The sequence below is a fragment of the Nelumbo lutea genome, chromosome 3 (assembly GCF_056320005.1).
Source record: "Nelumbo lutea isolate HS-2025 chromosome 3, American lotus-T2T, whole genome shotgun sequence".
Taxonomy (NCBI): domain Eukaryota; kingdom Viridiplantae; phylum Streptophyta; class Magnoliopsida; order Proteales; family Nelumbonaceae; genus Nelumbo; species Nelumbo lutea.
This window is the reverse complement of record NC_142686.1, coordinates 17,847,167-18,309,617: the sequence shown is the minus strand read 5'-3', so window position 1 is coordinate 18,309,617 and position 462,451 is coordinate 17,847,167. Positions and strand designations below refer to the sequence as shown.

Here is a 462,451-nt window from a genome sequence, read left to right as displayed (position 1 = left end):
ATAACTAGAGTAAATTCAACCTCTTCACCCCTGCCACAAACAAATACATAAAACAAAGAAAAACTAAATATTTTGTAAAGACAATGAGAAGTCTAATTCAGGAAACTACAAAACAATAAACTGATCCTCACACAAAATACAAATACTTCCAATTCCAAAATGAGCTGGACAAGCTTCAGGGCTAACCCAGGCCCAACCATAAAACTCGAACCCCCAGCCCAAGGTCTGATCCAACCTAAGGAATAGCCTGAGCAAGGTTAGTATCCTGTTTTGCCATTCCATTCTATTAAGGCCATATCCATTGTTAACTTCAGTGCTAATCTATGGCAATAAAATAATTTAGCCAGTGTGTCAGTACTTCAAAGAAAAAGTATATTGATGCTTCTTCTAACATTTACAAAAAAAAAAAAAAAAAAAAATAGTGATGAATACTTGAAAACATCTTCCAAGCGTTTCCCATTCTATGACTTAATACAAGTATATATGTTTTTTTGATAAGTGACTTGATACAAATATTAAGACAATATTTTTGAGAATTTTCCATATTTTTTGATGAGTGGGATTGGCACCCAACCCAAGTTTTACAAATTTTTACCTTACTAATTGCATGACCCTATTTAACTTCCATCTTTTTTTTTTCTTTCCTCAACTGGAAAAAATGATGAACAAAGGATGATAATATTGTAATATGAACCCGCTGACCAGAAAGGTATAGATATTCTATGAATGAAAATGGTTGTAGTGGAATAGATTGCTTTTAGCTCCACTATTTGTAGGATGTATCTCAAATTCCAGCTTGCACGCATGGGTTACTATGAACAATGTCTTAATTAGATTGGGTAATATAGTAATGGTGATTTGATTTTTTAGGGGAGATGAGGTGTAAATAAATTATTTCTGAGATTCTTTCCTTTTAATTCATTTAATGGGATTGGAACAAACAAGTTTGCTTACCTGAGATAATGGGAAGAGGGTATAAAACAAAGGTGATCTATAGACTACTGGAATGTGATATGCACTTCTTGTCTGACCTCTCCTTTTATTATATCGTTGAGATGCTAGAGGCCTATGGTTGGTGGATTGTCACCATGGATTCAATTGGATAATTTGACAGTGAGGTTGATAGCAAGGTTTTAGGTCAGCCCTCATCTTGACAGCTTGTCTTTGTAGTTGAGAAAATGCAGTATTACCGGTTTTCTAATCTGTATTAGGAAATCAACTCTTTCTGCAACTTCTCCACTATGATTACTAAAACTTTCCCATCACAAATTGCCCATAAACAAAAGTTGAATTTATTTAACCCCTAAAAATCCTTCTACTATTCTGAAGGAGTGTTAATAATTAGGATTTACAATCTCCAACTATTGTTGCCAAATATGGAGCCATGGGCAACAATATAATTTTCAGTATCTGAGGCCGATAGGTCCAACCTGTTGAGAGAAGAAGTATGTCAAAGACCTCGGGAGGTATCACAGGGACGGAGACTCTAATGGTCAAGTTAGCTCGAGAGCTATGAGGGGTCGGACCAAGCAAGAGAGGAGACTTAGAGCTTAAGTTTCAATGTGTGTTAACCTCAATGAGGGAGCCCCTTTTTATAGTTGGAGTTGCTGTTAGATAGTGTATGCCCTTAGCTCCAATCAGATTGATGTGCAAATACATTTATTGTAAATGAATGAAAGTACATTATTGTTTCATGTTGATATTGGTATGTTTCTGTGTAGTTACCCCTTAAACTTGACACTTATGAGACTCATGCTAGTTTAGAATGTTCTCAGTCATTGGATAAACTTAGGGAGTTTATCCTGCCAAAGCCGACACTGATGTGCTACCAAAGAAGTTGGGGCAATTTGTCTCAGCCGCTAGGGTTAGACCTGAAGCACATGTAGTATGTGTTTGGATGAAACACTGAACCCGGGCCATTTTTCAGTTATGCCCTTGGAGATTGATGGGCAAGACAGGAAAGTTACACATAACCCCTAGACTTGATTATGATACTACACTAGGTGTTGGATTGGGATATCTTTGATATACTAACCAGTGAAATTAATCCATAAAAGGTCAAAACCTGAGTATGTTGGGGCAGTTTGAGAATTCACTTGAGTGGGTGATTATAGTGATAGGATCAGCTCCTTTGTCAGACAAAGTGAATGATAAGGCTTACATTCTCTCGGATGGAAACCTAAACTATGAACCGGATTTCAACTGTATTTGAGACTTGGTTTTGCAATATATATATTAATGTTTTACAAAAAAATGTTTGCAAAAGGTTTTAATTATCGGGATCCATTCGAGTAGAGAGTGTGACACCATACCTTGCAATTGGGGGAGAGGTCATTCCCTGTCGACTAGTGTTGTGATAATTATGGACTGAGAGGTGAAGTGTAAGAGACCATTACAGGGCTAATTACCTAATGGACTTTATCTTACTTAAGTCCATTATACTTGGGTCTTCATAGGATGACTGAATTCAATAATCATTTAGGTGTAAATGTTGGGCCCATACTGTGCCCATAGCGACGTGCTCTAGGGTTTATTGCGTTTAGTAGTAAATTTGCTAAACCTTTTCATAGAGGTTGGGCTAAACTCATGTGGACTTATGTGAGGTCATTGTGGGGTCCCATGCCATACAAATTAGGCCTAAGTTGGCTATGCAACATCTTGGATCGTGAGTCTTTAAAGGAAATGGGCCGGAGATCCATAATTAATAAGATTAAGTAAGTTGTCATGTCATATGCTCTGGGTCAAATCTAGGTTTGAAAATAGGTATAGAGCACCCATCCTCTTAAGATGATAAGGCTTATCTCTTAATAGAATCTATATTATAATTAGATTTAGATAACCTCCTAATTTGATTAAGAGGGTGCTATATAAGGAGATAAAAGAAGAATAGGGCAAACTAGACTAGAAGACCACTCTTTCTTGTTCTCTCTTCTTTTCTTTTGTCTTGCAAGAAACTGTATCACGACCTAGGCTTTCAAGGATTGATAGAGATAAGTTTTCTTCTGATTTTTGCAAGAAAAACTTAGAGGAATTTCGGACTCACCTTCCCAGTTCGATTCAAGTAGTTGGGTTATAGTTTTGTTGAAAATTGTGTTGCTAAATCAACTTCACCTATACACTGCTCCATCTTCAGTGGACGTTGGTTTTATGACTGATTTGGGCATTACCTTCCACTTTGGGATTTGCATTTGTAGTATTCGTATCAAATATAAATCTCACTCTTTGTTTGGTTTTAAATCTAGTCCGATTCAGTGTAAGACTGATCCTAAAAATGCAGTTTTTCAAAACATAGTGGAATTCGATTCCTAGAAGGATTAAGAAATTTTGAAATTTCGTCCAACTATTTAGTATGGTTTGGCCATCCATATGATAGATCTTAACTCTTCCAATAATCGCTTGAGAGGAGTAATTAGGAGCAAGTAACAACGGTTGGCAATGGTTGGTGATGGGTGATCAGGATACATCCGACCAACGCCACGTGTCAAAGTCTATGAGATGGCTGGGATACGTTCAACCGATACCACGTGTCAAGATCTACGGGTCGGCCAAATACCCCTATATTTAAACCGTTTTACCATGTGCAAGTTTCTACTGTTTTTGCATGGGTTATACCTTCAAAGTTGTACTACCCAAGTTTGCCGACTGGTTTCCAGTAACCCAAACAGTCACAATTTTATATTAGCAAAATACAAATACGACTAAAAAAACCTTACCTCTCAACAAGTTATAAAATCACAGCCACCACAAATAATCTCGCATACCCAATTCAAAATCATACACTATGCAATCCCGAGACTCCAATGCCCAAACAAACAAATAAAAGAACAGTTGAGTTGCATAGTAATTAGTGAGAACTAAAGAAGAAGATGGCAGTTCATTAACAATCAAAATCATGATAAACACTGCTTATAAAACTCCTTTACTTCCTTGGCAACGATTATGTAATTCGATACGAGTATATAAGGAAAAAACCTACGTAAATTTGCTTTCAGAAATGGCAATTGCATTACCTTGATACCTTCGACTTAAAATGAATCCGACAATCCATCTCCTTGCAAATACTTAGTCAAATAATGCTTCAAAGAAAGCCAAGACATGAATTGCTTCCGTAGCATAGTGGTAGTGCGTTCGCTTCGTAAGCGAAAGGTCGCGAGTTCGATCCTCGCCGGGAGCTCTTTTTTGTCTAATTTTTCCGGTAATGAAAATAATTCTCTTATCAGCTCATTTTTGTTTCCTACATTCCAAAGTCCGTATTGACTATTGAATATCCCTGTAGTTTGAGCACTACTCATTTGAGGGAATAAGTTGCAGTGAACGTTAAAGCTAGCTCTATAAGTTTATAATATTATAAATTTATGAAAGCCATTAGCAGACTAGGAATATGCAATTCTTGGGTACCAAGAACATTGTGGGAGCCATGAAAAGACCCACCTTATCTCTAGGTCGAAGGGTTTCCATGGAATTGAATGAACTACTAGTTTGCTAAAAGAAGATTGTTGATGGGTCATCTCATTTTTTTAGGGAATTTTAGCCTGCATTTTACCTCAGAATTCAGATTTGAACTGTAAACCTACAATAATAAAAATTTATGAACAACTCCACCCATAACACTCATATCTGCCTATGAATTGGTATCAATTCTAAGTTAGAGGTGGACTGAACAGTGAAAACCCCTTTTATAAACAAAAACTCTATGTAATGAGTAATGCTTTTCTTTGATAAGACAAAAACTCTATGTGGCGTCTTAATGAGTAATGCTTTTCTAAGTGGTTACTTTTTATCGATATGGAGGGATAGACAGACAAAGAGACATACAAAGAGATAGACAAACAGACGGATAGATAGATAGATAAATGTCTTGGAACCAGGGCCACATAATCCATATATAGTTTTTGGTCCAATAAATCACCACCAATTGATGCTTAGGATCAGCACCTTCCATTGAAACTTTGAAAGGTTCCCACTTATGGATTGTTGTAGAAAATCAACACTACTAATGGGGTTGTGATTTCTGTACATTTTAGTAGATTTTCCAACTTAGTTTTTTTACTTCCCAATGTGCATATTGTAGTTATATCCATATTTGAGTGCACTCTTTCTAAACTAAGCCTAAAAACGGTTATAATCACGATAGCGCTCCGATTGGCTCATCACCTGACTATTTGATATTGATATGCATCATCTCCTTCCGATATATCCAATTCTCAAATTCTTGCAAGTTTATGGCATGTATTATAATATACTTCATATGTACAGGTCTGTCATCACCCCATTTCTCCCTCTAGCTCTAACATCCCTTAGTCGAAACAGTGCTTTTTCATGAGCTTCATAATCACTTCATACAAATTAAATTGTCTCTCAGATTTCCATGTCCACCTTCAGCCAGGCCTATAGTGTTTGATGCCCACTCCTTCTCTGGGATTTGGGATCAGCCTCATCTAATTTGAATAGCAAAATCTGGTCCAGTTGGTTTGATTGGCCAATGCTGCCATATGGAGGATTCTTGGAAGCTTAGACTTCTTTCCTATACAACTACACTGTCATTTCTATTAGCTTGGGCCCAGAGTGGTAGTCCTTCACCAACCATCCAACCACCTGAGCGTTTTGTTGGATCAGTGTAAAGATAAGTTTCACCCACCTGTCTAGGCTCATAAAATTGGACCCTAACCCAGTCCAACTGCAATCTAGAAGGATATGATTTGTCTTTCTCTCTTTCCTCCATGAGAAAACAAAAGCAAGAAGTTGAATCAGGCATTTTCAACAACCTATTGTGTGATTCCTACCTGAGAAGCATTTTCATCAGCCGGGTATGTAGGACAAATGGACAATCAGTTAATTAAATGAGAATCCTTTGACTCCATATATATATATATATATATATATATATATACAGGAAGTTGTTTGGCATGTCTTCTGACCCAAGATGCTGCAGAGTCTGAAAATTTTGGTTTGCAATTGTGGCAGAATCTGCAATAATACTTTCATCGTTGGTAAAGTCTCCATCTCGTTGTAGTGGATATATATACTTGAGATCAAATCCCGCCTGCACCAGGGTTGCATGGATTTGGGGATATGGCAATCTCCTGTTCTGTAGCCCCATGGAGCCAAAAAAAAAAAAGCAATTATTGTGTCAAGAAAAAACAATTGTTTTCTTTTAATGGGTTGACTTTGATACGGGAAAGGCATGACAATAGAAAAGCTTATAACCAATCAACTTATATCGTAAAAATGGTAATTAATTAGATGGTATTTATCAAAATTCATAGGAGGTTTTGATCGGTCAAAGTTCTTTCATCATCACACCTTTCCCGCATCTTAGACTTATCCTTCTTTCAAAGAACAAAATTTTTTTGTTGCCGAGTATGTTACTTTGTTTTTGGGTTCCACATGATATCAGAAAGACATGATACTGGAAGAACTTACAACCAATCATGTGGTATTTATCAAAATTCATGGGGGTTTTGGCTGGTCAGAGCCCCTCCAGTATTGTCTTTCCGGCAGCATAGATTTTCTGTTGTTTTTAAAAGAAAAACAACTGCAACAACGAAAATCATATAGTTTTGCTGAACACCCCTAGTCGATTTTTTTTTTTTACAAAACAAAATCATACGTGTTTTTGAACACCCTCTAACATGAGTGTTTCTGTTTTTCCTGTTTCTACGAAATGCCAAATTAGCAAATAATTAGATTAGATGGGTGTTAATGTGTCTTTTTTTTTTTCAAAACAAAGTGAAAATATTTTCGGTTTGAATAGAAAAATAACTTTCTCCATCTATAGCATTTATTAAAATAAAGTGATTTATTATGAATTGAAAGGGCTAAAAGAGCTAGGACCTAGGAATAGACCAAATAGGACCTAGGTTGAAGTAACTAGAAATGATTTAAGCGCACATAATTTAACACTAAACAGAACATAATGACAAAATAGGATTCATGTAGACTGCCCCATATAGACAGGACAAGACTTAGTTGGTGATGATTAAAAGATAAATGTCTCTAAAACCAATAAAAGGTTGCATTTGAAAACAATTATGGTCATGTTTGGTGTATATGCACACAGACCAAATATCCAATAAACTCTCTAACAACTACGGTTTTTAAAATTGAACCGGAGAACAAACAGGTAAGGGGTTTGGTTTTTGGGTTGAACGATTCGACCATTCGAACCAAATGAATAGCTTGTTCTAACAAAAAAATAAAAAATGTCTAAACCATTGGATAGTTCAACTGCCCAGGTCAGCAGTTTATTGCTCAAATCAACGGTTTTTGGTAAAATAACATTCTGGGGTAAAACAAAATCGGTCACATGATTGATTCCCGGTTTTTTCGGTCCGGTCCAGTTTTAAAAACTATGCTAACTACTAATGGTTTAAAGATTCTATAGATCGTACCAAAATACATTCAAACGGATTTTGATCTAAAGTACGAATAAAAAATAAAATATGAAAAGTGAATTATTATCATTCAATTTACAGGCATTATTGAGAGGCTACTATTTGGTGTACGTATGCACACAGATCTACCATAAATATCCTATAAACCCTCTCACAACTAATGATTTAAAGCTTCTGTAGATCATAGCAAAACATGTTCGAATGGATTTGGGCCTAAAGTATGAATAAAAAAAAAATTCTGAATAGTGAATTACTATCATTCATCAGACATTCTATGAGAATATTACATAGCATGAATAAAAAATAAATTATGAATAGTGAATTATTATCATTCATCAGACACTCTATGAGAATATTACATAGCATGAATAAAAAATAAATTCTGAATAGTGAATTATTATCATTCATCAGACACTCTATGTGAATATTACATAGGCTACTATTTCTATTTGGTGCATGTACATAGACCAAATATCCTATAAACCTTCTTGCAACTAATGAAAATAAAAAATAAAAAATGTGAAAAGTGAATTACCATCATTCATCAGACTAGCTATGAGAATATTGTATGCTTTGTGAAACACAATACTAAACCCACCAGAGGAAAACGTGTTTTTTGAAATTTGAAACCAGAAACATTTCGACAATGGTTTCTAATTTTAGTTTTGAATACAAGAACCAACCAACCATTAGCTCATGTTCTGTGTTTTTTGTTTTAAGAATCAAATTAAGCTTTTCCAAATCAGGTGTGTTGATCTTCATTTTTTGAACCCAGAAGAAGAAAAACATTTCAAGCTCGGGTTTTAGGTCGAGTCCATTCAAATTTTTGACAAAATTCGAACCCTAACTTGTCCAAATTGCACCACTATATATTATTTATATAAGTACAAGAGAAAAAACAATGTAACAGTAGAAGTGATTCAATACCTTCAAATCCTTAACCAGTGCACCTACAAATGCCTAATTATACCATTAAAAAATAATTTTGGCAGAAATGGGGATTAGAATTGTCAGAACTATGCCACTGTTGTGATTGAGTTGGGTGACCTAGAAGGCTAGAACCCTAATTTAGAAGATTTGAATGCCAATTGTGATGTCACAATCAACGGTGGCCTCTAGCTGAGAAACCCAGACATTTGACACATGTTCGATGATTGGTGGCCCTTTCACCTGATTGGTTCATCCCAAAAAAGAAAAAGAAGTGATAATTGAGATCTTCTGCACTTTTTTTCAAAGGCTGCGTTTGGAATTAGTATAAAACATCGGTGTAATGTTTTACATTGATCATTGTATTTTTGAAAATCGTGATATAATTGATGTAGTATTTACATTGACAATCGATGTAAAATTTTACATATGATGAGGTTTTATACTGATTCACAACATAAAACTCCATTCCATTTAAATGCGTGCAAAATTGAACCAAAGTGGAGTTATGCATCAATCATTAAGATACACCGAATTGATGTACATGTTTGCATCTCCTTAAGATACACCGATTCCAAATGCAGCCAAAATAACTGCACCCAGCAATCAATATATAAGAATTAGTTCATATATACTGTAAATCCGTATATATGAACTAAGTTTTACATAAGTAGCATATTGGGTTTCATGTCTACATTACTGCTCAAATATTGAAGGTGGGGGGGTCTAATTCCCTATTCTAAAAACGTCACCCATTGGATAACCATGACTCAACCCACAAACCCATTGAATATTGATCTCATGATTTGAAGTATAGATGCATCAGATACACATGAACAGACATATCGGGTGTTTCGATAATAAATATTTTTTTTAGTTTTTTTTTTCAAAATTATTTCAAGGGTTGGTTTTAAACAAATATATTCTTTGAAAGTGGCCAAATTTCGAAACACCTCTTATTTAAAGTTATAGACTACCAACACAATACGATACATTTAATACGAGGTGTGTCATATTGAAATTTTGAACCTTGATAGATTGATCTATTAGGTTCATGACCCGCATGTAAATAAATAAATAGGTGAATTGGGGGGGATTGAGTGGGGTTCAAAATCAAAGTTGCCATCCTTACACAAATCAATAAAGCTAGGTTAATAATGAAATGGATTTCGAATTTGATCATTATTTACCCTAGAGAGAAAGAGAGAGAGGATGCTAGGAGGGGACCAAAATGTAAAAGCGTGTGGTCCTCTTGTTGCGTAAAGAGAAGGACCACAAGTGTATGGACTCCTTTTCTCCTCTTCTTTCGAGGGCCACAGCCCACAGACAACCTTTTATGTGATGCCAGCATCGAGACCCTTTAACCCCTTCTATATCCAACTTTCCATTCTTTGGGCAATCACTCCTCCCAACTTGCCATTATTCCCTTTAGTTTTTCTTGGATCATGTGAAATCTTCACAGTTATGCGATCTCTTCTCTGTCTCACTCGCACCGAGCATATCTCTCCCCTCTTGTCTGTGTTGCTTCTTCCATCCTTAATTAGCACTGACTCTGGTACAGATTCCACAGAAACAATGAAAATTGCGGCCGCCTGCAGCCGGAGGAGCGAGCCTAGCTAGCTACTTTCTAGCATTTCGTAGATGCTAAGCTAAGCAGCCATGTGCCCATGATCACTTCTTGGCTACTTCAGTAGCCTTAATTACGCGTGCTTGCATTCACGCATGCATGTCTATGTGCATATATACTGTGCATGAATGTGTATGTGTGTATGAGAGAGAGAGAGAGATTTCTTACTAAACTGGAGAAAGACTTTGGCTCTCCTATATGATTTATTTCCAAAAGAATGCAAAATGGAAGTAGAGTGTTTGGGTGGATAATGTCACTAACCAGTGAACCGTTATGTTCTTATAAGATTACATCTGTTGAATCAAATGTAGCAGAGAATATACTATATTATAGCCACCATGATTCAAACTCATCAAGACTGCCATATAAAACTAATAATGTTGCCAAAGTCGTTACAACAGATTCATGTCGCCATCCTTTTTATCCAATAAATATTAGAAAACTATCCATGTTGCGCATCCATCCTACTAGTACGAGGTATTCATTTAGCTGAAAACGGTCTACTCGATCATCTGCTGTTTGATTCAATTCGTACCAATCTTTGTTCCTCGCCAGTTGCGAAATGAAGAAAACCTGACAGTGCAGAAGACAACCCTCTAATCTTCTGTGTCATCATCATGTTTCCAGGTATGAAACCACATAGAGAATTCTTTCTTCATCGATCGGTAGAGTGCTTGTAGTGGTTTCTCCTCGTTGGCCCATGAGAGCTTTTAAATGAAGGAATGACTAGCTTTAGGTGCTTCAAGGACCACTACCGTCCTTATTTGGTTGATTCCCATTATTGTTTTGAGAATGAAGAAGTTTAGGGTTTATACTCAATTGGAAGGGTCTAGTGGAAGCGTTTATTGAGTACAGAGATGGTGTAATGAGAGAATTTGTTGGCTGATTCTGCGAGCTTGAGCTCAGCATTTGAAAATGGTTCATTTGTCTCGGGTCACATTCCAATGAGGTGGTAACAAATGGAGGAAGAAACGATGGTGTTGTTCCTGATGGATATACCAGTAGCTGATGAGACCCAGTTGGCAGTGACAATGAGGATGATGACAAGGATATGACATTGTGGTTGTGGGGATCTTCTGCTTGGGATGAATATCCATGGCTGCCCATATGATGAGACAAGGATAAACCAGCTGAAGGCTCCCAGTGGTAATAGGAATTGTATGGAGGCATTGAATTATTTAGCAACCCAGCTGGTAGAGATGAAGCATGGTTGGCTCTGGGATAAGAGGTGTGGCCTGACCCTTGTGCACACTGATCACCTTCAGTAGCTTCTTGGGTGGTTTCTTGTTCATCATTTTTCCTCATCCAATTGATCTTCTCTGTGGCTGTTTCTCTTGCAACTTCCTTACATTTAGCCTCCTTATTGGGAGGAATGATGCTTATTGAATTATTCCAGTATGGTGAGGATGACTTGGATAGCACCATTTGATCTTCCTCTTCAACACTGCTACCGATCTTGAACTCAGCCTTGCTGAGTGAAGAGCGAGGTGTTTCATCCTTGACATACTCCACATTTGCATCTACAAAAGAAGCAAGAGATGGGTGGGAAGTATTCACATCCTGGGAGACTACCATTGAGTGAGGGTATTGACAGAAGTTTGGTGGCATTTGGAGTGGAGGAAGCTCATCGATTTCATGTTTAGCAGCATCAAGCAGCCAATCCACTACTTTGCTAGGTTGGTTGAGCCCAAGTCTGTCTTGAAGGTCATACAACTGAATAGCAGTAGGCACTGAAAGCCTAACCCTTCTGTCTCTCAATCCTCTAATGGTGCAAACCTTGCTATGCCTATCCTTTCCACCAAAAGAACGTGAGACACGTACAATCCTTGGATCCTTCAGTGCTGACCATTGTCTTGAACTAGATGAGCCCTTACTGACCTTCCCCTCGTTGGCGTTTCCTTCCTGCTTTGACTGAAGATCCTTTTCTCTTGAATTTGTGATCATCTTAGGTCTTTCATCATCGCTGAGCAAGCAATCAACTGAACAAATGGAAATTTTCCTTACTGTAATAGATCAGTCATCTCTCTTTAATTTATTCCCTATCTCATCAGAAGGAATTTGCTAGCTAGCTAGCTGAAGTTATTTCATCTAAAGACATACAAATGCAAGTATTGAAGGTTACTTTTCCCTTAAACTGAAACACCATCGATCATATCTAGTATCTTCTTAGAAAAAAAGAAGAGAAAAGAAGCTTTTGTTTTGCAAGATCTTTCTTTTTATGTAATCTAATCAGTGTAAATTTCGCTTCCAAATCAGGGAGGTGCAAAGAGAAGATTAAATCGAGCAGGAGTGGTCCTAAGTATGAAATTTATGCTGAACGTGGGATTGATTGAAACAGTGAAGTTATTCAGCAATTCATGACTAAAACATATGAAGCAGCAGTTTGTGTCAGCCTCCATAATCATGGAAAGTGAGAAAGACCATGAATTGGATCTTGGATGCTAACTCATAACTATAGGAAAGGGACAAAATCACAACAAGTTTCAAGTGAATGACAATTTCATTTCCAGGATGGGTATGCCCTAATTGGAAACAAAAGAACCATATACTATACTCATGATAATCAAAAGGTTTAAACAAGTTTGTATTGGTCTCCATCCATACGAAGAATTAGGGTTGGAGAGGAACTTACAAGTGGAAGAAACTTCGGCAGTCTGTAGCCAACAATCAAGGTTTGATTCTCTATTGTTTAGACAAGATCAGAAGGATGAAGATCCTGCAGCACCATTCAATCTATCTTCCCCCACCGGATTTGCCACTGAACTTTTCCCCCTTCTGAAATCTGCTACTTAAATTCAACCGATTTGTGCACAGGTCTGATAGTAGATATCCCACTTGGTCGTAGAGAGTAAACTTACTGAAGAAACTCACCAAATTTGAGAAAGAAGAGATGCTACACTTCCATGAAGCTTTCACCGAGGTAAAGAAACGAAACGAAAAGAAAAAGGTAAGGTGTATTTGCAACCATGTGGCTTAAATTGACACCTGTCAAATAAATGGGCCAATCTTACTTTATCGATATTTCATTTCTACCATTTTTATGAATATTGAGCTACCATTGCCTTAATAAATAAGCTGGGGTTGTCTTCCTTCCCCCAACTAATCTCTTCCCTGCAATTTACGTTTTAATTATGTGAAATAATCATGTTATAATATAAGTACTTATGGCTAACTAACTCCCAATTTACTTAAGTACTAATTTAAGAGAAGTTATCTCACATGCAAGGAAAGCATGACTTAGCTTAGTAAATGAGTGGAGCTCACTAGTAAAAGCATTGCAGATGGTAAGCTTCAAGTTGGGACCAGTTTACATGTTTTGAAAAGTGATGCCTGTGCCCTTCTAGAGAACTATCAATAGTGCTATATATATATGAGTATTTTTACATGGAAGGGGTTGGAAAAAAGAAAAAACAAATAGAAGTTAATTAATATTTATGCCATCAAACTCCAATGTATAGCAATAATATCAGCAACAATTTTCATATTCATTAGAGAATTACTTCTGACTTGATCATTTTAATTATTGGAAATTCATAATATTAACGTGACTTAAAGTTAGAAATACTAATAATCTTAATGAAATAGTTGCAGGAACTGGGTACAAGAAAAGTTCAAAGCAATTTGGACAAAAGAAAAGGCAATATAGTATAGGACATAAGAGAAAATTTAGAATATATTTCAAGCAGTTCATGCTGTAGTTCTACTCGTATACAAAGCCAATCACTATACACCATGTTAGGTCCATACACATGGCTCCCACACGTTAGGCTGACGTGGTGCATCACGATTGACTGCCCTAGGGGAATTCAAAATTGGGTTTCAAGTGGGAGATGATATACAGACAAAGAAAGAAAGACATACACCAACTTAAATAATTTCATTCATATAGCTCCAAAACTGTGGTCTATACTTCTGGACCTTTATCAGCTTGATGTGGATGATAACTACAAGAATCCATTTGTAGGTGAGGGACCAACCTAACTTCTTTGCAGCATCCATTGAGTAGGGTGAGGAGTGAGGACCACACAACTTTTCACAGAACAGTGAGATTTCATGGAGCAAGTTGAATCTAACAGATGAAGCCGGAAGATTTGAATTAATTCATGCTCCATCTTGTTCATGAGAACTGCATGTGGCAATCATCTCTCTAATGGATGGTTCCATCATCTATTATATTCTAGATTCAATGGGTGGCATAGTGCCATTCCATTTCTTACAAGGGTTTGCATCTGGATCTGTTTTCCATTGATATCAGAAAGTACAATCGAAAATATATGAAAGATCATAGAGAAGCATGCAGGTTTCTTACTCTAGAGCTTAAGTAGATCCTGAATCATGCAGGAATATGAGGTTCATATATATAATATATATGCCCACTTCAAATTTCTGCAGAAGTTCTGTGCAGATCTATCTTCAAACTCCAACAAGTAGGTTTTTAATTGCTTCAATGACACATGAGTTTGTTTAGTGTGTAGCCTTCACAAGCTTCATTCATATGCATTTCTGCTGTGGCTGCTCTTCATGCAAACTGTAAAACAAGTCCCAAACCCTAAAACTGATCACATTTTACCTTGTAAAACCAAAAGTAACTATTCCTCCTCAACTAAGAACATTGGAATCAGTACTGTAAATCTTGAACCAGCGTTTTGTGTGCTTTCTCTAAAACAAAAACAACCCTGTAACAAGCTGAAATATATATAGAATTTACCTCATGATCAATATTTTAAAGGTAATATCCCTACCTGAAGAGTAAAGACTTCCATTTCTTCCTCTTCCTCTGTGGAGAAGGAACCATACAAGAAATGATAATCCCTTCTTGAGTTGAGGGTCCTATTGCACCAATACAAAGCCACCGAAATAGACTAGGAGACTGATAAAAATAACAGAGAAGGAAAAGAGATTTGACTTGTAGGAAGCATGCCCATGATAAGATCTCTTCCTTTTCTGGGAACCAACAGTGAAAAGAAAAAGTTGGGAGCATTGGCAACCAGTTATCAGCTGGAAGACCTTGTTTGGGGCTTCAGTTACACAGCTGGCCAAGAACAGATCTATATGTACTCCATCTTTCATGCATGGAAGCAGGAAACCCTATAACACAAAACCTGCTCTGTCGTTAAGAACTAAAGCAAATATATCAAAAACGGAAAGGTCTCCTGGGGTGCAGTGCCGACTTGCGACAGTAGCTAGACTGCAGCACTGTACTGGGTGGGTGCACAGTGGGGCTAAAAAGAGGAAAGGGTTTAAGGGGTTTGGGATGAACAAGAAAAACTTCATTTCCAATGCTCCTTTAATTTCTTTCAAACCTTCCATTTTTGTTTGACACAGCGAAATGGAAGATTGGTGTTTCATCAGATTATCAAATTATCAGAATTCAGAAGTGATGTTTGTTCGTCTTGCACGAATACTTTACGATTATTCTTCTTCTTCGTTCCTCCCCAGAAGAAATTAAAGCCTAAAAAGAAAGAAAAGATGAACATACGCCACTCTTTCAATTATCGTCATGATATTTCCTGTTACAGATGGTTAGGCTTAGGGAAACGAAAAACCCAGAAAATTTTTTCTCTGCAAACAAGCAGAAAATTAATATCGAAAGAAGAAACGTGGCGGGAATCCCAAGAAATGGTCACACTCTTTGATTTCACCATTAAATTTTCTCTAGGGTCCCCACATTCCGGACAGCAGTTTTTGGCAGATACCGATTAATCGTCTGATCAAGGTGATCAGTTGCAGTATGTCAAGAAAATTAATAACGACTAATCGATTTGAGTCTACACAAAGAATCCTACTCAGCTTTCCTTGTCGGTGAGTGGTTGCTTCTTTCTCTTTCAGGACCGCCGGAAGAACCACGGCCAGTTCGACAACCCACCTTTCTAATTACTCCATATTCTTTATTTTTCATGAATAAATAAATATATTTGCTAAGCATGATTCAAACATTGGAACCTGTATTGTCAATTTTTAGTACAAATGTACAATCCTGCTTTGGTCATTACCAGCAATTGGGTTGCCCTAGCTATATATCCCTAGCGATCAAACTAATTAACTCAATATTAATTAGGAAGAGTTAATTAGTTTGATCATTCAAAGCAACGTGTGTTTGGTTTGACATTAGTTCAATTTAAAACTAGTGACTTACTAACTCATGGGAATTTTTTCATTCTTTATCATTAGTGAGTACACACAAACGCCAGTTTTCCTCTTCGAGGCCGGAATTAATCTAACTGAACGTCTTTTATAAATTCATGCTTGATCAAAACAGAAAGCTATTTATTTTAATGCACCCAATTCACTAGGAGTTTGATATCGGGACAACTTGGCTGATTCTGATCATTAAAATGCATCACTTTCTTTAAAATAGTTGCAATAAAGACAACTAATTAGTATGTATGTATAGAAAATGGATTAGATGAAACTAATGGTTGTTCAGTGCACTGTGAAATCAATGATAATAGCTGTTAGGCATTGGAATTAATAGTATGCTCAATGCCAATAATAAAATACATGGGACTCACAACCATTTTACTTAATGATTGTGGGCTCGTCTCATGTGTTTTATCACTGACATAAGGTATTATCATTGGTTCTACAACCCGCTGAGAAGTTTGTTGACATGTGAGTAGGTGTATGGAATGAGGAATGAAAGAGAGTCCCACATTGAAAAGACACAATAAGTGTAAGGAATTTATATACAAGAGGGCCCGTCTCATGTGTTATAAGTGATGTTCATCTCTTGTGTACAACGGCCATTGCATTCAGCTAATCTGATTTTGTATATATGTATGTGAGAGTTTTATTACAAAACAAACAAACAAAGAGGGAAAGAATCTTATCACTTCATCTCTGTTCTATCAGTGTCACTGATGTTTTTATATGCAGCAAAATGGGGATATACTTCTCTCTAAGTATTATCACTATATTTGGACATTCAGAAACCTGTTTTTCCTCCTGGTTTTCTCTTGCATTTACAAACTGTCAAAGAATCAACAACCAGAAGATTTTTTTCAACAATATTACTGTGTTTCTCACACAGTATAAGGTGTTTAATTACTAATCTCAAAAAGGACAATATGAATATGACCCCCATTATTCTCAATTCGGTCTCTTGGAGGACAGACTCTGATTTCTTTTTACTATTTTAGTCCAGAAAATTATTAGCTGAGAGTTTCATCTTTGTTTCTTGTTGTACTTTGAAGCTCCAGCACAACACTGGCTGTTTTAACTTGGCTGCAAATGATATAGGAATAATGGCAGCCTCTCACCAACTTCATTGGAGGCATCCCCCTCAACCCCCAACAACCTGCTCAATATGGGACGCATCATGCTGCCTGTGGACATTAGACCAGTTGCACTGTTAGATCAGCAAAGGGAATCCCCATCCATAGTCTTGATCAAAAGAATCAGATCAAGGCTCTTTTAAAATCGGACTGGACAGGGAACCGTTTGGGGGTCCAGTTCCCGGGTCGAACGGCCCGCCCGTCCAGTCCAAACAGACAGCTCACTCTGACAGAAAAAAAAAAAAAAAAAACCAAAAACGGCCAAAAACCATTCCCAAGTCAAACCACTCAGATCAGCGGTTTTGAGATTAAATGAAACTGGTCAAGTGACCCAGTTTTTCCGGTCCGGTTTTGAAAACATTGAATCAGATTTAAACCAATCAACAACTCTACCCATGAAATATTCTTATATATGCTTAAAAGAGAGTAGTGATTCTTCTTCTTTTTCTAGTTTTGGTGCAGCACGTCTTTGACTGATGGGCAATTCAAGCAGCAAAAGTTCAAGAAAAAATGTGCAGAAAAATCATCAGATACCAGTCTGGCCTTTCATTGTTAAGACACGTGGCGGAGTTCTAACCTAAATTTCATTTGGTTGTTGGTGTTTGAGTTCTATTTTTCTACCTTACTTTTTCTTTCTTTCCTCTCTCTCAGTCTCTCCAAAGTAAGAGCTGCAACGAACGAATAGAGGATAGATACAAGGGAGGAGGGGGACGGGAAGCTTGATTTGTAAAGAAAAAGTGTAGTCTAACACAGAGTGTAGTAGCAACAGAGCAAGAGCTTAATTTATTTATTTTCAGTTGTTTATTGAATTCATTGTTGCAGAGGGGACGTGCAGTTCTTCTTCTTCTTCTCTCTGCCACCTTTTATTTTGTATTCATCACACTTTCACTGTTCCACAGCACGCATTTACCTTTTGTGCTGCATTGATCTCTACTGCCATTCTCTTTTCTCCTTTGCTCTCCTAGGGTCTGTACTGTCACTGTCGTGGGCTACCAAGAAGAAATAAATTCTTGTCATCTTCCTTCTTCCATATGTCCATGTACTCAAATGATCATATGTAGTTATGTACCCCCTCCTCACCAACAATAATAGAGCATCAAGGATATATAGAGTGGTCTCTCTCTCTCTCTCTCTCTCTAAGCCATAACTTGGTCATAAAGATGATGGAGATACTGATAATGATGTTGGTTATGGTGATGGTGATAGTAATTAAATTGGCAGTGGCACTTTAGGGTAATATTGCAATCAATTCTATTAAACAAATCAAACAATGTTTGAAGTTTGAACACACACCATGAATGACAATATTCAGAGTAATCAGAAACTTGTTGATGATATTGATATGAGAGATAAGAGTTATATGCCGACAGTTTTGACATGTCATAACTCTTCTCTTATCATCAATAAGCTTCTGATAACTTTGAATGTTGTCATGTTCATTGGGTTTTATTTTATTAAGAATATATGGAGATTAAGTCCTCTTGTTGGATCTTGGGGGGCATGGGCAACGAAGAGTCAAAAATGGAGGCAAGCCTCTCCTCCACCAGGAGTTGGGCTCTTCCTTCTACAACAAACTTGTAGTAGTGAATAGATTATTAAAATAAAAAAGGAAGAAAGAAAGAAAGAAAGCTATTGGATCAGCCTCAAGAACTAAAGATTTCCTCTCTAAATCAAATGACTCCATTAGAAGACTTCATAAAAGAACTCAGATTATGAGACTCCCACCCAGAACTAGCTCCATGCACTACGAACCTTAGTCACAACTCTGGGTAAATTTTAGAAACCAAAGATAATTTCTGGTTTAAGATGCAAATTAATCTACATAAGTAGGACTCGTCGTATACATGAAAGTCAATCTGCAACTGCAATTCACCTTGTAACTTTGCTGGTTGCAAGTGAAATGAAAGAAAATGAATGATTTCCTTAAAAAAATTGACATTTTTCAATGTTTGGTTGCACATAAAATGGTTGTGGAAAAAGAAAATTTTCGAAAAATTGAGGAACTGATTATAGGAAAATGATATGGCTCCAATAAAAAAAATATTATAGGAAAATGAATTCCTTCTAATTTTTGTAATTCTTTTTCTCAACAAAGGTTAATTCTCTGGAAATGTGTTTGTATAGTTTAATTTAGTGAGTTTGTGGCCCCATTTTTGCTTGGGCCGAGTCTCTTTTGTATCTTCTTGTATATCTCTTTTTTCTTTTTGTTATGGCTCAAAACTATGATCAAAGCTAATTATATACATATATAAAATTACTTTTAGAGCTCGTCGACGTGTCCTCATTAACCACCATCTTTTAGGCTTCCAAAAGCTGGTTTGGATACTCAATATCTATCAGTTGATCATGAGTTCAGTATCACCAAAGAAGGACAATATTCAATTTATCGACACTTAGTTTATTTTTATACCAGAAAAGAAATTTCATAGATGAATTATAAATTCTGCAAAATAATTCAGCCAAGTACATAAGTAATCAGAAGTTAAGATCAATTATCAATTAAAGGTTTGTGACAAGGACTTGATCACTTGACAAAGCAAACTTGCCTCCCAAAAATATGACATTAATATATACTTGCATAATGATGCAAGAGAGTAAACCTTTCTATGATGAAGGGGCTAGTTTATGTAGAAATATGAGCCCAAATCAGCTAATTAGGGGTGCAAGTCGGGTTGGCCGGAGTTAACAATTTAGCTGTTTCGAGTTCGGATTTTGGGTTGGGCTCATTGAAATTTTGACCAAATCTCAACCCTAATCCATAAAAGTTGCATCCCTATCAGCTACCCACAACGAAATAGTCAATCGACTTCCCTCTAACTATGGAGGTGCGCAATCAAAGTCGTGTTGCTGCAACCTCTTCATGGTAAGGTCAATGAACCTCAACTGCACCCTATTGGTCTCTAGACTCTCCACCCCTTAATTGTCTTGTGATGTGTAACTAGAAAATATCATCCCGTACTAAGTACGGAGCTAGTGTTTTGATAAATTTTGTTTGACACCTATTATTTATGTTGTAAATTTAGGTTATTTTTTATTTGATATTTTTTATATAAAGATTTGTTATTTAATTTGAGAAATTAAATCAGGTTTTATTTCTTAATAATAACCCACTTTATAGATCATATACCATTTGAAATGAGTTTTATTATTATTTTTTAGTGGAAACAACTACCATTTACCTTTTTGAAAGTGGAGGTAACAGGACCGGATCTAGTAAGCACAACAAAGTAAGCATGTTAAATGAGCATTTGATATATATTTTGACAACTGTCAAAAGTGGGTATTAATCTTTTTCAATGGTAGGCTGGGGGTATTTTAAGAGACAGGTGTCAAAAAATTTTCTAAGTGCAAGCTCATACTTTTTTTTTTTTTTTTGAGAATGGGTAAACACGAAGACTTCCATTTGAGAGTGGAAAATACTCATTCTTGAAAAAATAGAATGCTACTTGTTTGAAAGAAAAAGCTCTTTGATTTGAGGAATATCTCCCTATGAATACTCACAAGACAATCAAAGGCACTATCCCACACATATCCACAACCACAAGACAATACAGCTGCACATCAAGAATATATCCTAATAGATAACAAGAATTAATATTAGGGATTAGAGTGGTTGTAAATATGGCTGATATAATTAAAGTTAGTAATTGCTATTTATTATTAGGAAAAATGATTTATATACTGCATCATTCAAGTCTGATAAATAGGTAGCCCTCATAATGAGAAAGCAATGGATGCCCATACAATAATGGCATTATGTACAAAATGATAAGGTACTTGGTACTTAGTCAATATGGTAAAATAGGAATGTCAATGGGCCCCTATTGAGACAGTTTTGATATGAATCTAACTTGATTAGGGCTAGGTTCAGATTGTAAAATGTAAACCCATCATTACTTCGGGTTATTTATCTATTTATATTAGAAATGTGATGTGCTCAATTCACTTCCAAGGAGAAAAATCTTAAGTTGTTCGTGAAAATATTTTAGAGTCTCACAACCATTTAATTCACAAAACTTGAGTTTTATTTAATTTTCCCAGATAAACTCCCAAAGGTGTTCTTTTCACTTAAAAATAATAACTTTTCCAATTCTACATTTCTTTAATCTTAAAATGTTTATTCATGTATTTAGTTAATTAGAAAGTTTCTTCATTTTTTTAAACCCCAAACTTTAAAGGGTGGCCACCTTGAAATTTTATTAATCAAAATCTATAAAAGTTGCAAGGAATACAGGGAAATACAATTCTCATCCTTGCAGCACTCAGCCCCTCCCATACAACTTAAATCTAAGCTAAGGAAAGTTTCTTCATTATACAACCTTGCTATATGTAATCTTACATATTGGAAAGTATCAAACACTTTTTTTTCATTTTTAGCATTTCAACTTTTTTTATGATACTACACATCTTCTTCCTCCAAATAACTTTTGTATCATTCTAGTATCAATTGTCAGAGGCCATAGCTTGGTGCAAGGAAGCATGAGTTTCTTTAAATCTGAAAGCAGCCACTTTGTATCATTCTAGTATCAAACACCATTTTGTTTCGGTTAATTGCTATTCTCCATTGTATTGTGTGTTTGAACTTACTGTCACTCATGTGCCACCAGAAGTCCCTCATCAATTTGTTTGATTTGGAGAATGTTCCTTTGGGGAGAATTGTTGTCTTCATGGAATAAGCTGGCATGGCTTGTAGAGCTGATTGGATCAGAGTGATGCACCCTGCTTGGAATAAGAATCTGGAGTTCCAAGATATGATTTTTGATTGGATCAGAGTGATGCACCCTGCTTGGAATACAAAGCTCCTTTTAATGATGGCATAGACTAATTCATGAGAGAAAACGCTCAAAGCTTAAGCTACCCTCCTGTTTATGCCCTTTGGACCAAGATTCATCTCATCGAATGTAGCCCATCACTTACATTTCATTCAGTAATATAGGCCTAGGCCCTTGTCATAATTTTGCCATCTGTCTTGGTACATGGCCCGAATGTGCATTAATAGAGGGTCTGCAATTCAGCATTATTCTCCACGGACCATGGATCTAATACCACTTAAGCGTGTCTATTTTTGCTTAGCCCATTCAAGGATCGAGCCATGGCTTGCACCAAGCAACATCATAATAAGACATGAATTATTTCAACGTTATAAATCCATGGCTGACGTTTTATGGCCTGACGACCTTCTTTGAACAACAAATAAAGATAATATAGAAACAAGGTTCAAAGTATGGATACCTTTTCTTTTAACCTTTTAAGTTTGATGTTTCACTCAGAGATATGTTTGGATGGGCATTAACATTTGAAAGTTGAAACGATTAAAATGCCTCATGATGCCTAACTCTAAGTCTAGGTAAGAAAGGAGGTTTGAATATATATATATATATATATATATCATGTGGTGATTGACATCATGTTTCATAAAGCATCATATAATATCTGTGTTCCATTTTTTTTTTATTTTAGAAACCATTATTTTGATGTTTTCAGAAACATAAATTGTTTACAAAAAACAACTTATTTTTGCTTCTCAAAACAAAAACATTGTTCAAGAACTTATTTCAATTTTTTACTAATAAATCGATTTTAAAAACAAATGAAGAACTAATGCTTATCTCTTAAATTTAAAGAACTAGCAGCCTAAAAGAGATTTATTGGGATAGACCAACATCATTTCTTATTAGTTCAGATTTCAACCAAATGGAACCACCATGCAAAATATTAATACCACAGCCAAATTGGCTGCATAGAGTCACTGAAAAGGTAAAAAAGCAAAGAAGTCTCTCATCCTAAAAATACTTGGAGACCTTAAAGAAGTTTTAGGCAACCAAGTTCGACAAAAACCTACCATTCCAGACAAAACCTTATGGCCCTATGAATTGGAATTGGGATCTGCTCCTCACAAGCTCACACCGACCTCACAACCACATCCCACCGTGTATAAAGAACATCTCTCATGAATATACAGTACGGAAGATGTTCCCTATGTGCGACTGGTACGAGCACTCCGTGAGGAGCAGATCCGAACCCCATGAATTGAGTTTTGACTTTTGAGTTCCATCCCTCTTTTCCTCCCGCTGAGTGCATTTCTTGTGTTTGCATTTAGCAACTTAGCGTGCAAAGACAAAACCCAAGCCAGGATTTACTGTTTCAACAGGCATAGTCTCAGCTGCTGGGATGTTTTCTTTAAAGATTAAGGTTTAAAACTCTTCAAACTTTCAAGGATTAAACAATCACTTGCATCTTATTTCCAATAAACCAAGTTTTTTTAGCATTTCGACTTCTCTGGAAATATCCCTGGACCGTTTAACAATGGGAATAAAACAAACGCTGTCTCATTTCATGGCAGCTTGGCACAAAGTAGATGCATTACTATGGCCTGAATAAATCAAAGTATTTCTACAGAATGGTTGGATCAACATAAAAATCCAGAAAGCATGACTGGGAGTGCATAATCCTACTGCAATGCCTAAAGCCTGTCAGAAGAAAAATAACGAGTTAATTTCTTTTCAAATACTGTACAGGGATGTTGAAGTATGAAAGCTTATAACAAAAAATGGATACAATATGCCTTCTTTTTATTTATTTATTTGCATGACTTGGCCAGCACATAGACCAATAACTTGAAATTTGGGTTTTCCACTGGCCATTTAAAGGTAGAGGAAGTAGTCATGATATTGAAGAACATACATTTTTATCACTAAATTGATGAAAGAGATTTTATGAAGCAATATAAATTATAAAACCCTCGATAAAGATGTGGCAGGGAATGAAATACAAAACAGTATCACTTGCTGACAAACCAAAAGAAAAAGATACAAGGCCACTACTATTCAGTTGAGTCCCCAGACAGGCCAGAGGAGGTACTCCCCAACCGTATCTTCTTATTTTGCCCATTCATCAGCAAGAGCGTTAACCAATTCAGGATCCATTTGAATGAAGTATTCAATGGGAACACTGATATTCTTTCCTTCACAAAACAAATGTGAGATCTCAAGTGCTCATACTGGAAGATGGCATCCAGTGAATCATAATTCTAGTCTCCTTCCACCATAACATTTGCCCAACTCAATATACACATTTTAGGCCTTGATGTAAAGCCATCAATCCCGTCCTTAATTAGAGTCCTGATTTCTAAAAATTCCACCAATGCTCACCTCTCCTGGGTTCCCAAGGGAACAGAATTGAACTTGATTCTTCCATAGTCAGAAGCAACACAAGTATGCGCGATCAGCCTCCTCTGAAGAGAAGAGCTTATGCTACCCCCCTTAAAACAAAATCAATAGGGACACCTTTAAATTCTTCCCTAGTGGGTGACCCAAGACACTAGTTCAATGATGGGCGCGACAACCTGCCTCCTGTTCTAAAAAATTCTAACATTTCTCTCACCCATAAGCTCCAGAGAACAGCTGCTCTTATTTAAAACTAGGAGCATGCATACAATAAATAAATAAATTATTCCCCGTATATAAACCATGTACAAGCTCAAGAAGAAATAATGCATGGGCAACAGCCAGTGAGAATCAAAGCAACCATTGATAATTAGATAAACTAAAAATTGAAGATTAAAAAATTAATCAATTAAACCCACAAAACAATAAGGCACTTCCATTAGGAAAATGTCTTCTGCACATGTCTATTTTGGAGGTTCAAATGTTAGAAGTATCAACAACATGAGAAGGGTGAAGCTGTTGCAACATTTTAAATCTTCAAGAGTTCAAGATTTATTGCTAAAACATTTTAGCACAATTCCAAAATAGACATTGGATAATGGCCTTAATGCCTTACTGATTACTTAAACTCTCTTAAGTTCTGTCCAGCCTTTTTTTATCAGCATGCCCAGCCTATTTTGTTGGGCAAACCTGAGATGAATCTCAAACTACTAAACTAAAGGCTTTGTGGCCTGATTCCAGCTTTACCTAGGCCCATTTCAGCCGCCTAATTAGCTACTGATCAAGTGGATCCAGCATCAAGTGTCAATGAAAACACAGCCGCCTAATTAGCTACTGACCGGGGTGATTCATTGATAGCTGAAATGGAGGCAATATTGCAAGGGCTGAAAATTGCCAAGGCATGGAAGGAATATGAAAGTACAGATATGTGATACGGGAGATAGACAACTTGCCGATGAAAGGGTGGTTAGTTTTCATTGGGTTCATAGATTGGGTAATGGGCTGGACGATGGTCTATCCAAAAAAAGGGGTTAATAAGGCAGAATTGTATTGGGCTTAGTTCTAACCTGTGGTTATTTATAAAAAAGGCAGGGGGAAACAATGCACATGAGGGTTAGGTGGAGTAAGTGCATCTTACAGGGCTGTTGAATACATTGTACATATTGCATTCTTTCCTCACATATCAATAATTGTTTACAGTTATCCATCAAAAAGAAAAGAAAACGCCACCACCAAGTTGACCTTTCTTCTCCTCTTTTTGCGAATAATGAAATTTGTGTGTGTGTGTGTGAGAGAGAGAGAGAGAGAGAGAGAGAGACAGAGACAGAGACAGAGACAGAGAACAACAATAAAAACAATGCCTATACAGATAATAGAAAGACAAGACCCACCATACAATTCCAGTTTATCATTTTTGTTTATGGCCAAACTGGGGGAGCCATTGGAGATGGTAGCGGATTTTGGTAAACTCTGGATCTAATTAAAGGGTTTTTTGCAAGTTCTCTAATTAAAGGTTTAGAGCTTGCTTCAACAACTGGATAGAGAGAATTAATTGTTGATGGGGATTGAAAAGTAGCCATTATCTGGCTAAGGTCTGAGGAAAGAAGTACCATGCATCTTCATGTTCTTGGTTAGAGAAGCTAGAGCTAAGACTGAAGACCTGAATGCCTCGTTCAGGTGAGTCCCAAGGACAGAAAACAGTCTAACTGATCATCTGGACAGAGCAGGGGTCGACAGACACAGTGACTCACTATTGTATGGAGAATGCCAGGACCTGGGTCTGAATTGTAACAGAGTGGATTTTTGTTCTTCTATCAGTATCACTCAGCATGATGTTGCTCTGTTGCACATACATGCCCAGATTTTCAATATCTGATGCCTTTATGGTAATAACATCAATACTATGGTTGCTTTAATTAAAAAAAAAAGACAATGTTTATCAAAAAAATAAAAGACTATGGCCAAGGAGTTAACTGTGACATTAGCCCATCCCAAGATCCACTGGAACAGGATGTATAGCCAGAAGGACAAAACCTGAGCCGCCTTGAAATGGTTGCAAGGTCTCATGGGACTTCTTTTACCAAACTACAACTCAAGCACCATGAAAGAATTTCCATCACAACCAATCTTTCATATACCAAAGCATGGATTATCTTGATGTCCTGTAGAAGAGCCAGGATCTCAAATCTCAAGTTTCATTTGGTTGCCCAAAAAAGGAAAGGAAAACAAAATGGGAAAAAAAAAAAAACTTCTTACAACAATTTGGTTAGTCAGAAAACCAAAGTAAGACCTTTTGAAACTCTAGATAATGTGAAATCACTTTTTTGTTAATTTTTCATTTTTAGGGATTAATTCTTGTGAGGTCCTTCAAAGGAGAAGGCCCCAATTAGACTCTCACCACACATCTGCTTTATCTGTAAAGCAAGTTATGCAACAACCTTATATCTACTAATGTCCTGCTTGTTATCTACTAATGTTTGGGAACATTCTTTGCCCTATGTGGTGCAAGATGAAGTACACGAACAGCCAAAGATACATTGTTTTGACCTTCTTTTTTCTCCCCCAGAAAAGAGAGGAAGGATTCTGTAGAGATGCAAGCATGCAGCAATGCTTTGGACATTATCAGAAGAACAAAACAACAGGATATCCCTTGACCACTCTCATACAGTGGAAGAAATAATAGGCTTGACAAAAAATCGGAATCATCCATTGGATGAATACCAGGAAGGAATTCTGAGTCCACAAGAAGGGACAGGAATCATCCATTGGATGAAGGCCAAAAAACCGGAATCATCCATTGGCTTATAGTGACCTCAATAGGGACAGGAACACACCGGTTTGGTCACCCCCACCACATAACTTGTTAGAGCTAAATTTCGATCACTTCTTCAGGTCCAATAGAAAAAGGAGATTTAATAAAGGCTGAACTCTTAGTAGTAATCCAAGGATCAAGACTGGCTCAATCAATGGCATATGAGGAAACCAATTAAAAAATGGCAGATAGAAGGTTTGTATGGAAGAAACTGATGGTCCAAGGCATCTACAACCTCAGATCAGAGAAACTATTATTTTAGCCAATGCATTAAATGTAAGGTTTGTATTGGATTCCATGGTCACACACACACACACACATGCTAATGTTAAAAAAAAAACTGTTGTATGTGGGCTCCACCCAATTTTTGCATTTTCCAAGAGGACTGCACTAAAAAGAAAATCTTTCTGGAACACTGAAAATGGGGCCTAGTAATCTTCTTAGCTAACCAGATGTACCTAGAAAGTTAAATGTAGAAAACCTTCTTCTAGATTCCCTCAATTTCTTGTGTTTTATTTTACGGGTGACCAATGCGACAGTAGTTTCTTTCTTACTGCCATAGCTCACTAACTCAGGATCTTAACTTGACTCAGCAAGGACAGGAATTAGTTGATTCAGGAACCATAGAGTCTACTCAAGGAGTGATGTTACAATTTTAGAATTTTATCTAATAATGAATTGTACACTGCCAATGTCAGAAATCTCAACTTCAATCATAAAGAAAACAATCTACACTCTTTTAATAGTAAACAATACTATATGTGAACAATGTTTGAACTTCTATTAATTTATTTGAAATTTTCATAAAATTGAACTACATACAACTAAACAAATCAGTCTAGAATGTCTTTAAGCATGCAATGCACTACTTCTTGCATTTTACCTTTCAAAAAAAAAAACATGTATATATTATTAGCACAAGTTCACAAAACCTGATTAGAGAAAATTGACTTTGAGTCAATCAATTGAATCAACAGTGTCATATCCCTCAGGCAGAAAGTTAACCATTAGAGCCAATAACTTGACTTGGAGGACTTGTACACATTTAGCGCCTGTTTAGGAGGGCTTTCATACAGCGGCTTCTGGCATTGCAAGGTAGATCCAACACGGAAAACCATGAAGCCATGTTTAGCGAAAAATCCGGAAAGCCAAAAATAGGCTTACATGAGCTGAGAAATTGACTTTCCAGTGAAGCTATCCAGTCAACGCAGCTCAATCAACACGGAAAACCATGAAGCCATCATTATGAATTTATGACTAAGCTCCACCAACTTATGTACACACACACACACACATTTTATTTTAAAGTTTTATTATTGAAGTTTAAATGATACTAGGGTTTTGAGACGGGAAAAAAAAAAAAAGAATATAAGTATACAGAATTTCTTTTTTTTTTTTGTTTGTGTGTTTTGTTCTTTCCATTCTCTCTATCTTGCATTAAATAAACAGCAACTCCACCCTTGTTTTTTTCTCTTTTAATTGCCCCCTATCTTACCAGTTATCACATAGAATAATAAACTTCTTTATTGCTAATTTGATATAAAATTGTTCTATTAAATACTTATTATATTTGTAGTATCTTTGAAGCATTGAAATTAATATATTTTAAATGCTTTTGTCCTAGGTATGATGATTTGTCATACTTTTGAGAAAAAAAATAATAATCTTCTTAATAAAGAAAATAAAAACAAATGCAATTTTTTCAATTAAGATGCATGCTCAATGGTATATCGATCTAGGAAACGAGGCAAAGTTTAGTATTTTTATATTGTGAAATTTTTATAGCCTAGGCGAATAGGCGCCCCATTGTCGCCCAGAATCGCCTAGAGACCTTGACAACTGTGGATTACAACATTATCTACAATGTCAGAGAGACATTACCACAACAGACATCAAGCCCTAGTTGCATTCAAATCTGAAATTTATCGTAAAAAATACAGACCCATAAATTATTCAGACCCCTGAACCAGTACTAATAAGTAGATGCTTACCTAATTCTGATATCCCCCGCCCCTTGCATTGTCATCCTCTTCGACCTTCGCAGTCAAATAAACCGGAGGGAAATCAGAAGCATCGAAGGTCTTCTCCTTCATCATCTTCTCAACATCGGCCTTCCTCAGGATCGTTCGCCGGATGGGCGGGCGGTTGCGTCGTTGGTCGCGAGTGTAGTATTTGATGTCGTAGACCGTCTCGGGGTTGGAGGTGGGAACACAAGCCTTGGCGTGGGCAGTGGCAGGACAGAAGACACGGTATTCCAGAGCGCTCGGGAGTGCGCTCTTGTACTCGGGATCGGCACAAGGGCCGGTGATCTCCCATGGTTTCTTGATGAACCGTTTCAGGGACTGAAACAACGATTTTGCTGCTGAGGACGATGAGGATGCAGCCATGGTGTTTCGGTGTTTCGTTCGTTGTTTCTGTGGACGGTGGACGGGGGAGACGACCAGAGTAGAGCTTCTACTTTAGGTGACCGGTTTACTGGAATGGTTGGTTGGGCTTTGGATCGGCGTCATAAACACGGTCCGTCAACTTCGACCGAAATATTGCTTTGGGCTGATCTGTATAAGACAGATTTTTTTGGTTAGAATTACATATTACCACCAGGTAGTTGATTAATTATTACCGCTTATCATTGTTAGTTGATTAGTTATTATTTATTGGAATGTAAAAAGTTCATAATTTGAATTAGAATTTCCTCCTAACAAAAGTTATTCTTACATGGTTCTAACATGACCTATGTCATTTCACCATGGGAATATGACCCACCACACATGAGATGTGTGGACATAGAGATCTATTGTAATGTGTAGGAACAATTTTTTGTTGGGAGGAGATATCACTCACCATGTATAAACCTTTGTATTTTATAGATATTTGTAAGATCTACTCTACTGTATTCTTTTAATTTATCGTATGTTCTTTTTATTTCTTGGAAACAACCTCTCTAAAAGACTCTATACATTTGTCCCTCCCCATACCTTGTATTTGATTGGAGTCTCGTGCATTAGGATGCTTTATATTAGGGGTGACAATTTCCCTCGTCTCTGACGGGTATTCGGGCTCTCCGACCCGATAGGGTCGGGAATGGGGAATGCAATTCCCACCTCGATTTGTCCATATATATATATATAATAAGTATAATAATTATTATTTATTTTTTAAAAGATTAAAACTTAAAAAATAGTAAAATACTAAAACCCTCGATAGTAAAACACAAAACACTTCGATAGAGAGAAGAGAGAATTCTGTCCTTGAACCTTCGTTGGCGACTCTACCTCTGAACCTTCGTCTTGCACTCTTCCTTTGTCTTCGTCATGGGTTGTCGATTCGCCAACCATCGTCTTGTTGTTGTCGCCACACGCCCATCAGACATTGGACAGAGGACAGAGATACTCAAGTGGCAAAGAAGAGCTACTCAAAGAAGAGTTGTTGTCACCACTTGCCGACCTCAACTCTTGCAACGGTCCTACCATTTGGGACACCATGCCTCAATTATGCCTTTAGCCTTTTAAAACTTGGTTAGATTTAATATAAAGATAAATTTCTTAAACTATCATCTGGTTCAGCTAATTGACTAAGTGTACCCTTATTGTTTGAAAATTGACTAATGCTACTCTTACTGTTTTTTACAATTGACTAACTCTACCCTTATTGTTAACATCCGTTAATATTTCGTCAAAACCCATAAACACATGACACCACATGATGTTTTAAATTTTTTAAAACCCAATGCTACCCTTATCCCCTTCCTCTCGACCCGGCACACCCTTCATCCTCCGACCTCTCTCTATTCCCTCGATCTTCCTCCCATAATCTCCATCAACACCAGATCACCGGAGAGAACTGCACCGTATCTACACTATATAAAAGAACTAAAAAACCCAAAAAAGTAAAGCATATGTTGAGCTTTTTCACAGTCAATAACATAAAAAGAATAAAAGAAAATTAAAACCGAGAATGAGTGAACCGACACATCCTTCATCCTCTGTCTTCTTCAACAATGGGGGTGCTCTTTTGAAGAAGCAAAGAATGAGTGAACCAAATAGGTGCGGCGGCAACTGAAGTGGTATGAGTGAACTGAATAGGGGCGACGACGGTGAAACCCCCCTCTAAACTCCCATCTATCTCTCTTCTTCCTCTGGGCGATGATGGCGGCAACCTCCTCTGAACTTCCATCTCTCTTTCTCTCTCTTCTTCCTCTAGGCGACGACAGTGGTAACCCCCTTTGGACTCTGATCTCTCTTTCTCTCTCTCTTCTTCCTTTGGGCAACAACGACATCATCTGAACTCCGATCTCTCTCTTCTTCCTTTGGGCAACAATGACATCATCTGAACTCCGATCTCTCTCTTCTTCCTCTGGGCGACGGCGACAACAACTGAACTCCGATCTCTCTATCTTCTTCCTCTGGGCAATGATGGTAGCACTACCCTATAACTCCACCCAGTAGCTGGTGGGTGGAGTAGAAACTATTGGAGAGAGAAAGAGGTAGAGTAGAAACTAGAAAGATATATGTAACTCCACCCAACAACAACAACCTTTGAACTTTGAAGGGTAGTTTAGATATTTTGCATTGTTGACAGAGGTTAACGGTAAGAATAGAGTTAGGGCCCATTTGGCACGCCTTTTTGGGAAGATCTTTTGGTAATTCTAATAGTCAAAAGACGCATTGAGCTTTTGCATGAAGATCTGAGCAATCCGAAGCACATTTGGCATATGCTCGTCTTTCTATGCGTATTTCCGTGTCTTTCCGCGCAATAATAAAATGTAAAAGACGTGAGATGTTTCGTTTGGAGCTTCCCAAAATCAGCCCAAAATGAGCTTTTTGCGTAATTTCAGCATTCCATCTTTTGGAAGCTAGATCTACCACGTGACAAACGGAAATAGACCGAAATTCGTCTTCCCAGCTTGTAAACAGCCGAAAAGACTGTATGGAAAGATGTACCAAACGGGCCCTTAGTTAATTGTCAGAAATAATAAGAGTAGCATCAGTCAAATTTCAAACAGTAAAGGTATTGTTAGCCAGTAAAGGTATTGTTAGCCAATTAACTAAACGATAAGGGTAATTTAAGAAATTTACCCCTTGATATAATTCAACTCTTGAGTGTGGTTATGAGGTAACGTTTTGGATGCCAAAACACTTGGTGCACTTTTTAAACTAGGTGATGTTAACATAGACTCTATTAACCCTCTTCATGCTAGTTAAGCCAGTTCAGACCGTTCAACTTCATTTTTTGATGGATAAATAACATGGTGCCACTGCCAACAATGAAAAAATTAAGGAATTTGTATTTACACTGGAAAGACGAATGAGAGGAGGTGATGGGCCCTCTTATGCAATTCAGGATTTGGCCCAAACATTTACTAAGTTGGATTTAGACGATCCATCTTAGTTGGTATTTACCAAAATAGTTTCACCATATGATTTTTTTTTTTATCTATGTTGATTCATACTTACCAAGTTAGCATAATAAACGGGATCTTCAAACATGAATTTCAATAATACCTTTTTTTTTATCAAAACCCCAATTGAATGCAAATTTACTTATTTTTTATTGGTGTGCTTTTATATCTTATTATCAATGTAAATATGCATTGGTCTGTTATTTGTCAATGCATAAATATAATGTTGCCAAACACATGCAAATTTAAACCATATTGCAGATTTACCCTGGACCGGAGTTTACACTCCATTTGCATTGTTTCCGCAGCCTAATTATTCAATGAAGAATTGTTCTTCTTCATATATATATATTTTTTATTTTGTTTTTTTTTTAAAGTTTCTCTAAGCATGATTTGTTTCCGAACTACGCCACTCTCTCACCACAAAACTGACACTAACCTCTTTCTCCTCTCATTTTTCATGCACATGGTTATTTATTTTTTAAATTAAATCATAAAAATATGAGAAGTTAGAATAAATACCTTATTGGATCTTAATGGTATCTAAATGAAATCCACCATTACTCTCTCTCTCTCTCTCATCCCTCATTAAACCCCTCCTTCCCTCTTAAATCATTCTTAACCATTTTTGACCATAGGTTGAACACAAATTGATGACAAAACCTAAATTTGTCAACTCAAACTAAGCCGTAAAATTCTATTTAGCCTACCTGAAAAAACTGAAATTGTTTATTTATATCTATCTATATTAGAAAGATGAAAGAGGAGAAGTTAAGGATACTCTCACTAGGAACGCAAACGGATCGGATTGAATTCAAATTAGGATATATCTAAATCCAATCCTATATATTGTAGGTCTGAACCGAAGATCTGATTGAATCTCACAAAATATTGATTCAGATTCAAATCCAATAAGGACATTGGATATCCGAACATGATTCGATCTTATATATTTTAAAAAATAATAAAATAAATTATTAAAAGAAAAAGGAAATATAAAAGTTTAAATAAAGAAACTAAAAAATAAAAGTATTTTTTCTACCATTTGCACCCCTACCTCTCACCATACAGCTCAGGGAGACCTAACAAAATTCATTATTTCCTGTCAAACCTCTTTGGCTCCCTTAATAAAGAGGGAAATAAATTAGATGGGTTTAGGTTAAGGGCCATTGACCCTAAACGTGGACCCAAATAAGTATTTAAAACATCAACTTTATTTGTTGGGTGAAGTAAATAATATTTATTTCGAAATGCAAATTATTTTAAAAATTAACTATTTTTTTTAAATGGAAGTAGATTATTTGGTCTAATAATACATCATTCGAATATATCCATTTCAATATATTTATTTTTTATTAATAATTATAATTTAATGTTAATATATCTAATGTATATAAAATTATAGTTAAATTGAATAGCTCACATCTTTGCCCCACATGCACATCTTAGTGTGCATTGGGAACATCTACTTGTCATTGGGAGACGTTCCCAATACACAGTTGGGATGTGTTGTAGGGCACTCATGTGATATATAAATTGAAATGGATATGAATATAGATGAATTTAATGAATCTTGGGCAATTTAATGAAGCAATGTAGAGAAAAGAGAATTAGTGACATTAGTTATTTAAGGAGAGAGTTAATGGAATAATTAATAATGAGAGATAATTAAAAGAGTTCATGGGAATGGAGTTAATGGTATCTAAAGGTCTTAAAAGTGATTGGCTACTTGAGTTATTTTGTTTAATTTTAAATTTAGAAAATTAAAAAAAAGTAAAAAAAAAGAGATAAATATGTTTGACAAGAAACAACAAGTACAAAAGTGCCAACTTGGCACATTACATTTTAATGTATAAGAAGATATAGATTTTGAAAATGTTTTATTTAGATGCATATATTTGGTTTGAAGGAAAATATAAAAAAAAGGAAAAGAAATCCATACAAAGTTTATAAAGGTTCCCCAACATTTCCTTTTCCTTTCCTTACCTTTTTCTTCGAACCAAATACAGCCAAATTTTTTTAACTTGTTAAAAGTCCAAGTTAAGAGACTGAACTGACTTTATGTCATTGGGCCAACAAAGGACTCTCTCGTCATTAACCTACAAATGATATCTCAAATTAGCTCCATTGATTGAATACCCGTTGGAATCAGCATTGGAGTGTAAAATCAGGTGCCAAAAAGTTAAAGAATTGCAACCAGGGTGTGGGCTTCAATCTAAACCTTTCAAAAGCTAGAAAAAGCTCAACCATGTCCTATCGCATGGCTTTAAAAAACGACTCAGAAATGGAACTGTTTTGACCACCGGTTTTAAGGTCGATGGTTTGAACGTCCGGTTTGAATAGATGGCCTATTTTGACAAAAAAAAGGCCTTCCAACCCCTAGGATCAATAGGCCGTTAATTGATTCAATGGTTTTTGGCCAGGGACCGAATTTGGGATAAGACAAAACCGATTACCTGAATGGTTTCCGGGTCGAATGGTCCAACCATCCGGGTCAATGGCGATTCGAAAACCATGCCCTATCCTTGAAATAGATATGTGATTTGACTTTAACTAGAATCCCAGCAAAGCACATCAAAGCAATCGCCCTGTTAACATCAAGTTATATATGAGAAAATCTTGACATGTATTCCTTCCTTGACCACCAAAAAAAACGAATATCTCTGATGTTTGATATGTGAGGATTTGGTGCAAGGGTGGTCTGGAGGGTTAGGAGAGTGGTAAAATGGAATAAGCCATTCAATCTTTTAACTTGGATTTTGTTGCATTACAAATATGGTTGTGATTTGTGGTCTGGCTATCATCTATAGGGTCAATTCTATATGGGGTTTGGCGCAACAGTGAAAATCTCTACTTATAGCCACCAATTTGCATCTTTCTTGAGTGGATGATTGGTTTGCAATGGATGGTATGCCTATGAGATGTTTGAAATTTGAGCCCAGAGCCCAGTTCTCCCGAAAGCTAAAAAGCTATAAAGCATTCAAACATGATGAGAGCATGGCATTCAGCAACAATTTGGGAATATTTCCTGGTTGAATTGATGAGTAAATGTCTTTTGATGTGCTGCTGGATGCCATGCTCTAAAGGTAATGTTTTTTTGCTTTAGAAAATCCTATTCATTCCGATGACTCAATGGTTGAGGTGATCATTTGGCATCCCTCTCAAAAAATAGCTGTGACATCAAACATCCCAATATGTTAAAATGGATGTATCGATATTTTGAACCTTATTCTTTTCTTTTTATTTATTTTCAAAACTTTAGAGGAGCCTATTTTTGTATTTTAGTTATTAGAAAAAAGGTTTGTTAAAAACACCTTAGAATAAGTGTATTATATACTAAAAGATGCATCTGATGCGGGCATATCATATCGAAATTTTAAACGCCAGGGAACCTCACTTGCACCTTGTTCTTTCCACAGTCCGACCCTCCTATAAAGTTCACTATGTAATACCCAAGTTTGAAACCCCTCTACCCCAAGAAAAAAAAAAGAAATGAAGAAATAAAGGCTGGATCTTTTTTCACAACAATATATTTAACTTAGATGCTATGGCATTTAGATGTTTGGCTTTGTAGAGGTTTTACCACGAGTAAGGCTGGGTACCTCCATTGCTTCTTAGCTAGTGCTTATTGCTGTCTAGGGCCAATTCTTAGGGTCGGTTGGCTTTGTCGGGATAGAGGTCTCGAATATGCTATTCCAATTTCAACTGATTGATTAGGCAGAATCAACATTCCATTCCCAATTTTGGTGGAATGGCATTTCTCTATTTGAGGGAATGGCTATTCACTCTTCCTCCCATAAGTTCAGTTTGGAAAGAATATAAATGCAAATACATATAATATAAATACATATAAAATAGCACAGAATATAAGGTTTGCACTCTATATTTATAGTTGTACTCTTTTCAAACTTAGTCTAAGAAGTACAATTACAAACATATATATAATGCAAATACATAAAAAATAATACAATCTACAAGATTTTGCATTCTACATATTTGTATCTGTACTCCTTCTAATCTGAGCCTTAAGAATTGAAATTCATTACAGCCAAATCTCATTCTGATTCCAATTTCAATCTCAACCATACATGTTCAATGGGATTCTAATTCTGATTTATATTCTAATTCTGAGTGTAAATCAATCAGACCCTTGTCTTAGGAGTTGACCAGAGTCCAGAGACGAATCGGACGGTAGAGATGTATTGCAACATCACGATCATATACTCCATCAGATTACTCGTATTTAATAGAGAATATCTACGCCCCATAACATATCCCAACCGTGTATTAGGATTTAGGAGCATCTCCCACTGAACATTTTTTAGAGATGTTCCTAATGCACGCTGAAATGAAATGTTTATGTAGCGTTTTTGCAGCCGTCTATCATATGGGGCCCACCCATTCTCGTTACATACTTAAGTTAATACCCTTCGTGCCACGTCGGCTATTGCATTCCAAAAAAGCCTCTTGTTTATTGGAGTTGTACTGAGATTCGATTCCTCGAGTCCTCGACTAGTTCATTATATGATGACGAAAATACCCTCCACAAATTGAATAAAATCCCGACAACGAGCCTTCCCAGCTTCCCTTTCATTTTATTTATTTTTATTTTTTAAGATCTGAACGAATTTCTCCCTTTCTTTCTTTTGCTTCCTTCCTTTTGTCGTGCGCTAAGTCTCTAACCGCTCAGCTTCACCCTTACTCTCCCTCGCTTTCTGTGCTCTGATAAACAATTACACGCGCACTTTTTCTCCGTCTCCCTCTTCCTCTCGCTCTCTGCATCTCTCTTGTTTATCATTCGGAGAGTCCAATCGATCCAATAAGAGGTATTTTCTACTGTTTTTAGTTTTTTAGTTTTTTTTTTTCTTCTTATGCTCGTCTGTTATTTACTGAATAGCTCAAGTGCATGTATTGATTACCAAACTTTATGTAGGTAGATTTTTTATTTTTTATTTATTTTTTATTCTTTCTGTTTTTTCGAGTCACTGCTGCTTTGGACTCTTTGAATCATGCCTTTTGTTTTCGGGTTGTTATTATTTCAGTTAAGATGATAAGGTTTCTATTCCGAAGTTCAGTTGTCTTCTTATATTGGGTGGGTACTTTACTTAATTACTTTTTTTTTTGTGGGTTCGATCGGAGAAGGTGTATTTTTCGTTTGACAGGTTATTTACGTACAATTTATCGATTTTCGTTCACTTGCTTGTTTTCTGTTTGGTGGATTTGAGCTATTTATTATTTTCTTGTTTTTAAGTAGGTTAATTATTTTTCCTGACAAGTTTTTTCGGGGATCATGGAGTTCATCTACTGGGCTTGGATTTTTGGGTCATTCTCTGTATTCTCATGTCTCATTAATATGTAAGGTTTGATTTAGGTGAATGGATTTGCCTTACCTCCACTACCTACCCAGTTTTTTAGGGCTTCTTAAAGTATTAGGTTTTTGAATTTTTTTTTCTTTTCCGGTTTACTTACGGTTTGTACTTTGTACATTTTCCTTGGATGAGAATACTCATCATCCTTTAATCATCAATAATGGATACGATTTGAGCTAAAGTTTCATTATTTTCTCATAGTGTTGAATCTACTTGTAGGTACCTTTTCTTTTCTTTTTTCCTTTTTTTTTGGATCTCGGAATTGTATGAGTTTGTTATTAGGTTTTGGTTTTATAGCATCTTTTTTTACAATTACGTGCACTCATCATAGGAATACTTTTAACAAAGGGTTTTTCTTTAGTTTGTTATTAACTTGTTATTAAAGATTTGATTCCATATTGTTTTATATTCTTATAACGCATGCCTCCTTTTTAAGTTCTCTGGCCTTTTTAACTAAGGTTCAGTTTGGAAGGAGTACAAATATAAATATGTAGAATGCAAAATCTTGTATTTTATATGTATTTGCACTGTACATATTTGTATTTGTACCCTTTCCAAACTGAACCTAAGTTACTTTAATAATGCCCCAATTTTTTAGGCCCAGATTTCAAGTGTAATGTTTGATAGTGGTTCCTTGTTGATATTTTCAAGTACTAATTGAACTTCAAGTACCACATCAATAGTGCAAATACTGTCTATTAGATTTTAATTTGTATTGTTTACTTTCTCTCTCTTTCATATCGGGAGTTATTCTGCTCTCATTTCTTTTGTATTTTAAAAGCTACTACTGTTTTACTGTTTCTCTTGAATCATATTGTGGTTTTGGTGCTTTAGCTTCTCAAAAGTTTTCTCCTGGATATTATGGAGCTTTTTTTAGTCTCTGTCCTCTTTTTTTTGATGAATACTATGTCCTGCTCTTTGGTTTGATTGTTAATTAACTTTTCTTTGCCGTTTATTTGACACCCTCCCTGCATCATTTATTATTACATTTTTTGTTTAGTGGGTTGGTGTTGGTCATGTACCTTGACTGCACAATTGTTACCCTCCCTAACACATACACACACAAAAAAGAAAGAAAAACCCAATTATGAAGTCCTATTCGTGAGACGTGGACTGTTCTGCAGGGATGGCAATGCAGACAGCAAGTCCAGCTCATGCTCCCAGTGCTCAAGTGGTTGGAAATGCCTTTGTGGAGCAGTATTACCTCATTCTTCATCACTCGCCAGAGTTAGTTTACAGATTTTATCAGGATTCTAGCGTGTTCAGCAGGCCAGAACCAAATGGAACAATGTCATCGGTCACAACAATGCAGGTGAGTTTCTTGGTATTGCAGTATGATATTTCTATGATAGATCAAGGTGTATAATGTTTTTGTAAAGCTACTATTCTTGGACCTTTGCTAGTAGGGAATAGGGATGCAATTCAGGTTTGGCCCGAGTTAGCATTTTACACTATTTCAGACTTGGGCCTTTAGGCTTGGGCTCATTCAAAATTTGACAAAAGCCCAACCCAAGCCCACCCAAGTTGCATCCATATTTTCTAGAGCAGTAAAGGATGCATAAACAAGACATACTATTTCTGATTATCCATTAAAACAACCTGGTTTTCTGATAAAGAATACTTTGTCAAAGGATGCATGGGGAAACCGAAATCTTCTGATTCCATTAAAACCACATGCTTCTATGATAAAGAATCTTTTGTTAGCCAAGCCAGATGTTCACTTATAATTTTGCTACCTGTGCCTTTGAGTGAGAAGCTGGCTGGATTTGTCTTGATGAGTGGCTGCTACTTATTCAAGATGTGACCTTCTGATAAAAATCCGAAGCAATGAGTTTCTGTGTTTGTGTTCTATGTGATGGAAACCAACATTTTATGTATATTTAAAAAGATTACATAACGCCTTCAAAACAAAAGATTACATAGTGTACCAATAGGATATTTCCTTTTTTTTTTTTTCTGAGAAGTAAAGATTACATAATGTACCAATAGGATATTGCTTATTCTGTTTGGCTTTGATATGCAACCTAGACAGGCACACGTTTAATGTTAGGCAGGATATGAATATATGATGTGCCATTAACTCTGAACTTTGGCCAATTTCAAGCAGAACTATGATCATGCAGTTGAAATGAATAAACTCAAACTCTAGTCAACAAACTTTATCTTGCATAGGGTTGGCTTTTGCACCATGTTCCCCAAATGATATTAATTCTTATATAAAATAACTTTCCTAGAGTAGGCTGCAAATGGAAAATATCTAAATAACACATAAATATAAATTATAATTGATATGTATAAGTATAATATATTCAATCTTTTCTTGGCTGAAATGTTGACTTGTTTCTATACATGGGACATTGTTGTCAAGGTAACTACTATTCAAAATAGATTGCACTAGGAATTACACTAACATGAAAAATATGTATTTTTTACTTAGAAGTAATAGTGTAACATTTTTTTGAAAGCCAAAGTAAAAGTGTAACAGTCTACAACAAATCCTAGTTTTAAAAGGTTAGGAGGGTGAGGCATGTCCAAATCACCTTTCCTCTATAACCTTACATACCTTATATTGAGGCATATGCCTCATGTAGCAAGAGGCATATGCCTTGTAGCTTCTAGCCTCAAGTTGTTGAGGCTAAGGCCTCAATTTTTTTTTTACACCAAATAAAACATGTTTAAATTGATATTTGATAAGGCCTCAAGGCTAAGGCCTCAATATGTGTATATGGTAATTTAATAACACTCTAATTGTTTTACTACCCATAGTTTTCAAGGTACCAAGGTGAAGCTATGTGATAGGGGCCATCTTGTTGTAGAGGTGTAAATTGGGCCGTGCCGACACGTGGATTTAGTCGGGCCGTGCCTCCCTCCCTTGGGATAATTTGGGGGGTTGGCCCAGCATGGCCCATGGCCCACGACTCGAGTCCATGTGGGCCTGTGCTGTGTCATGCCATGTCACAGGTCTGGGCTGAACCGGTCTAGAAAGGCCCATATTGTTTTTTTGTTGTTTTTTTTGGGTATTTTGCCTTTTTTTTTTTTTTTCTCTAAGTAAAACTAAATTACTTAACCTTCTTTTGGAAACAAATTGGAAAAATACGAATTTTATTTCATTTAAAATATAAAAAATTTACAAATTGAAAGTAAAAAATTACATTGTTGAAAAAATAACAAATAATTTAAATAAAATTGAAAAAACTACTTCATCTCCTTGACTTCAATCATCTGCTTCATCAGGTGTAGTAGTGTCATGCCCTCATGGTCTTGTAATTTATCCTCAACATCCAACAAATCTTTAAAGTAGATGTCTTTTTCTTGTTTCTCATGGAAGAGCAAATGTCTGCCCAAGTGGCTAGTACCACCCTTGCTACTGAAGCTAAAGTCAATCCAATGATTTAAAAGGCGCACCTAGGTACATAGACGAGGCGCATTTTGGGGTATGTGCCTCACCCAGGTCCTAGGCGCACCCCTTTCAAAAGGCGCATGCTTGATGCGCCTGGCGCCTTAGCCCAAGCATGCACCTTTTTAAAATTTTGCGCTTTTTTCTTTTTTTTTTTTTGAGTCTAACGGATGGGCTGGGGGCTCTGCCCACGGACCCCCTACCATGCCCCTCAAGGCAAGCCCAAACAAGTCTACGTTAGGGTCTGAAATTCTTATTTCTCACATAAAAAATAATGATTTTATAACTTTCATTGCGGAGCTTCGAGAACCCCCTATTTGCCAATGTTCATTCATTCATTGCAATAAAATATCTTCTTAAAAGGCAATGAAAGTTATAAAATCATTATTTTTTATGTGAGAAATAAGAATTTCAAACCCTAACATAGACTTTTTCGGGCTTGCCTCGAGAGGCGTGGTACAAAGGCGACTCATAGAATCAAGAATGCAATATGTTTTACATCACATTAGTTACTTGAAGCAAAGTAATTAAGGAGAAAAAGAGATTGTGGGTTTTACATGCTTGAAAATGCTTTATATGTTTGTTTTTATTTTTAAATTTTCATTTGAATACACTTGACATGTTATGTTTATGTATTTTAATTTTAGATAATAGGTTTTTTAAAACATTTATTTTAAAATTTAAGGTTATATATTTTTATTAACATTATGTTTAGTATTTTTTGATTTTTTTGATTTTTTTGACTTTTTTTTTTGTAATTTTGCGCCTTTCTTAAAAAGGCGTGCGCCTCAGGCGCAAATTAGCCCTTGCACTTATTTTTGCGCCTTGCACTTTGTTGCTTTTAAAACACTGAGTCAATCTTACATTTTTGGCAAACAGTTCTTTTTCCCTTCCCCTCAACCTCCTCAATTCTAAGTACTTTCCAAATCGGGTTAGTGAACTTACTGTTGGAGAATTGGTTTCGGGAGGAAGAGCCAGCCATTTTTTAATTCTAAAAAAGTAAAAATTAATTTAATTGCACTTACCCGGATGGTTGGATTACTGGTTCAAAATCTCAACTTGATTTCAACGGTTGAAACCTCAGAGGCCAAAGCCTCCTAAATTGCTAAGTGTACGAGTGTTTGACATTGTTGATAGAATGAAATGAGCGATTGAGAGAGTATGAGAATTGAGAAGAGGATTGCTGAATTGGTGTGATGAGAATGGTGGATGATAGGGCTACTTATAGGAGTTGAAAATAATTTATTTGCCCAAAATACCCTAAAAATTAGCCGTTTTTTAATTGTTTGGAGGGGTATTTTGGTCATTATAAAGTCATTTATCATTTTACTCAAATGCCCCCAAAGTCCCACACTAGTTATATTATAGGATATAGTTGTTGGAGGGGCATTGTTGTCCTTTTCTTCCCCCCGAAGGCAAAATACATAAATACCCCTATATAAACTATTTATAGGCTTATAGTTGTTGATTAAGGGGGGTATTTTTGTAAAGACCCCCTAAAAAAAAGCTGAAACTAGCCATTCAGGGTGTCCCCCAAGGGCCCCAACGGCTTGTTTTCTTGAACAGGCTGCACTCAGCTTGTCGTAGGCCTTGTTGTGCCGCGGGCTGGGTCATGCCCGGTTCATAGGCAGGACACCTAAGCAATGAGTTTTTTAAAATAAAAAACTCGGCCCGGTTTACACCTCTACCTTGTTGCCTAGCTTCATAGGTAGGACACCTAAGCAACGAGTTTTTTAAAATAAAAAATATAAATTCTAGGGTACCCTAGGTTTCATGGTAATAATCAATAGTCTTTAACTAATAATTACCATGATCTTCATGAAATGAGCATAAACCCCATATCAAAGTATAGAAATTCAACATATTTATGAGAAGAAAAAGAAGAATGAAAACAAAGTATAGGAAATTTAGTAGTCAGGCCCTTGCTTTTGTCCTAGGAAGAGGAAGAAGTCTTATTGGTTGCTCTTGTGTTCTAATTGGATAAAATCTTCAAGTTCTTTCAAGACTGTCACTGATTTTGTGTTGGTTGAACTCAAACAAATAAAAAATAATAAAAAGAAACTATAATAATTAGTATACTTATTTATTGTAATATTATTAATAATATAAAACAAAATGTAAAAATATTATGTGGTGTTTTATATATAAATATGTAGAGATTTGGGCAAGGCGACCATTAAAGGGTGCCTTGGCGCCTAGGCATTGGCTTGTCAACTATGTTACTACCCATTTAGTGCCGGTTAAGGAGTTGCAATAAGATCATTTGGAGAGCATTTATAGTTTCTTTCAAAAAATAAATTGGAACATATTAGTTAAGTAAATGACTAAATGGGATATATATTTTCTTTAACTAGTAAATCAGTTTAAGGAAATAGGGAAGATTGTAAATATAAAATAAATCATAAAAAAGAAGTTCCAAAAAGTAGGACTTACTTAAGGGCATATACTGAAGAATAATAAATTTACAAATTGGCTATCAAATAGATAAATGATATTCCAAAATATGCAAGAAAAATTCACATAAGTTTGGTCTTACACACACACACACACAAACACTCATAGTCTTATACATGCATAATATCTACATAGACTTTGAGGCCTACATGGCACGTTACCTTTTCAGGATCAGTGGCCTCAGCCTCAGCCATCTACCTTTTAAAATCTTGCATCTAACTTGAAACAATTTATTTATATAAATTTGGAAATAAATTAGGGGTTGTATTGCAAATTACAAATTATTCATTTTTACTTTTACTTCTTTTTTTATGGGGTGGGGTAGCAGAAACAACCAACTCCCAACAAAAAAGACACCATATTTCCAGATTTTGGTGGATAAAGCAAAAATAACATAAATAAAGGGATGGTGTTAATTTGAAAAAAGAAAAAAGAAGAAAAAATGGGATAATGGTGGGGCTTCTGTTTTGGCAATGAATGGAAGGAAAGAAGGTAGAAAGAAGTAATCAGTTTGATAAAAGTAGTCGACTCACTATGTATAGTTGCCTCATATGTGTTGAGTTGATCAAGTTGTTAGTGTAGCACATTGCCTTGTCTTGCACACCTCTAACAACAGTTGTAGGGTGCCATGTTTGACATGATTCCTTGAAACATTGATCCTGACTTACTTATCTTTCTTAGTTATTACTTGTTTTGCTCCCAAGATAAAGGCATGCCAATATTATCACTTGTTGGATGTTGGAGTCATGGTTTTGAAGGCGCCAAGTTGAGGTTAGGCAATGCTTTTTTTTTGAATAAATTTCATCAAATAAGTATAAACTTCATATCAAAATATAGAAAATCAACATATTCATGAGAAGAAAAAGAAAAAAGAAAAGAAAATTCAGAAAATATAGGGATTACGAGTGAGCTCCTGTTTTTCCCTAGGAAAAGAAGTTTCTCCTTGCTTTTTGGTTCAGGTTTTGAAGTAACGAGTATATAAACCCACAAATTATTCAATTTTGTGTAATAATATTTATATTATTATAATCTTAGAAAATGAAAATAAAACACGCCTTTAAAAAAAGGCTAGGCACTGAAGTGAGGTGACCTTCAATGGGGGTGTTGCCGTATTGGCACCTAGGCATTGCCTAGGTGTTGTCTTGACAACTATGGTTGGAATTATGGTGTAGTTTGATGTGATCCATGCTCAGTACTGAAGTGCTTGATTTAACAGAATAACAAAGAACAAAAATGTTGATATCAATGCAGCATAGTGAAAAGCCAGTAAGCCACTAAGGTTTTATTAATGATTGCCATTTCTACAGACCTATCTTTTGTCCATATGTATTCCTATTGTTAATGTCTCTGCTTCTCTTTCTCTTCTCTCATCTTTTTTTTTTTTTTTCCTGACAAGTACTTTCTCTTCTTTCATCTTACCGAACATTAGTGCCAGAAAGGCATTAAACTTTGGTTTTCATATTTCCTCAAGTTTTGTTAATATAGTACTAGTAAGCTTGAATTTAATATGGTTTATCATCAACCTGATGAAATAAGCTTGTATTTAATCTTGGAACAGGCCATCAATGACAAGGTCCTCTCCTTGGATTACAAGGGCTATAAGGCAGAGATAGAGACGGTAGATGCACAAGACTCCTACAAGGACGGTGTGATTGTCCTGGTAACGGGGTGTCTTACTGGGAAGGATAATGTGAGAAGGAAGTTCACCCAATTGTTCTTTCTAGCTCCACAAGAAAAGGGTTATTTTGTTCTGAATGATGTATTTAGGTTTGTTGATCAAAATGAAGCACAGGCGATCAACCCTGTGTCTGTTAATGATGTTGGTGTAAGTGCTTCGGCATCATCCTTGACACAGGATCCAGGTTCGCTTTATTATTGTTTGTTGCTGTGGCTGTTGTTTTTGATATTTTTATTATTTTATTATTACTGTGTTTTTTTTTCTGTTTTTCTTTCTTTTGAAATTTCTTTTAGAGGCTTTTAGCTTTACTCTTACTTTTGTTTCCAGAACCCACTCATGTTCCTGATCGTCCTGTGCTGGACCCTACAACTTCTGACACAGAAGAGGATCTCAATAATGGTAAGGAGGTTTGTAATTCATCTGGCAATGAGGAAGGATCAGATGTTGAAGTAGAGATTATGGTTGAGGCACCAGATCATTCAAGTCAGAATGAAGCTGGTCCACCACCTGAATCAACTCCTACAGTCCCAGAGAATGCTCCTAAGAAGTCTTATGCATCAATTGTGAGTTTTGTGCAATGAAGATATATTTTTTATGCTAATTATTGAACCAAATATTGAATGATTTCTTGAATTAACATGTGGAAATTTGGTAAAGGTAAAGTTTACAAAGGGAAGTACTGCATCTACCACAATGGTTTATGTAGCTACTAATAGTGTAAGGGAAGCACCCGCAAACACTGATCAACAGTTAAATGGGTCTGCAGCACCTGCTCTAGATCCTGAAGCATCAGCTCCTAGTGTCAATGTAGCTTCTGATAGTAGCAATGCTCCCGAGGAAGGTATCTACTTGTCCGCTTTTCCTTGATATAACACAATCTCAATTCTTAATCGTTATACTTATAACATGTGGAAACATTTATTATAACAGATTGTAATCTATCCTTTCTTTTTGGAGAAATGGACATCCATTTTCTGAAATATGATCGTGTCAGGCACTGATTTGACTTGTATACATGTGTGCAGTACTATATCTATTGTCAGAATGTTAATTTATTATATTTCTTTTCAACAATTATTTATCATTACTTAACTAATTTATAATTTAGGTTATATTATCAGAAATGAGTGGTAATACTAGTATGGATAGAAATCATAGAATTCAAAATTAGTGCATGCATGGGTTAGTCGTAATAGGTGATAAAGAGGGAAAATGAACTTATCTGGTAAAGATTCAGGGTACATGTTAAAGGAGCTGGTGGCTTCTTCCAAGAATATGTGCATAAATAGGTGTATACATGCGTAATTGCGTATTCATGTATTGTATGGTACATACATTCACATGCCTACTTGCTTCTCTTAAAATATTCTTGATGGTCTACTTAAAGATGTTTTACTGTTTTCATTCTCAAGTGCAAATGTCATCCTTGCCTCTGTTAGGTTATGTATGTATATGTATCTTTATATCTTGTTCCTCTAATTATTGTCTCATTTTGTTATAGTTGAAGGTCACTCAATTTATATCCGGAGCTTGCCTTTGAATGCCATGCCTGAACAACTGGAGGAGGTGTTTAAAAAATTTGGGCCAATTAAGCCAAATGGTATCCAAGTTAGAAGTAATAAGGTTTGTTTTGGATATTTTTGTGTCTTTGTTTAGTGTTTATTACTCCAACATAGAATTTGCTAACATAATATATATGCTTATTTTCTGTGCAGAACCAAGGATTCTGTTTTGGTTTTGTTGAATTTGAGCTGTTGAGTTCCATGCAGAGTGCAATTGAGGTATACACTCTGCACTTTCTATGTTTATGTTTTATAATTCAAAATAGTTGTCTTTTTTGTTTCTTTTAAATATGTCTGACCTTCGGACTTCAGATGGATGATAAGACTTCCATATGCCTTTTCCAAGAGGCATTTTGATGTGGCTAGCTATCTTGATTTCTGTAGCCTCTGCATAAGATTCCCCCTCCTATTTTGGGAACGGAGTTGCTCAACCATTTGTTTTCTCTCTCTCTCTCTCTCTCTCACACACACACACACACACGTCCCATTGGTTTTTGTCTTGTAGAAATCTACTTCACAGGTGTTCCTTGGCCCTTCTATTTGACTTTCTTCTGTTAAAATCCCTTTCAACTTGGCTGAATTGTGTGCCCTTAAAGTTTTCCTTGAATTACCATTTTGCCCTTCAGATTGATTATAGGTCTGATTTGATTTAATTTCAGTTTAAAGCGGGTTGGACCAGGTCCAAGAACAGCTCCGGGAGTTTTAGCCAGTGAACCACTGTAATGGTTATACATCAGATCGATGCCTCCTTGCTCCCGTCTCTCTTTAAAATTTCCTCTCCTCCCATTGGTATCCATGTTACTGCAACTCTTAGGTTCTCCACATGGCTCTACCTCTCTTTTGTAGAAGTAGAAGCAAAGAAGCTTGCCATGTTGGATGGAAGAATCAACTTGCAACCAAATAAAGCAAGCAACCAATCCCAAATGCCTTTAGCGAATAGACAGGAGATTAGTGAGTGAAAGCAAGATTCACCATTTGCTTTGTTGTCGACAACACACCAATGAGGAGATGGGCAGGAATAAGGTCTCCTTTTCTGTAGCAAGTCACAAGTATTAATTTTCTCATGGTAGACCTCCCAATTTAAAGCTCCTACTCTAGGAGTGGGTCTCCCCCAAAAACATTTCACTAGAAACGTCTGCAACGTGGGCAAAAGATAATGTAAGGCCTTTTGAAGAAAGAAACACAAGAGAAGGATCTGCAAGGGGAGAGGGTCCAAATTCAGCCATCATATTTAAGTGGATCCAAGAACACTCCACCAAGGATTTTAATTAAATCAAACGGCTGTGAAATCTCAGTTTCCCTTAGACCCAAATCTCAGTCAAAACTTGAGAAAACATCACCAATAACATGTTGATTTAATTTAACCGAGGACCTTTTATGTCATACATTCAATGGTCTTAATAATGCAATAACAGAAGCCTTCAGAGTTGGGCCTCTTTACCAGGCTGTAACATTCCTTACCAGATGGACTCTCCCCTCCTGGGTTCTATCTTAGAATTTTTGTGCTTTTAGGGAAGTTCTCTCTTTGGCATCATCACACTGTTACTGCAGTTTCTTATCAAAGGCATCACCGACCTTGTGCTGCAGAGGGTGGTGCAACACTAATCTATGGGTTTGGCATAGTATTTATAGAGTTAAAAGAAGCTTCAATTCTGTCAACATTTTCATTTGTTTATTCTGCTTCCATTATCTATTTCTGGTATGTTCGTGTAAACTTTTCAGGCTTCACCTATCATGATTGGGGGGCGTCAAGCTTTTGTTGAGGAGAAGAGAACTACAACTCGAGGCAAGTTAAAATATCTTGAGCAGTTTCCCCAATGTAAGCTTTTCAGGCTCACCACATTTGTTGCTATCGAGACTTACAGTGTCACTGGTTCTTGCAGTTGGCAGTGGAAGTGGTGGTGGAAGGGGCAGTCGGTTCCCTCCAGGAAGAGGTGGGTTTAGAAATGACAATTTCAGGGGCCGTGGGAATTATGGTGGCAACCGTGGCTATGGGAGAAATGAGTTTGGAAACCGGGGTGAGTTTTCAGGGCGAGGGTGGGTCTCTTATGGTCGCAGTGGAGATGGTTATCAAAGAGTGGATCAGAATGCCAATGGAAGAGTTAGCCGCTAAATGTGGGTGAACCAAGCAGCTGTTTCTGTGCGAAGTTCTGTTTGTCAGGTGCAGATGCTACTGTTTTTTGAATTTTGATATAATAGGGAGAAAAGGGGTAGTAAGGAATTTTAACTTTGGATTTTTTTTTTGACACTAGATAGGAGTTGACGATGAGATGAGAGGGTGTCTTGATTTACCTTTAAAAATTTGTATGTGCGTGGCGGCCCTGTTGATAGCCGGAATTAGAGAACTATGATGAGCCTAACTTGTATAAAACTTGAATTTACACCAACTTAATGATCTTGTTAATGGAAGATTATACAACTCTTTAATGCTTGCGAAAATGTTGAGATAGTTTCAACTCTGCATCTTGTATTTTGTGAATCATGTGGATGCTGTTTGGTGTTGAGACTTAAAACTCTTTATACACCTTTTGGCATGGCCCATGGGTATTGTATTATAGAACAGTTTTGCTTTCTGCGTAAGGTTGATGATGGGCTCACGAGGGTAGAATGGATTATTGATGTTTTGATATATATCGGGGGACTGGGAGGGGTTGTGAAACTGAAACTAACCGTGCAAACACGAAAATTACTTCTAGTAGCACCATTATTGTCATGGTGAGGAATCATGAATGGAAAAGACAGGCTAGTTATCAAAACGTCGCCAGTTTTCAGGTTTCAGGAACCTTGATGAAACTTCATGGAGGTGGGGGACCGTGGGATGTGATCTGGCATTGAACTGAGCTCTCAAAGATTTGAGTTCCGATCCAATGCCCTTAACAATTCAAACAGTGAAAAACTGAACATGTTCAAAGACCGAATCTACCATTTTCTGGAATTTTATTGAGAACGAGAAGCGGGGGGGTATCTGGTGGTTTTGTTTTCGATGATGAGGCTGGTGGGTTCAATTCAAATGTGAATGCCGTTGAAAACTAAATTCAAAGATTTCATTACAAATAGCACCACGTAAGCAATTGAAAAAAGAGGTGGGAGCGAAGCGATGCGGGTGTCGGAGGAGCATACCAACGGCAACGTAATTCCAAGTTTCCAACTCTAGCACTTCGGCTTCGATACAATATACATGGAAATGGAGTGTATCGGTTTGATTTCTGCAAATACAAATGCTTTACAGTACAAAATAATCCAAAATGTAAGGTTTTGCACTGTATATAACTAGTCTCTGAAGGAGTAAACACAAATATGTATAATATAAATACATACAAAATAATATAAAATGTATACATATTTGTATTTCTACGGTAGTACCCCTTACAAACTGAGCCTTGGATACAAGATTTGATGCAGCAAAAGTTAAATTTGATGCATCAAAAGTTGCAGACCCACCGACTACACACACCAAGGCAACCCAAAGTTGTAGCTTATAAGACCACCTCCGGAGAGAGAGAGAGAGAGAGAGGGGTCCCAGAACAAGAAAAGGTGGTCTCACGCTCAACAGAGCCCCTGGGGTTAGGGATGTCAATGGGTCAGGTTTGCCTCAACCCGAACCCGACCCTCCAATGGCCCAATCCGACTTAAAAAAGCATAATTTTCAAATTTGACCCGACCCGACTTGTAGCATTTCAAATGCACTTTTTTCAACACATTTTGAAGACTTAAAGTCCATTAATTTAAATTAGAAAATTGTTTATTAGATTCTGAAGTGTTATTTTTTCCATTAAAAGAAAAAAGAAAACCAAAATTAACATGTAAATAAATCTTGGACTTTAAGGCTATAGTTAGAAGTTAAAAGATATAAGGATACTTCGTATATATGTAGGGTATCATGGCCCAGTGGGGCAGGTCAGCCAAAACCCGAATCCAAGTTAGGTTGAATGATCAAAACCCTAATCTGATCCTAAAGCCGAATATGTTTGGCCCTAATAGGAGCGGGTCAATCCGGATTTACAATTTAACCCGATCCATTGACAATGACATCCCTACCTGGGGTCCCTGTATCTGATGACCTGATGCAGCTGATAGAACTCCTAATTCACTGCTTTTTACTATTAGAGCCCGTTTGGGAGGGGCTTATGCGGTGATTGAGCTGTGTTGGTACCTTCTGTTTCTTTTTCTTTTTTTTTTTTTGGCTCATACAATACAATGTCCGAAGATACTGCATGAAAGCCTTCCCAAATGCTGCCTGTGTTAGGGAGGGGTTTCACATTCACACTGTGGCTCTTGCCTCTTGGCTTTGCAATGTGGGCCCCACACAAAGAGCCTATATACTTTTGTTTGGTGCAAAACATGGAAAACAATGATATACTTCCATTCAGCCCAAAAATTTGACTTTCCGGTGAAGCTAGTTTTATTTAATAGCTGTTTGGGAGGGCTTTCGCAGTTCGCACAGCAGCTTCTTGTGTTTCAAGATGCCCCCCACATAGGCACATAGAAATAGCAGAAGCTACATTTGGTAAAAATTCAGAGTACAAACATGAAACATGTGTTCCGGATGCCATTTTCTGACTGTTGAGTGAAGTACTCGAAATAGCTTATTTGAAACATGCACGCTCAACCATCGCGCTTCTTTGTAGCGGCTCAAAGAAGAAGCCCCTCCCACTTCCCAAATGGGCTCTTAGTAGTACCAGTTTCTTCAAAGCCACTCTATGAGCAGCTAAATCGAAGGAGTTCAAATCTGCGCCCCACACGCCGAGCGTTCGCCATCTGTCCCTTTACACGCAATTAGCTTGTCCCGTGTGCGGGGTTAACGGGATGGCCGTTAGCCCCAAAACTAGCCCAAAACCGAGTCAAACATTCCTGCGTGCTTGGGCTGCCGGTCCCCTGAACCCCCTTCTTCTCCCCTCACCCTAGTTCTCCTTCTTCGCACCGGCGACGGCTCCGGTCAGTTCACCTTGACTCCAACGAGCAGTGCTCTGACGAGGGGTTGAAGTTGATGGTCCTTTAATGGTGGTTCGAATGATGCATGTTGCCTCTCGGTGGAGAAGGAAGGAGCTGTGAGTTGAACTTCCAAGGTCTTTTCATGGAGAAGGAGAAGCTGCTTTGACGGTTCGTTGAGGAAAATCGAATCTGGACTGTTTTTTTAATTGTTCAGAGAGGGGAACTTGGACTTGGGGAGCAATGATTCCAAGCTCTCAAAGAATCGAAGCCTGTTACCGCGTCATAATCCTCGGATTTCTACGATCATCTTCGTATCTGATTCGAGAACCAGCGGAGATCGTACAAAAGAAACACTAGTAAAATCCTCGGTTATTCGTTCTTCCTTCTTTGCTTTCTGGAAGCTTTCTTTTTTCAATTTTCTTTCTCTTTTGAGACCTTAGATTCTTGGTGGAGAAAAGATTAGGTTCCTTTGTTCGTTACTTCCTTGACTGGTAGTTGCTTGTTGCATTTCTGCTTGCTACGTTCTGAGTCGCTGGGGAAAAGAAGGTGGTGCTTTATATATTGCTGAAAGCGTTTTCAGAAGAAACTTAGAAACTCGATGTAGTGTTGTGTAGGAAGTAGGAACCTTTCAAGCGTACATACGCAGAAGAGCTTTGAAGAGGTGAAGTGGAGTCTCTGATCCTAAAATGTACGAGTTTTTGCGGGATTTAGAAGGTGAAATCAGTTTAGCAGAGACACTAAATTCTAGCCAGAGTTCGATGAGCAGCGATAGCTGCAGTAGCATCAGTCGTCTTTCATTTGATGCTCTCGAAATCTCCGCCAAGACTTCGTCTTATTACTCGCCTGAGAGCTTTACCTTCAAGCCCCACCGGTTGTCGGACTTCGCATGGGAAGCTATATGTTCTGCCATTTCCCGCTGCAAGAGCGGGTTGACTTTCAGGGAGGATTTCAAGCTCGTTCGCCAAATTGGGAGCGGCGACATTGGGAGCGTCTACCTGTGCCGTCTCAGGACCTCCAGTGCTGGCGATGATAGCTGCTATTACGCCATGGAGGTTGTGGATAAAGAAGCGCTTACGTTGAAGAAGAAGGTAGAGACAGCGGAGACGGAGAAGAGGATTCTGAAGATGCTGGACCATCTATTCCTTCCTTCTCTCTATGCAGAATTGGAAGCTTCGCATTACGCTTGCATGGTCATGGCGTTCTGCTCTGGTAACTGAATGAAGTAATAGCAGCTCGCCCGACTGAATGAAGTGTAGCCCGGTGCCTCGACGGCTGGTATTACGTTGGATAACTGAATGAAGTGTATCCAAATTTCATACACATAAGAATAATGTTGGAGAATACCCGGTCAAGGTGAACTGACCGGAGCGGTCGCCGGTGCTGAAGAAGGAGAACTCGAGTGAGGGGGGAAGAACGGAGTTCAGGGGACCGGCAGCTCAAGCACGCGAGAATTTTTGACTCGGTTTTGGGCTAGTTTTGGGGCTAATGGGACGAGCTAACGGCCATCCCGTTAGCCCCGCACGCGGGACAACCTAATTGCGTGCGAAGGGACAGATGGCGGTCACTCACTTTGAAGGTGTATGCAGAAGAGTTTTTTCTTGTGAAAAATCCCATCACGACCTTTTCTCCACTTCATGAGCTTGAGCCACTCAGAATCTCCTACCCACAAGATATTAGCACCTTGTATTGGGAACATATCCCATGAATGAAAGGGAGATATTCCCAATGTGCGCATGTAGTGCCTGGTGGGTAGAGTTGTGGGAATACTTTGTGCTAAGGATATCCGAGTTCGCTCGAACTGGGCTTGCGCACGGCATGACCGCACGATCAGGCTCTTAATCTTATGGAGGAGATGCGGCACCGTGGGCCTGGACCTGGAGATAGTCCAAATTTAAGAGGTCAAGTTGGAAACGGGCCAAGAGTTAAGCTTGAACAAATGGTCCAATTAGCCCAAGCATTTTATTTGGCAGTCAACACTCAACAGTGTAAGACAGTTCTATAGATCTCTAGGATCAGATGGTTAAAAATCGTCTGATCTTTCTGTATTATAACATCTGCCCCACATCTTGTGTGTCTATATAAAGAAGATGACTCTCCTTTCCATTGCTTCAGGGAAAAAAAAAAAACAAAACCGCCAAAACCCCAAACCCTAGAGAAGCCACAACAAACAATCTGATCCTTTTCAATGGCGGACTCTACTATTTCCATGGAGAAACTGAAGGAGTTCTGGAACTCGCAGGTTCAGAACGAAGAGAAATGGGCTTTAAACATGGTAATCTTCGCTCCTTATTTTTCTCTGATTATCTATTGTATTTTATCGAAGGAGAATTTGTTTGATGTATTCGATATTAACGCATTCTCATCTTCGCTCTTGCAACCTTCGCGGCCTTCGGTTATGCTTTTGGATTCACCACAGCATTTTATTTTAGTCTTTTTTTTTTGTTTCTTTAATTTGTAGATTTTCTGTTTAACCTGAATTTTTCGTGCACTCTTGCTCAACAAGTCGTCTTGGCATTTATTATTTTATATTCATCTTTGCTTATGTCGAGTTCACAATAGCCATCTATGTTCTATTGTGCGTGGCTTCCAGTGTGCCTATGTTCTCGTAATTCTACTGTTTAAACGAGCTGTAATTTCTTTGTTGATGTAATTGTTAGAACCAAACCACCAGTTGCAATCGTGCTTCTTTGAACCATTTACAGCAGAAAAAGAAAGAATAATTGGAGGTGATTCATCCAGATTTATAGTAGTAGTCATTAGTGGAGGTTGATTCGGCAAAAGGGAGGTAACTGAAATCTGTTTTGGAACAGAAATTGATCTGTTCATAAATCATGTAGACAACTAGCCAAGTCTATAGTATTTTCCAGTCTCCAAATTGGTCAGAACCTTTCACCTGGACTCAAATGAATAGTCTAGTGCTGTTAACAGTTCCTAGTAAATAGGACGCTGTATGGGTTGTGTCAGCCTAAGTTGTTTCTCAGAACTGTTATGGCTGCAGATTGACCTTCGATAGAAGAGGGAGATGTCCAACAAATGATGGGAACTCACAGATTCAGTTGGATTATAAATTCGAAATGATTTATACCCTGCCGCTAGGCCAGTGGTTGCATAGAGTACAAGGTTAGAGTTCAAAATGAATTCTCTCCCGTGGCCTTGCTTGTTTTTGGCTACTGCTGGTTGCGTAATCAACTAATCAGGTAATTAGAAGTGCATCAGTGGTATAAGTGGTCACTGATCAGTGGCCTAGTTCACCACATCTTTGAAATTCTAGGGGACTGTTTGCAACATTAGTTAACCACAGGTTGGTCATATTCTTCAATGGTTTTTATTTTATTATCTTTTACACGAGTTCTGATGAAATCTTTCATTGTCCAAACAATATATTACCCAACCTAGCTCCGGATCTCTATTCACTGTGCAAATTCATTGCTAACTGTGTTAAACATTTAATGTTAAGTTGTGAATAACTGTACTTTCCAGCTTCTTAAGCTCCAGTATAATGTGCTGTTTATTAGAATGGCTCCCTTCCTTTATTGGAGTTAGTATCTTCTAGTGTTTCAGGATCTCTCCATCTTGGAATTATATTGATGGAATCCTACATGGTTCTTTGGATGGTGTCGTGGAATTATCTTATGTTGGTCATGTGATCAGTTACCATTGGTGTTCTGCTGTCAGATCTTTCACATACACCTTCTGTCTTAACCATTCATATTTGTGGTTTTTTCCCATATTCATATTCCTCAACATTGTATGGTATTTTCTTTTGCAAGTTTGAAATCCTTAAAATTTTCTGGGTGTCAAGCCTCAAATTTATGTCTTTTTTTTTTGTTTTCGTTTTTGTTTTTGTTTTGTGTGTCTGTATGTTGCAATGGTTATGGTGAGTCTAGGACCCAGGTGCCTGGCTTACTTTGGTGTTGCCTAGGTGATTTTTTTTATACAAAAAATCTAGGTAGTTTAGCTGGTTTCCATAGTTCTTTTGTAAATTAACTTCTTTTCTTGATTGAACCATTGGAGTATCAACGAGCAAACTTAAAAGTGATCTAACATGAAAGTATCATGCACCAAAGTAGAACAGATGTAACAGTAGTAGCCTATGAAAAAATGGAGGGTGAAACCCCTATTCTTAGATGGGACAAGGAAATATGGAGAATGTATGTGGTGATAAATCAAATAATAAAGGAAAGAACTGACCAATAGATAATGGGTCAGGTCTGGCACTTGGTATGGCTTCATGTAAACCTGGCCTAGTCCAGTTTGCACGCCAGGCCTGAAACGTAGGCCAATACCTGGTTCATCTTATATGTGTGCCTCATATGGGCCTGATCTAGGCTGGGATTGCATAGAAAGTCTTTGACCGGGACCAGAAATTTGCTGTATGGGTGGGCCAAGCCTTCTGGGACTTGCTAGCAATGATCACCCCTACAAAAAGATTAAGGGACAGCATTTTTTATGTTGAATTTGATTTGCAGAGAAAAGAAAAAAAAAGTGAAGGTCATAATTTTGAACATATGGTGGAGCTATTAGTTTACTATGGGGAAAGGAAAACAAGGGAATGAATGAAAGGCAGCAACCCAGATCGTCTATAAAATTGTATGATTGATGCTGGGCCCACTCAACAGCAATATGGCTGTAATGGGCCTGGGAAAATTGGAATTAGGCTGCAAAGATTTTTTTATCAATGAAAGGAAATTCCATTAACATAATGAAAATTACAGAAATTACAGGTTATGAGTAGCCTTGGCTACCCCACTATAACTTAAAATGCCAACTATCAGATTTGATTTTTCATTCTTACAACTGAGCCCAAAAACAGTGATCCCTATTAGCCCCTTGTTTAGCTAGCTGGTCTGCAAATCCATTTGCTGCTCTTGGAGACCACTGAATTAATAACTGCATGTCATTGGATAGGCTTTTAATCTTCTTGATGTCATTTCTGAATAGCCAGGGTGTTCTTTCATTTTGCTTTAGCCAGCTTATAATCACTTTGGAGTTGCCTTCCACAACGAGCTCTCACCCCCAGATCCTTAGCTTTTTGTATCCCATACACCACTGCCTTTAGTTCAGCTGTACTGGAGTCTCCCATTCCAATGGGGCTCGAGAACAGCCCCACCACAATCCCTCTGTTAGTTTGAGATTTATCTTATGTAAAGAAGGAACTATTGTGTGGAGGACTGTTCTTGTGGTATTTTGGACTACTTGGAATGAGAGGGACTTAAGGATATTTGAAAATAACTGTGAGGCTGAAGATGCACTACCAGCTAAGTTGAAGGCTAGGATTTTGTCTTCGGATGGTGTGCATAGCTTGTTTTAAAGGAAACTATGCCTTTTTCTTAAAGGAACTCTTTTTGTAAATCAATAGATGTAAGGCTGGATGGTGTATATTCCCACCGTACAGTTCCTTGTGTACATTATTATGATTGTAATACTTTCTTTTTTTATTCTTTTAAATATACTAAAATTTTGGGGAGAAATAGAAGAGTAAGGAGACAACTATTGAGATCATAACCCTAAGAGTTGCATATTAGGTGAAGATATTGAAACTTTTATCAAGTCTTACACTAGAAGATTTCTTCAAGAACTGGGTGGCAATAGCTGGCTCCTCTTTGAAACAAAAAATCCTTGGGGTTTGGTCACCCCCAATTGATGGTTGGATGAAATTTAATTTTGATGATAGGGTGGTGGTTTGGCAATTTCGAAATGAGATTAGATGCTTCAAGTGGCTCTCAGAAGAAAATTTTAAAAGCAGTACGGAACTAAAGAATACGGATGTGGAAATTAGTGAAAAATAAATAGGAAATAAAGAAAATTAAAGGGATAAATCTGCAATGGGAAGAAACATAAGCCCAAACAAAGAAAATAAGTATAAATTTGAGACAAAGTGACAAAGGTTCAACCCATATTATGCAACTTGTTAATAAAATACCAAAGGATAAAGATAATCCTAATGGAGTCGCCAACAAATCGTGACATGTAAAAACTATATAATTTTACAAAAAACTTCAATTAATTCTCAAAGAGTGTTCACAATGATATTTATAATGAATATCAAATCTCTTTAGGTCTGCAGGATTATTTCTCTCTCTAACAATGTAATTAAACAGGGAAATAATTGTTAAGAAAGAATGCCAAACTTAAAAGTTTTTTTTAATCTTTATCAAATTTTGATTGATTTAATTTGGAGAATCTTACTATAGGCTCCACTTGAGCTAGCCAAGTTTGCTAGAATGGGCCCAAGTTTGTAGGCTGTCATGGGTTTCAAGGGGCCTGCAAGCATGGGCGTTGCCTTTGTAGAAGAAGAGGCCTATTGAGAAGAAGACATGATGAGGGCTACCCTAATTAATCCAGTACTTGAAATATAATCAGGCTGAAATCCACATTTTGGATATTTGCCTTCACAGCATGGGCGTTGAGGCCCATGAATCTTAAGTCTGGGCCTTTGTAGAAGAAGAGGCCTATTGAGAAGAAGACATGATGAGGGCTACCCTAATTAATCCAGTACTTGAAATATAATCAGGCTGAAATCCAAATTTTGGATATTTGCTTTCACATAATATCATTTTGGATTTTGGTTTAGTTCTCATACTAGAGGCCGTTGTTTGTTACTGTTGGTAGCTTGTTTGAGAAATTTCTGGGGGTAGCCAGACTACCACTCCCTAGACCCTGGAGTGCATAGATCATTAGGTAACCCAGGTGTCTTGGCATTCGAGGGGTGGTGATAGGTTCTGAGGGAAGAATCAAACTCAGGTACGCAGGTACTCAGGTCAGTGGGGTATGGTATTACAGAAAGGGCAGAACTGGAAGGTCTGAAATAAGTGGCTACATGTAATTTAAACAACATTATAGTGGAGGTGATGTGCCAAGTGGTTGTTTCTTAGTATGTTCAGGTAAAGATGCATCTTGGAAGTTCAGGCATTGTATTAGAGAGATCCTTTTTCTTGGGAATCAAATGAAATGCTCAACTGTGGTTTCCTAGATGTGTTGTGCAAATGAGGCGGGTAATGAACCTGCCAAGGAAGGGGTTTCTAAAGAAGGTTTAGAGTGGGACCTTTTTGGGTTCGGGAAATGAGTTCTAACCTGCTATTTCTCATATAATTTGTGTTGTTTTGTATTAGCTGTATGCTGTTAACATATTGTAGCAAGTTTTTTTTTTTTTTAATCAATGAATATCTGTTAATTATAAAAAAAGGATGAGCACTGGGTAATGGCCATTCTGGCTGGATGGAGGTTATCAAAGTCATGAGTTCTTTCCTCTTGGACATGAACGGCAGTTGTAGGGATATGCTGCAGCCTGCAGCTTCTGGGCTACAATCCAAACCTTAAGCAATACTCTCTAAGGATATGCTAAATTCATCTGCTTTGTGTATATATGTCTGCCTAAAACGTCCCAAGAAGCCTTGGCCTTTTCTTCCAATTTCTCAGTAATCACCTGGACGTGGGGTCACACTGGACGTGGAATTGGCCTTGGTTGCAGTGGCTGTATTTTTTATGATTACTTATTTATTTTTGCTGTATGTTCATTGCATCAATTTTTCTTGCACTATAAAGTCCATTAGTCGCAGTACACATTTGTCTCTTCCTGCATGTCATTTTCCAAGAAGCTCTGAATTCCAAACACTGTTTTGTGTCTACATATTTTATTTGCCATAGTTAATCACAAACGATGTCTTGCAGAAGCTGTTGCGAGCTGCGGGGCTATTTGCGGGATCAATTTTTCTGATGCGCAACTTTGGTGACCTCATGGCAATTTGAATATGGATGAATGGCTACTCTCTCTCCCTTTCCTGTTTTCCTGCTTTGTTTTCAGAAATTGAAATGTAATTAGCTAGTGCCTGAGGGTTTTTATAATTTCTTAATCAAATGTTAGAAAGTACCTGCATATTGTTACTGCAACTGCAGAGTTGAGATAGTCTTACCTTGAAAATGGATTACCTTGTCTGTAATGAGTAAGGAGGTGTGACAGAGGGGTACTTCACGCATGTTGAAGGGCCATTATTTTTGGTCGTTGAAGGGCCTAATCTTGTGTTGTAACTTGTAAGGTCGGGTCTTACAGGGATATCGTCCAGAAATCCTTGTAATCATACATTAAGTGACAAGTGGAGAGAATTGTGTATGACTTGCTATAGTCTATAGGCCACACCGCCATAATCATACAACTTCGGAGTCCCTGCACGTGGTCTGACCTAATTGCTCTGTGACGTATCCCAGGGCCAGGGCCCGTTAGGTTTGCGGGAAAAGGGTGTCTGGAATTGGAATGGCCCCGTTCTGACTCCAATCGTTTGGTTGGGTGGGATTGGAATCTGCAATGACCATTTACTTGTCTCTTGAGATTTGAGAATGACATCTTAGTCTTGCTGATTCCCAATTCGATTCCGTTTCTTATTCGAACCAAACAGGTTATTGGAATGAATCTTTTTGATTCTGATATCAAGTGATTTTCAACCAAATGGATCCTCCCATTGCCATGAGATAGTTTTATTTCATTTTGATTCTGATATCAAGTGATTTTCAACCAAATGGATCCTCCCATTGCCATGAGATAGTTTTATTTCTTTTACACAGGTCAGTGTTTGGAATAGTGGAATACCATTCGAGTTCTCCCCCCTGATTTTGGCCCTAATTCAAAAACAAGGACAACCCAATGACGGATGTTTCCATCATGGACATGGATGCTAAAATGTGCAGATCAAGTGAACCCAAGTCCCCATTTATTTCTTATTAAGAGTACCAAAAATCAAATAAAACAAATGTAATGAAGAGATATGGCGCTACTCAATTGTATGGTTAAGACTTGAAGAGTAACAATACTCAAGTGTAGGAAACCAGTCTAAGCAGGTTATGCGTTTTGAGCTTCTTTTTTTCACTCCTCTACACTGCATACAATCAACCCATAAGCTTTTATCTAGTGTGGTAAATCAGAACGCAGAGCCTCATTGTTTGCTTCAGCTTTCATGAATTTTTTCTACCTTTTCAATTTTGTAATTTACTTAGGTAAGTTTACTTATCCAGATAAATGCTTCCATCATAATATTTACTTGGGTAAGTTCTTTACCCATATTCTTTTGATTCATAGGTAAGTATATAATTACTTTTTTGTTCATAAAATGTTAAATGTCAAAATGGTCAATTTAACTTCATTATGTTTTATAGTTTTTCTCTCAATGTGATAAAATCACTTGTTCACCTGGGAGATGGGTAAGTTTTACTCGAGTAAATGAGGCTCTCTTTACCGTGGGACCAGGTAAATAATGCAAAAAGAATGATGTAAAGTTAGTGAATAGGAAGAGATATCCATTGACCAGGTTTGGTTAAGTTTTACTCGATTAAATGAGGCTCTCTTTACTGTAGGACCTGATAAATAATGTAAAAAGAATGATGTAAAGTTAGTGAATAGGAATGAGATATCCATTGACCAGTTTTCCCCCAGAACGGGGCCTTAGAGGTGGTCATTTAATGTGGGGCTGAGAAAGAGAAAGATGTGTCATTGTCTATGCATCATACTATAGCCTATAGATTTAAGGGGTCACTTGAAAAGAAAATTACCCCTGTGAAAGTGTAAGTAATTAATATAAAAAAAACTATAATATATAGATTATGAATAATGATTTATGAATAGAGTAATTAATTTTTAATTGAACTTGTCATATTTTCTTACTAGAGGATATGGTAATCTATTTAACCTGCAACCCGCTTGGGTATCACTCACAATGACACAAGCCAACAGTACAACCTCATCAATTCTCCTTTTTTTCTTCTCTTCATTCTTCTCTTACCTTTTCATTCACAGGTCGGCCATAATCATTTCCCAAGGGCAGAAAACAGATACCCAGTTTGTGGCATCTCCTCTTCTCGTACTCTCTTGTTGCACGACATGCAAAAGTGGGGATAGCTGGCAGCCAGTGGATTGGATTCGTTTGTTTGAAACCAAACAATAGAAGAGAGTTTAAAGATAAAAGGCCTGATGAGATCCCATCAAGATTCTTTAATTTGAATGTGTGAGGTGGGAGTAACAAAAGCCGTAGCTTCATCTTCAATCTGGGCTCCCCTAACTAGCCACGTATTTCACGTACAAATGATAGAGATCGCCATTAAATTGGGCATGTCCTTCTCTCTCGTACTGTCCAAACTGTACCAGATAAGAAAGTTAAAACACATGCCTTCATGTCATGAAGTGACACGGCCTGTTTCAAGGGTCCAGTGTAAATTTAACTTATGGTTTAAGCTTTAGAAATTCATGTCTAGCCTGCAAAAACGTAAACCAACAAAAGCAATTGAAGATGCTTAAACCTTGTAATTAGATTCTATCTATAATAATAATAATAATAATAATAATAATAATTTTGATCTGCTTCACATTGTTTCCATCTATTCTAGATTTTCATTTAATCCTGTTAAGGGCAGGTAAGTTAGTAGGTCCCATGAAAAACAAATAAATCCACTTTTGTTTTTCAGTTAGTGGGTTCTATTGGATAGAACGATTTCCAAGTAGTTCATTTACCTAGGTAATTGATACTCTCTATAGATTTGATAAATTACTTAATCATGTGTGTTGAGATCATTAATATGTTAGGATAATATTATCCTTTCAATAATATCACTTTTTTATTTATAAAAAAAAATAATGTCATTTTTTTGGATAAATTGATCATTGTACACCTTTACCTTGGAAATAAAATAACACAGGTAAGTGCACTTTTCCCAATAAGTATTTTCCATAAAACACTTGTCTTAATAAATGCATTTATCCAGATAAATGATTTATCGAAAAACAAACAAAGCCTTACAGTATTGAAAAGGGTCTACCTTTCTTCACTTGATAAATTGTGGGAATTAACCCATCTAAGTATATGAGATTATTGATAAAACTAAAGATTTATTACACATTATTAAAACTTAGAGCAAGTACAATGGATAGGATATTGGCACCTCACTAATCTAATTAAAGCTCAAAATTCCCTACTTTCCTCTAGGCTCAGTTTGGAAGGAGTATAAAAACAAATATGTAGAGTGCAAAACCCTGTATTTTGTATTATTTTGAATGAATTTATATTGTACATATTTATATTTATACTCCTTCCAAACTGAGCTCTAGGGAAAATCTCTTTCTAGCCATTGAATGGGGGGATGCATGATAAGTGCTTCCTGCTGTCTATCTGCAATAGCCCTAGGCTGCATTCATTTTTTGCAATTGTACATTTTTATTTGTATTCAATTGTAGGGTGAAAAGATAAAATTCTATTTCCTCAAACAGATAAGTAATTAACCCGAATCCGATGTAATCTCAATTCTCAAATCAAATCCTCCTCCTTGCATTTGATCTATCAGACTCTTCTGCGATTAGAAGGTGGGCTATCTTGCTCGTCTAGACTCTCCCCTACGAGCTACAAATAAGGCTCAGTTTGGAAGGAATACAAATACAAACATACAGTACAAATAGGTTTTGCGCTAGACATATTTGTATTTGTACTCCTTCCAAATGGAGCCTAAGGGGTGAAAACTGCTCCCACACATGTATTGCCAGACCCAGAGCCTATTAAATCTACCGGTCCGGATTTTGTTGGGTTCGGACCCAGGCATGAAACAGGTGGTTCTATACCAGGATCAGGCAAAAGAAGAGAAACTTCGGCAGTGGAAATGGAATTAAAAAAAAAAAATCCTATTGAAAATATTAAAATCTAAAATTGGTTAGATGTATACAACCAGGGTTATGAAAAAAAAGTGGTAACCACTTTTAACATTTTGGATCGGACTGTGGAATTGGGAATCAGAGACCTTTTTGGGTTCCAGTTAAATGAAGTTTCCGTGGTTTTTATGGGCTGAATAGACAAACTGCCTGATTAACTGGTAAAACCGAGACCTGTTTGACATTCTGGTTTTTAGTTTGGTCTAAGTGTTAAGTTAAGTTTGGGAGTGCTTAAAAATAAATACTTATTCGAATAAATACTTATTTTGAACTGGGACTATACCAATAAGCACTTATTTGTGTTTGGAAAATAAATCCAAAATAAATATTTTTCTGAGAATAAATACTTATTTGAGAAGCTCAATAATTGTACTTATTTTTAAGTGCTTATTTCCTTTCTGGTTATTTTGGCCTGCCATGTCAATTTTAAAATACCTATACTATCCCTGTTTAAAATAAGTATTTTTTAAAATAAATACTTATTAGAATAAGCACTAATTTTTCGAATAAACACTCCTGATCTTGTCCTTAAAACATTGCTACTAACTGGGTCCTGAGTTGGATCCGATTCGAAGCGGTTCTTTATCAGTTTGTCGACTCAGACACTACTAATCTGGGACTATAAATTGGGTAGTCAGGAAACCTCTGTCACCCGACTGACCCCTAGTCCAAATGAAACGAAAATGTTCTACATTGGTAGATAATAAAGAGGCAAAAAAGTTGGCCATTTCCTCCGTTAAAGGAGCTAGCAAGCAAGTAAATTTATGCAATTCATGGGGTTGAATACAAATAAATAAGCACATTTGTGAGAATGAGAAGAGAATCAGGTCTATATGAGGAGATCAATCCCCTACAAGTAGACCTGTTCATGGGTCGGGTTGGGTCGGGCCGGGTTTTCACTCTGTATTAATAGATTTTTCAAAGGCCTGAGTCTGAGCCCGGCCCAACCATCGGGCCTACAACTTGGGCCCAAGCCCGAAACCTGGGCCTGGGCCCGAACCCAAAATTTAGCCCATAGTGTTACTATTGCTGAAGCGACTAAATAGAGAGAGAGAGAGATAAATTATAAGAAAAATAATAAAAAATGTATATATTAAATTATAAATATATATTTTAATAAATATTATATTATTTATATATTTTATATAATATATAAAATACATATTATATATTTTATAAAATATATAATGCTGAGTCGGGCCAGGCCGGGCTCGAGCTGGGCTTTTTTGACAAATCTCGAGCCCGGCCCGAAACACAGTCGAGCTTACTGTGTTAGGCCCGAGGTCAGGCCCGCGAGCCTAATTACATGACCAAGCCCGACCAGGGTGCGGGCCGGGCCATCGGGCTACCCAGCACATGAACAGGTCTACCTGCAAGTAAAAACTGAGATTGGTTTCAGTCAATGCAAAGCTTGTTCGAACAGCCTTAATAGCCTTGCATTCGGAACATCTCTGTACTTCTATGCTTTATTTCATGGGGAGATATTCCCAATGCAAGACTATAGTGGTTGTTGGAATGGGCTTTGCACCGACTGAATCCGGTTTCGGAAAAACTCTACACACATGACGTCCCGCTAGCAGCACATTGGTCCATAAGGAAATGTTCCCAATGTGTGGCTAAATGTCCCTATTTGCCATGGATGCAAATATTGTGAGGATGGTATGAGGGCGAAATTTGATAAGTTCAGATTTCCTACCCACACAAACTCTACCCACATTTATCACAGTCACACATAGAGAACATCTCAACCTCTGCATAATATTATGCAGGGGGAGATGTTCCCAATTCATGAGGGGTAATGTATTGTGGGTAGACATGGGCAGAGTTCTCGTGGTCAGTCGTGGTCAGAAAATTCGGAGTCAAATCTGATTTCTACCCAATGTTATGGTTAGTGTGGTCGAAATAGAATGCAAGGAAATAAAAAAAAAAAGAAAAAAATCTGAATGAATAATTTAGAGAATCATTTGCAAGAAAAGGAGATGCCAACCCAATTCAAATAGGGGGTATTTTATAATGGTAAAAATGAATCGACTGAATGACTTATTATTTTGTCTTTTGGTGAATAAAATGATTAAATGATAAAATATTTAAAGGTACCCTACTCAACCCTACATCAGTAACTTAGGGCAGTTTGATAATCATTGAAGTGGCTGAATTTCCTTACCAACAAAAAGGAGAGGCTGAAGTTGATTTATCCTTTAATAGCAAAATATTCAAGATACAAATTTAAATTAATTTCAACTTTAGCTTTACAATCTCATTAAAAACTTTAGCCTTCTCTAAGAAAAAAACACTCATTTAATTCAACCATTTCAGCTGTTATCAAACGGCTTCTAAGATTAATCCCAACTACCAAGAGACACCATTTATGGGGTTATGACATATTTTTAAGGATCAGAAATGATAGTAATAATCCATATGAGTAGCAATTTCATCACAACTATTTTAATTTTGGAATTGGCCAACAAATTTCATAAAATACCCAAAAATTGTGTCAAGGGAGAGGATGATACAACAAACAAGCATGTGATGCAGTGATGTTACTGGAGCAACCACCTTTAACTAATTAAATTAGCACGTGTACATGGCTCCAAATCTCATCTACAAGACCCATTTAGCCAAAAACTCAGGAGGCCCTACATCTTCTTCTTGAGGGGTGAACAAGAAATGGGGATATCTGGTATCACATCAATCCAGGAAGTATTATTGGGCGTTTTTGAATTTGCTCCATCACTTATCTTTTCAATTATTATGCGTTTGGGGAGTGGGGAATTTAACTCCCTTTCACCACACACAATCAAGCAATGTTTAAAAAACTGATTCGGAATCGGAATCGTTTTGACTGTCAGTTTTCAGGTTAGTGATTCAACTGTTCGGTCCGAATGAATGGTTTGTCAAAATTAAAAAAAAATAATAATAATAAAACTGTTATTCGGATTAAATAAATCAGCAATTCAACCGTTCGAATCCATAAATCATTGACCAAATCAATGGTTTTTGACAAAATAACAATTTAAAAATGAAAAAAGAAGTGATTGATTGTCAGGATGATTTTTAGGTCGAACAAACCAATCACTCGGCTCTCTACAAGGGTTCAAAACCCCACTAATGGGGTGAAATAAAAAAAATGTTATTATAGATTTTGATATGGTTTCCAAGTATCTGATTTTCGAGTATTATTGAAAAGGAATGATATCTAAAAAATTGAAGGAAGACTTCATAGATATTGCCTTGGATTTAATATCAGAATGCCTTTTATACAGTCAAAATTGAAGTTTATTAGTTTATGGAGAAGACAATCCATAGATCTATCAAAGAAAACTATGACAGCATTTGGCAATTCTTTTTGTGTGGTCTTTTGGGCTTAGGCAAGTTTGAAAGACTGAAAATCGGTCTTTTTTGTTTGGCAATCAAAAGCTGGAAAAATGAGAAAATGTATGCGTAGAAAGACCTTAAAAGACTTAAAACACTGAATTTTGAAAAACTTCAAATGAAGGTTTTTTTTTTTTTTTGTCTTCTTATGTGATAGATAGCCTCTAAATGTGTTTTTTAGGAACTCGGTAGACCAAGCCACTTACCAAACGGTCTTTATTTTTAAAGACAAAATCCAAAAAACTCAACATATCTTTTGGCCATCTGAGCTGCTGGAAGATCTTTCTAAACAGACCTGCCAAATGGCACATGGTAATTCCTATGTTGGGTGGTTGCGACACTCATCTTCCTTTCACAGTTTTTTTTTTTATCCGTTAACATAAATTTGGGCCCTGTTTGGCATGTCTTTTCATGTGGTCTATCGGCTATTTACAAGCCCAATAGACCATGATTCGGTCTTTTCCTGTTTGGTAGCCGACATGTGAAAAGACACGAGAAGCTCCAAATGAAGCTTTTGTTTTTTTTTGTTTTTTTTTATTCGTCTTCATGTGAAAAGATGCATAGAAAGACACGCCTTAACCAAACGGGCTTCGATCTGCTTAGATCTTAATGCAAAAGCTCAATACATTTTTTAATTGTCAGAGATACCGGAAGATCTTTCTAAAAACACTTGCCAAATTAAATAGCCCCTTGATAAACTTTGTATTAAAATAAACTGTAGTGTGTATTTCGGATCAGTCAGTTTAAGGTCAATTTAGATGGGGATACTGTCGCACTTTCAACAAAAATCCAGTGTCACGTGTAATCACATGCCAATGGTAGCTAATGACAAGCTAACCAATCGTTAGCTTTATAGGGAGGTCAGTGACCTTTTCTGAAAGGGGAGGGAGTTTCAGCATTTGTTAGAAAATTTAAGATTTAAGTGATGTTTGGGGCCTTGTGTTGTTTCTCATTGGTCCTTATTTTATTTTATAGGGAAAATTTCTGATTAATACTCTGTATTTTGGGCCTAGTGACATTTTGGTTCCCAAACTTTAAAATGCTTTCAAAACATATCAATTTAGCATCTACCATTAACCAACCATTAAGTGACATTTGAAAAGATACAAATGTCCTTCAAGTGCCACCTAACTTTTTTTATCAACCATCCAAACATTGATAAAAAATGAATAGTCTCAAATCTTTACCTCTTCTATTCAAGAAAGTTAAGGTCACTAGAATGTCCATTTAGACGTGATTCCAACTTTTTTGAATAGAAGAGGCAAGGATTTGGATTGTTCTTTTTTTTTTGTCAATGTTTAGATGGTTGATAAAGAAAATTAGATGACACCTGAAGGGCATTTGTATCTTTTCAAATGCCACTTAACAGGCAGTTAAAGGTAGGTATTGGATTAGTACATTTTGAAAGTTTGGGTATTGAATTATCGTGTTTTAAAGCATGGGGACCAAAGTGGCACTAGGTACGGATTTGCCCAATGCAGATTTCTGATTTCCACTGCAGAGCTATAAACATTCAAAAGGTCAACAACCCACACTCTATGCACCAATGCCCGCTCGTGAATTAACAACAATTCCAAGCTGACACCTACCCCGATAGTACTCTGAGCCTACAAATTCTGACCCTAGGCTAATAGGTCGTTCTCCCTATAATTTTTTTTTGTCATCCATACTCTACCACCATGTGTTGAGGTAAGTTTAGCGGTATGCAAGAGTTGTTGAGCAGGTTGTGAAACTAATGATAATCCACACCAGTCATAAAATACGTAAGGTTCTGAATTCAACTAATCCACCATATGGTACTAGCCAAAATTCAAGCAACAAAAGCTTATGAAACAAAAGTTGATATGATCGGTCCACATCCCTCCAAGATCAATAATCCCCATATGCAAAGCCTCTTTGTGATGACTCTAGATCTATTACCCACAATAACACCACCCACAAGACACATCAGCCAATGTGTGGATATAGCTTCATGTGAATTGGTATGGGTAGTATCAAGGTTTTTAAAATTGGTCTGAATAGGGAATTGTTCTAGAGATCGGTTTTTGAGTCGAATGGTCTGACCACCCGGTTCGAACGGATAATCTATTCTGACTTAGAAAAAAAATAAAGAAAAAATAAAGAACAACCAAAATTGTTGCCTGAGTTGATGGTTCGACCACTCAGGTAAACGGTTCACTCACTAAATCAACTATTTTTGGCCAAAAAGCGTTTTAGGGTGAAATGGAAATGGTCAAGTCTTGATTTTCCAATTCAGTCCGGTTTTGAAAACCATGGATAGTATTACTATGGGTAGAAGATTGGAGCTCCTCAGTTATAAGGTTAATGAACTTAAGGGGTGAGCAAATGGTTAGGTTCTACCTGAAATTGAATGGAACCGACCTTGAATTGCATTATACTAACCCCACCCAACTGTTCCAAGGTCTAGGGGTTTACCCTACCCAAACCGACTCAGAGAATTAGCCTTGGTGGAGTGGGTCTTGGAACCGAACTTACATTAGAATAAATTCCAAAATACTTTGAAGATGTAAATCTTTGAACCCAAGCACTCATGGTTACAAAGGCCATGGTCTCAATTGACCATTAAGTCACTTAAATGATTTGATCTTTTTTTTTTCCATTTTAATATTTAAACGTGTATGATAAGTAAGTAAAAGGTAACATTTACAAAATTTAAATTATAATGATATGCTTTGAACCATATATTAATATATATTGATAATCAATGTATTAATATATTAATATATTATTATTATTGAAAATCAAGTTTCTGAACAACTTGTTCTTTTTTTGTTTTTTTTTTGTAGGGAAGGGGGAGTAAAGAAAGAATAAATTCCATAAGTAGATCCCAAAACTGACCCAATTGACTCCAAAACCACCAAAGCTAGAACCAACCCTGGAACTGACTTTCATAGGGTAGGTTTTCCTACATTTCCCTTCCTTTCTCTACCCTTTCCTTCAAACTAAATATAACCTAATTGAACCTTAATGCACCCTACTCAATCCCCCTATAAATGTGTAATGTGTAATGAAAAGAAAAGAAATAGATTGTGAATTTTGAGCCAATGATTGATAAACACGTAGAGAAAGCACTCTCATTGGATCAACACCCATAAAATGAAAAGAGAATGATGGCCTATATCCAGGCTAGGGTTTAAAAAACTAGTGGTGGCCAAAATGAAAAGAAAATTTCATGTACACAGTCACTTAAATTACTGTAATAGGGATAGAAAGGAGAGTTTCTATGTCTGAAACGGAGAGATACGCACTCTTAAAAAGTTTTGCAACTTGTGTTGTTGATAGGAATAAAGATGTCTTCTCTAATAGAATTGTAAAATCAGTCAAATCTACTTTTGGTCCAGTGGGTGCAAATCGGGTCTCAAGTTCTTGATAAGGGAAATGGGGAATGAATGATTCATTTTTTAAGTCTTCTGAGTGTCATTATGTGGTCTATTTCAAACATGGAGCACTTTGGTATATGCCTGGTCTGATTAGTGATATCAATGGGTTAGGTCTAGTCGAGGTCTGGGTAGACCCGGTCCCAATCCCGCAAGTAAATGTGCAGAATCAATTCCAATCAGGGCAAATGGGTTTAATCTGATAAGACCCGGTTATGATTGACGGTTGTGATTTGACAATAAACTTACATATTGATTTGAAACAACCAAAATGATCACAACCCAATTATAATTCCGAGTACATTAAAACCCACTACAGAATTCTGAAATTACTGCCCCCTATAGTCTACTATTACTTCTCTTATAAATAGGCATCCTGCCCGTAGATAAGTAGCAATTTCATCCCACCTGTATAGTGGGCTGAACAGTCACTCTCTCATTATAATTTGGAATACTTGTGTAGACCTAGAGTCCCAAATCCTTCGTAATTGGGTTGAAGTTGCCAAGTAACCTACTGATAAAGTCTCTAGGAATGAAGATGGTTATAATCATAATTTTTAAAAACGAACCGGTGATCGAATTGGTCAGGGATCCAGTTACCGGTTCAAACAGTTCAAACCATTAACTGGCCGGTTCAATGATTTACTGATCAAAATCAACAATTTTGAGAGACAAAACAATTTTGGAGAAAAACAGCCGGTTTTTCCGATCCGATTTTAAAAACAGTGGTTATAATAGAAGGGTTTACTTCTGCTATGACAGTTGTTACACAGGGCTAAAACAGAAAATCATGGCCTTGGATTATACTATAGTGGCCCCACCAAAAAGTCAATTCATCTAATTTAAGGTGGGGCCTGACAGCAAATCAAAAGCTTTGATTTATTTGTTTGAGCATAGGGCTACAACACTGTCGTATCAAATGTGGATTGATAACAGTTCATCTAATTTAAGGGTTCGGGAAGGGCTGGTTCGGGTTGGATCTGTTAGATCTGCCCGCTCCATTAACTGCCCTGGATCTCCAATTTGATAGCATGAGTCTAATTTAATCTAGTTTCATCATCCCACTCGGGTTTGGTATGGTGTTTGTCTCTAATTTCTCTTCCTCACACCCACACCACAAAATAAATAAAGGTCAATATTTAATTAAGAAATCCTAAGGATGGAAGAATGTTGCCCATAAGTTGATCAGGACACAGGACCCACTGTAATGAAGCTTTTGATCTTTTGGCACTGAAAATAGCTTTTCAGTCTAGTAGACCATGAGGCAAATCAAACAGTCTTCATCTTTAAGATAAGACCTCAAAAGCTCAATGCATCTTATCATCTATTCAGCTGCTAAAAGAACTACCTAGAAAAACTTGGCAAATAGTCTCTTAATATCTTAAGAGATATTTAATGAGCCAGAACCACTGTAAAAAAGGAGGCTCAATGTATTTAAATATTGACGTAAAACCTTATCATTGATTCTACGACCTGTTGAACGAGTAAAATGTTCAATTATGAGGGGTTCATAGTTCATTCTTATCCAAAACAATGAGGAACAAAAATATATGTGTCCTTTTCTTAATGGATTAATTAACACTTTAAATTTTATGAAAAATATCTTAATGAATATAATTATTATTAATGAAGAACTCCAAATCTATTCAAGTGTTAATACATAGATTCTTTGTTTCTTGCAAGTGAACGCCTCTTAGTTGGTCACAAACAAAGATACATTTTTATAAAAGAAATAAACTCATACTAAATACAAATACAAGAAATTTGATTGTTGATTAATTATTTGTAATAAAAAAAATTAAATAACCAAATTAAGTATATAATCAGATGAGGGTGCATGCAACTTGGATCGGGTTAAATCAAACCCAATTCCAAAAAATAAACCCAACTTAACTTCAGGTAGTTGAGGCCTTGGATATGCATGTACGTATTAATAATTAGTTGCAAAAATCTTCTAATGTCAATTGGACTACAATGTCATAAAGACTTGCAACCAATCAATTGGCATCACAAACCAATCATACGGGTTTTAAGCAAAATTTACGATGAATTTTGATTGGTCAAAACTTTTTCAATATCATATCATAATCTTTTTTCCGTGATAGTATCCAAAAATCATCGTATCTTTACTAATAAGAACATTTCTAACGAGATGAAATTAAAAAAAAAAAAACTGAAGAGCGCAAAATTAGGGTGCGTTTGGTAGTGGGATATTTTAGGTGGTGATTAATCATTTTATGATGGGATCGGGCTTTGACCGCCACGTGTGCTTATATTAACGCTCGAATCCCACATTCGGTTGGCCCACATCCAGGACCCTCTTGTCGTATCGTATAGAACACGTGGCATCGATAAGCGAGTTAAAATCTTGAAAATCCACGTCAACGTCGCTGACGTGGTTCCCGGCAGATTATCTTTGACACGAACCAAAATCTCTCTTTTACTCATTCACTCACATCTGACACTCTCCCTGCGTGCGACAGCTGGTGATGTCAGCTTCACCGCGACAGTGCCCGACACGTCGCTCTCGCAAGTTGATGCCTGCTGCTTCGCTGTGGACCCCACCCATTCCATCGACACGTGGAGATTCGCTAGCTTTCTCGACACGTGTTCCCCTATTCCTATAGCTGTACCTGCTATACAAAAAGTGCAACTTGCCCCGCCTGGGTCCCACCTTTGCGACCAGGGGGCCAGGACACGCGTTCCCTCTGGCTTTGGGACCACCTATGACCAATCCCCTTTCCTCACCCTTCCTCGTTGATCCTTTTCCACGACCCATTTCCTTTCAGCTCTTTCCTCGTGGATTTCGTTTTACCTTTCGTTGACGAGAATCAATGATTGTCTGATCTCAGCCGTTGGTGTTGATAATCACATCATACATGAATCGTCGTCGCTACGATCGGTGGACGTTGGTGGACATTGGACAATCTAAGATCTACTCAGAAATGCCATAGGACGTCTATAGCAGATAAATTAGTCCTTTGTTTGCGACGCATACAAGGCGCACGTTAGCAGGTCCTATTCGAATCGGATTCGCCACGATCCTCGGCAGGGGATGATTCCTCGGTCGAAAAGACACGAGCGGAAAGTCGGAAACTGCTAGCCAAGGTTTTCGCCACTTGTCAAATTTTGATGCCGTAACAACGCATATCTCAGGAAGTCGGGCTCCACTGCGTTCCGACTCGAACAAAAATTCCTCCGAGTCACACGTTGTTTAACACGGGAAGAAATCTAAACCTTTAAAAACGGGCAAAGAAGAGTGAGTGAAGAGCCAGTGAAGTAGGGTACTTTAGAGAAGCTCTCAACGGTATCGAATTTGGGTAAAGCAAAACTAAGCTCCACGTGTCGTAATGTGGGTGAACCCAAAGGGAAATCTCTTCGAGTCCGACCGCACCGGATCCGGCGCGTAGTTCTGGAAGACAGCTAAGAGGAGAGAGAAAAAGACGTCGCGGCTTTACAATGCCGGGACTACCAGACTCTTATCGACAGATGCCAGTCTCTGCGCTTTCCTTACATTCCCTGATTGACACGTGTTATCACCGCAGCCTATCCTACTGACACTAACCTCTAAAGTTAGCGGTGGCGACGCATGTTTGGCGTCTCCCCTAAATATGGCGCCAAAACCACGTTTCAATGAGAAACTTCATCATCTGCCACGTGTCGAATATGGGCGACCTTCCTCGTTTTGAGTGAGGGCATTTTCGTGATTTCGGGATTTTCGGAGTACTAAACTCTCTTTTTTCTGCTTTTGTGTCTCTTGCTTTTACCTTTCTTTTCGTTCTCTGCTCCTATTATCTTGTGTTTCCGGCATCTTCTCTCATGGCTTCCTGTGTTTCTCCGGCTAGTCTGTTGTGATTCCGCCGGATAATTTATAATTCCGGTTTCTCAGCTTCGTACTAGTCCGTCGGATAAAGCTTTTAACCGAAACATGAACGTGTGGGATTTTCTGGGATTTGTCCTTGGCTATCTGATTTCTTTATGAGCTTTCATTATCTCTGCCTGCCATGGTTTCCCTGCTGCGTGGCCTGCTTTGCGCTTCTTTTATGAGGACTTGCGAATGTAGCTTCCAAATTTCTTTAATCTGACTTCTTCATATCGTATAAAAGGCTTCCTAGCTTTGGCAGAAAAAAAAAGATTGACAGAAGAGTCTTGAGACTCTTGGTTTCATATTTCTTCATCGTGTGGCATGGGTGAAGCAAGGCGAACTGAATCTGGGGAAATCGGGCATCTTTCTATGCAAATGAATGTATATCCGAGGGATCTGTTGAAGAGATTCTCGGCTGTGAATTGCGGGCCAACGGAGTTTTCTGAGGCAGGAGAAGACACTGAAGAGGTCGAGCTAAACCTCGAGCTTTCTTTGGGTGGTTGCTTTGGGGTAGACCCAAGAGAGAAGAGGCTCGTCCGGTCGTCATCGATCACCGGCTTAACGACTCTGGCGAGAGACGAAGATGAGGTAGCTCCTCCTCCTGTTGGGTGTTCCGCTCTTACAAGGACATGTTGTCCGCACACGGAGAACGAAGAAGAGCGCATGATGAGAAAAGAGTTACAGTGTATTAGGAGGATGGAAGCAAAGAGAAAGCGATCAGAGAAGCAAAGAAATTTCAAGACAGGTAAAGATCGAACATTTTCTGAGGGAAATTGCGAGGAAGATAAGCCCTTAGACGACGAAGCTCTGATGTCCATGAATTTAAAAGAGACGGTTGAGGGTGTTCCTAGCTACCAGGGTTTTACAGGCAATACTACTGTATCAAACCAGCAGCAGCAGAAGAAGCAACAACAGCAATATATGATGCCAAATGGCTTCACTCAGTCTGTGGCACCACCTCTTGGGCTACCCACTAGGCCTGCCGCTTCCCATCCACATGGAATCGATACAAGCATGGATGGTAAAGGTAATGTTTTGGCTGCCGGCGCCGCTGCTGCTTTAAGAGGATGCCCACCTCCGTCCTCACAGGGGTCGCTCGGATCGCAGGGGAGCAGCTCTTCTGGGATTTCTGATTTCGAGGGCGGACAAGTCCAAGGTACTGCATTTTTCTTCCACTTTTACTGGGTCTTAATCTATTTGTTCGTTAAAGCATTTATTTCTTCTTTGTAAAATTGGGATCGTAGTAGTTAAGTGTTTCTCAAACACTTCTTCTTTTCTGGCGAAATTCTGCTTAGAGAGTAACGCTTGCCTAACTCGATATTTGGTTATATGTTTCTCTGTCCAGACAGCATTTGCTTTAAGTTTGTTGTTTCAGGAATTTCAGTTCTTGTCTTTTGAAAGAAAGGAAAAATTACAGAAAATTGATTGTGTTTGCTCTGTTTCTTGCAATTTATATGTTGTTGAAGGCTTCGTTGTTATCTGTTATGCAAATTAAGGTCTTCTGTTTCTATGAAATTGTTCTTCAAATGAACTGGAGCAAGCATGAAGGAGACTTCATCTATTTTATTTTAAAAGGACCTTGTGTGGCAGAATTTATGTAATTTTTCCTAGTTCTCATGCCTATTACTGTGCATGTGTCTATAATTGTTGGATTTTTGTTGCTTTTATTTTGCGTTTTCGTATTTAGATCTGTAGAATCATTTAGATTTTTTTTTTTTTTGAATTTTAGAGACCATTGCTTAGTGTGGTGGTAAAATCTTGGGTCGGAAAGTGTGAAAATGTGGGTTCAAAAGTTGGAGAGTGCCACTTTGTGCCAAAAAATGCCAAAAGTTAGGTCGGTGTTCAGTGCACCCCTCCTCCCAAGATCCCAGATAGCTGGGAGCCTGGGACCAACCTTGGCTAAAGGCCTCCCCTGGTTTTTTACTGTCATCCTTGATTCTGTGTTCTTGTGTGTGTGTGTACAAAGACCACTAAAATAATCTCCTCATCTATCCAAGAACATTTATTCCTTCCACACCTGAACTAGGGTTTCAAAAGGAACTTAAGTTGAATGTTTCTTATTCTTTAGTGCCATGTGTAAATACACTGTGAGGCCAAGGCAAATATCAGCAATATACAGTAAAGGTGATGCCTGGGTCCTTCATTTTATCTTAAGGGTCCAATGTTGAAAGTTGAAACAACATAAGACGGGTTTCAGTATGGGCTATGTGTTGTATCCTTCATTGAGCACAAGAAGTTTGGGCATTGACCCAGGTATTGTTACAAAAATACTGTAGTTAGAAGGGTCTCCACTCCTAGACACACTCTGTAGACGTCTAAATCTTCAGACATAGATGTTGTGCCCATTATGCTGAATCATTGCGTTGTGGTATATAACCCAGGTGAGGGGAGTACATTGTTTAAACTTCATCTGTTGTTTACAAGGGTCTCCACTCCGAGACTTATCAAAATCTCCACTCCGAAGCTTGATGTGCTTCTTTTCCAGCAGGTTTCTGTTTGCAGTCACTGTTTCTATCTTATGTATGTATAAAGAGGACAGCAAAAATAAGGAACAGATTGTTTGATTCTGAACATCAAAAACGGATCCATAAATGTATCGCTTTGAAGTTTGAACATAAAAGCAAAAAATATAGGTACATATATACACTAGGCAAGTGCTCATGATACAGCTTTCCTGCTCAAGTTACATTTTGTGGGTTGGGGGCAGGGGTTGAACTAGCTGTTATTATTTTCTTACTTCTTGTCGGTGGATTGCAGGATTGAGCAGTTGCAGTGAAGCAAGAAGTCCTACCAGCATCCAATCTTTGCCGGAGCATGGTGAGCAGAAAACCACAGCCAGCCCTGGGAAGACAATGACTGAAACATCCGGCATGTCTTCCGGAATTGGAACGGAGGCATCTAAGAACTCAAATGTGGTTGAGAATGGAGTGAGGGAGGTCGGGAGGAATATGATGGAAGATATGCCTTGCGTCTCCACCAGAGGAGATGGCCCCAATGGGAGGAGAATAGAGGGGTTTCTCTACAAGTACAGGAAGGGGGAAGAGGTTAGGATAGTTTGTGTATGCCATGGCAGCTTTCTTTCTCCAGCAGAGTTTGTTAAGCACGCTGGTGGTGGTGATGTGTCACACCCCCTAAGGCATATAGTTGTCAACCCTTCCCCTTCTTCTCTTTTGTGATGGTGGAGTCTTTCTCACCTCAAGGAAAACAAAAAGGGAAAGAGAGGGAAAAAAATGATAAAGGGTTTGATAGAAGGGGACTTTTTATTGTGTTCGAGTGCATGATTGACTCTTCTTGTTGGAAAACAGAATGTTTGAAGTGCAAAGAAGAGATTTTCACATGTACCTTGGCTTTGATTTGTTTTTCCTCTTTCCCTTCTTTTCCCTTTTCTCCTCCCTTTCTGTGATCCCTTGAACGTTTAAAGCAAATTCATATGGACATTTCTCTGGTGGTGGTTGTGACCTCCAGTTTCTTGGATTTGATTTGGTGGGTGGGCATCTAAAATCTAGAGCATGTGCCACTGAATTGCAAAGAGAGGATGCTAGCCAGATAGGCTAATTATTCCCAATAATAAGTGGCGTATTGGTAGTACCAGATAGACTAAGAACATAATTATCAAAAAAAAAAAAAAAAAAACAGATGTGCTTGTTGTTGACTTGGCACATTGGTTGTTGCTGTCTGTTGGACAAGTGTACAATGAACTAACTCTTTATCCGGATGGTGACTCACCAACATCATCAATTCATCATCTTAGTCTTGTCTTAGTCTGGATTACATGGGTTGGCTACATGAATCCTGTTTTGCCTTGGCTTTGTCTCAACTACGAGCGCGAGCGCTAGTCCTGTACTCCTACTCTGCTACCTCCACACCCATGGAACCAAGGTTCAAAAGTATCGGCCGATATATATTGTTTCGAGAGTTCTTCAATATGTCGGGGTTTTGGTACCGATATGGCCACTGCCGTGTATTAGAAACATCTTCTTATGAATGATAAGGGAGATATTCCAATGCTGGTTTTCTAATATGTATTCTGTGCCTTGTCAACCCTCTATCAATTTGATCTAACACCGCAAATTTCACCGTGAGATTGTGATCCATCATAAAAAATGAGACTTATCATGTATAAGATGTATCGTGTGAGGAGATCATATTGGTAATATGTTATAATAATGCAAACAAAAACAATAATAATCAAATGCAAGAAATCCCAATTCACCAAGAAAAAGGGTGAGAAAGGGAAGCAGTAGAATGGGTGGATGGCATTTTTCAAAGGGTCTTCTCACTTCTGGGGAATTGAGTCATCTTTTAAGCTTTTTAAATGTCTGCCCCAAAACAAGAAAATCAACTTTTTTCAAAATGGCCTCCCACTGGGCCAGTCCATATTGGGAGAAGTAACACTTTTTTTTGGCTATCTATGGTTGTCGTGTGCTGTCAAATGTTTCTATCCTCCCCCTTTTTCTTTAACATGGACGTATGAGGTATGATTGTATTGAGGAAGAATTTCGTCGAACACCTTGTAGGCTTAATACTGTACGAGGTAGAAGAAAATGGTTTCGAGAACTCACAACTCACAAAGCCATTCTGCAATAATCTGGCCAAACCTACCAAGCTTATCGAGATTAGAATCCTATTCGTGCCAATCCTCGAAGGCCCAAACAATGCTACCATTGGTATCCAACCCGTCCAAACTCCAAACCATTTGATTGATCCTTGAAGATTCCAATCATATGGGGCTGAGTTTGGAGACTCTGGATATGCTGCGAATATAAATGTGTAATGGTTTGTATACATATAACCCATACGTGGTATGGGTATGGGTACATATGGGTCCCATATGTACTAGTGGGCCTCATGCATACAGAACATTGTCATACTCACTTGTGATTGGTTAGATAGCCTGTTATACATATCCGTGTTAGCAGCAGATGGCAACGAGAGTTTAGGGTTAAGTCTCGGTTTAGGGTGGTTCAATTTTTTATCAATGCATGCTGCAGGTCCCATATTCATGGTTTTGTGCTATTTATCCTCAACACTTGATTTTTTTTTTTTTTTTGCGAAAGGAAAATTCTATAATATCAAAAAGGTTTTGACCAATCAAAACCTCCCATGAATTTTGATGAAAACTCACTTGATTGGTTACGTTGATTGATTATGAGTTTTTCTGATATCATGTCTTTTTGACATCATAGTCATCCTTTGCAAAAACAATGCATAAAATGCTTGTTACTAGGGGTGTCGTTAGATTGGATTTGGTCTAATCTGATCCAGTCCAGTGTGAATACCAGGTCCAATCCAATCCAATGAATGTTTTGGACCGGTCCAATTCAATGTCTGGACCATCCAATCTGTTCAAATTCATTTTGATTTAGATTGTTTTAAACCCAAACCCGGTCCCTTGACACATATATTCTTGTCTTATATCAATGAACCAGATATTGGCTTAATCCAACCCAATCCAATATAAATTTGATATGGACAGACCAGGTCCAATCCAATCTAATAAATATTTTAGACTGGATTGTTCCAATCCAATATATCATGTTGGTACGTCCTATCTGTCCAAATTGATTTTGGACTAGACGGGGCCCAATCCAAAATTGGTCCATTGATACCCTTACTTGTTACTTGTGCATCTTGGGCAGATCATACAAGCCTATGATGTGCATAGCATTGTTTGTTACTAGCAGATTCAGACTCAATTGTAATGCCCATCTAAATTAAAGAACAGCCCAAAACATTGACTTGGTTAATGATTATGTGACCCAACTAGTTGAACCATTTTATAATCAGTGGACCACAGCTTGTATATTAATTTTTTCCCTTTTCTTATCATTAATAATAATAATTCTAATTTATCACAATTATTTTTGTTTGATACAAAGAATGTATATATCAATTTTAATTTCTACAAAATTATCAAAAAAATCTATATTTTTCTATAATGAGTGTATATGATACCATGGGTTGGCCGTTGACCCATTTGATCGGATTCTTTGATTGGTTTTTAAAACAATGACATAGACTTGTTTCCCAAGAGAGTATGGTTGATTTCATCTGTAGACTTCATGTATGTTATACATGATGGTCATTAGAGGTGCAATATGGGCCGATTTGAGTTGGGATTTTTGTTGAAATTTGAATGGATTTGGCCCGAAAAGCCCAAGTTTGATGCAGTGTAAATTCTACAAACCAGAAGCCCAAGAGTGAATGGCCCTACCATACTAAGCCATATGGAGACAGAGAAAGAAAAGATGATAACGAAGTGCAGTGAGCTACATGGTCAGCCAAATATGGGAAAGGTGTACATGTGAGCCTGTTCGAGCTACTTTCGAGTTGCCCAAATGCATGGACTATGGAGTGAACCAATGTGGGGAAGCAGTGCATGTGACCTGCCCAAATTGCTTCAATTAGAAAAATAATATGATCCACACGATTCTTTCAGCTCTAAGCCCCTTATTGCTAGTTAATTCGGATTAGCTGAATGTGATGGCAGTTTATGTGCAACCAATGATAACGCCCCACGAGGTCAGGACAGTCATAAATGTTAAGTGAGAGATTGAATGATTGTGGGGTTCATGTATTTATTACTGTTATGGGGGGTTATTATTGGTTCCACAGCCTGCTTAACAACCATTGCCCTCATTGCTAATTCGCTTTCCTCAAGCTGTGTGATCACGACTAACATGGATGCCTTTGAGTATTTGGCACCCCAAAAGGCTATATGTTGGATATGCAGCCATAGGGGCGTTTGTCGACTTGCCTAAATAAATTGACCTTTTCACTAAGAACTCTTTGTTTTGCTATCTGAAAATAGTAACATGGTCACCTAAACTGAGTGGAAAAATGTTCAAGGGCATGGGCCCATGGTTGTTTATTTCAAAAATACCCCTAATGCTTCTTTGTGCAGAAAACAAAATTAAACCAAATAGAGTGGTTGTTTGTATCTTATTAAGAGGAAAAAATGGTATTTTTATTTTTTATTTTATTTTAATTAAATTTATTCAAAATATATATTAAGGTCAAAACTGTCATTTTCCATTATCATCTAATGAAGGGTCAATTAAATAAATTGATTGCAAAGTTTTAGTAAAACGAAACTTAAGAATAGGTTTTAGTAAATCCATGGAGTGTTTTAGTAAATGATCCCTTCATAAAATTTAATTAGACTCGGATCTTAAGCTGATTGAATGTGGTCGTAAATGGATCATTTGAATTAGGGATGCAAACGGTATCCATTTGTTTGAATTCAAATTCGAATTTGACCCAATTAAGGTTGGTCCAAATTCAACCTGTTATAATTATAATTAGATCAAGCATGAATCCACCCCAATCTAATTCAATAAAATCCAATTTGATTCAATTTAAATATATTTTCTCAGATAGACAAATTTGATTCAATTTAAATATATTTTCTCATATAGACTTAATTTATATTGTATTTATTTGTAAAGTTGGTTGAAATATTGTATTTTTACTAAATTTTAATAGATTCAAGTTTCATACATGTTATGTTTATTCATTTTGTTCACAAAATACAATATCAAAGTCAATTTTATTTATTTCATTCACAATATATGATGTTTTGATCATTTTCGGTTTAATTTATTAATACTATTCATATCCAATTGCAATTCAAATTTGATTCCAATCCGATGTAAAAAAAAATCGAATATAAATGAATCAAATTTATATTCGATTCGATTTGATCCGTTTAACCCTAATCCGGATCCAAAATAATCATTGAGTGTTGGACTTTGGACTCTACGGAGTCCATCTGGGCCTTAATGGGCACTGGCGGGACAAAATAACTGGACCACAGCCTACGGGCCCCAAACGCATACGTATATAGCATAGGCAAACCTGGAAGGGAAGCTCCAGACGATAGAAACGGCAGTCAGTCGAACGGGGAGGGAGGTAATGGAAGTCAAAGGAGGGCGAAATAAATCAGTCGATGACTTCTTCTTCTTCGCACTGAAGCAATTAACGACAACGAAAACTGAACAGAAAACCCCAAACCAGAAGCACTCTTCTTCTTGTTCGCATTATTATCAATAATCTCTGGTTGGATGGTTATGCATGTAAAGATTGCAGTTTTCATTACTTAGATCGGAAATGGTGCAATGTTTTCGATTTGGTTACTTTGCTGAAAGGATCTCTTTCCGTCTGGATAGTTGTTCTTCGTACCGATGGATTTTAGGTCTGTTGTTCTTAATGATGGATGATGGAGTTAGAATTTTGTTCAATTCAGTTATCCTTTTTCTTTAAATTCGTTTTTATGTTTCTCTTGATCAATTTATTCGATTGCCCAACATTATCTGGTTTTATAAGCTTTTGTTTGTTCTTCTCTTAGAGAATTGAATATTTTTCGTTCCATAAATGAGGGTGACGGTGTAGGAGTAGGGCTAAATTTGTAGCAGAAGTGGAATACTCGGACACTCGTTTTGTTCACAGCATTGTGGTGCTCCACTGGTAGTTCTATTTTACAAGAAATGCCGACTATTTAAGGGGAAGCGCGTGTCTCTGGCAGACCAAAAGTACCGTGTGACACGACACCACTACCTACATATTGGAATTACATGGTGCTCGCGGCATGACGTTTCCGTAATGGGAACCATTCAATCTATACTTGGATACCTAAGAGATCGTCTCGGAGAAAATGTTGGATTGTTAACCACCAAATAAACTTATGTTGCATTGTCTGCTTCGTTCTTACTTTTCATTTTTTTTCTAAAAAATAAAAAGAAAATGATGATGATTACAGTCATCAGATTAAGTTGATATTTGAGCTGCGGTTTTTATGGTTATGAAGTGAAGACATCAGGTTCCTCTCTATATGTTTTTACATTGTTTGTTATGGCTATGTTATGATAAATAGGTTAATATTGGCAGTTGATTTTACAGTGAAGAAAATAATTGGACCCATTTGACATTGGCAGCGTTTGTCCCACTTCTATTTCTTTTTCTTATTGGGGGATACGTTGGGAGACCTTTTTATCCATTTCCGATCAAAAGCAAGGTAGCCGATGGCAATAGACAGCCCCTACAAACGTTTCGACCTTATAATGTTGCACATCGAGGTTCAAATGGGGAGCTTCCCGAAGAAACTGCAGCTGCATACATGGTACATGCATGCATATTGCTGATTTGATTCATATAGTTGACACACTGAGTGGGTGCACCTTCTCCTTTCATGTTTGGTTTTGTCCCATGTTTGATTTCAAAGTCCATGCAAATGAATCATGAAACAAAGGTTTCAAGATACGTAATGGTCATCCTAATGTCAGCTTGAGCTGGTACAGATCACGTATACAATCGAGTAAAGCGTAATATTGCTAGGTATAGCATATGTGGTTGGCTCATTAAACAAGCTATTATGATGTATTTGCATTTTTTTTTTTAATTTGGCAAGATACATGTTTATCTTTTGTCAAGCTTCTTTGTAAGCTTGAGTTTGTTCCTTTTTTACAGGCAATTTGGCTTTTCCATCCATGTTACAATAGGATAGAGAACTATTCCTATTATTATCTATGTTCTTTCACTTGATAAATCTCATATTTTCCCTGTTGGAGAGAGTGGGATCGAAACTTTTGGTTTGTTCTTTCAGAGAGCTATTGAAGAAGGTGCTGACTTCATATAAACAGATATCCTTGCCTCTAAAGATGGTGCCCTTATATGCTTTCATGATGTCACCCTTGATGATACAACTGATATTGCGGACCATAAGGAGTTTGCATATCGTAAAAGGACTTATGAAGTCCAAGGGGTTAATGTCACTGGTTGGTTCACTGGTATGCAGGAAAATGCAACTCTCAACCACCTTTAACTTCATGTATGGGATTACCATTTCTCCATCTTTATAATGCTGAAGATAAAAGCTAATATTACTGATGTTGTTGGACAGTGTAGGTGTCAGATGTGTTTAATTGTATAAACTTCAAATAAGGACTTGCTATTACTTGCTTTTGAAAGTATTATTACTATTAACTTCTCTGCTGTCCATTACATTCTTTGGAACAGAAAGGGTGGGGGTCAGGAGGGGATTGGAAGTTAACGAGCACCACTGAATGTGTAGTTAATTGGATAAACTGAATAATGTTTTGATCATGTGCAGTTGATTTTACACTACAAGAACTGAAGTCTTTAGGGATGAAGCAGCGTTACAAGTTCCGGGATCAACAATACAATGGTAACTTCCTTTCCGAATAAAAACTTATTATCTTTGCTTTGCTTATGTTAGGAGATACATTTTTTTGTATTAATTAAGCATTGCAATGGTTAATGATTTCTGACCATAAATGTCACAAAAAATGGATCTGTATTACCAATATGCAATTTCTATTTTTATTATGCATCTGAAGATGGTTAAAGTTTCTAACTGCAACAGCTTGTGGCTTGAACCTTTTTTTGATTTAAACTAATTCTAAGTTTCTAACTGCATAATGAACTTCTTATTCTTATCCAATAAATTTGTCAATGATCAGGAAAATGTCTCCTTATGATTACTGCTGTGAAATGCAGTATTATGTGATGGTTGTCAATAATCAATGGGGAAATTATACCACATTCTCTTTTTACCTGGATCAAACTTTTGATTTAGGAGTGGCCATGTTAACACTCAATACAAAAGCTTTAAAGTTTAAACCTCATCAATATCTCCTATCCATTTTTCTTCAATTTTCTTTTGATAAATAATTAAGAGAACTGCATTAGTAAGGAAAGAGAAGATGCAAATTGCAAAATTCACAATAGCAGGGGCTACCTAACATGTTATACTTTCTGAAGGCAGTTTAATCCCACCTTGCTATATATTTCTTCTGACCTCTGATTTAGAAAATTTATCAGCCTCCCTTGGAGAACAACAGAAATACACATCCATTGAAATCACTATAATCTTCATTTCACAAAAGGATGTGAGATTGGCTCCAGGTCCTCTAATTTTTTTTTGTTCTCTCACCTCCGATTAGATTTTCCCCTGTGGTTTTGATGACCAATTACATTTGTAATTTTGTATTGTGTCTACAAGAATATGCAGTCACATATCAAAATCAGTCTTCCCTTGGTAAACCATGTCTTTCTTTTTTTCAAGTACAACCAGAGGCTGCACAATTGAGGTACAAAGATAGCACTCAAAGTACAAAACCATTGGGAGATACAAACTTTCAAAGTCAAAAAGAGAACTGTAAAAAGAACTGTCAACTTTAAGCTGAATTGAAGACCAAGAAAACAGCTTCCCCACAATCTTCTGCCACGCTTCCTCTTCTTGACAGCTTTTGTTTTGAAATATCCTTGAGTTTCTTTCTTGCCATATCGACCATAATTCAGCACCTGGAATCAGATACCATAGAACTTTTCCTTTCTTGCTTAGACCTTGTACCCTCAAGTTGTTGACAAAGTCAGCCATTGCTTCTGGGCAGCAAGAATCCTCACCCATATTTTATGAGTGAAGCTGCAATGCAGTAGCAGGTGGTCAACAGTCTCATCACCACTGTTGCACAGGACACATCTTTTAGAATCAATCACCACACCCGTCCTAACCAAGTTGTCTCTAGTAGGAATCTTATTCAGGTAAGCAGCTCAAATAAAAAAGGAGACCTTCGATGGAATGTGTCTGCACCATATTACATGCACAGGAAATTCCAGATCTTCTTCCTCTTGGGCCAGTTTACCATAGAAAGATTTCACCGAGAACTTGGTAAATCATATCTTGAGTCAGAAAATGATGTTCCAAGGACAACCATTATCTATTAGCTATGGTAAATTTATACAGGACTCCTGTATTTATGCATTTGTCCCAAAATATTTATTGGTCAAGATGCCCTTAGGCATGCAGGATCTTGCATTCAATGGGTACTGATGTGTGTAATTGTTATTGCAAGTCAAATATGTAATTTGGATAGACCAGCAGCTTAGTGGATAGTGCAGCAAAACAAAATTTGAAATGAGACTTACAGTTAGATGTGCAACTTGCGTGTGCACATGATGAGCATTTGTACACAATATATATTTAACCAACTTGTCCTCCACTCCTTGTTTCTTGGCTGAGTTGTGCTTTATACTTATATTTTAATCCTTGTAATTTATATTCAATGGTTAAGTGCAGTAGCAGTTAGCTTTTTTTTGTTTTAATGTATTAACAGGGAAATTCTCAATTGTTACCTTTGAAGAGTTCATTTCTATTGCACTAGAAGCGCCAAGAGTTGTAGGCATTTATCCAGAGATAAAAAATCCAATATTTATCAACCACCAAGTAAGTAATTCTTCTTGCAAATGTGATCAAGTTATCGTTGGGCAAAGAGAATACATGCTTTTTGAAACTGGAAGATTTTAGAGGAAGGTGCTTAGATCCTATGCTTTGTTTTATAGTCACAATATAAAAATAAAATAACACCTTATGTGGTGCTCCTACACGTATTGCATCACAGGAACCTGACTAATCTTACTGTGTCATTTTCATGAGCACCCCCCCCCCCCCAATCAGATCATATCAGTTTATGTAGCCGAGCCCATATAATTGGGATAAGTCTTGGATGATAATGATGATGATGATCATATCAATTTATGAATGATATTTGGCATGCCATTATCAGTGAAATTTTTAGCCATCAGGTTGTCATGATCTTAAAGCTGCTACTTGCAACAGGTTAAATGGGAAGATGGGAGAAAGTTTGAAGACAAGTTCATAGATACGCTTAAGAAGTATGGATACAAAGGTTCATATATGTCAAAGGATTGGCTGAACCAACCAGCATTTATCCAGTCATTTGCTCCTTCACTCATATATATTTCAAACTTGACAGACTTGCCAAAAATCTTCTTAATTGGTGATGTGACAATACCAACACAGGACACAAATCAGGTTGGTTTCCATTTTTTCCCTGTTTAAGGGTTCATAATGGAGTAATCCACCAAATATATCCAGTCCTGTAACAACTAGAGTCGACCTAGTTGATAGATTTATTTGATCACTTGCTATATAACTTTCTTAATTGTCATACATCATGATAATATGTGAAAGCATTTGTAATTAACTTAGGATTGCTTAAGAGACTTGGAATATCTGTGGAAGTTCATAAATGATTGTTAATGCCAATGTATATGGGATTAGGCATTACCTGCTGCATTGCTAATAATTTTTAAAACTTCTAATAGAGGTTGTGATAGTCTCATAGTCAGTGGGACATGGTTCCAACCTGATCAGAGTAAAAATACTAAGAATACCAGCCAAAAGAATAAGAACAATAGAATTCATATTTATACCCATTTCAGCAATCTAACCACCTTGATTGAATTGATTCATCAGTTCTACTGGTCCACTAGTTCAAATTTTCAATCCAGTCTGCTATTTGCCTAATCTGGGATCAAACAAACCATCTGGGAGCCACTTCAGGTATTAAAACAATCATAGTTAGATGTAGTATATATCTTCAAAAAAAGAAACAGTCAGACGTAGCATATGTGTATGTAATGGGTTGGGATCCATCCATGGATGGAAACACCTACCTACTAAAAAAAGTCTCCTAAGGGAGTAGTTTTTATCAGATAATTGTTAAGGTTTCTCTCTTCAAAGATTAATCATTACAGCCACTGTTCCTAAAACTGGATCAAGCATCAAACTGGAAAAGGCTCTGTCATAATTTCACCAGTTCAACTGTGACATCAGCATGTTTCCATAAATAGACTGATAAAAAACAAAGTAAATAGCAGAACCGGAAACTTGCTAATGGTTCAATTATGGTTTTGAACAAAGTCACCAGTTATATTCAAGGTGGTTCATATTTGGGGAGTGGAAAGGATCCCAGTTGGGTTCAACCAGTTGGTCTGATCATATTTTCAAAACAGTGATTATAGCAAGAAGATTTTATAGATTGAATGACTAAAGTAATCTTATTGGGAGAATTTTGAACCAAGAGATCTCATCTAATTGGTTATAGTCCTCTTAGTGATCTATGATAGTTTTGCCACAGATTATCCTTTTACCAGTAATGATAAGAATATTCTTAATGTAAGGCTGTTGAAAATAAAAAGAAAAGTTCTATTGTGCTTCCTCTACAAAGTCTATATATGGTCATACAATGGAAGAACTCTCCTAATAAAAAAGGGAAATATAAACTCATAAGAAAAGAAATTAGGTTCAAAGGAACAAAAAGGGGTAGTTTGCATGATTCATTTGAATAGATATAGGTATTTGCATTGTTCATTCTGAATTTAATTACATCAAGAATTTTGAAGATAGTTATGAAGAAAAAAACAAGTTAAAGGTGGTGTTTTTTTGTGACTAAAGTTCCTCATCTGGTTCTTGTGTAATTTGTATCTTATAGTAAAATTTTCATTTCTTTGATTATTCCTAAAGGTATGGAATGACCATGGTTGTGTGCAGTCATACTGGGAGATTACTGCAGATGGTTACCTTGAGTTCATAAAGCAGTACGTGGTTGGAATTGGATCCAGTAAAGAAACAATAGTCCCTACATCAAATAATTATTTGTTGACACCTACTGATCTTGTTGTCAAAGCACATGCTCATGACCTACAGGTGTGTATGCTTTCCAGATTCTTTTTTTATAGAACTTAATTAATATTGATATTTAGTCCTTCCTTTTATCTTCATATATGTTCTTAACAAAAATGTATATTTTTCAACTAACAGATTAGGTGCAACTATTAACTAACATAATAAGGGCTTGTTTACTTGTGAACAATCAAGATTGGTTTATTTGTCCATATGGACACTTTCCAAGTTCTTTTTTTATAGAACTTAATTAATATTAATATTTAGTCCTTCCTAACATTTTCATCTTCATATATGTTCTAAACAAAAATGTATATTTTTCAACTAACAGATAAGGTGCAACCATTAACTTACATAATAAGGGCTTGTTTACTTGCGAACAATCAAGATTGGTTTATTTGTCCATATGGACACTTTGCAGGTGATGAATTAGTTCATCAATCTAGACAGTCTAAATCTTTGGATCAGCCCTTGAATAAACTACAGGTCAAAGGTCTTCTACTCGTCTCTTTGTAACCCAACCATAAAAGGAAAAACAAAAAATGATAGTGGCAATGATCCACAATCACTATAGCATGCCAGAAAAAAGAAGAATTTATGTTGTTCATCTGAACCATCCTAATGTTAGCCATCTCCCAGGTTGGCAAGAGCTAAAATTCTACTATAATCTAATGATCCTAATAATTGAAATAATAGCTTTGAGAAGGTCCAACTACCAAATTTGAGGTAAATGTTATATTGGTCTTAATTGATTTGATAGGGTTATTTGTAAATTGTACCTTGTTATCTTTGGTCCATGGTTGATGCAGTATCTAGGCAGTTCTTGTTAGAGCTGCCGATGTACCCGAGTATCTGAATCCAAGGCCCTGTTCATTTTTCGGTAAGTTACTTACCCGGGTAAATGCAGTTGCCTGGGCAAGTTTTTCCTGGGAAACACTTACCTAGGTAAGTGCATTTACCCATGTTTCTTTTATTTCTCATGTAAATAAGGCAATTACTAATTTAGCCATAAAAATCAATTATTAAAAGGGGCATTTTTGTCCCATTCAAGTGTTGGCAACTTTCCCCCTAGGTGGGAAAGTTATTTACCCACCTAGGAGATGGGTATGGGTAAGTGATACCCAGAAAAATAAAGTTTCCCTGGTCCCCACATAAATCTGAAAAAAGAACATGGGATTCTTGATCAATGGGAACCAAAATCCCATTGACCAGCTTTCTCCCCTCTCAAAATCCAAAAAAAGAACGCCCCCCAAGTTTGAAATTCAATTTGATCAAACAGGATTTGGATCTCAAAAAAAAATCAGATCTATTTATAATCAGATCATATCTGGATCCCACCCAATCTGATCTGATTAAGATTTGAGTCCAACAATATTAGTATGTATATGCATATGTATATAAAATTAACATATTTTTATTGATAAAGCTGATTTAAATATCACTTTTTCATTAAAGGCTCACAAGTCCAGGTCTCATGGGAGTTATTTTAAATTCTTTTTATTAATGATATATAATATCTAAGCCATTCCTAATTTATCTTAATAATAAAATATAATAATATTCATTCATCAAAAAAATAAAATATAATAATTTTTTATTTGTAGTTTAGTTTTTTTTGGTTAATCATTTTGTAGTTTAGTTTATTAATGATATATAATATCCATATCCATTGACCAACTTCCCCCCTCTCCAAATCCAAAAAAAGAATGCCCCCTAAATACAATATATTTGCAGCCTTAGTTTTTGTGCACTTGTATCATCATCTTTTGCTAGTTGCATCTTATCCAAAATTGGTGTCTGAAAGAGGTTGTACTAGGTCCTAACAGTGATTGCATTACAGGTGCACCCATACACATACAGGAATGAGGATACGTTCTTACATTTTGACTTTCATCAAGACCCATATGCAGAGTATGATTACTGGATAAATAACGTAGGAGTTGACGGGCTTTTCACAGACTTCACAGGGAGCCTTCATAATTTCCAGGAATGGACTTCCCCCTCTTCTGATGATAGCAAAGCATCCAAACTACTACATAAGATTGCATCAGTGATGTCAACTCATGGAAGAGTATGAAAGGAGATTTTAGAAGTTATGTGGATGATAAAATTGCTAGGTTATTTCATGAAAGTGTTTTTTTTTCCAATTTCTGGTACTTTCTGTCATTTGATGTTCAGAAAACAGTTTTTATTCCCCATTTGTAGCTTGAAAAGTAGCCACTATTTTGATATTCTGTTTCCTTTAAATACCACATTCTCAATCATGATTCCTTCTACAATGATCTTTGGTGATATGATAGATGACTGAAACTAGCAAGGCAACAACAGATCAACAAACTTGTATACAACTGAATGGATTTGTCATAACTAGCAGTCTGAACAACTGGGAAATTATCAAAAAACGAGAGCTAATGTTCTCAAGGTGTAGAAGGAATGAAACTTGGACGTGGGAAATATGGATAATATCTACTCTAAATGGTATTTTCTTTTTTCACTCATCTCTTGCACACTGTTTTGTTTTGCTTTTTTTTTTTTTTTGCTATCTGAATGAATAGACAGGTTAGTCGGTCAGCAGAGGTTAGTAGGGACACAGATGGGAGAAATGAGAGAACCCCTTCTGTTCTGCAGGGTTGATTATCCTGTGGCTCCATACTAGGAGAGGAGTGGTGCCAAGTGACCTCAACTAGGGGTGTCAATTGGACTGGATTTGGTCCAATCCGAACCAGTCCAATGTGAGTCCATTATAAATGGACCAGGTCCAATCCAATCCAATGAATGTTTTGGATCAATTTGGATTGGTCCGATTCAATGTCTGGACCATCCAATATGTTCAAATTCATTTTGATTTAGATTGGTTTCAATTTTCAACCCAAACCCAGTCCATTGACATATATATTCTTATCTTATATCAATGGACCAGATATTGGCTTAATCCAATCCAATTGAATATAAATTTGCTATGGATGGACCAGGTCCAATCCAATCTAATAAATATTTTGGACCAGATTGCTCCAATCCAATATGTCTTGTTGGTCCGTCCAATCCATCCAAGTTGATTTTGGACTGGACGGAGTCCAATCCAAAACCGGTCCATTGACACCCTCAACCTCAACTACCAGGAATCATTAGCAACATGAACCGCTCCGAGAACTTGAACCCCCACCCCCTGCCAATTCATCCATTGATCTTAACTCAAGTTTTTGTGTGGACCTAGGCCTAGCCCAAGTTTTTTCTTTCCTTTTTTTTTTTTTTGAATCAATAGATGAAAAACATTGACAACTACCAACCCAGAGCAGAGACAAGGATTAGAATTTAGAAACTCCATGCATATCCACAGACGAACAGTAACTGCATGCGGGGATTGTTCAAAAATTTCTTTCTATTGCTCTATTATGCCAAAACTTGTTAAGTTATCCGTATGGCTATTGGCCTCCCTGTTCAATGCTCGAGCTCCACATGTGGTAGTTTGTGCAGCAATTTTGGATTATCGTCGAATAGAAGCAGTATCGAGTATCAACTTCTGAGAATGGAGATGATCGATTCCTGTATGACGTTATGATCGTCTAGTTCCTCTACAGATCATAATGCTTACTTATCTTTTTGTATTCCTTGATGTGTAAATGTATATGACAGTTGCCTCAAGAACAAGATTCAAGAAACAACAGCTGGTCATCGAGCCATGTGTGCAAAATTAGTTACCATGTAATCTATAAATATTCGATCATTATTTAAATTAATGAAACAGACTTCCCATTTATTTCAATAACTCTGTATTGGCTTTCATGGTACTAAGAGTGGTGATCCGCCGCTGCGAAGAAAAATCACCATGTCGTCGGATTTTGGAAGCAACTCGCTGTTTTTCCTTCATGCATCCGATAGCCCAGGAACCATGCTTGTTTCAACACCTCTTACCGAAGACAACTTCCCGATGTGGCAGCAGGCAACGAAAAATGATCTCCGTGCCAAAAATAAGTTTGTGTTTGTGGATGGATCGCTGCCAAAACCACCCGAATCGGCGCCAAATGAAAGTGTCTGGATAAAATGTAACGCAATGGTAGTTGCATGAATCTTCAATGCCCCGTCAAAGAAATTGTACGACAGTATGGCGTTCATTGACTGTGCAGCTGAAATATGGAAAGAATTGGAAGAAAGATGAATGTACCTGTGGAGCAACAAAAGGCTTTCATGGCCGAAAGAGATAATGAGAAGCTCCATCAATTTCTAATGGGATTAAATGATTCGTATAATATCATACAATCAAACATCCTTAATTCAGATCCTTTGCCAGCAATCAATAAAGCGTACTTGTTGCTTGTGCAAGAAGAGTGTCATCAACGGATTGTCTCTGTTCGACCACTACAACCCGAAGCAGCAGCTTTCAATGCTGGATTCAACAAACCTTCTGAATCTTCAAATAGTTCTGGATATCGTCCACGCTATAAGTGTGATTATTGCAAGAAATCTAGTCACACTCGTGATCGATGCTACGAGTTAAATGGCTACCCTGCTAACTGAGACAAGAATCATCGAAAGACTGACAAATCATCTCCAAGATCGGATAAGCCTACTTCCTATGCTGCCTCTGTTCAGGCTCATTCCACAATTGATGCATCATCACCGGTTGTTGGTTTCAATATGCAACAATATTCTCAACTCTTGTTACTACTGAATAAGGACTCTACAGATTCCGTTGCCGCCACATCCTTCGTATGGATACAACTCCCATTGAATGGATTATTGACAGTGATGCCACTATCATATGATTTCTTCCACTTCCCTCTTTTCTGAACATCAACATCTACCTACAACAAAACCCAATCGTTTACCTAATGGAAGTATATCCCTAGCAATTCATTGCGCCACTATAACTATTGGCAACTATACACTTGACCATGTTTTGCACATCCCATCACTTTCCTACATTGTATGTCCTCTAGGACTCTCACTCCAAGACAGTGATTGGCACGGGTGAGCTCCATGGAGGACTCTACCATCTCCGATTTCAACCTGCATCTTTGACAGTTACCTCTCAGGTTTTCTCCTACATATTCTTCTTAGCTAATACTTTGCTCTTTGGCATATGCCTCTTGGACACTCCATCCGTCACTGCCTCTCCCACATTCCCAGAATTTCTATTATTGTGCCTTTACATTGTTGCGATGCTTGTCACTGAGACAAGATAACACAGTTACCCTTTCCAATTAGTAATTCTCCATTTTCTTTGATTCACTGTGACATTTGGGGTGGGTATAAGACCCCCTTACATTTTGGTGCACATTACTTTTTAACCATCATAGATTATCACACCTGTTGCACTTGGGTTTATCTCATGAAAAATAAGTCAAAGGCAGGTTCTTTGCTTATAGCTTTTTGTTATATTAGCAACGCCAATATAACTGTCATGTACAACAAGTCCGATTGAACAATGGGTTTGAATTTACCTCAAGGCTTGTTCAAAAAATTTTCACTTCTCAAAGAATAATTCATCAAACCCCTTGCACTGACAACCCGTAACAGAATGGCGTTTGCTTGATGTAACACGTGCTTTGAGGTTTCAGGCATCCCTTCCTCTCTCTCAACCACCAACCTTCATATGACAACATGCAAGTCTTTGGTTGCCTTTGTTACTCACAAATACATCCTCTACCTTCAGACAAATTTGCTGCCCATGCCACAAAATGTGTTTTTGTAGGGTATCCACATGCCCAGAAAGGTAATCGTGTGTATGATCTTGATAAACACTGCATATCCACTTTCCGTGATGTCATATTCTATGCTTTCCATTCAAAACAGCTGAACATGAACAGAATACAACTCAAGTATTGCCAATTATGTCATCTAATGAAGTTGTTGATTATGTCATCGAACTACCATCCTATTGGCACGGCTTAATGGTTATGTGTGTAATCTCCCACCATCCATATCTAGATCCAATGCTACATCCCTTGAGATTGAACCAACCACCTATCATCAATCAGCTCATGATTCTAGATGGTGCCAAGCCATAGTAGCTGAAATTGAAGCATTAGAAAAGAATGATACTTAAACCATTGTCGATTCGCCACCTGGCAAGTATGCTATTGGCAGTAAATGGGTATATCATATCTAGTACAAAGCTGATTGAACCATTGAGTGGTCCAAAGCTCAGCTTGTTGCAAAAGGCTATACACAAGTTGAGGGTCTTGACTACCATGACATCTTTGCTCCAGTAGAAAAATTATCCATTGTTTGTTTTCTTCTCGCCGTGGCAACAATTTGTGGTTGGGCCCTTTATCAACTAGACATAAATAGTGCCTTCCTACATAGTGATTTTAATGAGGAAGTCTACATGTTCATTCCTTAAGGCTTTGTTAAAAAAGATAATAAAAGAATTTGTAGACTTCAAAAGTCTCTTTATGGCTTAAAACAAGCATACTGCATGTGATTTGCAAAATTCACACATGCCCTCACCTCAATTGGTTTTACACAATGAGCCATAGATTACTCCCTTTTTACCATCTCAAATGATGCTTCTTACATGGTTGTTTTAGTCTACATTGATGATGTCATCATTATTAGCAATGACCCATAGAGAATAACCTCACTTAAAACCTACATCAATGAAAAGTTTGGCATCAAAGATCTTTCTTTTCGGGATTTGAAGTTTTACGCACCCAAGATGGGATATACCTCAATCAACAAAAATACATTATGGATCTTCTTTGTGATACAAACATGTTGGACTGCACTCCATGCACTACACCTATAGAACAACAATGACATTTTGTTGATCCAAATAGTCCCACTTACTCTAACCCGTCAGTACCTCTAATTAGTGGGCTGCTTGGTGTATTTGACTGTCATGCGCCCTGATCTCAGCTTCGTAGTCAATTGCCTTCGTCAATTCATGAGCCCCATCATGAACATTTTGATGCCGTTCTTAGAGTTGTTTGGTACCTAAAATTCAAAGGCATGATTTCTCGAGGACTCTTTTTTTTTCTGCTCAATCATCTCTCCAATTTGATGCTTATTGTGATTTAAATTGGGTCAGTTGCCCAAATAACAAGACGCTCTACCACTAGTTATCTTATGCTATCAGCACTAAGAAACACACAATCTCTCGATCCTCCGCTGAGGCTGAATATCGCACCATGGCAGCAGTATCTTTACCAGCTACTATGCATCTATTCTATGGCAATAAAGCAGCGTTACATATTGCAGGAAATTCGGTGTTCCACGAAATCCTCACCTCCCACATATGCATATCAGCTACATCTGTTTTGTTCGTGAGCTGTGAGCACATCCAACGTGGCAAAATCCTCACCTCCCACATATCTGGCGCCATTCAACGTGTGGATATCTTCACTAAAGTTGTTGGCATGACCGCTTTACTTCATTGCTTCCCAAGTTAAGCCTTGGAGAGGCTCCAACTTCCAATATATGACAGTTGCCTCGAGAACAAGATTCAAGAGAACAGCTGGTCATCAAGCCACGTGTGCAAAATTAGTTGCCCTGTAATCTATAAATATTCGATCATCTAAATTAATGAAACAGACTTACCATTTTATTTCAAGAACTCTGTATTGGCTTTCAGAATGGAATCTTTCAGGCCCTCTCGATTCTCGAATAACCCTCGCCAAGCTCATGCTGTGAATATATTACGTCCCAACCAACCCAACGCCTGATGAAGCTTATGTTACGTGGTAACCCAAACAAGAAAAGAAAAAGAGAGGTTGAGCTATTAATAACAGACCAACAACAACGCTTTTCATCTCTCGCGTCGTTTTCTGGGGAAGAATGTTAGTAACTGACGGATATCACTAATGACGATACCAACCTGCACACCCTGATATCAATAAAGAATTTCATATGTTTACTTGCAAAGAACATTCCATGCTCACAGCCTGCTCTTGTGCAACCCGCAGTTCCACTTCCACGCTCCACCACATGACAAACATATAGATTAATTACACGTTCTACCCATCTTCCAATCCTGCAAGTTCCTGGGACTTCAACTTGCAAGAAAACCAAATCCCATGGTTGAGACTGGAATGGGGCAAACAATTACCAAAACTAATTCCTTGCAAGTATTGTTCAGTTTTATTTTACTGCTAAAACGAACTGGCATACATGTTTTGAACTAAATCTAGAAGATTGGTCTAATAAGAGGACAGATGGCTGCATTCTTCTGCAGATTCATCTATAAATCTCCCTTTCAGAGGAGAGCTATGAAAATGGTGATGGAAATATATTACAAATAAAATAAATACAAATCAGAACCGAATCTGATGGATGCCCATAATTGGGACCGAGTGCAATTGCACAAATTACAACTCTTCACCTTTAAAATGTGTCAAAGGAATGTCAATGAGCTGGCGGCAGGTTGGCAGCCTGTTTACTTTCCTATGGAGGAGGTTGAAGTTGTTTCAGCCGCTGAACGACTTGCTTCATCGTAGGCCTGTGTGACAGAGATTCATCAGTACACCTAACAGCCAAGTGCAATGTTGCTACCAAATTGTCATGGGGGCCTGACTCCCATAGCGCTGCAGTGAAGAACTCCTTGGCCCTACCCTGTGGCAGAAGCATGCGTGCCCAGGCAACAATATTGAAACCATTCCCGTAAGAAGAAAATGATGGGTCCAACACTTTCTTATCTGAGATCAATTCCATAAGCACCACACCGTAGCTGTATACATCGGCCTTGTCAGAAACACGGCAAGTCATTGCATATTCAGGGGCAACATACCCAAATGTTCCTGCTACACCAGTAGTGGCATGCGTCTCAGAAGTTCCCAAAAGCCTGGCCAACCCAAAGTCAGATAGATAGGCATTGAATTCGTTGTCCAACAAGATATTGCTAGGCTTAACATCTCGGTGGAGGACCCTTGGAACACACTGATCATGTAGATATGCAAGTGCACAGGCTACGTCTAAAGCAATCTTGTGAAGTATCCTCCAATCAACAGCCCTGTTAGACCTTTCCTGGATAAATTTTTCCAAATTACCACCAGGTAAATAATTGTATATGAGGAACATCTCTGACTCACTCGCATGATAACCTATCAGAGTCACAAGATTCTGATGGCGCATCCTTCCTAGAGTCTTGATCTCTGCATGGAACTGTTGAACACCTTGGAACCGTCCAACCGAGAGCCTCTTTATGGCCACTAGAACTCCAGGAGAGATCTCAGCCTTGTAAGTGGCCCCAAAACCTCCATTCCCTATGCAGTTGCTTGCATTGAAACAACCTGTGGCCCGCACAACATTTTCATAAGATAGTGGAACACCAATGTCTGTGAAAACCGTGACCTCCCTTCTTCCAGCTGACCGGATCCTCGACTTTGGGGCACATTTTCTGGTGTACAAAAACAAAACAACAAGGGCTAGAAGGACAGAAACAATAGCTGATGCAGAAGTTATTGACGCGATCTCAATAGAATTAAATCCATTTCTCCTTTTGACAGGACTTCCTAAGGGAGAAGCAGCATAATTTTGTGATACATCATTTCTGCCCTGCTGACCTGAAGATGAGCTGGATAGAGAGAATAAATGGCAAGACTGAAGCAAAGGGTTTCCAAGGGCACTGCTGCATTTGATCAGATCATCATTCAACGGAATAGGCCCAGACAAATTATTGAAGGAGACATTGAATTGAGCAAGTGATGCCACATTAGCCAAACCAAGTGGGATCTGCCCAGAAAGTCTGTTATTGTTGAGAAGAAGAAGAGTCAAGTTCTTCAAGGATACCAGACCTTTTGGAATATCACCTGATAATGAGTTTGAAGAAAGGTCCAACACTTCCAAGGACTGCAACTGCCCCAGGCTGGACGGGATGCTACCAGTCAGGTTGTTACCAGCCAAAGAAAGATATCTCAGACCCTTCAACTGTCCAAGATGGTCTGGAATCTGACCTTGCAATTGGTTCCAACTCAAGTAAAGACTAACAAGAGAAGACAGGTTCCCGAGAGTTGGGGGTAATGTGCCAGAAATTTGATTTCTTGATGCATCCAAAAGTTTCAGAGATCTGCACATTTCATCAATCTTCTCAGGAATCTGGCCAGAAATCCTGTTGTTGCTGAAATTAGCTATCATTACACTCAATCCATCACACTTCTCAAAAACATTTCCAGGGAATAGTCCTGTAAGCTTATTTCCACCAGCAAGAAATGCATACACAGTTTGCCTTCCTAATCTTCCAGGGGCAATTGGCAAAGATGGGAGATAACCAGTGAAGTTATTCTTACCGAAGTTATGAAAGACAATAAAACTGCCACTGGCTTCAAGAGAAGTTAGAGGGCTTCTATTTTGAATTCTGCTTGTGAAAAATGACAGATATGTGGCTGATGGGTCATACAGCTCGTCAGGATGAGAATTCAAGGATGGTATACGAGGACAAATACTGCTCTGGTTGAATATGGGGATGGATCCTGAGAGGTGATTGTCGCTTGCGTCGAACACAGTCATGCAAGGAACTGGAAGATTTACATCTAGTTCCCCAATCAGTCTGTTTGAACTCAAGTTAAGATAATGCAGATTCTTGCAGTGTCGAAATGCAGATGGGATCTCTCCAATGAAAAGGTTCTGAGCCAAGTTAACCATTTCCAAGCTGTTGCAAGCACCCCAGTTGCTTGGCATCACACCCTCGAGGTTTGCCCTTGGTGCCCAAAGAATCCTGAGCTTTGGAAGGTTTACAATTTCATCAGAGATAGCACCTTGATAAAAATTGAAATCATCATAAGAAGGATTAGACAGTCCCAGCGAAGTATCCCGATTTGACTTATCAACTGTTGTCAAGGGATCATCCAGATTCGAGAGAACGAGGACGGCCAATTCAACACAACTACCAAGCTGCGAAGGTATAGGTCCACTGAGGCTGTTCCTTGACACATCTAACACTTGAAGCTTCCGAAGCCGACCAAATTCAGGAGGAATGACATCTTCCAACATATTGGAAAACAAAAGCAGGGAACGAAGCTGACTGCAATGCCCCAGACTACGTGGAATGGAATCGACCAGTAGATTTGCGGAAAGATCAAGATGTTCGAGATTCTTACAGTTGTTTCCAAGCTCACTGGGAACAGACCCACCCAGACGATTAAGAGACAAGTACAGCCCTTTCAGCTCGGTAAATTTGCCAAGAAACTGAGGGATTGTCCCGTTCAATTCGTTAGCAGCTAAGTTCAATATTTGTAAGCCCATAGAATTGGAAAGAGAGGTAGGAATCTCCCCTACAAGCTTATTGGAACCGAGATTAAGGACCCGCAACCTCCTCAGGCCTTCGAATTTGGGAGGCAAAGTTCCAGAAAGCGAATTTCCCTCGAGATCAAGCACTTCTAACTTCTGCAAACCCCAGAGTTCATCCGGAATCACACCCGTGAAATCATTAAACGGCAATGACAAAACCCTAAGCTCAGTGAGCTTCCCAAGCGCCGGCGAGAGTTTTCCCCCCAATTTTCCACGACCAACAGAGCAACTCTTCCTGATTCCAAACCCATAAAACGGAAACTGAGAAACTTTGGAACAAGAGAAAGCTTCCGAATTACCATTGCTGCTGCTGCGGCCGCCGCCTCCACCACCTCCGGTTATATTGAGCGCTAGAACCCTCGACTTGGAGTCGCAGAAAACGCCAAACCAAGAACAGTGATCAGAAGTACCACCAACAGAACCCCACCCGGAGAGAAGCCCCGAAGGATCCGGAACAGAGCTCTTGAACTGAAGAAGAACCGATTTATCCGAATCAACGACATCACCATAAGCAAACGAGAAAATCCAGAACAGGAAGAACACATAAAGGGTCTCACGAAGCCGACGCCATCTCATCTTACACCAACGCATTATTCTCCACAATCGGAAGAGAAAACCCAACAAAATCCTAACCCAAAAACCTTCAAAAAAAGCAAACCCTCTCTCTCTCTCTCTCTCTCTCTCTCTCTCCAGAAAGAGAGAAATTCAAGTTGCAGAGCAGCGGAACAAATTTTAATTTTCCGAAACCCTAACCGTATTCAGTGGTTTGTGAGCACAGAAAAAAAATTAAAAAAAAAAAGGATTTAAAATTCCTCTGAGAAAACGCGGTTTCGTCTTCAGTCCACTGCTGCTTGTTTCCTGTTCTTCTCCTCCGTCTCCTTCCTTTTCTCTCGTTCGTTTTTCTTTATTTTTTATTACTTTTGTCTTTTTCCTACTGTGGTGGGGTCCACCGGACTTTCCGGTAACAAATGGGAGCGATTACTCGTCAACTAGTGTATCAGCCCGTCAACGCAAGGCGGCTACCGGTTAGACTGACCGGATAAAAGATTCCCTCCTTTTTGTACACGTGTCCTCCTTTTTGCTGGTCCACGTGAGTTGGTCTGCCCGAGAAGTTCCGTAGTTAGGGACTGGAGTGTTTACCGGCGCACTGGATTGGAGGACCGCTAAAATACGCCCGGGGTTATGAGCATCTTAGAGTAAGCGTGACGAAAGCTCAGAGCTTCACTCTAGCCGACTACAACTCCAGAGACCAGAGCCCTTTCCCACATGGACCCCACCCCGCACCTCCCCCCGGGTCTAGCCGTCTAGAGCAGTAGAGTCTAGTTAGACTCTTGGAATAAGATCCACTGTAGAATAACCGTTCATTCAGTAGACCTTGTCTTAGATCATTAATTGAGTTGGCGCTAAAGTCAACAACAATTAACAAACATCCCATGTGATGTGATTTTTTACCATTTCAACCCGACCTGATAAACCAGAATCCAGTTTGCTAGTCCAGTTCTTAGTTTCTGGGCTGGGACCAGTGAACCCGGGTCATGCCCGAATTCCACCACCATTCCAGCAAGATCCACCTCACCTCTCTGGTTGAGCATTTTGGGGTTGTGATTATTGATTTAAAGTCTGACTCGTTCAATTCTTGGGGGGTGGAGCAGAAATTGACCAGTCAACTCGACCCGGTCTACCCCAGTCCACCCATATTTCCATCACCATTAGATCATCAAAAGTGAATTAAAAAAAAAAAAACCCTAAAAAATGAATTCATGGAATAATGAAATTCTATTTTATGTTCTATTTAATACTTTTTTTTAATAATGCTGATTGACGAAGTTAGAATTTAGAAAGATCAAGGACCTCAAGCAAAGGAGGTTTTTGTTTTTAATTAATGGAAGGTGATTTGTGAAAGGATTTTGTCAACAGAGTTTGAAAATAGCATTCTGTGAAGTGGCACTTGCCATGTGAAGTTGAAGGGAATAACAAATCTCATCTTATTTTAATTTATTTTCTAAATAACTACTTCAGCTTTCACAATTCATTTACAGGTTGAAGGGAATAACAAATCTCATCTTATTTTAATTTATTTTCTAAATAACTACTTCATCTTTCACAATTCATTTACATATTAAATATGTACTGGACGGATTGGATGGATCAATAAGACATATAAAACCAGTTCAAACTTAATGGTCCAAAGTGTTTTATTGGATTGGATTGGACCTGATCCATCCATGATGAATTTACTTATATTGGATTGGATCAAATTGAATCAATATTTAGTCCATTGATAAAAGATAGGAATAACGGGTGTCAATGGACTAGGTTTGGGTTGGAATCAATCAAAGTTAAAATTAATTTGAACAGATTTGAACGGTCCAAACATTGAATTAGCCCGTCCAAAGTATTCATTGAATTAGATTGGACCTGGTCTGTTTGATTCATATTGAACTATATTGGATTGGACCAAATTTAGACCAATTGACACTCTGGGTGATTAGCTGGACTAACCAAAGTGGATAGCTTTTGTAGCACAAATGACCATTTGCACCACTAGAATTGTATTTGTTTCATGGACTGTTAGGGGAGGGCTACCCCTAGGAGTCTAGGACTGTGTGCCCTGTATCTTTCTCATTGTACCAAATATTCAGAATTCAACCGTTCAAATCTTATACAATTTGGGATCAAATTTGGATGTCGAATACCATTAATAAATTAAATTAAAAACAATTAGAATATTACATATTACTGATCTATATATTTTATATGCGTAGGTAAAACCCAGTTGCCTATAACTACATTTAGGGGTGTCAACGATATTCAAAAATCCGATTTTGAATTTGATATTCGACATAATCGAATTGAATTTGGATAATTCGAATATCTAACCAGTCAAATTCAGATATCCTATTCTTACCGAATAGTTAATAGGATTCGAATTTGGATATGACCTGATTTGATTCGATAAACATCCGAATTCGATCGATTATTTAATTCTTATATATAATATATAAAAATAGTTTATATTATTTATATATAATAATTAAGTTATATAAATAATTTATATACTTTATATCCTTTATATCAATAAAATATTTATTTTATATATTCATTAATTATCTAAAATAATTAATTAATCAAATTCGAATTGAATCGAATATTCGAATATTTAATCAGATTCAAATTCAGATATTGCCTAATCTGATTCAAATTTGATCCGTTTACACCCTTAACTATATCAGCTTATTCTCTCTCATTGATTCCCAACCCTCTTAGAATTTTGTGGTTTTTATTTTTGAATTAAAAAAAAACAAATGTGAGAATTTTTAATCCTAGTTGGTACTTGGGCATCTTACCGGTATCTTCTAGTGAAATGAATTAAAAATAACTTTGATATTGTATATTATGAATAAAATGACTTGAAAATTGCCTCTATAAGCTATGACACAAACATACAACATTGAAACTAAATTGATAGATACATATTAGTGTTAGTTTTATGTAGATATAAGAATATTATCAGATCAGATTGGAGGGGATCCTTGTCTGACCCACTTATGAACAAATCAAATTTGGATCCGCAAATACAATTTGAAGTCTCATGGAGAAGCCCAATAATTGTATTGCAATAAAGCATTAATAGCTCACCTAGGGAAGCAATTTAATCCGATTGCTGGGACTTGGTCTGCTATACCCCATCAAGTTGGAAAAGGTGTTGAATTAAATGAGTGAAAAGGGTGACGTACAAATAGAAACTAGCCTGTTGGAGAACTGGAAAAGGTGTTGCTACCGAGGGAGATGCATTACTGGACATTGGTCAATGGTTATCAGAGCTCTATTGGAGACTGACTCTTCTCCTTAGCATTTACAATACTTTATTAGCCGATTGCAGAGCTTATTTACAGAAGCATCTTCCCGTTCTCAGTTTACTATATTCCAAGGTCTGCAAATTCTTCAGCCCATCGTTTAGCCAAATATGGCCTAGTAACTGAGCATGTTATTTTAATGAAATGCCATGTTAGGATTCCAGAAAAAAAAAAAGAAGCCTCTGCACACATCTTATGAACAAATGTGATTCTGGGCACAGTTGAATTGAATCCAGAACAATACGTTAGATTTACAATCCATTCACACAAAATGATTTCTGGGGTGTTTCAGAACCACTTCTAAACATCTTATCTTGGTTTCATTCTATAATTCATCTTCTAAAATGAACTCAACAAGAATTTTGTTCCAAAATACAGAGAAGTTCACTGTGTTGCTCTCCTCACTTGATGACTTGAAGCATCAATCTGTACAAAGAGGGGAGCATTTTTTTTATAATACTAATGAAAAAAAATGGTGATAAGTGGACTCAACATTTGGTAGGTTTCTACAGCCCTGTCTCGAGAGACTCGCTATTTTAAAGCATCTCCTGTAAAGTATAATTTTTTGACTGAAGGGTGCAACTAAGTCAAAGTCATTAGTAAAAAATAATAAAAGCATATACATAATGTCTTTCTGAATACAGCCCTGTCTCGAGGCTGAACTGAAGAGCATATATTACATCGATTGCAAGTCAAAAGCCAGATTTCAAATTTTTGACCCAAGAAGACGAGCATCCACTTCCAGACATGGGAGGAATCCAAGTTAGAAAAATCACGAGGTTTGCATCTTGGAAGACTCCTCTAACAGAAACCTGGATTCAGCAGCAAAATCAACCGGAGCCTGAGATCTGACAGTAATCCTTTGCCTTTTCTCATTCATGTACTCATTCTGCGAGACACTAACTCGAAATAGATGGGGAACCCATGTAGCTTGTTTCAGTTTTAAGTGGTATGTGTTGCTCTCTCCCATCTTACATTAAACAAGATAAAATAAGGATGTACCTTGGTAAATAAGATTAGATTAATAACCAGAGCATGGGAGTTGTGACTGGTATTCATTGAGGTTACTATGAGAAACCCAGCACTAACCAAAGTTGCCAGAGACAACTCCAAACATTCAATAGTTAAAATTGAAATGGAACCCACTGCACTAGGGTCTGTGCAATGAGATGTAACCAAAGGGAGCAGTTAGTTTTACACGCATGGCCATAACATAAGCATCACAGGATAAAGACAAGGCCTGCATAATGGGGTCCACTCAATATGATTCCACTAGGACAATGGGATACACATTGGATTTGGAGCCACACCACATGGCATTAGTATTTCCCATAAATCAACAAAGTGTCTCAAGAGATAATTAGACCATGGAATCAGTTTTCAATTGCTAGCACTTGCTCAAGAAATATTTTCCAATATGCCGGTGCATGTTTAATGATAACTACTTTAGTAGTTAGTTTACCTGTGATTTCATCTGATCAAGCTCATCTGCAGAACATCCAATTATTTGTTCTGCTTGTTCATTGAAGACGGAAAGCCAAGCTTCCCCACTTGGATCAGAAACCTTCATTACCACTATATATCTGCCAAAGAAGAAACAAAGAATTAGAATGGCAGCATTAGAAGTTTTCCACTTTGTGGTAAAGGTGACGTTTGAAATTTCTAACCTCAAACTGCAGTCCTCGTCATTCTTTTGGCATCCTTCACACCAATATCCAGATCCAATAGCATCAGTCACTTTCTTGTTGCATGTCTTACAAGCTCTATACCACATTGTCTGATCGAGCTTGATAGAACTCGTATATGCTTTTATGCTGAAAAATGCAGCCTGCCCAAAACAAAGTAATTCAGGTTGCATCACCTGTGAGAAAGTTATCTCAACTTAACCAACCCAATTCAGATCCAATCAGGTTGAGTTGAGACTCCCTTGATTGAACATAACATTAATTTAACAAGCATTATCTTTCACATAAGCCTCAGTGAAAGTGGAATTAACTAAAGCTTCAAAGAAATACCAGATCAGAACATCCTGATTTATTTTATTTCTCTGTGAACTTTAAATATTCACCCAAATTCTATAAAATTAATCACCAAGTAAAGATTTTGTCGAGGTTTAAATAGGAAAAATAAAAAAATAAATATTATAACAACAAATACCTTATTATCCTCACCCAAGGATGGGTTGCTGGTAATGTGTGAAAGGAAGACACGATCAGAGTACAGGGATCTTATTCCATTATTTGTACTAGTGGTCAAACCCGAGCCAACAGAAGCCATTGCAGCCCCTTTACCTTCAGATTCATACCTGTTACCCGAAGGATATACAAACATTAGATGTACTGATGTATTAAATTAAATGGGAAAACAAAGTATAGCATCTTGCCAAGATTTTAATTTCTTTGATTCAGGTATTTCTGGATTTACCAATACAATGCTTTTGTTCAAAGATGACAAAGATTCACCTAAGGAAACAATTAACACAACATGAAGTGAGGACGCACCCTTTTCACTAAATAAGTGTATTTACTGATATATATTGAGACTACCTTGGAAGTCTCCTACTTTAAGGCATTTTACTGCTACAATTGGGGCAGTGTCCACCATATCTAGCAATTTCTGCCCTGCTGTGGTAGCAAGATCATTCCACAGAGACACCACAACGGTTTTCTTTCTGCAATTAATGCCTCCAGATTGTTAGGATACAATCAAACTGGAAGAAAACCAAATAACAAGAACAGGCTTTCACTTACGATTCATCAGCAATTGTTATGTCACGTTTTGGGATACTCTCATTGTTGCTCTTCCTTCTTACACTCAAGGTAGGAGAAACATTCTGAAAAACTCCAATAACATCTGAACAGTTACGACAAGAAATTAGTCAACAGAATTGAAAGACTAAATGTTGAAAGGAAAGGAAACATAAGAGATCCAACAGGGGATTTACCAACAAGCTCCTACCCATTAACATAGGGACCCAACTGATCAATTGGAACAAAGTTGAATCTTGTCTGAGGAATAAATATTCTCTCTCCAGTTGCCTCCTCCACCTCAGAATTTTCATTTAAGGTCATCTCATAATCATTTTGAACTGTCTTAAACAGCTTGTTAGCAACTTTTAGAGTTCCTCTAGATATGTAATAAACCTTTCCCAATTCAAATTTATCATAGAACTTCTTTGCGGCATCATTAAACATTGTTGCTTGGATTTGTGTACCCTGTGTTAAAAAAACAATTTCACTAGCTTCTTAACGATACCACCACAAAGAACTTCAGCCTCTTGAAGGAAAAAAAAAAAAAAAAGAGCAGGCATCACAAAAATGCTGCTTACATCTTCATCAGTCAACTCAACATTGAACACATAACCTTCTCCTCTAGCATTTTTATAAGACCGCATGTTGCCTTTGCTCGTAAGCCAAACATTTATGGTCCAGTTTACAGCAGGAGCCATGCTGAAACTCAAAACAGTAAAAATGGTCAAAGCCAATAGAAAAGAGCATTAAAGCAAAAAAAAAAAAAAATGAAACACACCACCCAGTATTATGAGGAACAGTCAGATGAAGAAATAACCAACTTAGAAGAAAACAACAAAACTCACTTTCCATGCTGTTCATGCATAATCTGTGCAGCAGATTTAGCTATTACTTCTTGCTTTGGTTTAAATATAATGCCCGTTTCTTCCTTTTTCACTTCAGTCCTGATTTCAGTTTCGAGTGCAGGAGAAGCCACCTCACATTTTGTCACAATTAAATACCTGAAACAGTTCGCACCCAATTTTGGTTATGAAAACCAAACATGGGAAAGCAGATAAGAAGCCTTTAAAGGAATTCAAATGTTGGTCCAAGTCTTACTTCTCAGATTTGTAGGGAAGGACATTGAAGGTGTAATCAAGCATACGGATGAGCCCAAGATTCTGGATACTTCCAGACTCAAATCTCGGATGATAGGTTAGATGGAAGAATTGTCTTAACTTTCATCTTTCCATCACTAGCCATAAATCTGCATGCAAGGAACATATACTCAAAATCCATATAAATATTGCATCAAAGAGGGAAACGAATAGTTGGACATCCCCTTGGCAAACACACTTGATCAGCTAAGCAGAGGAGAACATGAAATTAGTGATCCGAGCAAGTAGCAGGAGTAAGAAACTCCCCGTACTTCTGATAGCTTGATCAAAGGTGCTAAAAACAGAACACAAATGTCGATTAACATAGAAACGATAAATTGGAGAATTCTCTAACTTGCTTTGATCTGCTTGGCGGAAAGGGAACGCTCAAGCATGAATTGAGGAAAATCTATGGATCCGGAAAGGAATGAAGCAAAGCCAAAACAACAGCAGGGGCAGAGCATAAATGGAGAGGCAAGAATTAATTGAGGGAGCAAGAAAGGGCGAAGGCGTCGATTAAAAGTAACAAAGATAAATATCCACTAAGTAGCGTACACTGTATATGAGGAACCTAAGATACCCAAATGTAAAACCAGAAATAATGGTGCATATATTCTTCAACCAGAAAGGCAGAAACCTCAGTTGGTTAACATGAAGTTCAACAAAGGAATTAAAAAAAATGAAATCAACACAGACACAGTATGCCGCAGTCGCATTGAATGAAACCAATAAAGGAAAAGACAGTGGGAGAAAACTCACGTGAATCTGTTGCCAACTTGCTTCAGATCGACTACTTGAACAATGATTTCCAGAACATCAGAAGACGAATGGGGAGAAGGGTTCGCTAGTATGCTGGAAATGGCATCTGGAGTGATGCATTTCCCCATTCCGATGCTCATCCCAGTAGTTTTCCCTTCAAAAGATTTTCTAAGAGGAGAGACAAGAGAGAGAGAGAGAGAGAGAGAGAGTTGACGGGAGTCGGAAGGGATGGATGACCCTTTTGTATCTGAACACAGAAATGCACATGGCGGCAAATCGATCCGAATTCTCACCCGCCAGTTCTGACTTATCGTCTCACATCGGACTATGGAGTTTCCAAAGCTCTTTCACTTCGCTCTTCAGGATCAGGGTTTCCCGCCAATGCCAAAGGATGGTTGAAAGCTTTTTACTGGGAAGACTGGTTAGTTATGAATTTGTCCTTCACTATTTTTCAAAATTTCAAAATAAAACTCAATCGATAAAAAAAATTCAAGAAAATGAATCCATCACAACAAACTCTTTTGGCATTCTGCAGCCTTCCTCATCTGGTGTTGCTTTTGCCAAATCTGCAAAACTAGCATTAGGAAAATCTGCATCATTGATCACTTCCACCGTGAAATTCGTCAATGATGGCTTCTCTATTCAATGGTCTGGCTTTCTCTTCGAGTAGCATCCCTTAGCAATGTTATTGGGATCTAAGGGGTGGTAACCAGGAGATAGGCATAGCTATTCACCATGGTTTTCAAAACCGGTCCGTTCCCCCAAAAATCGGATTTTCTCAAAAAAAAAAAAACGTTGATTTTGGTCATTAAACCGTTGAATCGGATGGTTAACCGTTTGAACGGTTTTGACCTTTTTTTATTTTTATTTTTATTTTTTTTATCTTTTATCAGAACGGGTCATCCTTCAGTTCAAATGGTCGGACCATTCGACTCAGTAACTGGACTCTAACCGATTCGATCTCCAGATCGATTTTAAAAACCATTACAGACAGGGTTCGGTCTGGCATGTGAGCAAAAAGGGTATTACCATGGAGCACACTTTAAAACAAAACTATAGTAGTTTAAAATTTTTGCCTATTTGTAAATTCTCATTATGGGGAGATCTTCCCAATGCACGACTACAACATGAGGCTGGGTGAGGTGCGTTTTGTGAGGAATAAATTCAAATTCCACCAAATCACCATGACTGTAGGATACCAACTCATTGTTAAAAAAAAAAATCATTAATATGAACTGTACAATGAATGGGGTGACCTCATTGTTGCCTTTGATGAGACGTTGTCAATGAACACTTCAACTGCTATAAGAGAGTATGGGTGTTAATGGACCAATTTGGATTGGACCCAATCAATTTGGACAGATCAGACAAACCAACAAGACATTGGATTGGATCAAACCCACCTAAAATATTTATTAGATTGGATTAGACCTGGTTTGTCTGTGATAAATTTATATTGGATTGGATTGGATTAGATTGAGCTAATATCTGGTCTATATGTATAAGATAAGAATATAGGTGTCAATAGACCGATTTTGGGTTGAAACCAATCTAAATCAAAATTAATTTGAACAGATTTGACGGGCTAAACATTAAATTGGGCTGGTCCAAAATGGCCCAAAATATTCATTGGATTGGATTGGATTGGACTTGGTCCATTTATAATGAATTCACATTGGACTGGATCAGACCGGACCAAATTGACACCCCTATATGACGGCAATTTTTTATTTATTTTTGTTTCAGATTTCACTTTTTTTTTTCATTTACATTGAAGACGAGATGTAAACGAAACAAAGATGTTAAAATGAATCAGAATTTGCATTCTTCTCATTTGCACTCTTATGCATTTTGTGTTATTGCAAATGAACTTGCATAACAAACAAACTTGGCGAAAACTCAAATGCAATCTATAAATTAAAAGATGCACAATAGGGGAAAATTTTGATTCTCTCCATAGGAGCTCCTGTCAACTTTCTACCTTGTTGTGGCACATGTTTATGACACTCTATACTAATGTTAACTTAGAAAATGATAGAAACCTTAAAAAAAATATTTATTTTTAGGGAGAAAGTCAGTTCAGCTCAGGATCTATTAGGGTAGATGACAGCTCGGAATTAATGCCAATTCACGGGGAGGCGTTGATGCATAAAATATAGGTTATTACCATTTTGAATATTTATAGCTCTGCAGTACAAATCAGAATTGTGAATTGGGCCAATCACTTCTCCATTACTTTTATTTTAAATTTAATTTATTTAACAAAATTACAAAAGAACTCCACTTGCCCATGTCTCTCATCTCCTTTGTCTCTCTCATGTTCTTCCATCGGCGTCCTCTATCCCTCTCTCTCTCTCTCTTCTCTCCATTGCCATTTCCTATCTCTCTCCCCTCAAGATTCCCAAGATCACCCTCTCTTTCCTCTCCTTTTCGTTTGCCCCATTCTCCCTCTCAGCAGAGCAGCCACCAGCAATAGTCGGAATTTTTTGCAGTTGCCAATACCATTTTCTCACCATTCCGTGGTTGCCACTGGTTTCCATTTCAAAGCGAAATAAGAAGACGAAGGCCACCCTCTGGTCGTCCTATGAGAAAGTATTTCTTCATCCGATAAAGGATTCACTAACTTCCCAACCCATTCAACGATTTCATTAGAGTCATTTCCGTGGTGGAACGCAGCAAGATCAATTCGGTGCTACTCTTGACGATAATCCCATGAATCAGATCAAGGTACCGCCAATATGTTCCTTTTGTCACTTTCTTCAAATATTACATTTTGGGAGATTAGAACAGGTGCATGCCTTTGTCAAATACAATTAACCTTGTCTGCATCAGACAACTATTCTTTGAAGGAGATTTTTGTGGATTATCAGTGTCTGTGACTGCAACTGGCTCTACCCACGGCAAATGGCTATGACTGGTTCTCTCGGATGGATTAGGTGAGAGAGAGAGAGAGGATCTTGGGGTCAATGGAGCGGTTGGGGAGAGTGAGACCATGAGAGAGACAAATAAGAGGAGAGGGAGAGAAGACACGTGGGCAAGTGGAATTCTTTGTAATTTTGTTAAAGAAATTAAATTTGTTTTTTAAGGTTTTTCTCATTTTGTATGTTAACGTTAGTGTCATAAAAACGTGTCACAACAAGGTAGAAAGTTGATAGGAATTCTTGTCGACAAGAGACAGCCAAATTTTTCCCCAATCCCAGTCTGATTATGGCTAGACCTGTTTCAAGGGCCGAGTCGGGGCTGATTTGGGCCAGGCTTTATCTCTTTATTAATATAATACATTCAGTCCCAAGTCCGGCCATTGGTTTTAGAGCCCAAGCCCGACCCTCTTATAAAGCCCAAAGCCTAAAGCACAGCCTAAAAATTGGGAAAAAAAATATATATATATATATATATATATTATTTTCTTACTCAATAAAAAAATTGATTTATTTATAATAAATGACCTTACAACCCAAAAATATTGAAACATCTTACTATTGCTTGAAAAAAAAAAAAGAGAAAAGAAACAAAGAAATATATAATATATTTTTTACTAAATAAAATATTATTAGGCTTGGGCTCTAGCTTGGCTGGATTTTTCTAAGCCTGAGCCCGACTAGTAAAAAAGTCAAGCCTAAGCCTACTGTTTTGGGCCCAAGTCGGCGCTTGCAAGCCTGAAATAATGTCAAAACTTGACCAAGAACAAATCAAATCAGGTTGGGTCGTTGGGCAACCCAGCCCATGAACAGTTCTAATTAAGGCCTTGTTTGTTTTGCAATTCTTATATCTTAAAAGCAATTTTTTTTCACACTTCACACTATTCATTGAACACCTCTTATAATTAAATTCAAATACCTCACAACACTCTTAAATTTTGTCCCCAAAATGCCCGTCATGCATTTTATTCATTATTTATTATTAGTAACACAATCTTACTATACTTTATTAGAATTTTATAACAAAGTAATAAGAAATCATAATATAAAATATTGTTTATTATTTCAATATTAATAAATTAATATCTTAATAAGAAAATAATATTTTTCAATTAATAATAAAACATTTTAATAATATAGTATTATAGTATTATTTTATTGTTTTGTAAAAATATTACATTATTATTATTATTATTACCATTTTAGTATTTGCTGTGGAGTGTTATTATTAATTCCACAACCTGGTGAACAACTATTGCGTTCATTACAGTTCAGCTAAATCCTAAATTAATAAATTGATCATAAATGATGTAAAGGCTGCAGCTTGATACCATTGAACAGAAGGATGTTACAGTCATGGTTGCAGCACTTAATTATTATTGTCAGCTCTATGTACCCATACCTTACTCAACGTATCTAATATAGAAGTTACTTAATTTCTTTTTGTATACCCATGCAAATTTTATAATTAACATGGTTCCGAGTTTTATTATAATGCGACTGAAGAAGATTCAAAAGAATCAAAACCAAGTATTTAACTTTCATATAAAGGCCCCATTTACAAACACCTAAAGGGCAAGTTAGACAATATACTTATATCCTTTCGTATGTTTGTCATAGGATAAAATGAGAAAATCTGGAAAATCCCACTCTCTGATCAACAACAAAATGGGCAACAGGAGAAACAAGGGAACCACTTATTTTGAGCTGCATCCGGGGTTGCTCCTGGGGTCTGTGACTGTGGTTGTTGATTTTGTTCAGGATCCGCCTTCACTGAGCCACTTCTACCTCCTCCTTCCCCTGTCAATCTGCAAAGGCCCAAGACTAGTTTAGTTGCATGCAGTAGGACACAACCATGACGCCTCTATGTAATTATATAAGACCATTATGGCCATGGATGGTAGCAGAATGGACATGCACAGATTTTCTTTCTGCAACAATTGAAGGGCATATTGATGGCATCCTGGCACACAACATTAGTGGCATGGCCACTTTTTATATAATAAAACATACATTATGATCCACATGTAAATTTATTTAACTTGTTTGCAAAGATTTCTCATACATACAAGCATAAGACAACATTCCATACTGGACACAAATATTATGTACCCAAGATGCAAATTTATGTGCACAATACACACAGAACTACATGCATGTATAAGAATAAATATTTTAATATCTTGGTATAGACAAATGTTGGAAATATATTTCTATCATTTAATGTGGCAGAAGATGATATAACTTACATCGGAAAAGCAAAAGATTGAATGCTGGTCGCACTAGCATCGGAACGACGAGATGTGCTAGATGACTGGCGGATAACATCAACAGGAGGATTCTTTTCTTTGTCTTCTGCAGTTGTCCTTAAAACCTCCTTCATGGTTTCAGCGGCTGCTTCAGCTACACCTAGGCTATCCCCCAGATCTGTACCTTTGTGAGGAGAGAGTGATGGTATATTAGCAGGGGGCGAGCTACTTTGGAGCATCTTCAACTCTCCGGACTTTGTCAATTCACCAGATAAAGTCAGCTCTCCAGATCTACCAAACAGATAAACATGGTCTCTGGAGAAACTATTATTACCAACATGGATGCTGAATAATGACTCATTGGAAGCCACACTCCATTCCAATGGTGTTGTGGACTTACTTCTTTCAAACACAGAAGCTGGGATCCTATATGGATCGGGCACATCATACCGGTCCATCGTTTGGACTGGAGGGGATTGTTTTGATAAACCATTGTCTAAGCCCAAATCAAGAGTAGTACTGGACAATTGCGGTCGATATGTGAATCCTGGCATCCCTTTCTCAGACTCTCCAAATTTGGGAGACGAAATACTAGAGGCATTCCTCTCAGCATCTTTAAAAGCAAACTGAGCAACCTCATCATTGACTGGGTTGGATTCGCCAATTAAGTTTCTGTCCACTTCAAATTGTTCATCCAATGACGAGTCTGATGATGATGACGACAATGATGATGAACGTTGAATTCTAACTTCACGAACAGTATCCTCAGTATTCCCATGTCCAGATTCCATGGTTAAAGTTATGGAATCAGATGCAGGCTTGAGGTGTCTTATAACAATGTCTCAACTTATCGCTGTATTTTGTCAAAAATAAATAAATAACATGTCATTCCTACCTATAATATGATGCAAGAAGGGAGGCAAATAGACATGTAAGCTTTTTATTTTTTAGCATAGAAAGGATAGAATAATGCACCATGAGAGTGGTAATACTACTTACTGGAATAAAGATAATATTGGCAAGAGAGAGGAGAGAGAAAAAAATTATACAAATCTAAAATGTGTTCGGCATCAATGCATTTCACAGGTGTTCTGCTTCACCAGTTTGCCACACCAGGAAAAAAAATGGAAACACCATTGAATCAAGTCTGGCTAGCCATTTTTAGGGAAAAAAAAAAACATTGCTGCAATGACTTTGGTTGTGTTTAGTATCATTGTTTCTACCTGAAACATGTTGGGTTGGTAAATATAAATTGGACAATTATTATTTGAGGTTATTTATGGTTGAAATAGACATACCTTAAAAATGCTAGAAACATCAAATTGGTGTTTCTTGCTCCAGGGGGGTTGAAGTCTAATTCATTCTAGCTGAAATAATTCTCACATGTGATGTGAATAATACATATCTCTCACCAATTTGTATTGATAAATTCAAAATATTTCAGGTAGAAACAGCAATGGTACGAAATACAACCTATGTATTGGGATTTGTGAGAGGGGTTCTTGAATAATCAAAATGATGTTTCTTGAATCACCTTGGTTTTCAATCACCAAAGCAATGTGGCATACCACACAAAAGAAATACAAATAAATATAAATAAACAACCTCACTTGAAATTGAATCATCTAGCTTCTTGAACCATTTCCAGAGAGTGAATAATCCCCAACTTTGTCCCGTATTAAACCTACATAAATCCAAAAGGAAGAAAAGAAACAAAACAAACCCATAAGCTTATTTGGCATGATTATTTGGAACAGAGGATAAAAGAAAACATTACAGTAATCGAATAATTTCCTTCTGCTTAAAATTACCTGGAATAAGGGGTGGATAACAGGTGGAGCTGAAAGGAGAGAGAGGGGGTCTCTTTCTGTGTTGCTGTTTCGCTCTCCTCTCTTCTCCTTGACACCCTCCCTCTGTTGCCGCTGCCTTGTCCGGCAGAAGGAGAGGAGGAAATCAGGAGTTGGAAAAGAGGCGAGTTGGAGATAGGGGGAGGGGAATTAGGATTTGCATGATGGCTCCGGACGGGAGGCAGTGCGACGTTTTCGGCGACTTCCGCTCCCAAATAACCAAATCTTGTTGTCGCTCGCGCCATCCACCGGCCTCTCTCTCTCTCTCTCTGATTCCTATCTCACGCACAATACACTCCTCCTCTCTATTCTCTATTCATGTAGCGCGTTTGAAGTTTGAACGGAGAACTCACACGCTCTCGGAGTTGGCTTCGTGTGTTTGTTTCCCGCTTGCGCGCGCGAAACACATAACGTGGCAGCCATCTAAACAATGGGCCACGCCCTCTATCACATCTAGCGGTCGTCAATTTTTAAATTAATTTCTTTCACATCTCAACGTTGGTAACATCTCCCGAATTAATATACGGTTGCGATTAGGGGTGAGCATTTGTTCAGTTAAAATCGAATCGAAATTTTGATTTCGGTTTGTTTGGTTTACTTTTTTACGGTTCAGTTAATTTGATTTTAAAAATATTTGGTTTCGGTTTAAGTTTTCAGGATTAGAAATTCGGTTAATAAAAAATATCAAATTAATCAAAATTTATTATATATGTAATATAATATATTATAATATATATATAATATATATTTATATAAAAATTTAAAATATATTAATATATACATATAATATAATATACATAAATATATTAATATATAATATATAATATGTACTAATATAATATTAATAATTCGATTTCGATTTCAGTTTTATTTTATAAATTTGATTTATTCGACTCGGTTTTTAACCGAATGCTCACCCCTAATTGCGATGTGCGGTGAGGCACGCTCTATGGGACATAGATGTGAATTAGTCTTAATTCTGTCCTTTTCTTCCTCAAATTTTCATTTGCAATAAATACTCTTTACTTTTCCCCTTTTCATTTAATGCATCGATGAAGGAAGTTATTTTATTAGAATGCCCTTTCAAGATTTATAGGGACAAATATATGAATTTACAAAAACGAATATAAAAAAATAAAATATCTCTTTTTTGCTCATTTTGCTTTTTTTTTTGATAAATCACTTATTTTGCTTTTAAACTTTATCAAACAAAACCCTAGTTTGACAAACTTTATAGCACGTGTATGTGCATTTGCGGTGGTAGTATCTCTAAGACAACTATTTATAATTTATGGGCAGTTTCTAAACAGTTATAAGTGGGTAGTTTCTAAAGTGAGAGTAAATAACATATATGCCCATACTTGTATGCTTACACAAGAGGGATAGAAAACATCTAATGAAAATTCAAGAAAGAAGGGGCATTCACTCTTTTATAGATGGTATAGATTTGTTTAGACTTTAGAGAGGTGAATTGAGCTCCATACTAGCTAGGTAGTAGGGATGCAAATTAATAGGATTAGATTCAAATAAGGGTATATTGGAATATGATCTGGTACTATAAACTTTAGATCCAATATGAAGATTCGATTGGATTTCAAAAACATTGAATTTGAATTCGAATTCGATAAGGAAGTCAGATATCTGAATATGATCCAATTCAATTTAATTTAAAAAATAATAAATTATTAAAAGGAAAAAGAAAATATAATAGTTAAATAAAAAGAAATATTGTTTCAAATATTTTCATCATATATATATATGTGTGTGTGTGTGTGTGTGTTTCTTATAAGAATAAATAATTTAAAAATTACAAAACTGCAATATATATAACATATTTATAAATATCAAATATGGGTAATCTTAATTTGTAAACCAAAATTCCAATGTGGAGATATATGAACCCGACAAAAACAAGATCAAAGTGGGTGTTTGGCGCCAGCTCGTTTCATTTTTGTTGATGTGTCATATGTGTCATATCAGCAATTAAATGGAATTGGCAAGAAAATCCCATTTGGTAATTTTATTTAAAAAAAAAAAGTTTTTTGTAATGATTAACTCTGGAACTCGTTAAAGGAGGGTTTTTTAAATCACACTGGTGGCATGGCACATTAAACTTTGAAAAATCTAATTAATTTATCTGAGATGTCACATAGTTGTCATTATAAATATATTATAATATTAAGTAAATTCGCTTTAAATGCTCAATCACCTGCATCCCATTTTTTGTGTATTTTCAAAAAAAATAGATAAAATGAAACACTTGTTAATCAAGGCCCACTCATAAAACGGAATACTTGTGAAATGATCTTCTTGGAATTTGGAGATGTTTAACAATAACATAACAATTTCAATGTGGATTGGAAGAATGCTAAAAGAGGAACATAGTGCTAAAAAAATAAAAAGCAACTAAAGTGTTCAGCTAATCTGAATTTTTTATATGATGGTTTGACGAGAGAGGAAGCAATGGAAGAGAGAGGTAGGGATGTCCACTAGGATTGCAAATAGGTTCTGATCAGATCCGATTAGATTCCAAATTCAATCTGGTAAGAAATAGATTCGGATAGCTCTTTTGATCCTAATAAATCTGATTGGATCAGGGAAAAAAAACTTGATCGGTTTAGTTAATAGAGACCGGATTCGGTCAGCACAAGGCTTGTTCGAATGGACTTTGCACTGACTGAATCCGGTTTATAGTTAAGGATTGAATTAAAATATACCCAATCAGATCTATCACGACCCCATCTAATCGTTAGTTATGAAATATTATATTTTATATTATATATATATATATATATATATTATATTAATCCTATCATTTTTATTACAATTCTAATCAAATCAGATATCGGATAAGATATTCGAATTCAAAGCATACTCTTGAAAATTCGAGGGATTCTTGCCAAATTCAGATTGGTCAGATTTCTTATCGAATCAGATTGGGTATACCCTTTACCAAATCCGATCCATTTGCAACCCTAATGTCAATGGGCATGTCCACCGACCCAATGTAGGTCGGTCTGACTTTAACCCAATAGGCTCGGGTCAATGCGGGCTTACCACCTAATCCAACCCATTGACATCCCTATATAGAGCCCGACACCCGGAGATATTTTAGAGCTTGAATGGTTAGATTGTGAATGTTATCCCAATTGATCAGAGACATTATCAGAACTAAGAAATGATATTTATAACTGAGTTTGTCTTTGAGGAGGATCTGAAGCTCAGGTTGAAATAAATATAGGTTAGAACTAGGAACCCCATACCTAACAATATTCAAAACCAATGATGTTGTCTCTCTCACATTGTAAATTAAGTCTGTTTGTGGACGGAGATCAATGCAGAAATTGGTTTAGTCCAATTCCAATGGTACCAAGTTGGTAAGAACGAGAAACAAATTCTCAACATCTAAATCACGAAAATATTGATTCTAAGAAATTCCAAATGAAGAGATGGAAATTAAAGAATTTAAATACTTTGTAGATGCATTATCTGAAGATTGAATACAAATTTCTTTAAATGAAGGATTATCCATTAACTGTTAAACATGGAAAATGAAAATTAAAAACCCATGATTTCCTTATTCACAATGGTGCTAAATACTTAGACTGGTGAAAGACCCACTTCCTGAAGACACTGATCATCCAGTAGCTGCAACAACAAAGAAAGTAAAGTGAATAATCCATTCGATTGTTTAACTGGATTCAAATAGAACCACCTCCTGGGGAGGACAGCTTTGGGGATTACATCTCTGTAATTTCTGGATTGGGCAACTTGATTTTCTTATATGTTTGCAAGAATTTAATTGAGTTCTAACGAGCTGTATACCTTTGGTGGGTTTTTAGCCGGTGGCAAGAGGGGCCCTGCCTTTCTGTTTCTTGCCATAAGGCCTCTGGAGATGGGAGACATCAATCGATCAGTCGGGCTCATATACCTGCATTATAAGTAATCATAGAGTTATAGAATAAGCAAGAAGAAAAAGAAACCCATTAATGTGTTGGTTAAAGCTTCTGTGGCAAAATCTGTCACCTTTCAGAGTACTTGAATGACTTGGGGACTTAGAGAGCATCAGGGGTGATGGGTTTGTGTATTTCATTGTCTGAACCTTGGGATTCTTGACCTCGCTACAGAGTCTGAGTCTGAGGAGATGTTCTCTCTAAAGAAGAACTATTCTCAGGTTGGGTTGGCTGTTGCTGAAGCGTTTCCTCTGCTTTCTCCATTGAATTGCAAATGGTGATGTAATGCTTTTACGAGAGAAGAGAGAGGGATGAGGATGTTCTTGGGGGAAGAAGTACTTATACTGAACCAATGTGGATGTATTATTAAGGGTGTGTAGTTGTGGAAAAGACTGTTTGTATGGGATGGAGGGGATTCCAATGGTCGAATTGATTTTTGTACGGATAGGACACGTGGAGATAAGAAAACAAAAGCACCTTTCAATTTGAACTAGTGAAAGCAATTACACGTCGTTGGGATTTAGGATTTTGTAATTTGTGGTTCTACTTCTACATTCTCAAATGACCAAACTACCCTAAGCATCACCAAAACCAAATACATTCAAGACATAGGGCTAGAGCGAAATCATGGCCTGGCTTGGCCTGACCTAAAAAGTCACATAGCCCAAGCTATAACGCCCTTAACTAACATGTTGTTGTTGCCTTGTTGCGCAGACCCAAGCCTAAAGCCCAAGGACCCAAGATTCTAACCAGCATTTGTATTGGGTAGGGATGGTAATTTTCTCCATCCCCATCAGGTATTTGGCTTTAAGTCGAGGATGGAGATTGCTTTGTTGGGGATGGGGACTGATAGTGATACCCAATTAAGGATGGTATAAGGATGGAGACAGGACTCTGGAGAGTGAATTCTCTGACTTGACTCAATCCTGATTATATATATTAAATACATATAATATAATTTATATCAAAATATATTTAAAATATTTTTAATTAAGAATTCATTATTTTAAGCAAATTAATTTTTTAAAATAATTTTAATTTAAAACATTTGGGAATTTGGGTCCCTGACAAGGAACCTGTCTCTATTGAGCATCAAGGATGAGGGATCATTTTTTATCCTCAGCAGGGATCCTGCCATTCCTAGTAGTGAGCTCAGCCTAGAGGAAGAGGAGAAGAAGAAGAAAGAAAGAAAGAAAGAAAACATGCCAAATCCTTAAGTGCATGGCATTGGCATCCATCTATACATTGGGAATATTTTCTATACTTGTATGTTAGATTTATGGGGAGATGTTCTGGATGTGAGACCGAATGCCATGCTGTCAAGGTGTTTACATGGTTTTTGCTTTCAAGAGATCCCAGTGCTATTAATAACCAGGAGGGCCCCCTAGCTATTTGAGGGTTCTACTGAAATTCATTTCAAAGTAAAATGATTTTTCCCGAAAAGTAAGGATGAAGAGAATTTCATCGAACATATTGAATCGGGTTGGATGGTCAGACTATCAAACCAGGAACTGGAAGCAAAAGTTCTTTTTTGGTCACACACACACACACGAGAGAGAGAGAGAGAGAGAGAGAGAGAGAGAGAGAGAGATCTGTCTTCTCAGTAAGGCAATCCCAAAGACAAAAAGGAAAGGTATCACTTCAGCCATGATAGAGTCAGTTTCTCTAATTGGACCACCATAGTCCCACACTAAAGTCACCATCCTCCATGAGAAATTAATATGCTCTAATGGTCTTGGTTTCCCTAAGAGCTGCCCTTTAATTTGATCATAATTTCTTCCATAAAATGATCATGAAAGCTTATAAGGAGGCTGGAAAAGAAGAAAAGTTTGAAAGGGGGCCAGGTTTGCTTGGAATGAAAGCAAAATAAGAACTTTCTTCACTTGGCAGGCATGTGGATCAATGGAATTGAGGCTTGAATTACATTCATGGACGGATAAAACACCATTCCACATACACATATTATAGTTTAGATCCTTATCTTTTTCTTCTTCTTCTTTATTAGTTTGTTCTTCATGTAATAAGCCTTCAGCTACAAGCATTACTAATTACTAATCAGTGTACTTAAACCTAGCTTTCATTGCCTCAAACATGGACCAATTTAAGATATATCTATCTATACTACTATAAAAAGTACGAATGAATGTTCGAAACTTTTCTTGACTAAAATGCACACATTTGTTATTTAGTCCATTTCTAATTATGAAGATTGAAAACATAATTTCAATTAATGTTTTTCACCGCATTTAATCATCTCTTATTAATTCTTGTATTTAAGGTATTAACTCACAGTCTCTCTTATTAAATCTCATATTTAAGTTATTTTTCACTAATAAATGCTACTAATTAGATTTATGGCCAATACTTTTAATAATATAAATCCATGTATTTTAAAACTTAATTTTTAAATAAAAATAAATATAAAAATTTACAAAAATGTAAAAAAAATAGACACATTTATGGTATTTTTATCCAATTAAAAAAAAGAAGTGTAATAAAAAAGAATTATTTTTATTGATGATTAAAATAAAATACATAATCAAAAATGACAAAAAATTAAATTATTTTCTTATTTAGCATAGATCAATAGTTCGACTTTTGGATCAAATCTATCAACCTTTAATGTCATAATTAAATAATAAAAAATAAAAATACATAAAATTTACAAAAAATAACACTTGGGCATATGTATAATATCATATATTATATATTTATATATTAAGCAAAAATAAGTGTATGTACAGTATTATTTTTACACACAGAGAAATAAAAAATATTATAAAAAAATTGAACACATCTATAATTCCATATTTACACTACTATTAAAAATATGAATATCATATATTTATCATATAAATAAAAAATAAGTGTATGTACACTATTATTTTTACACATATAGAAAAAAATTGAACAAAAATCTATAACTCCATATTTACACTACTATTAAAAATATGAATAAGATTGTGGAACTCCATATTCTTTTGACTAATATACCCATTTTCACGTCATTCAATTCTCTATTTAAATCTTACATTTTTCTGATAAATGAACAAAAAAAATATAATAAGAAGATAAAACATTACAAAAATAAGAATTTAGCCAAGTAGGTAGTATTACTAACAATGGTATCCAAAACATTGCAGCCCAATATGAGGTGCTTATGTAATCAGATTCAGCTTTTGCAATTTGCATCCAATTAATAGTGAAAAACAAAAATATAAAAAATAAAAAATACATGAATTTTATAGAACATTTTGGATACATTATTCCTATCATTATCATCATTTAGAATTGCTACGTGCAAAACATATGTGCACTTATTAGTACTATTATTAAAAGTGTGAATCATGGTATAAAACTTGTATTTGACTAGAATACCCCTATTTTTTAGTTAATTCCTCTCTAAATGTGAGGGCACAAAATGTAGTTTAAACTACTACATTTATATTCATTCAATTCCCTCTCATTAAGTCTTATATTTAGAGTATTATTTCATATTCTTTCATTGAATCCTATATTAATTAATTGTATTAAAAATAATTGTTTTTATTAATCATGATATAAATAAAATACAAACTTAAAACCAACCCAAAAATGGAGTTGTTTTCTTATTTTGTGGTAAGATAACAATTTAACCTTTTGGGTCAATTGTGTGAGCCCTAGATGCCATAATTAAATAATATCTCTAATGTCATACATTCATTATACTAAATAAAAATAAGTGTGACAAATAAGAATAATTTTTATAAACATAGAAATAGAAAAACAGAAAATTTTGAAAACATGTTATTTACTATTATCATGACCATCAAAGATTTCCAGGTGCAAAAGCACATGCTCACCTACTAGTATAAGGAAAAGTTTCAAATCTACTGCAATTGTGGCCACAACACTCCCTTGAAACCCCCAAAGAAGTATGGGCACACTAGTATTTGAAATTAATTCACCAAGCCATGTATTTTTTTTTTTTATTTCAATTGCTGGTTTGTCAATATTCCACTGGGGGTTGCAATGGAGTGTTGTAACTAGGGTCGCAATACCCATTGTTGGTCTTATCTATCTTGGGTCTTGGAGGGGTAGAGATATAGATTAGCTATTTTTTGCACAAAGTAGCCGCTCTAAGACTCAAACCCATGTTCTCTCACACTTATGAGCCTGAGGTTTTACCATCATATTTAGTAATGGTCCCTCAATTTAATATATGTTGGAAACAATACTGGAACCCCATTCTTATCTTAGCTAGTATTATCCTGTGGACATGATGGTGGGTCTAAGCTCGCTTGTCCTGCTATTGTGCTTTAGATTAGATAGCCATAAAGATTAGGATACTGAAGCTGTATTTGGCATTCCTTATTTTAAGGTCTTATCTCCTTTTTTTTGTTCAAATGCTCCTGTGAATACCAAGTTTTTAACTACAAAATGGAGATGAGTCCTCATTTTAAGGAATACCAAATGCAGCCTAAGATTAATTACTTTGTTGGTTTTTGATATGAGGTGGGGTGTCGGTGGGAGAAGGTTCAAATTGAAAGAAAGGAAGAAAGAAAGGGGGAGCAATGGGAATGAATGTGAACATAAAACAAAGCCCAGTACCCATCAAACAAGCTGTGGCTCTGATGGTTTCAGGCTTTCAGTTTCAGAGATACGAACTTTTTGAGTAAGGAACAAGAGAAGAGAAATAAATAGGAGAAAGAGAAATTTGGGGTGGAGGACCTGCAGGTGGGGGTACTGAGGAGAGGAGGGTCCCTCAGTTGAATCAAAACGACCATCCCAACTCATTAAATGACATATCCAGCTTTTCATTCACTGAAAACGACTCACACCCTACCCCCTACTACTCTGTCTCCAGCTTCTTCTTCCTCAATAACTTGTATTAACTACTTAAAAAAAACTCCATAAATTGCATTCCCACAATCCCACCACACCCACTCAGCTACTCTCTACTCTCTCAGTCTACAAGTATATGCTATAAATACCCTAATTACTTTTTCTGCTCCATCAACTGATATGATGTCTATACTGTTAAATTGGATGGGAATATCTTTAACATGATTATCATATCATCACTAACATCACCATGGTCATCATCACTGCCATATATATTTATAAGAATATATTTTAGGGACTTCAGGGAAATAAAATGAAAGCCTGACATGATTTACTCATCTGGGTAGTTCTAACCTTTGATTCTAAATTGGCTAATATTCCTTCTCTTTCTTTTGGTGGAAAATGGAATATCGAGCGAGATTATTGTTTATAATGAATGTATCTATGCATATCTAATAATATGTATCAATCTTCAGATATATGAAATACTTTGAACCTCGCCTTATCAAGGGCAAGTATTGCTCTGTTTACACGCTTTATCAAGTGTATCAATACTTTGAACCTGGCTTTATCAAGGGCAAGTATTGCTCTGTTTACACGCTTTATCAAGTGTATCAATACTTTGAACCATATTGAGAAGATCAAATGAAAATTGATCCTACTTGATAAAGCCTTTAAAGGGTTAGTATTTCATGTTTATAATTATAATAATTCCTAGTAGGTAGCCCCAATTTTTTACCATAGTTTATGCATTCAATTTTGTATGCTCCTATTGTTTTCATTGGTTAGTTTAACAAACTATTTGATTGAATGAACCAGTTTTGAGTGTTCAGGAAACAAGAACACTCCATGAAATGTCCATTTATTTGGAAATTAGAGGCATTCAGTCCAGCTGGTCCTTTTGTCTGCTAGATCTCTTATGTGGGTCTACAATTAGTACAGTTTAGGCTGATAAGAGTTCCCACCAACTATGCCTCAGATGGACTAGGTGCTACCAACCTTATTAATAGTACAAGAACTGCTTAAATTTCTCCTTATTATTGTTTGTTGCTAAAGTTACCTGGAAGTACATGTTGATCCCATAAAAAAAAACCCAAGAACATGAAAATTAGGCTATTATTTGGGAGTGTTTATTGGAAGAATAAGTGCTTACAGGATAAATGTTTATTTTCCTAATAAGTGTTTATGAGTATTTGGTGAAAAAAGTGCTTCTTAGTATGGGTATATTGAAAATTACATGGCAGGCTAAGACGGGCCAGAAAAAGATCACTTAAAAAAGAACCAAAGTTTGAACTCATTCCAAATGAGCTTATTACCTGAAAAAAAAAAGGTGATTATTCAGGCCTATTTTCCTTAAGTGCTTATTGCTGTAGTCTTGGCCTAAAATAAGCACTCCCAAACAGGGGCTTAAGTTCCATTTGTGCTTTTCTATCAAATCAAACAGCTAATAGGTTTAGAGGATTGTTGAGTAGAAAAAGGAAAAGAATGTAAGATGAACAAGTCCTCAACTCGGTCAAGGTGAAGCCCATAATTGAGGGAAGTAAAATTGAAATATTTTTTGTGGTTCAAGAACATATAGCCCAGCTGTCCAATACGCATGTATGGTACAAACCTAGATCACCTGTCATTGAAATGTCCCCAAAAGTTTGAAATCATGAGAAATCAACAATCCAAACTCTACCTAACTTCCATATTTTGAGATTTACTTTACAAAATTCACTGACAAGAAAGGCTAGTTTACTTTTTAGTCCCATAATCAATGAGAAAGCTTGTACCCACACAAGAATATAAATATTACATTATAATGTGTTATCCTATTCTTAGGGACACTATTTGTACTTTGAAGATTTTTTTTTTTTGTAATTATACAAGGAATTTTATTCAAGGCTCGTAGTAAGGTTCAAAGTATCGATACCTATTATGCCGGTGGTTTTGTAGGGTATATCAGGGTTTTGACCGGTTCAGGGGGTGGAGGAGCTTTAAACCGGCCCCCTGAATCGGTTTTGAAAAAAATAAAAAAAAGCATAAAACACTATCAATATTGCCCAATAACCCCCTACCAACATATCAGACGTACCGATATTTTGAACCTTGGTTCAAAGTTTCTATATAACCGAACTGAATGAACAGGTGTATCGGGTTTTTCAATACCACAAAATATCTTTTTATTTCTTTTAACTTCTTTTTCTCAAAATTGATGAGGGGATCGGTTTTAGGCATGCCTATCCCTAAAAATGCCCAAATTCCTAAACCCCTCATATTTACACTATTGATGACTTGCCAATACGATACTATATGCTTAATAAGGGTGTAGGGTGTATGTGCGAAATTTACCATTTAAATGATATATTTCTATGTATATTTTATTGAAAATTCTTTGGTACAGAACACATTTATCCAATGGTACCACAGAGTAAGCATTATAGGCTGTAAAGGTTGCACATGAGCCTGGTTCTGGGCCAGACCCAGGCTCATCCGGGTCAATAGATCAATTCATGATGTCATCAACATAAAAATATTTAAAGATAAAATAATTCAAGAACCCCGCAGCATGTTGAGTGGGCTAGGCAGGTCAACTTCACCGAGTAGATAAATCATTGATCAATTCAATGTTTTATTTTTTTTTTTGGTTTTGTAAAATAGCAGGTTAGGGTTTGATCCAAATCGTTATTGTGATCATGTCAGTGGTCCGACCGGCCGGGTCAAGACATTTGACAAATTAAAAGCACCGGCAAATGTTTCATACCAAATTGTAATGGGTTCTATAAGATAGACCCCAAACCGGACCAATTATTTATCGGGATAATCAGGACTGACCCGATTATATTTGACATATATAATCACGTATGATAATAACAACTTAGAACTTCAGTTTTATAATATACGTTGATAAAATAAGTAATTTTAACCAAAATTATCTCATATAAAATTCATCCTTTCATCCATAAAGCAAAATATAATAGAAAACACCCCAAAAAAAAAAAACAGAAGACCTCTATATATTATTAACTATATAATCAATTTGGAACACCCAATTATTAATCAGAACACAAACCACAAAACCAGAACTGATATAATTTATTGTATAGACTCAACCCATTGATCACTGACAGCTCCAAACATTCACAGTTAATAGTAAACCAATTCAGGACAGCCATGAGAGAAATACAGAGAAGCAGATTTGCAAATTCAATGTATACATATTTTCAGGGAGGCAAAAGCAAGCTGTGGATTGGATAGCAAAGGTAGGTGATGAAAATCTGTACTTTACTAAAATTGATGAAATAAAATAATAATATTAGGGAGGTACAAAGCAATTTCAGAAAAACAGACTCTCATCATGGCCATCATCACCCATGCCCAGAATGGGGCCATGACAACTCCCCTTTCTCCCCTGTCGCCCCTCGTGCATGTAAAGAGAATGAAACCACACTCCATTAAATTGGAATTAAGAGTAATATATCATGTACTTGTTTCACACTAAAGCTTATCCAAAATACAGAAGAGAAGAGAACAGCCACACAACAATGAATTGAGGTCAGACTTGGACTGATTATAGAGTAGAACCCATTTTGGCTATTGGGTCATTCAATGGTTTGAATGGTTCAACCGTTCAATTAAAGTTTCAATATATATGAAAATGTGAAAGATTAATAACCTGATACTACACGTATCTTTGATCATAGCAATCAATATTCTTTTAGAAACTGGCATTCCAAAAATTAATTAGGCCCCCTTTCGTTCATAGGAATAAGGGTTTGGAATTGGAATCAAAATGGGTCATTCTGCTTTCAATTGTTTGATTGGATAGATCATAGGAATCCCATTCTCATTAATTCCTGTCAGAATGACACTCCCTTATTTGAATGAAATTCCATTCCAATTTATTATGATTCTGATTCTAATTCCTATATGAACTAGACTATGGGAATAGAACATTGAACCAAAGGGACCTCTAATCATTTTGGATGGCATTCCTGTATACATCAAACGGTCTGACCATCTCCGAGCCGATAACATTGAGTACGTAGAACCAAGGAAGAACTGTTATTTTCTTCTTTTAGGGATTGCTTCTTGGGCTTTCAAAAACAATAAGACGAAATTTTTATCTATATTACTTAAGAACAAATATAATATTGAAAAAAACAATCTCTCTCTCTCTCTCTATTTATGTCATTGAAAACAACACATCCTACTAGTATCCATACGCACACGGCTAGTTCTACTTTCCACCCTTCGTAAGCTTGTTTCTTGTACCAGTAGTACTCGTTGGACTTCATAGCCGTAGCCATGAACAAAGGAGAGATTTTTGCTTCCATGGTTTTTGCTTTTCTTCTTCTGTCCGTGGGTTATTCAAGCAGTCATGAAGAAGAAGAAGCTGATCGGATAACAAAACTTCCGGGTCAGCCAAATGTCTCCTTTCAGCAGTTCTCCGGCTATGTCACCGTCGATCAAGTCGCCGGGAGGGCCCTATTTTATTGGCTCACTGAAGCAGTTCAGGACCCAGTCTCTAAACCTTTGGTTGTTTGGCTTAACGGAGGTCTGTCCTCTCTCTCTCTCTCTCTCTCTCTCTGATCTCTCTCGCATTGTCTGCGCATGAACGAGAGCTTACCTGGTTTTAACAAGTGGTTTCTTCATAACATGCAGTAAAAGAATTAAAGAACACTGGATGTTATCTGATGTTCTTCCACATTATAACTCCATGAACACGCAAGGATTCTGTCACGTTGCCGACATTATAACAAATGATGGAGAAGAAAAAACAACAGAATTCTTTCAACCCTTTTTCGTTTTTTGTCATTAAATCACTTTTTATTCATTTTTATTTTATTATTTCAGATGTTAATTTTCATCATTGAACTCTCTTAGCTTGTTGGGTGGGTAGGTAAGCAGAAACTTGACTTTATTAACCCCATGGCTCTGATCTCCCTCCCTCTCTCTCTCTCTCTCTCTCTCTCTCTCTCTCTCTCTCTCTGATCAGAGTCTCAGGAAATTAACATAGAGACAGTACAAGAATTCAATGAGAGAAAGCAGCCCTAAATTTATTATGAGTTACAGTCATTACCAGATCTGTTAATTACCCGCCCTTTTTTTCTTTCTTTATCAGAGCATCCCCGGACAGCACTCTGAGTTTAAGAAAACCAGGAAATAGCAGTGAGCAACGAGTTTGTGCAACGCTGAGAATACCTCGCTAACTCAACAGACAAGGTACTGTAAGGAGTAAGGTAGGACCAATCTGTCTTTTCACAGCGAGGCATCCAAGAGTTGCATAAACTCGTTGTTTCCTACCATTCCTTCATTGCAGCTGAAGCTCCAACTGGTCAAATTGGAGTACTGTAATTGGGGTCATGTTTCAAACTTGAAAAACTAACACGGTCCGGAAAACCAGGAGCAGGTTCAGGTAGGCCTGCATCTCCTACATGATCCGAGATCAAACTGGGTCGAAATTAGGCACAGCAAAGAAAACCCGATGCAGATAGGAGTGCCGGGTCAAATAAAAACACACTTTGCGTATTTGTAATTTCGTATTTTGTAATTAGTTTGACTAATCTTCTCTGGGTCGTTTTCCTCAGGTCCTGGCTGTTCATCGGTGGCTTATGGTGCTTCAGAAGAGATAGGTCCATTCAGGTTAAACAGAAGCGGGTCGGGTTTATACATTAACAAGTTCTCATGGAACATTTTAGCAAACCTTCTGTTCCTTGAAACGCCGGCCGGCGTCGGGTTCTCTTATACCAACAGATCGTCGGACCTCCTCGACACCGGTGATCAGCGCACTGGTATGATCCATGAACCCCTCCATTAATTTCCGTTTACTACGATTTAAAAGAAAGAAATCCGTATAAAGATCCAAAAATCTAGCTAAAGTTTGGACTGTACCGGTTGGTGGGACATTTTTCATGGCTTGTGGATAGACTGTAAATGGATCAGGTAGACCCGAATTAAAATGCAACAATATTGATCTGGTTCTACAATCTGCATCACGCATTCACGTTTTCACGTGTCCCAATTATAAATGGGTCGGGGATTTTTTGGGCCCTTCCAAAATTTGGGCCTATCTATGGGCTATACAACCCATATGACGTCGGTGTTAATGGTGAACACTTGAGTTTTTATTCAATGTATTTCATATGATCTAATGAATGGATGTGATTCAGCTAAGGATTCACTAGAGTTCTTGATCCGATGGTTGGATCGGTTCCCACGTTACAAGAACCGGGAAGTCTACTTGACTGGAGAGAGCTACGCCGGGCACTACGTCCCACAATTGGCCAGAGAAATTATCAGATACAACACGAAGGCTATGCACCCAATTGATCTCAAAGGAATAATGGTGGGTCTCTCTCTCTCACTCTCTCTCTCGTACATATCAATATCAAACAACTTTTCCAGCCTGTACTTGAACCGTCTGGTTGGACCAGTATAACCCGGTCATTTTTCAGGTATATTTCAAAATTTCACCCTTGAACCATTGATTTGGTCAATGACCAGGTTGGTTGAACAGTTAATAATTTGGACTAGTCAATGGAGTCAGTTGTTAGGTACTAACATTTATTTTTATGGTAAGTTACTGAAACATCTTCTGAAGTTTTTGGCTTTGCTGAAAGCTCCTTGAAGGCTGATAGTTCCAATCATTTCCCCTGAATTTTTTGGACATAATTGCAATTAGACCCTTCTATTAGAATCCTCTATGAAGAAGAACGAAAATGTATAGAATACCTATGTAGTTACTTTTGACCAAAATGTTTATTTTCCTAAGTTTTTCTTCATATCAATCACTACCCAAGTCTCTCCAATTTATTTTTTGAAATTGATTTTTTTTATAGAAACCAAAGGTCAAAAAAGAGCTACACACAACGGGTGGTAGCTTCGAAATTGATTTGTTTTCCAAATTTGCCCTTCATATCGATCTATCAAAAGGTAAACCTGTAACTTTAAATCTGTCTTTTGTTGTTCGTATAGTTTGTATTATTTTTCTGTAGAAATCAACCTCCATTTAGTAACTGCATGGGTGTTTTAGACATTTTTATGTCTCTTATTAGAGGATTTTAATAAAGGGGTTTACTTGCAACTATGTCAAAAGGCTTAGTAGAAGTGATTGCAATTACCAAATTTTAGACAAGGTTTCAGTAGTGGTCAGGAACTTCAAAGGAGTTTTCAGCAATTTACCCTCATTTTTATTTTTTGTATTTCTAGCCATTTTCTTCCGGGCTGTTTGACAAGTCTTAAAGTAGATATTTTAACAGCTCAACAGACCAAGAGATGTATCACCTTTCAGGGCACAGGTCTTTCTGGATTTTCATCTTTTCTTGCAATATTTGTCAGACTTAATTTTATTTAATATGATGAATATATAACATTAGTGACATACCCAACCTTTTTGTTTTGCAATTTTCTGTAATTTTGTTTATTTTTATAATCGTTTATTGATCATTTTATTACCTGTTTTATGACATCATGAGTTGACCCATTTGATCCATATGAAAGCCATTGACCCAAATCTGGACCAAAAACAATTCCGGGTCATTTTTTAAAACACTGGTTCGAAGAATAAAACATTAATAGTTATTAGTGGTTCGGCCAACTCTATGAATAACCAACCAGCTAATAAACCTCATTGGTTTGCTGTCTAGATTCTAATTCAGTGTTCACACATCAATTTTTATTAGAATGAAATTGTTTCCAGGTTGGGAATGCAGTGACAGACAACTACTATGACAACCTGGGAACAGTAACCTACTGGTGGAGCCACACCATGATTTCTGATAGAACTTACAGGCAGCTCCTGAGTACCTGTGACTTCCATGGCCAAAAGGAATCAAAAGAATGTGAATCACTATATGCATATGCCATGGATCAAGAATTTGGCAACATTGATCAGTACAACATATATGCTCCACCTTGCAACAATTCAGATGGAACTGGTTTTACACGTAGGATGCTGCGGTTGCCACATCGGCCATACCCGGTAATATTTTTAAAATACATTTATAATTGCAATAATATTAAATATTCGAAGCTCGGCTGGTTTTGTCAGACATGGATCGGTAGTAAAACCGGTAAGCTCGCCAAGCCACCGGTTCAACCATCCGGTCTGATCTGGATCTCACAAGACTGAACCTAGTCCCTTTTTGTGCTAACATTGGAAAAAATTATGATGCACTCTTGTTTTGTTTTTGGTTTTTGTAGGTTTTCTGGCAGTTTTCTGGTTATGACCCATGTACAGAAAAATATGCTGAGGTTTACTACAACAGACCAGATGTGCAGAAAGCCCTCCATGCCAACACAACCAAAATCCCTTATAAATGGACTGCTTGCAGGTGATTAGACAGTGCTTAATTTCTTTTCCCTTTTTTATTTTAAATCTGCTTCCACTGCTTTCAGAACCAAACATGAGTAAAAAAGTTAAGTTGCTTCTAAAAACACAATAAACTGAAAAGCAAAAACACTTTTAAAGCCCCCTAAGCACAAATCCTAAAATTGGGGCTTTGTGCTTTTGGGATTTAGAAGCACAAATCCTGTAACTTAATGTAACCAATTCACAACTAATCAACTATGTTTTTTCTAATTCAATTGAGGGTGGTATATACATGTTAGAGAACAAAAACCTATTCTTTAACAGCTTAAGCTTTTAGGTTGAACAGTACCTTGATATAGTATAAGAGCTTGTTTGCTCAAGTGGTCTGGTGTTGGATTCTCGCTGCCTCCATTATAATTACTTAAATTTCAGCAAGCCCAACAGGCTTTCCTGTGAGGAGACATGTCAGAGAATAAAAACTATTTGAGCTATAACTAACAAAGTTGGTGCTGTTTAATACTTTCATTACAGTGAAACTTTGAACCAGAATTGGAATGACACAGAAGCATCAATTCTTCCCATTTACAAAGAAACTATTGCTGCTGGTTTGAGGGTCTGGGTGTTCAGGTTTGTGCCTTATGCATGCTAGTACTAGTTTCTCAATCTTTCTACTCAATTCAGGTCCCAATAACTGTTTCTTCTTAAACTGTTTATTGCAGTGGCGATGTCGATTCAGTCGTTCCGGTTACAGCCACCAGGTTTTCGCTTGCACACCTCAATTTATCTATCAAAATTCCATGGTATCCATGGTATGTAAAGAAACAGGTCAATATTCAGTAACTCTACTCATACTTTTGTTCACTACTTCACTCTTCATCCCTGCTATCAGCAATCCAATCTAAAATCATCTAACTTATGCTCCTCCATTTTTGCTTTCTGCCCATGAAACATGATCTCCTTATTGATTGTTAAGGGGTGCAAATTGGGTGCCTAATTTGAAGAAAGGGCCCTTCAGCAAGGTTCCTTCAAAATTTAACAAATGCTCAACACAAGCCTGCCCAAGTTGCACTCCAAGTTAAGATCAGAGAGGTCAGAACTGAGGGTAATGCCCTAATTCAGTAATGAGAAATTGATGTTTTGGTTGTGAATTTTGAAGGTGGGAGGATGGACAGAGGTTTATGAAGGGCTAACATTTGCAACAGTAAGAGGGGCAGGTCATGAAGTACCACTTTTTAAGCCTAGAGCGGCTCTTCAACTCTTCAAATCATTTTTAAGGGGGGAGAATCTACCAAGATCATGAAAACACAATTATATATTCTTCTTTATTTTCATTAGTCTAGACAAAAAAAATACCATTTATAATTTACAAGGAAAAGCAAGTTTGGAGAGAGAGAGAGAGAGAGAGAGAGAGTGATAAAGGAAACAAAATGAAATCAAGATGGTTTCCTCTGTAACTTATATTTGATTTGGATGGCCAACGTGAGGAAATAAGAAAATGGTCTTGATTTTCTCTCTACTTCTGTTTTTCTGTTTTCGTTATGGCATCTTAATTGACCAACTGCTTTATAACTCACAAGGGTAATTTTTCATCAAGAAGAAAACCCTAATGCTGGACCTTACAGCATTCTGTTGGACTTGGATGGTGAGAAACTGGGAATCCACAACTGCTTTATAACTGACAAGGGTCATTTTTCATCAAGAAGAAAACCCTAATGCTGGATCTTACAGCATTCTGTTGGACTTGGATGGTGAGAAACTGGGAATCCACAGAAGATCATATTGGCTTCTCATAATCAACCATCAAATTGAATTTGTGATACTCCAAGGTGGAACAGGAAAAGCTCTGTTTACTTTCTTCCTTTTTTTTTCCTTTGGGGACAGGGAGAATCGAGATTGTGACAGAAGTGAGTTAAAAATGATCCACAGACCACAGATGATGGCACCAAAAGGCTTCACAGGTTTGCCAATTAATTACCATGTCATCCCTTCCTCATGCAATAAATCTCAGACCAGATGATGCACCAGAGTGAGAATCTGGATTGGAACAATTAACAGTTTAACTCATGAGTGGCCCCTCCAAAGAATTGCCTATGTAATGGACAATCTGAATTGACCATTTCACGCACCCACTGACTGAACATTTCTGATTCTAAATTTTTTAATGATTTCTACATTAATTCTTTTCCTTCTTGGATCATCATGTCTCCTGTTTTTCTTATGTAACATTAAGGCCCACTCCTGAAAATTAAAACAGACAACTTAAAACCAGGTTTGTGGTTTCCTCAGCTTTTAGATTGTAAAAATAATGAAAACCCATTACTTATTTATAGAAATAAAATACCTAAATTGTTTATGAGGTATTTGTGGTATTATTTATGATGAATGGGAGACATTTCATCTTACCAATTCTGATGGCTCTTTGTATTTTAATGTTCATTTTTGCTTTGTAAATGGTAATAAACTGGACCCAAGTGAAGTAACTACTTGATCACAGAATATCTTGGGCTCATTGTATCCTCTTTCATATTTAATGCGCTTTTGAAAGTTAATGTATAAAAACATTTTATTATCAAGAACTGAATTCAACGCTCACATGGCAACTGACAAATAAGAACCTTATCACTACACCACACCACAACCATGTTAAAATGCCTTAGGTTTAATTTTAACTTTTTTTTAAGCCAAACAAGGTCGCCCTAGTTGCTCTAGGTCAAAATTGTGGGTCATATACTCATATCCTATCTTTCTATAGTGATCAATTGATGAGAGAGAGAGAGAAAATTAAAGTCAAGATGGTTTCGTATGTAACTTATATTTAATTTGGATGGTCAATGTAGAGAAGTCATTGTCATCATCACCACCTAAGCCTAAGCCTTGTGGGAACTATATATGAATTTTTAATTAGTCAAGGTGAGGGTACAGGAAGGTGAAATGCCCGTAGTATTACTTGTCTCTTGTTATGACATATAAATTGACTAACTGCTTTATCGTAATCCACAAGTCATAAGGGTCAAGCGCTTTGTTAAATCGGAATCATTTTAACCATCGGTTTTTTTGTTAATAGTTTGATTGTTCAATTTGAACGATGTCCTGTTTTGATAAAAATAATTAAAATAAAAATGGTTAAAATCGTTGAACGGATCAAATAAGTTAGTGGTTCGATCGCCTGAGTTAATGGGTTATTGATCAATTTAATGGTTTTTGATCGAAGGTCAGGTTTGAGGTAAAACGAAACCAGTTGATTGGATGATCCCCTAGTTGAACAGTCTGACCATCCGAAAACATTGATACAAACCTTAAATCGAGACAAATTTGTACTCCAGCTTGTTTTTTAAACATTTTTACATTTAAAATAAAATGGGAGTAAAAAAGATAAAAGTGAACTTCAAATGTAATATAGGTAGATTTCAGTATTAAAATTTGTATTTATATCCATCACAACTAAACATAATACAAAATTTATCGATACAAAACCTAACCAAATTTACATTCTTACTGTTTGACCACATTTGCATTTACATCAAGTCATCGATACATATGCTTTTTGCACTTTTACCAAACACAGACTTATATTTAACTTGGGTGGTCAATATGAAGAAATCATCTTCATCATCGACAGCATCATCAATCATCGTCATTTAAACCTTGTCCCAACCATATATGAATCTTGTTCCACCATTCTATTCAATACCAGGGAATGGAATATATAGTGAAATGTTGGTGGTTTTTATTTTCTCTCTACTTTATGTTGTTATTGGCGAATAAATTGACTAACTGCTTTATCATAGCCTACGAAGCCAAAAGGGTCATTCTTGCTATCTGAAGTCCATTAGATTAGAAAGAGAAGACTTTGGCTGTCCATGTTCGACAGCAAAGAGTTCACCCAACCACCCAACCGTATCATGGTTTTTGAATTACTGTTGATTTGGACGTTTGGACTGTTTGGCCCGGTAATCATCTAGGCAATCGGTTTCGTTTTATTCCAAACCTAATCTTTGGCCAAAAATTATTGAATCGACAAACGATTTATTGACTTGGGCGATCGAATCATGATTAATTTCTGGATTATTCTTTAAAACCATGATCCGCACAGATATATATCATGTGAAGATAGCCTTATTGATAGCCCAACCTGTCAATTTGGACAGCCAAAATTTTCTTGACTACTGGTGTGTGGCTATATAACATGCCAATTTTATCAAGAAGAAAAAGAAAACGTAATGTGGTGAAATGGATCTTAAATAGACCTGGCAATTGGGTTGGGTGGGTAAGGTTCGGGTTGGGTCAAGGTACTTTGGGCTGATTTCGGGTCGGTTTTAGTTTCATGTTGGGTTGTCAAATGCTAGACCCTAACCCTAAATGTTTGGGTTAGGATTGACCCATGGGTCAATTCGGGTCATCCCAAAAAATAATTAAAGTTAAAAAAATAAAGAAAAATTACATGAAAAATGTCAAAATTAAAAGAATTAACTTTAAACTCCAAATATAAAATAAAAAACTCAAATATTTAATAATTTAAAGAGAACAATAAAAAGTAAAAACTAAATAGAAAAATTTAAAGAGTGAAAACTTCTAACAATGCATAAATAATCCCAATTAGACTTGACAATCAGGTCAACGGGTTGACCCATGACCCAACCCAACCCAACCCAATTTTTTTCGGGTCGGGTTGTTTTCACATTCAGGTAACTAGATATGAGACCCTAACCCTATTATTTTGGGTTGGGTTGGGTTGGGTTCGCAGGTTGGGTCAACTTTTTGCCAAGTCTAATCTTAAAGCATTCTATTAGATGGTCAAAAGAAGGCCATTATCCAATATTGGTCCCAACTATACGGCGTTGGAAGGATTAGATTGGATGTGATCTAATCTTTGACTTTCCTTTTGCACAAAGTAATTGGTCTCAGACTTGAACCTGTGTTTTCATGCTTGCCAACCCAAGATTTAACCATGGCACCCAAGTAAAAATCCACGAAAAAAAAAACTACCAATCCTCTCTCTCTCTCTCTAATTTCTTTGAACCATTTTTACTATCCGATAAGGCAGGGGTACAAATTAGATGCAGTGATTGGGTTAAGGACCAAACTTTAAGGATGTATTTAGTTTGAAACAATGTTTTAAAAACCCACCTGAAATTAGAATAGCTTTGGCCACCAATTGGACCATCTGGTTTGAATGGATGGCCCATTCCAAATTTAAAAAATTAAAATAAAAAAGTAAAAACTAATTAAAATAAAAAATGACTAAAAATCATTGTCTAGATCAAATGGATCAATAGTTCAATTGCTCGGATTAACATGTCACTAACCAGATCAATATTTTTTGACTAAAAAATGGATTAAGAGTAAAACGGAACCAATTGCATGAATGATTCTTGAGCCAAACGGTCCAACAATCCAAGTCAATGCCGATTCAAAAGCATTGATTTGAAAGAAAGGGCAAAGGTAGGAAAGCATATACAACATCTTTTCTTTTAAACCAAAAATATATAACCTAATATCAAAACCCAAATTTACAACCCAAACCTAATCAAATTTTTAATCAACCCATTTGCTTTAATATGACTTATAAATAGCAGAAAAGGTGTCCACATGTTTTCCAATTGCCACACGTTCCTTCCCCATAGGTCAGTTGTTCCCACATCGAGAAAATATCTCTTTTCTAAGCACCCCATCAGCTATACTTTGGAAATCAGCACTTCCAAGGAAAGTGTCCAATATCTGGTGGACCATGGTGAAGATTTGGGTTAGGACACTTGTCACAAGACCCCTCCCAAAAAAGATTTCTGAATTGACCATTACAGTCATCCACTGACTCAACACCCTATACTGAGCTGGAGGAATCTTGACCAACATTTCCCGATATTAAATTCTTTAATGCTTTCCATATTAATTCTATTTCCTCTTAGGATCATGAGACAGTTTGATGCTTTTACCAATCAAACAAAGGATTTCAACATTGGCAAGAATTCACTTTGGTGTTCTTTCCTTCTGATCCAAACCCTAGAAAAATCAAAATCAACATTTTCATGCAAACATTAACAAGGGTGGATGGGAGAGAATCCCCTCAGATTTCAAGATCATTTCACAATCAGCACACATCAAACTGTTGGGTTTGAAAGGTCAACAATATTTGCTGAAATTGAAACGGCATCTCTCTTTGACAGATGTGTCCATTCAGTGTTGGAATTTAAAGAGTCAGGAAATCAATCCACTTTTTTTTTTCAAGATTTCGTGGTTTATAAGTTTCCCAAACCTGGGTTATAGATGCTTGAATTTTTGCCAAGGCCAAAAAATTCATTCACTAGGGATGCAAATGGATTAAATTGGATTTGAATTAGCATAAATTTATCCAATCTAATGATACAAAACCTAGATCTGGTCCAATTCGAGACCTTATGGGATCACGCAAATGACAATTTAAATCCAAAGCATGTCGGATATCCGAATATGATCTTATCCCATTTAATTTATAAAAATTTTAATAAATTATTAAAAGAAAAAATACATAACAGTTTATATAAAAAATAAAAAAATATAAGTATTTTTCAATTATTTTCATCATATATATTAACATATACATGTCTTTTTATAAAAAATTATAAAAATGCAATATAAACATATATATATATATAATATTTATAAATAGATTATTATAAATATAATATATGTATATATTTATAAATATAATAATATATATTTATATATAATATATAAAAAATATGTGACATATATATATATATATATATATATCAGTCAATTTGATTGACTGTAGGTTAACCGAAAACCAAACACCAAACTGAATCGATCAATTCGATTAATCGCATTTTCCGATTAGTTTTCTCGATTCTGTTTTTCAGTTTTTCTTGGAGACCCTACTTAAATCCATCAAAATATGAGAGAGAGACTTCTCACATGAGGGGGCTTTACTTGATTACTTTCGCAGTTCTGTATCATCAGAAATGGATAATGGATGTTTTTGGCAGGTCATGGGCCATGGCCCATCGTGTGATGGATGCCCTGTAGAACAGCAGCATCTGTTCCTAAAACAGAAGATTCCATATTTCCACCTACTAAATTTCTCTCATGTACAGCTGTACTCTGACAGTCTGACGTTGGCTGGAGACCGGAGAGAAACCCATTTCCGGAGGCCCAGCCCAAAGGATGCAACGTACGTCACGTCGTACGATAAAGAGTGACTTTTTTCTGAAAATTTGTATATGTAATAAGGATATTTTAGTAAATATACACACGACGAAAGAATCCCATGAAAAGGCAAATTCTATTAAAAAAAGGGGGCGAATAAGGAAAATGGCAATTTCGTTATTTGTGTCACAAAATGGGTCCGTCAAGACCAGTAAGTCAAAATTCAAGATGGAGATGAGAAAGAAGCGGACGCAGAAATATCCAAAAGTAGTTGGAGGGGATCGGCCATGGAAGTTGCTTAGAAAAGCTTCGCATAATTTCCCGGAAGGAAGTAGAAGCAGCCTCAGGTTCAGCTCAATCTCTCTCTAATCCTATATTCTTAAGATTTTAGCTTCTTCCTTTTTTACTCTTTGATGTCTGTTTGTTGAACCGACCATCAACGTCCAGAAACCCTAGTACAGTTTTTTTCCCATTCCGTAAAACATGGTCTTGATTTCGGAAATCTAGGGACTCGTTTGTGTCATCGAGATCTTGTATTTTTCACAGAATCTGATCGATAAACGCCAAGTACACCTAAACCCTTCTGTCTCCCGGTCTTTACTTTGTCAGTTATTTTCTAGTTCGGAATTGAGCTAGAGGTCTGTGTTTGAGTAGGTTCGCAAGTTAAATTTCTTCATCTGATAGTTCGTTTCTTAGGTTCAGTATGTTTGGCATGGTGCAGACTGTCTAATTGGGTGTATATAGAAGGCAACCGTCATTTTTTTTTTTCTGTAATTTGTGATTCATGGATGATGGAATCTCATCCAGTTAATTTTTTATCAAATCGATCACAAAACTTTTTCGGGTATATACAAAAAGCCTAGAAAAATTGGTCCTTTCATGCATCGAAATCCAATTGGGTATATATTTCTTTCAAATTCTCTGATCCTTTCGTGAGCTTATAATAGTAGCTTAGAGAAGGCTGGTATTGCTTCTGGCTTCTTGGTTCCCAAATCCCCATGTCTCTCTCAGCCCCTTTCTCTAATCTGTTGTTACAATTTTCAGGGATTTGAGATTGGGGGGAGGATCTTAAAAGCTTTCTGCTGCTGTTCCCAGTTCGAGTAGTATGGATTGACAATCTTTTACATCCTTCCTGTTACTAATCCGTGTCAATTTGTAATCTCTTTTCCAGGCCACCTTCATTTTTCCTATTGTATTTCCATTTTCATTCTAGTTTATGGAATAGGGAATTCTTTGTACTGTCTCTGCCATACAAGCAAGTGCTTTGGTTCATAGAAGTGTTTCAGGATTTGGCCAAACTTGTAGGTCTTGTTCCTCTTTCTTTTCTTTTCTGTTTTTTGGGAAATTTGGCGTCTAGTTTGAGTTTTGTGTCTCTTGCTGCTGTAGTCAGTTTATGATATGGCAGAATGCAAATCTTTGATCCCAGCCATAGAAGGAGAAGAGCATGTGATAGCTGCAGCGCAACACATAGTAAGGGCATTAGGAACAAACAAGAATTTGACAGATGGCATGAGAAAAATCCTGACAGATCTTGACACCCAGTTGTCCAGCATGACTGTGCTTACTTCAAGCAAGAAGGGGGAAATAAGAGAGATTGAAGAACGCCTCAATTCTATTCAGGAGAAGATCACAAGATGGGAATCTGATCAATCTATGATATGGGAAACGAGCCCAGAGGAAGCGTCTGAGTATCTAAAGGCCGTTGATGAAGTAAGAAGTTTAGCAGAAAGCTTAGGAAGCATGCCTTCAAATGAGGATGCAGAAGTTAACAAGATCTTATGTCAGGCCCACAGTGTCCTTCAGATGGCAATGGTGAGGCTCGAGGATGAATTTGTCCATATTCTTGTTTACAACAGGCAACCCTTTGAACCTGAACATATGTCCTTCCGCTCTTGTGAAGAAGATATTGTGGATGAGGAATCAACCATCTCAGTTGAGGACGACCCAGGTGAGGATTCCCTTCGAAGAGATAGTTGTAGCAAAGGTGCAGAAGAATTCATCATAGATTTGGTCCATCCAGATGTAATTCCTGACCTCAAGTGCATTGCAAATGCAATGTTCATGTCAAATTTTGATCAAGAATGTTGCCAGGCTTATATTAGCATTCGCAAAGAGGCCTTGGATGAGTGCTTATTCATTCTTGAAGTGGAGAAACTGAGCATCGAGGACATGTTGAAGATGGAATGGAGTGGTTTGAATTGTGATATCAAGAAGTGGATCCGTGCTGTGAAGATATTCTTCCGAGTGTATCTTGCCAGTGAGAGACGACTCTGTGACCAGATCTTTGGTGAGTTTGGATCAGTTAGTTCAACTTGTTTTGTGGAGGCATCAAAGGCTTCAATTATGCAGCTCTTGAATTTTGGTGAAGCTATAGCAATTGGATCTCGCCAGCCAGAAAAGTTGTTTCGGCTACTTGACATGTATGAAGTGTTGGCAGAACTTCTCCCAGATGTAGATGCTTTGTTCTCGGATTGCACTGGTTCTTGTGTTGAATTTGAATGCCGTGAGGTCCTAAAGAGATTGGGTGATTCTATTAGGGGAACTTTTATGGAATTTGAAAATGCTGTTGGATCAAACACATCCACGAATCCATTTGCTGGAGGAGGGATCCATCCTATAACCAGGTATGTCATGAATTATATCAAGACCTTGACTGATTACAGTGATACTCTTAATTTGGTCCTTGATGACAATGATGGGTTTGATCTAGCATCATCGTTGCACAGTGCAATTCCAGTTATAGAAGAGGAGAAAGAGGCTGAAAGCTCTTCTTACAGTGCCTCTCCAATGGCTCGCCATCTTCAATCTGTCACTTCAATTCTGGAAACCAATCTTGATGGTAAATCCAAGTTGTATAAGGATGTATCTTTGCAACACTTCTTCTTAATGAACAACATCTGTTACATGGTTCAAAAGGTTAAGGACTCTGAACTTGGGACCTTTTTTGGGGACAACTGGGTCAGACAGCACAATTGGAAATTCCGGCAGCATGCAATGAACTATGAGAGAGCTGCATGGAGTTCTGTACTCTCTTTACTCAAAGATGAGGGGATCTGTAATCCAGGTTCAAGCTCTGTCTCGAAAACACTTCTCAAAGAGAGGTTTAGGAACTTCAATCTCGCATTCGAGGAGGTTTACAAGAACCAGACGGGGTGGGTGATCCCAGATCCCCAGCTTCGAGATGATTTACGGATCTCGTTATCACTGAAAGTGATCCAGGCATACAGAACATTCATGGGAAGACATGGCAGTCATCTGGATGGTGGGCGACAAAGTGACAAGTATATCAAGTACAGTGCAGATGATCTGCAGAATTACCTCTTGGATCTCTTTGAGGGTTCACCAAGATCATTGCACAACCCACGCAGGAAGTAAAATCTGTTAATGTTGATTTTCTGCATTTCCTTTTCTTGTACCAGTATGATTAGATTTTTCTTAGTGTTCATGTCCAATAAATAACCTGGACATGAGTTTGTTGTTTTTTTATATATATTTTTCATCATCATACAAGTTCATAGACTCATGAAAAATATGGTCGTTGTAAAATTCCTTTGTACTTTTCTTTTTGCAATGTATAAATTGGGGATATAGGCATTATTTATTTAAGCCTGCTTTTTTGTCCATTGGATGAGATAACTCTGTGCCTTTACGTAGCAAATGTTCAAGTTGTGCCTTCTCTTATAGATTCTCTAATTCTTACCTTCAAAACATGATTGATGAAATTCTTAGTTTTGAGCAAGGTTTTTAAAACTGACCCGGAGAATGAACCGGTCAGGGGTCCGGTTCCCGTGTCGAACGGTCCTGTTCTGACAAAAAAATAAAAATTTTTAAGTCAGAACCATTCGAACGGTTAACCACCTGGGTCAGCGGTTTGCTGACCAAAATCAGCTGTTTTTGTGAAAAATCCAGTTTTCTGGAAAAACGGAACTGGTCACCTCCTGGTTTTTTCAGTCCGATCGTTCGGTCCAGTCCGGTTTTGAAAACCATGGTTTTGAGCTTAACCAGGAATCAAGAAGATAAATAGAATAAAAAGGACCCATTAAGGGAACAACAGCTTAAGCTATATGTCCAATTCTTCTCTTCCCCAAGTTGACCAAGCAAAATTAAACCAAGAGACAGAATTGGTTGGTATTTACCAGATTCAAGACTTTCAACCTGGATTTTGATGGAAGTTCTTCCGTTCCTGTTTACATTTCACAATGAGTCAATGACTGAACAGTCCATCCATGAAATGGTAATATTTCTGAAATTGGACCATTGAACAGGCCCAAACAATGCTCCTAACGAACCTCGTTGTATAATTATTAACCCTGATATAGAATTATAGATACATCTAAGAGAGAGAGAGAGACTCCCCTTTCTGGTCACTCATTATTTAATTGTTATTATTATGGTGAGCCAGGACCAGTTAGCAGCTGACTGAAATGGTTGAACTCTGTCTCTTAGTGAATAAGCAATTGTGGTGGGCCATTTTTATTGTTTTGCTTGGTTGTTTGTTAGTGATTATTTCACACCATACCTAAACGTTTCTAATGTTTCCATAAAAGACAAATCGTTAAGCAAATAAGCAATTCAGCCATTATCAAGCTTCCTCTTGTAAGTCCTTAATTAACCTTTTCTCCTTTCTTAATTCTACAACAATTTTGAAGGTGGTTAAATTTGGCTCAGTGCGTCAGCTTAGCGATGTAAATGTAACAGATGCAAAAGAACATAGTATGTGAGTCCGGGTGGGGGTTCTATTTCATTGTAGGCCTACAGAGAGTGACAAGTCAAGTGAAACCAACCGCCAATGAGACAGATGAATAGGTCAATACACAAAATGATTCATGCATCATCCATAAATGTATGTGAGTCCGGGTGGGGGTTCTATTTCATTGTAGGCCTACAGAGAGTGACAAGTCAAGTGAAACCAACCGCCAATGAATTATGGGCTCATTTGGTTTGTGGTAATAGAGGTGTTAATTCTAATTATTTGGTTGGGTGGAATCAAAATCTCATTTTTATTATTGGTGGAATGGTATTTCTCCATTTGAGGAAATTGGTTATTTCCTCCCCCGCTTTTAGGAATAAAATCCCATTTCAGCTAATTTCAATTCTTGCCTGAACCAAACAGACTATCGGAATAGATTATTCCGATTTCGATTCCTATTTCAATTGCAAACCAACTGGACCTTATATTTATAATTTGATATACGTTTGCTTGAAATCAGATCTGAAAGTATGATTGGTTCATTTAATTAAATTCAAATATTGATTAATCCGGTCCAACTATATATACATAAATAAAATGTTTTTTTATTGACATTTGTAAGTATATGTTGTTCACTATGACTGCGATGGCAATGAAGATATCAAACCAAAGCCACAGAAACACCCATGGCGGCACACAAGCCACTTAGGACCTATGATGAGTTTAAAGTCACCATGAACCTACAATGATCTCAAAACCATCATGAACCTGCAATGAATTCGAAGCCACCACGAACCGGTAATGAACCAAAAATACTATCAACCAAAGTCGTTCATAATAGGACATCCAATAGGATTAAGTAGGACATATCAAACATGTCTTGATGCCACCCATGCCATGTCAATATAGGAAACCTGCAAAAGGAAGTAACACACGTGTACTATGAGAACCTTCAAACGAAAGGAAACTTCATCTTGGAGAAATCTCATGAGACATGTGATGAACCCTTAGTAGTGTCCCCCTGACAAGTGACCAAATCAAAGATCTCCTTTTCAAATAGGAGTCAAATCCTTTTGGCTCCTTCCCTTCAGGGCCTCGAGATCTCTCCTTATAAAAGGAGGCATGAACCATGATAAATACACGACTTTATCGATAAAAATTTGTAGCCTACCCTTACTCCTAACCTTCCTTTATCCTTCAAAAAGACCACCACACTTAGCCTTACCACACCACTTATAACACTCTTTAGAATTTTATTAGATTTTATATTTTATTTTAGATCTCACTAGAAGAGACCCATGTGATGCACATCTTGGTGTTGGTGTTAAAAAGATGCATATGTTACATTTAGTTTCTTAATTGAATTGGTTGTGGGTGCGCTTAAACAACCCCATATTTAAGTTTATGTTTTTTTTTTAATTCATAAAAAACACAAATTTCTAAAAGGGTTGGAAAGAAATTGGATTAGTATGTACCCTAATCCAATTTGATATTTTATTCAAATTGGATATATATATAGAGAGAGAGAGAGCACACATCCGATTTGGGTATACCCTACCTCGGTATTTTTATTTGGCTTGGAAAGTGGATTAGGGTACATACTATCCACTTTTTTTTTTTTAATTTGACATAGGAAACTAAAACAGATTTGATTTATGATTAAATTTGAATAAGAAAACAACATGTGCTTAGAAGAAAAGAAAAAGAATGTAGTAGGCAGACATAGGTTAAGGCTCACAATATAAAATATGGGAGGGAAGCGCGCTTATGTATGTATGTATATCATATTGTTTCACACTCATCTCACATGACCACAAATGAAAACTAATTCAGTTTCTCACTGAAAATAAAAAAGTGGCTTCCAAGACAATTATATTGATATAGGTTTCATTCTTCTAGGCAGGACATAGGAGTGCAAGTTGGGCATCTCTGATTTGAATATTTATCCCAACTAGGGTGCAAGTCAGGTCAAGTTGGGATCAAGTTGAAGTCAACCTTACTACACCTCGACCTGAGATTCTAAACGAGTTCAAATCTACCCCCACAGAATGCGTTTCAAAAATGTACACCCCAATTGTATATTTGAAACATCTTATAATGACAAGTATAGAAATTGTTCTCAATGCATGTTGAGGTGTGCATGTGGGACGTTTTTAGGGCGTATTCTATGGGAGGCAGATGTGAACTCGTTCTAAACCCCCTACCCTAACCTTAACTCAACCCAGCTTTCAAATTAATCTAGTCAATCCTAACCCTAACCTAACCTAAAATTCCTCAACCCTAATCCAACCCAACCTACATTTAACTTCACGTTGAATCCAACCTGACCTTTCTACAATCTTCTCAAAATTTCATTAATCTGCGGCTAAGAGACCTACATTGAACTTTTATGACCATATACTAATCATATTTTTATCAGTATTACGGTTAGAGACTAGTATGAATTATAATAGATCTTTTATTTAGAATCTAAAATCATGAAACTAGTAATAATAAAACTTAAAACTTATAGAATGAAAACTCGGCAACTTATCATTAAGATTAGGGCTTAAGAGTTAAAACAATTTGATATGATTGCATGTAATGGGAGTTTAATACATGTGTGGAGAGTTGGGTTTGGGTTGGGTTGTATTGTAGTCTTGTAGAGATGGTCAACCCTAACCCAACCCAAAGTAAAATTGGATTGGCAAAATTCAACCCTAACCCTAACAAACAACAAACTCAACCTTCCTAAGGAATTTTATAAAATATATTAAGAAATTTTGCTCAACTTTCTATTTGTATCTTATTTATTGTCAAACCAAACATAGCTTAAATGTTTCAAAACTTGCCAAGTGTAAAATTGACAGTTCAATGACGTTCACGCAATGCATGGTGAGGTATAGGGCTAATTAGGGGTGTAAACGGATCGAATTCGAATTAGATCAGGCAATATCTGAATTCGAATCCAATTAGAAAATTCGATATCCAAATTCGATTCGATATTCGACAAATGTTGAAAATTAATATCCGAATTCAAATCCGATTAAATATTCGAATATTCGATTCGATTAATTAATTATTTAATATAATTAATAAATATATAAAACAAATATTTTATTGATATAATATATATAAATATAAAATTATTTATATAACTTAATTATTATATATAAGAATTAAATAATTGGCCAAATTTAGATATTTATCGAATTGAATCAGGTTATATCTGAATTCAAATCCAATTAACTATTCAATAAGAATAGGGTATCCGAATTCAACCAACTAAATATTTAAATGATCTGAATTTGATTCAATTATGTCAAATATCGAATTCAAAATTGAATTTTCAAATACCGTTGACACCCCTAGGGCTAATGTTGATTGGGACGCAACATCCCCGCTGAGTAGCTACTTATAAAAGTGGTCAGATTTCTTTCATACTTTTTTTTTTTTTAATTTCTCAGGAACAAAATAGGACCGAGTAAGAGAGAAATGACTAGAGCTGGTTTATGGGTCTTTATTGTGAAACCCAGAAATTTCAGCTTTAAATGGTTTCTTTGAGTCATGTTTCTCAAAACGAAGACAGGGATTTAATTAAATCAGCAACCCCAGTATCTCTGGACAGTGGTTACTGGTTACAACTACAAGCTCGTGGACTGGGTAAGGCATTCAATTAAAGGCCATGGAACAAATGGGTCCTTTAATAGGCCCTATCTGGACTAAAAGGAACCTTAAGTGTTAAATATGGCCCATGAATTAAACTGTATCACATCAGTATTTTATTTTAAGAAATATTCAGGCATTGGGGAGAAATATGAATTTGACGTTTTCCCATATGCCCTACGCATATAAATTAAAGCATTTCGATTTTTTAATATTTATTTGATAAATAATGAAATCGAATAGTGATTTCATATGCAATAAATATCAATACTTATGCAATGCTGACGTGGTAACGTTTTTTCAATAAATATCTACAAAACCAAACATATATTAAATGGGCATTTAAATCACTCAATGCAGAAGTGTTATTGTTCTACAGGGTACCCTTTGTTAACACTAGTTGATTGGCAAGAGAGAAAGGTGAGAGAGCTGAGAGGACATCATAAGTGGATTAAAATTTTGAGATAGTCTGGACATGAAGCCAAGGCAAAGCATTGACATTATGGGCCTGGGCCAGTTTGAGAGGACTTCAGTTTTGATTGAACTGTTTTCACTGAATGACTTTGAATAGACTACGAAAACAAGTTTCATCGGAAAGTCAATTTCTTGGCTAAATGAAATCGCATATTTGGCTTTCCAAGTTTTTCACCAAACATAATTTCTAGGCTCTTGGAGTGAGGCCCACCTTGCAAAACAAGAAGCTGTTGCATAAAAGCTCTCCCACACAAGAATTATCATCATCATCATCATCATCATCATATTATGGGGTCGGCTGCATGTAAGGGTGTCAATGGACTGGTTTTGGATCAGACCCTGTCCAATCCAAAATCAATTTGTATGGATTGGATGGACCAACAAGACATATTGGATTAAACCAATCCAATCCAAAATATTTATTAGATTGGACTGGACCTGGTCCATCTATAATAAATTTATATTGAATTCAGTTCAATTAAGCCAATATCTGATCCATTGATCTAAGATAAGAATATAGGTGTCAATGCATCAGGTTTGGGTTGAAAGCAATCTAAATTAAAATGAATTTGAACATATTGAACGGTCTAGACATTAAATTGAACCGGTCCAAAATATTCATTGAATTGAATTGGACCTGATCATTTGTAGTGGACTCACTTTAGACTGGATCAAATTGGACCAAATCCAGTCCAATTGACACATGTAGCTGCATGAATCTTGTTTCGTCATTTCATTCTATTCAGTCTTATATCAGTCATTAAAGCCAGAAAGCACAAAAAATGCAGTCAATTTATGATATCAAGACAAGAGATTGAGCCTAATTTGGCCACTCAATTAGCTGACCTGAGCTAAGAGCCTAAGAGAGCCTAAGACATTGTAAGAATGGAGTTTCGATAGGGGATCAGGAATGGCAACAAGGCAGGGCGGGGATGGGGAGCCTCTCTCCATCCCCGTCCCCATCTTATCCCCATCCCCATCCCCATGGGGATCCCCATTCCCCGCTAACCATTTTGTTTTTGTTTCTTATTTTATTTAAAAAATAAAAATAAAATAATTAATATTTACAATCGTATTAGAAAATACTCAACCATATTTTAAAAAATATTAATATATAGATGTATGTTTACATATTTACACTATACATATATTAGTGGGGATTCTAAGAAGCGGGGATCGGGGTCCCCACGGGCGGGGAGTGCTCTCTCCGTCTTCAACGGGATGAAAATTTTCCCATTTCCATCCCCAACATCCAAGAGGCTTTATCGAAAATTTTGTAAGAAATGCGTGGACGTGTCAGCAAACAATTAATATTGCACTTGCACGTGGCAGCTTAAATAAAAGTGGGCCCAAAGGGCATTGCGTGTCTAACCAGATTACCTTTCTCAGCCCAGCCCAACATAAAACCCATTTATTATGGTAATTTTTAGGGAAAATTACCGTTAGGTAATAGGGATACTCGGATGCCTAATTTTGAAGTATTACCTTCAACTTTTAAAAATCAATACTCAAAACTAACTTAAACCAAGCTGTTCATATACTAGCCTACACCACATGTAAAGGTCAGATGGTTATAAAATATTGATTGGTGTACAGTTTTCTGCCTGTTAATGAAACTGATTCCATCTTTTTTGAAAAAAAAAAAAACGTTACTGCCCATTTTTAAATTCTTTTCATTACAATACTGAATTTATTGAATTGGTTTGGGAGAATGATCAAATTCTAGTGCAAGATCAGTCTAGTAAAATTCGAATAAAAAAATTAGGTTGTGTTTGGAAACAATGCAAATAAGTGTGAATACAAATATGTAGATTGTAAAACGGTTTATATAAATTGTAAAATTGGGTTAGTTTTGCATTGGCAAATTTATCTTCTTACCAAACAGACTTTTAGCTGTAATGGATGCAAATATGAATTTTAATAAAGCATATGTTCTTTTTTTTTATCAAAAATCCACTTGAATGCAAATTTACTTCTTTTTTATTGATATATTTTTATATCTTATTATTAATGTAAATATGCATTGGTCTGTCATTTGTCAATGCATAAATGTAATATTATCAAACATAGGCAAAAATGAACCAGAGTGCAAATTTACCTTGAACCGGGATTTACACTTCGTTTGCATCGTTTCCAAATACAACCTTGGTAAAACCATGTCATATTAAAACATCTTAAAAGCTAATTATGATGAAAGGCTGTTGTTTTGTAAGTATCTCGTTGGAGTAAGTTAGTCAATAGGATAATTGATCCTTACATTCTTATGTCGTTATAGGCCATATTATAAGTGAATTTTTATTTTAAAGTATCAGTTAGTTAGATAATTAATACTTTCCTAGATGATGGATACATTGCTTACCCACTCATAGACCTGTTCATGGGTCGGGTGCCCTGACGGCCCGGCTCCCGAATGAGCTTGAACAGACTTTTTGGCTCGTGGGCTTAACCTCGGGCCAAAAAGCCCGGCCCGCATAAAATTCGAGTCGAGCTCGGGCTTTGCCAAAATAGCCCGGCCCGAGCCCGACCCGCCCCAACCTATAGTTAAACATAAGAAAAACCCTATGTGATGTTGGTTGATTCACTTGTAGGCCCATTGTTCATTTAAATAGGGGAAAAAACATCTGAATTAAAATAGATATGTCCATTTGAATAGGGAAAATTTCGAATTTCTTTTATTAAGTCGGGCTTCAGGCTCGGGCCCAAGTTGTAGGCCCATTGGTCGAACCGGGCTCAGACTCGGGTCTAACATTTTTCTATTAATAAAAAGTAAAAGCCCGCCCATGAACAGGTCTACCCACTCATGGTGATAAAATCAATCATGTTGTAATTATTAAGGTCTTGTTTGGCATCAATCTTTCAGAAAAATGATGGATTTTGAGAATTTCCATCCCGAGAATCATGATGGTCTTGTTTGGTACAATCATGGGATTCGTGAAGATCACCTTCTCCTTCCACTCTTCCCAAATCACGATTACTCAACATCAAAGAAAAAAAAAAGAAAATAAAAATAAAAATAAAGATAAGAAAGAGAGGAAACAAACCAATAAAAATAAAAATAAAATGAAATAGGACACAAATTACCTAATGTATGTTGGCTTGAGAACGACTGGTGTTGCAAGGGTCAAGCCATCTTAGTCCCGGACTACGTTCTTGAGCAATGGTAATAGGGGTATATCCAAGGGGTTGATGAAGTGTAAGCTTCGTTGAACTCGGGAAAATTTCCAATGCCACTTGCTATACTCAGATCTATGACCGATAAATCTAGTTTTCATTTAACTGGTGAAGGAGATTGTGAACAGAGAGATTTCGTAATGCCTGGGGTCGAAATGCTGAAAAGAGAAGAGGTAAGTGATGAAGAGAAGGGAGGAATATCAAAACCGACCAAAGGAATGAGAAAAATAGGTGAGAATGAGGGAAGTGTGCCGTTGCAAATTCGGCGTTGACAGAGGTTGTCAAAACTCTACGCAAACCGGGGCTTTTTCATGAAGCTATGTGTTTGTTGTAGCACATTTTACTGAAGTGCCCTCTCTCACGTGGCTTCCTGTCGCTCGTGTTCGTTATTTAGAGATTACTATGGCGAGAATTGGGTAGAGTGAGAATTGCGTTTTTTGATAACTGAACTTTTTCACTTCTTAGAATCTCGTTTCTGGAGGGATTTTTTTCATCCCGTTTCGAATGAGATTCAGTCATCAGGTTACACCAAACGTGATTCTCACTCTAAGAATCACCAGAATTGATAGAATCACTCCCAATGAGTGATGTCAAACGGGGCCTAAAAGGGGGATTTTGGGTAGAAAAATACTCAAAATAGGATCATTCTTTCACTGAATTGGAAAAGTTTGAACCATTTAGAGTCAACACTTGATTGTTAAGCTATGTTTGGTTGCAGTGCAAATTTATTTGCATTAGCATAAATGCATGGGAGTACAAATGTAAATAATGCAAATAAGCTATGACTCTTTGTAATGGATTTTACTCCATTCTATTTCATATCTTAATTTATTTCTTTTGTACCGTAATCAAACAAAATAAACTAAAATCTGAAACAAAAATAGGTCAAAATTTACACTCAAATCATTTGCACTATCATGGTTTTATATCAATGCACGTTTATTTGCATTGCAATCAAACACAGCCTTAACAATGAAAATTCATGAGGAGTTTTGATGGATTAGATTTTCCCATACACAAAACACCCTTTCAATGGTGAAGCTTTAGAATCGGGTCTTGTAGGACGAACTTTCAACATCGAATGCTCCTGAGGAGGCACAATTCTTGCCGGAGGAGAACCATGTTGGGCCATTGACAGTTATGATGCAGAAATCAAAGCCCTAATCCAAAGGCTAAAAGCAGCCAAACAGATGGGAATATCAAAGTTAAAGATTCACTATGACTCTTTGCAGCTGATCAAGTTTTTGCAAGCTAGAAGCCAATCAATAAAGTGGATCGAACATCTACATAGATCTCAATTAACAAAGCTCCTATCCACTTTTGAGAAACTTGATTTTGTACATATAAATAGAACATATAACAAGGTAATTAAACCTATCTAGCATGCAAAGGGAGGTTAACCCAGCAATATCTACCAATGTACAGTTATCTATGCCTTTTGGTCCAACTGCAAACTGCCAAATGTCAATACCCATTAGCAATGCCGAGAAGGGGATACCACCACCAGAGCCCACAGCTCACAGCCACAGCCCACAGGTATATCCCGTGAGAGCGTTCTCGTCTGAGCTATATCACCCTGGACTTTAACCCCGAGCTGTAATTCTGTCGACCCCAGTGACTCGGTGATGACATTTTCATCCTATCAGTCAGACAGTCAAATACAAATGAGTAAGAGGATGCTTTTCGCAGAGGCCCATGGTAATTGGTATCCTTTTTTATCCTATTTACTTTTGCTGTGCGACTCTGTGGCGGAAAAAGGGCAATCTCGTCATATGCAAATGCCGTACTATGCTTCCCGTTTCTGATTACTCCGCTATGATAGGATGCTAGGAAGAAGAAGCAGAAGAAGGGTATATCATAAATCTCTCACGTTTCAGTTTCAGGTGGAAAAACGCCTTGGGAAATTCTCTAATGGTGGTGACTGAATCTAATATCTTTAGGGTGTTATCTTTTTTCACTGGTTAACGAAGAGACCCATCAACTCCTACAACCAAGATCTCACCTTTCTCTCATCGGAAGCTGTTAATTAATGAGGTATATTTGCCCATCTAGTTTGGGCACCTTTGGAGTTTTTATTCCTACTCAGAGTGGTCTCTTGGTCGTTTCCTGATTTCTTTCTGTCAAATCTTTTCCTTGTAATTTTTCTTTTTCCCCTTCAGAGTTTATGTACCTAGTTTTTGTTATTGCTCCTTGAAGGTCAACGGTGTTATATGTATTCTTGTTTGATGCACTGTTGAAGCTGCAGCTGATGAGCTTAGTGATTTAGCTGTTGGACCATCTGCCTTTTTTTAACCTTTGATGTGTATACAGTTTGGGTTCCATCATCCATGTTGACATAGGTGTTGAATGTGGGATAATAAATACAGTATATCCATTTTGGGGATAACATAACCACAAATCCCATTGGTTCTTTAAGGATATTTCAGAGTAAATCGGGGTTCTGGGTATTAATTCTCACACTTTCATATCAAAATTTTTATTAAGCTTTTAATCCCTTGTGGGCATTAATCCATAAATCATTGAAATCATCCAAATCATGCACTTGATGCACAATTGGTATGTAATCCATGCGTATTTCCTTGTAAAAATCATTTGGATAAATACAGAGCTTGAATTTGGTGATTTTAGGGCCAAGATTGTTGAGGTGTATACTATATAGTGAGGTTATTGAGGGAAAATAGTTTAAGGTACCTTCAAGTTAGTTTAAGAGGGTTTTATAATTCTTTTTCTTGTTATATTCTTTAATTTGCAGGGCTTATGACTTCTCTAATGCAAGAAGAGCATGCGCAAAATTACTATAACAAGACCCATAAATTCAAATAAATTCTTTGTAATGTGTGTACTTGAAGAAGCCTGCAGGTTACACAAGGCAGAATTTCAATTCACATCATTTTGTACCTAGGTGGACTTCCATCTGCTGGGAAGTTCTACAGTCATACTAAAAGAAGACAGATAATCCCAATGGAAGAATTACCGGCATCATTTCTTCATAAGGATATTCCTCTACCGGTCTCTTCTCATAATGCTGCTAGACTTAACACAGATGGGTCTGTGAATTCTTTCTCCAAGGGATTTGGTTTGTCAGGTCTGAAGAAGAGAGGCCATGGAAGCCGTTCATGGATAAGGATTGATCGTAATGGGAACTCAAAGATTTTGGATATTGATAAAACCACGATAATGAGACGTTGTTCACTTCCTGGCAGAGATCTTCGGCTTTTGGATCCTTTGTTCATATATCCTTCTACAATATTAGGCCGGGAAAAGGCAATTGTTGTCAGTCTCGAGCAGATTAGATGTATAATCACAGCTGATGAGGTTATTCTGATGAATTCCTTAGATGGTTGTGTTGTGCAATATGAATCAGAACTTTGCAAGCGACTTCAGATAAGCAAAGATCAAATTGGTAATTTCCCACTGTTCTCTAATAATTTCAGTCCTTTTCCCCTACATAGTTTAGGTGAACTTTCATTATTGAGAAAGCTTCACTGATTTAAAAATGCATTTATAGATGCAAGCATGGCATGATCACCTACCAGATTAATGCTTATTTAGAGTTTCACTAGGCAACTACCCCAATAAATGGATGTATGAGGGAAGAATAAAAATTTATCTATGACAGTTACCTTTGGTTTTAAGTTCTATACATATTTTGAATTTCCTTAAATATATATTGCTTGATGAAATGGTTAAATCTCGGGATGACAAGTTTGAGAGTGCATGTTCAAATCTAAGATCGGCTGCTTTGTGGAAAAAAATGTCAAAAGTTAGGTCAGTATCCAGTCCAACCTGCCAAAGACCCCATATAGCTGGATGACCTGCCTAATAAAAAGAAAATGAAGATGTAAACAGAAACTGGCAATACAACATGAAGTAAAAAATGCATCAAGCCACCAATGAATTATCATTGCATCTATATTATCCCTTCTCTTCGGTTAATAAACAATCAACAATGATTAGTCTCATCCTCTTGGTTCAAAATTATTGAATTATATATGATACTAAGACTAGTGACTGACATTAATCTTATAAAATCCCTTTTTTTCTGATAATGAATCTTAGAAGATGATATCAGTAAATGGTTTACATTTTCCTGATTCTTAAGTATCTAGACCAGAATCATCTGCCAAAGAGTGTGCTCTTTCTTTCTTCCCAAAGAAAAATCCATTTCCATGAAAGCACTCAGCTCTTGGATCCAATGGCTTATAGATTTATTTTGTGCAAGGCAGAGAAACTTTCCAATAGACAATGTAGGTCAAGATTCAAGAGTATCTGATGGTCTTGGGCTTGTCCTTGAGCTCTATCCTGTTATTTTTCCTATACAGGTTACAGTCTCCTGAATTCCTTGGTTGAGTTATCTTACACGGTTTCCTATAGCTTGCATTTATGCTGGTTGTAACCTTCTTTGTAGAATCTAGACTAACATCTTATTTACTACTAAGTTTTTACATTTCACTTACTACTGAAGATCTTTCGACTTTCTAAAATAGTAGTCATCCTAGAAATTATCTGTAACTCATTTTAAGGAATACAGACCTAATCTAGTTTTTAATGACACCTTATGACTTGTGACCACCTTTTACTTGGTTAAATTTTGGAAATTTTATTTGAATTTTGACATTAAGAAAACTTAGTTATTTCCATCTTTTGTGATTTTGTGGTATATGAAAGTGGTTGCTCTCATTAGTTTGAACATTATAGTTTTTGTAGCTCATTCTTATTATAAATGGACAATGTTTGAGAAGCTTACATATTGTGCTGTTCGATTCAGATGATCTGCCTTTCGAATTCAGGGCACTGGAGCTAGCTTTGGAATTAACATGCATGTCTCTTGATGCTCAGGTATATATGCAACAGTCATAGCCCCAGTCACCTATTGTGGTGTTTAGTAGCAGATATTTTCTTTGGGCGTATTTTGTACCATGTTTTTCCTAAAAAATACTTAACTGCTGAGGTCATTGTTATCAACTTAAAAGAGCTTATTGATCCAAAATGAGAGACATGTTTTTCAGAAGATAGAATTCAATCAGTTAAGTGATAAAAAAGAGGGTAGGTAGAGGGTTTGGGCATGTGCATAGAAGACCACTTACTGCACCAATAAGGAGAGATCTGATGCAAGTTGATTGATTTAGAAGGCTAGAAGCTAGAAGAAGACAATAAATAAGTTCTCTTTCACTGCAGAAATCTGATCAAGACACATCCGCTCTACTCATGTTTTCATGCTTTATGATATGAATTATAAGATTCTCCAAAACATGGGTAGTGTAGCCATATTTTGATTGGCCTGTGGATGGAGATCCTGCAGAATTGCTCAGCAAAAGCAACACTGAAAGGGACATGAGTTGAGGTAGTTAAAAGGATCTGAGGATTCATGATTTGACAGAGGATGTGGACCTTGATAAAGTGAAATCAGAAACAAGATCCATGTAGCTTAACCTATATGATTGAGATAAGGTTTTGTTGAGTTCTTTAAGGACCCTGATATAATTCCTATATGATTATAACTCATCAGAAGATGACAATTTTTTCCTTTAAGAAGATACACATGGTTAAAGAAAGAAATGAAAAACCAATGCAATTACCTACCGATTCTTTTCTTTTTTCTTTTTTTTTCCTTTTCTTTTATTCAATTCTAAACAAACCAGCAGCACAAGGAGATGAGATAGAGATCGGAGATGGAATCTGAAAAGAGAGTTAGACAAAGTCATTTTAAGAGAAGAAATTTCTTGGAGACAGAAGTCTAGATGTAAGTGGATTAAGGAAGGAGATGGGAACACTAAATTTTTTCATGACCTAGCCAATGGAAGGAGAAGGAAAAACCTAGTGTCCAAACTGGAAGTGGATGGAATAGTCTTTGATACCCAAGAGAGGATAGCCAATTGTTTTGTTGACCATTTCAAATCCATTTTGAGGAGACCCCTAAGACCTAGTGTGGAGTTGGAAGGTGTGACCTGGCAGAGGCTTCCAAAAGAGAGTAGAAGCTAGCTGGAAAGGAATTTTGAGGAGAAAGAAATTAGAAAAGCCGTTTTTTCCATGAAGAAAGAGGCCAAGCATCCAAAGGACTTTAGACCTATCAATTTGGTGACTAGTCACAAGATTGTGGCTAAGGTCTTATCTTTGAGGATAAAAAAGGTACTTCCTTGTCTTATCAGCCAAGTGCAATGAGCTTTTGTTCAAGGGAGACAAATTGTAGATCAAATTCTAATAGCAAATGAATGTGTGGAGGAGATGAGGAGATCAGGGCGTCAAGGTTATGCTTATAAACTAGATCTTGAAAAGGCCTATGACTTAGTGGATTGGGGATTCTTATCACTCGTGCTTAGGAAGTGTGGGTTTGGGGATAAATGGTGTAAATGGATAAACGGTTGCCTTTCTTCCAATTGCCATTATTCCATCATAGTCAACGGGGTAGTTGTTGATTTTTTCCCAGCTAGTAGGGGTCTGAGACAAGGTGATCTCATGTCACATTTCCTTTTCACTTTAGTCGCTGATGCTTTCAGTAGACTCATCTCAGAAGCGGATATAGCCGGATCTCTAAGAAGGTAGAGAATAGGTAGAGATAGAGTTTTAGTAACCCATCTCCAATTTGGAGATGACATAATGATCTTTTGTGAAGGTTGTGATTTGATGGATGTAAGGAATCTGAAGGATTTAATAATTCACTTTGAGAGGGCCTCAAATTTGAAGGTAAATTTTGAGAAGAGTTGTGTTGTGGGAGTTCATTTGAACAGAGAAGAGATGAGGTCTATAGCAGCCTTGTTAGAATGCACTTGCTCTCAGTGGCCTCTATCCTACCTAGGACTTCTATTAGGTGCAAATCCAAAGGAAAGTAGGTTCTGGAACCCGATGGCAGAAAAAATTCGAAAAAAGATTGGCAGCTTGGAAGAAAAACTATATTTCTGTGGGAGGTAGAGTCAACTTTAGCCAACTTGCCTTTATACTTCTTGTTAGTCTTTAGAATTCCTTAAAGGGAGGCAATGAGGTTGGAAACACTAATGAGGGATTTCTTATGGGAACCTGGAGAAGAGAAAAAAGATCACTTGATTAGGTGGGAGGTGGTGAGTCAGAGCAAAAAAGGAGGCCTAGGCTTAGGGAATGTGGTGAGTAAGAATGAGGTTCTTTTAGGTAAGTGGCTTTGGAGGTGGCCCCTGGAGAGGGAGAGGTTGTGGCATGAAGTAGTGAAAAATATCCATGGTTGTTCTGAATCAGGTTGGGATGCGGCGGTATCCCGAAGGGCTTTGCCCACAACACCTTGGAAGGCTATCTCTGGCATTGAAACTCCATTCTTTTTCGAGAAGATACTTGGGTGAGCACTCAACTCCTAAAAGACTGTTTCCCTTCTCTCTATTCCATCTCCCTCTTTAAAAAGAAACCCATTTCATGGTTCCTTCTCCCCCCGGTTTTCCCTTTGACTTTAAACTGGGATTTTGGGTTTCGAAGAGGGTTAAGGGATGAAGAATTTCTTTGTGTTTTAGAGCTATTGTTGCTTCTAGATTCGGTGTGTTTGGACCCCACTAACCCGGATAAAAGAGTCTAGGCCCTAACCCCTGTTGGCTCCTTCACTTGTGCATCTTTCTTTAAAACCCTTTGCTCTAACCCCTCCTTTCAGGTCTTCCCTATTAAAGAGGTTTGGTAAAGGCCAATACCCCCCAAAATAGCAGTGTTCTGTTGGGAAGCCTATTATGGTAAGATCAATACTATGGAAAACTTGCAAAAGAAGAAACCTTTTATGTGATGTCCCCAAGTTGGTGCTTTATGTGTAAAGTGAAGGGTGAGGACTGTAACCATTTGCTGATACTGTGCTCCTTTACTGCCAATATTTGGAACTGGGTTGTTTCCTTATTTGGGTGCAGGTGGAACTTGCCCTCTGAAGTAAAGCTGCTGTTCACTCCGGCTGCTTTTGGGAGATTGACAAAAAAGAGGGAAGCTAATGTGGAAATGTATCAGTGCTGCTACCTTGTGGATTTTATGGGAGGAGAGAAATGCTATCATATTTCAAAAAAAGGAAAGAAGTCTTGCTGAAATCAAGAACAAATCACAAGTTGGCAGATTTCTCCTTTGATGACTTGAGGAGAAACTGGGCAGTAGTGGCTTCTACAGTCTCCACCAAGAACAAATCACAAGTTGAATGGGAACCCCCACCGGTTGGAGTGGTAAAATTGAATTTTGATGGCAGCTACCAAGGTAACCCAGGGCCATTCGGAATTGGTGGGATTCTGAGAGACAAAGACAGCAATATGTTGTCTCTATTTTCAGGACCAGTGGGTGAAGGTGATTCTATAAGGGCAGAGTTACTAGCAGTGGTACAAGGTTTATAGATGGCTAGTCAATTTGGAGTGAACAATTTGTTAGTAGAAGGGGATTCCAAGCATGGTTCAAAGTATCGATACGATACGCCCGATACGGGGCGTATCGTATCGTATCTTTTGAAAAAGATACGGTCCGAAACGCTTGTTTCCAGGTGTTTTGGACCCCAATTTTTTTCAATAATAAAAAGCATGCTAAAAGCTTCCCAAAAAACCAAAATGTGAAAAAAAAGACAAAAAAAAAAAGTTTCGGCCGTTTCTAAGTACCGATACAATACGACCGAAACTCGTATCGTATCGATACTTTGAACCTTGATTCCAAGGTAGTAGTGGGCTGGCTGAATAGCCCAGATACAACTTGTTGGGGCTACAGGGATCTGTTAAAGAATATTTAATGGATGACAAGAAATATGACTGTCAGGTTTTAGTGGGTCAGCAGATCAGCAAATGCAATGGCTGATTCTCTGGCCAAGCAAGGGGTGTCAAGGGGAGATCTGTTTTGGGCTACTTTGTAATTTGTGTTTCAGGCTTGGGCACGTTTATGTGTATATGATTCAGTCCTCGGGGGAGGTAACATCTCGTGCCTCCTCCTAGGCTGATTGTATTTTCGTTATTTGAATTAATAAAATTATTCTCATTTATCAAAAAAAATTGCTCAACTTTGATTAAGTGACAGCTGTGAGTAGAAATACTTGTTTCTGAAACTAGGGATTCATGTTGCACTATTATGGACATTGTATAGCAATAGACTAAAAGGACCATTACCCAATGTTAGCCCTCTCTATCCAGGTTCTTGGGAGGGGGTGGACTACTGGACATGGACTTAACTGTTGGCATTTTTGGCCCTCGCTATCCACGTTTTCATGCTTGTCAGCCCAAGTTATACGGTTTCACCATTGCATTAAGCAATAACCCTCTTTTATGGCAGTAGATTCTTTTTCTTTTTTTTGATAATTAGATTCCTTTTATTAAAAAAATGTGCAATGTATGTGACACTCATTTTGGGAAGACTGGTCATGGACCTACTGTTGCCATTTTTGCACAAAGCAACCAATCTCAGACTCAAACACGTTTTCATGCTTGTCAGCCCAAGCTTTTACCATTGAACCAAGCAATAACCCGATTTTATGGCAGTAGATTCTTTTTATTTATTTTGATAAGTATTCCTTTAATTAAAAGAAAAAGTGCAATGCATGTGAAACTCATTTTGACTTCCCTTATTGATTCAAATATTGCTTATTAGCTTGCTCAGTTTTACACATTGTATTTAATAGAATAACTACATAGTTTTAATGCACATATTCTTGTTGTGTTTTTCCAAATCCTATGAAATAATCAGTCGTCCTAGTTTAGTCTCTCTGAACCTTTGTTTTTTTCCTAGTTATATGTTTGCATTGAAATGTCTTTTTTCTTGAGCCATTGTAACTGAACTGGAACTTGCGTTTGATTTTACATAAATCAAAGACCATGAACTTCCCTGCAGCCCTTAATTGTATGTACCTTCATCACTTTGATTGTGTAACAGGTAAGAGAATTGGAAATGGAGGTATATCCAGTTCTAGATGAACTGGTATCATCTGTTAGCACTCTAAATCTTGAACGTGTTCGTAGACTCAAAGGCCATCTCCTTGCATTGACTCGTCGAGTTCAGAAGGTGCAGTAACCAAATCCAACATAACCTCCCAGTATCATGTTTTTCAACTACAATTTGCCTTTTGATATTTTAGCTTTTAGAGTGGCTTTCCAGGTCCGTGATGAAATTGAACAACTCATGGATGATGATGGGGACATGGCTGAGATGTATCTGACAGAGAAAAAAGAGAGAATGGAGGCTTACTCCTCATCTGAGCAATATTTCCAGAGTAACGTCTTAGTTGGCGCTGGGATGATGTCAAAATCTGCACCAGTTTCACCTGTTGACTCATCCAGTGGGGCTCATAGACTGGAGAGAGCTCTGAGCAGCATCTTAAGCTCAAGCAAACATGGAAGCTTATCGGGGTCATCTAATAATGGAGAAAGCATTGTAGAGCTTGAAATGCTGCTTGAAGCATATTTCGTTGTTATAGACAATACCCTGAATAAACTTTTATCGGTAAGAGACAGTGCTCCACTTTATAATGTAATATAACTCCACCTTTTTCCTTGTTAGATAGCTCTTACAGTTGTTAATATGCCTCTTTCAGTAACTATTGCATGAAAATATGCCTCAAAACCGTATTTCTTGAACAAATCAATAGGGATACTAGGATTTCACTATTGATGATAGCAAAATATAATTAATTTTTTTCCTTTTTCTTGTGTTATAGCTCAAAGAATACGTTGATGACACTGAAGACTTCATCAACATTAAACTGGTAAGGACAATCCCCTTTAAAGAAGAGCTACAATGGCATCAAAGAAAACTAATTTACTTCCCATGTTAAACAGGGCAATGTTCAGAACCAGCTGATACAATTCGAGTTGCTTCTCACAGCAGCTACCTTTGTGACTACAATTTTTGCAGTTGTCACAGGAATATTTGGAATGAACTTTAAACCCACAATTTTTGATTATCCATCTGCCTTCAATTGGGTCCTGATTTTAACTGGAGTTGCCACTGGGATTATATACTTTTCTTTCTTGTTGTATTTCAAGCACAAGAGAGTATTTCCTTTATGAAAGTGTAGAACCAATATACCACATGAAAATAAAAATAAATAACAAGATTCTTCAGTGCAATCTCATATTTTCTTGCTGACATTTCTGCATGATGGATTTCACTAATGAAGTGTTACAATGATACAATGAGGTCATCCTCATGTCAAGTGTCCATTCCACTCAACACCTACATTTTCTGATATGAACTGTTGGATTCAACTTGGGCATGCTACCCCTACCTGCCTCAGGAAATCCTGTCACCATGGTGATTCAACTGGCATGGTTAATTAATGTTTCTGCCATCCAAGCTCGTAAGAACTCACGATCAATGATTTTCTTAGAAAATGCTATTTAGCTGCTCACTCAGGCAAAAACATTTCCCAGGTTCATTTTTCTGCTACTACCTGTTCGCAATGAAAGTGACAGTGGAGATAAATATCTTTTCTTATGCAATTTTTAAACATTTCAGTGAACTTATTAGCAATTATGCTCTTAAGTTCCACAACAAATTAAAATCCTTATTAAACTACCCACTCAAGTAATATAAAACCAAAAATGAATTCATTCCTTGAAATGGTTATTATGCTTTGCGTACAAGGCATAGTAAAAAAATTCGGATAGGCATCAAGAATGGAAAAACAAAAAACTTTGAGCTTACATGTAATTCTATTTGGGTGATATGGTTGATCATCTTTATAAATTCTTTCAGTAGGAACCTCTTAAAGTACAAATTGAATTCCCTAATTAAAAAAATATAAGGAAATGAAGTAGGCCCTATTTGAAACCAAATTATGAGACTCCACTTTGACATCCATTACCAACGTCCCAATTTTCTTACAAAACAAAATCAATCAACATTTTGATAGATGAACTATATTTTTCTTAAACTTCCACTTTTTTTTTTTTTTTGATAACTTGGGAGATTACAAGGAAACTAAGACAAGCGAGGGAGAGACCTCCTTGCCAAGTATAACAAAGAAATAAAATTAAAACCTTTTCTGATGACCCTTGTTTGCTAAGAAATAAAATTAAAACCTTTTCTGATGACCCTTGTTTGCTAGCCAATCCGCTGCATGATTTCCTTCCTGATAAGTATGTTAGTACATGATACTGCAAGGAAGCCTTTGAAAAATACGAGACTTGGGGTGGGCTGGGTTAAGCATTTGCTATATTTTGAATAGGCCTGGACCCTAAGTGAAGACTGGTGTAGTTGAAGTTCTTCAATTTGGGCATCCCAGCTTGCACCCTTAGCTTCAAGTGCCTTGCATAAAATGAAAATGTATACTTATCTAATCATCATCATCATTTAAACCTGGTTCATTCTATACTATTCTGCCATTCTGTTTGGTCATACATCTCTTGATTGCTCAACACTATGGGTGGTATTGTTTTTCTTGCTGTGATTTTATAAGTGACATCTTACTTGATCTCTCCCCTATCACAGTTAATCAAACCAAGGTAATAGAAGATGTCATATTGAACCTCACTTAGGCTATGTTTGGTTCTGTGGATGCTTATTGAAAAAACACCACCACATCAGTGCCACATAGGCATTGGTGTTTATTTTGCATGAAACCATTGTTTGGTTTTAACATTTATCACATAAATGTTGAAAAACATAAATGCTTGAATTTGTGTATGAGGCATTAGGAAAAACTTCAACGCTCCAGCATTTGTTGAAATGAAATACTTATGTGGTATACTTTATAAGATGTTAAACTAAGATGAAAAGTAACTTTATGGGGTGTTAATTTGAGGTAGAAAGTAACTTTATAGGGTGTTACCAGAAATGCTCATGAAACATCCAACCAAACAACAAAAGCAATAAACATTTAAAATGGTAATTTTCAAATAACGTTTAAAGCAATAAACACCCCACCTATAAATACCCACGGAACCAAACATATACTTGGTCTATGATCCTTGAGTGTGCCCTGATTTGCATTTTTTATTACTAAATCTACATTGCAGATATTCTTCTCGGGTCCTACTCATTTTAAAACCTCTTGTTTTGAAGGTATTCAACCACAAATCTAATTTTACATTTAGTCCATTAATTTCTTCCATTGATATAATGCTATCAACAAACAAAATGAGGTTAAGTGTGACATAACGAGATGGGGTTAAGAGTTCAAAACTTCAACTATTATTTCTCTATTTTTTTCACTTGGTTTCCAAATGCAGGACCCCACACCTCTCTAATATCTTCGCCAAAATTGGAAATCTAGCATGTGGTAGTTGAATTCAAGATCAAGAATGTATAAAAGTTCTAGTAATACTTGAAAAGTGTTGAAGATATTCAATCCAATATGATGAAGTTTCATTTTTTCACTAAATGATACAAGTAACTTTTCAAATACATGGAAGTTAATGGGGAAGGATATTTATTTTCAGTATTTGTACTAAAGCCTGAGCAAGATTGAAAATATTGAATGTAATGGATAACATTAGGAATTGCTTGAGAATGAGCCACACAAATGAAACAGATTAAATAAATTGGGAGATGCATAGAAAATAGAAGGGAACAAACAAAGAAATAAGGCACATAATTATTTGATAATGAAATAAATCCACTCAGAAGGAATCGTATTTTCACAGGTAGAATTTAAATTTACAATTTCATGATTCGTTTTCTGCTTCCCAATACTAGCATTTGACTCATCCTCATAGGTATTACTTAATAATCATATCAGAGAACAGAGCACTACCAGCTTCATAGGAATCGTATTTTCACAGGTAGAATTTAAATTTACAATTTCATGATTCGTTTTCTGCTTCCCAATACAAGCATTTGACTCATCCTCATAGGTATTACTTAATAATCATATCAGAGAACAGAGCACTACCAGCTTCATAGGTTCCTTTGCATTCTTCAATAATGTACATTTTTCATGGAAACTGTCAATGGAGTTATGGTCGGTTAAAATGGCGGTATTTCCAGTCCCAGGACACTTTATTTCCAGATGAGGTTCCAGATAAAATATGATAATAGTTTGACCATTTCAATTATCAATCTTTTCATGTCCAGGAAATTCTTTTTTTAATCAATTTAGTAAAGCAACAAAGGATGCTTTTATAAGAAATGAAAAAGGGAACAAGCAGGGAAAAGGGATTAGTCTCTCCAAACAGAACAAAGAGGTAATGATATTATGGACTGCAAATATCATTGGTAAATGTTGCTAAGATTCATGTCAGCAACTCAGCATGAAGTAACAACGAATCAAAGGATGTATGAATTATGATCCAATGCAGGTCCCTGAGTTTTACTTACCACAGTTGACAATTACTGCTATAGTCCATCCCAACCAACAACTAAAGCTAAGTGGGTTGGCTAATCTGCTATTTATTAAATAGAGAACATTATATTAGTATCTTCAACACTATACTTAAAAATCCATGGCTGTTATTTATTTATTAAATAGGGAACATTTGAATATACGATCGGAAAGAAATGATGGTAAATAACAAGTTTATGAAACTATTACATTTTTCACCCTTCAGACATGATCGAACCAAGGTTCAAAATTTCAATACAATATGCCCCATATCAAGTGCATCGTATCGTACCTTTGTAAGGACCAAAACACCTATTTTAAGGCATTTTAAGAAAACCTTTGCTTTAATAATTAAATAATATAAAAAATGGCCTCCCTCTCAAATTTTGGGAAAAAAAAAACAAAAACTAAAAAAAGAATGCAGGGTCAAAGTATCAATACACCCGTTCCAGCAAATTAGGGTCATGGGGTGTATCGATATTTTGAACCTTGGTCAGAACCATGAAAAGATACTAAAAGACAGTTGGGCATTTCTTTTGATGTGTTTGTTGAAGGCATTTTTTTAATCCAAATAACATTTAAATAAATTAGAACTTAAATAAGTGGGTTGGCTAATCTGCTAGCCAAATCACTAAAACTATAGAAAAGTATCCCGTATGGGAGTTCCCCCTCTTTAAGTGAGGAGTTCTCTCTTTAAGTGGGGAGTTCCCTCTCTTTAAGTGGGAGGGACAGGTGTCCTTCACCTAGGAGGAGGAGGTAGTTACATAACTACCCCACTCCCTATTTAAGCTCCTTAAGGGAAAGATAGAAACACATACACACGGAGAGACTCTTCGAAGAAAATTTTCACAAGAGATTCTTAAGAAAAGCAAAGATAAGGAAAGAAGAAAAGAGAAGTGCTCAAAGTAGGGAAAGGAAGGAAAAGCCTCTATAATACAGGTAGAAAAAAGAAAGTAATCTCTGTGAATACTTCCTATTTATGTCTTCTGCTGTGTATTCTTCTTCCTCTCTCTTTTATTTTCAATTTTGAGAAAGAAAATAGAGGGAAATAAACCATCTATAACCAGGTGCCCCTACTTGGTTGATTATGGTCCCTCTTTCAAGACAATATTAGGGATTAAACCATCTACAGTCTAAATCTCGAAGACTGATTATGGCTCCCTTCAAATGAAAATGAAGAGTAGGGGGGAATAAACCATCTACAACCAGGTGCCTCTACATGGTTGATTATGGTCCCTCTTTCAAGACAAAGTTAGGGAGTAAACCATCTACAGTCTAAATCTCAAAGGCTGATTATAGTTCCCTTCAAATGAAAATGAAGAGTAGAGGGATGAAAATCGTCTACAATCAAATATTCAATTTGATTGACTATGGTTCCCTTTTTGTATGCAAAATTCCAAGGATTAAGACTGTCTACAATCAGAATTTCATCTGATTGACTACAACTTATTATGAAGAAAGGAGTGAGAAGGAAGTTTTCTTTGTATTAAAAAGAAAAGAGAAATGTATTGCTGTACAGTTTCTCAATTGTATTTTCTTTTTCTTTCTTCTCATTCTTGTACACTTGATGTAAAAGAAAAGCAAACGAAAAGTTCTTTTTAAATATCCTATTGTTCTTTTCTTTTGTTCTTTCTTCTCATTCTTGTACACTTGATGTAAAAGAAAAGCAAACGAAAAGTTCTTTTTAAATATCCTATTGTTCTTTTCTTTTGTTCTATGCGTTCATTTCTCCAAGTCAGAATCAAAAGGTGTTCTCTACTTTCTTGTGGAGATGTAATTAAGGGGATTCCGTATGATTCCCTGAATGGGCCTTACCCAAAATAATAAAAACTCAATCACTTGATTGAGTGAATTATGTTGCATGAGAATTTATTAAAATTTTCACACCAACAGCGTCTCACCTTGTTTGTTGGGCAAAGAAAATCAAGAGTTATATAAACTCATATACTAGCATTTCTATAGCTGTTTGAATTCATTTCAAGTTATCTGGCTCTATATTTTCATCCATTTCTACTTATCTGTATCTTTTATTGGCCTTTTCTTTTTTATTTTCAGTAGGAAAACCTAATCTACTGTCAACAGCATCAACTTTTTACTGGTTTAGTCCCAGAGTTAAGAGGCATGCCACTCTTTCTTTTTTTGTATCTTCTAAAAGAAAAAAAAAATAAGGCATAAGAAATAGGGCTTTGTTGAGTTTTGCACAGAATCACAGCTACCCTACACAAAAGAGTGATCTATCCATCTCTGGCTATTTCAAGGTCTTACTGGAGCTGGATAAATTACCTAGCAGATACAGATGCAGATTACTTGTAAGCACTCCTCCAAGAAGACAATTTCTTCACCAACTTATACATAAAGAAATAAATAATACATATGTAGAGGTACAGAGGTACCAAAGCTGGACGTGTTCCATGAAATATGATAGAGGTACCCTAATTTTCTAATGGACGGTTCAAAACAACAATAACACTCATTCAATAGTTAATGGACATACAGAGCACCTTCGTAACTCTGTACCTCTGGCTATTGATGGAGGTACCAAAGCTGGGTGCGTTCAGAGAGATTCATCTCTGGCTATTTCAAGTTCTCCTTTGGCTGTTTTGAGATCCTATTTCTGTAACTCTCTTCCCATCTTTCCTGCCAAAGCCTGCACTTCCCACCTTGAAATATGATGGGCCTCTGCTCTCCTCTCCCTTCCTCATTACCTCCTCTGTAGATAAAAACTACAAACTTGTCCTGAAAATTCTGTGCATCCATTATTATTTTCCATTTACCCCCATTTATGTTCTTCAATAGCACATCTTATCTGCCAGAAGCAGCTTTGACCACATTCAAACTAAGCTACCATCCCCCTCCAACCAGTGCTTCAATCAACCACAGCTCCATTAACCATCCATAGCATAATCCTCGTTTCATATTCATTATTTATATTTCCAATTTTCCATGATCAGCTAATATTCCTGCACCGTTTTACCTTGGAAAACACAGATACCAACACCTACATCTTCTTCAACTCCTGCTAAGAAAACCTTTTTATAATGAAGCCCCATTTGCACATTCTCTCAATGCCAAATGATTCCCTCAAGCTCATGCCTCTCAATCGAATCAAACCATGACAACATCCTTTTCTCCCCATCTCCATCACTACGACCGTCATTGTCATGACTACCAATAACCATGGTAAAATTGGGATTAACTATACTGTACACATTGCAAACAGGCATTTTTCCAATCAGATTAGCTGAATAGGATTATTAAGATTGGCCACTCAAGGTTTGATTTCCACTTGCTCATGGTTTCCTCCTAGAAAAAGATGTAAAATTTCTAAATTATTGGCTAATAAAATGGCAAAAGCGATACCTAATCTGATTGCTAAGTCCCAAGGAGCATTCATCGGGAGAGGACTTATTGTGATGGAGTCCTTATTGCTAATGAAGTAATAGAGTCAAGGAAAAGAAGTGATCAAGCTGGTTTGTTGTGTAAAATGGATATGGAGAAAGCTTATGACCATGTAAATTGGAATTTTTTTGGACTTGCTGAGTTCTCATATGTTTTTTATGATAGCATGTGCCACAAGGGCACTCTTGTAATTTCCTATTTCTTTATGTCACTTGAGTATAAATAATACAAGGGGCAACACCAGCCCAGTTTTTTGCCTCTAAACTTACTTTCTTTCTCTCCGGTTCTCCTCTCCTCTTTTCTCCTTTCTTCTCCTTACTAATTCTTTGGTGCAGAATATGGTATTGGAGCACCTTTTTGGGTGATAGAAAATCTCAGATCAACTTCTCTCTTCAAATCTTCTTTCTGAACTGTGGAACGAGTCCTTTCCTTCAGACTGAACAAACCAGCAATCATACATCTCTCTTCCCCTTTGTTCTTGGCCGTAATGCCAAGGGAAGTAATTGGTAGTAGCCGAATGCTGTAAACAGTCTTTTTTGGGGTTATGTGCCTTTCTCTTGTGGCTGGAGTGGATTGTGTGATCCTGTGCACAACAGGTATGTTCTGTGAGCAGACTGTGCAGTGTTGGTGATGAGTAAAACTTGTTTTTTGGTCGTGTAACCAGTGTGTGAGAAGGGTTTCAGCAGTTCCTATTGTTTGACTAGAGCTTGGTCCCTTATTTCTTTCTTCGTGTGTGCTGGACTGAGGTGCTGGGTTCTATCTATTGAGTTAGTGTTTTTGGTGGTTAGGTCATGGGTGCTCGAGTGAATGGCAACTGACGATTCTGCATCATCTAGAATTACATCCTTAGGGAACATCTATTGTTGGGGCTGACAGCATGAATTTCCCTATACCTATTACCCCATTCTGCATCATCTGGAATTACATCCTCAGGGAACATCTATTGTTGGGGCTGACAGCATGAATTTCCCTATACCTATTACCCCATTCTGCATCATCTGGAATTACATCCTCAGGGAACATCTATTGTTGGGGCTGACAGCATGAATTTCCCTATACCTATTACCCCATTGAATGGATTTAATTGTCTGGAATGGTCTAAGGGAATAAAGCTGTATGTTACACCCAGGGGAAGAGCTGGTTATATCAATGGGAAGGTCAAGGAATCTAAGACAAGGACTGCTGAACATGACAGGTGGGATCAAGAGAACAGTATGGTGATGTCCTGGCTCCTTGTGGCTATGAAACCAGAAGTGAGGAAGAACTGTGGGCTGATACAGCAAATGAAATATGGAACAGGCTAAATCAACCTATTCAGAGCACATACACTATGAAAAGATTTATCAATTATAGGCTGAATCCTCTACCTGTAAACAGGGAGACCATTGCTTATCTGCTTATTATTCAGCCCTCACTTTAATGTGGAAGGTGTTAGATCACTACCAGGCAAATGAGTGGAAAATGATGATGATGAGGATGCAAAAGCGTAAACGAAGTTAGTTTCATAGCAGTGGATGTTTGCATTCTTGTTGGGGCTGAATCCAGTGTATGAACCTCTCAAGGTTCAGATTTTGAAGGGAGACAGATTTTGGGCTGAATGGTGTTCTCTTGGTTGGAAAATCACTCTCTATTCAAAAATAGACACACAAATTCTTTTTTTTTTATATTTTCTCTCTGCAAGGAATTTATAGTTTTTTGGTTTTCGGGGTTTGATGTAATTGGATATACTTGGTCTTCCCCTAGTACAGATTCTTCATTCTCTTTGTACAGGGGTATTCTTGAATTTTGCTTCTGGATATTAATGAAATTACCTTATCTTACAGTTCAAAAAAAAGGTTGCTGGTTTGAAGGCCATTTCATGAGGAAGGTTCTATAAAAATTAAAAAATTAAAAAATAAAAGGAGAAGAGGAGACATTTGCACTCATGCTTTGGAAACCCCATTCTATTTCATTTTTCAGTACCTTTTTTCTTACTATGTCAATTTAAAATATGTGTGTGTGTGTGTGTGTGTGAGAGAGAGAGAGAGAGAGATTCTTAACAAGTGAACCTTCTTGTCTTTAGGTGAAAAAGGTGCTGCTGCATCATAATGCTGCCTACTACCATCCACAAGCAATAAGAGTAGAAGAAACAAATTATTCTAAGATTTAGAAATAGAAGAATAAGGAACTAGAGTTTAACTGCTAGAAAGTGGAGAACTAAGGAAATTATAAGAACAACCAGAAAAGATAACTTAAGTTGAGGTGATGGATACCTCTGAAGCAGAAGTCAAGCCCCCCCCCCCCTTGCTAGACTTAGATTTGCCAAAGAAATCCAAGCTGTTCCCTTGCTGGTAGAGGGTGATAAAAGGAACATGATTGGTTGGGTTAATAAGCCAAGATCTGGGCCTTGGAGGTTGGCCCATTTCCTTCTTGAGATTAGTGAGATTTGTGCTTGCCTAGGCTGCTACTACAGATGGATTCCAAGAGATTTGAACCAAAAGGCCATTCCCTAGTGAAACCTGGATTGGGGAGGAATCTATTGTATAGTACAAATAGTTTACCCAATTGTTGAAAGGGCTCTACCATTTTTTTGCTACATAGTCCTGTTTTCCTGTATCCTCTCACGTACAACTCAGTCTTTTTCTTTAATGAAAAAGTTATCAATTCTAAGGAAAAAGAAAAAAAAAAAAAAGATAAGTTGAGTCTAGTCCAGTACTAAAAGAGAAAAAATAGTAGAAGGCTAATAGAATATAAAACAAAGGGATACATAGAGGACTCTATCATCAAGACTGAGCTTGGAATAATTTAGATGAGAAATTGTCAGCCCTAGACTGTTCTATCCAATCCAACAAAAATAGAAGAAAATCAAGATTGACCCTGGAGTCATATACCACACAAGATGCATAAGCTTTGAGAGAAACTATAATTTCTATCAATACTATATAAAATACTTCAATAATCAATTATTATTAAAGGACTAAAAACAATGTAGAACTACTCATAAAAATTAGAGAACACAATAGAAAATGCATAACAAAGAACGGATAACAATTCAACAAACCAAAAATAGGAATTTCTGTGAAAAAACTCATTCGTGCTTGTATTAACTGTAACTTTCTCAATCATGTCCAAGACAATGATTCTGGGCCAGTTGGATAGATAACCAACTAAGCTTTCTAAATGTACCAAATCAAGGCATCTAAGTCTGTTTTAACATTATAAAACTAAGTAGCAAGCGAAATGAGGAAATTGAGATCATCTCCAACCTGAGCCAGGTTAAATTTCCTTTAACTGGCCAATGGGTACTGCTCTGTGTTTCCACCAGCAAAGTACATAACGAACTCCCACTCCTTTCTTGTCAACTATAAGCTTTGCCCATTACTGATGTAAAAGGAGGGAAATCTGATCATATATTCTTCTTTTATTGGCTAACCTATAGAATTTTATTTCATGCTACAATATAAGCCTCAATCATTAGTTAATATGATTGCCTCAATCATTGAATTTTATTTCATACTACAAAATAAGCCTCAATCATTTGTTTTTATTTTCGTTGTTGTTTGAACTGATTCTAGGTGTTGCCTTAACACCTAATCAGTTTGTAATTTTTTTATCAGTAACAGAAAACTTTCATTAATTAAGAAAAAAAATTTTAATACAATGGTGGGGGGAGGTAAACCCTCTCACCAGACCCCCAAAAGGAAATTTACAGTGTAGCCCAAAACAAATGACTTCTTCCCACCCCCTGGTTGGCCAAAGCATCTGCATATGAATTAACACATCTTTTAACCCACCGAACACGCACATCCATTCCTTGGGTTAGCCACTTGAAATGCCTTCGTTCATTAATATATGCCCATAACTCATCATTTGCCTTCTCTATCCAGCCAGTTACCACTTGCGAGTCTCCTTCGATAATCAACCTATTTATATTCAACTCCTTAGCCCTTTTTACCCCCTCCAAGAGGGCCAGAATTTCTGCTCTCAATGAATCTCCAACTCCAATTGGTCCTGAAAAATGGGCTATAACTGAACCTGCCTCTGTTCTAAAAACACCACCAACCCCCGATGGCCCTGGACAAAGTTGAGTTTGATAAAACCTTCCATCGGGGGGAGCCACAGCGGATGGGCATTGATTCTGCTAGGAGCCGAAACTGCTATTTCCTGCCAATTGTTCACAATGGTCTCTATAGGAGTATCCTCAAATAGGTTCATTGTTTTTACCCATTGTGCTACCCTCAAAGAAATCACTTCTATAATTGTGTCCCAGCTTCTTTCTTTTTCAGCAAATATCCTTTGGCTCCTTTCCTCCCAAATCGTCCAACAAACTGCTGCCCTGGTGCACCTCCACAACATTTTTCCCCTCTTTTTGATCCAGCTACCAACTGAATAGGTGAAGAGGCTTCGTGGGGGAGTCCACCTGCAACCAAATAAAGAGAGAAACCACACCCAAATAGATGAAATAAAAAGGCAGGATATAAGTAAATGAGAGCAAGACTCACCATTGGCTTTACAAAGGGTACACCAGTGTGGGGACAAGCACCAAAAAGGCTTCTTTTTTTGAAGATGACCACAAGTATTAATTCTTTCCAAAGCTATTTCCCAACAGAGTGCTCCGACCCTAGGTGGGAACGGTCTTCCCCACACTTCTTTAGAAGGGAAGGGAATAGCAGGAGTAAGACAAGATTGGGCCAGGGCATTGAAAAAGGAGGCACAACTGAAAGAGCCAGAAGAGGAAAGGGTCCAAATTCAGGAACCCCCCTTTGACGGTTCTAAGAAGGCCTTTTGAAGTACCTGAACCAGGGAGCACACCAACTCCATCTCAGAATCTCTGACCTCATCTGAAACCCAAATCAGTTTGTAATTTTCTTTTTCCTTTCAATGAAATTTTCCTTTTACTTATCAAAATAAATAGTTAATATGAATGCCTCTCACCTTTAAGAAAACTTTTGAACCTTTTCTATGCAAAAGAAGAAGAAGATAAATCTTGCTGAAAATGGAAGTTATTCGAAAGAAAGATGCTCTTGAAAATATTTCATGGGCATAGAAGACATAAAAGAGCAGCAATAAGTTCAAAGCCATTATGAAATTCAATAACAATGAAAGGATATAGTTGTGAATAGAAGAGTACTGTTTCAACAAGCAGGCTTCTGGAGATCTTAGGTTTGAGGAAGTCAAGCCAGAGACCTGTAAGACTTGTGCTTCCCAAACATTGGCAGACAAGCTATCAAAATTGAAGCCTGCAGAAGCAGTTTCTTGACTCCTTTTTTTATCGATACAGTTTCTCGACTCTTCAAGTTCAGGTGCTACTAAGAGAGATCTAACAACCTCCTTTATTCCCATTTCATTCTCCTCAGCAGATAGTTCTCTATCACTCTATCACAACTACCTCTAAATCATTTGGTTATGTCTTATTTTTAGCTCCACTTTCCGCATTTTCATTCTTCAATGGTCTCAGTTGTATGACACTTTATTCGGTAAAGAATCTTATGGAAAATTACATGGTTGTGACTTAGGCATTGCAATCACGGACTCAATCAAATGTTTCCAGAGACAGAAGAAAGAAGCTAAGAAAACCCTTTTAGTTTTCATGGCAAGTCAAATGGATAACAAGATCAAGGACAAACATGGGATGCAATAGATGAAATAAATAAGAAAATGATGAACCAAAAGTAAATACGGTACAAATATCTGTCTGTGAACATCATTTAGCAAGCAAAAGAATTTCCATACAGAAAATGAAAATATGTTTCCATTCTAGAACATCAAGAGATGGAGTGAACATTGTACAACAAAAACTTCTAACAAGAACCGCGTCAAGAAATAAAACAGCACACCTAATAATATTGATACAGGAAGAGCTGGCAAGGCTTTCTGATGAAACGCTAGAAGCATTAGAGTGATACCTAGACCAGCTATGATAGCCAGATAACAAGCATAAACTGTCATGAAATCATACATTGCTGCTCTACCAACTAAAACACTGTAAAAGATAAAATCGCCCAGCCCCAGTTTGATAGCACCAGATGAACCTAACCCAATTCCTTCAAGGTGAAAATTTTCGGTTGAAACCTCTTCCTGCCCAACTCTTGTAGAATTGGTTCTTTGTAACGGCCGACTAATCAAAGGTGCCGATAGCTGAGAAGCTCCTTCTGAGAGTAGGTGGTCTCCGGTAATAACCAACCTCGTCTCGTTTTGGCCATTGGTAGCAGATGAAAGGGTCGCAGACATTGAATTTGAATCAAAAACCGAATTTGCGTTGAAATCAGAATTGGACCCGGAAGTTGAACTCACACCCATACCAGAAGCAAGACTCATCCTTTCTTTCCACACCCTCCTCTCTACCATGACCGGCCTCGGGCTTGAGTCATGATTAGTGACAGGCCTGGCCTCATAGACCAAAGCAGGGATGTCCTCGTCTCTCGACATTGCAAGCTCGACCAAGAGCCTCAGAGGCCCACCAGGCAACAGAACCGCGGCAAGATCGTACAGAGCCATGGCAACCAATAGTACCCAAGTGGTCCATTCAGGCAAAAGTGTAAACCAGTAAGCAACCAATATCGCAATAACCACCAAGTACCCTTGTGTGACCAAAATTGCCATCTTGGACATGAACACAGCCATCACCCCAACAACAGTGAAATTGAACAAAACCAGCAGAAACGTGATACAATCGATAGAGAAACTGAAATCCCTGATCAAGAAGAGTGCAATTTCACCTCCCATAAAGCCCAAAACAACAAAAGCAGAGAAACCCATGTACAGTTTGAGAAACCTTGTGCATCTAAGGTAGAAAAGTAGGACCAAAACGAATGTAACCACGGTGACAACGGCTACAAATACCAGAGAGTTCAAGAGGGCACCTTTGAGTTTATCCCATAACGAATCCGAGGTGTTCTCGTTGTAGGCTATGGTGGCTATTGTTGTCAAGGAGGACGAATCAGAAGAAGAGTTGGCATCGAGGACAGTGACCAGAAGGACTACTAACAACATGCAAATGGAAACTGGAGCGACGATTCTGATAATTTCTTCGCCCAGAGATTCAAGGATGCTGGTGGGCTTTGGATTTCGGTCCATGTTTTGGTTGATGTAGGTGCGGCCGTCGTGCGTGATGAATGATTGTCAGTTGGGGGCTTGGGGCTCTGTTTTTCTGAGTTAGAGAGCTGAGAATATATGAAGGGTTGATTTAGTTTGATCTAATAATTTCTCGCCCGTCCCCTTCACGACACAGCTAATACGAATACGATACAATACAACCTGTCAACTTGCGAGTTCCCATTTTTCGAAGCATTTTTTGAAATTGAAAAAATAAATTATTTTGATAAACATTTTTTAACACTTAAAGGATGCGTTTATTTGCGATCCAAACGCCAATATGTACACTATATATTTACCCATTTTTCGATTCATGAATGTAAATATAGTTCACATTTTAAACAGTTTTTGCATTCATCCTCTTTGTTTGAAATGGTGCAAAGGTGTGGGCTCACCATTAACTGCTTCAACTATCTTATACTCCAATACCTCAATTTTGGTCAAAATATTAATTATCAAATGAGTACAAATTTGCATCCAAAAAATAGGTACAATAATATTCTTTTTTAGAGTATAAAAGTATTAGAAAATATAATTTTACTTTGATAATCTTTACTTTTTTTTGCCTAAGGTTCAGTTTGGATGAATACAAATACAAATATATAGATTATAAAACTTTTTCCAAAAGCCTAAAAAATGATTAATGGTGTAATCGACTCTTAACACAATCCTAAAAAAATGTTTGATTTGATGAACAATTTAACCAAATAACATTTCAAAATTTATTCGAAAAAATAATGATATATCATTGAACTGATGACTACTTTCTAGCATTTTCAAACTATTTCAATCAATATGGAATGTCATTCTTTGGAGCAACTTTTGGTGAAAACAATTTTCACCATTTTTTGGGGGGTTTATGTAAATCCATACATTGTGGCACCAATTAATAATTTAAAATATGTAAAAAAAGGAAGTTATTTACTAAAATCCAATGCATGACACTTGTCATAAGTATCAAACACTCTTGAAATCAACAACATGGGCTACCCCCATTGGGGACTGCTTGAAGGTTAATGGTATAAGAAGAAAGAGTCATTGATATAGCTGCCTAAGGCAAATCGGGGGTCTATAGGTTGTTTATGTTTTTTGTCATTTCCTAATCATTCCAATGCAAGCCAGGGCAACCCCCTCCCCCTGAAAATCCCCACAATACCCATTTAAATTCAACTTAAATTAATGTTTGGCAAGTCTTTTTTTTTGTGAATTTTTTTATTTATAAAAGCCTAAAAACCCAAGCTTTGAGCTTTTCCCATTTGGCATGTGAAAGCCCTAAGACCATATGTTGAGTGCCCAAAAAAGCCTGAGAAAGCTCAAAAACACCCAAAATGGGGAAGCTTGAAATGAAGCTGTGTGTCTTATTGGGCCTCTCACATCAAGTTGTTCGTGTGCCAAAACTTGCACAGTGGGAAAATTTTCAATATGGGCCCTTTTTCTCAAACTCTTGCATTGTTGGAGGCTTGGAGCATTGAAACCCTCAATATGGGCACATTTCTCTCTTCCTCTTTACAGTCTTCTTCTTCTTCTTCTTGCTTTACTTTTTTTTTTTTCATAGCAAACCAGTGAACCTGTTACAGCAATTAAGGCTGCACTGAAAATGGTGCAAATATGTAGTGTAAAACGGTTCATATAGATTGCAAAGTTAGGTTAGTTTTGTACTAACAAATTTTCCTTCTTACCAAACAGACTTGAATGCAAAAGCCCCCTTGAATGCAAATTTACTGCTTTTTTATTGATATATTTCTACATTTTATTATAAATGCAGTATGCATTGGTTTGTCATTTGTCAATACATAAATGTAATATGACCAAATACAGGCAAAAGTAAACCATAGTACAAATTTACCCTGAACCGGGATTTACACTCCATTTGCATCGTTTACAAACGCAGCCTAAGCACTCATCATCTAGTATCTTAGGTACAATCCAACCTTGAGTACTTGTTCTGGGACAATTCAACATGTCCATCACAAACTTGCAATAGGTTTCTTCTTTTTGTGGTTTTCTTGTTAGGATTTGATAGTTGAATGGGTTGTGGCCTCTCTCCATTTTCTGATAAACAATAGACAGTGCTTCACTTGTAGTAGTTGGGTTGGGTTCTAACTATACAGTAAGGCTTGATGAATTGGTGAAGAATGATAATAATGCACAAAGGATCCTATGCTTACAACACAAAAGTCAGGTTTTCTTACAATGGTGAATGATAATTTTTGGTTGAGGAAGTTTTGGAAGTGCTTAACATGTTAGAAGGCAAGTGCAAATGCAAAACAATATTGGCAAGTTTTTGTGAGAATGGATTGTTTTGGGAGATAGAGAAGTTGTTTCAGTATTGGAGGCAATAGGAATGAACCAATGTTATGGGAACAAGTCATGGAAAATGAGTATGGAAGTAACACTCGGGTGGGATTCCGATCCAACCTAGGAAACATGTTGTTCCAATCTGTAGTGTGGCATTATGAACCACTCCTTTGATTTGCAGGAAAAAAAAAAAACTTATATTTTGATATATATTGTAGCTTCTCTATTTAGACCTAGGTTCAATATGTGCAGATATACTAAAAGGTTGGTTCTTAGGAATAAACGATCATGAGATATAAGTAGGGGTGGCCACGAGTTGAGCTTCTTACAAGCTATTTGAGTCGAGTTCGAGCCTGATATATAAGCTTGTTTGCTAATCGAGCCGAGCTTGAGCACAGTGAAACTTGGCTCGTGAGGCTTGCAAGCCTAGTCGAGCCTAATATAATAAATAAATTTTTATTGTATACATACATACATATACATATACATATAAATATATAATAAATCATTTTTATTATATATAATAATATTTTATATACAATAGTAAATAATTTTTATAATTATTATTTTTGTATGTAAAATAAAATAATAATTTTATATGTATAATTTTTAATTTTTAGAAAAAAAAACTTGGCTTGCAGTTAAGCTCGATTTAAATTGAACTCAAACTTGCAAGGTTTGAACCGAGTCGAGCTCAATCTCGAGCCTAATACAATTTTAACGAGCCAAGCTCGAATAGCCAAGTATTCGGCTTGGCTTGAATCCACCCCTAGATACAAGACTGTTGACCAGGTATTGTGCAGGTAAACGTGTTAGAGTGCATAAGTGGGGCCCACTTTAATATGTTGAGAAGTTGCTTCTTATGAATAGATGATTATGATATAAGACCAAACACTGTATTTGGTAAGTGTGTCAATAAATGTATGAGTGGAGCCTATTTTAATATTTTGTGTAAATAAATGTGTAAGTGGGAGTCATGAATACTATTTGAGTTTGATTTGAATGTTTTTATGTTGACAAAGTGTCATAAGTATCTATTTGGAATGGGAAACAGTTTTGACCTTGATATGCCCTTGATATCCCTTCAAACAAATTTAATTTCTACAAAAAAACAAAAATAAGAATGTCATCCTTGTCCCTTGTAAAACGCAAACTAAAACCATGTTTAATAAAATTTGGTATATATTTGAAGAAGGAATACAAACCATTGACAACGAAGAACCCTATATGCCAATGCTTTCTCTTCTTCATCCTACTAAAGCCAAACATTTTTTAATAGATATAAAAATCAAACCTTATTTCTTTATAGAAGCTTGATATGAAGTTTTTAGGGGAACAAAAAAACATGGGCTCATGTCTTTAAACATTTCACACTTTGTTTGTATCGTCACATTCCAAGTGATGGAAAGCAGAACACACATGCGTGGTTAATAGGGCTGCAAAGAGCTCATATCAAATTACATATGCTTAATTTAATTGAATTACTTCATAAAAAAGGATGCATATAACTAGATCATGTAATAATGGTAAGTGGAATCAGTATTAGTTGAAGTTCAAAGAAAATATAGGCCATCTTTGTTTAAGGTGTAAAATCGAATCGGGGTAAATTTTATATATCGGTTCGATTTTTTAAATGTTTGGATAGTGTATATTTACATTGTAAATCGGTGTAAAACTCTATTTTGAAATACTTTTACACTAAACATTAAAATTATCGATATAAAAAACTTACCAGTTTCCATTGAAGTAAAACTCCTTTCACTCTAATGTATATCTTCTCCATTTCTCGACCTCCATCTTGCTCGTGATTTTTCTCTCGTCCACACCGCTCTCAGCTTCTATTTAGCATACAAGGTGAAGTGACGACAACCATTAAAACAAATCCCTTGGCAGCCATGATTTTCAGAGAGAAAGGGTAAAATGCACCGTGGGTGAGCCACGCCTCCTGCTTGCTGCCCGATTGGACTCTTAGACGCCTCCGCCTTGGCAGTCTTCACGTCCGCCTTGGCAGCCATTTTCTTTGATATTTTTTTCGTGGAGGAAATAGCCAAAGTCTACAGGCTATAAGCTACGTCAAATGACAAATGGTGAGCAACGATGCATCTGCTACAAGCTACAGGCTATATTTGGACACGAGATACAATAGTGGGAACCGTTGGATCAAGATTGTTGTGCATCATATAGGACTGTTGCTAAATGCATTTAGAAAATGATTGGTGTATGGTGAAATTTACACCATGTGTATTTCAAAAACAACCAAAATTTACACCTTGACAAACAAACAGTGTAAATATTCAAAAGCAACCGTTTCCAACTTCGATCCATTACTGAATCGGTTCATATTTTTCATCAGTGTCAAATTGAATTCACACCTAAAACAAACATAACTCCTTTACCCCCTTTTTTAATGCGACTTCAAGCAAAACCAACTTCATTAAATGCTCAATGCCTCAATGTGAAGTTCGGATCTTTTGTCACTACCAACGTGATCAAACACCACACATTTCATACATGGCAGGTCTAATTTTTATTGTGATCCCAGTCTAATGGTGAGGTGTGTGATGTCAGGTTATGTTGATAGTGTGTTGGAACATGTTTTGTTGAAAAAAAAAAATCCCAATTCCTCAATGTAGTGGTCTTAAATTTTAAAGCAAAATCACATATAAATATACTCATTATAAATTCTAGTTGGAGAAATTATCAACCTCACACCACCGATAGGGTTGTCAATGGACTAGATATTGGTCAAATTTGATGCTATCCAATGAGTATTTTGACCTGTCTAATCCAATTTAATGTCTAGGTCATTCAAATTGTTTATATTGGTTTTAATTTAAAGGGGTTTTTACTATTCAGTCCACCCTCATAATTCTTAGCTCCACCGTACAATTGGGGTAGGTCTTAGTTCAGATTTGATGCCAATACATGGGTGAGAATTGATATTTAGGATGGAGGTGCTTGAAATTTTGAATTGTCGTAGGCCTGTAATGGAATTCAAAATTCTAAGGTGGAGTGCAATCTATTTATCCCTAGTTTTTAAATTGGATCCAACCCAAACTTGGTCCATTGAGCTCTTATCTTATGCATGGACTGAATGTTGGTTCAATCAAACCCAAATCGAATAAGATTCTATTACATATGGATGAGGTCCAACCCAATCCAATAAATACTTTCAACCATTAAGTCTAGTATAGTCCAATTCAATATGTTTTATTGGTCCTTTCAATCTATTCAAACCGATTTTGATTCCAACCCCAACTCTATCCATTTACATCTGTCGAGGCCTTGTTTGTCTATCTTACCTACCACGACAAAGAGATAAAAAGAAATTTGAGGTGCCGTTTGGCACGACCTTTCGGCTGTTTACAAGCCAGAAAAGATCAAAAATCGGTCTATCCCATTTGGCACGTGGAAGATTTAGCCGCCAAAAGACGCAATGCCGAAAAGATGCACGAAGCCCATTTTGAGCTGATGTCGGGAAACTCCAAATGAAACTTCCCATGTCTTTCACGTTTTAATCTCGCACGAAAAGACTCAAAACGACGTACGAAAAGATGCACGTCTGCCAAACGATCTTCGGGCTGCTCAGATCTTATGTCAAAAACTCAATGCATCTATTGGCCGTTAGAACTACGAAAAGATCTTCTCAAAAAGACTTGCCAAATGGGCCCTAAGTGAAACTCAAGTTATTGAGGAATTTATAATTTTCCATTTCCATCTTATTTTTTATAATAAACCAAACACAACGCAGGGGATGTATCATGTATGTATGTCTTTTTTTTGCGTTATGACCAATATATATGTGAATTGTGATGTCACCGGCAACGGGGAGTGTGTGAAAACTACAAATAGTAAAATGAAAAAAATTGGTCGGCCCCTGAAAAAACAAAAATCACAGGAGCGATACCGAGCACTCCTCTAAATATTGATCACATCGATGTTACGGGTTCCATCGAACGGTCTGGTTTTACTATAATGTAATTCGAACGGACCAGATTTATTTAAATTCCAATAAATAAACCCATCCTGACATTTCGTAAAGCCTCCTCGATCAAACCCAAGGGTTTTAGGGAAGAAGTAGCAGCAGTAGCCAGAGAGGGGAGACATCAGAACTCGACGAACCTCTCGAAGGTGAGCTCTCCTTCTCACTTTCACTTCGAGCTCCTTAGAAGTCCTATGTTTGTTGAGATTATTTTTTGTTCTTTTCCAACTTTCCACGGATTGAAGTTTCAGTAGCTTCTTTTTAATTTTTCTGTGTAGATTCCGCATTTATTAATAATCACTACTCTATATGTATGCTTATTACTAATCTAGGGTTTCATTCAGCTGCAGTTTCTCCGAGTTATTATGTTTATGATTTTCTATTTTTATTTTTTAAATATGGCTGTCAGGGTGGTGTTTACCATGATATTAGTGTAGGTTAGATAAGCTTATTCGTTACTTTCAAGCCGTAGTTTGTTCTATTTATCTAACTGTGGAGAGAAACTACTTGTCGATCAAGATTGTTAGTGGATGTGTATGTGTAAAGCTTGTTGAGCACTGTTGTCGATCAAGATTGAAGTTTCAGTAGCTTCTTTTAATTTTTCTGTGTAGATTCCGCATCTATTAATAATCACTACTCTATATGTATGCTTATTACTAATCTAGGGTTTCATTCAGCTGCAGTTTCTCCGAGTTATTATGTTTATGATTTTCTATTTTTATTTTTTAAATATGGCTGTCAGGGTGGTGTTTACTATGATATTAGTGTAGGTTAGATAAGCTTATTCGTTACTTTCAAGCCGTAGTTTGTTCTATTTATCTAACTGTGGAGAGAAACTACTTGTCGATCAAGATTGTTAGTGGATGTGTATGTGTAAAGCTTGTTGAGCACTGTTGTCGATCAAGATTAAAGTTTCAGTAGCTTCTTTTAATTTTTCTGTGTAGATTCCGCATTTATTAATAATCACTACTCTATATGTATGCTTATTACTAATCTAGGGTTTCATTCAGCTGCAGTTTCTCCGAGTTATTATGTTTATGATTTTCTATTTTTATTTTTTAAATATGGCTGTCAGGGTGGTGTTTACTATGATATTATTGTAGGTTAGATAAGCTTATTCGTTACTTTCAAGCCGTAGTTTGTTCTATTTATCTAACTGTGGAGAGAAACTACTTGTCGATCAAGATTGTTAGTGGATGTGTCTGTGTAAAGCTTGTTGAGCACTGTTGTTCTGCAATTTTCTTTTTAAGCTGCTTCCAATGTGCATTTGATTACATCCGGCAACTTGGAAGTGTTGCTATTATCTTTCTATCGTTCTTTAATTTCCCCCCTTTCTTAACCGCCTGTTTTACTATTATTTTCCGGACATAGTTAGTCCTTGATTCTTTAGGGTTGAGTTATTATTTTGTGTAAACTTGAACTGCTTTACTCTGGGGTCCAGGCACTTGCTATGTTTACATATTGTGCTGTATCTCAGAATTTAGTATTGTTATGGTGATATAGATGCCATTTAAGATAGTCGCTTTTGGGGAGTTTCATGAGTGAACGGTTGAATATGTAGAATCTTGTGTTGGTCCTGCATGTACTATCTAGATGGATGAAGTGTCAATGTTGGATATCTATCAGATTCCAGCATTGCACTTTTTGAGGGATATTTCCATGTTAAAATTACGATTTCTCAAACAGATAACATACATGATGATTGCCATTCTTTATTTAGAACATTACCAAGATAAGATTTTAGAACATTTTCCATGGGTTGACCGTTGACAGCATTAGAATTCAAAACCTATAGACTATTTTAATTAATAATATATACTTTTCCTATACATGTGCCTGGCTCCATTTTATATCATCTTTTTGATTCAGACTCCTTGATACATGTCTTATTTCAAGTCGCTTGTCCATATCCATGGAACACTGCTTGATTCTTCTCTTTGTATTTTATTTCCAATAATTGACTTTGTGATGATTATTGCTAGGTTGTACAAGTTCTTTCACTTCTTTGTGTCAATGCCATTTCCATCTGTCTATAAAAGAAATCTAACAAATGTTCTTTGCTTGTGTTTTTCTTATAGGTTCCAACAATGGCTTTCCTTAGTAAAGTTGGAAGTCTACTTAAACAGACAATAGGAAAACAAGTTAATTCAGAACTGTCAGCATCCAATCCATCTATATTTCAAGCCATAAGATGCATGTCATCTTCAAAACTTTTTGTCGGAGGTTCGTTCTTTCATACTCCCTGGATGTACTCATAGCTTATTTCCATGGTTACTGTGTTATGATGCTCTAAAATTTGATGGTGCAGGTATCTCATACAGCACAGATGACCAGAGTCTCAGGGAAGCTTTTGCTGCATATGGGGAGGTCATTGAAGGTACATGATGTTTTAACTTTTTGCTCCCTTCTTTTCAGTCCTGTTGCCTGGACTGACAAAGCTCTACTAGAACCAGTGTTAAATTGACTGTTATCCTAGGAGGACTGGAAGGGCTGGTCCCCTTGGGTAAAACAGAGTAGAAACCTGTTGTACCATGGGCCAATAGGGTTGCCAGAGGCTGTAAAGCCTGAAATATGTAGCCTATATGTAATGTAGGCAAAACATTCCTGTCTACCGTTATCAGAGGTAAAATCATGTCTCTGCATGACATGGTTGCTTGAATTTGAATTACGTTTATATTTAAGCATTATGTATGACACTACCCATATGAACTAACTTTTAAGGTAAAGAGGGTCCTTAATTTGAAAATTGAAAGAGTAAAGATGTTGCTATTGAAATGCCAACTTCATTCTGGCATATCTTCTGATGATATGAGTCAGTTTCAGGACCTCTATTGTTGTGCTTATCCCCCTTGAAACTTGTATGGTTATATAAGCTGAACCTTCCCCCCTCTTTGGCTTGCAATGTGTTGAGCTTGCATATATTTTGGCAGCATGAAACTCTTTCTAATAAATACATGCATCAATTCTGTTTGAAACTGACAAATGCATATCTAAGTAACATAATGAAATTACATAGAAGATATTAGAGTCTAATTAAGCGTGATACAATTATTGAAATATGAATAAATCGTGAGCTGAATTTGATCTGCCTACATGTCTAAATATGCTCATGGCAGAGGGAAATGAATGATTGCTTTTTGATTGAGCATGTAAATGTTGTTCAAGGTTGTCTTCCTTTTATAGTTTTATTTATGAATAAAATGATTTCATCATATTTGTTATGTTCTTGATAAGCATAATATTCTTTGCAGCAAGAGTGATTGTGGATCGTGAGACTGGTAGATCCAGAGGCTTTGGATTTGTTACTTACACATCTAGCGAAGAGGCTTCCAGTGCTATTCAGGCTTTGGATGGACAGGTACTACTATTGAGTGGTTTTATCATCTTGTCTTGTACTGGCACATTGATCATGTACCTCATGATTAGACATGGTATGGAAATAAATAATTGAGCAATTCTGGTGTGCCTGTATATTTTGTGTTGGTGATATATTTTAAATTATCCAATAGTAGTGGTTATGTTGACTATGATATGCAGGCCCTAAGATGTTTGTTTATTGTTTAAAACATTGAGGCATTTAACAAATTTGTTACTTTCCAAATTTCTGAGCCAAGTAGTGATGAAAAATGGTAGGGCTTTTACTGTTAACTCTGTACTGTTCCTGCTGGATCACCACTCTATTAAATTGTTATTTGTTTTCTTATCCCATATTCAATGTAACCATTCCTAATACATGTAAATTATAGGAATTCTTTTCCAAGTTGAAATGCTGATTCGGGTTCATGCTAGGTGTATTTGACAGTGTTATTAGGGTACCCTTGTTACATAATTTGTACTGCTTTGATGATAAAAAATGTGCTGCTTTTTTCCTTGGTTTGGGCCTTTTGGGTGGAAGATAAAATTGATTATACCCAACAATGCATTTTCTAGATCAGATTGTGAAGGTCTTTGTTGCGCACAATCAGTCAATCAGTTATGAGGTTGCCATGTGTTGATATTACAATACTTTTCCTTTTGAAGGAATGCTTGGAGTTGATTAATCAGTGCTAGGAATGCAAATTTTATGATTGATGATTGCCCTTTCTGCCAGGATCTTCATGGTCGAAGGGTCAAAGTAAATTATGCAACTGATAGGTCTGGAGGATTCCGCAGTGGTGGCGGCTATGGTGGAGGTGGCTATGGCGGTGGTGGCTATGGAGGTGGTGGCTATGGCGGTGGTGGCGGTGGCTACGGTGGAGGTGGTGGCTATGGTGGTGGTGGCAGTGGTGGCTATGGCGGTGGTGGGTATGGTGGTGACAATTTCTCAAGTGAAGGCAGTAGTGGCGGGTATGGTGGAAGTGGTGGTGTTAGCAGCAGTGGCAATTACGGTGTTGCTGGTGGTGGCGGAGGCGGTGATTATGTTGGTAGTGGTGGGGGGGGTGAGAACAGCTTTGCAAGTGGCGGGGGATATGGTGGCAGTGCTGCTGCATCGTACGATGGTGGTGATCAATATAATGGTACCCAAACCCAAGGCGGCGTGGGTGCTGGATATGGCCAGGATGATGAAAATTTTAGGGACGATGATGATGAGCCTGACGACTATGCCAACAAGGAGGCCTGATATCATACATCCTTTTAAGAGAGAAGCCAATGGCCTATGGCCTATGGCGCTACTGCTTCAGAGAGAATTGGTCCCTGGTTGGATATTGTCATAGTTTGACCTGTTTTTTCTTTCATCCGGTTTACTTTTTTTTTTCTTGGTATATGAACACAACTGTTTACTATCTGAAGCTGTTAAATAATTAACTTGTTATTGTCCTAGATGTAGGGTTTTACCCCATCAGAGAGCATTCGGAGCAGAGGGAAGAAGAATTTTGATTCACGTTTTAATTGATGCCCTTTTTTGTACCTGGTTCTTTGAAGGGTCCCAGGTCAGTTTGTACAATTGTACTCTCTCACAATGGGATTTGCAATTTATTGTTGGTTCATCATTGTTCTTAATCAGAGTTTTATCCCAGTTTCCTTCCCTCTCCACGTTTGAATGGGTTGGACCAATGGAAGGATGAGGCAAATCCGTATAATTGTACTCTCTCACAATGGGATTTGCAATTTATTGTTGGTTCATCATTGTTCTTAATCAGAGTTTTATCCCAGCTTCCCTCTCCACGTTGGACCAATGGAAAGATGAGGCAAATCCGTATGTTTTCCCTGTGAGTTTGTCAAGGACGGAGACCTCCAGCTAGAGGGGACTTTGCGCCCGGTAGTCTGATAAGAGATTGCCTTTTCTGGAATCAACCTCTGAGGATCTCTACCATTGTGATTGGGGTAGATTTTCCTAGTGAGTGCACATCTCAGCGTGAATTAGGAACATCATCTCAGGTCTCAGCGAGAATTGGGAACATCCCCAATACAAGATATGAATTCTTTCCGAGTCGGGATCCGGTAGAATACGTTCACAACGGTTGAAAGTTTTCAAAAATATTAATGTGAATAAAATGCATCTTGCTCAAGTCTGTTGACATATGGTATAATGCTATCGTATGTTGACGTCTGTCTGAACCTGTTTTTTGAGGTGCTTCAGACGAGTAATTCATGGCAGCAGGTAGGGGTCTGCTTCCATCTCTTATGGTCTCAACACAACTAGGGGACCCATTTTCAAAATGGCCTAGTTTATGTTTTCAGGAAGGAGGGGCAGGTAAGTTGTTAGGTAAAGGTTCTATAGAAAATAATAAATAGGGATAAATAGACTGCACTCCACCTCAGAAAACAAACCAATATTCATTTTCTGGTGTCGGTGGGTCCTGCGAAAAAGAAAGATTCCTGAATGATTCATTTTCATGGGGAAGTAATACTTTCCTTAGAATTGGATAAACCATTTCTATAGGGAAGTAATTAGGGGTGTCAATTGGATTGGATTTGGTCCAATCCGATCCAGTCCAATGCATGCCCATTGTTAATGGACCAGGTCCAGTCCAGTCCAATGAAAATTTGGACCAATTTGGACAGGTCTAATTCAATGTCTGGACCGTCCAATCTGTTCAAATTCATTTTGATTTAGATTGATTTCAATCCAAAGTCGGTCCATTGACAGTTTGACACATATATTCTTATCTTATATCAATGGATCAGATATTGGCTTAGTCCAACCCAATCCAATATAAATTTGTTATGAATGGTCCAGGTCCAATCCATCTAATAAATATTTTGGACCAGTTTGGTCCAATCCAATATATCTTTTATTGGTCCGCTCAATCCATCCAAATTGATTTCGGACTGGATGGGATCCAACCCAAAACTGGTCCATTGACACCTTTAGAAGTAATATTTTGGTTGATATTTGATGAGATTATGAGATGGTATTGCCCTTCAATGATATCACCGTTTTGAATAAATCAGTCATTATACACATTTACCTAGGAAATAAAAGAACACTGGTAAAAGGCTAGGGTCTTGGCCATTGGGTTCCCTTTTAGAATAGGTTTTGAATAATCCATGATGACATTTGACTGCTGTTATGGAATGAAGGCCACCTGGTGATTGGCGTATTAGTTTTCAAGAAGCATTTGACTGCTGTTATGAAATGAAGGCCACCCTGCATTAGTAATATCTCTATACTTGTATGTTTTTATTCATGGGGAGATATTCTCCATGGCTGAAAAGAGATGTGAGAACCATGTGAGAACAATTTTGTGAGCATCAAATCCGATTTCTTATGAATTGGAATATGAAATGAACAACTCCCAGCATCTCATGGAGTCTACACATTTAAATTCTTAATGCCCACTCTTCCATCCTTCGTGGCAATATCGACTATTTTTCAACATTCCAACTTCATTTCATTGAAATTCTTGTATTTCACCCTTTTCGTTCACCTTCATCCTCTCTTCCTTCTTATTGTGGTGGGGCATGAAAAGATAGGAGATAATAGCTTCGTTTTATCTGCCAGTAAACCCCGTTGGATCCCAGATGAAGAAAACGTTTAAATGCTTTTGAAGTGAATGAACAGAAGAAAAGATGATCTTAAGAAATTTCTCTCATGAGAAGATAAGTATTACCTCTTTGAGTCTCTGTCCATTGTTTCATACTTCATCTCGTTGGTGTTGATCTTGACAACTGCCTGCCAACATAGTACTGGGTTTGGGTCATACTGTTTTGACTGAAAATAGAAAAATAAAAAATAAAAAAGAGGACAACCTAGCCATATTGTTAGAGATTAGTGCGCATTCTGCTTTGGTGAACCAGAAGATCATAGTTATTAGTCAAGAAATTATCATTTAGAAGACACTAGTACACGTGGTATGGCAGGTTGACAGGCTATCATCAGCCTTTCTCTTAACAGTATGGAGCAACTCTTGAGGCAAGGATGAGAGTAAGGGAATCACCATACGGTTCTTCACTTTTTGTTTCTAGAGTAGCATATATGATGATAGAGGGAAGATTCAACTAGTATGCATATTTGTCATGTTTTTTATTTCTCAATATATATACAAGATGAAGCAGGTAAATTAGATATACCATGGCCTACTTTTCTCTCTTGGATTAAGGTAAATTTTTGTAAGCAGAGTGATGGGAATGCTCAACCATACGGTTTAGGCTATTCCTAAAATCTGATTCAATTGCTTATTTTCAAAGACCCCAACATGTTACCATGATTTGTGTTATTAACTTAATGACGTTATATTAAGTTCTATTTAAATAAGTCAATGAACCTAGAAATTCTAAATGTGTTCAAAACTGCAAATTCTACCTTCATGATCTAACTTTTCAAACATACAGAAGTATAGTTTCTTCAGGCACTTAAAACAGAAATAAAATATAATAAAATAAAATGTGTACTCTGGACTAGTAATAAAGCATTCTAATAGAATAATTCAAGTCTATATCCAATTTGTATGAATCAGTTGTACCATAGTTTCCTATTGCGATCAACCATCAATAGGTATTGAACATTATCAGAATATCATATGCGACATTCATATGGATTTCTCAACCTAATTCAGCACCCACTGGGATTTGGCCAAATCAACTCCCTTTTTCAGCAAATTTAATTTAAAATTGAAACTTTCCATCACCATGGTAAGCTCTTTTTTTCCTGGGCAATTTTAGGGGAGGGGGATTGAACATATATGGATGCCCTGGATTGGTAAACATTAAAATTGATTCAGGGGTAAAAAATGGGGAGGAAAAGGTGCTAACTGCAGTGCAAAGGAGATAAGTCATAAGATTTCCTTTTTTCTTTTGCTCTATACAATACAAAACTTCTTTTCCATTCTATTGATGGTTTTCATCCATTGAGAATAGCATTTTTTGAGCATTTTGAACTACAGAAGAACCTTGCCTAGCTTTTTCTACTATCTGCTTTATCAAAAGCTTTTCCATTTCATCATCTTCTTCATTTTCACTCTCACAAGCCTCATTTGATCCTTGACTCCTTGAGATCAGCTCTTCCCATGTCCTGACCTTATGACGAACAGAATTCCATGACTGGCTTTCTTCGATGACCTTATAGTCAGAGATGGACTCATATTCTCCACATCCATTAGGGCACCAATAAGGACTCTGACCAAATGAATATAATCCCTCTTGCTCAACCTTGTTACTTTTATGCTCTAAGGACGATATACTCTCTTCTGGCTCATCCATTCTCATCAACTCTTCATATGCTTCATTGTATGCATCAAGTGCTTCACCAGATAGGTTTAGAACCAATGGTCGGGCAATATTAGCATGTTCCTCTACCATGGCTGGGCTTTCTAGGGCAGATGAAGATCCTATTTCACTGTTGAATTCCCTACTCCAGTTAATCTGTTCTGATTCCATAACATGGACCCGCTTTTGGCTTTGTTGTAGTGCTGTCTCAAGCTCCATTATACGTTCCTCCAGCCTTTCTTGAATGACTTCATGAAGACGCAAGCTCAGCTCTCGAGGGGAGACAGCATAGTTTGCGGTCTGGGTTTGAGTGGAGGTGCCACTCACATCTCTGTCCGAGTCAGCTTGGTCCCTAGCTCCTCCATTGACCAGTTCTGCTTTCAGTTCTCCGTGAATAATTCCTCCAACAAAGTCTGGATCAAGCTGCAATCAGATAATCAAAACTATTATACCTGCTAAACATGCATCTTATTAAAGATGGACGCAGGAACCAGTTTCAAATTTATATAATACAGAATAATAATGGAGTGAGAAGAAAGGCAACATTTGGAATTATTTCCCTAGTGATCCTGATTGATTAGTCACAATCTGTGAGTTCCATCTTGCCACTTAGATGAATCCAAATGCCAAATTAATTTCTGAATTTCAAAAATGCCAGATTTCAGGAGAATTGTGGATTGATCCTTTAATTCCAGCTCAACCCAAATCCACGATTACTAGTAGTTCCAACTTCATGTTCCTGATTTGCAGAGAACAATATGAACTGAAGCAATCCTTCCAGATTCGCTCTGCTTCATATCCTTGCTTCCCATTGTAATTTCCATTGTAGCACATATGTGGCCACAGCCTAACTACTTTCCCATCAACAAGAATACATCAAATTCATTTTTGTAGAATATATTCTCCATTAATGATTTCTTTGAGTTATATGGTTTGAAATATTGATGTTGTGATTTATGGATACATTCTCTAAATTGATGGAATAACCCAGATTGATGAGGAATTTTGTTTGCATTAAGCACATGCTCTCAATTGTCACTGAAAATGGAAACAACAGAAAAGAAAAAGAAATAAAAAAAGCATAGCATAATAATAGTGATTCAGGAAACTGTCAAAATACTTGCATTAAGCACATGCTCTCAATTGCCTCAGTTGAATATATCTTCGTGAATGCTTTTTACAATTCCAACAGTTGGTATTGTCAAAATACTTGCATCCAATTAGGTTTTAGAGCAAGACCATGATCTAGCCCAAAGAACTCATGTTTAGCAAGTAACTAAATATTCTGTTGGAATTAGTTCCAGTTGTTTTTTTTTTCAGAACAATTTAGGGTTTTTAGGAGTTAGAAAAGCTTGATCAAGTAACTAATGGTTAGAAATTCTAAGTTTTATCATCTAGATTGATTCTTCTTTTGAGAGACAACTTTAAGTCAAAACTCGAAATAGATGCTTCCACTTTTCCAAATTATAAAACCTCTATAACAAAATGAACTATTTTTATCTTTTAAGATGATTAAACCGATGTCTTGGATACTAACAAACTACAAAGTAACTCTGAAAAAAAAAAATACCAGCATCAAATCACCCAAAATTACAAGATTGCCGCTGGTGCAAAATTATGAAGAAACTTGATTCCTTCTTCCATAGTTTTTTTTTTTTTTGCTTCCATGCCTGCATCACCTTATCAAGGAAAACCAACCACATAAAGGCCTCAATCTTGGGAAGGTACCAGTCTTCCAAATGCAGCCATATTTGATGGACCAGTTCACAGGTCAGGCTTCAGGCTCAGCTTTACACTGTTTTGGGCCTGGGCTTCGGGCCGCGCCCATTCAAATTTTTGCAAAAGCCAAGACCAAGCCTGACCCATGAAAAGTTCTATTTGATGGGCTCAAGGCAACATTAAGGCCTTAAGCATTAGAAAGAGAGAGACATCACTTGATATCCCTACTCAACAGTGGTGTTTCAAATAAGGGATTCCAAACCACTGTCCACCAGTTCACCTTGCAATGAGTAATAGTCAAAGGTCTCCCTACTTAAGTAGAAATACAGTAGTCTATCAAAAGCTTGCTAAGTTCTGTTGAGGCGTCTCAGACTCTGATGATCTTCCTGAAAATGAATCATGGAGCCATCCACAACTTTCAATTCAGTAAACAAAATATATGTATTGATTCCATTGAAGTCTCTCATGATCCCTTTACACAAAAGGTAATCTTAAAAGAAGAATTAAAGGCTCCATGACAATCCAAAAGAGAGGAAACTTGATCAGGAAAGGTTTCAATTTGGCCTTAAGTTTCAGCTGCTGTTTCACCCTCCTACCCCCACCCCCCACCCCAAAAAAAAGCAGCTTCTGGAAATGTTTTTATTTTTTTTTTCTCAGGAACCAATACATTTTCTGGAAGTTCAATGACATCTTGACATTCCAGATAACATTTCAGGAAAAAGATATTGATTCCATAAAGGTTTTACTTTTTATTTACCCTATATCTTTTTTTTTTTTTTCTCAACCTCTTTCAGTCTGTCCCTTAACCTTGGACAGCCCCCCACCAACCAGAATGAAGTGTCAGAATTCTGGAAATTTCAAAAATTCTGCTCTCTCCCAATTTATAAATTTCAAAAACTAGTCATCATAATAACCTGATTCCTTTGGCTCTACACTGAACATCTCATTTAAACCTGCCTGAAAATGGGATATGCTTTCAGATTTTTACTGAAGCTAGGGTTGAGGATTAGGTTATATTGGAGTTCAACAATCCTGGGATATGCTTTCAGATTTTTACGGGGATTTATTGTAATACCTACATGCTTCTGACTGCTTTTCCATCCTTTCAAGTCATAACTGGATGATTGTACAAATTTTACTTCATTCTAGATGGAACATCTGCTTCCCATCTTTATCCAATATTTATGAGCAGAAAGTTTATCATTGCGGAGTAAGATAGGGAATTGACATCCTAATTTGACATTAAGCTTTCCACTATAGAATTGATCCAGAAATATTGAATCTTACGAGTTTTTCAACCCATGGTGAAATGTATTCGTTGGACTGCTACACAGATAAGTCCTGAGTCAATTAATCCTCTTAACTCCGTTACCTATTGGATAAAAAGCATTTGACAGCATATTCATCAAAAGAAAAAGAGCACTTGGCAGCATGGCTCATTTTGGGAATTCAAAAGCAAAAACAAATGTTAATCCCCCCCCTCCCCACACAGGGATTAAAGCCTAAAATGTATCCAAGTTATACGTTATGGAGAAAGGTAATAATAGAAAAGCATAGCCATCATGGCGTCTGGGTATTAAGCAGTGACTATAAAAGCTATTATGAAGAAGAGTGTCTAGGCTCAAAATCAAAGCATACCTCCTCAAAACTTCTCTGTAAACTAGATGCGTTCATGTTAAGTTCAAGTCTCTCTAGTTCAGCTTCAAGCTCTGCTTCAATTTTGCTCATTGAGTCCAAATTCTCATCAAATTTCTGATGATGTGATTCTATAGTATCACATCCAACATATTCATCCAGCTTGTGTTCCGGAGGTGAAGCTGGAGCCTGGTAATGAAAACAAATGTCCTTAGTTTCCTGAGATTCGTAACCATCACTAGTTAGCTCCTTCACAGTTAGCAAGTCCTTCATCTCAAGCTCTTCCTGTAGATCTTGAACCAAGTTTTCAGTCCGTTTCAACAAGTCCTTTAATTTGTTCACTTCCCTTCTATTTGCAATGATAGTAGACATCACACCAATAGTGATTCCAATACAAAAGGGAAGCATTCCATTGGGTGACCCTGTTGAGAATGATAGCAAATATTTTTTTGATAAGTACAGTGATAGCAAATACTAAAACATGATAAAGATAGAATAAAAAGAAGCAGCAGCATAGTTAATATATAGGAAGTAGAACATGGAAACTCAGAACTTCCAATCAGGGAAGACCTCATCCGATAAGTATATAGAGGGTAATTGAAAATTTTAGATTATTTAATTATATAGATATTACTAATTTGAGTCAATGTAACAAGTAACAAAATTTGTCTTGCCAGAAGGATAAACTTAAACATTAATAGCTGCAATATGAATTTCTTTTCCTTTTCTTTCTTTTTTCTATTCTTCATTTAACTCATTCTATATGCAGTATAGATTGAAAGCAGCTACATATTTTCTCTTGAGCTGTAATTATTGTTGACAGTAATCAGCAATTTTCTCTTGTTTTTTTTGGTAACTTCTCAAACAAAAAGCTATGAAACTATGCCCAACACCAGAGGCACAACCAACTAACACCAAGCATTGTTGACATTTGTTAAATGGACTAAAAACATATTCATCTCAAATACATTGATGTGGGATCTTATAGATCTCAGATTCAGAGAACTACCACCCCAAGCACAAAGGATGATAAAAACAAAACCAAATTTCTTAAATACATGTATGCTTTTTTATTTGAAACAAAAAATGCCCCTTTAGATCTCCAATTGCAGGATAGGTCCCTTTGTGTGGTCAAAATAAATAAATAAATAAAGAACAAGAGTGTAAATTGACAACCTATAGAAATAACCTAGAAATCTTATTGATGAGAAAAGAATGTCCTTTATCCAAAAGCTGGTTTCATTTTTCTCAGAAATGTAAACTCTTGCAATTTGCAAAGTAAAAGATGCTGGAATCAGAAGAACAAAAATTTCAGGGCTTTCAAGTTGGCAGTCAGACAAAATTTAGTTCTGAAATTTAAAGGTTAATTATTGAAATATACATCTGAGAACAGGCACCCATTATATAATTATAATTGCAAGATCAGCAGATTGCATAATTGCAAATTTTAAAACCAGATCACAAGTCAGTTCTGAAAAAAAAAAATAAAAAGAAAAGAAGAAAAAAATAGTACACCAGGAAAGTATATGAAGAACACAAGAAAAAAGTATTACCATCTGAATGGAAGCTCCTTGGAGAGATCTTCAAATTGGAACTGCCATATCTTCCAATCCAATCCTTTCCCCTTTTCTGTTTATCTTTCTTTGGAAGCTCCACCGAACCAATTTCTGGAAGTGAAGGCACCCCTAATACATTCTTCTCTTTTTCGGAGTACACTCCACCCTTCTCATGCACCTTATTTGCTTCACTTTCAGGTCGCATGCTGTAATACTCACCACTTGCTCTGCTAATTATTCGGCTTCCATCAGTCACAACAAGTGGCCTGACGGTTGATTTACGTCGTGATGGACGTCTAAAGGTACATTCTTCCCTTTCAATGTGCTCCTTGTACAACTGAGCTATAAGGCAGCTTTCTAAAGAACTTAGAGGTTTAACAGAATACCCAAAAGGCCATTTGCTTCTAAGTCTTCTACTTCTACTGTATCTAGAACCGAAATTCACATCTGCTGTAGAAAGTTCAGAAGATAAAAAACTGTCGGATTTATCACCAATCTCACTCTTTCCCTTGAATCCATCCTCATTCTTCTGATGATGCATGTTGGAGATCCCCAGAGGTAAACTTGATAAAGAAAGCAAATAGTAGCCATCATACCCCCCGAAATTGGCTGCCTCATAGAATCCACCGGTTGACGCCATTTCTGTTGCCGAAGCACCACCTAACCGGGATGTTTCTGGAAACCTCCAATCCGAATTCGATGAAAACTCTTCCTTACCATTAGAAATGTCTTCACTTGATTGTCTCTGGTCCAATCTGTATAAGTTATTGGTCCGGTCACGCAGCTGTTGCAGCAATGGCTGGGATTGAAATTTCTCATGCAGGGAGTCTCCTGCAAGCAATTGGGATAGCCCTTCTCTGTCCTTCGTCAGGCTCTGCCAATACTTGGCTAGATATCCAGCACCAGCAGCTGCTGCAACAACCCATAAATCCATTTTCACCCTCCCAAATAAAAAAAAAAAAAAAAATCACCACTCCAGTTCGTTGAACTTCCACTGTGCTCCAATTTGCAATATAAATAATCCAGAAAGAAAAGAGCCCATAAAACCACAAGAACAAACAATGCCTGAACTCAAAACTCCAGGAGCAGAACAGTCTATAAATTTCTATGTAGTTACAGTAAAGATGACAGTATGGAAAATAATCAGAATCCCTTCAAAAGCGTAAAGAGAATAAGATGCTAACTAAAAATTAAGGCAACACATTCAGGAAAAGAAACCAGATTAGAGACTACCCGGAAGACCCAGAAAAACCAGGAAAACCCAAAAAAGGAAAAAAAAAAAATCACAGAACCAATAGGAAATGCATTCAAAAGTTCCAGACTCAACCCAAATGAAATCAAGAGCTCGACTGCAAAACCCATTTCCCTAAAAAAAAAAAAAATCTTCAAGAGAGAAGCTTAGATTAAAAGCTAAGCTAAGAAAAGAAAAAATAACAACAGCACACTTCTCCCGCCTTAACATGTCTGGTTCCAAGCTGTGAGGGAGACCAAACCGCCAAGACACTAGAAGACAATAGATTGTGTAGATTGAGAACCTCAGAGGAACATCACCCATTGTTCTGTTATCTACATTGAAAAGCTAAAATGAGGTTATAAATTTTTACAGAAAAAAAAGAAAAAAAGTTCCATTCCACATTTTCTTTAATATCTTGCTGATGTTGGGTTTTGTTGTCTACTTGCTGGATTTCAAAAGGTCTGGATTTTTCTTTTTTTTTTTCTTTTTTTTTTTAATTTCTGAAAAAGGGTCTTCTGGGGACTACATGCCTACATCCCTATGTTCCTGAACGAGGAATTACAACGACAATCTGATAGGGGCTTTACGGCCCTGCTTCTGTTTTGGTCCCATTTGATTTTTATAAACAGTGCTCAGTACCAGGTCTTTGGGGCTTCTTCGACACCAATTTACCACGTGTTAACCATAAAGGGTCCCACATGGACACTCCAAATTGAAATCATGGGTTTATTAGAAGTTTAGAACAAATGGTGGTTGTTATGTCATTCTTCAATTTCTTCAAGTATAATTAATAAATTAATTTGATCAATATGAAGCCTATCAAACCTGGTAGTAGTCACTGCCTACCTCACTGGACAAGGACCCATTTCCGATCATTTTGATGCATGAGATTTCTTTGTTTCCATCTGATTCTTGCAAATTGCAAGGGTTAGCTCTGCAACAATTAATCATCTTGTACCCTGATATATTTGATCATGGCCCACTCAGGTGCCCCATTTCATTGAGCAAGCTGGATTCATTTGTTGAGGGATTAGTTACGTGGTAGTTGTTTTTTTTTTTTTTATTTGTAAGCCAGTACTCAGTAGTAGTTGGATTTAGGCCATTGAAATTTGAAAATAATATTCATAAAAAGCTTATTTTCAAATTTGAGAGAGAGGAGAGGTTTTGTACATAATAAAACACATGATGTCTGATAATGACATGGTCAATTTCTCAATGTAGCGTGTGAGAGAGAACTTTCTGTTTGATTTGTTTTTCAAAGCATCCAGAGAGTAGAATAGTTGGTTTTCTTTAAACCATTTAATTTCATTGATGAGATTTAGCAGGCAACCATGTGCATGTGCATGTAAAGATCCACCTGGCTCAATGGTCAAAGTTGCATGCTGGATTTGGGCAAGAAGAGCATTTAGTAACTTCAATGGGCCAACAGCGCTTAGTGTGTTTTATGGATCACTAGCAGTGACTTGTCAAGGAAAGTGAGAGAATAGAAATTGATAACTATTACAATAAAAGTGAAATAACATGAATTGATAATTGTTACAAGAAGAGAATGTAATGTTGTTTAAATAATTAATTTTATTTTTAGCATTTTATTAAAAAATAATTTAGTAGTTTATTAATGTGGTTTATTATATTAACAATTTTTAATAAAAGTAATAAATTATTATTAATTATTTTCCATATTATTTGATAGTGTTCTATTTTATTTATTACTTTATTAATGATTAAATGTTACAATTTTTTTTGTAAATATTACTTAAATATTAGTCGATATTTAAATTGTAGTCATAATTTTACAAAAAGAAAAAATTTATCATAATTAAATTAATCTAATCCAGAGCTTGAGGTTTAAGACTTCGGTTGGGCTTGGGTTGATCCTCAACCTGATTCATCCCACCCAAATGCAAAGAGCAATGTGAAGAATTGGACTGAACTAGACCAAGTATAACCCTTGCATACATTATTTTTGGGCATTTAACTATTTTTTATATAAAAAATATCAATATTGAAGCCAAAGGATTTATGGGGGATGGGTTACCCCCATTGTGTAGCCCAATGAGCAAATAATAATAATAATAATAATAATAATAATAATAATAATAATAATAAGATCTTAGCTAGATTTTGATAGTGTATTAATAGTTTTTAAGGTTGTTTGACCCAGCCCGGCTCATACCCCAAGCATAACAATATTTGTTTGAGCTTGGGACAGGGACATGTTTGCCCATGTAAATTATAAAACTATGATTTTTATATAAATTAAAATTTTATTTAATGTTAGTATATTATAAAAATTTCTATCAATATATTAATATAATTTTTTGCAATTTAAATATTAATAATATTTAACATATATGCAACTTCCAAGTTGAGCATAGGCCATAGGGATTTCTTAGCTTGGACCCTACTCGCTAGGGCTATCAATGGACTCTGAAAGTGTCATACCCGATTCCACTCCAAATATGATTTATCCCAGATTTGGATGTTAGAACTTGCATCCAATTAATAATCGGATGTGGATGCAGACTTAACCCCATCTACTTTGATTAAAATTTGAGTCCAATAAATGATTATTGTTTTATGTATATATGTATAATTATATAAAATTTATAATTGATAAATTTAATAAATTATATTTATATAATTTATTATACATATATACTTTAAATAATTAGTTTTTAAAACCTTTTTTAGTTTTTGGTCATTTTAAACATAATAAGATGATCATGGATTAAATCTGAATTCGATTTGAAATCCAACATAATAATTGGATGCAAATGCAGATGCAACAAGATCTGATTTTAATTTAATCCATTTACAACCCTACTTCTCACATTATGTGTGGTCTTGGTGCAAATCTAAGTTAGACCTACCTTAGAAGAGAACAATTATTGGAGCTTAGAAATTTGTAGGTCTAACCGTGTTGAGCCGAGTAACAAAATAATCATCCGTAAGTAGGAGTTGTATGACATTTCTAATCGGGCCATTATTGGTTTTATTATTTTAATTAATTTTATATGGATGCAAATGGGTTGTTTTATTACTTTTAATATTTTTTATACTTTATTTTAATTATCCCATAAATATTAGTTATGTTCAAATAGAATTCAAATGTATTTTAACTTTTAATTTATGAAACATTAATTTTTATTAATTTTTTAGTTTTCAATAGTTGCTAGATAAAAACTTGTTAAAATTTAATATTTTTAGTAACTTCAATTATTAGGTTTCAAAATATAATTTTCAAACAATCAACCACTAAATAGAATTTGACTATGTAATAAATAAATTGAATTTGGATGAGAATAAAATTCTCTCTTTGGAATACAATATGCTAATAGTGGAACACACCAATAGAAATAAATGATATTCTCTATCCCATTACTTTTAGGTAATTTAATTATTTATGATATTTTTATTAACTAATTATTTGTTATTTGTTTATGGGTTGGGCTAGGCCCATGCTATCCTTGAAGTATTAGGCCCATGCTTGGCCCTGACATTTAGAGGCCTGATATGGGCTCAAGCCAAGGCGGGACTGAAATGATCACCTCTAAGCAAATTGCTTTTGGTTTATTATATTAATGAGAGGAGAGAGAATAAAATAATAATAATAACTAAAAAAGAAAAAAGAAAAAGAGTCGTCAAATTTAAGCAAATTGTGAGGAGAGAATTAGTGGAGTACATTATTGGAGGAGAGGGAGTTAATGGAATGACCAATGAGGAGAGATAATCAAAGGAGTTAAAGAGAAAGGAAAGAGTTAATGGTGAATTAATGAGGAGAAATAAAAGCGATAAAGACTAATTGGCTACTTGAATTATTTTGTTCAATTTTAAAAATAAAAATTAAAAAAAAATGCAAAATAGACAAATGGTAGGGGAGAAAGGAGAGGCCTCTGACATGACAGACCCATTGGGGTGGGGAGAGAGGGAAGAGTGTAATATAAGTGGGGATTTCAGGGCCATGGCTCCCCTGAGTCTCTCTCTCTCAAGAAGCCTTGCTTGGGCCACTGTCTACACTCTACACTGCAAGACAATATGCCCCGGACCCCCAGTAATCTGGTGTGATTCTGAAGGCGTCATAGACTTTCATGTCCCAGCGATTCCTTTACTCGAACAACAGGTTTGAGTTGTCAAATGCCGAGAGCTTTATGGATCCAATGTCAGTATGAGAGGTGATATAAGCTAATAATAATATGACCTCAGAAAGTGAACAGATAGATGGTCAGGTTAACCCCTGCTTTGAAAGACAATATACATTGATTAGCAACAAATCTCTTAATTATTTTTTCCAGCCAGTATTGTCAGTGTCAGGTGAAACCCCATGGCCATATTCACTCAATTGAGAGAGCCACTGGGCTGGGTATAAAGCTTTCGACTTTCGAGGATGATGGGCCCGATACTCTGCCCTCTGTTTTCTTGAAACAAACCTATTGCGGCTCTCATGTCATGTCTTCTTAAATTTTCATTGTGTTTAATTCGTCCAAGGGAGATGAAAGGATGAAAATAGGAGTGGCTGGGGGAATTTGGGATGAAATGGCATTCTTCTTCTTAAGCATCTTTTTTCTTTGATTGGCATTGAGATGGAAGAATTTCCAATAACATAATCAAGTAAAGAGAAACAAACATGAAAACTGAAAGAAGAAAACGAAAATTTCAACGAGGATTCATTTTACTACACATAGCCAACACAATCATTTCTCAAATTGGGATTTCCCCTTTTTGCTTCTCCTTCCTTTCTTTTTGGTTCATGAAGAAAAAAGAATCACAAGTACCATATTTTCATCCTAGCTAGGATGATGGGCTAAACTGGGAAGGGTTGATGAACCATGCAACCCAATGGAATTAATAAACAAAAACAAGGGAATGAAGAAACACTACTAAGAGGACACCATTCTATTCCAAGGAATTTATCAGATCTTGGAAATTAAAAACTAGCCAATCGGCTTTTGCAGCAATAGCTTCTCTAAGTTGAACGCCTGCATAGCAGATAAACAGATCGGCACCTCCTGGTTTACGAGCCTGTGTATCGCAATGTAGAAAGAGGTACATCACATTGGATCCAAAAGTTTCTTCCAGTCAAATGAAAAGATGTAAAATAAAACTATGCAATGCAATTATAACTTCAAAAGAACTTTGGCTAATGATTCAACAAAATAGTTCCAATTAGTCCATGAATCACATATCTAATCATTATAACTTTTGCATTTTTTGATGGTTATTATCATTTTTGCACTTCTTAGCATCTAAAACCGGACATATTAGATTCTAGATAAATGAGAATAAAAAACATGTTTTCAACATAGCCTGTAGAATTAATATATTTAGGTCGACTAAGGAGAACATTTCCCATACAAATATACATCTACTGGTCTACAGGACCATGATTCCATTATGTTATTTTCTCTTGACCAACATGATTCTGTGATTCCCATGACCATCTCTAGCTACGTAACTAAATAAGTTAAAGACTCTTTCACTTCATAGGTGATTATAAGACGAGCATTATTCATTAAGGGGTAAGAACCTTGTTTTGGAACATGCTAAGAAAGGAAAAATATGGGTGTCGGTACCATGAAAACTTTCCAAATCGATATCAAGGTTATTCTAAACAATGATTATCTAATTCGCAGCTTGGTTTGACTTCTATTGTTCACAATGCAGTAATTTTTTTGTTGATATAAGGGTAGATTTGTTGAATATGTTAACATGATTAGCATTTAGCAAATAACTATTTCTGATCTGCAAATATTTCAGGGAGTATGTATAACATGATTTAGTCCAATGTCAAGCACATTGTGCCAAAAGGCCCACCTGGAAACAGACAAACAGTGTTGGTTAGTGCTTCCTAGCTATTTTTCACCATGGCTCAATACTTTTCCTATATCATCATGAAACCAGGTATAAGTTCATGAAAGAGTTAATCTCAGAATTGTAGATCAACCAGACTGATTTTCAGTAATGGTTCCATCAAGTTAGGAATCAAATATTCATGGGTTGGTATGATCAAATGTGTGCAACATGTCATCAAATCACACCATGCATGGCAACAGACCGTTTTGATAGGAAGAGCACTAGATAAATTTCATTGGTATAATAGGAATCATATAACCATCCCAACTCCCAAGCAGTTGTGAAGATGATGGTGTTGGTAGATATATCCTTACCTCAAGATCAGTTGCACCATCCCCAATCATGACTAAGCACTTGTATCCATGGGCCTAAAAGCTCAACATAATCAGTAAAATACAAAAGCTGCTAAGAGAACTAAAGTGAAAATGTCTCTGCAGATATCCAAGACTGACCTTTCTTACATGTTGAACTGCAGTGGCCTTTCCACCACTCCTTGAAGTAAACTCATTCCTGTCGAACCCAAGGAACTCACCAGAACTTCCAAAGAGAAGCTGATTGGCGAAAATGTTTTCACATGGAATCCCAAGAATTGATGCAACAGGCTTCAAAGAAAAAAAAATGTTCTAGTTATTAATTATTACAAGAAAATGTGTTTCCCACACATCGAAATGTAAGTAATGTTTTCAGACCAAATAAAGGGGTATGGAACTTGTGTGCAGGTTTCAATGAACACAAAATATTGAAAACCAGGACTAGCTCTCAAGGTAAGTTATAAAAAGATACAGCGGTCATAAAAGCATTAGCCAAAAACAAAGTCAATTTGTTTTTTAATCAATAGAAAGAAAATAAAATAAAATTAATCATCAAAATAAGCTATAGAAATTAAAGCATCTAAAATTTGTGAGACTCGCAAGACAAAAGTGATAGGTTTAGCATTTAAAGATACATTAAAAAGAAAAACTATGCAGCCATATCCAAGCTACTAATTGATGAACCTCTCCAAGATAATAATGAGATTCCTCAACTTTAAACATGAGAATTAACTCAATTAAGAAAATGCACACTTTGTGCAAAAATTACCAGAGGTTAGGTCTGTATCAAGTCCATCCCTCCCAAGCTTGGATAGTCAGGATCAACATTGGGCAATGGCCCTTTTTAATTGATTCCATGGTGGCTTTCCCAGAGTCTATCTTACAATAATCACTTTAAAATAGGGGACTTATTGTATGAGTATGACCACGCGCCACAAAAGAGATAAGCCAGTAGAGTTTCACTCCTCTTCCCACATCTTGAAGAGGATAATGCACTCTTTCACATACTTAGCAACTACCATGCTTTAACATTGATACTGATATGATAAAAATATGAGCCTCATTTTAAAGTGCAAGAGCATACTTGGATCATTTGGCGAAACCCTCCAGAGATCAGGTACACATCAGTGTTATGGGCCTTCAGATACTTAATCAACTTGTCTATTCCTGGAGAAATCCTACAAATTACAATAAACCAATGCCAAATTACATTGACTAAAATAACATGATATGGAAGGAATAAAAACCAGACAAGAAGCGATGTAAAAAAGAAAGACAAAGACATATGTCTATAGAGCAAAACATTGGTTGTAATCCCCTAGATATTATATAATTTATCACTTAATGCAAACAAAGAACACAATATTAAAAAAAAAAAAAAGAAAACCAATTTTTTTGGAATAAGGAAATTTAACAAGCATCAAATCAGAGCTCCACTAAGCCACAAATCAAGAATTAGGATTGGCTAGACAGATGGAGGAGAAAGGGCTGAATGTCTACAGGAAAAATTATTAGTGGTTGCCCATCTCAAGCAAACACATGAAAGAAGCTGACAGGTTGTAGTCCCTTACTACTTCTAACGATATGGACAACATTAAAGAAAAGAAAAAGCATACAAGGATAAACAGAAATCCTCTCCATCAACAAATGAAGAAGAAGAAGAAGAAGAAGAAGAAGAAGAACCTAAAATCACAAAACCACATCTTCTAGGATAGGATAATATAAAATAAGGCAATAAATACCCATGATATTGAAAGCAAGACAAAGTAAGGAGCTAGCATACCTGGGTGGCTTCTTCTCAAGGAAATCCTGGACTTGAGACAGAGAAGGGTTAAACAGAGAGAGTCTAGCAGCAAGAGCATCCTCAAAGGGAACAGAGCCACTCATTGCCCTGGAAAGTCCGAACAAAAAGGAAACAACTGTGAACATTTTTCATTACCAATCCATCCAATTTTTTTTTTAGATGGAACAACAAGGAGGACATGAAACCTGGCAGTCCACTCTGCAACAGCCTTTCCAGCTCCACAAAATTCCGCGAGCTCATCAATACCCTCATCCAGGCAGACAGTACTATCCACATCAAAGCATACTGCATCAGCACTTTTCCATATCTCAAGAACCTCTGCAAGAAACCAGAATCCACAACGATAGAGAATCAAGGATCATTATTTAGAACGACATTCTAAATGCATCTACTCAATTCATTGGGTCTCTCAGTATCAACACCAAACTCCACCTTAATGAAGTTGTCATTGATTAGCTGATTCGAATCCAACAATCAATAGACCCTTTTACAGATCCAAATCCGAGTTGACAAACACGGAAATACACCCAACCAATAAAGAATGAATCACTTGCAAAGTTTTCCAATACAACCTTTAGAAGGGACGGTGTTGCTGAAGCGGGCAGAAGAGGACTCTAAGGGCTGCTGAATTGAAGCGGCAATCAAGGTGAAGCTTGTGGATTGGTTGGCCATCCCAATAGGGTTCTTATACACACTTTGAGATATACGCAGAGAGTTCACAGAACAAAGAGGAGATTGTTGGCGACTAAAACGAAGGCGAATGGGAGTGATGCGTGAACTTATCAATCCTTCCATCAAGTTACCTGCTTTTTGTCCCTCAAATATATAAATGTACCAAATTAGCAAAAAAAAAAAACCCGAAAATTAACATTAGAAATTCTCTTGCAGGACTACAAACGAGTAATTCTTAGAATTATAAGCACACTTTCGTCTGCAACCAATAAGAGTTAAAAGATTTTAAGAAACTACTTAGAAATTTAAAAAGAACAATTGAAAAAAAAAAAAAAAACTCATTACAACTTTACAAGATTAAAATCAAAGAGCTTCACAAGCAGGATTTCAACCCCGATCAAGTAAACGAGTATGGATCGGATCCGAGCCAAACAAACCAGAAAATGAAACATCTCTGAAAACAGTCATTCCAAAAACATTACCTTGTAAAGAAAGTTTGTTTCCCTCCTCTTTGGGGTCTCTTCGCTTTTCTGATTAGATCTCTTCTCTCCTCCAGTATCAGTCGAGAAAAATCCGGGTTGAGTCTGGTGAGAGAGGTCTGCAAATGAAGAAATAAAATTTGTCCTGAACCGACACAAACAAGGACGATCGCAGTGGCAGCTTCGTACCATAACTCGGGGTGGTCGAACCCGAACCTGAGTGATTCATATAACATACTTAGGGTGCGTTTGGTATCATTCGCTCAAAAGAAAAAAAAAAAAAAAAAAAAATATATATATATATATATATATATATATATATATATATATATATATACAGAGGGAAATCACTAAGTCATATTCCGGTAATACCCAACCAAAGGGTTGGAATCAGAATAGGCCATTTTAATTCTGATGGATTAGACATACCTAAGATGAGTTCGGCCTTCCCACCTTCAATTGAACCTCAAGAGTTTCAGTGGTTTAGCCTTCCGGGGAGGGTTCAATTTGGGTGGGTTTGGGTTGAACATTTATTAAAATTTTGAAAAGGCTCGACCAAGGAGGGTTCAACCGGTTTATTGATTTGGTGTAATGACGTAGGTACATACGCTTATATATTATATTTTATATTCAATTTATCACTAGGCGACATAGACAACCAAAATACAAACATGTCTCTTTTTCTTTCTTTCTTACTAGCGAGGGGCGCCCGTGCTGAGCACGGGCGAGTAATACGGAGTAAGTGGGAGAAAAAAAAGAACAATAGAAGCTGTAGTTGTGTGCCATTTTCCAGTTATCAGAGATTCATCTCCATCATCCTACCAATTATTGTACAAATCAGTCTGCAAACATATTCCACCATGGGCAAAAGAGAATAGCTACCAGGCAAGCGTGTTCAGTCCGTCACCATGAAGGAACTACAACATCAAGTTCTCCATATATATTCATAAATTCTATTTAATTTATAACAGAGAACATCAAAGCTGTAACCACCTTTCTATAATTCTCTCTCAGAACACTTACAAAAAAACAGGAAGTAATCCCAAGCAGTGACATGCCCATCAACATGATCATTTTAATCATTCTGTTGTTTTGCTGCTTTGAAAGGAACACAAGGAGGACTGTGAATGATAAAATTATCATTTATCAGAGTGTGAACTGTGAATGTTCTCTATGTGCTTGCCATTAAAACTGCTAACTAGTTAATCATCTGCAAATACACAACCATTTTATATTGATTAAACTCCCAAACTAATTATCATATAACGACTACTTACTAAAAACACTCCTAACTTGCTAGCATCACATTTGACCCTAAAATCCTTGTAAATTTGCACTTGTTCCCTACAAATCAGATTGGTTACATGAGACCATTGACTTGGATGACACCAGTTCCAAGTAGCAAGTAATGACTAGTGTTTAATGATCCATGATTGTAACATTTGACACTGGTCATGCCTTAAGATATGCCATTCAGAGGGACCTGCCAATGGAAGAGCATCAAAAGTTAGATACCACCCATTTCTGGTTATGATTTACTAAATTAAAAGACTTTATCATAAATGGTTAAAATGTTGCACATTACTCACAGACATAAAGAGATGACCTCTCCTGCAGACTATCAACTCTAACAGGTCTTCCTTATCAACCCAATTACCTATCTTGTTTGAGATAAGCCTATTTCATGATATTCCTTCCTAGATTGACCTTAAGGTATACTCTGCTACAAGTTTTGTGAATGCTGAAGATTTGTTTTCTAACAATTTTCTTGGGTGGTCGTACTCCACAATAAGACCTGACAAAAATAGAAAAAAAAATGGGAAGCAAGTTTTTGAACAGAGTAACTACCCAGCAGAAAAATACCAATTTATCCATGCCAACCAACCTTGATCAAGTAGCAAGATCATGTCACTATCAAGGACAGAATCTATTCGATGAGATACACTGATGATTGTTGACCCTGAAAATTGATCTCTTATTGTTCTCTGGATCAGGCTATCAGTCGCTGTATCTAATGAAGCTGTTGCTTTGTCATGCACAAGAATTTTACTCTTTTTTAGTAAAGCCCGTCCTAAGCAGACCAGCTGCCGCTGACCAAGGCTCCAATTTTCACCATTCTCAACTACTGTAAAAAAATCCCATTAACCACAAAAGTTAACCCAGGAATATGCTATGCTTCTTTAATGAGCACATGTGCAAATTCGAACCTTCTGAATCAAGCTTTTCCTCTTTCTTCCTAATTTCTTCTCCCAGTTGACACTTGTCTAGAGCCTCCCATATTTGTTGGTCTGTGTACTCAACAAGTGGATCAAGGTTGCTTCGCAGGGTCTTGAACATAGTGGGTTCTTGTGGAATGATACTTAATCTGGACCTCGGATCCTGCAGCCCTATAGTTCTAATGTCAATACCATCGATTAGAATTTGGCCACAGCTGTTCTCCCAACAATCCCAATCTTTGCTCCACCATTGAAGGTGCATGTAATACCACACAAAACATGGGCCAAGTGTGGAGCATAACGAACCTGAATCCACTTGGGGTTGTTAAAAAATATTGAGAAACTACAGCATTTCTATTTTGCTGGAAGAAAATGAAAGTTGTGTTCTACAAACATATAGACATCTATTACAAATATTGAAAGTTTGGAACATGGATTAATGTTAATGTCGCCTGGACTCTCCTAAATTGATGAAGTATCCATGTCAGAGTTATGTATGATTCTAACACTCCATGGGTTGTAACATTTTCCTTTCTGTCCTCCCTTATTTGATATAAATAAATAGCTAACGTACAAAATGGATGCCAATTTTCTTATGAAACGTTATTAAAACACAAATATAAAATTCAAACCCATTTTCTATACATATGCAATATTGAAATACAAAAAGATATGAACTACTTAAAGATTTTATACTTTTCTATAGGCAAGTCTACAAGTCTGTTTTTTCTTCCCAAGTCAGACTCCTGGACATGCATCGCATTCTTATTTCTAGGTCCATGTGTATGTTAATTATTGTTTCTTTTTTCTGGTAATGGATAACTACACAGATTTACTGAGTTACTATTGGATTATGTATTTTTCATTCATTCAAAATAAAATGCCATTATTGAGACTTGACCTCACCTGTAAATTTTGAATCTCAACTTCTCCATAGGATGGCCAGTTAGGATCAGGTCTATTTGCTTCTATTATGAGAGGAGGTTCATGGGGAATGCATGCGTATTGAAGTATTCTCTCTACATATACAATTTTATTCTCAAGGTTGCTTAGGGTAAATATGACATCTTCTTGTAGCATGTTCAAAGTAAGTCCATACATCACTGCTAACCCTGGAAGAAGAAGAAATGGAGGGGGAAGAGGAAACTCTAAGCAGTAGCCACTGGTAAGTAATGAAAACTTAAGGAATATTTTTTTGAAGAAAAAAATGTAATGAACTTACTTGGATTAGTTACTCCTGGTAAGGTGATCAAAAGAACCAAAGCGAAAGCAAACATCACTAATGACAATATATCCAAGCGGAAGCATGGCCACAACATTGCACCAATATGATAGAGATTGGGTTGCTGATAAGCATTAATTAGCTCGAGATTTGTTTCCATGAATCTCGATTCCTGACCAAAACTCCTGATTGTGGTTGACCCTGATGCTGTTTCTGTAAAATGTTGTATGATATCAGCATTCCACACACCGACCATCCGAGATATTGTGGCTATGCAGTATTGCTGCAAATTACTTGAATCATGAGAGAAGAAGGAAATGAAGTTTCCGACTTACTTGTCCAGGCATGAAGAAACAGAAAAAAGAAAGCCACAACAAACAAACTCAAACAGACAACAGGTTTAGAATTTGCAGACTAAGATGCAAAATGAGAGAACATTTGTTAGTTAATTTTAGGAAGTAATCCCAAGCAGTGACATGCCCATCAACATGGCCATTTTAATCATTCTGTTGTTCTGCTTCTTTGGAAGTAACACAAGGAGGACGATACTGGCTGAAAACTCTGTAAGCTGAAATCAGAGTTAAGCCAAGGAAGCACAAGAGGACCACTGTATGCTGAAATCAGAGTTAAGCCAAGGAGGCACAGGAGGACCAATGCATGGAGAACCAAAGCCACTTTTGCTCTACTACAAAACTTTCCATAAAAGCTACAGACTTCACTCCAACTCACATCTCTGTCGCCATTGTAAGCCAAGTAAAGTATCTCCACCACTGCAACTACTGATGTAACCATTAAATAAGCTACAACCTGCTAAAAAATATTGCAATTTGAGAATAAAGTAGATATGCGAGCAGTTCTCTGCTGCATCTGGGCATCAATCTGGCATGTCGAATTGGGAAGGGACGAATGTAAATAGCAAATCTCTTACCGCTGTCGCCGATCAGGAGAAGCCTCATCGAGTAATTGTAATCGGTTCGGGCCCTAGCAGGTGGAGCGGCCATCGAAAAAGAGAGAAAAACCTAGGAAAGCTTTGTCTCTGCATGTAAGAAAATAGATAATAGATTAAAGATTAAAAACATTAAGAAGGGAGAGAGATTTATCGAATAGGGGAGAGAAAACCTTAATTGGTTCTCCGTGCAAACCAGCTAGAGACTAGTATGATGGCTCCAATAACCTCGACGTGTGGGACTATCCGTAGGCCAAACGGGAATAACCACATGATCGAAGGAGTATTTGTTCTATGTGGATCAGAATAGGGAGTATTTGTTCTCTTTGGATCAGTATTTACATATACCTCTTTTAATTATTATTATTATTTATTATTTTCCTATAAAATAAAATTTGTTTTCACTTATCTCTTTTAAATTTAGTTTACTAGAGTAGTTATTGGTTGAGAAAATGTCTCAACAATTATGGACAAGTGTCTCATCCCAATGGAGCCTAATCCCAACTATTTAGAGAGATTTGTGGGTAGTTCCTCTCCATTGAAACAAACCCAACACTACAAGAAAATTGGCCAAATGACCACCGGCTTTCATCTAAAGCGGCGGTCTTTAGTCCGCCCCTAAACCTCTTTCGGCTTAGGTCAAGACCGCCGGCTTAGACATAAAAGACCGCCGCCCTTGAAGGCTGATCTAATGCAGTTCAATTGTTCCCTATAGCGGCGGTATATCAGAACTATCAGCTCAGAGTTAATAAAGGTGGCAGTCTGGACTGCTGGCTTAGATCTGTTTAGACATCCGCCTTAGGTCCGTTAAATGTTTCTTCCGTTTTTTCGATGGCAGTCTAGACTGCCGGCTTAGATCTGTTCAGATCGCCACCTTAAGTCAGCTAACGTGTTTCTTCCGTTTTTAGGTGGCGGTTTGGACCGCTGACTTAGATCTATTCAGACTGCCGCCTTAGGTCAATTAACAAGTTTCTTCCGTTTTTTAGGGGACAGTCTGAATAGAAAGGGTCATTTACTAAAATATCCCTCATAGTTTCATGTATTTACTAAAATATACCCTATAGTTAGCATCTTACTAAAACACACTTATAATTTGCAACGGATTTGATCAATCTTCCATTAGATGGTAGTGGAAAATGATAGTATTGACCATAATGTTCATTTAAATAAATTTAATCAAAAGAAAATAAAATAAAAATACCAATTTTGTCCTTAATAAGACACGGGCAACCACTCTGATAGTTATATTTAGTCAATTTTGTTTTTTATACAAAAAAAATGTGTTAAGAATATTTTTAGAATAAAAAATCATGGGTCTAATAGCAAAACAAACACTCCTTAAAGAAATGTTGATTAAGTAAATAAGTTGCAAAATATATGGGATGTTTTAGTAAAATAAAAACTATAAGGTGGTTTAAGTAAATATGTAAAACTATAAGGTGTGTGATTCTGAAATTAACCCCCATCCCTTATATGTTTTCAAATAATGGTATTTTTTTAATTGAATTTATTCAAAGTAAATAAAAAATTTAATTATAAATAATGTTTTAAATATATTTTGATATATATATATAATATACAATAGTATCTTTAATATAAATAACATTTAATATATAGATAGATAGATAGATCGATAGATAAATATATCAAAACATATTTATATTATATATATAATATAAAAATATAATAGTATCTTTAATATAAATAACATTTAATATATAGATAGATAGATAAATATAATTGGGGCCAAGGAAGTCCGATCCCTGCCAAAACAATCCATATCCTCAACCCCATTAGGTCGGGAAAGTCAGGTCTCCGTCGAGGATGGGGAAAATTGTCATTTCCAAAGGTGCGTTCTACTAAATGACCCTAATAGAAACATATAAGAGTGATCAATTGTTTTATATTTTCAACTTTATAAATAATTAATAATTATTCATATTTTATATACTACTTTCAATAAAATTTTTATAATACAAAAATAACAATAATTAATTTCAGTTAAGATTATTCATGAAACCGACCAACACGATTAACTCAACCCAAGTTTATTAGATTTTTAGTATTTTAAGTTGGTTTTGCTTCAAAAATTTTCTAATTCGACCAAATTGGATCAATTTTACTTTGGCCATTTATAAACTGACCAAAATCAAATGACCTAACCATGTATATATATATATCAATATTTTATATTTTAAATATAATTTTTAATATAAAAAAGTGAAAAATTTCTCATATTTCTTAGTCTAAAATGTTTTATATCATAAATCTAATTTTTAATAATTACACTATATTTTTTAAAATTTAATTTAATTTTTTAAGTTTAAATCTTTTGAACGGACTGACTAAACCAAAAAATCAACCCAAATCAATACAACTTAAATGAGTTGGTTTTCACAAAAGGTCAGTCGGTTTCAACTGACCAAATCACTAACCTGACCAAGTCAATTTGATTAACCAAATAGCCTACAACCGAACCAAACCAACTCATGAATACTCATAATTTCATCTAAATTAATCTCATCTCTAATAAATAACAATAGTTTAATCTCTAATAATTATTGAAAATTTACGGCAAAAATAAACAATTATTGAAACAATAATTGCAAAAATTACAAAAATTCAATAAGTACTAAAAATATATTAACTTAGTCAATAAATAATATACTCTTAAATAATAGTTTAATCTCTAATAAATATTAATCAATAACAACTTATAACGAAAATACAATAAATATAATAAATTAGAAATTTCAATAATAGAAATTTAATCTCTAATAATTATTAAAAATTTTCTGTTAAATAACAAAACAAAAAAATTATACATAATCATTGAAAGTACACTTATCACAAAAAACAATAAATATTATTTTTAGTATATATAATTATATAATAAATATAGATTAAGAGTTTAAAATTATTATTAATAAATATTATTTTTTTTGAAAGTTGTTTTTTTGAATTATTACTTGATATAAGTGAAATTAATTATTTACAATTTTATGTAAAAATATTAAATTATTATTAATTTCAATATTATGCTATAATTATTTTTATACTTTTTAATTTATTACATAATTTCTTTATTTTAACTATTTAAAATCTAGTTATGTTAAATATTTTGTTTTTTTTTAATATTTAGTTATTTAAATACTTAAATAATATGTTAAATTGAGTTAAACTTTCTTTGGATAGATATAGATAAAAAGTAGGGGAGAGGATAGAAGAGATTATTCTCATTATTGAAAAAGTGCATCTCATTGGTTGTTTTAAAAAATGACATGACACAGAGATGATGCAAGATGGGAAGACTACGGATGGATGATCTAAATCAGCCATGTATTCCCCCATGCGGTAATAAATCCAATATTATACATATATTGAAATAAATTAAAGAACACTAACGATTAACATTTTCATTGGAGAAGTTCAATAAACAGTGGAATATTGGGATGATGCAGACAGGGAGACTACAGATGGCTGACTGCCGAGGTTCATTCATCAGATGAATGAATGGTCCAGTTCAAAAGCCCAACGTCATGGACATAGATATGAAAAAATGGGGGTTTTTTTTTGTCATTTCTCAAAATTCACAAAAAAAAGAAAGATATGGGCACGAGTATCCTCTTTTTATTTTACTGCTTCTGACGAAATCCAACAAATTTTCCCCAATATAAGAACAAAAAGAATAATTTTTATTTAAGATTATGATCTGAGCACTTTGAAGAAGACGAAAACAATCTCCTCCAAATTCAAGATCACTCCAGCTTCAATATTTTACAGTCTGAGAAAAAAAATAAAAAAGAAAAGGTCAAAAACAAAAGAGAAAGAACAAAAAACTGCAAGGTCAATCTAAGAGAACCAAAAAACAGACGAAAACGAAGATATGAAGATATCTCTTACTGTCGAACCACCACCACACTACAGTCGAACACACAAACCAAGGGGCAAAAATAATACACCACCGATGCCAGAAAGAACATAGAAAGATGGCATCAGTAAAATACTTCGCAAAAAACTACAAACCTTAAATCCTGCGAGACAGAAAATGAAAAAAAAAATAGTAAAAAATATCATGACAAACAAAAGTGCAGTAAAAAAACAAAACCCTCTTCACAAAATAAAATCCTAAATCAAAAGGAGAAAAGATGGCATCAATATACAAAACACTACAAACAAGAGCAAACTGAACAGAAAAAAAAGAACAAACAAAAAAGGAAGAACCCCTAAAAGTTGATAGGAGGAAGCCGACGACGTTCGTATTAGGAAGTGGTGGTGGTGGTGGGTGATCGATCCTGCCGTCGATGCAAGATGAGCACTTTTCTCTCCACTCATCCTTTGAAATCATATTTCCCATGACCGATGATTCTCCTTCTTGAGCGGAGTCGTCTAATCATCCCGTCCACAACTCCGAATATTGTTATCACGGCAAGAACAACAATCAACAAACTCACCACCACCGCCATCAACCAGAATCAAAAGACCCTCGAGACAGAACAGGAGAAAAAATATTAGCATAAGAAAACCACAATGCAACGAAGGAAACAATAAACCACATGGTAAAAAAATAGAAAGCATATACTCTTGCCTGAAGGAATAGAACAATACACGGAGAGAATTGAAAGGCCATGCGAAGAAAAATAAAAAACCTCTGCTCTAACGGAAGAAAACACAGAGAGAAAGATAGTCGAAGAAGGTAAGTGATATGAGAGATAATATTGACGAGTTCATTGGGTACTCGGTGGGTTCAGCCTAAAGCCTTTGTCCATCGGATTAAGGTTTATTATCCATCGGGCAATGTCTATTAAGCTATCATCATCAGCCTATTGTCCAACGTGCTGACTCAGTCCGACCGGTCCAACGAGTTCGGCTAAGGAAGCCTTCCTTTACGCATCGGTTTTTGTCCACCTGGGTTCGAGCTATGTCCAACGGTCAGGCTTGCTGGCTCTATCCAACGGGTCCAACGGGCTCGGCTCAAGCAGCCTGCCTTTGTCCACCGAGTCCAATACGCTTTTATCCTTCGGACTCGGGTTCTGTCCAACGGAAAACTCAGGGAGCTTGTTCAAATATGGCATTTCTGTAATTAAAAAAAAATGGTAAAATTCACTGTTACATTCCATTTGCTGCATTCGCAAGCCTTCTATCGTTAGATTTACTAGCAGAAAGTTTTGTACTAGGCACGGGCAAAAAGATAAACAAAAAACATGCGCATTACCTTCTTCAAATTTACTATTTCAAACATAAATATATGATAAAAATTATAAAAAATCACATATATATATATATAGATAGTTTGAATTAGTTTTGGACACACAATAAGCAAAATAAACCCAGCCATTAATAGAGACAAAATCGTAAAACTGGAATTGTTATAATTGGTTCGGTCAGTTTGGGTTCATTAGGTAGACTTAAACCTGTTCATGGGTTGGGTCAAGCTTTGTATATATATCAATAGAATACACTCAGGCCTAAGCTCCAACCTTGTCCGGGCCCAACCCTCATATAAAGCCCGAAGTTTAGGCCTGACCCTGAGCTCAATCATAAAGTTTTTTCTTTTTTTTATTCAATAAAAATGTTTTATTTATATTAGAAACCTTTAAAAACTCAAAAATAATAAACATCTCACTAGTATTTGAAAAAAAAGAGAACAAAGAAAAAAATTATATAAATATTAAATAAAATATTGTATTATTATTTAATATATAGTATCAAGTCGAACTCAGGCTCGGGCCGAGCTTTTTTGAGAAAGCCCGAACCCTACCCGAAAAAAAGTCAGATCCAATACTTTAGGCCTAAGCTCGGCTCGTAAAAGAGTCAGGCCCAGTGCTTTAGGCCTGAGCCTGAGCCTGAGCCCATGGGCCTAAAATTATGACCAAGCTTGACTTAATAACGGACTGGGCCAGCCTGTTGGGCTACCTGGCCCATGAATATGTCTAGGTAGACCCAACCAATTGATAACCCTAATCTAGTTACCTTTTTGCTAGTAATTATAGTTTGTTAGTAAATTATTCTTTCATAACTAAATAAATAAATTAAAAATAAAATAAAAGGCGAAGAATAATGGACAGGCCCAATGCAGGTTTCTGATTTTCACTACAGACCTATAAACATTCAAAATGTCAAAAACCCTCATTCTATACACCAATGCACTCCTATGACTTGACATCAATTATGAATTGACACCTACCCCAACTATACTTTAGGTCTAAAAATTATGACCCTGGGCTGAATCTTCATTCTCCCAATAAAAAATAATAATAAATAATATATTTTAATTTTATTAAATAAATAAATGTTTAGGTAATATTTTATTAAATTGAATAAAATAAATAAATAACAAAGTTTATTGAATTGTCGAAGGAATATTGTTTTCGGCTGACTTTGCTCTTCAATAAATAATATATTATTGGCCATTTTACAAAAAAACACAAAAAAATCAGATACGTTTAGAAATATATTACAAAACATCGGTAACAACAACAAAATTATTTTTAAGGACCAAATTACCCCTTCTTAAATTTTGCACACCAACCCAAATTTCAATGGCACTATTTATCGTAACCGTCCTTGGAACGCCACAACAAGGACTGTTAACTGACCCAGACCTTTTTCACTCTCCAACCGGTGGAAACCAACAATCATCACCGATGACTGTTAATTGTATTTAGCTTCCTAAATTTGTAGTACTCGCCTGTGACGACCTAAACCCTTTATTATGCTTCTTAAATTTGCAAAGTCTAGATTTTATTAAAGAAAAAAAAAAGTCAGAGTAACACGGCAGCAAATAGAAAAGGTCTTTGGCTAAATGAAATCCTCCTCAAACTCGAGAACAAACTCAATAACCCGAAGCAAATGTCCAATAAGAAACAGAATTCCTAATACAGAAATGTGATTATACTATTTTATTTAATTATTGTATATATAAACAATTGTATACATCAAAATTTATATAAAATAAAAATTTTAAGTTTATTTTTTTAATTTTTTTAAATAAGCCTTTAATGGCTTTGGCCTGGCGTAGACCTGGCATGGCGCAAGGCTCGGCCCACAGGCCAACCCAACTTGTGGCACATCACATGCCTGAACGGGCTCAGGCCATTGGCCGTGCCAGGCCGACCCCCCAAAATATCCAAAAAACCAAACAAATTCATTTGATTTTTATTTAATTTAAGATATTTATCATATTTTATCTAGCGTTTGACCCCATTACAGGGCAGTCACATGCATGTATCATTTTAGTTTTTACACTTTTTTGTTTATTACAATAATATTGTTTTATTTGAGTTTCACTATTTATTTAATAATTATATTTATATTTGAATTAAGAAATTGAATTATTTAGTAATAATACTATGATTAATTATTAAAATTATTGATAATAATTAGCAGTAATTAATTATCAATAATATATCAATAATACATTAGTAATTATAAAACCAATGATAACAATAAATTATTAAGAGAGAGATCCTTTGGATCCGTTGAATTCATTTACACGCGAGACTCTGGCCGAACTCCATGGATAGCATCATTTTGGGCCATCTGGTTTGGGTTTGGATTGCTATTGAGCGTGTACTTCTTGATGCATATGGAAGAGCATGAGAGGGGAACTGCTGAAGTGGCGCCTATGTGACAGCATTTATTGAATAAACACCCATGCTTTCAAACACCCTCGATATCTCCCATACTTATACATTCTCATTCATGGGGAGATGTTTTGGAATCCAAATCTACCCCTTGCAAAGCACTCACACCAACCTCACAACATATTCCAATCATACATTGGGAACATCTCCGGTAATATTATGTTATTATTTACGAAAAGTGTTTCTAATATATTGTCTCAGATGTGGTTGGCTCTGAGGTTGGTGTAAATAGCATATCCCAATTCGATGTTTTTAATGCACGATTGCAAGTACCATGAGGTGGGTGTGAGGACTGTTCTGTGAGGAAGATGTCTAGATTCAGAATATGAGGCTGAATTTGTCACTTGGCCTTTATAAGCAATAATAATAATAATAATAATAATAATATGAGTCAGTTGGTAAACTGATGTTAAAACGGTTTTTCTCCCCAATACCCCAAGCACATCCCTTTGCAATAAGTGGTTCAGGATGCAAATGGATTGGATCGGGATTGAATCAAGGTATATCCAAAACTGACTCAACATTGTTCATGGCGGATCCAATCCGATCCGAAGACTCAATCAAATATGATAGGTCTCGATCCTATTGGTAAGTTGGATCTTCATATCTAATCCAATTCGACTTATAAAAATATATATACATGTTTTTTTATAAAAAATAAAAAATATAACAAATTTATAAAAATATAATATAAATAATATATTTATAAATAAATAACACATATTTATAAAAATAAATATATAACATATATGGGATCAGATTGCACCCCTAAGTGCTATAAACATTGAAGTATGTCCATATCGTCCACCAACATTTAATACACATTGTAGTAACAAATACAACCTTGGTATTCACGATGATTATTGCTTAAAGTAAGTTCATTTCCTTGAAGAACAAGGGAAAAATTTGGAATGTTATTAGTACTAGTAAATAAGCACGTGCGCTGCACGATTTTTTTTCATATTAATTACTTGAATTTTAGAAATATCATAGTTAAGATAGAAATAGTAAATTAATAAAAGTAGCAATATGATTAAAAATAAACATAAATACTTTGTACTAAATGTGCACCTATAGAAATTTTAAATTATAATAACAATTACTACTACTACTACTAAATTTTGTATTCCATTTCTATCTTTAAAAAATAATTTTTATTTTAGCAATTATTTTTATTTAATATGATGATAATATAACATTAGAAATGTTCCAAAATGTCTTTGAAAAAACTCTATACTTTTTTTTTTATTTTTTGTGTTCTATCTTTTCTTTTTCAATATTTATTATTCAATATTTATTTTTGTGATTCTTTGTATTTTCTATTTAAAAAAAATATATTGTCATTTCTAGGTTGATTTTAATTTTGGCATTCCATTTTCATCATTTATAAAAAATACTTCTTACATTTCATACTTAATTTTTGTTCAGTATAATGAATATATAATATTAGTGATGTGCCCAGTTCTTTTTATTATTTTGCATTATTTATTTTAATTCTTTACTATTTAGTTATGACACTATTTATTAACGCATTTGACCCCAAATGGTTGAATTGCTTACCCACCACATAGAAGAAAGAAAGCGCAATTATTTTTCAAAATATTTATTTTTATATTATTAAAATTAATATTATGGATTTAATTAGTAGAATTTCATGATGAGAAAAGTATATCTTAATTATAGGATTTAATAAGAGAATATATCTTAGATATGAAATTTAATGAGAGATAATAGGAAAACAGTTTTACTTCCAAATTCCAATTAGTTTTAAATTTTACATTCTATTTCCATCATTAATAAAAACATTTCTTATTTATCATCAATGTTTTTAACATGTTGTTGACTTGGCTGATTGAACCTTTCAAACCCTCACTTGGCCTTGATTCTGGGTTTGGTTCTTGAAACTCCCCCTTTCAGTTAAAAGTTGTCTAACCCAGGCGGTTTAACCATTGACTCGTTCGACCTAGTAAGTAGGTCGTAGGTTGCGCATTTAATTATGTGCAAACTTTTGAAAGCCACAACTTTGCACTTTGATGTTTGATTTGGGTTATCTTTTTTTCTATTTTAAGTAACTTTTCAAAATCTATACGTCCCAAGCGCCTTAGGCACTTTGCCTTGCTATTTTTGCGAAAACCCTTTTTTGGCCTAAAATTGCAAATTTTAATATTTTTTATAAATAAAAAAAATTAAAAACTGATTTAAAAAACATAAATAAATGTAACATAATACATATATTATATGTAATTAATATATGTAAAACATAATTATATTATTTATTGATAAAATATGTATTTTTACACACACACACATATAATGTTGACATAGAGCGGTTTGGCTCGTTTGACATTGATAGTCAAACTGGTGACCTATGACCCAAAGGCAAAAATGGCTTGGCCTCCGGGTCGGTTTTTAAAACATTGCTTATCATACTTATTATTGTTTAATATGACAAATATATGATGTTAAAAACGTTCTCAATTTTTTTGATTTTCTATATTTTGTGCATTTTATATATTTTTGAATTTTATTGTTTAATTGTGGCAACATGGATTAACTCATTTGACGCAAATGGTTTAATTTCTTACCACCACCTAGATGAAAATACTATTTTTTAGGTAGATTTTAAAAGTATAAGTTTTTATGTTATTGAAATTATTAATTTATTATGCACGGATTTAATTATAGAATTTAATGATGATAAGAAACAAACAAGCCTTAAGTATATGATTAAATGAATGTGAAAATTAATACCTTAAATATTGGATTTAACATGAGAGAATTGAATGCATTGAATATCTTAAAATTATCTATTTTCAACTCATTTAATATCAATAACCAATTACCCTATCTGCCCTCATTTTTATTAATAAATTTAAATATAAAGGGATAAAATTTGTCCTAAAAAATTACAGAAATATTCTTGAGGCCATTCATGCTTTTTAAAATAGTATAGATATGTCCATATTGTCCACCAACCACAATTAGGCCCCATTTGCGATGGCTTATGCGTTTAAGAGAAACTACCACAAAGTAGCCACCCAGGTTGAACTGGGGTGGTTCAGATAAGCTACTTAAAAACTTAAAATTAGCTTCATGTTACAGTTGTAAAAATGTCATTCCTAAAGTTGATTTTGGCTTTCCCAATTTTTTACCAAACATTATTTGTTGACTTTAAGACTTTTCATGTGGAGCCCACTACAGAATGCAAAAAAGCCACCGCCCCAAATGGAAATGGTAAGGCTGCAACTTGGGATGGGTTGGCTCGAACCTAACCCGAAAAAGTTGGGTTGGGTTGGGTCGGGTTGATGTTCAGGTTAGGGTTAGGGTTGAAATTCATAAACTTGACTTTACTTTGGGTTGGGTTAGGGTTGACCCCTTAGCCTACCCGACCCAACCCAAACCCGATCCTATAGTACATGTCATATATAAATACATGTTATATGTAATATATAACATACATTGATTTGCTTAGATGCATGATATTTGTATAGCCCCCACCACATAGTATCATGTATTTCTTTTAAGATAATCACTTCACTTAATCATAATCAGAAAGAATAAAACATTAATAACATTATTTTATATTTTTTGAAAAATTTATTCTTCATCTCCTCTATGTTGTTTGCCGCTCAAGAAAGATCTATTGTAAGTCATAACTCACAATAAACTATAGTCATCTCTAACACTTTTTTTTTTTTGAATTTGTACCAAAAGAACAAAAAAAAAAAACCGGCAACAAACAAATACTAATGAAATATAGGATTAATATATGTAGTGAAAGTTGAGTTAAGATCTAAATTTGAGAAATTCTATGAGGTTTTAAGGGATGGGAAGAAGGTTGGGTTGGGCTCAACCCGAAATTGACTTCGGGTTGGGTTAGGGTTGAAGGAATTTAGTTAGGGTTAGGGTTGGGTTGGATTAGGGTTGGGGTTGGAGTTTAGAACTTAGGATTGGGCTAGGGTTGGCCTCAACCCGACCTAACCCAACCCAACTTGTAGTCCTAGGAAATAAACTCTTCGTTTGGACTTTTGGTATTTTAATTTTTGAAGTAGGCCAAACAGTAGGGGTGGAGACGAGCCGAGCTCGAGCCCAATTCAGTGGCTTGATTATTAAATGAGCTAAGCTCGAGCTTACTAGAGCTCGGTTCGTGAGGCTTGCGAGCCGGCTCGAATAAATATATATATATATATATATATATATATATATATATTCTAATTATTAATTATTATAATTCTTAAAAATTTTAAATATAAAATAAAAAAAAGTATATATAATTTTTATTTTTATACAATATTTTTTCTAAATATTTTTATAAAATATAAAACTAGCCGAGCCGAGCTCGAGCTCAAGGTTTTGGCTCAAATCGAGCTCGAGCCTTATAGAATAGTCTCGAGCCCAGCTCGAGCCTGATACTATTTGGCTCGAATCCACCCCTACCAGCCAGTAAATTAGTGGGGCTCACAGTCACAGCTCAGGCGCTTGCCAACCTGATGGGTCAGTTTAGGCTGGGCTTAACTCAACTGCTTCAATTTTACTTTTGATATCGGGACCATTGAAGCCCAAAAATATGTGGACTTTTATGGCCTAAAAATCAAGCAAGTCATCGACAACTCACCAAGTTTATTGGTTAGAAAAATTCAGGGAACAAAAAGCATGCTATTATTATTATTATTATTATTATTATTATTATTATTATTAATCTAAGAAAAACTATGCTGCCAAAAAGACATGATGCACCCCTATTGTTTGACTATTGTCTAATGCTTCCCCTATTATTTGACTATTGTTTGACTATTGTCTAATGCTACCTCTATTATTTCAAAAAATTACCATTATTATTAAAATATTAACAAAAGGTTGAAATGCACGTTTAGCCCTTACGTCAAATTGAAAGCTCCTCTGGTTCTTCTTCATCTTCCTTGATTTGTCTTCGGTGCCCAGGTCCAAAGCTAGGTTCCTTCATCTGAGATGAGGTGGAAAAGTACAGAGGAGCTTTGAACAAATGCAAATCTGAGTGGAGAGCTTTGAACAGATGTAGAACAACACCAGCCTCTCTCTCTCTCTCTCTCTCTCTCTCCCTTCCTTCTCTCTCCCTCTCACCCCTATTTCATCACCGTTGCTGTTGCAAGTTGTAGCAACGATGGCGGTGGACCCCTCCACATCTGGCATCTCTCTCTTCATCCCATTTGTTCTCTCTCCCTCTCGCCCCTGTTTCATCACTGCCGTTGCTATAAAGCAGTGGACCCCTCCACATCCAACCTCTCTCTCCATCACCTTTGTTCTCTCTCCCTCTCGCCCCTGTTTCATCACCGTTGTTGCAGTAGCGGCAGATTCCTCCACACCCGTCCCCTCTCTCTGTCTTTTTGTCCCCTTTGTTCTCTCTCTCTCTCTCGCCCATGTTTCATTCTTTGAGATAGTAGAAAGCAACATTGAAATTGTAGATCTACACTAGATATAGACTATTAAATCATTTAGCGAGTTAGATCTAGCTTTTTTTTGTTTTAATATTTGTCTCCCATTATAGAATCTACAACTCAAACTATTTGAATAGATAAAAACCTGATTATACAGCCATTGATTTGTGTAATTCTTTTGTTGAATCTGATTTGTGAAAATTTTATCCCATTTGATAGTCAAACCCACACATACATACTAGATGCTTGAAGAAATTGAAATCCCCTTTATCTCTGTGTGTTTTTGTAATTAAAGTAAAGGAAAAGAAAGAGTTAGCTTAGATCGTGGTCTCTGCTGTTGTCATCTTTGCGTGAGTTAAGTTAGTTTAGATACCAGAAAGACTTGCGGCCAGTCAACTGGTATAACAAAAGAGGTTATCATGCAAGTTTGATTCTGGTTGATTAGCTGTAAGTTTTGTGGTATTCTAGTCGAGCCCTAGTTAGGGTTTAAAAGCATTAGCAGGTGAATTATCGTCCGGATGTACAGTTGAATTGTTCTCCCTCTCGCCCTTGTTTCATCATCGTCGGCCCTTCCACGTTCTTGCTTGAACCCTACAGAGTGGAGCTGCCTCTGTAGGGAGCAATCTCTAGTGAGATTGAGGCTCAGAGAGAACCAACGAAAAGAGGGATAACTCTTGTTGCCATCAAGGTGGATTTTTTCTTCACCACAGATTGGAGCTTCTGGGTTTTCATTGGCAGGAGGTGCCGAAAATAGTGAAGGAGGAGGGAGAGGGAGAGGGATGAAGGATAAAATTGAGTGAAAAAAAAAATATATATCACGTATGACTGAATACTAACAGTAAAAATAAAGCTAATCAATTAGGTAAACCATAAATATAGTTTAAGAAATTTACCCTTTTGATAAATAACACCTGATTGATTGATTGCCACCTATGATGATACCGGTTGATTTGGTTTCTTAATGGCTTTTACCGTATCATAATTGTACCTTTTTTAGCCATTGCCTGCACGCCTTGGGCCTAAGCGCAACCGAGGCCCAGTCCAACAATTAATAGACTTCAAAATTAGACCCCATCCGGCTCATGGGTTATAAACATCAGACCCTATCCCCCTCATGATATCTTGCTTCTAAAAACTTCAACTAGACTATTCATCCCTTGGGAACATCATTAGGTATTATAAATTAGAGCTTTAATTCAAATGCATGTAGTTCAGATGTATAAAGGGCATGGAACAGCTAGATTATTCACCCCTCAAACAGATTTAAATGATCTAAATATTTTGGGGCTGGACGTTTTTGTTTTTGTTTTTGTTTTTTTTTTTAAAACAAAATCATGCATCTTGGCAAACACCCCTTAAGAGGTTTTATATATCTGCACAGCCTTTAAATGTGCTAAGTTTTGGATCAACAATGTCTACTAGCAGCTGTAGCAGACAGAAAACACTGTTGATATCACTTCAAAGATTCACATTCTTTTATAAGTATAAAACAAAATCATTTGTGTTTGGTTCAATAAAAATAAATTAGTTGTAAGTAAGGGGCAACCGCAGCTATTTATTTTGTTCGGAATCTACTATTCATACGGTGGATTTGAATTAGATTTAGTTAACCTACTTTATCTCAAGAATGAGACCCACATCAATTAACCCATTGAACACTGATTATAAGGCCCAAATCCCAACTATATTTGAATCACACACGTTCACCATTCCAAACCATCAGGGGCCACATTCCTTCCTAAATTAAGAGTTCTGAAATTTTATCTCACTACATCAACTCTCAGCTTGCATGCCAGCTTGTTTCCATGTATTCAATTAGCTAGGTTCCATGAATGGAGTACTCTTTTATAATTCTATTCATGTTTACTATTGCTCCTCATTCATCCCAATTCCTCATATTTACATCCTACTTCCTCATTAACCAACAATTTACTTCATAGACAAATTCCTCCATTTTATCCACCCATTCTAGTCTATAGACAAAAGTCTCCTCAATTTTTCCTTTCTATGGACAATGGAACCCAAAAACTATTGGCATGAGCTGATTCCTTAGAATCTTCATTTGTTGCAGCTCAATTTTGAATGCAAACCACACCACCTACATAAGATAAGCCCCAAATTCCTCTCTAGAAGAAGAATATATAGGTCTTGTTTAGGGTTAAACCCTTGATTTGGACTATTGTGGCCCCTATGAATTGTGATGATTTTATAGATGGGCCTATAGTACTCATCGTACACATCATGATAGTTAATATTTTAATCTTACCGTTCTAACTACTAGTTTTGAAGGGGAAAGTCTCTTCTGTCCTTAAAGAGGAATAGAGGATCCAACACAGCTTAAACTCATCTAGTTTCTTGTGTTGAAATTAGACCTGGCAAAGTTGACCCAGTCCGAGAACCCGACACAATGACCTGACCCAACCCAACTCGGAAAACACTGGGTTGGGTTGGATTGGGTCATGGGTCAACCTGCTGATTCGATTGTCAGGTCTAATTAAGATTATTTATGCATTGTTAGAAGTTTCCATTCTTTAATTATTTCTATTTAGTTTTTATTCTTTATTGTTTACTCTTTCAATTGTTAAATGTTCAATTTTATTTTATATTTGAAAATTTAAGGTTACTTTAATTTTGATGTTTTTATGTATATATTTTAAAATTTTATGTATTTCTTGGGATGACCCGAATTGACCCATGGGTCAACCCTAACCTGAACATTTAGGGTTAGGGTCTAGCATTTGACAACCCGATCCAAAATCAACCAGAAGTGTCTTGACCCAACCCACCCAACCCAATTGCCAAATCTGGTTGAAATAAATAGAAGGGTAACTTAGCCCCCCCAAACTTTTATTTGCAACAAAAACCTCTTTTGAACTGTCAAATTCCCACACTTTGTGCCCCCTTCTATTCTATCAGTTAACTTCAAAAAAGGTTAACGTATGAATGTCATGTATTTGTTAAACATTTCTAAATTCCCAAACTATCATTTCTTTAATTTGTGAGGCAATTTTGTCCCTTCTCTTCTCTGAGTTATCTTTCTCGTCCAAGCGGTCAATAAAGAGATTAACATGTTTTGCTCATTCCATTTTTATCATTTTGAAATATTGTCCTTATTCCTTCATATGAATCATGAAAGGGTATTTTAACAAATTAACCTTTTCCAACAATTTAATTAAGGGAGAGGGGGCAAAGTGTAACTACCCCAAAATACAGGGTGATAATCTGTAGTTTACCCTAAATAGAATTTCAAGAATAATAGAGCTTCCATGAGTACAATGTAGTCAACCTGGACAGTTGGGTTGTCCATATCATATGCCCTGGAAATGGAGTCTTGGGCTAAACCATTCATAAAAAAAAGGAAATTTTTCTGAAATAAATCAAGATGTGACTTGTACTTTAACTTGGTTTTCTGCTCTATTCAAAGATCAGTTTCTGACTTTGAGTGGGTTGCAGAATTAAGCAGTCTACTTAGATGAATTTTTATAAGAACGACAGAAGAGAATTCGAAAGACAATGCTCATCTTCATTTTAAATTTAGAGACATTTCTTCAATTGATATATAATATGTTATAATTGTATAGATGGATGCAATACTAGAGTGCTGATATTCTAACTAATATCATCAACTTACATCAATTGATATTTCTTCTTTTATGGTTGACAGGAACCCAAATTTCTTTAATTATTTTAATTTACATTTCTCATATCAAGGAGGAAAAAAATTAGGGTTCTAATGTAACTGTTTCTGGCCACATACCAATGTTTTGTGATGTAAAAATTTTTTGGCTAAGTACCTCGTTATTTGACCCGGTGGTGACGTGCCTTAGTGATGAGTTACTTGGTGGCGAACTGCCTGGTGGCGAACTGCATGGGGGCGAACTGCTTGGTGGCAAACTGCCTGGTAACAAACTGTCTGGTAACAAACTGTCTGGTGGCGAACTGCCTGGTGGCGAGCTCCCTAGTGGCGAACTGCCTAGTGGCGAACTCCCTGGTGGAGAGCTACTTGGTGGCGAACTCCCTACTAGGAAACCTGTGACTTAGAGAATGGTGGAGCTCCCTGATGCAATGCAACCCGACTGCCCTCAGCATGAGGTGGTATTCTTTCCTTTGTAGGCAGTGGGAGCTGAGAGACCTGCGAGAACTCCATCTTTTCCTCCTCTTTGTAGGTGGCGGGAGCTAAGGGACCTATGAGAACTGAATCAAAGGACCCGGGGGTATTTTCCCGGCGTGGGCTCTCCGACGCTTAAGTTAGCACTCTGATTGTAGAGAGCTTTGAAGATAATATTGGAGAAACGAGAGAGCTAGAGAGCAGGGATTACCTCCATTTTTTCCATCCCCCTCTCCTTTGGGGGGTGAGGTCTTTATATACCGGAGTCTTCGCGGGTTAGGTGGGTGAAAAGCCTCCAAACGGTAAGACTCGTCACATCTCGTCAGAACCGGGGTACGGTGGTGAACTCCTCGAGGTCGTCAGGCAGCCAGGTCGGCACCTGGGCTAGGTTGTCAGGGCGGCACTTGCGTCAGTTGGCGGGTTGGTGTCTGGGCCAGGTTGTCAGGTCGGCGCCTGTGTCAGTCGGCGGGTCAGTGTCTGGGCCAGGTTGTTAGGTCAACGCCTGTGTCAGTCGGCGGGTCAGTGTCTGGGCCAGGTTGTTAGGTCAACGCCTGTGTCAGTCGGCGGGTCGGTGTCTAGGCCAGGTCGTCAGGTAGGAGATCTTCCTGCAATACACCAAACTATTCCTGTACTGAGCTTCTCTACAAGTGGCAAGCTGCCTATGGCGAGTTGCTTATGGCGAGCTGCCCATGGTGAGCTGCCTGCCCGTGGCGAGCTGCTTGTGGCGAGCTGCTTGCCCGTGGCAAGCTGCCTATGGTGAGCTGCCTGTGGCAAATTGCCTGGAGGCCATACTTAGTTGGCACGAGGTGCCACGTGTCACATTTCCATTGGAGGGCCAAATCTGCCCTCATCATGTTCCATGGACCCATGATTCAAGCATTGACATGTGTGATATGCAAAAATTGCACATTATGTGTTTGGAGAGGGGTGATATTCACGAATTCAAAATATTTTAGGTGTCATAAACTTAAACATGTCTTAAATGACCTTGACAAATTGACTAATATTTTAAAAATCTATCTGGCCCAACCATTTTTATTTTTAGGTTATGGGTCATTGGTTCGATCATTCGGATCAAATGTGTGAAATCATACTACATCAACAATATATAAATTCATACCCAAAATTTACTAGTAACAATTTGAACGATTCAACCAACCAAATCAACTATAGATTGAAAATATTGGTATGGATACTTTGAACCAGTTAGAGCTAAGTGAGGCCAGTTGCAATAATCACAGGAAATTATTAGAAAAACTTACAAACTAATGCATGGATTACTGGATTAGGTGGTTAAAAGTCAGCTAATTATACTTATTAATCTCTATTAATTACGTGGAATCCATCCACATCACTATTCTTATTAGAAGACAAAAGCACCCCGGCCTCTCCTCATATACATTGTCTCTGACTCTGATGAGGGATTTGTTGTCTTTCACTATTGAGTTGGTAAGTTCCCAATTTACCAAATATGGGAAGGTAAGTGCCCAAATCAATTCCATTCTTCTAATCTCTTGCTCCACGTCAGCATGCCTAGCTGTAATCTCAAATGAATCAAAACTGGGTCCTACTTCTTGCATGTCTGCCATGTGTCCCAATGCCTTATCTGGACTGGACTATGGTCTTCATATATTTGTTTAATATTTTGGATTAGATAATTGTTCAATAACCCAAAACCCCACTTAAGGTTTAAGCTACTTGCAGAGATAGATAAACCACAGTTTGACGGAACCGACGTGCATCTGCACTACAGCAAAGATACAGAGAGAGAGAGAGAGAGAGGGGCAATGTTTGGGAAACAGACAGCAGCACAGAAGTGGAAGGAACAAAAGCAGAAAAAGGAGGTTTGGAGAGAGTTGGGTTGGTTCCAAAATGTGATTGTTATATTTATATTTAGTCGTTTCTCTCTTCTTCCACCGATTCAGAAATCATAAAATTTTCGTGTGTTTCTTTCTGAACTCCACCTGCTGACCTTCTCTCTCTCTCACACACTTTTACTTTACCTTCCCTCACCCAAACCAGCCTCCCCCGCTTTCACTTCTTTTCTTTGCATCGTTCCTCGCCAAATTCTTCCTCCATCAATTCCTCCGCTCTTTCTTTTCTCTTTTTTCAATTCCTCTGTGTTAAATTTCATGAAGACGACCGAGCCTCTTTAGATGTTTTCTCCTCCTCTCCCATCCATATTTTAATAGATTTCTCGTAGATATCGGACTGGTTCCAACAGTTGAAACTTAAAATAGAAGAATTCTTTGTTTTTTTTTTTCTTTTTTTTTTTCCGTTTGCTGTTTCTCTTTCTTGTAAGAAAGAAAAAAGACTATAATTGTCTTCCTTCGTTGTTCGTTCATCACCCAGAATCCAGTTACAGCTTCGAAAAGTTTGACTTTTCATCACCTAAAATTCTTTTTTTTCTGAGTGGACGTGCTGTTATCGGGAAATCCACCACTTTAATTCTCTCACTGAAATCAAAGAAGATTTCTATAATAATTTAAGAGCTTGAATGCCCAACACCCACGAACCCATTAACGCTTCATTCTAAGAACCCACATTTTCCCTGTGTCAGAGCCGAAGAACAGAGAGAGGAAACAACCAATGGAAGTCATAGACTCCCACCTCTGAGGAAGCTGTCCCCTACTTCAATTCCTCTGTCGTTCAGTTTTCAAAAGTAGCTACCCATTACAACTGAATTCCGTTACAATGCTTCAATTCTCCTCCTCTTCTTCTTCGTCATTGTCGTCGTCGTCTTCATCGTCTCCTTACGTCGACGGTGCTAGAGTCGTCCCTCTTTCCTTCTCGCCAACCCAGAACTGGTCTCTCTCTCTGCAACGGACATTCTCAGGAACCTTCTCGTTGGATGATGAATCGCAGTTGGCCGACAACCATCGGCATTCGCCGGAGAACTCAGTCCCCACGGTCGCCGGCCTCGCAATTGAACGGCTGAGGTTCATCGATCAGGTGGGGAGCGGAGGGATGGAATGGAAATACGTTGAGGACCGGTTCGACCGTCTGTCATCTACAAAATGCGGCTCGGTCCCCGTCGTGGACTGGTCGGATTTCGCTTACTGCATTGGTGAGCGGGACAACATGAGACCCATCAGAATCAGAATTCAGACCCATCTACGCGAATTTGCTAGAATACACCATGAATGATCATGCACAATTTACCCGTTTTGCAATTTATTCATTTTTCTCGTATTTCCAAATAAAAAACAATTTATTTCCTTGACTTAATATCAACGACGGTTGGTTTCCGTTATTGCCTCCGGCCGTCCGGCGACGACCATTGCCGGTTTGGTGAAGGAACTAGGCCGTCGTGTCTTGAATCCTGCCGGAATTTTGCCCATTCTCACATGGGACGGAATTCATGGAAAATTCAAAGGTAATAAGAATTAATTTAATTCTTTTTAATTTTTTGCAGGAATGAAAGAGAGTCCAGAGTTCGCAGATGAGCTGCTGGGAGCACTTCAAGGGAGAAGAGATCGACACTTCGAGATCACTAAAACCGAACTTCATGATTATTGGCTTCGAATCACAGACCCCAGTTTCGCTTCAAGAATCCGGATTTTTTTCGACCTGTAAAAATTCATTTTTTTTCTCGAGTTTCGTAAGCTAGCTTTGAATTTTAATTTATGAATTAATAAGTTCTTCATTGAATGCGAATTTTCTGGTTCTCTACTTCTCTTCTCTCAGGTGTGACAAGAACATGGATGGCAAAATCACTGAAATGGAAATCAAGCAGGTGAATTAAATAAGAAAAAGAAATTATTTAAATAAAATTGTTTTTTTTTTCAATTTTTATGTGGTTTTCATCGTAATTTTTGCATATTTCAGGTCATTTTGTTGAGTGCTTCTACAAATAAACTGTCGATGACGCCTGAAGAAGCAAAAGATTATTCAGCTTTGATCATGGAAACGCTTGACACTGAAAAACTTGGCTTTATTGAGGTTGACCAATTGACAGATATACCCTCACAAGTTTTTTTTTTTTTGAGACTGAATTTCTACCCAGAAAAAAAAAAGAAAAAAGAAAAAACTGAGGCTGATTGAGTGAAGCTCAAATTCAAACTGCAGCTAGCCCAGCTAGAGACTCTGTTCAAAGGAGGCTCAACGAAGGGCTTCGTTTCAGTTGATCAATTCATAAAGAATCCTGTCGACTGCGACGACGACGATGACGACCCGTATCGAGAGCCCATGTCTCCGATCGAAATTGCATTCCGGACGTACTGGAGACGGGCCTGGATTGTTACACTCTGGTTGATTGTCTGTTTCACGCTCTTCGCATGGAAATTCACGCAGTATCGCCGTAGAAAGGCATTCGAGGTCATGGGCTACTGCCTCTGTACCGCGAAGGGAGCTGCAGAGACCCTGAAATTCAACATGGCTCTTATTCTCCTGCCGGTTTGCCGGAATACGATAACATGGCTTCGCAAGAACCGTTGCATGAATTCCGTTATCCCATTCAACGACAACATCAACTTCCATAAGGTAATTATGGAGATTTCTTGAACGTAATTATGGGGATTTCACATAATTTTCTTTAGTGTAGCTGATTGCAGGGGGAATAGTGATTGGTGTGATCCTCCACGGAGGGACTCACCTAGCATGTGATTTCCCGAGGATCGCCGGATGCAACAGTTCGATCTACCGGCGAACAATCGCTGCCCACTTCGGCAAGCGTCAGCCATCCTATCTGGAGATCCTGACCACCACAGAGGCCGCTAGTGGGATTGCAATGGTAGTCCTGATGGTTATTGCCTTTGCTCTTGCCACTCGTGTGCCACGCCGGCGTCCGTCGTCGCTGCCGTGGCCGCTGCGCCGTGTCACCGGATTTAATGCCTTCTGGTACTCGCACCACCTTTTCACTCTTGTCTACGCTCTGCTCATCGTGCACTCGATGTTCCTCTTCCTAACCAAGAATGTAGTAGAGAAAACAGTAAGTTCGTCTAAGACACAAGTATCCCTGCCATTTTACACAATGCCAACCATGCCCATACTAATCTTCTTCTCTCTCTGAGTGAACTCCTCTGTAGACTTGGATGTATATCGCAGCTCCAGTCCTGCTATACACCGGAGAGCGGATTTTTCGAGCTGTTCGGTCCACATTCTATGACGTTAAAGTTATCAAGGTATATTACATTCTGTTTGTCTATCAAGAAATTGGATATATGATTAGAAAGTTCATCAATCAGTTATAGAAGCCCTAATTTCAATTTGAATTTCTCCTCTTGCGTTGCTTAATTTACAGTCCACAATTTATCCTGGAAAAGTTCTGTCGCTCAAGCTGAGCAAACCTGATGGATTTAAGTACTGGAGTGGGATGTATGTATTCATTCAATGCCCTCAAATCTCTCAGTTCGAATGGTAATTAATATTCTCTTCCTTGTGCTTCCCCTGTAAAAATTGGAGAAGAAAAAAAATAAAAAAAGAAAAACCCAAAAGTTCCTTTCAATGTCATAGTCAAATTTATATTTTCAGGCACCCATTTTCCTTGACATCTGCACCGGAAGATGACTATCTAAGCGTGCATATAAGAACCCTAGGAGACTGGAGTGATCAAATCTATAATCTTTTCCAGGAGGTAAAGAAAAAAAAGAGAAAGAAATTTGCAAATTTCTGTGAATTCATATACAAAACCATTAATCAGTTTATGCTGTACAGGAACTGGTCTCAGGGAATTCCAACTTCCCAGAAATTTGCATAGATGGGCCCTATGGAGCAGCTTCTCAGGATCATGTCAAGTATGATACAGTCGTGCTGATCGGTCTCGGAATTGGAGCTACTCCTTTCATTAGCATCCTCAGGGATGTCGTTCATGGCCTGTCAAAACCACAAGCTGATTATGTAAAGTTTCGATTCTGGTGTTTCGTGTTGGTTTCTAAACTTTAGTCAATGAGAGAATTTTTGTTGTTAAAGTGGATGTTTTGCTCATTTTAATAGGTCTATGATGAAGAATCCGGCATTGCTAAGGGCCCTTCAAAAGCTTACTTATACTGGGTCACAAGAGAACAAGATTCTTTTGACTGGTTCAGAGATGTTATGAAGGAGATTTCTCAGACAAATAAGAAACAGGTGATTCCATTTTTGTCAAAATCATTCTTTACTTGTGCAAGTCTACTAGAAATTATGGTGATTTTCTAACAGAAGCCTTCCAATAATTCCTGAATCTTTTATCTTTTTTGATTTTAATGTTTCATGTTAAGGCTGTAGTAGAGATGCACAACTTCCTTACCAGTGTTTATGAAGATGGGGATGCAAGATCTGCACTGATTAGTGCAATTCAAGCTTTATATCAGGCAAAGAATGGCATTGACATCGTCTCGCAAACTCCGGTTAGTGCAATTCAGCAGTCATCAGTAGGCTAGACCAGGTTAAAAATCTAGCAGACGCCACTGCAATTGGCTTCCTAGTTAGGGCAGATGTGGATGCTCTAATGAAACCATTATCATGGTGAGATGGTTGCAGTTTTGTGGTTTTTTCCCGCCAATATATGAATCTTGAAGGTCATATGGCCATGATTGATATTGAAACAATATGGTCATATTTGTCAAAGTAGAGGTACTAAGTTCATGTATGACAAACAAAATGGTGGTACCAATTCAACACCCTACGTACTGAGGCAGTGGAAAGCCATCATCAGATCTCACACATCATGTACCATTGGTTTCAAATGCAATATGGTCCATGCTAGTGAGACCTAATCGAATTTCACCCCAAAAAGAAATCTTGTTCTCTTTTCTTTATAGGTTCTTTCTTTCTTAAATGATGGATTTGTTTTTTTCCAGGTCAGAACACACTTTGCTCGACCAAATTGGTACAGGGTCTTCTCAAATTTGGCTAGTAAACATGGAGGAGCACGGATCGGTGAGTCACAACCAAAACCCAAGGAAACACTTACAGAGAGATATGGATTAAAACCTAGATTTCCTTTGAATATCTTGTGGCCATTTTTTCTCGGTACTGTTCTATATTATATACACAACCATAAAATTGACTATTGTTATTCTTGATTTAGTTTTAAGGTCTCAAAACTCAAAATTTGTGCATCCGGATAAGGTCGGTTAACAACCATAAAGTTGTTTATTTTTAATCCTTTAGATAGGTCCTTCACCTGAGATTCCATTTTGACAACCCATGTGTGACAGTGTGAGAGATTCCATTTATTAGACAAGTCAAAGAAAAAGAATATTTTGAGATCTTTAGCCTTTAATAATATCTCAGTTAAATAACAATTGTAAGTAGAGAGTTGATCAGAAGTTAGAAATCTTTGATTTTAAACAAAACATAAAGAGGGTTTGCTGTCTTCAGTATTTGGCATGTCCCTGTAAAGGAGGAAATTCTTGGCATCCATATTTTATTTATTCGAACCAGGTTATGGCACAAGCTTGACCTGACCCAACTCAGCCCCACCAAATCCCCTAGAAAATATAATATTATCATGTTCATGTTCCTAAAGAGAAATCTATATAAAACCCTAGTTTGATTAGGTTTCAGTTATCATGTTTCAATGTTCTTAACAAGAAATCCTAATAAAATCCTAGTTTGATTAGGTCAGTCTGAACCCTAACATAGATGTGGGGTGTGGGAATGTATTTGCAAAGTTTTCAATAGCTCCTAGAATTGCAACTACTCATTGTTTGATGGGTCATACCTATTACCTAAGATACCTTCTAGGCCATAAGAATTCCTTTTATTAAGATTGCGTGGAATTCTTTTTGTAATAACCAAATATATATTTGGAAAAGAATTAATAACAAATTGCTCAAAAGCAAAATAATATTAAAAAAAAGGATGTATAAGTCATATGTTAGGTATACCAGACAATGAGGTGGGTGAGACCCAAAACAATATTTGGTCCCAACCCACCATATGATTTCCAAGAAAATGGTGAGAGTTGGCCTTAAATTCTTACTTGCTAGTTCTACCTGATTTTAGACTAATAATGTGGTTTGGTTACAGGGGTTTTCTACTGTGGCCCTTCAGTTTTGGCAAGAGAGTTGGAGAGGCTATGCACCAAATTCACCACCAAAACGACCACAAGATTTGTGTTTCACAAGGAGAATAATTAATTGCTTCTCCCCCTTTTGGTGGGTTCTTTTTAGTTGTAAAATCTCTTGAATGAAGAGCACAACAACCACCAACCGACTAAGTTTTGTATTGAAGAAATTTCAATATTGGGCATGCCTAAGACGAGCCCATTTGTTCATGAGATAACTATTTACTGTTGAAAACTAATGCAAAATACGAGTTCCCAAAATTCCCTTTCAAATGCTTCAAAGTATGACCTTTCCTACACAATTAACTCCCGTATAATGTGTGCCTCATTCTACTAAACTAAGAGAACTCTCCTCCAGACATGTCAGATTTAAGAAAACATGGAAGAGAATGAAGGAAATGTAAGCAATTAGAAATGTGAATACAATTGGCCTGTACCATTGCCAAGTAGTCTTAAGCTCAGTGCCATAGAAAAGCATGACTACAAGCAAGGGTGTATTTGGATCTCCGGAAAAATAAGATGTTTTCACCCTTTTTTGTTCTGCAAAAGGAGAGAAGGGCAGTTATTGCGATTTGCTAAACTAAAGTAGGTATATAAACTGCATTTAGCATTCCTTATTTTAAGGACTTGTCTCCTTAAAATTTTAAAATTCTCCTATAAACATTGAGTTTTTAACAGTAAAAAGGAGACAGGTCCCTAAAACCTTAGCTTGTACGTTCCAAGGAGATGAGAGGGTTAAGTGCATGGCTTTCAAAACCCGACCAGACCGGAAAAATTGAGAACCGGTCAGGTGACCAGTTCTGTTTTCCCTCAAAATCAGTTTTTTGCCAAAAAAACGTTGATTTGGTCAACAAACCGCTGACCTAAGCAGTTGAACCATTCAACGGTTTTGACCATTTTTTATTTTTTTTATTTTTTGTCAGAACAGACCAATTGTTTGATTTGAACTGTCAGACCATTCAACCCAGAAACCGAACCCCTGACCTGTTCACTGTCGGGTCGGTCTTAAAAACCATGATCAAGTGTATGTGCACAAATTCTAATTTCAAAAGTTGTCTAAAATCCCCCTCCAAAACCGATAGCACATATGCTGTGTGACCTTGGTCTCACTTGCGACCCCCCATTCCCTCAATGACTCATGAACACGCCAGTGATTGAAATAAAAAGGGGCTATTTACTTGGTGTAACGTCAAAACCTGAAGCCGTGTAGTGTGAAAACATGGATTCGAGTATGAGTGGCCAATTTATGCGTATGTGCACATACACACAAAAAAAAATAAAAAAAGTGTTTCATGTGTCATAAGGGGTCAAGGGAGTGAAATCAGAGGAATCCGATCACCTACCAACAAAACACATTCCAACTCTCTACGAATATTGTCTCACACGGCACATTTTATATATGGCTATGGTGGGATGTGCAATATTAGATCAAATTGGTAGATGGTTGAAATATGTTTTGTTGGCAGAAGAAAGATCTCAATTCAAACCAGAGCGGGGATATAGGCCATACTGCGGGCTGCAGCATGGAAAGATGTTTCCAAAACACAGCCATAGTGTCTTGTGGTTAAAGACGTGGGAAAATTTTGTGAGCAGGAGAATCAGAATGGAATTATTTATATTTAACGCATGAGAACTATTAAATGACGAGTTTGGATCTCCTACCCATGCCTTTCTACAATGTACATTGAGAACATTTCCTATTTTACATGTTATTGTTCATGAAAAATGTACATGATGTTGGGTAAAAAATCTAATTTCTTAAATAACTGAGACTTGGAAAGTTGACTGGATCAGCAAGTCAACTGTTCAACCGTCTGATCTGACCCAAGCCTGACAACAATGCTCCAAACACGTTATACTTTCAACATTTTAAAATGATGAAAGTATCCTCTTATCTTTTTAAGGCTCTATTTGGAAGGAGTACAAATACAAATATAAAAATGTACAGTGTAAATATATTCAAAATAATACAAAATACAAGATTTTGCATTCTATATATTTATATTTGTATTCTTTCCAAACTAAGCCCAAAAAACAGATTTATCCATCCCATCTAGCTTTATCCATGAGACACAACTTCTCTCTCCATAGAGATGAGCTGCTCCAAAAACAACGTAAACCACTTACATATTCAGACTGTATATGCAAATAGTGATGCTCATGGATCCAGTTTAGGTTTAAGTTATGGGTGGTGGTTCAACAAAAAACAAACCCAACAGCAAAGTTGGTTAGGTTCTAGGAATCTAGAGCAAGTTTAGTCAACTTGACTCTCAACCCAACCAAACCTCACTTTAACATTTTTCAGCCACTTTATACCAAAAAAAAAAAAATGCCAAACGTCATGTCCTTAGTCCACCCCTCCCAAGACCCAGATTGCTGGGACCAACACTGGGTAATGGCCCTTTTTACATTAAATTGGGATAGGATATGTGGAACCCATATTGAGTGGTGCCTCACATTTTCTAGGGCAAAAACTTTCTCAAATGTATCAAGTTCAATCATCCCAAGGGAATGTAATAAAACCATTGCATTTAGATGGAAAGGGAATACTTGCTCATAGTTGCCCACTTCCATTTGCCCTCATTTGTTCCACAGACAAGCGAGAGATATCATGAGCATTATGGAAAGATCTGATCTCCCAATAAGTCAGTGAGTTACAGTATATCCCAACAACAACATATGTGCCCTCAAAAATGTTCTTTTTCTTTAGGGCAAACAACTGAAGGCTGACAGTGAATCTTTTGACAATGATCACATTTACCTCTCATGGTAGCACCCCAAATGAGGCAGCAAGGTGAAACAAAAGCTGTGACCCAATAAAAGAAATGCAGCCCTTGTTAGGGTTTGTTTGGTTCACAATCAGAATCGGAATTGGAATGGTCAATTCTCATAGTTTGTCTGATATGGGAATGAGAATTAGAATCAGCAGGAATGAGATTTCATTCCAAAGAGAGAGGCAAATAACGGTTATTCTCTCAAATGAGGAAATGTCATTCTAGCAAAAATGGGAATAGGGTTCTGATTCCACCCAACCAAATAGTTGGAACCAGAATAATCCATTCCAGACCTCTATTCTTGTAAACCAAATGGAGCCTTAGTGTTCAAGAGTTTGACCATACAAATGGGTGTGACCCTGTCTGTTTCAGTCATACTTCTAAGGCAGCTGGGCTCACTATTGGGCAGTGGTCCCTTGAGAATTAAGACAGTGGGATGAAATCCAGCATGTGCTAGAACAGTACTTGGCATGGTAAAGTGAGGGAAGTGGCATGGATGTTGAACCAAGGGAGAGTGTGGGGAGATACCACATTACTCAAAGCTCTCATTATCTTGCTCATGAAGTTGTACACCAAGCAGGCAGATATCTCCAAAACCCTATCAAGGGTTTAGCAACCACCAACCATAACGCGTTTTTGTTTTGAGCTGTGATGCACTTGCTTCCTTTCAGGGTTGTGGATTGAAGAGAAAGGGAAAAAGCAGAAAACAAGCAAACCCCATTAGGTGAGGTTATGTTTTGGTAATACCATTTATAGTCACTCCATGTGGGATAAATGATGAAGACAATACTCACTCACTCACTCACTCGGGTTGGGGGCAGCTTCTCTGCACAGTCCCCTTCACTTCATCATGAAAACTTCATGGTCATAGCTTAATGTGTAGTTGGTAAAATGGGTGGATGGCATCCTGCATTTATGTAGTAAGATCATGGCATATTTGACCCCAGCAGACAGCAGTCAATGCCTTTCGTTGTTTATCTATGATGGACGCACGTTGATTCTTTGTATAAATGTTTTGAATAGCACGTTATAAACAACGGCTGGAATAGCTCAGTTGGTTAGAGCGTGTGGCTGTTAACCACAAGGTCGGAGGTTCAAGCCCTCCTTCTAGCGTTGTTTGAACATTTTCAATATTTTTTTCTGAAAAGCTTTTCCTCGTTTTATAAAAGATAGATTTCACATCTATCAATATTCAATACCTTACATCACGTGATCAAGAATCAAGATCAACTAAAATGACCCTTTCAAAACCCTGATTAAATGGTGAATGGTTAGGCCTGAAAGGCTAAAACCGAAAATTTCATTGAGTAATCACGGTTTTACGAGTTTAACTTTAACCAACCCAGCTTGATCATTTAACATTGTAAAAATGTCAAATAATGAGTTTGATAACACTGATTTAGAGAGATTGATAGCAGTTACTTAGTAGAGCAAGAGGAAAGAGGACAGGACAGCATGTTTCATTTTCACGGGCACTTTCTTCCTCATTTACTCCGTCTTCCATGAATGGAAGAAAGTGTAGATAATCAGGTTGCTTGTGTATTTGATGGCTTGGACGTGAACTGGTAGCACAACTGCACAACATAATGTTATAATCTAACCAAATTTCTACCCTAAACAGACCACCAGGATTTTCACCCAAGAATCTGGGTGGCCTTTAACTTCACCATCTCATTCAACTCCTCCTGGTTTGTGTTAATGACCATCCCCACTAGCCAGAACCAAACCAGTCGGTTGCAGCCTAGACCTATTAATTGAAATTTTGTTTTCATTTCTCAGTCTCAGCAGCATGGTTCAAAGTATAGAATGCCCAATTCAGAGAGGCAATATTCTTGGATTGAAATTGTGTATCGCACCCTTTTTGATACTTGCTCAGTGGTAGTGCAGCTGCAGGCCATCGGTAACACTTGCTAAATGGTAAATCCAGCCTACCATCACTGCAATTAGAAAATAATTGAGACAGGAAGCTTCTCAGTATACTATATTATTATTGCCACAGGCATTGCATCTGTTAAGCACCATAATAACCTATGAACGATCCAATTCTTTATTAAACACAAAAACAATCCATAGAGATCCATTTATCCAATGAACCAAAGCGCCACGAAATGTTAGGATCCTCAAACCGTTCACTAAACAAGTTACAAATAGACAAAGAACCCCACAAGAAATTTAAAACAAAAAAAAATGATCATAAAACTCCCAAAAATTACTTTTGACTTTGGGAATATTATTCTGGTATCTCAACATAAAAACTGTCTTTCAGAAAGTTAAAAAAGAGCAACATGAATAAGCTCCGGCTATAACTTTATTTTTGCAATTGGCAAGTTGACTTGGGCAAAATTAGCCTTCCAGTGCCGAAGCTCCAGATATAATCTCAATCAGTTCTGTAGTAATGGATGCTTGGCGTGTCCTATTATTAGACAATACCACAAAAAGGAGGAGATGATCAGTCACTGCGCACATATAAATACACAAAGAAGGAAAGACAGAATGTGGAATACTAAGTCTATAAGGGATGCAACTTGGGCATCTTGGGCCCGGTTGGGTTGAATTAGTTAAATTTTTTAACATCCTAACCCAAGCCCAATGTAACTGAAATTCTTCAAATTGAGCAACCTGACTTGCAGCCCTAAGTTGTGGCCTTTGATATGATCTATGCCTCTATGGTACTGAAAAAACTTTTGCATGCTCTGAATTTAAGAATTGTGAAGTTTTGTTTTGTAGTATACCCAAATTCATGTTGGTCATCCTTTTTCGAGTCAGGATCTGCTAGTAACAAAACAATGCTAGGTGTGCTGATGACAGGTGGCACAAAGCTATGATGTGCCTAGCACAGCTTTGTTACTAGCAGATCCAAACTCTTTTTCTCTACTAGGTGATATGACATGACGGCATGTTTTCACAGAGAGAGAGAGAGAGAGAGAGAGAGACCTGTTATAAGTAAGTGTAAGGCGATCAAGCATTTCACCAGCATTTCTACTTGAACTATCCATAGCAGACATCCTTGCTCCTTGTTCACTACATGCATTCTCCAATACCGCATTGAACAAAACCTGCCATAGTGTGGACTTCAGAAAACTATACAAGAAATGATGCAATGATGTAGCAGATAGAGTTTGAATAAGATGAAAAGTGATATTAAGAAATAAGTATATGATGTGACTCAGACCAATAGCTTGTTTTAGCTTTTAAGTTTTAAATAGGACCACACCTCAAAACATTGGCAGTAGAATCAATTGCTCAACATTACACATTTCTACAAGCAGTAATCATTCGATACATGCAATAGATCATATCCAGGGTTAAAAAGATTGTTACACTACAGGGCTGATAAAAAAACAAAACAAAAAAAGAAAAAGGTTGTTACACTACAGGCTTCATAAACATGCTGCATCTCACTCTTAGCAATGAGCTCCATCCTAATGTATTTTCAGCAGCACTAATTGTACAAAAGAGAGATGTTATTATTTATTATTTATTAACAGCATCTATGGTTCAAAACATAAAACAGTTCATACTGGAAACCAAAAGAAAATGTTCATGTAATGCCCAATTATTCACACCAGCACAGAGAATAAAAAGAAAGAGAAAAATACATAATATTTTTCTAAAAGGACAAGGACTTACACATGAAAACTGGAATTCAGCAAGATTTTGAAGAATTTCGCCTTTTGTCTCACCACCTTCTATTTCATAGGAGTCAAGGTCACCAAGTTTCCCTCCAGCTTCAGCCTCCCTCTCGACAACCTGAATTCAAAGATTTGTTGAATAATATCATGGAATTTGCAATTATATTTCTAATATTAGCATGGACATCACTATAAAAATCAGTTCACCTCAGGAGATAGTACAGTTGCCACTGTTGGAACAAAGGAGACAACTGAATGGAATTTGTTGAAGACAATCCTTAAAACATCATACTCAACATTCTTTAATATATCATCTGCAAGAACTGAAACCTGTAAAGGATGACAATTTGAATTATTCATGAGTGTGAGACAATAGATAATAAACATTTTTTATCAATAACAAAATATTTTTATTAAATTAAAAGAAGATCATTAAATAATATTTGTTCCTATTGTTATTCACACATACATACATAAGCACAGATATCCACACATGCATAGAGGCAAAGGAGGAAGAGGAAGGGGAATTGTTTGTCTGTACGTGTAGAGAGAGGGGAGAGAGAAGGAGAGAGATGTGTCTAGAGATGCTTTCTCAAAATCAATGATAATCCATTTCTAAACTTGATCTCCAGAGGAATAAGGTGATCAACCTAGAAAATGGAAACTAAAGCCTATGCATATAAAATGCAATGAGAAAGACTCAGAAGTATCTTTTTCAACCTGCAAAGCCAACCTATCACACAGTGCATGACACCTTGCATGATCACTCTTGAACACAAGGGAGAGAAAATCTGAGTGTTAGCATCTCTATTGCAAAAGCGTTAATCATCCTCTCCCCCTTGTCCAGAGAAAGCAAAGTCTTACCAGCTGTGAATAACCCAAGAAATGCCTCAAATATCTGAAGAGACAGGATTTCCAAGAATAAATTGAAGCTTAAGCTTGCAAGTAAGCAGCTTATGAAATAGATGGCCTCCACTGTGAATGGATTGGATGTGGCTACCTGAAGTTAATATCCCGCAATAGAACCAGTGGCGATACCCCAGCATATATTTGCAATCAAAAACTAAAATGTGTTTACGGGAAATCTTCAAAAGTATCAATAATGCCTTGTAACAAGTGCACATGAAACAGATGACTCACAAGTTTTTTTTCCTATCCCAAACCTCAAATTCTTCAAGGGAAAGGAAACATCTCCATGTCATTTTTTCTCTTCTGCTTGTAAGGGTAATGTATTAACATCTCAAAGTTTTAATCATATAGTGCAGGCGGATCCCAAACCACATCATAAAATAAATCCAGATTGAGGAACTAAAATCACAATGGAGTAAGCTAAAACACTAATTCAATGGATCTCAAGTAGTTTGTCTTCTGGTTTTTAGAAGACTGCTACTGGAAAGATAAATTGAAGAATACCTCAACTCGTTTGACAAGGTGACTTAAGTGAAGTTTTTTTCTTTTTTTGAAAAAATACTTAAGTGAAGATTAATCCAGAAGAAACTGATTATAGATGGTGTCAAGTCCTCTTGTGAAATTCTAATCAGAAACCAAGTGGTGCAGGTGGATCCTTGTAAGGTCTGGGGTAATCCTTTTCCACCAAATGTTGAAACTTTTGCTTGGATGTTGTTAATGTGACCTGACACTTTTTTTAAACACCTTAAATCAAGAGGCTTTCATAATCAGTGCATCATGAGTAGCTGTGATCCATCATGGCATCATCCATTTTGTAGCTGAAAGGTCTCTGGTTTCTTGTGGTCTTTCTTTTTCAGCTTTTCAGAAGACTTTTGGTTGTTCCTTTAGTCTCACCTTTTCTTGTTATCCATCAATTCCAGATGGAAAGAAAAGACAAAGTCATTATGGAGTATGGTTGCACTTGCAGTTTTTTAGGGCATCTAGAGGGAGAGAAATAGAAAACTTTTGAAGACATGTTTAGAAGTGTCATGGATAAATATTTGTTCTTCATTTTTGGATTGGTCCAAAGGAACACAAGATTATTTAGTTTGTGATTTGCTCTTCTTATTGGGTTCTGCTGATATGATTGAACATATATGTATTTTGGCAAAAAAAACTCTTCTCCTCCTCTTACTCTTTTCATTTTTTATTTTCTTGACAAGTTCTGTACTCTTTTTTATTTTAATAACCTTTTTAATCATTATTGAAAATGCTACCTATGGAATACAGTACAGATAAAATGCACCAGATAGATTTCTTTCTCCCTCGAGATAAGCTACTTATATATGTATTTAAACCAAATAAATTTCTATATACACATGTGTGCAAGTGTGTTCTAATACCAAAGCTCTTACTACAATCTATAATTCCTTGATTTATACCACCATTCCATTCTGTTTAGTGTCATATCTATAATTCCTTGAGTTGTGCCATATCCAAAATAAAATAAAATAATACTTCACATGAAAAAATAGTGGCACATGAGAAGTGAATTAACCTGTGTGTAGTTCAATGGGTTCTTCTGCAGCTCAGTTATGGATATCTCGATATCTTTCTTTGAGTCACGTACAAGTTGAGCCTTTGCCTTTTCACCCAAAATAACATATTTTGTCTCCTTATCAGGACCTGATTTCAGTAGACCAGAAGTAAAAGTTTGTAAAGGTTTCATTATTTTTGCTGGAATTACAAGAAACAAGCAAAAAAGAAAAACTAATAGCACAGCGGCTCCCATGTTGTACCAGAATTCAACTTGCGAACAGCCTTGCTGATTTTGACTGATGTAGAGTTTATTCCACCACAAAGACCTTTGTCAGAGGAAATAGTAACAATAACATTCTTCTTGACATCAACACCTAGCATTACAAAGAATCAAATAAAACACAGTTTAAGCAATATTATAAAAAGTATGGAATGAAGAAAGTGAAAGTGATCCAGTGGTAAACAAGCAACAATTATGGCTCTAAACTCTAAATCCAGCAAAGAAAATATATGCAAACAACAAGAATTGTTTTGTCTTGTTTGGGGGGGAGGGGGGGTTGGTAAATGAAAAAAATTAAACAAAAAGATAGTGGGAAAAAGGCACAGCCAATGAGAAGAAACAGAAAGTAAATAAATTAATTATTGATAAAAAAAGTAAAGAAATTAAGCAAACAATACTAGTGTCATCCTGCCACTTCCTAGAGCATAGACTAGTTAGTATTAGCATATCTCAGGATACAAAAGAACAAGCTTTTTGTAAATAAAGCCAAATTACGGACTACTTATATAATATTAGAAAATCTATATGAAACTTTATATTTTCAGGACAATCATACATTGGAATAATTGTTTCTGTGACAAGACATGTCCAATCTCAAAATCTCAAAATCTTTTTTTTTTAATCAGCAAAAACAGAATTTATTTATTGATTAGATTAAAAAAAAGAATATACAACAAGAAGTTGTGGGCAGAAAAAGAAGCCCAAAAGAAAAAAGAAAAAGAAAAAAAAACCCATTAATTACAAACCAGCCCAGGACATAGATTGTCTTTGAATCCCTTGTTTACAAACCAGCCCAGAACGTCAAGGTCTCAAAATCTTCTAGATCCTAATGGAGAGTTAAAGATTTGGCCTTTTCCTTGTTAATTAGTTTAAAGAGGGGGGGGGGGGAGGAGCCTACCATGCAACCATCTGATGACCAGCGAATCTTCTTCTTCAACTGCCCCTCTCTCTATCTCTCATATTACCATTACATGTATAATATGTATGTTCTATGCCCTAATATTCTGATCTTAAGGCTTTGGATTTCATCATTATGTCAACAGTCAAACTGGTGACCCATCCTAGAAAGAAAACCAGGTTAGTCTCCAGTTCAGTTTCTAAAACATTGTTATTGTCCAAATTCTGTAAATGATAAAGAATATTCAGCACTAAAAATCCCTTTCCACATTCCCCCTGAATCCCTGACAGAATAACTAGGAGCAAAGCAACCATAAAATTCTTTAAAGGAAGGGGAAAAAAATAATTAAGCCCTGTTGTTTTCAGCCACACTCACCAGCTACATCCTATAATCTTTTTTATCAATATTTTGATCACCTTTTCTTAATCTTTCACGAAGCTTTGTTCATTTGCAAGGTCTAGACAATATGTGGCTCTGTTGGCAAAGCATATGAGCAACTTCAACCACTAGAGACCAAAGGTCATTACATGAAATAGATAAAACAAGTATGAAAAGTATGGAGACAGAACATTAACATGTAAAACTACACTATATCTTATAAAGAAGCGGCAGTGATAAATGAACTTGACCATAGAACATAAATTGTGAAAGGTAACTAATAAACTAGGAGTATCCCCAAGAACTTGACCATAAAACATACTAGTATCTCCGGTTTTCTTCTTAATGAAATTTTAAATTATTTATCAAAAAACTAATAAACATACTAGGAGTATCCCCAAGAAGTGCAGTAAATGGCTGCCACAGGCCACGTGAATTTTCTGCTCTGACTTGAATTGCTCGTAGCTTGGAAGCTGCAACCATTTTCATTGCCTTTGTGATTTTCTGAATATTTTTCACACTCTTCATCCGATTTCTAACTGCATTTTAGGATAAAGACATAAAATGATTCATTCAATCAATAAATTATACTTACTGGGGAAAAAACAGTTCAATCCCACAAGGAAAAATCAAGCAGGAGAATGGTTCCTACCTACTTGAGTTGAAATAGAACGTGCACCCCGGGGGACCAAATCCCTACACATTCCAATTTTCAGTTAGTTAACCAAAACAGAAAACAAGGAAACTCAAGAATTTGCGGTCAATAAATGTAGAGGAAAACAATTATCGTGCTGTATACCAACAAAGCCTTAAGGCAATGAAGTGGTTATAAATTCATCAGAAACTCCAGCTGTGACGTATAAGTGTTAGTGATACAAACATGTTATATAGGTTTTTATTGCATAATACACTACTTGCCTGTCTATGCATAATGAAATATTATTTGCAGAGTTCTTCTGAGCACCATTCCTTGGGAAATTGATTCCGACCCATTGACGGATTAGCTTGGAAATCTTAGATGGACTTCAGAAGATGTTGGATGTCATAATGTGATTAATGGCATTGATATGTGATTTTTGTTTTGTAAATCGTAATCCATCAGATAGGCGACCATGACCACATTATGGTAGTTATGAATAAGAGAGTTGTAAGTCTTTTTTCCAAGTATTCCTTCTAAAAATCGAAAAAAACGTCTCTACAGTACTCAAAGGTAACAGCAATGCCGCACATATCTGTTGCTGCCAAGGTAAATTGGATTAAAAATTCGTTTTAGGAACCCTCTTACACCGAAACAATGCATTCCAAATTTCTATTTGTGAAGCCAAATTTTCCTTATATTAATATCGGTATGAAATGATTTTACCTTTTCTCTTTCATTTAATTTAACTTCTGTCTAAACGCATTTCTATCAATACCCTGAACAAAACAGAGGAAGAAACGACTTGATGGAGAGAGAGGGGGGGGGGGGGGGGGGGGGGGGATGGAGGACGGGTGAGGGAAGGAGGGTAAACAATGACAATGACGATTAACGACACCCAATAATAACAGTTAAAGGTGTCAGTGATAAAAGAGCTATATATTTGCAATGAGCTTATAAATAAAAATAGTTAGTAGATATGTAAGGATCGAAGAGGCCATAATCGTAATCGCAGTCAATGAAACCGAATCAAATCAGGTGAGTGGCATCTTACTCGGAAGGAATCGAAGATAGAGCAGCATTAATAGAATTAGGGGAGATCAGAGGGATGAAGCGTCTGCCCTGACGTCTTAGCGTAGCCATCGCCATGGTTGATCACAATATTTTTCCTTCTGAACTTCGCAGCTCTCCTACTTCTGAACCTCGCGCTCTCCCTCTTCTGTCGAACGCGGGGAACCCTGTGGCCTTGGTATGAGAAAATAATTTAGACTGCAACTCCAGTGGAGTTGGATCGATCGGGTTCACCAAAAAAAAAAAAAAGATCGGGTTGAGGACCTGAGGTCAACTCTGGCCAAGCCAAATGTGTCTAACCCTAACCCGACCATCTTCAACGCCAACCAAGCCTTGTCAGGATCGGGCATAAACCAGAAAAATCATAAACTTGTCAGGATCTGACTCAGGGCGGTCGCCATTTTTATTTTATTTTTATTTTTTTTGTCATAATGGTATGTCTATTCAATTCCAATGGTTATACCATTTCGACTTGGGAACCAAACCCTTGACCGGTTCATTGTTTAATTTAGTTTTAAAAACCTTAGGCCCGAATGTTGAAGATGTGGAAAATGGAACCTTTGGATGCTTTGCATTCAAAGAATGGAATCCCAGCATGCAAGCTCCCGGTGCATGCATGTCAATTCCTCGTTCGTGCGATAGGCTTTATTAGCTGAAGATACTAAACTTGGAAAATAGTTACATAATTCTGTAAATGAGGAGATATCCCAATGCAAAGTTGTAAGGGACTATGTGAACAATGTGAGCATTGAAGCTAATTTATATAGAAACCAAGCATGACTAGTGAATTGGTGGTTGTACTGAATTTTACACAAAGAATCGTTCAACTTAAAAGTTAAAACTGTTAGGTGACATCTTGAATATGTTTTTATTCTCTAGAATTGCCCCCTCACGTGAAAGCTTATTATTGGACTTAAAGTGTAGACAAGCACAGGTCCACTACCCATTCATACTTCGTGTTATAATGTAATTAATTATGATAGGGAGATAAGGAACATGCACTAAAACACTTAGGGTCCATTTGGTTTGTAGTTGGAATTGGAATCTGAATGGTTTATTCCCATAGTCTATTTGGTTCAGACAAGAATGGGAATGGGAATTGGATTCAACATGAATGGGATTTCATTCCCAAGGGAGGAGCAGGGAATGACCATTATCTCAAATGGGGGAACGCCATTCTAGCAGGAATGTAAATGGGATTCTGATTCCACCCAACCAAACAATTCGAATCAGAATAGTCCATTCCAATTCCAATTCTAGACTCCCATTCCCACGAACCAATTGGGGCCTTAGTCAAATAGGCTATGATATGATCTCAAAGAACCATTCAACCTAAAGGCCTCGTTCTCTTTTTGGTAAGTTATTTATCTGGGTAAATGCAGTTATCCAGTTAAGTGTTTCTTAGGAAAGATTACCCAAGTAAGTGTATTTACCCATGTTCTTTTATTTTCCAAGTAAATAAGGCAGTGGTTATTTTAACCATAAAAATTCATTATTAAAAGGGACATTTCTGTCCCATCCAAGTATTAGCAACTTTCCCCAGGTGGAAATGTTATTTACCCACCTAGGAGATATGTATCATTTATCTGGGTAAGTGATCACTAAGAAGTCTCTACATAAATATGAAAAAAGAACATGTGTTTCTTGGTCAATGGGAATCAAAATCTCATTGACCAACTCCCCCTCCCCCTCTCAAAATATAAAAAAAAAACACCCCCAAAGGCTTAAGCTGTTAGGTGAGATCCTGAAATAGGTTTTCATTCTTCAACAGATCTTGATACAACATCCATCATTTGGGTTGTGCTTTTGATATCTCCCAAATAGAAGTTAGAAACTTAGAACCATGACACAACCAAAAGGCAATGCAAAATGAATGGGAGCTATCAAACAAGATTAAGACAAGTGATCACCTGAAAAAACAAGAACATATCAACGGTACTCCTATTTGATGATCATGATAGAGAAGCTGTGTTGCTCTAAGGTTCAAATGATCACCACCATGCTTCAGACTCTCCACCACCTTGGGGTGCTAATGGGTTGAGAAGGGAGAAAATAGAAATATAAATTCAGGGTCTGTTTGATTTGTAATCGAAATCAGAATAGTCCATTCCCATAGTGTATTTGATTCAGACAGAAATGAGAATAGAAATGGGAGTCAACAGTTAAAATGGAGGAATGCCATTCCAGCAAGAATGAGAATGAGATTCCTTTTCTATCCAATCAAACAGTTCAAATTGGAATAATTCAGTCCAATTCGGATTCTAGACCCCTATTCCCACAAACCAAATGGGCCTCAGTCTCTTTGTATGTCAACATGATGGCGATGCTTCATATTGAATGCAGATGACTTTCACGTTCAGTCCATGGTAGCGGGTGACCTTCACCATTGCAAAATATGATGTAATGATATAGCTTCTTTACCCCCATAGCACGCAATGAGTACATAAGTTTGTATTCATTTTTTTTTTGTGTGTGTGTAAAATTTGCTCTCTTTTTTTAGGCAAACTTGTTAGAAAATACAGTTTTCTGCTCATTTAGGATATGAACATCAATCGATCCCAACCAAATGTATATGTACAAAACTGAACTAGATTGTATATTTGAACCAATTTTGTGTTTGCATTGCAAACAAATGCAACATTGAGTATGAAATTTGCATCTTTTTTTTTTTTCAAAGCCAATTTTTCTTTAGTTTTGGTTTCAACAAAATCTCTATATAAAAACATATTCTCACCAAATACATGCAAAACTAAATAAGCGTATATATTCACTTCCGTTCAGCATTTTGCACTATTACCAAATGCAATCTTACAAAGCAAAATGATGTAATCTCCACTTTGGTAAACAATAATGGTGAGCGGAGAAAGGTTATTTATTTAGGATAACAATATGAGGCAAGATAAAATGATCCATTGGGGGTGGGGGTGTTATCATGATTGGATTTTAATTCAGATTGGATCATAATCCGATGTATTTGCACCTCTATTTATACAAGGGAATCAAGGTAGGAAGAAGGTGATGCAAAGTTTGCATCAATTTGTTTGATGCAAAATTTGCACTATCAACAGATGCAAGTAAGATTAAAAAAAAATCAAAAAAAAAAGTTCAGATTTTGTATCAGGTAAAGATGCATATCAGTCGTGAACAAGTGTAAAAATTTCCACTTTAAAATTTTAGTTGAGTTTTGTTTTATTATCTAAAACCCTCATTTATAATACAATACATAATATTCTCCCCCTATCACTATTTTCGACTGTACAAACAAAAAATCTAAAAATTCTTCAAAATTTATACCTGATTCAAATTTACACTACAATCAAACAGAGCAGTGAGAATAAATTTAGACAACCAAACAATACCTTATTGACAAAAATGATTTAACGTCCGGTCTATCCTATAACATTGATCCGAAAATTAACAAATGAAATTTGGGTTTTTTGCTAATTTATAAAATTTGGATTGATTGAAAAAAAAAAAGGATTAAGGTATATCCAAATCAATCCCTTAAACGAGTTCAAATTTGTTCATTACAGAACGCTCGCCTCACACCAATCTCACAAATCCCTTGAAACCGTACATCAAAACATTTCCCAATTTTTAAATTATTATTTATAGAAGATGTTCCCAAACCGTAACATGCTGTGCGTTTGGTGTCGCGTTTTGTGAGGAAAAAATCGATTGTTTGCGGTAGAAAATTCATTAATATAAAACTCAATAGATGGGTTTAAAATTTGAGTGGACTGTTGTTATTTTTTTTTATGTAAATAATCAACGAGGTTTTTGATCTAAACCTAATATTGAAAACAAATGACTGAAAATTTGGACTAGAATTTTAGGTCGATTTACATTTTACACTTGAAACAAACGTAGCCACATCCCTCTTTTTATTTGAAATCATCTCCCGTGAAAAATAACAAATAAGAATGGGAGATTTCTCGATGTGCGGCTTGAATATGCTGTGAGGATGTGAGGACCACTCTCGAAGGAGCAGATCCGGACTCCTTAAACATGGTTTCCCCTAAAACTTGTCATGAGGTGTAAAGTGGGCCATGCCGGGCTTATGGACCATTATGGGCCGTACTGTCCTCTTCGGTGAAAATTATGGGGTTCGATTTGATACAGTCCACGGCCCAAGCCTGGGCTGAACCGAGCTAGACTGAATGGATATAAGGATACAAATAATAACGAATTTACAATTACTCAAAAAAAAATAAAGGTATAAAACAATTTAAATAGGAATTTAAGAAATTTATTTCATTTAAATTTGAATAAATAATGATACAAATTACAAAGTATACAAATATTGAAATTATGAAATATACAATGGTTGGATACTTCATACTTGGATGAATGAAATATGAAGATGGAATAAATTAATAAAATATAAAAAAATATAATATAGTTACAAATTGAAAATACAAAATTACATTAATAGCAAATAAATTAAATAAAATTAAAACAAAATTTACATATACATTATGATGAAAGCATTCACACACTTTCATCATATGCTTCGGGTGAAAAATGAAATATATGGTGTATGTAGTAGTATCATGCCCTCCTTTGTCTTGTAATTGTAAAGTTGTAATGTATACTCTGGATCATAATTCATGACTGCATCTAGCCAACCCTAGTACAGTGGTACTTGTAGGTCCTCACTAAAACAATTAAACAAGACTTCGATGGAACTGTAGCCTGTAGACACCGGAGGGGTTAGTTGATCACGGATCACATGCCATGGCGGGATTGGCAGTGATAAGTGTTCTCCACCTTCTCCCAATATTTATAAAATTTATTTTCTATTATTTTCAAAAATTCATTTAAATTGTGAGTTATTTCTTCTTCCTTCCCATGTGTGAGAAAATGTCTGGTCAAATGGACAATACCACCCTTGATATAATAGTTAAAATCTTTTCTACATTTTTGGCAAATTGCTCTTTTCTCCTTCCCCTCAACATCATCTATTTTAAATATTCTCTAAATCGGGCTATTAAACTTGGGGTTTCGAGAAGAGTTGGCCATTTTTTTTAATTCTAAAAAAATAAAATTAATTTAGTTGGACTAACTCCGGATTGCCGGTTCATAATCCCAACTTGATTTCAACAATTAAATTGTAGAGAATGTATGAGAGACAGGAAGAGATTGAGAGACTAAAAGAATGAGGGACTATGAGAGGGAAGTAAGACTAAAGAGATTAAGAGAATAACTTAATAAGAGAATTGTTGAATGTTGATTATTGAATTGGTGTGATGAGAATAATGGTGGAGAATAGAGCTATTTATAGGAATTGAAAATAATTCAATTACCCAAAATACCCTAAAAACTAATTATTTTTTAGTTTTTGTGAGAGATATTTTGGTCATTGTAAAGTTATAAGCCCCTAAACTAGTTGTTATATAATAGTTATTGGGGGGCATTTGTGTCATTTTACTCCCATCTATAAGCAAAATATATAAATACCCCCTATACAACTGGGGTATTTATGTAAACCCCCCCAAAAAAAAGCTGAAGCTAGCCATTGGGGGGGGGGGCAATGGCTAGTTTCCAGATGGGCCGAACGCGGCCTGCTATGGTCCCTTTAGGTCGAGCCATGTTGGCATGCGGGCGGCATGGGTGCCGGGCCGTGGACCTTGAAGTGCCGGCCCGTGGACCTCGAACCCTTAACTCAACGCGGCACAGACTATCGTATCAGGCCTGACACGGCCTGTGTTCCGACCCGATTTACACTTCTACTTGTAATTGACAGCACGAGCCACGTGTTAATAAATTTGACCGCACGATCATTTAACTTTCTATGATCATCGGTCCTCACAATATGCGAGGACAGGAAGTTCGCCACAATAAAGAAGGAAAACAGAAAGAAAGCCGTCCCCTCCGAATATGGTTACTGAAATTCAAAAGTGAAAACCCTAGGAAAGAGTAGTTTTCAGTGAATCAAACTTAGAAGTTGTTGGAATGGCAGCCTCAAGTTCAAGTTCAGGTGGAGTACAAGCTTCAACATATCAACTGACCAACGGAACTCCTAAGCAGTTCTTCGGTGAGAACTCATAATTTTCATTTCCAACTTCAACCACGGGAAATGGTTCTTTATACTCGAGGTTTCTAATTTTCAGACGAAACCTATTTGATTCTGATAGCATGTTATGAGTGGAAAATATATTTGAAGCTATATGTACTATTTCTTGGTAACCAAGCTATATGCAGTATAGCATCCGAAATTCAGTTTGAACTTGTAGTTAAGACAGAAAATCTTGTTATTTATAGCTTTGTAATTGTGTTAATGATCGTCGCATATCAGTTATATCAGCGGAAGAAGCCTCTGATTGCCATTTATTGTGATGCAGTATGGAGGGAATTCTTGTGGGGAGCCATTGCCGGGGCTTTTGGGGAAGGTATGATGCACCCAGTGGACACGATAAAGACACGAATTCAAAGCCAAGCTATGATCAGTGGATACCAGGTATACTTACACTTGGATGGAGTTTCTGATACTATCGTTTAACTTGTTTTCTTGCAATATTGCATTGAAAAATTCAGGATAGTTTCTTACAATCGACTAGATGGTTTCTGTTCTGTCATTTAAATCTTGTTATCTGAGCTGCACATTCAAATGGTCTCAATCTTCTATTTGGCGACATTTGGTAATGCCTTTTTCTGATCGTCTGGGAATGATCTCGTTCTCATTAATTCATTGTGTTTTTACCTTTATTTTTATCATTATCAGAGCCAGAAGAATATATTTCAGATGGTCCGAACAGTCTGGGTAGCTGACGGATTAAGAGGTAAAGGTCCCGCCCCCCCTAATTTGTCGTCTGATCAAATTCTCCTGATGTTATCCCAAAAGCTTGAAATTGTTTTCATTGGCCAGTAAAATAACATAAGTGCCCTCATTTTCGATTATAACAAGGGGAATTCTCAAATCTCATGCCCGAGCAACATCTTTCAGTGTCTGAAGGTGATAAGAACATGCCCCTTAGATATCAAAACCAACATCCATATTCTATACCCCTTAATTTCTAAAAGCTTCCATTGATATGATGTTTTCTTACTTTTAGTCAGTAACTTTTCATTTACATGGATTTTATACTGACTGATCATATCCACTTTACAATTAGGGGTGCAAATGGATTGGACCATGATCCGATCCGATCCAATCCTATTTTGTCGAATTTGGATCTCCCCAGTTCGGATCTGCATATTGGATTGGATAATAGGATCCAATCATAAATCAGATCGGATTTGGATCACCCCTATCCGATCTAAGAAGATCCGATCCGATATATATGTTATTTATTTATTTATTTATATAAACATATATAACTCACACATATATGTATATGTTATTTATTTACTTATATATATATTATTTATATTTGCATTTTTGTAAATTTATTATATTATTTTTTTATAAAAACATGTATATATATGATCAAAATAGTTGAAAAGATACTTGTATTTTTTGTGTTTCTTTATTTAAAATTTTATATTTAATTTATCTTTTAATAATTTATTTATTTTTAAAAAATCAGATCGGATCAGATCCAAAGATCTGACAGCCTCATTGGATTTGAATTCAAATCAATGTTTATGAGAACTGATCGGATCTCCCCTTACCAGTGTCGGATCGGATTCCGGTATACCCTGATTCGAATCTGATCCGATCCGTTTGCATCCCTATTTACAATGTTGCTAAATATGAAGGGGAATTGTGCTTTTGTTTTGTGCATTTATTTTCTTTATTTTTTCTAAATAGAAAACATATGCAGTTATGCACCAAAATTTATATGCTTTTCCCCCACAAAAAAAAAAACATATATCTTTCATATAGGGGACATTGCTTGGTGTCATGGTAAAATCTTGGGCTGACAGGTGTAATAATGGGGGTTTGAATCTGAGAGTGGCCACTTTGTTAAAGGAAAAAAAAAAGGCTAAATCCTTATCCAGCCCACCATCCCAAGATCCCAGGTAGCTGGGAGCCTGGGAACAACATTTTTATATGTAAATGCTTTTAGAAACTATCTATTTAGTACTCTGGATTATGAGCTACAAGGATTTTATTTGTTTTTCAGTAAAAATGCAGTTTTTATTTGTTAACTTATACAGTTAACTGAATCAAATGTCTTGTAGGCTTTTATAGAGGAATAGGTCCTGGGTTAACTGGATCCCTTGCAACTGGAGCCACATATTTTGGTGTCATTGAATCCACCAAAAAGTGGGTTGAGGAATTGCATCCTAACCTTGGGGGTCACTGGTCACATTTCATTGCTGGAGCAGTTGGTGAGTTTCTTGAATATTTACCTGAACCTTCACTTTGCTTCATTTTTCTCTCTTCATGATGGTGCAATTTATTTTTCCCAATCCAAATTACCATGTGATATGCTCTTAGTTCTTTGGCTTTGGTGGTGGTTGGTTGGTATGGTATTATTACAGAATTAACACACTGACTTTTGCTTTCTGTTGGTTTATTGGTAATATCATATAATCATGTTGGAGAATTTTTTCAAATTTGCAATGAAGAAAGGAAAGTACTTCTATTTTGTAATATGCTCCTTTGTTCAGAGAGGGCAATGTTATTTGAGGTTTGTGGAAGATGTACTTTTAGTCAACCATATGAAAGGTGCTTTGAAAAGTGCAGGTGGTCAAGAATTATAGTTATTGTTAATGGTCCTCTTTGGTCATCATCCTTTTTAGTTATTGATATTATACAATCATGTAACAAAAAAATGAGTGTTGCAGTTAAGGCAACATGTCTAAAAAATGTGTGGCAGAAATGCATATGCTGAGATGAATGAGTGAAAAAACTAGAAAGAATAGGGTTAGAAATGAAAGTTATTTGAAGGAATTTAGGAGTAGCTACAATAGGTGATAAAATGAGAGAAAGTAGACTAAGATGGTTTGGTCACATGGATAGAAGACCATCTACATTACCTGTAAGAAGAAGCAACCTGTTGCAAGTTAAAGGGGCTAGAAGGACTAGGGGCAGAGTGGCAGACCAAAAGGAAATGGGTTGAAGTAGCAAGAAAAAGAAATGATTTAAGCGTTTATAAGTTAACAATTGATATGGCACTAAACAGAATGAAATGGCAAAACAGGATTCATGTAGCTGATCCAATACGGTACTAAACTGATGATGAACAGCCTTTTTTAATTGGTTCTCTTCCCCCAAAACTATTTTTTTAGTTATATATGTTTAGATGACACATTGAGAGCCATAAAAGAGGGGAACATGGTACACCACACTGACATATGACATAGAAAAGCTAGTTACATATAATACCTGGAACTATTCTGGAGTAGCTGCCCCTGAAACAAGTTGTCCTTCCCAATCCCTTCCCTAGCAAGTCTTTTTGTTATAGCATTGACAGATTTTGGAATCCATAAGAGTGAGCTGTTAGTTCTAGAAGCCAACAATCTAGCATCTTCAATAAAATACCAGGGGGATTGAGAACCATCAGCAATGCATAGTATCCATCCAACTATAGTATGAGAATCACATTCTACAAGTACCAACCATCAGCACTGGATAACATCAATTGAAATCTTTACTTTATTCTTTCCAGTTTGGTGATTGGTGGGATTCCCTTTAGTGGCTTCTGCTGTTCACTGGAGCTCATGTATTGGCTAACTGCATCAACAGCTTTATTTGCCATGGTATTTATTTAATAGACCGTGGAGGTGTTGCTTGTAAGCATTTATTATTTATTATCAGTTTATCACTTATTGAGCTAAAGTGTTCATATTGCATTTTTTTCTTCCTCTCATGTACATACTGAATTGCTAATCAAGACTGCTGATTCTTCATACATCCTGCATATCTTACTATTGTTGAATGCCTGCAAGACTCAATGTGTCAAATTTGTGATGTAAGTTATTGCTTGCTTCCTAGCAGTTTACATTCTTCAGAAGGCTTTGAATTTCTATATTCTTCTTTCTGTTTCAGGAGATACACTTGGATCTTTTATATATGTACCCTGTGAAGTGATAAAGCAACGTATGCAGGTCCAAGGGACAAGTAACTCTTGGAGTTCTATGATCATTAAAGAAAATGCATGTAAGAAATCTGGGGTGCAAATGTATAGCTACTATTCTGGAATGCTTCAGGCTGGTTTATCAATTTGGAAGGAACAGGGCATGAAAGGCCTATATGCAGGGTATATTTTTGGCAGTTGTTCCTACTGTAGTATTACAGGATTAACCTTTCCTAGTAATGTTCAGATTAATAATTGTAGAGAAAAAGAAAATAATTAACTTAGCCTGCTGATTAATGCTGTTGTGTACAAAATAAGTAGGCGCTGAAGCAAGGTGACCCTCCTTGGATGCCTTGTTCTCTCTCTCTCTCTCTCTCTCTCTCTCTCTCTCTCCTATTTTTCTCATGATGGCTCCAGATGGATGCATGGAGGAAACATATCCTGGATATGCCATTCTGGAGTGGCAATTATTGAATACTTGATTAATCATTTTTTCATTATTATGAGGACAGATATAGATCAAATTCTAGTGTCTGATTTCTGACTATTTAGCTTCTCTTTTGGGTTGTTTTGACAGATACTGGTCCACACTTGCAAGGGATGTTCCTTTTGCTGGCCTGATGGTAATTTTCCATAATTTGACCATTTACTTCAATTTGTTACAAGATTTTAATCAGATTTTTCCGTAATGAGTCTAATGACAAGTGATCTTGTATTGCATCATAATCTTCGTGTTCAGAAGGATGTTTCTGTAGAGACATGTAGAAGGCTACAAGCTCTGTTATGGAAAGCTGCAGTTGATCTTAATTCCCTCCATGAGAACCCTTGACTGCTACTTCACCTGAATATTTGCTCCCATCTAAGCTTGGAGGGTTAACAAGGCATCACTGCCAGAATAACTAGGATTGAAATACCAGGCTGGGCTGTGAGAGACATGATCAATACTAGTATATACTAATGCATTTTGTTCTACCCTTCGTAGTGGAGTCAGTTGCATCCAAATTTCATGAGCTCCTTTTAGTCTTCTCTTTTATTTTCCTTCAATAACCTAAATTCCGTCAATTTTATGCCTCACTTTTATTCCATATGCCTGGAAGTCCAAGCTCCAGTTACTCTGCCAAGCTTACTGTTTGGTTTCATATTTAGGTCTGAATTAAATATCGTGTTTCAAACTTTTTATTTATGCTACAGGTCACCTTTTATGAAGCCCTTAAAGATTTGACAGAGTATGGGAAGCAAAAATGGATGCCAAATCATTTTCATATTAATACTTCTCTTGAGGGACTTGTATTGGGAGGTTTAGCTGGTGGTATGTCTTCTGAATGTGCTTCTTGGTTTTAAAATCTGTCAATATTGTATATCAATGACTTGGCTCAGCATGTCAAAAGTAGTTAAAAGATAAAACGTGAATTAGAAATTCATGGTTATTTTGATTCTTACAGGTTTCAGTGCATATCTCACCACTCCTTTTGATGTTGTCAAGACAAGATTGCAAGTCCAAGGATCAACAATACGGTATCACAGCTTGTCACTTTTCCCTGGATCTTCCCCCCTCCCACATCATGTATGGAAACCAAGCCACCATAATCACACCCAGTTCCATCTCTCACATACACCGAAACCAACCCCATCACTCCCACACCCACAGCCAGTCCCAAATCCATCAACCCACTTCGGTGCTTTTAAATAATGTGACATCCGTCATAATTATCTCCTGTTTTAGGAATTTCACCCATTTTCATGATTTTGAGAGAGAACTAATGTGCCAGAGCTGTATAAAATGCTTTCATAGTTTCATTAGCTCCATGCTTGATTGAGGACTTACACTTTGATGCACTATTAGGTATAACGGCTGGTTGGATGCAATTTGGAGGATTTGGAGGGCGGAAGGAATGAAAGGAATGTTCAGAGGTAGTGTCCCCAGAATCATATGGTATATTCCAGCCTCTGCTCTCACGTTCATGGCAGTGGAGTTCCTCAGAGACCACTTTAATGGTGATTTAAATAGTAAGGATTCCCGTAAAGTTAAACATTTGTCAATAGACAAGGAGACTAACCTACAAGAAGTTTAGAAACATTCTCAGCGTCATTGTTCATTCTCCATCCAGTTTATTATGTAGATGGGTGGTTGTATCATGTGGAATTCTTGCATTCATGGCTATTTAATTTTTTCCCAGCCATGGAGCTGATTCAATCATTCAACATAGGATGATAGGAAGCAATAGTTTAAAACAGAAGCGATTCCGCATTTTTTCGAAGTCCAATGTAGAGTGAGAGGATTGACTGTTGGCGGTATATTGTTATGCCCATTGTAGTAAAACTGTAAAACTAGACGGCTATGAGATACATTACTCTAGTTCTGGCATTTGTCCACTAATGTTTTGCCCATTTTCAGCAAAATTGAAGATGTTGGGATATCATACCTTTTCACCTTTTAACTTTGTTACAGTGGATATAAGCGAATAGAGTCAGTCTAACAAATGTATCACCGAAGAATGTGAAGTAGGCATCCTCAAGGCTTAGGAAGTAAGTATTGTCTGTATCGATATGTGGTTTTTGAGGTTATGGGTACATGGTATAGGTGGAAAGGCTGAAACTGGAAACTGAAATTAATTCCGATTGTTTATCTACATTGAAGATGTTCAGATATCATACCTTTTCATGGTATCGGTCCATTCAAATTCAAGATTGTTTAATAAACTTCATTAAATTTCTTTAATTACTATATAACCCATAAATTTATCGATATAAAAGCTCGAAGTACAAAATTTGAAAATTGAACCTTGATATTTAGGTTAAAAGATAACATATCGTTCACCACTATGTCATGCCCTAATCCATGTGTTTCCAACAAGGTTTAAACTATTGACATGTATCGGCCCATATCAACTGATATGTATCGTATTGGGAGCACCTTGATACGCCCCTACAGAGGGCGTATTGGGGTTTTGACCAGTTTAGGGGGTGGAGGAGCCTTAAACCAGATCCCTTGAACCGGTTTGAAAAAAAAAAGTAAAAAAAGGACCGATACTACCCGACACGCCCCTATCGGCATATTGATATTTAGAACCTTAGTTTCTAATCTTAATTTTAAAATTTTCCTCTTTAATTCTTTGTCAATAAGGCTTTGTTTGGGTTGAAAAAACTTTTCCTACTATTTCTAATCCCATGAAGCACAACAAAGGCACCATGAACAATATTATTACAATTTAACCCATGGTTTTTGAATTGTCGTTGACCCGGATGTTAAACTGTTCGGCCCGGGAACAGTTCAGGCAACCGGTTCCTTTTTACCCCAAATTCGATCCCTAGCAAAAAATTGTTGAATTGGTTAACGACTTCTTAACTTGGGTGGTTGAACTGTCAACCCATTTGATATGTTCAATGGTTTGGTTGTTTTTTATTTTAATTTTTTTTTCATTTTTTGTCAGAATGGGCTGTCCATTTGAACTGGATGATCAAATCATTGACCCAAAAACCAGTGGCTAGAACAATTCCGTGCCATTTTTTAAAACATTGATTTAACCATAGAACCAAATAATAACAAAAAATGAGTTAAGGGAGGAACGACTCTGTCTCATAAAACACATAGTCAGAATCTAATCAAATGGGGACTTCATTTTACTTGTCACAACTATTTTATAGGCCTAAATGGCTATTTATCAAAAACAAAAAAAAAGGGCCTTAAATGGCTAAACCCCTAAACCCCTAATCGGGTGAAGGAAGGCATTGTTAAATCTGTACATTTTGTTCATAAGGTTGTGTTTGGAAACAATACAAATAATTGTGAATGCAAATATGCAGAGACCGTAGAGTGTAAAACATATCATATAAAATGCAAAATTGGGTTAGTTTTGCACTGACAAATTTACCTTCTTACCAAACAAATTTTTAACTGTCATGGATGCAAACATGAATTCCAATAAAGCATATACTTTTATTTATTTTTATCAAAAGCCCACTTTAATGCAAATTTACTCTTTTTTTATTGATATACTTTTACATTTCAATATCAATGTAAATATTGCCAAACACATACAAAAATAAAGCAGAGTAAAAATTTACCCTGAATCTAGATTTACACTCCATTTGCATATTGTCCAAACGCAGTCTAAGTATCTAGACATAAGCTTGTTCATCTTTTTACCTATAAAGCCCAAGTAGGTGTAGTCGTAACTCTCTAAACAATATAATTTTTGTCATGCTTTTGTCATTTTTACTGCAAATAAAAAAGCAGTATCATTAGACTTGGATTCGATGGATGAAGTGGTGAATTAGTTTTCTATCTGGTTGGAGACTGTTTTGAATTCCAAGAGGTTCAAGTAACAAATAGTTGTCTTTTTATTTCTGCACATGTAATGTGTTATGTGTTTGACCAATGCGCCAAAGGCTTCACTCTATGCGGTTCTCACTTTAACCGTAGCTATTGTTATCATTCTACTGGCAGGTAAGTGCTCTACGTGATTCGAATTTGAGACGTAATAGTAGGCTTTGATATATATATATATATATATGAAGGCTCCGTTTGTTTGTGATACAAATACCGAATTGGGGTATTTATGTATCTCGGTTCTTGTTTGCGAGCATTTATTTGATACGTAAAAAGTTAATAGTTATCAAAGTAAAAATGTATCTTTGACACTTTTGTACTTTGAAAAAAGAGTATTATTGCTCATATTTTTTTGATAATTAAACTGTTTTATCAAAGTTAAGGCATTGGAGGATAAGATACATGGAGCATTTAATGATGGACTCACACTTTACACCGGTTTCAAACAAACAACATGAATGTAAAAACAGTTTAAAATGTGAACCTTATTTACATTCATTCATAAACCAAAAAATTGGTAAATATGTAGTATACATATTTGAATTTGCATTGCAACCAAATGCAGCCCAAATGTTATGTGATTGACCAATACACCAAAAACCATCAGAGTTAAAAGTGATGGAATGCGTCAAACCAACCACTTAAGACATTTTAGAGGTTGAAACTTAGAAACACCAATGCTTGCCTGCAGCAGAGCCGGAACATGATAAAGAACACTAGCGCTCTCTCATTACATTCCGGTATTTCGCGCCGTAAAAAACAGTAGAGCCCGTTAAGTACTGAAATCGTCCGTTACGATACGCGTATCGGGCCATAAGCCATTGGCGCAACCACGGAAGTTACGTACGTAAAAGACGTTTGGTCTCTGCTTGCTCGGAGTCTGGCGACTTGGTCTCTGCTTGCTCGGAGTCTGGCGACTCTGACCTCACGCTCTCACACTCGCACTGCGTTAGCCATGGAAGACAAGGAAATAACGTCGAAGATCGTAGTGGAGGAATGGAGTGGATCTTCCTCCATGAAGCTCTCCAGGACTGCAATTCTAACCGCGAGCATCACTTCCTTCTCTGTCCATAGGTTTCTCGTTTTCTCTGCAACTCTCCCTACGTTCTCATTTTTTTTCTTTATTTTCTTTTAAATAATTTATTCTTCATTGATTCGAGATCGAGGCTTTCTTTTTTTCTTTTTCTTTTATAACTTAGCACAGATCTGGTAGTCGATTTAACGAGGTTCGGAGGAAGATTCTTGACGCATTCGTACCAGAGGCAAGTTCATTTTATTTTTTCTTCTCTTTTGGATCATTTAGTGATTTTGATATTTGAGGATTTGGAGACATATATCGTTTCCTCTAACGAATTTTGAGGTTCAGCGGTCTGCTTCGAGAATTTGTGCTTTCGCTCTCCGACTTTAGTTTCTAACTCATCTAGTCTGTTTGTATTTTCCTTTTTGTGATTAAAAATTATGCTATCCTGGTCTCTGGAAATTAAGGGCCGGCTAGCTGATTGAATTTAACACAACTATGTAATCGGATAAAATACATTATTTTTCCCGGTTGCAATTTTCTTTATTAATGGGAAATAAGGCTTTGATATTGTCTAGAGAAATGGAAGTCAATCACACGATATTGCATCAGAAGTGTAACAACCATACAAACAAATATGAAGTTCACCAATCACGAAAGAGAAAGTTTAATCCCTTCTCATCGTGTCTAGAATATCTGGTTGTGGCTTGATTAATTTTCCATTTTGAAGGTTTACTAGAATTATAATGTTCTGAACTTGATTCTGTGTTCTGGGTTCACAGGGTTTTCCAAGTAGTGTAACACCAGATTATGTCCCTTTCCAAATTTGGGATTCATTGCAGGTAGTAGTTGTTTTGTTGAAACCAATTCTGTGAAGGTTCATTGCAATTATATCGAGTTCACAGCTTTTAATGGTTTGTTTTTTTAGGGTCTTTCAACTTATATACGAACCATGCTCTCCACCCAAGTAAGACTCGGTATTTCATATTGACTGTTTCAATCCTTTGTTGGATCCTTGAAGGACTATTTTTCCAACTTTTTAATTTGTTTATGCTTCATGAGTTGCTGTTAGGCTCTCCTGAGTGCTATTGGGGTTGGTGAGAAATCTGCTACTGTAATTGGTGCAACGTTTCAGGTGAACTGTTTGTGGTTGGGTTAATTCCATTTTAAGTAATTTTGTAACTTGTTCCAAAATCCACATAATTCTTTCTTATGCTTATAGCTTCCTATGACTTTTTCTTTTTTTCCTCTAATTCATTTTGAACAACTATATTAATAATTGGTCTCAAATGGGAAACTGTTACAGTGGTTTTTGAGGGATTTCACTGGGATGCTTGGAGGCATCTTATTCACTTTTTACCAGGTATACTTGTCCACATATACATTCTTAGTGGGAGTGGGATGTGCTTATGTTTTACTTGAACAACAGTCTATGGTGATCATGGTTTAAAAAATTCTGGCTAGTTATATGGTGAAGAAGACAAGAATGACATTTACAAATGGTTTTACAGTCAACAGAACTTTCTTTTTTCATAACCAGTCACCTATCATTTAAAGATTTGTTTTTGACTTTTAAATTATATGCTTGATACCAAGATACCTTAATATCTACCTTGTATAATCTCTCTCCTCTTACTTTATTTTTAGTTTAGACTATTGCATGCCATTTTATATTTATTATTCTAAGAAAAGGATATTGAGTATCTTTTTTCTTTCTTTTGGTGCTCTCAGGGTTCTAATCTGGATAGCAATGCTAAAATGTGGCGCTTAGTTGCAGATCTTATGAATGATATTGGTATAATGTCCATTCTTCTTCTTCTTCTTCCTCCACTACAATGTCCATCATTCCTCTTATTTTGGAAACAATATTAACATACATTTGAAGCCTCAGAAGCAATGTTGTCATGTCTTGGACTGGACACAAAACTGTTTTGGCTTGCTCAAATAAAAATGCAAAAGAGGAGGAAACTGAAAAAGCAAATAGTTCCACGTTATCTTTTAAAGTTATTTTATATCAAAATAAGCTTAAAACAATAAATATCGTAGGTTATAGAAGATGCTAACAAACATACTTGAGGTAGGTTTGACCAAGTCAACATTTCTATGAACTAGACAGCCTATAATTTGTTTGTCTTCTGGTTTCCAGCCTGATAGTGTATCCATCCAGTCCAGTCAGAGTCTGAAAACACTACTCAGAAGTGTGTGGAATTTGAAGCCTCAGAAGAAATTCTCTTGGTGAATTTATTTATATCTGTGTATCACTAGAGTACTCGTATTACTAACATCAACATCATTTTTTTTTTGTATTGGAAACGGTAACTTCATTAAATCTTTCAAACTGTCAACTTCTATTATGAAGTTGACCCCATTTACATACTCATTACAACACTGCTCAAAACATGTTCTCCCTTACAGTCCCTTGTTTTGCTAAGTTATCCGCTAGCCCGTTAGCTGACCTTCTTGTCCACTTAAAGCATACACTAATCTCCCCTGTTACATTGATTATTTCCCTTATCATCTGTCTATATTTCCATGCTCCCAAGCAACCTGACTGCATCCACCCCATTAACAGCTTAGAGTCCCCTTCAATCTCCATTTGATGCAGCCCCATTTGTTTTGCATACCTTACGCCTTGAAGTAAAGCTATCACCTCTACTCTTAATGAATCTCCTTCCCCTATTGGCCCCGAAAACATGGCAATAATTCTGCCCTCCCCATCTCTAAATACTCCCTGTGTACCCGATGGGTCTGGATTACCTATAGAGCTGCCATCAAAGTTCAACTTTATGCTTTGGAAATCTGGCGGGGACCACATTTCTTGTACCACAGGCTTTAGGGATGTAGTACCTGCCACCTCACCCCATCTTTTGTAAATGTCATCACTTGAGAAGTCCTTAAACAACTCACTTGTTTTCAACTAGTGAATTACCTTAATAGTTATTCCTTCTACAATTTCCTCCTTGAAAAGATCCTATTATTTCTTTCTTCCCATACTGACCAAAGAACAGTTGCTCTTGTTGCTCTCCACATGATTCTACCATGCTTCTTTGGTTGCCTGCAAAAGTTTGGGTCAATAAGGCTTACCACATCAGAGGGAAGGGTCCACCTACAATCAAAGAGAGAAGAGAAGCAAGACCAAATAAAAGACACAAAAAGACAAGATATTAATAGGTGAGTGATTGTCTCACCAGAACCCAAGCAGAGGCTACAAACACAGGGTGAAAGGCAAAGGTTTGACCTTTTTCTTTGTAACAACTCCAGAGTATTGATTTTTTGGAGTGCAACCTCCCAGCAAAAATCCCAGATTTTTGGAGGTACAAGACTACACCAAACCTCTTGTGTTGGAAAATTCCTTGTAAGGTTAGAGGACTAAAGAAGGACATTATAAAAAGAAGCACAAGTGAAGACACTAGAGGGGGATGGTTTCCAAATTCTACTAATCAGGAAAGAATGATCCAAATAAATTGATCCTAAGAGGGCAACAAGTTCATCCATCATCTCCATTTCCGACTCCCTTAACCTTCTCCTTAATCCAGATCCCACAAATTATTAATGAAGACGGAAGATATTACTTTTTCTTTGTTGCTTTAAAGGGAGTAAAGGGTAGGGAACCTATCTCTAAGTGAAAACTCACGTATCCAAGCGTCTTCCCAAAACAACACTTTATTCCCTGCATAAGCATCACGTTTGAAAAAAGGAAGGATAGAAGGCAGGAGTTCATGAGTAGCTTTCCAAGGAGAACATTGAGAAGCCCTAGGATCGAGACCCGCATCCCAACCATTGTCTGCCATTCCATGTATGCTAACAACCACTCTGTGCCAGAGCCTATCCTGTTCCAGCGGCAATCTCCACAACCATTTCCCCAACAATGCTTTGTTCCTTAACCTAATGTTTCCTATCCCTAGGCCACCACCACCACCATCATCATCTAAGCCTTGTCCCAACTATATGGGGTTGGCTACTCTCCTCTTTTACCATTTCATTCTGTTTCAGTTGTTGAATTATGGGTGCTAAAATCATTTCTTGTTACTTCCACCCAAGTCCTTTTTGGTCTGCCCCTAACTCTTCTAGCCCCTTCAACTTGTAATCGATGTAATGTTTTTCTTGGTTACTAGTCCTTCCTGACTTTGTAGGAGTTTGTAGAGTCTTTTGGGGCTGGTTTTTGGTCTTCTCTGGGTTTGAATGGGAGAAATTGATGTAATGTTTTACTTCATCTTGTATCTTTATCCTTTTCTGTTATTGGCTGGTGATTTCTCATCACCTCTCCTGATTATTATCTGTTATTTTATTAATAAAGCTTTCTTTTTTATTTATCTTAAAATAAACTTGTAACAAACCACTTTTTCTGACAGGTGCTGTATATGATCTTCTATGCATGTGACCAAACCATTATCAATCTACTTTCTCACATTTTAGCTACTCCTAGGTTCCTTCGTTTCTATCCTGCCCTTTCTAGTTTTACTACTCATCCATCTAAGCATTCACATTTCTCCTGTGTATTACTAAGTCAGTTAAAAAAAACGATTCAAGTATCTATTTATTTTTCTATACATGTATTCCTTAGTTGGCCTACCCTATTTTTGCTGCCTTGTGGATCTTTCAGCCAAGTCAAGACCACTTCCTAGGATTACTATGGGCATCTACTCTTACATCATGGCATTATGGACTAGGAGTTGTTATTAAAGAGTTTGGGGATATTCAGAGGATTGCATAAAAGAAGTTCTATGAGATAGATGTTGGTGTTTTCCTTTGTCGTTTTTTGGGGGATTGGGACATCATGCATTTGTTTGTCTTAGATATGTCCTTTGGATCATATTTCCTTGTTTGGATGTTTTGCAAAACTTCATGTAATACTTTAAACTTTTATAATATTTAATAAAGTTTCTCATTACCTATTTTGAAAGACATCAACAATATTCTATTGTCTTGCAACATTTTTTCTGGTTATCATGCAACCATGTAGCTATATGATTCATTGCTTCTGATTAATACTTATGTTTGTTTATCTGTAACTGTCCACTATTGGTGTTAACTTGTCTTAACATTCTCCTTAGTTCTTCTATCTTCTTCTTTGCAATTGTGCAATTGAGAAGTGAACACTTATGGAGTCCTTGTCTTGATGCTAACTTGTTTTGGGGCACAATTTAACAGGGTCTGCTACTATTTGTATATAGCAATGTGAAGGCCATTACCCAATATTGGTCCCAGACTTCCAAAACATTTGACTTGGCGGCCATGCTTGTGAGCTCTAGATGTAAATGCTCCAAAACATTGGACTTGGTGGCCATTATATAATGAAAATTGAAAAAATGCATTGTCCAGTTTCCCTACTTGCTCTACTAAGTATTACATCTGATCACTATATTGTGGTTTTTCCCTTGTTTATGAATAATATTATGGGGTTCCTTTCTCCACTTGATTGGAGCTGTTGTACCTATAACTTAAACTAGCAACAGTAACAGGGCCACTGTATCAGTATCCATTGCATTGTCCACTTTCCCTACTTGCTCTACTATGTATTACATCCGATCACTATATTGCGGTTTTTCCCTTGTTTAGCATATAATTTTACCCTTCTCTTATCTAGTAAACATGATACATTAGGTCTTCATTTTGGTTGCAGGGATGCTGATGGACCTTCTTTCTCCTCTGCTCCCTTCAGCCTTTTTGGTAATAGTTTGCTTGGGGAGCCTCTCAAGATCATTCAGTAAATTCTTTGAAAACCTTGTAATTTATAAACGAGGCATTAAGTTCATCTCAGATTTGATAATTGATTCTGCAGTTATACCATTTGATGTGAAGTTTGTAAGACAAAATGCAGTTAGTATATTCTGTTTCTCTTTTGTTGAATCTGGTGGTTAAATATTATTGTAACCATGTAGCACATTTGTTCCACTACCACCTTTTCTGGATTTTTTTTTCTTATTCTCCGCTAACAAGTTTGCTCCAATCATAAATTTTGACTGGTACTTGACATAAAAAATTATCAACCAAAGGTTTGGAAATGTCAACAAGGGAACAGCAGCATTATTTTCATGAAAGAAAGACTGAAAATTTGACTAAGGTTAATTGATTATTGCTTCTTAGAATACAAAATTATGGGTTAGCAGAGCTAGAAAGCATCTAATGGTGGGCCTTCTCTGGAGGGAAGCTGATGGTACTCTATTTTGTTACATTTTTTATCATTCAGCATTTTCTCTGAATCTGGTTAGATTATAATGTTTTCATCTCTGAAGCATTAATATTGTGAGCTTGACCTTAGTTTTGTCGAATAAGTGTTGCAACTTTCTCCCTGAAACAAAAACAATTGTTATGTACAGTCTTCTTAGCGAGTTGAACATGCAATTTATATCCATTCTTTATGAAAGAATTACAAGATTCTATTAATACTGCTTGATATACACATATAGTATCTTTGATATCCCATGATTTACCTAAGCAAGTATGCCTTACTGTGGTTTCAGTTTTAGTCAGTGATGTGCTACTAATGAGGTGCAGACCATCTTATTATTGCTTATCATTTACCTTTTTGTAACTTTCTGAGAGTTACAAAAAGTATCTTTGTAACTTTCAGTTTTAGTCAGTGATGTGCTCACAGGGATTTTCTTTTTAGTGATAGCTCTATGACTTTGTAACTTTCTGAGAGTTTATCTGTCGTGTACATTGCCTCATGTACCTTTTCTTTTTGAATAAAGTTAACTTTTTCTCAAAATTTACCTTTTTGTACATTGCTTTCCTATTTAGCTGGTGTCGCAAGTGGGGCAACAAGAGCTGCTCTGACTCAGCATTTTTCGCTTCAAAACAATGCAGCAGATATATCTGCCAAGGTATCTACTAATCCTTCTCTGAAGATAACCACATGAATTGCTTACATAGTCAAGCCACTTATATTAGCTTTATGACAGGAAGGAAGCCAAGAAACAGTGGCTACAATGGTCGGGATGGTGTTAGGAATGCTACTTGCTCGGGTTACTATGGGTTACCCCTTAGCTATCTGGTTCTCTTTCCTGTCTCTCACCATGTTCCATATGTATGGTAGGTTCAGCCATATCCTACCAAACTGGAAGTTCTAGTTATGTATCATCCGAGAACTTATTTGGTGTACTGGATGTGAGTTATGCTTTTGGATATAGGAAAAAAATGTACAAAAGAAACCTGCATGTATGGTAAAAAACTTGAGCTGACGAGTGCATGAGAATGCAGGTTTAAGTCTGGAACCAACACTGTGCAAATGGCCTTTTCCACTTTTTACTGTCTCCTCTAATCATTAAATTTTAATGTACCTTCATCATCTGTTTGGATAAAACAGTAATAAATTGATGTTGGGCCTCAGTTTTTATGTGTCAGATGAGGTGATGGGTCTAGCTTTTTGTCTATTTAAAAATTATAAGATGCAATCATACAATGGGTGCCCATCCCACAAGAGAGATTGGGTACATGCTAGGTTATGAGGCTGGCATGGTTAAGAGAACTGCTATGTGCCCAATGTAGAGGGCCTTTGTCATTTTTTTTTCCAGTTTGGATGGGCCTCACTAGCTTCCATCTGGCAGAAAAACACAGTACTTGCAAGATAAGACATTTTCTTATTTTGGTGTCTAAACAGAATATCTTCAGCCATTTTTAGTTTATGTTTGTTTTTTTTTTTTCTTTTTCTATTGGCAGCAAACTACAGGGCTGTTAGATGCCTTTGCTTGACAACCTTGAACAGTGAAAGGGGCTCGATACTTATACATCACTTCATAGAAACTGGTCAAGGTGATTTTACAACTCATCACCACTTGTTTTTCCTGCTTTTTTCCCCACCTGTTTGGTAATTAAAATGAATTCATCACCAGTCTGTGGATCTGGATCCAATCTAGTTCTAACTCAACCTAGCCCTTGATTGTGTTAAAATTTCTACTTGGTTGAATCGATACATAACTAATTCGTTCATCTGTGTTGGTATGACATTGGCTTACCTTAGTTGAGACAGCTACTATTATCAATGTACAATGCATTTCCTTTTTTATTTCAACAAAAGACATGCAACAATATTAATGTTCTTTACAGAACAATGAATTTATGTTGATCAATTCCTCTATCTGTATTATTGTCAGTTCTCACTCCAAAACAGGTTTCACACATGGAGCATGTTTTACCTGTATGGAGACTAAAGAATGCCAAATTACACAAGAGGGTAAACCTTGGTGTGAGGGTTTCCTCACTGAATCACCAGCAAATGTGAGTTTTTAGATTATGTTCTGCTTATAACATGGCAGCATGTTGATTGTTTAAGTCATTAACTACAGGATGGACATTTTGGCCTTGCCAGATTCTCTCTACAAGAAAGGTGGAGCTTAAGATCAGACTTATCTTTCCACTTTTTTGAAATTCTTAGGAAACCCTAGTTCATATGGCTATTTTTTTTTCTTCCAGCAAAATACTTGTTAATGGTGAGGAATGGAGTCATCAATATTATTATCCATAAAGAGGCAACAGCTGCTGATATCTTACAGTCATTTATGCATGCACTTGTAATGGCAAATATCATGGATAAAACCAAGTCTGTGCATGCTGAAAGCCGCCAATGGATGGACAAACACTATGAAGTTTTCTTGACAAAGGTACTGCAGTAAGGCTGCTATTATGTTGTTACTATTATCATCATATTAATATCTCAACTTGACTCAATCTTAATCCCAATTATTTGGGGTCGCTACATGAATCCTTTCCCACCATTGTGCTCTATTAACAGCATGCTTTCTATCAAACTGTAAATCCTTAAATAATAAAACTAACGTATGTCCTTAAATCATTTTTACCACATCAGACCACATTTTCTTTGGTCTTCCCCTTGCCTTTTTTGATGAGCCTTCTACTTGCACCGAGTCACTCCTCACTAGTGTAGCCATTGGTTGTCTATGCACATTAGCAAACCATCTTAGTTGACTCATCATCTTTTGATTCTTTTCACTAAATGGAGTTACTCTTAAGTCCTCTTAATGTGTTCATTTCTGATTCTGTCCTTTTTAGTATTGCCACCCCATCCCAATTTTCAACATCCTCAACTTGGTTATACTCATTTTTTAACATGCTTCTTTTATTGGTTATGTTTTTTCTTGATTGCTCAGCACTGTCCAATTCTGCCAACGCTGAATTGTATAAATGCCTTATAGAACTTTCCTTTTAGTCTTATTGATATATGCTGTCGCACAACATGCTAGCTGCATCTTTCCAATTCAACCTCTCTACTCTAATTCTATGGGTAAGATCCTCTTTACTTTCTCAGTCATTATAATTTGGCCTATCTCTGACCATGAATTAGTTGCAGCACTATTGTCACTAGTGTTTTTACTAAAACTGCAATACATATAGTTTGTCCTAGTCTGACTTATCTTAAAAACTTCCAATTCTAAAGCATCTTTCCCTTGCTTAGCTTTGCATTCAGCCCATCATTTGCTTTATCAATTAATGCTATATCATCAGTAAACAACATACACCATAAGACCTCTTGTATATGCCTAGTTAATTCATCCATAACTGGTGCAAAAAAGATACGGATTAAGTGCTGACTCTTGGTGTAAACCCATTGTGATTGGGAGTTCTCTTGTCCCCTTCCCAAGTTCAGATCCTTCATACATATCTCTAATGATGTTGATTTACCTACTTGAAGATCCTTTCCTTTCCAAAATCCACTAGATAACTTCTGCAGGGACCCTGCCATATGCTTTTTTGGTTTGGGAGGAATTCTTTCTAGATGGATGGCATGTTGTACCGTCTGTGAACACCAATTGATGGTAGGTGTTAGTTAATGGGTTTTCCCAACCACTGGGCCACCTCTTGGATGGGACATGGCTCACAAGTCACATGCGTTGAACATTACTGATGTCTGTAAACAAACCTTCTTCCTGAAACACATACTTTGTTCTGTCTGAAACATAGTCAGTGCAATGATGGTAGTGTCCCTTGACTGGTTAACATAGGGTTATGGTCCATTTGCGGTGGTGTTGGAGCAACAAGATTGGTGGTATCTGACTTCATTTGTTTCATAACTGCCTTGCACATCTCCTCTTGAATTAAGTTCAAGTCAAGATATCTAGTACATGAAAACTTATTTATGCTGTTTATTATTCAACTTGCATCTTATACTGCTCTATTAATTTTGTTTTGCAGCTCCAGGCATCAGGATGGAGAACGGAACGTCTTTTGTCTCCATCAGTTACTTGGAGCGCAAGTTGGGTATGCGACCCTTTGAATGAAAAGATCAGCTAGGCAGAATTTGGTCTAAATCAATCTTATCTGTCACTCCTGTCAAAAGGGGGGGGGGGGGAGGGGGTTAAAGGAAAAACTTTAGTCCAACTACTCCATCACAATGAATTCTCGAGAATTTCTTGTTAGTGACTACTTGCAGTTGGTGAGATATACTTGCAAATTGATCTTTTGAATTGGGGCTGGTTTTTTCTTGATTGTGAGTAGTTATCTGATCATGACTTGCATATGGTACTCCTTTTAGGGAAACACGAGTTTATTTATACGATTAACCCCATTATTCATGTTCAGCAGCTCTTCTTTCCAAATTCCAAGGCAAAAACCATGTTTCAAAGTATTGCTATGTCATGATTCAGGGGGTGACGCGCAAGGATTGAAATTGTTGCTTCCAAGCATAAAAAAAAATGAAAAGAAAAAAAAGAAATTGTTTCGGCTTTCAAGCTTTGAACCATGCCACCCTTGTGAAGGGTATTAACTGCTGAATATGGCCATTTATCATAAATCCTTGTATGACCCTGACAACCGACACTCATAGGATATGGGTGATACCGGGTATAGGTGTGTCAATTGGACCAGATTTGGTTCAATCCGATATGGTCTAATATGAGTCCATTATAGATAGATCTGGTCCAATCCAATCCAATGAATACTTTGGAACATTTTGGACCAGTCCAATTCAATGTTTGGACCATCCAATCTGTTCAAATTGGGTTTAATTTCGATCGGTTCCAATCTGGTCCATAGATACCAGTATTCTATCTTCTATCAATGGACCAGATATTGGTTCAATCCGATCCAATTCAATATAAATCTGTTATGGATAGACCAGGTCCAATCTAATATAATAAATGCTTTGGACCATTAAGTCTAGACTTGTCCAATTCAATGTCTTATTGGTCTGTGCAATCCGTCAAAATTGATTTTGATTTGAATGGATCCAACCCAAAATTGGCCCATGATACCTCTAAGTCTAAGTAAATATTGATATTTTCTTTTGGCAAAAAGAGAGTAAATATTGATTCTTGGAATCATATAGAGGGTGTTTGGTTCTGTTTATGTTTATTGATGGTGCCACATAGGCATCATCTCAGCATTTTCTCTCTCTTGCTCTTCTGCAAACATTGAAAATGTAAAAAGTGAACTTCGGTTTATGTACATGTCAGCCGTTTGTAGAAGTTATTTTTTGAAGCTTCCACAAATGGCCAAGCGTTTATTTACTGTTAAGCTGAAGTGGCACCTAGTTGTCATAAATGGTTGCAATTATTGCATTTTTCAATTTTACCAGCAAATAAAGTATAAACATTTATTCAATAAACATAAACGAAATCAAACACATACATAGTAAACAGTAGTATGAAGTTGATATTCAACAATGGGGCTATACCTTTTTTTTTTAAGGACAGGGGCTATAGCTAAATACCGGTGGAGTTTGTGGTGGAAGCAATACCAGACACGACTCATGGGGAATTTCCGACTGATGACAGTCTCCAAAAATTCTTAATGGGCCTATCCCACCAAATTGAATTTCAAGTGCAGTAGTCTGGGCCAATGACCTCCCCAGCAAAATGGAGGCCCAGTAGGGCAGTAGTAATTTTGAGCTGGGATAGCACTAGCAGGCCCAGTGTGCGATTACACGGTTTCCTACTTTTCTACGGTTCTACCCGAATCCGCGGTTCAGTGGCTGGATGCAGGCCTGGAGATAGAGACATAGAGTGCGATAAGATAACGCGGTTTCCTACTCCTACCTGAATCCGAATCCTAGCTCGACTATGAATCCGCAATTTCTGGTTTATACAAAGATGGTGAAAACCTATATGAAAAGCAGAGGATGGGACGAATTTTGAGATCCAACTCGAAAGTCGAAAGCCCTAAACAAAAGGTGGCCCGTGGCCGGCCTCGTACCAGCTAATCTGACTATAGCTTGGCATTACAACAGAAGTAATGGCGCCGGAGAAGAGATGCCTATACGAAATTCTAGCGTTGAGCAGAGACTGCTCTCCTGAAGAAATCCGATCTGCGTACAAGAAATTGGCTCTGCAACGCCACCCCGACAAGCTCATCCAGACCGGTGTTCCCGAGGAAGAAGCCACCGCTGCCTTTCAGGAGCTCGTCAATGCCTACGAAGTTCTTTCTGATCCCCGCGAACGTGCGTGGTACGACTCTCATCGTTCCCAGATCCTATTTTCCGATGCCACTAACGTATCCAAGTCATCTTCGGGCTTCTCTACCATCCCTAACATCTTTTCTTTCTTCTCCAATTCTGTCTATTCCGGTTATGGAGACACCGGGAAAGGGTTTTTCAAGGTTTACGGTGATGTTTTTGATAAAATTTACGCCCAGGAGGTTTTGTTTGCGAAGAAGCTTGGGTTGGGGTCGGGAACGGTTAGGGACGCTCCGTTGATGGGAAATTTGGAAAGTCCTTATGCGCAGGTATCGGCTTTCTACAATTACTGGTTAGGGTTCTGTACGGTGATGGATTTCTGTTGGGTCGACGAGTACGATGCGATGGCTGGACCTAATAGGAAGTCACGACGGCTCATGGAGGAGGAGAACAAGAAGCTGAGGAAGAGGGCGAAGAAGGAGTACAACGAGACGGTTCGTGGGTTGGCCGAGTTTGTGAAAAAGAGGGATAAACGCGTTATTGATATGCAGATGAAGAGGAATTTGGAGCAAGAGAAGAGGAGGGAAGAGGAGAGAGCTCGAAAGAAAGAAGCTGAGCGGGCGAAATTAGAGAAAGCTCGGTTGTACGAAGAGCCTGAATGGGCTAAAGTCGATGAGGAGGAAATGGAGAATGATTTTGATGAACCGGACGATGACAAGAAACAGAGTGATGCTAGAGAGCTGTATTGTGTTGTTTGCAGTAAGAAGTTTAAGTCTGATAAGCAGTGGAAGAATCACGAGCAGTCAAAGAAGCACAGGGAAAAGGTTGCACAGCTCAGGGATACATTTGAAATGGAAGATGATCAAGAAGAAAGTGGGTACGAGGAGGGATTGGGTAGTGAGAACATTGTAGAGGAATTGCGGGAGGAATTTGAAGATGCTTTAGATTTTCAGGAAGCGCAGCGAGAAGCTGTAAGCATTTCCAGTGATGATGAAGGAATTGAGGTTTCTTTCGTTAATGATAGCAATGGTTTTGATGAATCATTTGGCTCTGACGAGGAAGCAAGCATTCTTGAAGCCATGGTGTCCGAACACAAGAACAGAACTAATAATGCCTCAAAGCGTCAGCCGAAGTCTTATGCCAGAAATGATAGTGAAGAGACGGACTTCATGGAGTACGATAACCGGAAAAGCTCTCGCAGGAACCGGGCAGCAAAGAAAGAGGGTAGCAGGAAAACCAACGGAGAAGTTCAGAGAACAGAAATTGTTGAAACTGCAGAAGAAGTCGAGTCTAAATATAATGGAAACAACGTTCCAAGCGAAGATCATGATCGGAATGACTCAAGCACAAAGGATGCGTTGTCCCACGCACTTGGGGATACTGACGCTAATGGTAGAGTTGATAGGCCTTTGGACAAAGGTCTTAAGGTTCTAAACCAACCAATTGATAAGAAAGGTACTGGAAAGAAGGATGTGAAAACCAAGTCAAAGAACTCATCCAAAGGAAAGAAAGAAAAGGTAATAACAGCATTTTATCTGGTTTGGATGATGATGATGTGGTTTATGCCCTTCAGGCCTTGATCTTCTTTACCATAAATTAGTGCTAGATGTAGAATGCCGGATGTGAAAACCAAGTCAAAGTATAATTGCCTACATGTTTAAGGTGTTTATTCACCATTCCGATGACTTACCCTTGTAGTCTAGATGTTAAATGCCCTACCATTTGAGTGAAAATTGAAGCTAAGGCTCAGTTTGGAAAGAGTAGAAATGCAAATATGTACAGTACAAATACATACAAAATACATATTTGCATTTGTACTCCTTCCAAACTGAGCCTAAGGTCCATAGCCCCAGTACTTACCACCTATACTACAAATATGTTGGTGCAAAATCTTGTATTTTCACTGAACATATTTGCATTCGTGCTCTTCCCAAATGGAGCTAAAAGGAAAAAGAGAACGGAAAACAAACCCTCAAAGTTAGGGTACTTGATCTTGTTTATAATTTTCTGTTCATTTATGTATGGGAAAAGGACATTTAGGGGGTATTTTCGACAACATTGATAGTTTTGTTTTTGAATACAAAAACAACTACCATGTCAACAAAAACAATATAATTTTGCTCATATGGCAGTTTTTGTTTTCAAAAACAAAACCAATCATGTTGTTTAACACCTCCTTAAGTGTCCTTTTAATGTTTCAATGCTTCCTTATGATCTCTGCTGCTGCCAAAACCTGAACAACATGCTTTTGTTTTTTTCCCTTCATGAGGCTACAATGTACTCTCCCTCTAATTGTCAGTTGTTTTAATCAGTGTACTTTTAAGAGTCCAACTATGGTGTATTGACAAATATTGTTGGTATGTAAATCAAGATTTCAATCAATTGCGTTAAAGATGTCACATTGTCTATTTATTTTCATTGGTTCACATTTCACAAGGTGTATTTTACCTTAAGACTTCAACAACATTAAAGATGTCAACTCTAACATGTCATTCTATCATTGGCTTACATTTTTTGCTTCAAGGTGCAGTTCATGCACCACAGATTTGCCCTACTTTTAATCTATGTTTGGAAAATTCTAATGCTACATGACACTGTTAATCTTCCCTGCCTAAGTCCTAAGTCCTAGCCACTAGTTATTTGCCTGGAAATATCATATGGACGGATTCTGTGATCTGCTGGTTAAACCCCACTGCAGAGATTCAAGGCTGTATTCTCCTGAGCTATACTTTTACATCTTAGGATTGAACTTGTGCACCCTATTAGCACTTCATTTATTTATTTCTTCATTTAAGAATTTTAAGAATGAAAACTAGGCAGAAATGTTCCATGGGAATGCGATTTTCATATATGGTTATTGAAGTATTTCCATATAAATCCCTCTTGCTTGCTTGTATTGTTTGATGAAGTCAAGATTTTCTTCATAATTGAACTTTTAATATGATCATCATTTCTTGTATATATTCTGATTTTCACTGTTGTTCCTTTTGTGCCTCCTGTCTAACTGTCCAATCCTTTCATCTCAGGTGGTATCAAAGGCTTCTGGCAATTCATGCGAGACTTGTGGAGAGAATTTTGAGTCAAGGTACTTGAATAGTGTGTGTTCTTGTTTTCTTCAGAAGAAACTGTAGTTTTTATTCCATTTGATGGTTGTAACTGACTTCTATTGGTTCTTTGGTACAGGAGTAAACTACATAGGCATCTAGGTGATACTGGACATGCTACATTAAAATCACGATAAGGTTTCTTCTTCTTCCTCTTCTCATTTTGAGGCTTTTTTCTGAGATTTTAAGACCTTGCATCTGACCTCTTTCAATTTCTTATTATCAAAACAATTACTGAATCTTCTTTTGTACCTTGCAGTATTTACTGTGGAAGCATGGTGACATAACTAATGAATTGGAACTTTTTCCAAGATTATCGCCTAAAGGAAGAGAGAAAAATAAAGGATAGAAAATGTTGAGGTTCCGTCCTGCGCTGATTTTTTATGAAGGGATGGAAAACAAAAAATTTTACGGCCTTAGATTGTTTTTATTACCTTTAGGCACAAACACAGCAGGAGGGAAAAGAAAATGAGATGGTTTTTTATTTTTTTAATTCTGCTGCCTTCTGGTGTTCTGTTTGATTTACGTGCGCACCAGTGTTTGGTATGCAAAATGACAGATGAGTAATTGGAAGTTATTATTATTTTTTTTTATGGGGACCAGAAAGTTTGTGTTTTTGAATTTATGTCCATTGCTCCGAGTAGTGCACTTGTAAATGTATAAAGCTCGATATCAATGATGAGAATTTTGAGTCGTCAAAATTCGTTCTAGGCTGTCGTATACGTAACCAAATATTATGAAAGCTCGATGATCAAAGCTCAGACAAAGTCAAAATACGTCAAAATTCGTTCATATCTGCTCTACTTACCGAATTCAATGCCTTACTGATTTGATACTTTAAAATTACCAACTGATGGTGGCTCAATTGCTGTGTTCTCTGGCAGTTTTCACTGGGATCAGATTAAATCCCGCTGCCACAAGGGCGGGCTTGGAGGGGGAGGTATGGGTATTGGCAAAAAGGGCGTAATTACATTTGACCACCTTATCTGTTACCAAATGGGGCGTGTTTGGGTTAACCATTAAAAATGATTTTCGGCATACCAAGGGGGATTTTACAATATGAATGTTTTTGTACGTCTTTCATTTGCTTTTAAAATCTTCACAGCAACAAAAAGATTATAAAGTTTTTCTTTTTTATTTTTTTTTTATTTTGAGGAGAATAAACAAATTGATTTTGCTGACAAATCATATTTTTAAAACCATCAAAATAATAGTTATTTGAAAAGAAACAAATTTTTGGATATGATCATCATCGGCATCCAAGCCTTGTACCAATGGGTTGGGGTTGATTATTTTAATTTTGTTTTGCCATTCCCTTCTGTTTAATGCCATATGCACTTATGAAACATGATGTTAAATATCAGATGAAAACATCCTTATTAGAACCCTGGCATTTGCAGAGTTTCACATCCAATTCCAGACCATCAAGTGGAAAATTTAGGGGTCCTTACTTGAAAAATAAGTGCTTATTGAACAAGTACTTAAAAACAAGTGCCTATTTTAATAAGCACTTACGAGCATTTGATGAAAAACCACTTATTTTAAAAAGAAGTATAGGCATTCTTAAAATGATATGGCGGATCAAGATAGGCCAGAAAGGAAATAAACACTTAAAAATAGACCCAAATTTTGTGCTTCTTAAGTATTTATTCTTAGAATAAGCACATATTATGGGCGTATTTCCCAAACACAAATAATTACTTATTAGTGTGTTCCGGTCCCAAATAAGTGCTTATTCAAATAAGTACTTATTTTTAAGCACTCACAAACTTAGGCTTAATCCATTTATTTCTCTCTCCCCTTGAATTTGCATTTAGACGTGCAACTAGAGTTAAGTAAAAACAAAAAATAAACCATGTGTCCATACACAGTTTTGGATAAAAACGAACACATACAACTAAGACCATGGTTTCTGGTTTTTAGTTTTGAGAAACAAGTTATTTTAAACCAAGATGGTTTTGATTTACTTTTGAAACACAAACCTTGTTGGATTAGCTGAACGCTTGGACTGTTAGGCAGGCTGTGGAATCAATGAAAAATGACAAGATCACCAGTCTTAAAATATTGCGAGAATGATGGTTCAGCCCAGGGTCGGAATTTTTAGGCCCAAAGTACAGTTGGGATAGGTGCCAATTCACAGGTGGACATTGGTGTGTAGAGTGGGGGATTTTGACATTTTGAATGTTTATAGCTCTACTGTGAAAATCAGAAATCTACATTGGGCCTGTCCGTACTATTCCGTAAAATATAGGGATTTTTGAACTGCACTCCCCCTTCATAAATATTTTTTTGCACCCCCCTCCTAATCTACTAGTAGCCCCCCTATAAACTACATCCTGCCCGTGAATTTGGCATCAATCCACGAGCAGGATTCAGTCCACCCCTAGGTGGAGCTAAGATTTCCTAGGGGTGGACTGAATAAAAAAACCCCTAAAATATATGAAGTTTACACACTGAGAAGTTGAATGATTGTGAGCCCCATGTATTGGTGTGGAATCTTATCATTGATTCTACAGCCTGTTGAACAGTTCTGTCTTGTCACCATGCTCCTCATTTAATGTAACTGAACGTGGAGGGTGTAATCACCTTTTATGCTACTGAAATAAATAAACAAGCAGCTATACGATAAACTTACCAATTGCTAACCTTCATTTATAAAATGAAAACATCAGACGTTCTTTTGCTGAACCATATAGATCGAAAGCCTATGAATATAACTCTCTTTTAATATCAAAAATATCCATCCAAGGTGCAAGTACTGTGTTTCTATTTTCCAAAAGCGGGCATGCTTTTTAACACTACAATTTAGAACAGTATTGAGGAGATTGCTATCTAGGATTTACAAATAGTATGGACAAGACAATACCATGGATGCTATCACAAGGGTTTAGTAGCTGCATCATCAATGTAATCCATGGCCTCTGCTTCTGAGAGTTGTCCACCTTGTACCAGACCTTTCACCAATGTCTCCTTGTATGCTTTTGATGGAGCATGCATTGGAAGCTTTCCAGATTTAAAGCTCTCAATATCAGAAAGAGAACACCTGCGTTGAAAGAATAACAGAACTTGTGTAACTTTTTTGGGGTAGTTGACAACTTGTGTAACTAATAACAGTATTATTTTCAACTAATCGAGTATGGTAATTCAATTTAGGAAAAAAAAAAGCCCTAAATCTGATAAGGAGAATACGTTATTGTGAATATGGGAATATCTCCCTCCTTTCCCAAGTAAACCACATTTGAGTACCATTTACCCTGCACCAAAACCATATAGCAGTTAGAGATCTACCGAGAAGCAGAACTAATGTATATGGCTGAAATTGGAGTACTAATCCATGCAATAAACTCAGATAATAGTTTAGGATCTGGCATGCAGTGATACTGAACCATGCATGCTAATACTAACTTATTTACTAGTGATTTCACCAGAGGATCAACCAACAAGAAATTTTCTATTTCAAGAGAATTATGGGCAAACCTTAAGAGCCTCCGGAGAGATGGATTTATTTTCCACAATAGTGTCCAAATCAAGCAAGTCAAACAGAGGTGTAATGTCCTGGTTAGTACTGTTCTCCTGAAGCAACAAGTCGTTAAATTGCTCAAGCCTGCACATGTGCCACGTAAAGAAAGAATTCACTTTTAGAGCATTGCAATTAGGACTCAACAATCATTTTGAAAGTTTCAAATGTATATTTCCTTTTTTCCCCTTTTCTTGCATGGATACAAGTTGGGGTTTTAGGGAATGTTCTTTATCAGAAAAGAAAAAATAGCATACACATCAAGCCAAAATAGTAGACCGTGACAGCAATATCACAGACAACTTACGTTATTTTATACAAGCACAAGTAGGCTCTATCATTGACATTACTTTTAGGATGAAGGAAAGCAACTCCTCCACTACCCCATGTATATGTATGTGACCGCCCAAAGAACATGCGGTGAGGCACAATCTTCCATAAAATCTTTTTTGGCAGGCTTCTATCTTGTGAACCTGGACATGTTTTCTTCATGCCTTCCACCTATAAGGCATTTCTTGGGATCAGAATACTGTTTTACAGTGTCATTCAACATCAATCAGAAGAGGTGATGCATAGAATAAGCATCTGAACTAAATGCAAAATAGGTGAATTAGGTGATGACAATGATGTCATGGCCACATATGCCATAGTAATTTAAGCTGTCCCTTGATTGCCATCAATTCATGCATGGTAGGCACTAAACATTATGTAACAGTCGATGTTTCTAAGTATAAGAGTTCCTTGAAATATCATTCAAGATCTTTTCTTGGGTAAAAAAATATCATTCAATATCAGTCATTAAAAGCACAATGCAGCTCTTTGTCCCAACTAGTTGAGATTGACTAGATATCTTAGTTGACTCTCTCATTTTCTCACTAATTGGAGCTACTCCTAAGTCCTCTCTAATGAACTCATTATTTTTATTGTATGGAAGTTAGGAGTTCGTGCTCTTGATTGTCCAACACTCTGTTCCAAAATAATGCTGACCTTTTAAATTCCTTACAAAATTTTGGTTTGTCTTCTTGGAACACATCAATTAGACACTACACTGGATCTAATTCCAAGGACAATAACCTCTTCAATTTCTCCCTCATTATGGATGATTGATCATTGATCCAAGGTACCAGTAGTGGTTGCTTTGTGTATCTCCTGATCATTAATTTCAATTGCACCACCATTGTCACTAATATCTTTGCTAATTACTTATGGATTAAGTGCTGACCTATGGTGCAAACCTATTGCAATTGGAAATTCTCGTCTCCCCTTCCTGAGTTTTCACACTAGTTACGAACAAGAAATGCCTCCTCAATGGATGGATTACATAAAAAAAAAAACATCTATTTCACCAAGGTGCCAGGATGATAAAAGTCACACCAAGAAATTCAGGAAATATATTTTATTAAATACATGAATCAATTAGGCTGTGTTTGGTTTGAAGGAAAAAGTAGGGAAAGGAAGGGAAAAGTAAGGAAACCTTTACAAACCTTGTATAGGTTTCCCTACCTTTTCCTTTCAAACCAAAAAAAAAAAACACAGCACAAATCAGGATTAGCAAAATATGGTCCTTATTTTTATTTTCTTTTCTCATATGACTTTCATGGTAGCCTAGTTCGTATGGTCCAAGCTTTGGTTTAGCCATAGACCAGTAGACTTGTTCACAGGCCAGGCTGGGATGGGTTCGGGCTAGGCTTTGCCTCTATATTAACAGAACATGTTCAGGCCCAAGCCCAAGCACAAAACCCAGACCCAATCAAGAAATTGGGCAAGATGATTTTTTGATTTTTACTCTACAACAAAACTGATTTGTTTATATTAAATGACCTCAAAACCCAAAAATACTGCAATCTAACTATGGCTTGAGAAAAGACAAGAGGAACAAAGAAATATATAAATAAATATATATATATATTGTATGTATAATATAAAATATTATCGGGTGGGGCTCGGCCAGGCTTTTTTGAGGAAGCCCAAGCCTAAGCCTGTGGGCCTAAAACCTTGTCCAAGTCTGACAAAGAACGGGCTGGCTCGTTGGTCTACCAGCCCATGAACAGGTCTAGAGCTCAGCCATAAGACGAGAATAAAATGAACCAGAATGGCAGCTCAACAAATAGTTGGAACATCCCCCAACAGGCCTTTTTGACCAAAGTTTGATGTTTGGACAAGACTAATTAGAGACAACCTCCAACGCATTTTCCTTTTATTTGTGTTACAGTTGTGTTTTGCCCAATTACGATTGCTTATTCCTTGTAATAGTAATTACTGTACATGAGACTACGCATGTACATGCTTTTTTCTTACCTGTCCACCTTCAATATAGCAGAGGAACCTTTCTTTCCACATGTTTGATCCATAGCTTGCATACCAGATATCTATCTTTGAAACATTTGATCTCCAGGAAATAGAACTATTGATACTTTGATCTGCCAATAACCAAGGTTAACTTCTAAACTCCAGATGAGAACAGAAGAGGAAAAATGATGACATGAAATGATTTCACATGATCACTTTACCATGACTATCCTGATCAACTTTAAGCATTGACAAGGGTTGGATAACATCCTCAACAACCTTCACCATGTTTGCTGATGGAGTGTCCTTTTCATCATTCTCAGCATCGGAATCAGAACTTGAGCTCAAAATATACTGGAATTCAAGAAAAAAAGTAGTAGTATAGATATCTATGCAAATTAAAAAGAAAAAGAAACTTCTTCTAAATCCTGACTATGTTTTGGCATTTTAGCCCAACTAGCTTTTCTTTCCCTAATGCTAAATTACTGATGATCCAATCTATGAATAAATTTTGGGGTCAGAATGTATCTCTCACATAATTGCAATCACATATAAAAGGAAGCAAAATCTATTTAGTATTGTTCTCTCTATCTACACTTCTTTCAAAATGTAGTGGTCTTTGAATTCCTTGGAATCTAGATTAACTGCCACAACCTTTTTTTTGGATCAATAGGAGATGTTATTAAATTGAAAGCACAAGTATTACAACAAGTTGGGAGATTTCTCCATCCCAAAGACAAATTTATAATTTATAATTTTGCCCAAAACATTTGGTGCCTAACAGTCCCTTGTTTAGCCAAAGCATCCACCATCCCATTTGCCTAACATAGGCGCCTAACAGCCTATGTTACCCAGATAAGGCAAGGACATTTGCACAAGGAATTTACACTAAAAATTTAAGTACCCATATCTGACATGAAATGGCACCCTTATACAATATGAGTATCATAGAACACATATTGTCTACTTTAAGCTTCAATCCAAGTGTTTGAATTGAAGACGAAGGCCAATTGATTATATGAATGTTGACCTAACACAGAGAGGACATATGTCTGATCTCAAATAATGGTGATATTAAGAGACAGATGTTAATCCTCATTTCTCCACTTAACATCATTTTAGGCACTCACAGAATCTTCCACTCATGTATGTCCACACACATGATCATGTACCTATGTAATTTGCCACTTTTGCCTCTTAGATGTCTCTATGATTTTCGTATAGAAAACTTATATATGTATGATTCCTAACAGTAAGATATGCAAATATAAAGTCCAATCATATAGCTAATGCAGCTCTATTTGACTGTCACAGGTCTCATTTTGCAAATTTGACTTCAATAAGCACATCCATATAGTTGACAGTTGAAAAGTTAAGAAAGTATCACCTGAATGGGAGTTGCCTTCTTAATGGTCTTTGGTAATTCATCAGCCAATATTGGCCAGAATGGGCTTAATTCTTGGCAAACCTAATAGCAGAAGTAAAGGTTAACTTGACAAAAAAGGAATAGAAGAGAAGATACCGAAAGTAAATGAGAAGTAACCAATGCTACATTACATCATCACCTTTTGTATCACACGCCATGTTGACTCAAATGGGTAGGCCTCTGAAGTTCCAACTACAGGCTCATCATCTAATAAAACTTTGACACATGCCAGCACCGAATTTGCCAGAGAATCAAGATTATAGCCTCCTTCTAAAGCCATCACTATCTTTCCCTGAGCAAACTCCATTAGCTGAAAAGCAATTGAAAAAAAATCAAATGAAAAGCAAGAGAAAGAATTCTCCACAAAACAACTTTCAGAGTGCAAAGTTATGAGAGATACTTTGCTGGGCAATATAATGAGTTATTTTGGAATCTGAGTATAAAATTTAGAAAGAGAACACACAGAGCAGGCTTAATTGAATGCTAACCTTTTTCATCATAACAGAATATCCATATGGTGTGATTCGACAACCTCCTAGAGGATCACCTGTGGCTGTTCCAAGAGATGGACCAATGGTATTTAATATGTGAAAATAGTTAGCAGAGGCAACTGCAATTCATGTATTACCCGAATTTAACAGTTTTCCTAGAAAGACTTGACAAATGGAATGCATCATTATCAAGGAACATTTTCAATGGTTACATAGCTAATAAGCCTCCCAATATAAATACAATACAGAATAAAATACAGAAAGCAGAAAAAAAAATCTTCCTCAATTTGTTCTTCTGAAAAAATAAGGGATTGTTTTCACCACTGGCAAGTTCTTGGGAAAATGGTAGGACAACAATATATAGCCACCTCCACCTGTAGCTGTCATTCAGTAAATGAAAAGGTCCTAGGTCTCATCGAATTAATACAAATCTAAAGAAATAAAGAATATAACGGTGGCCCTGAGAAATGTAAAGATTTAGCAGTTATCATGACTAGAGCAAACCTGCATCAAATCCACCAGAGATTAGGATAATGTCTGGATTAAAATCCCTGGCAACAGGAATCAAAATATAGTCCCAAACTGCTAGATAGTCTGCATCACCACATCGCCCATGCTCCCAAGGAACATTTATATTATATCCTGCACCTAATCCTTCTCCAACCATAGTGTAAAAACCATCATCTCCCCCTGGATAAAAGCTTCCAGAGTCAAACCTGCATGGATAGAATCAGCTCATCAAAATAATGATTGGAGGTTTCCTTCTTTCTTAAGATAATGAAAAGTAAACTCTGTTCAGTTATTTGGTATTGAATATGCAATCTGGTGGTTAATGGTGCAGAAAATCCAGCTAAGGTGCACTCTCAAGTCTGTCAAATCTGTAAAGATATCTAGTCCAAGTGTTGGAAAATGCAACCAAATACCACAAAGAAATAGATAAAAAATGCTTCAAGAAAATCAATGAAATTGATATAACAAGAGTGGTTAGAGCTCCAATCTTCATTACAGGTTCTGCTCAAGGGCCAAGGCTGCAACAATAAGGTCAAAAAACTTAAACCTATGAGTAGGAAAAGTTTTTAGAGATTAACATTCTTATATACCTATGAACAGAGAAGAACAACACCTGAGGGTCCTTCCAGAACATTTTTTGGGTACCATTTCCATGATGAACATCCCAATCAACAATCAGAATTTTGTGAATACCCAATTCTGGCTGCGATGTGGCGGAAAATCAATGTAAGAGTACTGAAGAGACACAATTGAGTTGACAAGCAAAATATTAGACAGTGCATTTTATTATTTCTATCTTGATTAAAAAGAGAAACCACAGCTGGTCAAATATATAAATGAGAACACAGCCATACTCTTTCATTCAAGAGAAAGCTTGCTGTGATGGCAATATTGTTGTATAGACAAAACCCCATTGCTTCATCTGGTTCTGCATGATGCCCAGGAGGTCTAACAATGGCAACAGCAGAATCCAGCTCCCCTTTTGCAACCTTCTCAGAAACCTAGAATAAACAGATGAAATTAGGATTAATAGCGCTGAAGATAATACATTCGTGAACGAAAAAAAAGAAAGAAAAACATAAATAAAACCCCCAATGGGGTTTGAGGCAACTTGAGCTACACCGAAAGTGTGCTTTAGAAAATTCACATGGTTTATGGGTTTCCTATCAAGATGTTTATGGTAATTGACATTTAATCATAATGTATGTCTCGAATAAGAAGGAAAACTTGTTTCAAAAAACTTGGGTTAGATAATAGGATAGATTTGTAAAGTACCAAATCTTCAGACCAAATGGTCTCAACTAGTTGAAGTATGATGACTCAAATCTCTTTGTTCTCAGTTCACCAATATGGTCCCCATCAAGTCCCCTTAGTGTTTATATGGTGGTTTTAGTCCAAATATTCTAGACAGAATGGAAATCTAGAAGTAGATATCAAAAAGAGATGGCAGCAGCCCATGCTTGACAAATGAGTGACAAAAAAAATAGCCTTCGCAAAAGCTCATTGACACTTTTTTTTTTGGATAGTTAACATATTTCATTAAGCAAAGAAGAAATATGTACAGATACAGCTTCCCCAGAGGAGATATTGTGACCTCACCCCATTACATAAATTACAATTACAACTGTGCCCAATACACCAGTTCCCTATTTACTCCTTGCTTAGCAAGTGTATCAGCCCACCCGTTTGCAGCTCTTGATGTCCACTGAATCCTTAAAAGCAATAAAACATTACCTCCATAACTGAGCCAGCAGCAAGATAAGCAGATTCTGATGAGCCCTCATTGAGATATATGGAATTAAATTTTGAAGCAATTCTGTTCCTTCGCGAATCAAATTCTCTCGAGCTAATATTCCTTATCAATTTGATATGACTCTGTGTATGAACTGATGCTATATGCCTATCCTCTGCTTCTTTAGCATTCAAAACAACACATCTGAACGATAAAGCCACCAATTCTATTTAGAATACCATCCAAATTGGGGTATAGTTTCTGATGTAAGAATCAAAGTGTCCAAGTACATCAGTAAAACTTAACCTTTTAACTGCACCACAGAAGAAACTAAACAATAGTTAAAGTTGAAGTTTAAAGCAATTAGTCTCATTGTATTTAGATTGACTTTTTCATGACAAATTCCTTAATTCTATGTATGCTGGAATTCAATTATTCATAGTTCTATATTTTAGAACTGTAAGATTGTTGACACAAGCTACAATTTGGTCTGGTCCTCTTCCTGCTTGATCTAAAGAATTGATGTTATGAGATCATGATTGACCATCTGGTAACTTAAAAGATTTCAGAGTTGATAAAAAGTTGATTCTTTGTTGTTCTCAAAGTTAAATTTACCTTGAATAAATGTCCAATAAAAAACCAAAGGTACAAATATTTGAGTGACCACATTAGAAGCCAAATCCTGAGGCTTGGGAGCACCCGTAGAAATTCCTCATTTATGTTTCTAGGTAAAAACACAAAGAGAAAGAACACCCAAGACATGTTTCGGGAACTCCTAATATAAGAATAAGGTCCTAAACTTCCATATTGGCCCCAGAAGAACGTTGTTGGGAAATGTGATGCCACACTTTTAGTTATTGCTTAGTCGTGTTTTATCAGGTAGTTAGGTAAACTCATTAGTAGTTTAAATATTATTTTTATTTTTACTAGGTAGTTAAACTATTTTTTAATACTACCAAAAATATTTTTTTATTGCTTACAAATTAAAATATTTTACTCCTCAGTAAATTTCGTTTTATGTTTGAGTAGTAATTGAGGTTGCAATATCGGGTCCTGATGTAAAGCATGATATGAATATTTTAGAGTAAGCCATTAAGAGTTCTGCTTAACGTCTTTGAAGGTCGATAATGTCATTAACCCTCCCAGTGACCATTTCTTCCTTCTTTGCTTTGTTTCAAATCCACTGCTAATTCCTTTTTTTTTTTTTTTGACAATCCACTGCTAATTCCAATGGAACATAACCGAACCCAAATAACAGTGCTCATGAAACAAGCTCTATTCATCATTACGATCTCACTAAATGATCACACAAGCCTCGAAATCAGTAACTGGAATAAAAACATAAAACATACACACACACAGGGTTTTTCAAAATAAAAACTAATCGGAACTCGCCTGCAATAGTTGTCAAATAAAATGGTTAGAACAAATACCATTGTAAGGAATCTCAGAAACAGGGTCGATCTCCGTACAAAGAACCTTTTTAGGGTTTCGAATCGGGAAAAACTAAGAACAGATAAAGTTCATCATAGTACTGACCTCTCAGGGATTCCGGCGGATTCGAGTTTCTGCCATATGGCCTTGATTCGATTGGGATTCTCGGGGTGATCTTCGCCGTCGGGGGTGGAGTGCCTGCACATCCTCTCATCGTACAAGAGACCGACACGTGGACGGTGCTGATAATTCTTTGAATCCATGCTGATGCTCACTTGACACTTGAGGACTAGCTGAGAAATGGGGAAGAAGAAGAAAAAGAAGAAATAGAATAAGAAGAAGCAGAAGAAACCAGAGAAGAGAAGAGATGAAAGAAAATAAGAAATGGAAGAGTTGAGTTGAAAGACGAATCAATTGAAAAGTTCCGTCTTTGTCTGTCGTTTTCCATCTTCTCGTAGTTTTTGGAGGGAACATTTTTGGAAATTACTTCGGAATTCGTCCTTCACCTCTTCCAAATTCCGTAGCTCGCGAGCTACCAAAGTAAATTGCGATAGATGCAGCATCTCAGATTTCTCAGCATCTCTAGTGCGAGTGCCAATTGCACCGAGGTCAAGTTAGAATAAAGTCAGCTAATCACACGGTACGTGTCAAATAGCCCCTTTTACTTCGTGGTCCTCTCTCTCTCTCTCTCACGGTAGGCCATAGGTGTCAAATTGCTCGGGGCCGGAGGTATAGTTGAAGCGTTAGGAAGGTCAGTAAATTCAAAGATGTTCCCGCCAACAAGGAACAAAGATTTAGAGGACGCAGAAAGGCTCAATTATTTGCCACGTGGCAAAGTATAAGGATATAACTACCACACCTGAGACGGTATAGGGGCTAACTTGCTACGTGTACCACATGAGCACTATTGAGTAGGTCTCAATCCCATCTGACATTCCCAATTTCGGTCAAGATGATGAGCAGGCAGGACCTTTGGCTTTGACTGGTTCTTCAGATCCTCTCCCAATTTTCATGGAAGCATGGAACCACCGGCAACTTTAGGCTTTAGCCTTTACTCATTAGAGATTTGATGATCATGTCGCTTTCAGAAGCTTAACATCTGCGCATCTGGTGTAGTGGTATCATAGTACCCTCCCACGGTACTGACCAGGGTTCGATTCCCTGGATGCGCATCCTCTACCCGTTTTACAAATTTCCTTGCTTGTTACTACCAGACCATCAAATGAACCATGGATGAAACAAGAAAATCATGGAAAACTTTCCCCCCTTTTTTAACTTTCTTTTCAATATTCCTGTGCATGTACAAAAGTATAACCGCAAAATAAACATACAGTGATACAGAGAGCTAAATGAAATGCCCTGGCATATACCATCCATGAGGACAGAAATAAAAAGCAACATGGAATAACACAGATTTCTCAACTGTACAGATTTCTAAAATGAGACAGAGAATTGCTTTCTGGGTCCTGGGAAATGGGAATCATGATCTCTTTTGCTCTTTCCAGTGCTTTGAGTCTTTCTCATCAACAGGAGGCCTTAGCAAAGACCCCGCCTGGGCTGTCTTTCTTATAACACGCCTGGGAAATCCAGGAGGAGCATCAAGGTTATGGTCCCACTCTCTTTTCACCTTGGATAAAAGATGTGGAGCTTTGCTGTGCAAATTGCCCTGAACAGCTGGCACTTTCATGAATGGTTTTTGCAGGGGACCTTCAGAAGCATCCACACCTGTAACCGTTGACTCTTTCTCATCAGTAGGCCTTTGAAAAGGCCCTGTCTGGGCAATCTGGCTTATAACATGCCTGGGAAATCCAGGGGGAGCATCAAGATTATTGAGCCATTCTCTTTTGACCTTGGATAAAGGATGTGGAGCTTTACTGTGCAAATTCTCCCGAACAACTGGCACCTTCATGAGTGGTTTTTGCAAGGGACCTTCAGAAGCATCCACACCTGTAACTGTTAATTCTTTATCATCAACGGGCCTTTGCAAAGGCCCTGTTTGGGCAGTCTTGCTTATAACATGCCTGGGAAATCCAGGGGGAGCATCAAGGTTATTGTACCATTCTCTTTTGACCTTCAAGAGTGGTTTTAGAAATGGATCTTCAGAAGCATCCACCCCTGAAACTGTTCCAACTAGCCCAAGAACACCGATGTCACTACACTTTTCTATTTTAATTTTTGGTGAACTCCCCAGAGTTTTAGTTCCTCCAGTAATAAAACGCTTCACAGGTATATCCACTCTCCCAACATCCTTCCCACCTACCATGTCAACTTCCATGTCAATGACCTCCGGGTTATCATTGTCTTCATGATTGTCCTGTAGCCTCTCCAAAGGAGGTACAGATGAAGAGCATAATTCTTGTACATGATTCATTTTGTCTTTTATATGTTGGACGCGGAAAATTCCCCAAAGAAAGAACGGCATATTTATCCCTGTTGCACACATCAGAGCCATACTTTTCATGAGAACTCCTAGATAAGTTACTTCTAGAGAGAATTAAAAGAAACAGGCAAATATTGCCATTTCGACATGCATATGCCCTGCCAATGGCCATTCAAAAACAATTTTAATGAAGCATATACTAAAGGACAATTTATGCTATAAACATTGGCTGGAATTTCAGTTCTTCCTGTCAATGACAAGATATGTTATCAAATAATAGAAACTCAGTTAAAGCTAATGAAGATTCTAAATATGTCAACATAAATTGACCAGAGATTCATGCTCATGGTAAAAGCTTGTTAAGCCAGCCATTCCAGGCCTTCAGATTTTATGCAACCTCATTGGTACAAAGTGATTAATATCAAACTTCAGGAGTAAATATTTCAAATTTGTTTGGTTCTTTTGTGTAGAATTATATAATCTAGTTTGAATGCATATAAATTTTTTTTTGATAAATATTGAGTGCATATAAATTCATGATGCATCTTTAGATTTATAATAACTAGTTGCAACTAGAGTACCCTTTCTAGTTCAAACAAAATTAAGCAAAAAGGAAGAAAATAAGGTAGAAGAGAAACAAAAAAGGACGTAAGTATGATTGTAGTTTTCTTGGATCATTGCATTTGGTTTCTTAAGGTATCCAAGATCTCTGGTGTGAGCACCCACTAATGCTCCAGTTACAAGTAGTCTTGTAGAGGTGATATTTTGAACATTGTTTAGAGCTACAGTTAAGTGTGATTCCGTTTTTTGTTATATGATCATCAAAGCTTGATATGAATTCTTCTAGAGTGATCACAAGAACAGTATTGTTTTTGTGTTACTAGGAGGACCTCAAATGTCCAGTTGAAAGTTAAAGTGAAACCAAATCTGACAATTATAAGAAAGCAGGGGGAATGACTCTTCGATAAGGAGCTTATTTGTTTTGGTTGAAGATCCATGTTGGTGCGTGTTGCTGACTTGTTCAGGTATTTCCAGCACCAGAATTTCTTGTGCCTCACACATGCTCAATGAAATTCTTGAAAAGCTATAATTTTTTATTAAGAGATCTTTTGTTAATGTTTACGGGCCATTTGTTTTTTGTTTTGTTATCAGATTATTAGATTATTTCTTTCAGGCAATCTAGTTGTTGCTAGCTTAAGGGAGAATGTTGATAGTAATATTCGTCTTTTGGTTTTTATTTTCTGCTTTATCCATTGGTTATGTTGAAACTTCAAAGGGTTATTTCTGTCATTTTCAGTCTCGAGTGTTTATGAGTTATGTGATAGGAATAAATGAATGGGCAAACATCCTGATGAGTTATTTATCAAAAAAAACATCCAGATGAGTTCAGTTTTTCTCTTCTAAGTTCTTCTCTTCCCTACTCTCTCATTCTTGATTAAATTGTTACAGCTTTATTCTCTCTGTAATTTTTGGAGATTCCTGAAGGTATTTTAAAGAAGATTAGATTGTTCTTGAACTAAAAATACAAGAAAAAAAACATGGAACTTACTCTGCAAATCCACAGGCAGCTCTCTAGATGTAAATATCAGTAATTCAAGACCATTGAAGGAACTTAGCATCATTAAATCATCCCTCTCAATGAGATCATACAGGGAATTGTACATCTCCTTGGACCTACAATGAGATGAAGCATTCAGAAACAACAATAGCATCTGATCAAAAAAAAAAAAAACAATAGCATCTCCTCTATAAATAATTTCAAATTAGATTTCCAAAATAAGTGTCGCAACAAAACCTATAGAAGTCCCCAGGAAAGAAATACAAAGCAACATCATTTCCAGCAGGAGGACACTTGTGGAAGATCTCTGACCAAACATGCTGCCGGGGTTGCAGCTTAAACTGCAGTATTCCAGGCATTTGTTTGGAAGCTTCATATGCCTTCCGAGAAACTTTTTCTGGAGGATGAGCCCGAAATCCATCGTAGAATTCCCCAGGGAGACTTCTATCACATATCTCAAAGCTTCCTCTATACAAAGCAGAAAGTTGCAATTACTGAGTCTTCAAATCAGGAACATTTACAATGACAGCACCTTCATCACAGCATACAAATCAACAGATATACTCCAACTTTCACAAGTAGTTACATGCCCAAAACAGAGTTAATTTAGTGCTGGGATGGGTCCTCAGGTCAAGTTGATGCATCACAAAGTTCCCATATCCTGTCACTTTTTCATTTTTGGGTCGGCTTTAAATTTTATATTTTATTTCCAACATCAATAAAAACAACTATTATTTATCGCACTTTATTTTTATTTTCTATGATTAATACAAAATATTTTTTTGATGTAGGTGCACATGGCAGGCCCCAGATTGCGCCACATGGCATCGACCGGATGGAATCCTGGTCGTCCATCTCTAACTGCCTCCAACCACTCCATGGCAAGGTCAGCTATAAAAGGGGGTGCCCGGCTCAAGGTAAATCCATCTTTCTCACTTGCATTCAGTATCTCGAGAGACCTCTTCTGAGCTCTTAAGGACTAAGCTCTGGGCCCTCGTCTCAAGCCTAGTCTGACCCCTCTTCAGCACCTGACTAACTTGACCGTCAGAGTCTCCACCCCTAGGATAACACCCGAGGCCTCTGACGTGTTCCCTTCTCCTACTCACAGGTTGGATCCATCGGCCTCGGACGTCAGCAAAGTTACCTTATTGCCCTCGGTCAGCCTGTCCAGCAGGGTGTCCCAAACCCCTTGGATGGAAACTTGTGTCCAAGACTATCGGTCCCCCGTCGGGAGCATCCCCATCACCAAAGCTCAGCCGACGCTGGGGTTGCTAAGGGAGTTGCCCTCCTTGACACTCCACTTGGGGCAAAAAACTCTATGAGCCGGGAGCAACGTGTCTTTGTGGGGGTCAAATGAATGAGGCCCCGACTACCGAGAGACTCCGGCAACACCCTCGGTTGGGCAGTCCCTCACCACCAGTCTCTTCGCCCTCTGAGCTTGAGGGGCTTCAATTGGTCGCTTGGGCGTGGCCACCCTCCTCTCGGCCTTGGTTGGCGCCTTTGCCCGAGGCGGTTCCATCGTAGCAGGCCTCTTTGAAGGCCCCTCGGTTAGCCCCTTCTTGGCGTTAGCCCTTGCTAGCTGCATCAGTCTATCTTTCATGCCCCAGTCCATTTTTGCAACATACAAGGAAAGCGTTAGAAGAAAGACAAAGTAAACAAAGAAGACAACGTAAATAGCCGATAGCAGGAGTGCCCATACTAAGTGGGCAGGGCTAAGACCAGCCCATACCAAGGCTTCCTTCGCTATAAAGGGCTCGGCGTGAATCGTCCTCCTCAATCGTATCCGAGTCATCACGGTCAACTCCTCATTATTGTATGGCCTAATCCTCTCAACCAACGTATCCGGCTTCCCCTAGTCATACCTGAAGGACCACCCCTCCAAACAAGAGACGAAGAAGTACTTCTTCTTCTAGTTGTGGACGGACAACAGGTTGTCCACTACCCTACCCCGTCAGCCCTGGAAGTACCACAAGTCTTCCCCAGCGGCATGCTTCCTCAAGGCAAATAGACCTCGAAAGATGTTCAAGGTCACAGACACACCTCGGAGGCGAGCCATCACCAGCACAACAACTATGGTCCTAACCGCGTTCGGAGCTAGTTGATTGAGGGAGATGTTATAGTAGTTGAGGATTTCTAGGATTGGAGGAGGTAAAGGGAATCAGAGGTCGAAGTGTGATAAAACAACTATTATTTATCACACTTTATTTTTATTTGATATGATTAATATAAAATATTTTTTGATGTAGGTGCACATGGCAGGCCCCGAATTGCGCCATGTGGCATCGGTAGGATGGAATCCTAACCATCCGTCTCTAGCTGCCTCCAACCACTACATGGCAAGGTCATCTATAAAAGGGGGTGCCTAGCTCAAGGTAAATCCATCTTGCTCACTCTTGCTCTCTTGCATTCAGTATCTCGAGAAACCTCTTTTGAGCTCTCAAGGACTAAGCTCTGAGCCCTCGTCTCAAGCCTGGTTTGACCCCTCTTCAGCACCTAACTAACTTGATCATCAGAGTCTCCGCCCCTGGGATAACACCCAAGGCCTCTAAAGTGTTCCCTTCTCATGCTCACAGGTTGGACCCATCGACCTCGGACGTCAACGAAGTTACCTTGTTGCCCTCAGCCCCATCTTTGGCAGCAATATTTTTGATAATTTATGATTAATATAAAATATTAGATAAGTGCCTAAATGTTTTTTACAAATTTCAATATTATTGCATAATGTTTTTGTGTTTTTATCTTTTTTTAATTTTTACTTAATTGTCATATCAAGGGTCAAAACATTTGACTCAAAAGGTTGAATTGTTAACCTGCCACCACGGATTGGTCTTAAATTTATATTTCATTCCAGCATCAATAAGAATTATCATTATTTATCATACTTGTTTTCTTTAATATGATCAATATAAAACATTAGATATGTGCCCAATTTTTCTATATTTTTTACTTTTTGTATTTGTTTATATTTTTTAAATTTGTATTCCATTATGACACCAAGGCACGAGTGATTGACCCATTTGACCTAGATGGTTGAATTGCTTACTTACCACAAAGATGGAACAAAAGTTCCATTTTTAGGTCAATTTTAAAAAGCATGTATTTTATGTTGTTAAAAGTATTGGATATAGATTTAATTAATAAAATTTATTGGTGAAAAAAATAACTTAAAACATAGGATTTAATGAGTGAATGGGAGTTAATACCATAAATATAAGATTTGATGAGAGGGAATTTAATGAGGAGAAATGTAGTGGTTCAAATTACATTTGGTGCTCTCACAATTAGAGAATGACCAAATTCAAAAATAGGGGTATTCTAGTCAAGAGTATGATTCGATGAATGATAATATAAGATTTAATGAGAGGGATTTGAGTGAGGAGAAAGCGGTTGTTCAAAAAAAAATCTTGCCACTTTTTTATTGATTCTTAGGTGATAAAATGAGAATAAGTAGAGTGAGGTGGTTTAATCACATGCACAGAAGACCAGCTACAGCTAGGGTGCTCACGGTTCGGTTAACCGAACCATGGGGTGATTTTTTGTACCGAACCGATTTATTCGATTTTTACATTTAACCGAACCAAAACCAAACCGATGCAACTGGTTAACCACGGTTCAGTTTTTCAATTTTTTACCCTAAAAAAAAAAAGGAACTGCGAGTCCTGAACGACACGCGTCTGAGATGTCGGAGCTCTACAAGCGTCTCGCACAACACGTCCATTGAGTCCGACAGTTGCTCCACAGAATCATGCAATGCGCCTTGCTGCCTCTTGCTCCCGCCGTGGAGCTTGGCGAGGCGGGCGATGCAGCCAAAGATGGCTTGATCGCGGGAGAGACTAACGGTTATGGTCGCTTGTGCAAGGTCGTTGGCAGTCCTGGTGGAGCCGGTGTAGGAGGAGAGCGTGTGGAGACAAAGGTTTGGATAGCTAGCATGGATGCATGATGAACGAACTAGATCCCCCGGTGTGTTGGATCTTGATGCAGCGGTAGTGCATCATGTTGAGTGGGAAAGAAAAAGGAAGAGAATGAAAAAGGCGAAGAGGGACGGAGGGAGTGCCATTCCTAGCTGAAGCCTGAGGATTGATTGGCTGAATGCCCAAAAGAGCAAGAAGAGGAGGACCAGACTAAGTACAATGAGAGAGACGGAGAGTGAGAGTCTGAGAGAGCTTAGAGAGAAAGGGAAAGAAAGGGAAAAACCAAAAAAAAAGTTTGGTTGTTCGGATTCCAGTCTGGCTGCCAATCTACCACTGCCAGACTCAAATCGACAGTTTGAACACTCTCAAACTGCCAAACTAAAAAGTCTTATTCGTTGTTAGCGGCATTTATTAGATTTTCAAAAACAAAATAAAATATAATATATAATATATGTAATACTACATAAATATTATATATATATATATATATCGGTCAATTCGGTTAACCGCCGGTTTTTTTAAATGGTTAACCAAAACCAAACCGAAACTGTTGGTTTTTTGAAAACGTCGAACCGAAACCGAACCAACCAGTCGGTTAACCAATTTTTCGATTCGGTTTCGGTTGGTTTTTTCGGTCAGTTCGGTTTTTCGGTTTTTTTTTTTGCTCACCCCTAGCTACAGCACCCATTAGACGAATTGGTTTGTTACTTGAAAAGGCAAGAAGAGCTAGGGGTATGCCAAAAAGGACTTGGGTCTTAGTAGTAAGAAATGATTTAGGGGTGTTCTATAGTGTGGTTGAGAAAGTGGGTCATGGTGTGATTGAAAATACACCATGCTACAACAGAATAGGCATTTTGTACTGTGGTAAAAAATGGGTAGCCTAAACCACACTATACTACATAGGCGTTCTGCATGGTGTGGTGTGGTTTAGGCCACACCCTGTGTTTTGATTCCATGTATCTCAAATACACAATATGAGATAATCTACATTGTTGATCAAGAATTTTTTTTTTCTTTTTTAAGCAAAATACAAAGTAATAATAAGAATTAATTTAAGATGTGGTCAATTTTTAACCATGACTACGAATTAATAAAATATTACCAGCTGAATTGAAAATAATAATAATAATAATAATAATTAAAAATTTGAAAGGAATATAAAAATATAAAATAAGAGAACTAATATTAATTATAAATAATTATTAAAAAATTAACTTAGAAATATTAAAATTAGTAAAAACATAAAAAGTAAAATCTCTACTTTTAATATCCAATATAATAATAATAATCATAATGGTAAGATAAATATTATTAATTATTATATATAGGACAAATAATTAAAAAAATATCATGTGAAATAATAATATTTTTTTTGCAAACTCCCAAATGCAAAGCATTATATCTCCTAAGGGGATTATAGTCCCCTGTGGCATGGTTACAAGCACAATAAATAACAATGGTCAATATTTAGGGTGTGGGTAGACCACACCATGATATATTGGGTTTTGGGCCACACCACACGGCCCACACCATAACCGAACATTTGAATGAGGTGTGGATGACACTGAACAGAACAGAATGGCGAAAAGGGATTCATGTAGCCAACCCTATATAATTGGGACAAGGCTTAGATGATGAAGAATTATAGGGTCATATAGCCAACCCCATATAGTTGGGACAAGGTGTAGATAAGGAATTGTAGGGCAGCGGCCTAACAGACAAAAGTTACAACTCCATCCTCTATAAGGTACAAGGAAAAATAATACTCTATATATTGACTCTGATGCAACAGCATGTGCTTGGTTAAAGACCTAATAGACACCTTGATGGGGAAGCTTAGGATCCCCATTAAAAATTTTCATATTTGAGTCGGATACCATAAAATTATTTCAACTTAGAGACCTAATAGACACCTTGATAGCTACTGGCCTAATGACCAAGTTGATCCTGGAATATCTAGAAATTAGTTTCTTCCAAAAATGCTCTACATAATTGCATCTCCAAATAATCTTCCCATTCTTGCTATTAAGGGTAGGATGAATGCCAGGGGATGTTGATCATGTCATCAAAGAAAGGTCATTGCATTTTAAAACAACCCAAGAAGTTTTCCTATAACATTAACAAAGTAGAGCCATTGCATTTTTATCAGTAAGCCAGGGTATAACCAGTGCCAGTCTATCAAAGTAGGAAGGTCGAGCATATGGTGAAATAAGTAAACTATACATGAAAGCAAAAATGTATTGTCATCAATACAACAATATCCTATAGTTTTTTATGATAGCCCAAAAACACCATCAGCAGTTCTTCATGATACCTTCCAATAACATTAACAAACAAGCAACAACAACAACAATAATAATTAGAGATGCAATTTGGGGTACCCCATTTGAAGAATTTACACAGCATGGGCTAGGCCCCTTGGAATTTTAACAAATGCTCAGCCCAAGCTCGCCCAAGTTGCACATCTAAAAGTAATAGCATAAAAATACCCTTCATAGAAATCACTGCAACTGCTCTCCCTTTTCTCACTTCCTTTGATTTTTCCAGTGTGTGCATTTTTTCTATTAGTTACTCCTTGAAATTTTATCAAACAGACAATCATTGCATCACAAGATATTGTGAAAGGATAAAGCACTCACTTCCAAGTAGAATATAAAGCAGGATTATTTTGACAATCAGTATTGAGTTTTGGTAAAATCACCAGTTGCTTCTTTTCTTCAGCACCAGGGTTCTTTGGTCCAGCATCTGTATGGAAAACATCACCTACTAAAAACACTTCTTTGACATTTAATATTACTAAGATCAAAAGAAAATATTACCAAGGCCAAATGTAGCTTCTCTTAGTCATTCAAAAGTTTCATTAATGTATGAACATGGATGAAGAAAAACAAGGACCCATAGCAAAAAATAAATTTTATAGTTCAATGCCCTCTATACCTAACATTTGACAATTAAGAGCTAGAAGCAATTCCATCAATAGCTACCAATGGACTTGGAAAGGCACATCAAAGGTATTTCCAAAAAAACCACACTCTAATTACATAGTGTAACACATGTTCATTATTCAAGGCATGATACTATTTAATAACCACTATAATATCACTTTTAATACCCTATAATAAAATTTCTAGATTATAACAAGGCGACAAAAAAATCACAGAAATCAGAAGCAATGAAACATGTTAATGCCAATTAAATATCATCTCCCCTACCTGCATCAGTCATCTTGACCTTTTTGCTTGGAATGCATCCCTTGGCATCAGATTCCAGAGAGACCATGTCAGGGTTCAATCGACAAGTCTCACAAAACCACATAACTGGAAGAGCTCTCAAGTTGTTTCGCATACAATAGCTGGAAATGAAAAGAAAAAATGAAAACATGTAAGAAAAGGCAGTAGTGAAATGTATAGTTAACAGGAAGACTTGTCTCAGAAACATCATACAAGCGGTGTATGCAGATTGCAGACATGGGAAACCACCATAGGTTGGGTCCACCAAAAAACAAAGTAAATGGATGACCCCAATCCCTAGCAAATCAATTTACCTACTCATTTCGATTTTTGTTTTGTTTGACTGCAAGAGAATGTGATAAAGATGTCTATGAAAATCTCATAGCATGCATAGCTCAATTTTAACTTAGCATGTGATATTGAGCTCAGAGGCTATTATTTGTGGTCTCTTGGTAACATTTCAGGGCAACAAACATGAGAAAGTGGATTTGAGTCTGAGAGAAGTCACATTGTGCCAAAAAAATTGCCAAAGGTAAAATCCTAAGATCCAGTCCTGACCTCCCAAGATCCCAGATGGCTAGGACCAACTTTGGATAATCACCTTTTTATGTCATATAGAGCTCATAGCTCAAACGTTCCACAAGTTACAAACCCTTTGAGGCTTTAAGTGCATGGTTAAAGATGATGGTAAAAGGAAAAGCACTCCCATTTTGTGCTCATAACATAGCACACACCACACAGATGATACATTACTGAAGAAATTAAGAAACAACAAACTGAAAATGTACAACTGGTAGAAAAGAGTACAGTGAGTTCACCCATACATATGCTCATGAGCAACATTACACTTGGTACAAGCGGCAAGAGACTCGATGTAGCCAATACTTCCACATATATCACATGGTTTATCCTGCACAATAAAGATCTAATATAAGAAATTATATATCTATTATCTTTTCAGAGAAATAATGAGTGTTGATTAATTGAAGTAGAAAAGAAATTGTTTTTGTATTACGTATAACCAATAGATAACTTTTTAGTCATCATTATATTTGTTTATGTAGCTAAATCTTTCATGGAAGCACATGGTATTGAGGGCCAGTCACATTGTGGCGTAACTAAGCGTATACAAGTAATTTCTCAAAGCATTTTTGACTCACTACTTGACTTTGTACAGAATAAATCACAAAAGAAAGCAGAAGGGAAGTTCTTCTGATCTTCACTCCAAATTAACATAGCAAGCCATTATATGATTAACAAGATTTTAAGACAGAATAACTGCATAAAATCAATGAGTAAGACTTAGTTTTTGAAGGTGTCTGAATGTCCCTCAACATTGAAAGCATCATCCCAGCAAATCTGATAAACCAGTGCGTCTTAATTGTAAATTGAATAACAATTAAAGATGTCCTATCTGTAAACAATGACAACAAGTAAACAACATAAAAGAGAGCTATTTCTAAATAATGTGTACGGGTAGGCAATGAGATGAACAGTACACATTCAAAGGTTGAGGCTACCAAAGCCACTGTTGAACCATCAGGACAGTTGGACTCAGTATTCAGCCTCAGGAGCAACAATAAATTTAACTAGCTCATCTTCTTGGACCTTTCTGAATTTTGAATATACCAGAGAGTCTACTCTTTTCAACATTGGACCATCAAGAGAAGGGCCTTTTTCCCTAGCACCTTTGGGAAAAGAAAATACTCATAGAGAATTTCCAATAACAAAATGGCATACTGTGCTTGGAAACTATCAATACAAACAAACTATGCTTGGAATGATTCTATACAGGTTCCTTGAACTGAGCTGATAAATACAAACTAATTCTTTAAACATAAGGTTTTTTAGTTCTATTAGAGGGCCTAGAGCAGGAAACTATCATAATCACAACCTCACATTAAAATATACCTCATGGATGCCCATTTTCTTCTTCAGAAAATTATCTATTTATCTATTTTGAAAAGTTATGAAGTACTTGATCCACACAAAGAAGAGTTGAAAAAGCCACATATGCAAAAGTAATTTACAAATCTATCCCATGTAGAAGGTTTATATCATTAATAAATAAATAAAGGATAAAATCAAAACGATGTTTCCTTAGGTTGGTCCAATGTATCAAGTCTTAACTGGTTAATTTTTGTTGAACCCTTTCCATCACCAATTCCAGTGAATTACATCTTCCTTATGAGAGGAAAAAATAAACATGTTTTTTCCAAATCATTCCAAGTGTTCAAACAATGGGTAAGGAAAGGAACCAAATTGCTATTTTCTACCCATATACAAAGGCATAGACCTACCACTCTTGGATCCAAAGTTTCTGAAAGCAATGGAAATAATTTCAAAAGAGTTAAAAGGAGCAACTCCATATCCTGCCCATAAATTCAAAATGAATGCCGATATAGCTATCTGATTCAGTGTTTTAAAAGGCATGGGAGGCGTACACCTAGAGGCGCACCTCCAAGCGAGGCACTCCCAAAACACCTTGAGGTGTATGCCAGAGCTGCTGACACCTCAGAGGCATACGCCTCATGCGCTTTTTCATGAGGCATGCCAGAGGCGTACGCCTCATACACACCTCATATAAAAAGACTGGAAAAGAAAAGAAAAAGGAAAGGAAAGGAAAAGAAAGGGAAGGGAAAGAAAAAGAAAGAAAGAGAAGAAATAAAAAAAAAAGAAAAAAAAAAGAGGAAAGGAGTGGGAAGGGAAGAAAAATATAAGGGGAAAGAAAGTGGTCTGCCCCCGGCCCCTTCGGCCGGGGGGCTTCACCCCCAAGACGACCCCCCCTTTCAACTAGTGCTATGCATCTTTATTCTTCTTAATATAAAAGATATTTATTAAAAATAAAGAAAAAATGAGATCCCCCCTTCCTCTTCTTCCTCCTCCTTCTTCCTCCTGACCCCCCCCCCTCCTCTTAAGGAGGCTTATGCCCCTTACATTCTGAACTACGATGCCTCACGCCTCTAGGTAGTGGAATGCCTCACATCATGCCTCCACGTTTTAAAACATTGATCTGATTCATCACCTATTTGAAAATAAAAGATGTTGGGACATAATCACCCTCAGGCTATTGTAATCTAAATTGCAGTCTTGTCAAGTATAACTTTGTACAAGAACAAGGATTCTTCTTTAGAGACAAAGGTTGCTTAAGGGGGAATAAGGTCAGCCAAAGACATTTTGTTTTACCCAAAAAAGTTGATACTTCAGCTTCAAATGGCACCTGTGTGTGATGGGAATATGCATTTTTTCATCCAATTGATCTGAGGAATATAGTCCTCCCAGTTGAATTGCAAGGCCAGCAATAGAATATAGTCCTCCCGTTGGTCTGTATCTTATGAATCTATACTCAAACAATAATGAGAGAAATATTATAGTCATTATATCTAATCTACCTGCCACCATAAAATGATTATAAGAAGTCAATACCACTTTCTAGAAAATTTTCACTATTTTGGTTGTGAAGTTTTTTTTTTATAAATGAGAATTTTTATTAGAAAGTGGAGAAAAACAGATGCAAGTATCCATGGAGAGGCACAAGCTGCGACCTCTCCAAGCAATCAAAACCAAAAACAGATTACAACTGTGCCCAATACAATTGTTCCCTGTTTGCCCTTTGCTTGGCTAAATTATCAGCCATAGCATTAGCTTATCTCCCCACCCATTGTATTCTGACACACATATTTCTTGTCAACCACTTGAATTTTTTAAGTTCATTCTTAAAGCACCAAACCATAGTCTCTGGGTTCTGCAACCACCTCACAACCACCTTGGAGTCACCCTCTATTAGTAGTTGTTACACTCCTAGCTGTACTGCAAACTGTACTGCTTGAAGAGCAGCTAGTAATTCAGCCCTAGTGGAGTCCCCCACACCTAAAGGGCCTGAGTATAAGAGAGCCACATTACCACTTTCATTCCTTATAACTCCACCAATCCTGGAGGGACCTGCGTTACCTTGACCACTGCCATCAAAATTTGGTTTTATAAAGCCTTCAGGAGGGGGTGCCCAACTCATATACACCTTACTCTTCCGAAAGGAAGTGCTTGCTATTGCTGTCCAATGCCTCCACAGATCATTAAAAGAAAACTGGTGAAATAAGTCCGAAGATTTCAGCCACAAGATAGTCTTATACAAGATACACTCCTTTGGTTGTGAAGTTTCCAAATAATTTGTCTTTTAACAACCTTAAATGACAAAAGTATCATTAAAACCCTTTAACATCTCCCATTTTATGATGGATAACAAATGATTTCAGCTGCTAAACACATGGAAAGAAGGCTGGTATACAAAAATGCTCTCCTTCCATTTTAAAGGATTGATTTGCATAATGAATTACCCAAAGAGAGCACCTAGACATGCTATTACTACCACTTTCAGTAAAATGCATCATTTATTGCACTGCACCAAGCTACAATATTTTGTTCATAGGAGACATGCAATTGCCTTTATCTTTTTCTCTTTTTTTTGTCAAAGCAAATCAGAGATTAGCTATTTACGTAATCAAATCTTTTAAGTAACCCATGCTTGATTGATACATAGAACACCCACAAAATCCAATGAAATTGGAGCATTTCAGGTTAAGATGCTATTGACATCTTTGTGATTTTCTATATGAGATCTTGTATCTATTCTCTCCACTCAAGGCTTGGCTAGATGAAACCCTATGACCTACTGTCAAAGTTTCCTTTGAAATATAAATGAAGAAAACATAAGAGGATGCTGATCCATCCTCCCCAAATAATATGAATAATCCCAAAATGTATAGACAATGAAGTCTAATATGCTTAAATAACAACTCCCAATAACAATATAAATGAAGCAAATGTGAAGTATAAAAGAATGTTTACTGAAATCAAAGTAGAAAGCATAATTGTCAAGGCAACGCTTTCTTGCCTCACTTACTTGCCTACCTATTTTCTACATGCCCCTATGAAACACTTATATATTCTTTGTTTTTTTATATTATACTAATTAAATAGATATTATTAACCTACCTAAAATATTTATTTTTGAGGGTTCATATACTAGTTTATTTTTATTATTTTCTTATTTGTTAGTGTTCAATCAACACACATGATGGTATCTTGAACCCTCAAAGGCTTCAAAATCTGAATGAATAAGCAAGAACTTAAAATTCTGTCCACTACCCTCCCCCCCCCCTTTTCCTTTTCCTAGACCAAAATAGGAGCTCAACCCCAATATTTCCTGAACTTTCTTTTCCTTCTTTTTTTTTTCTTCTCATAAATAAGTTGATTGTCTCTGTTTTTTTTTTAACATGTAGCTTATATTTTTCTATTAATTTTGTAGATAATTATCAATGAAAAATGGTTACTGGTTGACATGGAACCTAAGGAATTACCCAAGCATTCATGGTTTCTATGTAAAAAACTCCACCGCCCAGAAACAAGGTCCCCCCCGATCATTAAGTTTCTCTTTGGCGCCTTCAAAACTATGGTAGTAATGCCCATATTCTGGCGTGATAATCATGGATTTCACTTTCGCATCTAGAGTTTCTACTCCATCATCATTTCATGTTTTGTGACTCCATATTTGTTCCAAATTTCCAACTCCCTAGATTTCGATTATTCATCCTTCTAAAGTTGAAGGAGAAGGAAAAGATAGTAAGCTAGCATGTTATTAATGATGTAATTAGTAAGCAAAGATTCACCAAATTTAAGAGAAACTGAGAAAGGTGGATCATATTTGAGATTCAGATTTACTGTTCATGTACTCCCCCAAGCCTTAATCAGACAAGTACCTTATTAAACAAAATAAATTATAACTAATCATATGGAAATGCATATCCAAATCAATGAGAAACTGGATTACTTATAAGTAAAGAAGCAAAAATCTAATTGTGTCTCGAAAATTCTGAACATGGAAGAGACAGGTGTCTGACACTCATTAAAAATAAACTTTAATTCCACCAAATATAAAACGGAGAGTTCCAGCAAATATAAAAAGCATTAACATAAAAATTTTATTTATAACAGTGTATTGTATATGGCATAAATAATGCTAAAGAAACCAAGCAATAAAAAACGAGTTGTATATACCTAAGCCAAAAAAAAAAAATTAAAAAAAAAAACAACAACAACAAGTTCATCTAAAGAAAACTAGCCCAGTGCACGAGGCTCCCACCAATGCTGGGTCTGGGGAGGGGCAAATGTACATAGCCTTACCCCTGCACATACAGAGAGGCGGTTTCCAAATCTAAAGAAAACTAACAGGGAAAAAATAATAGATAAGAGAGCCTAAACTACCTGGCCTCCCAGGTAGAATCTAAAGTTCACCGCTGGAAAACTTAACAACCTAAAAGAAATAAAAGGGAATAAAATTTGTTGCTAGTTCATTTTAGTTGTAGACTTGTAGTTCTATTTCTTAATACAAAAGCTTTATAGATCGAAAAAAATAATTTAATGCAGTATCTGAAACAGTAAAAAACAAAAAGGAAAATAAACTAATAAACGGAGAAAAACTTAAAAAGAAAGGATCCACATGCAGACGAAAATAAATAAACCCATTAATGTTTCAACTTGGGAACAAACAAATAAAGAAGGGACCACTGCGAAAACTGAAAGGCAATGACAATCTCTGTAAACTCTTCCAGTCCAACATGCAAATAAATAAATAAGACCTGAACCACAGCATGGTACGTCAAACAGCAAAACAATCCACAGAGAACCACTACTAATGAGGGAGCAAAACAAAAAAGATCCATTTCAATAAAATTAAATTAAATTAAAAAATAAAAACCAAACTACAGTAGAACATGGATATGAGTGCATGCAATTTACTAGTAGCGAAAGATCAATTATCCAGAAGAATCCAGTAGAGACTAAGCAGTAAAATGAAAATGGTGTTTGCATATAAAATGAAAGAAAGTATGGTTTAAAAAAAATTACCCGCAGAAGATGGTGGTTCTCTCCTGGTCTCCGCGTTGTTGTCTTTTTATCTATCCTATTTAATATACCATCTTCTCTTTTATCTATTTTGGAAGCTGGGAACAGCAAATTTTCGGGAGGAGCAGCCATGAACAGAAGTCAGTAATGAATTATTGTTTGCTCTCCCACGGGAATTTTTGCTGGCTTTCTTTTTGAACCAAACCCTACGTACAGTTAGACCTGTAGGCTTTATTTCTTTATAAAAAAGAAAATGAACAGGTCCAAGCCCAAGCCCGGCCTGAGCATGATCCGACCATCAGGTTAAATTTTGAGCCCGATCCCGATCTCGAAGCCCGACCTGTACATATATTTTATAATATATTGTTATACGATACATCTTCTGCTATTATAGACTATTATAGAATATTATATAATACATCTTGTGCTATTAATATTATTATTACATAATATTATATTTTTATTATATAAACACTATTATCAATTTGGACTTAGGGTTGGACCAAACTTATTTGGAAAAGTCTGAATCTAGCCTGAAAAATAGTCGAGCCCGATATTTAAAGCCTGAACTGGAGCCCGCATAATTAAAAAGGTTTGTCCAAACCTATCGTAGAACAGGCTAGGCTGAACCATTCCGCGAGGCTATCCAACCTATGAATCCTCTTTTTTCTTTTTATTTTTTTATATTTGGTGTTGCACACCACTAATACCCCCTTCCCCAAATCGGTGGTTGTAGGAATCGATTTTGTGTCAATGTTGGAACAAACCAGCTAGCATACCAACAAGGCAACAATACACCCCTGGGTTAGTTGCCAATGAGCCATATTTAAATTGCCATAAAGAAAGGGCAACTATAGCTTTCGTATTCAGTGGGTAGGTGTGGGTAAAAGATCTGAACCCATGATTTAAAATTCAAGGTTCCTTGCAAAAAGATTAAAACCTCCCATTTTTATTGGACTAAAACCTCGTCTGTGGTTAATTACTTATATATACCCTCTATCTTTAAGAAAGGGCAAATTGCAGATTAATACCATGTACTTTTGGCTAGTCTCACTTTGGTATTTGAATTTCAAAACGTGCTAATTCATCACTTGAACTCCCAAAATGTTTCAATTTAGTCCTATTTGCTAGTAGTTCGTCAATGGATTTAGGCATTTGGATAGTTGAAAAAGAAAATTATATGACATTCAAAGGGCATTTGTGCCTTTTAGCATGCCACTCAAATGATAATTAATAAAATTGGAATAAAACTGAGACGTTTTGACAATTCATGTGCTAAATTGACACATTTTGAAATTAGGGTACCAAAGTGAGACTATGCCCAAATTACATGGTACTAATATGCAATTTACCCTTTAAAAAACCACTTGTATCATAAACTTCCAAAACCTATTTATACATGTATTGCTTACAAGCCTCACATAACACAAATAAAACCACCATTAATTTATTGTCAAGAGTTGCTAATAGCTTACTTCATGGTTTTCAAAATCGGACCAGACCAAAAAAACAAGTGATCGGTTCCATTTTACCCCATAAATGTTATTTCCCCCAAAATCGTTGATTTATCAGCAAACCATTGACCTGGGCGGTCCAACTATTCAACAGTTTGACCTTTTTTTTTTTTAATTTTGTTGTCAAAATGGGCCATCCATTATATTCGAACAATCAGACCATTCAATTGGCTTGCTTCGAATTCTCTTATGATATCAATATTGCGCATAGGTTATATGGCTAAAAAAATCCAAAGCCCCAAAATTTTCAATTTTAGCTCTAGCCGATGTTTCAATTTCAATCATGGTGGTTTTCTACTCGTCTTTATTTGTTTATCACTGTCGCCATTTTGCTCTGCATCTATCTCTAGATTACAATGCAGAAAAAAGTTAGGCATCAACAAAAAGGAGAAAAACCTCAAATTTACTCTACTGATGAATCTAAGTGTATTTGGTAAGCCAAAACCCCAGAACAACCTGAAGCCAATAAGCCAAAACCCCAGAACAACGAAACAATAGATCAGTTGCAAAAGAACGCGGTGGGCGTAAATTGGGTAGGCTGAAGGTTCTCAATTGTGTGACGTTGCTTTGGTTTTTTACTTTCCCCCCTAGCTTGTAATGCCCATCTCCTCGTTTCTCCCTGCAGGGTTCGACATACAAATATTATGAGATCATCTTAGGTTTTTTTTTTGGTAAACAGAGAATTATATTAAAGACCATCTTGGTTGATGCTGCCCAAGTGCCCATAATGCCGTCTGCAATGACCCTAGGATCAAACGGACCTGCAAGCCTGTTCATAAACACAAGGAGCTCCAGATTGGTTTTTGCAGCGTATGAAGAAGAAAAAAAAAAGAAAAGAAAATGAGGTATTTTAAAAATTGAATGAGTAATTAATAATATTTTTGTCTTTTATATTTTATATCCGTATAATTTTGCTAAATAGACATGATATATATATATAATTAATTAATCATCTGACAAAATTGTTAAAAGTATATTTTATTTCAAAACATAAGAATTCAATGACGATTTGACAATGTTAAAAAGGGTCACGTTGCTGAAGTTTAAGGTCTTCACTCTTCCACACTAGTGAAACCATGTGGTTATTGTTGTGAAAATCTGCAAAACGCAACCTAAATCCACCGCATCACTCACTCACCTACCTCTACCGCCTCTCATTTTCATCTGATCAATTTTTGCTATTTTGCCGTTCTCCTTCATTAATGGTCCACCCTCTAACATATGAGTTCAGATCCATACCCCACAAGTGCCCCACACAATCGGAAAGCGCCAAGTATCCTCTCGCACGATTTCCTCCCTCAGCGTGTATGGAGCTAACGGGACGGCTGTTAGCTCCAAATTCCCACTACCCTCGACTCTCGACCTAGCCTGCTCTAACCTTAACAGTTGCATTCCTCCATCTGAGCTAATGGCAAGAACTCCAACGATGAAAACCGTTCCGATAGATACACCGGAGGTATTCCCTGTTTCTTTGTCAGTAGTCTCCACTTCTCTCACTACCCTTGTATTCATCAGTCCCTCTTTTTCTTCTTTTGCTCTGAGGAGAAACTTTTCATTTTCAATGGCCACGCATAACGGGGCCAATAAGCTGAAGATGTCGAACTATCTTTGGTATGTTGAATCCTTCGCGGTTCTACCATCTGATGCTAGGAAGATTGCACATTCACAAGCTGTAATCCTTGGGGAAGCGCTTGCTTGAGAGGGGAATGATCTGGTGTTTCCTAACTAGAGTTCCCTTACTTCCTCGAACTTTCAAACGTGTCACTGTAATACTTAAACTTTCAAAAAGTGTCAAGTTGGTCCCTACAGTTAATCGATTATCAGTTATATGTTGAAAATATTAAAATTACCATTCAAAAAAAGACACTGTTCATTGTCTTCTACCTTGAGGCTGAATCGGTCGAGGTATTTGAAATTATAGACTAATGAAGTTATTGTCTTATACCTTTAGATCTGAAACACATTATTGTATAGTTATTTCTTTGCTTTCAGTTATTGTTTTCCTCTATCATATTTCATGTTTTTTCTTTATTTTTCTTTGAAGATAACCAGTTCAGTCTCAAGGTAGAAGACAATGAACAATGTCTTCTTTTGAAGGGTAACTTTGATATTTTCAATAGATAACTGACAATCAATTAATGGATTAGAGACCAATTTGACACTTTATGAAAGTTTAAGTATTACAGTAACATGGTTAAAAGTTCAGGTACTAACTTGACACTACCCCAAAGTTCAAGATACTAAAGTGGAACTTTTCCTTTTTTTTTTTTTTTTTTTGTACAAAATAAGATTTAGAACAACATTTGAGGCATTCATTGAATATGGATATTCTTAATTTTGAATGTGGGTGTTTTTACATTGACTTCACTTCTTCTATTTTTATTAGAAAATCAAAGTTTTGATGCAATAAAAAAATAGATGAAAATGAATAGGGAAAAACTGAACCTGTACAATGGTCAGGTGGTCGCCAGTGATCTCCCTTCCCTTGTGTTTTGTATTGAAAAAAAAAAAAGATAGAAAATGGCTCAGCAAAACATGTAAAGGATGTTAGAGAACACACGGGGAGTACCACCCGTGTGTTTGTCGTTGCCGGAGTTCTCGCCATTAGTTTGGATGGTGGAGCTCAAGGGTCAGGTTACACAGACGAGGCAAGGTCAAGAGTCGAGAGTAGCGGGAATTTGAGCTAACGGAACGAGTTAACGTCTGCCCCCTAACTCCACACACGCTGGGGGGGGGGGGGGGGGAATCGCATGGAAGGACACTTGGCTCCTTTGGTTCGTGTGGGGCGTTTGTGAGTCGCATATTTGAACTCGCCTTTTGTTCTCGTTTTCTACCGTTATGGACCTCTTTCTGGTCATGGAAGGACCGTAAAGCGTAAAGGGTCAAAACTGGGTTTTTAAGACATACAAATGTTTCTTGACAGAATACAAACGGAAGGGTGGTTTTCGTCTAGTCATGTCACCTGAGATGGGGAGTTTTTTGTAAAGAAAACATGAAATAAGGTTTAAGTCTTTCACTCAACAGCAGTGTACGGTCTTTGGCCAATGGGACGGACTTGAGATGTTCCCGATATGTGGATGTAATGTGTCGTGGGTAGCATGTGGATAGCAAATCCAGAATCGGAGAGCATCACAGGCCCACCATGGGCTGGGTTTGGAGCTTCAACTGTTATTGGAGCACGTGGGCCGGGTTGGAATAAACCCATTAAATGAATGGACCTGATCCATTAATTTTTTTGGGCAATGGACCTAATCCATCTTGATTCTTGCGATGCTGAATAAGAGAATATTTTAATGTCAAACATGCATATGCTCTGCATGAAGCTATTGCGTAGGGCTGTATTTGTTCGTAGTTCAAATATAAATGTCTTGAGTAGGGCTGTTCATAAGAAAGCCCAACTCGATCAAATCGATCAATCCGGACCGATTCAACTTGAGTCGGCCGATTTTTCATCAGTATGGATTGGTTTTGGGTTGTGCAAATTCCTAAACCAATTCGACCCAAACTAATTTAGTTCATAGTTCAAACATGAAGTTTCATAGCCTATTAGGCCACCTAGTTTTTGAATGGTTGCAAGAAACTTTGGATTAATGAATAGTGATTAATGAACAACTTTTGTGATTAATTTTTCATTTAAATTTTATCAAAGGAGATGGCTGAAATGATGTTCAAATTATGAATGTTTTTAAAATTAGCAAGATTTTATCACAGGGATGAACTTAGAACCGAAACCGACCCAACCTAACTCAAACCGATCAGGTCAATTTTGCTTAACACTAGGTCGATTTCAGTTTTTATGTCAGGTAACCCAACCAAGTCATATCAGTTGGAAAAACCATAGTAAACTGACCCAACCCGACCCGTGAATAGGCATTGACCAATTTTGATGCTTTATTCTTTATAATATTGTAGCTTATCCGTATAAGTGCACTATTCAGGTAAATGTTTCCAGGTAACACTTACCTGGATAAATTCATTTACTCGTATTCTTTTGATTCTCAAGTACATAACGGAATAATTTTTTTATTCATAAAAAGTCAAAGTTAAAATGAATAAATTTGTTTCATTATGTTTTGAAAAAGGTTTTTCACCACTTGGAAAATGTGTAAATTTTACTCGGATAAGTGAAGCTAATTTTACTATAAAACGTAATACTTGTTGGCTTATTGCAAAAAGACTTGGTTCTCGTTTTGATTACAAACATGATGAATAATTTGTAATAGCCCTCATTTCAATACACAAATGTATTTTTATCAAATACTTGCAAAATTGTCCCAGAGTGCATATATATGTATTAAACCAGCATTTACACTGAATTACAAAAAAAAAAAAAACTTAAATATTGTGTTATCATTATATCTTATTGCATTATCATCTTTGAGGTTATGGCCAGGATGTGGTTTTTCAATGCACAGTGCCACACTGAAAGCTGTCAATGGGTCGGGCTTACCCAACGGTACTGAATCAATCAAACCAATTGTGTTGGTTTTGGATATGTGATTCTGGGACGGGTTCTTTATCTGAACTGATTTGGGTGGTTCTTGTTCTGAACTGATTCATACCAAGGTAGCCCATCCCCTTTGCCGTTTAGCAGCAGGATTTGATCTTGGTCAAGGTTTTTAAAACCAACATGGACAATGAACCAGTCAAGGGTCTGATTCTCAGGTCAAACAGTCTGATCATTCGAACTGAACGAATGGTCCATTTTAACAAAAATAAAAATGTAAAAAAAAAAAAATCAAAACTATTGAATATTTAGCCACCCAAGTCAGTGATTTACTAACCAAATCAATGTTTTTTTGGCAAAAATCTGGTTTTGGAGAAAACCAGAACCAGTCACCTGACCAGTTCCCGGTTTTTCTGATCCGACCATCCAGTCTGGTCCGGTTTTGAAAACCATGGATTACATAGTTAATAATCGGTTTGGTTCTCGTCCTTCGTATTGTTCCAGTTAGTAATCGGAGCGGGACTGGTATAATTGGTTTAGTTCTGGCCTAATTGGGTCCTTCATACTGTCCCGAATCAGATCCGACCCATTGACGGACCTACATTTAACAATAAATGCATAGACATCTCTCTCTCTCTCTCTCTCTCTCTCCATTTTGGGGGGTGGACAGCACCAGTTGAAAATTAAACAGTTAAACCATATCATCCGAATGGGAAAAAAGGTAAAAGAAAATGAAAAAAAATAGATTAAATAATTTCATACACTGTAGATGAATTGACCAAACATATTCAAGATGATGAATATGAACGGTGATGATGATACATTGGAGCCTCATCAGCTATTCAAAGATAAATACTTGAGCCATAGAAACTTGGATATTTTCATGCTCACGGCATTTAATTCCTGTGAGATTGCACTAATTACAAGACTCGCTGAGGTTGTCATTGCCAATTTCTGTGCGATGTAGGAGTAACTGGTATTCATCAGTATGTATTCCGATGGCCGGCTGATGCCATGAGCACAGCTACAGCTACGATAAACATGAATAGCATGCTCCCAAGCAACAAATATGTTTTTCTCGAAGACCTCCTGTACTCTCCAAACACCAGTATGCCCCAAAAGGTGCTCACAAGTGGAAGTGCCTGACAGTATCATATGCAATTTAAAGCTGTCAACATATGATGATATCATATTGTAAGTGTCTGCCTATATTAGATTGATAGATACAGATATTAAAATGCTTGATCTGGACAAAACATTTGGCTGATCACTTATTTCCATCAAATATGGGCATGATGCATATAAAGACAGTAAGCCTAGTCTGTAAATGCAAAAAGAAACCAAGGGTAGCCTAGAATTTGGATGGTCCAGGTTTATGATTATGATTGTTTGGGTCCTGAATTTGCATCACATATGCTGCAACTATACAGGTAGGGACCTATAAACTTGTATATAATGCATTTGCATACACAGGTGTACTAACTAATATGTACCAACCTGAACAGCATCAGCTGCAGCATATCCAGCAGCTTGACCCCCCATGAACTGCAAGCCATTCCCAAATCCACACAATAACCCTGCCAAAAAGGCCCAGTATCTGCCATTCCAATCTTTCAGATAAGCTGTCAGTGATGACCGTGGTAGGTTGAGTACAGGGTGGTAGAGGAAGGTGATGTTTAGGATAATGGCAATGATGAAACAAGAGATTGAGAAGTAGAAAAATGCAGTGTAGACCACCAAATGAGGAACCCCTTCTTTCATTGTGTGCCATTGGTCATTTGTAGCCAGATTGAATGCTGGTGAGAACAGGGAGAAACAAACACCAGCAAATAAAGTTATGCCCAGTCCAATCAAAATACTCTTCCCAAAAACCTGCCAGTTAAAGGATCATTAGCAGAGTCAGGTAACTTTTCCGAAAAAAAAAAAGGAATTTCTGCTTGGATGTTGGAAAAGAAGAAAACTAAACATGTGAAAGAAAACAACAAGACTATGCAGTTACATACTAATTATCGGTAATAGCATCTATAGTAGCTTGTTATATACACAACCATATGTTCTATGTGTTCATGCCTGTACATATGCATGCAATTTGGTGCTTAGGTGTATTACATGAGGAATCAAGTCCACCAGAACAAGCTACGTGCTGTTAAATATGTTTATCGTAAAGAATATATTGCACATCTAGACTTCATGTGGCTGATCTCAATCTAATAATTCTCTGCCATGTAGAAAATGAGAACCATTCCTTTTCTGGAAAAAAAGTTAATACTTTGTCCACTAATTCGCAAGGAGTGTACCACAGATGGAAGGCTGTAAGTAGCAGCAGCATTGACATGAAGTCCAGAATATGGATAGTCCGGGTTCCCTCATTGTCCCTCTTCCATGTGATCAAAATAATTGACGACTATCTAGTGAATGAGCCAAGATGGCATATCTATGTATATGTATATGTATGTGGAGAAAGACTGGTGCACACAAATTGTTAGGTTATGATGTTAGTCATGTTTGGTAACGTAGTGAAAATGTGTAACAACTAACCTTAATTGCCCTTTTGTTCTCAAGTTCTATGAGGAAGTCTGCAGTTCCAAATTCTGTCTTCTCCAGGTAATAATCCCCATCCTCCACGTCCTTTGTTTCATCTATCAATGTTTTTTGACAGAAACTATCAAGTATTACTAGTATATTCAATAGTGGGAAGTTCAAGAGAAACAATTGTGCAAACATCTGATCTCCAAAGAGATACTTACTTTTCTTTGGAAATGTTTCTTTAACCAATGGGGCTTCTACATTCCTGACAAAGGTTGAAATTTGGAGCATATCAATTTTATGCTGAAGATTGGATGATAGAATACAAGGGATCAATACAAACAGCATTTTAATGTAGAACCTACTAGTTAAAAAAAAATTGAAGTCACGTTTTAGAAGCTGGACAAAAATAGTTTACAGTTCAATACAACCAATAACTAGAAATTGGAAGACAAATACCAAAAGAAATAAGAGAAAACTTGTGACAAAGGCAAGCAGAGAAATTATGAACTTAGCTGATGTATGAAGTTAGTTCCACCCAACAATCAATAAAAAAGGTGATTCCACGCAATAGATGAATTAAAGGTTCCATGTTAAGGAGTATTAACTATTCAACCTAATGGTCCTATCCCTGGAAATATATTTCTAGAGGATTATGGTATACCCTTTCCCATTATTGTAACTATTTGAAAAATCATCAAGTTTTGCTTTATTATCTGCTGCGTTGGAGGAGTGCACAGCAGATCCAAGACAAACTGCAATGAGGAAGCATCCAACACCAGGGAAAAGAATCTCGGCTTTGTTAATTCGGTTGTCCAGAAAGTAATTCAATGTAGTTCCTGTTACATTCAATATGACATCAGATATTACTTTAATTTCAATACTTCATGAGTTTATGCATTATTTACATTACATTGTAGTATGTAAAATACAAAAGGAATTTGAACAATAGGCCAAGTTCTTAGGATCCATAAAATATATGGTTTGAGTAAAACATACCTATAACTACAGTAATGCTTGCAGTGATAACCTCTGTTACTGACAGACCAACGAAAGCCCAAGCATATTGAGTGGACAGGTTCCCAAGGCTAAGAACAATTCCACCTGCCATTGCAAACAACACACAGGGCCAATTGACCTGCATCAAGTAATCAAGAGTATTAAAGACCATGCTTATCAGACGTACATTCAAAAAGAGGCAAGGAAAAAAACAGTTGATTATATGCCAAGTAGAACTGGATTGGCCTAATGGAGCAATGAGTGGTTCAAAACAGTGGGATAGGCATGATTTTCATAAGATATTTGCATGCTAAAATCAACAATGTCTATAATAATGCATGAGATTGGTGGTTAAATTGAACCTCAACTGTCACTGCCATGCAACTAAAATTATAGATATGACGATTTCTTATTTGATCTCCCAATTTTATTTTAACAAATCTGGCATCCTACTCCATTGTCCGACTAACTCACTGCCTCAATTGTCCCACAATATTCGTCCTCAACAGCTAGGATTCTCTAGTGCTTAATTGTACAATTATCATAAAGTGAAGATTAAGTATGCCCAATTTGAATGGATATGAATTGATGTCTTGTCACTGCCCAGATAAGTAATAGGTAGGAATGACAGGATATGAATATGTGAGATTTTGCACCCAAATTACCCAATAAGTTTGCATGATGAAGAACCAGAAAGAACATACACAAATAAACGAATATGTGCATAAATATGTGAATGAGAAACCGGTATTAAGTATTAACAATAAAAGAGCAAACATTAGAACAGCAAGATCTCAAGCTTAAACTCTCAGAACTTAATTTGCAAAGAAGCAGATAAGGCATTCTTTCACAATTCCATTATAAGATTCAAATAACATAATTATTCTGAACTGAACCAAGACTGCAAAAAGCTAGCATGATAGGAAAAAACATAAAATAAGAAAGATGAGGAACTCGCTTGGGAAAGCTGAGTTATGAAATTTGGCATGCCAGGTTTACTATGTCCAATCTGCCCAAATGTTAAAGCAATGAGTACAGCAGCCAAGAGATTTGTGATGGAGTAATCAAGGTAAGTATGCTGAGGAAGCCGACCCCTTCTCTCCAGAAGAGTCAGAATAGCAGGCCAAGTACCCAAGAAGAAAAGGGCAAGCAACATGCAGGCTATGGCACCTCCTCTGCTCTCCACCAAATACATATTCAGTCCAGCAAAATTGAGACCCTCGGTTGAAAGAGAAATCAAGGAATCAAGACCAGAAAAATCCTGCAGAGATAAGTAACCATAAGACCTCATCTTTTAAACTAATTTTCAATGAAATTTTGAGAGATCATTGACCCCAAGAACGCAGAGGACGAAAAAAAGGATATGAAAAGGAAAGAAAGAAAGCAACAAAGAAGGAAAGAGTTCAAGGTCTATCTGCCTTGGAGACTGGTATCATCAGAACCAATCGATCTCCTCCAAAGGAGCGGTGACTCAAATTCAATGGAACTACTGAAGTGGAAAAAAAAATCTATAGAAGGATCCCAAGGAAAGAACCTATGAATAGAAATTTGCCTTTCCAAAAATATAAAAGAAACAACAATTTGAATTCAGCATAAGAATAATTACAAGAACAATAACCAACAAGAGACAGAGAATTTAAAGCAAGATGAATAAAAAAACCTAGTTAAATTAAAACGCCACCAACTAATCAATCAATTACTATGTGCATGCACAAGATTGGGAAGAAAGAAGAAAGACCACCCAAGAAAAACAAATGAACGAACAAAATAATTATATTCCAGAAACGATCAGAGGCAACACTAAATGATCCTTACACGGAGCTCCTAAACTTTATGGGGAAGAAATACAAAAGCAAGTGCCAGAGACCCTGTTCTTCAAATTGTCCACGTCTCCACGAACCAAGGTCAATAATTGCAAGCTTGCGACACTATTTTGGCATCATTCCGGGAAAAACAAAGAGAAAAAAAGAGACCCAATTTATATCATCAAACATCAACATCACCAGCTACCTTCAAAGGTCAATGAAGTAATCATAGTAGAACTTGCATACGGCTCTTGCAAGTTGGAAGTAAAAAGTGGTTGCAGAAGTGAACCCAAAGTTACACAGAAGAGTTCCAAAATTGCCGGTGAAGTTGGGTGATTGTTGATTTGTTACTGAATATTGAATATTTTGAGGTGGGCTTCGAATCTTCCTCCGGTTGGGTGGACCCAATAGAATATATTTTAAAATGACATGCTTACCCGGAAGCTTTGGAGCCATGTGAGAAGAGAGTCCGGATTTCCTGCACTCGCAATTGTGCACTTCCATTCATTTGATAACACGTCATGGGAATGAGGGTCCTGACAATGTCTTCTGTTAGTGTCTTATTTTTATATTTTAAAATAAAAAACCTAAAAAGTAAATCAAGATAATTTGAATTGTCTGGCGATGGAGGAAAAAAACATCTATGCGAAAAATAAGCAGAGAATTTAAGATTAAAAAATAAATTAAAACAGGAGTTCTATTGATGAATGGCATAAGAAAAAATTCTCTTATTCTTCTTCTTCACAGTGACGCCATCAACAAGATCCTCGTGCAAGATTTTGCTGCCTCCCTATCAGTGTATTTGCAAGAAAAATCCTTCTTCTTCTCTCTTGAATACCCAATTTCAGCAAGGTGCAGCTACACCAAGTATTGCCAACAACGTGAAATTTTTGCAATATCTCAAGCCATTGTTTAACAATATCAACTTAACTTAGATCTCAAACAATTATTAAACACCATAAATATTGCTTCTAACCCTTAAATTAGTTGGCTCCTCTAACCCTTCAAATAGAAGAATATTGCTTGTAACTCGTCCTTGACTAAAGCTATAAGAAAGTAGCTTCAAACAACATGAGACTTGTAACTTTAGCTAAAGGTTGAGGACAAAAACACAATTCTATTTGCATGACTCCCACTTTTTTTATTGAAGATTTGACAAAAAATCAGTTTTTATTTATAAAACTTCTGCTCTGAAGTTGCAATCTTTAATGGCCTCTGTCCCTGATTGAAGCGTGAAAAAGAAAGAGAGTTTTAAAATCGTTAATGGCATCCATCGAATTCTAGAGTTTGGTAGAGTTTCCCTATCCAAATTCTTGAAGAGTCAATCTGAGTTTCCCTTCTATTTTACTATTTTGTTTTTTCCGAAAAAAAATACATCATACAACATAAGGCTCAATTCAAAAAGAATATAAATGCAAAAATATATAGTATAAATACATACAAAATAATACAAAGTATAAGGTTTTACACTCTACATATTTGCATTTGTACTCCTTCCAAACTGAACTTAATGGAAAAACTTGTCATTTAGTTCTACCACACATGCAAACCGGTTGTCCATGTGAACTGTATGATGTGTTAAATTATAATTGGAAGTGCATCCCAATACACACCATTCTGAGTGCAGGAGATCCCGTGTTGTGAGAAGAGGGATTCTGGAAAAACTTTGGCTGTTTGGGGTCAATAGCCTTTTCTGTTGAAAGAATTTCTGGGTTGGACACGTTACCGTGAGAGTGGGCAAATTAGTAATTGCCCACTGAATTCACGGGATTCACTCTGTGTGATGATCCAATCACCAGGATATAATTTTGGCTTTGTCTTGGTACAATCACTTTTTCACGGTGGATTCAAGGCCACCTCATGAAGCATTAAAATTTTGGGATTTTTTTGACAAAAACAAAGAAGCGTGGATTAATCACCCACCGTTAAAAAGATTGTATTTACGATTTAAAAGGACAAAAAAGGGATGAAAGCCATGGAAATTCGGAGGAAAATCGTGGATATTTTAAATTTGAGAATATGAATTTGGATGTGAGATTAGATCTACACCTCACAACACCTCCCACCTGTGTATTGGGAATATCTCCATGGTCGATATGGCCCTCCAGTGACATTGTGGCATGTGGCGATTCTGAACTGTTACTTAATACTTTGGCGTCACGTAGGCAAGGTTGGTCTTAGGATCAAGTTACCCATCAAAGGACTAGGTTGACCATTGCAAGACTAAGTCAGCCATCACATGACTAAATTGGCCATATCAGGACCAGGTCACCCATATCTAGGAATGACAATGGGGTGGGGATCATATATTCATATTCCCCGTCCCTGACCCCAACTTGAAATTAACCCCCATACCTGTTCACAATCCCCATTGGGGATAAAATAAATAATATTTAAAATATATTTTGATATATATATATATACATACATATATAATATAATAGTATATTAAATATAAATAATAGGCTATCAAGGTTTGGGTGGGGCAGGAACCTTAGTCCTCATCCCCAACCCTGACCTCAACCGGGGATTCCTATTAATCCCCGCCCCCATCCTCGCCCTACCAAAACAATCCCCATCCTCGGCCCCATCGGGTCAAGGAAATTGGATCATCATCGAGAATGGGGAAAATTGTCATCCCTACCCATATCAGGGCTAGGTTGTCCATCATAGGACCAGGTTAGCCATCACAAAAGCAGGTCGACCATCGCAAGATTGAGCTAGAGACCTTGGCATGAGGGGAGACCTCTCTCCGCCGACCTACTTGAAGTGCAATTGGTGACCTACAGGATGTGGTGGCTGACCCCATCATGAGTGGGCTATCGTCTCCAAATCTTCCAGGATCACGTCGCCCCATTAATGGAGTTGACTCCCACCTTGCCCGCTTCAGAGGCAATCGGATGAGCTCTATCGCTTTACACAAAAACCGCCTCCGAGCGAGGTGGGCTGGTAAGCCACGTCCCCCTCGGAGACTCGAGTGTGCAACCTGAATCCCACAGCAACTTGCATCTATATAAAGGTATTCCAATGATAGAATGTATGAGCAATTTAGCTCTCAAAGCACACTAACTCTCTCTCTTTTTAGCTCTCTCAAACTCTCTTTGCTAATTTAAGCATTAGAGTGTCCACCCCAGGTACTCTGACTATTTACTTGCAACTCAACCAGGTGACCTCAGCAGCCCAGCATCCGAATCGTCTACCAACAGGGAGCACTAGATCGCGCAACATCAAGCATAGAAGATACTCCCAATGCACGGTGTGATGTGCATGTGAGGCACCAATGTGATCTCTTCAAATTTAGTGTCACAAAACAATTCTCACACCAACCTTACAGTCACATCCCAATGTGTTTTGGAAACATCTCCCCATGAATAATTAATAAAAATATGGGAGATGCCCAATGTGCGGCCAAAACATAGATGAGGAGCACTCTATGAGAGCAGATTCAGATTTTATCTTCATAACCTTTTTGCAAATGTGTATTTATATTCTCATTGCACAACTGCATGGGATATTTTGAAAGGAAGGTCTTATTGGGATCAAATCCTACTTTTGAGAATATTCTAAGAGGAATTGGGATCTAAATCGAATTTCATCTTCACACAATTGGTCCAAGGCTCTCCCGAGTCCCCACAACACTTCCGTGCATCGGAAAATTCCTTATTAATGTTATTTTTTATCGACGGAAAGATGTAACCAATACAAGGTTCAAAGGTTGTGAGTCTAAGACTCCCAGCACCAAATTTGAGAAGGTCAAATCTGGGTTAGTTTAGATTTCTTGCCAATAAATACCTCTCGAAACACTTCCAAAATGATCTGACACAATACATATGACCCATGGCCCATCTGAAGCAGGATCTGCTCCTCACAAGCACATTCACCGTGCATTGGAAATATTTCTCCTCTATGAAAGATGTTCCTATGGTAATGTGCGTGTGAGGTGCTAAGTATAAACTGTCAGATCATGTTGATGGATCGGAAATAGCAATACATAGCTACGGTTTATAGAAAATCTTATTAATATCAAAATATTAATTGTTTGCATTCGTATATTATCCGAATTGAGATCTATTCCTCACAGCAATATCCCACTGTATATTGGTAACATCTAACACTCATAGTATAAATAAGCTGAAGACAAAATTCTATACAGTGGGCAGTCCAGATGAGCCGAAGACAAAATACATTGGGCTGGTCAGTTCATATGTCAGTGTCTACTGTGGTCAGTTCATATGTCAGTTCATATACAGTGGTGTATTCATTAATGATGGATAGCTCGTATACACTCATTCCCTGGGCCTCGTTTTGTTTTCAACCAATATATGCTCCTCCCATAAATAATAACAAATAAGTTAGGGAAATGTTACTAAAACTCAGATGAAAAGAGTATAAATATAAATGTGTAGAATGTAAACACTTCTATTTTGTATGTATTTGTATTGTATATATTTGTATTTATACTCTTTTTAAAGTAAGCTTAATGTATGACTAAAGTATACTATGAGCTTGCATAACATATGAACTTTGTGGAGTCGGTGTAGACCAGTGAGACACAGGACGTGAGACATGGACAACCAAAAATAGAGAGAGAGAGAGAGGAGGGGGAGAAATGGAGAATAAGAAAATAGAGCTAAGACACATTTGGTTCATGGGAATAGGGAAAATGGTCATTCCTATCTCATTCCTGTTGATTTTAATTTCCATTCCTATTCTTGTTTGGGAATGGACCATTCTAATTCTGATTCTAGAGGATTTTGATTCTGATTCTGATGGAGCGCAGTCCAGTCGGTCTTAGCTGTCAACGAACTCGCCTCTGAGCTGGAGCATCGGGGAGCCTGAAACGGGAAAGAAGAGAGCTCCGGGGGGAACCCGATGTGATAACTCCGAAGCTCAAGTCAGTAATCTCTCAAAGGCAGAGTGTAGACCAAATAGCGCAAAGTTCGCAGACCTTGTTTGTTGGGGGCAGGGGGTTCTTATAACCCCTTCGTGCACTCGCTCCGAGGCCCTTGTCAGGTCGGGTATGATTACTCTTGCGTCCGTCAACTCAGCCGTCGTCCTTTCTGTTGGGACAGAACCGCCACTGCCTAACCGTCTCTCTAACTGGAGATGGCAGTGTCAGGTGGCGGTGGCAGGTGGCTGTTTTAGAATGCGGCCGTCAAGCGTCAGATCCCAAGTCAGTCGGGTGCGGCGCCCTCAGGTACGGACTTCCTCAGTGTCAGGCATGGTACGACTTGTTTGGTTTTGGTGCCCAGACGGTGATGCGGAGTGGTGAACGAGGCGAAGCCTTGAGTTCGGAGGTATGTATAGGGCGGGCCAGTTCGGCGAGGTGTATCCCGAACTGCTACAAGGTTGGCTAGTTCATCGAGGTATATCCCGAACTGATAAGGTAGGCCAGTTCGGCGTGTATCCCAAACTATTTACCAGGTTGGCCAGTTCGGCGAGGTATATCCCGAACTGTTACAAGGTAGGCCAGCTCGGATTACTTTCTGGTTTGGGGTCAAGGGTGAGTTCGGGCCCCCAATAGGGAGTTCGGTCCTTTGGTGTCCCCTTGGTGTTCGCACTTTAGGCTTGCTTTTGTGCCGAGCTATTGTCTTTGCCACGTGTTGCATAACTGTGAGGTCGGGCCAAATCTTCCTTCATCAATTGCCCCCCACTCCTCGTGCCAAGGGTCTTGCCCTGGTGCGGGGAGTTTTGCGAGGTGGTAGGTGGATTTGTCCCGTTCTTTGAATCTTGATTGCGCGAGTTGCTTTTGCGAGGGTTCTTCAATTTCCGAGAAGGCGGGAAACTGACGGCGTGTTTTGAATTTCAAAAATTCGCGCCGCTGGTACGTGATAGCGGGTCAGGAAAAGGCGTGCCACTGTTGGATGTGCGCTGGCATTTGTCAAGGAGATGTGCGGCGCGGTCAGTTTTAGAAAGACGTGCGTCAGCGCGACGTCGGTTTCAAAAAGATGTGCATTGATGTTCTGCTTTTTTTGGAAAGACGTGCACCAATCACGTCTCGATCTCAGGGGACGTGCGGTCAGTGCAAATGTGGGCCGTCGGATCATCTTTGATCTGCACGGTCGGTTCTTGGTTATTGTAGCTATAAATAGTGGGGGACCCCAGTCGATTTGTCACTTCTGCGGTTTGCCTATTGAGCTTGCGTCCAACTTTTCAGCTCGCATCTAGGCTGGTTACATAGCCTCCAAGGTTTTTTGGCTTGTTCCCATCTCCAGAGCCTTCAAAACTTTATTCCGGTGAGTACTTTCCTGAATTCACCTCCTTTCCTCAATGTCTAGCTTTGATAGCTCAGACGACTCTTCAAGTAGGACTGACGTAGGTTCTACAAACCGAGCCGTATCCCCCGACTGCCTCAGTGATCCTGAGGTGGAACCCGAAGACTATGAACCAGTAGGTCGAGCCGCTTCGGACAGTTTGGCATCTACCTCTCGCCGAGGTCGGATGCTAGACAGGTTTGGTCCCTCGACCATGATGCCTGAGGGGCTTCAATCTATACTTGTGTCTTACAATCATCCTGGGGGGTATACATATTTTATTCCTTCTGGTAGCTTTCCTTGGGAACACGATTCTGATGAGATCGTGATTTTTCGAGAGCAGCTCGCTGCGGGGTTGCGACTTCCTTTCCACCCCCTTCTTGTCGAAGTCATAAACCACTTCGGTGTCACCATTGGCCAACTTCATCCAAACTCTATTCGAAACCTGGTGGGGATAGTCTCCCTTTTTTGCAAGCAGAATTTCCTTTTAGACTTAGAGATATTCTCCTCCATCTTGATGCTCAAGAGACAGGTGGGTTCTCTTCTTGGGGGAAGACGGGCGTATTGCCTTTCTCCTCGCCTGGGCTTTAAGCTTCTGCACGATCTTCCTAATAAAGTCCCAGCGTGGAAGTGGGACTACTTCGGTGTGCGAAGTGCATAAGGATGGCCCTTTCAGACCGGGTGGGGTGAGGCCGCTCCTGATTTAGGTGTTACTCTCGACAAAGAGACGGTGAAGGGCCTCCGGCAATGGGCACGACTAGGTTTGTAGTGCCATTACTACTTAATGGAGGCCAAGGTTATTGCGGTCGGCCTGAGTTCGGGTAGGTTTCTAGTTCTGCGGTTTCTTGTTGCTTTGTTCCTTTATTTTTTCTGATGTCGAACTCGTTTCTGTAGGTGTGATGGACGCGGAGAGAACTCGTGGGGGCGTCCGTTCCAAGGTATGAAGAGGAGGAAGCGGGTCGCCAAGGGAACTCGTACCGAGTTTCCCCCGGAAGAGGAGCCTCAAGTTCCAGACAACACGTCGGAGGATCTGCCCAGGGAGCCCGAGGTGACTCCATCGATGCATGAAGCTGCCGGGGCGCCTTACGCCGAGACCACTTATACGGGCGCTCCTGCATACTCAAGTGCTCTTGTTCACTCTGGGTCCGCTCATACGCGGGCTGGGCCCTCGGGTTCGGGAGCTCAAGGGGAGTTCAGGAGCATGTTGACGCCGAACTACGCTCTTCAGAAGAGTAGGGAGGCTACTTTCCCTGAGGAGATCGCGACGTGGACCGATCTTCCTTTGAACCAGGTCGCCTGCCGCGCCGTAACTCATGCTATGGTGGTAAGTCAGATTTCATTTGCCTTTTTCATTTTCTGTCGCTTTTACTGTCATTGCTCACTTGTTTCTTTTGGTAGGTGAATTCTTCAATTCATGCATTAGCAGCCCAAGTGGAGAGGAGCTCGCGACAGGCGTGAGCTGCTGAGGCTACCGCTCATGCTGCTAAAGAGGCTTTCCGTGCTGCAGAGGCGAATACCCGAGCTGCTAAGGCGGCCGCTTATGCTGCCGAAGAGGCTGCTCGCGTCGCAATGGCCAGGCAGGCGAGGCCTCACCGTGATGCTGAGGCCATGGGGGTCGTTGTCAAGCACATGGCAGACTTGAAGTTGGATTTGCAGCATCAAGTCGAATATCTTCAGGAGGACATCAGGGAGAAAATGAAGATTTTTTCCCAAGGCATTAAAGACGCCAAGAAGAAGGCCGTTGAAGACTACATTGCCTCTCCGCGTTTTGACGATCTAATGGTGGATTCTTACAGGAGGGGGTTCAAACTGAGCCGGTGGATGATCCGGAACACGTACCCCGACCTTGATGTTAGTGCCATATCCACTTCGCATATAACTCAGGAGATGGCCAATGCTGTCGATGGTGAGCCGAACTCTGAAGGAGAGGCAGGGCCTTCGGGTGTTGTTGAAGTGCCTTCTGATGGCAAAAAAAGTAGCTCCGGGCATGTAGCAATTTTTTTTAAGTGCCTTCTGATGGCCAATGTACTGTTTCTTGCAACGGAATAGATAATCTTTTTGCCCGTGTTCCTTTTTCCCGAACTGTTTCTTTGTCGAGCTGATAATATGCCACTTGTCCGGGTTATTGTACTTCCATGACCTGTTTTTCCGCGAGTCTTTTGCAGCGAACTGATTTTTTGCCGAGCTGATAATATGCCCTTTTATTTGCTTGTTTACGCCGATGTTTTTCTTGGCTCTGCATCATGGCCCATAGGACCTGATTTCGTCCACTTCGTTTGGCGGTTTATAGGTAGTGTCGCCTTAAGTTCACGATGTTCCATGCTCGAGGTACTTGTTTGCCTTCCAAGGTTTCGAGCTCGTATGCACCCCCGAGCGCTCTCTTTACTTTTTAGGGCCCTTCCCAGTTTGGTCTAAGTTTTCCCACGCTAGGTTCGGGCACCATAATCTTACAAAGGACCAGGTCGCCAACTCGGAAGCTTCGTTGCTTTACTCTGGCATTGTAGTAGCGAGCTACCTGCTGCTGGTAGGCCACTGTCCGGATATGCACGAGGTCCCTTACCTCGTCCAATAGGTCTAGGTTGGTACATAACTCATCTCCGTTTGTCCGATCGTCGTACGTTTCTAGTAGCAATGTTGGTACTTCAATTTCCGCCGAGATCACTGCTTCAGTGCCTTAGGTGAGGTTGAAGGGGGTTTCTCCCGTGGCAGTTTTTTCTGTAGTTCGGTGGGCCCACAAGACACTTGGTAGCTCTTCGGCTCACAGTCCCTTAGCTCGATCCAGGCGTGCTTTCAGTCCGCACAGGATGACTCTGTTCATTACTTCCGTCTAACCATTTGCCTGCGGGTGGGCGACTGATGTGAAGTTTTGCCGAATCCCCATGTTCTGGCACCACTCTTGGAACTTGATATCCTCGAACTGTTTGCCATTGTCAGAAATTAGTACCCGAGGTAACCCAAAACGACATACTATGTTCTTCCAAAAGAAGTTCTGTATGTTCCGGGCTGTAACAGTTGCCAGAGGTTCGGCTTCTATCCACTTCGTGAAGTAATCTACTGCAACAACTAAGAATTTTCTTCCGCCTGTTGCTGGCGGGAATGGTCTCAGGAGGTCGATGCCTCATTGTGCAAAGGGCCACGGGCTGGTGAGGTATTTTAGGTTGGAAGCAAGCTGATGGTGGATATTGGCGTGTTTCTGACACTTGTCGCATTTTCTGACGAGCTCGACGGCTTCTGCCTTCATCGTTGGCCAGTAGTATCCTTGTCGAAGTGCTTTTTGGGCGAGTGCTCTGCCCCCCAAGTGTCCGCCGCACAGGCCTTTGTGAGTGTCGTGGAGTACGAACTCGGCTTCGGTAGGTCGCAGGCAACACAAGTAGGGGAGCGTGTAGGACCGTCGATATAACCGTTCGTCTATTATGACGTATTTGGCTGTCTGGCGCTGCACCCTCTTGGTCGCATTGCGTTCTGCAGGGAGGGTTCCGTCTATCAGGAAGCTCGCGAGTGGGTCGATCCATCTCGGCTCTGCTTCGATGACGGGAGCGACCTTCTCTGCCCCCCCGAGAATACTAGGCCAAGGTAAATCCTCTATGTACACGGTTCTCACGTTGTTGTGACTTGTGCTGGCTAACCAGGACAGAGCGTCGACCTCAGTGTTCTCTGACCTCGGGATTTTCCTGATGAAGTGTGACTGGAAGTTGAGCAGGGCCTCTTCTACTTTTGCCAAATATGCGATCATGGAGAGCTCACGTGCTTCATACTCGCCCGTAACTTGGTTGACTATGAGCTGGGAATCACTGCAGATGACCAAGTGCTTTGCCTTTACCTCTCGCGCTAAGTTCAGCCCAGCTATCAGTGCTTCGTACTCTGCCTCATTGTTGGATGCCGCAAACTCAAAGCGTAGTGCGTATTCTAATTTCGTGCCGCTCGGGCCGCATACGACTATTCTAGCCCCGCTGCCTTGCTGGTTCGAGGAACCATCCACGTGAAGGATCTAGGGCTTCTCATCCCAGTTCGCGTTTCTTCTGCCCAGGAGAGATGCCACATTGGCTGTTACTTCACGAGGTTCAGACTCTATTGGCTCGGGAGCTCTGGGTTCGCCCGAACTGGGGACCTTGGGCTCAACCTGTAGGGCTTCGTTGCTGAAAGTGCATTCGATGATAAAATCTGCCAAAGCTTGGGCCTTAATTGCGGTCTGGGGTTTGTACTGGAGATCGTACTCGCTGAGTTCGATGACCCATTTCGTCAGCCTACTGGATACCTCGGGCTTCAGCAAAACTTGTCTTAGGGGTTTGTCGGTTAAGACAACGACGGTGTGAGCTTGGAAGTACGGGCGGAGTTTCCGAGCTGACATCACCAGTGCGTAGGCAATTTTTTTTTCTATCTGCGGGTACCTTGTTTCTGCTCCCTGCAGAATTTTACTAACATAATAGACGGGCCACTGGACCCGATCTACTTGCTTTACTAATACCGAACTGATCACTTCATCGCTCGTCGAGAGGTACAGTTCTAGGACTTCGCCCTCCTTGGGTCTGGCTAAGGTTGGTACGGTGGCGAGGTAAGTCTTTAGCTCGTCGAACACGAGCTGACAATCTCGGGTCCATTCGAACCCTTTTCCTTTGATTGCCTTGAAGAAAGATAGGCAGCGGTCTGGCGACTTGGACATGAAGCGGCTCAGAGCGACTATGCGGCCGTTTAGCCTTGGAAATTCTTTTACTTTCCGAGGTGGTCTCATATCAAGGATGACCTTTATTTTGTCCGGGTTGGCCTCAATGTCGCGCCGGTTGACAATGTACCCTAGGAACTTACCCGAGGTGACATCGAATACACACTTGTTTGGGTTTAGTCTCATGTTATATTGATGCAGAATTTGGAAGACAGAATCCAAGTCTCTTATTAATTCTCGCGAAAACTGTGTTTTGACGACCATGTCGTCTACATAACATTCGATTTTCGTGCCAATTAAAGGCCGAAAAAGTTTATCTACAAGTCTTTGAAAGGTCGTGCCAGCATTTTTTAGTCCGAAGGGCATGACCTTGTAACAGTACAGGCCAAACTCGGTAATGAAGTTGGTTTTTTCTTGGTCGAACTGGTGCATCTTAATCTGGTTGTAGCCTGAGTAGGCATCCAGGAAGCTTAGCAGCTCGTGTCCCGAGGTCGCGTCCACAAGGCGGTCAATTCGGGGTAGGGGGAAGCAGTCTTTTGGGCAAGCTCAGTTCAGATCGGTGTAGTCGACGCACATGCGCCACTTGCCGTTGGCTTTTTTCACCAGCATTGGGTTGGCTACCCAGCTCGGGTAATGAACTTCCCTTATGAAGTCCGCTGCAAGGAGCTTTTCGACTTTGTCGTCGACCGCCCTCCAGCGCTCCGGGGCTAAGTTGCCTTTCTTCTGTCTAATGGGTCTGACTACAGGGTCAGTGTTAAGCTTGTGAGTTATGAGGCCAGGGTCAATACCGGGCATATCTGTCGCGGACCATGCAAAAATATCTAAATTTTGGAGTAAGAAACTCACTAGTTTAGTTCACAAAGGCTCCTTGATGGAGGCGCCGATCTGTAGAGTTTGCGTCGAATCTGTAGCCGAGGTCGGGACTGCGACTGTTTCCTCAGTGGGCGAAGCTCGTTCCTCGCCCTGCTCCATAGGTCGCTCTAGTTCGAGGTCATCGGCTGCCTTGTTTTTTCCCTTTAGGGCGGCAACATAACATTTGCGGGACTCGAGTTGGTCACCCCGCGCTACCCCCACACCGATGTCCGTGCGGAACTTCATTGCCAGATAATAGGTGGAGACCACTGCACGCAGAATATGCGTAATTGGTCACCCTATTATGGCGTTGTATGGGGAGGGGGTTGTGACCACCAGGAAATCGTGGTTGAGCCTTACTGCGCACGGCCATGTGCCGACTTCCACAGGTACTGTTATTTTTCCCAAGGGCCTGACTTCCTCTTCGCTGAAGCCTACCAAAGGAGTGTGAGTAGGTTTCAAGTCGCTTTTATGCAATTGCAATTGGTCGAACACCGAATTGAATAGTATGTCCGCCGAATTGCCTGAGTTGACCAGCACGCGCCGGACTTCGAAGTCGTTGATCCTTAGCTTTATGACGAGCGCATCGTCGTGGGGGTAGTGAACACCTCGCGCGTCGTCTTCTGTAAAAAAGATCGGTTCTTCCTTCTTCGGCCTCTTGGGAGGGTTCTGCTCCTCTCGGGCTGCTTTGCGAACTGACGTCCTTGCTGCCGCCGAAGTGCATCCTGCCACCACCGAACCACCCACTATCACGTGGATGGTTCCTCGGACTGGCCTTTCTTCTAGGGGAGGTCGCTGCAAGACTTCGGCCGGTCTGTTGCTTGGCTCGGGGACATCCTTCTATTGTCGTAGTGTACAAAATTTCTTAAGTACCCGCGACGGGTGAGTCCTATCTCGTCGCGGAGGTTATTACATTGCTAGGTGCTATGACCGTGATCTTTATGAAAACAACAATATAAATTTTTGTTCCTCTCGTTGGGGTTGCTATTCAGGCGAGGTGGCCACTTTACGTAAGGCGCGTCCTTGATCATCATCAGAATCTCGGTCCGCCTTGCGTTCAATGGCGTGTAATCCATCCGAACTGCTAAGGGAGCTCGGGACGGCTGGCTCGGCTTCGCCTCTCGGTTATGGCCTCTTCTGTTGCCGGGGTTGGAGGGTTGCTCGCCCTCTCTTTTTCTTTTTTCCACCCCACCTTCGATTCTCTGGTTGATCTCTTCCTCTGTTCTCATAAACTTGTCCGCGAGCTTGAGGAAGTCGACCACGGTTACTGGCTGGCTGGTCACCATGTGCCATTTGAACTCTTTGTGCGTCACCCCTCTTTTGGCCGTGGCGAGCTGTACCGCAGGGTCTAACCGAGGGATCTGCAAACATGCTTCACTGAACCGTTTGATGTAGCTCCGGATGGGTTCTCCCTCTCTTTGGATTACCCCGAAGATATTTTCCTCGGTTTTGGGACACCTTTTACTGGTGACAAAGTGTGCAGTGAAGATCTGCACGAACTGGGGCCAGCTTTTTATTGACTCGGAAGCTAGGTTCCGGTACCAGGTGCGGACCACCCCTTTGAAGGTGGTGGTGAAGGCCACACACATGCACGACTCGCTTGCCCTAGTGAGGTGTATTTGCGACTGAAATGCGTCGACGTGGTCGTTGGGGTCGAATGGCCCATCATACTTGTTCAGAGAAGGGAGTTTGAAATCTCTAGGCAAGGGGACTGCCAAAAGTTCTACTGAAAGGGGGGAAGGAACTGGGAGAATGGGGACGGTTTTTACCTCGCCCGAGCTTGTTTCTTCCTTGCCTCTGAGCTCGGGTAGCACGCGAGTAGCAGTTCGGCGACTTCGCCGGCGCCTTCTTTGAGTGGGCCTGGTGCTGGCGCTGCTTGCCTCCGTGTTGCTGAGCTTGATGGGCCCGGGTTGCTGGCCTGCTACTAACGCACTGAAGCGGTTCTCCATGAGTGGGAACTCGGGCTTGGAGCACCGAGGTGACTTTGTTGGCGAGGTTCTTGACCCACCCACGGGTTGCATGGCGGGGGTGCTCTTTCTTTGCTTCCGGCCCGGGGATGAGGCCTGACTGTTAAGGGGGTTTTGCGGTCGGGAAGCCTCTCCTTGGTGAGGTCGTCCTCCTTGAAGGGAGGCCTTGACTGGATTTGAAACAGGGTGCCGGGGGGGGGGGGGGCTGGTTCAAGGGTAGCTAAGGGAATTGTTGTTGATAATGGTGTTGGGAGAGGTGGTGCAACACCTAGTGTTGCTGGAATTGCTGCATTTGGGCCTGCATTGCCCGCACGCATTACATCAGATCATCTATCTGGTTTTGGCAGGCTGCTAGTGGGACAACAGTTGGTTCCGCAAAGTTCGTTTCGATGGATAGTGGGAGAGGTGCCACCGCGTGTGGCACATTCAAGCTTGGGATCCCATCCACTGAAAGGGGGATGGTGAACTGCCCAATGCACACCGCCGGAGCATGAAGTTGCTCTCCGGTAGTGGCTATTTCAGTTCCACGTCCGACACTGCTGGAGGAGGCCATTTCAGTGTTGGAGTTTTTGAAAGGGGGTAGGTAGAAGAGATTTAGAGGGAGGCTTTTAGAAACAATTTCCCATAGACGATGCCAATTGATGGAGCGCAATCCGGCCGATCTTAGCTGTCAACGAACTCGCCTTTGAGCTGAAGCGTCGGGGAGCCTGAAACGGGAAAGAAGAGAGCTCTGGGGGAAACTCAGTGTGAATACTCCGAAGCTCAAGTCAGTAATCTCTCAAAGGCAGTGTGTAGACCAGATAGCGCAAAGTTCACATACCTTGTTTGTTGGGGGCCGGGGGTTTTTATAATCACTTCGCGCACTCGCTCCGAGGCCCTTGTCAGGTCGGGTATGATTACTCTTGCGTCCGTCAACTCGATTGTCGTCCTTTCTGCTGGGACAGAACCGCCGCTGCCTAACCGTCTCTCTAACTGGAGATGGTGGTGTCAGGTGGCAGTGGCAGGTGGCTGTTTTAGAGTGCGGCCGTCAAGCGTCAGATCCCAAGTCAGTCGGGTGCGGCGCCCTCGGGTACGAACTTCCTCACTGTCAGGCATGGTACGACTTGTTTGGTTTTGGTGCCCAGACGGTGTCGCAGAGTGGTGAACGAGACGAAGCCTTGAGTTCGGAGGTATGTATAGGGCGGGCCAGTTCGGCGATGTGTATCTCGAACTGCTACAAGGTTGGCCAGTTCAGCGAGGTATATCCCGAACTGATAAGGTAGGCCAGTTCGGCGTGTATCCCGAACTGTTACAAGGTTGGCCAGTTCGGCGAGGTGTATTCCGAACTGTTACAAGATTGGCCAGTTTGGCGAGGTGCATCCCGAATTGTTATAAGGTAGGCCAGCTCGGATTACTTTCTGGTTTGGGGCCAAGGGTGAGTTCGGGCCCCTAGTAGGGAGTTCGGTCCGTTGGTGTCCCCTTGATGTTCGTGCTTTAGGCTTGCTTTTGTGTCGAACTGTTGTCTCTGCCACGTGTCGCATAACTGTAAGGTCAGGTCAAATCTTCCTTCATCAGATTCCAACTACAAACCAAACAAACCCTAATTTATTTATGTGCAATGGTGTTGATCATCGAATTAGTGCTTTTGAAAAATTATTATACCTTGCCCTGTTTATGGCAAGAGAACACATCTAAGTTTATGTGGAGCCTATTTAATTGTAATGTTTGGAGTTTTATTTTGGGTAAGTGACAAAGATCCTGCACAGCTGCATTAATTTTATTTGCAACAAATACACCCTGAACTTTTATGTTGCGATAAATACCCCTCAGTTACCAAGTCAGATAATAGAAGGTGTTAAATTATTAAAATACCCCACTAAATTTATTCTATTTTCTTTTCATTGCCATTCTCTCTTTAAACATCACTGACCAAAAAACCCTTTAATCGTAATTGTTCATTCACCGCATGAAGTAACACAAATACCGCCACCGCTATCTCCTTCTCCTCCACTCCTACCGTGACGGGAATTGTAACAATCGGAATCAACATCCCCACCGCCATCTTCGGCCGACCTCCATTACCAGAAAATGGGGGTGTTTCTTCGTTTACTCCCTTCTCGACATCATACATTAAACCAACGAGCAGGGCAGAGAAGATCACCCAACTCCGAATTCTACCATCAACAGTGCTGGTAGGTCCCATAATCTGCAATTACATCGACTTCTGCTGTGATCACCCACCGGACGACAAAAACGTCAGGGCACTTGCTGGTATTGATTTCAATGGCTACCACAACAAAAACAACAGTGGCTCCACAAACACCATCGAACAACATATATGAAGAATCAAACCCTTCTAAGCTCTATCCTTCGCCAGATGCGGAATATGAGGAACTTGTTCAAAATGCAGAGATGTTCATGGAAACACTTATGAATCTTCACAGGTTGTTGGGAACTAAGTTTATGGTGCCTACCATCTCTAGATCTACATCGACTTTTTTTGGAGGTTACATCACTGGGTGGTCTTGAGGGGATTATAAGAGATCGCAAATGAAGAGATGTTATTACCGTTTTCAATTTCCCAAGCACCATTACTAACGCATCCCTTTCTTAAGGTTATTGATTTTTCTTCATACCTCTGTTTTCTGGCAACTCCCCGTGAAGATTGTGCCAATGGCATGAACCCATTGATGAAGGCGTTTGAATGAGAGGGAATGGGGAGGCAACCTCCTGCAATTTATTTCTAGGGCCCTATTCGCTTTTCGGATAGTTATTTACCCGGGTAAACTAATACCTAGGAAAATAACTAGGATATGGCTGGTTCTCATTGGCCAACTTTCCCCAATTCCAAAAATAAAACACCCCCTACAAATGCACAAACACCACTTTCTCCCTCTCGAATTCCAATTCTGTATGTATCATATATTATAGGAAATGGATATACATCATAATTTGATTTGGATATGCATGCATATCAAGTTTCAAAATTTCGGTATAGTGTATCATATTAATATGCTTTGAATATGCATGGACAGATTACACAGATACATTAATAACACTTAATCAATGAATCTAGGGTTGAAATAACCATGAACAAGGTATAAATACATAATAAATGCATACTTCAATAATTTATATGAAAAAATTCATTACAATCAATGGAGTTTTGGATATATAGATATCACATATATGTTAACATAACTATTTTATTTATTATTCTTGTTATTTATGTAAATTACCAAAAATTACAAAAATAATATCGTTTTTACATAAATGTTATTGGATTAGTGGGTTTGATAAATCATTAATAGAAATCATTTAAGACATATAAATAAATGATTTTTAAATTTTTATATTTTTTGGTTTTTTATTTTTTAGGGAAATCCATGAATATATACTAATAAGGACCGAAACATCACAAATCTAACAATAAATCACCTTATCTTTTCAATTGAAACACTATGGCTGTGTTTGGTTTAAAAGAAAAGGTAGGGAAAGGAAGGGGAAAGTAAGGAAACCTATACAAAGTTTCTATAGGAATCTCAACCATTTCTTTAAAACCAAACACAACCTAAGGGAGTGTTCTACAACATGAATATTTTTTTTTTTAATATAATTTTGAAATCACCACATCAACAAAATAGCAAAAGCATGTTATTGAACTCTGTCTTTGTTTTGAAAGGCAAACAAGTTGGTTTTGTTTTAAAAAACATGTTTTTTTGGAACCATCAAAGCATTAATTTTTATAAATAAAAACAAATTTTCTACTGTAAAAATTATATGATTTATGGAACATGATATTAAATAATAAGATGAAAACATGATTTTGAAACTAGAAATTTAAGAGCATGTTTTTGGTTTTAGGCTTTCATCTTTGAAAACGAAAAAAAATCACATTGTAGAATGCCCCTTAAATTGCATGGATTTGTTAAACATGAATGATCAAAAGAAAACACACATGTACAGGCACAAAATACCTTCTCTCTCCTTTTTCATCCTCTTGGTTTTTCATCTTATGGCTCTATCCAACTTAGACTAAGCATCATATTGTGGTTTGTGTCTGTTCGTATCAGTTCATATTGACTGATATGTATGTGATACAATCAGTGCTTTCAACCCGCCGTTGACCTAAACGGACCTAAATGACCGAACCATTCAAACCGTCGCTTTCAACTTGTAACCGAGTGGTTTTTCATGCACATGATTGAACCATCTAAGTTTACTTTTATCAGCTATTGTAATTTTCATGAGAATGACCATATATGGCTAGCATGTTCCCTCCAAATCCAATGTTTCACATTAGAATAAAAGAGAACTAAAACTGATTCAAGAAAAATTTGTCCGAAAATGTTGGCATAACAGAATTTGGGAATATTCACATGCGCAACGGTCACCGGAAAAAAAAGTCAAAAAAATTATTTATTGGTAGTTGAGTATTGGTATCAGATAGCCATAATCTCCTTACTTGCGTTTGCAGTTGGCATCAATAGTGGCAATTTTATGAAGATGCGCTCGTCTTCTGCTCTTCCGATCCCTTCGTCAAATCCTTTCACTTCATTGCGTGGGAGGACTGGATTCCAATCTGTATTCGCCCTTGTGTTTTCCCGACTTAATCTTTCTGCATTCTCTTTGCTCGAAAAGTTAAATGGGCCATTCCTTTTATGGTTTGACACTGCATACATGTTCATGATCATTAGACAGGCAAAAGCATGTAGACCAAGTCACCACTTACATTTTACGTGCAACGTTAGGATCCCAAGAGGGAAATTCCTCGTTCCTGTGGGTGTCATCACAGGCTTGTCCACACTTCTGCCACTGAAACTGCATTTTCTTCACCTCCATGTCGCATATTACGCACTTGTGATCTGATGGGTTGTCCTTAGTCAGCTTTTCCGCCCAGCCCTTACAGCTGTTGCACCACAGCAAGTGACCACACGGGGAGTTGCTCCACAACATCTTGCCTTTGTCACACCCGAAACACTTGCCTAATGACTTGCTTTCTTCGTAATTCTACAACCACCAGAAACAAAAGTTCAAGCGAGAGGCAAACACGGGTTAAGTTGTCGAGTGCTAATTCTTTGATCGGTTGAACCGTTAGAATGTAGAAACTGTGTCGAAAATAAAACGCTTAACAGTATATAAAAATAAAACCAGAAATATAATAGCAACAGTGCAAATAAAAACCAAAGTTACAAAATTAGATATGAAGCTTTTGCTCACCTTATGAAATGCAGGCCACTTGACAAAGAAGCTAGAGGTGTTACCCTTTCTTTCGGGAAGAGCTTGTAACAGTACATGCCTCCATGGAAGAGAGTAAAAGAGTGGGTTCGGTTGCAAAAACGTCAGAAACCTCGGGTCTATGCTCGGAGTACCGCTCTTCTTAACTTCTGCCCCGACGGATGGACCACCACCTTGGGAACTGTGGCAGAAGTTGGCGTAAGACGCCGACTGCAGACCCTTAAGAAATATGATATCGTCTTCCTCCTCATCATCATCAGGAAGTGGTGGAGAAAAGGAATAAGCGCGGGTGGGCCCTGTGACTGGCGAAAGCTGATGCTTCATTGACTTGGAAGGATAGGGGAGGAGGACCATGTGGCTGGCAGCCCCACGTCCTCCAACGGGGACAACTTTCATGCGACAGATACCGGGGAATGACCGCATGAAGTCACTGAGTTTGAGGTAGCCGAGAGAGGCGTGATCCAGTTCAAGGCCGCAAGTGGCCCTGAAATCTCCCTTGAGAGATGAGAGAGGGTACCACTCTCCTTCCTTGAGACGTTTACTTACTTCCTGTAAGAACCCAGGGAGCCACTTCCTGAAGGTGGTGACCCACGGGGGCAAGTTTTCATCCCCGGAAGCCGAGATGTCAATCACCTTCCCTTGAGGCTCACTGAGGCTGTCATTCTGTTGGACCCGAATTAGCCTTTCGAGCCAAGACATGGGCTTTTCAGATCTTCTGTCGTTTGCGTTCATGTCCATGGGAGTTAGTACTTGATGTGAGATAAGGTGGTCCTGCTGCTGCTGTTGTCCAAGCTCAGCGAGCAGGACGGATTTTGGGACTGCGACTTTGATCTCGACTTGCTTCCCCATGAGAAAGATGTAGTGGGCTTGAATAGCAGCTGCAACGGACTGTTTGTCTCTGAAGGTGACAAAGCCGAAGCCTCGAGACTGGATGTGATCGCCCGGTTGGCTTCCAATAACTATGGCATCTTCCACTGCTCCAAATTGTTCTTCAAAGAACTCTCCCAACATATCTGGTATAGGATGAAACAAGAGGAGACTAACTAAACTCAATTTTGGGAATTGGGGTTTGGACCTCGGAGTTTAAAATAAGCAAGCAAGCAATTGAGGGATGAAAGGGAGGATAGTATTATCAAGGTACTCACCTGAGTCAACCGAAGGCGGGAGACCACCTACAAAAATCTTACGTTGTAGTTCTTCTTCCCAGGCCGGCCAAGTAGTAAAGTGTGACCCTTGCTTGGCCCGCACAAGTTCTCCTTCCCCATGTGCGTAATAGCACATGGACCCTCTAGCGCACCCACCGGGTGTTTCAAAGTATCTGCAGATTTGTCTCTTTGGGCTCGGGCAGAGCCCAGAAGGTTTGCTAGCATTTTGAAGATGAACAAGTAGATTTGAATCTCACAAAAACTAAACATCAAATAGTTCTATAAATATGGTCGAGTAAAGATTAGATTCAGATCAGGGCGATCACCTTCCGGTTGTAATAGTGGTGGCTTCTGCTGCCATGTTTAGGACCTCCTCACCGGTGGTCTCTGTGTCGAACTGCTGGTAATTAAGCGAAGCAGTAGAATTCTCTTTCTCTTGACCGAGAGTTGCACGTCTCACTGAATGAAAGTCAAAGATAGAAACAGACAGAAGTCAAAAACAGTAATATCATTGGTGATTGGACTTTGACCAAATTACACTTCTTTTTGGATAGTGTAAGTGTAGTACTGGAGAGGTAATGAAAAATTACCATATTACCCTCATTCATTATTCGCGGGCTTTTTATGAAAAATGGAGAGGGTGATGGAGCGAGTTCTCAAGGGCGATCGGCCAGCTCAAATTTATTAGGGTTTGAGAATTCTTGTTGCTAGGGTTAGGTCTCGTGTAGTAATGTTGAATTCGGAAAGATAGAGTTTGAGAATAATCAGTTCTACTTTTAAGATCAAAATTTTCATTTTCTTTTTCTGTTTCTTGGTGATTATTGTTTCGCAGGTTGAAGGGATGACGTGCAGACATCCAATATCGAGGTATCTCTAAGCCACGGAAACAGATCGAGGCGCCAATTGTTGACAGAGGAAACCAGAGACTCTCTATGGTTAGGGAAATATTATAATCTCTCTCTCTCTCTCTCTCTCTCTCGCGATTGCTTACCTGAGAACTTTGAAGCTTGGCTTACGTTTAGGTTTTTCCCGTCTTGGAGGTAAGGTTTCTTCTTCATTGATCTTCACTCTGTAAATTCTCTTCCGCATCAGTCGAGAAATCCAGATCTTGTAATAAAGAAAGCTATGGTTAGGGTTTCTCCGCAATGTCGAAGAAGATAACACAGTGGCTAGGGAACTGTTTCTTCAACAGCAGCTTGGACTTGAGAGCTCTCTCTCTGATCGAGTTTATCTATCGCGCGAAAGAACGAAGGAAATCGATCATGGCGACAAGACGTCTCTGGTCGTCGAATGTTCTGGTCTTCACTCTGGAAGCTCCCGAGGAAGCCTAGTCTCTCGGTGTCGTGGTAATGCGATGAGAGAGAGAGAGAGAGAGGCTTTATATAGCAGTGCTAAATTCAGTTGACTTCTCCAGTCTTTATTGACTTCCCATTTGAAGCAATAGATTCGGTTAGAGAAGAAGGGCACGTCAATTTATACAGGACTGTCAAGTGTTAACGGGTCGGGATACGGGATAACCAGAACCGACCCGACAAAAATATCATGGAACTGGAATCGAACCAGATATATAGGTACGCAATTTTAGACCCAAAATTGAAAATCGATGATTGGGACAATCCCCAATAGACCAGATTACAATAAATTTACTGAGAATATTATATATTTAATATATTAATTTATATATAAAAATTTAATATTATGGGTTGAATTCGATTTGATTCGGGACTAGATATAAACAGTTCGAAACCAATGAATCGTGATAATAGATTATGAATTGAAAATAATTCAATGGTACATATCCTAAAACTAGAATTTGCCCTCAGTTTGGATCCACCGGATCAGTCTTGACCCATTGACAGCCCTACTCACATAGGAAGTTTGGGCCTTGGCTGGCCCATATGGTCTAACCAAAGGGAGACCATTTCGAATAGGTGGACTGGAACTAGATTAATACATTGATATGGGGATGTAAATTCAATTCTACAAAATATAAAGGGTGAGCTCAATTATCACGTGCATCATTGTTTACTTGGTCCTACTACTGTGCCGAAAAGTAATTTATTTGGGTTCCGTTTGGTTTGTGGGAATAGGGGTATGGAATCGATTACTTACTAGGTCCTACAACTCTGCCGAAAAGTAGTCTATTTTGGTTCCATTTTTTTTCCGCTTCATGGGGCTACACAACAGGGGGTAGCCCATCCCGTTTCCCTTAACCCCCCAACCCCTGGTGGCAGTGGGATTTGATCTCAGTTGGTTTGTATGAAAAGGGGTATAGAATCAGAATTGGAATGGGCAATTCCAATTTCAACTATTTAATTGGACGGAATCGAAATCACTTCCATTCTTGGTGGAATAACATTCCCTCATTTGAGGAAATAAACCAAACAGACTATGGGAATGGATGATTCCGATTTTCAACTGTGAATCAAATGGACCCTTGGTTTGTATTTGAAATCGAAATAAAAAATTCATTAAAATTAGAATTGAAATGATTTATTCCCATAGTCTATGAATTAGAATTGAAATAAACTAGAATGGGATTTCGCTCCCAAGGAAAGGAGAGGGAATGACCATTTCCTCAAATGAGAGAATGTCATTCCAGTAAGAATGGAAATAAGATTCTAATTTTACCCAACCAAACAGTTAGAATCAGAAGGACTCATTCCAATTCCAATTCCAGACCCCTATCCATACAAGCATTCCCTAAGGCTGTATTTGGTTTGAAGAAAAAAAATAGAAAAATGAAGGGAAAATAAGAAAACCTTTACAAGCCTTATATAGATTTCCCTATTTTTCCCTTCCTTACCTTGCATTTTCCTTCAAACCAAACATAGCCTAAGTTTTACAGGAAAAGAGAGAAACCACAGCCTCTCGCTTCAATCCGAGCTGAGATCATAAATGAGAAACATCATACATGCCAATACAAGCTAGGGTATTGGCATAGGAAATGAAACACATCATTCATACCATAGGAAATGAATGTTGTTTTTATACATTAGCATTTGCCCTATTTACGGGATCAGAAGGGCTGGAAACAAAACGTTGCACAGCGGGCTGGCAACTTGTCAGGAGTTAACACACCAGTGTTCCGTATTAAAGGTGTAAAATGGGTTGTGCTGTGCCGGCATGGCATGCTCATGTATGGCCTGCAAATTGTTTTGGGTTGTTTCTTTCTCCTCTGGGATGTTTTGGGGGTTGGCTTGGCATAGCTCATGGCTCGATCCCATGTGAGTTTGAGTTGGTCTGTGAGCTGAGCTTTAGATCAAATTGGGCTGTGAACCAGGTCAAAGTTATTTATTTAAATAATTGAAAAAAACTTAAAATTTAATTTTATATGAATTTTGATGTATATAATGATGCGACCTGTTGACCTAAAATCCCAAATCCAATACGGCCCATTGGCCCATACAGTTGTATCGAACCAGACCGGGCCAGCTCAAAATTGTGCCGAGCCACGGACAGCACAACCCAATTTACACCTCTACTCCGTATAAATGGATTACGCTATGCATGACGTTGCTTCCAGCCAATCCAGATTTCCTATTTATTCCCCAAACTTGTCTTATGTTTTAGAAGTCAAGCCTATCATCTTGGTGTACAATGGGCTACATAAAGGCAATAACAAATGAACAGACCAATGTTCCATACGCATAGATTATCTGATACATGGGATTCGCTTGTGATTAGTTATAACCCGTTTATACGTGCATGTATTTGCACGTATAACTTAAAAATCAAAGGTGGGTCCCTAGATAGCCTAGCAAATGCACATCTAATGAAATGGGCCATCCTTGGTTCATTGAGCTTTGAACCTAAATTTTTGAGGGGGAAGCTTGTTATATTATGGACAACAGCCAATAGTCCAATGTGGCTGTACTCTTAGACACTAGACCTGGAAAATGTAGAAACTTTAGGGGCTGTTTGGCATCATTGCCGTTTTCTAGAACAATGGTGCCACATCAGCACCACATCAGAAAAATAGTGCTCTAGGAAATGGACATTTGTTTGGAACCATTTTTTCATAAAGAATGGTGCTCTAAGTCACACCTTGAAAATGGGGAAACTATGGCTTGAAGCAACACCAAATTTAACATTTCCTGGAGCTGCAGCTCGTTGCTGCCAACAGGGCAGTGATGTAACACTGATGTGGCATTGGATAATGGGTACTTGTCTGAAAACGTTTCCTGGAGCAATGGTACTGTTGGATTTTAATCTCATAAGAGATTAAATCCAATTGCCCAGTTTTGAACTTGTCCCATATTGAAAAATTATAAGTTTTGTTTTCAATATTTCAATAGGAGTTGATTTACACTCCTTAGAATTGGTAGAGGAGAGTATGGGGATTCGATACCGCGCAACGCGTGTGTGTGGCGCAATGAGGCGCTTTAGAGGCGCACTTTGCTCGCACCCCCATGACTTGCGATGGGCGACTCTGGTTTTGGTACGTTGATGACCGTTGATCACCATTGATGAGATCAACGGTCACGATTCGATCGGGTGTGATCAAGAAGCACAATTCAAAGTTAACAGTCACCAACTGTTAACAACTTTTTAAACAGTCACAATGGTTGAAATTGTGACTGTTCAAGGTGCCTTTTCTAAACCAGCACCTACCTTTTCCTCATACCTCTTCACAAGTTATTTAAGGAGCATGAATCAGACTCCAAAAACACAATTTCGAAATTCACTATCTCTCTTTCTCTCAGTCCGGCCTGCTACAGTCTCACAAAAGGTTTCTTTGGAGACTCTTCAACTTTGCTGGTTGCAGATTCTCGCCCAAGGCTCTGTTGTATCCTGGGAACGAATTTGCCTGTAACCCAACAGCAAACTCAGTAAAACTGAGTGGGGGCAAATAACGTTATAAAGACAGTGTATTCAGACGCGCCTCAAAGCTTCTCCTCCTAAGTTACAGTGACCCCATCTTCACCAACAGGTACCAAACAGAAAAATTGTTGTTGCTCCAGAAAATGTCTTACTTGGCAGCAATGATTCCAAACAAAAATAAAGGCACCGTTTTCTAAAAACTGAGAAAACTGCAGCATCGATGCCAAACATATACTTAGTCTCAAGCTGTCATTTCAGAAACAACAACTTTTAGTGCGAAAAACAAAAGACCAGAATACTGATTCCTTTCAGGGGCTGTTGGGCCAGAACTTGCCTCATCAATATAAACGTGGAAAGCCGACGGATCCCTTTGGGCCATCACCTGGAAAATTTTCTGTTCAGATGTATAATTATGTCATGCAACTTCCAACAAACCAATCCTCATTCAACATCAAATACCCTAGTTTACTGAATGTAAGTTTTATGGTTGCATTTCCTGTAAATGACAGTGACCTGCTTCAGTCTCTTAGGTAGGGCCAACTGAACTTGAGGTCCCAAACTTCCAAACCCCAATATGTAGAGTTACTCTTGGTAAGAGACTAGAACAAATCGGATTTCAAAAGAATTAATGCTACATTTCACAAACGCAGCTCTGAATATGGAATGTTAACATTATAATTCACAATGAACCAAATCAACCAATCATCAACCTGTAACCCTACTTAACAAGTATATTTTCTTCATCATGCCCTTCACTGTACAACTGCCGAACTCATCAAAGCTTTATTAGTAGAATTGACAGAGCCTACATCTCCAAGTTTCTCTTCTTTGTAATATCGTTCAGGAAATTCCCAAGCAGCCTCTGATCAAATAGCATGTTTGGCACCTACAAAGGTACTCCAAAGGTTAGGGTCAGGCAGTGACGTATACAAAAGATGTTGCGGAAAAACCAACAAATCAAAAGCCACCATACCTTGTCTCCAAAGAAGATCTTGGAGTTGTTGGCTATAGCTTCAATAAACTTCAGCTCGAGATACTGTGGTGTAAGCTTCAACTTGTTTGCTTCAGCTTCTTTCATAACTCTGGACAAAGGAACCGATCAATATCATCAATTACCACTACAATCACATCTGTATTATCTACATTTAAGGCCTGGACTGGATAGATGTTTTTTTGACCTGTAGTAGTTGGCATCTGCTAAGATTTTCTCGCGCTCCAGATACATTTGATTTTCGATTTGCTGCTGCATTTTAACGCCGTCCTTCTCCATCAGTTTCTGTTCCATGAAGATCCTGCTAACCTGAGCTTTTTTCTCTGCTTCTGTTAAGGCAATCTTTTTCTCAGTTTCAGCCTCCTTCTCAGCTACCCTTTGTTTCTCCATGGCAATTAAGACCTATATAAAAGGATTGACTACTCAACCAAAAGAACCATGGAAACTGATAAAAATACCAAAATGCATAGTGAGCCATTTTGCACTATGATTTCTTAAGCTACCCAATACCAATTGATTTTTCATTCAACACTAAGGGTGATTGAATCAATAACATTGACCATTATGTCATGGAGAATGCCCTTGTTGTGAGACCTCCAGGTGCCCTTAAGTCAAAACATGTTAAGATGAGTGAATTGGAAAAAGTCACATGGATAAAAAGGATACAGAAGAAATGCTCACTATTGAGAATTATTTCCAATATAAGACGTGATCATGATAAGGTGGATACAGATGAAAAATAGTAATAAGCTAGAAATAAGGAGCCAGATACGGCATTATCCAAGGTTTACTGGCATTGAAGGTATTCCTGGGGGAGGGATGTGCATGCTGGAGTCAAGATGAAGAGCGCCAAGTAAGATTATGGAGGGAAAAAAATTTGGCATGTAAATGTGAATAAATTAGATGATGTACCGAACCCAACAAGGAAGTTGTGAAATTGAGTCCACCTTTTCCATGAAAGAATATGAAGAGATGTATATTTCCTGCAACCATTTCTGTCTCATCCTCTGTAGAAACCAACACCCTAAACTACAGGAGCAAGATGGGTTAAAAGCTTTGGAAAGCCCTTGTAAATATGGGGAGTAGAAAGACATGGCTGTCCTATCCTAATAAGGGGGGGGGGGGGAGGGGAGTAATGGCGCAAAGCAAAATAACTGAAGAACAGTCTGTATCATGACAAGGTTATACATTGTTTTTCTTAGGCATGTTCCACACAAAATACATGTGACACTAGCAATAGGTCTTTAGTAGGATCCCTTGTGTGGTAGGTGTACTAGGATTGCTTAAGTTCTTTTCTTTTTTTGAAGAAAGGGCAAAAATTAAAAATACAACTACAGCATGTTGAGAGAACCAAACAAGTACCTTAGTGCGTTCTTCTTCCATCAGTTCAAAATTGCGCTTAATGCTTCGTGGAATTGTTGGTTTTGTGGCACGAACACTAATAATTTCAATACCTGGAGCGTATTGTGTACAATCACCCTGAAGAGCATCTTTCATTTTCTCACCAATCTGAAACATTTTTGATTTATTACTTTGTAAAAGAAAATGTTGAAGTCCAAATATTATTGTTTTTTTTTTTCAAAAAGGAAATTGACTGATATTAAAAGAATGCATAGGAATCATGAAATAATTCATGAAGCTAAATCTATAACCCCAATATAAGTCTGTGGATGAATATCTCTAGTTTAGCTTGGTTTCTTGCCTGATCAAACATGTCTATATAAACTTGCTGAAGGGTATGAGAACTGCAAAACTGATTGATCTCATGATGAATCTTATCATATATCCATGTATTGTCATATTGTATGCCATAATTGAGCAGTGTCTCATACACATAATCCTTTCGAAGACGATTAACAACCTGGAGAAAGCATCCCAGTCAATTTTAATACCAAGATGGCATCCAACTTGAATGACAAAAAGAGGTGCAAGTTTTCATGGTCTACCTCTATCTTCTCAAAGCTGATCATAACACCACCTTTCGTACCACATGGAATATCCTTTACCTATTTATTTTGTAAAAAAAGAGCAAATATTGTTTGATAGTGATATACAGCAATTATTTCTTCTTTTTAGATCAACAAAGCACATGGATAATAAAAAAATTATTGTTTTAACACACAAAAAAATCCATAATAAAAGCATGGCTGACAAACCTTCATTCACAAATGAAAGATAACTTTTGTTAGTAGGATGATTGGTCAGCAATACCACCTGAGTTCCCTCCCCCCCCCCCCCCCCCCCTGCTTGTTTTTAACTGAAAACTACATGCCAAGTAGATTTCATTTCAACTTTTAGCCTAGAAACTGGATAAGATTTTCTATCCCACATTCTAGATGAAAAGACGGATCCACCACTGATCCCAACCAACAATTCATGGTTTTTTTTTTTTGGTCAAATATTGATTTGAACAATTCTATCCATAGCCCTGAGGGAAATAATACCAATACCTTATCTGTCTGAAGGGTCACTTGAATAGGCTCAAACTGAGTTATCAGAGGCATCTTCAAATGGAAACCTAGAAAAGAAATGAGTTCAATCATAATGTGTACAAGTTGAATACTTGCAACAAAACTGAACATAATCATACCTGGATTAGTTATTGTTTTCAGAAGGGCACCTCCCCTCCAGTAAACGCCAACATAACCCTCTGAGACTTGATGTAATATGGAAAAATTACCACTTGCAGTTGAAAACGCAAGCACAAGCACCTGTTTATTTTATCATAGCACATCCAAGTTAGTGGGTTTTGATAAACTGTGGAGAAAATTTTCCTCTAGTTATGAATTCTGATTTTAATTATATGTATGTCAAGGCTACAAAATATTTAAGCAAGGAAATAAAATAATTTTAAGGTGAGCCCCTAGGAGACCATGCAAGATTATTGGAGTAATGACACCCTACACATGCAAAACAAATACCAGTAACTTGTTTTTGGGCAATTGAACTATTTTATCCACAGATAAAGCACGGATCACCAAACCAAAATTACATGGAATAAGCAAACTGGAAATTGAAGTACCCAACAACAATCTAGAGACCATTTCAATACCCAGGCATAGGTGAATGAGTGGTGCATAATATGTGCATCAAATGCCTTTGGACTTGACTCATGAGGCATGAGATGAAGCACCGCCTCAAGCAATTCTAACACCACAAATTGACAGAAGTGAACCTCAGGAGCTCATCAAATGGATCTCAAGAAAATTGATAAGAGAAGTCAAAAAGTGGAGGGCTTATTAAGTATATTTGAGTTTAAAACTCATGTTGTCCCAAGGAATACAAAATTGACAATATCTAAGATATCCATTCAAGCAAAAGAGGTAAAGAATGACATTTAAGGCATCAAAATGGAAGAACTAAAGTACATATGATTTTATCTGATTGTATATTCAAGTTGCAGTTTTTATTATATACACACCTTTTGGGCAGTATTTGTAATTGTGTGCAATAATGCTCCTATATCAAAAATCAAAACATGCTTATATAATAGTGGAGTTTTATGATATTCTCTAAACTATCAACTCTTTGTCCATGTAATCTTTATCCTTGACCATTCATTTTGTATTATTTACCCCACTTTTTATTGGCATTATTATTTTATACATTTATTGAAGAGACCATGCCCACAGGTTTATCCCTCATGCTTCAGGCCAGTGAAATGCTTCATGTGATGCCTCTGAAATGGTGAAACCAATGAGATAAACTGTGTACTACATTGTAAAGACATTCATATGGGCCTATTATGGTTCATAAATTGCATTAATTACTTCATGGTTCATGTCAGACACTTGTGTTTGAAGGAAACTGAAATGGGATCCAAGTGTTGATGTTAACATCAAATTCAGATATGACCAAAGAAAATAACAAACTTAGTAGACTCGTAAGATGAATTTTAGCAGCTCTAGGAAATTTGTTCTTCTTCTCATTCTATTAAAGAGGATTTTCCCCTTCTTTTCTTGTTTTGCTTTTCTTGTCTTTTTCTTAATTCTCTATCTTTGCTTCTTTTTTATTTGTTTTCCTTTAGGTTGTGTTTGGTTTGAAATAAAAGGTAGGGAAACCTATACAGATCTTATACAGTTTCCCTACCTTTTCTTTCAAACCAAACACAGCTTAGTTTTAAAATAATTATTTCTTCTCTTGAGATAATGATTAATTCTTTTCCTTTTCCCCTCTGTCGACAGAGAATTTAAGTGAGGTTGATTTTGGCTCAATAGAAATTTTACTTTATAAAAATGCTGTTTCTTATTTGCATGGTAAAGAATCAAATTGAAGCAAAAATGTTCATTAAACAATCCCCTGTACCCCTAGATGCTCTGGCAGAATGGTTGGCAAGGCCTTCCAGGCATTCACATTTTTACCTCCTCCACTGAAAAGGGAAACTCCAATCTCAGGTTTATAGACATTGGGTATTCTGTGGAAAACTAGTGCCAGCACAAACTTTTCAATGTTCAATCAATAGCAGAGAAATATGTTCACAGTACCCATGGAATGCTTGTCATAATCTCACCGCATGGCTGTATCATTTTCTCATCCTTGACTGGTCATATAAGAGTCATGGTAATGGATTCCCAAACACAATAATGCCATTGCACAACTCAATAGCATGGGGCACAGCCGCCATTGTTATTGAAAAGAAAGACCTTGTTCTTTGTGTTGGGATGCACATGTGAGTAGGTGTATGGAATGAGATATGAAAGAGAGTCCCACATTGGAAAGACACAAGAAATGCAAGGGACTTATATACAAGAGTGGCCCATAACCCAATAGATTAGGCTTTTGGGTTGTAAGTGGTGTCTACCTCTTGTGTACAAGTCTTACGCACGTGTATGTGTATGAAGCCCCCGGTTTTGGCAACTCCTCATGGTCCGCGACCCCCCCTCAAGGCCCAACAAGTGGTATCAGAGCTGAATGTTCGGCTGGGTGCAAGTGTTGACAGACGAACATGACGGTGACTCCCATGGCTTTGCTTCCTTTCCCCATGGTTGAGTAGTTTGCATGTGATGGCTCTCATGGCTCTACCGGTTCCCCATGGTCAAATGGGTTGGATGAGAGTAGTTGGTGAACGGTTTTCAAGAGCATGTACATGGTTCCCATGATACCACCCATGGTTACGTGTGTTCAAATAAGTAGCAGGAGGTGGTAGGCTCCCTATGGTCGTGAACAAGGGCTCTTGGTGTTGTGCATGCAGTGCACAGTATGGTACATGTCAAGCTTGGTGATCAACTTCCGTTCGAGGGGGAGTGGTTAAAGAAACTCACATGTGAGAGGGAGAATGTTGGGATGCACATGTGAGTAGGTGCATGGAATGAGGAATGAAAGAGAGTCCCACATTGGAAAGACACAAGAAGTGGTGTTCATCTCTTGTGTACAAGTCTTACGCGCGTGTATGTGTACTAAGCTCCCGATTTTGGCAACTCCTCATGGTCCGTGACCCCCTCAAGGCCTAACACTTTGCCCATAAATTTGGCATGGTTTTCATCTGAATAAATAATAAAATGCCAAAAATGAATAAGCCACTGAAGCCAATAGAAGTTCAAATTCTTATGCTTCATGCTTCTGTCACCGATCAAACCAAACAAAATAGCACTTTATCCACCATTTGCTGGTCCCAAACAAAATGCCACTCTAGAGTGCATTTAATTGATGCTAGAATCAGTAATTTTCAAAATGATTATCACCACAAAGTTCAAATAGATTATGCGGTTATGAAGTTCATAGATAAATTTCATAACGGCAGTGGTCGCTGTTCCTATAAAGGAATAATATACAGCAGGAATCTTGGTCTGCTATCTTCTTACTAGGAATTTCTAATGAACTAGATTATCCAATTTGCATATCTATCATCAGTAGGAACCAAGTATGTAGAGGCATACATACATAATGGATGTAATGGAGGAAGAGGAAGAATAGATAATACAGTTGCACAAAACTGTAGCTGCTAAAGCACAAAGCGGAATTCTAAATCGACAAAAACACTGCGCTTCTTTCCCAAAACAGTAAAAATCAGACAAAACTATGCTCTGACTGAATAGCTAAAACCGTTCTATTAGGACGTTAATAAAACAGACAGGGAGCAACCTCAAAATGATCTAAGAATGGATTAAACAAATAGCACGAAGAGCAGAGAGAGAGAGAGAGAGAGAATATATGAAACTTTGAAGAGAGATTTTACCAAAGCAGCGAAGGAGAGGAAAGCGATCAGAACAGTGACAATGGCAGAGAAGCCTCCACCACCGGGAGAAGGTCGGGGAGCTCTCTCTGTTTGCTGCTGTGTCCGGGTGTCCATGACGATTAGTCTCGCTCTATGTAAAGTCGTATGCTGCCTTGCCCCAAATGAAATGAACTTGAATAAATACTCACTTCACTTTTTCGCTCATTCGTTTATGAACACGTCATCAAGTTGTACGTCAACCTGAACTAAAATTCCAATTTTAATACAATCTTAAATACGTGTAAATCAGTAGAGTATCTTATAGGACGCTTGTATAGTTATATCGTATCTCATTCGCTCTTAACATCTTGCCGCCCGCACTGTGTGATTAACGGTAAAGAGAAAATTTCCCTGCATCACCGTATGAATGTTTTCAAACCGAACCGAACCGAACCGAACCGGGTCGGACGGTCGGATCGGAAAAACCGGGAACGGTCACCTGAATCGCTTTTTGGCTGAAAACCATTGATTTGATCAGTAAACTGCTGATTCAGGTGGTTGAATCGTCAATCCAAACAATGGGTGTTTGTTTTTTATTTTTTTCAGAATGGGCTATCTATTCGGACCAGATGATTGGATAGTTCGACCAGGGAACCGATCCCCAGAATGGCTTCCTGTCCAATTTGTTTGGTCTGGATCAGGTTGATGTCAATCCTACCTCAACCTAAGTTGTTTCGGGTTAGGTTGGGTTCAGATCGGATTCAACTTGGGTTTGGGTTAGTCTCGGGCTGGTCTCATTTTTTGTATATCTTTTGCCAAATTTACTTATTTACTATATGTTAAGATTATGTTTGATTTGAAGGAAAAAAAAAATAGAGAAAGGTAGGAACACCAATACAAGATTTGTAAAAATTTTCTTACTTTCTCCTTTTTTTTCCGCATTTTTTCCTTTAAATCAAACACATTATGTTAATTCAATATATAAAAGAATATTGCTGACATGTTTCAAATCAGTCCCCTACGAGATTGCCCCTCACAATGACAAAAATGATGATATCATCAGGAAGTTTCCAATACAGGGCGGGGACGTGTTGTGGAATGTTGGGGGGGTAATTCTTCGGGGGGGGCTTATTTGGTTTCTTAAAGAAATAATTTTGCCTTTAAATATAGAATTTTTAATATATAATGTACATGCATATATCCACGTGGCCGACAATTGAGCTCAGCCCAGACCAGACTATTGAATCCACGGGATTCCCTGTAAGCAAAAATTTTATACACTCGGAAAGCATTAAAACAAATTGGGAATATCTCTTCATGAATTAACACAGGTATGGGGGATATTCCGAATATGCAACTAGATGTCATGTAAGAAGAGCCTTTCTCGTAGGAGATCCGAGCTCCTATTTGGTGGAGTGATGGAGGACTTTATTTTATTAATTTATTAATAATCTTTGTGGGCTACGCAAATTTGAGAATGAACCGGGAAGCAACGAGGAAGTCCATCAGTAGTCTCATTGAGTCATTTGCTGGAAAATTCTTAGGGTTCATTTGGTTTATAGTTAGAATTGGATTTATAATGAAAATCTTTTAGAATCGGAATTGGAATGATCTATTTTCATAATCTTTTTAATTAAATAGAAATGAAAATGAAAATTGGAATTAATAGGAATGGGATTTCATTTTTAAGGGAGGGGGAGGGAGTGACCATTCCCCTATTAGAAAGACCACTCCATTAGATAAAAATAGGATTCCGGTTCTGCCCAACCAAATAATTGCAATTAGAATAATCCATTTTGGTTTCAATTCCAAACCATTATTTCACCAACCAAACAGGGCCTTGGTCTGTAAACCCTTTGCCAGGCAACATCTGACAGAAGACTTTAAGTGTTTGTTCTTTCTACCCCAAAAAGGTGAGACTTGAGATGGTCAAGGTTGAATAGAGAAAGAGCTCAATTTTCCATTATGTAGAACTTTAAGCTGTGTTTGGTTTGATAAGACAGAACAGAAAGTTGAATGAAAGTAGTTGAAACCGAAAGGAACTTTCCCTTAACTTTCTAATGCAATTTCACTAACACAAATACATAGGAGTATAAATCAGAATATTATAAAATTTCAGTTCACTTTTGTTTTGGATTTTTTATATTTTAATTCAGTTACATAGCAAATAGACAAAAGAAAATAAAATTTAAAACAACAAATGAACCATTCTAATCATTAGCACTCGCATACTTGTGCATCAATGCAAATGAAATTGCATAGCAAACACCATAGCAAATTTAAGACCAGATGGACAAGTTAAAAAGGAATTACCCGTAGCCTGGGAAGCAATTTCTTTTAAATTCATGGCAGGCGGTGTGCAGACCAGATCACCAAAATCTAGAGTGGGCTTAGAAGAAGTCAGCAGTGTACGGCAAACTTGGGCTTGGGCTGGAATTCTGTGAAGGGCTTAACTCAGGTCTGGTCTCATTCCGGCCCACAATTTGGATCTGAAACACAAGTCCAGGCGATAATAATATAATATAGTATAATACAATGCAATTCGTAAGCTGGTCTGAGATGCAAAGCCAACTAGCCAATATGCATCCGTCGTTGGTCCAAGCTAGGGTTTCCGTGGGGTGAAGTGAGATTGTTCCAGACGTTCATGTAGTGGAGGAGCTTATTCTGTAAGCAGATGTGTTGGATTGAGTCCAGTTGTCTATAAATCGGTTATGATGGCGAATCACAGAAGGTTTGACAACCTACTCATGGGTCCTTGCATGCAGTGGAAGAATCCACCGTCAACAAACATGTTTCACCGCTCTAAATACCTAAGAAACAGGGAGTATCCCTATCACCTGTGCATTTATTTGCCTGGATCGTTTTTAAGACACTTGTTGCTTCTGGTTTGTTTTTAATTTTATTGTTAGTTTTCTCGTATCTTCTCTTTGTTTAATCCTAGTCCGGTTCTTCTCGTTCTGTTTGCTTAATATTAGGCTTCTGGTCCAGTTTCTTTAATTAGTAGTTTAGCTGTCAAGTCACTTGATTGTTTAGGCTCTCTTTTCTTCTTCCTTCTTGACAATTTCTTTTCTCCCCTCAGTGTCCCCCGCTCTCTCAGTCCTCTTACCTTCCCTCTTAACCTGTTCTGGTTTCTTTCACTATGGATAACTTAGAAGCTCTGAACGAAGCCTTTCAACATATGCTTCAGGGAAACAGGAACAATGGCATAGAAGTAGCCAATATTCATCCTCTAATCCCTCCAGACGTTGCTCATAACTGGCAACTCTCTCTTATCTACCGTTTCTTCCCCCACTCACAGACCAATTTGAAGAGGTAGTTCAAAGTCTTTGTGACCTATAGAACTTGGAACCGGGTACTCTCTTAATGGCCCCTTTCCATAGAGGTCACTTTCGGTTAAACTTTCATTTTGCTGAGGATTATGATAGTGTTCGTTTAAACGGACCTTGGACGTTAAACGGTCAATGGATTCTTATGTCACCTTGGATCCCAAGTCTCCCTCAATACACTTGAAATTCCAAGAGATTGAAGTGTGGGTTCAAATCCATGACCTTCCCTTTGAATCCCTAACTGTAGATGTGGGTTGTCCTCTTTTTGAATGTTTAGGTCCCACTTGCAATGTTATTGTCGTTCAAAATTACATTAGAGCTAAAGTCACTATAACTGTGGATCGTCCTCTTCGAACTGGTTGCTTCGTAACTGTTACCAACTGGATCACTTATAGGTATGAGGATCTCACTTGGGTGTGCTATATTTGAGGAAAAATAGAACACCAATTTCGTCGCTGCTCCAAACCTTTGTCTGACCCTCAGGGTCGTTCTTACGATTAGTTCTTTAGCTGGAGGGTTATGAACCTTCCTGACCCATGGCCTGACCCATGGCTGAGGACTGAACTTACCCTACGACAGACTTGGAAACGTCCTCAGTTCATGGACTTCGCGGATATCCCCTAGCCTGTCCCTCTAGCACCTGGAAACCCTCACGTTGAAGGAACCTCCTCACCTACTAAACATGCTCAACTGGTTATTTCTACTTCCTCCCCACAGACTCCTACATACCTCATCCCTACCAACTCTTCTAGTGTCTGCAACAACTTTTCATTTATTGGAGACTACCCAAGACTTAGTGAATCGACTTTTCGAAGACACTCTGGGCCCTTCTTCCTGTGCTCGAGGCAAATGACCTAGACTCGATCTGACTTCTCCATGTTCTTAGATCCTGAATCCCCACACTTGCCTACTTATGATAGGCCAAATCATCCCTTTAAGGAGGCTCGTATTAACCGTATACTTATGATAGATCTGGTGGGACATTCTAAGGAAAACCAAAACTCAAAGGATCAATGTTCAGTAAGTTCTCCCCTTCCTTCCTTTCTTTTCTTTTGTTTGTGGGTAGAGGTGGCTGGCCCAAAACATCCCCACCTTTATCAATGACTGTCTTTAGCTGGAATTGCTGAGGAGTTGGGCGCCCCAAGGGCCAAGGCAGTTCAGGGAATCAGGGACTTTGTTAACCATGTCAATCCTGACTTTATCTTCTTGTATGAGACAAAGATTCCTAAAGATAAAATTAATAGATTGACTAATATTTTACATTATCCTAATTGTACCACTGTCAATCGTGAAGGAAGAGTAGGAGGATTAGCAATCCTCTGGAAAGCGGGGTTTCAGGATTCTTTTTTGTCTTTGTCTGCCAGGTATGTGCTATTTAAAGTTCAAGATTCTCACTTTTTTGGATTATAGGTTTTACTTGTGGACCACCGATAAAACACCACAGAAATCAATTCTGGCTACATCTTAATGACTATTTCTAGCAAGTGGACCTACCTTTTGCCATAATTGGTGACATCAATGAAGCAGTTGCCTTAAATTCTTTGGAACCTTCTACTTTCTCCAACCACTCTTCTCTCTCTTTTAGATAGTATCATAATTTTGACATAGATCATAACCTATTAGAAGTGAACATTCAGGGAGGAGGACTATCGTGGTCCAACAAACAACATAGCGATCATGTTAAGCGAACTCTTGATAGGGTTCTAGTTTCTCCTAACTAGCTAGGGTTATATCCAAATGCCAGCCTTGCCCTTGGTTCCAAATGGGTTCGAATCATCACCCGTTAATCTTTAATTTATCCCCCCTAGAACTAATCATCCTAAACCTTTCTGTTTCCTAGAAATGTGGCTCATAGTCCATTCCTGTAAGCAAGCCATTGAAGATGGTTGGAATAATCCTATCACAGGATATGCAGCTTATAGAATAACAACGAAATTAGACTTTGTGAAAAAGAATCTAATCACTTGGAAGTCAGCCCACTTTACTGATCCTAAACTAAAGCTCAATCAATTGGAAGATAAGATCTTATAAGTAGAACAATAGGAAGACTACTCCAAACTCCTTTGCGTGCACAAAGAATATGAACTAGTAAATAAGCAAATAGAGAGCTTTTTCTTTCAGAGAAAAAGAAACTTCATTGAGGGAAGCAATGATCCCCATAATGTTTGGAAGACAAATCATAAGGAAGTTTCTCAAATTTTTGTGGACTATTTTTCCGAATTATATTCGAGTCAAGATCCCTCTCATTTAGACTGCTTAGATGAGGTGATAAGTCCAATTGTTTCAGAAACTTAAAACAGTTTATTGTTGGTCACTCCTATAGAGGAAGAAGTCAGAGCTGCACTTTTTCTATAAGGAGTTTAAAATCCCCCTAGGCCTGATGGCATGCCTGACTTGATTTTTTAAGGACTTTTGGGACTTGATGGGACTAGACTTAGTCCTTTTGGTACAAGAATTTTTTTTCTAATAAAAGGCTTCTCATTAGAATGAACCATACCTTTATTTGCCTTATTCCCCAAAAAGTAGATTGTACCTTTATCTGCCTTATTCCCAAAAAGTAGACTGTACCAAAGTTATAGCTAAAGTCATCGCAAACCGTCTGTGTCCTATCCTAGACAAATGTATATCCCCAAACCAGATGTCTTTTGTACCTAATCGCCAAATGACAGAAAACTCCATCATCATTCAAGAACTGTTCCATTGTTTAAAGCACAAAAAGAAAGGTCTGGGTTGCATTGGCCTAAAACTAGATACGTCAAAGTCCTATGACAGACTAGAATGAAGTTATTTGCTAAAAATTCTATCACTCCTTGGTTTCTCCGAAGACTTCTGTCACCTGATCAAAGAGTGTATCTCCTCAGTTTCCTATTCCATCCTCATTAATGGTACTTCTGAAGGTCACTTTTATCCTTCTTGGGGTCTAAGACAAGGGAATCGCCTTTCTCCCTACCTTTTCATCTTAGCCATGGAGGGCCTTTCTAGACTTCTATAAAAAGCTGAGGAAGAAAATAGAATCCAAGGTCTTTCTCCTGCCTCCTTGTCTCTGAAGATTCTCATAGTTTATTTGCGGATGACATTATGCTCTTAATCAGAGCCCATAGGAATGAAATTGATAACCTCAATCAACTTTTAAATACTTTTCAAAATATCTCTAGACAGTTAATTAATTATGAGAAGTCTGGTCTTTACTATAGTAAAAACATTCACCCTCGGCTTCAAAGACTAATCAAACGTCAACTTAAAATGAAGCCATTACTAGAAAATACCATACACTTTGGTCTTCCTCTCTTTTGGTCCAGAAACAAACATGCTCAATTAACTTTCATTTTGGAAAACATTGGAGCAAAGTTAAATAGGTGGAGAGCCTCAGCAATAAGCCAGGCCGGAAAGCAAGTCATTATCCAATCAATCCTTTAGGCAAGCCCCATCGGTGCCATGTCTCTTATTAAATTGCTTAAAAAGTCCATAGATCGTATTGAAAAATCATTTCGCCATTTTTTGTGGGGTTCCACTAATTAGACTTACCATTCTTATCGTTGGTGTGCTTGGCATAAACTAACTCTCCCAAAAACTACAGGAGGATTAGGTTTTAAAATTTTGACCTTATTTAATCGTAGCCTGGAAATACATCAATGAACAACATAAACTCTGGGCTTGAATTTGAAAATCGAAATACCTGAGAAATAAAAGCATGTTTCCTTCTGCCATCCCTGCCAAAGGGTCCATCTATTGGAAATCCATAAGTCCTGAAATCCGAGAGTTAGCCTCTGAATGTGGTGCTCTGGTTAATACGAATTCAGATTTCCCTCTTTCACATTGACCATGGATCCAAATTAACCACTCCTTCTCCTGGATCCTTTTCCCCTTGACCCCAAATATCAAACACTTAAATGTTTCCCACCTCCTCCATCAAGGCCATTGGAACTCCACACTCATCAACTCCCTTTTTCTCCGAGAGAAGCTCAATCTATTAAGGCAACCCCCATTTTCTTAGACTCAAACCTAGTACATTGGATTTGGCTCCCTCATTCATCAGGTAAGTTTACAACTAAGAGAGATTATCAGCATAAAATCTATGTTCTTTAGGCCAATATTTCTCAAGAACTCTCATTCTGTCTCAAACACATTTGGAAATTAAATACTAGCCCAATATTTAAGTTATTCTTATGGAGAGTTATCAATTATTATATTCTAGTCAAGGAAAAGCTCTGCATTGAGGAAAACCAAAAGCTCTGTGTCTTCTGTGAATCTCATGTTGAATCTCTTACACACCTCTTTCTGAACTGTTCTTATACCCAAGTAATTTTTTTTGGTAACCCTTGGAATATTAATTTCAAAAATAGATTTCAAGATTCTTGGGTAACAAACATTCATAATCTTTTTCAACAGGTTTAGGACAATCACTTAGCTAAACAAATTTTAACCTGGATGGCAATTACTTTGTACTTTATTTGGTTTGCAAGAAACGAAAAGTGTTTCAGAGGAAAGCTAATTCAGCCTACAACTCTCTTGCACCATATAAACCAAATCTACAATTTCCCCCCATCCCCGAAGCGAAAACTTCAGTTATTAACTTTGTGTCTAATCCTGCGTTAACTTTGAATAAACTCACTCTCAAAATTGCATGTGATACGGAGCTTATTGTCTTTACTGATGCAGGGAAATTAGATAACTCCTCATACAACTTTGGTTGTATAGTTCTATCACCAAATTTAACCTGCCTGAAAGTTATAGGTGGTCGAACTAAACTTGTATCATCTATACTACAAGCTGAAATATTTGCCATTCTACAGGTTCTGGAAATCCTTTCTTCTTGGAGTTGTCAAAAAGTTTTTGTTGCATTAGGTGCAAAACAAGTGGTGGATGCAGTTCAACAACAATCTAAAGTTCCTTGGACCTGCCTCTGGCTTTTGAATAAGATTAGGGAACTTTTGATTCAAAAGCCTTATGTAAATTTTTGTTTTGCATCTCGAACCTTTAATGTTTCTACCCATAAAGTATCCCATCTAGCAAAAACTCATGAAATGGACTTTTTTGATTCACCATCTTACCCAAACGGGATACCTAGGGTAGACAACTTTGTAAATATTTCTCTTGTTTAATATTATGCACCTTTTCAAAAATAAAAAAATAAAACTAGCTAAGGCCTAAGTCTGCTGGTCTAGCCGGCTAAGACTGCTAAACTCATAACCCTATTTGTATTTGTAGGATGTTGCAAGTCAAATGCTAAATAAGTTTCAGATCACAAGTAAAAAACATAGTTAAAATTTTAATTTTCTGTTTAAACTTCTATAATTTCAGGATTTTTATGAGAGATTGATCCATAGTTGTATGGATGGCAATTTCTACCTAACTCGGTGGCTACTTGCCCGAATTAGGCAGGGTTTTATTTTATTTTATTTTATTTTGCTTGAAGTATAGATTTTGGGGCAGGAGCAGGTTTTAGGATTCTAGAACCTGACCCTTCCCGACTTACATATTGTTGGAAATAGGAGTGTCAACGGTATTCAAAAATCTGATTTCAAATTCGAGATTAGACATTATCAAATCGAATTCGGATAATTCGAATATCTAACTAGTCAAATTCGGATATCCTATTCATATCGAATAGCTAATCGGATTCGAATTCTGATATGGCCTGATTCGATTAGATAAATATTCGAATTCAACCGATTATTTGATTTGTATATATAATATATAAAATTTTTAAATGTTTTATATATAACATATATATAATAATTAAATTATATAAATACTTTCTATATTTATATACTTTATATAAAAAATATATTTATTTTATATATTTATTAATTACCTAAAATAATTAATTAGTCAAATTTGAATCAAATCAAATATTTGAATATTTAATCGGATTTGAATTTGAATATTAATTTTCAATATCCGTCGGGTATCAAATCAAATCTGGATGTCGGATTTTTTAATTGGATTTGAATTTGGATATTGCCTGATTGGTTCGAATTCGATCCATTTACACTCCTAGTTAGAAAGCATATGAACATTATGGAGTTTACATTGGTGCCGCACAGGGCATGACCCACAGCACATCCCAACCGTGTATTGGAAACATCTCCCAATGACAAGCATGGGAGATGTTCCCAATTTACGTTGAGATGTGCATGTAGGGGGCTGATGTGATCTCAACATTATGTATTTGGTTTTGAATTTAATAGTGTTTTGAATTTTATGTGGAAGATAAATGGATAATTGACAATTTATGTATTTTTACATGTCTTGATCAAATAATTGGACTTTTGTTGTTTGTTAATGATATTTTACTTATTTATTGCTTATATATAACAATAAATAATAGGAAACTAGATATGAATTCTAAACCCAACCTGCCCTACAGTTGAATGCAGCGAGGGTAGGGTCATAGAGGAAGGATTTTGATTTTCAACATCTCCAAATATCCCAACCCACAGAATACACTTCTTTCTTTTATTTTCTTTTTTTTTTTTTTTCTCAAAGAAATTCTAGTACAATAATAAGCGTACAACATGCATCATAATATCCCACGGTATACTCGTCCAGTGTGGTATGTTGGCAAACTATTATGAACACAATTATAAACGATTTGTTGTTTTCCATCGTCTTGGGCTATGGGAAACGTCCCATGTGTTCATGCTTGCTCAAAATCAAAGTGAGAGATTTAGGTAGTGTACCATTTTAATTGGTCCCATCCACAATAATAATTGGTGTTCCATTTGTTGGGGAGAGTCCCCATCCCTAATAACTTATGGACATGGACTATTCTGGATCAATTTCTCATCCATTCTTATTTTTTGTGGATGATTCCCATCTATCACTGGACAAAAAGGGGCATGTGATATTATACATCACATACCTTAGCATTTTGTTGTTTTTTTACCCTTACAACTAGACCTGACAATTGGGTTGGGTTAAGGTACTTTGGGTTGATTTAGAGTTGGGTTGTCAAATGCTATACCCTAACCCTAAATGTTTGGGTTAGGGTTGACACATGGCTCAATTCGGGTCATCCCAAAAAATAATTAAAATTAAAAAAAAAAAAGAAAAATGTCAAAATCAAAAGAATTAACCTTAAAATTCCAAATATAAAATAAAAAAAAACTTGAACATTTAACAATTTAAAGAGTAAACAATAAAAAGTAAAACTTAATAGAAAAAATTAAAGAGTGGAAACTTCTAACAATGCATAAATAATCCCAATTAGACTTGACAATCGGGTTAGTGGGTTGACCCATGACCCAACCCAACTCAACCTAGGTTTTTTTCTAGGTTGGGTCGGGTTGGGTTGGGTCTTTTTTACATTCAGGTAGCTAAATATGAGACCCTAACCCTATTTTTTTCAGGTCGGGACGGGTTCGGTTCGGGAGTTGGGTCAAGTTTTGCTAGGTCTAATTACAACCCTGAAGCTATAATTTATTGATATACCTTTTAATCTTTTAGCATAAGATCTACTATTTTTATTGAAGCTAATTCAATAATTGTTTATTGAATTATTTAAAATTTTCATAAAAAAAATATTTTTTTATTTTTTCAATTATTTCCTTACTTTTTTTTGTTAAAATAATTCTTTATTGGTTAATATGAATTTATCGATCATATTTCCAAACTAGTATATGGTTTATTAGATATAATTACTTATTTGTAATTGATTGTATAACCATTTCACAAACTGCTTGTGAGATGTATAGAATGAAAAAGAATGGTATGGATGTGTACAAAATACAATTGCGGGTATAGAATGTCCGCACAATTTATTTATAGTTTAGAACAGTTGTAGACTCTTGTATAGTACGAATTGGTCCTTGCTAGAGTGGTGTGGTGTGGACCAGCCCACACCCACCAATTTTTCATCCACCTTATAAACACCCCATCACTAGTTGTAGTTCATATGTAACTGTGTACCAGGAATCTCATCTTTACTTTGAGATTCATCTGAATATTGGTACATTTCAAATTTCCAAACATTTATTTTATGGTAAATTTCTTAAACTATGCTTATGGTTTAGCTAATTGACTAAGTGTACCCTTACCGTTTGAAAATTGACTAAGGCTATTCTTATTGTTTCTGACAATTGACTAATACTTCCCTTATCATTTGTGTCCGTTACCATAAAGACAAAAAAGACTGTTTTACCCTTTATTCATTTTCAAATTTTCAAAATAAAATAGAAAAAAGGGGATAGAGACGTTGATTCATCAAAACCCTACCCAAAAGATCCACTCGGTGGTGAATAAAAAGATGATTGCCATTTAATGGCTTAAGACATAAGAGCATAATTTCATATCAGATTACAGATATCAGAAAATCAAGATTGATCGTAGTAACTAAGCAAAATACAAAGAGGGATTAAAAATATAGAAAGATATGACAATCTGTTACCCATCTTCGGCAGCCCAACAATTCAGATATGACAATCTGAATCTACCACCTTCTACATATATACAAAAATCTTCAGTTACTCATGCTAAACCTGTGCAATTCATCTTTCACCTTACTATTCACAACCTGAAAAATTAGTGTAACCAAACGAACCCAGAAGCGGATCTGAAAGCAAAATATTTAATAAAAAAATAGAAAATGCAAAGACGGAGGACTCTTATCACCAACCCCACTCACTTCACTAGTTCCGACACCCACGCCAGTCGGAGAGGACGAATCGACTCCGTCATAAGACTCAGAAGATACCAGCGTCATCGGACTTTGTTGGGGTAGCACTCGTAACTGCTCTGGTCTGTGAGCGAAAAAACAGACGCGACGGCAGCAACGAGAAACATCCTTACAGGGCTGCGTACGATATTGCGCCGGATGGAGCCAACATTCAAATACTCCGTGTGCGAACTCGCACGCGTCAGTTCGTCACCCCTCTTGCAGTTACCTTTGCGGAAGTCAGGGCATGCAGTGCCGGAGTAGTGGGTCCAGTCGTGAGAACTGCCACCAGCGCAGCGGCAGCCTCCAAGTAATCTCACGAATCAAGAGGGTTCGGAGTTGGGTTTTATTTTGAAAATTCTTTTCAAACCCAGATGGTGCCGGTGCCGGAGACGCTGTTCCGAGCCAGCGAACCAACCGTTATGTGGATGCTTGTTCCAAACCTCCGGAGACATTGGCCGTCCATTTCCAACCGCGAGTAATAGATGTCGGTGCCGGAGATGACAATGCCGACAAAGCCGATGCCAGAGGGGACAACGAAATATTCCGTTGGAATCGGTGCCGATGATAATGCTGGTGTTCGAAGTTATATTAAAGGTAAATTGTATATTTTTTTAAATTATAACAGTGATATGACGGAATAGGAATGTTAACGGTAAATAAAGTATTAATGAATTGCCAGAATCAACAATAGGGGTAAGTTAGTCAATTTTTAAATAGTAAAAATACATTTAATCAATTAGTTAAATCATAAGAATAATTTAAGAACACCCTCAAAATTTTAACTAATTACATTTACATTAAAAAAATGGGATATTACAATCAACATCAGCCAAAATAATTCTACAAGGTATAATTAGCATCAAGACAGTAAAAATATTAAGATGCTAGTTGTGACATGCGATTTTATCAGTGGTGAGTGGTGACAGAGGGAGCCGTGTAACTATAATTTACAATGGTACTTGTACTTGATAAAATATTTGTACATTTTACTTAGTTTGGATAAAGCACAAAACCTTTTGATAATATGTGGAGTACAAAACCTTTTGTATATTCTTTTCGTACTGAGCCAAGATATGAATTTTGATCCCAACAATTGATGCTTGCTCCACTAGTTACGACATCATCTTATTCCCTATCTTACTCCAAACAAATGACCAAATTGGGATATGTTCCTCCCATAGGGCGCCTCATAATGACTTCACAGGCATATCCTAATGTGTATTGGGATCTTTCGTAAATAATAACACAAAGTAAAATCATCACGGAATTATGAGATCAAATTAGTCCTTACAATCTTCTTATAATAATACCAGAAATGATTATATCATCATTGGGAGATATTTCTAATACACAGCGAAGATGTGCTATGGGACGTTGTTGGAGGACAATCTTGTGGCGGCTGATTTGAACTCCAAAATTACACTACTGTGACTGTGACAGTCAATTAAACATGTCTATAATTTTCTTCTCCCTCTTCAAGCCCAAATTATCCAACACTCGACGTCAAAAACCCTAACCACGCTGTTTTCATCCACTTACACAGCTCCCTACAGCTCCTCTACTCGGTATGCCAGATTGGTTTCATGTTCATCACAACCCATACCCAATGCATGTCCGCTACGTTTTCAATGGATTCATTCCCATTGGGCGCATCAACAAAGGTATAGCTTTATAGAGTCCAAATGAGCTATTATCCAACTTATCCTCTCCACTTCTCGAAAATATAGCCATTCTTAAAGGCCCTTAACCACAACACCACCAAATATGTTTTTTCGTTTTTTGGTAAACCCAGAAGCCAACAAGAACAGAGAAATCCTCAAAACACAGCGGCAACCTGTAAATATTCAAAAAATTGGATATGGAGGCGGTTAGAGCCTAGACGTGTAAATCGGGCAGTACTGAGTCGGTATGGTACGACCCAGGTAAAGTGCTGGCCAATTCAGGCCATGCTTCCCTTAATCCCTTCGTTGGAATAGATACTTTGCGGGGTCGGCCTAGCACGGCCCATGGCCAGAGCCCATGAGGGGCCCATGCCATGCTATAGGCTAGGCTGGTCTATGGGCCAAGCCAGGCTGTAGGCACCACGACACATACGATCGTATCGTGTTTGACACGGTTCATAGTCCGTTGTGGTTAGTCAATACGATCCAATTTACACCTCTATTTGTAAAGATGCAAAAGTATTGGATTGAATTCGAATTAGGGTATATTCAAATCCAATCCGACACCGTTTATGCCGGATCCAATCTGATTGGATTTAACTGGACTCAATTTGAATTCGAATCCTATCAGTAAGTCAAATCTTCAGATCTGATCCGATCCGACTTGTTTTATTTAAAAATTAATAAATTATTAAAAGGAAAATAAAATATACAAATTTAAATAAAGTAAAAACAAAAAATACATGTATTTTTTTAATAATTTTCATCACATATATACATGCTTTTTTATAAAAAAAATAAATAATATAACATATTTATAAAAATATGTTTATAAATAAATAAATAACATATATATATATATGTATTATATATATATTTATAAGTATATAATATATATTAGATAAGATCTTCTCAAATCGGATATGGGGGTGATCTGTCTGATTTCTAATTGAGTCCTATTATCAGATCCGATTTGAAGATCCAAATGGAGGGGGGGGGGATCCAAATTCGACCAAATAGGATTGAATCTCCAATAAAATCGGATCATGATCTGCTCCATTTGCACCCCTATCTATCCAAAGCCCTCAAATCCAACTTTTTAGCAGCAAAATTAGCATTGTCTCCCACAAGAATGATGCCTACTCTACCCACACCCTACATATAGTGTACTACAACCTTCTTGTAATACAAGATGGCGATGCATAGCTACAATTCAAGGCAGGTAGAGTGTGGGTAGAAAATCCCATTACACCCACAAGACGTTACAAGCGCTCATTGCGAACATTTCCCCATGCCCACAATTAGACTTGTTCATGGGCCGGGTCAGGCTGGGTTCGAGCCGATCTTTGTATATGTATCAATAGAATACACTTTGCCTCGAGCCTAAGCCCAGCCCGACCAACTAGAAATTTGAAAATAATTTTTTTTCTTTTTTTAATTAATAAAAAAATGTTTTATTTATATTAAAAGCCTTCAAAACTCAAAAATAATAAACATCTCACTATTATTTGGAAAAGAAAAGGAGAAGGTGAACAAAGAAAAAATATTATACATATATATTATTAAATAAAATATACTTTTATTATTTAAAAAAAAATCGAGCATGGTGCTTTAGACTTGAGCCCAAGCCTGTGGGCTTAAAATTATGACCAAACCCAACTTATTAACTAGTCGGGCTGAACCAGCCCGTCAGGCTACCTGGCCCATGAAGAGGTCTATCCATGATTGATAATGGGTGATATTTTTCAATGTGAGGGTGTAGTGTCACATGTTTTTTGGATAGTAATTTTAAGTCGTGTGTAGGCACTCCGGATTAGGAGTGTTAACGATGCAGTTCGGTGCAATTTGGAGAAGATGTGTTTGTAAAAAGGGTTCATAAAAAGGGTTTGGGTTAGAACCAAAAAATTTAAATTTAGTTTATAAAAAGGGTTCGACAATGATATTGGAAAGGTATTATCTCTGAAAATATTTTGATCAATTGGTATTATGTGGTAACTAATCAGGTGTTATTTATCAAAATTTTTGCGTGGATTTTAATTGGTCAAAACTTTTTCCATATCAAATCATAGATTAAAATTGGGTTCCACTAATTCCGTTCCTTCTACTAGACTTCGAGTCTCCGGCAACCTGACCAGTGATGAGTCTGTCCTACTACCCTTTCGTTCTGCACCCAATTTTTAGAGCAATCTGTCACTGGCTTTCTTCATACGATTGCTCTCTGCAACGAACTGTGACAAAACGGTTTCCCACAAATCGAGTTCTGCCTTGGTTTCACAAGAATGGCGACGAATGCTGAAAAAGCGGCAAAATCTGTTCATCTACAAAAGCCAATTGTAAAATAAACCTGTCAACAAATCAAGAACAGGGCTGGATTTTTTCTTCTCTGTTGTACTCGATAAATTTGTACAAGAAAGGGAGGCCATTCTTAGATATAAGATCTCATGTTTTTATTGGTATGAGATTCCTGAATTCTATTTTTGTTATAAAGAGGACTACGAACTCTGTATATACGCCAGATGACAGAGCTCTACTTCATTCACTCCACCGAGTCCGCATTTGATACGCTCACAAACCATGAAAATATGTGTTGCATGATATTTAGCGATGCTGACACGTGAAGTGATGGTATGATGTAGTGATACCTCAGCAATCTTGGACAGCAGCGATTTCAGTCACCTAGAGCACCTCGGGTAATCCAGAAGCAAACCATGTTTCTGATCTCTTTAGTATTATGGCATATGTTAATGGATGTTATCTTTTCCACGTCCAATTTGGATGTACCTGTATAAGCCTTATCAGCTTATTCCGAGCCCATCTTTGAATGCAAAACTAACTAAACTAGACGGATTGATGATCTTGGACACGCATCGTGAGGCCTACAACAACTTACCTATATAAAGGCCTAGCCTCCGGCCTCATAAGGTATACATGATTTATCTATCGTATCTCTTACAATTAAGCTTTCAACTCTCTCTAATCTCCATATTATTGACTTAAGCATCGGAGTGCCTACACCCGGATAAAGCATCCTAGACACTGACAGCCTTGTTTTGCAGCTTGACTAGGCAACATCTCTTTCCCGACATCCAAACTGTCCTCTAGCAAGGAAATACTAGATCACGTTACATCATAACCCATGTTCCTGTGTTCTGAATTCACTAATCAATCTATCAAGTACGCATCCTTTCAGTTTATTCCATTGGAGTAAAGATAATGCAGATTTTGCAAATTTAATAGAGAAGCTAGAGTGGCGGAAGCGAAGGAGGGAGGCGAGTCTCAATTATTTATAATGTTGATAGGTTGTTTGAACATATTTTGTTGGCAGGTGAGTAGATCTGTTCATGGGCCGGGTGGCCTGACGGGCCGGCCCGACCCCCGGATGGGCTTGAACAGGCTTTTTGGCCTACGGGCTTAACCTCGGGCCAAAAAACCTGGCCCGCATAGAATTTGAGTCGGGCTCGAGCTTTGCCAAAATAGCCCAGCCCGGCCCGACCTATAGTTAAACCTAAGTAAAAACCCTATGTGATATCCATTTGAATAATTTTTTTGATTTGAGAAGGTTGTTGATTCACTTGTAGGCCCATTGTTCATTTAAATAGGGGAAAAAGAACATCTGAATTAAAATAAATAATGTCTATTTGAATAGGGAAAATTTTGAATTTCTTTTATTAGGTCGGGCTTCGGGCTTTTTATCAGAGCCGGGCTCAGGCCCAAGTTGTAGGCCCGTTGGTCGGGCCGGGCTTGGACTCCGGCCTAACATTTTTCTGTTAACAAAGAGTCAAAGCCCGGCCCAAGCCTGACTCGGCCCGACCCATGAACAGGTCTACATGTGAGGAACTTGTCTGGTTCTTCGGATATGCAATAGCAACGTTGACAGAGGGTCTTTTCTCTCGGAGATAAAACAAAAGGGAGAATGACGGTTCAGCCCAGGGTCAGAATTTGTTGGCTCACTGGCTCAAAGTACATTTGGGGTAGGTGCCAGCTCAAAATTGATGCATATTCACGGGTGGGTATGGATGTACTTCTTCGTAATAGAAATCAGAAATCTGTGTTGAAACATCTCTTCATTATTATTTTTGGATAAACTAAAAAGGTCCCTTCACAAATAACTCCTAAACTTGTTCCGTGGGCGCTTAGGGTGTTTCTCAAATAAGCAAGGTTACTTTAAATGTATATTGTTTTTGCTGTTTGGTTGGATGTTACAAATAAAGTAAAACCCCATAAAGTTATTTCCACCTCAGCTAACTATGCTCTAATAAATCATTTCATTTGAATAGAGTTTAGGGCGTTGAGAAGAAACCCGAATTTGAAGTTTCTTCCAACACCTTATACACATAAATACAAGTATTCCTATTTTTTAATGTTTATTTGATAAATGTTGAAACCAAACATTGGTTTCATGCATAATAAACACCGATGCTAAATGGCATTGATGTGATGGCATTTTTCCAAACAAACGCCCACAAAATCAAACATAATCCAAGTCAGATGGCATAATGCATTAAAGTACCAAAGCGTTTGCTAAACTTTCTTTATTTTCTTTTCCTTACTCTTTTATCTTAAATCCTAATTGACCAAATATACCTCCATTTTATCCAAACAAAATCATCTAAAGTAAAGGCCTATTCGTTTGCTCTGAAGTCTGACATCTGAAAGTGTAATAATTACATTAACAGGTATATTGGTATTAGTGAACTTTTCTTTCCTTTGAACTTTGAATGTAGATAATGTTGTTCTGAATTATGAATTCTGAAAAATGTCAAATGTCCAATTTAACCCCATATAAGAGAATTTTTATTTATTTATATAATTCAATAAATAAACAATATTAAAAAATATTATAATAAATATTACCTAATATTAATTGTTAATAATTATTAATATTAATTAATAATAATAATAATAATTAATACTTATTATTAATAATTAACATTTATTATTAACAATTAATTAACCATTATTAATAATAAGTAATAGTAATTAATTATTACTTAATTATAAATTACTATTATTAATTAATTAATGAAATATTATTAATAATTAACAATTAATTAGTATTTAATACTTAATATTAATAATTTATAATCAATTAATAATTTATTTATTAATTAATATTTAATAATTTTTATGATTACATGATACATATTATTAATAATTCATTAACTATTATTAATAATAATTGATTGATTGATTAATTAATAATAATAATAATAATAATAATAATAATTATTATTATTATTATTATTATTATTATTATTATTAGTGAATAACTATTATAAATAAATAATTAGTAATTAATAATTAATGAAATTGTATGATGATAATTAATATTTTAATTAATTATTTTCTATTAGAATATTACTATAACATACTATAATGAATATTATAATATTAATCGCTAATTTATAATGTTTGTAATATTATAATATTAGTATAATTATTATTATTATAATTGGTAAATAATATTCTAAATAATTATCTATAATAATTAATATGAGTAATTATTAATAACACTATAAGACGATAATGAATAATATAGTTAATGAACTATTACTTACATTATAATAATATTATGGGGAAATAAAAGATTGGTGGTGAGTCCCATGGGTCTTCATATGAGATGTTATAAGTTAATTGAGCATTAGAGGGGCAATATGGGTAAAATCCATTAAAATAATGACATGATTCATTTGTACTTGAGCTATCATTAGGCTTCAGTGTTAAGAGCCACCGAACACCTCTTTAGCGTTGAAAGTGGTACAAAACCACTTCAGCGTTAAGAGATCAGAGGCACCAAACATGGCCTAAGAGGAATCATTTCATTAGTATAGAAAAAAAAAATTTATTTTTAAATTCTTGATTCATTTCACTCATACGAATGTCTCTCTTCATGTTCAAATATAAAAATTATACACTCCTTTCTCCAATAAATCAAGAAAAAACAAATGAAACCATAAATTTATATCTATCAAAAAGAAATCTTTACCATTTCATTTGAATATTGAATATAGCTTGAAATTTGTAAGGATCTATTGGAGCAACCGATATGGCTTTCATGTTACATTTGAAAAACTAGTCAAATCATAAATCATTTAAATAAATAAGAAAGGGTAGTTTAGGGATTTAAGAAAAAAATTAAACAGTTGAATGATAATCTTTTTTGAAGTTAACTGACACAACTCTAATGGATAGGAATGGAAATTTCCACCATACATAGTGGGTACCCAACCCTACTATCCCCGACGAGGTGTTTTCTTTTCTTTTACTTGAAGAATGGATTTAGGGGCAGGGATGGGTTTCGGGATTCCCTAACTCATACGGTACAAGTAAGGTACAATAGGCTAAACCTAACCCTCCCCGACCGACATATTGTTGGAAAGCATATAATTTTTTTTGTACTAGGTCTTGAATTTGATAATATTTTAAATTTTACAAGAAGAATAATTGATAGTTTATGTGTTTTTATATGCCTTAATCAAATAATTGAAAAACTTTATTTATTTGTATTATTTTACTTATTTATTACTTATATATGACAAGAAATAATAGAAAATTATATGTGGGTTCTAAACCCAACCCGCCCCTACCCTTGAATGTGGGGAGGGTAGGGTCAAGGAGTGTTTTGCATTTTTCATGTGTGGAAAGGATTTGGATTCTCAAAATCTAACCTACTACCGCTTTTGGGGAAAGTACGGGTTGAAGGGTTTAGAGAGGTAGATAGGGTCTAGAATTTACCCTTCTTCTTTTTTTTGGTTTATTTGCCCTTTAAGTTTATATATTACAAAAACACCATTGTAATTTGTGACAACTTTACTTGATCCTACCGTTAAGGAACCGTTTCTATACTCACAGCTTGGTAGGGGTGTTTATTATATGGTCTAGACTGTCAAATTGCATAAAACAATTTGAAATCGACAGTTAGTGAGAATTCCTCATACTATAATATTTTGATTTGGCCTAGTTTTTTATATTAAAATGTAAATTATTAATAATATAAAAAATTAGACAAAACCATAAACCAAATTATTAATAACACATCTATTAATGTATATAATATGTGTAATTTAATTTTTAAAGATATGTATGTATATATGTATATTCTTATGCATAAAACAAATTTTAAGCATATATGGTAGTAATATCTAGCACTTGTTAAACGTTTCAATTTGATATTTATGTAGGTATGCATGTTATCTAATATTTCTAATTAGGTTAAATTCATTTTACAAAAAATAAATGATAATTAGGTTAAGCCCAATAACATATTCAAAACTTAGGGCTCAAATATGCTACCCACGAGCTGTTTCCAAATCTCTACCTACGAGACATTACAGCTACGCAATAGGAATATCTCCCTTATCATTCATGAGGAGATGTTCCCAATGCACATGGTGGTGCTCTATGGGTAGGTATGTGGGAACAACTTGTGGGGTAGCATATCTTGAGTACGAAACTTATTAAAAACCAAACCAACAATTGCAGTTTGGTCCGGTTTGGTTTAATATGAAAACCATTCAAATCATAATTTTACTAGTTTAGTTTGAAATCTCCTCCAAACTGAATCAAATTGAATTGTGAACACTCGTAAAAGCAGGCACATAGTGTTGTCAATCCATTGTTGATCTGATTGGCTAAACTGTTTGAATTATTAATTGGCTATGATTTTGGGTTCGATTTTAGTAAAGCCTGGAATTTGTTAAAAAAATAGAACCGCTATGGGCTCCGGTTTTCATGTCAACGATTCGACTATCCGAATCAAAAGGTTCAGGTGGTTTGGATCATTAGGGCAACTTTTAGACTTTTATCAATATGAGAAAAGAAAGACTATGTAGTTGTTGGTTGAGAAAGAAAGAAAGAATGAATGAAAGAAGGAAAGAAAGAATGAATGAATGAATGAAAGAAGGAAAGAAAGAAAGAAATGAAGGAATGAGAGAAAAGGAAAAAGAAAGAAAGAAAGGAAGAAAGGGAGAAAGAAAGGAGGGAAGAGGGAGGAAGAGGAGGAGGATTTGATGTTCATCGGCCGATGATGACAATGGTGACGATATCAACAATAGTCGCAGTTCTCAAATTTGAAATCTGAGAACTGAGATCTGATTTCTCTCCAACATCTACAAAAGTGCAAATCTTGTTTTTTCCTCCTGTTCTTCTTATCTCTTTGCTCAACAATTTTGAGGTCAAACGGTCTGACGATCAGAATCAACAACAGTTCGAGAACAATGATATACAAAATACTGTCATTACACGGTTTGACCCAATGACCTATGACCCGAAGGCAAAAACGGTTCGGATCGGCCATTTTTATACAAATGGGAAGGTGACAAACAAAGCATAACTAACGAGGCAAAAGCCTGGCAGCCGAATCTAAAAAGGAGATATATGAAAACCAAGGGGAAGTATGAGGGTGTTATGCAAAGGTAAGTCTAGTAAATTCGGCAAACTATATGGATCTCATAATAATTAACCTTTCTAAAAGCCCTACTCATCTTTGTAGTGTCGATGCGGTTGTTTTCTCTGATTGTGTCAGTAAGTCAGTTGACTGTGGTGGTAGCCCCGTAGGCCGGAGCCCAGCGCGCTGGTGTTAAAATACGCCGTATCAGAGAAATGACGTGTAGTTCAGTGGCTTTTGCACCTGCCGGAGCGCCACCGATGACCTACGGAAACTCAAGGGCTTTCAGGGTTTCGGCAGACGGGTTCCCATCGTTTCTTCCAAAAGAGGTCGAGAAGATCAAAGACCCATTTGCCCGGAAGCTCGCCAAAAGGATTGAGAGGGTGCCCGTACAGGTATGCTCTTCTTCTTCTTCTTCTTCTTCTTCTTCTTTATAATCGTCACCATCTGTTATTGCTCATAGTTTTGTTGTTCTTGTTCTTCTTCGATTAATGGAAACAGCGAGCGTTAATTTCTTCAATATTTTGCGGGTGGTTAAATGGTTGCTAGCTTCTTTCTTTGAAATGCCCTTTTCTTGATAGTTGTAACCGCAAATTCCTCATCTTTAAATCCAAATATTCCCTTTTTTCCAAGTCCGATTGACAGTTTTTCCGGTTAAGAAACCTAGTTTTCTGTGATATTTCCGATCTTCAAGTGAAGGCGAATTCGTGGTCTCGTTTTCCTCGTAATAAAGAAGAGAGATGTTAACGTTACAAACTCCAGTGAAAGCGTTATTTACAAAATTTTCTAGCATTACCGTGAGTGTGATTAGACCGGGAGAGCAGGGAAGAGTACCTGATGACGTCCTTCTGAACCTTTGGAACATTATAGATTCCATAAGCTCCGCCGTGTTGGTGCGGAGAATTTCAATGCCGTCGAGCTAGACGATGCAATGGGGCAGGCAAAGCGCTCTTGGGGAAGCTGGAGAGAGCAGGAAGGAGTGAATACGTCGGATGGGAGGGGCTTGGTCAGCTCGATGTACTCGTCCGATATGCTCTGACGAAGAGATGGATGCATGAACTTAAAGTAATGGTCCAGGAGGGAAGAGTACAATGCACAGGTAAAGGAGAGATGGAGAGAGAAGAAAACAAGCGACTGAATTAGAGAATGATATTGCATTTTTCTGGGATTCTCTGTATTGGTTCTTGCCTGGTTGATGAAATTATGGACTGACGATGGATAAGGAATCTAATGGAGTTTCAGATTTTGAAGTTGAGCGGATTTGGTTGTATATATCACACATTAATGATTCAACCCAGTAGCGGCTAATAAGACTAAAAGAGGGGAAATGGTTGCTGCCGGAGAAAGTTCTGCCGGAGAAAGTTCTCCCATAACCATCATCCATTAGATTTTTCATTTTTTTTTTTTTTAGTATCCGGATCAAACCGGATGGATAAAAGTTAACGGTAAACGTCCGTTATGTTGAAATTAGTTTAAAAGAGTTGACGTACATACCTCTCAAGGTCTTGTAATACGGGTCTGTGACAAAGACCCTTTCACTTTTTCTGTTTTTGCGATAAATACCTCTTAAACTTTGGCCATTAGATAAAGACTCCTTTCGTTAATGTCTAAACTGCAACCGGATCACCTGCCAACAAAACACGCTGCAATCCTCAACCAACATGATCTTATAATGCACATCTCATATATAGCGGTCCCACCCAATCTCATTTTTAAGACTTTATACTGTTCATACTTGAGTTGAGTGTTTGCCTGAGACCGAACTGACGACGCTGGTTGATTCAGTTGCAGGGAATGGGATTAGAATTTAGAAGAATAACAGAGGAAAGGAGGGAAGAAGAGAGTGGGAGGTATTTAAAAATGGGAGAAGAGAGAGGAAGGAGAATGAAAGAGAGAAGAGAGATAGAGAGGGAGCAGGTGATGTCGCCGCCGCAACTACTAGCAGCGGCGGCGATCAAGCTTTCCGATGAAGGCCACCCGCGCCTCGATATCGTCGTGATTTCTACGGCCAAAAGGCATTAGTCCGGTTGATCTCGGCCTTAGAAATTTCTCGAAGATGGCCATAACGAGAAACATGGGAATTAGGGAATAAGAATCCCAGTTGCAACAAAACCAAAAGAAACAGCATTAACATAGTTATCAAAATTTCCCAAGTGCTCCTCTCTCTGCACATTCAGTGGAGCTCCAGAAGGTTGCATACCCCAGCTATCTTCGTCCATTCTCCCCTATATTTAACAGAACTTTTCTCTCATCACGAATCAAACAAAACTGGAGAAGCTCGCAGCACACACAAAGGAAAGAAAATAAAAATCCAGTCATCCTTCTCCTCATGATACTGCGGTTTTGATCTGGTAGACGAAGAAGGTCATGGCCTCTTCGACAGGACCAACCCTTTCAGGGTCTTTCACGCCCTTGCCGAAGCTTGCTTGTACTAACTACACCAGAACCTCTTCAGTGTTCATAGAAAAGCTGCGTGTGTGTGAGAGGAAGATGAAACCATCACAATTTTGGTTCAGATCAACCTCAAATCCACCAACAACTGAAAAACTATTAATTTGGTCGAATGGTGACTATTCGACCCAGGTGATTAGCTATAAACCCATTTGACCCAGAATCTAAATCGGTTTTTTCAACAATGCAGTCTATCATTTAAATGCCAGCAGTAAGCTTTAATCGCCTTGCTTTTTGACAAGCATAAAAAAGAGAAGTATCTTACTTTCTTTCTTTTTTCTTTGACAAGATGATCTTGGTTCTGTATCGTCTTTCCATTTCTTCGCTGTCCATTCCGCAGGAAGCCTAAGAAGGGGAGCCGCTATTTGTTATCTGACTAAATAGCCGAAGGGTATTTTAGTAATTTAGTGCCTAACCGTTTCAGGAATATCCAAAACAAATTTCAGTGAAACTTTGATACACACAAATGCAATTAATGAAGCATATGGGGCACCTATGTGGTACCTCAATAAACTTTAGAAAAGTTTAAACTTTAGGGTAAACTTGTTATGAGGCCTGCCATGTTTGAAGTGTCAGATCATGATGGTGGGGTTTTGGACACGGACTATTGTCACCCCCAAAATAGAGATGGACAGTCTACCAAAATAGATATTGACAGTATAATTTATACTTAGGATAAGTAGATTGTACTCCCCCTATACCCCTATAAACTGTTTTGGACACGGACTATTGTCACCCCAAAATAGAGATTGACAGTCTACCAAAATAGATATTGACAGTATAATTTATACTTTAGGGATAAGTAGATTGTATTCCCCCTATACCCCTATAAACTGTGCCCGTGAATTTGGCATTAATCTACGGGCAAGATTCAGTCCATCCTTAGAAATCTTAGTTCCACTCTCGGCGTGGATTGAACTATAAAAACTCCGGGATAAATGGATTGCAATCCACCAAAGAAATCTGAATTGCACTCCCCTCCTAGTCTCTGTAAACCGTATCCTGCCTATGAATTTGACATCAATCCATCCACGGACAGGATTCAATCCACCCCTAGAAATCTTAGCTCCACCCTAGGGGTGGACTGAACCACTTCTTTATTTTTGGTATTGCTTGTATTTAATCATATGAGCAAATCTATTTCTAATACTGCAACACTTCACCTCTAGACTGAAATAGGAACTAGTTCGCTTTGCTTCTTGCTGATTACTGATATACAAACAAGGTGGATAACAATGGGGCAAAATTACCGACTTAAAATCTATTATGATGTCTAAATGAAAACACAAACCTTTTGATGTGTCTTTAATAGGATAGAGAGTTCAAATTGTCCCAACATTGTAAGCAAAATTTTAAGTGTATTTAAAAGTTATTTTACACTATTCATAAAAAAAAAAAAATCATTTTACACCTTTCTACATCCACCATATAAGTAATTAATACAGAAGCAAAGTTTTAATGTTTATTGGAGAATGGCATGGAAAGTGCTTGGGACTTGGGAGCAAAACTGTAGTAAGAGAGAGGACCATGGCTGTGTGGGTAACTGTTTTCCGAGGCCGAATCTGCTCCTCACTTAGGGCGCCTCACTTGTGCCTCACACGCACATCGTACCATGCATTGGGAACATCTCCCTACTTAGAAATTATTATTCACGGGAGATGTTCCCAATGCACGGTGGATGTGCTTGTGAGGCGCCTGTGTGAGGAGGACATCCCATTCCCTGTTTCCCTATGACTTAATCATGAAATTAATCCTATCCTATTTGTACAGTTTTGAGGAAGGATGATTAGGGCATATCCAGGGGAGACCGGATCTGCTCCTCACACAGGGCACATTACACGACCTTACTACCATGCATTGGGAACATCTCCCGTACTTATAAGTTATTATTCACGGGATGTTCCCAAGGCACGGTGGATATGCTTGTGAGGCGCCCCTGTGTGAGGAGCAGATCCCATTTCTATCCGGGGTATATCCCTTGTGAAAAGACAAAAGGTACCCCTATTAATGTGTAGAGGTGCATAGGGGCCTGTCCTTTCAAATCATCACATTCGGCCTATTCATTGAGATCTAGAAAAGTTGCTTGGCATAATATTGTAGCATAGATAATCAATTTTGAATTCAAAGTCAACTAACCCAACATAATTTTTTTATCAGCTCAACTAACTAAAGCCTCTTGTTAGAAAAACAAAAATGACATGACATATAACTTGATCCTAGTCATAATGTTTTGAATTGAATGAGTTGTATAAATCATAAAGATTGAAGTGTTAGATTATAAGATTTACATAGGAAACCTTTGATTCTTGATTCAAATTATAAATTGTACTATAATCACAAGCTTTTGACAACCAACCTTAAGATTTATGGATTGCTTGTTCTCGATATTTTTTGGGACTAACAGGGGGTTCTTGTGGAATTGTAGGTTAGCTTTTCAGAAAGCTGTATAATGAGTAGTTGCGTGAAGCCACTATTTCAGGGTGAGACAAATCCGGTGGTTCTACTCCATGGCTTTGACAGGTATGTATTATGAGTTTGTTGTGATTGGGCTGTATTAGTTGTGAAACCATTTCTTTATTAACCTCTGCAGTTCATTCCATCTTATTTCAGTTCCTGTTTAGAATGGAGTAGTACACATCCGTTGCTGGAGGAGGCTAGGTTGGAAACTTGGACTGTGGATATTCTTGGCTGGGGATTCAGTGATCTAGGTTTTGTCATATATAACTTCAGCTCCATTGAACTGCAATTAGTTACTTTTTATCTCTCTGTATCTTGAATCAAATATTGTGGTTTTCCATTGTTGACATTAGAAAGGCTTCCGGCATGTACTGTGGCTACCAAACGTGAACACCTGTATCAGGTATGTTTGCTCCTATCTTCATGTACCTGCTAATTGAATTGCAATAAATGAAGACTTATTCCATCAATTTTTGCTTCGATATTAAGAGTACAATGAGTTGTTGGTTGATGATCAGAAGCTTTTGATACAGCAATGAAGAATATATTGGAATGCCTCATGATTTTTAATATGCTTATTAATCTCCAATTGATGGAATACCTTTTGGAAGCATCTGTAACTATTGATTCAACGGTGCAAGGCATGCTCAAATCAATGCACAATCCATTGAATGGTCTGGATTCTGGAATGGTAGCTATAATGCTACATCCATTAATTGGTAGTAGAGAATTCACTCTTATGGGGCTACCATTTGCATTCTATTTTCTTTCCTTTCAAGTACTATTTTATTGGGCTGATTACCATCACTCTTTGTTCCTTTCTGTCTTCTCTCACTCTCCTTTTTTTCCATCGTTACAATAGCTTTGGAGATCCTACATCAAAAAGCCCATGATACTAGTTGGACCAAGTCTCGGTGCTGCTGTTACAATTGACTTCACTGTTAACCATCCGGATGCTGTAAGTTTTGTTTATTTTTTATTTTTTACTTTTTTGCTTTCCCAGCAAACTCATTAGTATTCTCCTTGAATCCATTTTTGTAGAAATAAAATTACAATTTCCAGTATGTCTGCCCTTTCACTTGAAAACTTTTATTTCAAAAGAACCCATCATAGAGTAGATTGTTGTCAAATTGTGTATTCTGGCCTAGTATTTGTCAGTTGTCACATTGTTTTTCAAGAAAGATTCGTGATTCATAACTTCGACAAGCTACAGAATATTTGAGCTCTAATGGTACTTGAGCCATTATCCCTAAGTAGTGGTTAAGTCATATAATGCTACTGCACTTGGCAGAGTCAATGTAACATGATGAGTGTCCAAGAGTTTATTCTGTCAACTGAAGTGTACTGAATTGCAGAAGTTACATGGACTCATTCCGATCTTTGGCATTTCTGGGTTGGCACTGATACCAGTTCCTAAACCTTAGTTCAAAAACAATCATGCACTATTAAAGATAGAAGTGGTTGCAATAGTTTTTGTACTTATATTAACAAATTTAATGCTTTATAATAAAGTGGTTTTGTACTGTGCAGGTTGAAAAGGTGGTATTGATTGGTGCAGGTGTCTATACAGAAGGCACAGGAAGGCTTGCAAAATTACCAAGAGCAACAGCCTATGCTGGGGTCAGTTCTGTTTTCGATAAGAGATGCAACTATTAGGTTTCTACTTCAGTTTTTAGATTTTTAACGTTTTTTATTATTTTCCTCACTTATTAATTTTATGTATATATGTATGTAGGTTTTATGATTATGATAATAGTAATAAAAACTTGCTGGTCTCAAAGCTCTTAATTTTTTGCAAAGAAACAGCAGTGAAAGTGGTTCACAAACTGGATAGCCAAAAGCAAGAATATAAGCACCAGCTTAGAGGGATTAATCTTTTTGTTCTTCCTGAGCCTTTGATCTACATTGTCCACCTTTTGTAGGACAACCAATGAGGTTTCCTTTTTTTGGAGATTTTTTTGATAATCACCAAAGTTAAGATTTTTCCTTTGCATTCTTTTCTAAAGCAACGATTAGTTCTCTAGGGACCATTTTCCACCTTTCAGAGTCATCATCCTAAGGTCTTTACAATTCCTCAACGCACCTTCCATTTTAATTATTCAATTAAGTTTTTTTTGGTAAACCATCAATTTAAGAACTCAGACTAACAACTCTTCTTCTTTTGAAAAAAAGGATTTTATTTGTTCCACAAGATTCTCAACAAAGTCATATAGAAGGCGATTTAATTGTCATTTAGCATATGCACAATAGCCAACCATGGGCAAATTTTTTATGACTCCATTTGTTGTAATGGGAGAGAACAAATTTACATGATTTATAGTTTTGCTTAGTTACCATTTGACTGTTATTATTTTCCCAAAATAGTTGATTTTTGCAAGTTTTTTTCTTTTATTCTCCCTCCATACATGCATTGGAACAGAGTTTACCAGTGGAATGCATGAAGAATGTTGGCATCCACCATTTGTTGGATCTCCTTAGGAAATCTCCTCTAAAGTGCCATCCAATCATATAGTTGTCACATAAGATATGGTTTATTATAGTGGTGAAGAAAAACTATGAACAACATAGAGAATATGACTTGCTGTTGTGAATGGGATAAAAGAAGTTGGCATATCAGTTTACACAATTCAATAATGAATGAAGTAGAAATGTTGGGATTTTGGGTTGGTTTCTTTGTTATGGAGATTTCTTACACGTGCACCATGTGGGGGGGCTACAAAACCTTCTAAAGCTCCCAATGAGGCAATTCTTTATTTGTTTAACTTATTTTACAGTGTTCCTTCCTTTTTGTTATTTAATGTCATTGAATGCTCTCAAAACCTAAAGTTTGTAGCACTGTGTTGAACTAGGTAGCTTTACTGAAGAGCATTCCATTGCGGCTGTATGCAAACCTTCTGGCCTACAAGAGAATTTCATATGGCACCATCTTAGACTGGACTAGTGTGAGTGTATTTCTTACTGGGTAATTATTTCTCTACTTTGATATTACAAATATAAGTTGAATCTGATGGTATTTTTTCTCTCATTCCACTAGGTTGGCCGCTTACATTGCCTGTTGCCTTGGTGGGAAGATGCTACTGTTGATTTTATGCTTAGTGGGGGCTATAATGTTAGTTCCCATATCAAACAGGTAAACACAAAACAGAAGTTAATCCAGAGGCATAGTTAGATTGTAAAATTGTTCTACAATGTTATTGGAACAGAGGAATACTCCTAGATGGGAATAAGCATTCTTTCCTACTTGAGCGTCTGTCCCATAGGGCTGGCAGGTTCTTCACATTACCAAAGAAAGGTATCATACCTTAACACATGCAGGGAAGACAGCTGATGGCTCAAGACAAGCAAGGATGGAAGTGGACTTAGGTGGTGTTTGATAATATTGCCGTTTCTACCTGAAGTTTTGGGGTTGATCAATACAAATTTTTGACAAATGTGTATTGTCACATCAAATAAGATAGTCACTTCAACTAGAAAAATGCATGCATGGGATTGATCTTTGGTGTTTATAGATGAATGCCAAATTTGACATTTTAGGTAGAAATAGCAATTTGTACTGAAAAAGTTTCTGGTAGTAAAAAAAACTTCTCACAGATTTGTATTGACCAACCTCAAACTTAGTAGGTAGAAATGACAATTGTACCAAACACAACCTTGGTCTCTTAGGTCCAGGCACCCCAGCCAAACCTGGTCCATGTGCAATTCACTAATCAGCCATTTGATCTTTCCCTCCTAAAAATGCTCCTGGACCGGAAAAGGTCCTCATTGAATCATACTTAGCTTCAAACTCTTTGGAGTGCAAAAAATCAAACAGTAAATTATCCAGCGAAAATAATCAGGTGGTTTTTGGGCCATAAGAGCTTGTTAGTGGGTTTTCTGGGTGTTAGCCATATGTAGCTCAAAGGGGAAATTGCATTCTTATGTCATGATTCCTTGGAGCTGAACTATGTTGGTGAAGATGGTTATGAAGTAAAGTTGACTATTTTTTCAATGTTTGTTTTGGTTGAATTTGTACTGCTTTCCTACAGGTAAAACAGAAGGCACTCATCATCTGGGGTGAGGATGACAAGATTTTCAGCAGAAAGCTTGCAGTGGTGAGTTAATTCCTTGAGTTTAAATTATAGGAAATGTTGCAGAAAAAATGTCAGACTGCATGCTCACTCAATTCACAAATATGGGTTCCATTTTTTCTCATGAAAATGTTACAGAACATTTTTAGAAAAAGCCAGTTGATTCATGTTTCTTTTGAATATCAATCAATCAACAAATCAGTCTAAACAGCATAAAGGATGTCATCTAATCTATATAATGCAGAGACTACATTGTGAACTGCCAAATGCTATTATCCGTCAAATACCAGATTGTGGTCATCTTCCTCATGTGGACAGGCCGGAAACTGTTTCCAAGTTGATTGTAGATTTTATTCGAACTGGCCATTGATAAAGTTCTAGAGGTGTCCAATTCTTGATTTATTACCGTATGTAAGTTGTATTTTGAAATCATTGTCTTGAATTGCCATTTCTCGTGCTAGTTTCTGGCTTAGTAATACTAGTGCTTGTTTCAGGGGGGCACTGCGTTTTGATGTACTTGAGTGGAAGTGGCAGCTACTTTACAGTGCTGGACTCTTTGAAGGTTTGGCGTGAAATTTGCAACCATTTCATGGCCACAACTTGCTCTAGTGGGTTTAATTGCAGACAGAGTACCTCATTGCACATGTAATAAGTTTGAAAAGATTGACCAAAGTTGCTAAATGCTATACTTGGTAAGTAAACCCATGCAATGCTGAGGTTAAATAGAAATTTGGTTAGGCTTGGATTCAGGGTAGGGATGATCATTTTCAGCTGGGCTTTCATCAGGCCTGACCCAACCTGCACATATCATATAAATATTATAACATACTTAAATATAATATTTTATATTATTTAATGTATAAAACATATTTTATACACATTATATGGCAATGTAATATAAAATATTATATATGTAATATAAAATGGCTTTTAAACACAAAAGTTATAGGCCTAAAATCAAACTCAGGCTGGTACAAAATGTCCAAAGCCCAGCCCAGCCCAGCCCAACCAACGACCACCTCTAATTTAGAGTTGTAAGTCAGGTTGCCAAATTTGAAGAATTTAACTACACGAGGCATGTGTTAGGGTTTAGGCCCATTGAAACGTGTTTGTTTATTCCCTGATAAAATAAAATATTAAAACATATTTACTCGTATTAGCAATTTATGGGTAAAGATGGAATTAGCATGGGTGTAATAGACATTTAGGCTATGTTTGGTTTGAAGGAAAAGGTAGGGAAAGGAAGGGAAAGACAAGGAAACCTTTCCCTTTTCCAACCAAAAACAACCTTAATGTCTTTTTCCACTTAAAAAGTAACCAAAGGGGTCTGTAAGTCCATTTTATCCCCAAAACTCGGGAAGTTTAAGGGCAGGTCAAAGTTGAGAAGAGATTTAAGTCTTTTTTAGAAAACCCAAGGGAGTTTCAAGGAATTTATCCTTAATTTAAAAATAACTAACCAGTAACCACATGTATGAGAAGTGAGAGGAGGATTTAGATGTGAGCTTTGTGGTGAGATGACCCCTGACCTTCCCTCTTTCTTTCTAATATAAATATGGATGGTTTGGATTGTTGCCTTGTAGGATGGCCTTAATGGTTTCTTTCTTTTTGTTATATGATCAACTTTCATTAAAAAACATCTAAACAAAAATGGGGTTCTGAAAATCCAGTACAAACAAGATAACTATATCGTTTTTACATACTCGTATTTGTGAGTGGCTTCTTATTAAGTGTTTATTGGGTTTATTGCTTACTATATTTAAAAGCATCCAAAAATATCCAAATGGGTGGTTGATTTAAAAAAAAAAGGTAAAACACTTAAACCTCCCTCAATGTTACTCACAAATACTTATACCTCCCCTCTTATTTTTAATAGGACTTAAACCTTCCTTGTCAATAAAATGTGCCGGTATATTTTATAGAATCAATGAAAATACTATTTTACCCTTACTTATTTTTTTAAAATTTCAAAGATAACCGGTTAAGCTGTAGCAATCTAAAGCAATAATATAGGGTTAATTAAGAAGAGTATTGGAGCTTGTCCCATGCCGAAATACGGAAATAATTACACAAAAAAACTCAATACAAATACAGAAATAATAACACAAAAAACAGAACTAAAACCTGAGCCTACGCCTATAAACGAACTACAAGGTCTCATGCAATAGAAAGACAAGTTTCATGAAAAACAGAAGAAAACCATTTAGTTAAAACTAGAGTTTCGGCCACACGGTGAGAGTTTGATTACCACCATGCCCAACAAAAGAAAAGGAAATTTTCTTGTTTTTTGCCATCTATAAAACGCTCATGAGCACAAACCAACTCTCCATCTTGCAATCTTTGTCTGAAGAAACATCCAAGAGGAAATTCTTACGGTGGTAATGACATTCAAACTACAATGTAAAGTCTGATTTATATTTAAGAGTTAAGACCACTTGCAGATATTCAATAAAACTCCCATTATCATGTAAAAACTCAGATAATTAAGCCATCTGAAAAGACATGACGCATTCAGAGTCTTATTCCACAAAGGACGAAAGTACTTGGTTATGCTAAAAGAAACCTTGATGCAATTGAGTTACAGAGCTACAAAGCTGTTGTAGGCTTCTTTTCGTCATTGTTGATCATCAACCGATGTAATGATGCTGTTACTATCATCTTCTACCTATTTACTTCTTTACCAACGATTAAAATAGGGCTCAGGGTTGTTTAGGCGAGCAAAGATCTGTGAGCAGAGAAAGGTGGTTCATGCCTCCATGGGTTTGGATAATGGCTTCAATGTAATACTCGTTTTGGGTCGGAGTAGAACTAAAGATGAGCTTTATTTCGCTCCATCCTGGAAGTAGATATTTGTGATCTTTCACGATGGATGTTCAAGCCACCTCATTTAACATTCGTTGTTTTTGGAGATTGTTATTATATATGGGCATTCAAAGCACCGTTTCAGTTATTTGAAAAGCCCGTTGAGAAGTAATAAGCACTCCCAAACAACTTGATAATAATGCTAAAACTGGATCTACTTCGTCAAACTGTTGAGCCTAGGAAAGGAGGAGGAACATTTGGCAAAAAGGAAATAGAGATGTTGGGTCGATCTAAATCAAACCGAGCCCCAACCCAACCAACCTACCTGAACACTTCAGCCAACTATAAAGTGGGCGAAACTGTTCTCATCAGCCCTGTGAGAAAAATCCACCTGACCTTCTCAAAGGACATAGTTTTTCTTAACCAGTATGTTCAATGCAGAGCCACAACTCATAGGAATTCCGCTAAAATTGACATCCTGTTGATCTTTGCCAAAGGATAGGCGGATGCATGGCCAGCATCCCAGCGCAAGAACGGAAAACAAGGCCGAACAGGTTTCCACAAAATCACGAATATCCATGGGTGGAAATTTTCCTTGCCATTTAGACAGAACCTAAATAATCCCTTCAAATGTCCCAAGTGACAGACAATTTGGACACAAGGGTTTTCACCAAACATAGCTTATAGGATATAGTGTGGGGCCCTTTTAACAAAGCCAGAAAAGCCACAAGCCACTCCGCTTCAATCCTTTCAAATAGGCAAAAATGTATGGCTTTTGTAGACAGCTGAAGGTTTTGCCTTCATGATTAGCATTTTGTGTCGTCTAAACATTCCCCCTTTGCTGCAGAGTCAGAATTAAAATTGGGAACATTCTTGATTCCGATTCCAGACCCCTAATTCCCACAAACGAAACAGACCCTAAATTCTGATATTTGTATCAACCAACGAGTCTAAATGTTGGGGCAAAAGTAACTAAACTTAGAAGTGTAAATCGGGCTGTACCGCCCACAGCCCGGTATGATTGCATAGGCCAATGGGCTATGTTGGGCTTGGAGTTTCAGGTCAAAAGGCCAGTAACGGTGTAAATTGGGCTGTCATGCCCGTGGCCCAGCATGATGGATTGGAGCCGATGGGCCATGCTGGGCTTGGGATTTCAGGTCAGCAGGCTGGCCCAGAAATGCCCACACTGTCGTAACATTCTGTCCATGGCCCGTGGGCTGGAACGGCCCATATATATTTATATAGTATATAATATATTAATAAAATAAACATTTTTTCAATTTTATTATACTAATTTATTTAGTTATTCAAAATTTATAATGAATTAAATTTTTAAATTTTCTTTTCAATTTTTTAAATAACTTTGGCCCATTTACAGCCTGGCCTGGCCCAAGGCTCGGCCCATGGACCAACCAGGCCTGGCACGAGCCCGCACAAGCTTGGGCCGTGAACCATTGTGGGCCAACTCCCAAAATATCCCAAAAGAGGGAGGGACAGCCCGTATTTTACACGGACCGCACGTGGACGATGTCATTACGGTCCATGAAAAATTGATGTTAACTATTAATTTCTATCAAACCAAACAACGCATTAGTGTCTAATTCAACTAGACGTTCCATTGGGTGAATATTTTAATAGTCACTGTGGAAAGACCGCCATTCCACGTGATAATGTCCAATTACATCGGCTAATATGATATACACTCCCAGACCGTAAATAATGCTCCTCCCTTTTATGGTGGATGAAGATCCATGTCGGGCATACGTAACGTTCATAAAACACTAGGGGGTGTTTGTCCACCATGTAAAGGGCGACTGATTTGAGCACTTTTGATTTTGAATCAGACACCCAAAAGGACAAAAAGGACCATTTTCTTGTCCAAATCACCCTACGGAAAAAATGAAAGGTCCAGAAGAGGCCAGAGTCGGTGAGCTGGGGGCGTCGTCCTGACTCCTGCGCCCCAATGGTACCAAAATTCCTCATTAAATTAATAATAAAATAAAATACTGCCGCTCAGTCTCTAGTCTCTACTACTCTACATGTACAAAAAGGAGAGAGGAGAGAACAAAAATCTAAAAAGCAGTGGAAGAGAGTAGTGAATTAGGTCCCTATCTCACTCAAAAGGAATACAAAACCCATCCATCCAGCCTTTTCCTGTTTTCCACTAATGGGAAAAAACAACAAAACATAGTGGGAAATTGTACACTATAGATGATTCCCCCCCACCCCACCCCACCCCACCCCCTACAAACCACATTGCCTGCCTATCAGCAAATGGTGGCAAAATCTTGTCCACACATCAACCTTCATCATCTCCCTCAATTCCAAACCCTACCCACACCCACCATTACACATTACCACTACCACCACCAGTCCATCACCACCTCACAGCCACCTTCCTTCCTTTGCTTTGTTGCCTCAAGCCCATAAGAAAAGCAAGCCTGAAAACCAAATGGCTAAAACAAGGGAGAAGTTCTTGATGAGTGCAACAGCACCACTGGTGTCTGTGTTGATGCCAGAGGGGCCTAGACCTGAGCCAATCCCTCCTATTACTCCAGTTGTGGGTGTTAGAGTTGATGAAGGCGTTGTTGTTGATGGAGTTGTAGTTGTTGTAGTTGAGGAGGGCGTTGTGCCTGTTGGAGTTGTAATAGTTCCTGCAGAGCTGGTGGTGAAAAGAAGATGCTGGTAAGTGTAATATTTCCCTCCATAAAGAATCAAAATCCTAAAAAGCAAGTTGAACTTCTGTATGAAAGACAAAACAACCACAGCACCAGACTGAAAGACAAGGAAACATCAACATTGTGACAACTGTAAACCAGTAGAAAATTTTAATAAGATGCAGTCCTAGATCTAGTCTCCTCTTCAAGGCAGTTCTTTGTTTTTGTACATTACCCACTTCAAACCTAACATTGTGATTTGTGAAATGCCAGCGCCACCACAAATCTAGGCTAAAAATGCCAGGTTTGGGATCATATTAGAAGGAAAAATGGATGGTGCAAGACAAGAGACACCAATTTCCATCAAGCTAAAGCAGTCTGGTACTGTGCAATGTTCAAGACAGAATATTATCCAGGAGCTAGAGAAATAATGGCAGGAGATTTTCTTGTAGGCAGATCAGAGGAAAAGTAAAGCATCAGATTCTACTACTAAGATGCACAGTTGCACACTTTGCAGAAAGATAGATGAAGACACAGAACCTCACAAAAGTTTGTGCTTTACATCCGATCAAAAGGACCACACAAGCAGATTCCTTTTTATTTTGCAGGACGATATGAAAGGAATCAAAGAAAGTCCCACGAAAATGACAACAAATTATTGCAGGTAAGAAAACAGTGCAACATCAGGTGCATTCTCAAACCACAGAGAAAATAGAAGAAGAAAAACAAAAGAAATTAGAAGAAATTGAGATAGTAGTATACCTTGGGCTTGGAGGATAAACACAACCATTAGCAGTGCCTGAAGTTACCAAAGAAAAAAAAAACAGTCAATACACTGTAATTTTTTTTCCTTTTCATTGCTTTTTAAACTGTCAAATAAACTAGCGGGCTTACTTGGATCGGTTGTAGTAACCATGGATGTGCCTGAAAAATCACATGTTCCTTGTCCTTGATTTTTCCTCTGGAAGTAGCTGTTCACAGCATAAGAACAATGGGCCTTTACAGTGTTGGGTTGGTAGCAAGCCCCATTTTGAAGGATAGGCGTGCAGTCAGCTCCAGCTCCACAAGCGTAATCTAATGTCTTCTGAAGGGCAGAGTCACTCACATCACTCCTACAGATACACCAATTTGCAGCTGACACCAGAAAGAAAGAGTTAGTTTTAGCCGAATTTAGAAGAATTAGTACTACAGAGAAAAAATAAATTTGAGAACAGAAGAAAAAACAAAGAACAGCTAAAACCCAGAGGCATGGTAAGAAGCAGCAGCAACGAAAACAAGAAAAATAATGATAATGGAGAAAAAATGGAAAGAATAATCCATGTCCAGAAACATGGAGAAAGATCCAGCATCCACACACTAATAATGAAAAAAAAAAAGATGAAGAACAAGCTTGAAGAAAATCTGCTTCCTGACATTACACTGGCAAAAAAAGAATCAAGAAGAAAAAACGGAGAAGGAAAAAGAAAAAAAAAATGTATAATATTAGCATACCGAGTTGCCGACTAAAGAACGTCTGCACCTTAAACTCAAAGAAAATAGGCTAAAAAGAGAAAAAGAAAGAACGTTTAATCCAAGGACTCACCAGAGTGACCAGTCATGGCCAAGATAAGCGCTAGAAAAACTAAGAGAGCCATGATTGCAGCAAGAGTGGGGGGACAAGAAAGCCCAGAAAGGAGATATTAATGGTGATTGAACAAAGTTGGTTGAAACTCAGAAATCTAGATGAGTGTGGAAAGGAGAGGAAAACCTTCTCAGGAGGGTGAGAGAGAGCAAATGAATGAATGAAAGATGGGGCAACTGGGCAAGTGGGCGAGTGAAGGGGTGATTTTTTAGGGTAGTACTTAGTAGACGGTGTGCATTGTCCTCTTCCAAAGAGCTTTTGTTAATTTATTTTTTATTGGAACTGGGGAGAGTGATCTCGAAGAGAGTTCACATAAACGCCCCACATTCACATCTCAACGTCTATTCAAAACATTTTCCGTATTTGTCATCGGGAGATATTCCCAATACACGATTGAGATATAGTGTAGGATATTTTTGAGACTGGGCGGCAGATTTGAACTCGTCTGGGGAGGAGAGCAACGCCCAACTTTTGGTCCAAACGGTCGTAAACTCAACTTCAGACTTGAGGATCAAAATTTAACCCAACCTGGTTGACAGATCTTTGGGCTGGGCTGGGCCCCAATGGTCTGTTCTCTTTTTTTTTCAGCCCCTCTTGATGTGTTGTCACTCTGCTCTTGCATTATGATGTCCTTTCTTGGCTGTGATTGGGGACATCTGCATTTCAGCAGCATACAATGATTTTGCCCATGCTTTTATGATACCCACTTTGCGTAATGACGAAAATGTTCCTCAGCCTAAAAAATGCCCAAGCTCAGCCATGTTGTTTCCGGGTTCGGATCTTATCTTCTTTTCTATCTTCAGCTCGGTAAATAAAAGGTTAAAGGTCAAAGTTTAAGCCCGATAAGAAAGGCAGTTCGGGCCAGACCCGGGACTTATAAAGGGCATTTGACCGTTGGGGCAGTACGTAATCTAACGTGCGTGGCTGTTAAGTAGGCCCTACAACTTATATCTCCAATCGTAAGCGGTATGCAGTACTCTGACACGTTATGAACCGTTTAATTGTTTCATTCCTGGACAAATGGGCGGACTGCGCAGAGCGGAGATGCTCGATGTGCCTAATCGCATTTTGTGCAGCAGTTTGCTTGTGAAAGGTAAAATTATCATTTATCAATTATTAATGCTTGCATATAAATGAAAAACCCTTGAAAAGAATGACCGTGAGGCCGTGATGCAACGCCAAGGTGCATAACCACACTGCAACCCCCTAGAAGACACGTTATAGGACAAAGATACCTTTTTTTTTTTGTGCAAATACAAAGATACATTATGACCCATGAAAATTGATAATCTGCGGTGGCGCTGAAGTTTGGGTAATGCACGGTTCGATATGAAAAAAAAAGTACACTTCATTTCCTGTCATAATTGGGTATTATAAACTGGAAAATCCATATCCATTTACCGTTATTTATAATTTTCTTTTTCTTTTTTTTTTTTTTTTGGATTGGGTTATGGATCTTTCAAATGAAAGTGTGTAATAAGGCCATGGACCCCATGTGTGCTGTCAAAGTGAGTTCTTACGATCCCAACAACATTTCGGGAGTTCTGATCTAAGTTCCAACATGTCCCAACAACAACGTGCAGTGGGAACATCTTCCTTGTCCTTTATGATGTAATATTCCTGATGTACAATTGTAACATTGTTGCAACTAAATGCCCCTTTTTATTTCTGGGGTGAGTTATTTATCTATGTTTTTTGGGGGGTAAATAAGGCAAAAGCCGTTTTAGTCATAAAAATTGATTGTTAAAAGGGGCATTTTTGTCCCATTCAAATTATGGTGTCCTTCCCCTAAGGGCCCATTAATTTTTCAATAAGTTATTTATCCGTGTAAATACAATTACTTGGGTGAGTTTTTTTTTGGGAAACACTTACCCAAGTAAGTGTATTTATTCGTGTTCTTTTATTTTCCAAGTAAAAAAAAAAATGATCATTTTAGCCATAAAAATCTATTATTAAAATGGGCATTTTGTTCCATTCAAGTGTCCAAAACTTTCCTCCTAGGTGGGAAAGTTATTTATCCACCTAGAATATGGGTAATAGACTTTTCTTGGTCCCCACATTAATCTGGAAAAAAAAAAAAAAAAGAGAAGAACATGAGATTCTTGGTCAATACTAACCAAAATCCCATTTACCTACTTTCCTACTCACAAAATCCAAAAAAATAACACCCCTTAAGTGGGAAAATTATTTACCCACCTAGAAGATAGGTATCACTTACCTACCTTGGAAAATAATTTTTCCTTAATCCCAAAAAAAACATATATTTCTTAGTCAATAGGAACTAAAATCCCATTAACCAACTTTCCCCCTCTCAATATCCAAAAAATGAACGCCCCTTGTTACTATTGTAGTTAGGGATTGGAAAGTCATATGTTTATTTCCCATCTATGGAATAAAAAGAATCATGTTTTAAGAGTCGGACCAAAGTAAAAACCAAAATGTTCTCTAGGTCATGGTTTTACCAATTACCGGGAGTTCATCCATCCTACCAAAACTGTCATTTTACTAGGACCCAAAAAAGGCCATTGGTTCTCAATTTTCATAGTCCAACCGTCTCCGGCCTAGGTTGAGTATTAAAAATTTCTAATAATGGTTAAATGTATCTCATTCTTTTTGGAGGCATTTTGGCTAATTTGGAACGCGGTCCACAATAGACCATTGTGCATGTGCTAATGGGCTCTATTCTATGGAAAACCGCATAGCTTGGGAAATAACTATTATTATTATCATTTATAATCCACCTTGAATTTTATGTGACCAGTGTTTTTGTGTGCTTGTGTGTGATTTAAATTAAAAGGGTTAAAAGTTTCAAGCAATTTGTATGATTTTCCTCTCAAATACTTTGTTTATTTGTTGGGCACTCTATTTTGCCTAAAAATATTTTATTTCCACAAAATATAAAATATTTTGTCCTCGAAATACTTTTTTGGGTAAAACAAAACATAAAATTGTTTCTTTTTCCATGTGACTTGGAGAGTAACTTAAATTCTACATGGACTAAAAAAGGAATTACATTAGAGTATATTTCATATATGCCTTATAAGGCATATAAAGAGTCTAAAGAATCACTTAGGCTGCGTTTGGAATTAGTGTAAAACGTCGTCAGTGTATTTTACACTGAACCAGAAGGTGACTGTTACTTTTTTGAAAATAGTGATGGGTGGAATAGTGTAATATCGATGTAAAACTTTAAATGTGATGAGGTTTTATATATATTATCAACGTAAAACTACACTCCATCAAAGCGCATGCAAAATTAAACCGGAGTGTAGTTTTACATTGATAATAATTACACCATCTTTCCAAATCCATATAAAACCGAACTGATGTAAAGTTCACATTGGTTCTTGATTTACATTGCATCCAAATGCAGCCTTAATCAATTTTCTTATTTTTTATTTTTTTCCTTGTTTTTAGGCTTAGTTTGGAAAGAGTACAAATGCAAATATGTACAGCACAAATACATACAAAATACAAGGTTTTGCAATCTACATATGTGTATTTGTAATCCATCCAAATCGAGCTTTTGGTTACATTTGAAAAAGATGCAAATGGAGTGTAAATCCTGGTTCAAGGTAAATTTGCACTCTGGTTCACTTTTGCCTATATTTGGCAACATTACATTTTTTCATCAACAAATGAAAGACCAATGCATATTTACATTAATAATAAGATGTAAAAGTACATCAATAAAAAAAAATAGTAAATTTGCATTCAATTAGGCTATTAATAAAAAAAAAAGCATATACTTTATTGGAATTTGTGTTTGCATCCATTACAGTTAAAAGTCTCCTTGATAAGAAGATAAATTTGTCAATGCAAAACTAACCCAATTTTACAATTTATATAAACCGCTTTACACACTACATATTTGCATCTTTTCCAAACACAGCCTTAAGTAGCTTGTGTTTTTCCTGCGTTCCTTGTTCGTATTTGCTTTGGTGGTTGTTGTGAGTTTGTAAACCTTTTTACTAAAAAATGAAAAAAAAACAAACCTATTCAAACCCCATCTAACTAAAATAGGAACCTATTTAAATTTTCAATACATTCTTTGCGCTGATATGAACCTGTCTTTAAGGAATGTGAACATATATTCTCCAAGGCTCTATAGCCCATATGAAATAAAGTAATCAGGTTATCCGGCTATTCGCAAATCATTCAAGATTTCGGTAAGATGATTAATTTAATAATGAGGAGGTAGAGCCAAAAAAAACTTAATAATGAGACACGAATAAATTCTCATTCGTGGATGATAACTAAAGCGTAACAAAAAGGGGAAAGGGGAAAAGTGGGTCAAAGTTGCTTTTTCTCGTTTTCTGTTATTGGGCGCTATAAATAGTTGGCTGTAGATCCAAACAGCACACTAAAGAGGAACCTTTTAGTAGTTCGGTGATGGGCTTTTGCCCTTCTTTATCTGATTTCCGGTCGCTAACGTGGTGATTGTAAACCTGAAATTCCTCTTCTCTTTTTCCCTCTTTTATTAATAGAGGAAATATGGAAATTCCATCGCTCCACTCAAATTCTTCTACAGTTCTACACACTTGAAATTCCTTCTGTCCTGCCCAAATGATTCTGTGTTTGTTCGGATCGGGACCCACAATACAGCCAGCACCACCTGGGATTGCTCCTGAACAAACCACAGTCGATGACGTTGATCTTTTATTCCTCTAGCCAAAGGAGACTTTCTTCCTCCGTCCGATTAAACGATGTAATGTTCATTGTGGGGTCCATCAGGTGGTGGTGGGCCCTCCTTTTTTTGGGGTGGCATCAGGTCCTTGCACGTGCCCACGTGTACGATACACCCTTCGTGATCACAGATCTAATTATTCCTCCATTATTTTGAAGAAAATAATATTTTTTATTTTATCACTTTTTCTGGGGAGGCGGTGACGAGTCCCATCGATACAAGTGAAGAGGCCAACAGTGAAAGCCACGCTACAAATTTATTACTTGTTTCTGGACGTCGGGCGTCGGGGTTTACCAGTGTCGGTCGACAGGTACCACTTTGTTTGTTTGAGGCTTTCACTTTGATCGGTCCTCTCTCTCTCTCTCTAATTGGTCGTGGGTCCATATCTAGCCACGTGGCTAACAGTAAGCTGACTAGGACCCACAATGCACAACGGTTAGCAGACTGGTTACCCTGCTGATTGACACAACTGGGAGCAAAGGTCGCAGACGTGCAGCAGAGATAGCAGAGCAGAAGCAAAGACAAGCCAAGACAAAAAGACAAGACTTTAACCAAAATTACGTTAATGCTTTAGTCATTGCAAAAGAAAATAGACACTTCTATTTGCTCTCTTTTTGACCAGAGCTTAAATGCTTTGCTTTAATGCTTTTGGACATTTTCTGTTTTTACTTTGAAAGAAGAAGGGAGGGATACAAAAGTAATTATGTTTATGTTTATGATTGAGATAAAGTAAATAACCTTCCAACTGTCTCTAGAACGGACCAATCTTTTTTATGGACACCTCTGACAAACCCAATTAAGTAATTGTCTGTAGCTAATGACTGGTTAACCACTGAAGCAATTTAATGGTGCAACGCAATTGGCTGTGATTTTTATACCAATGATAAATTATGCTTTTCATTAAGTTGTGTTAATAAATGAGTAAAATAGAAACTTATCACCGTTGAAGAACAATCAATTGGTTGATCATGATCAATAATTCTGTAGTCGTTTAAAAAGCCTAATCAAGTTTAATATCCAATCATCCTCTGCATAGAATACATTTCTCTTAAATTCATTATAACTTTTCAAAATGTCTAAAACTCACCATGTCATTAATTTGATGTTAAACAAATTAACGGGTATTAATATATTATCATTTTAATCTTTACAGAAAAATATAAAATATATACAAAATAAATTAATGGGTGTTAATATATTACCATTTTAATATTTAGACATGAAAAAAGGAAAAGTTCAAAAAAATATTTTCAAATATAAAATACATAAAAACATAGAAATTACAAAAAATTATAGAAATTGCAAACAACATAAAAAATTATTTTCAAATTATAGAAACTATAGTAATTGAAAAACAAAATCAGAAAATAAAAATTATAGAAAAATACCAAAAATTAAAGAAAAACACAGAAATTGAAAATTAAAAACAAAAAATACAGGAAAATTTATAGATTGCAGAAAATAGAAAAACAAAAAAACAGAAATTATAAAAATATTGGAAATTATAACAAAACACTAAAAATGCAAAAAAAAAAAAAACAAGAAAATTGAAAACTGAAAAAGACTTTTTCCTCTAACTCACCATTCAAGGGTAATTTGGTCATAAAAATTGTTATGTATGCTGACATGGACATCTCTGTTAAGAAGCATTAATGGTGCACTAACGGAAAGTGAGTTTTGGAAAATAAAAACTTACTAACGTGGTTAGTTTTAGACATTTTGAAAAGTTGTGGTGAGTTTAAGAGAAATGTTGAAAACTCATGGTGAGTTTTAGACAATTTACTCCTCTCTCCCTTGCTCCTTTGTCCCTCTCTCACCCACTCTCATTCTTCTTTCTTCTTCCCTCTCCCTCTTCCATTTCTCTCATTGACCCGCTGCTCATCACATGTGAGGAGAGGGAGAGATAGAAGGGAATTTAGACATGTTATGTAGTAATTAAAATTAATCATAGGCCCTGTTCGCTTTTCGGTAAGTTACTTAGGTAAATGCAGTTACCTATGTAAGTTTTTCCTAATAAACACTTATACGAGTAAGTGCATTTACCCATGTTCTTTTATTTCTAATGTAAATAAGGCAATGACCATTTTAGCCATAAAAATATATTATTAAAAGGGGCATTTTTGTCCCATTCAAGTGTTGGCAACTTTCCCCCTAGGTGGGAAAGTTATTTACCCACCTAGGAGATGGATATCACTTACTCGGGTAAATAATACCTAGGAAAATAAACTTTCCATGTTCCCCACATAAATCTGAAAAAAGAACATGAGATTCTTGGTCAATGGGAACCAAAATCCCATTGACCAACTTTCCCCCCTCTCAAAATCCAAAAAAAGAACACCCCAATAGTTATATCTAAGGTTGTGTTTGGTTTGAAAGAGAAGGTAGAGAAATTTATACAAACACAGCCTAAAAGACAAATCTTTCCATTCCTTTCACTACCTTTTCTTGTAAAATTACTTACCTAATATTGTAGTTAGAAATAGGGATTTCAAGGGAGTCCAAATGCAATCTGATTATTTTGAAACTTGATTATCTATTTTTATAATAAGATGGGATTTGGATTCCCAAACTTGCAGCCATTTAATAATCAGATTGGATGTAGATCCAACCGGATGAAGGAAGATTTGGCCCGACCTCTCTATTACGTGACAAGTGGCAGAAACAACAGCTCGGTAAAAGGGGCCAAGCCTAGGCGGGAGCAAGGGGACACCAGCTGACTGAACTCCCTACAGGGGGCCCGAACTCACCCTTTGTAATAGCTCGGGATACACTTCGTCGAACTGACCCCCTTTGTAACAACTCGGGATACACTTCGCCAAACTGACCCACCTTGTAACAGCTCGGGATACACTTCGCCGAACTGACCCACTTTGTAACAGCTCGGGATACACTTCGCCGAACTGACCCACCTTGTAACAGCTCGGGATACACTTCGTCGAACTGACCAACTTTGTAACAGCTCGGGATACACTTCGTCGAACTGACCCACCTTGTAACAGCTCGGGATACACTTCACCGAACTAACCCACCTTGTAACAGCTCGGGTACACTTCGCCGAACTGACCCACCTTGTAACAGCTCGGGTACACTTCGCCAAACTGACCCACCTTGTGACAGTTCGGGATACACCTCGCCGAACTGACCCGCCCTATGAATACCTCCGAGCTAAAGACCTCGCCTCGCTCAGCACTTCGCATCACCTTCTGGGCACCAAAACCAAACAAGTCGCACCATGCCTGACACTAAGGAAGTCCGTGCCTGAGGGCGCCGCGCCTGATTGACTTGGGATCTGACGTTTGGCGGCAGCACTCTAAACGGCCACCTGCCACCGCCGAATTGACAAGCACAAGGGTAATCATACCCGACCTGACAAGGGCCTCGGGGCGAGTGCACGAAGTGATTATAAGAGTCCTTTGCCCCCCGACAAACGAGGTATGCAAACTTTGCGCTATCTGGTATTACCTTGCTTTTGAAGGATTCTAACTTGAGCTTCGGAGCCTCTACACCGGGTTCCCCTCGGAGCTTCCCCATCTCCTCCGTTTCAGGTTCCCTGCTACCCCGTTCAGAAGCAAGGCCGCGGACAGCTAAGACCAGTCGGAACGCGCTCCATCAATTGGCGCCGTCTGTGGGAAAACGCTTCAAAAAGCCTCCCTCCAAACTTTGATAACCCCCTTTTCTTCAAAAAAACCCAACACTCATGGCCTCCTCCAGCAACACCGGACGTGGCACGGAGGCAAACGCCACCGGGGAACAACTTCAAGTTCCCGTGGTGTGCGTTGGACAGTTCACCATCCCCCTTTCGGTGGATGGGATCCCCAGCTTGAACACACCACAAGCAGTGACACCCGTAAACCCTCCTACCGCAAGCATCCCCTTTCCTCTCCCCATTGAGACAACCTTCACTGAACCGACTGCCGTCCCCCATGCGGGCAATGCAAGCCCAAATGCAATAGTTCCAGCAGCACCAGCTTCACCAGCACCAAGTACTGCACAACATCTCTCAGTATCACTATCAACAGCAGTTCCCCCAACTGCCACTGAACCAACCACAACTTCCACCTCGCCACCCCGCCCCGAGGCCGGTCAAGGCCTCCCCGCAGGATGGACGCCCCCACCAGGCGAAGGCCTCCCGGCCCCAGAACCCCCCTAACAGCCAGGCCTCGTCCCCAGGCCGAAGGGAGAAAAATGTCATCCCCGCCTCGTAACCCGCAGGCGGGTCGGGAACCTCACCCGCGAAGTCGGCACCCTGGCGCTCCAAGCCCGAGCTCCCGCTCACCGAAAACCGATTCGGTGCCCTGGCAGCAGACTACTAGCATTCCGGGCCCATCGAGCTCGGTAACACGGAGGCCAGCTGTGCTAGTACAAGGCCCACTCAGCAGCGAAGGCGCCGGCGAAGTCGCCGAACCACCACCCGTGCCTTGTCGGAATTCAGAGGCAAAGACACGAGCTCGAACGAGGTAGGGGCTGCCCCGATTCTCTTGGTTCCTTCCCCCCTCGCATCAGAACTCCTAGCGGTCCCCTTACCCAGAAACTTCAAGCTCCCACCTTTGGACAAGTACGACGGGTCCTTCGACCCCAACGACCACGTTGACGCCTTTCATTCCCAAATGCACCTCGGCAGGGCCAGCGAATCGTGCATGTGCGTGGCCTTTACCACCACCCTCATGGGGGTAGCCCGCACTTGGTACAGGAACCTGGCCCCCGGGTCGATAAAGTGCTGGGCCCAGTTCGTGCAGGTCTTCAACGCACACTTCGTCACCAGCCAACGGTGCCCCAGAACAGAGGAAAGCATCTTCGGAGTAGTTCAGAGAGAAGGAGAATCCATCCGGGGCTACATCAAGCAATTCAACGAATCATGTTTGTAGATACCGCGGTTGGACCCCGCAGTGCAGCTCACGACGGCCAAAAGAGGGGTGACGCACAAAGAATTCAAATGGCACATGGTGGCCAACCAGCCTGCAACCGTGGCCAAATTTTTCAAGCTCGCGGATAAGTTCATGAGGACAGAGGAAGAAATCAACCAACTGACCGAAGGCGGGAACGAGAAAAGAAAGAGAGAAGGTGAGCTCTCCAAACCGGTGGACAGAAAAAACCCGACCCGGGAGCTGAAGCCGAACCAGTCGTTCTGGGCTCCCCTAGCAGTTCGGACGGACTACACACCGTTAAACACGAGGCGGACGGAGATCTTAATGATGATCAAAGACGCCCCGTACGTGAAGTGGCCACCTCGCCTAAAGGGAAATCCGAACGAGAGAAATAAGAATTTGTATTGTAGTTTCCATAGAGACCATGGTCATAGTACCGAGCAGTGTAATAACCTCTGGGACGAGATAGAGGGGCTCATCCGTCGCGGATACTTGAGAAACTTTGTACAGCACAACAGTAATAACAATAAGGGAGGCCAGTTGCAGCGGGAGCCTCCAAAAGAGAGGCCAGTTCAGGGAACCATCCACGTAATTGTGGGAGGTTCGGTGGTAGCGGGGTGTACCTCGGCAGCAGCCCGGACTTCAGTTCACGAAGCGGCCCTCGAAGAATGGAACCCCCCAAAGAGACCAAAGACCGAAGAACCAATCATCTTCACGGAGGACGACGCGCGAGGGGTCGACTACCCCCATGATGACGCGCTTGTCATTAAACTAAGGATCAACGACTTCGAGGTTAGGCGCGTACTTGTAGATTCGGGCAGCTCAGCGGACATCCTCTTCAAATCAGTATTTGACCAGCTGCAGTTATAGAGGAGCGAGTTGAAGCCCGCGAACACTCCCCTGGTGGGTTTCAGCGGAGAGGAAGTCAGGCCCCTCGAAAAAATAACCGTCCCTGTGGAAGTCGACACATGGCCTTGCGCAGTCAGACTCAACAATGATTTCCTAGTAGTCACGACCCCCTCCCCATACAATGCCATAATAGGGCGGCCGATCACGCATATCCTACGGGAGGCAGTCTCCACCTACTATTTGGCCATGAAGTTCCCTACGGACTTCGGTGTAGGGGTAGCGCGGGGCGACTAGCTCGAGTCCCGCAAGTGTTATGTTGCCGCCCTGAAGGGAAAAACCAAGGCGGCCGACAACCTCAAACTGGAGCTGTCTGCGGAGCAAGGTGAGGAGCGAGCTTCGCCCACGGAGGAAACGGTCACAATCCCGACTTCAGCTACGGACCCAGCTCGCACACATCAGATCGGAGCTTCCATCGAGGATCCCCTACGAACCGAACTGGTGAGTTTTTTACTTCAAAATTTAGATATTTTTGCCTGGTCCGCGGCCGACATGCCCAACATTAGCCCCAGACTGATAACTCACAAACTTAATACTGACCCTGTAGTCAGACCCGTTAGACAGAAGAAACGCAACTTAGCCCCGGAACGCTGGAGGGCGGTCGACGAGGAGGTCAAGAAGCTCCTCGCAGCAAACTTCATAAGGGAAGTCCATTACCCGAGTTGGGTGGCCAACCCGGTGTTGGTAAAAAAGGCAAACGGCAAGTGACGCATGTGCGTCGACTACACCGACCTGAACCGAGCTTGCCCGAAAGATTGCTTCCCCCTCCCCAGAATTGACCGCCTAGTGAACGCGCCCTCGGCAAACGAGTTGCTAAGTTTCCTGGACGCCTACTCGGGCTACAACCAAGTTAGGATGGACCCATCAGATGAGGAAAAAACCAGCTTCATAACCGAGTTCGGCTTGTATTGCTACAAGGTCATGCCCTTCGGACTAAAAAATGCCGGGGCGACTTTCCAAAGACTTGTAAATAGGCTATTTCGGCCCCTAATTGGCATGAAGATAGAGTGCTATGAAGACGAAATGGTCGTCAAGACTCAGTTTTCACAAGAATTAATACAAGACTTAGACTCTGTCTTCCAAATCTTGTGTCAGTTTAGCATGAAATTGAACCCCAACGAATGTGTCTTCGGCGTCACCTCGGGCAAGTTCCTAGGATACATTGTCAATCGGCGCGGTATTGAGGCCAACCCGGACAAAATAAAAGCCATTCTAGATATGAGACCACCTCAGAAAGTAAAAGAAGTTCAGAGGCTAAATGGCCGCATTGCCGCTCTAAGCCGCTTTATGTCCAAATCAGCAGACCGCTGCCTACCTTTATTCAAAGCAATCAAAGGCAAAGGGTTCGATTGGACCCAGGACTGCCAGCTCACGTTCGACAATCTAAAAGGTTACCTCGCTAGCGTGCCAACCTTAGCCCGGCCCAAGGTGGGCGAGATCTTAGAACTGTACCTCTCGGCAAGCGACGAGGTGGTCAGTTTGGTACTAATAAAAGAAACAGACCGGGTCCAACGACCCATCTATTATGTTAGTAAAATTTTGCAGGGAGCAGAGGCAAGGTACCCGCAGATAAAAAACTAGCATATGCCCTAGTGACAGTAGCTCAGAAACTCTGCCCATACTTCCAGGCTCACACCGTCATCGTCCTAACTGACAAACCTCTGAGACAAGTTTTACTCAAACCCGAGGTTTCCGGTCGACTTACAAAATGGGCCATTGAACTCAGCGAGTACGACCTCCAGTACAAACCAAGAACCGCTATTAAGGCCCAAGCATTGGCAGATTTTATCGCCGAGTGCACTTTCAGCCACGAAGCCCCACAGGTCGAGCCCGAGGTCCCCAGTTCGGGCGAACCCGGAGATCCCGAGCCCATAGAGTCTGAACCCCGTGAAGTAGCAACCAGTGTGGCATCTCTCCTGGTCAGGCGAAGAGTGAACTGGGATGAGGAGCCCTGGATCCTTCACGTGGATGATTCCTCAAACCGACAAGGCAGCGGAGCTGGAATATTCTTGTGCGGCCCAGGCGGCACAAAATTAGAATACGCACTACGCTTTGAGTTCGCGGCATCCAACAACGAGACAGAGTACGAAGCACTGATCGCCGGGCTGGACCTAGCGCGAAAGGAAAGGGCAAAACACTTGGTCATTTGCAGCGATTCTCAGCTCGTGGTCAACCAAGTTACACGTGAATACGAAGCACGCGAGCTCTCCATGATCGCATACTTAGCCAAAGTAAAATAAGCCCTGCTCAACTTCCAGTCACACTTCATCAGGCAAATCCCGAGGTCAGAGAACACTGAGGCCGACGCCCTGTCCCGGTTAGCCAGTACAAGTCACAACAATATGAGAATTGTTTACGTAGAGGACTTACCTCGGCCTAGTATTCTCGGGGGACAGAGGAGGTCGCTCCCATCTTGGAGGCAGAGCCAAGATGGATTGACCCACTCGCGAGCTTCTTGATAGACGGAGCCCTCCCTGCAGAACGCAATACTGCCAAGAGGGTGCAGCGCCAGGCAGCCAAATACGTCATAATAGACGAACGGTTATACCGACGGTCCTACATGCTCCCCTACTTGCGTTGCCTGTGACCTGCCGAAGCCGTGTTCGTACTCTGCGACACCCATGAAGGCCTATGCGGCGGACACTTGGGGGGCAGAGCACTCGCCCAAAAAGCACTTCAACAAGGATACTACTGGACAATGATGAAGGCAGAAGCTGTCGAGCTCGTAAGAAAATGCGACAGGTGTCAGAAGCACGCTAGTATCCACCATCAACCTGCCTCCGACCTCAAATACCTCGCCAGCCCGTGGCCCTTTGCACAATGGGGCATCGACCTCCTGGGGCCATTCCCACCAGCAACAGGTGGAAGAAAATTCCTAGTTGTTGCAGTAGATTACTTTACGAAGTGGATAGAAGCCGAACCTCTGGAAATTGTTACGGCTCGAAACATACAGACCTTCTTTTGGAAGAACATAGTATGTCGATTCGGGTTACCTCGGGTACTAATCTCCGACAACGACAAGCAGTTCGAGGATATCAAGTTCCAAGAATGGTGCTAGAACATGGGGATTCGGCAAAACTTCACGTCTGTCGCGCATCCGCAGGCAAACGGTCAGACGGAAGTAATGAACAGAGCCATCCTGCGCGGACTGAAAGCACGTCTGGATCGAGCTAAGGGATTGTGGGCCGAAGAGCTACCAAGTGTCTTGTGGGCTCACCGAACTACCGAAAAAACCACCACAGGAGAAACCCCCTTCAACCTCACCTACGGCACTGAAGTAGTAATCCCGGCGGAAATCGAAGTACCAACATTGCGATTAGAAACATACGACGATCGGACGAACGGAGACGAGTTACGTACCAACCTCGACCTATTGGACGAGGTAAGGGACCTCGCGCACATCCGAACAGCGGCATACCAGCAGCAAGTAGCTCACTACTACAATAGTAGAGTAAAGCAACGAAGCTTCCGAGTCAGCGACCTGGTCCTTCGTAAGATTATGGCGCCCGAACCCGGCGTGGGCAAGCTCGGACCTAACTGGGAAGGGCCCTATAAAGTAAAAAGAACGCTCGGGGTGGGGGCATACGAACTCGAAACCTTGGAAGGCAAACAAGTACCTCGAGCGTGGAACATCGTGAACTTAAGGCGGTACTACTTATTAACCACCAAGCGAAGTGGACGAAATCAGGTCCTATGTGCCACGATGTAAGCCAAGAGAAACCTCGGCGTAAACACGCAAAGAAGAGCATATTATCAGCTCGGCAAAAAACCAGTTCGCGGCAGAACAGGTCGCAGAAGTATAATAACCCGGACAAAGTGACCAACAAAGAATCAGTTCGGGGAAAAAAGAACACGGGCAAAAAGACTATTTATTCCATTGCAAGAAACATGAGTACAGTGGCCATCAGAAAGGACTTACAAAAAAAATAAAAAAAAATTTACATGCCCGGAGCCACCTCTTCGCCATCAGAAGGCACTTCAACAACACCTGAAGGCCCTGCCTCTCCTTCAGAGTCCAGCTCGCCATCGGCAGCATTGGCCATCTCCTGAGTTATAAGCGAAGTGGATATGGCACTTACATCGAGGTCAGGGTACGTATTTCGGATCATCCACCTGCTCAACTTGAACCCCCTTCTGTAAGAATCCACCATCAGATCGTCAAAACGCGGAGAGGCATTGTAGTCCTCTACTGCCTTCTTCTTGGCGTCTTCAATGCCTTGGGAAAAAAATCTGTGTTCTCTCCCTGATGTCCTCCTGAAGATATTCGACTTGATGCTGCAAATCCAACTTCAAGTCCGTCATATGCTTGACAACAACCCCCATGGCTTCGGCGTCACGCTGAGACCTTGCCTGCCTGGCCATCGCGACGCGAGCAGCTTCTTCAGCAGTGTAAGCAGCCGCCTCAGCAGCCCGGGTATTTGCCTCTGCAGCACGGAAAGCTTCTTCAGCAGCGTGAGCGGCAGCCTCAGCAGCTCGCGCCTGTCGTGAGCTCCTCTCCACTTGGACCGCCAAGGCATGAATCGAAGAATTCACCTACCAAAAGAAACGAGTGAGCAATAACAGCAGAAGCAATAGAAAATGAAAAAAGAAGACGGAATCTAACTTACCACCATGGCATATGTTATGGCGCGGCAAGCGACCTGATTCAAGGGAAGATCAGTCCACGCCGCGACCTCCTCTGGGAAAGTAGCGTCCCTACTCTTCTGAAGAGCGTAGTTCGGCGTCAACACGCTCCTGAACTCCCCTTGAGCTCCCGAGCCCGAGGGCGCAGCCCGCGTATGAGTGGACCCGGAGTGAGCAGGAGCACTTGAGTATGCAGGAGCGCCCGTATGAGTGATCTCGGCGTAAGGCACCCTGGCAGTTTTGTGCATCGGTGGAGTCACTTCGGGCTCCCTAGGCAGATCCTCCAGCGTATGGTCTAGAACTTGGGGCTCCTCATCTAGGGGCAGCTCGGTACGAGTTCGCTTGGCGACCCGCTTCCTCCTCTTCATACCTTGGAACAAACGCCCCCCGCGAGTTCTCTCCGCATCCATCACACCTGCAGAAACGAGTTCGACATCAGAAAAAACGAAAAGAACAGAGCAAGCAAGAAAACCGCATAGCTAGAAACCTACCCGAACTCAGGTCGGCTGCAATAAGCTTGGCCTCCATTAAGTAGTGGTGGCACTTTAAACCTTGTCGTGCCCATTGTCGGAGGCCCTTCACCGTCTCTTTATCGAGAGTCACGCCTGAATCAGGAGCGACCTCACCCCACCCGGTCTGAAAGGGTCATCCTTGTGCACTTCGCACGCCGAAGTAGTCCCGCTTCCACGCCGGGACCTTATTAGGAAGATAGTGCAGAAGCTTAAAACCCTGGCGAGGAGAAAGGTAATATGCCCGTCTCCCCCCGGGAAGAGAACCCGTCTCTCTCTTCAGCATCAAGATAGAGGAGAATATCTCTAAGTCTAAGGGGAAGTTCTGCTCGCAAAAAAGGGAAACTATCCCCACCAGGTTTTGAATAGAGTTCGGATGAAGTTGGCCAATGGTGACACCGAAGTGGTTTATGACTTCGACGAGAAGGGGATGGAAGGGAAGTCGCAACTCCGTAGCGAGCTGCTCTCGAAAAATCACGATCTCGTCAGGACCGTGTTCCCAAGGAAAGCTACCCGAAGGAATAAAATATGTATACCCCCCAGGAAGGTTGTAAGACATAAGTATGGATTGAAGCCCCTCAGGCATCATGGTCGAAGGACCAAACTTGTCTAGCATCCGACCTCGGCGGGAGGTAGACGCCAAACTGCCCGAAGCGACTCGGCCTACTGGTTCATAGTCCTCAAGCTCCACCTCAGGATCACTGAGGCAGTCGGGGGACACGGCTCGGTTGGTGGAACCTACGTTGGCCCTACTCGAAGAATCGTCTGAGCTATCAAAGCTAGACATTGGGGAAAAAGATGGATTCAGGAAAATACTCACCGGAAAGTTCGAAGAACAAGCCAAAGAACCGTGGAGGCTATATAACCAGCCTTGACGCGAGCTGGAAAAGACTTGGACGCGATCTCAGTAGACAAACCGCAGAAGTGACAAACCGACTGGGGTCCCCCACTATTTATAGCTACAGTAACCAAGAATCGACCGTGCAGATCGAAGATGATCCGACGGCCCACGTTCTTATTGACCGCACGACCCTTAAGGTCGAGATGTGATTGGCGCAGGTCTTTCCGAAAAAAAGCAAAACGTCAGCGCACATCTTTTTGAAACCGACGTCGCTTCGACACACGTCTTTCCGAAACTGACGCGCCGCACGTCTCCTTGACAGTCGCCCGCGCACGTACAGCAGTGGCACGCCTTTTTGAAATGACCCACTGTCACGTCCCAGCGGCGCGAATTGATTTAAAATTTAAAACGCGCGCTGTCACAACCATCAGCATTCTTGAGTAAGCACGTTTCAACCTTCTCGGAAGCTGAAGGAACCCTAGAAAAAGCAACTCGCACAGTGAAGAATCTAAGGGCGGGACAAATCCACCTGCTACCTCGCGAAACTCCCCACACCATGGCAAGACCCCCGGCGCAAGGAGTGGGGGGCAATTGATGAAGGAAGATTTGGCCCGACCTCTCTATTACGTGACATGTGGCAGAAACAACAGCTCGTCAAAAGCGACCAAGCCTAGGCGGGAACAAGGGGACACCAGCGGACTGAACTCCCTACGAGGGGCCCGAACTCACCCTTTGTAATAGCTCAGGATACACTTCGCCGAACTGACCCCCTTTGTACAGCTCAGGATACACTTCGCCGAACTGACCCACCTTGTAACAGCTCAGGATACACTTCACCGAACTGACCCACCTTGTAACAGCTCGGGATACACTTCGCCGAACTGACCCACCTTGTAACAGCTCGGGATACACTTCGCCGAACTGACCCACTTTGTAACAGCACGGGATACACTTCACCGAACTGACCCACCTTGTAACACCTCGGGATACACTTCGCCAAACTGACCCACCTTGTAACAGCTCGGGATACACTTCGTCGAACTGACCCACCTTGTAACAGCTCGGGTACACTTCGCCGAACTGACCCACCTTGTAACAGCTCGGGTACACTTCGCCGAACTGACCCACCTTGTGACAGTTCGGGATACACCTCACCGAACTGACCTGCCCTATAGATACCTCCGAGCTCAAGACCTCGCCTCGCTCAGCACTTCGCATCACCTTCTGGGCACCAAAACCAAACAAGTCGTACCATGCCTGACACTAAGGAAGTCCGTGCCCGAGGGCACCGCGCCTGACTGACTTGGGATCTGACGTTTGGCGGAAGCACTCTAAACGGCCACCTGCCACCGCCACTGACACTGCCATCTCCAGTTAGAAAGACGGTTAGGCAGTGACGGTTCTGTCTCAGCAGAAAGGACGACGGCCGAATTGACAAGCACAAGGGTAATCATACCCGACCTGACAAGGGCCTCGAGGCGAGTGCACGAAGTGATTATAAGAGTCCCCTGCCCCCCGACAAACGAGGAATGCAAACTTTGCGCTATCTGGTATTACCTTGCTTTTGAAGGATTCTAACTTGAGCTTCGGAGCCTCTACACCGGGTTTCCCCTGGAGCTTCCCCATCTCCTCCATTTCAGGTTCCCTACTACCCCGTTCAGAAGCAAGGCCGCGGACAGCTAAGACCGGCCGGATCGCGCTCCATCACAACCCATCAAATTTTATTAACAACTGTGATAGAGTCCTTGTAATTAAGAACAAGCTGGTGAGTATTTTTTTCTCTATACTCCACAAAAAAAAATTAAAAAAAATTAAAAAAAAAATCTTGGAACTTTCTCCCAGCTTGAGTGTAAAGGATATATGAAGTAGGAGCTAAATTATAGGAGGGATCCCCATAAACTTAACATATATGTGAGGGAATATTTCCAATATGCACATAGTTTTTGCTTTTAGGAGTTCTCTTAAACATGTATGTATAAAGCAAGAGAGGATGAAAATGTCCATTCTCTAAAGATGGGAAAGCCTTGGAAAAGCCTGAAATGTCACAATATGCCCAAAGCTTTTTGGATTCATCTGCTGTGGATCGCAATTAAAGTATGAAAGATGCCAATATGCCATTGCTCTCCAATTGATAGATAGATTGTTCCTTGAGCCCCCTCAAGCTGAGATCAGATTTGCGCCCCACAAGGGGGCGGCCCACAACGTCCCACAGCACATCCCCGCTGTATAGTGAGAACATCTCATGATGATATACCAGAAATGATGATGTCATCATCGGAGATGTTTCTAATACACGACAGGGATGTGCTGTAGAATATTGTGGGGCGCAGATGTGAATTCCCTCAAGCTTTTGTATGAAGAGAGAATCGAAAGTGTAACTACGAAAGATCTGTGATAGTAAGGTTCTAATATATCGCAGAGAATATTAGGTCTTTCTCCACTCTACATCCTTTATTAATGCTGCGAGCTCCAACCCAAGATGCTTTTGAAGGTATCTTGAATAAGCCCTTTTATTAAGTAAAACATTGAATTAAAATAGTTATAGACAGCTGATGTCACTTTAAGAATGCTTAGCTAATCCAATGGTCTTTCATCAAAATTCATAGGAGGTTTTGATTGATCAAAGTCTTTCCAATACCATGTCTTTCTGGCATCATAGATATAATAATTTTAGAGAAAATTACGGTTTGCTCCCTTCGAAATTTTTTGTTAACTTTCTAGATGTATTATCCTAAATTCTCACCTATGCTACGCACCATCCTTTGTAGCATAATAAATTCTCTTATGTATCACTATTCCCAACTATACAAATCCATAAAAATTTATAAGGTGAAGGAATCTATAAAATAAATCAGACGCACACAACATACATAATATGTATTTGGAAGTTGTGTTACAAAAGTTCACCCTTAGCCCAAATTCCACGAACTAAAACTAGGGTCATCATGTGCCAGGATGGATTTAATACCTATGGTAAAGGCTAGCCCGGGGACACAAGTAATTAGCTTATTGCAATGAAAATCCGTTAATACATATATATCATTCACATGTTTAATTTGGCATAGAAATAGATGTATTAATAGCTGTTGTTTGAAAATATATGTAGTGTTTAGTCGTAAACGAGTATAAATATGTCAATTCAATGACTCTAATTAATAGCTGTAAAAATTCTTTGCTTTTAGGTTGTGTTTGGTTTGAAGGAAAAAGTAGAGAAAGGTAGGGAAATTTATACAATCCTTTCCCTACTTTTTCCTTCAAACCAAACATAGCCTCAGGGTTTTGTAGCCTTTTCTTCTCAGGTCGAAGTTGATTTGCAGAGCTTCGGGCACTTTCTACAAACATTTTTCTTAATGTCTTATACAATGTCAAAATACCCCGCTCACCCGCTCCCGCTGGATCAATGTAAAATGGAAGGAGATTAATTTTGATGCTCGAAGGAAAGATAAATTATGCAATTGGTTCAGGAACAGTGAAGGTATTTCTTGAAAACAAATTCGGGATGGGCCACGATTAATATGGCTGGAGAAGCATGGGCAGCGTTAGAGGCCCACAAAAATGACAATCGAGTTGAGAATAATTCAATATTGCATGGGCAGCGTTAGAGATCTCGGATCAGCCGAGGGTCGTCTATACATGAATAGAAGCAAACTTCGCTGCTTGTAGCCTTGTTTTCCTTGTTATCTTATCCAAACGAAAATTTAAACCCACCGGTTCAGGCCCGATTAGCCTGAGCCCCAGCCTATATATATATTGCTTTAGTGTTTTGGGGGCTTTGAAATCAACTAATATAAATAAATTATTTTATTTAGTAAAAAAAGATTTATATTACTAATGAGTAATGACATTGGAATGACTATATCTGAATAAGATATGAAATCGGACTTGATCTAGTGCAAACTTATTATGCCTAAAAGCTAAAATGAAGAAAAAAATAAAAGTTTTATTAATATTTACCTTTTAACTTATATATTATTATTATTATATAAGATTTATATGTAAATATATTATTATTATTATTCGGATGGATTTTAAACGGATAAGATTGGGTCAATTCCATATCAGATCCGACTAATGCAAGTTCTAACATTCAAATCCAAGATGATCCGTATTGAAAATCAAACCGAGAATCTGGTTTTCGTTGACAGCCCAAAACCCCTAACGTGCATCGCGCAAAGTTAAACATCAGTACTTCCTTGAGTGGATGATGCAACACAAAATGGTAACTAACACTGTAACAGAGGCATTAAAATATTACAGAGTATAAACAAATACAAGAATCGATCAATCCTTCAACATTGTCATTTGTTCAGTTTTTGTTTACAAGGTGTAGTGAACAACTAATTCTTTGACAGCTTGTTACAGGATCAATCCCAATCAGCATCGAAAAAACCAGCATCTTTCATCTCGGAATAGTAAGCATTTTCCAAATGTAAATCTTCCTCCTGCAATCATTAAAAATATACCCGAATACTGATTCAGCATTAATCATAATCTATATCCACCATCCAGTCTCTTCAGAAATGAGATAAAGAGACATTACCTGGAAAAAGTCTGCTAGAAATGTTATATAGAGAAGAGGAAGATAGAAGGAATGATAGCAAACAGTAGTAAAATTGTACAACCTGTATAAAATAAGTTGGAAGAATTTAGAATATATCAAACAGAAATGCCTTAAACCAGCTATACAGTTCAATTTTCTTTAGAGAAGGAATTGAACAAGACATACCAAAACCCAAAGCCAGCCCCATTTCCTACAATGGCACATGCAAACAATGCCAATGCATTCAACAGTAGCATCACAGAGATGTAATTGTAGAACGCAGGTCTTGCTGCAGAATGGAAAAGAGATTAATTAATCCAAGCTAGACATTTCTATAGCATAATTTGACAGAAAACATAGCTCTTGGTAGAGCAAAATGGCAGGTCAGGATTAAGGCTGAGTTGATTAAACTTGTATAGTTTACAAGATGATTATAGACAATGCTTCTTACCAGGCAGTCTCTCTCTCCATTTTGAGTGGTACATGAAAAATATAACGCCATAAACTGCGGTAAGCAATAACTTGTGGACAACCCATAAGCCCCACTTAACCTGATATTTTGTTTCATCATGGCCAATGAAAAGGGGGATCCCAAAGCTGAATATATAAATTGTCTGAAAAAGAAGCAATACATCTGATTAATTTATAAGCCTTATAGATTGATATTTCAAATGATTACAAAACATGATGGTTAACACATCCACAAAGAAAAACTAATATGCTTCAAAGCCCTCGAACAAATTCAGATGGTGCACTTGTAGGGCTTCTACCCTTAAAAATATAAAGATGACATACTGCAGATACCCTCAACAAACCCCCACTAAGGTTCATTGAGTTGATATGCAAATTGGACCAGTAAGATCAAGAGGGAAAAAAAAAACAAGGAGAATAAGTTGTTGTAACATTACTCAAAGGTGCTGAGAAATCAAACTTACAGCAAGGAAAGGCTGAAAGAGTACTGTGGCATTTCTATTCAGTGCCATATCCACTGATAAACTATGGGCCCCTAAATCATTTCTTATTACTTCAAACCACATCCTTCTTGGCCTGCCCCTAGTTCTACTAGTCCGTCCGACTTGTAGTAGAACAATTATGTTTATGTAATACATTATTATATGCTCTACTTTATTTCACAAATTTGTTTACCATCTGCTCTATTCACCTTTAGCAGTCAGCCCATGTCGGATCAAGACAGAATTGAAATCTTTTTTTTTTTTTTGGAAAACAGACAGAATAGAAATCTTATGTTTAGGATTATTGTAGTCAAGGTGTCTAGGCGTTTCTCCGTGATAATGGGGTGCCTAGCCACCTAGACAATAAAAACGTCATAAAATTAAAAAAAAAAAATACTAAATTTTGCCTACTTCCTAGTTTTATATACTATTCAGCATGTATATTAATTGAAAATATACTGATTCTCTTTATTAAGAACATTACATTTCCTGTCAAAACATGGCAATAGCCAATAGGGCTGTTCATAACAAGACCCAAACCGACCAACCCGATCCGATCCAACCCAAGTTGACCGGTTTTTCTTCAGCATCGGTCGGTTTCGGGTTACAAAAAAACATAAACTGATGGTTTGGTTTGGTTTTCGGTTTTCGGTTTTCATGTGTGAAAACCAAAACCAAACCGACCTGAACCAACTTAGATATATATTATATATAAAATTTCAGCTTTAATCCATCAAATCATTTTGAATTTCCAGGCATCAAGCCTTCGCTTCTTAGACTCGAATCCTTTACGTTCACACCGAGAGAACCATTCACAAAACCGACCCAAACCGACTCAAACCGACCAGGTTGGTTTTACCTAGTACAGGATCGGTTTCAGTTTCATTTCTAGGTAAACCGACCAGGTCGGGTCGGTTGGAAAAACGCCAGTAAACCGACCCAACCCGACCCGTGAACAGCCCTGCATGGCAAATCATCATATCTAGGACACTAGAAACTCAAATATATTACTTTCAATACTATTGAAAATAATAGTAACATAATAAGCATTTAATAGAGCAATTTGATATCAAATTAGCAACTAAAGAAGGCTATAATTTTATATGATAAAAATTATGATAGAAAATAAAAGAGGAAAAAGAACAAAGGTGGAGCCATTGTTTTATATAATGTGAGAGATAGAACAGCATATATATGATATATATAGTATATAACATATACCTATATCAATGATATTATAACAAGGCGCCCACCTTGTCATTTTTGTCACTTAGGGCGGACACCTGATCACCTAGATGAGCACCTATTTGCTATAAGTCAAGGCGTTTAGGCAAGGCACCCTAGCCAAGAGTGCCTAGTTGCCTAGGCAACACCTTGACAACTATGATTAGGATAAATAGTAGAATTAGTTTCGTAAATACCCAAAAGGTACTTTCATAAAACAGCAACTATCCTTTCAGAGATGACACCCTTTGTTCTCTCGCTTCAGACATTGACATTCTCATTGGGCTTACCACAGATGTGCTAGTAAACCTAGAAATGTTGAAATATTTGTTCCACTATTGTTCTCTCCGGGCGACAGTTTAACAGTTTGATTATCTGGGATGGGACAGGTTAGACAATTAACCAACAAATCAGACCTAAGCCCTTAGATTATCAATATTAGGTTAAACCTTTTAATACAGAGCACCAGCCAAGAGAGCCTAGTTTCCTAGGCAAGGAACCCAGCCAAAAGCACCTAATTGCCAGGCAATGCCTTGACAGCTATGATCAGGATAAAAAGCAGAATTAGTTTCATACATACCCAAAAGGTACTTTCATAAAATAGCAACTATCCTTCGGTGATTTGGAATGATACAATTATATGGGTCCAAGATGACACCCTTTGTTCTCTCTCTTCAGACATTGGCATCCTCATTGGGCTTTCCATAGATGTAATAGTAAACCTAGAAAAGTTGAAACATTTCTTCCACTATTGTTCTCTCAAGGTGACAGTTTAACAGTTTGACCATCTGGGTTGGGACGGGTTAGACAAATAATCAACAAATAAGGTCTAAGCCCTTAGGTTATCAATATTAGGTTCTACCAAAAAAAGGGGTTATCAATATTAGGTTAAACCTTGTAATACTCATATATATAATAGTTACTATAGATTTTTTTTTGATAGATTATAATAGTTATTATAGATTATAGTGAGAGAGACAGCTGGGAAGAAAAAGGACAGTGGCTGTGGTCATTCTAACTAAAAGAGATATGGTTGGCTGTGGCAAGAAAGCAGAACTACTATTTGCCATCATAGTTTACATGTATTACCAATCAAGAGATAGAAAGATAACATAGTAAGGGAAGAAGTTGCTGTTTATCCATATCCCTTCATTTTGCCTTTTTTTCTAATCTGCCATGGCATCACTTGGCTGTACAGGCATGCCACTTGCTAGGTTGCCATGAAATTCTCCATTTCCCCTCTCCCCTTTCATTACTTTTTAGATAACTATCAAAGATTTATGCACCATGTATCTATTATGATATAAGACAGCTACTCCATCGAGAAACAGAGCATCAAAGATCATCTTCAAGAGCAGATAACTAATTCATCCTTGTATTTACAGCCATCATCATTCAGACAACATGGTGGGAAAAGAGGAAAAAAGTAAGTTAAATGGACCCAGACATCAAACTCCAACCAGAAGACATGCAACTTCAATAAAAACTCTTCCCCTAACCCCTCTCATTTCTGTTTGTTTCATTTTGATATTTTTAGAAGAAAAAAATATTTTTTTTTTGTGGTTTAAACACTCAACCAGTTTCGAACGGTTCAAATGGTTTGGCCAGCTGGTCTTGATTACATCAATGGGTTTTTTCCAGTTCATGGGTTTGGGATAAAACTGAAACGCTTTAACCCCTAGGTTATGGGTTGAAAGTTTGACCATCTGGGTGAGCGACAGGTTAAAAATACAGTTCCAGATTTGTTCATCATTCCTTTCATTTGTTTGCTTGTTGATTTCATCTACAGGTGTGCTAGTACATCTAAACTAGTGCTCAAGAGTCTAAGGTTAGCTGCTGCATCAGTGGGCAAAACAAAAAGAACCAGGATTCATGACATGATACAGAATTACAGATATTGCATGTTAAAGCAAGCCCAAAAGATTTGATGATTTAACATTTCACTCTTTCTTCATGTGGCAGTTCCATCCAATAGCCCTGGCTTAATTGCAATGAAATTCCTTTCCTGGGCACCTCTTTGATTTGAAACTTCAATGCTTGCCATAATTAAAGAAACAAGACTAACAGAGAATACAACAAAGAGCTAACATTGACCAGGGGAAATGTAGGTTAAAAACCACAATGCCTGGAAACAGTAAGCAAGAAGAAGATGGTAAAGCAGAGTGAAAAATGTCAACTCAAATAAAAATTCCTACTACAAAGTTTCTTGAATAATCTTGAGAGCAGCAACACAAAAGGCAGGTTACAAATGGATCTCATACAGGACTAGAAAAACAGAATACCTAATTGTAAAAGGAAACAGTAACTAAGCATACACTTTCCATAAAACAGGTTAAATTCAACTAAGATCAGGTTCAAAATGGATCTCAAATATAAACACACATCTCCATACGTGTCATTCTTAATTTATCCTAATTTATAATAATAAATAAATTATAAATACTGTATAGACTAGACCTAAATCCTATATAGAAAGTAAATTTTGATTTGATAGCAAACATAACAGGTGAAACAATTATTAAGGGAAAAAGCAAAGAATACCTTGAGAAGTATATCTGCACAAACAATGACTCCTGAAACAACAAAGGTGCGTGTTAAAGCCTCCAGCCCACTGGCATAGTTTCCTTGGAATAAAAAGGCCACCAGGCTAATTTCCAGAAACAGCATGCCAGATGTTGTAAACAATGACAGGAGGTTCCATGAGAAGTCCTTCCCAGGAGTACATTCCCATGTCTATGCCAGCAGCAGGAAGAGATTCAAAACCGAAAGAACATTAATTAATAAAACATAAAGAGAATTACTGATGTGTGCATGTGTATGCATGTATACATAATCAGCATTCAAGTATAAGTTCTTATCCTATAAAAATCCTAAACAAATAATGGTTCAACACATCCTCCAAATTATCATCGTCTTAATAGCATTGAAACAAAATTTTCTAAAGCTTTAACAATTCACAGCTCTAATTGGAGTTGGGTTCCTAGCTATAACTCCAGCTCAGGCATTATTATGACCGCCAAAAAATGTAAATAAAATCAATGTTTTGCTTTTCTTTTTGATCAAGTAATCATATTGGTCTCAGCTCTATATTTTCATATCAACTGCTGAATCAGAACATTGTGTGGAAGGGAATATGAAGTTCCATTGGGAATTTGTCACAAATACATGTTCTTTCGAAATGGGAAATAGGTGAGATTTTCAGAAGACAAGTGTCATGGGGCGGGAACATTCTAGACTTTGTGAAATACTGTATAGATTTAATTCAAGTAGTATCGCCATAAATTAATGCTTTCAATTTGCAATAAAGAGGTGACTAGGGAGATTTTATGTTTCAACATTCATAGACCACTTCTGATCAAGCCAAATAGGATAGGACCAAGAGGTAACATGACTTATCAGTAAAATCTTTTTACAAAAATACTCATAGGAATACAGATGGTGTCCCATTGAGCAAAAAAAATACAGATGGTGTCTTCTAGAGTAGTGGGATTTGGAAGAATCTGAACATTTATCCTCATCCATCACATACAGAATTTTGACAATTGACCATTTGAAGAGTAAGAATTAACTTAGACAAAAGATGCAAGATATCTAATGTGTAGAAGAGTGGATCTCTGATTTGTCTCTGACTTGCAAGATTGCTATACACATGTTGGTCTTCCCTTTCACTTGGTTCAAACACGGTTGGTTCATCCAACAGAATTAGGGTCTACTGATTAAACGAAATTGATTCTTAGGATTTGTTATAGAAGTGGCCCTCATTTCAGGAAGGACAGAGTAAGGATCGTTTGAAACATTACTGATAAAAAAAGGGCCATCTGAAACAGGGGCAGAGCCAGGAAATTTTTATAAGGGGGGCCAAAACCTAAATGAAGTATGGATGGATGGACCCAAGGGGGGGGGGGTGGGGGAGGGAGCATGGCTCCCCTGGCTCCCCACTTGGCGGATCTGAAACATCTTGCAGAATCTGGAATGAAAGAAACAAAAGAGCCTTTTTTATGGGAAGTCCAGGCCTATGTCAGAATTAAGCAGACACATGCTCTATATTATGGGTTAACGCATAGGAGAACTAGAGTGGTTTACGCATTTGGAGGAATATCTGTCCAGGGATTTCAGGGCAATTGATAAATATTCCAATATCCAAGAAGACACAGTAATGTGACATCCCAATTCTCCAAAGGGGTTTATTGAATAGGGACTTAATGACTCTTCCTTCCTTCTGTGGGAGTTTGAAGAAATGCTTATCCGTCCAGAGAAAAAGTTGTATTTGATGGAAAGAAGATCCAAGACAGAAGTTCTTTGTTTAATTCTTTATGTTGTCTTTGGCTAGATTGGCAGCTAACTTAGTAAAGACCAGAAGAACATGAAGTAATTATTTCCGTGTCATGTGAATGAGTTTATTTGGTTGGTTGTTCTGGATGATCTTATTCATAGAGAAGCTACATTCTATATCAGGGTATTATGTTCAAAATGAAGAAAAAACTCTGCATCATCTTCCTATGAAGAGATCCTGGACTAATGAGAGTTCTTTTGTTCCTTGGTTGAGAATCTCTTGATCTTAAACCCCTTGCGACCTTTCTATGGCCTAATTTCCTAGAGCTATGTTATTCCCATCCCCGTCAAAGAGTTCTTCAAGTAAACTAATCTGTCTGGTTACATCAACATGCACTGCTTGGTTTTTTCTGCCACAGCAAATGTTGTGCAGATATTCAATGATTCAATCTCCACCCTTTATATTTCCAAATGAGCAAACTCAGATTCAGCATCAGTATAAAATCACGATTTTCTCATCGATCTGTAATTAGAAACTCAGCTGATAAACTTCTACCACATTTCAAAATTATCTGCACCCATTTAGTTTTATCCCACTTAGACCAAGAAATCTATAAGAAACCTAGAATTGCATTTCTAGTGAAGTCAGCAATTAAAACTAAACAATTAAGTGGAGCATTACCAACCTCTAACAAAAGCACGAAATGGCATCAATTTAATATTAAGTTATCTTCACAAACGCGTAGGACAAATTTAATATAAAACCATCAAACTCGAATCAAATTCAATGGAATTGAAGCCAATATTGCACAAACAAAATTTACTTAGAACATGATTACGAACCTGGAGACAGCACCATGCCAGATTGAGAACGCTAACGAGCCAAAGAAGTCCATAATAAGCTATCATGATATGAGATCGCCCATAAGAGAGCTTGGTGAGGCTCTTTCGAGCCTGCAACGCCAAGTACACAACAAAGAGAGACGAAGGAAGGATCAAAGCAACATTATACCAGAATCCATGGCAGTCAAAAAGCCAACCGGAGAACCTCGAACCATTATTCCCTACTTCCACGGGGGAGTTGGAAACAGGCGACAACGAGAGTGGAACCCCCGTAACTTCTTCGAGCGCTCTCATCTTCTTCTCCTACCAAGAATAAAGTGCATTACGGAAACACTAATCTGAAATCCCCGGCCCGATGTTGCCCGATATTTAAATTTGGAGATTGGAATTCCGAAACCCTAGAAACCAGAGCTCGAGAAAAAAGCGGTAGCGAACGTCGAGACGTACGTAGAAAATAAAGATCGGTGAAACCTTACCCTGAAAGTCTGCTGAAACTCTAGTTCGGTGCCAGAATTCGCTTCTGCTCTCAATTAGATTGTAAAGCTCGGGACTGAGGAGTTTTGATCAATCGCGAAACAACCTGACTTTGGATCACCTTTACGCATTCTCTGTTCTTTTTTCGCCCTATTTTCTCTCAAATCAAGTAACACGCGTGGATTTTTGTTTTTTCTCTTTTTATTTCCTTCACGGGGCTAGTGGGCTGTATAACTGGTGGGTAGCCCGGTCCCCCACCCATAAGGCCCCCAATGAAGTTGATATTTTTCATCACGGCCCATGATCACCCCTACCCCCGGCCCCAACCCTGGGCCCTGGCGAGAGGAATCGGGCTTGCTCTGAGAAGCTCCTCTCAGAGCGGATTTCACACCGACCTCACAGCCCCATCCCACCAGGAATATCTCCTAATGAATAATAATATAAAATACGAGAGATATTTGTGATGTGCGGTTTGGACACGTTGTGAGGAACGGAATATGGCAAGAGCGGGATTTGATGCAAAATCTGCGCTACAACCAGACAGAGAGTCAGAACTTATCAACTTGAGTTACTGAGCTTGTTGGCACCATCTACGTAATTCAGGAGTTGCACATGCCAAACTAGGGCTGCAAGTTGGGTCGGGTTGAGGTGAATCCTAATCCAATCCTAATTTCTAAATCCCCAATTCTAACCCTAATCTAATCCTAACTAAATTCTTTCAACCCAATTCAATCTAAAGTCAACTTCGGGTTGGGTTGGGCTCCGGTTGGGCCCAATTCAACCTTCTTCCCATCCCTTATAATTTTGTAGAATTTCTTATTCTTATATCTTAACTCAATTTTCACTATATATATTAATCCTATGTTTTATTAGTATTTATTTGTTGATGTTTTTATTGGCTCTTTAAGTACAAAATTCAGAAAAAAAAAAGTTTGAAATGACTATAGTTTATTATGAGTTATGACTTAAAATAGATCTTTTATGAACATCAATCTATGAGTGGTAAAACAAGATAGAGGAGATGAAGAATAAAATATTCAAAAACATAAAATATGTTATTAAGATTTTAGTATTTCTAATTAGGATTAAGTGAAGTGATTATCTTAAAAGAAATAAATGATAGTACGTGGTGAGGGAAATACAATTCTCATGCATATAAACAAATCAATATATCATATATCATATATATAATATATTTATATATGATATGTACTATATAGTCAAGTTCGAGTTGGGTTGGGTTGCTTGAGGGGTTAACCTTAACCCAACCCAAAATAAAGTTAGATTCATAAATTTCAACCATAACCCTAACCCAAGCATCAACACGACGCAGCCCAACCTAACTTTTATGGGTTGGGTTCGGGTCAACTCGGCCCAAGTTGCAGCCTTAGGCCAAACATAGGAGACCAAATCTGCTCCTCACACATAGCACCTCACCTGGACCTCATAGGCACATCCTACATGCATTAGGAACATCTCCTGTGCTTATGTGTTATTATTTACCAGAGATGTTTCCAATGCACAGTGGGATATGCTTGTGAGAAGCCCTGTGTGAGGAGCAGATCCCACCTCCAAACAAACTCTAAATATGGTCCCAACAGGCCATTGTAGTGAAAGATCATATGTTCGCGATGTATGATTGGAATGGGGCATTAATCTGGGCACTTCAGCCTTCACTATCCTTTTTGTTTTACACAAAAGATACACAAGGGATGTTAATTAGGGGTGTCCACGATTCGGTTAATCAAACCAAACGATAGGCACTTTTTCAAACCAGTCTTATCGGTTTTTTATTTATCTAAACCAAAACCGATCCGGTATCATTGATTAATTGGTTGATTGGTCTTTGGTTTTCCATATTTATAATATATCTTATATAAATAGTACTTGGTTGCAAGCTGATAAGTTAGTGCTCGTGGGATTCACATAACGGTTCTAGGATCCTCGTTATGATGAGGTCCGTTTTCGCGTTAATTGGGAATAATGCTGCCAACTGATAAGATTCATCACTTCCGTTCGAATCGAACGGAGGAGATAATGCTAGTTGTTTGCTAGCCGTTATGAGGTTGATCCCGTAAGGCGTGGAATCAGGTGGCGAGATATTCGAGGTTGCCATGCAGTGGTCGGTCAATACTACCCGAGCTAGTGCCCTTTGGATCCAACTTGGTACGAATGTCGAAGTTCCTTGGGACCAAAGTGGTCATGATGCGATCGTGCCCCGAGGTGGTTCGGTTATCCGAGCTCAATCCGTGCAGACTTGGGGCATCGGACTGAGTTGTCATCCTGTTAGTTAGGTCGTGTCCGCGTGTCCCCCTATTACTAGGTCAGGCCAAATCACCCTACATCAATTGCGCTACATAGTACCCATTAGGGTCAAGATGAGTTGGGTCAAAGTGAAGTGTCTATCTATATTCACCAAATCTCAAAAATAAAGAGTTGAAGTGATTTGAACTCAAACCTCCAAGCAGATGCATATCCACATTTCAACACAATTCCAAACCACCATGCCACATTTAATTTTGTGATTAAATGTGAAATAAAATAGATTTTCTTAACTTTTGTCATCAGATGCAATTTTATATTAAAACACTTTTACAAAAGCAATTTTATAAAATAATTTATGAAAATGACTTTTACAAAATTAACTTTACACAAAAGCACTTTTACAAAAATACTTATATGAAAGTACTTTTACAAAAGCACTTTTACACGAAAGCACTTTATGATAGCACTTTTACGAAAACACTTTTATGAAAGCATAACAACACTTTTATAAAAGTACATTTATGAAAGCACTTTAACAAAAGTACTTTTACACAAAAGCACTTTTATAAAAGTACTTCTATGAATGCATAAAAGCATTTTTATAAAAGTACTTTATGAAAGCATTTTTACGGAAGTACTTTTATAAAAGCACTTTTAAGGAAAATACTTTCTACAAAAGCACTTTTATAAAAGTTATGCTTTTTTTTACAAAATTTCTGCTATTTTCTGCATTTTTTTGTAATGTTTTGGTCTTTTTCTGCATTGTTTGTAATTTTCTGTTTTTTTTTCTACATTTTCTGGTTTTTTTTTGCATCTTCTACAATTTTTTTTGTGCTTTTTCTGCACAATTGTTGCATTTTTCTAGTGCTTCCATGCATTTTCTGCAATTTTCTAATATTTTTTGCATTTATTCTGCTTTATTTTTCTGCAAAAGTCATGCATTTTCTCAAATTTCTGGTATTTTCTGCATTTATCTACATTTTTTTTGCATTTTCGTGTATACGGGTTGACCTGACCCGTTTTGTTTGTTATGTGGTAGTCTTGAGAGATGATTCACTCAAAATGTTTTTTCGGATATACGAGTCAACCCAACCTGTTTCTATCACGTGGCAATCTTAAGAAAGATGGTGTTCTCATTTTTTTTTTGCTATATGGGTCGACCTAGTCTAGTTCTTTCATGTGGCATCCTTGAGAGAGATTATCCTCTCAAAATTTGTTGTTTTCAGGAATACGGGTTGTTCTAACCCATTTCTGCCACGTGATAGTCTTATGATATGTTAATCTCAAAAAATATACGGGCCGACCCGACCCATTTTAGTGATGCAGTAACCTTGAGAAAGAGATGTTCCTCTTAAAAATACATTATTTTGGATATACGGGTTGTATTGACCCATTATTGTATTTATAATATAGGATAGGTGGGTCAGTATGGGTAAAGGTGGTTAAGAATCAATATAGATGGGTCAAGTGGGTCAGGGTAGATCACGATTAGCACAATTAGGGTGGATTATGACCCTTTAATAAAGATTGATGATAGATTATGATGAGTTGATGGGTCAATATGGATGAGTTGATTTCAACCCTTCCCAACCCATCATAACCCACCCATTTGCCAGCCCTAGATGAAATGATGGATAACTCAGTATTTAAACGCGACCTTTATTCGCCAACCAGTCGGCAGTAGGTCGATACAATTGTTGATGATGCTTTGCTATTGATAAAATGACAAAATAAATGATAAGTATGGACATTTGATAAAACCAGTTATGTTTTTAAAATGACAAAAATAGTGAACGTAAAAGATTTTTAATTTCCTAAGACAATTGTCCTCAATTAAAAGACCATTCACAGGAATGTTTTATAAACTAAAGGAGGAGACGATGATAACGGGAAGCAACAATAGGAGCCGGCGGTGATGGCTCTGACCAAAAGAAATTATACAATGTACAAGTCTCCATAAATCGAGTGCATGTAGACAATCGGCATAAGAAGGAAGACGCAACATCTGTAAACAAAAATTTTTGAAGGATTCACGTGTAGGGTGAGCATTCAGTTTATTCGATTAAAAATCGAATTAAATAAATCAAAATTTTAAAAATCGAATTTAAGAAATAAAAATCGAAGCTGAAACCGAAACTTAGAAAAACCAAAAATTTGATTATTTCGATTAAAACCGAATTTTAATAATATATACTCTATTATATATATTATATAATATATAATATATTATGAAATCAAATTTCAGTATATTATATATTACATATAATAATAAAAAGTTTGGTTAATCCGATTAACTGAAATTCTAATTCCAAAAACCAAATATCGAAATAATCAAAAACTGAAAAACTGAACCAATTTAACCAAAAACCGAAAAAGCCGAATGAAAAAAAAACAAAATCAAAATTTTTGATTCAGTTATTCGGTTTTAACCAAATAATGCTCACCCCTACTCACACTGAGATTCGTAAGTTTTTCAATACAATTCAGTCATCCATTCCTTCACACAAGGATGGTGTTTGGTATAGATGTAGCTTTTAACAGAAAAACACCTAAAAAGTTATTTGATTGAGTAATTTATTTGATAAATTCATGGCTCTCTCGAAAAACATGTAAACCGTTTATTAAAAAACACTAATTTTGACATTTCTCATTTTCAAACCAATTTTTCACTGTTTAATTTATATGGCGCGTAATGGCGTCCAGTGGTGACTATTGGTGTAAATGTGTAAAAAAATCGTACAAAATGTTTAAAGTAGATTCTATCTCATTTTTCAGAGACAAAATTGTACAAAACAAGCGAACAACCTCAAAGTTGTTGAAAGCAGGGGATCTTCGCCGATGGAATAAAATCGAGAAAGGTACTATTTTCATCTATCTCGCTGGCAACAAACTCAGGATCCTCTTTCAGGGATTCACAGCAACTATGTCATTACACATCTGCATTGACAATCCCTTAGCAACATGCGTTTTCTAAACAAAAAGCTAAGATCTTTCATCATTCATCAATATGATCAATCTGAACTTACAAAAACGTTTTTTGTTTTACTGTAGATACATCCTTTTTTTGAAGAGAGTGAGGCCGATTTCTATCTCTGAATGTATCAGGAGGAAGCCAATGAACAGTAAGGCAATTTGGTCAAAGAATTTTTTTTGTCCAACTCAGTGTTTTTGTCATTATTTTAAAAACATTAATGATTTTGTCAAATGAGCAAACTTGGTCATTTATTTTATTTAGCAAAAAGGATGTGAATAGTGAATTGTAATCGTCACCCTTAGGCCTTTGTTTGGGATGGCTTTTCGGTACCTGAAGTCTTAATTTCGAACCGTCCAACTTGCTTGAATTCCAAAGATAATCTTAATCAATGTCAACGCTCATGCAACCTAACCTAAATAATATATTTCTCTATTCATGCTTACAATTGAATAGTACGGAATGTGGATCGATGTCTTTGTATCTTTCGGGGAGAAAAAAACGAAAGAAAGTTTATACATGTAGGACAAGGTTTTTAAAATTTAACCGGACAAACGAACCGTTTAGGGTTTGGAACGATCTAATCGTTTGAATCAAATGAGTGGCCCGTTTTAAAAAAATTTTAAAAAAATAAAAAAAGTCAAAAACTGTTAGACGATTTGAATGTTTTGATCGCTCGGGTCAGCAGTTTACTAACTAAATCAATGGTTCTTGGCCAAAATGACGGTTTTGGGATAAACAAAGACCGGTTCCTAGTTTTTCCTGTTCGACCATCCTATTTGGTCCGGTTTTGAAAATCATGATGTAGGATTTTTGCTTCGGCTTTTTCATGGTGAACAACAAGGCCACCTAAACTTTTCAGAAGGTAGAGAGGTTGCAGTAAGATTCGTACTTTTATGTGCAACCAGCTACCCAACCCAACCATGAGTAAACATGTGGCAACTAATGAGATAATTAGACAAATCAACAGTGTTTTCAAAATCAGACCGGACCAAATGGTTAAATCGGAAAAACTGAGACCTGATCGGTTCCATTTTAGTCTAAAACCACTTTTTGGCCAAAACCATTTATTTGGTCAGTGAACCACTGACCCAGACAGTCAAACTGTGAACCTAGGCAACAGTTTTTGGCGATTTTTTTTTTTTGTTGTTAGAGTGGACTGTCCATTCAGACCAAATGGTCAGACCATTTGACCAGGAACTAGTCCCCAGGACGGTTCCCTGTCTAGTCCAGTTTTATAAACCTTGCAGATCACTGTTGAATTCACATTTGCATCCCACAGGTGCCCCACAACACATCCCAACCGTATATTAAAAACATCTCTCGATGGAATTCACATCTGCCCCCCACAAAACACGCCTCAAAAACATCCCACATGCACATCTCAACATGCATTGAGAACATCTTTCATACTTGTCATTGAGAGATGTTCCCAATACATGGTTGAGATGTGATGTGACAATTTTGGGGCACATTCTCAGAAGGCAGATGTGACTTCCTCTCAATATCAACGTTTAACAAAAATTATAAATACCTATAATAAGTGATCACATCTGAACTCCTATGATAAATGAAATATCATGACTAATTCATTCTACATTCACTCTACTTCAGTGCTTCAATAAATCTGTAAGCTATATTCTCCTTTATTATTTCTCTTGCATCAATATCCGACATTTTAGGCCTTGTTCACTTTGGTAAGTTACTCGGGCAAATGCAATTACCTGGTAAGTTTTTCTTAGGAAATACTTATTCGAGTAAGTGCATTTATCCATGTTCTTTCAGGTAAATAAGACAATGACCATTTTGGCCATTGAAATTCATTATTAAAATCGGCATTTTTGTCTCATTCAAATGCCGACAACTTTCCCTCTATGTGAGAAAGTTATTTATCCATATAGGAGATGGGTATCACTTTCCCGGATAAGTCAGAAAATAAACTTTCTATGGTCCCCACATAAATTGAAAAAAAAAAAAAGCATGGGATTCCAAAGTCTTAGCTTCATATTGGATTCCAAAGAGGTGCATACGAAGTAGGATGTGGTATCTAATAGACATAGCAAGCTTAAATCTTAGCTTCATATTGGATTCCAAAGTCTAGGACGAGGCACGATAGACGTGTGAAGCCAACCTTGGGCGTGGGTGTACCGTTAAGGGAAGAGCTCTTTGCAAGGTCAGGCCATAGGCCTCCTCCATGTTCAGCTTCTCCGCCATTTGGCCCTCTGGTAGCCCCCAATCCAATGCGTGGACCAGGGTGGCAGTCAAGAGGTGAACCATGCGCAAGCCCAAGTTCATTCCGGCACATATCCTACGGCCCGCACCAAAGGGAATGACTTCAAAATCGTTACCTCGGACATCAACGTTGGCGTGCTTGCTTCCCGGGAGGAAGCGCTCGGGCCGGAATTGAAGCGGCTCAGGCCATATGGCTGGATCCCGCGCTATGGCCCAGACGTTGACTAGAAGGGTGGAGCCCTTGGGAATGTAGTATCCGTTGATCTCACAGCCTTCGGATGCCATTCGGGGGACGGAGAGCGGTGTTGACGGGTGGAGCCGGAATGTTTCCTTGATCACTGCTTGCAGGTACGTAAGCCGAGATATGTCGGATTCCGTCACCAGCCGGTCCTTACCGACGACAACGTCGAGTTCCCGTCGAGCTCGAGCTAGCATGTCAGGGTGCCGGATGAGTTCGGCCAGCGCCCATTCCACTGTGCTTGCTGATGTGTCGGTGCCTGCTGTAAATAAGTCCTACACCATCACAAGTATAACCAACTTTAATGGATGTTTACTTCTTAGCGCATCTTCAGTCGATAATGAATAAGAAATTGCATATCGATATTCATGGGGCAGCTAAGGCTACCTCTTGCTGATAAGATTTTTTTTTTTTTTTAATATGGAAGGGTAAATTCCAATTGCATTCCTTACACATGGGTTCCATACTCTGTAACACTACATGTTACAAGTTTACTCATCTAGTGCCTTGTATGATTTGGAATTTACCCTTCCAAAGCAAATCCAGATTCATTGGATTCTTATCAAGTAGGTTTCCAAATTCCGGCCATCTTAACTTTTTTCTTTGTAGATGCCCTTCCATTTTTAATAATTTCGGAATTGGACTTTCTAAACTACCACTTTAACGGTGATAGCCTTCAGGTCTAAAACCCATAGGCTAAAGCGGGCCCTGATATCGGGCCTGTAGCTAAAATATAAGATTTTACACTTTACAAATTTGTATTTATATATATTTTTTTTCAAATTGAGTCTTAGCCTCTTTTCTCTTTCTGGTAAATTAATTATTTGGGTAATTTTTTCTTGAAAAACACTTATATGGGTAAATGAGTTTATCCGACCATATCATTTTATTTCCTAAGTAAATAAAATAATGATCATTTTAGCCATAAAATCCATTATTAAAAGAAACATTTTTGTCCATTCAAGTGTTATCAAATTTCTCCCTAAGTGTAAAGTTATTTATCCACCTAGGAGATGGGTATCACTTACCCTATCCACAAAAATAAACTTTCCCTAATCCCCACATAAATCTGAAAAAAGAACATAAAATTCATGGTTAATGGGAACTAAAATCTCATTAACCAACTTTCTCCCTCTCAAAATCCAAAAAAAAAAAAAAAAAACACCCCTTAGTATCATGTAAATATGCTAAACTCATGACATTTAAAGGCACATTTGAAATATATTTAACTATAAATTTAACATATAAATACAGGAGGTTGTGGTTGAATCCGACTTCAAATCTCATGTCTATGAGAACTCTACCCACATCTACCCACAACACACTACCCCCTAAATTAGAAGCATCTCCCCCGGTGTAATATTATGTAGGAAGATAAGATGTTATTCATGTGTGACTGCAATATTGTGTGGATAGACATGGACAGATCGTTGAATCCACGCTTCTGAGATGGTTTATATGATCTTCGGCGTAAGGCAAGGTCGAAAGGTCGGATTAACACATAAATTATAATAATACCTCGGATGTGACACCAATTTATATGCTATCAACCAAATTTACTATTTCAGACATAATATATAATAAAATTATAAGAAAATTAATAAACCTTATATATTTAATAAAATAATTGGTCCGAGTTTGAACCCATTGAAAAATAAAGCAAGAATAGAAAGTAACCTAGTAATCAGGATAAAATCATGGAATTAAAACCGATATAATCGGTTTGATAGATCGGACCGAACCGACCAAACCAATTACCGATAGTTGAATGCTAATGAGTAATGACAAATGCAGCGAAACAAGTGAAACGTTATCCAGACTGGCAATTGAACCAGACCCTTTTTTTTTCTAGTTTGATGGTTGTAACGTTTTCAATCGAACGGCTCATATCATCTGGATCTGGTTCAAAGTTTGAGCCAATGCTTTGATACCCAGAGCATACGAACGTAATCAATAGTTAACCGCCCACTAAATCACGTCTAAACCTAGTTACGCCCTTCCGGTTTGATATCTGTTTTGGTCCAAATTATTGGTCTAACACGGTTTAGTAGCCTATGAGATGTTCTTTTGAAAATTGAAACAACGGAATCTGGGGAGAGAGAGAGAGAGAGAGAGAGAGAGAGAGAGAGAGAAGCATACCAAAAGCAAGGCCTTGATTTCTGTATCCGTGAGCTTCCCTCCTTCGCCATCTACGTTATCCTTCAACGAGAGCAAGGTACTGAGCAAATCCGTGTGACCTTCGGAGCCACCACCCTTGACCCTGTGTTCGTCCAAGATCCCATTCAAGAAGTTATCGAATCTCGCATGCAACTTCTTCATCTTAGAAGCGACACCCTGCAAATCCAACCAGTCTAGCGCAGGCACAAAGTCGCCGATGTTGAAAACCCCGGCCAACACCATCAACTCCACCACCATCTCCTTGAACTCTTCGGATTTCTGGTCCCCCGTTCCTTCGCCGCTTCCGAACACTCTCCTTCCCAACATCACCCTCGCCAGTGCATTTGTAGTGCACACGCTCAGCAACTGCCCTACATTCACTGCGGCCTTTCCCGCTCCGGCCAGGGCCCGGATCAACACTGCGACCTCCTCCTGCATCCACAGAACAGTGGTTAGCTGGTTGGAGCTGTGTAAGTTTCACCGTTGGACGACGTTCGCCACGATCGGGGAAACCCGTGATTGTTTAGCGTTAACCTTAGACCTAGGAGCTTGATGGGTTAGTAGGCCCCGATGCACTGAAGTCGATAGCTGACTTCAGAAGGGCAACTTCGATACGATAGATGATGCATACATAAAATATACAGGCGTGGATCTCAAGTCTCGGTTTGCTATTTTACTCTTTACAAACTGAGCCTGTAATAATGATAAAAAATAAAAAAAGGAACGAACCTGTCGGATATGACGGAAATCATCCAAGGCCTTGCCGGAGAAGAGATGGACGGAGCAAATCTTCCTGAGCATGCGCCATCTGGGACCGTAGGGTGCAAAGACAAGGTCCTGGTAGTTGTAAGCGATGTGCTTGGCGCCGGAATTAGGTGGCCGGCTCGAGAAATTGGCATCGTGGGTTTTAAGGAACTGTGCAGCAACAGACGCCGACGCTGCAACGACGACGTGAACTGATCCCAGACGTAGGTGGAGGAGGGGGCCGTAAGTACGAGCCATGGCTGCGAGACTGTGGTGGGGCACGGTTCCCAGATGGGGGAGGTTGCCGATGATGGGCCATGGTTTAGGGCCTGGAGGAAGGGGACGAGGGTATCGATTGAGCAGGTTGAAGAGGAAATAGATGAGAAAAGCGACGAAAAGAGTGAATGAAACAAAGGCCAGAAGAGTCATGGCTACCTTTGTTTGTCTGTGTAGTGTACTGTGGTGGTGGTTCAGTGTTTCATGAAGATAATACAAGAGAGAGGAGGCTCCGGCGCTTTAATAAGAGAGGAATTGTAAGTTTGTAACTACCCTTCAGTTCAGTCTATCTACCATTGTTAAAGCAAAACGCCCACCTACCACTCGCGTGTGGGGGAAGGAGTGAAGAGCAGAGAGCAAAGTGAGTAGTTAGGTAGTAACTGGTAAGAGAGCGCGATGTAGGTCAAATCTCGGGGGTTGGGATGGCAAAATATAAACCCTGGGTTTTAAGCAAATACAGTGGGTAATCAGGTTTTAAAATTTTAATTTTGTCTTTTTTCTGATTAAGACGACCGTGAGGGCTAAGCCCGTGGCCCCGGCATAGTAGAATTGATGGGCCCTCTCTGTGCCCGTGGCCCCGGCATAGTAGAATTGATGGCCCCTCTCTGTGCCTCATGTGCTGCTTTTGTTAATTAGTTAAAATATTGGGAAAAGTTGGGAGACACACGATGCAGAATTACTGCCCCCTGTACTTTGGGCCAAATAAATTCTGAGCTGGACTGATTTGTACTTTTCTCTAAAATATTCCCCTATACGTATGAGGATGCATTTCCGTACTTTGGGCATAGTAAATTCTGAGTTGTACTGATTTATATTTTTCTCTAAAATATTCCCCTAACCCTTGCCAGTGGGCACTGTTTGGTTTGGGGTGGAATTATTTATCTTACCTTTCGATGATAAGACAAACTTTTTTTGTCCGGACATAAGGTGGGAATAAAGAAAATGAAGTAAAAATTTGAGATGAGAATTATAAATGAAAATTACTTTTTTTTAAGTCTGAAATAAATATCTAAAATAAAAGTATAAAACTAATATATTTATTATTAAGGATAGTTTGATAAAATATTTATTTTTATCTAGGGGTTCGACTGTGATAATGGAGAGGTATCATAAAAGTGCCAATGAATCAGGTGGTGTTGAGAGAGATTTTTTATTGGTCAAAGCTCTTCCAATATCATAGCTTTCAATCATCGTAGATTTATCCTTCTATCTTAATTCTATCTTTTCTATTAAATAAATGCCATCAATGTCCTAATTATATAACATCTTCTATTTTAAATATGGATCACTATAAAAAAATTAAAATGTTAAAATGATCCAATGGATTATTATCTCCAAATTGAAAGAATCAAACAAGCGTTTGGGTTGTCTTTTAGGTTGGAACTCGAAGATAAACTGAAGCTCACCTTTTTGTAAGTGATGAGGTGGTTAGCTCAACCTTAATCCAAGAGGTGGATAGGGTGTAGCGGCCCGTTTATTACATAAGTAAAGTATTGCATGTCATCGAGACCAGATACCCTAACATAAAGAATTTAGGGCCCATTACCTTTGCCATAAATCTTGTGATTGAGCTCTCCTGAGGTCGCGACAGAGTCCTTCAACTCGCCACCCTTTCATTTGTGTCCGAGGTCGTTGCCATCCTTTTGGTGAGTTTGTCTTCTTTCATTAGTTGTTCCCCTTTCCTTTTCCTGTCTAGTATGTCTAGCGCTAGCATAGATAAGTTACATAGCGATTCTAGTGAGCGGCCGAAGTCGGGCCATCTCAGCTTGAGGAACCTAAACCTCGGGTAGAGCAACCGACCTCCGGAGAGGGGGTCCCAACTTCTTCTTGGGGTTGGGATCCGGATGACTTCGGCCCTTCCATGATGACCTTGGACAAATTATTGTCCTTGGTAGTCTGTTACTGTCTTCCCGACACCCTTACCTTCAGTATTCCTTTGGGTCAGTACCCTTGGGTTCACGGTCACCACAAGCTCGCGGTCTTTGAGGAGCAACTCGTAGCTGGGTTGCGCTTCCCGCTCCACACTTTCATCATAGAAATTATTAAGTTCTTCGACATTACCATTGACCAATTACACCCAAAATCCATCCGAGCCATTGTTGGCACGATCTCTATGTTCCATGAGTATAACCGACCTCTTTCCCTAGACATTTTTAGTTCGATTCGCTCCATCAATAAGAACTATGCTTGCCTGCGCGGGGGCACCCGACAAAGTTACTACATTTCGCCTCGCCCTGGGTTCAAAGTCTTGTTCAGTAGCCCGAACAAAGTACCGGTTTGAAAAAGGGTGTACTTCTTTGTTTGGAACCCTGAGGGATGACCATTCCTGACTCACTGACGAGTGGCCATTAAGGACCCCGAGGTGAGGCTGGATGCTGAGAATAGGGCGATCATTAATTCTTGGAGGGACCTCGGCCTTGAAATGAAAGATTTCTTGCCTGAGGAGAAGCTTGTACGAGCTAGGTTGAGTCCTCCTGGTAGGCCTCCACTTCTACACACACATCGCTTTTTCTTTCTTATTTTTGCACTTACTTCAGTTCGTCACTAACATTTTCCTTTTTCTCTTGTAGAAGCTATGACAGGCGTTGATGCAGCAAACCTTCTGCGGAGTGGTCAGAAGGGAAAGAAGAGGAAGGCCTTGAAGAGGTCCCGTTGGGAGGAGGTTGGTCCTTCAGTTCCTTCCCAACCCGAGGTCATTGCGCTAGAGTCGATCTCAGTCGAGCTCTCGGAGGAGGAAGTTCGTCCCCAACCTCCAGTCGTTGACCTGGATGAGGGGGCCCCGCCTCCCGAGCCCGAGGGTACTACGGTGCTCAAGCCTCAGCTCCCGAAGGAGAGCATAATGACCCCGCGACTCGAGCTCCTCAAGAGAAGGGATGTCATGTTTCCTGCGGAGGTAACAGAATGGGTTGACATGCCAACGAGTCAGCTCGAAGGAAGAACGGTTAGTTACTGCATGGTGGTGAGTAACCCGCCCATTTGTTTTATTTTCTTACTCTTTTGTTAATAGTACTTACGCTTGCTTTCTATTTGCCAGGTGAACTCTACTATTCATTCACTCGTCTACCAATTTGATATCCATTTGAAGCGAGACCGGGAGGCCGAAGAGAACACTCGGAAGCTTTACCGCGAGCTGGATTTAACTCAGGGTGAGGTTCTTCGAGCCAAGAAGGGAGCTCGGAGCCAGGAGGAGCTGATCCTCGTACTGACGGAAGAGAAGAAGAAACTCAAGGGGGAGAAGGAGGCTCTCTTGCGGGAGAACGAGAACCTCAAAGCAATGATCAAGGAGTGCACTGAGATCTTTGACATTGCCATCCAGGAGGCATGGGTTCAAGAGAGAGATCACGCCATCGAGGATTTCAAGGAGTCCTCGGAGTTTCATGAACTCCAGTTCGAGTATGGATCTAGCTCATACCGGTCAGGCTTCAAACTTTGCAAGTGGCTGATGCGGCAGAAGTTTTCCGAGCTTGACTTCAGATCTATTTCCATGTTGGTCGTCACTCCCAAGATGGAAAATGAGGCTGACGAGAAACCTGACTCCTCCGAAGGGGAGAGCGATGATGAAATTCTTGAGGCGATGCCATCAAGGGAGCCAGGCCGAGAGGATGTGGAAGAGGACCACATGGAAACCAACCTACCTGCTGGAGGGGATTCTGGCAGATTGGATGTATAGTCATGCCTCTTTTCTTTGACCTCCTTACATACAATGTACATCCCGAGCCTCCAAGCTTAGGTATAGTAGGTTTTTTTTTGTTTTTGTTTTTTTTAATACTCGAAGTTCTACATCAATGAAATATAAGTGTTTTGCAATCTTTGTGTGCAAGAATTTTTTCTTAGTGTAGATTACTCCCGAGCTGGCAAACTAAACCAAATAGGAGTGAACTTTTCATAAGTATTGATTGTTGCCGAGCTGGAGAGCTCGAAACTAGTAGGAACGATATAATTGTCGTTGCATGCCAGGATGATCAGACACTGTAAGGTACATACCTGACCTTTCTATGCCTAGGTCACTTATTTGCCAAAGTGTTGGTTATCCCTAAGTGTCGAGCTAACAATCTCGGCTCCATGTGGGATTAACCTTATGTTGCTGTACGCCCGAGATGAATTAGACATCATAGGGTTTGCACCCGAGCTGTTATGAAACTTAATATCTTCGAACTGTTTTCCATTGTCGGATATCAGCACTCAAGGTAGTCCGAATCAACATATTATGCTTTTCCAGAGGAAATTCTGTATGTTGCGAGCTGTGATCGTAACCAAGGGTTCAGCTTCCACCCACTTCGTAAAGTAATCTACTGCTACAACCAAGAACTTCCTCTGCCCTACTACTGGGGGGAAAGGACCAAGGGTGTTGATTCCCCACTACGCGAAGGGCTACAGGCTAGTGAGGTACTTCAAATCAGCAGCACGGTGATGGTGAATGTTGGCATGCCTCTAGCACCTATCACATTTGACGAGCTCGAGTGCATTCGCCTTCATCATTGTACAATAATAGCATTTTCTTAACACTTTCTGTGCGAAAACTCTGCCCCCAAGTGTCCACTGCACAAGCCTTCATGGGTGTCGCAAAGTACATGCTCAGCTTTTGAGGGTCACAAGCAGCGCAGATAAGGAAGTGTGAAAGACCTTCTGTACAGTTGTCGATCTATGAGGACGAATTTAGCTGGCTGGCGCTCTACCCTTCGGACTGCATTATGTTTTGCAGGTAGGGTCCCATGGAGCAGATAACTCACGAGGGGGTCGATCCAACTCGGTTCCGCTTGTGATACGGGAGCGACCTCTTCTGCCCCCCCGAGAATGCTAGGCCGAGGTAAGTCCTCTATGTACATAGTTCGCATGGTGTAACTACTCATGCTAGCTAGTCGTGACAAGGCATCGACCTCATCATTCTCGGACCTTGGAATCTGTTTGATGAAGTAGTAGACGAAACTGCACAGGATCTCTCTCACTTTGGCTAAGTAAGCTGCCATGGTGGGGTCACGGGCTTCGTACTCACCAGAGACTTGGTTAACCACTACTTGTGAGTCGCTACATACAATGATGTGCTTTGCTTTCATTTCCCTTGCTAAGGTTAACCCGGTGACCAATGCTTCGTATTCTGCCTCATTGTTTGATGCCTCGAATCTGAACAATAGAGCATATTCCAGCTTCACCTCGCTTGGGTTGTACAGTATCAATCCTGTATCGCTTCCCTACTGGTTGGACGAGCCGTCGACGTGGAGGATCCAAGGCTCCTCATCCCAGGTCAGTTCTGCTCTGACTGGGACTGACGCCGCACTGGTTGAAGCTCCCGTCATGTGATCGAGCTCGGTCAACTCGGGGGTCGATGTGATGAACGTGGATTATGATACAAAATCGGTTAAGACTTGAGCTTTGATTGTTGGCCGAGGCTCATACTAGATATCGTATTCGCTCAATTCAATGGTCCACTTTGTTAATCTACCAGACACCTCGGGTTTGAGCAGAATCTACCTCAGGGGTTTGTTGGTCAGCATGACGATAGTATGCTATGATTAGTGCTATGCTAATTTCTTGATCTCCGGATACCTGATTTCTGCGTCCTGCAAAATTTTTCTAACATAATAGATGGGTCGTTGGACCCAATCTACTTCTTTGATCAATACCAAACTAACCACCTCGTCACTTGCAAAGAGGTATAGATTTAACACATCCCCTTCTTCGGGTCGAGTTAACACTGAGGCAATACCTAAGTATCTTTTCAGCTCATCAAAGGCGAGCTGCCATTCTTCAGTCCATTCGAAGTCCTTACTCTTTTTTATAGCTTTAAAAAATGGTAGGCACCGATCTGCTGACTTGGACATGAAGGGGCTCTGGGTGACTATCGGATCAGTCAGCCTCTAAACCTCTTTTATTTTTCGAGGTGGTCTCATATCTAGAATGGCTTTTATTTTATCAGGGTTGGCCTCGATGCCACGTCGGTTGACTATATAGCCTAGAAATTTACCCGAAATGATTCCAAAGACGCACTTATTTGGATTTAACTTCTTGTTATATCTTCATAAAATTTAAAAAACATTCTTTAAATCATTCAACAAAGAATTTGAAATCAAGGTCTTCACGACCATGTTATCAACATAACATTCTACTTTATTGCAGATTAACAGCTCAAAAATCTTATTTACAAGGTGTTAGAATGTTGCCCCAGCATTTTTTAATCCGAAGGGCATGACCTTGTAGTAGTATAACCCGAGCTCAGTTATGAAGGCGATCTTCTCTTCGTCTGTAGTATCCATCATAATCTGGTCGTAATCGGAATAGGCGTCTAAGAAGCTCAACAATTCATGTCTTGAGGTCGCATCCACTAGGCGGTTGATATTGGGAAGCAATCTTTTGAGCAGGCTCTGTTCAGGTTGGTGTAATTGACACACATGCGCCACTTGTCATTGGATTTTTTCACCAGAACCGGGTTAGCTACCCAGTTCGGGTAGTGGACTTACCTGATGAAGTCTACCGCGAGGAGCTTCCCAACCTCTTCATCGACTACCTTCCTACATTCTAGGGCAAGGTTGCGCTTCTTCTGCCTTACTGTCCTGACTAAAGGGTCAGTATTTAGTTTGTGAGTTATAAATTTTGAATCCATTTCGGGCATTTCTGCCGTGGACCAAGCAAAAACATCTTAGTTTTCAAGTAAGAAACTCACTAGCTGGGAGCGAAGTGGTTCGTTGATCGAGGCACCGATATGGAGAGTCTTGGCCGGTTCATCAACGGAGATCGATATGTGGACCATCTTCTCTATCGGGGCAGCTCGCTCGTCGATATACTTCACTGGTCGCTCGAGCTCGACATCATCTGCTAGTTTTGCTTTTCCTTTTAAAGCAGCCACGTAGCACTTGTGCAATTCGAGCTGATCACCTCCCACGACTCCCACTCCGCAATCTGTTGGGAACTTCATCACCAAATAGTAAGTGGATACTATCACACGTAGGACATGCATGATGGGTCGATCTACTATGGCATTGTAAGGGGAGAGAGTCGCACAATGTTTGGTCACGTACTAACTTCCATGGGTACTATGATTCGACCAAGAGGTCTGACCTCCTCGCCGTTGAACCCTACCAAAGGAATATTTGCTGGTCTCAGGTCGCTCTATTATAATTGTAATTTGTCGAAGGTCTCCTTGAAGAATATATCTATCGAGCTACTTGAATCTACCAAGATGCGCTTTGCCTCGAAGTCGTTAATTCGTAGCTTCACCACTAGGGCATCGTGGTGAGGGTATTGGATCTAGCGTGCATCATCCTCAGTGAAGTATATCGGTTCTTTGAGCCAAGGTCGCTTTGGCAAGTTTTCCTCTTTATTTTCTAACTCGCGGACCGAGGTCCTCCTGACTGTTGATGTACACCCGACGATGATGGACCCATCAGTGATCATGTTAATTACCCCGCGGATCGGTCTTTTCTCTGACAATTGTCGCGGTGGTTGCTCATTCTGCCTACTGGTATCAGGGGCATTCCTCCTCTGGTTCCCCTATCGATCTACTTGTCGATCTATTTGTCCCCTCTCTTCTTGTAAGATGAAGTTATTCAGGTATCCATGTTGGATAAGTTCCTCGATCTCGTCGCGTAGATTCCTGCAATTCTCTATGTTGTGCTCGTGATCTTGGTTAAAATGGTAGTATACGTTTGGGTTTCTTGTTGCTAGGTCTCCCCTTAGCCTGGGAGGCCATTTGAAGAAAGAGGAGTCCTTAATGGCCATTAGGATCTCTCATTTCTTAGCATTCAAAGGCGTGTAGCTCATTCTCTCCACAGATGGGGTCCTGGAGCGCCGACCTGATTTGCGAGTTTGCGAAAGGGATCGGCTTCTGGAGTTGTTTCTTTCCCTGCTCGGGGACTTACTTTTCTTCCTTTTTTGTCCACCATTGCCCGTTCCTTCATTCTCTCTCTTCCTCTTTTATGGCGGTGGGATGTCGATCTTCTGATTGATCTCCTCCTCGATACCGATGAACGAATCTGCTAACTTAAGGAATTCAGTGATGTCCTTTGGTTTGTTAGCTACCACATGCCACTTAAACTCCTTATGGGTGATTCATTTCTTTGCTGCAGTAAGTTGTACTGCCGTGTTGAGGTCCGGTATCTGCAGGCAAGTGTCGTTGAAGCGTTTTATATAGCTTCAGATCAGTTCTCATTCCCTCTGGACCACGTTTAGAAGGCTTTCCTGCAACTTCGGACACTTCTTGCTAGTAATGAAGTGCACAGTAAACAAGTTGGCTAGCTAGGACCAGCTTTTGATGGAGCCCGACGTGAGATTTCTGTACCAAGTTCGGGCTACCCCCTTGAACATAGTAGAGAAGGCCACACACATGCATGACTCATCAGCCCCGACTAGGTGCATTTGAGATTAGAAAGAGTCCACATGGTCATTGGGGTCGAATGACCCGTCATACTTGTCTAATGGGGCATCTTAAAGTCTTTTGGCATTGGAGTTGCCAAGTGCTCGGGGGACAAAGGGGATGACCGACAAAGTAGTGGAAGCGCGGTTTTTGTAGCCATCAAGCTCGCTTCTTCCTTTCCTTTGGTTTGCTCTTCTTGTTGGATTGGCTTCGCTAGTGGGCTGTTCCTGGCCGAGAGGCAGCGTGTTTTGCGACGTCGCTGCTGCTTCTTCTTTACCGGCTCTGCATTGGTGCTGCTAACTTCAGTTTGGTCTAGTATTTCGGCCTTGTCGCGAGGTAGATCCTAGTTCCTTATTGGATTTTGTAGGTTATGGAGCTTGAACTGGCTATCACGAGGGACAGAGAGGCCTTGGCTCGAGTTTGCACCTCAAACCCCAAACTGGTTACCTGCTCGTGAGCCATCATTTTCTTGCTGTGAGTACCGAGGCAGATTGGGCTGACTATCCCCGGACATGTTTCTAAGATTTCCTTGTGAGACTGGAGGAGTGTACTGACCGTCTCTCCTCCCACGGGGCAAAACCTGACTCCTAAGAGGAATCGGTACTTGTGAGGTCTCTTCACCCTAATGGGGAGATCGACTAATGTTTTGGTTAGTTCCAAGTTGATTCGGGTTGTGACTCTGATGGGGCCCTGGTTGTCGAGGTGGAACCAATTGCTGGTTTGGTTGTAGTGGAGGGAACTGGTGTTGATACTGCTAGTATGAATAGTACTGTTGGTACTGTTGGAACTTTTGGACCTGCTGCATCTAGATCTGAATAGCCCAGACACACTGAACGAGGTCATGAAATTGGGAATGCCCGAAGCCGGGGTAGCTAACCCGGCGAGGTCGCTCCGATGCTTAAGTCAGTATTTATATTGTGAATGCAAGCTGAATGCTTGAGAGCTTGAGTGCTAGTGAGTAGAATAATCACGCGTACTTTTGACTTGAGATTTCGAGTCTTTATATACTAGAGTAGTCGTGGGCCTTATGGAAGAGCTCCAGGATCACCGGGCTGTGGAGATAAAGTTGGTTCCATTTTTGAAGGAGAGTAGTATGTCGATAAGGTTTATCACCTATCTCTGATTCAGGCGGAATCGGGATGAGTTCTTATCGTGATCTTAGGAAATTCGGGATATGTTGGCTCATCGTGACCTCAAGAGATTCGGGATCTATTGTGGAGGCCTTTGGAGTCGGTTATGTGGCGTTTCGGCTCATTAGCTCCGAGCTGGGACTTTGACTCTTTAGTCCCGAACTGGATTGGATGTCAAGGTGCCACTACACCAAGGTGGGTTTTGGGCCGAGGTGGTTGAATACCCGAACTCCGAATATTACAAACTGGGCTTGCCTAGCTGAGTTGTCATCATTCGATCAAATTGCGCCTACGTGTCTCCTTCTTACTAGGTCGTGCCAAATCACCTTCATCAATTGCCCCCCACTCCTCGTGCCAGGGGTCCCAACCCGGTGCGGAGAGTTCATGAATAGTCTAGGTGGATTTGGCGCGAGGACTAGTCAATTTGGAGGGCGAACTGTTGGTCGGGCCTATTCAAACATTTGGATCAACCACAAAATGACCCAGGTCACGTCCCAGACACGCGCGAACGTCACAGTATTTATAGATTTCGCAGATGCTAAAGAGCGTGCTCAATCGATCTCGTCCTCGGGTAGCGTGCATCCAATTTTCATGGGAGTCGTCGGATCATATAGATCTCAGCCGTTGATCGCCAGATGCGGTGGACTATAAATAGGGGTCGAAGGGCCTATTACCTTCGCCATAAATCTTGTGATTGAGCTCTCCTGAGGTCGCGTTGGAATCCTTCAGCTTGCCACCCTTTCCTTTGTGTTCGAGGTCGTTGCCATCCGTCCGAGCTCGCCACCTTCATAAAAAGAATGGTACAAAGGTGATAAAGATGCTTCATAGCTCATGGACCTACTTACCATCTAATTTTTTGTACACAAATATGGTCAAGACCCATATGAGTTGCTGCTTCAACTCTGTGGAGCTTTGGGCTTATGCAAGTACCACTTATTTGTACCATATGAGATTATCTTGCAATCAGATACATTCAAATACTTAGGATCTGTTTGGCTTGCAGTTGGAAATGGAATCAGAATGGTTTATTCCCATAGTTTGTTTGGTTCAGACAAGAATAAAAATGGGAATTAGAATCAGTAGGGATGAAATTTCATTCCAAAGAGAGGGGTATGGAATGACCTTTCCCTCCACAAATGGGGGAATGCTATTCCTGAAGGAATGGGATTCTAATTCTGAGGACCTCTCAGGATCCATTTGGTTCACAGTCAGGATTGGAATCAGAATGATCCACTCTTATAGTTTATTTGGTTCAGACCGGAATTGAAATCAGTGGAAACAGAATTTTATTCTTAAGGGAGAATGACATTCCTTCAAATGAGAGAATATTATTCCACAAAAAATGAGAACGGGATTCCAACTCTGCCCAATTCTATTCCAATTCTAAACCTTTATTCTTGTGAATCAAACAGGACCTCAATTCACATTGCTAGTTAATCTCTCAATACCCAAGCCCATACAATGGGGGCCCATAATCTCTAAGTCATTATACCTATGGTGGAGCCCAAATCTATAAAGAGTCTTAACTTCTCATAAAGAATTTACAGAATCAGTCACATGCGACCCCTAATGAAATGCGAATACATTATTTGTAGTAAAAATCTTGAAAACTGGTGTATGTATGTGTTTGCAATAAAAAATCAGTTGATGTGATGTTTTGAAATTCCGTGTATTGACATTTAATGGGATTGCATGTAATCATGACCGGATTTTTTTTTTCATTCAAATTGAAAAGAATATAAATATAAATATATACAGTATAAAAATCAGTTGATGTAATGTTTAGAGATAGGGATTGCATGTTTTCAAATAATTATTTTTTTTCATTCTATTTCTGAAAAGGACATATCATCAAATTTGTATGAAAACATCGTAGGGAGTTGGTTATCTTGTTTTTATTATAGATTCGTTCGGGATATTGAGCAAGTTTGTTGGGTATATATGGCAACAGCAATGTGGGTTCATGCTAGTTGTCAGGGTTGGTGCCAATTACCAATCCTACATGCCTCGCTCCTTCACATGTGATATGTCAAAACGGGGCATCAAATTTGATGTGAAAACACCAACCAAATGGTTCAGTCGGCACGACTCGTAAATTGGGTAGTTCCAGATGAGATGCGGTTTTAAGCTTCATTATTGGTTTTTATCATTTTTGAGAAAATTTATTAATATTATTTGAAAAAAACTGAAAAACCACTCTACTATGCCAAGGAAAATTGAAATTCCCTATAAGGACAAAAGGCTAGTGATTCAATACCAAAAAAAAGTTGATGAGAAAACTGTTCATTTTTATCACTGATGGGCTTGGTCCGATTAAACAATTTAAGAACAAATTTGGTAATATAATACATAGAAAATAATACAAAAGACAATGTTTTGCACTCTATATTTTTATTTAAATTGAGACTTGTTGTATTTGGTTGCAGTGCAATTTTAATTGCACTAGTATAAATGCATGGAAGTGCAAATGAAAAAATGTAAATTGTTGCTTAATTTTATTTTAGGTTTTATTTTATTCAGCTTCATGTCTTAATTTACTTCATTTGCACTGCAATCAAACAAAATATGCTAAATTTTAAAACAAAAATGTACGAGAATTTATACTAAAGTAAAATTATTTGCACTGCCATAATTTTGTGTCAGTGAAAATTTAGTTGCATTGAAACCAAACACAGTTAGGCTCAGTTTGGAAGAATATAAAAAATAATATACGCCCTCTATGTATTTGTATTTATACTCTTCCAGTCCTTCCAAACTGAGCCTTGGAAGGAGTAAAATACAAAAATGTAAGTTTAAAACCTTATATTATGTATATTTGTAATATATTTTCACTATATATATTTGTATTTATAATCCTTCCAAACTGAGCATAAAGAAAATTTTACAAAAAGCATGAAAGGCTTTTGAGTAATTAACTCCCCCACACCGCACACACACCATGGATTTTGATGAAAACCCACATGATTGGTTATGACTTCTATAATGTTCGTGTTTGGTTATAAATTTCGATGCACCATAGTTGAACCCAGAATTTATAACCATAAATGTTGTAACGAATCAGCTGCTGATAGTTCGTCCAAAATCATTGGGGGTCTTGATTGTTCAAATTTCTTCCAATATCGTACATTTTACTTATCAATGATAGATTCATACATAAATCAATGGGGTTGGTATCAAAAGAGTTTTGATCCATCAAAATCCACCTATGAATTTTGATAAATAACACCTGAATGGCTACCATATCAATGATTCCAATTGATTGGTCAAAAATATTTTAGAGTTCATATCTTTTCCATATCATAGTCGAACCCTTTTTTAAATCATCAAATTTGATGTTTCAAGTATAAATTGTATTGATCAACTCAAATTCAAAACATTTCAAATAAAAAAAAATTCTCACAAATTGTATTAATAAACCCAAAATGCAATATCAATACAACATAACTATATCAAACACCTCCTAAGTGAAATGAACAAGTGGCAGTCACAAACCTTCTGAAGGATAGATCATTTCAATTATGGGGTATGAAAAGGAGAAAATAATGTATGCTTAAAATTTAAATCCATTCTAATAATTGAACGAAATTGGATTTGTGTTCTATTTCTTCTTCTATCCAAATAAATGATAAATCTGGGGCGAAATCAAACGCAACTCAATAATTATTTTTACCATTTTCTGATCTATAGCATTAACAATTCTGGGGGCAAGCTTACACACGATAAGAAGAGAATGTGATTTTGATTGAGGCTGCGTTTGAAAACAGCATAAATGTTGGTTTGGTGCGTTATTGCATTGGAAACGTTGTGAAATACCCTGAGAATAGAAGTAAATTTGCAAACTTGTTAGAGTTTACGTTGATCTTGGGGAAAAACTACTTCAAAGACGAGCCTACGGCCAACTTATAGTCCCAGGCCCATCTGCCATCACCAGAGATTCAAAGACAAATACATATATCCACTTACCGACCTTCTAGAAAGTAAGAAGAGTAGGTAGTCGTTTGAATTCTTATACCGGCCTCTCTTAGGGTTGGTTGGTGGTAAGACTTGAGAGTTCATTGAAATATCAAATCTCCTGCAACTATGGTCTAAATAGATGCCGCGGATACACCACCGATTGGAATTAAAAAAAAAAAAAGTTGAAGAAGAGGAAACGGTTTACGTTATGGTGAATTTATTTCAGTTGTTGGCGTGGCGGTGTGTCATTTGGAACCTGATGGGGTTTTAACTTGTAAGTAGACCTGTTCATGGGCTGGGCCGGACTTTTATTTTTTATAAATATGATTTTGTTAGGTCCGAGTCCCAGCCCGGTCCGACCAACAAGCCTATAACATGGGTCTGAGAACGGCCATAATAAAAAGCTCGAAACCAGACCTAACAGAAGAAAGAACTCACTGCCGGTAATTGTGTTCGTCGGTGTTAAGTTCGCATCAGAGAGAAAGAGAGGGAGAGAGAGAGAGAGAGAAGACTCACCGTCGGTTTGCTGGAGTTGTTGTGCCTGTGAATGTTCGCTGGTTCTACGGGTGCTTGAGAGTTTGAGGAGGATGTGAAGAGAAGAGAGGTCTGGCACTGGGCAATTCGGCTAACTAGAAAAGTGGAAAGAGATGAATGAGAAGGGTTACTTAGGATATTAGGGTTTTTGGGTTTAGTTTATAGATCGGGCCGGGTCGGGCACGAGCCAGGCTATTTTGGCAAATCCCGAACTTGGCTCGAATTTATTGTGGGCCAGACTTTTTGGCCCAAGGTCAAGCCCGCAAGCTCATTTACGTGTCCAAACTCATCCGAGGGCCGGGCCGGCCCGTCGGGCTACCCGGCCCATGAAATATTGTATTTGTACAAATGTATACAGTACAAAACCTTGTAAACAGTCTATATTTATATTTAAAATATTGTATTTGTACTTACCCTCTTCCCAAATGGAGATGAATCTTGATGAAGTATGATTTGGCCCGACCTCACAGTTATGCGACACGTGGCAAAAGCAACAGCTCGGCACAAAAGCAAGCCTAAGGCGTTTTCACCAAGGGGAGAAACCAGTGGACCGAACTCCCTACTAGGGGCCCGAACTCACCCTTGGTCCCAAATCGGAAAGTAATCCACTGGCCTGCCTTGCAACAGTTCGGGACATACCTCGCCGAACTGACCTGCCTTGCAACAGTTCGGGACATACCTCGTCGAACTGACCTACCTGGTAACAGCTCGGGATACACCTCGCCAAACTGGCCTGCCTTGTAACAGCTCGGGATACCCCTCGCCGAACTGACCTGCCCTATACATACCTCCGTACTCAAAACTTCGCCTCGCTCACCACTCCACATCACCTTCAGGGCACCAAAACCAAACAAACCGTACTATGCCTGACATTAAGGAAGTCCGTTCCCGAGGGCGCCGCACCTGACTGACTTGGGATCTGATGCTTGACGGCCGCACTCTAAACGGCCACCTGACACCGCCATCTCCAGTTAGAGAGACGGTTAGGCAGTGACGGTTCTGTCCCAGTAGAAAGGACGACGGCTGAATTGACAGACGTAAGGGTAATCATACCCGACCTGACAAGGGCCTCGGAGCGAGTGCGCGAAGTGATTATAAGAGCCCCCTACCCTCAACGAACAAGGTATGTGAACTTTGCGCTATCTGGTCTACACTTTGCCTTTGAGAGATTACTGACTTGAGCTTCGGAGTTGTCACACCGGATTCCCCCCAGAGTTCTCTCATCTTTCCCGTTTCAGGCTCCCCAACACTCCAGCTCAGAGGCGAGTTCATTGACAGCTAAGACCGGCCGGATTGTGCTCCATCAATTGGCACCGTCTGTGGGAACGCTTCTAAAAGTCTCCCTCTAAATCTCTTTTACCTACCCTTCTTTCAAAAACTCCAACACCCACTGCAACACCGAAATGGCCTCCTCCAACAGTGCCGGGCGTGGAACCAAAACAACCACTACCGGAGAGCAACTTCATGTTCCGGCGGTGTGCATTGGGCAGTTCACCATCCCCCTTTCAGTGGATGGGATCCCAAGTTTGAATGTGCCACATGCGGTGGCACCTCTAAACACTCCCTCGTTGAACATCCCTCTTCCAACTCCCCATCGAAACGAACTTCGGGGAACCAACTGCTGCCCCACTAGTAGCCCGCCAAAACCAGATAGATGATCTGATGCAATGCATGTGGGCAATGCAGGCCCAAATGCAGCAATTCCAGCAGCACCAACTCCAACAACACCAGGTGTTGCACCACCTCTCCCAACACCATTATCAACAACAATTCCCTCATCTACCCTTGAACCAGCCACTCCCCCCCCCCCCCCCGGCACCCCGTTTCAAAGCCGATCAAGGCCTCCCCTCAAGGTGGACGACCTCACTAAGGAGAGGCTTCCCGACCGCAGAACCCCCCTAACAGTCAAGCCTCATCCCCAGGCCGAAAGCACAAAAAGATCACCCCCGCCCCGCAGCCCGCAGGTGGGTCAAGAACCTCGCCAACAAAGTCACCTCGGCGCTCCAAGCCCGAGTTCCCACTCACGAAGAACCGCTTCAGCATCTTAGCAGCAGGCCAACAATCCGGACCCATCGAGCTCGGCAACACGGAGGCAAGCAGCGCTAGCACCAGGTCCACTCAAAGAAGGCGCCGACGAAGTCGCCGAACTGCTACCCGTGTGCTACCCGAGCTCAGAGGCAAGGAAGAAACGAGCTCGGGCGAGGTAAAAACCGCCCCCATTCTCTCAGTTCCTTCCCCCCTTTCAGCAGAATTTTTGGCACTCCCCTTGCCTAAAAATTTCAAACTCCCTCCTCTGGACAAGTATGATGGGTCCTTTGACCCCAACGACCACGCTGACGCGTTTCAGTTGCAAATGCACCTCGCTAGGGCAAGCGAGTCGTGCATGTGCGTGGCCTTCACCCCCACCTTCAGAGGGGTGGTCCGCACCTGGTATCGGAACCTAGCTTTTGGGTCAATAAGAAGCTGACCCCAGTTCATGCAGATCTTCACTGCGCACTTTGTTACTAGCAAAAGGTGTCTCAGAACCGAGGAAAGTATCTTCGGGGTAATCCAAAGAGAGGGAGAACCCATCCAGAGCTACATCAAAACGATTCAATGAAGCATGTTTGCAGATCCCTCGGTTAGACCCCACAGTACAGCTCACCGCGGCCAAAAGAGGGGTGATGCACAAAGAGTTCAAATGGCACATGGTGGCCAGCCAGCCAGCAACCGTGTCCGACTTCCTCAGGCTCGCGGACAAGTTTATGAGAACAGAGGAAGAGATCAACCAGAAAAACGAAGGCAGGGTTGAAAAAAGAAAAAGAGAGGGCGAGCCCTCCAACCCCGGCGATAGAAGAGGCCATAACCGAGAGGCGAAGCCAAGCCAGCCGTCCCGAGCTCCCTTAGCAGTTCGGATGGATTACACGCCATTGAATACAAGGCGGACCGAGATCCTAATGACGATCAAGGACGCCCCTTACGTAAAGTGGCCACCTCGCCTGAAGAGCAACCCCAACGAGATGAACAAAAATTTATATTGTAGTTTTCATAAAGATCACGGTCATAGCACCGAGCAATGTAATAATCTCCGCGACGAGATAGAAGGACTCCTCCGTCACAGGTACTTAAGAAATTTTGTACATTATGACAATAGTAATAAAGCAGGTCGACAAGGGGAACACGGGAAGGATGTCCCCGAGCCGAGCAACAGACCGATCGAAGCCTTGCAACGACCTCCCCCAGAAGAAAGGCCAGTCCGGGGAACCATCCACGTGATAGTGGGCGGTTCGGTGGTGGCAGGATGCACTTCGGCGGCAGCAAGGACGTCAGTTCGCGAAGCAGCCCGAGAGGAGCAGAACCCTCCCAAGAGGCCGAAGAAGGAAGAACCGATCTTTTTTACAGAAGACGACGCGCGAGGTGTTCACTACCCCCACGACGACGTGCTCGTCATAAAGCTAAGGATCAGCAACTTCGAAGTCTGGCGCGTACTGGTAGACTCAGGCAGTTCGGCGGACATACTATTCAAATCAGCGTTCGACCAATTGCAGTTGCAGAAAAGCGATTTGAAACCCGCTCACACTCCTTTGGTAAGCTTCAGCGGAGAGCAAGTCAGGCCCATGGGAAAAATAACAGTACCTGTGGAAGTCGGCACATGGCCGTGCGCGGTAAGACTCAACCACGATTTCTTGGTGGTCGCGACCCCCAACGCCATAATAGGGCGACCAATTACGCATATTCTGCGTGCAGTGGTCTCCACCTATTATCTGGCAATGAAGTTCCCCACAGACTTCGGTGTGGGGGTAGCGCGGGGCGACCAACTTGAGTCCCGCAAATGCTATGTTGCCGCCCTTAAGGGAAAAACCAAGGCAGCCGACAATCTCGAACTAGAGCGACCTGCGGAGCATGGCGAGGAACGAGCTTCACCCACTAAGGAAACAGTCGCAGTCCCGGCCTCGACTACAGATCCGGCGCGAACACTACAGATTGGTGCCTCCATCAACAAGCCTTTGCAAACTGAACTGGTGAGTTTCTTACTCCAAAATTTAGACATTTTTGCATGGTCCACGGCAGATATGCCCGGTATTGACCCCAACCTTATAACTCACAAGCTTAACACTGACCCTGTAGTCAGACCCATTAGACAGAAGAAATGCAACTTGGCCCCGGAGCACTGAAGGGCGGTCGATGAAGAAGTCGAAAAGCTCCTCACAGCGAACTTCATAAAGGAAGTTCATTACCCGAGCTGGGTAGCCAACCTAGTGCTGGTGAAGAAAGTCAACGGCAAGTGGCGCATGTGCGTCGATTACACCGACCTGAACCGAGCTTGCCCAAAAGACTGCTTCCCCCTGCCCCGAATTGACCGCCTGGTGGACGCGACCTCGGGACGCGAGCTGCTAAGCTTCCTGGATGCCTACTCAGGCTACAACCAGATTAAGATGGACCAGTCCGACCAAGAAAAAACCAGCTTCATTACCGAGTTCGGCCTGTACTGTTACAAGGTCATGCCCTTCGGGCTAAAGAATGCTGGTGCGACCTTTCAAAGACTTGTAAATAAACTTTTTCAGCCTTTAATTGGCATGAAAATCGAATGTTATGTAGATGACATGGTCGTCAAAACACAGTTTTCGCGAGAATTAATAAAAGACTTGGATTCAGTCTTCCAAATTCTGCGTCAGTATAACATGAGACTAAACCCAAACAAGTGTGTCTTCGGTATCACCTCGGGTAAGTTTCTAGGGTACATTGTCAACCGACGCAATATTGAGGCCAACCCAGACAAAATAAAGGCCATCATTGACATGAGACCACCTCGGAAAGTAAAAGAAGTTTAAAGGCTAAACGACCGCATAGCCGCTCTGAGCCGCTTCATGTCGAAGTCGGCAGACCGCTGCCTACCTTTCTTCAAGGCAATCAAAGGCAAAGGGTTCGAATGGACCTGAGATTGCCAGCTCGCATTCGACGAGCTAAAAACTTACCTCGCCACCGTACCAACCTTAGTCAGACCCGAGGAGGGCGAGGTCTTAGAACTGTACCTCTTGGCGAGCGACAAAGTGGTTAGTTCGGTATTAGTAAAACAAGTAGATCGGGTCCAACGGCCCGTCTATTATGTTATAAAATTCTGCAGGGAGCAGAAACAAGGTACCCGCAGATAGAAAAAATTGCCTACACACTGGTGATATCAACTTGGAAACTCCGCCCGTACTACAAAGCTCACACCGTCGTCGTCTTAACCGACAAACCCCTAGGATAAGTCTTGCTGAAGCCTGAGGTCTCCGGTAGGCTGACGAAGTGGGCCATCGAACTCAGCGAGTATGATCTCCAGTACAAACCACAGACCGCAATTAAGGCCCAAGCTTTGGCAGATTTTATCGCCGAGTGCACTTTCAGCCACGAACCCCTACAGGTTGAGCCCGAGGTCCCAATTTCGGGCGAACCCGGAGCTCCCGAGCCAACAGAGTCTGAACCCCGTAAAGTTGCAACCAGTGTGGCATCTCTCCTGATCAGGCGAAACGCGAACTGGGATGAGGAGCCCTGGATCCTTCACGTGGATGGTTCCTCGAACCAGCAAGGCAGCGGGGCTGGAATAGTCTTATGCGGCTCGGGAGGCACAAAATTAGAATACGCACTACGCTTTGAGTTCGCGGCATCCAACAACGAGGCAGAGTACGAAGCACTGATAGCCGGGTTGAACCTAGCGCGAAAGGTAAAGGCAAAGCACTTGATCATCTGCAGCGATTCCCTGCTCATGGTCAACCAAGTTACGAGCGAGTATGAAGCACGCGAGCTCTTCATGATCGCATATTTGGCGAAAGTAAAAGAGGCCCTGCTCAACATCCAGTCACACATCATCAGGCAAATCCCGGGGTCAGAGAACACTGAGACCGACGCTCTGTCCTGGTTAGCCAGCCCAAGTCACAACAACATGAGAACCATGTACATAGAGGATATACCTCGGCCTAGTATTCTCGGGGGGGCAGAGGAGGCTGCTCCAGTCCTCGAAGCAGAGCCGAGCTGGATTGACCCACTCGCGAGCTTCTTGATAGACGGAACCCTCCCTGCAAAACGCAATGCGGCCAAGAGGGTGCAGCACCAGGCAGTCGAATACGTCATAATAGATGAACGGTTATACCGACGGTTCTACACGCTCCCCTACTTGCGTTGCCTGCGACCTGCCGAAGACGAGTTCATACTTCGCGACACTCATGAAGGCTTGTGTGGCGGACACTTGGGGGGCAGAGCACTCGCCCAAAAAGCACTTCGACAAGGATACTACTAGCCAACGATGAAGGCAGAAGCTGTCGAGCTCGTCAGAAAATGCGACAAGTGTCAGAAACACGCCAATATCCACCATCAGCCTGCTTCCGACCTCAAATACCTCGCCAGCCCGTAGCCCTTTGCACAATGGGGCATCGACCTCTTGGGGCTATTCCCGCCAGCAACAGGTGGAAGAAAATTCCTAGTTGTTGCAGTAGATTACTTCACGAAGTGGATAGAAGCCGAACCTCTGGCAACTGTTACGGTCCGAAACATACAGAACTTCTTTTGGAAGAACATAATATGTCGTTTCGCGTTACCTCGGATACTAATTTCCGACAACGGAAAGCAGTTCGAGGATATCAAGTTCCAAGAGTGGTGCCAGAACATGGGGATTTGGCAAAGCTTCACATCAGTCGCGCACCTGTAGGAAAATGGTCAGACAGAAGTAATGAACTGAGCCATCCTGTGCGGACTGAAAGCACGTATGGATCGTGCTAAGGGACTGTGGGCCGAAGAGCTAACAAGTGTCTTGTGGGCTCACCGAACTACAAAAAAAACCACCACGGGAGAAACCCCCTTCAACCTCACCTATGGCACTGAAGCAGTTATCCCGGCGGAAATCGGAGTACCAACATTGCAACTAGAAACATACGACGATCGGACAAACGGAGATGAGTTATGTACCAACCTTGACCTACTGGACGAGGTAAGGGACCTCGCGCACATCCGGACAGCGGCCTACCAGCAGTAGGTAGCTCGCTACTACAATGCCAGAGTAAAGCGACGAAACTTCCGAGTCGGCGACCTAGTCCTTCGTAAGATTATGGTGCCCAAACCCGGCGTGGGCAAGCTTGGACTAAACTGGGAAGGGCCCTATAAAGTAAAGAGAGCGCTCGGGGGGGGGGCATACGAGCTCGAAACCTTGGAAAGCAAACTAGTACCTCGAGCGTGGAACATCGTGAACTTAAGGCGATACTACCTATAAACCGCCAAGCGAAGTGGACGAAATCGCTATAAGGTCCTATGGGCCACGATGCGGAGTCAAGAGGAACCTTGGCGTAAACAAGCAAAGAAAAGTTGGGCATATTATCAGCTCGGAAAAAAATCAGTTCGCGGCAAAAACAAGTCGCGGAAGTACAACTTCAAATCCGTTGCAAAGAATCAGTTCGGGAAAAAGGAACACGGGCAAAAAGATTTCTATTCCGTTGCAAGAAACAGGAGTACATTGGCCATCAAAAGGCACTTAAAAAAAAGATTATCTTTACATGCCCGGAGCTACTTCTTCGCCATCAGAAGGCACTTCAACAACACCTGAAGGCCCTGCCTCTCCTTTAGAGTCCGGCTCGCCATCGACAGCATTAGCCATCTCCTGAGTTATATGCGAAGTGGATTTGGCACTAACATCGAGGTCAGGGTACGTGTTCTGGATCATCCACCGGCTCAGCTTGAACCCCCTTCTGTAAGAATCCATCATCAGATCGTCAAAACACGGAGAGGCAATATAGTCTTCAACAGCCTTCTTCTTAGCGTCTTAATGCCTTAGGAAAAAATCTGCGTCTTCTCCCTGATGTCCTCCTGAAGATATTCGACTTGATGCTGCAAGTCCAACTTCAAATCCGCCATGTGTTTGACGACTACCCCCATGGCCTTGGCATCACGCTGAGACATCGCCTGCCTGGCCATGGCAACGCGAGCAGCTTCTTCAGCAGCATAAGCGGCTGCCTCAGCGGCTCGTGTATTCGCCTCGGCGGCACGGAAAGCCTCTTCAGCAACATGGGCGGTAGCTTCAGCAGCTCGCGCCTGTCGTGAGCTCCTCTCCACTTGGGCCGCTAAGGCGTGAATTGAAGAATTCACCTACCAAAAGAAACAAGTGAGCAACGGCAGCAAAAGCAATAGAAAGTGAAGGCAGACGAAATCTGACTTACCACCATAGTGTGTGTTACGGCGCGGTAGGCGACCTGATTCAATGGAAGATCGGTCCACGCCACGATCTCCTTGAGCTCCCGAGCCCGAGGGCCCAGCTCGCGTATGAGCGGACCTAGAGTGAGCAGAAGCACTGGAGTATGCAGGAGCACCCGTATGAGTGGTCTCAGCGTAAGGCGCCCCGGTAGTTTCATACATCGGCGGAGTCACCTCAGGCTCCCTCGGCAGATCCTCCGGCGTGTGGCCTGGAACTTGAGGCTCTTCATCCGGGGGCAGCTCGGTACGAGTTCGCTTGGCGACCCGCTTCCTCCTCTTCATACCCTGGAATAGGCGCCCCCCACGAGTTCTCTCCGCATCCATCACAACTGTAGAAACGAGTTCGACATCAGAAAAAATGAAGGAAAAAAGCAAGCAAGAAACCGCAGAACTAGAAACCTACTCGAACTCAGGCTGACCGCAATAAGCTTGGCCTCCGTCAAGTACTCATAACACTTTAAACTTTGTCGTGCCCATTGCCGGAGGCCCTTCACCGTCTCTTTGTCGAGAATGACACCAGAATCAGGAGCAGCCTCACCCCACCCGGTCTGAAAGGGCCATCCTTGTGCACTTCGCACGCCGAAGTAGTCCCGCTTCCATGCTGGGACCTTATTAGGAAGATCGTGCAGAAGCTTAAAGCCCGGGTGAGGAGAAAGGTAATACGCCCGTCTTCCCCCAGGAAGAGAACCCGCTTGTCTCTTAAGCATCAAGATGGAGGAGAATATCTCCAAGTCTAAAGGGAAATTCTACTCGCAGAAAAGGGAGACTGTCCCCACTAGGTTCCGAATAGAGTTCGGGTGAAGCTGGCCAATGGTAACGCGAAAGTGGTTTATGACTTCGACTAAAAGGGGGTGGAAAGGCAGTCGCAGCCCCGCGGCGAGCTGCTCTCGAAAAATCATGATCTCGTTAGGACAGTGTTCCCAAGGAAAACTACCCGAGGGAATGAAATATGTATACCCCCCAGGCAGATTGTAAGACATGAGTATAGATTGGAGCCCCTCGGGCGTCATGGTCGAGGGACCAAACCTGTCTAGCATCCGATTTCGGCAAGAGGTAGACGCCAAACTGCCCAAAGCGGCTCAGCCTACGGGTTCATAGTCATCCTCAAGTTCCACCTCGAGATCACTAAAGTTGTTATGACCCATGTTAGCTTACCGATCCACAGCCTGAATTCCTTTCCTTTAAACCTGATTCTCAAGCAATTTTACTTTTCCCATGTTTCATTTTTTAAACAAAGCCTTAGGTCATTACTTATTTGGTAAACACAATTATCTGAGTAAGTTTGTTCTAAAAAGTAGTTATCCGAATAAGTGCATTTACTCATGTTCTTTTATTCATTAATTATTTGGATAAACACAGTTATCTGAGTAAGTTTGTTCTAAAAAATAATTATCTGAATAAGTGCATTTACTCATGTTATTTTATTTTTTATGTAAATAAGGCAATAACCATTTTAGTCATAAAAAATCCGTTATTAAAAATTACATTTTTGTCCCATTAAAAATGACATTTTTTCCTAATCCCCACATAAATCTAAAAATAAAATATGAGATTCTTGGTCAATGGGAACCAAAATTGCATTGACTAACTTTCACCCTTTCATAATCCGAAAAAAGAATACCCCTTTAAAGTAATTTGTGATGGAATTGGCAAAATATGGGACTGCTTGGCAAGTCTTTATAGTAGATCTTTCAACAGCTCAATGGACTATAAGACACTGCATTTTTGGAATCTTGTCTTTAAGACCAAAACTGTTTGGTAAGTTTCGTGGATTTATAGGCTGAAAAAGGAAAAATAAAACAGCTGATAAGGATATTTTCAGTGCAGAAAGAACAAAAACTTCATCGGAAGCTTTATAATCTTCGTCTTTTCAGTCTACATGATACCAAATAAGAAATGCTTTTTTTGGTCTTTTAAACTTCCCGTAAATCAAATAATGTGTCAAAAAGACATGCCAAACACCATCTGGGTTTGGGAAGATGCCTGGGCTCCAATGTTGCTGATAAGGAAAATCAGCATCACTAAACTTGTCCAATGTCAATTTGAGAAGGTAACAGACCTTATCCTTGACCAATCAAGAAGGTAGCTAGAATTAATATGTCATTGCCATTGACCAATGAAGAAGGTATAATCAATAGATCCTTGAAACCCTTCAGACAGGGGAGGGGACTTGAGTAGTAATGGCTGTTTTCTAAGCTTCTAAGAGAGGGAGTACTTTCCAAGTTTAGGGTCTACATGGTCATGGTACCACTTGGCATGGAAACTTGAAAGGGACACCATTCAACAAATAATTTCAAATCAGCATAGATTTCCTAATAGCATGGTTTTTAAAACCGATCTAGAGCCGTTCTAACAAAAAAAAAATAAAAAAATAAAAAACAGTTAATCTCCTTCGTCAGTGGTTGGTTGATCAAAATTAATGGTTTTTTAGAAATCCCAGTTTTGAAAAATAACGGAACTGGGTACTTGACACTGTCCTGTCCGGTCCGGTCCGATTTTGAAAACTATGCCTAATAGTATGAATATTTGACATCTAAGACCATATTTCATTCGCTGCCAATGGATTCATTCTTTTTAATTATTGTCTATTTTGAAAGAGAATGAGCAAGCAAGAATGAAATGTGAGTGTTTGGATAAGCATTTCTTGTCGCAGGATTCATTTTTAGAGAATGAAACTTGGGTCTCGGGCAAAAATCATAACATATTTTGCGGCACGAAAAATATTCGTCCACATTTTACCAGCCCTTTTTTTTTTGGTTCGAAGTGTTTTAAACTCTCGAGTCCTCCACTGAACCATCGTCCCCCTCTCTATCTGTACAAGGTAAAATCGATCTGCTAAGATCGATCTCAATCTCTAGCTGATCAGGATCGATTTCTCTCCTTTTTCTTCCTGGTCTTCTTCTTCTGTCTGTGCACATAGCACGAAGCTAACGGTGAAGGTAAGTTGGATACCACCTTCTTCTTCTTCTTCTTATCTATTTTTTGCGCTGCTTTTTCCTCTTTTCCTAGGTCGACCATCAATCTCGGCCCTGTAACCATTAAGAGCAAGCAGAAGAATATATTTGATCAATCTTTGTCTCTTCATTTTTTTTTCTTTATTGGTATTTGGGTATTAGATCATTCTGAAGTTTTTTCCTATCTGGTCAAAAGGGGAATTGATTAAGCAAGTCCCTTTTGATTTTCTTATGGGATATCCATGTTCTACTGTTTGGTTTTTGAGTTGATAGCAAACATTACGAAGAACTTGAGCAAGTAGTCATTTTGATTTCCTTATCTGGTCACATGGCTATTATTGATCTGTTTTTTTTTTTTTTTATTGTTTTTATTTGTTGATCAGGAAAATTTTATTGTTTTTATTCTATTATTTACATTCTGCAAAAAATTGTCCAAAATTAATCCTCATCAAATCTAGTTTGGTAACTATGTACTTATTAATGTCAAGCTAAACTTATTGATTTTGGTGCTGAAATCATGTTAGAACAAGGGCTCACCTGCTGGAGCTTCCACAGCATCAGTTGCACTCGTAAGTCAGGTAAGCTCAAACACATGGCGTACAAAATTATATTGCTAGTTTTCTTCTCTATTATCTTTTTCCCATACACTACCTACTTTCTTTTGCATCTTTCTCCTTCATGATTATCATTTTTATATGTCATCTTTATCATTATCATTATAGTTCAGTTTGTTTTTTATTTACTGATCAAGGAAAGAGTAAAAACTTAAAACGATTATTGGTAACAAAGATAACTTTATCAAATTAAATATTACTTCTCTACAAACTGACTTTTGGTTGGTCTTTAGTTGCTTTAGTGTCATTTGCAGTGATTATATGTTTAATGCCATTTCAAAAAAAAAAAAAAAAAACTATGATTCTGATAAAGAAAAATAACAGTATCAAATCCATGGCCATGTGGACTTTTGGGTCTTCAGTTGCTTTAGTATCAAATCTTGCTGAATGAAGGTGACAAAATTTGGTGAGTGATACTGAGACATTCATGAAGATGGAATCGTGGAGGTTGTGTGGACTTTTGGATCATATTGGCAGAGATGGTAAGGCTATCAGAGGGAAGGCTTTGAAAATTGAAATTGAGGGAGAGCCAAATATAATCTCAAGCTACAATTTATCCCATGTCTCGGTCAGTTTCTTTTCCTGTCAACAGAAACTTACACAATTGATCCTCGATCCCATCACTTCTTCTGGACATGATCTCCATAGAAAATCTCTATTAGATCCCATGCTTCAAAGAAAAATGAAAAAAATAGTAAAAAGGGACTATTTGGGGGGCTGCAGATCACTGTAGTTGATTTTGTCTTCATTCCAAACTTCCATTAAATGGACCAAATTCTATAAGCAAAGCCATAACAATTGGACCATATATGATCTTCCTATTGATACCAATTGAATGGTTTGGATTCAATGATTCCAAGGCCAGGAACCATGTAACCATCATTCATTTTCATTCATTCTATATAGAAATTTGATTGTTATATATGGAGATGTTAGCCCTTGTGTTAGCCACTTAATCCATCTTTAAACGTGCAGTGTAATTAGAAGATAAATGAAAAGGAGAGAAAATGAAACCTGAGAACCAGGAATTTCAATGTTTAAGACTATATATAAATATTATATTCCTTTTGCCTCTCTGGTACAGATTTATACGTCTGCATTTCATCATCTCAACATCGGAAATAAGACATAATTAGAAGGAGACATGGGTAGGTAATAAGTACTCTGGTGAAGCAAAAGATACTACTGTCAAATAACTAAAACTGGACTAAAAGAGGTGACACACCTCCAGACTTGCACTGATTTAAAGCACTTCAATTGAGTACAAATGGAGTGAGTGCAAATGTTGGTTTAGTTTTATTTATGATTTTTAGTTTGTTTTGTATGTTTGGGTCCTTTTGGGAGGAGTAAAATTTGAAACAAAATTCTGATGGTTAAAAGGTGGGAAGCAAGATGATTAATTTAGTTATTGTAACAAAAGAGCTCCTTAAAGAAATGAAAGTGCTCCTTCTGATGATTGATAATTAAATACAAAATGTTTTTTGTTTTTGGTATTTGAGTATACTTGGTTCAATATCAACTGATTTGAATCTCTTCTGTTTTTTTTTTTTCTTTCTTTCTTTTTGTATTCATGAATTAGTTACTTACTATTTTATGTTTTTCTCATTTCATCTTGTTGGTAATTTGCTTTTTGGTGTTAAGCTTATCGGAAGCTGGCTAGGAATTATCATCCAGATGGTGAAGTAGAGGCATGTCTAGATATTGAAAGCCAAGACGGTGAAACAAAAACACTGTCAAGCGACCTAGAGAGATTACCCAAGCCTCAATTAGAATGCATTTTTCCTCTCATAATAGCACCCCTTTCTAAGAAGCCATCCATTAGATAAAAGGATAATGGTATATAAAGGGAAATCCCATGCTATGCTATCTTCCTCTTGAAATTTGTCTATCCCCTCCAAGTCTCCAACCGTCTCAAAACCACAAATTAGAGAAATCAAAAAGAAGATTTGCAATGCTCTTCCAAATGTCCATGCCAAAAGAGCCCACAACCTCTGAATGTCCTAATGTCAATAACCATAGTATGATAAATCAATTCCCGTGGCCCTCACACTCCCTCCATCTGCTACCAAGCCACTATCCAATGACAGACTAATTTATTACTTTAACAACCTTTACCTGAAATAAGCTCACAATCTATTGAAAACTAACTCCTTACACAATTTATTAAATCCCTGTTGCTCTTTTGAAGTCATTTGCTCTTTGTAGAAATGGTCATAGATATCACAACCAGCCATTCATTAGGATCCTTTCCAGGAGGTAGCTTTACAGCTGTCCTCAGCTTTACAGGTCCCTCGGGCTGAATTTACAAACAGCCATTTTCACTTTGAAACTTAAATAGATAACATTATGTCAAGGGTAATTTTTATAGCCAAAAAATTGATTTTGGATTCAAGGAACAGAGAGAGTGAGAGAGACCACACTTACTGATGCAACACTTCTAGGTCGCAATGTTGTCGGACTCAGATTGGATGACATGGCCAAACTGTTTTAATGGTGACATAGTAACATTTCTGGGTTACAATGCCCAAATCTTAATTTTCTAAAATGTTGTTTAAACTATTATTCACCAGGCAGTTCTCTGAAAACTGGATGGTTTTTACTCCACTATCCAAATTTCTGGAAATTGCCTAGGTTTAACATATGAGAGTTTGTATTATAAAATTGCATCCTAAAGTTTTCAACCTGAGTCTTATATTTGTAATTTAAGGGATAAATCACTGGGCTACAAGCCTAGTGCTTTATTTGCTGTCACTCCTTGTCTTTGGAAGGCCTGGTTCCCAATGGGTTTTATTTGGGGCTGCAAATGCTCCAACCTGACAATGATTTGTAGTTTCAGAGTATGTACTTCATCAACTAAAGTGTACATATAAAACTTCATAATATTGAAAATTTACCCAGAATAAGGATGCATGTAATAAAAAATGAAAAATACAAAAAAAATGTAGAATTCAAATTCTTGGGTAAAATACTTTTCTTATATCACTAGAACGAATGGCAGAGAATAAGCACATGGTTTTTAGATAGACTACAACCATGTGCTTCAAATACTAATTGGGATATGTAGTGGTGTCTTAACTTTTGCACTACCTCTGTTGGTGTCAGCATATCATGCTTCAAAAAGTTTTGTATCATGTTAGGTGAACAATTTAAATGGATGAATACCTGCTTTCTTAGAGTAAGTATAAGGCTTTTCCAGAGTTCTTCACTATAAGGAACACCATCCACCAGAGTAACAAAGGCATTAATCCCCTGTTATTTGAGCTATTACAGTATGATAATGCCCAAGATACAGAAAAATTACAAATAACAAACAGGTCTGATAGAATAGCTTGACCAATGTATTTGGCACAGATAAAAAAAAAAAAAAGCTGGCTGTCACTGGAATTAGAATAGCTTGGCATGCTGCTGCATTCCTCTCCTCATCATTATAGAAAGCTCCTCATAATTGATTCTCCCATCCTGTAGGTTTAACAGGCATCAATGCCATTTTTAATTCTGTAGCATGACACTTTCAGGCTTCAATTTAGAGAAACCTTACATTATCTGTATCCACCTCTGAAACTATTTCCCTAATGCTGGCTTCATCACCCATTCCGTATCCTTCATAGCTGTTTCCAATTCATCTCGTGTAATAAACCTGCTTAGAATGCATGGTTGAACAAAGTTTTAATAACATGAGTAAGACAGTTGTAAGTTCTCTCTAATCTAGTTAGTACAATCCATCTTTAAGGCCTAGCCAAGTCAAGTGGTACCTCCACCTAAAAGGCCCCAAATTGACTTTTGACATCATGACAAACCCTGTCATGGTGGATTAAATAAACCAGGAAAAAATAATTACAAAGTTAGTAGTTGAATAAACCAGGAAAAAATAATTAATATTAAGTTTTTGATGGATAAAATAAATAATTAATTAATTAGACTTAAGTTTAAGTTGTCAAAAAGCATATATGTTCATTGGAGAGAAGACAAGGAAATAGACCATTCTGGTTCTAGACCATCTAATCTGTTCAAATTCATTTTGATTTAGATTGGTTTCAAACCAAACTCGGTCCATCAGCACCTATATTCTTACCTTATATCAATGGACCAGATGTTGGCTTTATTCAACCCAATCCAATATAAATTTTTATTACGGATGGACTGGATGGTCCAATCCAATTTGATAAATATTTTGGACCAGATTGATCTGATCCAATATGTTTATTTGGTCCATCCAACCCGTCTAAATTGATTTTGGATTGGATGGGGTCCAATCCAAAACTGGTCCATTGACACCCTTTATTATTATTTTGATTAATGAAAAAAATGAATGAGAATGAAATTTGTTACCAAACAGGTTACAGATTTACTCTCATTCTTGCTGTAAAAAAATCATTTTTTGGGAAAAAAGCGTTTGGTTCGTAGCAATATTTTCTCATTCTTCCCATTTTTACTCATTTTTTTTTCATCTTAGAATTTCATCTTGGGTAAGAATGAGAATTGAACAAAACATGGCCTCAGGTTCCTGACTCGAAGGCATGGAAATTCAGCTGAATTGGACTAAGAGAGATGCTAATTGTTTGGCTGTTGTTTTGGCCAAGTAAGGGGTGGAAAGAATCAACTTTTTCTGGGCTATATTGTAATTTCTGTTTCACCTCTTGGGGAGAGCTAAGAGAGTTTATCTCCCCTCCTCACTTTGTAATTTCATGATTTTTATTTAATGAATCTCATTCAGTTATTGATAGAAAAACACCTGTAAAGCTAAAAATAAATGAGAGACCTAATATCAAAAGTCTGAGGGAGAGAGTTTATTTTCAAAATCTAAAATGAGGATTTCTGATATGGTTTTCTCTGTTATCAATAGAAGAACAAAAAAAAGAAAATGATAAATTTGTTGTCATGTTCTGCATACTGGAGCATATATGTATACATTACTTTGTTTTTATTTCTGTATTTTATCTATTTCTTTCTTGTAATTGCATGTAAAAGTTGGCTTACTGTAGGTTGTACACATCTATGCATAGTAATGCTTTTCTGGATTTTGATGGCATTCTTGCATCTTGGTTGATTATGATCATGTTAATCAAGTGAACCTACTTTACCCATCCTAGGGATGGGGTGGGGTGTCATATTAGCTTTTTTTTCTTTTTTAATTTTTTTTTCATGTACTGTGTCTATGGTTTGTTTTGGGGAAAGGGATCCTTGGTTAGGTTTTGGTTAATATTCAGTTATTGCAAGTTTAACCTACCATGCAATGGGCTTCAACCTAGCATGCTGTTCTATACTTCTACCTGCAATCTAAAACATTTATTTGGGGAATGCTTGTATATGTACTATGTCAGTTGATTTGCATTACTTCTGTTCTGATCAACTGGATATCTCTTGTAAGGAATTGAAGGAAGATAAGATGATTATTTTCAGGAAATCCCCAGCAAAAAAAAAACATAGTCTTCTCTTTTGAATCAATCATAATCACTGCCTTCATTACACTCTGAAATTGTAGACAACATTTAGGAGCTAATGAACAGACCTACAATCCCATAGAAAGACACCATGATTCCCTCAAGGTGGAATCAGGTCAAAGCTGTGATTTAAAAGGCACGCCTCAGGTGCGCCTAGGTGCAGAGGTGAGGCGCATTTCAGGGTAGCCGCCTTGCTCAGGTCCTAGGCGCAGCCCTTTCAAAAGGCGCACGCCTGGTGCACCTCGTGCCTCAGCCCCGGTGCGCGCCTTTTGAAACATTGACGCTTTTTTGCTTTTGTGTCTATTGGCTGGGTTCGCTTACTCACCAAAGCTTCGAGAACCCCTTATTTGGTAATGTTGTTCATTCATTCATCCTAATAAAATGTTTTCTTAAAAAGCAATTAAAACTATAAAATCGTTATTTTTTTGTGTGAGAACTAAGAATTTAAGACCTAACGTGGACTTGTTTGGGCTTGCCTCAAGGGGCGTGGTACAAAGGCGGCTCGTAGAATTAGGAATGTAATATGTTTTACATCAGATTAGCTAATTGAAGTAATGCAGTTGAGAAAAAAGAGATTGTAGGTTTATATGCTTGAAAATGTTTTATATATTTGATTTTATTTTTAAATTCTCGTTTGAATATGCTTTACATGTTATATTTATGTATTTTAATATTAGATAATAGGTTTTTTTAAAACATTTATTTTAAAATTAAAGTTTATATTTTTATTAATATCATGTTTAATTTTTTTCTTTTTTTTTTTGCACCTTGCTCCTTAGGCGCAAATTGACCCCTGCACCTTTTTTGCGCCTTGCGCTTTTAAAACACTGGGTCAAAGTCTCTGTCCCTCCAAGGTTGCAAGAATTATATGCATCTGGTAATTACAAGGTGGACAAGTTTGATAGGCCAGTTGTAGTTGTGTTTCTTGCTGAAACTCTAGTTTTGAGTTTTTGACAGTCTGTTAATAACTATACTAAAAGAATTAATAACATGGCTCTAACTTTTTAAGATCTGTGCCCTAAAGAGGAGCAAAGTGTGCATCATTTGTTTATCTCTTGTAAGTTGGAAGACTTCATTTGGAGAGTTGTTTCATCATTGTACGGGATGCAGTGCTTTCGACTCAGCTTTCCAGGAGAGATTTTCTCCAAGTGGCAGAAATTTCAATTTTCAAGGAAGCAAAAGAGCTTTGCTGGAGTTGTGTCCCTTTAGCTGTTTATTGGGGTTTATGGAAGGAGAGGAATGGGAGAGTGGTCGAAGATAAAATCAGGAAATATTGAAAGAACAGTGCCTGACATTGGCAAGATGATTATGGATTGGGTTTCTGTCTAACCGGATTTTGCTCAGACTAGCATATCAGATTTTGGAGATAGTTTTTAGGAATCTACTGAAATTCCAAATTTTGTATTTCAAGGTATTTATAACTGAATTGTCTCTGGGTGTCTTCTCAACACACTTTTGGTTGTATATCTCCTCTTTTGTTTCCATTTAATAATTTTTTTTTTATTTGTAAAAGAGACACAAAATAGGATCATCCAGTGGTCAACTGTGTAAATGTGTAATAACCTAATGTTTTGAAACACTAAATGTCCACCAAAAAAAATAAAGAGAGAGAGGCTTCTTAATGTATAAAAGTTGTTCGTCCCTAGGTTTTGTTTTGATATTGTTGACCTTTGTGTGTGTGTGCGTTATTGCTAACAAAATGAAGCTTCTGTGTATTTTTAATTTGCACAGGTGTAAACAGCTTTCAGTGAGACTTGGCTTGCAAGGCTAATAAGTATAGCGAACAGGAGCAAGCCCTTTTTTTTCTTCATATAAAAGCTGTATCATTGGC

The 462,451-nt window shown here is 38.1% G+C and overlaps 28 protein-coding genes, 3 long non-coding RNA genes, 3 other non-coding genes and 4 pseudogenes across 72 annotated transcripts in view; 19 read left to right on the top strand and 19 right to left on the bottom strand.

The window, feature by feature from the left end:
* The first annotated feature begins 4,102 nt into the window (after positions 1 to 4,102).
* On the top strand, positions 4,103 to 4,174 carry TRNAT-CGU (transfer RNA threonine (anticodon CGU)). Its single transcript has one exon. It is a non-coding gene; the product is annotated as a tRNA-Thr (tRNA).
* A 5,934-nt stretch (positions 4,175 to 10,108) lies between these two features.
* LOC148863328 (uncharacterized) lies at positions 10,109 to 15,052 on the bottom strand. Of its 4 annotated transcripts, none has more exons than XM_088974384.1 (3): positions 14,691 to 15,052; positions 12,581 to 12,933; positions 10,109 to 11,927 (listed from the first exon to the last, which is right to left on the bottom strand). In XM_088974384.1, exon 3 carries the CDS (start codon positions 11,890 to 11,892, stop codon positions 10,690 to 10,692), a length of 1,203 nt encoding a protein of 400 aa, XP_088830510.1. In that variant the 5' UTR covers positions 11,893 to 11,927; positions 12,581 to 12,933; positions 14,691 to 15,052; the 3' UTR covers positions 10,109 to 10,689. The 4 variants fall into 4 exon arrangements, with proteins under 4 accessions (XP_088830510.1, XP_088830513.1, XP_088830512.1 ...); XM_088974387.1 differs by having other exon boundaries at positions 10,109 to 11,911; positions 14,691 to 15,049; XM_088974386.1 differs by lacking the exon at positions 14,691 to 15,052 and having other exon boundaries at positions 10,109 to 11,951; positions 12,581 to 12,865.
* An 8,380-nt stretch (positions 15,053 to 23,432) lies between these two features.
* Positions 23,433 to 29,790, bottom strand: LOC148863327 (uncharacterized). Its single transcript, XM_088977051.1, has 2 exons — positions 29,192 to 29,790; positions 23,433 to 23,692 (listed from the first exon to the last, which is right to left on the bottom strand). Exon 1 carries the CDS (start codon positions 29,585 to 29,587, stop codon positions 29,192 to 29,194), a length of 396 nt encoding a protein of 131 aa, XP_088833177.1. The 5' UTR covers positions 29,588 to 29,790; the 3' UTR covers positions 23,433 to 23,692.
* A 7,391-nt stretch (positions 29,791 to 37,181) lies between these two features.
* Positions 37,182 to 49,497, top strand: LOC148863326 (nuclear transport factor 2-like). 4 transcript variants are annotated; one of them, XR_016109923.1, is made up of 10 exons: positions 37,182 to 37,424; positions 39,092 to 39,279; positions 45,377 to 45,680; positions 45,824 to 46,059; positions 46,154 to 46,337; positions 46,998 to 47,119; positions 47,212 to 47,277; positions 47,718 to 48,844; positions 48,942 to 49,219; positions 49,311 to 49,497. XR_016109923.1 is itself a non-coding variant. In XM_088978166.1 (10 exons), exons 2-9 carry the CDS (start codon positions 39,094 to 39,096, stop codon positions 49,169 to 49,171), a joined length of 1,392 nt encoding a protein of 463 aa, XP_088834292.1. In that variant the 5' UTR covers positions 37,182 to 37,424; positions 39,092 to 39,093; the 3' UTR covers positions 49,172 to 49,219; positions 49,311 to 49,497. The 4 variants fall into 4 exon arrangements, 2 of the variants coding, with proteins under 2 accessions (XP_088834292.1, XP_088834291.1); XM_088978166.1 differs by having other exon boundaries at positions 48,781 to 48,844; XR_016109922.1 differs by having other exon boundaries at positions 48,942 to 49,497.
* Positions 49,498 to 52,676: 3,179 nt separating this feature from the next.
* On the top strand, positions 52,677 to 53,207 carry LOC148863325 (protein kinase PINOID pseudogene; annotated as a pseudogene).
* Positions 53,208 to 54,107: 900 nt separating this feature from the next.
* Positions 54,108 to 59,911, top strand: TOM5 (mitochondrial import receptor subunit TOM5-like protein). Its single transcript, XM_088975523.1, has 2 exons — positions 54,108 to 54,262; positions 59,662 to 59,911. The coding sequence occupies exons 1-2, from the start codon at positions 54,176 to 54,178 to the stop codon at positions 59,737 to 59,739; spliced, it is 165 nt and encodes a 54-aa protein (XP_088831649.1). The 5' UTR covers positions 54,108 to 54,175; the 3' UTR covers positions 59,740 to 59,911.
* Positions 59,912 to 74,151: 14,240 nt separating this feature from the next.
* On the top strand, positions 74,152 to 77,779 carry LOC148863323 (ninja-family protein AFP3-like). The gene is made up of 2 exons (XM_088976194.1): positions 74,152 to 75,461; positions 77,063 to 77,779. Exons 1-2 carry the CDS (start codon positions 74,627 to 74,629, stop codon positions 77,479 to 77,481), a joined length of 1,254 nt encoding a protein of 417 aa, XP_088832320.1. The 5' UTR covers positions 74,152 to 74,626; the 3' UTR covers positions 77,482 to 77,779.
* Positions 77,780 to 82,173: 4,394 nt separating this feature from the next.
* LOC148863322 (glycerophosphodiester phosphodiesterase GDPD5-like) lies at positions 82,174 to 91,090 on the top strand. 6 transcript variants are annotated; one of them, XM_088976200.1, is made up of 8 exons: positions 82,180 to 82,499; positions 83,239 to 83,423; positions 83,907 to 84,090; positions 84,414 to 84,488; positions 86,440 to 86,549; positions 86,943 to 87,158; positions 88,680 to 88,835; positions 90,652 to 91,090. In XM_088976200.1, the coding sequence occupies exons 4-8, from the start codon at positions 84,449 to 84,451 to the stop codon at positions 90,886 to 90,888; spliced, it is 759 nt and encodes a 252-aa protein (XP_088832326.1). In that variant the 5' UTR covers positions 82,180 to 82,499; positions 83,239 to 83,423; positions 83,907 to 84,090; positions 84,414 to 84,448; the 3' UTR covers positions 90,889 to 91,090. The 6 variants fall into 6 exon arrangements, with proteins under 6 accessions (XP_088832323.1, XP_088832324.1, XP_088832321.1 ...); XM_088976197.1 differs by having other exon boundaries at positions 82,174 to 83,423; XM_088976198.1 differs by lacking the exon at positions 83,907 to 84,090 and having other exon boundaries at positions 82,177 to 82,499.
* Positions 91,091 to 95,276: 4,186 nt separating this feature from the next.
* LOC148863321 (uncharacterized) lies at positions 95,277 to 96,246 on the bottom strand. Its single transcript, XR_016109549.1, has 2 exons — positions 96,115 to 96,246; positions 95,277 to 96,039 (listed from the first exon to the last, which is right to left on the bottom strand). It is a non-coding gene; the product is annotated as an uncharacterized LOC148863321 (long non-coding RNA).
* A 771-nt stretch (positions 96,247 to 97,017) lies between these two features.
* On the bottom strand, positions 97,018 to 100,911 carry LOC148863320 (LRR receptor-like serine/threonine-protein kinase RPK2 pseudogene; annotated as a pseudogene). The gene has a single exon (XR_016109548.1). The product of XR_016109548.1 is annotated as an LRR receptor-like serine/threonine-protein kinase RPK2 pseudogene (transcript).
* A 3,526-nt stretch (positions 100,912 to 104,437) lies between these two features.
* LOC148863319 (replication protein A 70 kDa DNA-binding subunit B-like) lies at positions 104,438 to 109,220 on the bottom strand (annotated as a pseudogene). The gene is made up of 12 exons (XR_016109326.1): positions 108,537 to 109,220; positions 107,740 to 107,887; positions 107,487 to 107,642; positions 107,220 to 107,340; positions 106,836 to 107,106; positions 106,642 to 106,744; positions 106,438 to 106,562; positions 106,275 to 106,353; positions 106,049 to 106,196; positions 105,559 to 105,719; positions 105,354 to 105,474; positions 104,438 to 104,861 (listed from the first exon to the last, which is right to left on the bottom strand). The product of XR_016109326.1 is annotated as a replication protein A 70 kDa DNA-binding subunit B-like (transcript).
* Positions 109,221 to 112,964: 3,744 nt separating this feature from the next.
* Positions 112,965 to 115,905, bottom strand: LOC148863318 (uncharacterized). 2 transcript variants are annotated; one of them, XM_088976192.1, is made up of 4 exons: positions 115,515 to 115,905; positions 115,309 to 115,387; positions 113,704 to 114,556; positions 112,965 to 113,262 (listed from the first exon to the last, which is right to left on the bottom strand). In XM_088976192.1, the coding sequence occupies exons 3-4, from the start codon at positions 114,492 to 114,494 to the stop codon at positions 113,112 to 113,114; spliced, it is 942 nt and encodes a 313-aa protein (XP_088832318.1). In that variant the 5' UTR covers positions 114,495 to 114,556; positions 115,309 to 115,387; positions 115,515 to 115,905; the 3' UTR covers positions 112,965 to 113,111. The 2 variants fall into 2 exon arrangements, with proteins under 2 accessions (XP_088832318.1, XP_088832319.1); XM_088976193.1 differs by having other exon boundaries at positions 115,314 to 115,387; positions 115,515 to 115,861.
* Positions 115,906 to 119,005: 3,100 nt separating this feature from the next.
* LOC148863317 (uncharacterized) lies at positions 119,006 to 119,822 on the bottom strand. Its single transcript, XR_016109024.1, has 3 exons — positions 119,577 to 119,822; positions 119,376 to 119,481; positions 119,006 to 119,198 (listed from the first exon to the last, which is right to left on the bottom strand). It is a non-coding gene; the product is annotated as an uncharacterized LOC148863317 (long non-coding RNA).
* Positions 119,823 to 128,489: 8,667 nt separating this feature from the next.
* LOC148863316 (serine carboxypeptidase-like 25) lies at positions 128,490 to 134,139 on the top strand. 2 transcript variants are annotated; one of them, XM_088978107.1, is made up of 8 exons: positions 128,490 to 128,867; positions 129,901 to 130,104; positions 130,483 to 130,658; positions 132,012 to 132,293; positions 132,515 to 132,645; positions 133,155 to 133,250; positions 133,343 to 133,448; positions 133,780 to 134,139. In XM_088978107.1, the coding sequence occupies exons 1-8, from the start codon at positions 128,618 to 128,620 to the stop codon at positions 133,921 to 133,923; spliced, it is 1,389 nt and encodes a 462-aa protein (XP_088834233.1). In that variant the 5' UTR covers positions 128,490 to 128,617; the 3' UTR covers positions 133,924 to 134,139. The 2 variants fall into 2 exon arrangements, with proteins under 2 accessions (XP_088834233.1, XP_088834234.1); XM_088978108.1 differs by having other exon boundaries at positions 128,522 to 128,867; positions 133,343 to 133,432.
* A 5,793-nt stretch (positions 134,140 to 139,932) lies between these two features.
* On the top strand, positions 139,933 to 143,372 carry LOC148863315 (exocyst complex component EXO70E2-like). 2 transcript variants are annotated; one of them, XM_088978106.1, is made up of 3 exons: positions 139,956 to 140,113; positions 141,153 to 142,390; positions 142,493 to 143,372. In XM_088978106.1, the coding sequence occupies exons 2-3, from the start codon at positions 141,165 to 141,167 to the stop codon at positions 143,139 to 143,141; spliced, it is 1,875 nt and encodes a 624-aa protein (XP_088834232.1). In that variant the 5' UTR covers positions 139,956 to 140,113; positions 141,153 to 141,164; the 3' UTR covers positions 143,142 to 143,372. The 2 variants fall into 2 exon arrangements, with proteins under 2 accessions (XP_088834231.1, XP_088834232.1); XM_088978105.1 differs by having other exon boundaries at positions 139,933 to 140,113; positions 141,153 to 143,372.
* Positions 143,373 to 153,319: 9,947 nt separating this feature from the next.
* MGT3 (magnesium transporter 3) lies at positions 153,320 to 162,767 on the top strand. Its single transcript, XM_088979363.1, has 7 exons — positions 153,320 to 153,780; positions 154,499 to 155,149; positions 156,515 to 156,585; positions 161,575 to 161,703; positions 161,797 to 162,141; positions 162,356 to 162,403; positions 162,477 to 162,767. The coding sequence occupies exons 2-7, from the start codon at positions 154,708 to 154,710 to the stop codon at positions 162,705 to 162,707; spliced, it is 1,266 nt and encodes a 421-aa protein (XP_088835489.1). The 5' UTR covers positions 153,320 to 153,780; positions 154,499 to 154,707; the 3' UTR covers positions 162,708 to 162,767.
* A 12,279-nt stretch (positions 162,768 to 175,046) lies between these two features.
* Positions 175,047 to 176,511, bottom strand: PS2 (Presenilin-2). The gene has a single exon (XM_088979362.1). It carries the CDS (start codon positions 176,414 to 176,416, stop codon positions 175,097 to 175,099), a length of 1,320 nt encoding a protein of 439 aa, XP_088835488.1. The 5' UTR covers positions 176,417 to 176,511; the 3' UTR covers positions 175,047 to 175,096.
* A 6,172-nt stretch (positions 176,512 to 182,683) lies between these two features.
* GR-RBP5 (glycine-rich RNA-binding protein 5) lies at positions 182,684 to 187,694 on the top strand. The gene is made up of 5 exons (XM_088974731.1): positions 182,684 to 182,863; positions 184,793 to 184,937; positions 185,023 to 185,091; positions 185,966 to 186,072; positions 186,805 to 187,694. The coding sequence occupies exons 2-5, from the start codon at positions 184,802 to 184,804 to the stop codon at positions 187,312 to 187,314; spliced, it is 822 nt and encodes a 273-aa protein (XP_088830857.1). The 5' UTR covers positions 182,684 to 182,863; positions 184,793 to 184,801; the 3' UTR covers positions 187,315 to 187,694.
* Positions 187,695 to 190,889: 3,195 nt separating this feature from the next.
* Positions 190,890 to 198,079, bottom strand: LOC148863311 (uncharacterized). Its single transcript, XM_088974728.1, has 3 exons — positions 196,250 to 198,079; positions 194,700 to 195,118; positions 190,890 to 191,765 (listed from the first exon to the last, which is right to left on the bottom strand). The coding sequence occupies exons 1-3, from the start codon at positions 197,184 to 197,186 to the stop codon at positions 190,965 to 190,967; spliced, it is 2,157 nt and encodes a 718-aa protein (XP_088830854.1). The 5' UTR covers positions 197,187 to 198,079; the 3' UTR covers positions 190,890 to 190,964.
* LOC148863310 (uncharacterized) lies at positions 196,448 to 198,775 on the top strand. Its single transcript, XR_016109048.1, has 2 exons — positions 196,448 to 196,554; positions 198,474 to 198,775. It is a non-coding gene; the product is annotated as an uncharacterized LOC148863310 (long non-coding RNA).
* Positions 198,776 to 202,121: 3,346 nt separating this feature from the next.
* PSP (3-phosphoserine phosphatase) lies at positions 202,122 to 208,088 on the bottom strand. Of its 2 annotated transcripts, none has more exons than XM_088974729.1 (9): positions 207,629 to 208,088; positions 206,609 to 206,821; positions 206,027 to 206,257; positions 205,640 to 205,772; positions 205,434 to 205,541; positions 204,735 to 204,828; positions 203,792 to 203,941; positions 203,654 to 203,707; positions 202,122 to 202,508 (listed from the first exon to the last, which is right to left on the bottom strand). In XM_088974729.1, exons 3-9 carry the CDS (start codon positions 206,247 to 206,249, stop codon positions 202,383 to 202,385), a joined length of 888 nt encoding a protein of 295 aa, XP_088830855.1. In that variant the 5' UTR covers positions 206,250 to 206,257; positions 206,609 to 206,821; positions 207,629 to 208,088; the 3' UTR covers positions 202,122 to 202,382. The 2 variants fall into 2 exon arrangements, with proteins under 2 accessions (XP_088830855.1, XP_088830856.1); XM_088974730.1 differs by having other exon boundaries at positions 207,883 to 207,944.
* LOC148863308 (ABC transporter C family member 3-like) lies at positions 207,725 to 211,290 on the bottom strand (annotated as a pseudogene). The gene is made up of 9 exons (XR_016109047.1): positions 211,163 to 211,290; positions 210,972 to 211,079; positions 210,773 to 210,822; positions 210,044 to 210,326; positions 209,728 to 209,933; positions 208,813 to 209,127; positions 208,491 to 208,730; positions 208,195 to 208,400; positions 207,725 to 208,088 (listed from the first exon to the last, which is right to left on the bottom strand). The product of XR_016109047.1 is annotated as an ABC transporter C family member 3-like (transcript).
* An 18,785-nt stretch (positions 211,291 to 230,075) lies between these two features.
* LOC148863307 (respiratory burst oxidase homolog protein A-like) lies at positions 230,076 to 236,408 on the top strand. Its single transcript, XM_088974802.1, has 14 exons — positions 230,076 to 231,224; positions 231,573 to 231,729; positions 231,845 to 231,893; positions 231,986 to 232,099; positions 232,226 to 232,639; positions 232,701 to 233,087; positions 233,185 to 233,280; positions 233,400 to 233,515; positions 233,630 to 233,732; positions 233,813 to 233,995; positions 234,092 to 234,223; positions 234,355 to 234,483; positions 234,937 to 235,015; positions 236,111 to 236,408. Exons 1-14 carry the CDS (start codon positions 230,852 to 230,854, stop codon positions 236,218 to 236,220), a joined length of 2,442 nt encoding a protein of 813 aa, XP_088830928.1. The 5' UTR covers positions 230,076 to 230,851; the 3' UTR covers positions 236,221 to 236,408.
* A 3,552-nt stretch (positions 236,409 to 239,960) lies between these two features.
* Positions 239,961 to 240,034, top strand: TRNAN-GUU (transfer RNA asparagine (anticodon GUU)). The gene has a single exon. It is a non-coding gene; the product is annotated as a tRNA-Asn (tRNA).
* Positions 240,035 to 240,945: 911 nt separating this feature from the next.
* On the bottom strand, positions 240,946 to 248,733 carry LOC148863305 (ATP synthase subunit gamma, mitochondrial). The gene is made up of 9 exons (XM_088975463.1): positions 248,228 to 248,733; positions 247,189 to 247,232; positions 246,923 to 247,075; positions 245,241 to 245,354; positions 245,000 to 245,127; positions 242,761 to 242,883; positions 242,552 to 242,671; positions 241,856 to 241,977; positions 240,946 to 241,334 (listed from the first exon to the last, which is right to left on the bottom strand). Exons 1-9 carry the CDS (start codon positions 248,320 to 248,322, stop codon positions 241,265 to 241,267), a joined length of 969 nt encoding a protein of 322 aa, XP_088831589.1. The 5' UTR covers positions 248,323 to 248,733; the 3' UTR covers positions 240,946 to 241,264.
* Positions 248,734 to 254,038: 5,305 nt separating this feature from the next.
* On the top strand, positions 254,039 to 260,632 carry LOC148863304 (Mitochondrial substrate carrier family protein). Of its 2 annotated transcripts, none has more exons than XM_088980609.1 (9): positions 254,039 to 254,281; positions 254,589 to 254,704; positions 254,969 to 255,026; positions 256,372 to 256,521; positions 258,185 to 258,395; positions 258,790 to 258,835; positions 259,404 to 259,521; positions 259,655 to 259,727; positions 260,056 to 260,632. In XM_088980609.1, the coding sequence occupies exons 1-9, from the start codon at positions 254,200 to 254,202 to the stop codon at positions 260,282 to 260,284; spliced, it is 1,083 nt and encodes a 360-aa protein (XP_088836735.1). In that variant the 5' UTR covers positions 254,039 to 254,199; the 3' UTR covers positions 260,285 to 260,632. The 2 variants fall into 2 exon arrangements, with proteins under 2 accessions (XP_088836735.1, XP_088836736.1); XM_088980610.1 differs by having other exon boundaries at positions 254,117 to 254,342.
* A 2,589-nt stretch (positions 260,633 to 263,221) lies between these two features.
* On the top strand, positions 263,222 to 274,098 carry RUS3 (root UVB sensitive protein (Protein of unknown function, DUF647)). 3 transcript variants are annotated; one of them, XM_088976115.1, is made up of 15 exons: positions 263,222 to 263,616; positions 263,747 to 263,804; positions 264,343 to 264,402; positions 264,489 to 264,527; positions 264,633 to 264,695; positions 264,867 to 264,923; positions 265,292 to 265,355; positions 269,184 to 269,267; positions 270,305 to 270,387; positions 270,466 to 270,595; positions 271,223 to 271,315; positions 271,657 to 271,780; positions 271,849 to 271,889; positions 271,976 to 272,163; positions 273,713 to 274,098. In XM_088976115.1, the coding sequence occupies exons 1-15, from the start codon at positions 263,498 to 263,500 to the stop codon at positions 273,809 to 273,811; spliced, it is 1,302 nt and encodes a 433-aa protein (XP_088832241.1). In that variant the 5' UTR covers positions 263,222 to 263,497; the 3' UTR covers positions 273,812 to 274,098. The 3 variants fall into 3 exon arrangements, with proteins under 3 accessions (XP_088832241.1, XP_088832243.1, XP_088832244.1); XM_088976117.1 differs by lacking the exon at positions 264,867 to 264,923; XM_088976118.1 differs by lacking the exon at positions 271,223 to 271,315.
* A 1,218-nt stretch (positions 274,099 to 275,316) lies between these two features.
* On the top strand, positions 275,317 to 279,656 carry LOC148863302 (DNAJ heat shock N-terminal domain-containing protein). The gene is made up of 4 exons (XM_088976114.1): positions 275,317 to 277,426; positions 278,936 to 278,994; positions 279,093 to 279,151; positions 279,273 to 279,656. Exons 1-3 carry the CDS (start codon positions 275,750 to 275,752, stop codon positions 279,148 to 279,150), a joined length of 1,794 nt encoding a protein of 597 aa, XP_088832240.1. The 5' UTR covers positions 275,317 to 275,749; the 3' UTR covers position 279,151; positions 279,273 to 279,656.
* A 2,050-nt stretch (positions 279,657 to 281,706) lies between these two features.
* HDA05 (histone deacetylase 5) lies at positions 281,707 to 291,181 on the bottom strand. 2 transcript variants are annotated; one of them, XM_088976109.1, is made up of 15 exons: positions 290,900 to 291,181; positions 290,518 to 290,705; positions 288,981 to 289,182; positions 288,101 to 288,247; positions 287,837 to 287,949; positions 287,241 to 287,452; positions 286,734 to 286,798; positions 286,385 to 286,555; positions 286,207 to 286,287; positions 285,041 to 285,173; positions 284,829 to 284,950; positions 282,838 to 283,031; positions 282,491 to 282,617; positions 282,203 to 282,267; positions 281,707 to 282,056 (listed from the first exon to the last, which is right to left on the bottom strand). In XM_088976109.1, the coding sequence occupies exons 2-15, from the start codon at positions 290,673 to 290,675 to the stop codon at positions 281,891 to 281,893; spliced, it is 1,956 nt and encodes a 651-aa protein (XP_088832235.1). In that variant the 5' UTR covers positions 290,676 to 290,705; positions 290,900 to 291,181; the 3' UTR covers positions 281,707 to 281,890. The 2 variants fall into 2 exon arrangements, with proteins under 2 accessions (XP_088832235.1, XP_088832234.1); XM_088976108.1 differs by having other exon boundaries at positions 290,919 to 291,126.
* Positions 291,182 to 291,513: 332 nt separating this feature from the next.
* TRNAG-CCC (transfer RNA glycine (anticodon CCC)) lies at positions 291,514 to 291,584 on the top strand. The gene has a single exon. It is a non-coding gene; the product is annotated as a tRNA-Gly (tRNA).
* A 75-nt stretch (positions 291,585 to 291,659) lies between these two features.
* On the bottom strand, positions 291,660 to 308,666 carry LOC148863299 (uncharacterized). 4 transcript variants are annotated; one of them, XM_088976111.1, is made up of 7 exons: positions 308,395 to 308,666; positions 302,316 to 302,401; positions 301,474 to 301,613; positions 300,901 to 301,006; positions 294,588 to 294,818; positions 294,342 to 294,466; positions 291,660 to 292,842 (listed from the first exon to the last, which is right to left on the bottom strand). In XM_088976111.1, exons 1-7 carry the CDS (start codon positions 308,521 to 308,523, stop codon positions 291,893 to 291,895), a joined length of 1,767 nt encoding a protein of 588 aa, XP_088832237.1. In that variant the 5' UTR covers positions 308,524 to 308,666; the 3' UTR covers positions 291,660 to 291,892. The 4 variants fall into 4 exon arrangements, with proteins under 4 accessions (XP_088832237.1, XP_088832236.1, XP_088832239.1 ...); XM_088976110.1 differs by having other exon boundaries at positions 302,310 to 302,401; positions 308,395 to 308,603; XM_088976113.1 differs by lacking the exon at positions 294,588 to 294,818 and having other exon boundaries at positions 308,395 to 308,596.
* A 6,408-nt stretch (positions 308,667 to 315,074) lies between these two features.
* LOC148863298 (ureide permease 2-like) lies at positions 315,075 to 320,605 on the bottom strand. Of its 8 annotated transcripts, none has more exons than XM_088977083.1 (8): positions 320,120 to 320,605; positions 318,836 to 319,138; positions 317,878 to 318,016; positions 317,543 to 317,717; positions 317,100 to 317,143; positions 316,891 to 316,991; positions 315,850 to 316,224; positions 315,075 to 315,494 (listed from the first exon to the last, which is right to left on the bottom strand). In XM_088977083.1, exons 2-8 carry the CDS (start codon positions 319,070 to 319,072, stop codon positions 315,336 to 315,338), a joined length of 1,230 nt encoding a protein of 409 aa, XP_088833209.1. In that variant the 5' UTR covers positions 319,073 to 319,138; positions 320,120 to 320,605; the 3' UTR covers positions 315,075 to 315,335. The 8 variants fall into 8 exon arrangements, with proteins under 8 accessions (XP_088833209.1, XP_088833205.1, XP_088833208.1 ...); XM_088977079.1 differs by lacking the exon at positions 320,120 to 320,605 and adding an exon at positions 319,693 to 320,074; XM_088977082.1 differs by lacking the exon at positions 320,120 to 320,605 and adding an exon at positions 319,888 to 320,070.
* Positions 320,606 to 345,068: 24,463 nt separating this feature from the next.
* LOC148863297 (uncharacterized) lies at positions 345,069 to 351,921 on the bottom strand. Of its 2 annotated transcripts, XM_088977957.1 has the most exons (9): positions 351,768 to 351,921; positions 348,183 to 348,303; positions 348,043 to 348,110; positions 347,539 to 347,598; positions 347,295 to 347,453; positions 346,955 to 347,101; positions 345,780 to 345,994; positions 345,575 to 345,683; positions 345,069 to 345,487 (listed from the first exon to the last, which is right to left on the bottom strand). In XM_088977957.1, the coding sequence occupies exons 1-9, from the start codon at positions 351,879 to 351,881 to the stop codon at positions 345,407 to 345,409; spliced, it is 1,074 nt and encodes a 357-aa protein (XP_088834083.1). In that variant the 5' UTR covers positions 351,882 to 351,921; the 3' UTR covers positions 345,069 to 345,406. The 2 variants fall into 2 exon arrangements, with proteins under 2 accessions (XP_088834083.1, XP_088834084.1); XM_088977958.1 differs by lacking the exon at positions 346,955 to 347,101 and having other exon boundaries at positions 345,190 to 345,487.
* A 21,804-nt stretch (positions 351,922 to 373,725) lies between these two features.
* On the top strand, positions 373,726 to 383,502 carry LOC148863296 (alpha/beta-Hydrolases superfamily protein). Of its 3 annotated transcripts, none has more exons than XM_088978008.1 (12): positions 373,726 to 373,806; positions 373,884 to 374,173; positions 378,655 to 378,749; positions 378,840 to 378,937; positions 379,040 to 379,089; positions 379,549 to 379,644; positions 380,217 to 380,306; positions 381,536 to 381,628; positions 381,721 to 381,816; positions 382,712 to 382,777; positions 382,998 to 383,160; positions 383,248 to 383,502. In XM_088978008.1, exons 2-11 carry the CDS (start codon positions 373,994 to 373,996, stop codon positions 383,121 to 383,123), a joined length of 990 nt encoding a protein of 329 aa, XP_088834134.1. In that variant the 5' UTR covers positions 373,726 to 373,806; positions 373,884 to 373,993; the 3' UTR covers positions 383,124 to 383,160; positions 383,248 to 383,502. The 3 variants fall into 3 exon arrangements, with proteins under 3 accessions (XP_088834134.1, XP_088834132.1, XP_088834133.1); XM_088978006.1 differs by having other exon boundaries at positions 382,998 to 383,164; XM_088978007.1 differs by having other exon boundaries at positions 373,737 to 373,806; positions 373,917 to 374,173; positions 382,998 to 383,164.
* A 4,121-nt stretch (positions 383,503 to 387,623) lies between these two features.
* Positions 387,624 to 390,308, bottom strand: LOC148863295 (Carbohydrate-binding X8 domain superfamily protein). Its single transcript, XM_088977956.1, has 4 exons — positions 389,792 to 390,308; positions 389,104 to 389,343; positions 388,972 to 389,008; positions 387,624 to 388,214 (listed from the first exon to the last, which is right to left on the bottom strand). Exons 1-4 carry the CDS (start codon positions 389,841 to 389,843, stop codon positions 387,971 to 387,973), a joined length of 573 nt encoding a protein of 190 aa, XP_088834082.1. The 5' UTR covers positions 389,844 to 390,308; the 3' UTR covers positions 387,624 to 387,970.
* Positions 390,309 to 410,478: 20,170 nt separating this feature from the next.
* Positions 410,479 to 418,973, bottom strand: LOC148863294 (protein CANDIDATE G PROTEIN-COUPLED RECEPTOR 2-like). Its single transcript, XM_088975740.1, has 7 exons — positions 418,570 to 418,973; positions 418,094 to 418,396; positions 415,520 to 415,711; positions 411,253 to 411,415; positions 410,988 to 411,090; positions 410,802 to 410,883; positions 410,479 to 410,703 (listed from the first exon to the last, which is right to left on the bottom strand). Exons 2-7 carry the CDS (start codon positions 418,385 to 418,387, stop codon positions 410,626 to 410,628), a joined length of 912 nt encoding a protein of 303 aa, XP_088831866.1. The 5' UTR covers positions 418,388 to 418,396; positions 418,570 to 418,973; the 3' UTR covers positions 410,479 to 410,625.
* Positions 418,974 to 425,786: 6,813 nt separating this feature from the next.
* LOC148863293 (flavonoid 3'-monooxygenase-like) lies at positions 425,787 to 429,874 on the bottom strand. The gene is made up of 3 exons (XM_088978284.1): positions 429,160 to 429,874; positions 428,413 to 428,862; positions 425,787 to 426,548 (listed from the first exon to the last, which is right to left on the bottom strand). The coding sequence occupies exons 1-3, from the start codon at positions 429,601 to 429,603 to the stop codon at positions 425,901 to 425,903; spliced, it is 1,542 nt and encodes a 513-aa protein (XP_088834410.1). The 5' UTR covers positions 429,604 to 429,874; the 3' UTR covers positions 425,787 to 425,900.
* Positions 429,875 to 454,152: 24,278 nt separating this feature from the next.
* The window catches only part of LOC148863292 (KTI12-like, chromatin associated protein), a 9,532-nt gene continuing 1,233 nt past the window's right edge, over positions 454,153 to 462,451 (top strand). Inside the window, exons 1-4 of one of the 4 annotated variants that reach the window (XM_088980378.1) lie at positions 454,162 to 454,232; positions 455,090 to 455,143; positions 461,683 to 462,031; positions 462,352 to 462,451. The exon at positions 462,352 to 462,451 is cut by the window's right edge and continues 1,233 nt beyond it. The gene's annotated coding sequence lies outside the window, so the exon portion shown is untranslated. Of the gene's footprint in view, positions 454,551 to 455,089; positions 455,144 to 461,682; positions 462,032 to 462,351 lie in introns of all 4 variants that reach the window. The other 3 variants (XM_088980376.1, XM_088980375.1, XM_088980377.1) reach the window with 3 other exon arrangements.

Excerpts from the sequence above, each read along its gene's own strand:
- LOC148863328 (XM_088974384.1), bottom strand. The coding sequence starts at position 11,892 with ATGATCACAAATTCAAGAGAAAAGGATCTTCAGTCAAAGCAGGAAGGA.
- LOC148863327 (XM_088977051.1), bottom strand. The coding sequence starts at position 29,587 with ATGGCTGCATCCTCATCGTCCTCAGCAGCAAAATCGTTGTTTCAGTCC.
- LOC148863326 (XM_088978166.1), top strand. The coding sequence starts at position 39,094 with ATGGCAATGCAGACAGCAAGTCCAGCTCATGCTCCCAGTGCTCAAGTG. Across the intron at positions 47,120-47,211 it reads TCCAAGTTAGAAGTAATAAG|AACCAAGGATTCTGTTTTGG; the intron begins GTTTGTTTTGGA and ends TTTTCTGTGCAG. Across the intron at positions 48,845-48,941 it reads GAAGAGAACTACAACTCGAG|TTGGCAGTGGAAGTGGTGGT; the intron begins GCAAGTTAAAAT and ends TGGTTCTTGCAG.
- TOM5 (XM_088975523.1), top strand. The coding sequence starts at position 54,176 with ATGGCGGACTCTACTATTTCCATGGAGAAACTGAAGGAGTTCTGGAAC. Across the intron at positions 54,263-59,661 it reads AGAAATGGGCTTTAAACATG|AAGCTGTTGCGAGCTGCGGG; the intron begins GTAATCTTCGCT and ends GATGTCTTGCAG.
- LOC148863323 (XM_088976194.1), top strand. The coding sequence starts at position 74,627 with ATGGGTGAAGCAAGGCGAACTGAATCTGGGGAAATCGGGCATCTTTCT. Across the intron at positions 75,462-77,062 it reads CGAGGGCGGACAAGTCCAAG|GATTGAGCAGTTGCAGTGAA; the intron begins GTACTGCATTTT and ends GGTGGATTGCAG.
- LOC148863322 (XM_088976195.1), top strand. The coding sequence starts at position 82,415 with ATGGTGCAATGTTTTCGATTTGGTTACTTTGCTGAAAGGATCTCTTTC. Across the intron at positions 82,500-84,413 it reads TTCGTACCGATGGATTTTAG|TTGATTTTACACTACAAGAA; the intron begins GTCTGTTGTTCT and ends GATCATGTGCAG. Across the intron at positions 84,489-86,439 it reads CCGGGATCAACAATACAATG|GGAAATTCTCAATTGTTACC; the intron begins GTAACTTCCTTT and ends ATGTATTAACAG.
- LOC148863318 (XM_088976192.1), bottom strand. The coding sequence starts at position 114,494 with ATGGAATCTGGACATGGGAATACTGAGGATACTGTTCGTGAAGTTAGA. Across the intron at positions 113,263-113,703 it reads CAATCTTTTGCTTTTCCGAT|ATTGACAGGGGAAGGAGGAG; the intron begins GTAAGTTATATC and ends GGGCCTTTGCAG.
- LOC148863316 (XM_088978107.1), top strand. The coding sequence starts at position 128,618 with ATGAACAAAGGAGAGATTTTTGCTTCCATGGTTTTTGCTTTTCTTCTT. Across the intron at positions 132,294-132,514 it reads TGCCACATCGGCCATACCCG|GTTTTCTGGCAGTTTTCTGG; the intron begins GTAATATTTTTA and ends TGGTTTTTGTAG. Across the intron at positions 133,251-133,342 it reads TTGAGGGTCTGGGTGTTCAG|TGGCGATGTCGATTCAGTCG; the intron begins GTTTGTGCCTTA and ends TGTTTATTGCAG.
- LOC148863315 (XM_088978105.1), top strand. The coding sequence starts at position 141,165 with ATGGCAGAATGCAAATCTTTGATCCCAGCCATAGAAGGAGAAGAGCAT.
- MGT3 (XM_088979363.1), top strand. The coding sequence starts at position 154,708 with ATGGAAGAATTACCGGCATCATTTCTTCATAAGGATATTCCTCTACCG. Across the intron at positions 155,150-156,514 it reads GATAAGCAAAGATCAAATTG|ATGATCTGCCTTTCGAATTC; the intron begins GTAATTTCCCAC and ends TGTTCGATTCAG. Across the intron at positions 156,586-161,574 it reads GCATGTCTCTTGATGCTCAG|GTAAGAGAATTGGAAATGGA; the intron begins GTATATATGCAA and ends ATTGTGTAACAG.
- PS2 (XM_088979362.1), bottom strand. The coding sequence starts at position 176,416 with ATGGACCGAAATCCAAAGCCCACCAGCATCCTTGAATCTCTGGGCGAA.
- GR-RBP5 (XM_088974731.1), top strand. The coding sequence starts at position 184,802 with ATGGCTTTCCTTAGTAAAGTTGGAAGTCTACTTAAACAGACAATAGGA. Across the intron at positions 184,938-185,022 it reads TTCAAAACTTTTTGTCGGAG|GTATCTCATACAGCACAGAT; the intron begins GTTCGTTCTTTC and ends TTGATGGTGCAG. Across the intron at positions 185,092-185,965 it reads ATATGGGGAGGTCATTGAAG|CAAGAGTGATTGTGGATCGT; the intron begins GTACATGATGTT and ends TATTCTTTGCAG.
- LOC148863311 (XM_088974728.1), bottom strand. The coding sequence starts at position 197,186 with ATGGATTTATGGGTTGTTGCAGCAGCTGCTGGTGCTGGATATCTAGCC. Across the intron at positions 195,119-196,249 it reads AAGGAGCTTCCATTCAGATG|GGTCACCCAATGGAATGCTT; the intron begins GTAATACTTTTT and ends CATTCTCAACAG. Across the intron at positions 191,766-194,699 it reads TACAGAGAAGTTTTGAGGAG|CTTGATCCAGACTTTGTTGG; the intron begins GTATGCTTTGAT and ends ATCTGATTGCAG.
- PSP (XM_088974729.1), bottom strand. The coding sequence starts at position 206,249 with ATGGAAGGATTGATAAGTTCACGCATCACTCCCATTCGCCTTCGTTTT. Across the intron at positions 203,942-204,734 it reads GGTTTCGCCAAATGATCCAA|CCTGTTGCATCAATTCTTGG; the intron begins GTATGCTCTTGC and ends TTTTCTTTGAAG. Across the intron at positions 202,509-203,653 it reads ATGGTGCAACTGATCTTGAG|GCTCGTAAACCAGGAGGTGC; the intron begins GTAAGGATATAT and ends TGCGATACACAG.
- LOC148863307 (XM_088974802.1), top strand. The coding sequence starts at position 230,852 with ATGCTTCAATTCTCCTCCTCTTCTTCTTCGTCATTGTCGTCGTCGTCT. Across the intron at positions 231,730-231,844 it reads ATCCGGATTTTTTTCGACCT|GTGTGACAAGAACATGGATG; the intron begins GTAAAAATTCAT and ends CTCTTCTCTCAG. Across the intron at positions 233,281-233,399 it reads ATGACGTTAAAGTTATCAAG|TCCACAATTTATCCTGGAAA; the intron begins GTATATTACATT and ends CTTAATTTACAG.
- LOC148863305 (XM_088975463.1), bottom strand. The coding sequence starts at position 248,322 with ATGGCGATGGCTACGCTAAGACGTCAGGGCAGACGCTTCATCCCTCTG. Across the intron at positions 247,076-247,188 it reads TTCTATTTCAACTCAAGTAG|TTAGAAATCGGATGAAGAGT; the intron begins GTAGGAACCATT and ends CCTAAAATGCAG. Across the intron at positions 242,672-242,760 it reads CAACTGTACTATCTCCTGAG|GTTGTCGAGAGGGAGGCTGA; the intron begins GTGAACTGATTT and ends CTTTGAATTCAG.
- LOC148863304 (XM_088980609.1), top strand. The coding sequence starts at position 254,200 with ATGGCAGCCTCAAGTTCAAGTTCAGGTGGAGTACAAGCTTCAACATAT. Across the intron at positions 258,836-259,403 it reads TTCCTTTTGCTGGCCTGATG|GTCACCTTTTATGAAGCCCT; the intron begins GTAATTTTCCAT and ends TTTATGCTACAG. Across the intron at positions 259,728-260,055 it reads GTCCAAGGATCAACAATACG|GTATAACGGCTGGTTGGATG; the intron begins GTATCACAGCTT and ends ATGCACTATTAG.
- RUS3 (XM_088976115.1), top strand. The coding sequence starts at position 263,498 with ATGGAAGACAAGGAAATAACGTCGAAGATCGTAGTGGAGGAATGGAGT. Across the intron at positions 264,528-264,632 it reads GAACCATGCTCTCCACCCAA|GCTCTCCTGAGTGCTATTGG; the intron begins GTAAGACTCGGT and ends AGTTGCTGTTAG. Across the intron at positions 271,316-271,656 it reads CTTCATAGAAACTGGTCAAG|TTCTCACTCCAAAACAGGTT; the intron begins GTGATTTTACAA and ends TATTATTGTCAG.
- LOC148863302 (XM_088976114.1), top strand. The coding sequence starts at position 275,750 with ATGGCGCCGGAGAAGAGATGCCTATACGAAATTCTAGCGTTGAGCAGA. Across the intron at positions 277,427-278,935 it reads CCAAAGGAAAGAAAGAAAAG|GTGGTATCAAAGGCTTCTGG; the intron begins GTAATAACAGCA and ends CTTTCATCTCAG. Across the intron at positions 278,995-279,092 it reads GGAGAGAATTTTGAGTCAAG|GAGTAAACTACATAGGCATC; the intron begins GTACTTGAATAG and ends TCTTTGGTACAG.
- HDA05 (XM_088976108.1), bottom strand. The coding sequence starts at position 290,975 with ATGCTGCATCTATCGCAATTTACTTTGGTAGCTCGCGAGCTACGGAAT. Across the intron at positions 287,950-288,100 it reads GCTTTCTCTTGAATGAAAGA|CCAGAATTGGGTATTCACAA; the intron begins GTATGGCTGTGT and ends GCCACATCGCAG. Across the intron at positions 282,618-282,837 it reads TTGTGCTTGTATAAAATAAC|GCTTGAGCAATTTAACGACT; the intron begins GTAAGTTGTCTG and ends GCACATGTGCAG.
- LOC148863299 (XM_088976110.1), bottom strand. The coding sequence starts at position 308,523 with ATGGCTGCTCCTCCCGAAAATTTGCTGTTCCCAGCTTCCAAAATAGAT. Across the intron at positions 302,402-308,394 it reads AGAACCACCATCTTCTGCGG|GATAAACCATGTGATATATG; the intron begins GTAATTTTTTTT and ends TTTATTGTGCAG. Across the intron at positions 292,843-294,341 it reads GCTGCCTGTGGATTTGCAGA|GGATAAATATGCCGTTCTTT; the intron begins GTAAGTTCCATG and ends TGTGTGCAACAG.
- LOC148863298 (XM_088977076.1), bottom strand. The coding sequence starts at position 319,168 with ATGAGGTCTTATGGTTACTTATCTCTGCAGGATTTTTCTGGTCTTGAT. Across the intron at positions 318,017-318,835 it reads TCATAACTCAGCTTTCCCAA|GTCAATTGGCCCTGTGTGTT; the intron begins GCGAGTTCCTCA and ends TACTTGATGCAG. Across the intron at positions 316,992-317,099 it reads AGAAACATTTCCAAAGAAAA|ATGAAACAAAGGACGTGGAG; the intron begins GTAAGTATCTCT and ends AAACATTGATAG.
- LOC148863297 (XM_088977957.1), bottom strand. The coding sequence starts at position 351,881 with ATGGACACCCGGACACAGCAGCAAACAGAGAGAGCTCCCCGACCTTCT. Across the intron at positions 348,111-348,182 it reads GAAAACAATAACTAATCCAG|GTTTCCATTTGAAGATGCCT; the intron begins GTATGATTATGT and ends TTTCTTTTCTAG. Across the intron at positions 347,599-348,042 it reads TGACCCTTCAGACAGATAAG|GTAAAGGATATTCCATGTGG; the intron begins GTATTGGTATTA and ends CAAAATAAATAG.
- LOC148863296 (XM_088978008.1), top strand. The coding sequence starts at position 373,994 with ATGACGTGTAGTTCAGTGGCTTTTGCACCTGCCGGAGCGCCACCGATG. Across the intron at positions 380,307-381,535 it reads GAGCAACAGCCTATGCTGGG|GTAGCTTTACTGAAGAGCAT; the intron begins GTCAGTTCTGTT and ends GTGTTGAACTAG. Across the intron at positions 381,817-382,711 it reads TTAGTTCCCATATCAAACAG|GTAAAACAGAAGGCACTCAT; the intron begins GTAAACACAAAA and ends GCTTTCCTACAG.
- LOC148863295 (XM_088977956.1), bottom strand. The coding sequence starts at position 389,843 with ATGGCTCTCTTAGTTTTTCTAGCGCTTATCTTGGCCATGACTGGTCAC. Across the intron at positions 389,344-389,791 it reads GGCCATGACTGGTCACTCTG|CTGCAAATTGGTGTATCTGT; the intron begins GTGAGTCCTTGG and ends TTCTGGTGTCAG. Across the intron at positions 388,215-388,971 it reads GTTTATCCTCCAAGCCCAAG|CTCTGCAGGAACTATTACAA; the intron begins GTATACTACTAT and ends TTTCACCACCAG.
- LOC148863294 (XM_088975740.1), bottom strand. The coding sequence starts at position 418,387 with ATGAGAGCGCTCGAAGAAGTTACGGGGGTTCCACTCTCGTTGTCGCCT. Across the intron at positions 415,712-418,093 it reads TGGCATGGTGCTGTCTCCAG|ACATGGGAATGTACTCCTGG; the intron begins GTTCGTAATCAT and ends CTGCTGGCATAG. Across the intron at positions 410,884-410,987 it reads GGGGCTGGCTTTGGGTTTTG|GTTGTACAATTTTACTACTG; the intron begins GTATGTCTTGTT and ends TATTTTATACAG.
- LOC148863293 (XM_088978284.1), bottom strand. The coding sequence starts at position 429,603 with ATGACTCTTCTGGCCTTTGTTTCATTCACTCTTTTCGTCGCTTTTCTC. Across the intron at positions 428,863-429,159 it reads ATTTCCGTCATATCCGACAG|GAGGAGGTCGCAGTGTTGAT; the intron begins GTTCGTTCCTTT and ends CTGTGGATGCAG. Across the intron at positions 426,549-428,412 it reads AAATCAAGGCCTTGCTTTTG|GACTTATTTACAGCAGGCAC; the intron begins GTATGCTTCTCT and ends GTGATGGTGTAG.